This window comes from Ambystoma mexicanum, chromosome 6q (genome assembly GCF_040938575.1).
Source record: "Ambystoma mexicanum isolate Mex_15411 chromosome 6q, UKY_AmexF1_1, whole genome shotgun sequence".
Classification (NCBI taxonomy): domain Eukaryota; kingdom Metazoa; phylum Chordata; class Amphibia; order Caudata; family Ambystomatidae; genus Ambystoma; species Ambystoma mexicanum.
Window position 1 is genome coordinate 1,682,961,897 of NC_090937.1, and position 576,716 is coordinate 1,683,538,612.

The following is a 576,716-nucleotide window of genomic DNA, read 5'->3' on the forward strand; positions in this document are numbered from 1 at the left end:
ACTGATCTTGGGAGCATGCGCAGAAGAGGGGCAATGGAGATACCACGCGTGACGCGGTACCTCTAGAGAGCATGCGCAGAGGAGGGATTCTGGAGACAGCAGGCCCTGACGGGGGACTCTAAAGAGCATGCGCAGAGGAGGAGAGCCGGAGACACGAGGCGTGACGAGGGGACTCTAGAGAGCATGCGCAGCCGAGAAACACCGCATGCGCAGAGGGAAACAGGAAAGCGCGCGATGACGCGGCACCTCTAGAGAGCATGCGCAGAGGAGGGATACCGGAGAAAGCAGGCACGGACGGAGGACTCTAGAGAGCATGCGCAGAAAGGAATTAGCGCATGCGCATAGGTGAGATACAGGAAACGGCGCCGTGATGCGTGAGCCCTCTAGAGTGTATGCACATGTGCAGAGAGGAACCAGAGCATGCGCAGAAGAGGGACATTGGAGATACCACGCGTGACGCGGTACCTCTAGAGAGCATGCGCAGAGAGGAAACAAAGCATGCGCATAGGAGGGATACTGGAAACACGCCCGCTGACGTGAAGACTCTAGAGAGCATGCGCAGACAGGAACGAGCGCATGCGCATACGGGGGATCCTGGACACGAAACACGCAGACGCGGAGACTCTAGAGAGCATGCGCATGAAGCAAGACATGCGCATAGGAGGGATACTGGAAACCGCACGCGCTGGCACGGCCTAGCTCTGGCCTAGCTCTGGCCTTAATCAATGGAGCCCGGCCCGCACATGCGCACTGATAAGACACGGATCACCGGAGCATGTGTAGAAAAGGAAGACCGAATGGCTACGGTTGATACTAGTTCCCATCAGAGAAACGGACCATCAGTTCTTAGGGCCATTTCTCAGATGGAAAATAGCTGCTTCTGTGTGAGTGGCCTAGTTCCCATTAGAGAAATGGCCCCTTTTTGCCCCCTAGTGGCATACTGTTACTTTGTGGAGAGGAGCTGTCCTCTGTTTATTGCAGTTACAAGTGGGCTGCGACCCACGTGATTGAGGAGGCGGGTTTACCGCCAAGTAGGCAGTTCATGTTTAATTAAAGACCTGTCAAGACGGTCTCAGCTCCTGATTTATTATTCTGCCTCACATTGAATTGCATTGCTTTGCCCGCTGCAGCGCTGCGCCCTGCGCATTATCCAGTCTTGCATTCAACAATGGCGACGAGGTTCATGTAAACGGCACCGGAGCCCGGAGGGATGACCAGCTACTCCGACGTTGAACATGACACTACGCTGAATTTGTGTCTCCGGAGCTGTTTCGCAACACACGCGGCGCAAGACACTTCTCCAGTAAGGAAGCCCTTGGCCCATAAGGCGGCACTCGCGTGAGCAGCCTGAGATAGCCAGCACATGTATTACGCGCACCACGTATTACACAAGGGAGCCAAATTATCCATACGCGTGCACTCGATACATGGTGCAGGGACATTTCAAAACTAATCCACGTGCAGCGTTTCAACGCGCGTCGGATGCTGCAATATTGACTCAGCCAGCCACGTGCGTGCATTCAATTAAAAGTACAATGACTCGCCGGACGAACATTTTCACATACTCTGCCCACGCTGTCCACAGAACTGCAGACTGAAAGCCTCCACGTATCTGCTCTTCCAGAGCCAAGAAATACCTGCAAACAAATCAGAGAAGAAATCAACCATGTCTGAAGACACTCCAGACAGCGGAATCCTGAGCCCCTCCTCCAGCTCCACACCTCGCCAAGCCACTCACAAAGAAGATAGTGGTTCAGAATCCCTACACTTGCAAGCTCTGCCACCATTTCACATGGCTGACACCAGCAGTCTCGCCCCCAGATGGGCTAGATGGCTCAAAGAACTGCACATTTACATAGATGCATCAGGTGTAAGGGAGGAGCGCCAACTGAGAGGTATCCTACTCCACTCATTGGGCCCAGTTGTCCATGACATTGTCTTTGAAATGCCTGAGTTCGACACAGACACTTTCCAAGGTATCATTGATGCACTAAACGCCTACTTCGCACCGCTGCGAAATGTTGACTATGAACGACACATCATCCACACATCCACACAGGAAAGTGGCGAAAACATGGACAATTTTGTAATGCGTCTAAGAAAGAGAGCAAAATATTGCGACTTCGACAGATATTCAACGGATGAAGCATTAAAGTCTCAAACCATTGCCGGCTGTGAGTCACATGAATTCAGAAATAAGCTACTTCAGAAAAGCAGAACACCAGAGGAAATATTACAACTCGCACGAGCTGACTCTGCTCTCATGCAACAGACGGAATCATTAGGTAACATCAAAATTTCACAGTCAGCCTCCACGGCCTCAGTGTGCCCCATCAGGAAGTCAAGAGACCCTCACCCGCAGAACACAACAAATGCTACAGGTGCGGCTTTAAATTCCCACATGTCGGTCCATGTCCTGCCATTGGACACAACTGTGATAAGTGCGGAGGTGAAAATCCCTTCCAATCAGTGTGCAGAAACATCAACTTCTTCCAGCCAACAGAAATAAACAGGGACGCACGGAGGCATGATCAAAACTCCGCAAGAGGAAGCTCAAGATCTCGCAGAGGACATTCGCCCACAGTCTCCAGCCATGAACCTCAAAATTCATCACGTGACACCCCGTGAGAGAAAAGAAGGCGGGAAGAAAGAAGAGAATACTCAAGCCGCACCAGCACCAGACATGATTCACAAAGACGACACTCCAGGCAAAAGATCAGATATCTAGAAAATTTGCCTCACAAAAGACGGGAGTCGCAGTCATCCTCGTCCAGCGGAGACAGAAAAAGTGGATACGTACATGCTATCGGGAACAGCATAGCCGCGGAATACAGCCCCACTCTGCTACTACAAGTAAATGGACAAAATAAAGAGTTTCTAATTGACACAGGAGCGACAGTCAATGTCATAAATGATGAGACGTACAAATTACTCAATTACAAGAAGGCGCTGAAAGAAGCAGATACATTGATTTATCCATACGGCTCCAACAAGCCACTCAACTGCCAAGGAATGTTTACCGCCCACTGCCAATACAAAGACAAGAGTCAAAAGATCAACATTTATGTCATAAAAGGAGATGTACCAGGTGGCAGCATCTAAAGTTTCAAATCTGCCATTCAAATGGGACTTATTCAAATAATGTATGAAATAATGTCGCCATACACAACCAGCCTAAAGGACATGATGACAAAAATGTTCCCTTCTCTATTTACAGGTCTGGGAAAATTAAAGGATAAACAAGTAAAGCTGCACATCAATCCTCAGATTCCTCCAACGGCGCAACATTTCAGAGGCATACCTCTCAACATACAAAGACACGTGGAGGACGAAATTCAATCTCTATTACAGCAGGACATCACAGAACCAGCACCGGGACCAACTCCGTGGGTGTCCCCCATCGTGCCCGTGCCAAAGAAGGACAACAAGGACAGCATTCGCATATGCATTGACATGAGGGCCCCAAACATGGCCATAGAGCGAGAACGACACCTTGCCCCAAGAATGACTGACATGATGCACTTATTGCACGGTTCCAAAGTGTTTTCAAAGTTAGATTTAAATAAAGGATACCACCAGCTGGAGTTACACCCTGCCTCAAGATATATCACCACCTTCTCAACACATCTGGACCTGTTCAGATATAAAAGACTCAGTTTTGGGGTATCTTCAGCTGCGGAAATCTTCCAGAACGAAATACACCAGGTGATAAAGCACCTTCCCAATTGTTTAAAATACTCTGACATACTAATCTTTGGCACCATGCAAGACAGCCATGATGACACATTAAGGGAGAGTCTGCATGGCGATGGAGAACTCACACATCTCACACTCAACCCAAACAAATGTGAGATTATCAAGTCCACCCTCAAATTCTTTGGACATATCTTCTCAATATATGGCCTAAAACCAGATCCGGAAAAGGTCCAAGCACTGGTAGAGACCCCTACACCCACATCAGTCTCAGCAGTAAGCTCATTCCTGGGAATGGCGTGCTACTGCACTCGATATATCCAAGACTTTGATTCCGTGAGCACACCCCTACGACTGCTCACCGGGAAAAACCAAGAATTCCAATGGTCTGATACCTGCGAAGAAGCATTTCAAGAAATTAAAAAACAAATCGCAACGGCCTCATGCATGGCATACTACCCCGACCTGGACACGCAGCTCACAGTAGACGCCAGCCCCGTTGGATTAGGCGCAATCCTAGCGCAATCCAAGCGTGGAGCATCACCTGACTCCCCGAGGAGAATTGTAGCCTATGCAAGCCGAAGCCTCTCCACCACAGAATGTGCATATTCTCCACCTGAAAAAGAGAGCCTGGCAGTTGTTTGGGCATGCGAACATTACCACTTGTTTCTATACTGGCGACCATTCACCATAATCACGGATCACCAGGCCCTCACCACCATTTATGGCAAACCAACAGCCAAAATGCCACCACACATTGCCAGATGGGGCTTGAGGCTACAAGAGTACTCATTCAACATAATCCACCACCCGGGCAAGGACAACAATCCCGCAGATTTTCTGTCACGATATCCACTTCCAGCTCAAGAGGAGCGACAATCGCACAAAGCAAACCAATATCTACGTTACCTGATCAGCAGTGCACTACCCAAGTCCATCAACACTGCACAGTTGCTGGAGGCGACACAGAAGGACCAACTACTCCAAACAGTACAATCATGTCTAAGATCAAACCAGTGGCAAACCAGACAAAGATGGGTACCGCTCCTGTCCACAGAGGAGGAACATCAATTTCGCACATTCAAACTCGTCCGCGACACCTTGTCCACATCACCTGAAGGCCTGTTATTGAAGGAAAACAGGATGGTAATTCCGGCAGCGCTACAGAACCAGGTACTGGACATCGCACACGCTGGGCACAGAGGGATAGTGTCAACCAAGAGACAACTGGGAACGAAAGTGTGGTTCCCATCCATAGACGAACGGGTGGAACAACTACTAAAAAACTGCTTACCTTGCCAAGCGGTGGCACCTCGCACGTTTCCCGAACCAATTCAAACATCTGTGATGCCCCTGCAGGTGTGGACGAGGTAGCAGTAGACATGTTTGGGCCTCTAGCAAACGGCAAATACGTGCGAGTGATCATAGATGAAATGTTGCAATTCCCAGAAGTCCACCTGATCCACTCGACCAGTGCTCAAGCCGTCATACCAGCGCTGGACAAAACCTTTGCTGACTACGCATTCCTTGCAGAGTCAAATCAGACAATGGACCTCCTTTTAAGGGAAATGATTTTGCCATGTTTGCAGAACACCTAGGATTCCAGCACCACAAAGTCACACCACTATGGCCACAAGCAAACGGAATGGTGGAACGTTTCATGGGAATCCTCAAACGCAGGCTCCAGATTTGTTCCATCAAAAATGGCTCGTTCATGCAAGCCATTTGCACACTGCTGCGAGAGTACCGGAACACGCCTCACAGCTCAACAGGCGAATGCCCATCAATGCTAATGTTCGGGCGTGTCATCAAAACAAAGCTTCCCCACTACACACGAGCAAAGGCGGAAGACATGCACACCAAGAATGCCAGAAACAAAGATCAGGAAAGCAAAGACAAAATGAAGGAGTATGCCGACACAAGGAGACAGGCCAGGCCGAGTCTACTCCGTGTCAGAGATCAAGTACTAGTGCGACAAAAGCAAGTCACAAAGGACATGCCTGCCTTCAAACCAGATCCCATGACCGTAACTCACATCCAGGGCTCGATGGTAACGGCAGCCAGCCCACAGGGCACGGTCACCAGGACCTCATCATTCTTCAGGACATTTGGCAGCACTGACACCCCCGCCAGCACTTCAGTGACACTGCCCGATGACTCTTCCGACATAGACTCTGAGTATCATGAAGAGGAAAGAGACGCTGATGACAGCGGCAGTGACAGTGACGGCACTCCATTGAACCAGGCTCCACCTGTGCGCAGCCCATCCAAAAGGGTCATTCGCAGACCCACGAGCTGGATTGAAGAATTCAACTGAATGTTGGTAAAGTGTTTTGTTAAGAAGGGGGGAGATGTAATGTCCTACTTCTATTACTGTTACTTTGTTGAGAGGAACAGTCCTCTGTTTATTGCAGTTACGAGTGGGCTGCGACCCACGTGATTGAGGAGGCGGGGTTACCGCCAAGTAGGCAGTTCATGTTTAATTAAAGACCTGTCAAGACGTTCCCGTCTCAGCTCCTGATTTATTATTCTGCCTCACATTGAATTGCATGCTTTGCCCGCTGCAGCGCTGCGCCCTGCGCATTATCCAGTCTTCCATTCAACAAGAGAAATGGCCCTTTTTGCCCCTAGTGGGCAAGTCCTGCATAATAATGGAAACTAACCTACTCACACTGAGAAGGCTAGTTCCCATTAGAGAAATGGCCCTCCGACCTGGAGAGGCAGAAAGGTCCTCTCGTCTAATGGGAACTAGCCCACTCACACTGAAGCAGCTATTTCCCATTAGAGAAACCACCCTCCGACCTGCAGAGGCAGAAAGGTCCTCTCGTCTAATGGGAACGAGCTCACTCACACTGAAGCAGCTAGTTCCCATTAGAGCAATAGTCCTCCGACCTGGAAAGGCAGAAAGGTCCTCTCGTCTAATGGAAACTAGCCCACTCACACTGAAGCAGCTATTTCCCATTAGAGAAACCACCCTCCGACCTGCAGAGGCAGAAAGGTCCTCTCGTCTAATGGGAACTAGCCCACTCACACTGAAGCAGCTATTTCCCATTAGAGCAATAGTCCTCCGACCTGGAAAGGCAGAAAGGTCCTCTCGTCTAATGGAAACTAGCCCACTCACACTGAAGCAGCTATTTCCCATTAGAGAAACCACCCTCCGACCTGCAGAGGCAGAAAGGTCCTCTCGTCTAATGGGAACTAGCCCATTCACCCTGAAGCAGCTATTTCCCAGTAGAGAAACGGCCCTCCGACCTGGAGAGGCAGAACAGTCCTCTCGTCTAATGGGAACTAGCCCATTCACACTGAAGCAGCTATTTCCCATTAGAGAAACAGCCCTCCGACCTGCAGAGGCAGAAAGGTCCTCTCGTCTAATGGGAACGAGCCCACTCACACTGAAGCAGCTATTTCCCATTAGAGAAACGGCCCTCTGACCTGCAGAGGCAGAAAGGTCCTCTCGGCTAATGGGAACTAGCCCACTCACACTGAAGCAGCTATTTCCCATTAGAGCAATAGTCCTCCGACCTGGAAAGGCAGAAAGGTCCTCTCGTCTAATGGAAACTAGCCCACTCACACTGAAGCAGCTATTTCCCATTAGAGAAACCACCCTCCGACCTGCAGAGGCAGAAAGGTCCTCTCGTCTAATGGGAACTAGCCCATTCACCCTGAAGCAGCTATTTCCCAGTAGAGAAACGGCCCTCCGACCTGGAGAGGCAGAACAGTCCTCTCGTCTAATGGGAACTAGCCCATTCACACTGAAGCAGCTATTTCCCATTAGAGAAACGGCCCTCCGACCTGCAGAGGCAGAAAGGTCCTCTCGTCTAATGGGAACGAGCCCACTCACACTGAAGCAGCTATTTCCCATTAGAGAAACGGCCCTCTGACCTGCAGAGGCAGAAAGGTCCTCTCGGCTAATGGGAACTAGCCCACTCACACTGAAGCAGCTATTTCCTATTAGAGAAACGGCCCTCTGACCTGGAGAGGCAGAAAGGTCTTTTCGTCTAATGGGAACTAGCACATTCATAATGAAGCAGCTATTTCCCATTAGAGAAACGGCCCTCTGACCAGCAGAGGCAGAAAGGTCCTCTCGTCTAATGAGAACTAGCTCACTCACACTGAAGCAGCTATTTCCCATTAGAGAAACGGCCCTCCAACCTGGAAAGGCAGAAAGGTCCTCTCGTCTAATGGGAACTAGCCCATTCACACTGAAGCAGTTATTTCCCATTAGAGAAACGGCCCTCTGATCTGCAGAGGCAGAAAGGTCCTCTCGTCTAATGGGAACTAGCCCACTCACACTGAAGCAGCTATTTCCCATTAGAGAAACGGCCCTCTGACCAGCAGAGGCAGAAAGGTCCTCTCGTCTAATGGGAACGAGCTCACTCACACTGAAGCAGCTATTTCCCATTAGAGAAACGGCCCTCTGACCTGGAGAGGCAGAAAGGTCCTTTCGTCTAATGGGAACTAGCCCATTCACACTGAAGCAGCTATTTCCCATAAGAGAAACGGCCCTCTGACCTGCAGAGGCAGAAAGGTCTTTTCGTCTAATGGGAACTAGCACATTCATAATGAAGCAGCTCTTTCCCAATAGAGAAACGGCCCTCTGACCAGCAGAGGCAGAAAGGTCCTCTCGTCTAATGGGAACGAGCCCACTCACACTGAAGCAGCTATTTCCCATTAGAGAAACGGCCCTCTGACCTGCAGAGGCAGAAAGGTCCTCTCGGCTAATGGGAACTAGCCCACTCACACTGAAGCAGCTATTTCCCATTAGAGAAACGGCCCTCTGACCTGGAGAGGCAGAAAGGTCTTTTCGTCTAATGGGAACTAGCACATTCATAATGAAGCAGCTATTTCCCATTAGAGAAACGGCCCTCTGACCAGCAGAGGCAGAAAGGTCCTCTCGTCTAATGAGAACTAGCTCACTCACACTGAAGCAGCTATTTCCCATTACAGAAACGGCCCTCCAACCTGGAAAGGCAGAAAGGTCCTCTCGTCTAATGGGAACTAGCCCATTCACACTGAAGCAGTTATTTCCCATTAGAGAAACGGCCCTCTGATCTGCAGAGGCAGAAAGGTCCTCTCGTCTAATGGGAACTAGCCCACTCACACTGAAGCAGCTATTTCCCATTAGAGAAACGGCCCTCTGACCAGCAGAGGCAGAAAGGTCCTCTCGTCTAATGGGAACGAGCTCACTCACACTGAAGCAGCTATTTCCCATTAGAGAAACCACCCTCCGACCTGCAGAGGCAGAAAGGTCCTCTCGTCTAATGGGAACTAGCCCATTCACCCTGAAGCAGCTATTTCCCAGTAGAGAAACGGCCCTCCGACCTGGAGAGGCAGAACAGTCCTTTCGTCTAATGGGAACTAGCCCACTCACACTGAAGCAGCTATTTCCCATTAGAGAAACAGCCCTCCGACCTGGAAAGGCAGAAAGGTCCTCTCGTCTAATGGGAACTAGCCCATTCACACTGAAGCAGCTATTTCCCATTAGAGAAACGGCCCTCCGACCTGCAGAGGCAGAAAGGTCCTCTCGTCTAATGGGAACGAGCCCACTCACACTGAAGCAGCTATTTCCCATTAGAGAAACGGCCCTCTGACCTGCAGAGGCAGAAAGGTCCTCTCGGCTAATGGGAACTAGCCCACTCACACTGAAGCAGCTATTTCCTATTAGAGAAACGGCCCTCTGACCTGGAGAGGCAGAAAGGTCTTTTCGTCTAATGGGAACTAGCACATTCGTAATGAAGCAGCTATTTCCCATTAGAGAAACGGCCCTCTGACCAGCAGAGGCAGAAAGGTCCTCTCGTCTAATGAGAACTAGCTCACTCACACTGAAGCAGCTATTTCCCATTAGAGAAACGGCCCTCCAACCTGGAAAGGCAGAAAGGTCCTCTCGTCTAATGGGAACTAGCCCATTCACACTGAAGCAGTTATTTCCCATTAGAGAAACGGCCCTCTGATCTGCAGAGGCAGAAAGGTCCTCTCGTCTAATGGGAACTAGCCCACTCACACTGAAGCAGCTATTTCCCATTAGAGAAACGGCCCTCTGACCAGCAGAGGCAGAAAGGTCCTCTCGTCTAATGGGAACGAGCTCACTCACACTGAAGCAGCTATTTCCCATTAGAGAAACGGCCCTCTGACCTGCAGAGGCAGAAAGGTCTTTTCGTCTAATGGGAACTAGCACATTCATAATGAAGCAGTTATTTCCCATTAGAGAAACGGCCCTCTGATCTGCAGAGGCAGAAAGGTCCTCTCGTCTAATGGGAACTAGCCCACTCACACTGAAGCAGCTATTTCCCATTAGAGAAACGGCCCTCTGACCAGCAGAGGCAGAAAGGTCCTCTCGTCTAATGGGAACGAGCTCACTCACACTGAAGCAGCTATTTCCCATTAGAGAAACGGCCCTCTGACCTGGAGAGGCAGAAAAGTCCTTTCGTCTAATGGGACCTAGCCCACTCACACTGAAGCAGCTATTTCCCATTGCCGACGAGCATATACTCTTATGTTTGTGTGTCACTCTACAGTTGGTCATACTTGTTCACTAGACCTTGGGAATCCTATGGGACTCCATGGGAATGGGGATTTACTGTTCCGTCGCTGCTCATGATACCCCGGTGGTACCGGGATGCCACTGGGATATCAAGTGGTGGAAACAGTGTTACGGGGCCGGCGGTAGCCCGCCGCCTACTGACAGGCTCTACCACACAACCCCGTAATGTGGCCCCATGTATGTTTCATACAACATATAATCAGTCTGTATTCTGACACTCATTCTGGCTGTCAGGGCTACGACGGCGGGTACAGCACGTGGCACACAGCAGCATCTCCATCTGTAGTTGTCAGAAGCTGAGAATGTGGGAGAATAAAATCTCAAAAAAGAATTTCGAGAAAAAAGAGCAAATCTGTGACACGGGCAGAGTGTGATTTGGGATGATTCAGGCATGTATGAACAGTGGGTGCTCAGAAAATACAGGGGTAGATGATGCTGTGGCAACTCCCAGGTGTTGGCACGCCTCTTAAAGCAAACCACCACTCTCAGGAAGAACAGAAAGCGTGATAGCTGAGGCGGAAGTGTCGGTAGTGAGAGAAAATGCCACACTATGGAAAACACAGGAGCAGGGCTCAGCGGCTACTTATGGCAGATTTACCCATTGGCAAATTATCAAAAATGGCGGTGGGAAGCACCCGCAGTTCTGGTTGCAGATTATACCTCCTGCAGTTTAGAATCATTCCCACAAGACTCATTAGATCCAACTCTTATTATTTTTTATTGCATTTCCCTTTTCTTCAAGGTCTTGCGAAGAAGCCTGTGTTGGCCGATGCATTTAGGACTGGGGAGGCCATCTTCAGGGCATCTAACTGTGAACAATAATAATAAAAAACAGACTTGTGATGTGTCTCCTCCATAGGAAATAATATTACACTGGTTAAACACCATGCCTGTCTGGAGAAGAAATGGTATACACATGTCTGCAGCAAAACAAAAGGGGATGCCTGGAGGTTTAGAATAAATCTCAAACTCTGGCACAGCTCTGAGCAACCCTCCAAACCATCGCTCTTTAGCCTGCCAAGCCATTACAGAAAGGGGAAAGACCATGGGGGTCATTACGTGTTTGGCGGTACGGTGTGAATGGTGCCAGTAAGGCACCGGCACCGTTCACACCGTACTGCCAAATTACGAGTTTTGCTCGCGGGCGCCTGGCGGTCTGTGCGGCACCTGCGAGCAAAACCTGCAGATGCACCGGCACCGTTATTAACGGTGCCGGTGCAACCATGCTCCCCATCCCCATTCTGCCCTATAGGGCAGAATGGGGATGGGGAGCCTGGTAATACTGCCACCCGCAAAAGGGCAAATAACAGCCCACAAAACTCGTAATGGGCCGGTAATTGCCCATTCGCGGGTGGCGGTGTCGGATACGAGTTTGGCGGTAGCCGTGCCCGTTTTGCAGGCTGGGCTCCCGCCAAACTCGTAATGAGGCCCTGAAGCAGCTATTTCCCAGTAGAGAAACGGCCCTCCGACCTGGAGAGGCAGAACAGTCCTTTCGTCTAATGGGAACTAGCCCACTCACACTGAAGCAGCTATTTCCCATTAGAGAAACAGCCCTCCGACCTGGAAAGGCAGAAAGGTCCTCTCGTCTAATGGGAACTAGCCCATTCACACTGAAGCAGCTATTTCCCATTAGAGAAACGGCCCTCCGACCTGCAGAGGCAGAAAGGTCCTCTCGTCTAATGGGAACGAGCCCACTCACACTGAAGCAGCTATTTCCCATTAGAGAAACGGCCCTCTGACCTGCAGAGGCAGAAAGGTCCTCTCGGCTAATGGGAACTAGCCCACTCACACTGAAGCAGCTATTTCCTATTAGAGAAACGGCCCTCTGACCTGGAGAGGCAGAAAGGTCTTTTCGTCTAATGGGAACTAGCACATTCGTAATGAAGCAGCTATTTCCCATTAGAGAAACGGCCCTCTGACCAGCAGAGGCAGAAAGGTCCTCTCGTCTAATGAGAACTAGCTCACTCACACTGAAGCAGCTATTTCCCATTAGAGAAACGGCCCTCCAACCTGGAAAGGCAGAAAGGTCCTCTCGTCTAATGGGAACTAGCCCATTCACACTGAAGCAGTTATTTCCCATTAGAGAAACGGCCCTCTGATCTGCAGAGGCAGAAAGGTCCTCTCGTCTAATGGGAACTAGCCCACTCACACTGAAGCAGCTATTTCCCATTAGAGAAACGGCCCTCTGACCAGCAGAGGCAGAAAGGTCCTCTCGTCTAATGGGAACGAGCTCACTCACACTGAAGCAGCTATTTCCCATTAGAGAAACGGCCCTCTGACCTGCAGAGGCAGAAAGGTCTTTTCGTCTAATGGGAACTAGCACATTCATAATGAAGCAGCTCTTTCCCATTAGAGAAACGGCCCTCTGACCAGCAGAGGCAGAAAGGTCCTCTCGTCTAATGGGAACGAGCCCACTCACACTGAAGCAGCTATTTCCCATTAGAGAAACGGCCCTCTGACCTGCAGAGGCAGAAAGGTCCTCTCGGCTAATGGGAACTAGCCCACTCACACTGAAGCAGCTATTTCCCATTAGAGAAACGGCCCTCTGACCTGGAGAGGCAGAAAGGTCTTTTCGTCTAATGGGAACTAGCACATTCATAATGAAGCAGCTATTTCCCATTAGAGAAACGGCCCTCTGACCAGCAGACGCAGAAAGGTCCTCTCGTCTAATGAGAACTAGCTCACTCACACTGAAGCAGCTATTTCCCATTAGAGAAACGGCCCTCCAACCTGGAAAGGCAGAAAGGTCCTCTCGTCTAATGGGAACTAGCCCATTCACACTGAAGCAGTTATTTCCCATTAGAGAAACGGCCCTCTGATCTGCAGAGGCAGAAAGGTCCTCTCGTCTAATGGGAACTAGCCCACTCACACTGAAGCAGCTATTTCCCATTAGAGAAACGGCCCTCTGACCAGCAGAGGCAGAAAGGTCCTCTCGTCTAATGGGAACGAGCTCACTCACACTGAAGCAGCTATTTCCCATTAGAGAAACGGCCCTCTGACCTGGAGAGGCAGAAAGGTCCTTTCGTCTAATGGGAACTAGCCCATTCACACTGAAGCAGCTATTTCCCATAAGAGAAACGGCCCTCTGACCTGCAGAGGCAGAAAGGTCTTTTCGTCTAATGGGAACTAGCACATTCATAATGAAGCAGCTCTTTCCCATTAGAGAAACGGCCCTCTGACCAGCAGAGGCAGAAAGGTCCTCTCGTCTAATGAGAACTAGCTCACTCACACTGAAGCAGCTATTTCCCATTAGAGAAACAGCCCTCCAACCTGGAAAGGCAGAAAGGTCCTCTCGTCTAATGGGAACTAGCCCATCCACACTGAAGCAGTTATTTCCCATTAGAGAAACGGCCCTCTGATCTGCAGAGGCAGAAAGGTCCTCTCGTCTAATGGGAACTAGCCCACTCACACTGAAGCAGCTATTTCCCATTAGAGAAACGGCCCTCTGACCAGCAGAGGCAGAAAGGTCCTCTCGTCTAATGGGAACGAGCTCACTCACACTGAAGCAGCTATTTCCCATTAGAGAAACGGCCCTCTGACCTGGAGAGGCAGAAAAGTCCTTTCGTCTAATGGGACCTAGCCCACTCACACTGAAGCAGCTATTTCCCATTGCCGACGAGCATATACTCTTATGTTTGTGTGTCACTCTACAGTTGGTCATACTTGTTCACTAGACCTTGGGAATCCTATGGGACTCCATGGGAATGGGGATTTACTGTTCCGTCGCTGCTCATGATACCCCGGTGGTACCGGGATGCCACTGGGATATCAAGTGGTGGAAACAGTGTTACGGGGCCGGCGGTAGCCCGCCGCCTACTGACAGGCTCTACCACACAACCCCGTAATGTGGCCCCATGTATGTTTCATACAACATATAATCAGTCTGTATTCTGACACTCATTCTGGCTGTCAGGGCTACGACGGCGGGTACAGCACGTGGCACACAGCAGCATCTCCATCTGTAGTTGTCAGAAGCTGAGAATGTGGGAGAATAAAATCTCAAAAAAGAATTTCGAGAAAAAAGAGCAAATCTGTGACACGGGCAGAGTGTGATTTGGGATGATTCAGGCATGTATGAACAGTGGGTGCTCAGAAAATACAGGGGTAGATGATGCTGTGGCAACTCCCAGGTGTTGGCACGCCTCTTAAAGCAAACCACCACTCTCAGGAAGAACAGAAAGCGTGATAGCTGAGGCGGAAGTGTCGGTAGTGAGAGAAAATGCCACACTATGGAAAACACAGGAGCAGGGCTCAGCGGCTACTTATGGCAGATTTACCCATTGGCAAATTATCAAAAATGGCGGTGGGAAGCACCCGCAGTTCTGGTTGCAGATTATACCTCCTGCAGTTTAGAATCATTCCCACAAGACTCATTAGATCCAACTCTTATTATTTTTTATTGCATTTCCCTTTTCTTCAAGGTCTTGCGAAGAAGCCTGTGTTGGCCGATGCATTTAGGACTGGGGAGGCCATCTTCAGGGCATCTAACTGTGAACAATAATAATAAAAAACAGACTTGTGATGTGTCTCCTCCATAGGAAATAATATTACACTGGTTAAACACCATGCCTGTCTGGAGAAGAAATGGTATACACATGTCTGCAGCAAAACAAAAGGGGATGCCTGGAGGTTTAGAATAAATCTCAAACTCTGGCACAGCTCTGAGCAACCCTCCAAACCATCGCTCTTTAGCCTGCCAAGCCATTACAGAAAGGGGAAAGACCATGGGGGTCATTACGTGTTTGGCGGTACGGTGTGAATGGTGCCAGTAAGGCACCGGCACCGTTCACACCGTACTGCCAAATTACGAGTTTTGCTCGCGGGCGCCTGGCGGTCTGTGCGGCACCTGCGAGCAAAACCTGCAGATGCACCGGCACCGTTATTAACGGTGCCGGTGCAACCATGCTCCCCATCCCCATTCTGCCCTATAGGGCAGAATGGGGATGGGGAGCCTGGTAATACTGCCACCCGCAAAAGGGCAAATAACAGCCCACAAAACTCGTAATGGGCCGGTAATTGCCCATTCGCGGGTGGCGGTGTCGGATACGAGTTTGGCGGTAGCCGTGCCCGTTTTGCAGGCTGGGCTCCCGCCAAACTCGTAATGAGGCCCCATGTGCAAATCAGGCTTGGTCTGCGACATTCTGTACAACACGGTCTATGCTGGTAAACTAGAACAAATAATACATAAACACATGCCCTGGTATGCATCAACTGTTCAGAAAACCAATGTAATGTGTACATATTCCAGAATCAAACGGATATGTAAATATGCAACCATACCTGGTTTTGCAGCAGAAAATAGAGACAAGAAAAAAAGAGCAAAGTGTGCTGCTAATTAGCTATATGGCTAAATCATTAGCTCCCACCTCATGTAAATCTCATGTAAATCTATAGAAAATAAAGGGTTAAAAACCACCATGGAAATCAGACTCATGTCTTCCAAAGAAACACCAATTTTAAAAGAAGACAAACCACACAAGGAAACCCGGAACCCCTAAAGAAGTGTGGGAGGCACCCTGTCAAACTGTGAGTGATTGGTGTGTGGGAGACACCCAGTCTAACTGTGAGCAATCAAGCTTCGATACGCACAACCCCAGCACTCGATTCTACTGTCTTCCTTCCCCTGGTTTCTTGGCCCACCTTCATGTCTCCTGACCTTACCCATACAAACCTGGTATTACCTGAAACTCTTGAGAAAAGAAAACGTATGCTAGATTTCATTGAATTTCGGTTGTACGAAAAATACGGCCATGCAAAAATATTGATCAAATTCACCATACGGTACCATTGTAGTGAACAAGGGCAGCAGGGGGTGTGAGGGTGTCCCCAGCTTCATGTACATAAAGCTATAAAAATAAAAAAGAGGACCCTGCGGCTCCGGCTCACAAACATGTAAGTGAAGGGAACCAGCGTCGCAGGGAGATGGGGGAGTCGGCAGCACACAATGAGATGTGTCACCTATAGGTATGTCGAAGGGCAGGTGGGGGATGGGTAGTGGAATGCGTCTGAAATCATGTGTGACTTCACCGCAGCGCGCATTTCGAATTCAGCCTTTTTTAAAATTCAAAATGTTGTGATGCAGTGAAATCACGTAGATCCGACAAATCACACGCTGCCTTCCATTCACTCCCCTTTTATGCTGCTCGCGATCTGGTTAGGTCAGAAACTAGGCTTGCTTCATCTACTAGAAGGACTTTCATTTGTTGCAGAATTCTGCGTACTTCAGACGCAGCGTCTGCTCACAATTTGTAATATTCAAATTTCTTTTGGTGTTCCGTTGAGAGGAATGGTAGTTTCTGTAAAGTTACACCTCCCATGTTGTAAGTAGCTAGACCTGTGGGGCTGTTACAACAGCTGAAAGGTTATTTGTTTTCTCTTCTTAAAATATTTGAATTGTTTGAATTAACCATTTTTTTTGCCAGAACTAGCTTCACCACTTAAATACCAGAGCAGAGGTTTGTCATTTTTTCAAATGCACTTTTTATTTCTACATTTTAATCCATGTTCACTGACTTCAGTGACTTCTAGGTGACTGTTGAGTTGTTCATCATTTAAATATGATGTGAGCAGTGACCAATCTTCAGATTCCTTGCATTGACACACAGGGCATCATTACGAGAGGGGCGGGAAGGGGTTAACGGCGCCGGTAAAGGTGCCAGCGCCGTTAACCCCTTATCGCCCCATTACGAGGTCCCCTCGCGGGACCCACTCTGGACGTCTAGTTTTACCAGACGTTCTTAGCGGGTCCCGCGAGGGGGACAGCATGCTGACAACAGGCCCGTCATTAACGGGCCCATTGTTAGCATGCTCCCCATTCCCATTGAGCCCTATGGGGGCTCAAATGGGAATGGGGATGGTCCGGGTATGGGTTCCCTGAATGGGGAAATACTGGGCCCTCCAAGGTCAGAATGGCCCGGTATTTCCCCATTCAGGGATCCCGGACCCGGACCTGAGTTTGGAGGCAGCCATGCCCTTATTAAGAGCATGACTGCCTCCAAACTCATAATGAGGCCCACAGTGTTTTCTACCCTGGTCGTGGCTATTTTTGCATCTCTTTGAATCACTGGTTCTCCAAGTGGTCCATGGCTTCCTGTTAGAAATGGTTGACTCCCTCCAGGAGTTTCTGTCAAGTTCTCTTTCAAGTTCTTCTTCTTGTTGACGTTCATTATCTAACAATTCTTTGTATTGTTTAAAATCTCATTTGTTATACTGCTTACATTTGCTGTGAATGCAGCTTCAGTTGTATCATTGTCACCTAATAATCCTTCCTTTCTTCTCCAAGGTTTGAATAGTTGTATTAGGGCCATGAAATACATTTCTCTAAGTTCTGTAGATGTAAATCATGTCCTTATATCACACTGGGACGTCATCAATAGGACGCATCCATTATGGCTACCATTGCACTGCAGCACCACCAATTGAGGACACCTTCTATTGGTCTACAGACACTGTAGTATGTGATAGAGTGTGTTACGATAACACAACACGATCATACCTTAGATCTAGCATGTAGGTTTCCTCATCTCTTGTAATTTTAAATTAAACCCAAGCTTTTTATTGAAAGGAAAGTCCAGCGCGCAATCCTTGATGATTGTGGTTATTGATAAATCAGTAGGATCAAAGGTAGTCTTGAATCAGATAATATATATAGGGCCTCATTACGACCTGGGCGGTAAGGGATTACCGGTACCGGTAAGGGCACCGGTTCCGGTAATCCCTTACCGCCCTACTACGAGGTCCCTTAGCGGGTCCCGTCCTTAAGGACGGGCCCCGCAAAGGGACTTTGGAGGCAATTATGGTACCGCAACTACCGCCTTCCCCATTCCCATTGAGCCCTACCACCCCGCCAACCTTGGAATGGGGCGGTAATTCCGCCATTCACCATGGCGGAATCCGGCGTCAACCATGGCGCTAATAGTGCCATTGGTTAACGCCTGGGTCGTAACTTGGCCCATAGAGTCTTTAATTCTAATTTTCTAAAAGGAAACACAAAGAAACAGCCGACACGTGTTTCGACCTCCCGGGTCGTTCTCAAGGCGTCTGTAACTGATCACTGAAGTCAGTATCTGCAGTGTGATTACAAAGAATTATTGGATTGAATATACGTAGTTTGCATTCTTAAAGTTGAAGGTCAAATGGTCAAAATCCAACAGATGCCGAAAATATTATGCCCAAAAATAACTCTGGAATTACGTGCTGAAATTTAAATAAGGTAGTAGAGCTGATCTGATGTGTGTACCGAAGCATTACTTAAATGGCCAGTTATATCCCGAAAATCAATTGGGGATCTATCCCCGACTGCAGTAGGTTAAATAAAACTCAGGTAACCTGTCGCCAGATCAACAAATCTCTTTATCCATATTGGGAGGCCAAAGAAGGCAAGTTCTAGGGTGAAAAGAAAGTGAAGGAACCCATGCTTAGTGGTAGAAGTCACATCCCATATGCTTCAGGTATGTTAGTGGTAGAAGTCACATCACATATGCTTCAGGTATGCTAGTGGTAGAATTCACATCACAAGTGCTTCAGGTATGTTAGTGGTAGAAGTCACATCACATATGCTTCAGGTATGCTAGTGGTAGAAGTCACATCCCATATGCTACAGGTGTGTTAGTGGTAGAAGTCACATCACATATGCTTCAGGTATGCTAGTGGTAGAAGTCACATCACACATTCTTCAGGTATGTTAGTGGTAGAAGTCACATCACATATGCTTCAGGTATGTTAGTGGTAGAAGTCACATCACATATGCTTCAGGTATATTACTGGTAGAAGTCCCATTACATATGCTTCAGGTGTGTTATTTGTAGAAGTCACATCACATCTGCTTCAGGTGTGTTAGCGGTAGAAGTCACATCACATATGCTTCAGGTATGTTAGTGGTAGAAGTCACATCACGTATACTTCAGGTATGTTAGGGGTAGAAGTCACATCACATATGCTACAGAGATGTTAGTGGTAGAAGTCACATCCCATATGCTTCAGGTGTGTTAGTGGTAGAAGTCACATCACATATGCTTCAGGTATGCTAGTGGTAGAAGTCGCATCACACATGCTTCAGGTGTCTTAGTGGTAGAAGTCGCATCACATGTGCTTCAGATATGTTAGTGGTAGAAGTCACATCACATGCTTAAGGTATGTTAATGGTAGAAGTCACATCAGATCTGCTTCAGGTATGTTAGGGGTAGAAGCCACATCACATATGCTTCAGGTATGTTATTGGTACACATCACATCATATATGCTTCAGGTATGTTACTGGTAGAAGTCACATCATATATGCCTCGGGTATGTCAGTGGTAGAAGTCACATCACATATGCTTCAGGTGTGTTAGTGGTAGAAGTCACATCACATGTGCTTCAGGTATGTTAGTGGTAGACGTCACATATGCTTCAGTAATGCTAGGGGTAGAAGCCACATCACATATGCTTCAGGTATGTTACTGGTAGAAGTAACATCACATGCTTCAGATGTGTTACTGGTAGAAGTCACATCCCATATGCTTCAGGTATGTTAGTGGTAAATATCACTTCACTTACGCTTCAGGTATGTTACTAGTAGGAGTCATATCACATATGCTTTGGATATGTTACTGGTAGAAGTCACATCACATATGCTTCAGGTATGCTAGTGGTAGAAGTCGCATCACACATGCTTCAGGTGTCTTAGTGGTAGAAGTCTCATCACATGTGCTTCAGATATGTTAGTGGTAGAAGTCACATCACATGCTTCAGGTATGTTAATGGTAGAAGTCACATCACATATGCTTCAGATATGTTAGTGGTAGAAGTCACATCACATATGCTTCAGGTATGTTACATGTAGAAGTCACATCACATATGCTTCAGGTATGCTAGTGGTAGAAGTCACATCCCATATGCTTCAGGTGTGTTAGTGGTAGAAGTCACATCACATATGCTTCAGGTATGCTAGTGGTAGAAGTCACATCACACATGCTTCAGGTATGTTAGTGGTAGAAGTCACATCACATATCCTTCAGGTATGCTAGTGGTAGAAGTCACATCCCATTAGCTTTAGGAGTGTTAGTGGTAGAAGTCACATCACATATGCTTCAGGTATGCTAGTGGTAGAAGTCGCATCACACATGCTTCAGGTGTCTTAGTGGTAGAAGTCTCATCACATGTGCTTCAGATATGTTAGTGGTAGAAGTCACATCACATGCTTCAGGTATGTTAATGGTAGAAGTCACATCACATATGCTTCAGGTGTGTTAGTGGTAGAAGTCACATCACATATGCTTCAGGTATGCTAGTGGTAGAAGTCACATCACACATGCTTCAGGTATGTTAGTGGTAGAAGTCACACCACATATGCTTCAGGTATGCTAGTGGTAGAAGTCACATCCCATTAGTTTTAGGAGTGTTAGTGGTAGAAGTCACATCACATATGCTTCAGTTATGTTAGGGGTAGAAGCCACATCACATATGCTTCAGGTATATTACTGGTAGAAGTCCCATCACATATGCTTCAGGTGTGTTAGTTGTAGACGTCACATCACATCTGCTTCAGGTGTGTTAGCAGTAGAAGTCACATCACATATGCTTCAGGTATGTTAGTGGTAGAAGTCACATCATGTATACTTCAGGTATGTTAGGGGTAGAAGTCACATCACATATGCTTCTGGGATGTTAGTGGTAGACGTCACATCCCATATGCTTGAGGTGTGTTAGTGGTAGAAGTCACATCACATATGCTTCAGTTATGTTAGGGGTAGAAGCCACATCACATATGCTCAGGCATGTTACTGGTAGAAGTCAAATCACAAATGCTTCAGGTATGCTAGTGGTAGAAGTCGCATCACACATGCTTCAGGTGTCTTAGTGGTAGAAGTCGCATCACATGTGATTCAGATATGTTAGTGGTAGAAGTCACATCACATGCTTCAGGTGTGTTAATGGTAGAAGTCACATCAGATCTGCTTCAGGTATGTTAGTGGTAGAAGTCACATCACATATGCTTCAGGTATCTTAGGGGTAGAAGTCACATCACATCTGCTTCAGTTATGTTAGGGGTAGAAGCCACATCACATATGCTCCAGGTATGTTACTGGTAGAAGTCACATCACATATACTTCAGGTATGCTAGTGGTAGAAGTCGCATCACACATGCTTCAGGTGTCTTAGTGGTAGAAGTCGCATCACATGTGCTTCAGATATGTTAGTGGTAGAAGTCACATCACATGCTTCAGGTATGTTAATGGTAGAAATCACATCCCATATGCTTCAGGTATGTTAGCGGAAGAAGTCAAATAACAAATGCTTCAGGTATGTTAATGGTAGAAGTCACATCACATATGCTTCAGGTATGTTACTGGTAGAAGTCACATCACATATGCTTCAGGTTTGCTAGTGGTAGAAGTCGCATCACACATGCTTCAGGTGTCTTAGTGGTAGAAGTCGCATCACATTTGCTTCAGATATGTTAGTGGTAGACGTCACATCACATGCTTCTGGTATGTTAATGGTAGAAGTCACATCCCATATGCTTCAAGTATGTTAGCGGCAGAAGTCAAATCACATATGCTTCAGGTATGTTATTGGTAGACATCACATCACATATGCTTCAGGTATGTTACTGGTAGAAGTCACATCATATATGCCTCGGGTATGTCAGTGGTAGAAGTCACATCACATATGCTTCAGGTGTGTTAGTGGTAGAAGTCACATCACATGTGCTTCAGGTATGTTAGTGGTAGATGTCACATATGCTTCAGTAATGCTAGGGGTAGAAGCCACATCACATATGCTTCAGGTATGTTACTGGTAGAAGTCACATCACATGCTTCAGGTATGTTACTGGTAGAAGTCACATCCCATATGCTTCAGATATGTTAGTGGTAAATATCACTTCACTTACGCTTCAGGTATGTTACTAGTAGGAGTCATATCACATATGCTTTGGATATGTTAGTGGTAGAAGTCACATCACATATGCTTCAGGTATGTTATTGGTAGAAGTCACATCACATATGCTTTAGGTATGTTAGTGGTAGAAGTCACATCACATATGCTTCAGGTATGTTAGGGTTAGAAGTCACATCACATATGCTTCAGGGATGTAAGTGGTAGAAGTCACATCACATATGCTTCAGGTGTGTTAGTAGTAGAAGTCACATCACATGTGATTCAGGTATGTTAGTGGTAGATGTCACATATGCTTCAGTAATGCTAGGGTTAGAAGCCACATCACATATGGTTCAGGTATGTTATTGGTAGAAGTCACATCACATGCTTCAAGTATATTACTGGTAGAAGTCACATCACATATGCTTCAGGTATGTTAGTTGTAGACATCCCTTCACAGATGCTTTAGGAATATTAATGGTAGAAGTCACATCACATATGCTTCAGGTGTGTTAGTGGTAGAAGTCACATCACATCTGCTTTAGGTATGTTAGTGGTAGAAGTCACATCACATATGCTTCAGGTATGTTAGTAGTAGAAGTTGCATCATGTATGCTTCAGGTATGTTAGATGTAGAAGTCACAATACATATGATTCAGGGATGTTAGGGGTAGAAGTCACATCATATATGCTTCAGGTATGTTACTGGTAGAAGTCACATCATATATGCCTCGGGTATGTCAGTGGTAGAAGTCACATCACATATGCTTCAGGTGTGTTAGTGGTAGAAGTCACATCACATGTGCTTCAGGTATGTTAGTGGTAGACATCACATATGCTTCAGTAATGCTAGGGGTAGAAGCCACATCACATATGCTTCAGGTATGTTACTGGTAGAAGTAACATCACATGCTTCAGATGTGTTACTGGTAGAAGTCACATCCCATATGCTTCAGGTATGTTAGTGGTAAATATCACTTCACTTACGCTTCAGGTATGTTACTAGTAGGAGTCATATCACATATGCTTTGGATATGTTACTGGTAGAAGTCACATCACATATGCTTCAGGTATGCTAGTGGTAGAAGTCGCATCACACATGCTTCAGGTGTCTTAGTGATAGAAGTCTCATCACATGTGCTTCAGATATGTTAGTGGTAGAAGTCACATCACATGCTTCAGGTATGTTAATGGTAGAAGTCACATCACATATGCTTCAGATATGTTAGTGGTAGAAGTCACATCACATATGCTTCAGGTATGTTACATGTAGAAGTCACACCACATATGCTTCAGGTATGCTAGTGGTAGAAGTCACATCCCATATGCTTCAGGTGTGTTAGTGGTAGAAGTCACATCCCATATGCTTCAGGTATGCTAGTGGTAGAAGTCACATCACACATGCTTCAGGTATGTTAGTGGTAGAAGTCACATCACATATGCTTCAGGTATGCTAGTGGTAGAAGTCACATCCCATTAGCTTTAGGAGTGTTAGTGGTAGAAGTCACATCACATATGCTTCAGGTATGCTAGTGGTAGAAGTCGCATCACACATGCTTCAGGTGTCTTAGTGGTAGAAGTCTCATCACATGTGCTTCAGATATGTTAGTGGTAGAAGTCACATCACATGCTTCAGGTATATTAATGGTAGAAGTCACATCACATATGCTTCAGGTATGTTACTGGTAGAAGTCACATCACATATGCTTCAGGTATGTTACTGGTAGAAGTCACATCACATATGCTTCAGGTATGTTACTGGTAGAAGTCACATCACATATGCTTCAGGTATGCTAGTGGTAGAAGTCACATCCCATATGCTTCAGGTGTGTTAGTGGTAGAAGTCACATCACATATGCTTCAGGTATGCTAGTGGTAGAAGTCACATCACACATGCTTCAGGTATGCTAGTGGTAGAAGTCACATCCCATTAGCTTTAGGAGTGTTAGTGGTAGAAGTCACATCACATATGCTTCAGTTATGTTAGGGGTAGAAGCCACATCACATATGCTTCAGGTATGTTAGTGGTAGAAGTCACATCACATATGCTTCAGGTATGTTAGTGGTAGAAGTCACATCACATATGCTTCAGGTATATTACTGGTAGAAGTCCCATCACATATGCTTCAGGTGTGTTAGTTGTAGACGTCACATCACATCTGCTTCAGGTGTGTTAGCAGTAGAAGTCACATCACATATACTTCAGGTATGTTAGGGGTAGAAGTCACATCACATATGCTCAGGCATGTTACTGGTAGAAGTCAAATCACAAATGCTTCAGGTATGCTAGTGGTAGAAGTCGCATCACACATGCTTCAGGTGTCTTAGTGGTAGAAGTCGCATCACATGTGATTCAGATATGTTAGTGGTAGAAGTCACATCACATGCTTCAGGTGTGTTAATGGTAGAAGTCACATCAGATCTGCTTCAGGTATGTTAGTGGTAGAAGTCACATCACATATGCTTCAGGTATCTTAGGGGTAGAAGTCACATCACATCTGCTTCAGTTATGTTAGGGGTAGAAGCCACATCACATATGCTCCAGGTATGTTACTGGTAGAAGTCACATCACATATGCTTCAGGTATGCTAGTGGTAGAAGTTGCATCACACATGCTTCAGGTGTTTTAGTGGTAGAAGTCGCATCACATGTGCTTCAGATATGTTAGTGGTAGAAGTCACATCACATGCTTCAGGTATGTTAATGGTAGAAGTCACATCCCATATGCTTCAGGTATGTTAGCGGCAGAAGTCAAATCACAAATGCTTCAGGTATGTTAATGGTAGAAGTCACATCACATATGCTTCAGGTATGTTACTGGTAGAAGTCACATCACATATGCTTCAGGTTTTCTAGTGGTAGAAGTCGCATCACACATGCTTCAGGTGTCTTAGTGGTAGAAGTCGCATCACATTTGCTTCAGATATGTTAGTAGTAGAAGTCACATCACATGCTTCTGGTATGTTAATGGTAGAAGTCACATCCCATATGCTTCAAGTATGTTAGCGGCAGAAGTCAAATCACATATGCTTCAGGTATGTTATTGGTAGACATCACATCACATATGCTTCAGGTATGTTACTGGTAGAAGTCACATCATATATGCCTCGGGTATGTCAGTGGTAGAAGTCACATCACATATGCTTCAGGTGTGTTAGTGGTAGAAGTCACATCACATGTGCTTCGGGTATGTTAGTGGTAGATGTCACATATGCTTCAGTAATGCTAGGGGTAGAAGCCACATCACATATGCTTCAGGTATGTTACTGGTAGAAGTCACATCACATGCTTCAGGTATGTTACTGGTAGAAGTCACATCCCATATGCTTCAGATATGTTAGTGGTAAATATCACTTCACTTACGCTTCAGGTATGTTACTAGTAGGAGTCATATCACATATGCTTTGGATATGTTAGTGGTAGAAGTCACATCACATATGCTTCAGGTATGTTATTGGTAGAAGTCACATCACATATGCTTCAGGTATGTTAGGGTTAGAAGTCACATCACATATGCTTCAGGGATGTAAGTGGTAGAAGTCACATCACATATGCTTCAGGTGTGTTAGTAGTAGAAGTCACATCACATGTGATTCAGGTATGTTAGTGGTAGATGTCACATATGCTTCAGTAATGCTAGGGTTAGAAGCCACATCACATATGCTTCAGGTATGTTATTGGTAGAAGTCACATCACATGCTTCAAGTATATTACTGGTAGAAGTCACATCACATATGCTTCAGGTATGTTAGTTGTAGACATCACTTCACAGATGCTTTAGGAATATTAATGGTAGAAGTCACATCACATATGCTTCAGGTGTGTTAGTGGTAGAAGTCACATCACATCTGCTTTAGGTATGTTAGTGGTAGAAGTCACATCATATATGCTTCAGGTATGTTAGTAGTAGAAGTTGCATCATATATGCTTCAGGTATGTTAGATGTAGAAGTCACAATACATATGATTCAGGGATGTTAAGGGTAGAAGTCACATCACATATGCTTCAGGTATATTACTTGTAGAAGTCACATCACATTTGCTTCAGGTATGTTAGTGGTAGATGTCACATCACATATGCTTCAGGTATATTGCTGGTAGAAGTCCCATCACATATGCTTCAGGTATGTTAGTGGTAGAAGTCACATCACAAATGCTTCAGGTATGTTAGTGGTAGAAGTCACATCACATCTGCTTCAGGTATGTTAATGGTAGAAGTCACATCACGTATGTTTCAGGTATGTTAGTGGTAGAAGTCACATCACATATGCTTCAGGTATATTACTAGTAGAAGTCACATCACATATGCTTCAGGTATGTTAGTGGTAGACGTCACATCACATATGCTTCAGGTATATTACTGGTAGAAGTCCCATCACATATGCTTCAGGTATGTTAGTGGTAGAAGTCACATCACATATGCTTCAGGTGTGTTAATGGTAGAAGTCACATCACATATGCTTCAGTTATGCTAGGGGTAGAAGTCACATCACATATGCTTCAGGTAGGTTAGGTGTAAAAGTCACATCACATATGCTTCATGTATGTTTGTGTCAGGGTTAGTTTCCGTCCCTGGTCTATTTGGGAAAGATGGAAAAGAATCAGACAGCAAGTGCCAACCACAAAGAAACGGTTTATGGTCATTGCATCGAAAAAGATGCATTGAAAAAGATGCATCGAAAATAAAAGCATCGAAATTCTATGTTTCACATTAAAAGTAAATATCCATCAACACTTTTCCAATGAATGGATATGTACTTTTAAATGTAAAAGATAGCATTTCGATGCGTTTATTTTCTACATTAAAACATTACATGGAGCTGTCCAGTGCTGAAATTTCGGCACTGGCCAGCTCCTTGTAATGTTTTAATGTTTTTTTGTATATTGGGGGGGGTTCCCCCCCTCCAGCCCCCCAACCCCCACGCCCACCCCCCCTTAACCCTAACCCTAATGTAACCCTTAATCTAACCCTAGCCCCAACCCTAACCCTAATCTAACCCTTAAACTAACCCTTAATCTAAACCTAGCCCCAACCCTAATCTAACCCTTAAACTAACCCTTAATCTAACCCTAGCCCCAAGCCCCAACCCTAACAGTAACCCTAACCCTAGCCCCAACTCTAACCCTAACCCTGACCCTTAATATAACCCTTAATCTAACCCTTAATCTAACCCTAGCTCCAACCCTAATCCCTAACCCTAATCCCTAACCCTATCCATCGAAATTAAACATCAACAACTATTCAATGAATATGCTTTTCGATGGAAAGGCAATTCAATTAATAATTTTTCAATGGAAAAGTATTTGATGGAAAGATGTTAGATGGAAAGACCAGATACCCGAAGATACTACACTGTATGACATGCAATCGCCAACCACAAGATGGCCCCCACGTTACTCACGTTTATTAAGTTATGTCCACGTCCAATGGGCGGAGCTTACCCTCATTCACAACAAAAGTTCACTGAATCGGGTAAGCCATGCCTCACAACTTTCTCTGTTGCCAAGGCGCAGTTTTTCTTGCCATTCTGTGCCTTTTTTTCTTCATGCTCTCGTTCTCCCTTGCCCTTTCTTGATACTCAGTTGCCTGTTTTCCTATTTGAAGTACTTTCCACTTGTACCTTTAGTCTCCAGTCTGAATGCTGATTGCTTCCTGTTTGTTCAAAGATGCTTTCTAAAACCCTTCCTCCTTACTCGTTTGACTTTTGGGTGAGGGATCCATTCCGAACATTGGATTGACAGCTTGCCTTAAGTACTACAAGGTATTTCCCTTCCTGCAAAGGTTTTTTTCCTGGACCTGGCCTTTCTGGCAGCCTCAGCGCTCCGTCCATCCGAGGAACTCTGGCTTCCAGAGAGGACCTGCCTTTCCTACACTTCAAAAACTACCCGCAAAACTCAGGTAAGACGTTCAACTAAAAGATTGCGACGCCCACATATCAAAAAGAGCATGGCACAACTACAAGAGTTGGTCGCAGTAATGCAAAACCTCACAGCTGAGGTACACATTTTGAAAAATGAGAATGCTATTCTAAGACAATCACTGCTGAACCGCGATGCCATGCCTGTGGGAGCTCCCAGCTCATCCATTCCGATGGAAAAATACTCTGGTGACCCAAAGGAGTTTTTGGACTCTTGTTCTGTTCAATTCTCTTTCAGAGAGATATCTTTTCAAACAGATCGATCCTGTTAGGGTGAATTCTCAATAAATGGCTGATTTCCCTTACCTAAAGAGTCCCCCAGCAGCTTTGCTGGATTTCTAGGGTTTATTTTTTCCACCTGGTAAGAGTGTGAGCCTTTTTTCCCACTCTTACATGTGTTTCCTGTGTGTGTTTTCACTCTTTGTGTGATCTTGGGCACTGGAGTCTCATCTACTCCATGTGCACCACTTTTTGTGTGTGTTACACAGCACCTACAGTGCAGTGACACAGGTTTGTCTTTGAGACTTCCCACTAACTCCATTTTTCTGGGGCTGACTACTGTCCCCCAGAAACAGGTAAAGTTGCCATTAACTTTATATAGTCACTTAAACCACAGACCCAGTACACCCCCTCTTACATGGAGAATTGGAAAGGGTTAACTCTTATCCCTTTTTGTCTGTACCTCATGGAGCCTTGTTTCGCTCCCTTAACATTAAGACTTGGCTGGTGGCGGTGGTAACTACCCTAACTTTTCTACTGTGATTATATTATATAAACGTGGTGTTGTTCCAGGCTATTATTTAAGCCTTGAACATAAACCCGTTTGACCAAATACATTTTATTTTGGTTCCAGCTGGGTTTATTCGACATTTCTTTTTGTTAAACTCTTTCTCGTGTTTTTCTCTGTGCGCCAAACCTCTGTGCACAGAAGCCCTCCTTAAGGCGCCTGATAGTCTAGGTAGGCAGGATGTGAGGGAGGGATCTTCGGAAGCCTGCCATGGGTTCCCTTGGTAACCCAAGTCGCACTCTTGTCTGATTGGCTAAGGGGACTGGCCTTGCCAGGCCAGCCACCCTTCTGTGTGATTGACAGCCAGGCTGTATGAATGGGGGAAAACTGCATAACAAACAGGTCTCTGGGACTGGAAGAGCAGAGTCGCCACTGGAACGAAATAACCAACGAGGAACTGGAAGAAGAGGACCCCTACCATGACTGAACCGCCCGGTGAAGCCCTGCTGCAGGTCCGAATCTCTGAATCCGACAACAGAGAAGATCCTCCAGGAAACCTCTTCCCTTGAGCTGGTGGGACCAACCAGTTCACCCAAACTACAAGCCAGGACCCCTCCTCTGGTCAAATTCGCTCTACAGAGCTACAGTGGTCCGGATAGCCAGGAAGGTCGGACCCTGCTTGGGTTTTAAGGAGTGCACCTTTTATTCGTTGTTTTGCTCTGCTGCTGGCTTCCTCCCTGGGTGGCGCAGGATCCTCCAGTCTTCCTACTTCGTGTCAGTTCAACAGTCGCTTCAGGAACCGTGAGCCTGCAGGAACCACCAGGAACGTCCGCCACAGCTACAGCCCCCTCTCCGTTTTAAGGTACTGTGCAAATCCGGTTGTCCGTTTCGTTCAGCCGCGGTGAAAGTGTTTGAAATCTTTCTCCAATCCGAGGGCTTGTCCTTCTCTTCTCTTTGAACTAACTTTTCTACCAACCAACCTTGTCTGGAATCTGTGCCACAAACTTTACCGCGAACTACTCTGAACTGTGTGAACTTGAGCAAAAGACTTTTGACCCATTGACTTTGGCCCTAAGCCTTTTCTATCTGATCTCCTCACTGTAGTCTCTCTTGTTCAATTGCCCTGAGTACTTACCTGTTGGTTTTGCCTAATTTCTAATAACTTTGTCTTTCCCTCCCTTTTAAATTGCTGGAGTGCCATTTTGCTCCCACTTCATTTTGTGAGCTTAACTTGTCTGGAATTTAAGGGAGGTGGTGTGGTGTATTTATGATTGTGATTTCTAACCTGCTTAGAATAGTGAAATGTTATATAACTGTTGAGTAAATAAATATATATTATTTTATTTGGAAACCTCGAGTCAGTGTTTGTTTGAATCATAGTAATTGCTGTCCTTTGTGTAACTATTTGTACTGCTCACTTACTCTTGAGATAAGTCTGGCTGCTCCGCTACTGCTACCACTATAACTGTGTAGTACAGCTTTGTACCAGAGGTGAATTTGTACTGTCACGTGTAGTCTTTATTGTGTGTGGTGTTCCCAAAGGTACTGCATATAATTCTGCCTAACAGATCCTAGGTGGGATTCCTAGTCACAGATATGACCGGCAGTGCCCTGACCTGGGCAACTTCACTAGTATCAGCTGATGACCCCATACTAAACGCCTTCCCTGCCTTTTTGACTGCATTCAAAAAGATCTTTGACCGCCCGGATCTCACATAAGAAGATGATCACTGCAGCACCCACGTGAAGGAAGACGGTCGGATCGGGCTGGAACCAACGGCCTTGCATCCCTTCTGGGGCAGGCGGATCCTGTATTGGCGCATGTCACCTCGTGCAAGGAAATGGATGAAGGAGCTGAGAATTCGTAACATTTCCTTAACAAAACAACCGTTAAATGGAGAGGGGATACCGTGTGCAACTTGGACAGGAAAAACCTCTACGTCGATAATTGACTTTATCTTTGCCTCTGACACTCTACAACAATTAGTAATTGAAACCAGCAACTATTCAAATGAAGAAAGCGATCATCATCAAATCTCTATTTCTTGGTATGCCCACAAAACTATTGCTGAGTATATATTCTTACCTGACTTGGAAGTAAGCAACAGTCTGAATAAATTAAGAATACGAGACCAGCAAGCCAGTGAAATTCGTACAACTTTTCAAGCAGCCACATTGAAAGATCAGGAAAAACTGAACTATGGATGGCTATTAGAAAAATAAAAAGACCCACAAACAAAAACAAAGCATGCGGCGAAAAACTCTCATGGACACTATTACAATCAAACTATCAAACAAGAAAAGCGTGAACATCAAAAGAGACTGCGTCACCTGAAATCAAAAAAATGAACCGGGCCTCAAAAAAGAGTTAAAGAAAGAAAAACAAAGATACTCAAACTTTATAAAACAAAACAAGGCTATGATGAAACAACATGATGCAGAAGCAATATTGAACGTTTTAAAAAATAAAAACACAAGATATCTATGGTCCATGAGGAATGATAAATCAACTCAGCAAACATTAATACAAGAAGTTGACTCACAAAACTGGGTAAGACATTACCATGAAGTATATAACAACAAAACAAGCAAGCCGTTAATTGATGGAGGAAACGATGAATCTATTTGGAAATTTGAATGGGAGCTCGACGACATAATAAATAAAATTAAAGCTTTGAATTCTTCACGAGCACCAGGCCTGGATGGGCTCTCAAATGCAGTTCTCAAAGCATCACCAGAAGACTGGGCAAAATTCTTCTCACAATTATTGCAACTCATAGTGAAAAGTAAAGAAATCCCCAAAACCTGGACAACTGCAATAATAATCCCAATCTTTAAATCAGGAGACCGAAAGCTGCCAAACAACTACAGACCGATAGCCCTCCTTGATCCACTAGGAAAGCTATTTGCAAGCTACCTACACAAACAACTAAACATATGGGCAGCAAAAAAAGGAAGACAAGCGAAAAGACAGACTGGCTTTGTGACGAAGATTGGGACAAACGTAAACTTACTGTTACTGAATATGATAAAGGTTGAAGCAAGCATCAGAAATCAGCAAGTTTATGCCTTGTTTATAGACCTGAAAATGGCATTCGATTCAGTAAACAGACAGAAGCTCTGGGAGAAACTAACAGCTTGGGGTTGTCCTGCTTACATCTTAAACCCAATCATTCAACTATATTCAAATACATCTATTCGAGTCCGATTAACAAACACTGGTATGGTCACAGAATCCATTTCTACTAGGAACGGTTTGAAACAAGGCTGTCCCCTAGCTGCATGTCTTTATAACCTTTATACTAATGACTTTGAAGAGCGTATTCAAAACACAAGAGCAAATCCTCCGAAAATCAATAACGAACCTATCCAAGCACTTATTTATGCTGACGATATTATCATCTTGGACAAAACGACAGCTGGCTTGCAAGAATCTCTGAACAAAACACAAGATTATATGAACGTAAACGATCTGCAAATCAATACGTGCAAAACCAAGGCCATGAAACTGATCAGTCTGAAACGGAAAAAACAACATCCCTTTAAAATCATGCTGGATGGAAATGAAATTATAATGACAAAGTCAATGAAATATTTGGGTGCCCTGATAAATCCTTCAAACAATGAAAAAGAATGGTTTGAAAACATCAAAGAAAAGGCTATATCTTTAGCGAGACAAGGAAGATTCTTTCATCTGAAGTATGGCACATTCTCAGCAAAGCCAATAACGCTATTATATAGGCAAAAGGTAGTTCCTATCATAACTTATGCCAGTGAATCTATAATCAATGAGAAGTTTATTAACTGGTCCATTCTGGAAGGGCTATACTGGCGGAAAACGTTGGCACTTCCAAAATCATTTCTTGTGGCAAGGATCAGATTCGAATTGGGGCTGCAATCAAATGATTCCATAGTTACATGGAAACAGATGGACTTATACAGAAAAATCTTATCGGAGGATCCAATTCCATCACTTGAAATATTAAAGAAGAAAGAAAAAGCAGTCCAAACGACTGCTCTCGAAAAATGGACGACATCAATTAAAAGAAAATTGCAAGAAGAAGAAATATCAGAAGAAATGTTGACTAAGAGGCCCCAACAGGCGAAAAGAAAATTGAAAAACAATAGAGAAACAAAAATCTTACAAAAGGTATCTAAATTGTGACACTGAAACAAGGGCTCTGAACGAACTACCGGGATACCTAAACCAATTTCCTGATGAAACAATCCGAGATCAATTTCTAAGATTTCGCTTAAATATACTACCAACCAGAGACTACCTAGCAGCATTTGACAAAACTGGCACTGTCGCAGTAGAGTGTAGATTCTGTAAAGAAGCACAAAGCCCAGAAACATTATTTCATTTAATTATGGTGTGTCCGAGGCTGAAAGAAAAAAGAGATCTATGGAGAAGTTTCTTCCGGATCTCGAGTAAAGTGATGACGACAGAAGAAAGATAGGAGAATCTTCTAAGAGGAAATGACCAGTGGTTAATAATCACAATAATGAAATTTTGGGGCGAAATCATAAAATGAGTCCTAATCTTCAGAAGAAACGAAAATGTTTAAAAAAAAAAATCACATTTCTGTGAAGTCACTCGTGAGCAGGTGAGACACACTCATTCGGAAACACCAATAACTGCTCTGTTTATGATGCTGCAAAATTGGCAAAACTGCTCTCAATGCCAATTGAAACCAAATTCATTCACCAGGACACCTGCAAAGGCTGTTTGCTAGGTATCCAAATGTGAACTAAACCAAAGCAGGTGTCCTAGAGTAACATGCAATCTTGCAATGCAAATGCAATAATAACACATGGATAATTCTTTCTTTGCAAAAACCCAAAGGTAGAAGCAATGATAACCAATGGTAAATACTACACTCTCTTCCAGAAATGCACTAATCAAAAGGCAATCATGCAAAAATGAAATGCAAAGTTGAAATGCCAGAGTGTGCATTCCAGTAAAGCTAATACCCAGCAACTTAATGAATGCTGCTTCTAAAGGAGGCAAGACATACCCTGTCAAAGATGGCGCCTGTCGAGGTGTGACAGGTTCTTCAGACTCCTTCCTCAGCTACTTAGTCCTGCAGTGTGCCAGCTTGCCAGTCTATCTAATGAAGGCTTGCATAGCATTGATATACGTTTTGGATGGACCGCACCCCTCAGGAATCTACTTACATGTCATTTGATGGACATCCCTCTAGTTCCAGTGTCCCTTAATGCAGGACTATGAAGCGGGGACTCTGGTGCCCTGCCTCTAAGGTATGAAGTATATCCACTGTTATGCCCCCAACCACTTCACACATGGTACCATAGCTCTCAACCTTCCATAGCCCTTGGGCGGGTGAAAACACCCTATTTTACATTTGGCGGGTGAAAGCCCATTGATTCCTATGGGCGTGCAGCCATCTTGGCGGGGGAGAGAGCTGCCTAAGTGGCGGGTGAGTTGAGAGGTATGTGGTACTAAAGACTAGGAGGCGAGCATTAAATTCCCACCCGAACATGTATTGCACAGGAAATGTTGATGTTGACATGTGATAAGAATGTTATGAGATCGTCAATACATGGACGCCACCCTGATTTCTATGCTTTCTATTATCCTTAGAGGAAGAGCAGAAGAACAATTGATGTGGGGGACTACCAGACGTAATCACCTGGAGTCAAGAATGTTCGACATTCGGTTGAAGTGGTTCAAGTCTTCGCCAGTTGCAGGACTTAGTGTGGAGTTAAAGAGTGACTTTTTCAGAGCGAGTAAAAGAGAGGAGGAGCTCAGGGACAGGATGTGGTCATAGCTGAGCTTGGAGTGAGATGGACTACAGAGACTATGGGGATTGTAGTTCAGAGGAAGAAAAGTCTGTTGAGAAATGTTTCAGTGTTGTTGTTGGTTTTTATTAGTTTGTTGAACCTGCTGAGGAGTAGTAAAATAAAGAAGTTGAAGCATAATGCTCGCCTCCTAGTCTTTAATAGAATTAATACTCCCTGCGCAATTAGCAGGGGTAATCTTCATTAACCAACATGATCGAGACATAGCGTCTCTCAAGACAGAGCTCGTCAAGATAAGAAATAAATGTGACGACCTGGAATCGCGTTCTAGATGCAAAAACATTTGTATTATAGGAGTGCCCTAATAATCGTGCAAAGGTCAAATGGAGCCCTTTGTTGAGTCCCTTCTTAAATCACTGTTTGACACCTCCCGCTTCTCCACGCAGTTCCTTGTCGAAAGGGCTCACCGAACTCTTGCCCCACTGCCAACTCCTGGAGCACCTCTGCGTACTATTATCGCCAGGCTGATGAATTCCAGGGACTGAGACGCTATCCTGAAACACTCTAGGGAACTGGGAACATTGAGATATAAATCGAACAACATTCACATGTATCCCGATTTTGCAGCTGGGATACAAGCCCAAAGGAAAACGTACAATCCTGTAAAACGTCTTTTTAGGGCATGGCGAGATCCCTACTCCCTAATTATTCTGGCAAAACTAAGGATTCAGCATGGTGGTAGGGCACACTTCTTTGAAACTTGTTCAGAAGTTCTCTTACCTACGGTGAGTCCTCTATCCCTAACCCACATTTGCATCTGAACAGAAAACCGAATGGACCCCAGAGAGGGGCAATGGACAAAGGTAAATGACTGAACTGGAAACGTGATGTTAAAATTGTTTTATTGTAGGTCACAATAACCTGCCACATTAGGAAATTATAAGTTGAGTCGGGGTGACAGGTGGCAGATGAGGAGGACATGACCGCTAACGTAATGCCTTGGGGAGTTTCCAAAGTTAAAATGGGAGAACATCATCGTGTTGGGGTGGATGGTGCGGGTAGGGGGTGCAGGGGTGATTTGTACCAGTTACTGTAGAGGGGAGCTATGGTGGTACTGGAGATCGACTTGTGCCTCGCCCAACAGAAGTGGCAAAAGGTTATAAAATATGCAGCTGGGTGAATGGGAAGACAAAGCACTTACGCTATGGCACAACAACCGTTACTAATCCCACAATTGAGACGAATGGCTGATACAATGAAACTGATATCATGGAAGGTGCGTGGGTGAAACAACCCAATAGAAGCTAGGAAGGTATGGTCTTATTTAGAGCGACACTCACGGGGTGTGGTGATGTTACAAGAATCCCATGCCCTAAAAGCGACACACAAATCATGCCAAAATGGGGGAAACAGAGGTATTACACCTCATATATATCCCAGGCCAGAGGAGTGATCACCCTGATACATACATTCATTAGATTTAAGGACATAGCCACTCATATAGACCCCGAAGGGAGGTACGTGAATGTTACTGGGACAATCAAGGACGAAATGGTTACCCTAGTAAACAGCTATGAGCCGAACATCTATGACGCTGCCTTTTACGCCCATGTTGCCTCTCACATTGGTAGGACTCCTGATGCCCCCGTCCTGTGGGGGGGGAGATTTTAACACGATACTGTATGTATCTATAGATAGGTCTAGTACCAAAAGCCTTATTTATTTATTTATTTTTATTTTTTGTACAGCGCCCAAACACTGGGGTGCCAAGGCGCTTTAACTTGAAACGTTACAGTGATAGAAAAACAAAAGTGCTTATAGTTACACATTAATACAGTACAAGATCATAGTAAGTGGGCAGAAGCATGATGCCAGCCACATATTGCATGGCAGCAACTACACGTATATGCAAGGTCATAGTCAGATGGCATGTTGCATGGCGGCAGCAGGACATATAAATCCAGGGTCTTAGTCAGAGAGCAAAACATGGTGCCAGCCACATGTTTCGTGGCGGCAAACTACGCATGTGAGCTGGTCATAAATAGTTAAAGTACATGGAGACTGCTGTAATTACAACTTATCACTCTTCATACTAACAAAGTGAGAAATCTACATGTACAGTCACTGTGCGGATCCCATGTTGCAGGTGGCAAGTACATACTGATTTATTTATTTATTTATTTATTTATTTTAATTCTTGTAAAGCGCCAACATGCCCGTAGGCCTCAGGGCGCACATAGAAACTTAACAGGACAGACAAACATATGGAGTAAACAGAGCAGAGGAGGAGATAGGTCAAGGAATTATTCCATGTTGAAAAAGTGGGTTTTTACGGCGCGTTTGAATACGGTGTAGTTCTGAATCTGCCGCATCTGGGCTGGAAGTTTGTTCCAGAGTAGGGGTCCCTGTGCGTCTAGAGTAGTACCTCCAAATTTGGCTGTCCTAATTTTGGGCTGTTTGAGAATGATGGCCGAGGATGACCGAAGGTTCCTAACGTTTGACTTAATGCTTATACGGTCTGACAGGTAGGTGGGACTGCTGAGACTGAGGCATTTGTGGGTTATCCGATGTTTAATGGGAAGCCAATGAAGTTTTTTCCTGAAAGTGTAAATGTGTGTGCGATGGGACTGAATGAAGATATTGTGCACAGCATTATTCTGAGCCACTTGTAATGATTGGATGCTGAGAGCTGTAGTGCCCGCCAGGAGGCTGTTACAGTAATCCAATCTAGAATTAATTAGTGTGGTGGAAAGAAGAGCACAGTTCTCTTGTGATATGAATGGGCGATGATATAAAGTTTTAAGCAAGGAGGCGATGATAATAAAGTATTGTGGCAACTACTCACATACATGTGGTCTGGTCCCTGGGGGCCCTCGTACCGACACACCTCACCCCGCTGTGGGGTAAGGGTTCAAGAGGGCAACCATGCAACCTAGGGGAGGGAGGGATGCATGCACACACACTAGCGACCAAGGGGGTTGGGATGCATACACACACACTAGCAACCAAGGGGTGGGATGCATACATACACACACACTAGCGACCAGGGGGGGGATGCAAACACACTAGCGACCAATGGGGGGTGGTAAGCAATCAGAGGCACAGACGTGCAGCGTACCATGGTGGACAGGTTTAGACAGGGCCTTTGGAGTGGGCCTTGTGAGGAGGGCCGGCCAAGCCTGTCCCCCAGCAGCACCATGCCCAGCACTCCGGTGCAGGCACAGGAATCCGCCATCTTGGAATGGCAATTCCACGAACGCAAGGCTGATGATAAGAATGCAACATGGCACTGAAGTGGAAAGATAGTAGAGTTCCAAATGTTGTAACACTTCCCAAAACCAATACATGCCTGAGCAGGCATAGTGAAAACAAATTTCAATACATTCAGAATGGCGTTGCGTGCCTTCCGAACAAGCCCAATGGAGAGGGGCTTACCTTGGAGTCCGTTACATGGGAGCAGGAGAATGAAGAAAGGCATGAGGAAAGAAAGCTGCAGCTGCTCCGGCAGGCGCATTGGTAGAAGGCAGAGTGGCATCATATACTGTTGCAATACACACTGATAGATACTTGGAGAGCAGAATACCCTAACGTGGCTGAATTCACGTACTATTCCACAGTACATGATGCATCATCCCGAATAGATTTTTGGTTGATTTCAGCCACGTGATCAGATAGACTGTGCAGATGTACGATCTTGCTGCACACCCTGTCGGACCACTCACCGGTGGTGATATGCATTGCATTAACGACTGAGATCGGACCATGCCCGTTAGGGAGGATGGCTCCGGCAGCACTCACAGACACTGTATTGGTGGAAACTCTAGGTATAGAAACAGAAAACCGTAATTAGCAGCAAGGCGGGATAGCGCCTTGCATTTTAATGCCTGCTGAAATGGTAATCAGGCGTTAAGGGTTAACGGCGCCGACGGCGCCATTAAACCCTTAACGCCTGGGTTGTAATGAGGCCCATAGTCTCATGCAGTGTTCGGATTTCCTCTATGGCCTCTGTTAGACTGCCATTGGCTCCATCATTAGCAGGCACAAAGGTGCAGCAGCTGTTGCTAATTTTATAGCAAACGCCTCCATCCATCATAGTAATCATGTCCAATACATAACGGCTTTGATGTGCCACTAGTCTGACTGCCCGTAGCTCCTCCCTCACCGCATTTAGTCCTTTTTCTGTGGAATTGGCTGGCTGTAGTAGTTTGTATCGGGTCACCTGCAGCAATTTGGCTTTTGCGGCTGATTGGACCCCTAGAAGCAAGAGAGAAGCACAGAATGTTGATGCTTCTGTAGCACACAGAAAATCCATATTTATCTGAGGTTACCTTGCAGCTATCATTTTTCTTTTTCACCACATCCTCTTCAAACCCCACAAGTCCATCAGCTCAACACTGTACCATTCCCTCCTCCCATTGGCCAACATGTAATACGGATACATTTTGTCTAGTTGTATATAAATGTCTGTGTATGCTTCTACAACAACAAATACAACTTCTCCTTGTAGTTTGGGGTTGCCAACACTGTTTATTTATTTATTTGTATTCATTGCATTTGTTGGTAGCGCCCAGACCCAGAGGTATCACGGCGCTAAGAAGACAGCACATGTTGGGTTGCAAGGTGGTTTGAAGATTACATTACAGCATAGATAAGAGTGAATAAGCAGGTTTGTCTTGTATATGCTGTGGGAGGGCGTTCCAGAGGGTGGGAGTGAAGGTAGTGAAGCAGGCGCTCCCAGCTCTCTTTCTGGCAAATCTAGGTATGTGCAAGGCTATGTGGTGGTGGAGCAGAGATTGCGCGTGTTGTGTTTCTTAATGATACGGTTCATGAGGTAGGGGGGCCAGTGTTGTGTAAGCAGCGGTAGGTGTTAGCGCAGAGTTTAAATTTAATATGAGCTTTGATGGGGAGATAGTGAGTCTCCCATCTGATTTCCGAGATGTGGTCAGTGCGCTTCATGCCCCAGATTGCTATGAGAGCGTTGTTTTGGAGCAATTGGAGTTTTGTGATGTTTTTGGGTTGGGTCCCTGCTAGGATGGCCTTGCAATAGTCCAGTTTTCTACCTATGATGGCTCTGGCTAGGGTGAGACAGTTGTTGGGGTAAGGAATCTTCTGGAGAGGTTTATGAGTTTGATGGAATAAGCAACAGAGGAAGCGATAGCTTTGACATGTTTTTGCATGTTTAGTTCTGCGTACAGGTGAACACCTAGGGCCTCATTACGAGTTTGGAGGTAGCCATGGAGCTATTAGCTCCATGGCTGCCTCCAAACAGGGCTCCTGCAATGGGGACTTACCGGGTCATTCCGACATAGGAGGACCCGGTAATTCCTCCTTGCAGGAACCATTCCCCATTCCCATTTGAGCCCCCATAGGGCTCAATGGGAATGGGGATGGAGGGAACAACGGGGCCATTATAAGTGTCCCATTGTTACCTCCCTCTTCCCCTCGCGGGACCCGGGGAAAGGTTGTTTTCAGCAAGTAGGATATTGTTTACCAATATGAAACAATGGGCCTCATTATAAGTTTGGTGGTAGCTGTGTGCTCTTTTCTATGTCCGCTAAATATTTTCTGTTGCTCTTTTCTCGTCATTCCCTACCCCATCCTCTTCTGGCTTCCCTTCACCCTTCTTCGCACCCTCTACCTGCCCCCTTCTGGCTTCCCTTTCCCCTTCTTTGCACCCTCTCGCTCAGCAGACACGCATCGCAGGTTATTATACCCAGCTGTAGGTTTCAGTGCTGAGTATAAGCCATAGGGAGGGGCGGAGCATTGGGTGACACTACTGCATCACTATCCTGCTCACCCCTCCTTTTCTCTTCGTAAAGCTTCCAGAGTCCTAGGATATTTAGCCATTTCTTAAGTTTAGGTCCCTTGTACGTAGCTAATAAGTATGCAAATATATTCTCTATCATGATATGATAGGTTATTTATAATGTGCTTAATACCTAGAGGTTGAACCTGTATGGCTCTGTGTCATCTTGCTTCCAAGGCGAGAACGTTGCCTCTAAGCTACCCTCCTGTATTATTCTACCAATGAACGTTCCTTCTCCTGGCCATTCTCGGAAACACTGTCCTGCAGTGTCCTGTACCCACTGAAAGTGGTACTTATTTTATCACGATATTGGGGCAATTTATTACACAAATGGTCAATGGGCGTGACCATTCTGGATGCCATTCCCCACCCCCTTCACTTTGCCTCTCCAAATTATTCCAATCCCCTTATCTTCTTGTCACACTCCCCCATATTCCCCCGTCTCATGCTCACAATTCTCACACACACCCTTACACTTCAATACTTACCCCTCCTTCTGGTTACATCCTATTCTCATTCACCGGACCTCTCCACAGGCCTTCTGTGAGGGGTCAGAAATGTGAGGCGGACAACTTTTAGACTATTGTTCCACAAATTCCATTTGTATTCAATTATAAAGTTCATTAGTACTCAGCGAGGGTCAATCAGAATGTAACAAACGATCTGATTGACCTCGCCAGGGCTTTACCGACTGGGAATTCCTTTCCTTTGTTCCCAGCTGGGGGAAGGGGCGCGTAGCAGCCACTCAGCCAATGAGGAGGCTCAAAACTGGGCAATCCCCGCTCCGAGCCTCCACACGGCAGGACGCTGCCATCCTCCCCCCAAAACAATCCCCTCCCTGCCCTCCCAACCCCACACTTCTGTCCCCAGCGCGTCTGCTCCCGATGGCCGCTATGGAAAGGGAAAACGGATTCTGCAGTGTTTCGGAACACAAAAACAAGTACCCCAGTCTTGCGTGCCGGGCTACTAATAGCAATAAGCCCCTCACTGCGGGGGCATTTGTTAAGATGGATTTCTGAACTCTGACAGAAGGCCAGCCTAGTTTCTTGGAACAGGGTAACCTCTGGACAAGCCAGACCAATCAAGGTAGCTATGGTAGGCGGTCAAGACTAAATCTCAGGAGGGGTGAGGGTGACTGAAGGACCTCAATGCGCACACATAGCAAGGACACTAACAAATTACTCCCAGACAGGTGTATATATCAAAAATATAAACACATTTATTACAAGGCCTTTGTAACTCAAAAACACAGTAAAAGAATCACAGCAATCTAACTAAACCAACACAACACAATCAATGCAATATATACAAGACCATTGGTGTCTAAAGGGTTAAAAGCACAAATTAAGTTCATAACCTAGAGGGGAAGGAAAATAGGCAGTGCAGGTAGTCTTTAGTCCCCTTCAACATCAAACATACACCTAACTAAGAGGCAGTCCAAACCCTAAAATGAGGGGAGCCTTATGCTCAAAAGTATATATAGTGCAGGCGCACGCGGTTGTTCCATTGGGCAAAACGGGGTCTCTTCAGGGGTCTCTAGCAACTCAGGAAGGTGGGTGAGGCGATGAATAATAGATTCCCACTATTCGAGGAGGGCCTTCACTTGAAGGCAGAGGTGATTCCAAGGTTCGGGAATAGTTTGCTAGTGCGCACTAGCAGTGGAAAGGAGAGGGACCCCCAGGGGCCACTCATGTGTAATGATGGATGGAGGCGCTAGGGGCCAACTGTTAAGGTTAGGGTTAATCACCGGCCCCAGGCGCACTCTGGACCAAACTTTGCCAGTCGAGTGCACTTCGGTTGCAGGTTCTACTGCGGCAATATGACGGCTCTGCGGCTTTCAGCGGCGAAGATACAGTGAGGATTCCCAAATGGGACAGTGGCGATTTCTCCGCTCGTGGTGGATGGATCAGCCAGTTTCACTGCAGCAGGCTTCAGGGGCAAGAGGGTCACAAATGCAGCACACCTGCAAAGATTGTTGCTGCGGCTGGGCAACACGGTAACCACGTTTACTCTGGTCCTCTCGCACTCGTCTCACTTCAGACCTGCGTATGCCAAGTATTTGAAATTCGGTGTGAGGGTGCTGGGGATACAGAGCTAGCAGTATACCAAGTTTTGAGGACCTCCTCAAAAGGGCAGCGGAGAAAGAGCAAAGGTCCTGCGTAAGCTGATGAGCCCACTGGTTGGCCCAGGGACACTTCCGAGAAGGCTTACTTGCAGGGTTTGTTGATTTTGAGAAGTGGTGTGCGGGTCGTTGTTTTGGGTGCAGTGACAGGCCACACAGTCGCACCCTACTCCCACATTGCTGGAGCTACTCACCATTACGTTGCCCTGCATTTTCGCCGTTTTGATCATCGGCTTCCCCTTCGTGTTTGCCCGTGGGTGCCCACCCTTGTAATCCCGAGGCTGGGAGGTCCTGTCACTGCTCTGTCAATGACTTCTTCCACATGTCTTGGTGGCGGTCGCGGCCAAAAAATCAAAATAAATACTTTTATTTTTTTCGCGCTGAACTGGGCATGTTATTGGAACTGCACAGTTCAGTGCGAACAAAAAAAAAAGTACGTTTTTTCCTTTTTCACAGGGTGGCCGATGGGGGGGGCAGCATTTTATAAAGGTGGCCGTGGCCCCCCTTTGCCAGCGCCCCTGGTTCTACTTTGGCTGTAAATGCTCCTTCTGCGCGTCCCTCTAACCCAGTGGTATTCAAACTGTGGGTCGCGACCCCCTAGGGGTCCGCGGGTGCATCCCAGGGGGGCCCTGAGAGCTCAGCATGAAAAAAGATTTTTTTTTTAGATTGGAAGAAATGGGCAGGGGTGGCCCACATGGGCGGGCTGAAGCATGAAACTGTCTCAGGCAACAATGAAAAAGTGGCCCACAGTTGTAAATGGATATTCATTCCTTTAGTCACAGACTGGGCCTCATTACTACTATGGCGGACCAGTAACAACGGTGCTGGTAAGCTACCGGCACCGTTGCTACCGTTCCGCCATAGTAAGAGTTGTGCTCGTGGGTGCTTGACAGCCCCCGCCAGGTCTGACCTCAGCTCGTCGGATGCACCAGCACCGTTATTAACGGTGCCGGTGCATCCGAGCTCCCCATTCCCATTTGAGCCATATGGGGCTCAAATGGGAATGGGGATCTACCGGCACCTTCGAAAGGGCAATTATCATGTCCGCCTAACTCGGCATGACCTAGTAATTGCCCATTCGCGGGTGCCAGACCCGGATGCAACTCCAGTGGCAGCCGTGCCGGTTTTACCGGCACAGCTACCGCCAGAGTAGTTATGAAGCCCACTGTTTCAATAGTACCCAAAGGGGTGCTTTGTGTTAAAATGTAAGTAAATTGTGATATATTCAGCAACAATGGTCAACATTACTAACTGCATAGTTAAGTAACTCATCAAAATGGTCCACATTGGCCAAAATGGTGGCCCATTTTGATTGGCCCAAACTAGCATTTTACATTTTTGGTACAGGCATTGCCCTATAGGCCTGTCCGAGCCTGGCGGCTCATCCATAATGGCAAGAGGCGCCCACCCAGTGGCCCCTCACCCATTATGGAGGAGCTAAGGAGCCAGCCCAGTGAAACAGTGAGCACTCCCTCAGCTGCTTTATCCAGCTAATGGAGTGCTCCTGGGCTGGCTGTACTGTCAAAGGGAAACACTGTTTCCCTTTGACAGTTCAGTTTAGTTCCCCAGCCGCACATGCTCACTGAGCCATGCAAGTGCTGGGGCGTTTTGCTTCGCCAGCATTGCATAGCTCATTGGAAATGCTGGCTGGGGCACTGCATGTCTGTATGTCCGAGGGGGAGCTCCTGCGCCTCCTCGCACATACGGACAGAGCAGCTGGAGCAGGCCGTTTCAGCACCCACACACAGGCCAATGCAGAAGGTACGTTTATGTTCATTGTTTTTATTTAAACATGTGTATGGATGCGTTATGAGTGAGTGTATGGTGATGGATGCTCATGTGAATGATAGAGTGATTGCTGTATGAATGTGCAGCGCCTTGCATATACACATAATCATGTTCATTGTGTTAGGACCAGTGGGGCCCAGGGGACAGGGATGGTATCTTTTTACCGGACATCTATCATTCAAAACCCTCTGCCTTGTCCACAAGGCTTTCTGGGGCCTGGGTCCAAAATACCTTCAGCTATTCCTCCGCAAATACCTCCCCTCTCGAGCTCTTCACTCCTCTACCTCCAACTCCCTCAGGGTCAGTCGTTTATCAAAGAAACGAGCTGGGGGTAGATCTCCGTCTTCGGCTGGGGCCTCCCTCTGGAACAGCGCCCTGCCACTCTAAAACTTGAGGAGAACCATCTTTCTTCCTGCACTTATCAGACCTACCCTGTCTGCTGCCTTAAACGTAGCACTTACAAATTGCTGGCTGCACTACCACTGTTTGTTGCCTTTATTATTTATTTATTGTTATTTATCTGTTTCTCCTCTGCTTCGCACTTTCCACTTCTCCCCCCTTCCATGCACTTTTCCCCTCACACTTGCGCGTTCTCAATGTCACTGGGCCTAGTAAGATCGCTGTTTTATTCTCCTCTGTTCCCCTCCCTTGCCTTGTCACGCTCTGAAACACTTGTGTACGAGCGCGATAGAAATAAAATATAAATGCCTGCCCCCTGGACTCCCAGCAACAATTGCAAACTGTTTGGCTATTTACCCATTTTTTGTTAAACGTATGCTCTACAATGCAACATTTTAACCCATTATTTAAAAAAAAATTCACAGGGGGAAACCCCCCCCCCCCCCCCGAACCTGCCCCTCCACTTAAAAAAGATTCACCAGCCGCCACTGGCCCTCAGACTGTGTTGGGAACGGGATGGGGGAACCGAGGGACTATGGTGGGAGCACAATGGGCGGGAACCATGGGATAGTGATGGGAGCAGAGTGGGGAGAGCCCTGGGTGTGTGATGGGGTGGGGAGAGACCAGCGACTGGGTAGGAGTGGGATGAGGGAGCCCAGCGACTTTGATGGGAGCAGGTGACGGCGCGCAATATATACTGTCCATTTGGCATTTCTGGGGGGTCCCGACCTGCCCAAATTTTGCTCAGGGGGGCCCTGGCCAAAAAAGTTTGAAGACCCCCGCTCTAACCATATGTCTTTCTACGCATGCGCAACTTCAAGCATCCGCGGTGTGCGCATGCGCTGCAGGTAGTGTCTTAGCTCTGCGCATGCCTGTTTAGTGGCTCTACAGCTGCTGCATTCATACCCTCAACACCCCCGTCCTCAGTCACTCTGCGAGGCTCTGAGCGATGGACTTGTTGCCTTTTGTGTTCAGAGTTTACCCTGGGAGTAGATCCTCATTGCCCAATCTCGCATTGTTCCCAGGTCCCACTTTCCGGTAGCCACCCGGCTTCGCCTTTCTGCGCATGCTCTAATGATCTGTGTCTGATCAATGCGCGTGTGCGGCCCGGGCTCGCATTGTTTCCATGCCTCCTTTCTGCGCATGCTCTCGTAATCAGTGTTTCGTCACTGCGCATGTGCGGCAGGGCTCTATTGAATAAGGCCGCAGCTCGGCCACGCCCAGTTTCTCTGCGGGGCCCCGAGTGAAGGTGGAGGTGGTCCTCGGTCTCCCCTATATTAGAGCTATATTTTGAAATGGAAAACGCGCTCCAGACGATGCAATAATTCTGGCATACTGCACTGCAGGTGAGTGACAGGTGCTGTTCCTCTCTCTGAAGCTTTTAGTGTCTCCTGTGCATGGGGTGGGGGGGTTATGATGGTGGGGGCTGGAGACGGGGTGGGGGTGACTCCTGTGCATTGCGTGGGGGGCGGGTTATGGTGGTGGGGCTGGAGACGGGGTGGGGGTGACTCCTGTGCATGGGGTGGGGGTGGGTTATGATGGTGGGGGCTGGAGACGGGGTGGGGGTGATTCCTGTGCATGGGGTGGGGGGGTTATGGTGGTGGGGGCTGGAGACGGGGTGGGGGTGACTCCTGTGCATGGGGTGGGGGGGTTATGGTGGTGGGGGCTGGAGACGGGGTGGGGGTGACTCCTGTGCATGGGGTAGGAGGGTTATGATGGTGGGGGCTGGAGACGGGGTGGGGGTGACTCCTGTGCATGGGGTGGGGGGCAGGTTATGGTGGTGGGGCTGGAGACGGGGTGGGGGTGACTCCTGTGCATGGGGTGGGGGTGGGTTATGATGGTGGGGGCTGGAGACGGGGTGGGGGTGACTCCTGTGCATGGTGTGGGGGGTGGGTTATGATGGTGGGGGCTGGAGACGGGGTGGGGGTGACTCCTGTGCATGGTGTGGGGGGTGGGTTATGATGGTGGGGGCTGGAGACGGGGTGGGGGTGACTCCTGTACATGGTGTGGGGGGTGGGTTATGATGGTGGGGGCTGGAGACGGGGTGGGGGTGATTCCTGTGCATGGGGTGGGGGGGTTATGATGGTGGGGGCTGGAGACGGGGTGAGGGTGACTCCTGTGCATGGGGTGGGGGGGTTATGATGGTGGGGGCTGGAGACGGGGTGAGGGTGACTCCTGTGCATGGGGTGGGGGGGTTATGGTGGTGGGGGCTGGAGACGGGGTGGGGGTGACTCCTGTGCATGGGGTAGGAGGGTTATGATGGTGGGGGCTGGAGACGGGGTGGGGGTGACTCCTGTGCATGGGGTGGGGGGGTTATGGTGGTGGGGGCTGGAGACGGGATGGGGGTGACTCCTGTGCATGGGTTGGGGGGGTTATGGTGGTGGGGGCTGGAGACGGGGTGGGGGTGACTCCTGTGCATGGGGTGGGGGGGTTATGATGGTGGGGGCTGGAGACGGGGTGGGGGTGACTCCTGTGCATGGGGTGGGGGGGTTATGGTGGTGGGGGCTGGAGACGGGGTGGGGGTGACTCCTGTGCATGGGGTGGGGGGGTTATGGTGGTGGGGGCTGGAGACGGGGTGGGGGTGACTCCTGTGCATGGGGTAGGAGGGTTATGATGGTGGGGGCTGGAGACGGGGTGGGGGTGACTCCTGTGCATGGGGTGGGGGGCAGGTTATGGTGGTGGGGCTGGAGACGGGGTGGGGGTGACTCCTGTGCATGGGGTGGGGGTGGGTTATGATGGTGGGGGCTGGAGACGGGGTGGGGGTGACTCCTGTGCATGGTGTGGGGGGTGGGTTATGATGGTGGGGGCTGGAGACGGGGTGGGGGTGACTCCTGTGCATGGTGTGGGGGGTGGGTTATGATGGTGGGGGCTGGAGACGGGGTGGGGGTGACTCCTGTACATGGTGTGGGGGGTGGGTTATGATGGTGGGGGCTGGAGACGGGGTGGGGGTGATTCCTGTGCATGGGGTGGGGGGGTTATGATGGTGGGGGCTGGAGACGGGGTGAGGGTGACTCCTGTGCATGGGGTGGGGGGGTTATGATGGTGGGGGCTGGAGACGGGGTGGGGGTGACTCCTGTGCATGGGGTGGGGGGGTTATGATGGTGGGGGCTGGAGACGGGGAGGGGGTGACTCCTGTGCATGGGGTGGGGGGGTTATGATGGTGGGGGCTGGAGACGGGGTGGGGGTGACTCCTGTGGATGGGGTGGGGGGGTTATGATGGTGGGGGCTGGAGACGGGGTGGGGGTGATTCCTGTGCATGGGGTGGGGGGGTTATGATGGTGGGGGCTGGAGACGGGGTGGGGGTGACTCCTGTGCATGGGGTTGGGGCGGGTTATGCTGGTGGGGCTGGAGACGGGGTGGGGGTGACTCCTGTGCATGGGGTGGGGGGGTTATGATGGTGGGGGCTGCAGACGGGGTGGGGGTTACTCCTGTGCATGGGGTGAGGGGGCGGGTTATGGTGGTGGGGGCTGGAGACGGGGTGGGGGTGACTCCTGTACATGGGGTGGGGGGGTTATGGTGGTGGGGGCTGGGGTGGGGGTAACTCCTGAGCATGGGGTGGGGGCGGGTTATGGTGGTGGGGCTGGAGACGGGGTGGGGGTGATTCCTGTGCATGGGGTGGAGGGGTTATGATGGTGGGGGCTGGAGACGGGGTGAGGGTGACTCCTGTGCATGGGGTGGGGGGGTTATGATGGTGGGGGCTGGAGACGGGGTGGGGGTGACTCCTGTGCATGGGGTGGGGGGGTTATGATGGTGGGGGCTGGAGACGGGGTGGGGGTGACTCCTGTGCATTGCGTGGGGGGCGGGTTATGGTGGTGGGGCTGGAGACGGGGTGGGGGTGACTCCTGTGCATGGGGTGGGGGTGGGTTATGATGGTGGGGGCTGGAGACGGGGTGGGGGTGATTCCTGTGCATGGGGTGGGGGGGTTATGGTGGTGGGGGCTGGAGACGGGGTGGGGGTGACTCCTGTGCATGGGGTGGGGGGGTTATGGTGGTGGGGGCTGGAGACGGGGTGGGGGTGACTCCTGTGCATGGGGTAGGAGGGTTATGATGGTGGGGGCTGGAGACGGGGTGGGGGTGACTCCTGTGCATGGGGTGGGGGGCAGGTTATGGTGGTGGGGCTGGAGACGGGGTGGGGGTGACTCCTGTGCATGGGGTGGGGGTGGGTTATGATGGTGGGGGCTGGAGACGGGGTGGGGGTGACTCCTGTGCATGGTGTGGGGGGTGGGTTATGATGGTGGGGGCTGGAGACGGGGTGGGGGTGACTCCTGTGCATGGTGTGGGGGGTGGGTTATGATGGTGGGGGCTGGAGACGGGGTGGGGGTGACTCCTGTACATGGTGTGGGGGGTGGGTTATGATGGTGGGGGCTGGAGACGGGGTGGGGGTGATTCCTGTGCATGGGGTGGGGGGGTTATGATGGTGGGGGCTGGAGACGGGGTGAGGGTGACTCCTGTGCATGGGGTGGGGGGGTTATGATGGTGGGGGCTGGAGACGGGGTGAGGGTGACTCCTGTGCATGGGGTGGGGGGGTTATGGTGGTGGGGGCTGGAGACGGGGTGGGGGTGACTCCTGTGCATGGGGTAGGAGGGTTATGATGGTGGGGGCTGGAGACGGGGTGGGGGTGACTCCTGTGCATGGGGTGGGGGGGTTATGGTGGTGGGGGCTGGAGACGGGATGGGGGTGACTCCTGTGCATGGGTTGGGGGGGTTATGGTGGTGGGGGCTGGAGACGGGGTGGGGGTGACTCCTGTGCATGGGGTGGGGGGGTTATGATGGTGGGGGCTGGAGACGGGGTGGGGGTGACTCCTGTGCATGGGGTGGGGGGGTTATGGTGGTGGGGGCTGGAGACGGGGTGGGGGTGACTCCTGTGCATGGGGTGGGGGGGTTATGGTGGTGGGGGCTGGAGACGGGGTGGGGGTGACTCCTGTGCATGGGGTAGGAGGGTTATGATGGTGGGGGCTGGAGACGGGGTGGGGGTGACTCCTGTGCATGGGGTGGGGGGCAGGTTATGGTGGTGGGGCTGGAGACGGGGTGGGGGTGACTCCTGTGCATGGGGTGGGGGTGGGTTATGATGGTGGGGGCTGGAGACGGGGTGGGGGTGACTCCTGTGCATGGTGTGGGGGGTGGGTTATGATGGTGGGGGCTGGAGACGGGGTGGGGGTGACTCCTGTGCATGGTGTGGGGGGTGGGTTATGATGGTGGGGGCTGGAGACGGGGTGGGGGTGACTCCTGTACATGGTGTGGGGGGTGGGTTATGATGGTGGGGGCTGGAGACGGGGTGGGGGTGATTCCTGTGCATGGGGTGGGGGGGTTATGATGGTGGGGGCTGGAGACGGGGTGAGGGTGACTCCTGTGCATGGGGTGGGGGGGTTATGATGGTGGGGGCTGGAGACGGGGTGGGGGTGACTCCTGTGCATGGGGTGGGGGGGTTATGATGGTGGGGGCTGGAGACGGGGAGGGGGTGACTCCTGTGCATGGGGTGGGGGGGTTATGATGGTGGGGGCTGGAGACGGGGTGGGGGTGACTCCTGTGGATGGGGTGGGGGGGTTATGATGGTGGGGGCTGGAGACGGGGTGGGGGTGATTCCTGTGCATGGGGTGGGGGGGTTATGATGGTGGGGGCTGGAGACGGGGTGGGGGTGACTCCTGTGCATGGGGTTGGGGCGGGTTATGCTGGTGGGGCTGGAGACGGGGTGGGGGTGACTCCTGTGCATGGGGTGGGGGGGTTATGATGGTGGGGGCTGCAGACGGGGTGGGGGTTACTCCTGTGCATGGGGTGAGGGGGCGGGTTATGGTGGTGGGGGCTGGAGACGGGGTGGGGGTGACTCCTGTACATGGGGTGGGGGGGTTATGGTGGTGGGGGCTGGGGTGGGGGTAACTCCTGAGCATGGGGTGGGGGCGGGTTATGGTGGTGGGGCTGGAGACGGGGTGGGGGTGATTCCTGTGCATGGGGTGGAGGGGTTATGATGGTGGGGGCTGGAGACGGGGTGAGGGTGACTCCTGTGCATGGGGTGGGGGGGTTATGATGGTGGGGGCTGGAGACGGGGTGGGGGTGACTCCTGTGCATGGGGTGGGGGGGTTATGATGGTGGGGGCTGGAGACGGGGTGGGGGTGACTCCTGTGCATGGGGTGGGGGGGTTATGATGGTGGGGGCTGGAGACGGGGTGGGGGTGACTCCTGTGCATGGGGTGGGGGGGTTATGATGGTGGAGGCTGGAGACGGGGTGGGGGTGACTCCTGTGCATGGGGTGGGGGGGTTATGATGGTGGGGGCTGGAGACGGGGTGGGGGTGACTCCTGTGGATGGGGTGGGGGTGGGATATGGTGGTGGGGGCTGGAGACGGGGTGGGGGTGACTCCTGTGGATGGGGTGGGGGGGTTATGATGGTGGGGGCTGGAGACGGGGTGGGGGTGACTCCTGTGCATGGGGTGGGGGCGGGTTATGATGGTGGGGGCTGGAGACGGGGTGGGGGTGACTCTTGTGCATGGGGTGGGGGGGTTAAGATGGTGGGGGCTGGAGACAGGGTGGGGGTGACTCCTGTGCATGGGGTGGGGGGGTTAAGATGGTGGGGGCTGGAGACGGGGTGGGGGGTGACTCCTGTGCATGGGGTGGGGGGGTTAAGATGGTGGGGGCTGGAGACGGGATGGGGGTGACTCCTGTGCATGGGGTGGGGGGGTTATGGTGGTGGGGGCTGGAGACGGGGTGGGGGTGACTCCTGTGCATGGGGTGGGGGGGTTATGGTGGTGGGGGCTGGAGACGGGGTGGGGGTGACTCCTGTGCATGGGGTAGGAGGGTTATGATGGTGGGGGCTGGAGACGGGGTGGGGGTGACTCCTGTGCATGGGGTAGGAGGGTTATGATGGTGGGGGCTGGAGACGGGGTGGGGGTGACTCCTGTGCATGGGTTTGGGGCGGGTTATGATGGTGGGGGCTGGAGACGGGGTGGGGGTGACTCCTGTGCATGGGGTGGGGGGGGTTATGGTGGTGGGGGCTGGAGACGGGATGGGGGTGACTCCTGTGCATGGGGTGGGGGGGTTATGGTGGTGGGGGCTGGAGACGGGGTGGGGGTGACTCCTGTGCATGGGGTAGGAGGGTTATGATGGTGGGGGCTGGAGACGGGGTGGGGGTGACTCCTGTGCATGGGGTGGGGGGCAGGTTATGGTGGTGGGGCTGGAGACGGGGTGGGGGTGACTCCTGTGCATGGGGTGGGGGTGGGTTATGATGGTGGGGGCTGGAGACGGGGTGGGGGTGACTCCTGTGCATGGTGTGGTGGGTGGGTTATGATGGTGGGGGCTGGAGACGGGGTGGGGGTGACTCCTGTGCATGGTGTGGGGGGTGGGTTATGATGGTGGGGGCTGGAGACGGGGTGGGGGTGACTCCTGTACATGGTGTGGGGGGTGGGTTATGATGGTGGGGGCTGGAGACGGGGTGGGGGTGATTCCTGTGCATGGGGTGGGGGGGTTATGATGGTGGGGGCTGGAGACGGGGTGAGGGTGACTCCTGTGCATGGGGTGGGGGGGTTATGATGGTGGGGGCTGGAGACGGGGTGGGGGTGACTCCTGTGCATGGGGTGGGGGGGTTATGATGGTGGGGGCTGGAGACGGGGAGGGGGTGACTCCTGTGCATGGGGTGGGGGGGTTATGATGGTGGGGGCTGGAGACGGGGTGGGGGTGACTCCTGTGGATGGGGTGGGGGGGTTATGATGGTGGGGGCTGGAGACGGGGTGGGGGTGATTCCTGTGCATGGGGTGGGGGGGTTATGATGGTGGGGGCTGGAGACGGGGTGGGGGTGACTCCTGTGCATGGGGTTGGGGCGGGTTATGCTGGTGGGGCTGGAGACGGGGTGGGGGTGACTCCTGTGCATGGGGTGGGGGGGTTATGATGGTGGGGGCTGCAGACGGGGTGGGGGTTACTCCTGTGCATGGGGTGAGGGGGCGGGTTATGGTGGTGGGGGCTGGAGACGGGGTGGGGGTGACTCCTGTACATGGGGTGGGGGGGTTATGGTGGTGGGGGCTGGGGTGGGGGTAACTCCTGAGCATGGGGTGGGGGCGGGTTATGGTGGTGGGGCTGGAGACGGGGTGGGGGTGATTCCTGTGCATGGGGTGGAGGGGTTATGATGGTGGGGGCTGGAGACGGGGTGAGGGTGACTCCTGTGCATGGGGTGGGGGGGTTATGATGGTGGGGGCTGGAGACGGGGTGGGGGTGACTCCTGTGCATGGGGTGGGGGGGGTTATGATGGTGGGGGCTGGAGACGGGGTGGGGGTGACTCCTGTGCATGGGGTGGGGGGGTTATGATGGTGGAGGCTGGAGACGGGGTGGGGGTGACTCCTGTGCATGGGGTGGGGGGGTTATGATGGTGGGGGCTGGAGACGGGGTGGGGGTGACTCCTGTGCATGGGGTGGGGGGGTTATGATGGTGGGGGCTGGAGACGGGGTGGGGGTGACTCCTGTGCATGGGGTTGGGGTGGGTTATGCTGGTGGGGCTGGAGACGGGGTGGGGGTGACTCCTGTGCATTGGGTGGGGGGTTATGCTGGTGGGGCTGGAGACGGGGTGGGGGTGACTCCTGTGCATGGGGTGGGGGAGGGTTATGCTGGTGGGGCTGGAGACGGGGTGGGGGTGACTTCTGTGCATGGGGAGGGGGTGGGTTATGCTGGTGGGGCTGGAGACGGGGTGGGGGTGACTTCTGTGCATGGGGAGGGGGTGGGTTATGATGGTGGGGGCTGGAGACGGGGTGGGGGTGACTCCTGTGCATGGGGTGGGTTATGCTGGTGGGGCTGGAGACGGGGTGGGGGTGACTCCTGTGCATGGGGTGGGGGCGGGTTATGGTGGTGGGGCTGGAGACGGGGTGGGGGTGACTCGTGTGCATGGGGTGGGGGCGGGTTATGGTGGTGGGGCTGGAGACGGGGTGGGGGTGACTACTGTACATGGGGTGGGGGATTATGGTGGTGGGGGCTGGGGTTGACTCCTGTGCATGGGGTGAGGGTGGGTTATGGTGGTGGCGCTGGAGACGGGGTGGGGGTGACTCCTGTACATGGGGTGGGGGCGGGTTATGGTGGTGGGGCTGGAGACGGGGTGGGGGGGATTCCTGTACATGGGGTGGGGGGGTTATGGTGGTGAGGGCTGGAGACGGGGTGGGGGTGACTCCTGTGCATGGGGTTGGGGCGGGTTATGCTGGTGGGGCTGGAGACGAGGTGGGGGTGAATCCTGTGCATGGGGTGGGGGCGGGTTATGGTGGGGGCTGGAGACGGGGTGGGGGTGACTCCTGTACATGGGGTGGGGGGGTTATGGTGGTGAGAGCTGGAGACGGGGTGGGGTGATTCCTGTGCATGCGGTGGGGGTGGGTTATGGTGGTGGGGGCTGGAGAAATAGTGGGGGTGACTCCTGTGCATGGGGTGGGGGCGTTATGATGGTGGGGGCTGGAGACGGGGTGGGGGTGACTCTTGTGCATTGAATGGGGCGGGTTATGGTGGTGGGGGCTGGAGACGGGGTGGGGGTGACTCCTGTGCATGGGGTGGGGGGGTTATGATGGTGGGGCTGGAGACGAGGTGGGGTGACTCCTGTGCATGGGGTGGGGTCGGGTTATGATGGTGGTGGCTGGGGTGGGGGGTGACTCCTGTGCATGGGGTGGGGTGGGGGCGGGTTATGATGGTGGGGGCTGGAGACGGGGTGGGGGTGACTCTTGTGCATTGAATGGGGCGGGTTATGATGGTGGGGGCTGGAGACTGGGTGAGGGTGACTCCTGTGCATGGGGTGTGGGGGGTTATGATGGTGGCGGCTGGAGACAGGGTGGGGGTGACTCCTGTGCATGGGATGGGGCGGGTTATGATGGTGGGGGCTGGAGACTGGGTGAGGGTGACTCCTGTGCATGGGGTGGGGGGTTATGATGGTGGGGGCTGGAGACGGGGTGGGGGTGACTCCTGTGCATGGGATGGGGCGGGTTATGATGGTGGGGGCTGGAGACTGGGTGAGGGTGACTCCTGTGCATGGGGTGGGGGGGTTATGATGGTGGGGGCTGGAGACTGGGTGAGGGTGTCTCCTGTGCATGGGGTGGGGGGGTTATGATGGTGGGGCTGGAGACTGGGTGAGGGTGACTCCTGTGCATGGGGTGGGGGGGTTATGATGGTGGGGCTGGAGACGAGGTGGGGTGACTCCTGTGCATGGGGTGGGGGCGGGTTATGATGGTGGGGGCTGGAGACGGGGTGGGGTTGACTCCTGTGCATGGGGTGGGGGGGTTATGGTGGTGGGGGCTGGAGACGGCGGAGTGGGGGTGACTCCTGTGCATGGGGTGGGGGCGGGTTATGATGGTGGGGGCTGGAGTGGGGGTGACTCCTGTGCATGGGGTGGGGACGGGTTATGCTGGTGGGGCTGGAGACAGGGTGGGGGTGACTCCTGTGCATGGTGTGGGTTATGATGGTGGGGGCTGGAGACGGGGTGGGGGTGACTCCTGTACATGGTGTGGGGGGTGGGTTATGGTGGTGGGGGCTGGAGACGGGGTGGGGGTGACTCCTGTACATGGGGTGGGGGGGTTATGGTGGTGGGGGCTGGGGTGGGGGTAACTCCTGAGCATGGGGTGGGGGCGGGTTATGGTGGTGGGGCTGGAGACGGGGTGGGGTGATTCCTGTGTATGGGGTGGGGGGGTTATGATGGTGGGGGCTGGAGACGGGGTGAGGGTGACTCCTGTGCATGGGGTGGGGGGGTTATGATGGTGGGGGCTGGAGACGGGGTGGGGGTGACTCCTGTGCATGGGGTGGGGGGGTTATGATGGTGGGGGCTGGAGACGGGGTGGGGGTGACATCTGTGCATGGGGTGGGGGGGTTATGATGGTGGGGGCTGGAGACGGGGTGGGGGTGACTCCTGTGCATGGGGTTGGGGAGGGTTATGCTGGTGGGGCTGGAGACGGGGTGGGGGTGACTCCTGTGCATTGGGTGGGGGGGTTATGCTGGTGGGGCTGGAGACGGGGTGGGGGTGACTCCTGTGCATGGGGTGGGGGTGGGTTATGCTGGTGGGGCTGGAGACGGGGTGGGGGTGACTTCTGTGCATGGGGAGGGGGTGGGTTATGCTGGTGGGGCTGGAGACGGGGTGGGGGTGACTTCTGTACATGGGGTGGGGGGGTTATGGTGGTGAGAGCTGGAGACGGGGTGGGGGTGACTCCTGTGCATGGGGTTGGGGCGGGTTATGCTGGTGGGGCTGGAGACGGGGTGGGGGTGACTCCTGTGCATGGGGTGGGGGCGGGTTATGGTGGGGGCTGGAGACGGGGTGGGGGTGACTCCTGTACATGGGGTGGGGGGGTTATGATGGTGGGGGCTGGAGACGGGGTGGGGGTGACTCCTGTGCATGGGGTGGGGGGGTTATGATGGTGGGGGCTGGAGACGGGGTGGGGGTGACTCCTGTGCATGGGGTTGGGGCGGGTTATGCTGGTGGGGCTGGAGACGGGGTGGGGGTGACTCCTGTGCATTGGGTGGGGGGGTTATGCTGGTGGGGCTGGAGACGGGGTGGGGGTGACTCCTGTGCATGGGGTGGGGGTGGGTTATGCTGGTGGGGCTGGAGACGGGGTGGGGGTGACTTCTGTGCATGGGGAGGGGGTGGGTTATGCTGGTGGGGCTGGAGACGGGGTGGGGGTGACTTCTGTACATGGGGTGGGGGGGTTATGGTGGTGAGAGCTGGAGACGGGGTGGGGGTGACTCCTGTACATGGGGTGGGGGGGTTATGGTGGTGAGAGCTGGAGACGGGGTGGGGGTGACTCCTGTGCATGGGGTTGGGGCGGGTTATGCTGGTGGGGCTGGAGACGGGGTGGGGGTGACTCCTGTACATGGGGTGGGGGGGTTATGGTGGTGAGAGCTGGAGACGGGGTGGGGTGATTCCTGTGCATGCGGTGGGGGTGGGTTATGGTGGTGGGAGCTGGAGAAATAGTGGGGGTGACTCCTGTGCATGGGGTGGGTGCGTTATGATGGTGGGGGCTGGAGACGGGGTGGGGGTGACTCTTGTGCATTGAATGGGGCGGGTTATGGTGGTGGGGGCTGGAGACGGGGTGGGGGTGACTCCTGTGCATGGGGTGGGGGGGTTATGATGGTGGGGCTGGAGACGAGGTGGGGTGACTCCTGTGCATGGGGTGGGGGCGGGTTATGATGGTGGGGGCTGGGGTGGGGGGTGACTCCTGTGCATGGGGTGGGGTGGGGGCGGGTTATGATGGTGGGACCTGGAGACGGGGTGGGGGTGACTCTTGTGCATTGAATGGAGCGGGTTATGATGGTGGGGGCTGGAGACTGGGTGAGGGTGACTCCTGTGCATGGGGTGTGGGGGGTTATGATGGTGGCGGCTGGAGACAGGGTGGGGGTGACTCCTGTGCATGGGATGGGGCGGGTTATGATGGTGGGGGCTGGAGACTGGGTGAGGGTGACTCCTGTGCATGGGGTGGGGGGTTATGATGGTGGGGGCTGGAGACGGGGTGGGGGTGACTCCTGTGCATGGGATGGGGCGGGTTATGATGGTGGGGGCTGGAGACTGGGTGAGGGTGACTCCTGTGCATGGGGTGGGGGGGTTATGATGGTGGGGGCTGGAGACTGGGTGAGGGTGTCTCCTGTGCATGGGGTGGGGGGGTTATGATGGTGGGGCTGGAGACTGGGTGAGGGTGACTCCTGTGCATGGGTTGGGGGGGTTATGATGGTGGGGCTGGAGACGAGGTGGGATGACTCCTGTGCATGGGGTGGGGGCGGGTTATGATGGTGGGGGCTGGAGACGGGGTGGGGGTGACTCCTGTGCATGGGGTGGGGGGGTTATGGTGGTGGGGGCTGGAGACGGCGGAGTGGGAGTGACTCCTGTGCATGGGGTGGGGGCGGGTTATGATGGTGGGGGCTGGAGTGGGGGTGACTCCTGTGCATGGGGTGGGGGCGGGTTATGGTGGTGGGGCTGGAGACGGGGTGGGGGTGATTCCTGTACATGGGGTTTGGGGGGTTATGGTGGTGAGAGCTGGAGACGGGGTGGGGGTGACTCCTGTGCATGGGGTTGGGGCGGGTTATGCTGGTGGGGCTGGAGACGGGATGGGGGTGACTCCTGTGCATGGGGTTGGGGCGGGTTATGCTGGTGGGGCTGGAGACGGGGTGGGGGTGACTCCTGTGCATGGGGTGGGTTATGGTGGTGGGGCTGGGGATGGGGTGGGGGTGACTCCTGCGCGTGGGGTGGGGGCGGGTTATGGTGGTGGGGCTGCAGACTGGGTGGGGGTGACTCCTGTGCATAGGGTGGGCGGGGGTTATGGTGGTGGGGCTGGAGACGGGGTGGGGGTGACTCCTGTACATGGGGTGGGGGGGTTATGGTGGTGAGGGCTGGAGACGGGGTGGGGGTGACTCCTGTGCATGGGGTTGGGGCGGGTTATGCTGGTGGGGCTGGAGATGGGGTGGGGGTGACTCCTGTGCATGAGGTGGGGGCGGGTTATGGTGGTGGGGCTGGAGACGGGGTGGGGGTGACTCCTGTGCATGGGGTGGGGGCGGGTTATGGTGGTGGGGCTGGAGACGGGGTGGGGGTGACTCCTGTGCATGGGGTGGGGGCGGGTTATTATGCTGGGGGCTGGAGACGGGGTGGGGGGACATCGACAGCTCCTCCTTTGGACATTCATGTTGAGTCCTGGTAGCAGTTGGAGGCCAAACACAGACCAGCTGTGGAGCCACTTGTATTAAAGCCAGGTAAGGTTTATTCACATAATACCTTGCTTGGGTTCCAGTTACATTAGGCTAGATCCAGAGACTGCAGATATTGATATTGATTTTGATATTTTATTTCTATCGCGCTCGTACACAAGTGTTTCAGAGTGCGACAAGGCAAGAAAGGGGAACAGGGGAGGACAGAAACAACGATCTTACTAGGCCCAGTGACATTGAGAACGCGCAAGTGCATGGAAGAGGGGGAGGGGAAAGTGCATGGAAGGGGGGAGAAGTGGAAAGTGCGGAATAAAGGAGAAACAGATTAAAAATAAATAAATAATAAAGGCAACAAACCGTGGTAGTGCAGCCAGCAATTGGCAGGTGCTGGGTTTAGGGCAGCAGACAGGGTATGTCAGATAAGTGCAGGAAGAAAAGGAGGGGGGTGACTGTATGGGTACAGATATAGACCTCAGTGCAAGGGGTGGCCCGGAGGCAGTGCAGGAGGGTGGCAGGGTGAGCAGGTACCTGGGCCTGGAGTTCAGAGGGTGGCCAGGTGCACGGTGCCAAGAGAGAACAGATCAGCAGGGGAGAGGGGTGGCGAAGTAGGAGGCTAAGAGGAAGGTCTTGCGGTGTTTCTGGAACCAGAGATGGTTCTCCTCAAGTTTTAGAGTGGCAGGGAGGCCCCAGCCGAAGACTGAGATCTTCCCCCAGCTTGTTTCTTTGAAAAACGACTGACCATGAGGGAGTTAGAGGTAGAGGAGCGAAGAGCTCACCCACAGATGGAGAACACCCAGCCGGCCATCTTCACACACCACAACTCAGGTCCCAAATGACACTCTTGGAACACTCATCAGCAAACAATCACCCAACATTCTCCTGAGCTGCCAATCATACACTCCAGTCACCAACATTCAGCGTGCACAGATGACCAGCAGGACAGGGCAAGACAACATTAACACATCACAACAATTTGCATTACCTCCATGTCCCCCTTCCTTGTCACAGTACTCACCAATGAGGCCCCGCCTCCACTACAGGATCTTTCTCCCCCCAGAGGTATAACCTCCCACTTACCCACAATACACCAGCTCATAATCACCCGTCTCCGACAGGGACTGGTTATTCCCGGAGCCGTGCTCTGGGGAACGCCGTTGCAGAGTCTTCCGTGGTGGCATTCTTCTGCAGGGCTGCGGCATGTATCCAATAAGATGCGGCCTCCCTGCAGGGCTTGGGGCCAGATTGAGCAGTTCTTTCTGGTGAGGACCTCCTGCAGGGCTTGGGGTCCCTCTGCTTCTTAGTTTCTTTGTTGTGCCGGCTCGGCTGCATTTTGCTTCAGCTTTGCCGGTCGCTGTGTTTTGTGTCCCCAGCCCCTTCCCCTCTTCCGGCGGGTGCCTGGTTGAGGGAAGGTATTTTCCTCTCATTGTTCAGGCTACTAGGAGGTTTGATGGCCTGACTGGTGGTGGGGCTGCTCTCCTCTTCTGTGTGGATTGCCGGTCTCTGTGTTTTTGCTTCCTGTGAGGCTCTCTTGCTTGGTAATAGCTTCTGCTGCATTGGGCTGCATTCAGCTTGGGTTTTAGTGTTTTCAATGCTGTGTGGTAGTATGGGCCAGCATTCTGAGAAGAGGAGCCATGTGGACTCTCCTTCTTATTCAAGGAGTCCTGAACGTTGACATGCCAGGAAAAACACAAGAAACCAGTGGCTGTGAAGTTTTCCTTGTTACAGAAGGCCTTTGGTGAGCTGGAGGGTTCTAGGAGCAGGTGCATGCATAGAGCCTGCCCCTCCTCTTCAGCATCTTCTTCCTCGGCCTCCACTGCCTCTGCCCGTTCTTCGATGGTGTCTGACTCTGATGATGAGGTCGAAGGCAAATATCTCCCGGGATGAGGTGAAACTGTGATTTCCGAGGTTTGGTACTCCCATGGGTTTTTCTGTCCTGGTGAAAGGGGAGTGCTCCTCTGCCCTCAAGATAAGACACTATAAACACACTCCGAAACTGGGGAAGAGGAAGTTCTTGAGGCGCTTCCAGAACCGAAGATGGTTCTCCTCAAGTTTCAGTAGAGGCAGGTAGCCGAAGAAAGATCTACCACCAACTCGTTGCTTGGAGAAGCGACTGACCCTGAGGGAGTTGGAGGTGGAGGAGTGAAGAGCTTGAGTAGGAAGGTATTTCTGATGGGAGAGTTGAAGGTATTGCAGCCCCAGGCCCCAGAAGGCCTTGTGGACAATGCAAAAAGTCTTGAACTTAATCCTTGCTGCCACTGGGAGCCAGAGAAGAGATTTCAGGGGTGGAGAGATACATACGATCCCTGGGCTTGAGGCCAAGGACAAGTCTTGCAGGCCTGTTCTGGATGAGTTGCAGAGAGTAGTAACACGCAGCAGATTTGGAAAGAGTCTGTTGCAATAGTCCCGCCTAGAAGGAGCCATAGCTCTAGAGACAGTGAGCTTCTGGGGGAAGGAGAGGAAAGGAAGAATACCTCTGAGAAGTTGGAGTTGGTAGTTTGACTTCTTAGAGACATCAGAGATGAGGGGAGAAATGGAAAGCGTGGAGTTGAAGATGACCACAAGGTTCTTAGCCTCACAGGTAGGAGCAGGGAGCGGGCCAAGGGAGGCCAGACAGAGTGACAGGGAAGGAAGGTGCAGGAGTGCCGATGAGGAGGATCTCTGTCTTAATAGCATTGAGGCAGAGGTTGTTGGCGGCACACCACTCCTGGATTGCAGACAGACAGTCAGAGATGAGAGAGTGCCAAGAGGTGGCAGAGGGGTGCCTGAAAACTTTTTGAGTGTCATCCGCATAGCACTGAAAGTTGAAGCAGAGAGCAGCAATGCGGTGGGCGAGGGGTGCCAGGTATTGGTTGAAAAGCCTGGTAGATAGGTTAGACCCATGGGGGACACCACAAGTGGAGAGTGAGATAGAGGAAAGGAAGGACCCAAGTTGGACCTAGGAGGGTCGGTTGGAGAGGAAGGAGGTCAACCAGGCCAGTGCCTGATCAGTGATACCCAGGTTATCACGGAGGCGGTTGAGCAGGATGGCATGGTTGACCGTGTCAAAGGCAGAAGATAGATCGAGTAGGATGAGCACAGAGGGGAGATTAGAATCAAGGTTGGAGGTCAGGTCTTCATGGATGTCCAGGAGAGCAGTTTCTGTGCTTCTGGCTGCTCTGAGACCAGACTGATGGTCATGGGGACAACCAACAGAATCAGTGTGATGATTAAACTGGGAGATGGCCAGTTTTCCAGGAATTTGTCCAGGAAAGGATTGATAGAAAGCGGGCGATGGTTACCCGGGCAGAATGGGTCGGCTGTGGGTTTCTTGAGAAGGTGGTGCAGAAGAGAGTGCTTCAGAGTGGAGGGGAAGGCTCCAGTGGTGAAGGAGTGGTTGCAGAAGTCGGCCAGAGCAGGGGCAAGGGTGTCAATATGGTCCTTTATGGTTTTGGACGAACAGGGTAGAACCTGTTGTGGCGAGACTTTCATAGATCGGACTTGTCTAGAAATGTTGTCAGGAGAGAACAAAAGAAAGGAAGAGAAAGAGGGAGGAGGGGCAGCTGCAGGTAGGTAGCAGAGAGAGAGAAAAGGGAAGAGGAGGAGAGGAAGAGAGGGTGGACAGGATGCCCTGGGTTATAGAGATGAAACGAGAAGCCAGAGCCGTGCAGAGGGTTTGGGAAGAGACAGGAGAAGTAGAGACTGCAGCAGGATTGGCCAGCTCCTTGCAGATTTTAAAGAGGTTGGCTGAGTTGTTAGATGCCGCAGAGATGCAGGCTTGGATGTGGGCTCTCTTCTTAGTGCGGATAGATAGCTGGTACTGCCTTTGAGCAGGCAGCAGGCAAGTTTGTCAGAGGATGTACAAGATGCCCACCATTTCCTCCCAGCCCCCTGCACTTTCGTTTAAGGGTGACAAAGTCAGAGTCGTACCAAGAGTTGAACTTTGCATTGGGCTTCAAGCGGATCCTCATAACAGGGGCAAGAGTATCAGAGATAGCAGAGTGGAGTCTGGAAAGGGCAGTGTCAGGATGAGACAGCCAGAGGTCGAGAGCAAGTGGCAGCGAAAGCCTCAAATAACACACGCTTCATGGGCCGGATGACGAGAAGGTATGTGGCAGTGCTAGAGCTGGCTTTTTATGGCGTCGGGGGCACCACCATGGCCATGGGTGCTTACATTTCTGCTCGTTGTCTGCTTAATCTGCAGGACTGGAAATCCTACCGCTCCCAGAAAGCTGCTGCTCTTCGGGGGAAGCTTTTCGGGGACTCTCTGGAGGACAAGGTTCATCAGGTGTCCCGGGCTGACAAGCACACTAAGAGGGTTGCAGCGTAAGCCTTCTCCTCTGGTTCGGCGATCTTCGGGAGCTGCGCCTTGGAGCCATGAGTCTGGGGGCAAGCATGGCCCATTTAATTATTCCAAGGGCTTCCGTCCCAGGCCTGGGGGTCCTAAGCCAGCAGAAGGCCATCAGAAGTCCTGACAATCACTGTGCGCCTGTGGGGGCCTGTCTCCTGCATTATTTTCCTGTGTGTGAGCGGTGGTTCTCTGATATGGTGTGATATGATATGGCATATATAATGCGCCTATACACAAGTGTTTCAAGGTGCGACGAGGCAAGGAAGGGGGAACAGAGGGAGGATAGACAACGATCCTACTAGGCCAGGTGTCATTAAGATCGTGCAAGTGCATGGGAAGGGGAAGGAGGAGAAGTGCGAGGGAGAAAGGTGAGAGCACAGTGCAGTATATGGGGTAATAAAACCCCCAAAATTAAACAGTAAGTAAAAGTACGGGCAGCAGGTGGCAAGTGCAAGGATAAGTGCCGACATCAGGTGTCAAACGCTGGTAGTGGGACTGTATGGATACAGACCCAGTCCCCAAGTGCGGGGTTGCCAGAAGGGCAGTGCAGGAGTGCAACTGGCAGGGGAGGGGACCTGGGCCCGAGATCAGAAGGTGACCAGGTAACCATTGCAAATTCAGTGTCAGCCAGGAATTTAGCAAGGAAGAGGGGGAGAAAAAGCAGAAGCAAAGAGAAAGGTTTTGAGGTGCTTCTGGAAGCGAAGATAGTTCTCCTCAAGTTTCAGGGAGGCAGGTAGGCTGTTCCAGAGGGAGGCCCCAGCCGAAGAAAGAGATCTACCACCAACTCATTGCTTGGAGAAGCGACTGACCCTGAGGGAGTTTGAGGTAGATGAGCGAAGAGCTCGAGAAGGAAGGCATTTGGGGAGAGAGAGTTGAAGGTATTGAGACCCCAGGCTCCAGGCCCCAGAAGGCCTTGTGGACGATGCAGAGGGTTTTGAACTTAATCCTCGCAGCCACTGGGAGCCAGTGCAGAGATTTCAGTCCTGGAGAGATACGATCCCTGGGCTTGAGGCCAAGGATAAGTCTTGTGGTCCTGTTCTGGATAAGTTGCAGGGGGCGGAGAGTAGAAGCAGCCAGATTTAGAAAGAGGCTATTGCAATAGTCCAGCCTAGAGAGAACCAGAGCTCTGGAGACCGTGAGCTTCTGGGGGAAGAGAGGAAAGGAAGAATACCTTTCAGGAGGTGCAGCTGGTAGTGTGACTTCTTAGAGATGTTAGATGTGAGGAGAGAAGGAGAGTGTAGAGTCGAAGATGACCCCGAGGTTTTTAGCCTTACAGGTGGGAACAGGAAGAGGGCCAAGGGAGGCCAGCCAGAGAGCTACAGGAAAGGAGGGAGCGGGTGTGCCGATGAGGAGAATCTCAGTCTTGCTGGCATTAAGGCAGAGGTTATTGGGGCACACCACTCCTGGATAGCAGACAGACAGTCAGAGATGAGGGAAGTGGAGGAGGAGGCCGAGGGTAGCCTGAAGATGAGCTGGGTGTCATCCGCATTGCACTGAAAGTTGGGGCAGAGAGCGGCGATGCAGTGGGCCAGGATTGCCAGGTATTGGTTGAACAGCCAGGGAGAGAGGTTAGACCCCTGGGGGACACCACAGGTAGAGAAAAAGATAGCGGAGAGGAAGGACCCAAGTTGGACCTGGGAGGGTCGGTCGGAGAGGATAGAAGTCAGCCACGCCAGAGCCTGACCAGTGATACCCATGTTATCACGGAGATGGTTGAGCAGGATGGCATGGTTGACAGTGTCAAAGGCAGAAGAGAGATCAAGCAGGATGAGGACGCTGGAGAGTAGGTCTTCACGGATGTTCAGGAGAGCAGTTTCCATTCTTCTGGCAGCTCTGAAGCCAGACTGATGGTCATGAAGACAGCTAACAGATTCAGTGTGGAGATTAAGCTGGGAAATGGCCAGTTTCTCCAGGAGCTTGCCCAGGAAGGGATTGATGGAGATTGGGCGGTAGTTGGCCGGGCACGATGGGTCAGCAGTGGGTTTCTTAAGAAGGGGGTGCACAAGGGAGTGCTTCAGGGGGATGGGAAGATTCCAGTGGTGAATGAGTGTAAGACTGCTCCTCTGGTTCGGCGCTCTTCCGGAGCTGCATCTTGGAGCCATGCGTCTGGGGCAGGCATGGCCCATTTCATTGTTCCAGGGGCTTCTGTCCCAGGCCTGGGGGTGCTGAGCCAGCAGAAGGCCATCAGAAGTCCTGACAATCACTGTGCGCCTGTGTGGGTGCGGTGGTTCTCTGACGCTTGGGTCCTAAAGATTTTCCTGGAGGGTTACTGGATGCACTTTCTGTCTTCTCCTCTTTAACAGTTCAGGATCATGACTATGCTGCCCAGGGATGCTGCCAAGAGAGCGGCCATAACCTCAGCCCTTGCTGAGCTTCTGTCCAAGGAGGCCATAGTGACCGTGCCTTGGCTCCAGTGCAGTCTGGTGTCCTACTCTCAGGTGTTCTTGGTCCCGAAACCTCAGGGGAAGTTACGTCTCATCCTGGATTTGAAGCTGCTGAATGCCTTTGTCAGGGGTGTTTGTTTTCGGATGGAGTCTTTGTGCAGAAGATTATTCCTCTTGTCAAGCAGTGGGACTGGATGGTCTCCTTGGATCTGCAGGATGCCTATTATGTGCCCATTCACCCATCCCACCTGCAGTTCCTCAGGTTCTCTGTGGGGCAGGGCGCCATTATCGGTCCTGGGTCCTTCCTTTTGGGTTCACGACTGCACCACAAGTGTTTATGATGGTGGTGGCACCATTGGTGGCTCATTTTCATCTGCATAGGGTCCAGCTGTTCCCATACTTGAACGACTGGCTGATTAAGGCATATCTCTACTGCACTGTCCATTCTCACCTTCTCCTTGTCTGTCAGTCACTCCTGCCGTGGGGTTTCTTGATCAACTAGCGGAAGTCACAGTTGGCCCCTTCCCAGTGTTGATAGGGGCGAGATTCTGCACCAGGAGTGGGAACGTTCTTCACTGGTCCCCCTCCTTGCAGTCTCTCGAGCTACAGATCCTGATTTCGTGTGACCTGCGGGTTTCTCTGGGTTGGTGGTTGAGAAGTTCCTCCCTTTTGATTGGGGTGGGTTTGGATCCCCCTCCTCAGGTGGTTCTGACCACCGACGCCAGTGGCCTGGGGTGGGAGGCCTCCCTGGGGTTTCTTTCTGCTCAAGAGCAGTGGGGCGGGGAGGTTATCCTTCGTTCCTCGAATTGGAGGGAGTTGGAGGCCATTCATCAGGCTCTTATGTGGTTTTGCAGGGCCGGGGTGTGTTGGTTCGGACCGACAATTACTCTGTCAACAATCAATTGGGTTCAGTGCCCTGAAATCTCTGGCAGGTTGCATCAGGGTTTTGGCCGAACAGTTTTTACTTTCCATGGAGGTGGTACACATTCGGGGGTGGAGAATGTCGTTGCCGATCGTCTCAGTCAGGTGTTTCGGTCTGCTCAGAGTTGATGTTGTCCGATCAGGTGTTTGCGGGTGTTTATTGCCCATTCGGAACACTGGTGTTGGATCTGTTTGCTTCCCCCTCGTCGGGCAAGGTTCCCAGGTTTTGCTCTCGGTTCCTGACGTTTGGGGTGTGGTAGGTGGCCACCTTGAATATAGACTGGCCCCGGGGTCTCCAGTATGCTTTTCCCTCCTCTCATTTCCCAGGTGGTTCTTCACTGGTGATCTTGGTGATTTTGGTTGCTCATGGATCTACAATTGCGGGCTCCTGAGGGCAAGGCTTTTGAGTTTGTGTTTCTCTGCTCCTGTCATAGTGATCATTTTCCATTCCAGGTGGCCTAGTACGTTGAAGGCCTATGATGGGCTTTGGGTCCATTTTCTCAGCTGGTGTGGTGTGGCCGGTGTTGCCCCCCAAGGTCGTGGTGTCTCGGGGGTGTTGCAGCATGGCTTCAATAAAGGGTTGGTGGTGAGGGATTTTGTGAAACCTGAAGGTGTCTCCCTAACTAGTCCCCGGGGATATGCTGTCCAGGTGGCCAGGACACAGCCATCACTATAGGATCCAGTTCCTGGGGGTGGACCAGTGAGGGAGGATCACCTAAATGGGGGGTTCTCAGGGAGTCAAAGTGGGACATTGACGGGTGAGATGCGTTATCCCGCTTCCTATAACAACTTTTCCCTATCCTACCCTGTATGATATTCCAAAACATTGCCCCCCCTTTTCCGACCCGAACACTTTCACACTCCACAGACAACAGACTATCACCGAGCCGTTTACCTGACGTGTCCCAACACAAGGGTCAGGCAAAGTCAGACAATTGACCTGAATCACATACACCTGACAGCCCTTTCACTTCCACCACAGGGATAAAAGGTGGAGCACAAGAGCACACTACGAGCAAGGCAGACTGCACAACGAGACGGCAATTCAAGAGGAGGAGAAAGATGGCGTATACCGACAGGGTGACATGGAGAGAAGCGACCTTGCCCTTTCCGACCAAGGCCTGTGAAACCTCTGCAGAAGGAAACATAAGACCGCGAACAATAGCCATTGTGTGTCGCAGCAGATGTCAATGGTACACAAGACCCTCCTCCACTGATAACCAACCTGCGAGAGACGCTTGTCTCTGGGGTACCAACCTTGACGGCCGATATGAAGAAAGCCAAGCGGTTCATCACAGCCGGTGAGTCGAGAGGAGGGTCGATAAGAAACTGAGCTGTGTTGAACAAAAAGTAGCAAACTGCTAATTAAACTTTGAAAGCATAAATAGCGATTGATGACAAAAAGGGTAAAACCAGCTGAAAAGGACCCAACACCACTCTAGTTTGGTTCCCCAGCTTTGTTGAAACTACTGATTCCAGAAGGCCATAAGAATAGTGTCAAAGTGGTCATACATAGGTCTAGCAAAATACGCTGTACAGTCACAAGTCTTTGACCAACAAGTAAAGGAAAGCTAAGGGTAACAAATCCTGCATGGTAAAAGAAAAGATTGGCAAATAGTGAACCCGGAAGAGGGATGCCAACAATGGGGGGGCGAAGACTAAGTCCCGAAATACAGTCTGTTGACAAGAGTGAACCCGGCAGAGGGATGTCCACAGTGAACTGTAGAAAAGACATGTTACGGAAGTCACCAGATAAATTGCATTGAATGCCGTAGTGTACCCGATCGAGGGAGGTGAACAGTCAAGTCAGAGCTGAGCCCGGAAGAGGGCGATCCAAGGGTGAAAAGCCAACACCCCCCGACCTGTGAGTGCACAAATCAAAATACAAGAGGGGTGTGAGCCCAGAAGAGGGGAACCCAGGGTTGAAGAGCTATCACCCAAATGCAGAGAAGTGCTTTTGATGAACTTTTTTGTTTGATTATTTGAACTATCAGATCCTCGGAAGCAGGAGAGACAACGTCCGAAGATCCTGATATTAATAGAAACTTTCTAGGGATCTGCGCCCGGAAGAGGGGGATCCAGAGGTGAAAGACATGCCCTGATGTATCTGTGAAAAGGACCTCTTTTTGTTTATTATTTGAATACATCAGCCTGACGGCATCAAGAGACTTTTGATAGAAAAGAGACTTAACCACCAAGTGCCCTGATTGCTGAAAGTGGAACTGTTAGCTCGTGCTGGGAAAGCTTGAGCGTGTGCTGTGCTCCAAGTCCCACCTTGTCCCGTGCTGAACATGTGTGCAAGGTAGACCCCCAGTACTGCATCCTGACTTATCATTTGTGAGCACTTCCTTCTTTCTTAAGAACATTAGCCCACACTTCTTTTTGTATTTAGCGTATGGATTGGCAATAGGTTTTTCTTAGTATAGGCCCTTTTATTTTTGACACAACGCCACTAGGACTGCCGTTTTATTATTTGATGGTCGAAACTTGCTCCCATCTTAAATTTAGGTTTAGATTAGGTTTTTTTCCAACTTACCTTTTACAGTTTAATAAACTCCCTTGAACTGTGATCACTTGTGTCTGTCTATTCTTGATACTATGCCTTCCTTACAGCACTTTGAGGGCTGCGTTGAAGACCCTGTTGGAGGGTTTTGGTGTTTCTCTGTTGGATTTGGGTCTGGTGGGCCAGTTCATTAGGTGCCTGGTGTCTTCTATGCCTCATGTGTGTTCGGGTTCCCTTCCTTGAGTTCTGCCCCTGGTTTTACGCTTTCTTCAGTCAGCTCCTTTTGAACCGATTGGCCTCATGGATCTTAAACACCTTACGATCAAGACAGCCTTTCTGGTTGCCATTACCTCTGCATGGGGGCTGGAGGAGATTGGGGCTCTCCTGTGCAGTTCTCCCTTTCTTCGTGTCTTGCCTGACTGCTTGATGTTGAGGTGTGATCCCCGGTTCTTGCCTAAAAGTTGCCTGTAAGTTCCATCTGACCCTGGAAGTGGTCCTCCCTGCTTTCTTTCCTGACCCTCTGTCCCTTGAGGAGTTGTTTTGGCACTCCCCTGATGTGCGTTATATGGTCCTGTAGTACCTAGCCAGAACTGAAACTGTTCAGCGTTCCGGCAGTCTTCTGGTGACTTTTGGTGCGGCTGGTGCGGGGAGTAAGGCTTCGGTTGTTTTCATTAGTCGCTGGATCAAGTTGGTGATTTCTATGGCCTATTTGACCTCTGGTCTTTCTGTCCCTTTGGGTGTGCAGGGTTGTTCCACCAGGGGTAAGGCTGCTTCCGGGGCAGATGCTCAGGGTGTTCCGTTGCATGAGATTTGCAGAGCCGCGAGCTGGGCAGACAGCAATCCCTTTATTAGACATTACAGGCTTAATATGGGCAGTTCTAGGGATGGCTCCTTTGGTGTGGGGCTGCTGTCTGTGGCCCAGCTGTGACATTCCGTTGTTCAATTGCTCATTAAACTTGGTATGTTTGCATTGATCCTGGGTGTCCTCTTGCTTCCTGCTTTCCTTTGGGCCCTTACGCTTGGTTTGGCTTGGGCATGCCTCATTGGTGAGTACTGGGATGAGGAAGAGGGATGTGGAGGTAATGCTCAGATTACTCACTGGTAATCTTCATTACTCCTATTGCTACTCTTCCTCGTCACAGTACTACCGACCATCTGCACCCTCACGTGGTGTGGAAGTGCCCACTGTCTGTACAGGCTTGCTACGTACTGGTGTTTTGTGGGTAAGTGGGAGGTTATATCTCCGGGCGAGCGGGGCCTCATTGGTGACTAGGAAGCGTAGGACTAGGAGTAATGAAGATTACCGGTAAGTAATCTTGGCATTATACATTTTCTCTTCTTGTCATGTAAATGCTAGAAGTATTTAATTTAGATCACTCTTGTGGTAGATTATTTAATCATATGATAATGTTTGCTTTCTCCAGACCTGAATACATTATTGGTGTGCCCTCATGTTCAGCAAAGAATACGGAGCAAAGGCTACAAAAGGTAAATAATAGCTGTGATATATGTATGCCTCTCTGCACACGTTGTTCTTTGCTTCTGTCTCCCGACCTGCGTACCAGTGTCCTCCCTGTACTCTCTTCCCCATCTCTACTCTTTTTTTCCCCCCCTTGTGCCCAGGTGTGGACTAGGAACCACAAATGCCCAGGAAAAAGTTGTTAAAAGTTGCCCCATCTTGCACTGAGCAAAGAAGGATAGCAAGCAACCCCAACCCCTCAACAGAGAGCAAGAAGAATAGCAAGCAACCCAACCCCTCAACGGAGAGCAAGAAGGATAGCAAGCAACCCAACCCTTCAACAGAGGGCAAGAAGGATAGCAAGCAACCCCATCCCCTCAACAGAGGGCAAGAAGGATAGCAAGCAACCCCATCCCATCAACAGAGGGCAAGAAGGATAGAAAGCAACCCCATCCCCTCAACAGAGAGCAAGAAGGATAGCAAGCAACCCCAACCCCTGAACAGAGAGCAAGAAGGATAGCAAGCAGCCCCAGCCCCTCAACAGAGAGCAAGAAGGATAGCAAGCAACCCCAACCCCTCAACAGAGCAAGAAAATTTGTAAGCAACCCCATCCCCTCAACAGAAAGCAAGGATAGCAAGCAACCCAAAACCCTCAACAGAGAGCAAGAAGGATAGAAAGCAACCCCAACCCCTCAAAAGGGAGCAAGAAGGATAGCAAGCAGCCCCAGCCCCTCAACGGAGGGCATGGATGAGGGTAAAAGTGTGGATTTTATAGTACGTTTACCTATAAACCGTGATTTAAAAAGTCAAGTTTTAAACTTTTTCAACATGTTGTGGGGGTCCTGTACATACACATTTGCCTTTCCATCCAATCAAAAGAAATGTAGAAATCAAAGAATCTGTTCTCCAACCCCCTTCACAACCCATTGCTTAATAAGCTGACCTGGCAGCAACCAAAACCAGCCCCCTGGGAGTCCCCCGACCCCCCCCCCCCTATTCACTCTGGACACTGAATAATGAACAGATGACTTTACAAGGACAACCGTAGCATTCCGCAATGAAGTATTTGCGTTCCACCGTTGGCAGAGGACTCGGTCTAAAAATGGCAGGTACGAGGCAGATGTACAGGCGGTAGTATAGCTGTAGGGCACAGAGCAGGTACACCTTCCCACGCAGAGGCACAGAACTCATCCTCATGGAATGTTTAAGTGCCCAAGCATGGATACAAGAGACAGAGTGGCAGCAACATGGAAGATGCACATACCGCAGCATAAGTGGAGGCTATGGCAGCAGCATGTATGAAACACATACCATGGCATAAGTAGAGGATATGGCAGCAACATGGAAGATGCACATGCCATACCTCAGACATCCCCCTCTCACCACTCCTCTCTCAGATGGACCACTTTCTACTCTCCTTTTATCTGACACTCTCTATCCCTCAGGCAAGGCTCTCCCTCCCCCTAGCACTACCACCTATCTTCTCAGTCATTCGGCCCATGAAGCGCTTATGTCAGTGGATGCCTTTGCCTCTAGTTTCTCTGCTTCTCCTGCAACTGACTCGCACCCTGACACAGCCCTTTCCAATCTGCATCTTTCTATTTCCAACACCCTGGACATCCTTGCCTCTGTCATGTAAATCCGACTGAAGCCTACCTCCAAGTGCAACTCTTGGTATGATTCCGACCTCGCCGTCCTGAAATGCATGTGCCGGGTGGCTGAGAGGAAGTGGAGTGATTTGGGTGCATCCTCTGAAAAACTGGCCTGCCTCCTGCTCCAAAGCAATACAGACTCTGTCATGTCCAAGAAGAGAGCACGCATTCAAGCCCACGTCTCTGTGGCCTCTACAACACGGCCAAAATCTTTAAAATCTGCAAGGAATTGGCCAATCCTGTTGCAGTCTTTACATCTCCTGTTCCCTCCCAGGCTCTCTGTACGGCTCTGGCTCTCACTTCTCAGCTAACACTCAGGACATCCTGTCCTCTATCTCCTGTTCTTATCCCTCTTCCTCTCTTGGCCCCCTCTTTGGTCATCTCTCCCTCTCCTCCTTTGTCCTCTTTCTCTCAGACCACACCTGACGAGGTTTCTCTTGTGTCTTTCTGGTACCCTGGGCTCGCCTCCATCTTCGTCCTGTGGTGGTTCATCTTCTGCTTCACTGGTCCCCCTCCTTGCAGTCTCTCGAGCTACAGATCCTGATTTCGTGTGACCTGCCTGTTTCTCTGGGTTGGTGGTTGAGAAGTTCCTCCCTTCTGAGGGAGATGGATTTGGATCCCCATCCTCGGGTGGTTCTGACCACCGGTTCGGACCCACAATTTCTCTGTCAACAATCAATGGGGTCCAGGGCCCTGAAATCTCTGGCAGTTTGCATCATGGTTTTGGCCGAGCAGCATTTGCTTTCCATGGAGGGGGTACACATTCGGGGGTGGAGAATGTGGTTGCTGATCGTCTTAGTCAGGTGTTTCGGTCTGCCCAGAGTTGATGTTGTCCGATCAGGTGTTTGTGGGTGTTTATTGCCCGTTCAAAACACTGGTGTTGGATCTGTTTGCTTCCCCCTCGTTGGGCAAGGTTCCCAGGTTTTGCTCTTGGTTCCTGTCATTTGGGGTGTGGTAGGTGGCCACCTTGAATATAGACTGGCCCCGGGGTCTCCAGTATGCTTGTCCCTCCTCTCATTTCCCAGGTGGTTCTGAAAATCTGCCGGAATTCTTCACTGGTTGATCTTGGTGGTTCCCTCTTGGACTTTGTTAGGGAGAATTCTTATTTATGGCTAATTTCCCTCACCTAGTGAGTCCCTCAGCAGCTTTGCTGGATTTCTGGGGTTTATTTTTTCTACCTGGTAAGAGTGTGAGCCTTTTACCCACTCTTACACGTGTATTTCTACTGTCTGTGTGATCTTTGGTGTTGGAGCCACACCACTCCATGAGCCCCACTTTTTGTGTGTGTTACACAGCACCTTCAGTGCAGTGACACAGGGTTGTCTTTGAGACTTCCCGCTGACTCCATTTTTCTGGGGCTGACTACAGTCCCCCAGAAACAGGTAAAGTTGCCATTTACTTTATGTAGTCATTTAAACTGCAGACCCAATACACCCCATCTTACATGGAGTATTGGAAAGGGTTAATTCTTACCCCTTTTTGCCTGTGCCTCACTGAGCTTTATTTTGCTCTCTTAACACTAAGGGCCTCATTACACGGACGGCGGTAACCATGGCGCTATTAGCTTCTTCCCTTGAGCCTGGCGGGATCAACCAGCTCACCTTCCACAGTCAGAAGACCCTTGAAATCGCTGCACACAGCTGTAGTGGTCCAGATAGCCATCTGAAGAGCCTCTCCTGTTTTAAAGGAGCGCACATTTTATTCACTGTTGCTTTGCTGCTGGTCTCATCCCTGGGTAGTGCACAATCTCGAATCGTGAACTGTTCTAACATTGTGATCCTCGACAACAGGGCCCTGTCCCACTTGACACTGGCGCAGGCCTATTTTATTGACTTTTATCTACGTTTTAGAAAGTGTCTTTTGATCCTATCTGCCTTGACAAAAGTATTGCCTATGATTTTTATCCCCAATTTTCTTGTGTTAATTCATGTGCTAAGTGTGTTTTGACTACGGTTACATTTCTTCTCGCGGGTACGCTTTTCTTTCGTAAAACCGGACTGTCATTACTTTCAAAAAGTGATCGCGTAACAACCCCCAGTAACTTTTTTGTTTCACAAGACCGGTCTGTCAAATCCAAAGGTACTTACTTTAAATTGTTCTGCACAAGGGGAATTGGTTGTGTGTAGTGTATTTGAAGTGTGGTTTTAATTTAATAGAAGTGAAGTGTTTTGTGAACAGATGGTCTAAAAATAAATGTACTTTTACTTTTTAACCAGAAACCTGGAGTCGGTGTTTGCTTGAGTACAGTAATTGTAGTCCTTTGTATAATCTCTACTACTACTCATTTGCTCTTGAGATAAGTCTGGCTGCTCAGCCACTGCTGCCACTTTTTCTGTGTAGTACACGCTTGTACCAAAGGTGAAATTGTACTACCACCTGTAGTCTTAATCTTGTGTAGTGGTCCCTAAGGATACTGCACAGGATTCTGCCTAACAGCCTTGCAGGGGGTGGCTTTGGTTGCTCATGGATCTTCAGTTGCGGGAGGTGTGGAGGACTCCCAGTTGACCATGCCCTCTATGGAGGTTTCTGGGGGCGGGGTTGCCTGTGATCCACTGGTCAGCTTGGCTCCTGAGAGGACAAGTCCGATCTATGAAAGTGTCATCCAAACCGGTGCTCCCCTGCTCCTCCAGAACCATCAAGGACCATATTGACACTCTCGCTCCAGCCTTGGGCGATTTCTGTAATCACTCTGTCGCCACTGCAACTTTCCACTCTCCCCTTAAGCACTCCTTGGGTACCCCCCTCCTCGAGAAGCCGTCTACCAATCCTACCCACCCGGGAAAACTATTGTCCAATCTCCATCACCCCTTTCCCGTGCAAACTCTTGGAAAAGCTGCCCATCTCTCAGCTAAACCTCCACACTGAATCTGTTGGTTGTATCCATGACCATCAGTTTCGCTTCAGAGCTTCGATAGGTACGGAACCTGTTCTCCTGAACACCTGTGAAGATCTGCTCTCTAACCTTGATTCCAGCATTCCTTCTGTCCTCATCCTCCTTGATCTTTCCTCTGCTTTCGACAAGGTCAGCCACGCCATCCTGATGAATTGACTCTGTGAGGACCTGGGCATCACGGATCAGGCCCTGGAGTGGCTGATCTTCTTCCTCTTGGATCAGTTTATGGATCCGGTTTTATCAAACGTAAACAGCTTAAGAAAGTCCTTCCTTTTATTCCAGATAGATTCCATGCTCAGATAGTTGCAGCCTGTGCTGATGGGAGCCTGGATTATTACAGTGCCGTCTACTTGGCGCAGACTTCTTTTCTTATTCAGCGGCTGCAAGTGCTATGCAATGCAGCAGTGTGCCTGGTTACACGCATTCCAGCAGGAGTAACCAGGGCTCGGGAATTTCTCCATTGGTTACCCATTGAAGCTTGGGTAACCAATGGTTCATCATGCCCCGTGCACTAAGTGGCAAGGGATGCTTAGCTATTCAGGAGCAACTGAAGAGATATATCCCGGTACGCTCCTTACGATCGTTAATCGCAGCTTTGTTGCAGATACCTAAATATAGGAAAGAACGTCTGGGTGGCCGATCCTTTTCAGTGACAGGGCCTACGCTTTGGAACTCGCTGCCTCTCGAGTTGAGGAAAATTGTGGAATTCCTATTTTTCAAAGAAAGACTCAAGACGTTTCTCTTCAGATAACATTTTTCTCTACTTAGCTCTGTTGCTTTCTGTCTGTTATTCCGGACGCTGGATCTCTAAGCACCATGATGTCTCTGGTGAAAGAGCGCTATACAAATAGCTGATTGATTGCACTGCCCCTCCCAGGTCCAACTTGGTCTCTTTCTCTCAGCCATCTCTTTCCTTACCTGTAAGGCGGAGATCCTTCTCATTGGGACTCCTGCCCCTGCTTTCCCTCTCTCACTCTGGCCGACCTCTTTGGGCCCTCTTCCTTCGCCTTGCTGTGAGAAAACAACTTTGGTGTTATCTTTGACTCCACTCTCTCTTTCTCTCTCGCCAAGAAGTCCCACTACCAGCTGCACCTCCTCAAAGGGACTCTTCCCTTTCTCACTTTCCCCCAAAAGCTCACTGTCTCCAGAACCCTGGTTCTCTCTAGGCTGGGCTACTGCAACAGCTTCTTTCTCAATCTGCCTTCCTCTACTCTCCGCCCTCTGCAGCTAATCCAGAACAGGACTGCAGAATGTATCCTTGATCTCAAGCACAGGGACCGTATCTCTCCAGCCCTGAAATATCTCCACAGGCTCCCGGTGGCTGCAAGGATCAACTTCAAGACCCTTTGTATTGTCCACAAGGCTTTCTGTGGCCAGAACCCACACTACGTCTAATGCTCCCTTCCAAAATACCTTTCTTCTTGAGCCCTTCGCTCAGCTACCCCCAACTCTCTAAGGGTTAGATGCATCACCAGGCAGAGAGTGGGGGTAGATCTCTCTCCTCTGGATTAGCCTCCCTGCCTGAAGGAATTTATGGTGGCAACAGTAAAGACAGGCACATGTGCTCACAGTTCAAGGGTGTTTATTAAACTGTAAATGCAGGGTAGAAAAACGCCTAATCTAAACCTAAATCTAAGATGGGAGCAAGCGTCGACCATCAAAAGAAAAAAAAGGCAGTCCTTGTGGCGGCGTGTCAAAATAAAAGGGCCCCATACTAAGAAAAACCTATTGCCAATTCCTTACAACTCTGTTTACACCATGGTGGATGGCGGATTTACCGCCCCATTCCAAGGTGAGTGGGGCGGTAAATCCCCATTTACCCTTCCCCATTCCCATTTTTGCCCCATAGGGCATAATGGGAGTGGGGAAGGCGCTAATTATGCTTGGCACCTTGGTACTTAACGCCTGCTAAAAGCAGGCGTTAAGGTGGAAATCAGGCGTTAAGGGTTAACGGCGCCGACGGCGCCGTTAAACCCTTAACGCCTGGGTTGGAATGAGGGCCAATGTAGGTTTAAATCTCCTACAACAATCGTATGAGTTATAGTTGGAGCAAAAGTAATCAAATCGAATAGCTTATTTATGTCTTTAAAGAATTGTTCATTGGATATGCCTATTGGGTTCCAGTAAATATCAATTAATGCGATGTTATCACTCTGATTTTTTATTTTAAACATTTGCATGAATAAGTTCGGTCTGCCCTTGGTAGCTCGCTTGCCTGCATGCAATAGTATCTTATGATTATTCCAAGACGCAGTTTCTGTAAGCCGCGTTTCTTGAAGAGTGACTATGTCATAGATTTCTAGTAGATTCTCAGAGTTACCCAACAGGGGCATGAAGCCTCTTGTATTCCAACTAACTAGTCATAGGGCCTCATTACCCGCTATTAGCGCCATGGCTCATGCCGGTAAAATACCGGCACCGCCTTGGCGGAAAGGGGATTTACCGCCCCATTCCAAGGTTGGCGGGGCGGTAATTCCCCCTTCCCCCATTGCCCTTCCCCATTCCCATTTCTGCCCCATAGGGCTCTATGGGAATGGGGAAGGCGCTAATTGCGGCACCGCACATTTGCAGTGCCGTAATTAGCTCCGAGGTCCCTCAGCGGGATGGATTTTAACGCCTGCAAAAAGCAGGCGTTAAATCCCCCAACCCGCTAAGGGACCTCGTAGTAAAGCGTTAGGGATTTACCGGTACCGGTATTTTACCGGTACCGGTTAATCCCTACCGCCATCCGTTTAGCCCATAGGCTGTGTTAATGTGTCTGTCTCTAGTTATGGCTTTACTTGACAGCATAGGCATGTCATTGTTTCTAAGGGCCATTTATATTTGTGTGATGTTTGTTAAGCTTTAGGATTTCTTGAGTGCTGGGGAGCCTTATGTTGATTGGTAAATGGTTCTTCATGCAATTTTCCACGTTATTAGTGACAGTCGATATTTGATCATCCTGTAATATTTCAAACCCCAAAGCAAATAGTTCCGCTTTGGCTAGCCAAATTGTATTAAGAACCAATCTTGTACGAATCCACAATCTCTATGCTGACACATTATTTTCATTCACAAATTCTATTTGGTCTATGTCTTCTGAACTAATGTCTTCCAGGCTGAGTATATCAGCAAATATTGCTCATATACTTGATCTATTCAGATTATAGCTAGCGTGAGGTGCAGCACAACATCTTATAATAAGATGGTAGTGTTGGCTAGATTTGGGATTAATGTGTTGATTTACTTGTGTGTTATTCCTATTCTTAGTTAGGCTCCTTAGAGTCACATGTGGAGTTGTTGCCACTCTCTGCATGGTTATTTGAGAATTCATCAAATGTATTTTGCTTTTTGTCAGCTGAAAGTCGTGTGTACACTTTATTAGATTTGAGTGAAATTCCGAATTACATGATCATGGAATTACTTGTTGCGTGGCCATATACCTCTCAACAGCATTTCTGATTTCTTCTTCTTCTCTGTCTTCAGTGCTGTGTTGAATAGTTTCTGGCACAGGGCCATCTGTCCTAGCTACCAAGCACAACTTATTAGTTGAGGTTGTTTTGTTTACAGATATGATTGGCAGTCTTTGATTTATTTGTTGATCTTTTTGCAAAAGATTTTTATTATGATTGTACTGGGGATCACAATTATCATTTATTTCACTGAGCTTGTGCTCAGAATTCCAAAGTGGTGGTTGTATTTTTTTGTGATGCCATATACATATCTACCGCTTTTCTAATTTCAACAAGTCTGTCTTCAATATATTGATTTTGTAATTCTTGCAAATATGTTTCTGGACTAAGTTCAGACTCATGTTGAGTAGTCACTTTCATTTCACTCGCACCTTTCCGTTTGATATCATCTTTTTGGTGCTCAGTTACTGCGGAGATTAACTCGTCAAGTGGCGCATAAGATAAGGCAGAAATTATGTTGCGACTCTTCAGATTTTTATTTGCTTGAGTAATTTGGGAGAATTGTTTTTAGTACTGCAGCCAACGCTTTGGTGGTGTTTTTCTTGGGTAAAGTAATCAACCTAAAGAATTGTTTTGTTGCGGAATTTCCGGCCATCTGTGGCATTTTTGTGTTATTTTTCTTTTTTCTTGATTGCTTTCCATTTTTTTCGCTTTTGTTCTTATTTCGCCAGTGTAAACATTGTATGCGTTCTTGTATTAGATGCCGTAGTCGGATCAGAAATGAGTTCTGCAGGCGGAGTCATTGGCAGGTTTGTTTTCATAGCAGCATCAGCATCTCGCTCATTTGCATCAATTGGGCGAAGGACTTTTTCAAAAGATGGTAAAGCGCAGACTTCTGGGTTTTGTTTTACTATTGTTTTTATATTCGTTTTTCTTGTCCTAACATTATCACAGTCTTCGTTATTATTCACATTGTCATTTGGATCTACGGGTAGAGAACCAATTGATTCTTTTATCAGAGTCTTATTTGCAGATTGACTTTCTAATCTTCTGTTGATAAGTACTGCTTCTGCATTTAGTTTGAGGTCAAGAGTTTCAAACAGTTTTGCTAAAGACAAGATGGCCATATTCATTGCACTTAAGGTAATCTCCATAAGAGAATAGGACCTTTTGATTTTCAGGGAGTTGGGCCAGCAAAAGATAGAGCTAGAGCGGAGTCTTCTTGAGATAAATTACCAACATAATGGGCGATTGCGACAGATTACTCAGCTTTGCATTCGTTGGAAAACAGGAGCGGTTAGAGTCTACCTCGATCAGAGCACCTTGTTGGGAGTCGGTGGAATTATGGGATGCAGGTGTGAGAGGGTAAATTGAGTTCATAGAAATCTGATCATCATGCTCCTATAGCATGGGAACAGTTTGAGCTACGGGTTTGCAAGTCTGATGAGCGCTCAAAATAACTGGCAGTTGAGCGGCGGTCAGAGGCCTGGTCACCTGATTGGCCATAGCCAAATTTGCTTGAACCTCATCTACGTCAATTACATTGTTGTTTACATTCTCCGAACAGTCACACGGTGTGCCTGCGAAACCTGCAGTGATTATAGAGTCAGTTATGACTTCCATGCATGCATCATTGGGCAGGTCTGCGAAAGCTTCTTGCTGAATACCAGCTGATTTAAAATCAGGCATAGATTAAACTGTATTGCTCTCTAGACAGAACTGCCTGATGGCCGTATTCGATTTAGTTTTTTTGTTGTTGTTGTTTGCTAATAACATTAGTGAAATGGACGGTGAAGCAGACGCTCGTGCAGCCTTAGCTAGATGCTTACACGGCGTACTACCATTTAAAGTTGGCATATCTGATTTTAGCGTATAGATGCCTTTTAGTATCACTGACTCCCAGGCAAATGTTTAGAAGACCAGAGGCACACACTTACAATATTTGATGCCGCCTCTTTGCTGAGAAGTAACGGGAGTTGCCGCTAGCCAGTGCCTCGCGGCACATCGGTACTTCCTGGGTGCATGTGCGCAGTCACGGCAGAAGTAGGCGGCATGGTAAAGGGGGCGGAGCTTGCTTGGTCACACTTCTGCTTCAACAACAAGGATCTAAATAAACAAACATAAAATTATATGTTAAATTGTGTTACCATAAGTTTTCCTCTTTCTTTAGCACTGTAGTCCTTTCACAGTGAGAAATTGCACAGATGAATTGGGTACTGCAACAAAAGATAATCCAGGGCACAAAGACCTCCAGAGGCAAAGTGGTACTTCTGGTACTTCCCGGGTGCACGCACGTGGTGCACGCGGTCACGGAAGAAGTAGGCAGCGTGGTAAAGGGGGCAGGGGCTTGCTTAGTCACACTTCTGCTTCAACACCAAGGAACACAACGAAAGATAGTCCAGGGCAGAAAGTCCTCCAGCAGCAAAGCAGTACTTCCGGTACTTCCCGGGTGGTTAAGTCTCTTTTCAATAAAAAGTTTCTTGCCTTCGAAGGCCTGATGTATTAAAAAAATAACAAACAAACAAACAGTTCTATTCCACGTGTGGCTCTGGGTGATGGCTTCAGCCCTGGGTCCCCCTCTTCCGGATGCAAACCCCTCACAAAAATTGTATTTGACAAATCAACTAAGCACTTCCTTTTTCAATGAACTTTTGGTGATAACTTTCCACCCCCGGATCTCCCTCTTTCGGGTTCGGACCCCTTTCAGACGTCCGCCTCCCTCCTTCGGGTTTGCTATGGCCTGTCTTGCTTTCATGGGATATAATGACTTTTAACCAGATCTTCAGGCTTCGCTTCTGATTGTCGGCTTCTCTCTTACGGGGTCACTCTCATCAACTGTTACAGACAGTTCACTGTGAACACCCCTTGATCGGGTTTACTTTGCTTCACACACTATTCGGGTTGTCGGCTTCCCTCTGCCGGGTTCAATCTCGCCATCTTCTATCAACAGTTCACTATGGGACTTCAGACTTTGCCCCTTCTCGTTAGCATCCCACCGCCATGTTCACTCTTGCCAACTTTTAACAAACTGTTCATGTACTAGTTTTCACCATGCAGGATTAATTTCCCTTTCTTTCACAAATATCTGTTGGTCAAAGACTTTCAATGGTACAGAGGATTTTACAGGACCCCTGTATGACCACTTTGACCTACCTCTCTGCGCCTCTTCCCAAGGCCTTCTGTTTATAGCAGTCTCTTATCATTGTGTAATCGCCCAGAGTTTCCTGCATGAGCACCCACATGGTGCTGGTCACCTCTTCTCCCAGGTTGTTTTCTCAATAGTTATTTTCAAAGTTCAAATTAGCACTCGCTACTTTTCGTTCAACATAAGTATGAACTCTCCCCTCAACGCATCGGCTGAGACGAACCGCTTGGTCTTCTTCTCCTTCGAGTCAATGTTGGTACCACCGAGATAAGCGTCTCTCCCCGGCTTGGTTGTGCTGAGTTAGCCCCCACATCATGCCGTCTGCCTTGCTTGTCCTGTGCTCTTGTGCTCTACCTTTTATCCCAGTGGGGAAGGGCTGTTGGGTGTGTGTAGTTCTGGTCAATTGCCTGACTTTGCCTGACCCTTGTATTGGGACATGTCAGGTAAACGGCTGTGGTGTTAGTCTGCTGTCTTCCGTGTTGTGCGAAAGTGTTCGTATCAGAAGAAGGGGGGGGGAATACTGGAGTATCCAACATGGTAGGATGGAGAAAAGGTGTTGAAAGTGGGCAGATAGCGCATTTCACCTATCCGTGTTCCACTCCTACTCCCCAAGGACCCCCCATCCAGGTGATCCTCTCTCACTGGTCCACCCCCAGGAACTGGATCTAATAGCGATGGCCGTGTCCTGGCCAGCCAAGATGACAGATCCCCGGGGCTAGCGAGTAAGACACCTTCAGGTTTCTCATACCCTCTCAAACTTAAGCCGGACCACTTGAAGTTTCCCGGAAGCAGCTCAAAACTTCCCTCTTCTCCTCTGCTTTCCCTCTCCCCCCCCCCCCCCCCTGCTGACCTACCTGACCTACCTATCTGTTGTACCGACTGGTTGCTGGCTACCCTCAGAGTCTCACTGGTTACCTGGCTCTTTCTTGATCAGTCACCATTGCAGTTCCTCCGGGCCAACCATGCACTTAGGGGCTGTAACTGTAACTCCACAGTCCCTTTTACTCCTTTCACTACCCAGAACTGTGCTGCCCTTGCTGCCCTGTTTTCCACTCCCCTCCCCCTTGCACCCCCCTTTCCTTTTGCACTTCTCGTTCTCGCTCTTGCACAATCTGAATGACACAATGCCTAGTAAGATCGTTGTCTTGTCCTCCCTCTGTCTTCCCTTCCTTGTGTTGTCACGAATAGAAACACTTGTGTACAGCTGCGTTATACATGACTTACATCATATCATAGCATACGTAGAGAATATGGCAGCATCATGGAAGATACACATACCATAGCATACATAGAGGATATGGCAGCATTATGGAAGATACACATACCATAGCATACGTAGAGGATATGGCAGCATCATGGAAGATACACATACCATAGCATATGTAGAGGATACGGCAGCATCATGGAAGATACACATACCACAGCATATGTAGAGGATATGGCAGTATTATGGAAGATACACATACCATAGCATATGCAGAGGATATGGCAGTATAATGGAAGATACACATACCATAGCATACGTAGAGGATATGGCAGCATCATGAAGATAGACATACCATGGCATAAGCAGAGGGTATGGCAGCATCATGGAAGATGCACATACCATAGCATACGTAGAGGATATGGCAGCATCATGGAAGATACACATACCATAGCATACGTAGAGGATATGGCAGTATCATGGAAGATGCACATACCATAGCATACGTAGAGGATATGGCAGCATCATGGAAGATACACATACCACAGCATATGCAGAGGATATGGCAGTATAATGGAAGATACACATACCATAGCATACGTAGAGGATATGGCAGTATCATGGAAGATACACATACCATAGCATACTTAGAGGATATGGCAGCATCATGGAAGATACACATACCATAGCATACGTAGAGGATATGGCAGTATCATGGAAGATACATATACCATAGCATATGCAGAGGATATGGCAGCATCATGGAAGATAGAGAAAAATCAGCAAAGCGAAAAAAGTGGGCACCACACTGTCAAAGTCTTTTAATAAAATTCAAAAATAGTGAAATGTGTTAATTCAAAATTATTTCAAAACTATTCAAAAGTATTCAGGAGCTGACTGTGAAGAGTCTAGAGACACCCTGACTCGAAAAAATCTGTGGAGCAAGAGGCTTGGTAAACATACCAAGCCACACAGTCGCTCTCTGTTTGCACCCAACCTGGGTTGTGTGAGTTCATAATTTGTAGAAGACAAGTGAAAACTTTGTATTCAAGTATACTCTGTGTAAACAAAGAATCAAAAAATCAGAGCCATAATTCTTCATCACGAAAATGGTTATTAATTGAATTCACTAATCATTTCTTAGTGAGGAAGCAGTCAACATATCCACCATATGTGATTCTATTGCCAATGCATTTCGGAGTTTCCTCCTTCATCAGGGCGTATCTTGTTTAACACAATTAAATCAATGGTATAACAATAGTATAAGATAGTCAACAAAATGTAATAAAGATTGTAAAACATACCATATTCAGAATGTAGTCAAAATGTCGTCAGCGCACGAAACCCAAAAGTAAAAACTAAATAAAAAAGCAAGTAAGTTAAATAAACCTGGTTACTGTCTGAAGTAAAGGAAAGAAAATGCTTCTCTAAGCTGATTACCTGTGTGAATGTTGAACTGTGTAAGATGCAGGATCTAGTCCTGATGTATGCTAAACAGCGTGTCCTGATGTTTGCTAAACAGTGTGAATGCCGTATGGGACTTAGTAATGCAGCAGGAAGTGCCACAGTGATTTCAATCTGTGTTACAGAGAAATGACGAGTTAGTGCTCTACATAAAGATTAATATTTGTCTGTTTTTCAGTTTGTATATGGACCCACCTGACGGCGGGGGTAGCTTCTTTCCTTTCCCTTCCGAGCACGATGTGAGCTCTGAATGCACGCATCATTCTTTCTGTAGTTCCGTTGTCATGGCAACGGAACTACTTTGAGTGCTCGTAACTGCGTCATGCACGCCGCGGGCGAACACGAAGCGGGTAACTATTCGAGTTTGTTCATCTTGGTACAACCATCAGTCATACTGACACTAGTAAGTTGCATAAAATGTAAATTAGTGTGTGCACTATGGAAAATAGCGGGATGTCAACGCGTGGCAATTGACAAAATGTACGCTTGTCTTGTTAGTGCTACGTGTTCTGCTGGAAACAGAAAAAATACTTCAATAATATTCGCGATTCCAAAATGAAAAATGAAATAAAAAGGAAAACTGTGTGTTACAGTGGCTACCTGTTCAAACTATTTATAACCTAAAAAAATACAAATGCAAAAAATAAAGTAATGAGAAAGTAACATTACCTGACTGATCTTAATGTACGGTGCCATGGAGATAAAAATAGCTAGCGTAAATGTAATACCAATGAGGTTAGTAAAACTTAAATTGTAATCGGGAGTGACAAAAGGTGTCGCTGAAAGTGACACCTCACGTCCCAGACCTAAAAAAAAAGTCTGGGACAAGCCTCCTGGGTGCACATTCGCATTTTAAATTCCATTATTCAGTGGAAGTACAACATAAATTACCAACCAGGAGTAACACAAGGTGTCGCATAAAGCGAAACCTCACGTCCCAGACCTAGAAGTCCGGTAAGAACCTCCTGGGTGTGCATACGTAATATTAATTAAAGTCAATCAAACCAATGGACTAACCATACTATACCTTCAAACCACAATTGCTCCTATCATTCTGACCTGACTGGTAAGTATGCTAGTATATTAAATATATTATCAACATAATGATGCAACATTAAACATGTATATCATTCAGCTTTTTAGATGAAACAGTGGAAATTAATCTCCTCATTGAGAACATTTGGAGTTAGAGTTCCCAATTTGTCAATCCAAAATGTCTCTCTCCTGTTTAGTCGTCCCAAGTCTTCGTGAGGGTTGTTCTTGGATACAATTTGCAAAATCTGGAACCTGATTTGTGTTAAGCTGTGTCCTTTATTGATCCAATGTCGAGCTACTGAAGAGTTCACATTCCCATTGCGGATGCATGAACAGTGTTCTTTCCGCCGTGTCTGGGCTGATCGTGTAGATTGTCCTACATAATGTTGCCAACAGGGACATTTGATTCCATAGATAATGTTGATACTGTCACATGTACCATATGTTTTGAGAAAGATTTTCTTGCCTGTGCGTGGATGGTGTACCACATTGCCCTTAATTACAAAATGATAATTAATACAGTGTAAACAAGGAAATGTTCCAGTGCGTTGTGTCAATGGTTCTTTTTGTGGTGGTCTAGTTCTTCCAACTCGTCGCGTAAATTTACGGCTTCTCTGAAAAGCAAAAACTGATAACTCTTCGAACAAATGCTGTAACCTGATATCGTTCTTAAAGATACCCCAATATTTCTTAATGGTATTTTTAATTCTATTGCTTTGAATGGAAAACTTCGAAACATATACTGGAAATTATAATTCTCTCTTCTGTTTCTTGGTACATGCCAGTAATGTTTCACCATCCAACTCATCAACCCTCTGAGCGGTTAAGTCCATTTCATCCCTTTTATACCCTCTTGCCAAAGTGTGTCTTTCATCTCTGTTTGTTGCAACAAATAATCATTAGGATCACTCACAATTCTCTTTACACGTAATAGCTGGCTGTATGGTACATTTTTGAGCAAACTGGGTTGGTGGAAACTTAAACGATGTAACAGATTGTTCCGGTCTGTGGGTTTACGAAACAGAGTGGTGTTATAGCCTCCTTCTCTTGTCTCTATTTTTACATACAGAAAACGTATCTAGATGCTGGAAACTTCTTTAGTAAATTGGATCCTACTGACTATGTTGTTAAGGTAGTCAAAAAAGATGTTAAATTCAGCCCCTGTACCTGACCAGATCCCAAAGATATTGTCAATGTGTTGCACCCATAAGTGAATGTTCTTGCTCCATTCTAATTTGCTAAGTACGTGATCCATCTCGTATTTGTGCATGAAGCAGTTAGCGTATTTGGGTGCCATAGTGGCACCCATTGATGTAGCAGAGATTTGCAGAAAAAACTGATCTTTATACTGGAAATATGAGTTCTCTGCTATAAATTGAAGCAGTGTAAGTATGAATTCTTTCCTTGTTCGGATCTCAGGTGCTCCCAGTAGTATCCATTCAAACGATTCCATTACTAAATCGTGAGGTATGGATGTGTACAAAACTTTGACATCTATGGTGAACAGTAAATGATCCTGTTGGAACAGAGTGGACTTTAATTTCTGTAGAAAGTGTGTGGTGTCACAAATGGATATGTCTGTATTTTGGATCAATGGTTGTAGGAAAAAAATCGATATAAATGCCCAATGCTTGATTGATGCTATTCATACCTGCCACAATAGGTATTCCTGGTGGTTGATGTAAGTCCTTATGTATCTTTGGTATGGTGTAAAAATTTGGAATCCTGGGATGTTGGTTATTTAAGAATTTATGAGTGTATGTTCATTGATCCATTCAAGTTCTACTGATTTCTCAAGTAACCTCTCTAAATTCAATTTGATAGACATAGTAGGATCTTGATCCAAAGGAGCATAGATGGTGCGGTCCTGTAGTTGCCTAGCACATTCAGCATCATAATCAACAGTGTTCATGATAACCAATGCACCCCCTTTATCAGCAGGGCGTATTGTGATGTCCTTCGTGCTATACAGATCTTTAATGAGTTTCATCTCGTGTGGTTTGAGATTTTTATGAGGTGGTGATTTATAACTTATTTTCTCTAGATCTTTGTTGACAAGCTTTTGAAATATGTCTATAGATGGTACCATAATTGGAGGTATAAAACAACTCTTGGCACGGAATTCTTTGTAACAGGACCAGTTGTGGTAGATCCTTCTTGTGTATGTGTATCCAGTTCATCAAAGAAAACTTTCAGTATTAATTTCCTGACAAATTTGTATAATTCTATTTTGGTGTCAAATAGGGTAGTTCCGTAAGTTGGGACAAAGCCAAGACCCTTCTGTAGCGTCTCATCTTCTTCTCTGGTCAATGGTCTTTGTGAAATATTGATTACTAAGTTTTCCTTAGTTGCAATCTTATCTGGGGTTTGCCCTTTTGGTTCCCCCCCTTGCGGGTTCTTTTGGGTGTGTGCCTAAAAAAGATGAAGTTGATGGTGTTTGGGCTGTTAAGTTATTAGTCTGATTCTCTGTATTCGTTGGTCTATCTGAAGTGGGTTCAGAATCGCTTGGTACTTCTAAGTCGGAGCTTGATGTATTGTCTGATGTATATTTATGCAGTTTTTTGAGGATAGTTGGTCCGTACCTATCCATCCAGGTGTACACTTCTTCGTTTATATAATCGTAAGTATCACGCTTAAACTTCTTGACTTTTTTCTGCTCCAATTCTGTTTTGTAATCTTCTAATTTGGTATTAATGTCTGCCAAGAGTATATCATATTCCTCTTTCCCCAGTGACTCTACTAGTTCTTTTTCAATTTCCGTAATCTCATTGCTGAGGGTTGTTAACGTTTTGGGTAAATCTTGGATGGTTAAGAGAATCAAGTCCAAAGAGCATTTATTTAAGATTGCTTCCCATTTACGGATGAATTCTTTGCTCTCTTTGCATAGGGTAGGGCGGAGTTGTATACGTAAACCTCTGGGGATCTGTTGATTTTTAAAATATCGTGCCAATGTTATTACATGGAGTTTTCTGTTAATCTCTTTTCTTATTCCAACTGTTTAATCCGTTCAGCTGGGTCTTTGTGTACCTATCAATGTCTCACTGATCAATTCCAGGATAGCTGAAGCTGCCTCTCTGGAGAACCCTAGGGTCTCCGCACATTTTGTTGAGAGTCCTTCAATATCTTCAAATGACGTACTGGTGTAGTATCAACACTATTATATTCAAGTAATGTGTGTGCCTCCACTACCGTGTGTCTCACAAAGAAGGGGGATAAAAAGCAGCAAAGCGAAAAAGTGGCCACCACACTGTCAGTCTTTTCATAAAATTCAAAAATATTTCAAAAGTATTCAGGAGCTGACTGTGAAGTGTCTAGAGACACCCTGACTCGAAAAAAATCTGTGGAGCAAGAGGCTTCATGGAAGATACACATACCATAGCATACGTATAGGATATGGCAGCATCATGGGAGATACACATACCATAGCATATGCAGAGGATATGGCAGCATCATGGGAGATACACATACCATAGCATATGGCAGCATCATGGAAGATACACCTACCATAGCATACGTAGAGGATATGGCAGCATCATGGAAGAGACACATACCATAGCATAAGTAGAGGATATGGCAGCACCATGGGAGATATGCATGCCATAGCATACGTAGAGGATATGGCAGCATCATGGAAGATACACATACCATAGCATAAGTAGAGGATATGGCAGCACCATGGGAGATATGCATGCCATAGCATACGTAGAGGATATGGCAGCATCATGGAAGATACACATAGCATAGCATACATAGAGGATATGGCAGCATCATGGGAGATATGCATGCCAGAGCATACGTAGAGGATATGGCAGCATCATGGAAGATACACGTACCATAGCATAAGTAGAGGATATGGCAGCACCATGGGAGATATGCATGCCATAGCATACGTAGAGGATATGGCAGCATCACGGAAGATACACGTACCATAGCATACGTAGAGGATATGGCAGCATATGCAGAGTATATGGCAGCATCACGGAAGATACACGTACCATAGCATACGTATAGGATATGGCAGCATCATGGAAGATAAACGTACCATAGCATATGCAGAGGATATGGCAGCATCATGGGAGATACACATACCATAGCATATGCAGAGGATATGGCGGCATCATGGGAGATACACATACTATAGCATATTCAGAGGATATGGCAGCATCATGGAAGATACACATACCATAGCATACGTAGAGGATATGGCAGCACCATGGGAGATATACACCAGAGCATATGTAGAGTATATGGCAGCATCATGGAAGATACACATACCATAGCATAAGTAGAGGATATGGCAGCATCATGGAAGATACACATACCATAGCATACGTAGACGATATGGCAGCATCATGGAAGATACGCATACCATAGCATACGTAGAGGATATGGCAGCATCATGGGAGATATGCATGCCAGAGCATAAGTAGAGGATATGGATCAGCAATTACCAGAAAGGTTCACTTTCCTGAAAATTGATTACGCTTAGAAGACGGCCAGGGGTGTCAAGTGGCATTGCCATGCGTGAGCCACAAAATTGTGTGCAAAATATGATCACTATTGTATATTTGTCAACATTAGAGTCATATTAACCATGAGTGATTCTTTTTGAAGAACATATCCAGAGAACTTAATTATTCTTAGTGACTGATTGTTCTGGCTAATCCGAGGTGCTCTCTGCACAAGCAATTCAGTTGGTTGGAGCTGTGCCTAGGGAAAAGGGCACTAACATGATGGGGGGTGGGGGGCAAGGGGTGGACACGCACCTTGCAGAGGACAACGCGCAGCCATGTAAAGAGAGCATGATTGTTTCTATCTGCATCATAAAGGGAGACAAAGTAAGCAGATAAGTAGGAGGATACATGTGGGATTGTAACCAGAGAGAGGTTGGGACGGTGGATTAAAGAGATTGAGGTGGGAATGTTAGCAGGGAATGGGGATGTCGTGGGAGTCGGGCAAAAAAGAACCTAAGACTGAAGGATAAATCAATGGACGATAGAAGGACTGATATACAGAGGGGCCTCCTTACAGAAAACATCAAAATGAAGAGATCATGTCTACATGCTAAGTGGAATGCTGTTCTGGCCGTTCACCAGTGATCAATAGGACATTCTTGCCAGCTCCACCACCGTATAGAAGCAGCAATACATGAATATCCTAGAATAAGGTCCTTTCCCCCACTGTGTAACTTGCTGGTTTTGCTGGACCCGAACTGACAGAATTCCTCAGAAGGGGCGACGAAGGCGGCGTGAGTAATAAAGGCAAAAGTAAAGACAAAGGACATGGTCAGTAGGAGAGCTGAGGGCTTGACTGTAGGGGGCGGCAGACAAAACAACATTTCCTGCATGTTTAAACCAATTTCTGATGTCAATATATTAATCACGGAAATTAAGAACCTTCTCTATGACGTGGATGGGCTGAATCCTGGGCGTGGGAGTGGAGAATGTGCCCCCTGTTATCAAAGTCTACGAATGTATTCGCCACTTTTGGTTCCAGTTGTGTTTCCTCTGTATGTGATGATTTCATTTCATTTTGTGATCCTAGTGCGATTGGTAATGTCCCTAGGACAGGCCTGGGCCCTAGTATCATCAAGGAAGACCATTGGGCGCGATTTGAGGTGGCGAAGAATAGTAACCAAGATAGTGCAAGAAAGATTGTTTATCAGGCAAACAGCAGCCATAGTGCTGCAGGCGAGTGTGTTCCTGATATAGTCGAAATGTATCCTCAGTCGGCTATAGCTTGTTCGCCCCCCCCCTCCATTTTTCACTGGGTCTACAGCCTGGGAGGCTGTTTGAGATGTTAATATTCCAACATGTTCCCTGGCCGAGGAGCAGGAGGGACTCCCTCACCAGGACAGAGTTCACTTGGTCACATGTTTGTTACCTTTACTAAGTCATTATGAGCCCTTGGCTAATTGTACTCTGGCTACCGATTCTCCAGAGAAGGATCATAATTGGCAAATTGTTGCCAGCAAAAGACAAAATAAACTCCTTAAAGGCGCCCCGTTGAAGAGGAGGAGGGGGTCGGTTCCTTATGGTAGGCCTCCCTCAACTTGTGAGGTGGGTTTTCAGACCAGTCCTTTGGAGATGGAATTCCCCCCTGTTGGTAATAGTAATTCTGTGGTCCTAGGAGGCTCCACTTATAGCTGTTGTTGAGCAGTTGTCCCGGCAACCGAGTTCAAACCAATTAAGGACGAGTTGGTGGTGTTGGCAGGGAGACTGGGCGGTCTATTTCCTTTCCCCCTCTTGGGGGTTTTAGTGGTATTGTCCAACATGCTTCTATCCATTCCTCTGCCTCCATGGTCAAACCCCTGGGCTGGCTAACTTTGATAGGGGCTTGAATGATAAACATGAAAGTAGAGTTTAAATACAGCGTTAGCCATGTTGCTCTGGAGCTCAGCCCCAAATGAAGGGCTGAGCCCTTGCAACCGCACACTAACCCCTTATCTGTCAGGCGCAAATCTAACCTCACTGGGATGCCAGCCAGACTCATATTGGTCCACAGAGAAGTGGTGAGGCAGTGAACCGGCCATCTGTAGTGATGATCAATGTTTCAAAGCTCGCCTTGAATGCTTTTGAGGATACAGAAACCCTAAAATTAAATCAATTTTTTGATCCGCAATACAAGGGGTTGCTTGTCAATCATGATATGATGTGGCATTTATAACACACGTGTACACAAGTCTTTCTAGGCGTGACAAGGCAAGGAGGGTTAACCAAAGGGAGGACAAAATAACGATCTTACTAGGCCTTGTGTCATTCAGATCATGCAAGTGGGAGGAAGAGGGAGAAGTGCAGCCAGCGGATGGCTCATAAGTGCAGAGAGAAGGGGCTGTAGTGTTTCAGATACAGACCCTTAATTGCTGGGAGCCCAGAGGCAGTGCAAGGGCAAGTGGACATGCAGGAGCCTGGGCCTGAGTTCAGAGGGTGACCAGGTGACTAGTACGTGTAGCAGTCAGGTGCATCAGCAGGGGAGAGGAAGAGAGAAAGCAGAAGTGAAGAGTTTATGTACACCCTTTTGTATCTTTTGTATCTAACCATGTTGGTTACAATCATAGGGGAGGAACAAATGTGGTTACATCGAGTTTAGACTCAGTGGTGTTACTGAGAGCTATTAGCGTTGGGCTGTTTACTGGTGGTATTACTGCCGGGATACCGTCCAACTCGTGATGAAGCTGATTGTTTTTTGTTATATCTGTTGATTGAAAAGTATACAGTTTAAAACAAAATGCACCTCTATGCTGCCTTCCTAGATTTAAAGACTGCATTCGACTCAGTCCCTATTGAGGTTTTATAGCAAATTATGTTGGCACGCCATGCCCCTGTTGATTTGGTTTCTATTATTTCTGCCTTGTATTCCAGCAACAAGTCCAAAGGTCATTACAGGTTGGGAGGTGAAATGACGCAGAAGTTTGAGGTCTGCATGGGCGTCAGGCAGGGTTGCGTCCTGGCACCCCTCCTCTTTAACATCTATATTCAAGAATCTTTGCATTAGAGGAGGGGTGTCTGGACCCGTCTAGATTGGCTTCTGATAAATACCTGTTCTCCAAAAAGAGATGTACATCCCCAAGTGCTAGTGGCATTGTCATTGAGCGAGTTTCATGTTATCACTATTTGGGTGTGCGCTAGATCAGCACTTACCTTGCAGAAGTACAGTGGTGGCATTTTCTCGTTCTTCTGCGAGCACGGGAGCGGTGCTATATCACCGGCCCTGGACTTGTTGAAGAAGCACAAACTACTTTTGCTTCCTATGAGTGCCCCCTCTGCCATCCTTTATCTGGAACCACATTAGGCCTCACTTAAACCTGCCTTATATTGGCTTCAGGTTTGGAATTCTGAGGATTTGGTTAACGTTTGTGAATGGTTATTACACTTTAGGAGTTTAGCGGGTGGAAGGAGTCTCAAATGGCTGGCACGTGTTAAAGCAATTCTTTTGAATTTGGATCAGCCGGACATTTGGGAAAACCCATGGGTTCTCTCTATTCAGGAAACTAAGCAGCTGAAGGCGTGTATGACACAGAGAGCTCTGGAAAATCTAATTATGGATGTTGTGTGACAAACCAGAGGGTGTCTCAACCACTAGTCCCCCGGGGATCTATCTGTCAGGTGGCCAGGGCACAGCCATCGCCTTTGGATCCAGGCCCTGGCGGTGAACAAGTGCAGGAGGATCACCTGGGTGAGGGGTCTTCGGGGAGTGGGGGTGAGGCAGCCGATGGTGAGACGTAGGTTTCCCCTTTGTTTTATTTCATCTACCCCATCCTATTTTGTAGGATACTCCAAAGTCCCAAACCACTCCCTTTTTACACAAACACTGGGCAGAGGAAGAGAGTGACTGAGAATAACAAGAGTAACTCTCCTACATCGTACTGGACATGTCCCGTTAATCGGGTCAGGCATAGTCAGGCACTTGACTGCAAGTGCATACACCTGATACCAATTAGCTCTCCTCACACGGATAAAAGGCAACACCTAAAGACACACTCTGAGTATGCGGAACACGAGTACGAGCAGGACTTTGGGCACAATTGCACATGTACTGGAGCAGAGTGACGGACCAAGGGACGAGAGCTGCGGGTAGAAAAGCCCAAGGGTTCCCTACTGGAGGTTGTGGCCTCCGACAGGCCACAAAAGACACATGGAGAAGACCAGACCCCACAACTTAAGACTGCATTGTGTTATAAGGATGCCAGCGACCCTCCTGGGTGGACGGCAGAGTTGGGAAGACGAGGCCAAGTCTATGGTACCAATCTTGACTCATGACATAAAATCGCAACACCCAGGAAAAAGACACACACAGGCGGTGAGTTGGCAAGCGACCTGAGAGACTGCTGTGTGTGTTAACGTTAGAAATAAAAAAAGGTGGCCTCATTACAAGTTTGACGGTAACCTTGCAGGTAAAACCGTCAGGCTGCCACCAAACTTGCAATTGTTTTTGGCACCTGCAAATGGGCAATTACCGGGTCATTACGGGCCACCGGACCCGGTAATTTCCTATTCGCGGGCACTAAACAAAATGCTCCCCATTCCCATTGAGCCAAATATGGCTCAATGGGAATGGGGAGGTCGGATGCACTGGCACCATTCAAAATGGTTCTGGTGCATCCGACATGCTGTGCTCGTGGGTGCCGGTAGCCACATGGAAGGCACCCGCGAGCACAACTCGTAGTTTGCCGGTCCGGTAGCAATGGTGCCGGTAGCTTACTGGCACCGTTACTACCGACCTACAAACTTATAATAAGGCCCAGTATATAGCAAGGGAAGACTGCGCGCATGTGGAAAAGACATGAAGAAAGGCAGGCCTGTGAGTGAACTTTGATGCTGTGGAATCAGCTATACTAAGTACCAGAGTGTTCCGGTGAAAGGAAGTAGCCCACTCGAAAATCTCTCTAATATTTACTTTGTATAAAGCAAGAAAACGAATGAACAGCAAAAGTGAAATAAAAAAGATTAATTCCTAGAGAAAGGAAGAGTGAAAGTTAAACCGTGAACTTTGAGTTGAAGTGTAAAGAAAGACATGCACATTCGAAAGTCTTCAACATCAGAAAGTGGTCCGAGCCTCACAGAAGGAGACCCGAAGTATAGTAATCTTAGGGAAGGGAGCCCCCTTTCAAGTTTGTGTTGAACTTTATTGAGAGAGGTCTGTGCCCGACAGAGGGGGACCTACTAGTACTGTGTGGTGAAAGATCTGAGTGCGACAGAGGGGGACCTACGAGTACTGTGTGGTGAAAGATCTGAGCGTGACAGAGGGGGACCTACGAGTACTGTGTGGTGAAAGATCTGAGCGTGACAGAGGGGGACCTACGAGTACTGTGTGGTGAAAGATCTGAGTGCGACAGAGGGGGACCTACGAGTACTGTGTGGTGAAAGATCTGAGTGCTACAGAGGGGGACCTACGAGTACTGTGTGGTGAAAGATCTGAGCGCGACAGAGGGGGACCTACGAGTACTGTGTGGTGAAAGATCTGAGTGCGACAAAGGGGGACCTACGAGTACTGTGTGGTGAAAGATCTGAGCGTGACAGAGGGGGACCTACGAGTACTGTGTGGTGAAAGATCTGAGCGCGACAGAGGGGGACCTACGAGTACTGTGTGGTGAAAGATCTGAGTGCGACAGAGGGGGACCTACGAGTACTGTGTGGTGAAAGATCTGAGTGCGACAGAGGGGGACCTACGAGTACTGTGTGGTGAAAGATCTGAGTGCGACAGAGGGGGACCTACGAGTACTGTGTGGTGAAAGATCTGAGTGCGACAGAGGAGGACCTACGAGTACTGTGTGGTGAAAGATCTGAGTGCGACAGAGGGGGACCTACGAGTACTGTGTGGTGAAAGATCTGAGTGCGACAGAGGGGGACCTACGAGTACTGTGTGGTGAAAGATCTGAGCGTGACAGAGGGGGACCTACGAGTACTGTGTGGTGAAAGATCTGAGTGCGACAGAGGGGGACCTACGAGTACTGTGTGGTGAAAGATCTGAGTGCGACAGAGGGGGACCTACGAGTACTGTGTGGTGAAAGATCTGAGTGCGACAGAGGGGGACCTACGAGTACTGTGTGGTGAAAGATCTGAGTGCGACAGAGGGGGACCTACGAGTACTGTGTGGTGAAAGATCTGAGCGCGACAGAGGGGGACCTACGAGTACTGTGTGGTGAAAGATCTGAGTGCGACAAAGGGGGACCTACGAGTACTGTGTGGTGAAAGATCTGAGTGCGACAGAGGGGGACCTACGAGTACTGTGTGGTGAAAGATCTGAGTGCGACAGAGGGGGACCTACGAGTACTGTGTGGTGAAAGATCTGAGTGCGACAGAGGGGGACCTACGAGTACTGTGTGGTGAAAGATCTGAGTGCGACAGAGGGGGACCTACGAGTACTGTGTGGTGAAAGATCTGAGTGCGACAGAGGGGGACCTACGAGTACTGTGTGGTGAAAGATCTGAGTGCGACAGAGGGGGACCTACGAGTACTGTGTGGTGAAAGATCTGAGCGCGACAGAGGGGGACCTACGAGTACTGTGTGGTGAAAGATCTGAGCGTGACAGAGGGGGACCTACGAGTACTGTGTGGTGAAAGATCTGAGTGCGACAGAGGGGGACCTACGAGTACTGTGTGGTGAAAGATCTGAGTGCGACAGAGGGGGACCTACGAGTACTGTGTGGTGAAAGATCTGAGTGCGACAGAGGGGGACCTACGAGTACTGTGTGGTGAAAGATCTGAGCGTGACAGAGGGGGACCTACGAGTACTGTGTGGTGAAAGATCTGAGTGCGACAGAGGGGGACCTACGAGTACTGTGTGGTGAAAGATCTGAGTGCGACAGAGGGGGACCTACGTGTACTGTGTGGTGAAAGATCTGAGTGCGACAGAGGGGGACCTACGAGTACTGTGTGGTGAAAGATCTGAGTGTGACAGAGGGGGACCTACGAGTACTGTGTGGTGAAAGATCTGAGTGCGACAGAGGGGGACCTACTAGTACTGTGTGGTGAAAGATCTGAGTGCGACAGAGGGGGACCTACGAGTACTGTGTGGTGAAAGATCTGAGTGCGACAGAGAGGGACCTACGAGTACTGTGTGGTGAAAGATCTGAGTGCGACAGAGGGGGACCTACGAGTACTGTGTGGTGAAAGATCTGAGTGCGACAGAGGGGGACCTACGAGTACTGTGTGGTGAAAGATCTGAGTGCGACAGAGGGGGACCTACGAGTACTGTGTGGTGAAAGATCTGAGTGCGACAGAGGGGGACCTACGAGTACTGTGTGGTGAAAGATCTGAGTGCGACAGAGGGGGACCTACGAGTACTGTGTGGTGAAAGATCTGAGTGCGACAGAGGGGGACCTCCGAGTACTGTGTGGTGAAAGATCTGAGCGTGACAGAGGGGGACCTACGAGTACTGTGTGGTGAAAGATCTGAGTGTGACAGGGGGGGACCTACGAGTACTGTGTGGTGAAAGATCTGAGTGTGACAGAGGGGGACCTACGAGTACTGTGTGGTGAAAGATCTGAGTGCGACAGAGGGGGACCTACGAGTACTGTGTGGTGAAAGATCTGAGCGTGACAGAGGGGGACCTACGAGTACTGTGTGGTGAAAGATCTGAGTGCGACAGAGGGGGACCTACGAGTACTGTGTGGTGAAAGATCTGAGTGCGACAGAGGGGGACCTACGAGTACTGTGTGGTGAAAGATCTGAGTGCGACAGAGGGGGACCTACGAGTACTGTGTGGTGAAAGATCTGAGCGTGACAGAGGGGGACCTACGAGTACTGTGTGGTGAAAGATCTGAGTGCGACAGAGGGGGACCTACGAGTACTGTGTGGTGAAAGATCTGAGCGCGACAGAGGGGGACCTACGAGTACTGTTTGGTGAAAGATCTGAGCGCGACAGAGGGGGACCTACGAGTACTGTGTGGTGAAAGATCTGAGTGCGACAGAGGGGGACCTACGAGTACTGTGTGGTGAAAGATCTGAGTGCGACAGAGGGGGACCTACGAGTACTGTGTGGTGAAAGATCTGAGTGCGACAGAGGGGGACCTACGAGTACTGTGTGGTGAAAGATCTGAGTGCGACAGAGGGGGACCTACGAGTACTGTGTGGTGAAAGATCTGAGTGCGACAGAGGGGGACCTACGAGTACTGTGTGGTGAAAGATCTGAGTGCGACAGAGGGGGACCTACGAGTACTGTGTGGTGAAAGATCTGAGTGCGACAGAGGGGGACCTACGAGTACTGTGTGGTGAAAGATCTGATTGCGACAGAGGGGGACCTACGAGTACTGTGTGGTGAAAGATCTGAGTGCGACAGAGGGGGACCTACGAGTACTGTGTGGTGAAAGATCTGAGTGCGACAGAGGGGGACCTACGAGTACTGTGTGGTGAAAGATCTGAGTGCGACAGAGGGGGACCTACGAGTACTGTGTGGTGAAAGATCTGAGCGTGACAGAGGGGGACCTACGAGTACTGTGTGGTGAAAGATCTGAGCGCGACAGAGGGGGACCTACGAGTACTGTGTGGTGAAAGATCTGAGCGTGACAGAGGGGGACCTACGAGTACTGTGTGCTGAAAGATCTGAGCGTGACAGAGGGGGACCTACGAGTACTGTGTGGTGAAAGATCTGAGTGCGACAGAGGGGGATCTTTGTGAACGTTTTGGCTGAAACATTATAATTAAATTTCAGAGAAAGTGACTTTCGTGGAAGGCCAGGCTCATCTCGATCCGCGGTTTTGAACTGTGTATTGTTCTGGAAGCCGCGCCAGAGTGTGTCATCCTGCCTACAGAGACCAATCTTACTCCGTGAGGTTTAACGTGGGGAGGAGAACTGGTTCAACCACATTATCATTTGAACACTGATTTTTCCTTTTACATACATTTCTCCTTTACACACTTTTTTCTGTATCATTCAACACTAATAGGTTAGTAAGCTTCTGTGACTGCAATGTTACTCTGTATGATTCAATAGTTCAGCCCTTCAGCCAACACGTGTTTCGACAATATGTCTTTGTCACAGCTTGTTGATATAATTTTGGGGTCATTTTTAGGGGTTAATAGCGTTCTCACGATTAACGTAGCTCTATATATGGAGCCCTCTGGCTTATTTGTGTAATTCAATTAGCGTATTCATTGGCACAGTGGCTGGTTTTCAAATGTATATTCCCAGTTGGAGGTGAAGCAGCCTTCAATTTCTCGTGGCTAGTTCAATCTTGAGAACCCTATTAACCACTGAAAACAACCCCGAAATGATCTCAACAAGCGTTGACAAAGACATATTGTCGAAACACGTGTTGGCTGAAGGGCTGAACTGTTGAATCATACAGAGTAAAATAGCAGTCAACCAATTATTCAAACCTTTATCTTGCTAAAGAAACGTATGATAATTTAAATCGTGACCGTTTAGGCTAGCGCAACAATCCAGAGCCACCCTGTTTTTCCTTATTATTCTCTTGAGGTTAGGAGTAGAGCCTCTAGGATAGTCTTAAGGTTAGGAGTAGGTCCTCTAGGATAGCCTTGAGGTTAGGAGTAGAGCCTCTAGGCTCTGGCTGTGCAGCAAGCCCCATTCCACGGTAGGACATCAAGCGCACTGAGAGTTGGATCTACTCACTTCACTTTAACTGGTGCATTTTATGTTGACATGCAAAAAACGCTTGGTTTGAGGTGCCTATATTTGCACCAAATCTTTATCGATAAGGGAATCTACCAGGCTGCTCTCGCGTTGAAGTCTTTAAGTCAATGTCTATCTCCACATGTCACTTATGCAACAGCACGCTATATTTAAAGAGCTTGATGGCGGAGGAACAACGCCTTGAATTATGACAAGGCAGGAACTAGGACTGCACGCTATATTTAAAGAGCTTGATGGCGGAGGAACAACGCCTTGAATTATGACAAGGCAGGAACTAGGACTGCACGCTATATTTAAAGAGCTTGATGGCGGAGGAACAACGCCTTGAATTATGACAAGGCAGGAACTAGGACTGCACGCTATATTTAAAGAGCTTGATGGCGGAGGAACAACGCCTTGAATTATGATAAGGCAGGCACTAGGACTGCACGCTATATTTAAAGAGCTTGATGGCGGAGGAACAACGCCTTGAATTATGACAAGGCAGGAACTAGGACTGCACGCTATATTTAAAGAGCTTGATGGCGGAGGAACAACGCCTTGAATTATGATAAGGCAGGAACTAGGACTGCACGCTATATTTAAAGAGCTTGATGGAGGAGGAACAACGCCTTGAATTATGAGAAGGCAGGGACCAGCACTGCATGCTATATTTGGCTTAAGTTGTCTTATTTTTATGTCAATTTGAACTAGTGTATATTTTAAAGTTTTTAGATACTGTGATTTTGATCAATTTTGGTAAATTATTGATTTTAGCAAGGTTTCTTAATTGTATAAGAATTTGATTATTTTAGAATGTGTAACTCTATCGGAATGGAATTGTATTGTCCTATGAACATTTATGGCTTTTTTTAGGCAAAGTAAAGTATTTTGACTAACTGGCTATTGCTAATTTTACTCCCCTGGTGCCTCCCCTGTATTGTCTTGTGGTGCATGGAAACACTACTGTTGTATAGGCGCCTTACAAATACTCCATAAATAAAAAAAAATAATTAAAATACCAGATTTCTCGTAGGCTTGTATATTCTGTCGCACAATGAATAACCTAGGACTGACTGTCTAACAGACAGGGGGACAGAAGGGGGCAGCACATCCTGGGGTGACTATTCACACGTACATAAATCATATTCCAGGATCGATGCATATGGGACACAAACAATGTGTGTGATCAATAAATGGTGGCAATCCCTTCTTGGATATAAACAATGTGGGGCTGCATTCCCATTGGTTACTGGAGATGTCATGAAAGCAATCCTTGCCCACAGTAGAGAGGGTACAGGGGCATGTGCAGCGGGTGCCGGGGCATGTTCAGCGGGTGCCGGGGCATGTGCAGAGGGTACAGGGGCATGTGCAACGGGTGCCGGGGCATGTGCAGAGGGTGCCGGGGCATGTGCAGAGGGTGCCGGGGCATGCCTGAGATGCAACCTAGGGTGCATTGATCAGAATCCACAGAAAAGGGGTCTGGATCGGGTTATGGGAAACTGACAAGTAACAGGCCCATTTATACCCACTCAACAATAAAACAGAGTGTGTCCCCCTCCCTTCTGAACACTAGCCAGTGGGATTTTGAAAAGGGCAACACAAGTGGTATCCCTTTGGCCAATTACTTTCAGTACATGGCTGTAGGGCGCATGTATAAGCAAGGACGGCAAATGGGACTATGCTGGGGAGTCGGGGGTCTCCGGTACACTTTGTCTTATTGACAAAAATTGCATTCAATCTGGCTCTGTGTTTGGGGAAATATACATTTGCCTAAATGTAATGAAGTCATCAGTGATTACTAAATACACAGGTCAAGCATGTGTCCGATTTCTGACAAACTGCTGACCTAGCGCTGAAAACGTTCCTTTATCGTTTGTATTTGGAAATGTGGAGCTTTCAAGCTATTTTAGTAATCTCTGAAGAAATTCATTAGTAGAACGTATATGCACTGCCCTGATACTTAAAATGTTTGTTTTCCCAACCTGTGTTTTATTCCTCATTCTCTTGGATACTAAAAGGGTCTTAATAAAAATGAGTCCCAATATTCCTTCTGCAAATGGCCACCATCACGTTATAATGTATCATTGAGAACCACTAATCTGCCACCCATTAGGATGCTTGTCCCCAATAGATGGCTCATCAATGTCTTGTACGTTACTACGTAAGTTAACAATCGCGTCACTACTACTGAGAACCAGTCTGCCTGTTACGTGTGATGCCTGCGATAGTGAATGCGTTGAAACTAATAATGTGCATCTCCTTTTATTTCAATAGGTGATGGATGCCCCAGAAATGCAACAGCAGCGATTGATACGTTCTCTGGACTAATGTAGAGAAAAGCTTCAGTGTTAAGAATGTTTGCAAGCATCGTTGAAGTGTATACGTTTGGTGTCCAGTTGTCTTTTCTGCGTATTCAGGAACTGATTTTGAGAAGCCTGTTCGATAAGTGATGGCTTCCGTCCTGCAACCCCTTTGTGGTAACATCCAGTAACATATCCCAGGGAAACGGGATATCTGACAATGTTTGATGTGGAGTAAGAGAAGCATTTTTGTTTTTGCTCTTACTCCTGATAGAAGATATGTGAATGTTATTTTATACACATTCTGAATGTAAAGGTAATTTCTTTAAAGCATTTTGTGAAACACTTGTAAATGTGAATGGACAAAGTGTATCCTTGCGCTGAATATTTTAAAGGTTTGGTCATGGGAAAAATCATGTTTGTCACCAGAAATGATCTTCACAGGAGAAAGCTAATTTTGTGCTCTGAATTTGGAAAAAGATTCAGTGGAACGTTTCCTCTTTTTAAGCTCCTGACACAATAACCTGCCGAAAAACCTTACACATGCTCAGAATCTGGGAAAAGTTGCCATTTCAAGAACATACTTATTGCCGACGTGAGAACATAGGTAAAAACCCTTATCATTGCACTGAATTTTAAAATAGTGTCCATTTGCATGATACACTTGTCTGCCCCCAAAATATGCATACAGGTGAGAAACCTCATGTGTGCACTGAATGTGGCAAAGTGTTTGCACAGAAGGGACATTTTATTTGCCACCAGAGAACACATACAGGTGGGAAACCTCATGTGCCCACTGAATGTAGGAAAGTATTTGCTCAGAAGGGATATTTTATTCGCCACCAGAGAACACATACACGTGAGAAACCTCATGAGTGCACTGAATGTGGGAAACGGTTTGCTCAGAAGGGAGATCTTGCTAACCACCAGAGAACACATACAGGTGAGAAACCTCATGTGTGCACTGAATGTGGGAAACGGTTTGCTCAGAAGGGTCATCTTACTGGCCACCTGAGAACACATACAGGTGAGAAACCTCATGAGTGCACTGGATGTGGAAAGAGGTTTGCTCAGAAGGGATCTCTTACTATCCACCAGAGAACACATACAGGTGAGAAACCTCATGTGTGCACTGAATGTGGAAAAGGGTTTGCTCGGAAGTGGCAGCTTACTAGTCACCTGAGAACACATACAGGTGGGGAGCTTCACGAGTGCAGTGAATGTGGGAAAGGGTTTGCTCAGAAGCAAAATCTTATTCGCCACCATAGAACACATACAGGTGAAAAACCTCATGTGTGCACTGAATGTGGGAAACGGTTTGCTCAGAAGGGAGAGCTTGCTAACCACCAGAGAACACATACAGGTGTGAAACCTCATGTGTGCACTGAATGTGGTAAAGGGTTTTCTCAGAAGGGAGATCTTACTCTCCACCAGAGAACACATACAGGTGAGAAACCTCATGTGTGCACTGAATGTGGGAAAGGGTTTGCACTGAAGTGTCATCTTACTGGACACCTGAGAACACATACAGGTGAGAAACCTCATGTGTGCATTGAATGTGGGAAACGTTTTGCTGTGATGTCTCATCTTATTGTCCACCTGAGAACACATACAGGTGTGAGACCTCATGAGTGCACTAGATGTGGGAAAGGGTTTGCTCGGAAGGGAGATCTTGCTAAACACCAGAGAACACATACAGGTGAGAAACCCCATGAGTGCAATGGATGTGGAAAAAGGTTTGCTCAGAAGGGATCTCTTACTATCCACCAGAGAACACATACAGGTGAGAAACCTCATGCGTGCAGTGAATGTGGGAAAGGGTTTGCTGTGAAGGGAAAGCTTACTGGCCACCTGAGAACACATACAGGTGAGAAACCTCATGAGTGCACTGGATGTGGAAAAAGGTTTGCTCAGAAGGGAGCTCTTACTATCCACCAGAGAACACATACAGGTGAGAAACCTCATGCGTGCAGTGAATGTGGGAAAGGGTTTGCTGTGAAGGGAAAGCTTACTATCCACCAGAGAACACATACAGGTGGGAAACCTCATGAGTGCAGTGAATGTGGGAAAGGGTTTTTTGAGAAGGGAAAGCTTACTATCCACCAGAGAACACATGCAGGTGCGAAACCACATGTGTGCACTTAATGTGGCATAGGGTTTGCTCAGACGGGACATCTTATTAGCCACAAGAGAACACATACAGGCGAGAAACCTCATGTATGTGTAGAATGTGGGAAGGGTTTGCTCAGAAGGGATCTCTTACTATGCACTAGATAATGCATACAGGCTTTAATGTGCTTTCTCTAGGTGATTGTGCACCCCCCTCTTTCTGCCGTCTATCCTTCCACCCATGCCGACCCTGCACCTTAAGTTCTCGCCCTCTAGATGAGGTTTACCTGTTTTAGAAGGTAGCTGGGTGGTGCAGCCTTTTTGGTTTTAGCACCATATATCTGGAATGCCCTCTGTCTAAGATAGCACACCACCACAGACCATATGATTATCAGATGCTTGCTGACGACACATCTATTCTGGTTTGTCTTTCCTTAATTCTGATGGATTTTTTATGTTTTCATGCCCACCTGCTCTCTGAACCCATAAACCTTTGGGTGAATGAGTGCCATAGAGAATACATTTAAAGAAAAAAAGAAGACAGCTCTTGATTCCAGCCCTACAGATAAGCTGTGTATTGATAACATTTACTCCCCAAGAATTACTCCCATCATAAAAGTAGCAATACTCCCAACTACAAAATTGAAACCAATGGACACATAGGTGCCGGCCTTCCTGCTCTCACCCCTCAGCTCCATGGATATGCTCAGCCCAGTGATGCCAGCCATGCAGTGCCACTGGGAGGTGTTCTACCGGTATTACTGCCTGATTTGTAGAGGAACTGTAAAATAAAAGTGCATATTTTATTTTACATGAATTGCTAAACGCAAAGAAGCGTGGAAAAACAGTTAACAGTTATAAAATGTTTCTAATTAAGTAAAGAAATGCCTCAACAGGGTATGAGAAATATATTTAATTCCCTTAGGAAGTAATTTTACTTTCACCTTCTAAACCTCTGAATAAAAACCTTTTTAATTGACCTGGAGCCCTCCTTAACACACTGGGAGTAAGGTGCATTCTTGCATGGCTAATTAAACAAAGTTTGGCAAAACACATGTGAAAAGGCAATATTATTCAAGGGGAAAACATGGAGAATGGAATCCATGAACTGGAATCTCCAATATGACTCCAAAGGTCAGTTTCCGAGGAATGCGTCACCTCACCTCCTAAATGACCACCTCGCTGAACGCTGCAGCATATCCACTTTTGCAGTAAATTCTGCAGCACTTCAGTATCGTTTTCTCCTCTGGATCCCCTCTAGGGTATTGCACTATTCCCTATCTCTAGTGGAACACTCCTCTCCTCAGGGTCCCCTCTAGTGTATTGCACTATTGCCTATCCCTAGTGGAACACTTTTATCCTCTGGATACCCTCTAGGGTATTGCACTATTGCCTATCTCTAGTGGAACACTCTTCTCCTCAGGATCCCTTCTAGTGTATTGCACTATTCCCTATCTCTAGTGGAACACTCCTCTCCTCAGGGTCCCCTCTAGTGTATTGCACTATTGCCTATCCCTAGTGGAACACTTTTATCCTCTGGAGCCCCTCTAGTGTATTACACTATTGCCTATCCCTAGTGGAACACTCTTCTCCTAGGGATCCCCTCTAGGGTATTGCACTATTCCCTATCTCTAGTGGAACACTCTTCTCCTCAGGAGCCCCTCTAGAGTATTACACAATTGCCTATCTCTAGTGGAAAACCTGTCTCCTCAGGATCCCCTCTAATGTCTTACATTGTTGCCTCTCTCTTTTGGGGCAGAGTAAGATTAGTAGAGTGTTCCCTGGCCCAGGGTCTGCATATGGAGGTACTTTTGCATAAGGGGGGATGCAGGTCCACTGCTAAAGCACCATCTGATAAGAACTTGGTTTGGTGTGAAGGGCTTGGAGAAGATGTCAAGTGTTTCATTAAAAGATATGGAAATGTTTTTTAATAGAAAATGACATTTTAGGAATAGAATAGAAAGATCAAATTGAATAGAAATATTCACTGAGCTGTGAGGTAATAACATGTGTGCAAATCTGGAAATAAAATGGGCCCTTTCTGTCTGAAATGAAAGTGTTTTGGTATAATGATATCATTGCCGTTATCTCTGAATTCCTAGAAGGAATAGTGGACATAAATGATTCCCAAATTAAGTTGATCCTGGATAAACAGACATGTCGAATTTAAACCTTACCCACCTGAGTTCATAAATTGAATGAAATACTGATTAAAAGAATATTGAGCTCCAGCCAAAATGTCACTGGGCCTCATTACGAGTTTGGCGGTAGCCGTGCCTGTAACACAGGCATGGCTGCCGCCAAACCTGTGCTTTTACCGGCACCCACAAATAGGTAATTACCGGGTAATTGCCCTTTCACGGGTGCCGGTAATATGGAACTCCCCATTCCCATTTGAGCCCTAATAGGACTCAATAGGAATGGGGACCTCGGATACACCAGCAACGTTCTTAACGGTGCTGGTCCATCCGATGAGTTGTGCTCGCGGATGCCGGACTGCCCGCCAGGTCCAACCTGCAGCACTCGTAGTATGGCGGTCCGGATGCAACGGCACCAGTAAAATTACTGGTGCCGTTGTATCCGGACCTCAAGGGTCGTAATGAGGCCCACTGTGTTATATTAAAAATGCATTCTTGGTTGTATCTCAATTCGTATGTTAACTTATTAAGGGCATTACTACCTCCAAACTCGTGATGAGGCCCAAGGTCTTTGTTCTGGCCTCACTCTGGAGGAAGCTGCTTCCTGGAGCACATGTGAATAATTTGTTTTAAGTAGTGGGTTGGGTCTCGATTTCACTTTTATGTTGGAATGAATGTGATTTTCACCTTCTTACCTTCCTTATCTTATGTTTGTATTTCCTTGAGGTTACACCACTCTGACCACAGCTGGACTAATGGTATGTCTACTTTATTTAAATAATTCAGACAGCGTATGCTCCATCACAACCTATGATGAGTCCCTACTTGGGTGATCATGCTGGCTGCCACAGGCTGCCACGGTGGGTACAGCATGCGGCGCGCAGTATTACTCCATGCTTGCTGTACTTTGCATTTGCTGCTATGCACCTGCACTTTAATATGATCTGAATTCAAATAATGGTTTTGTGTGTTAAGCTGCATCAGCACTTCTTTGTTGCTGTATAGAACCGGCACCCTGTAAAGATCTGCATTTCTATATTATTTTTCATCATTTATGCCTTCAGCATGTACTTATTTTTGATGATTGCTTTTCGGCAGGTGTTGTGATGTTCGATGATGTATGATGATGTATGAGCGTTATGCTTATGCTAATCTTGTTATGCACAAGCATCTACTCTTAACCTTAGTTGTAATACTGCAGTTTTGTTCAGAAATTTGTCCCAGTCAGGAGTGGTACACCGGCAGACCTGGCGCCTTGGCTCCACATATCGGATGGCACACAGTCCTTGCGCAGCAAATCGCCCAACTGGTTGCACCACAACTTGTCCGGGAAGAGGGGACGCACAAACAATCCTTCTCATGTCACCCACCCTCTGGAACTTGATCCTGGTTTTGGCTAGGAATGCCCCCACAGTTTGCCAATTTTGCAAATCTCTGAAAACCTGGCTGACCAAGGACTAATCCCAATGGAAGCACATACCGATGCAAAGATCTCAACTAAGAGTACTGCACTACTGTTAAAAGATGCCCGCCCAAACGCTGGCCACACAAACATCGTACCGCACTCTGCTTCTCTCAAGCTCGGTCCACGCTTTAAACAATAAAATAAAAAACCTCCAAGACAGGAGGCAAAAAATATAAATTGTATTACGTGTCAAGGTTTTAAATATTACAATTTAACTTAATATTAAAACAATGCCTTATGTCTAAATCTCTTAGAAACTCATCATTAAGGTATAAAATAGATAAACACAAAACAAGAGCTGACCTCAATTACACCAAACTGTACTTCAAGGCATCATGAGATTTAGGGAATGACTGATTCACGCAATGGTGTCCTTGCTCACGTCTGGTCAAAAATATAAGACTGTTGAGAACTTTACTGTTTTATCTTGTTTTATATAAGAGTGCAGGCAGTGAAAAAAGATATGCATGATCACACCAGGCTGGTGATTGGAACTATTTAGCGCTTTATTAAATGCATTTTTTTTAACTTTTTTATTTTTATTGTATTAGCATTTAGCTTCAAAAGAAGCTTTTTACCATTTACAGTTTGAATTTAAAAAGAAAATTCCATTACAGTAAAAGCACATAATACAACCATTTCATCTAGTGAATACGAAACGGAAGGAGAAAAAAAAAGAGAATAAGGTTAAAGAAAACTAAAAAGCAAGAATAGGCAGCAGCACTTACTGTCACAATATGCAAAAGAGGCTCTTACCAATCTAAATTCACTTGTTTTCTTCAAGCTTTTTGAAAATGATTGATACCATCTTTCGCAAGGCAAACGTTACAGATAAGCTTGAACCCTGTAGCAATTGTAACCAAATGTCTTTCTTCGTTAGGGTTCGATTGGTCACGAAAAATCTGCCTAGTAGATTACGTCAGGTATCCATGACGCCCTGACAGCTCATAACAAGATGGCGGAGCATTTCCATCTTGTGACCACAGAGCCTGCATTTGTAGTCTCTAATGCTCTTCGGTTTCCTGGCTTCGAGAATTTCTTTTGTCGGGAAGATGTTAAAGCACAGTCTTAGAAATTGTTGTCGCAGCACAGCCGAAGGAAACTTGCTCAAATACAATGGAGTTGAGCCATGCTTATTCTGGGCTACACAGTATTTCCCATAAAGTTTGGACGACTGGGCAGAATTAGACGACTCAATCCAGTCGTACTCATACAGACGTTTTTTCACAAGGTCTGGATTTTCAATGAGTAGTATTTCTGTAGTGTCGATTGAGTCCAACAGACTCATGTATTTAATACTCCATTCGACGAGTAATTGCTCTTTTCCTGTTTTAAGCACCTGTCCCAACAACCCAAAGCCGCTATCTGGTGGGGGCAACAGGCATTTGCGGTAGAAGGATAGAGTTTTCCAACTAACATAGGTGATGAGAGAAGTAAGCCCAAACTCTTTCCTTATCACCGCCATCGGCATGCAATTAGGGAGATCGAGTACGGCTCTCCAAAGGAGATCCTATAGAATTTGGCACAGTTTCCAGCTCAGCTGGAGAGAACACTCGGCCCCAAAGGTCACAATAGGGACTACCTTCATGGTGTAAAAGCATAGCAAGGGTGCCAATGTGAATTTGCAGTATCTGCGTTTAATCAGTCTTGCCTGGGCTGTTAACATCTTCAGTTTACGCCTCAGCACTCCTTCTCTTGGGGCTTCACTGTAGCTTGCATTAATTGGTATATCTAAATAGAGCATTTTTGTTGTCTCTCGAATCTGGTCACCATTTATATACCAGCCCTTGAACTTAAATGATTTGCGCCTTAACTTACCAAGAATGAGCACCGCTGATTTGGTAGCATTTACTCTCAGATCATTGAGGACAGGAAAGATGCCAAGGCATCCAATTCATGCTGAAGCCCAATCAGAGTTTCATCCAGGAGAATAGCATCATCGGCATACAACAATCTGTTCATTGGGGTGCCTGCAATACATGGTGGAAGGCACCTAATATCTGTGATGGCTCTGAGATATACAATTTGAAGATGGCTGGGGCTAGGCGGCACCCTTGCTTGAGGCCCACTCCTGTTTTGATGAGATTTGCCTTATCACCCTTTTGGTTGAGTTTGATCTGGATGCTGGTATTGAAGTGAAGAGCCTCCATAGCCTCCCGTAAATCAACAGGACAGCCCCAGTCCCTTAACTTCAGCCAACGCTTCTCTCTTTTAACTGAGTCAAAAGCTTGTGACAAGTCCACTGATGCAAGGTATATGTTTTTACTGTGCTTCTTTAAAGTTCTCAGTTTCAGATAGTTGATTAGAAAAAGGTTCAACGATGTTCCAATTCCTTTTTCAAACCCAGCTTGCCAGCCATCCCGATTTTTGAAATCCCAGCTCCAATCCATAAGCTGATTCAAGACCAGGGCCGCAAAAAGCTTCCCAATAACATCCAAGAGGGCGATAGGTCTGTAGTTTGTTGCCACAAACCTATCTCCCTTCTTGAAGATTGGTACAATTGTAGATTTTGTCCATGTGGCCGGAATGGTACGTTTTGATTTCACCAAGAGAAAAAGGTGATGTAAAAAAGTTGCCCATTCCTCTGGATGCTATTTTAGGATCAAATTCGTAAGGCCATCGGGGCCTGCGGCTCTGGAGCTGCTGGAGGTTTTGATTAAGGAAAGAATATCCTCCTTTTCAGTCCCAAACTTCCAACTCGAGCACGAGTTCTCTATGGGCTTTGTTTCGTGAGAGTTGGGCTTTGAGAAAACCATGGAGAAGTGGCCATCCAGTCAGTCGCTGAAATAGCGTTGGTAATAAGACTTTGCTGAGGGCCATCCAACATGTTAAAGATTTGCCAGATTTCCTTCGAGTTTTTGGATGCGACCAGTTGCTGTATGTGTTCCGCATTAGATTGCATTCGGGATTGTCTGTATTGCTTCAACCAATTGTTATGCACTGTCCTGGCTTTCTTGACAACTGCATATGATACCAGCTGAGGTTTATTTTTTATGCGCTCTTTGTATTCGCTTTAGTTCTCTTTTTCTTGTGTCAACTTCATGGTCGAAGTTATATTTGTGGCAAAATCCCTTGAATCTACCTGCACCAATTTATTCACTGTAGATGGCCATAAACTGTGTATAGTCTATGGGCCTCATTACAACCTTGGCGGAGGACCATGATGCTATTAGCACCATGGTCCATGCCGCTAAGGTTGCAATTCCGCCATGGTGGATGGCGGAATTACCGCCCCATTCCAAGGTGAGTGGGGCGGTAATTCCCCATTCACCAATGGCCCCTTCCCCATTCCCATTTTTACCCCATAGGGCATAATGGGAATGGGGAAAGGCGATAATTACGGCACCGTAAAATACGGTGCCGTAATTATCGCCAAGGTCCCTTTGCGGCATGGCTTTTAATGCCTGCAAAAAGCAGGCGTTAAACAGCCATCCCACAAAGGGAACCTTGTAATCAGGCGTTAAGGGTCGGCGCCGTTTACGGTGCCGTAAACACTTTAACGTCTGAGTCGGAATGAGGCCCTATGTCTTCTGGCCTGCCATTATCCCTTAGATCTCTTGATAGTTTTGTTACATGGTTGCTCGATAGTCTCAGTCTATTCCTTCCTGACTGGACTTCCAGAATATCTTCTTCCGGTGCGAGCTGTATGTTGGCACCCAATTGGAGGCATAATTTCAGCATGTTATGGTCACTTTGTGGTGCATCAATGACTGTCAAGGCCACTACACTAGAATGGAAGTTATCGGAGGCGAAGAAGTAGTCCAAAATATTGGTTTCAGTCCCTCTCCTCCAGGTGGGGTTTGGTGGTATATCTCCTGATGTTGAGCCATTTTGTAATGAGGTGTTTCTTTACTGGAACTCTTTCCTAAACGACAACCCTCGTTTTTCCACTTCTTGTAAGTTGCTAGTGTAATGATTTATCAGGACACAACAATTGTTAAAACAGTGAATGTTTAGGTCCCCACATAGGATCACGTTCAGGTTGGAGTTATCAATCATTGCAGCGTCAACCTCCTCCAGCAGCTGGTCAAGGAAGTTCTTGGCTACTGGGTCATTGCAATCCCAGTACAGATTGCACAGGAGAATTGACCTTGTGACGTCATCCTCTCCAGTTTGATATTCCAGCAAGTGGACTTGAATTAGATGTGAAATATTTTTTGACCATGCTACTCTTAGTTTAGTTTGTTTATTTATAGAGCGCGGCCGAACCCTCGGGTAGCTGGGCACATAATCATGTGGACAACATAGTTACATATCGTTGCGTGAAACAAGAAGGGTACATACAATCAATGTTACAAAGTGGGTACAGTGCGAGAAGCAGATACAATAGCGCAAGAAGGACCAAGTTACATGGTAGTCCGTTTCAAAATATACTGGAGTCATATGATAGAACATGGTGGAGTGAGAAGACAAGGATGGTGCGTACGTAGGTTCCTAAATGTTTGGCAGTCTTAGACCACAACTCTCCTTAATTGCAGTCAGTAGGCCCACCATCGGTCTACCCTAAGGGCCCATAGTAGCCGGATTGAATAGGACGACAAAACCCTTGAGTGTTGGTTGAACACGCAGCCACGTCTCCTGGAGACAAATAACGTTAAAGTCTCTGAGTCGAATACTGCCTTCTCCCAACAAATGTTTGAAACCCTGCGTATTCCAGCAGCCCAAATGAACATAGTGCAGGGGTTTATTATTTCGTGGGCCCTGTCATTATGATCTTCGGGCCAATGTGCTGGCCAGCCAATCCCAGTTGTCCCCATCCTTAATATCCATGGGCCCCTGTGGTGCACCAACTGAATTATTTGACGATTTAGAGTTATTAATCATAATTCAGAACTTTTCATGGGTTTTGCTCAGCCCTTCATCACTTAGAGTTTTGTTTATACTCGGGGGCCAATTACCTTCGCCATTGCTTTTCTTCCCACTCCCTGGTCTTGAGTTGTTGTTGGTTTGGCCATTTTTGGCCGGCAACCGAGCATGCAATTTTTCCTTTTCTCTTCTTTCTCGGTCCGAGGTTGGTATGGCCTTTAGAGAAAATCCCCTATTTTTCATCAGGTCAGTATTTTGCAGTAGTAGTATTTCCACTTCCGTAGATACAAGATGCAGTAGACATTGTCATGATTAGAGTCATCCGGAAACTCTACTAGCAGGAGATCCTTGTTATTAAATCCAGAAAGTGTATTAATACTATGAAAGAGCCTCAGAGTATTCGCTCTATTTAAAACAAGGTTATCTTGAATGCAAAGGATTCGGCTTAATGCCATGCAATTGGTAGCTGATGTAGTCTCCTTCAAGGTGTTATTCTCATGTTTCCTGTTATCCACGGTCTAGTTCCTATTTGACCATTTTGGTTGTTTATCAATTGCCCTGCTATTATGTTCCAACTTCATGAATCTTCTGCCCACCAATGGCGGGCTGTCCTCTCTAAAGGATCTGTTTGTGTGAACTCTGGGTACAACTCTTGTTTTAGAACAAGGGATTGCAGTCAAGGTCGGGGGTGGTTTTTGTTGATCCTCGCAATCAGAATCACTTGATGTTTCACCGTCGATACCCTCAAAATTGATGGCCTCCAATAGGATGCTAGGCGAGGATACCCAGGCGTCGTTGGTTATCAGTGCCTTAAAGCGGTCTTCCAAGGAGGTATCTATTTCGTGGACCTCATCCCAATCAACGGAGTACACAGAGAGATTCGTTAGATCCTCCCAAGTCTACGGAATTTGAAACGTTTTTTGGATTTGTTGTGTTGTTTAGGTCAATTGGGGTCTTTCTAGTTTCCTGTGTGAATTCATCAGAATTCACGCTTGTAAAAGAATCTTCGTTTAGATACATATTTTGGGGTATTTGGGTCCCATCTTGCCCGTTTCCCTGTTTATGAGCGAAGTCATTGAAGTTCTTTATAACTAGAGGTGTACCTCGTTTTTGTCTTTTGCCAATTTTTTGGGCAAAATTCACGTGTTTAATTTGTTTGTTGGGCTGTGGACATTTCTTTCCCGGGCCAGGCTTTCCTATGGGGCCGTTTCCTATGTCACCACCATTTATGAAGATGTCGTAGGTTTTCGAAGACGAAGGGGAAGCTACTGCAAGTGGCCCAATAGTCTCAGTAGTTTCAGCTGGCAAGAGGTCATCCCTAACACCCTCAGTTTCCTTTGGGTTGCTGAGATTCCCCCCATTGTCGCAGATCCCTCAATTTTGTCTCTTGGAGGGGATCTGCTTTGAGGTCCCAGGGACCTGTTTGTCCTCTACTCCAACGAGGTTCCATTCCCCTGCGGGAGGCATGAAGACATCTGAAGGTACTCTCCTGCGTGTTCCTTTGTTGTTTGGTTTTAGGGTCTTCTTATTACCTTCCCGAGAGGATTTATCAGTGCCATCAGGGTTGTCCACTACTAAGGTGGGGCTAGTTGCTGGAATTGGTAAAGTTGTTATAGCACCCAAGTTTGTGTCAGTTCCCCCAAGGCTTGCAGGTGTATTACTTGAGGCTGTGTCAAAAATTGTACCATTTTGGATGGTGCTTGACATAGTCTCCTTTTTTCCTTGTCTTTAATCAAGGGTTCCAGAATAGTCTTCAACAAGTTTGCAATGTATTCATCTTGCTTATGCTTGTTTTCATCCTTCCACAAAAATCATTTTAGTGTGGAGCATAGCAATCAAGGTGGATTGATCTTTTAGTTGATCGGCAATGCTTTCATACAATTTCATAAAGGGGCTCATGGTGACAGAGAATGCTGCAATCATGTTGGCATCTAGGGTTGCACTCATAGATGACTTATCCTCCACCTGAGCAGCGATCATGTCCAATAATAGATCTTCATCTGATATAGACACGTTAGACCTCACGTCAGCCTCCGTCGATGTGGAGAGCCTACAGCGTTTCCTTGGGCAACTTGCCCCAGAGAAAGCTGAGGATCTGAAGGCCTTAGATGTTTTACTGTAGATGTGTTCTTCTTCCTCACACTGGGCTGGATTTCATCATCTTCACAGTTGTTCACTCTCTTGTCTGATCGAAATGGAGAGGTTGGAGTCTTTGGTTTGTCGATGGCAAGGGCTGGTTCCTTCTCACCAAGAGGCTCCAAGCCCAAGTTACCCAGATTTTTCTCTGCACAGTTTGTAGTAACATGTTGAGTCATCGAAGTTTGTTTTATTTTGCCAAGCATAACATCTTATTTTATCTGATGATGTAAGGCACCCCCCCCTTTTACTTGAGCCGAATGACCCAACAGTAGATTGCATAGAAATTGGAGTACTCAAGAAGGTGCCACTTGGCACATAGCGTGAGTTCCCAAAATGGGAGCCAAAACTTAATTTTGTATTTGTATTTGTATTTATTTTATTTGTATAGCGCACCAGGCCCAAAGGCAACCGGGCGCATATCTTCAAACAGTAATAACAGAGGTTACAGTTCAGGTTACAATCGCATAAGTGTCAATCAGTCATTTGCATGAGTGGAGGCAAAAAGTACATGAAGAGTGCAGATAGGTAGGCGAAGCAGGAAACATGCATAAAAAAATAGTGACGATCATAAGGTCTAAGAGAAGGATTGGATCGGTGTGGTAGCAAGCCAAAGCTTAGCTCTGTATTTGAATAGGTTCAGTGAAGGTAGATTTCTGATGGTGAGTGGCAGTGTGTTCCACAGTTTGGCAGCCAGCACTGGGAAGCTGACACCTCCGGCTGTTTGCAGCTTGTATCTGGGGATCATGAGGCCTTGTGTTTGAGCCGATCTAAGTGTCAGTGATGGAGTGTACTGGGTGAAGCGTGAGGCTAGGTAGATGGGGGCCTGATTATTTACACATTTGTAGGTAAGGGCTAGAGATTTCAGTGATACCCTCTGGGTAACTGAGAGCCAGTGCAGGTTCTTCCTAGTTTCAGAGATGTGTGCTGATCTGGGAATGTTGAGGGCCACCCTGATAGCATTGTTTGGGTAATATGAAGTTTGTTGAGGTTGTGTTGGTTGGTGCCTTGGTAGAGTGTGTTTCAATAGTCCAGTTTGGACATAACCAGTGTCCTGGCAAGGATGATACAATTCTGAGTGGAAAGGAATGGCCGGCAGGCTGTGATCAGCTTGCAAGTGTAAGCCGAAGCAGAAACAACTGCGTTAGTTTGCCTCTTTAGGGAAAGTGTAGAATCTAGGTAGATACCCAAGGTTTTAGTATCTTTGGATACTTTGATGGTGTTGCCATCGATGTTGAAAGAGCTGAACGATGGGTTTAGCTTATTAAGTCTCTGTTGTGTACCCAGGATGAGGAGCTCTGTCTTCTCATCGTTAAGACAGAGCTCATGTTGGGCCATCCACACTTGGATGACTTGGTATATGTTATTCAGGGCTTTAGAGTCTGAAATGTAATCACCAGCGATGGGAATGAGTATCTGGGTGTCATCTGCATAGTTCGTGTAGGTGACGCCCAGATAGTCAAACACATCAAACAGAGGTTTGGTGAAAACATTATAGAGTGTGGGGGGAGACACGGGAACCCTGAGGGACTCCGCAAGGGACTGGCGTTGGGTCTGCTGATGAAGTGGGAGACAATACTCTCATGTGTCTGTTGTCTAGGAAGTACCCGATTCAATTAGTGGCGTTGTTGGAGAAATGTGCAGCAGATTTCAGGTGGTGGCAAAGGATTTGGTGATTAACCAAGTCGAAAGCTGCAGATAAGTCCAGCAGGAGTAGTAGGGCCAGTTTGCCATTGTCCTTTAAGTCCTCGATTTGGGTTTTGAGGTCTAAGAGGGCTGTTTCTGTCCCGTGCTTCGGTCTGAAGCCCGATTGTCTTGTACCGAGAAGATTATTGGTTTCCAGATAATTCTGTATCTGTAGGTATGCTGCTCTGTCTAATATTATTAGGAGAAATGGGACCGTAGGGATGGGTCTGTAGTTTGAAGGTATCTCTGGGTCTAGAGTCGTTTTTTTAGTAGAGGGGTGACCCAGGCATCTTTCAGATTGTTGGGGACCATTCCTGATTGAAACGAGGGATTGATAAAGGTGGTTATGAAAGGAGCGAGGTCGTGTGCCGGCTCCTTAATAATAGGTGCAGGACAGGAGTCACCTTGGCAGTTGGAAGGTTTTAAGTTACAGATGATTTTTTCAACCTCCGGGGTGGTGAGTGGCACAAAGCTGAATGGCAAATGGGAGAAAGTGGTGGCCTTATTAGGCGTCGACAATTTGGTTAGGGGGGCGGTGAGAAGGGAGTTTTTTTTGGCGTTGATTTTGGATTGCAAGGTGGTTATTTTGGTGAGAAGGGCATTTTGGATGTTGTTGCACCACGTATCGTCTTTGCTGCAGGTATCAGGGACGGGAGAAGGGGATTCTAATTCTTTAAGAATTTTAAATAGCTCCTTCGTGTTTGATTCGGCTTGAGATATACACTGGTTGTACGTCTCTTTTTTGGCTTGTAGTATTGCTTCCTTGTAATTAAGTGAAGAGATGAGAAGGAGGTCTTTGTTGGCCTCGCAAGGACGACTTTTCCAACGTGCTTCAGCATTACGTTTTTCTTTGCGCAGGACTCTAACTTGCGGGGTGAACCAGGAGTTCAGATGAGCTCGTTGTTTGGCTTTCCGTAGTTTGAGCAGTGCTATAGTGTCAATGGCTTTGAGCAGTGTTTGGTTGAATGTGTCTACTAAAACGGTAGGATCATTATGCTGGAGAGCGCAGTTGTTCAGAATGGGAAGGATGAGAGGGTGTAGTTTGTCCCTAGTAATGTCCTTTTTGTTTCCTTTTAAGCTACTGGGTTTGCAGGCTGGTCGATTTAAGGCGCCTCTATATGGGTTTTTGAAGGGTTTCTGCACCAATGGCTTAGGTACATCGTTGGGTAAGTCTGTTTCACAGGGCAAGGCAGCCTTTTGCAGAACATCTTCCTCTTCTATAGTAACAACTATCACCTTGTTAGGTTGAGAGGGGCCTATGTTGTTTGAATCCTTATGGATCGAAAGGCAACTGTCTGGAGTCTCAGATGACTCTGTAATGGTCACCTCTGGGCCATTGTTAGGCAGAATCACCTGCAGTACCCTTTGGGAACACTACAGGCAATTAGGACTACAAGTGTAAGCACAATTTCACCTTTGGTACAAGCCTTTACAATACAGTAAAGTGGTAGCGATGGCTGAGCAGCCAGACTTATCTCAAGAGTTTAAGTGAGCAGTAGAACAAGTTACACAAAGGACCAATAAATATTACAGTGATTCAAACATACACTTACTCAAGGTTTCTTGGTAAAAGAATATACATTTATTTACACATTGAATTAGGAAACATTACACTAGCACAAGCAGCTCAATATCACACACTAATAAACCACAAAAATCCAACCGGAAAGTAAATGAACACGTTTAGCTCCAAAAAGAAGTGGGAGTAAAATGGCACTTCAGATACTTAGAAAAGGGAGGAAAAGACAAGGGGCCTCATTCCGAGGCTGGCGGTAATGGTTAACGTTCACCGTTAATGGCAACGGTGACCGTTAACACTTACCACCATATTCCGAGTTCCCTTTTGCGGGTTGGCATTTAACGCCTGCTTTTAGCAGGCGTTAAAAATCCAACCCGCAAAGGGTCCTTGGAGTAAATTACGGCACCGTAATTTACGGTGCCGTAATTTACTCCTTCCCCATTCCCATTGAGCCCTATGGGGGCAGGAATGGGGATGGGGAACCGGTATGGTGAATGGGGAATTACCGGTCCCTCCAACCTTGGAATGGACCAGTAATTACTCCATTCACCATGCCGGATTTCCATGGAGTAAATAGCTCCATGGTTGCTTCCCATGGTGCTATTTACTCCATGGATAGCGCCAGCCTCGGAATGAGGCCGAAGGTTATAAGAATAGACAGCCCAAATACATTAACAGGCAGGGCAAAGGGTTTCAGTTAAATACAACCAGCAATTCTTCTCAACAGGCCTGGGCCAAAGTCAATGGTGCAGAGTCTTTTGTATAGGATGGCACAGTTCTGGTATAAAACGGTAAAGTCTTTGCCACAGATTGTCAAAGGATTTGGCTAGGCGAAAAGTTTGACAAATGTTTAGAGAAGGACGAACCTTCAAAGTTGAGAAAAGTTTCACGCACTTTCTCGATGGCCGAAAATATTTCCGGACCGCGTTTGCACAGTGCCTTGTAAATGAAGAAGAGCTGTAGCTGAGGCCTTTGTTCCTGGCAGGTCTTGCAGTTCCTGAACTTCAGTAGTGCGGACAGGAAGGAGGATGTCGAGAGGTTCCTGCACTGCCCAGGGATGAAGCCAAAGCTGTAGCAAGACGTCGCCTTAAGGTGTGAGTGCCTTAAAGACCATGAACTGGTTTCCTTCCCACTCTGCTGAAAATTCGACCAGAAAAATCACGGTAGTTGATCTAAACCACTGCCACCAGCCATTTAAAAGAGGAAAAGGTAACATTCTGCTGTTACATGAGTGTTTTGACTCAGGGGAAGCTAAGCAACCCCTCCAGCACTCTATAGGAAGATAGTGTGTGTTGGGTCAGTAAATTTAAAAAGACTAGTAAAGCCAATTTAATTTTACATGCTCTGGGAGACGGTAGTCAGTCCCAGAGAAGGTATTTAAACCTTGGGGTGTCTGAAAGACACCCCTGTGCTGTTAGGGAGAATTAGTTGGATTTCTAGGATTTATCTTTTTCACCTGGTAAGAGTGTGAGCCTTTTTTCCCACTATTACATGTGTTTTGCTGTGTGTGTTTAACATGTTTGTGTTCATAAACTGTGGAGCTTCACCTACTCCATAGGCATCATCTTTTTACTGTGTGTTACTTACTTCAGTGCAGTGACACAGGGTTGTCTTTTTTCAGACTTCCCAACTCCGACTCCATTTTCTGGGACTGACTACTGTCTCCCAGAAACATGTAAAGTTGCCATTGACTTTATTAGTCTTTTAATCTCACAGACCCAGTACAAACTATCTTACATAGCATTCTGGAAAGGGTTAATAGTTATCCCTTTTTGTCTGTTTTTCATAGAACATTGTTTCGTTCCCTTTTCATGAAGACTTGGCTGGTGGCAGTGGTAACTACCCTATATTTCCTACTGCGGTTATCTTAAATAACCCTGGTAGTGTTTTAGGCTATCTTAGTAGCCTCGAACTTAAACCCGCTGGTCCATATGGATTTTTGTACGGTTCCGGATGGGTTTAGTCGCCATTTCTTTTTGTAAAAGTCTTTCTCGTGTCTTACTCTGCACGCCAAACCAGGTTTGATTCCTTTGTTCGCCGTCCTTTCGTGGGCTTCTACACAGAAGCCCTCCTTAGGCGCCTGAATGTCTGAGGGGGACAGGATGTGAGGGAGGGGTTTGAGACTCCCTGCACAGGGTCTCCTTGGAGACCCATGTCACACTCTGGTATGATTGGCTGTGGTGACTGTCCTGGCGGGACAGCCACCCTGGTGGGTGATTGACAGCTAGGCTGTGTGAATGGGGGAAAACTGCATAAAAAGCAGGTCTCTTGGGCTTGGAAGTCAGAGTCACCACTGGAACCAGAGAACCAAAGAGAAGCTGGAAGAAGAGGACCCTTACCACGACTGAACCTCCCGGTGAAGCTGTGCTGCAGGTCCGAATCTCCAAACTTCGTCGACAGGGAAGATCTGCAAGGAATCTTCTCCCCTTGAGCTGGTGGGACCAACCGGTTTGCCAAACTGCAAGCCAGACCTCCCTCCTCTGGTCGAATTTGCTGTACAGAGCTACAGTGAACCGGATAGCCAGGAGGAACGGACCCTGCTTGGGTTTTAAGGAGCGCACCTTTTATTTGTCGTTTTGCTCTGCTGCTGGTTTCTTCCCTGAGCAGTGCAGGACCCTCCAGTCTTCCTCCTTCATGTCAGTCCGACAGTCGCTTCAGGAACAGTGAGCCTGCAGGATCTGCCAGGAACGCCTGCCTCAGCTACAGCATTCATCTGCTTTTAAGGTACTGTGCTAACCCGGTTGTTCTTTTCGTGCAGCCTCTGTGAAAGTGTGTGAAACCTTTCGCCAAACCGAGGGCTTTCTTTAAAGTAACTTTTCGTCCGACCAATTTCGTTCTGAACTCTTGGAAAAGATTTAACTGCAAACTACCTTGAACTGTGTGATCCTCTGCATAAGACTTTGATCCATTGACAAACAGCAACATAAGGGTAAACCACAGGGAAAACCGAATCAGGCTAATGTACCATCTGGACCCAAACCAGATGGAGGTCAGAGCAAACACCCATTCATCAAGACATTTGGGAAATGTTATGTTTGTGGGTCAACTGGCCAAACCTCAAAACCTCTCCATGTAAAGGGGACATATGCCCACCCAAGCTCATCAAGGACTGCGCTGACCGCCTCGCCCCACTATTCACATCCTTCATCAATGCATCATTCAAAACAGGCATTATCCCTGCCAGTTTCAAAGAGGCCTGGGTCCGCCCACTCCTCAAAAAACCAACCCTCGACCCTCTACAACCTAATAACTACAGAGCAATAACCACTGTGCCATTCCTCCTGAAATTACTGGATAAAGCTGCCCACTGCCAAATCCAACATTTTCTGGAAACCTACTCCATCCTAGGAACCAGACAATCGGGTTTCCAAAAAGGACATGACACTGAAACCGCTTTTGTGGACCTAAAGAACCATATCACCCAAATCATGGACAAAAGGCAAGCCTGCTTTGCTGCTGCTCCTAGATCTCTCAGCCGCTTTCGACCTGGCTGACCACAAGACTCTCACATCACACCTCACACACTCAGCTAACTTCTCCAAAGAAGCAGCTCTCTGGGTCACCTCTTTCCTAGAAGGAAGAGCCATGAAGGTATTCTCAGATGTAGCAAATGCTGAACCTACCACAATCCACTGCGGAGTCCCTCAGGGATCCTGTACAGCGCCACATTATACTACCTGTTCACGAAGCCCCTCTTCGACAAGTTGGACTCTCTTGGTATCGCGTATACGAATTACGCTGACAATACCCAAGTACTTCTACCACTCTCTGGTTCTTACCACAAAGACGCCAAGCCACTCCACATGATATACACCACCATCTAGGCTTTGGATGGCAGTAAATGGCCTCTGCCTAAATGGGGAAAAGACAGAGATCATGATACTAGGCTAAAAGAACACCCTAACCAAACTTGACAAATGATATGCCAACTTCACCATTGAGCAAAACAATGCTCTCTGTGCAGCCCTCAGCATCCCAAGAAGGGAACACATCTCCCAGGCAAGACATTCAGCTCACTGGCTCCCTGTCAAAAAACGCATCACTTTCAAAATCCTCACCCTCGCACACAAATGCCTCACACATTCCGCACCTTCATACCTATCTGAGACCATCTCCAAGCCCTCCTCCACATGCCCCACCAGAACACAATACTCCAACCAACTCGGATGAGCCCACGTATTAACAGAGCCAAAGCCGATGGGTTAGGTTTCCCATATATTGCTGCAAAGCTCTGGAATGCACTACCCACAGACATTAGAGCAGAAAACTCACTCCTGGCATTTCGCAGGAAACTCAAGACCCAACTCCTTGCGCAATAAATTGTAACATATCTGTAAATATGTATACATCATATGTAAAAACAGCAGATCTACTGTAAGTTTATGCCTCATCATGTATATGTAACTAAGCCATGTATGTAACTAAGATATGTATGTAACAATCGCCACGATGCCCAAGGGCTGATGTGCGCTCTACAAATCTGAATAAATAAATAAATAATAAATAAACATGTGAAAGGGGATCCCAGATGTAAGGGTAAACCTTCAGGGGTCCACACTGTCTCCTTAGCCTTCTCCCCAGTGGAAGATGTACCTGTGTCAAGTGGAAGCTTTCACCTACTGGCTGATGAACCCATGAACGTCTCAGCTAGTGTTTCTTTAGTGTCCCTGGGCTTGTGGGAACAACAGAATTTAGATGTCTATAATTCCATCCCAGATAATACTAAAGAGTATTATAAAGATAGTGTTCTTGTGAATGGCCAGGAGACTCCTGCCATCAGAGACACTGGAGCCAGCATAACTGTGGTGGATGAATCATTTTTCTTTCTTTTTTTTTGTGTTTAATTGTATTACAATTTTTAAAAAATCATTCTCTTGCTTTTTTTAAGGTGGAGGATCTTACTAAGGCACCCAAACGCCTCACCAAGTTAGCTGGAGGCCCTGTGCAAATGCTTCCCCAGTTACCAGCTCTCATCCAGTGTAATGATATGACTGTCAAAATACCTGTTAGTGTGCAGAGTGAAGTGCCTGGGAGTGTCCTGTTCGGTAATGACCTGAAATCTCTTGGAGTTGTGTCTATGTGTCTAGTACCCCCCAGGCCTCCCAGTAAAAGGAAACAGGAGCTCACTAGGCCTGCAAGGGAGAGGACCTTGAGAGGCTCTCCAGAGGAGTTGATAGAGGAAAGAGGCAAAGGGGAAACCCAAGACCTCAAGGAAAAAGACAGATGGCAGCCCTGTGCTACCAACAAGGACATCCCCAAGATTGTCCAAAGTCACACCTGTGACTCCTCCACCTGCTGAGGCAGAGTGTGAGGTACAACCTTGTATGGTTGATCCAGTTTCTGAAGAGTCAGTTCTGGAGGAAGACACTGTTTTGGTTGGAGATCTTGACCCTGTTGACCATCCTGAGCTGCAGTCCTTACTGTCAGAAGGTGGACCCAACAGGGCAGACTTCAGCAGAGGACAAAGAGAGTGTCCTACTCTCGAAGGTCTTCGACAACAGACTGCTTCTCAACTTGATGGGCAAGAAGTTGCAAAGCATAGGTTGAGCTGAGAAGATGGCCTCTTCTACAGTGAACCGACTAAGTCTATCCCTGGGGACTGCAAAATAATTGTAGTGCCCCTAGCCAACAGACTCCAGTTCCTACAGTTGGCCCATGAGATACCTTTGGCTAGTCATTTAAGTTTTAAAATGACCACTGAAATGCTCTCCTTATACTTCTACTGGCCTAAGATGGGTTCAGAAGTTGACATATTCTGTAGGAGCTGTCACACTTGCCAAACCTCTGGCAAGAGTGGAGCCAAGAATGTGGAACCCCTGGTGCCTCTCCCAGTGGTGGGAGTTCCTTTTGAGAGGGTGGGCATCGACATTGTTGGTCCCCTTGACCCCTCACATCTTCATGGAACAGGTGTATCCTGTTTGTAGTAGACCATGCTACTAGATACCCAGAAGCAATACCTATGAGGACTGTTACGGCTCAGGCTGTGGCTAAGGCTCTACTTGGTATCTTTACCAGAGTAGGGTTTCCTAAGGAAGTGATATCCGACAGGGGATCCAATTTTATGTCCCACTCCATGCAAGCCATGTGGAAAAACTGTAGTGTCACTTACAAGTTCTCTACCGCCTACCATCCACAGACAAATGGACTGGTAGAAAGGTTTAATCGTACTATGAAGAGCATGATAGGTGCTTTAGAGGAACCCCTTAAAAGAAAGTGGGACTGTCTACTGCCATACCTTCTCTTTGCTTATATGGAAGTCCCTCAGAAGGGAGTTGGTTACAGTCCCTTTGAACTTCTCTATGGCCATCCAGTCAGAGGTCCATTGGCCCTGATTAAGGAGGGGTTGGAGAGTGCTCCTTCCCCCAAGCCAGTCAGAGTGACAGACTATGGGCCTCATTACGACTTTGGCGGTAGCCATGCTGCTATTGGCGGCATGGCTGCTGCCAAAATCGGGTCCGGGTTCCCTGAATGGGGAATTACCGGGCCATTTTGAGTTAGGAGGGCCCGGTAATTCCTCCCTCCAGGAACCTGGGCCCGGACCTTCCCCATTCCATTTGAGCCCCCATAGGGCCCAATGGGAATGGGGGAGGGAGCTAACAACGGGCCGATTACAGCTAGCCCGTTGTTAGCTCCCTGGTCCCCTCGCGGGACCCGGTAAGGACGCCTGGTTTAACCAGGCGTTCCTTACCGGGTCCCACGAGGGAACCTCGTAATGAAGCGAACGGGTTTAACGGGTCCGCCTCCTTGAGCGGAGCCCGTGAACCCGTTCCGCCTCAGTTGTAATGAGGCCCTATGTGATAGGTCTCCGCAGGAGAATGTCACACATGATGGCAGAGGCTAGTGATAACTTGAAAGCAGGTCAGGCTCTGGTCAAACATTGGCATGACCAGAAGGCCAGCATGTTTGAGTTTACTCAAGACCAACTTGTATTAGTTATGGTGCCAACAAGGCAGAGGGCCTTGCAGGACAAATGGATAGGACCCTTCAAGGTTGTGGGCAAACCTGGAGAGGTGAACTATTTGGTGGATTTAGGCATACCTAAGGAGGATCCCAGAGTCTTTCACACCAACTGTTTGAAGGCATATGTCTCGAGACCAGAAGTGGGAGCTTTGCTTCTAGCTTCAGCTCAAGAGGAGGAGGAGAGTGAACCTCTACCTGACCTCCTCAGAGGCCAACCTTTGGATGAACACATAGGAGTCAATCTCACTTCTCAACTGACATCTGAACAACAGGAGGAGTGCAAAGTTATGTTAAATCAGTTTGCCTCCATGTTTTCACTTTCACAAGGTTTGACCCCTTGGGGCCAGCCTGATATTCTCAATGGTGACTGTCTAACTGTGATAAGCAGAGGTTACAGAATGTCAGAACATGTGAGATCCCACATCAAAGTAGAGGTCAACAAGATGCTTGATATAGGGGTTATAGAGCCATCTACAAGTCCATGGTCTAGTCTGGTTGTTCTAGTACCAAAGGGAGCATCCAAGGAGTTGAGATTCTGTGTGGACTATAGAGCTCTAGATGCAGTCTCAAAGACTGATGCCCATCCTTTGCCAAGGACAGATGAACTCGTGGATAGACTTGGTTCAGCCACGTACCTCAGTACATTTGATCTGACGTCAGGCTATTTGCAAATAGCCCTGACAGACCATGCCAAGGAGAAAACTCCATTTTCCACCCCAGCAGGCCTCTACCAGTTTAAGGTTATGCCTTCTGGACTAAAAAATGCACCTGCTACATTTCAAAATATGGTTAATCAGGTTCTGAATGGGATGGAGGACTTCTGCATGGCATACTTGGATGACATTGCAGTGTTCAGCCCTACTTGGAAAGAACTTGTCGACCACTTCGCATATGTTTTGCAGGCTCTTGAGCAGGACCATCTGACCATAAAGGCTAGTAAATGTCAAATTGGTCAGAGTAAAGTGGTCTACCTTGGACATGAGGTAGGAGGAGGTGAAATAAGGCCATTGCCTAGTAAGGTACTAGCTGTACAAAGCTGGTCCACCCCTACTACTCAAACCCAGGTGAGAGCCTTCCTAGGTCTCACTGGGTACTATAGGAACTTCATAGAGAACTATGGGACCATAGCTTCTCCCTTGAATGTGATCTCCTCTCCCCATTTGCTTCATCAGCAGGATGCTGAAGGAACCTGTGACAAGGTGGGCAACCATTGAAAGAGAATGTTTTGATATTGTGTGGTCACTGAAGAAGTTTAGACCATACTTGTATGGATCTACTTTTGTGATTCAGACTGACCACCAACCCTTGAGATGGTTGATGCAAATGAAAGGGGAAAACCCACAACTACTGAGATGGTCAATCAGCCTGCAAGGGTTTGATTTCACCATTGAACACAGGTCAGGGTGCCATCACCAAAATGCTGATGGTCTTTCCAGGATGTTTGACCATCTGGAGTAAGGAGATTCATCCAGGAGTGGATTAAATCCTCCTTTCCCTTAGTCTGGGGGGCGGGGATGTGGGCCAGTGTTCGGGAGAATTCTCAAAATGTGCTAATTTCCCTTACCTTTTGAGACCCCCTGCAACTTTGCTGGATTTCTGGGATTTCATTTTTTTACCTGGGAAGAGTGTGAGACTTTTTTTTCCCACTCTTCCATGTATTTTGTGTGTGTTTTACTTTTGTGTTCTTTGGTTATGGAGTCTTAAAACAACTTCAGTGGCATCATCTTTTTATGTGTGTCACACAGCACCTTCAGTGCAGTGGCACATGTTAGGCAGAATTATATGCAGTACCCTTTGGGAACACCACACACAATTAAAACTACAAGTGACAGTACAAATTCACCTTTGGTACAAGCCCGTACTGCAAAGTAAAGTGGTAGCGATGGCTGAGCAGCCAGACTTATCTCAAGAGTAAGTTATGTGGGATCTTATGTGATCTGACATCCTGTAACCCCTGTTTTAGACAGGTAAACAGTCACCAGTTTGAATATCATGCTGGTCCCAAGGGGTCAAGCCTGGTGTTAGTGAAAACAGGGAGGCAAACTGATTCAACAGAAACTTGCACTCCTCCTGTTTTTCAGGTGTCAAGTTAGAAGAGAGATTAACTCCTTGTATTTTCTCGTCTAAAGGATGGCCTCTGAGTAGATCAGGTAGAGGTTCACTCTCCTACTCCTCTTGGGCTGAAGCTATAAGCAAAGCTCCTACTGCTGGTCCTGAGACATAAGCCTTTAAACGGTTGGTGTGAAAGACTCTGGGAGCCTCCTTAGGATTGCCTAAGTCCACCAGATAGTTCACCTCTCCAAGTTTACCCACAACCTTGCAGGGACCTATCCATTTGTCCTATAAGGCCCTCTGCCTTGTAGGTACCATAACCAAAGCTTGCTGGTCTTGAGTAAACTCAACCATGTTGGCCTTCTGCCAGTGTTTGACCAGAGCCTGACCTGCTTTTAGGTTATCTGATGCTTCTGCCATCGTGTGTGACATTCTCCTTCGGAGACCTATCACATAGTCAGTGACTCTCAATGTCTTGGGGGAAGGAGCACTCTCCAAACCCTCCTTAATTAGGGCCTAAGGGCCTCTAACTGGATGGCCATAAAGAAGTTCAAAGGGACTAAATCCTACTCCCTCCCGAGGGACTTCTCTATATGCAAATAGAAGTCATGGCAGTAGAAGGGCCCACATTCTTCTAAGGGGTTCCTCTAAAGCACCAATCATGCTCTTCGTTGTACGGTTAAACCTCTCTACCAATTCATTTGTCTGTGGATGGTAGGCAGTTGAGAACTTGTAAGTTACTCCAGTTTTTCCACATGGCCTACATGTAGTGGGACATAAAATTGGATCCCCTGTCAGAGATAACTTCCTTAGGAAAACCTACCCTGGTAAAAATACCAAGTAGGGCCTTAGGTATGGCTTCAGGATACCTAGTAACATGGTCTACTACAACCAGGATAAACCTGTTTCCTGAAGATGTGGGAGGGTCTAAGGGATCAACAATGTTGATTCCTACCCTCTCAAAAGGAACTCTCGCCACTGGGAGAGGCACCAAGGGTGCCACATTCTTGGCTCCACTCTTGCCAGAGGTTTGGCAAGTGTGACAGCTCCTACAGAATTGATCTACATCAGACCCCAATTTAGGCTAGTAGAAATATAAATAGAGCCTTTCTTTGGTCTTCTTGAAGCTCAAGTGACCAGCCAAAGGTATCTCATGGGCTAACTGTAGGAACACGTCGTCTGTAGTCCCCTGGGATAGACTCAGTAGATTCACTGTAGAAGAGGCCATCTTCACAGTACAACCTATGCTTCCCTGGCTCTTGCCCGTCCAGCTGGGAAGCTGCCTGTTGGCGAAGAGCTTATAGTTTCCTCTATAATCTCCTCTGGAGAGCCCCTTAAGGTACTCTCTCTGGCCTTCCTAGCCTGCTCCTGTTTTCTTTTGCTGGGAGGCCTGGGGGTGCCTGATACAACTCCAAGAGTTTTTAAGTCATTCCCCAACAGGACTCTCCCAGGTACTTCACTCTGCACACTAACAGGTATCTTGACAGTCATGTCATTGCACTGGATGAGAGCTGGTAACGATGGAAGCATTTGGACAGGGCCTCCAGCAAGCTTAGTGAGGTATATGGGTGCCTTAGCAACATCCTCAATCTTGAAAAAAGATTCATCAGCTACAGTTATGCTGGCTCCAGTGTCCCTAATGGCAGGAGTCTCCTGACCATTCACCTGGACACTTTCCTTAATATACTCTTTAGTATTATCTGGGATAGAGTTGTACACATCTAAATTCTGTTGTTCCCACAGACCCAGGGACACTAAAAAAACACTGGCTGAGACTTTCATGGGTTCCTCAGCCATTAGGTGAAAGTTTCCACTTGCCATTGGTACTTCATCCACAGGGCAGAAGGCTAAGGAGACAGTGTGGACCCCTGAATGTTTACCCTTGCACCTGGGATCCCCTTTCACATGGTCAGTTGACCCACAAGCATAACATTTTCCAAATGTTTTGATGAATGGGGTTTTGTTCTGACCTCCTTCTGGTTTGTCACCAGTAGGTTCACTAGCCTGATTCGGTTTTCCCTGTGGCTTACCCTTGTGATGTTTGTGGCCCTCTTTTGGATTGGAGGTATTGGAATTCTCTTTACTGTCTTTCTTGCGCTGCTTCCCCTCATCCTTCTTCTGAGTTGCCCCAGAGTCCTTGTGAGTAGCCCTGCTGGCAACCCACAAGTCAACAGCCCTTGCTAACCTCTTAGGATCAATTGCCTTAGAGTCAGCCAAGTGCTGTCTCAGCTCAGGAGAGCAGGCATCATAAATAGACTCCAACATAAACAGATCTCTCATACCTTCATAAGTGTTAACTCTGTAACCCTTAACCCAACCATCTAAGTTGTTTATACATTCAGTCACCCAGGTAGCCCAAGGGGTACCATCATGCTTTTTGAGGGTTCTAAACCTCTTACGATACTGAGAAGGGGTACATACTTACAGCATCTTTGGGCATGTGAGGCCGCTTGGGACTGGAAGACCTAGAGGACTCTGAGAGAGAACCAGTTTCAATAGACAACTTTTTCATTTCTAATACATGGTTCAATTCAATTTCTCTGAGCCTACGCCCTTGGTGTTTGCTATCAGTTTGAGCTTGGATCCTTATGAATTCTAACTCCAATCTCATCTTTTCAAGTGAGACAAATTCAGGACTTAATGTTGGACCTGGTGGGGTCCCTGTGGTCAGAGGTAGAGACCTATGAGCAGGTAGAGGTAAAACGGGGCCTACATTCTGAGACTCTTCTACCTCATCTAACTCATCCACAATATTAGAGCTGGGCTCTGACATATTATCATCCTCATCAACATTTTCCACATTTGCTGTTGGGGTGGGGATTCCAGACCCACTCCCCAGACTTTGGTATTCTAACATCTTTTCTATCAGTTCAACCTTTTTACCTTTTACAGCGAGATTCCTAGCTTTACACATATCTCTCAATTGATCAACAGTTAAATTCACTAGGGTCTCCTGTCTGTAGCTTTCCATATCAGTCATGATAAAACAATTGCTTTACTAGTGTTGCTTAGCCTTGTGAAGATTATTTGAACAAAAGTAAAAGTAGCACTCTAAATGTAACAAGTATACTTTATCCCACCGCTGTACACCAGTGTTAGGCAGAATAACCTGCAGTACCCTTTGGCAACACTACAGGCAATTAGGACTACAAGTGTAAGCACAATTTCACCTTTGGTACAAGCCTGTACTACACAGTAAAGTGGTAGCGATGGCTGAGCAGCCAGACTTATCTCAAGAGTTTAAGTGAGCAGTAGAACAAGTTACACAAAGGACCAATAATACAGTGATTCAAATATACACTTACTCAAGGTTTTTTTGGTAAAAGGATATACATTTATTTACACATTGACTTCGAAAACATTACACTAGCACAAGCAGCTCAATATCACACACTAATAAACCACAACATTCCAACCGGAAAGTAAATGAACAAGTTTAGCTCCAAAATGAAGTGGGAGCAAAATGGCACTTCAGATACTTAGAAAAGGGAGGAAAAGACAAGGTTATAAGAATAGACAGCCCAAATACATTAACAGGCAGGGCAAAGGGTTTCAGTTAAATACAACCAGCAATTCTTCTCAACAGGCCTGGGCCAAAGTCAATGGTTCAGAGTCTTTTGTCTAGGATAGCACAGTTCTGGTATATAACGGTAAAGTCTTTGCAACGGATTTTCAAAGGATTTGGCTAGGCGAAAAGTTTGACAAATGTTTAGAGAAGGAGGAACGTTCGAAGTTGAGGAAAGTTTGACGTACTTTCTCGATAGCCGAAAATATTTCCGTAGCCCGTTTGCACAGTACCTTTTATAAACGGAGAAAGCTGTAGCAGAGGCAGTTGTTCCTAGCAGGTCCGAGCAGGTCTCGCAGTTCCTGAGCTACAGTCATGGGGACAAGAAGGTGGACATCGGGAGGGTCCTGCACTGCCCAAGGATGAAGCCAAAGCTGTAGCAAGACGTTGCTTTAAGGTGTGAGTGCCTTAAAGACCACAAACTGGTTTCCTTCCCACTGGCTATCTGGTTTTCAAGCAGCCCTGCTGAAAATTCGACCAGTATCAGATGGTGTCCAGGTGGCTTACGAGTTGGTTGTTCCCACCAAACTCAAGGGAAGAAGTTATCCTTGAAGGACTTGTCTGTCGAATGGAGTTTCACACAATTCGGACCTGCAGCAGGGCATCACGGGTCGTCCAGGAGTTGCAGCAGTCCTCTTCCTTCAGCTCGTCTTCGGATCTTTCGTTCCAGTGGTCGACTCTGCTTTCCAAGTCCCAGAGACCTGCTTTTACACAGTTTTCCCCCATTCATTCAGCCTGGCTGTCACTCACCCAGCAGGGTGGCTGTCCTTGCCGGACAGTCAGCCAGCCAATCACACCAGAGTGCATTCAAGTCTCCTAGGAGACTAAGCACAGGGAGTTTCGGGCACCTCCCTCACATCCTGTCCAGCCCAGACACTCTGGCACCAGAAGAGGGCTTCAGTACAGAAGCCTGCCAAAGGGCACGAACAAAGGGAACAAACCTGGTTTGGCACGCAGATTTCAACACAAGAAGTACTTTTCCTAAAAGAAATGGCGAAAAAAGTTGACCGGAGTCTGTTTTTACAGATAGGTCTGGGGCGCCATATAGAAAAACATGGTTACTCTTGATTTGGGCTACCGTTGTTAGCGGTTGCGAAAATTAATGGTAGTAGATCTAAACCACTGCCACCAGCCATTTAGAGAAGTAAAAGGTAACATTTTACTGTTACATGAGTGTTTTGAATCAGGGGAAGCTAAGCAACCCCTCCAGCACTCTGTTGGAAGATAGTGTGTGCTGGGTCAGTAAATTTAAAAAGACTAGTAAAGCCAATGTAACTTTACATGCTCTGGGAGACGGTAGTCAGTCCCAGAGAAGGTATTTAAACATTGGGGAGTCTGAAAGACACGCCTGTGCCACTGCACTGAAGGTGCTGTGTGACACACAGAAAAAGATGATGCCTCTGGAGTTTTTTTAAGACTCCATAACCAAAGAACACAAAAGTAAAACACACACAGAAAACATGGAAGAGTGGGAAAAAAGGCTCACACACTTCCCAGGTAAAAAATGTAATCCCAGAAATCCAGCAAAGTTGCTGGGGGTCTCAAAAGGTAAGGGAAATTTGCACATTTTGAGAATTCTCCCTAACAGTCATGTTCAGCATTAGCACGTATGCCATTGAGTGTATCTTGATGTAAGTCAGACCCTGTATCATTTAGAAGGCTATTTTACTTCAGGTATTTGGCCAAGATCAGGGTCAAGATCCCTCACTGTGTCCAACAAATTCCAGGCAGATTCTGTTTTTTACCCTATGTCAACTCGTGCCTCTAGCAGATAATTTAAAGTGGGCTCCAGGTCAAGGCTACTGGGGGTGCCCCCGCCCCCAGAGTTTCATCTTGACTTGGGGCCTCAGTAGTCATAATTCCCCGAGTGAGCACAGGCAGAAGCAGCTTCGCTGGAATCGGAGCCACTTATGCTTATGCTTGTCTGCAAACTATGTAGTGACACTTTGGTGCTCCCTTGTTGTATATAAATATTCGCGCTGCGGTCAGGATCAAATGATTGGCTCCCGCAGTCCCCCTAGATTACCAAAGCTGTCCTGAATATGCCTACGCAACTTTATCAAATTTATCCTGGGAGGCTTGGTTAATTATGGCCACCCCACGTAAGGCAAAGTTGTCAGTTTATTGTAATGTAAAGGTTAGAGCTTTAATGCTCTCCGCTCGCCAACAGCCCCCCCCCCCTGCGAACTGCTGGACTGCTGTAGGGTGGGGTGGGCTTTCAGGCCGGCTTCCCTGTGCCATCAACAGCTCGCTCTCTCGTTCTGTCGTTCTCGCGGAATGCATTGAATATAACTGTCTCCTAAGTGATCTGCATTTTGATGGTCCGACATCCTACACAAGTTACGACTCACTTCCGTTGACCAAATCCTAATTTTAGTTGCTTGGTTCTGTGATCTCAGACGAGCACACATATATTAGTGTACACCCACCTATCGATCACAAGATTAAAACCTTTGCGGCACGGTGGTATCGGTCGTTTGCGACAGTTTGTGTGAATAGCTCATGCCTCACCGCCTTCACTGTGCTTTGCTGCCATTGCGCTTTGAAGCACTTGCGTATAAGCTCATAATAAATACACAATCAATCCATTGCACTTCGATTCATCCACATACTCTTCTGCACTAAACCTTCCCCCACACATTCCAGTTCCCCATTGTGATCATTTTCTCTGATTTGTACTTGATGTTCTGCAATTTGTTTCCCTATTTACTTAGAGTATAATATGTGGCAATGTCTCCTGGCTGACCATTGGGGTGTATAAGGGATGGCTACGGGGGAGGCGATGGGGCGAGTGCCACCACCTACTGCATGTGGCAGGGCTTGGGTGGTGTGGGAAGGATTCTCACCCCACACAGCCAGGATTAAGCAGCACGTGCTTGTCATATGTGATATAGGGTCCAGTGGCTCTTTAACAGATGGTGACACAAGCAGTGGTCAATGTGGGATGTCTGCGGGTCCCGTGTGTGGAAGACCAAGCGCATATCAAAGGTGAAGTGCTGCTAGGTCTTGTGGGTGAGCAGGCTGCTGGATAGGCTCTATACTTGTACACCGTGGAGTTTGTGCTTTCCTGCCCAAGTGCGACAAGCACTAAGAATTCAAGAGTTTGGCCAGAACTTCTATAGGGTTGGTCTGCACAGCAAGAGGGACCTGCAGTCAGGAATTAGTAACTACTGAATCAATTGAACCCTTTGAGCCCAAACAATCGTGCAACGAAAAGCATTCATAACACATGTGCATCTTCTAGAACAAGCCCAGCATCCGGAGACACCAGGCTCACGGACAGTTCTCGGAGTCTGGTAGCGGGGATAGTGGAGGAGGCTGGAAAAAGGAAAGGATAGAGGAGCAGAAGAGGCTGATGGACATGGAGAGAGAAAAAGCTGTGGAGGAAGTGGTGAAAATAGGAAGGAAGGAATTAGAGGATGGAAAATCTGCAGAGGAGATGATGTAAAAAGGTGGAGGAGGTGGTGATACGTTCAGGCGAGGGTGTAGGGAAGAGATGAACATGGAGGAGGTGGTAGTGACAGGAGGTGGGATCAAGAAAAGGAGGTGGTAATCTCAAGAGGAGGGGGAGGTAGTAATAAGCACAACATAGTAGGTGGAGATAAATTGAGGCAAGGCGGAGGTGGTGATACGTTCAGGTGAGGGCGGGAGGTGGTAGGGCCAGGAGGCGGGATAAAGAAAAGGATATGCTAATCTGTCAAGATGAGTGGGAGGTAGTGATGAGCCAGGATTGTTATGCTATGGTAAGCTACATTATGCGTCATACATTTAGGCCTCAGATCCTCCATTTTGCCTGAGGCCTCCCTCTGCACTCCGCTCCTCTGACATGACCTGCCCACACCCCCCAAGACCCTGTAACAAGGCAAAGGGACATGTCAGACCTTCTCTGCTCTGTTTCCGCAAATACTGCTTTTCCACATTATAACACAGTGGGCTTTCACTACAAGTTTGCCAGTCCGGAAAAGGGTGCTGGTATGCTCACTGGCACCCTTCTTTCTGGACTGGCAAACTACAATTCTGCCTGCTGCGACCGCTGTGCCCGACAGGTCTGACCCTGCCAGGCACAATGGCCACGGTAGGCAGACTTGTCATGGGAGCGTCAGCACCATTGCTAACAGTGCCAGTGCTCCCATGTCCCAACTCCCTTAGAGTCCCACAGGACTCTATGGGAATGGGGACTGACATATTTGCCGGCGCCTCACCTCCCGGCCAACTGACTCATCATGAGCCAGTAGCACCGGCAGGGTTACCGCCGGACTCAGACTGAGGCCCCATGTACCGAGCCCATATACCCTCAAGCCTTTGTCAGAAGGTCATGTTGGGAAGGGAGCAAGCCCATCCCACCCCACTAGGCTCTTTGACGAGCCCCATTAAAAGAACTATAATAGACCAGGGGGAGGGGGTGTCCTAGAGGTCCCTGCACAATCATAATATTGCATGCATTACGAGTCCGCCGGAAGCCGTGCCGGTAAATCAAACTGGCAGGCTGATGCTGGACCCATAGGGATTTACCAGCTCCGGGCCTGCCGGATTTACCGTGCCATTACAGCCCTGGTGATCTGGTAATTCCAGAGCCGGCATTCTGTAAATCCCCATTCCCGTGGGGAAGTGGAAACCCTGGCACCATGTGGTAATGGTGCCGGTGTTTCTGCGTCCATCTGCGGCCGGTGGCGTTACGCCCGCCAGGCCAGACCTGGCGGGTGTAACACCACACAGCCACAAAACCCATAGTTAGCCAGTCCAGAAAACGGTGCCAGTACGGTTTTACCAGCACCATTAAATCCGGACCAGCTAACTTGTAATGAGGCCCATAGTGCACGTATATAAGTAAATTCCATTTTGTAGATATTAATAGCCATAGCCAAAGCATAGGGCCGGCCATGCAGTATTTAATGCGTTAGGCACAGGCTGTTAGCCTGAAGGGGAAATCTGGATAGGCCCAAGCGCTGATGAGAGAGACCCAGGCCACGGACTTCCACAGAAACCCTTCTTTGCTTGAAGGTTGTTGCCAATATGTTTGTTTTAAAAAGAATGTGCCCCTGCAAAGCCACGAGTCAGAACTGGGCACTTTGGTGAACGTGTTATCACAAACAGGCCCAAGCAGGCCTCCAACCCCCACCCAGCTAACTACAAGTTATAGCGCCTACAACTGCCCTAGTCCCGAGACCCCTGAATTCGAAGGTACCAGTTTACCTCAGACCATCGACCATAAAGATCTGAGAGCATGGTCGTCCCACCGTTATTTTATAATGACATGGTTTGTAGAGCGATGCACATGGAGGGATAAATTATAGTTCAAAAGCGAGGGTGGAAGCCTTGGGAGCTGATGATGTGATCGGGAATGAGTGAAGTATCTGTGGGTCAGTTTAACCCTGAGACTCCTCCTGTGCCAGTCCGCAAGCCTACCAGGTACACTGTATAATGATAGAGTAGCATTGTTCACAAATGTAGCTAATTGCTTCCTCGTCCTTGGTTCCCTGGAGACGATGAGCCCAGCAAATCACACGGGATGGAGGTGGAACAGACTGGGCTGGGACCAATGACCTGGCATCTCCTATGGAGCAGGCCGACTATGTATAGGGTTGCACCAACCAGCCACGCAGGTTTTCACTGTATACAATGACGTCAACTATGGTGATGTGTCGCTTGAGGGGTCTGCTTATAAGATTCTGCTTGGAAACATTTTGCAGAACGTTCCGTTGCAGCTGAGTTCTTTCGTGATGAATCTATTTTTGTAGAAATAAATACTTGCGCCACTTGCAAGAGAATTTCAGGCCTTTTTCCCTAGCGGGTTGTATTTTTTCTGGTGTGAGCATTTAGGGGCATGCCTTCATTTGGTATCCCTGACATGATCCCAGTGCCTGCAGAGGCTTCTTGGACACTTCTCCAGAGGGGCCGCGCCCACCTCCATGACCAGTCCTGAAAAATACATATTCTTGAGTGGTTTTACAGGGGCCGTCTTTGCAGAATCCCTGTCCTCTCTTTGGAGCGTTGTGTGGCTCTGAGGAGAGTGCAGGCTCATATTATTGGTACCCATGACAGAAGAGTTTGGGTGAACTCGCACATGTGAGTATACCGAAGCAAGCGTTAACAAGTAGGGGATGAGTATATGGGCAGGTGTGAGGGTGTTGATGTGCATGGATGTGGAGAAAGGAAGCGGAATGTTGGGGAGCCTTCCCAAGTGGGGCGAGAAGGTGGCACCACTTATGTTGTGTAACGTAGGAGTGTGAGGGTGGGTGTGTGATGGGAGGAGGAGATGAAGGACTGATTTTTGACTGGCAGCCACAGCGTGTGTGGCGCGCTAGCAAAGGCGTGAATGCAGTAAGGCGCACGGACCATTATAATGGGAAGAGAAACACCCATTCAGTATATGTATAAGGCCCTGCCACTATATTGTGACAGAATTTAGAAGTATCACAAGCATTGGGCGGTGGAAACAAGAGGGGTGGATGCCCCGCTAATGGCCAGAGCAGGGCTCCCACCATAAGGGTATTCTGGAACATATTTTTGACAGCCAAATATAAGGGGAAACCGTTGCAAAAGAGGAGGAAAATATTAGAACTCTGGAAAATGTTCCAAGATACAGAAGATTCTGAGGAAGGAGGAGTGCAAAAAAGATAGCAGGGGTGACTGTCCAGGAAAGGAGGGTGAGGCACCAGCGGAACGCAGGGGAATATATTCATTCGCAGCTCGCCCCACAGTAGGCTATACTAACCCGACTTATGTGTCCACGATGGCGACAGCCTCACCACTGAAAGCTGGTATTCCCCACAATTACAGTGAAATAACCAAAAAAGAGACACTATTGGAGACACCCCAGTAGGGAATGAGACCAGGACCAAGTGCAAGTGAGGTAAAAGACAAGACTTTATATAAAGTTAAAATGGAGCACGCAGAGGACTCTGCCACTCCGAGAGCGCTCTGCCAAAACAACAAGAAAATCACATTATATTACAAAAACACATCATCTATGACGTGTGCTATAGGGTAAGTAATTAGTAAGTTCATTGGACAAAGGGCACTGGTCAGTATTTAACATATATGGATGATGCTGCAGGATTGGTCGGCTTCAGATTGCAACTTCGTGGAGCATGTGGGTCAGTTGGGCTCATCTGCGAGGGATGCGGGGTCAGGTGATGTCCACATTGCTGTGATTCATTTGCCCTTTTGGCCAGGCATATATCTTGGCATTATTCATAAGTCTCAATACACAATATATATCATTAGACGTTTGACCTGAACAATAAAAGTAAGAGTACATGGGTCCAGATGCCTTATGTACACAGTACGTAAAGAAACATATTAATCAAGTGTCTGCTTGGATCTAACGCGGGTGTTTTACTCTTTGTTGGTAAAAGAAGAATATATGGCCTCCTGGGATTAGTGCTACGGGGGAGAATCGGGGTGGCGCACGGGCAAGGGGCATGCAACTTTTACATAAAAGCAGTTTGGGGTTAGGGGGCTTGTGGTCTATATTTCTTTAGAAGGGGTCTGCTAGTGCAGCGGCAGATTTGTGAAGATGGATGTTTTTTTCCAGGGCTAGGTTTCGTCCCGGTCACACACAGTGCAATGATGTAAAAGGAAGAAGAGAGATACAGTGTTTAGCTCGTTACACTTTGCGCCCAAGCTTCTGTGAGAACAGGACAGCCGCGGAGATGGCAGAGGGGTGGAGGTGGGGGGTTGGCATACTGGCTGTGCGTGGAGAATGAAGGGGAGAGGTGCAGGCCTGTATTCAGTGTTTACATGCAGGCTACTAGGAACATGGAGTTGGCAGTTAACACAAAATGGAGTCTCGCGGCTGATATGCCATGCACATCTATGGGTTATTCAATGGTAACCGCACACCTTGGCCAGAGGTGCGCGGTCAACCGTGGAATGAGCATATCATGTGCGTTGTTAGGAATGAAGGGTGGCCTGGGAGACCCTTCCTCCCTTACATTACCCCCTTTCGTTACTTAAGTAACGAATACTGCGACTCTCCCAAACGTTTACGTTTGGCTTCCTCAGCTACTGCTTCATCCCAAGCTGGTGTCCCCTTTCTTGGCATCCAGGCCAGACATATCGCCCTAAGGCTCTCTCCTGCCCGTGCATATTCATCTGGGGTACAAGTCATGTAAATACAACCGCCGTCCCCCTCCCGATCTACCCATACTTCATCAAACCACATTAATTCCCTGGGTTCCTTAATTGTAGTGTGCCGGAACGGATCTACAATGTACCCAGTGTTATATATAGCAGTCAGTCTATATTTCGGCTCTGAATCTTCTCTTGTCTGGACCTGTGCTTTGTGTGTTACCCGTACTACTCCTGCTGCATTGAACATTGTCAACATCATCATTACACTGTTAGGAATAGACTTTGCACAGCACCAATTGGCACACACAAAAAATTAACAAGAAAAAGACGATGATGGGTACCAGTAGCTTCACAGCAATTCCAAACCACAACGGGACCCACTCGAACAGGTTATCAAACCATGTGCTGGACAGCACTCCTCCTTCTTCCTTCATTCTTTCTCCGAGATTATGAACTGCTGCTATCACATGTGATAGTGTCCCATTGTCCGCATCGGCAGAGGGTGCGAAAGTGCAACACACGCTCCCGATTTTCCGGCAAACACTGCCGTCCATAGCAGTTAGCAGGTCTAGGATGTAGCGGTTCTGCATGGTCATAAACCACAGGGCTCTCAATTCCACCTTGATAACATTGAATCCTTCTTCTGTGTTGTTGGCCAGCTGGATGAGTTCCCAGCACACTATCTGGAGCCATTTTGCATTTGCTCAAGCTGGATGCTTGGAACGAGGGACGCAAAAATCGTTTCTGCTGAAGTAAACAACTTAAATTTGTCAGGGATTTGCCCAAAAGTTCAGAAGATTCTGCAGAGATATAGTTTGATGATCTCCGTTTTCGGGATACGGTGCTTTGTAGCTGCTCTTTGGATAAAATGTCATATGCAGGGGGTACTTCAGTCGTTGACGTTGACATTCTAGGACGTCTTTGATGGCACCCTCTCCCCTCGATTATGGCTTTCTGGTATCACCATCAGGGCTGAGTGCAGTGTCATATGCAGGGGGTTCTTCAGTCGTTGACGTTGACATTCTGGGACATCTTTGATGGCACCCTCTCCCCTCAATTGTGGCTTTCTGGCATCAGGGCTGAGTGCAGCGTTGCCAGCGTGCAGATGCCTCTCCATGACTGCAGAAGGTGCAAATACACCTGTTTGCCGTATACCCAGTAAGTGTGCATTAAAGCTGCTGTTGCTTTTTTCATGTCTGGGATGATGAGAGTTTTGCTACAGTTCTTGTTTGTTCCTAAGAGCACTTTCCCTTCTCCATTGCAGGTTTTTCAGTTCTGCAGCATTTGCAAAGAAATGGTGTGTGCTTGATAGGTGCTTTTAATAATACACAGTGCATGGTGGATTAGACACTGGGCCTCCGCAATAGGCGCCTCCTGTGGTAACAGCACTTTAGGGGTCCCTGAGGCAAGGGGTATCAAGGAGCACACATAGCAGCTTTCGTTGGTAGCTTGCTTTGCCATTGTGCTCATGTCTGCGTACCATTTGTTAGACTGGTCTGGGTGTCGTGGGTCTTCTACTGTATCTAACCCAAGACCATGATATTCATTGTACCTTTTCCATCCTGCCCCTCTTTTCCACCTCCTGCTTCCCCCTGGACCACTTTGGACTTCGACTAATTGCTGGTATCGGATTGGGCATATTCCAGGTATTACCTTTGTTCCCCTTTCATCACTTTGTTGTCCACCTTTTTTACCATAAACCGGGGCAGGGGTTTGTGTTTCATCATTTACATAATCGCCGCTTGAGATAGCTTGTGTGGTTGTATAGAAATCACCATATGGTCATGTAAATGCATTGGGGTTTGGGTCATTCATCTCATATACGTTAAATTCATGCTCATGATAATCGGCTGTCGAATAGTTCTTCAGCGGGGCTCTAACAGTTTTATTCTTTTATAGGGTAGTGAGGTTTGTAGGAACAATGTGATCCCATATTAGCTTAAAACCGTCCCATACTAAGTGGGATACTTCTTGTATCAGTTTTACTCCCGCTGCCCCCTCTTTCATATCAACATATATGAAAGATATTGCCCAGTATAATGCTAAGCCAAACAATTGCTTGAAAAACAAAATTGCAGAGAAACAAAGACCGCACTCAAAAGAATAAAACCTAGTACTAGTAAGATTTCTCCTATTACTATCTATTGTGGAGTCGGTGGCATTGAGGGCCCTCGTTTCTGCCATCTCTGTACCTATAGAGTGAGATTCAATTGGGTTAAGCACACACTGCACATTTAACTTCACGTTGCATTTATTTTCATAAAAATACTTTTTACGTTATTATCTTCATTTTATGTTTACCATATCATTAGAGGAAAAGAGAGAAAGACACAGGGAGTGAAAGAGAGAGAGAGAGAGAGAGGGAAACAGTTAATTCTTGTAATTGCAGACACATGCATTTTTACATTTTGTGAGTACCATTCAATTGTGTGTATATTTTGTTTCTTTGTTCTATGTACACCTCTTTTCTATAATTTGTAACAGTTCAGTTTTCATTTTAATTCTCTTTTTCATCAGGCTCTGTATAATTTCTCTGCATCATTATTAAGCTATGTTTTCGTTGTTCTTTCCTCAACATCCCCTTCTCCTTCCACTACAACACTATCATGTGCTTTTCGTACGTCTGATAGATGAATCCAGTATTTCAGCCCACTCACTTTCACCGCCGTGGGTGTACAATATATAACCTCATATGGGCCATGAAATCTTGGAGCATTCCATCGCCATACAAAGCTGAGTGCCAATACGGAGGAAGGTTGCAGGGAAGCGACTGTTATGGTTCTGTTTCACCTGTCAAAGCATAATCACAAAGTTTCTTTAGCAAAATGCAATATGTACAGCGACGAGTTGACTATTTGGGCTATGTTTTGTCAAAGGAAGGGCGGTCATTGTCAACAGACCGAGTAGTGTTGATTCAGGCTATGCCCATTCCCAGAACATACAAGGAATTGAGAAAGGTGTTGGGAATTTTGTCATATTGTAGGCACTGGATACCAGAGTTCTCAGTAATAGGTAAATCCTTGTTATAAACATTGAAGGATGAGAAACACCACGTACCCTTCGAGTGGAACAAAGAGATGGAAGAGGGGTACGAGGCGTTGAAGAGCACTTTATGCAACGCTGCAGCTCTGGGTACGCCCATTTGTGACACGGTATTTTATCTATTTGTTGTTGAAATGGATGGCTGTTCGGTATCAGTATTAATGCAATAACAGGGTGGGAAGTAAAGACCATGTGCTTATTTTTCCACAGGTTTAGGCGTAGTAGGAAGGGGACTACCCCCCTTGTATGAGAGCAGCAGCGGCACTGGCATTATACTAGGAAATTAAGTGATTATATGAGTGCCTCATGCTGTGGATGTACTATTGAATAGAATGCAGACACAGCATTTGACAGCTGCCAGACTAACCCAGTATGAAATGTATATATTTAGCAGGAATGTAAAAATTGAAAGATGTAATGTGCTTAACCCAGCATCATTGTTACCCATTCCAACCAAGGGTGACGGCCCAAGACATGACTGTGTGATAAGAACAGAAGCGGAAACGAGGAGAAGAATAGATTTGCAGGATCAGCCCTTAGAGGATGGTGATGGAATCTTGGTCTGTGATGGGTCTTGCTATAAGTTGGAAACAGGAGCAACAGTAGCAGGGTATGCGGTAACAACTGGGAACAACATAGTCGATATGGGAAAGGTACCTGCTCTGATACAAGCTTTGAGGAAGAGTGTAAGCATGTCTGTAACAATCTATACTGATTCAGTTTATGCCCATGGGGTTGCGACCAACTTTGGGAAATTGTGGGCAGAAAGGGGGTTCCTAACATCACAAGGGATGCAGTGTTGATACACAAGCTATTGACTGAGTGATCTACACCAAAGAGACCAGGAGCTTGGATGAACAAGAAAACGGGGAGATGGATGTTACCAAGTGCTTTTCTCCCTGTTGTAGTGAGTGTGTGCCACGGGAAAACGCATGTGAATGGAGCCGCCATGGAGCGAATGTTGAAAGCCGCATGGGATAACAAAAACATTGGCCAGTATTGTAGAAGGTGGGCCTGACAATGTGGAATATGCATCCTGTACAATGTAGGGAAAGGCGTGCCGGCTCTAAAAGGTCATAGCCAGCTGCCTACTCAGCCATTTGATGTTGTGTACATGGACTTCATACAGCTGGAATCGGTAAACAAGTACAAATATTGTTTGAGGATGAAATGTGGGTATTCTGGTTGGGTGGATGCTTTCCCACTAAGAGACAATGGAGTGACATCTACTGCAAAATGCATATTGAAGCACTGGGTTCCTTTGTACACAGTTCCCACCTACCCATGGTCTGACAATGGGCCACAATTTCCAGGGCAAGTGGTTGAGAAGGTGTAAGCAGGTATGAGTGAAAGTGCCAATGGGGTACTGAAGGACAAACTGGCTAAAGCTTGTGCAGAGACAGGCCTGAAAGGGCCGGATGTGTTACCATTAGCGCTGTTGAGCATGAGGGTGACCCCAAAGCGTACGCATGGCCTATCCCCATTTTTGTAATGGGCCGCCCACCCAGTGTTGGTACACCTGTAAGTCCTAAGAAATTGTCTGAACAGACATGGCCAGCACTACAACAATACTGTATTGCTTTGACTAACAGACTCCTTTCTATACATGCGCAGGTGAAGGACGCTGCTCCAGTGTCGCTGATTGGGCCAGGGCACAAACTGAAACCTGGAGAGTGGGCTGTCAGCAAGGCATCTGACTTGACACCATTTTTATTATAGAAATTAATAACAGCCAGCTGTTTGGCTCCCTTAATGTTCGCTTTTAGAAAAGTAGATTTGGGTTAGGAACTTGCACGTGTTTAATACTCCACCCCAGGGTGTCTGCTACATAGGTAGCCGATCCTCCTTAGGAGATTTCCTTGCTGTTGCATCCTATAGCCTGCTTGAATGTACAGAGAACCGGGGGCGGTGAATAGGCTCAATGGACCAGTCTTCCTTTAGCATAACAACCGGATATTTTGAAATCAAGGAACACCAGGCACCCTCACTCTTTGTTCTGTAAGCCAGCGATGTTCCATACGAGAATCTTAATTTAGTTGGAATAAGTTACGGCAGGAATATCCATAGACTGATCCCTCCTGACGTTAATCACACTCGGCCCCTCCTTGCCATGAGCATCCCCAAGTAGATCAGGTCTCGGTACAGGCAGTCTGTCCACACCCTACAAATCACGTAGACATTCAAATCTATCAGACAGTAATAAAGGTGTTCCATAACTGAGCGCTAGTGCTGGTCGGGCGTCAAGCTGTCTAGATTGAACAGGGCTGGGGTCTCTTTTATACACCTTAGGGAGGTCACGTCGGGGGTCCAGCTGGAGGTGCAAATCCTCTGGTCTGTAAAATAAACCCCAGGGGGGCCAAAGCCAATCTCGGATGGTCCCAGGCGGCAGTGCAGGCCCCTCCATATTAGGTCAGAGATCTTGGATTGTCTATGCAAAGTAATCGTAAACCAGTCTCCCAGGATGGATTTCCTACTGTTGCCCACCCATGGCGAACGTGTATCTATCACTAGATCCCCACCTATAAGGGCAGAACCACAGATAGTTTTTGCAAAATTAACTACATTGCTCATCAGTGAGGTGGTCTCATCCATCATGTTTTGCCTCAACCTGGGGACATTAGTTAGGACCATAACCAAGGGAGCCGCTTAGGGTGGTAAATTTAAAATACCTCCATCAACCTCAAACATTTTAAGGGGGTACAGTTTAAAGCGGAACTGCTGTGAGTGAAAACTTCACCCCTCACTTAGCCCTGATGTAGCTCCGCTCCTAGCCTCTTGTAAACCTGTTGTGGGTTTTGCCCCACATTTCGTGTTAGATGGGCTTGTCAAATCGATACGGTCATCAGAGGGGATAGAGGCTTGTATATCTTTATTCCTCAGGATTAATCTTCCTTGCGTGCAACCTTTATATGAGGTTGTGTGGTTGTGTCCCTGATTTAGGACCGTGCCATCATTGTTAACAGGCATAGCAGTGGGTGTAGGGTCGTGTGCATTCAAAATGGCTGCCGGATTGTCCTTAGCGACAAAGTTCTGATAATCGCCCCAGGCAGAGATAGATCAATTAGCGCTATTGTAAAGGGCATTATGGGGAGCAGGTGCAAGTGGATCTAGGTCACCTGGCCTAACCCCGCCCACCTGGTGCCTTCCTGCCTGTCGCGCTTTTTCAACACTTAGCAAGCCCCGCCCAACTGGTGCCTTCCTGCTTGCCGCTCTTTTTCACCACTTAGCAAGCCCCACCCACCTGGTGCCTTCCTGCTTCCCGCTCTTTTTCACCACTTAGAAAGCCACGCCCACCTGGTGCCTTCCTGCTTCCTGCTCTTTTTCACCACTTAGCAAGCCACGCCCACCTGGTGCCTTCTTGCTTGCCGCTCTTTTACTTGATTTAGCAAGCCCCGCCCACCTGGTGCCTTCCTTCACCATCACCGTCTTGTGGCCAATGCTGGATTTGGCTTTTATAGACTTCATTCATTCACGGTGCATCATCCTTTCTCAACTCTCATGCTGGACTTCCTTTGCATATTGTACTCATGGTGACCCTGAATCATGCTGTTCCCATCTTCATCTTGTATCCTGGCTTGCAACATTATGTGTTACTACTGACTTCTGCAATTGTATTCGCTCTCCCCTCTTGCTTCTCCACTCTTTTTGACTGCTTACTCTCTTTTCTCTCCTCCTTTCCCTTCTCCCTTTTCCTATCTCCTCCCCTTACTTTCTTCTATGCACTTACTCTATCAGAATTGTCCCTGGACCTAATATGATAGCAACCTCGTCTGTTTCCTCCACACTCCCATTGCTGTTTTTTTTCCTCCCCACCACCCCTCCAGCACTATCTGAAATGTCGTCAGGCCTAGTATGGTAGTCGCTTGTTCTTTTCCTCCCCTCCCTTTCTGCACCCCTCACCTGCACCTTTTGTTTTTCTCCGGCTCTACCAGAAATGTCGTCAGGCCTAGTACGGTAGTCGCCTGTCTGTTTCCATTTCCTTCCCACTCTCCCCCTCTCTTCCTTATCTATGTCTTAGCTCTTGCACTATCTGAAATGTCGTCAGGCCGAGTACGATAGTTAATTTCACATCCTTACTGTTCATGGCCTGTAAGAATGTGGTTGTATTTTCCCTTGTTCCCTCCCTTGCATTGAAGCGCTTTGAAACACATTGTGTATAGGCGCTATATAAATAAACAATCATATCATATCATATCATATCATTAGGGGTCCAATCCCTGGCCTTGGTTCATTTGCTCGATGTAAAGGGCATTAAGGGTCCAATCCCTGTCCTTGGTTCATTTGCTCGATGTAAAGGGCATTAGACGGCCAATCCCTGTCCTTGGTTGACTTGCTCGATGTTTAGTTTAGTTTAGTTTATTTGTTTATATAGCGAGCCAAACCCTTGGGTATCAGGGCACATTATTCCAGTTACATTTGTTTATATAGTGCACCAAACCCTTGGGTATCAGGGCACATTATTCCAGTTACATTTGTGCAAGATATAGTTACAGGTTACAAGGTACTTATATAGAATCACCGCAGCAATATTTACAGCACTGGCATTTTACATGAGCATGAAGTAATACAGCTGGTGACCAAGGGAGCCAAAATAGGTTAATTGGTTTCAAGTGTGGCAAGCAATTTTTTTTAGCACTTGTCCTGAATTGGGAGAGAACAGGTATAGTTCTTATGGCTGTTGGACTAGAGTTCCAGAGTTTGGATGCTAATATGGGGAAGCTGGTGCCTCCGGATTTCTGGCAGTTATACCTAGGGACTTTTGGCAGTGTAGTTGGGTTGCTCTGGTGGGTCTGGACTACTGGTTTTTGGTGAATCTGTAGACCAAGTAATTGGGTGCTGAGTTCATTAGGCACTTATGAGTAAGGGTGAGTGTTTTCAAGGATATTCTGTTTTTGATGGATAGCCAGCCGGCTTTGCGTCTCATTTCAGAAATATGGTGGGATCGGGGTATGTTGATGGCTGCTCGAATAGCGTTGTTTTGGAGGAGCTGCAGTTTGTTTAGATTTCTTTTGCTAGTTCCGAGGTAGAGTTCGTTGCAATAATCCAATTTTGAAAGGATCAACGCTCTAGCTAAGGTGGAACAGCTTGAGATGGAGATAAAGGGTCTACAGGTGTTTATTAACTTACAAGTGTAGGCTGTGGCGGAGGCTACGGCGTTCACTTGTTTGGTCAACGTTAAGGAGGAGTCAAGATAGATGCCTGGGGTTTTAACAAATTTGGAGACCGGGATGTTAATGCCGTCTATACAGAAGGAGTTAAAGATGGTGTCAAGTTTGTTTAGTTTGGCTTGTGAGCCGGTTAATAAAAATACTGTATTCTCATTAAGGCAGAGGCCGTGTGTGGCTATCCATGCCTGAATGATGAGGTAGATTTTGTTTAGTAATTTAGAGTTAGTGTCATGATTGCCAGAAATGGGGAGGAGGACTTGGGTGTCATCTGCATAGTTAGTGTAGGGGACACCCAAGTGGTCCAGATCGTCGAATAAAGGCTTAGAAAATATGTCATATAGTGTTGGTGTCACGCAGAAGCCTTGTGGCACACTGCATGTCAAGGGAGCAGGGTCTGCAGAGGATAGGGGCAAGAACACTCTAATCGTTCTATTTTCTAAAAAGGATTGAATCCACCGAGTAGCTTCTTCTGAGAAGTGGGCTCAACGGGCAAGGTGGTTGCAAAGGATTTCGTGACTGAGATCAAATGCGGCTGATAGATCTAGGAGGAGGAGGAGCGTTATATTGCTTTTGTCTATTTGCTTATCAATTTGTGCTTTTAAATCTATAAGCGCTGTTTCCGTGTCGTGTCTAGGCCGGGACCCTGATTGCTGCAGGTCCAGGATATTGTTTGTTTCCAAATGGGCCTGTATTTGGAAATAGGCTGCCCTGTCGAGAATTCTCAATAAAAACGGCACTGTGGTGATGGGTCTATAATTTGTGGGGACGCTTGGGTCAAGGTTAGGTTCTTTTAGGAGCGGGAGTACCCACACATCTTTCAGGTTGGTGGGGACTGTTTTAGAATCTAAAGATGAGTTGATGAAAGCTGTGATGGCCGGTGCAAGATCTTTTGCTGCCTCTTTGATGACAGCCGCAGGGCATATATCATCTTGGCAGCGGGAGGGTTTTAGACTAGTGATGGCTAGTGGAGAGAATTTGAAGAGGTTACAAGGGATCTCTACTGGGCGTCGGGTCTTAGGTGGTCTTACATCAGTGCTAATGGGAAGTTTTTTCATTTCGATTTTGGTTTGTAGCTGTGAGATTTGATCATGTAGGGCTGCTTGAATCTTGCACCAAGCCTTATCTTCAGCACAGGACTCAGTGGGTGGGCTGGGCGATTCAAGCTCTCGGAGGATCTTAAAGAGTTCTTTAGAGCCAGATTCAGCATTGAAATTCTATTATTATAGATTGCGCTTTTCATTTGGAGGATGGCTATCTTGTATTCCTTTGCAGCTTTTAGGAAGGCATTTCTAGTGAGGGTAGATGGTTGGTTTTTCCAGGCCGATTCAGCCTTCCTTTTGTTGTCGCATAGAGTTTTAAGGTTAGCAGTGAACCAGTTATTGAGATAAGCTTGAGGCTTGGCTTTGCGTAGTTTCACTGGGGCAATGGTATCAATGGCTTGGAGGAGCGTAAGGGTGTAGAGCTCCACAAAGGGGTCTGTTTTAGTGCTAGAGTAATTAATGAGTGGTTGTAATAAAGGTAGTAGGTTTTCTGTTGTGATGTTTGTTATTTATTATTAAGGCAGGAGGAGCCAAGAAGCTGGTTGAGGCGACGAGCGAGCAAGGTTGTAAGGTGAATGTGATGGCATGGTGGTCAGCCCATGCGCATGGTATGTTAGCAAGTGTTAGGCAGAAACCTGTGCAGTTCCCTCTGGGACCACTGCAAAAGATTTAAGACTACAGGTGTTTAGCAGTAAACCCACTTGGTAGCAGTCTGTACCACACAGATTCACTTGGTAGCTGTGGCTGAGCAGTCAGACTTCCCTCAAGAAGAGTTAGGCAGTATACAGAGCATACAGAATAGGTACAGAGGCACAGTAGTACAAGCAAACACTGACCAGAGCTTGTGTAAAAGTATATCATTATTTATTTAAAAGACACACTTGTAAATTACACTATAACAGAAAAAGGTAAGTAAATTCAAAACACAGTCCTAATTACTATATGTACACCCCTAGTTATTTGTTGGACAAGTCTTAGTTAACACCACTTATTTCCAGACAGAGGTGAGCGCTTAACATTAGATTGCTCTCCAACAAGTTGTTTAAAAAGGGGGGGAAAAAGCAGAACTAAGAAAGCAATACAGCAAAACACTTTTCAGAAAACCACAGTAAGTATTAGAGAAGGCAGTCTATTGAGGAGCAAGGAAGTTCAGTGCCAGGCCCACTTTAGGGAGAGCCAGGACAAATATGCCCAAGATCACACAATGTCACACAGTCTCCAAAGTCTTTACAGGTGAGTAGAAAAGTTCTGTTAAGCTTAGAAAAGTTTAGTTAGGGTGTCCCAGGCTAACCCAGGTTCGAGAGCCGAGGGCTAAATCTACCCCGTACAATCGGTGGCAAGGGAAGCCGGGCGGAACACAGTACCTTCAAAATGGAAAGGATCCTCCAGCGGTGTCAGTTGTTCCTGGTAGTGGGTGCAAGTCACGGCGTCGTCCAGAGGAAGAGAAGATCTCGACATGGAGGAAGGCTGAAGGTCGTTGCACTACCAGGGAAGAAACCAGCCGTGGAGTTTTCCGGTTAAAAGGGTGTTACCCCTCTTTCGCGGTAGAGGTAAAAAGTGGTATTCCGGTTGCCGGGGTGCTTGGCACAGGCAAGGCAGCCACGAGATGCTCCAGGGAGGCGAAAAGAAGGCAAAAACTGGTTGTCCCCACCAGTCAAGGGAAGAAGACTCTCCGGACTGGAGATCTCCTCTGTCGTCAGGAAGTGGTGAGACGGTTCCGCAGGGCTCCACCGGTGGTGTCGTCGTGGCAGGTCGGCTCAGCTTCTCCCTCTTCGGCTTCTTAGGTCCTGTGGCGACTTCTGAAGTTCCAGTCCCCAAAGCCCTGCTTTTATGCAGCAAACCCCCATTCACCAGTCCTAGCTGTCACTCAAACATGCTAAGTGGTGAGCCGGGGGGCTCACCACTGGGCCAATCACACAAGATTGCGACTTGAGTTGCCAAGGCAACTCAGTCCAGGGTGCCTAAATCCCCCTCACACACATCCTGTAGACCCAGACACAGTGGCACCACTTTGGAGGGTGCAGAAGCCCGCCAAAAGTGGAACAAAGGCTCGACTCGGGTTCAAGGTTACTGAAGTGAACCCAGACGCCATTTTGGCGGCGAGTTCTGGCAAAAAATCCCAACCGGTGAATTAATATTAAATAAATAACCCGGCAGTATCTTCAACATTGCACCAAAAAGTGGTGCAGTAAAATCAATGGGAAATCCCACTGGGAAATATTCCGGTGGAATATTTCCGTGGTATCCACTGCCACCAGCCAGAAACTCGGCGACGGGGGACGGGACAGTACCCCCTCGACAAACAGACCCAGTGGCAATCTAATTGCCCCTACCAGTACTTCCACAGTATGATGGTTTGTACTGGTTCTGTTCACAATTTAAGACTAGTAAAGTCAATGGTGACTTTACATGCCCAGGGAGACAGTAGTCAGTCCCAGGGTATGGAGTCTATGTTTGGGGGTCACTATGACACCCCTGTGTTACTGCACTGAGGTTGCTGTGTAACACATATACAAAAACCAATGATAGCCTATGGGGAAAATTACCCCAAAGCCCATAAGCACATTACAAGTCACAGGAATATACTCAAATCATGTCCAAGAGTGAGGGTAAAAGAGTCCCACTCTTGGCAGGAGAAGAAAATAAACCCCAAAAATCCAGCAAAGCCGCTGGGGGACTCACTAGGTTAGGAAATTCAGCCTAAACAGAGAATTCTCCCTAACACTCGCCCCCCCCCAGACTAAGGGACAGGAGGATTTAATCCACTCCTGGATGAACTTCATACCTCTAGTCGATGACATACATCCTAGAGAGTCCATCAGCATTTTGATGGTGACACCCTGACCAGTGCTCAATGGTGAAATCAAACCCTTGGAGGGAGATTGACCATCTCAATAGTTTTGGATTTTCCCCTTTCATTTGCATTAACCATCTCAAGGGTTGGTGGTCAGTCTGAATGACAAAAGTAGAACCATACAAGTATGGCCTAAACTTCTTCAGTGCCCACACAATAGCAAAGCATTCTCTTTCGATTGTTGCCCACCTTGTCTCAGGATCCTTCAGTTTTCTACTGATGAAGCAAATGGGGTTCTCCCTACCCTTCTCATCCAGTTGGCTAAGAACTGCACCTATACCTACATTGGAAGCATCAGTTTGTACAATGAAAGTTTGGTGGTAGTCAGGAGCTCTGAGTACTGGAGCTTGGCAAAGAGCTTTCTTCAGGTTTTCAAAGGCCTGATTGCATTCCTCATTCCATTTGACCTTCTTAGGGAATTTTGGAGAGGAGATTACATTCAGTGGAGAAGCTATGGTCCCATAGTTCTCAATGAAATTCCTGTAATACCCAGTGAGGCCTAGGAAGGCTCTCACCTGGGTTTGAGTAGTAGGTGTTGTCCAATTTTGCACAGCTTCAATCTTGCTGAGCAAAGGCCTTATTTCTCCACCTCCTACCTCATGCCCAAGGTAGACCACTTTACTCTGTCCAATTTGGCATTTACTTGCCTTTATGGTCAGATTGGCCTGCTCAAGAGCCTGCAAAACATGTCCTAAGTGGTTCACATGTTCCTCCCAGGATTGGCTGAAGACTGCAATGTCATCCAAGTATGCCATGCAGAATTCCTCCATCCCAGCTAGAACTTGGTTCACCATCCTTTGGAATGTAGCAGGTGCATTTTTGAGTCCAAAAGGCATAACCTTAAATTGGTATATGCCAACTGGGGTAGAAAATGCAGTTTTCTCCTTGGCATGGTCTGTCAGGGCTATTTGCCAATAGCCTGAGGTAAGGTCCAGGGTGCTGAGGTACTTGGCTGCACCAAGTTTATCCACCAACTCATCTGCCCTTGGCAAAGGGTGGGCATCAGTCTTGGTGACTGCATTAAGAGCTCTATAGTCCACGCAGAATATTAATTCTTTGTATCCTGCCTTTGGTACTAACACAACTGGGCTAGACCATGGACTAGTAGAGGGCTCTATTACTCCGAGATCAAGCATTTTCTTGACCTCACCTTTGATGTGGGTTCTGACATTCTCTGACATTCTGTATCCTCTGCTTTTGACTGGCAGACAGTCACCAGTGAGTATGTCATGCTGTCCCCAAGGGGTCAAGCCTGGAGAAAGTGAGAACAGAGGGGTAAACTGATTCAACATAGGTTTGCACTCCTCCTGTTGCTCAGGTGTCAGATCTGAAGAGAGATTAACTCCTTCAACCTTTTCATCCAAAGGTAAGCCTCTGAGGAGGTCAGGTAGAGCTTCACTCTCCTCCTCCTCTTCTGATGAAGCTAGAAGCAAGGCTCCTACTTCTGGTCTAGAGACATAGGCTTTTAGGCGGTTGGTGTGGAAGACTCTGGGAGCTTCCCTGGGTTTGCCCAGATCCACCAGATAGTTGACCTCTCCAAGTTTTCCCACAACCTTGAAGGGTCCCATCCACTTGCTTTCAAGGCCCTCTGCCTTGTTGGAAGCATTACAAGAACTAGCTGGTCTTGAGTGAACTCAACCATGTTAGCCTTCTGATCATGCCAATGCTTGACCAGAGCTTGTCCAGCTTTCAAGTTGTCACTTGCTTCTGCCATCATGTGTGACATTCTCCTCCGGAGAACTATCACATAGTCAGTCACTCTGACTGGCTTGGGGGAAGGAGCACTCTCCAACCCCTCCTTAATCAGGGCCAAGGGGCCTCTGACTGGATGGCCATAGAGAAGTTCAAAGGAAGAATAACCTGCTCCCTCCTGAGGGACTTCTTTTTAAGGGGTTCTTCTAAAGCACCTATCATGCTCTTCATGTTTCTGTTAAACCTTTCTACCAATCCATTGGTCTGGGGGTGGTATGCGGTTGAGAACTTGTAAGTAACTCTGCAGGTTTTCCACATGGCCTTCATGTAGTGGGACATAACATTTGACCCCCTGTCAGAGATTACTTCCTTAGGAAACCCAACCCTGGTAAAAATATCAAGGAGGGCCTTAGCTACAGCCGGAGCTGTAACAGTCCTCATAGGAATTGCCTCAGGGTACCTAGTAGCATGGTCTACTACAACAAGGATAAACCTGTTGCCTGAGGAGGTTGGAGGATCAAGGGGACCAACTATGTCAATCCCTACCCTCTCAAATGGGACTCCCACAACTGGGAGAGGCACTAAAGGTGCCACATTCTTGGAACCAACCTTACCAGAAGTCTGGCAGGTATGGCAGCTCCTGCAATACTTGTCTACTTCAGCCCCCATCTTTGGCCAATAAAAGTAGAGAGAGAGCCTTTCCTTGGTCTTCTTGAAACTGAAGTGACCAGCCAAAGGAATCTTGTGGGCTAGTTGTCTGTTCTCTTGGGGCACTACCAGGCGTTGGTAGTCTCCAGGTTCAGATGCAGTTGGTTCGCTGTAGAAGAGGCCACCTTCCCAGTGTAACCTATACTTCCCAGGCTCTTGCCCATCAGCCTGAGAAGCTGCCTGTTGGCAAAGGCCCTCCAGAGTTGGACATTCTCTTTGTCCCTTACGAAAAGCTGACCTGCTGGGTCCACCTTCTGCAAGTAAAGACTGCAGCTCAGGAAGGTCAGCCGGGTCCAGGTCTCCAATAAGTTCTGGGCCTCCTAATAGCTCAACCATACAGGGTGGTACCTCCCTCTCAGCCTCAGCTGGAGGTCGAGTTACAGGTGTAACTTTGGGGGAAGTCCTTCTTGGAAGCACTGGAGTGCTTGCTGTAGGCTTTTTCCTAGGAGTCTTGGGTTGCCCCTTTGCTCCTTATCTGGTAGTGACTGCAGTAAGTTGCTCCAGTAGGAGAGGAGTGATTTCTGTCATCATCTCCTGAGATAAACCCCGCAGGGTTTTCTCTCTTGCAGGTTTGGTGAGCTCCTGTAACCTTGGAATTGCTTTGGCTTTAAAAACTATTTGTCCTGGCAGAGTTCTTTAACCCCTTTTCAATCTCCATCTTGTATTCTTTTACAGGAAACGATGTGCATTTTTGACATTCACTTAGGCGACTTTACTTCTTTCACCCACTTTGCCAAACGTGGCCTTCTGGGGCGCCCGTCTGGGGGTGTCATGCATGGCAGGCCAATTATCTCGGGACCTGCAACACTGTCTTCACACAGAACTGGTTATGCCCATAGGACTGCTAAGCCTTTCTATTCTAAATGGAGGTTGTTTGATATCTTGCCTGGAAAATGACGTTTGTATTATTCACGTCATTGAATTCACGTGTTTAGGGATTGTCACGTGTGTTACTGCATTACGTTCATAAGCAGCGTGGAGATGTCGCTCGCTGCTTCTGATTGAACCAACATGGCGTCTTGTAGCTGAAACTTTGATCTGCGTCCTCGCATCTCTTCAGCAACTTCTTTGGCTTTCCTTGTGCGTGTTTCCTACACACGCAAACTCCTGTAGCTGCTTCCAAGAAGTTACAGCAGCTTCCCTTGTTTGTGTGTATCTTTCTACACGCTACCATCAGCAGCCGTCTACTAGAAGACCAACGGACGGCTTTTCCTGCACACGCGGGTTCTGGCAGTCCCGTCTGCGTGTACTCTTGTCGCATGTAAAACCACACGTGGTTTCCTGAACTCTTCAAGCACGGCTTTCCTGGCTGCGTGTACGTTTGTCGCGTGTAAAAACACATGCGGGTTACTGAACTCTGAACGTGCGGCTTTCCTGGCTGCGTGTAAGTTTGTCGCATGTAAAAACACACGTAAGTCCCGACCTCTGAACGTGCGGCTTTCCTGGCTGCGTGTACGTTTGTCACGTGTAAAAACACACGCGAGTTCCTGAACTCTGAACGTGCAGCTTTTCTGGCTGCGTGTAAGTTTGTCGCGTGTAAAAACACAAGCGGGTTCCTGAGCTTCTAACGTGCTGTTCCTGGCTGTGTGTACCAATGCACGTGTAATTCCACACGCAAGTTGTGCTACGCTTATGATTTAAACCCTGGCACCTGTGATGAGATAACAGGTGGATTTCTACTCCTTATTTCTGTTCTACGTGGGAAAGGAAGTACTGCCGACAACTGTTAATTAGAAGGTGATTGTGCACAGTATTTTGGATGCTATCCTGTGGTGCACCAACCCGGTATCTAGCGTGAGCCTCGTGCCGTTCGGGATAAGTTTTCCCTTACTAACCTTCCCTCCTTTTGTCGTTGTTTCCTTATTTGGATTGCTTCAGAGACTTGTTGGCGGTTCCCCAGTCATCAGAATCTACAGGTTAGTGTTGTACTAGTTGCTATTGCTGTGCTATTAGTGAGAGTTAATGTTGGGACACTTCTTCATTATACTTTATTGTATCCTAGGCTGACTTCCAATGATTCTCCCACACCCTTTCCAGTGACCCCTCTCTCTGCCTGTTTTATTAGTCAGAGAGTTGTATCATTTGGAAGGTCTATTTTGACTTCACTACATTCAAGTCGTTTGCCTCATCAAGGATCTGGAAGAGCCCTACCAAGTGTATCCTTTATGGTTATACCTGTATCCTTTTACATAAGTTACTTGGGTGATTTATGACAGAATCAGAAGCCATCGAGGGTATGGATCCTTTAGCGGTCTTGACCCAGTTAATCGCTGATTTGAGAAACGAAATGATTACGGCACAGGATACATTGCGTCATCGCATGGATGTTATGCATGATGCCATGCATGTCTCTCCTCAGGGAGTGCAGGCTCCAGTAGCCACGGCATCTGGATCCGAGACACCGCCACCACAATGGGAAGCCGTTCAAGTGGTTATGCTAACACAGTTTCCTCTGGCTCCCCCGGAAAGGTTCACTGGTTATCCTAAAACCTATAGAACCTTTGTCAATCAGTGCCGACTCCATTTCCTTTGCCGGCCTTATTCGTTTCCCGATTTAACTACAAAGGTAGCATTCATGCTTTCTCATTTGGGGGGTACTGCTGCTGCTTGGTCTAATCCTTTATTGGAGACAAATGGCCCCTTGCTTTACGATTGTGATGACCTGCTGCCAGCCATGAGTAAGGTCTTTGATATGCGTTATGCCACTCAAGCCACAGATTTGGAGTTGCTTAGTCTACAACAGGGTAATCAAACCTTATTGGCATATATAGCCAGATTTAACCAATTATCAGCCGAGACCCAATGGCCTGAAAATAAGAAAACGGCTGTTTTCTACAAGGGTCTTTCGGAAGAATTGAAAGACGCCTTGTCTACCGTTCCGGTGGTCCCTACGGGGTTCACAGAACTGCTCAATCTAATTCTGCAAATCGACGCTCGATGAAATGCTCGCAAAAGTGGAGAAAAAACTTTTCTTGCAAGCATCTGTTCGTACTGATGTGCCAGCAGCTCCCTCCAATGAACCTGAACCAATGCAGATTGGAGCTGTGAGGGGTCGATTATCTAACGCAGTACGAGAGAACCGCAGAAAAAACAATTTATGCATGTATTGCGGTGCATCTGAGCATTTACTGGTTGCATGTCCCAAGAAACCAGTCAAGCATTCGGGAAACGCCAAAACTCGACATTAGCAGGAGTCCCTGTGTCGAGTGCTACATCGGATTCCCAGACAATTCTGGCTTTTGCGCCTATAGCTGTGGAGGGGACGTTACATTTTGCAGACCAGGAAATAATTTCCAGGACTATGGTTGATTCCGGAGCCACGAATAATTACATTGACATCACATATGCTAAGAAATGTTCTATACCCCTGATAACCAAACACAAACCTGAAACAGTGAGCACTGTGGATGGTAGGTATTGACTTCGGGTATGGTAACTCAAGAGACTGTACTTATTCGAATGGTTTTACCAAACGGTCATTCAGAAGAGATGATTTTTGATGTAATACCGGCTCCTCATTACAAACTATTGCTTGGTCTTGCCTGGCTGACTCTTCATAATCCGACTATTGACTGGGTTACGGGACAGATTCAATATCCATCTGTTTATTGTATCGAACATTGTTTTACAAATCAGGTGGTGTCATCTAAATCACATATATTGGCCTCTTTGGAGGAAGGTACACATATACCATGCGAGTATACTGAGCATGCAGATGTTTTTGACAAAGGTCAGGCAGAACAGCTGCCTCCACATAGACAGTATGGTCCTCATTACGAGGTTGGTGGTAGCCATGGCGCTATTAGCGCCATGGCTGCCTCCAAAATCGTTCCGACTCCGGTCTGGTGGATGGAGCAATTACCGGTCCATTCTGAGGTCGGAGGGACCGGTAATTCCCCATTCACCAGAGCCATTCCCCATTCGCATTGGAGTCCCCATAGGGCTCAATGGGAAGGGGGAAGGCAAATTGCGGTACCGTTATTGACCCCGGTATCCCTTTGCGGGTCCCGTCCTTAACACCTGGTAAAACCAGGCGTTCAGGAAGGACCCGCAAAGGGAACTCGTAGTGGGGCGGTAAGGGATTACCGGCACCGGTCCCCTTACCGGTGCCGGTTATCCCCTACCGCCCACCTCGTAATGAGGCCCTATGACTGTCCGATTCATCTGAATCCTGGGGCCAAAATCCTTACTGGTCGAGTTTATTCTTTAACCCCCAAAGAAGATGTAGTCTTGAAAGAGTACATAGATAAAGCTCTCGATATGGGGTTCAAACGGCCATCTCAATCACCTGCTGCATCTCCGTTATTTTTTGTTCCGAATAAAGAAGGAGATCTAAGACCCTGTATAGATTAACGACATCACCATAAAGAACCAGTATCCATTACCACTGATAAATGTCCTGTTAGACCAGCTAGGTACTTCCATGTACTTTTCTAAATTGGATTTACAGGGAGCATACAACCTGGTTCGCATTTGTGAAGGCGATGAGTAGAAAACCGTTTTTAAGACGCGGTACGGCTTTTTTGAATGTCTGGTAATGCCTTTTGGCCTTTGTAATGCTCCCGCCACCTTTCAGTTCTTCATGAATGACATTTTCAGAGACATGGATGGACCAGTTCGTGGTAATCTATCTGGACGATATATTGATATATTCATCGTCATTCCCAGAACATGTGAGGCATGTGTCAGCTGTCCTTCAAAGACTCAGAGAGAACAAACTTTTTGTTAAAGCTGAGAAATGTGTCTTTCATACGCAGGAAGTTGAATTCTTGGGTTACGATATTACCAATAATGGAGTCCAAATGATCCGTTCCAAAGTGAAGGCCATATTGAACTGGCCCATTCCGCACAATGTCAAGTCTCTACAATCTTACTTAGGTTTTGCGAATTTCTTTCGCAGGTTTATTCATTCATTCTCTAAGGCAGTGGCCCCATTGACAGCCTTGGCTAGTTCAAAGGTACCATTCTGTTGGAACCAGAACGCACAAGCATCATTTCAGATGTTAAAAGAAGCTTTTACCATTGCACCTGAACTACAACATCCTGATCCCGATTGTCAGTTTATTGTAGAAGCTGATGCTTCCAGTGTCGCTATAGGAGCTGTACTCTCGCAAGTTTGTGCGGAAACTTAGGAAGTGCATCCAATAGCATTTTTTTCTCGCAAGCTAACTCCATACGAACAGAACTATACCATTACTGAAAGGGAATTGCTTGCAATCAAGGATGCATTCCGCGAATGGCGACATCATCTTCTTGAGGCCAAACATCAGGTGGTGGTGTATTCAGATCATCGTAATCTTAAAGCATTCAAAACTATGAAATGTCTTACAGCCCGACAGGCTAGATGGCTTGTGTTTATTGCTCAATACAATTTCCAAATTACATATCGCCCTGCCAGACAACATGTCAAATCGGATGCTTTATCCTGCATCGGTGAGGATGCGAAAGTAGGACTTCCGGTTCAAAATACGTTGTTGGCAGACCACGTGATATGTAGCTGTTCTGCACAGCCTTCCCTAAAACAAGAATTACAGGACTGGGTTGTACGAAATCCACAATTGGTTCAGGAATACAACCTAGATATACACAACGGCTTGCCTTTCACACAAGGGGTGCTTTATCTACCAACAGATACCACTCGGAACAAGGCCCTCGGTTGGGGGCACAAATCCATTGTGGCAGCCCATCCGGGACAAAAGAAAACTCTAGAGCTGCTAAAGAGATGGTGTTGGTGGCCTTCCATTACAAGAGATGTGATTGATTACGTTTCTACATGTTCAGTGTGCATCCAATGCAAGCACACTCCTGGCAAGCCAGTGGGTTTGCTACAATCTTTACCTGTTCCTCACAAACCATGGCATATGATATCAATGGATTTTGTGGTTGAACTGCCAAGGAATAATGGTTACAATACCATATGGGTTGTGGTGGACTACTTTACTAAATTGGCTCTCTTTGTTCCCTGTATTGGGTTACCAACAGCTTCTGTATTGGCGGATTTATTCATCCGGCATGTGTTTCAATTTTTTAGTTTACCTTCAGTGGTAATTACCGACAGGTGTTCACAATTTGCGTCACGTTTTTAGAGAGCACTGAATTCTGCATTGCTTATTGATGACAGGATGTCCAGTGCTTATCATCCACAAACGGATGGACAGACTGAGAGGGTCAATAGTACCATGGAACAATACCTGCAGTGTTTGTGTCTTCAGTTCCAATCAGACTGGGTAACAGTTCACCCGACCGCAGAATTAGCTTACAACAATTCCTATCATAGTGACATAGGTACTCCTCCTTTCTATGCTCTGAATGGGCAACAACCCAGATCCATTCCTTTAGATTCTGGTTTGTTCATGGATACGCCTGCAGCATGCCGAAATATCAGAGATCTCAAAACTTTACAGACAAAAGTGAAACAACAATTGGAGCAGGCAAAAAGACAAGATAAGATTTATGCTGATGCTCGCAGAGTGCCGGCACCGGTTTACAAACCAGGAATGAAAGTATGGTTGTCTACTAAGAACTTGCGTATACCTGATAAAAAGAAGCTGTTGCCTAAGTACATTGGTCCATATGATGTACTCAACGTGATTAATCTGGCTGCTGTCCGTCTGGCATTGCCACAGCGATGGCGAGTGCATCCAGTATTTCGCGTATCACTCATCAAACCATGCTCCGATACAACTAGATTGCCTATATGGCCTGTTGCTGTTTCAGTGAAAGGTTCAGATGAATTTGAGGTACTACAGGAGATACTGGATATGCGACTTCGTTCTGGTCAACCATATTATCTGGTGGACTGGAAGGCGTATGGTCCCGAAGATAGATCCTGGGAACCTCTTTCCAATATCCATGCACCCGCTTTGTTACGTACATTTCACTTAAAAAGGGGTGTGGCTGCCCCTTTGGGGGGTGGCACTGTCATGCATGGCAGGCCAATTACCTCGGGACCTTGAACACTGTCTTCACACAGAACTGGTTATGCCCATAGAACTGCTAAGCCTTTCTATTCTAAATGGAGATTGTTTGATATCTTGCCCGGAAAACGACGTTTGCATTATTCACGTCTTTGAATTCTTGAATTCACGTGATTAGCGATTATCACGTGTGTTGCTACATTACGTTCATAAGCAGCGTGGAGACGTCGCTCGCTACTTCTGATTGAACCAACATGGCGTCTTGTAGCTGAAACTTTGATCTGCGTCCTCGCATCTCTTCAGCAACTTCTTTGGCTTTCCTCGTGCGTGTTTCCTACACACGCAAACTCCTGTAGCTGCTACCAAGAAGTTAGGACAGCTTCCCTTGTTCGCGTGTATCTTTCTACACGCTACCGTCAGCAGCCGTCTACTAGAAGACCAACGGACGGCTTTTCCTGCACACGCGAGTTCTGGCAGTCCCGTCTGCGTGTACTCTTGTCGCATGTAAAACCCCACGCGGTTCCTGAACTCTTCAAGTGCGGCTTTCCTGGCTGCATGTAATGTTGTCACGTGTAAAAACACACGGGGGTTCCTGAACTCTGAACGTGGGGCTTTCCTGGCTGCGTGTAAGTTTGTCGCGTGTAAAAACACATGTGGGTTCCTGAACTTCTAACGTGCTGTTCCTGGATGTGTGTACCATTGCACTTGTAATTCCACACGCAAGTTGTGCTACGCTTTTGATTTAAACCCTGGCACCTATGATGAGATAACAGGTGGATTTCTACTTCTTATTTCTGTTCTACGTGGGAAAGGAAGTACTGCCGACGACTATTAATTAGAAGGTGATTGTGCACAGTACTTTGGACGCTATCCTGTGGTGCACCAATCCGATATCTAGCATGAGCCTCGTGCCGTTCGGGATAAGTTTTCCCTTACTAACCTTCCCTCCTTGTGTCGTTGTTTCCTTATTTGGATTGCTTCAGAGACTTGTTGGCGGTGCCCCAGTCATCAGAATCTACAGGTTAGTGTTGTACTAGTTGCTATTGCTGTGCTATTAGTGAGTTAATGTTGGGACACTTCCTCATTATACTTTATTGTATCCTAGGCTGACTTCCAATGATTCTCCCTCACCCTTTCCAGTGATCCCTCTCTCTGCCTGTTTTATTAGTCAGATAGTTGTATCATTTGGAAGGTCTACTTTGACTTCACTACGTTCAAACCATTTGCCTCATCAAGGATCTGGAAGAGCCCTACCAAGTGTATCCTTTATGGGTATACCTGTATCCTTTTACATAAGATACTTGGGTGATTTCTGACAGGGGGATTAGCAATATTGATCCACAATAGCTTGAGATTTACTGCTAAGTGCATACATTATTCTGATGATATTTTGCTTATCGAAGTGATCTTTGAAGCCCCCTCACCACTCAGTCTCTTATTTATTTCCTTATATTGGAATCCTATTGCTATACGTCATGATACGCTGCTTGAGAATCTAAATTCAGCATTATCAGATGCACTCATTCGCAATGGGTACTAAGAAATTATCATTGGAGGGGACTTTAACTCCACCATGATTACAGGTGCTAATACAAAATCCAATGTGCCAAAGGGCCCACATGTTGCATTATCTCTTGCTAGAGGTCTTCGCTGGTCTCGATTTCTGGAAGACTGGGACATTTACATCGTACCTCCTGCCAAGCAGCAATCGATTGCGACATGGCAGAGAGGAACTTGTAGTTCTTGTATAGACTACATTGGGATCTCTCGTGTGCTGTCAGGCAGTTGTGGCTTTTTTACTATACCCAACTCTTGGCTGGGTGATCATATGATTTTGAGATGTAACATCTTCCTCCCAATTAAGTGCTTCAACTCACTTCCTGCTCTGTCATTAGTGCAAACTGACAGATATGCACTCTCCATTCGATGGAACCCTGGATTGTGTAGGTTACTTGCAGATCTGGTCAGACGTGACCTTTGGGTTGTGAAGGATGGGCACTCTGGGGGATCCATGCATAAGAACGTTGACGAGTGGAACATGCACATGATACAATCACATTTACGATCGTTTTTACTTCAAGCTCAAACTCCCAAGGTGCTTCCCTATCCTAACAGATATCACAATGCAATTGTGCTGTTAAAACGTTCTAAGAATCGAGATCTTAGACGATTGTAACTTACATCGGCAGCCTCTTTTTCTTATGCCTCTCTCAGAAAAAAATTATATCTAGATATAAAATGGACTTAAAAAAGATTCAATTTGACTGACATTTAAAAGATAACCAAGCAATGATTTCTCACCTATGTAAAGGTAATCCCAAGGACATATGGGCCATCTTGCGGAATCCAGCTGGGAATCACGTATCTTGTATTAAGTCTGCAATAGCGGGTGAAAGCTGGACAACATTCTTTAAATTCAAATACACACTTCCACAGGGCTATGCCATATTCGATGTTCACACTTTCGCCAGTTCTATTCCATCAAAATGCCCCTGGGCAGTCAAGGACGTACAATGGGCGATCAAAAAACTAAGATTCTCAAAAGCAGCAGGCCCTGACGGGCTACCGCCTTGTGTATTGAAGGATGATCCTCATTTCTGGGCTAAAATTTTGAAGTGCCGATTTGAACTCATATTTCAGACCAAGGCTGTTCCACCGTCATGGTTGACATCGATTATTATTCCTCTGCACAAAAAAGGTTCCATCGACGATCCCTCCAATTTCCGCCCTGACGTCTCAGCCAAGGTATTTGCCATATTAATTCACTATGATCTGGACCAGTTTATTTCATCTCACCATATTCTGTCACACTTTCAGGTTGGCTTTAGAAAATCACTTCTAGCTTCCTCTCAGCAGTCTTTAAGCGGCCCGATTTATATGGCATCACTCAATCTGTCATCTGCTTTTGACAGTGTTACCAGAGGTACCTCGTGGAGAAAAATGCTGGAGTATGGCATTCCAATACACATCATTGCACTACTTCATGATCAAACAAATTACAAAGTATGCATTAATCAAACTGGCCTTCTAACAGACGCAATACCCACAGAAATTGGTGTCAAGCAAGGGTGCAATTTAGCATCAGTACTTTTCAATCTGTACCTTGCTGACCTCGATCTATTGTGGAATACAACCGACATCTTTCTGATAAAATTATGAGATTGCTGGCTTTTTTTGCTGACGATGTAATTTTCTTTGACTGTACACCTTTTGGCTTACAGTATAAACTCATCCGTTTCTCCTTATTTTGCAAAGAACATAATTTGTGTACTAACTGTACCAAATCAAATATTCTAGTTTTTTCAACAAGAAAAAACAATGTAAATTTTAATGGAACATTGATCATAATCCAATTCAGTGCACTTTAGAGATGACATACTTGGGTTACAATCTTTCTAACACCAACTCCCTAAAAATGTTACAGAATTCGCTAACTATCAAAATTGCTCAACTGACAGGTCAAATGAAATTCATCTTTCATAGACACTGTAAATTCTCACTTATACCATTAATATATATATTTTTTTTTAATGTTTTGGTTTACGTTCAAACCTCTCATCTTGTTGTCTTCTCATCTGTTTGTTAGTCAGATCAAAGAAGCAATTGGGACTCTGGGTTTGTCTTTCTTTGTGGTTATTAGCCTTTGCTTCTGCTTTTACTTCTTTGTCCATAAGTTTTGTTATCCTGTTTGTCTGTTGTTCATTATGTTATTCCAGAATGATATTAGGGCAAAAACACGTTTTTTTTCTTCATTTCCTGCAATCATTGTCGCCCAGCGGTCTTCAGGTGATAATGTCGTTTGATTTTTCATGAACCATCCGCCGGAGAGAAGCCTTTTTTCATTCCGAGCAGGGCATATCATAATTATGTGATGTAGGCTCCCGTTCGTCGTTCTATCCTTGCAAAATCGACAGTGTTTTTTTGGTTTCCGAGATTTGCTTCCTAGCTGCCATTATTTCTCGTGTCTGTAGGATGTTTAGCCGTAGTCTCATGAACGTGTCTCTTATTTTGGATGAGGGGAAAATGTTCAAATACGATGGTAGTTGGTTAATTGATCTAGTATCGAGTGTACAAAGTATGTCATGTTGGTACTTAGCTTTTGTTTGAGTCGCATTTATCCAGTAGTTCTCTTTGACTTTTATCTTCGCCTTTTGGGGTCTTTCTATCAGCATTTCCTGGGAGATGTCTTGTTCTTCTCTTTTAGCTTCAATCGATCTTTTCCAGATTTCTAAAGCTTCTTCTGTGTTGTCATTTTATTTGGTTCTAAGTATTTCGAGTGGTGAGGCATAAGTTTTACTCATGATTTTCCTATATAGGTCGAATTGTTTTCACAGTACAATGGATTCTAGTGATTGGAGGGCAAGTTCTGCTCGGATACTTGGTGTAGTAAGCGACATAGGTAGATTGAACTCTTTTTTCCAGAATCTTCCCTCCAGTTGCGCCCAGATGGATTTGTTGATGTTTATCATAGTCTCTGCTCCGTATGTTAATACAGCCGTTACTTTTTGTTTGTAAAATGTTATAACTGGAGTCAAGGAGAATTTTCTGTATTTTCGATGTATTGTTTTGGCCTGGCGTGCTAGGGATAGGGCTTTGTCTTAAGATGTTGTGCCCATTGCTCCTCTGCTGGTGATTGAGATATCCATACGCCCAGATATTTTATGTTCTTTACTTGCTCCATTTTTTCCTTTCCTATGTGGAAGGAGATCGGCTGTCCGTTTTTTCTGTTTTGTTTCTTTAGTTGCATGATTTTGGTTTTCTGTGTGTTTATTTCCAGCTGGTTAGTTATCATGTATTTTTCTAGTTTTTGTAGCGCAATCTGCAAACCTCTGGGTGTTTTTGCCAGTATCACTATATCGTCTGCTTACAAGATGCAAGGTATTGCTGTGTTGTTTATTTTCGGCGGATTCTTTTGTGGCGTGTATATGTCCGCTTCGAGGTCTGCCATATACGGGTGGAAAAGGGTGGCTGCCAGATAGATTTTTATGTTATGAAAGTAGAAGCGATAATTCTTTATGGATTGGACCTTTGTTTATTGGACATTGGATCAATCCTCAACAAGTTGCAAGGCAATATCTGGAAAACCGTACTTGGTCTTCCGTAAGCACTGCCCAATGTTATCCTCATTCATGAACTTGGACTTTCTTCGTTGCCCTCCAAGTTCTATTGGAGGAGGCTAACCAATTACGGCAAAATGCTTCATCCCCCGATAAACTCTCTCTATGAGGATCTTGCGGAAATGCTCTCAAAGTCCTCTCCACCTTCTATTGTTCATTTCAACAAGCGAATGAATGATGTCATTGCTTGCCATTATTGCCATCAAGCCAGAAGACCTTTTAACACGGCCAGCGTTAGATAAAAAAAGTACTTTCAACACGACTGGGCAACTACATCTGACCTCATTGCTGGATATCAATTCTTCACAGAATACGCCGAATTCAGGCACAAACAACCCCCACGCCTGTTTTATCTGACATGTTTCCCTTGCAATAAGTCTAGAAATCTCCATATGAGATTTAGACTGAATTTATTCCACACCAATGCTCGTGTCAAAAGCGGGGAAAATAACAAGGGCGCTACACTTGATGGCCTGTCGTTTCTGTCAACATAGTGATGAACCAGAAACACAAAAGCACTTGCTTATATTCTGTAAATATTTTGAAATTCAAAGAATGCAAATGTTGGGAAAATACTGGTCTCACCCATCGTTGTTTTTTCGCAATTTACTTTGGTTATGTTGCATGTGGGGACGCAGTAAAAACATGTGTTGCTTCGTTTATGAGGCATTGTTCAAAGGAAAATAAATGAGTTTGAAGAGTGAATTATATTGGCAATCTCTATTCCATTGCCAGGAAGTGATATTATTATTAATAATTGATGCTGGCACTTACTAAAATCCAGGCAGAAAAGTGATGTTTCATGTTGCATGTCCATTTGCGACTCTCTCACAATAGTTCTGCAAATTTTATGCTAATTTTATATTTACGAATTTGACTTGTCTGACCTGCAACCTGACTCTTTAAGTGAATTCTGCGCTCAAACATTGTCATGATTTATTGCATTAGCATCCTCACTTCCATGTGCTTTTGTTCTAATACTTATGTTATTTTGATGTGATCCTCTTCATTAAACAATTTTTACTGTTTTGGCAAATCTTATTAGCTTTTATAGAACCTTAACCTGCTCTTAGTCACTAGAGGCTTCGTCCTTGTTTGTTTTATATAATGTGGCTTCGTTCTGTATCTTGTTCTTATCACAATTGTCGTTTCTTTTTTTGAATTGTACATGGTTTTCTTTTACATGTTTGTAAAGGTGTATGTGCACTAAATACAGATAAATCATAATTTTTTTTTGTAAAGTCTAGGTCTACACCTCCACTATATCACCTAGCACACGCTCTGTTATGCCTCGTGCTACCTAGGAAAGTATATGAGTAACCAACTGTAGCCTTCACTGTATACCCGCTGCAACTATGTAATAGGACTGTATATCGTCTGTAACCCTGTAACTGAATCTACCTAAGTATACCATATGGGGCCGCTTATTGTAACCCTCAAGCAAGCCTTCTTTAAATCTCCTTATAGCGCCTCGTTGCCTCCGGGCTGTAGTGCGCTCTACAAATACTAAAATAAATAAATAAATAATTAAAGGGTAGAATATTGAAATGTGCATGTTACGATGCAAAACATGTTCTGTGCATCAAGTGCTTTGCAGTGTACGTATATGTGCAGTTATGTAACAGTCATACATTAGCTGGTCGTAATGGAAACACATTGCCCCGTGAGAGAAATACATTAAACACTATTTTAAAAAACTACGAACCACCATGTTGACCATTTGCTATCAAATGGCTGTCCCTGGTGTGTCTGAGTGAGCAGGTGAACACTGCACCTAACTGGAGCAGAATTAGGAAAGATTGACCTTAGGTGCAATTTTCCCTCCATTTATTGACCCCCCCAAATGTTGTGCCTTTGTTTGGTTTACGTAACCTTACTTTTTCTAGTACAGCACAGCCTTCAGCTGCACTCCACTGGGCTTTGGCTCATTTGTTATGGGAAAACTGACACATCCTTCAGGCTGTCAGCATTGGGAAACTATGCTTCCCTTAGTCTTTGACTATGTTGCCATTTGTTGGTAATTTTTACCTATGTGCCAAGTACCTTACATTACCGTGCATGGGGGTCCTTTTGTTTTATGGCTAGGGTAATAAAACAAAAGGACACCTATGCAAAAAAAACAAATTGTACAAGTGTGCCTAGGACAAACTGGTGGCAGCAGTTTACTTTTAAAGTATTTTTTAACTTCAGTTTTATGGACCATATCGCGTTTACCACGTTTGGCCCAAGACTGTGGCCAGTGCTGAAAATGCCCGTTCCACAAAGTCTTTTTCTCTGTCCTTTGGCCATTTTGTCCCTTTGCCTTCCCCAGGTCGAGAGAACCCGGTATTCCTTATTTGGGCATGCAGCCTCTCACGAAATCCACAACTTTGGCGGGCTCCTGCATGTCACGTGTGCTAGTGCCCAAGAAGAGGGTTGGGGCTGTCTGGTCCTAATCCACACTACTGGTGCCAGTATCTCTGGTATGCCTGAATGACTGGAACTACCATGGGCCGTGATTGGCCTACACCTGGCGTGGATGGAAGAGAGCAGATCTTCTATTGGCTATCCCAGATTTGAGTGCAAAACGAATCTTGGATAAGAGAAGGGGCTCTGCATCTATTCCAGGTCGATCGACTGAAGTGCACACCGAACTACAGAAGGGCCAAGTATCCTGAAATGAAAGGGCATACCCATGGAACCGCCAGAGACGTGCTGGAATGATTGGCACCAAGAAGGCCTGAAAGGGCTCTTTTCGAGCCTTTGGAAGAGGGGGAACAACTACTTTCTGCACCTCCTACTTACCCTTGCAAAGAGCTTCTTCTGAAGTGTTCCGGGGCCAACCAGCGTTCTGAACAGCTCGACATTGGGGTATTGTATAGGAGCGTCGCTGTCCCGAATTGAGACTCTAGACTTTGGGAATCGCCTACATCTGGTCCTGGGTCCTCTCCTGTTGTCCTAGCTCCTCTGAGTCCTGATTTATAAGAGTGTTTGTTTATTTATTTATATAGCGCTACAAACCCGATGGTATCTAGGCACATTGCAAATACTTAGAATATATGTTACAAGATTACACAATTACAAGGCAGTTATTTACAACAAGAATGTAACAATCTTATACAGAAGAAGATAATTACAAGGCAGATATTTACAACAAGAATTTTCACAGTATTATGTAGAGGAAGATACATCACTGTTTACTAACTGTGCAGATACTATATTAAAAAGATTCAAGATGATAACGGCAGACTGCTGAGCTTTATGGCTCACCTGTGAAGAGCCAGTTTTTTGTCTTATTTCTGAAGCTGTGGAAGGAAAGGGTGGCTCTTAGGGTGAGGGGAGGGAGCTCCACAGCTGAGCTGCAAGGACAGGAAAGCTGCTGCCTCCTGCTTTAAAAAGCTTGAATCTAGGGACTTTCTACCGGCAAGGATGCTTGGTCCTAGTGGGGCGAGTAGAAGATGTTTTGGTACATGTATCCATGAGGTATTTAGGGGCTGATTAGGCATTTATGGGGGAGAGTTGCCACTTTGAACTGGATCCTATCATTAACTGGGAGCCACTTGCAGTTGCGTCTGGCCTCCGAGATATGTTGTGTCCTTGGAATACTGAATGCTGTTCTTAAAGCATTGTTTTGTAGTATTTGAAGTTTGTTGATATTGTGTTTACTTGAGCCCAGATAGAGTGTGTTGCAATCGTTGCGTTTCGAGAGGATTAACGCTCTGGCTAGGGTAATGCAGCTATCTGTGGATAAGAATGTTTTGCAGGCGTGGATTAATTTGAAAGTGTATGCAGTCGCCAAGGCTATGGCGTCCACTTGTCTATGTAGGTTCAGTGCAGAATCGAGGTAGAAGCCTAAAGTTTTTACCTCCTTTGCAAATTTGATATCGATCCCATCAATGTTAAATGATTGGAACTGATTATTTAGTTTGTAAAGTCTAGGTGGTGCTCCCAGGCGCAAAAGCTCTGTTTTTATATCATTCAGAAAGAGGCCATGAGAGGCCATCCATGTCTGAACGATGAGAAATATTTTGTTCACCAAGGCAACGTCGGAATCATAGTCGCCAGGCATAGATATGAGGATCTGGGTGTCATCTGCATAATTAGTATAGATGACACCCTGGTTGTCTCATTCGTTGTACGTTGAGTCTTTGTAGAAATATTGTACATTGTGGGTGATACGCATGGGCCTTGCGGTACTCCACATGTGATAGGTATTGGTTCTGCTGAGGCTGAGAAAACTCTTATGGACCTGTTATCGAGGAATGATTGAATCCAGGCCGTAGCCTCTGGGGAGAAGTGGGCAGCTGTAGACAAGTGTTTACACTGCAGCTTATGATCCATTTAATCAAAGGTGGCAGAAAGGTCTAACAGTACGAGAGCTAATTTCCCCTTATCCTTGAGCTCGTCTATTTGGTTTTTCAGATCGATCAAGGCTGTTTCCGTGCCAGGTTTAGGTCTGAAACCTGACTGCCAGAGCCCTAGAAGATTGTTAGTCTCTAACTATGACTGAATCTGGAGGTAGGCTGCCTTATCAATGATTTTTAAAAGAAAAGGGACCATAGTAATTGGTCTGCAATTGGTTGGGATATTAGGGTTCAGAATGCGATGCCCAGGCGTCCCTAAGGTTAGTGGGGAGGGTGCAAGTATTGAATGATGTTGAATGACGTATTTATTAGCTTGGTGATGAACGGGGCTAGGTCCCTTTATTGTGGCCAGGCAGATGTCTCCCTGAAATTTAGACGGTTTGAGGGATGCTATAATGTGCTCTATTTCCTGGCAGGTGACATGGGCAAATATGAATCTGTTCAGTGATTTTGTCAGGTCTGGTTGGGATGTCAGTGCAGTATGTATATTAGGTAGGTTAAGTTTTTTTAATTCTATTTTTTCTTGTAGAAGAGCCATTTTGTTGACAGAGCATTTTCAATATTGAGGCACCAGGATTTGTCCTTGATACACTTGTCAGATGGTGGAATGGGGGATTCCAGTTCTTTTAGGATGGCAAAGAGTTCTATGGTACTCAAGCTAGCTTTGATAATCCTATCATTATATGTCTCGCATTTATTTTGAATAATCTCAGATTTGTAGTTTGCTATTTTGACTAGTGTGCTACGCCTCAAGCATTTGCGGTCCCTGTGTCGCCCTGCAGTGGGGACTGTCGCTGTAAGTGCCTGCAGACATCCACCCCCCCCCCCCGTGCCCTGAGGCGTGCTGCACTGGAATTGTCTTCCTTCCTTTCTTCTTTCGAGAGCAGAGCAAAGGCTTCTGTCCCCTCACGGACGATCATCCCGTCCTGCAGCCGCTGAGAGCCCGAGTGATGTGAACCCACTGATACATGATACCATGGGGCCCTTAGCTCACAGATGATACATGAAACAATGGGGCACCAGCCACTGATACAGAAAACCATGGCTCCCTTAGCTCACGGATGATACATGGAACAATGGGGCATAAACCCACTGATACAGGAAACCACATTTTCGAATAATCCACACCTGCAAGGAGAAAGAGACTTGTTAAAGCGCATGGCACCACCAGGCAAGAACGAACAATACCAAAACAAGCTGCGCTTCGTGCCACATGCTGCTAGAACTCTAGACAGAACACAAAGCAGTGCTATACGAAGACTTACCTCAGCACCCTCAGCATCTCGTGAGTCGCAGCTGGCCTGGACCACTGCTGCCAGTGAAGCAACTGGAGTCGGATGCTTACCTGGCACCTTCAGCCTTCTTCTTCTTTTAACACGGTGAGTACAACGGCCTGTGTGCCAGCCAGCATACCTAAGGGATACAGACATGGGAGGTCGGGGGAGAGTCAGGAGACACATACTGAATACCTGTACTTGCTTGTCCTTAGGTCCGTCCAGGCCCCCTCGCACATCTTACCAGATGCTCAGAATCCTACCAGGCCCCTCCCAACTGCACTGGTCACTGGGCTACAGCTATTAAGTGGGGGAAGGAGTGGTTTGGGTGCCCATCATAACCAGGCCAGCCAGTGGGGGCAACGCTTCAGAACAGTCCGGACCAGGTACTCCTGCAGGGCACCAGAGGTAAGCGTTACAGATGATGAAACAATGGGGCCTTACCCCACTGATACTGGAAACCATGGTGCCCTTAGCTCACGGATGATACATGAAACAATGGGGCCTTACCCCACTGATACTGGAAACCATGGTGCCCTTAGCTCACGGATGATACATGAAACAATGGGTCCTTACCCCACGGATACTGGAAACCATGGTGCCCTTAGCTCACGGATGATACATGAAACAATGGGTCCTTACCCCACTGATACAGGAAGCCATGGTGCCCTTAGCTCACGGATGATACATGAAACAATGGGGCCTTATCCCACTGATACTGGAAACCATGGTGCCCTTAGCTCACGGATGATACATGAAACAATGGGGCCTTACCCCACTGATACAGGAAACCATGGTGCCCTTAGGTCACGGATGATACATGAAACAATGGGGCCTTACCCCACTGATACAGGAAACCATGGTGCCCTTAGCTCACGGATGATACATGAAACAATGTGGCCTTACCCCACTGATACAGGAAACCATGGTGCCCTTAGGTCACGGATGATACATGAAACAATGGGGCCTTACCCCACTGATACAGGAAACCATGGTGCCCTTAGCTCACGGATGATACATGAAACAATGTGGCCTTACCCCACTGATACTGGAAACCATGGTGCCCTTAGCTCACGGATGATACATGAAACAATGGGGCCTTACCCCACTGATACTGGAAACCATGGTGCCCTTAGCTCACGGATGATACATGCAACAATGGGGCCTTACCCCACTGATACAGGAAACCATGGTGCCCTTAGCTCACGGATGATACATGAAACAATGGGGCCTTACCCAACTGATACAGGAAACCATGGTGCCCTTAGCTCACGGATGATACATGAAACAATGGGGCACCAACCCACTGCTACTGGAAACCATGGTGCCCTTAGGTCACGGATGATACATGAAACAATGGGGCCTTACCCCACTGATACAGGAAACCATGGTGCCCTTGGGTCACGGATGATACATGAAACAATGGGGCCTTACCCCACTGATACTGGAAACCATGGTGCCCTTAGCTCACGGATGATAAATGAAACAATGGGGCCTTACCCCACTGATACTGGAAACCATGGTGCCCTTAGCTCACGGATGATACATGAAACAATGGGGCCTTACCCCACTGATACAGGAAACCATGGTGCCCTTAGGTCACGGATGATACATGAAACAATGGGGCCTTACCCCACTGATACAGGAAAGCATGGTGCCCTTAGCTCACGGATGATACATGAAACAATGGGGCCTTACCCCACTGATACTGGAAACCATGGTGCCCTTAGCTCACGGATGATACGTGAAACAATGGGGCCTTACCCCACTGATACAGGAAACCATGGTGCCCTTAGGTCACGGATGATACGTGAAACAATGTGGCCTTACCCCACTGATACAGGAAACCATGGTGCCCTTAGCTCACGGATGATACATGAAACAATGGGGCCTTACCCCACTGATACTGGAAACCATGGTGCGCTTAGCTCACGGATGATACATGAAACAATGGGGCACCAACCCATTGCTACTGGAAACCTTGGTGCCCTTAGGTCACGGATGATACATGAAACAATGGGGCCTTACCCCACTGATACTGGAAACCATGGTGCCCTTAGCTCAGGGATAAAACTTGAAACAATGAGGCATGAACCCACTGACACATTAATGCATGTTGCCCTTACCCCACTGATGATACAGGAAACGTTGGGGCAGTTACAAACTAACACACAATTTAAAAACAAACAATGTATGCTTCATCAAACACTGGGACAAAAACCAACTGACATCCTTAATTAGACATGTTAGGTCTCCATGCAACCAAAATGCATTCAAAAGCAAATTCGCCATTAAAGTAGGCTACTGTAACAATTTCAGTGCCCTAGAAAGAACTATCCAAGCATGTCAGAGAAGTGTCCAAGAACCATGAAGAAAGGAAAGAAACCGTAGGCATGAATTACCACAACGGCGAGTAGTGCATTTGCACAGGGAGGCCGGGAGCAGGAGAACTCCACTGCACTGTTTCCCTAGGCCTGCTCTACGCATGTGCAGAACAGGAAACCTACTGCTACTAAACCTAAAGCTACCTTGTCAGCTTGAACTAGTGCTTAGCATTCAGAAAGGGGCTTGGGGCCCAGCAATAAGCTGACCTTAGCGCTGCAAACTAGCGAACCTGAACGGACCACAGTACAGAGACCAAAGCCACAAACTCCTGAGGATATTTGGGAGAGAACATTCCCAGGGGTAGGGTAGGTTCCTAAGACAATCTTGATAGAAATGTGTGTGGTGTGCTTGGAGAAGGAGCAGGCACAAGTTTGGCACATTTTGGAGGAGTAAGGATGAGAGTCAGAGAGAGAGAGTGGACCACCACCGTAGAAACTATAATGAGGTAGAGTGACATTATTATAGGGAGTTGGGTGTAGAGAGGTGACTGGGTGTGGGGAGGCGACTGGGTGTGGGGAGGCGACTGGGTGTACAGCACTCCATTGCTTTCTAGCTAGTCTTTCAATCGCATTTGATTCAAGAAATTAAAATATTCTTTTGAAAAACCTACAAACTGCATACTCACTTTAGCAGCCCTACATGGGACTTTTTGGCATTATTTGACACGACAGAACAAACTCACTCCGTTTCCAATTGAAGGGATCTTCAATTTAGACAAATTGGGAGCCCTGAGACAGGCATTAATGCAACTAAAAAGGAAGACGACTCGAAAACAGTGGGGAGCGTTTGGGAGATAGAGACAACAGCACTACAGAGTCTGCAAGATAAAAGGATGAAGGGAAGTTATTGAAATTCTGCAAGGGCAGATAAAGAGTTAAGATCAAGTGGGAAGCAGACTACAACATGCACTTGTGATCCCAGACGGTAGAGGAGGAGGAGCAGGACAGAGAACTGGCCAAGGACATCATTGAGTTCTTTACTACCATGTGAGTAGCAGTACGAGCAGGACACAGACACCCTCAACAGGGGCACAGGCACCTCAGCCAGACACACCCTCTGTATCAAATTACCTGTGTATATTACAGCCCATACACCTGACTCGTGCCTGCTATTATTAGACCGGGTCCTGTGCCTATCCCTGCTATTATTAGACCGGGTCCCGTGCCCTACAGCTGGGGTAGATGTACCTGCTCTGTGTCCTACATCTATACTACAGCCCGTACACCTGCCTCATGCCTGCTATTATTAGAACGGGGTCTATGCCTATCCTGGGGTAGATGTACCTTCTCTGTGTCCTACATCTATACTACAGCCCGTACACCTGCCTCATGCCTGCTATTATTAGAACGGGGTCTATGCCTATCCTGGGGTAGATGTACCTGCTCTGTGTCCTACATCTATACTACAGCCCGTACACCTGCTTCATGCCTGCTATTATTAGAACGGGGCCTGTGCCTATCCTGGGGTAGATGTACCTGCTCTGTGTCCTACATCTATACTACAGCCTGTACACCAGCCTCGTACCTGCCATAAAGTCCCACCCACTAAGGATCCACGCACAAAGGATCATTGTCTCGAGCCTGTCTAGAGGCTACAGAGGCCAGGGCCAGGAACCCTGCCCATCAGCCTCCAGCCTCCCACCTGCAACCACCCCGCACCCTGGTAAGCTGTCTCAACATTCGCTCCAATTATAAATTGACTCACTTACATGTCACGCTACCTGCCTCAGCCTGACGCTTGCCCCTTAAGAGGTGCAACACAGCGTACTCTCGCATCGCTATGAAGAGCCACCTCCACCTGACACTATCACTATGATGCGGCTCACCCAGACTTACACGAGAAAATGTATATGCTAATCACTCTTACTAAATCGGCTGCTCCGTGTCCTGCTTTATTTGTAAAACGCAATGTACTACCCAATGTGTCAGTCTAGCCCTTCAGAAACTGCCTAGAGTAAACTGCCCTATGCACTATAGCCCATTGCTGATTGTAGCCAATTGTCTAACACTGAAATAGCCTGTTTTCCCAACTGCCTAGTGTATACTGCCTAAATTAGCCTATACTTATCTGTATAGTGTAAACTTGACTCCTGTAAACTCCTTTTTAAATGGCCCATGTTAGAACAGCCTAGTGTTTTCAGCGTATAAAAACAGCATAGATAGTCCCATATCAGTACTATACACTATACCGCCACAAATGTATCCTCCATATCCTACATATTAGCATCACCTCACCAGCGCACCTCACCCCACTTCACCCACCGTGCCATCTCCCTCATCACACTCACCCTCTGGTCCATCTGCACCATGTCACTCATGCACACGGATCTCGCACCATCATTAAACCACAGCTATGCCACCTCATGCCCCCCTCAGAAATCCCATCCCAGCCCCCACACCATCAAGCTCTATGACCACAACCTCCTCAACCATAGGCTCTGCAGACTCAGGCCCCACACCAAACTACTTGGCACTTTCCACTGCACTCCACCCACCACCGACCTCAGAAATACTAGACTTAGCTCACGCACCCCAATTACACGCACAAAACCCTCACAATCCAAACTGCCCAACACCCAACCCCATCCCCTTTGCACCCTGACCAACCCCCCATCCCCTTACATCCACACACCCACGCAATAACCACACCCCCTAGCCCGGACCCCAGTACCCATGCCAAACACCCACCCACTCCACCCCACCCTGAATTGAAATGTGCGCTTATCAACGCCCGATCCCTCCCAGAAAATGCACTTGAGATAAATGACCTCATCACTACCCTCAAACTCGATCTACTAGCCATCTCTGAAACATGGCTTCATGAAGCATCAGGTCCCTCCCTCTCCCTTGCCATCCCTCAAGGGTACTCTATCCTGAGACAAGATCGCAAATCATCCAAGGGTGGAGGAGTTAAGATACCCTATCCATTAGACTTTGCAGCCAACACTGGGAAAACAACGCTGACCTCCTCACTGCTAAACTCTCTATCTCTCCCAACTGCACCATAAACATCGTCATCACTTACAGACCACCTGGCCCACCTCAAGACTACCAAAAGCACCTCCTCCAAATTGTAGGTAATAACTTCAAAAGCTACACCAAGACGATCCTACTCGGTGACCTTAACTTAGACCTACATGACCCCAAGGACAAATCAGCCGCCTCCCTAGCCAAAGAACTCGCCCACATTGGGTTTGAACATAAAGTCACTACAGCCACTCACTGCAAAGGCCGATCCATCTACTGGATCGCAGACCACAACTGCGCCTCGTCCATCACCAACATCTCAGCTCTCCCATGGACAGACCACTACCTCATCCAATTTGATATTCCCACTACCCCTAAATACAAGACACTCGCGTATACCCCACCCGCCAAAGTCAGAAGTTCCAAAAAACCAACCGAGCCCCGAACCTAAACCTCCATTCAACAACGACCCCATCTCTCTGGTCAACAATATGCATGCATGCTCACCCAAGCTATCGAAACCCTAGCCCCTCTTGAAGACAAAAAAGAGAAAAACATCAATGCACTCTAACTCATGGTTCACGGAAGAACTTTCTGCCATACTCGCCAACAAGCGTCAGGCACTAGCCAAGTGGCAATCATCACCCAGCCAATCCTCCCTAACTGAATTCAAAAAGATTGCATCCACGTATAAAAAAGCCATATTCTTAGCCAAATCCGAATCTTTCAACCAAAGAATCTCCAAAGCCAACTCCAAATCCAGGGAAATGTTTACCATTTTCAAAGATCTTACCACCCCTGCTACTACCCCGGATGAAATTACCAAAGACGAAGCCTGGTGCTCCAGCATTCAGGACGCCCTCCTCAATAAAGTCAAAATGCTCCAAGAAGAAATAACAGCTCAGCGTAAAGCCCTTCCTAAACAAGACAGTCCATCTCCACCCACCTTACCTAATCATCTCTCTCAAATACCCCTCTTCATCTTCAGAGACGTCACAGAGGCAGAAATGACTAACCTACTTAAAAACATCAAACCATCCACTTGTAAAGGAGACATTTGTCCCCCCACTATTATCAAAGAATGCGCAGACTCTCTCACCCCCATCATCACAGCATTTATAAATGCTTCCTTCTCCTCTGGAATAGTTCCACAAAGCCTAAAAGAGGCATGGGTTTGCCCACTCATAAAAAAAGCACCCTAGACCCTGCCTCCCCCAACAACTATCGCCCTAGCACTACCGTTCCATTCCTCCTTAAAATCCTGAACAACCAACCAACACCAACTATGCCGACGACACCCAAGTCCTCCTCCCCTCACTGGAGACTATGACCACGATTTAGAAGCTCTCCTTCAAATATTTGCTACCATCCAAACAAGGATGGCAATCAACAGTCTCTGCCTAAACGGGGATACAACTGAGATCATTATTCTAGGCCCCAAGGAAATCCTCTCCAAACTCAACTCCAAATACACCCACTTCACCATCGACCACACCACTATACCAGTCATCACGTCCGTAAAGACCCTTGGTGTCTACCTAGACTCCACACTCTCAATGACAAGACAGGTCAGTGACATCTCCTCCGCCTCTGCCCTCACAACTAAACTCATAACTGCCATCAAACCCTTCCTAACCACTCAAAACTGCCTATCCATAGCCAGAGCTACAATAGGAGCTAGACTCGATTACTGCAATGCCCTTCTGGCAGGCACTTCCTAAAAAAACATCAACAGACTACACATAACACAAAACAACGCACTCCGCGCAGCACTGCACATTCCTAGAAATGACCACATCACACAGGCCAGACACGAAGCCCAATGGCTCCCAGTCAAGGAAAGAATCAATTTAAAAATCCTCACATATAAGTGCATCAACCTCTCCGCGCCATCCTACTTATCAGAAACTATATCCAAAAACACCTCTGCCCGCCCCACAAGACGTCACCTATTATTAGACCGGGCCCTGTGCCTGCTATTATTAGACCGTGTCTTGTGCCTGTGCCTGCTATTATTAGACCAGGTCCTGTGCCTGTGCCTGCTATTATTAGACCGTGTCTTGTGCCTGTGCCTGCTATTATTAGACCGGGTCCTGTGCCTGCGCCTGCTATTATTAGACCGGGCCCAGTGCCTATGCTGGAGAAGTGGTACCTTCTTTGTGTCCTACATCTACACTGAATCCCGTACATCCGCCTTGCACCTATTAGACCGGATGCAAGGGGCGGGGGATTATAGACTCTTGAAGAGCGCATATCAAGCTATGGGTTGCGACAGGGGCATAGAAGATGAGGGTTGAGGGGAACAGAGATTCTTATCTCAACATTTCTTTTGATTTGGTGGAAGGACAAATGTGTCTGCACGGGGGCCAAAAAATAAATTGAAAATGTTTAAAACATGACTTTAATAACTCTTTATGGATACATTTGTTTTAAAATGCACACTTTTACCCTCATCAAAAGCCTCTGTTGAGGTGCTGGGATTGCTTGAGCCGCCTCAGACACAAAGCACACCATGTGCAGAGAGGCAGACATATAGCATAGCAGTTATTTACCTTCTGTAGTCTGTTGAACACGACGACAGGCCAATAAAGTATTAAGGTCTGTAGAACCACTCAAAACGCCACAGCCAAATTACTCCTGAAACTACCCCGCAGGGAACACACTGCACCAGCGCTGAAAACACTACACTGGCTACCAATAAAACAACTAATAAAATTCAAAACAATGTGCATTACGCACAGAGCAGTACATAACAAAGGCGCTGAGTTCATAAGAGACGAACTGCGCCTACATCATCCAACAAGAACACTCAGATCAAGCATGGACATCCGCCTGGAACCGAAACCCTACAACAAAAGAAAACTTGGAGGATCCTCCTTCTTTTCACCAAGCCCTGAAAACCTGGAATGACCTTCCAAAATACATACGTAACACAAGAAACCACCTATTATTCAGGAAATTACTCAAAACCTGGCTCTTCACGTCATAACTAGAAAGACCGGCCACAGGGGCACACACACAACTAAAACATCAATGAACATAGAGAGACCCTGATACATACCGATGAATCAATGGGAAAAACCCAAGGTAAATATCCCACGACATTCTAAACGACCGAACAGGAGACAGCCGCAATACGACCAAAGACTGTAAACATAGCAAGACAAAGACAGAAACACTAGGACGAATCATCAAGAGGACCACGACCTTAAATTATAACCATCCCCAACAGCGCCAAGGACCTAACATAGAGAGGGAAAGGGAGCGCTGCACCACAAGCCCTAATCCAGTTGTTGAGAAACAGATTGTTTATCACTACACACTGTCCACCAATACACAGCAGAAAGCACAAAGCCCCACCACACAAAAAACAACTAACCAATAGCCCCAGGATGTTCACCCCACGGAAAACAAAGAACCAACGGAAAGACAGTCAGGATAGAAGGAAACAAACAACTGAATACACAAGCTCACCAAGACGGATGCACTAGGACGCCACATCAACACCACTCCGACCCTGAACCGTCCAAAGCCTCAACCGACCAGTGTCACACTACATAACCTGAGAATAGGTATTACCTACACAGTCCCACACCCGAAGGTTCTGACGCACCTACCAATCGAAACAATACTCACTATGACATAGCTCGATCAGCGCAGCACCAACAAAGCGACTCGGCCCAATAGGAACCAGCAACAACCCAACCTACAGATATACAACTCTAACGGAACCATAAGTACCTGAATCAGGATACAGACGCCACTAACCCAACCCTCAATCCTCTGCATACTTAACCCACACAAAGCCACACAACCATCTCTCTCCCAGCAATCTGCACGCACTTTACCACACTGCATCAACAACACATAATCATCACCCACAGCACTCGAGGCCTCGCCCGATCCGATACTAGCACCAAAGCCCAGCACTCGGTGTATACCGAGTTGAAGCTGCCAACAGTACACCACTTCTCCCACTCTCCTTCTCCCCTCCTTTCGACTAACCCACCCGCCCTTCCTGCTTACAGATCCGCCAGAGCGCCTGTGGACCAATTTCATTGGTAACGGTGCGCTATACCTTTAACATAACATAACATAGAAAACAAACATAATCAAATGATTAATTAATCTACAATAAGAATGGTCTAATAAATTAAAACTTTCCATGCATTTATGACATCAAGACAAATAATATAATCAAACATGTTCAAACTAGGGAGGTGCAGCTATCACTCCCCTCCATCCCCCGACCCCACCTTCCAGCCCACCCTACACTGGAGAAAGGCTTCACGGAAGGTTCTGGAAGGAAAAGCATAGACAAGGCAACATTTCCCACCACAAGACTGGGGAATTGCCGCCTATCACTCACCCGCAGGGAATTATGCCACTATTACGTTTCCATTTCAAAATATAGGATACGATATGTACGTGAGCAAGAGAGGGCAGGAGTTCCCAGAAAGGTAAAAAGGAACACTCAGACCCTCGCAGAGCGACAGAGTGGCGCCTCAGAGCATGCGCAGAAAGGGGATATGGAAAAACCATGCGCAATGAGGCTCTATCACATCCACCATCATTCAGACCCTGCCAGGGGGACTGAAGATCTTAATCAAAGGAGCCAGGCTGCACATGCTCAGTGAAAAGACACTGACCCCCCAGAGCATGCGCAGAAAGAAGACATAGGAAGGAGCATGCGCAATGAGGATTTACCCCCACGGTGGACGTAAAAAAAGACAAAGAGGAACACATCCATCACTCAGACCCTCCCAGAGTGCCTGAGAATGCTCTGATTACTTACCGGTAATCTTCATTACTCCTAGTCCTACTCTTCCTCATCACATTACTTACCTCATGAGGCCCCTGCCTCTGACACAGGACCTTCTTTTATTTCTTTTTATCCCTATAACTTCTCCCCCATAGCCATGTCACTCAGTTTCATATTACCAAGCCAGAGCATGGGACCTTCCCCGCAGGGAGGGTGAGGATGGTCGTCAGTACTGTGACAAGGAAGAGTAGGACCATGAGTAATAAAGATTACCGGTAAGTAATCAGAGCATTACCTCCACGTCCACTCTTCCTCGTCCCAGTACTTACCTCATGAGGTACCCCAAACCAGCAATAGGGAAAAAGGTCCCAATGAGACACAGAGCCAAAATCAGTGCAGAAAAACACACACCTTTAAGAACTCCAATTTCACATCCCCACAGACAAAACTCCAACCCCGAAGGAACCAACCCCTGAGTGGGAGACATTCAACCTATAGTGGTTGATGAAAATGTTCTGGTCAGTCCAGGTGGCAGCCCTACAAATCTCCTGCAGTGAAACCCCCTGTGTATCGGCCCAGGAGGCCGCCAAACCCCTGGTGGACCGCCCCTGAATGTGCGCAGGAACAGGCAGGCCAGAAGCCACATAGGCCATGAAGACCACAACACGGATCCACCGGCTAATGGACACTACAGATGCTTTACGCCCAGCCCCAGCCGGGCCAAAAGTAATCAGAAGACCATCGCAGAGGGGGGAAAGGGGCAGTCTTAGCCAAATACTCCAACACCGCCCACCGCACATCAATATTATGTATAAGCAGCCTCTTCAACTCCTGCCTGGATAGGGAAAAATGCTTAGCCTTCTTCTTTCTCTATTTGCAGACAACATGAAAAGAGGAAGATGACGAGGAAGAAGATAGGACCAGATGCCTGCTCTTCGTAGAATGGTTACCCATCGTGTATTCACAGAAACAGGTGACCAACGGATGCCCAGGCCTCTCAAATAATGATGCAAAACTAAACGCCAACCAGCCGTTAGAGATGCCTACCCCCTAAATAATGGCGAGTCAACCAATAGGAACACATCACTCCCAATGGCAACCCCACTCACAGCACCAGATGCGGAGCCCACCCGCCTCCGGAGCAACGTGGAGAGAGATACCAACACGAGCTGTAAAGCCACTCGTAGCATTTAGAAGTAAAATACCACCAACAGAGAGAGGAGCCGGCCAACTCCCGCTTTAGCTGCCAGAACCCCCTCCCTAAAACTCCTTACCTGGACCCGGGCCCGCTTCTCTGGGATCCGGGCCGGAAAACCCTGCGCTGGCCATAGCCCCGCTGAAGCCAGGTGAGGCATCCAACTCCACCAGGTCCCAAGCCCCGCAGGGAACCCGGGAGTATTGATGCACCTGAGGAAGCCGAAGGCCCCACCACACAGCCCCACCAGTGGGCCAGCAATCGTCGCTCCCAGCACCTTGCGCCGCGAAAAAAAGCCCAACTTGCCAGAGGCAGGAAAAATTAAACTGAGTGACATGGCTATGGGGGAGGAGTTATAGGGATAAAAAGAAATAAATGAAGGTCCTGTGTCGTAGGCAGGGGCCTCGTGAGGTAAGTACTGGGACGAGGAAGAGTGGACGTGGAAGTAATGCTGAACCCTAAATCTTAATCAGTGTAGCAGGGCTGAAGAGTTGATACACACGCTCAGTCCGGAGACATGGACCATTAGAGCATGCGCAGAAAGGCGACACTATAAGGACCATGCAGAGTGAGGATTTACTCCCAAGGTAGATGTAAAACACAAAGAGGAACACTTCCATCACTCAGAGCCACGCAGAGTGCCTGAGGAGGGCTGAGCTTTAGTCTTAATTGGAGCCGGGCTGCACATGCGTGGTACCGGGATACGATGACAAGAGCATGTGCACAAAGGAGATACTGGAAGGAGCATGCCCAATGAAAACTGCAAAGGAAGGGCATGGTCAGAGAAGAGACAGTAATTCGAACAATAATTATAATTTCTAATTGTTCATGCGTAATGCGCTTAAAACCAACGGGTGGTTTCTAAGCGCTGGATCGGGATTCGATGCTGTATTGCACTGCATTGTCTTGTTTCCAAGACAAACCCGTTGCCCCTGAGCTATCTTTTCTCAAATAATACTTTATTTGAATGACTAAAAAGAAAAACAAGCATTGGCAATGGCAGATTTGGCATTAGTAAAGGGATTTGTCAGTAATTACCATAACATGCCCAGGCACACACACCTTTTGCGAGTTTTCGGCATAGCCGGCATAGCATATCCATTTCAATAACAGTGTACACATAGCTTTCAAATAAACCTCCTTTGCAAGGTGTTACCCTCGTATTGTCTCTATTATGGCATACTTGCCAACCTTACCGATTCAGGCGGTAGGCTACTGCCTTTTAAGCAGTCCTACCGCCTACCGGCTTAGGTGTCAAAACCTACTTATCTATGGCTCCTGGCCTTGCTGCCTGAGGCCCCACCAGCCCAGCATGAGCAACAGCAGCATCCTCCATGTGTATAGGAAGGTGCTTTTGTTAATGGCCTATTCATTTGAATGATGTTGACATGCTGCCTGGCCATGACCTACAGTGAAACAGATCCTGCCAGCATGAAAGGAAAATTGTTTTTTGAAAAGTATTTTAACATTATATGCAGAGTACCATCAAGCAAAATCAGCACAACTTGAGGCGTAAAGCAAAGCTATCCCCTCGCTGCGGCATTGTTTAACTTCTTCTTGGCTCACCTCCAGCACATTGAACTCACAATTAGATCCTTTCCACCGTCAATAGGGGGCGTCCGCCTCACCCGTCTCCTGTATGCTGACGGTCCAGCGACAGTTGGAAAGTCTTCAAAAATACATCAACAAGAACGAGTGGGCGATAAACACAGAGAAAAATAAATCATGTGTTTTGAAAAAACACAATGAGAAATTGAAATGGTTCCTAGGTCGTTCATCCATCGAACATGTAAAACGTTTCAAATATCTAGGAGTTTGGCTAAACAACAGTACAGTGGAAACTCCGATGTTGGACTACCTCCGTGAGAGAACTAAGACCCTGGCCAGCCAGGCAGTGGCAGTGAACAAGAAATATGTCCGCCTTTCTATACTGCCGGTGTTGTACTGACCTACGGTGCAGAGGCCATGCTAAATATTCCAGAGAAAGTATGGCCTTGGCTCAAGGGTCTGTTTGGAAGAGAGTTTAGGGTCTCTAAACCTCAACACCAATTCAGATTATACATAGAGAGTTGGGTCTTTTCTCTCTACAAGCAGTGGTGGAATGGAACAGTCTGGCACAGTTCAGAAAAAACATCTTACCCGCCCGGGCGGAATCTTTGAGATCATCACAAAGAATTAACAGGAGGGTCCAACGTAACACTGGAAAAGTGGGCGACCAACAACAGAACCAACTGCGATTAATTGATTGTACTGAAGACGATTTGAAACTAAATCCCACAAGAGTAAAAAAGAAATTAGGAGAAAACGATTGGATACTCGCTCTCGCCACTGCCTTTGGTTATCAGTCAACAGCACACTTACCATTGGAAACAAGAAAATGAAATCTGCTCCCAGGATATCTGGCGAAATTTCCTAACCAATTCTATCGAGATCAATTTTTACGAACACGTTTGAACCTTTTGCCCACAAATGAGATAATTGCAATAAGATCTAAGACTGAACAAAAATGATGTCGATTCTGTAAACGGGAAGACACTGTCGAAAATGTGAAGCACCTTTTGCTCCACTGTCCAGGTTTAACCAGGAAGCGAACTAAATCATTCGAACAGTATCTGTTGAAACTTCAATCGTTTGACGCAGAGGACTGGTGGGCTGCTCTAATGTGTTGGGAAAAGCATCATTACAAGGCTGGGCTGCCGCGGGTATTCATTTTTTTCTGGCGCCCAGAAAAGGGCAATTACCAGGTCATTACGGCCTGGCCGGACCCGGTTATTGCCCTTTTCTGGGCGCCGGAAAAAAAATGCTCCCCATTCCCATTCGGCCCCATAGGGCTGAATGGGAATGGGGAGGTCGGATGCCCCGGCACCGTTAATAACTGTGCCGGTGCATCTGACATGCTGTGCTCGGGGTGCCGCTCTGCCCGCCAGGTCAGACCTGGCAGGCTGACAGGCGCCCGCGAGCACAGCTCGTAGTATGGCAGTCCGGGAACTATGGTACCACCATACTTATAATGAGGCCCAGTATGTCTTATTCTTACCCAGTTTAATGGTAATTGGTTCATTGACCTCGAAAGGATGAAATACTGAGCAATGCGGTGTGCAAATATATAGTGCAGGGGACGGGGGTTCCCTATTCAAGGGATCTAGTTGTTGTGGTATTTATATCCTGCAAGCTGAATACTGATGTATGGGGTGAGCACTTAACTCACAGGGTTATCTGACTATTTAGTTATGCGTCATCTTGGAGCTCCCTGACTGTATAAAGCACTTGGTCTGCTGCCTTCTTTTCTATATGGTACAAAACTCCTTAGTTACTTATAATACCATCATTATACAATTGGTATACATTATGCCATATACGAAGACACACGCTCAGCCCTGTGCACCGTCAGGTCCAGGCAAGTGCCAGAGCGTCAGCATGACGCCACGCGCATCCCGTGCCTCTCAGTGCTGCCTGTCTGAGCTCATTGTGGATACTGTTTGTTCAGAGCTTCTTGCCAGTGCTCTGTCTCACTGCAGAAATCCTTCTCAACTTCCCAGTGTCTGTCACTGTGCTGTTTGCACACGGCTGCAAACGTCTCCAATCTCTGAGGCAGGTGCATTTGTTATTTTTTTTTACTTTTGACAATTGATGTGTCAAGGGCAGCCTGGACAAGCCGCAAAACTCCATTCAGTGCCTGGCTGTAATCACGTAGTGTGCTGCCACAGGGTTCCTTGGGCACAGGGCCTGCTCATTACATTAAACTTTCCTTCACATTTTGAGCACAGATCGAGGGAATCGTGCACCATACATTTGCGGTCCCCGGTGAGGGAAAGCACTATGCAAGCACAGTCCTGCTTGCACTCTTGGTTCTTCACTGTGCACTCCTATACCGTGCCTCATGTCTCCCAAAGGCACTGATTGTGGGAAGCTGCATGTTGACATAAGCGCAGTCACTAGAAATCAATATTATGGCTTCAGGGCCTTTCCACCCTTTCATGTGAAAGGGGCCATGAGCTTCATGGTGACCGACTAGCAACTGCCCCATGTTGCCAGTCAGCAGTCTTATAACACAGCAATATATCTTTCTCTATTTTACTTTGCAGCGCTTGCCTTACAAGCTGCATTTGTGGGAGCCCTTGAGGCCATCACTTTCCTTGGAGTATACAGAAGTGTTAATACCTTGCTAACATTTCACACCAGTTCCTCCACAGCAGGCACTTGCTGACATAGAAGGATTTATAGCTTTTCAGGGGGTATTTTGTGTTTCATCTCCCTGCCGGCTGGCTATCTCCTGATAATCAGCTGCTATTAACCCCCAGCTGTATTTCTTTGTCTCCTTAATGTATGCACCTCACAGGTGCCTCTGACTGTTTTCCAGAGTAAACAAGTCGGGTATCCAACCATTATGTTGAAGTAGGTGCCACCCATCTTCAGCTGTGCAGTATAGTATAGATCAGTATAGATCCCATGTCGGACGTGTCTGGATCGAGCTCCCTTAAAGCCTTCCAAACATGTCCTCGATATTTGTTAAAAGCCGCTCCATCATGTATATTAGAGCTTAATTACCCTGCAGTATCCGGCCTGCACCCATATTTTGTCCCTTCTCTCCCTGACCAATCCCACCAACAAACCTTTTATATTTCCTATGGCCAATGGGATTCCGCGGTCTCTTTCTCAAAAACACAAATCCACTTGCGTGCCCCTGCCATCAATGAAGGAAGACTGGGAACTAGAGTATCCCTGTCCATTGTCTGCCAAGGTATGTAATGAACCTCACCCGTTGCTTTCTGTAAAAGTGGCATTTGTGTCCGTGCCATACTTTTTTTTTGCCACGTTGTGTTTTTTTTGCTACCACTATTCTGATTTTCCTGCTGTGAAGCCTGTTTCCCCAGTCATCCAATGACTCTTCCCTTACCTCCTCTTCTCTATCATTTCTTCTTCTTTCCTGTCTTATCTGTCAAAGGGTTCATGCCGGTTTCGACCTCCCCCTGTTCACAGTCAGCACTGTCTTCCCAGTCTGATATGGTTTGCCCTTTGTCTGCTGTGTCAGTTTCACTATGGTACGAGTCCTGACCCCACTTGCCTATCTTAAATTTGATGCGTCCTACTGTCCCACCCCTGTTCAGTTGTTTCCTTCTCGTGTTCCTTTCCTTTCTCCTCTATTTCCTGTTTCATAGCTTTTTCTGCCTCCTTGAACATACTGTCAAGTTGTTGCTGTGTACTCTTTTTTATGTCCTTGCTGATGACACTTGTACTGCCCCTGTCTTGCTTCTTATGTGTTCTTTCCTTGTCTTGACACTCTCGTTTAGGATTTGTATACCCTGCAGCTGGTTATAATAATGGGTATATAGTATAGGGTGGTGGCACACTTCCCTGCTCCTCCTCCTCTTTCCCCTTCTCTGTTTCTTTCTCTTTCTCCTTGTACAATTTCCATAGCCCCAGGATGTCATGTTTCTTTTTAAGTTTAGCTCCTTTATATGTAGCTGCACATACTTTCTATAATATCTTTATTGAACGTTCCCTCTCCGGGCCACTCCTTATAACAGTTGCCCACTGTGTCGTGCACCCACTCAAAATAGTACTTTGATATTTTATCGCAGTATTCAGGCAATTTCCTAGATATATGGTTAAAAGGGGCATCCATTCAATAGGACGTCATTGCCTCCACCTTACCTTTTTCTTATTAGAATATTCTTCTTTCTTTCCTCCTTCCTTCCCGCCCCAAAATGAAAAACAAACCTCTCTCTCTTTTTCATTGTATTTTTAAATTACATTTGTTGGGATGTGGTGAGGGAAGAGAAAGAGGGATCTTGAAGAATATAGGACTGAAAGTCAGTCATGTCCCAGTAATTGGAGTCAGCAAACCAAGTGAACAAATCACACCTGAAACCCCTAGATAGGACTCAGGTGTATAAAAGGAGGGACAAAAGAGAGCAGGAGGAGAGAGCAGCAGAAAGGCCAGCCCAACCTGCGAAAAGTCAAGGGAGATCGGAGCACAAAGACACTGAAGATCTGCGAAGTAAAACAGAGTGCGAATGCGTGGCGAGGGAGCCATGTTTCCAGGGATCTGGTGAAGGCTGGAGAAGGGAGCCGTGGAAAGTGTTGGCCCCATCGTTGTGGAAAACCAGTGCATGTTCCCCTGACTGGAAGCTACAGCTCAGGGGTAACCGAGGGGCAGGTGGTGAGGCCCTGACCTCCGTATGGTCCAAGAAGCTGAAGAGAATGCCTACGCGACCAGTGAGTTTCAGATAATACAAGAAACTTAGTGCGCGTATGAAAGTTACTAAGCTACAATGTGTTGGAGTGGTCACATGCACGCTGCACGTTCTTGAAAGTCTCTGATTCAAAGCGGAATAAACAAACAACCGAATGCAATGTCAGATGTGAGCTATCCAGTAACAATGTATCAGAGTGGTCACGTATAAAAGGTCTGATGTGTTCAAAAGTCTCTGAACAATTAAGGACTTTTAGAAAGCAACGCAAGCTGTGAGTTAGCAAAATGCCAAACTGAGAATATAAAAGCAAATTAAGTTTGCTAAAGCCTAACAAGCCTAAGTTAAGTTGAAGGAAGTACAACGGCAACTGCTTGCACGACCTGTAGTGGGTGGACCGTACAGTCTGTGAACTGTGCCCAGACCAGGGAGCCCCAACAAATCCAGAGGCACTGTGAAAGCCGTCCAAAGCCAGAGAACACTGTGAGATTGCTCTGAGAATCAATACTTCAAGCTGAGATCCCCAGAATATTATGAACCATTTTTGTGAATTAGTACTTCAAGCTTGTGGAAGGGAACCCCGACCTGGCATTGGGATAGTGTGAACCCAGTTAAACATTTTTCATGGAACCCAAGTGTGCTTTGAACTTGGGGAAGAGAAATCCAAAACCGGGGGAACATTTCAACCCTGCAAGCATTGGAACTGTATCCTGAACTTTGGGACGAGAGCAGGAAGCGACGCCAGATTTTATTTTTGAATATGGTTGATTTAGATCAACCCTACACTACATTTAGCATTAGCTCTCAGGACAAGCATTGGTTTTTGGCACAGACAGACCTTTTGATTTTCCTCAGGTTTCTGAGGTAGGGAACATCCCACCTTAGTTATTGGGCAAGTTAGGCGTTACACCATCCTGATATTTAATACAGATTCTAGTGTTGAATTTGAAATCTGTTGTCTGTGTCATCTCTTGAAACCATGCCTGTCTCACAACCCCCTTCTCTGGTTTGATACAAGTAGTTAAGTTTGTGTCGATATATTAATTGGCAGCATGCTGCATCCTGTCTGCCAATTAGATGCAGGGAACAGTGGGTACATCTAAAAGGATCCTGAGGAGAAGAGGGTTCCACTAGAGAGAGGCAATAGTGTAATACACTAGAGGGTATCCTGAGAAGAGTGTTCCACTAGAGATAGGCAATAGTGTAATACACTAGAGGGGATCCTGAGGAGAAGAGTGTTCCTCTAGAGATAGGCAATAGTGTAAGACACTAGAGGGGGTCCTGAGGAGAAGAGTGTTCCACTAGAGATAGGCAATAGTGTAATACACTAGAAGGATTCCTGAGAAGAGTGTTCCACTGGAGATAGGCAATAGTGTAAGACACTAGAGGGGGTCCTGAGGAGAAGAGTGTTCCACTTGAGATAGGCAGTAGTGTAATTCACGGGGGTTTGAGGAGAGAAGTGTTCGAATCGAGATAGGCAATAGTGTAATACACTAGAGGGGGACCTGAGAAGAGTGCTCCACTAGAGATAGGCAATAGTGTAATACACTAGAGGGGGTCCTGAGGAGAAGAGTGTTCCACTAGAGATAGGCAATAGTGTAATGCACTAGAAGGGTCCTGAGGAGAAGAGTGTTCCACTAGAGATAGGCAATAGTGTAATACACTAGAGGGGTCTTGAGGAGAGCAGTGTTCCACTTGAGATAGTGAATAGTGTAAACACTAGAGGGTGTCCTGAGGAGAGGAGTGTTCCACTAGAGATAGGCAATAGTGTAATAGACTAGAGGGGCTCCTGAGAGAAGAGTGTTCCACTAGAGATAGGCAATAGTGTAATAGACTAGAGGGGCTCCTGAGAGAAGAGTGTTCCACTACAGATAGGCAAAAATGTAATGCACTAGAAGGGATCCTCAGGAGAAGACGGCTCCACTACAGATAGGAAAAAGTGTACTACACCAGAGGGGATCCTTGGGAGAAAAGTGTTCCACTAGAGATAGGCAATAGTGTAATAAACTATAGGGATCCTGAGGCGAAGAGTGCTCCACTAGAGATAGGCAATAGTGTTATACACTAGAGGGGATCCTGAGGAGAAGAGTGTTCCACTAGAGCTAGGCAATAGTGTAATACACTAGAGGGGATTCTGAGAAGAAGAGTGTGCCACTAGAGACAGGCAATTGTGTAATACACTAGAGGGGGTCCTGAGGAGAAGAGTGTTCCACTAGAGATAGGCAGTAGTGTAATACACTAGAAGGGATCCTGAGAAGAAGAGTGTGCCACTAGAGACAGGCAATTGTGTAATACACTAGAGGGGGTCCTGAGGAGAAGAGTGTTCCACTAGAGATAGGCAATTGTGTAATACACTAGAGGGGGTCCTGAGGAGAAGAGTGTTCCACTAGAGATAGGCAATAGTGTAATACACTAGAGGGGATCCTGGGGAGAAGAGTGTTCCACTAGATTTAGGCAGTAGTGTAATGCACTAGGGGGGATCCTGAGAACAGTGTTCCACTAGAGATAGGCAGTAGTGTAATTCACGAGGGTTCGACGAGAAGAGGGTTCCAATTGTGATAGGCAATAGATTAATACACTAGAAGGGATACTGAGGAAAAGTGTTGCACTAGTGTTCTACACCAGAGGGGATCCTTGGGAGAAAAGTGTTCCACTAGAGATAGGCAATAGTGTAATACACTAGAGGGGATACTGAGGTGAAAAGTGTTCCACTAAAGATAGGCAATAGTGTAATACACTAGAGGAGATCCTGAGGAGAAGAGTGTTCCGTTAGATATAGTCAATAGTGTAAAACACCAGAGAGGATCCTGAAAGGGAAACAAGAGACTGTGGTGTTGGGTTTTCGAGGAGAGTTAATACGTTTCTTGGAAACTGCCTTCTGAAATAATAATGGCACATTTGACAAGTGCATCTGCAAAGTGTATTTGTTGTCTGGCTGTCCCCGCTACGCTGCTGGATTATACTAGCCGACATCGGATTGGAGCAGTATGATTGACTGCCACATTGGAATTTTGATGATACGTGACGGGTGATAACTATCGGAGCACTTTCTCACTTTTATGTGTCTTTGTTTGTTTGCCCATTCACAGTGCATGCCCCGCCTTCACTCCCAGCATTCCTTGTAAAGAACTGGGCTTGCGCATTTGCGCGCACGCATTTGACAAGTGCATTTGCAAAGTGTATTTGCTGTCTGGCTGTCTAGTGGGAGGCGGAGCCAGAGAGCTTACTTGGTAAGACCCTGGCACTCTTTTTTATTATTATCAAGCGTTGTTTATTCATCATGTCTACACATATTCTTTATAGTCATGTATGCTATTGCAATATGTAAATGAGGAGGTGACAAACACAGACCCTTCACAACTGAAGAAAACTATTAATCTCTGCTCACAGAACACGTGTCCTAAAAAAAAGCAGCGTTCTCTGTCACTCTCGCCAGACATACAATCTTTTTGTGTGAATAACACAAAGCAAACTGTGAATGAATGAAATCGAATAGCACCGAAGGCTATCGTAGTCACAGTAGAAGCTCCGCTTTCATCCTCTACCACGGAAGAGGTGATCTCAGACCTGGCCTTGAAAACGCCACACAGTCGTGCAAAATGCCCAGGCTTCCTGTGAAATAACGGCTTCTGCTCTGGAGTCCGCTTGCCCAAGTGGAGAAATTCAACCCATGCAAGTGGTGTCATTAAACACTGACACGCATGTACAAACAGGGTTATCACAAAGTGAATTATCACAGAAAGCTCCTTTAGCTTGTTCGGTGCCAGCGCAGCACAAGCTTCGTGAAGCCTATGACGCCTTGACAATAGTAGGTGAAATAGATCATGATGCGCTGGACTTTATGAACACACTTAATAACACCTTTCCCGATTCTCAGGAAATCATGTATATTTGTTCAAATACCGGGGACCTAATCCGGTTAAATGAGGAAAATGATGAGTATAGCAGAACAAACACCGTAATGAACAAGCCTATACAGGTTGTTGAGGAGATCAGAGTGAGTATACTCGAATTGTCACAAAGTCACCAATTTGCTATCCCTTATAGCGCCGACCCCTCAACACTCAAGATTTAATGAATTGGCAGATACTTTATTCGAGATCAGCACTCAAATCGATTTTCCTTTCCCGAAGCCCCCGCCCTGAACAATACATTAAGTGCCATGAACACGGCTCTCCTAACCATAGCCAGATTGTACGAAGTCTTGAAACAAAAAATGAATAAACAAACAGATCTACTGAGACTAAGTATTGAAACAGAATAAAATGACTCACTCCCATTGTAAATTAAAAAAATTATCGTTATCTGTAGTAAGAACACAGGTGAAAAAGGTGGTGACCTCAAACCCTCAGGAAAATAATGAAAAGTCTGAAACTCATTTACATGTTAAAAAAGGATCCGAGAAGTCGCCCGCTTCTAAAGTCAATCCACCTACAAGCACTTGCCATGTCTCCCTACAATGTCTGGGAGCCAGAGAAAACCTACTAGATATTGGCAAGTCTACTGAGATCAGCAAGGACCCTGCAAAAAATACAAATAGTAATATTTCTAAGGGCGAAGGTGCCAAATCTATTGATTTAGCCCTCACTCAATCATGTAATTCATTTAACATGTGTACCAACTCAACATCGACACAACTCAAAATTAAGAGGACTTCCGCAAAGGAACCGAAGAGGAAAACAACGCAGCTCAAAAAGTTACAGATAAGAAAGTCAAGATCTAAAACAAGGCGTTTCATTAAAATGTTATCCACCCTGAATAAGTTAAAGGCCATGGAGCAGGTGATGAACTGTAAAACTCTGAACAAAATAAGTACTGTTTGCCTAAAACCAGTGAATTATAACCTATTGAATGAGTTGGTGGACTTAGTAACACTCGCAGAACCCACTAAACCTAGTCAAATGCATGCCAATATAGTGTCATCACCACAACTGGTGTCCGTCGATGTAACTAAATCAGCGTGTCCAACCATGCAAGAATTGCGAGAAGAGATAAAAAGCTCAATTGCACACTTCATCTCACAATCCCAGAGGGCAGCTGAAATCATGGGCAATAAGCAGACAATTTCTGCATCAATCCCAAACTTAGCCTCACTTCTAAAGGGGCCATCTTTCGCCCAGAAAGGGAGACATACAAGCCAGACGTTAGTAGTCATAGCCAAGAACACAAAACCTAGGAATGACAACTTTCAGACCTCTGCCTCTAACCAGATGGTGGAAACTCCTACAATAACTTCAGCTGATAATTGGCAACAATGCAAAAATCATCATCGATTATTGATAAAATGCAGGGAACATCCCTTTATAAAGTACGATCTAAATCGAGCAAGCATTTTGAATATTTGCTCGGAAGCCTCCGCTTTAGAAGATCTGACGTCTTCAGATATTGATCTAGTGGAATTCACGGAACAGCAAGGTCTGGCTGAAGCAAGACTCTTCATTTGATCAGAAGTGATATTAAACACCTCATGGCAAGCAAGAGCAACATTATACAACCTAGGCTTTACTCTGAATCAAGATATCATACAAATAAGGAAACTGAATCTGCGCAAACAGCCTCTAAACAGAGAATTTATGATAACTCAGTGAAGAATCACCAGGACGTGCCTTATAATCAAATGTCTAATGAAAAATGGCAAAATCAGGCAGATGAGAGAAGACCATAACAATCCATGACTAGCGAAAACGTGAGTTTAATGTGATGGAACACGAACACGAACACGAACACGAACAGTCCCGGGCACTTTGTCAATACAAAATGTGAAGAACTGAACAACTATGACATCATCGTGTTCCAAGAAACATGGCTGACAGTTGATCCCGTATGGGACCTATTCAACATATTGGGCCTCATTACGACCCTGGCGTTAAGGGGTTAACGGCGCCGTAAAAGGTTGCAGTGCCGTTAACCCCTTAACGTCTTTACTACAAGGTCCCTTTGCGGCTCCCGACCTTAACGGCTGGTCTCTACCAGCCGTTAAAGTAGGGACCCGCAAAGGGACCTTGAAGGTAATTACGGTACCGCAATTTGCGGTACCATAATTACCACCTTCCCCATTCCCATTGAGCCCTATGGGGCAAAAATGGGAATGGGGAAGGGCCAATGGTAAATGGGGAATTACCGCCCCGCCAACCTTGGAATAGGGCGGTAATTCCCCATTTCACCATGGCGGATACGGTAAATTACCGGCGTTAACCATGGCGCTAATAGCGCCATTGGTTAACGCCGGGGTTGTAATGAGGCCCATTGACAGTACCGGCCCTAACTAATACTAGTGGTAGCCCGATGGCAGTGTTGTTAATAGCCATCAGAAAATCCAAGAACTTTAAAATCAAGTCTTGCAAATCGCCTATTCCCTACATTCAGGTAGTCAAACTACAGAAGGACTTCCACACAATTGTTATCATTAATATTTATTGGGGAAGACAACATCTATCATCAGAAATGTTTTTTGAACATTTAAGTTCCATTCTCAATGATTTATTACTACACACAACCATCAACCATGTTAGGGAGAGTTCTCTGTTTAGGCTGAATTTCCTAACCTAGTGAGTCCCCCAGCAGCTTTGCTGGATTTCTGGAGTTTGTTTTTTTCCATCCTGCCAAGAGTGAGACTCTTTTCCTCCCACTCTTGGACGTGAATGTTGTTAATTCCTTTGAATGTCAATGTGTTCTATGGGCTTTTGGGGTCTTTTACTCCATAGGGTCTCATATGTTTTACTATGTGTGTTACACCGCACCCTCCGTGCCGTAAAACTGGGGTGTCCTAGAGGATCCCCACCTGTGGCAGTTGCTCCATGTGCGCTCAGACCTCCAGAACCACACAGATAGAGATTGGTTGGAAAACACCATGGACACAGAACACATTCACCAATTGTAACACCAAGGGCGTCATCTATATGATCACTTGCCCGTGCAACCTGAGGTATATTGAAATGACCAGTTCGAACCCGCATGACTGAACACAAATCATGCATAAGAACGAACAAACACACTGCACCCTTGGTGACCCATTTTACATCTAAAGGACATACTGCGGATCAGTTCAAATGGACTATCATTGAAAAAGTCACACCGCCTCGCAGAGGCGGCAACTACCACAATATGCTGTTCAAAAGAGAACAGATGTGGATTTATAGACTCAATACCTACTCTGAAGGGTTGAATGAACAAATCCAGTGGCACAAACTAGCTGTGTTGTCCTGAATCACCACTCCTATTTACAGCAGTAGTGCCCCCCTGTCTCCACTTTCACTCATCCCAGTACCTTGATCCCTCTGGACACACCATCTTTCCCATGAGGGTTTTCCCCCTCATGCTGTCCAGGGTTTCATGAGTGCCCTTGACTCTCCCGGTTGTTCATAGTCACGTGTGTCCCTGGCCACCCTTTTCCCCTTTCCCTACACCCCCCCTTTTTCAAGTCCCTCCGGTGCCATTTGTTGCCCACCCCTCTCCTTCCTTTCCCCCTTCCCCCCTCCTCCCCTTCCTTCCCCCCTCCCCTCCCCCTCCCCTTCCTCTCTCCCTCCCTCCCTCCCTCCCTCCTTTCACTCCTTTCCTTTTGATCCAGTCTCTTCCACAAGAGATCGGGCTCCAGTGCCCGATCACTTGCAACTGGAGCGCGCTCTGCCACTCTTTCGAGAGGCGCTTGGGCTTCTTTCGCTGGCTCCCAACGCTCGAGGCGTTTCCTTGGAGCCAGCCGCGTCACGCCGACACCGCCAACGCTGATGCGAGCGCGTTGTTCGCTTCTCTTTAGAGGCGATGGGCCTTTCTCCGCCAGAAACCGCCAGTCTCGTGCTGTACTAGCTCGATACAGCACACGGACTTCACGGAGCCCAGCTGCTGCCCCTCAACAGGTACGGCTCACTTCCAGACTCCTTGGCTCAATTCCCAAACCAACACAGCTATGTGTTTTTGAGCCACATTTATCCACACTTTGTGGTCTGTTTGTTTCCTTCAGGTATACTTTACCTGAGTGTGCAGGTGCTTGCTTCTCCTTCACCAGCCCGATGTTGTAAGCAACCCATTGTCATCCCTCTCCTCCCAGCAAGGACGTTGGCCCAGAGGTATGGCTGAGAGGTATGTTCAACCCCCTCCACTCCACTTGCACCCATTTGGGATGTCACCCCAAATTGTGCACCACACAGGGGCTCACTGCCATCTTGCCCTGTAGTGCACTTCCCACACCAGTGTGCTCGTTGCCTCCCACCTCTCAGGCGGTAGCTCACCAGTCACCTGTAGAGACTCCGTCTATCACGGCCACCCCCACCCCGCCCCCCCGCTTCCGTTTTCCCGCACCCCTGGTGTTGAGACCCTTCGCAGGTGTCCAGGTACCCCCACCTCTCCTGCAAACCTTGACCGTTGCAGTTTTTGCTCCCACATGCTCTACTCAACGCATGATAAGCACCACCCATATGTTTGCACACCATTTGTGTTCCCACTTTCCCCCCACATGCCCCTCTCTTTTTCATTGTTTGATTGTCCCTCCTTCTCTCCCCCTCCCTTCTGTCTCCCCACAGGAGACACCAGCATCTCTCTTTTTGTTCAGCATCTCTCTGAACATTTGGCAAACTTGCTTGCATTTCAAGTCACGGTCCTGAAGAAGATGGCTCGAATCTCCTACGCCATCGAAACCGGTCGACCCCTTTCGGTCATGAGGGCTCTCATGACCTACCTTTGATCTCTCCTACACCAACTAAAGAGACTGTATTTTCTAAAAATGATTTACTGTAGCACCCTCATCTTCACAGAGTGAGCTACACATTTTTATAAGAGCCAGCTTTTAGCCCTACAGCCCTTTGGCTGTGTTCGTTTTACTGCACCCTCCAGTGGTCTCTCCAGCAGTACTGTTTTACACTCCAACCACAGTGACCTACGGGGATTATTAAAGTTGTACATTTTGGATGGAATATAAGCAGTTGACCTGATTCGCAGGTTGTACCCATGTATTAGACTTAGCAGCCTCAAGATCTAATCTACAGTTTTGTTGTACGCTGCCCAACTTGCTGGAGTCTACCACTTTTTAGACGTCTCTGTTGGACTACTCGTGTCTGTCTCCAGACACTGCCACCAGTATAGAAGGTTGAGGGACAGCACTCTCCTCTATATCTTTTTAGTAGGCGATGCATCATGCGCAACCCAGGGATAGGCACCCCCGCCAGGGTCAGGGTGTTCTTCCTTAGGGTAAGGTACGCCGAGCCAGGTGGCCATCCTTTTTTCATGTATTTGAGTGTGAGCACTTTAATTTACTCATTTGTTTTGCATACCTTAGATGCACCTTGAATACCTTCCTTCCTATAAAACCGTTGTTTTTGTGGTACAGACTGCTACCAAGTAGGTTTACTGCCAAACACCTGTAGTCCTAAATCTTTTGCAGTGGTCCCAGAGGGAACTGCACAGGTTTCTGACTAACAAACCACACCCTAATTATGGGATATTTTAATCTTCATTTATTATCTCCCGATAAAACTCAAATCACAGTTGATGAATTACGGTGGAAGCATTTGATGATTGAAAAGAACTATGCCATGTTGAATGGCACAATTCTGGGGGACACACCCCCGCACACCACTTGGCATTGAGGCCTTCAACATGCTATCTTGGATTATACTTTCACTGACACACAGTTTTTAAACATAGTTAACTCCTTGGTCATTAAGGCCACTGACCTAAGCGATCATAACCAGCTGTGCCTTACATGGACTTTGCCTTCTTACCAACCCGCCAATTCGATAAATATTCATGTGGCCCACATCTCTGTAAATAATGCAGGTAATCGCATAAAATGGACGAGGCCTAAACTAGCACAATTTGAACAAATCCTTGTAAATGCCTTCCAGGGACCAAATTTGTACGAGGCAGGATGTTATGTGAGGTCAATGTAAAAGTTCACTCAGGGCAGGACTCCTGATCAACAGTATAGACATAAACATCTCCCTGCTTTTGACCCAGAAATAAAAGAAAAGAAAGCCCAATTAAGGCAAAATATACTAAATTCGAAAAGTGACCTGCTATCAGTTAGAACCTGTCAAATAAGACATCTTAAATCATTTACAAAAACTGCCATCGGGGGAGAAGGCCAATTCGGTATCAAAAAGATGGTGAACATATGATGGTCCAAATTATTACCAAATCCTCAGGTGGTATATGGGCCCTGTTGAATGAAGCGCTACATAAAACTCAGGCCTCTGTCCAACTTAACCCTATAACAGAAGCAGCATGGAGAGCTTACTATAGTACTGTTTATCAGACACCCTTCCCTCATATGGAAGTTGTACTCAACGGCATCAACCTTGACCACAAATTTCCATTTGATAGAGACGACATACTGCAGTGCATATCAAAGCTCAGTCGCTCGCGAGCTGCGGGACCCAATGGTCTTCATGCTTGGGCCTCAATTCTGTACCAAATCTATAGGCATATAATGAGAACTGGTACAATTCCAACTTCTTGGAAGAAGTCTATAATTTTACCCATATTCAAGAAAGGAGATAGATCCGATCCAAAATTGTATCATCCTATTGCCCTCCTGGATTGCCCAGGCAAGATTTTTGCCTGCTTGGTGCTAATAGAATTTAACAAATGGCTAAATAATATGAAATTGAGAGATCTCTTCCAGACAGGATTCATCCCAGGTCTGGGAACAGCCATCAATTTGATCACTCTAAATTCAATTATACATCATGAAAAACAACGAAAGCAGCCAATCTATGTTGCCTTCATAGACTTTCGAACTACATTTGATTCAGTTCCCAGAGAGTTACTTTTCAAGAAACTGATAGACCAAGGATGTCCTCGGTTTACCTTAAAATGGCACAACTATTCGGATCCGACTAAACGTGATGGCCTACTATCAAACGAAATTGAGACGGAGTGAGGGTTAAAACACAGCTCTATTCAACTTCTGTATTGCTTATATAAGTAATTGTTTTGAAGGTTTGACAACTGATGCACCAAGACTGAAGGGGTCGCTTATAAACTGGCTATTGTATGCAGATGATATGATTTTACTATCTAAAACACCAAAGGGATGGGAATGAGGTTGATGTTAAGAGCCCTGGATACATATGCCCAGAAACATTGTATTACAATTAACACAACCAAAACCCAAATTATCCAATTCAGCAATCTCAAACAGAGAACCAGACATTACTTGCAGCAATTGCAAAACGTTAATTTGCAAGTGGTCGCAAGTTATATACATCTAGGTGTGATTGTAAATAATCGTCCAATGGACAATCCCTACGAAGAAAATATAAAAATTAAATAGCTCAATGCACTTTCCCAAAGCAGAGTCATTAGAGCCAAATATTGCAAATTTACGATAGAACCAATTATAGTATATTAGTACCCGGCGAGTATGGGCCCCGGGGAATTACCTGAGTCGGTAATGCCCCCGCTGCTCGGGGCATATTGCTTAATTATAAACAAAAAATGACACCTCTCCTACTTTATGGCACAGAAACAAACAAGTGGAAGCCATATTCATATTGGTCAAAAATGGAAGGCTCTTACTGGAAGAAAGCCTTACATCTACCAATATCGGAATCCCTACCGATGATTAGATATGAATTGGGTCTGATCTCCTTGTATGCACAATATAAATGGAAATGATGCTCTTTATACCGAAAATGCATCATGGGTGAGGACAAGAATTGACTCTTAGCATTAATAGCAAATTACCTGAAAACATCTAATGATGATTTTGCCAAGTCATGGCGTACTAGAGCGCAAACAGTTTGCACGATGCAGATATCTCTGTTACTTTGCTAATTGAGAATCCAGACAAAGCAAAAGAAAAATGATGGGAATACGACTGGATTAAAACCAGTAAACAATGTATGCGATATCAAAAATGTTATCAAAATCCATTTGCCCAGAAAATGTACAGAACACCCGCACAATACTTGACAAAGTTGCCAAACCCACAGCATTGTGCCGACTTTATGCGCTTTAGGTTTAATCTGTGGCCGAACAATGAAAACCTATGTAAACAAAAAATGATATCTCAGGTAGATATAATGTGTCATTTTTGTCATCAAGAAATTGAAACTCTATGATAGACTGCCATGAATTGTCATCACAGAGAAATATTTCTTTTAAATGTCATTTTGAGGAGCATGCAAACCTAACCCATCCACAGTTGTGGGAAGCTCTGTTTCATACAGATAGAAGACGTGTAGCAGCAGCTATTACAACGAATGTGAGGATGACATTGTATATAAGTACTTTTACACATTTGAAGGATAAATTGAATGTATTCACACTCAATGGAAAATGCATGTGTAAGAACATTTGATTTATTATACTTTTTTGCTTTTATTTTTATGATAATGTTAATATTATTGATTGTATCCTTTTTAACCAACTGAATGATGTTTTTGTATTCTTTTACACTGAAAGGTTGAGATTTATCTCAGCCAAAACAACGATAAATACATTTTTTTTAAAAAGTAATATTGGAGACTCCAGTTCATGGATTCCATACTCCATGTTTTCCCCTAGAATAATATTGCCTTTTCACATGGGTTTTGCCGAGATTAGTCTAATTAGCCATGTGAGAATGCAACTTTCCCACAGTGTATTAAGGAGGGCTACAGGTCATTTAAATTTGGATTGTTTTTATTCAGAGGTCTTGAAGTTGAAAGTAAAATTACTGTTTTTCATGCTTCTTTCTTTCCAGCAATTCATGTAAAATAAAATATGCATTTTTATTTTACAGTTCTTCTACAGATCATCCAGTAATAGCTGTAGAACACCTCCCAGTGCCACTGCATGGCTGGCATCACTGATCTGAGCATATCCATGGAGCTGAGGTGTGAGAGCAGGAGGGCCGGCACCTATGTGTCCATTACTTCCAGTGGCACTGCATGGCTGGCATCACTGGGCTGAGCATATCCATGGAGCTGAGGGGTGAGAGCAGGAGGGCCGGCACCTATGTCCATTGCTTCCAGTGGCACTGCCGGGCTGGTATCACTGGCTTAACATATCCATGGAGCTGAGGGGTGAGAGCAGGAGGGGCGGCACCTATGTGTCCATTGCTTCCAGTGGCACTACATGGCTGGCATCACTGGGCTGAACATATCCATGGAGCTGAGGGGAGAGAGCAGGCAGGCCTGCACCTAGGTGTCCATTGCTTCCAGTGGCACTGCATGGCTGGCATCACTGATCTGAGCACATCCATGGAGCTGAGGGGTGAGAGCAGGAAGGCCACACCTAGGTGTCCATTGCTTCCAGTGGCACTGCATGGCCTGCATCACTGGGCTGAACATATTCATGGAGCTGCGTGGGTGAAAGCAGGAAGCTGGCACCTAGGTGTCCATTGCTTCCAGTGGCACTACATGGCTGGCATCACTGGGCTGCGCATATCCATGGAGCTGAGGGGTGAGAGCAGGAGGGCCGACACCTATGTGCCCATTGCTTCCAGTGGCACTGCATGGCTGGCATCACTGGGCTGAGCATATCCATGGAGCTGAGGGGTTAGAGCAGGCAGGCCGGCACCTATGTGCCCATTGCTCCCAGTGGCACTGCATGGCTGGCATCACTGGGCTGAGCATATCCATGGATCTGAGGGGAGAGAGCAGGCAGGCTGGCACCTAGGTGTCCATTGCTTCCAGTGGCACTGCATGGCTGGCATCCCTGGGCTGAACATATCCATGGAGCTGAGGGGTTAGAGCTGGCAGGCCGGCACCTATGTGCCCATTGCTTCCAGTGGCACTGCATGGCTGGCATCACTCGGCTGAGCATATCCATGGAGCTGAAGGGAGAGAGCAGGAAGGTCGGCACCTATGTGTCCATTGCTTCCAGTGGCACTGCATGGCTAGTATCACTGGGCTGAGCATATCCATGGAGCTGAGGGGTGAGAGCAGGAAGGCCAGCACTTATGTGCCCATTGCTTCCAGTTTTGTAGTTGTGAGTTACTTTTATGATGGGAGTATTTCCCAATTCTTGGGGAGTAAAGGTTATCAATACACAGCTTATCTGTAGGGCTGGAATAAAGAGCTACCTTCTTTTTTTCTTTAAATGTATTCTCTATGGCACTCGTTCACCCAAAGGTTTATGGGTTCAAACAGCAGGAGGGCATTAAAACACAAAAATACAGCAAAATTAAGGAAATACAAACCAGAATAGATTCAAGTTCTCTTTGCCTGCGGAAGGGCTACAGGTATCAGCCTGTACCTACCATCTGGGACACGGCTGCCCGGATCTTTGACGCTCCCTCGCATCTGACCCCAGGCACCCTAGCACCATCCCGCTAGACCTAGGTAAGAAAGTTTTGCACACTCTTTCATATCAAAGTACTGTGTTTGCCTGTGCTAACCCTAACTTCCTTTTAACAGCCTCTGCGGTCCTCGGCGTCATTAGATCCGGCAAATCATCAAACGCCCTGTGGCATCAAAGCTCGCACAGGGAGTTCCTTTACTCTCTCCCTGTAGGTGATTTGTGGACAGAGGCCCATTTACTCTTCACTACGCGGCAAGTCACGACAGGAATAATCTTCTGGAAAGACTCAATCCGAAATAAAACACAGCTGCCAAAGGCATTCAGCAGCTTCTAATCCAGGATAAGATGAAATTTCCCCTGAGGTTTCGGTACCAAGAACACCCAAGAGTAGAACCCCAGTCCCCACTGAAGCCGGTGCATGGTCGCTATGCCCCCCCCCCCTTGGACAGAAACTCAGCAATGGCTGAGGTTATGGCCGCTCTTTTGGCAGAGTCCCTGGGTAGCGTAGTCATGATCCAGGACTGTTGAAGAGAAGGAGACAGAAAGTCCACCCGTTAACCCTCCCGGGCAATCTTCAGGACCCAAGCATCGGAGAACCACCGCTCCCACAAAGGGAAAATAATGCCGGAGATGGCCCCCTATAGGCCCACAGTGATTGTCAGGACTTCTGATGGCCTTCCGCTGGCTTAGGACCCCGAGGCCTGGGACGCAAGCCCCAGGAACGATAAAATGGGCCATGCCTGCCCCCACACACACGGCTCCAAGGCGCAGCTCCCGAAGATCGCCGAACCGGAGGAGCAGGCTTATGCCGCAACCTGTCAGCGTGCTTATCGGCCCGGGACACCTGATGAACCTTGTACTCCAGAGAGTCCCCGAAAAGCTTACCGCCCATAAATGGAAGCTGAAGAGTGGCAGCTTTCTGGGAGTTGTTGGACTTCCAGTCCCACAGATGAAGCTGAATGACGAGCAGAAATACAAGTACCCATGGCAATGGTGGTGCCCCTGACGCCATCATAAAAAAGATCAGAAAGGAGTTGGACCAGGCGCTGCATTTCATAAAACAAAGGAGCACAGTCCGACACTTCTTCCATTGCCTTACGGAGAAGCCGGAAATCCCCCAGTTCTGTCTCAGGTGTATAAGAACCATAGCCATTGGCCTGCAGTGCAAGATGAGAACCCACATGAGCCTTCTTCAAATCGGAATTAGATCCCAAAAGGCAGCATCCTCAGCAGCCATGGAGAAACGGTCCACCAAACTAGCCAGGATATCATCCCCTGTGTCCGGGAGAAAATCCTCAGCACCTTTTAGAGGATAGAATCGTGACATGAAGAGTGTCGTGGAACCGTGCTCCGGCTCCTTCCACTCACAGAGCATCCTCGTCTTAATATCAGAGATCAGGGGGAGAACCAGCTTTGGGGTGCATTTATAGTGTCTTACCTTGGGGTCAGAGGGGCACTCCCCTTCCACCAGGACAGAGAACTCCATGGAATTCCTAACCAGAGAAATCACAGTCTCAACCTCATCCCGGGAGATAATTGCCCTCGGCCTCATCATCAGAGTCAGACACCATCGAAGAATGGGCAGAGGCAGTGGAGTCCGAGGAGGAGGACGAGGAAGAAGCCGAAGAGGAGGGACAGGCCCTATGGCTGTGCCTGCCCCTAGAACACTCATGCTCATCAATGGCCTGCTTCATAAGGACACTGATCTCCTTCAACAACAAGGAAAACTTCAAAGCTACGGCTTTCTTGTGTTTTTTCCTGGCATGCAACATTCAGGACTCCTAGAATCAGGGGAGTACGTATGGCTCCTCTTCTCAGACTGCTTGCCCATACTCTCTTACAGCATCGGAAACGCTGAAACCCAAGCAGAATGCAGCCCAATGTAGCGGAAGCCATTACCAAGCAACAGAGCCTCACAGGAAGAAATAACACAGACGTGGAAATCCACATAGAAGAGGAAAAAAGCCCTGCCCCAGTCAGGCCATCAAATTCCCAGTAGCCTGAACAAGGAGAGGAAAAATCCCTGCCCTCAATCAGGCAACCCTGAAAGAGGGGAGGGGGCTGGAGGACACAAAACATGGGGAGCGGCAAAGCCAGAGAAAAAAGCGGCTGAGCGGCACAACAAAGAAACCAAGAGGCAGAAGGACCCCAAGCCCCGCAGGAGGTCCTCACCAGAAAGAACTGCTCAACTGGGCCCCACCCCCGCAGGGAGGCCGCATCTTACTGGGTTCACGCCGCCGCCCTGCAGGAGAAAGCCACCATGGAAGACTCTCCCTACGACGTCTCCCTGAGATCCAGAAAATGAACAGGTGTATTGTGGGTAAGTGGGAGGTTATACCTCTGGGGAGGAAAAAGTTACTGTAGTGGAGGCGGGCCTCATTGGTGAGTACTGTGATGAGGAAGAGAGACGTGGAGGTAATGTAAACTATTGTGAAGCCTTAATATTGTCTTGCCCTGTCCTGCTGGTAATATGTGCACACTGAATGTTGGTGACTGGAGTGTATGATTGGCAGCTCAGGAGAATGTTGGGTGATTGTTTCCTGGCGAGTGTTCCAAGAGTGTCATTTGGGGTCTGAGCTGTGGTGTGTGAGGATGGTGGTGGGTGTTCTTGTCATAGATAAAGTATCACTCGACTCAAAATGAGTTATTAACTTTCCAGTATTTATTTAAGTAGAGCACCCAGGTGGGTGCACCCTCTTATAGCCTCAGCTCACAACTCCACATAGTTCTGGAACACCCATGATTCCAGAACTATGCCAACCCACAACCTTGCTATTACATCACTACTAAGAACTTACAACTTTGCCAGGACCCTAGTCCTTTCTAAGATAGATTATTGCAACACTCTCTATCTCGGCACCAACCAATGTAACATCAATAAATTACAGATCATTCAAAATAATGCCATCAGAGTGGCATTAAACATCCCCAGGAATTCCCACATCTCAGACTCTAGACGGAGTCTCCACTGGCTTTCAGTCTCCCAAAGAGTCTCACTCAAAGCGCTAGCACTAACCCACAAAAGCATCACGAACCAAGCATCTAGCTATCTGACCAGTAGAGTCTCTCTACACACCTCCACAAGACCACTCAGAAGTGCTCAAGTCAACTGTCTCTCTATTCCCCGATTCAACCTCCAGAAATTAGATGGAAGCAGCTCCCCAGTCCTGGCTGCAAAACTATGGAACACACTACCTAACCCACTCAGAGCGGAACCATCCTTCTTGGCCTTCAAGAGCAAAGCTAAAGCTTGATTATCCTCCCAAGATCAGCCTTGATTCCCTGCACCAACTGCTTACTCAGAATCGCTACACCTGATAGATGTTCTTCCTCACTGTCGATATTATGTATAGTATCTGTTTGTTAGCTTTAAGTACCTATGTATTGTATTACGTGTATCTGTTGTATGTAATTTGTACTATACCGGGCACCTTACCGATGTTCCCCTACCATGTCTGTAAACCATGTTATGCGCCCGTATGCCCTTGGGCCTGGTGCACTTTATAAATAAAATAAATAAAAATACAACATAACCTCTCCCCCCTAGAGAACATCCCACAGGAACAGAAAAGAGGTGTTAAACAAGAGGAAAGGTTGGAGAAATGTGGGGAGGGGAAGAAGACAAAACAGCTTGGTGAAAATGAAAATCTAAGGATTTTAAAAACTCGAATTTCCAAAAATCTTGGAACCACAATCTGCACCGCAGGAGCAGCAGGTGTGAAGTTGAAGCAGCATCATAACAGAAGCAGGATGTAAACACTAATAGTAAATAAAGTCTTTCTTGAAGTTCTATGTCAATATTCTTGATGCAAATGCAATCAGTACTATTCGGCCCTCCTGCATTGTTCCAAAACACCTCCAATACCAATGTTACTGGCATCTACAGAAACTTTGTTTCCAGCATTGCAACAAACATCCTCAACATCGGTGCTTTATTTATACAAGCCTTGATTTGTTCAAACTCATGTCTGCAGTCATCTGACCATGTAAACCTCACAGATTTTCTCAACAACTCTCTCATATGTTCTGTTTTATTCATGTAGTGAGATATACATTTTGAATAATAATCAGTTAACCCTAGAAAACTTTGTAACTGGTCATTACTTGTTGGTTCAGGAATGTTCAAGAGGGTGCCTACTAGATCTTTTTTTGGTCTAATCCCTTCAGAGTTAATACGGTGTCCTAAATTTGTTACTTCATCCATTCTAATCTTGCATTTTTTTATCCTCAGGGTGAGTCCTCTTTCTTAAATTACTTGCAGTACTACCAATTATTTTGCATTGTGCTCTTCCTCTGTCAACGCTGAAATCAAAATGTCATCTTGAAAATAGTAGACAGCCTTGAGACCACCAAACAATTGATGCATTAGCCTTTGAAATACAGCTGCCGCTGATGCTAAACCAAACGGCATCCTTTTGTATCTGAAAGCTCCAAGAGGTGTGACAAAAGAAGTGAGGTGTCTTGATTCCTCATCTAACATAACCTGATGATAAGCTCAAGATAAATCAAGAGTTGTAAAAAATGTCGCCGGTTTCATTGTTGCCAACATCTCTCCGATGTTAGGTAGAGGGTGTCTGTCCAACCAAATGTTTGCATTCAACTCCTTTAGATCCACACACATTCTAATGGACCAATCTGTTGCGCACAATCACAATCGGGGAAAGCCACTATGAACTTTCAATTGGTTCGATGACATTTTGTTCACAAAGCCTTGTACGTTCTTTCTGTAATGCTTCTCTTGTCCATATAGGAATATTTCTTACTCTGTTCGAAACTGGCCTGGCCCCCTTTTTCAATATGATTCTGTGTTTGAGAACTTTTAATACACCAATAGTCTTGTTGAACACTCTGGGAAAACTCTTGGCAGGCTTCTCACCCGTATCACACCTGTCTTCAGATATGCTCAGAATGGGAATATTTTCTCCAGGATGTATTCAGATTTGTAATGCAGCTTGCTCCCACCACACTACGATGGATGAGCCGTTTCCGGCAACATATAGCTTGCAGTATGTTTTCCTTCCTTCAAAACATAGATTTACCCAGGTATAGCCAACAATGTAATAGGAGTCTTGCCATATCCCGTGGCCCTCACTCTTGTGATTTGCAAATCTTGCCTCCTGCCTTTCAAATCCTTGACATAAGTCTCTGAAGCCACCATGGTGTATGGGTATCCTGTATCCGCCATGACTTGCAACTGCACTCCATTTATTTCCATTTAGCTAATATCTGGACTTCCTCCTCTATCTCATCTGTGATAAAAAAAAATAAACTACTCAGGGCCCCAATTTCTTCCAATGCCTTGGTATTTGTGCTATTTGCACTTGTAAGACAATTTCCTTCATTCTGCATTCTGTTGGCAGGATGTGACCCAAACCTTCCTCTGTCTCTGACATTTTGGCTCTGTGAGTGGAAAGAGCCGGAGCACGTTTCCATGACACTCTTCATGGCACGTTTCTATCCTCTAAAAGGTGCTGTGGATGTTTTCACGGACACAGTGGATGATAACCTGTCCAGTTTGTTGGGCCGTTCCTCCATGGCTGCTGAGGATGCTGCCCTTCGGGACCCGGTGGACCCTAAATCTAATGCTGCTTTGAAGGGTTCTCATCTTGCACTGCAGGCCAATGTCTATGGTTCTTATACACCTGAGACGGTTTGGGGGATTTCCAGCTTGTCCATAAGGCAATGGAAGAAGGGTCGGACGGTGCTCCTTTGCTTTATGAAATGCAGCGCCTGGTCCAACTCCTTTCTGATCTTTTTTATGATGGCGTCAGGGGCACCACCATGGCCAGGGGTGGTTGCATTTCTGCTCGTCGTCAGCTTCATCTGTGGGACTGGAAGTCCAACAACTCCCAGAAAGCTGCCACTCTTCAGCTTCCATTTATGGGCGGTAAGCTTTTCGGGGACTCTCTGGAGTACAAGGTTCATCAGGTGTCCCGGGCCGATAAGCACGCTGACAGGTTGCGGCATAAGCCTGCTCCTCCGGTTCGGCAATCTTCGGGAGCTGCGCCTTGGAGCCGTGTGTGTGGGGGCAGGCATGGCCCATTTTATCGTTCCTGGGGCTTGCGTCCCAGGCCTCGGGGTCCTAAGCCAGCGGAAGGCCATCAGAAGTCCTGACAATCACTGTGGGCCTGTAGGGGGCCATCTCTGGCATTATTTTCCCTTTGTGGGAGCGGTGGTTCTCCGATGCTTGGGTCCTGAAGATTGCCCGGGAGGGTTAACGTGTGGACTTTCTGTCTCCTTCTCTTCAACAGTCCTGGATCATGACTACGCTACCCAGGGACTCTGCCAAGAGAGCGGCCATAACCTCAGCCATTGCTGAGCTTCTTTCCAAGGGGGCCATAGTGACCATGACCCGGCTTCAGTGGGGACTGGGGTTCTACTCTCGGGTGTTCTTGGTACCGAAACCTCAGGGGAAATTTCATCTTATCCTGGATTAGAAGCTGCTGAATGCCTTTGGCAGCAGTGTTTTATTTCGGATTGAGTCTTTGCAGAAGATTATTCCTGTCGTGACTTGCCGCGTAGTGAAGAGTAAATAGGCCTCTGTCCACAAATCACCCACAGGGAGAGAGTAAGGGAACTCCCTGTGCAAGCTTTGAGGCCACAGGGGGTTTGATGATTCGTCGGATCTAATGACGCCGAGGACCCCAGAGGCTGTTAAAAGGAAGTTAGGGTTAGCACAGGCAAACACAGTACTTTGATATGAAAGAGTGTCCAAAACTTTCTTACCTAAGTCTAGCGGGATGGTGCTAGGGTGCCTGGGGTCAGATGCGAGGGAGCGTCAAAGATCCGGGCAGCCGTGTCCCAGATGGTAGGTACCGGCTGATACCTGTAGCCCTTCCGCAGGCAAAGGGAACTTGAATCTATTCTGGTTTGTATTTCCTTAATTTTGCTGGATGTTTATGTTTTCATGTCCACCTGCTGTTTGAACCCATAAACCTTTGGGTGAACGAGTGCCATAGAGAATACATTTAAAGAAAAAAAGAAGGTAGCTCTTTATTCCAGCCCTACAGATAAGCTGTGTATTGATAAGCTTTACTCCCCAAGAATTGGGAAATACTCCCATCATAAAAGTAACTCACAACTACAAAACTGGAAGCAATGGGCACATAGGTGCCGGCCTTCCTGCTCTCACCCCTCAGATCCATGGATATGCTCAGCCCAGTGATACCAGCCATGCAGTGCCACTGGAAGCAATGGGCACATAAGTGCCGACCTTCCTGCTCTCTCCCCTAAGCTCCATGGATATGCTCAGCCCAGTGATACTAGCCATGCAGTGCCACTGGAAGCAATGGACACATAGGTGCCGACCTTCCTGCTCTCTCCCTTCATCTCCATGGATATGGTCAGCCGAGTGATGCCAGCCATGCAGTGCCACTGGAAGCAATGGGCACATAGGTGCCGGCCTGCCAGCTCTAACCCCTCAGCTCCATGGATATGTTCAGCCCAGGGATGCCAGCCATGCAGTGCCACTGGAAGCAATGGACACCTAGGTGCCGGCCTGCCTGCTCTCTTCCCTCAGCTCCATGGATATGCTCAGCCCAGTGATGCCAGCCATGCAGTGCCACTGGGAGCAATGGACACATAGGTGCCGGCCTGCCTGCTCTAACCCCTCAGCTCCATGGATATGCTCAGCCCAGGGATGCCAGCCATGCAGTGCCACTGGAAGCAATGGACACCTAGATGCCGGCCTGCCTGCTCTCTCCCCTCAGTTCCATGGATATGCTCAGCGCAGTGATACCAGCCATGCAGTGCCACTGGAAGCAATGGACACCTAGGTGCCGGCCTTCCTGCTCTCACCCCTCAGCTCCATGGTTATCTTCAGCCCAGTGATGCCAGCTATGCAGTGCCACTGGAAGCAATGGGCACATAAGTGCCGACCTTCCTGCTCTCTCCCCTAAGCTCCATGGATATGCACAGCCCAGTGATGCCAGCCATGTAGTGCCACTGGAAGCAATGGACACCTAGGTGCCAGCCTTCCTGCTTTCACCCACGCAGCTCCATGAATATGTTCAGCCCAGTGATGCCAGCCATGCAGTGCCACTGGAAGCAATGGGCAGATAGGTGCCAGCCTTCCTGCTCTCACCCCTCAGCTCCATGGATATGCTCAGCCCAGTGATGCCAGCCATGCAGTGCCACTGGAAGCAATGGACACCTAGGTGTGGCCTTCCTGCTCTCACCCTTCAGCTCCATGGATATGTTCAGCCCAGTGATGCAAGCCATGCAGTGCCACTGGAAGTAATGGACATATAGGTGCCAGCCTTCCTGCTCTCACCCCTCGGCTCCATGGATATGCTCAGCCCAGTGATACCAGCCATGCAGTGCCACTGGAAGTAATGGGCACATAGTTGCCGGCCTTCCTGCTCTCACTCCTCAGCTCCATGGATATATTAAGCCAGTGATACCAGCCCGGCAGTGCCACTGGAAGCAATGGACACCTAGGTGCCGGCCTTCCTGCTCTCACCCCTCAGCTCCATGGATATGCTCAGCCCAGTGATGCCAGCCATGCAGTGCCACTGGAAGCAATGGACACATAGGTGCCGGCCCTCCTGCTCTCACACCTCAGCTCCATGGATATGCTCAGATCAGTGATGCCAGCCATGCAGTGGCACTGGGAGGTGTTCTACAGCTATTACTGGATGATCTGTAGAAGAACTGTAAAATAAAAATGCATATTTTATTTTACATGAATTGCTGGAAAGAAAGAAGCATGAAAAACAGTAATTTTACTTTCAACTTCAAGACCTCTGAATAAAAACAATCCAAATTTAAATGACCTGTAGCCCTCCTTAATACACTGTGGGAAAGTTGCATTCTCACATGGCTAATTAGACTAATCTCGGCAAAACCCATGTGAAAAGGCAATATTATTCTAGGGGAAAACATGGAGTATGGAATCCATGAACTGGAGTCTCCAATATTACTTTTTAAAAAAAATGTATTTATCGTTGTTTTGGCTGAGATAAATCTCAACCTTTCAGTGTAAAAGAATACAAAAACATCATTCAGTTGGTTAAAAAGGATACAATCAATAATATTAACATTATCATAAAAATAAAAGCAAAAAAGTATAATAAATCAAATGTTCTTACACATGCATTTTCCATTGAGTGTGATTACATTCAATTTATCCTTCAAATGTGTAAAAGTACTTATATACAATGTCATCCTCACATTCGTTGTAATAGCTGCTGCTACACGTCTTCTATCTGTATGAAACAGAGCTTCCCACAACTGTGGATGGGTTAGGTTTGCATGCTCCTCAAAATGACATTTAAAAGAAATATTTCTCTGTGATGACAATTCATGGCAGTCTATCATAGAGTTTCAATTTCTTGATGACAAAAATGACACATTATATCTACCTGAGATATCATTTTTTGTTTACATAGGTTTTCATTGTTCGGCCACAGATTAAACCTAAAGCGCATAAAGTCGGCACAATGCTGTGGGTTCGGCAACTTTGTCAAGTATTGTGCGGCTGTTCTGTACATTTTCTGGGCAAATGGATTTTGATAACATTTTTGATATCGCATACGTTGTTTACTGGTTTTAATCCAGTCGTATTCCCATCATTTTTCTTTTGCTTTGTCTGGATTCTCAATTAGCAAAGTAACAGAGATATCTGCATCGTGCAAACTGTTTGCGCTCTAGTACGCCATGACTTGGCAAAATCATCATTAGATGTTTTCAGGTAATTTGCTATTAATGCTAAGAGTCAATTATTGTCCTCACCCATGATGCATTTTCGGTATAAAGAGCATCATTTCCATTTATATTGTGCATACAAGGAGATCAGACCCAATTCATATCTAATCATCGGTAGGGATTCCGATATTGGTAGATGTAAGGCTTTCTTCCAGTAAGAGCCTTCCATTTTTGACCAATATGAATATGGCTTCCACTTGTTTGTTTCTGTGCCATAAAGTAGGAGAGGTGTCATTTTTTGTTTATAATTAAGCAATATGCCCCGAGCAGCGGGGGCATTACCGACTCAGGTAATTCCCCGGGGCCCATACTCGCCGGGTACTAATATACTATAATTGGTTCTATCGTAAATTTGCAATATTTGGCTCTAATGACTCTGCTTTGGGAAAGTGCATTGAGCTATTTAGTTTTTATATATATTTTCTTCGTAGGGATTGTCCATTGGACGATTATTTACAATCACACCTAGATGTACATAACTTGCGACCACTTGCAAATTAAAGTTTTGCAATTGCTGCAAGTAATGTCTGGTTCTCTGTTTGAGATTGCTGAATTGGATAATTTGGGTTTTGGTTGTGTTAATTGTAATACAATGTTTCTGGGCATATGTATCCAGGGCTCTTAACATCAACCTCATTCCCATCCCTTTGGTGTTTTAGATAGTAAAATCATATCATCTGCATACAATAGCCAGTTTATAAGCGACCCCTTCAGTCTTGGTGCATCAGTTGTCAAACCTTCAAAACAATTACTTATATAAGCAATACAGAAGTTGAATAGAGCTGTGTTTTAACCCTCACTCCGTCTCAATTTCGTTTGATAGTAGGCCATCACGTTTAGTCGGATCCGAATAGTTGTGCCATTTTAAGGTAAACCGAGGACATCCTTGGTCTATCAGTTTCTTGAAAAGTAACTCTCTGGGAACTGAATCAAATGTAGTTCGAAAGTCTATGAAGGCAACATAGATTGGCTGCTTTCGTTGTTTTTCATGATGTATAATTGAATTTAGAGTGATCAAATTGATGGCTGTACCCAGACCTGGGATGAATCCTGTCTGGAAGAGATCTCTCAATTTCATATTATTTAGCCATTTGTTAAATTCTATTAGCACCAAGCAGGCAAACATCTTGCCTGGGCAATCCAGGAGGGCAATAGGATGATACGATTTTGGATCGGATCTATCTCCTTTCTTGAATATGGGTAAAATTATAGAATTCTTCCAAGAAGTTGGAATTGTACCAGTTCTCATTATATGCCTATAGATTTGGTACAGAATTGAGGCCCAAGCATGAAGACCATTGGGTCCCGCAGCTCGCGAGCGACTGAGCTTTGATATGCACTGCAGTATGTCGTCTCTATCAAATGGAAATTTGTGTTCAAGGTTTAAGCCGTTGAATACAGCTTCCATATGAGGGAAGGGTGTCTGATAAACAGTACTATAGTAAGTGTCTCCATGCTGCTTCTGTTATAGGGTTAAGTTGGACAGAGGCCTGAGTTTTATGTAGCGCTTCATTCAACAGGGCCCATATACCACCTGAGGATTTGGTAATAATTTGGACCATCATATGTTCACCATCTTTTTGATACCGAATTGGCCTTCTCCCCCGTTGCCAGTTTTTGTAAATGATTTAAGATGTCTTATTTGACGGGTTCTAACTGATAGCAGGTCACTTTTCGAATTTAGTATATTTTGCCTTAATTGGGCTTTCTTTTCTTTTATTTCTGGGTCAAAAGCATGGAGATGTTTATGTCTATACTGTTGATCAGGAGTCCTGCCCTGAGTGAACTTTTGCATTGACCTCACATAACATCCTGCCTTGTACAAATTTGGTCCCTGGAAGGCATTTACAAGGATTTGTTCAAATTGTGCTAGTTTAGGCTTCGTCCATTTTATGCGATTACCTGCATTATTTACAGAGATGTGGGCCACATGAATATTTATCGAATTGGCGGGTTGGTAAGAAGGCAAAGTCCATGTAAGGCATAGCTGGTTATGATCGCTTAGGTCAGTGGCCTTAATGACCAAGGAGTTAACTATGTTTAAAAACTGTGTGTCAGTGAAAGTATAATCCAAGATAGCATGTTGAAGGCCTCAATGCCAAGTGGTGTGCGGGGGTGTGTCCCCCAGAATTGTGCCATTCAACATGGCATAGTTCTTTTCAGTCATCAAATGCTTCCACCGTAATTCATCAACTGTGATTTGAGTTTTATCGGGAGATAATAAATGAAGATTCAAATATCCCATAATTAGGGTGTGGTTTGTTAGGCAGAAACCTGTGCAGTTCCCTCTGGGACCACTGCAAAAGATTTAGGACTACAGGTGTTTGGCAGTAAACCTACTTGGTAGCAGTCTGTACCACAAAAACAACGGTTTTATAGGAAGGAAGGTATTCAAGGTGCATCTGAGGTATGCAAAACAAATGAGTAAATTAAAGTGCTCACACTCAAATACATGAAAAAAGGATGGCCACCTGGCTCGGCGTACCTTACCCTAAGGAAGAACACCCTGACCCTGGCGGGGGTGCCTATCCCTGGGTTGCGCGTGATGTATCGCCTACTAAAAAGATATAGAGGAGAGTGCTGTCCCTCAACCTTCTATACTGGTGGCAGTGTCTGGAGACAGACACGAGTAGTCCAACAGAGACGTCTAAAAAGTGGTAGACTCCAGCAGGTTGGGCAGCGTGCAACAAAACTGTAGATTAGATCTTGAGGCTGCTAAGTCTAATACATGGGTACAACCTGCGAATCAGGTCAACTGCTTATATTCCATCCAAAATGTACAACTTTAATAATCCCCGTAGGTCACTGTGGTTGGAGTGTAAAACAGTACTGCTGGAGAGACCACTGGAGGGTGCAGTAAAATGAACACAGCCAAAGGGCTGTAGGGCTAAAAGCTGGCTCTTATAAAAATGTGTAGCTCACTCTGTGAAGATGAGGGTGCTACAGTAAATCATTTTTAGAAAATACAGTCTCTTTAGTTGGTGTAGGAGAGATCAAAGGTAGGTCATGAGAGCCCTCATGACCGAAAGGGGTCGACCGGTTTCGATGGCGTAGGAGATTCGAGCCATCTTCTTCAGGACCGTGACTTGAAATGCAAGCAAGTTTGCCAAATGTTCAGAGAGATGCTGAACAAAAAGAGAGATGCTGGTGTCTCCTGTGGGGAGACAGAAGGGAGGGGGAGAGAAGGAGGGACAATCAAACAATGAAAAAGAGAGGGGCATGGGGGGGAAGTGGGAACACAAATGGTGTGCAAACATACGGGTGGTGCTTATCATGCGTTGAGTAGAGCATGTGGGAGCAAAAACTGCAACGGTCAAAGTTTGCAGGAGAGGTGGGGGTGCCTGGACACCTGTGAAGGGTCTCAACGCCAGGGGTGCGGGAAAACGGAAGCGGGGGGGGCGGGGTGGGGGTGGCCGTGATAGATGGAGTCTCTACAGGTGACTGGTGAGCTACCGCCTGAGAGGTGGGAGGCAACGAGCACACTGGTGTGGGAAGTGCACTACAGGGCAAGATGGCAGTGAGCCCCTGTGTGGTGCACAATTGGGGGTGACATCCCAAATGGGTGCAAGTGGAGTGGAGGGGGTTGAACATACCTCTCAGCCATACCTCTGGGCCAACGTCCTTGCTGGGAGGAGAGGGATGACAATGGGTTGCTTACAACATCGGGCTGGTGAAGGAGAAGCAAGCACCTGCACACTCAGGTAAAGTATACCTGAAGGAAACAAACAGACCACAAAGTGTGGATAAATGTGGCTCAAAAACACATAGCTGTGTTGGTTTGGGAATTGAGCCAAGGAGTCTGGAAGTGAGCCGTACCTGTTGAGGGGCAGCAGCTGGGCTCCGTGAAGTCCGTGTGCTGTATCGAGCTAGTACAGCACGAGACTGGCGGTTTCTGGCGGAGAAAGGCCCATCGCCTCTAAAGAGAAGCGAACAACGCGCTCGCGCTGGCATCGGGGTCGGCGGTGTCGGCGTGACGCTGCTGGCTCCAAGGAAACGCCTCGAGCGTTGGGAGCCAGCGAAAGAAGCCCAAGCGCCTCTCGAAAGAGTGGCAGAGCGCGCTCCAGTTGCAAGTGATCGGGCACTGGAGCCCGATCTCTTGTGGAAGAGACTCGATCAAAAGGAAAGGAGTGAAAGGAGGGAGGGAGGGAGGGGGGAAGGGGAGGGGGAGGGGAGGGGGGGAAGGAAGGGGAGGAGGGGGGAAGGGGGAAAGGAAGGAGAGGGGTGGGCAACAAATGGCACCGGAGGGACTTGAAAAAGGGGGGGTGTAGGGAAAGGGGAAAAGGGGGGCCAGGGACACATGTGACTATGAACAACTGGGAGAGTCAAGGGCACTCATGAAACCCTGGACAGCATGAGGGGGAAAACCCTCATGGGAAAGATGGTGTGTCCAGAGGGATCAAGGTACTGGGATGAGTGAAAGTGGAGACAGGGGGGCACTACTGCTGTAAATAGGAGTGGTGATTCAGGACAACACAGCTAGTTTGTGCCACTGGATTTGTTCATTCAACCCTTCAGAGTAGGTATTGAGTCTATAAATCCACATCTGTTCTCTTTTGAACAGCATATTGTGGTAGTTGCCGCCTCTGCGAGGCGGTGTGACTTTTTCAATGATAGTCCACTTGAACTGATCCGCAGTATGTCCTTTAGATGTAAAATGGGTCACCAAGGGTGCAGTGAGTTTGTTCGTTCTTATGCATGATTTGTGTTCAGTCATGCGGGTTCGAACTGGCCTAATGGTCATTTCAATATACCTCAGGTTGCACGGGCAAGTGATCATATAGATGACGCCCTTGGTGTTACAATTGGTGAATGTGTTCTGTGTCCATGGTGTTTTCCAACCAATCTCTATCTGTGTGGTTCTGGAGGTCTGAGCGCACATGGAGCAATTGCCACAGGTGGGGATCCTCTAGGACACCCCAGTTTTACGGCACGGAGGGTGCGGTGTAACACACTTAGTAAAACATATGAGACCCTATGGAGTAAAAGACCCCATAGCCCATAGAACACATTGGCCCTCATTAGGACCCTGGCGGAGTGGGTTTCCGCCAGCGGTAATCGCGGCGGACCCGTCCGCCGTACTACGAGTTCCCTTAGCGCCATGGAGGTTTTCTCCGCCTGGTTTTACCGGGCGGAGAAAACCATGGCGCTAAGGGATCACGTTGTTAATTACGCCGCCGTACTTTACGGCGGCGTAATTAACTCCTTCCCCACTCCCATTATACCCTATGGGGCAAGAATGGGAATGGGGAAGGGTAAAATGGGGATTGGGGATTTACCGCTCCGCCAAGGTCGGCATGGGGTGGTAAATCCGCCAACCCCCATGGCGCTATCGGCGGCTTTCCGCCATGCTCCGCGGTGCATTTAGCACCGCGGATTCCGCCAGGGTCGTAATGAGGGCCATTGACATTCAAAGGAATTAACAACATTCACGTCCAAGAGTGGGAGGAAAAGAGTCTCACTCTTGGCAGGATGGAAAAAAACAAACTCCAGAAATCCAGCAAAGCTGCTGGGGGACTCACTAGGTTAGGAAATTCAGCCTAAACAGAGAATTCTCCCTAACATGGTTGATGGTTGTGTGTAGTAATAAATCATTGAGAATGGAACTTAAATGTTCAAAAAACATTTCTGATGATAGATGTTGTCTTCCCCAATAAATATTAATGATAACAATTGTGTGGAAGTCCTTCTGTAGTTTGACTACCTGAATGTAGGGAATAGGCGATTTGCAAGACTTGATTTTAAAGTTCTTGGATTTTCTGATGGCTATTAACAACACTGCCATCGGGCGACCACTAGTATTAGTTAGGGCCGGTACTGTCAATGGGCCTCATTACAACCCCGGCGTTAACCAATGGCGCTATTAGCGCCATGGTTAACGCCGGTAATTTACCGTATCCGCCATGGTGAAATGGGGAATCACCGCCCTATTCCAAGGTTGGCGGGGCGGTAATTCCCCATTTACCATTGGCCCTTCCCCATTCCCATTTTTGCCCCATAGGGCTCAATGGGAATGGGGAAGGTGGTAATTACGGTACCGCAAATTGCGGTACCGTAATTACCTTCAAGGTCCCTTTGCGGGTCCCTACTTTAACGGCTGGTAGAGACCAGCCGTTAAGGTCGGGAGCCGCAAAGGGACCTTGTAGTAAAGACGTTAAGGGGTTAACAGCACTGCAACCTTTTACGGCGCCGTTAACCCCTTAACGCCAGGGTCGTAATGAGGCCCAATATGTTGAATAGGTCCCATACGGGATCAACTGTCAGCCATGTTTCTTGGAACACGATGATGTCATAGTTGTTCAGTTCTTCACATTTTGTATTGACAAAGTGCCCGGGACTGTTCGTGTTCGTGTTCGTGTTCGTGTTCCATCACATTAAACTCACGTTTTCGCTAGTCATGGATTGTTATGGTCTTCTCTCATCTGCCTGATTTTGCCATTTTTCATTAGACATTTGATTATAAGGCACGTCCTGGTGATTCTTCACTGAGTTATCATAAATTCTCTGTTTAGAGGCTGTTTGCGCAGATTCAGTTTCCTTATTTGTATGATATCTTGATTCAGAGTAAATCCTAGGTTGTATAATGTTGCTCTTGCTTGCCATAAGGTGTTTAATATCACTTCTGATCAAATGAAGAGTCTTGCTTCAGCCAGACCTTGCTGTTCCGTGAATTCCACTAGATCAATATCTGAAGACATCAGATCTTCTAAAGCGGATGCTTCTGAGCAAATATTCAAAATGCTTGCTCGATTAACATCGTACTTTATAAAGGGATGTTCCCTGCATTTTATCAATAATCGATGATGATTTTTGCATTGTTGCCAATTATCAGCTGAAGTTATGATAGGAGTTTCCACCATCTGGTTAGAGGCAGAGGTCTGAAAGTTGTCATTCCTAGCTTTTGTGTTCTTGGCTATGACAACTAACGTCTGGCTTGTATGTCTCCCTTTCTGGGCGAAAGATGGCCCCTTTAGAAGTGAGGCTAAGTTTGGGATTGATGCAGAAATTGTCTGCTTATTGCCCATGATTTCAGCTGCCCTCTGGGATTGTGAGATGAAGTGTGCAATTGAGCTTTTTATCTCTTCTCGCAATTCTTGCATGGTTGGACACGCTGATTTAGTTACATCGACGGACACCAGTTGTGGTGATGACACTATATTGGCATGCATTTGACTAGGTTTAGTGGGTTCTGCGAGTGTTACTAAGTCCACCAACTCATTCAATAGGTTATAATTCACTGGTTTTAGGCCAACAGTACCTATTTTGTTCAGAGTTTTACAGTTCATCACCTGCTCCATGGCCTTTAACTTATTCAGGGTGGATACCATTTTAATGAAACGCCTTGTTTTAGATCTTGACTTTCTTATCTGTAACTTTTTGAGCTGCGTTGTTTTCCTCTTCGGTTCTTTTGTCCTCTTAATTTTGAGTTGTGTCGATGTTGAGTTGGTAAACATGTTAAATGAATTACATGATTGAGTGAGGGCTAAATCAATAGATTTGGCACCTTCGCCCTTAGAAATATTACTATTTGTATTTTTTGCAGGGTCCTTGCTGATCTCAGTAGACTTGCCAATATCTAGTAGGTTTTCTCTGGCTCCCAGACATTGTAGGGAGACATGGCAAGTGCTTGTAGGTGGATTGACTTTAGAAGCGGGCGACTTCTCGGATCCTTTTTTAACATGTAAATGAGTTTCAGACTTTTCATTATTTTCCTGAGGGTTTGAGGTCACCACCTTTTTCACCTGTGTTCTTACTACAGATAACGATAATTTTTTTAATTTACAATGGGAGTGAGTCATTTTATTCTGTTTCAATACTTAGTCTCAGTAGATCTGTTTGTTTATTCATTTTTTGTTTCAAGACTTCGTACAATCTGGCTATGGTTAGGAGAGCCGTGTTCATGGCACTTAACGTATTGTTCAGGGCGGGGGCTTCGGGAAAGGAAAATCGATTTGAGTGCTGATCTCGAATAAAGTATCTGCCAATTCATTAAATCTTGAGAGTTGAGGGGTCGGCGCTATAAGGGATAGCAAATTGCTCGGGGAGGCGTCAGCTGACTTATCGAACATTATTGGTGACTTTGTGACAATTCCAGTATACTCGCTCTGAACTCCTCAAAAACCTGTATAGGCTTGTTCATTACGGTGTTTGTTCTGCTATACTCATCATTTTCCTCATTTAACCGGATTAGGTCCCCAGTATTTGAACAAATATACATGATTTCCTGAGAATCGGGAAAGGTGTTATTAAGTGTGTTCATAAAGTCCAGCGCATCATGATCTATTTCACCTACTATTGTCAAGGCGTCATAGGCTTCACGAAGCTTGTGCTGCGCTGGCACCGAACAAGCTAAAGGAGCTTTCTGTGATAATTCACTTTGTGATAACCCTGTTTGTACATGCGTGTCAGTGTTTAATGACACCACTTGCATGGGTTGAATTTCTCCACTTGGGCAAGCGGACTCCAGAGCAGAAGCCGTTATTTCACAGGAAGCCTGGGCATTTTGCACGACTGTGTGGCGTTTTCAAGGCCAGGTCTGAGATCACCTCTTCCGTGGTAGAGGATGAAAGCGGAGCTTCTACTGTGACTACGATAGCCTTCGGTGCTATTCGATTTCATTCATTCACAGTTTGCTTTGTGTTATTCACACAAAAAGATTGTATGTCTGGCGAGAGTGACAGAGAACGCTGCTTTTTTTTAGGACACGTGTTCTGTGAGCAGAGATTAATAGTTTTCTTCAGTTGTGAAGGGTCTGTGTTTGTCACCTCCTCATTTACATATTGCAATAGCATACATGACTATAAAGAATATGTGTAGACATGATGAATAAACAACGCTTGATAATAATAAAAAAGAGTGCCAGGGTCTTACCAAGTAAGCTCTCTGGCTCCGCCTCCCACTAGACAGCCAGACAGCAAATACACTTTGCAAATGCACTTGTCAAATGCGTGCGCGCAAATGCGCAAGCCCAGTTCTTTACAAGGAATGCTGGGAGTGAAGGCGGGGCATGCACTGTGAATGGGCAAACAAACAAAGACACATAAAAGTGAGAAAGTGCTCCGATAGTTATCACCCGTCACGTATCATCAAAATTCCAATGTGGCAGTCAATCATACTGCTCCAATCCGATGTCGGCTAGTATAATCCAGCAGCGTAGCGGGGACAGCCAGACAACAAATACACTTTGCAGATGCACTTGTCAAATGCGCCATTATTATTTCAGAAGGCAGTTTCCAAGAAACGTATTAACTCTCCTCGAAAACCCAACACCACAGTCTCTTGTTTCCCTTTCAGGATCCTCTCTGGTGTTTTACACTATTGACTATATCTAACGGAACACTCTTCTCCTCAGGATCTCTTCTAGTGTATTACACTATTGCCTATCTTTAGTGGAACACTTTTCACCTCAGTATCCCCTCTAGTGTATTACACTATTGCCTGTCTCTAGTTGGAACACTCCTCTCCTCGGGATCTCCTCTAGTGTATTACACTATTGCCTATCTCTAGTGGAACACTTTTCTCCCAAGGATCCCCTCTGGTGTAGAACACTAGTGCAACACTTTTCCTCAGTATCCCGTCTAGTGTATTAATCTATTGCCTATCACAATTGGAACCCTCTTCTCGTCGAACCCTCGTGAATTACACTACTGCCTATCTCAAGTGACACACTCTTCTCCTCAGGATCCCCTCTAGTGTATTACACTATTGCCTATCTCTAGTGGAACACTCTTCTCCTCAGGACCCCCTCTAGTGTATTACACAATTGCCTATCTCTAGTGGAACACTCTTCTCCTCAGGACCCCCTCTAGTGTATTACACAATTGCCTGTCTCTAGTGGCACACTCTTCTTCTCAGGATCCCTTCTAGTGTATTACACTACTGCCTATCTCTAGTGGAACACTCTTCTCCTCAGGACCCCCTCTAGTGTATTACACAATTGCCTGTCTCTAGTGGCACACTCTTCTTCTCAGGATCCCCTCTAGTGTATTACACTATTGCCTAGCTATAGTGGAACACTCTTCTCCTCAGGATCCCCTCTAGTCTATTACACTATTGCCTATCTCTAGTAGAACACTCTTCGCCTCAGGATCACCTCTAGTCTATTACACTATTGCCTATCTCTAGTGGAGCACTCTTCTTCTCAGGATCCCCTCTAGTGTATTACACTATTGCCTAGCTCTAGTGGAACACTCTTCTCCTCAGGATCCCCTCTAGTCTATTACACTATTGCCTATCTCTAGTAGAACACTCTTCGCCTCAGGAGCCCCTCTAGTCTATTACACTATTGCCTATCTCTAGTGGAACACTCCTCTCCTCAGGACACCCTCTAGTGTTTACACTATTCACTATCTCAAGTGGAACACTGCTCTCCTCAAGACCCCTCTAGTGTATTACACTATTGCCTATCTCTAGTGGAACACTCTTCTCCTCAGGACCCTTCTAGTGCATTACACGATTGCCTATCTCTACCCCTCTAGTGTATTACACTATTGCCTATCTCTAGTGGAACACTGTTCCCCTCAGGATCCCCTCTAGTGTATTACACTATTGCCTATCTCTAGTGGAACACTCTTCCCCTCAGGATCCACTCTAGTGTATTACACTATTGCCTATCTCTAGTGGAACACTCTTCTCCTCAGGATCCACTCTGGTGTATTACACTATTCCCTGTCTCTAGTGGAACCCTCTTCTCCTCAGGATCCCCTCTAGTGCATTACACTAATGCCTATCTCTAGTGGAACACTCGTCTCCTTAGGACCCCCTTCTAGTGTATTACACTATTGCCTATCTCTAGTGGCACACTCGTCTCCTTAGGATCCCCTCTAGTGTATTACACTATTGCCTATCTCTAGTGGCACACTCGTCTCCTTAGGATCCCCTCTAGTGTATTACATTATTGCCTATCTCTAGAGGAACACTCTTCTCCTCAGGATCCTTTTAGATGTACCCACTGTTCCCTGCATCTAATTGGCAGACAGGATGCAGCATGCTGCCAATTAATATATCGACCCAAACTTAACCTATCAAACTTGGCACAGATCTACTCTTATCAAACCAGAGAAGGGGGTTGTGAGACAGGCATGGTTTCAAGAGATGACACAGACAACAGATTTCAAATTCAACACTAGAATATGTATTAAATATCAGGATGGTGTAACGCCTAACTTGCCCAATGACTAAGGTGGGATTTTCCCTACCTAAGAAACCTGAGGAAAATCAAAAGGTCTGTCTGTGCCAAAAAGCAATGCTTGTCCTGAGAGCTAATGCTAAATGTAGTGTAGGGTTGATCTAAATCAACCATATTCAAAAATAAAATCTGGCGTGGCTTCCTGCTCTCGTCCCAAAGTTCAGGATACAGTTCCTATGCTTGCAGGGTTGAAATGTTCCCCCGGTTTTGGATTTCTCTTCCCCAAGTTCAAAGCACACTTGGGTTCCATGTAAAATGTTTAACTGGGTTCACACTATCCCAATAGCAGGTCGCGGTTCCCTTCCACAAGCTTGAAGTACTAATTCACAAAAATGGTTCATAATATTCTGGGGATCTCAGCTTGAAGTATTGATTCTCAGAGCAATCTCACAGTGTTCTCTGGCTTTGGACGGCTTTCACAGTGCCTCTGGATTTGTTGGGGCTCCCTGGTCTGGACACAGTTCACAGACTGTACGGTCCACCCACTACAGGTCGTGCAAGCAGTTGCCGTTGTACTTCCTTCAACTTAACTTAGGCTTGTTAGGCTTTAGCAAACTTAATTTGCTTTTAGATTCTCAGTTTGGCATTTTGCTAACTCACAGCTTGCGTTGCTTTCTAAAAGTCCTTAATTGTTCAGAGGCTTTTGAACACGTCAGACCTTTTATACGTGACCACTCTGATACATTTTTACTGGATAGCTCACATCTGACATTGCATTCGGTTGTTTGTTTATTCCGCTTTGAATCAGAGACTTACAAGAACGTGCAGCGTGCATGTGACCACTCCAACACAATGTAGCTTAGTAACTTTCATACGCGCACTAAGTTTCTTGTATTATCTGAAACTCACTGGTCGCGTAGGCATTCTCTTCAGCTTCTTGGACCATACAGAGGTCAGGGCCTCACCACCTGCCCCTCGGTTACCACTGAGCTGTAGCTTCCAGTCAGGGGAACAAGCACTGGTTTTCCACACCGATGGGGCCAACACTTTCCACGGCTCCCTTCTCCAGCCTTCAACAGATCCCTGGAAACATGGCTCCCTCGCCAGGCATTCGCACTCTGCTTTACTTTGCAGATCTTCAGTGTCTTTGTGCTCCGATCTCCCTTGGCTTTTCGCAGGTTGGGCTGGCCTTTCTGCTGCTCTCTCCTCCTGCTCTCTTTTGTCCCTCCTTTTATACACCTGAGCCCTCTCTAGGGGTTTCAGGTGTGATTTGTTCACTTGGTTTGCTGACTCCAATTACTGGGACATGACTGACTTTCAGTCCTATATTCTTCAAGATCCCTCTTTCTCTTCCCTCACCACATCCCAACAAATGAAATTTAAAAATACAATGAAAAAGAGAGAGAGGTTTGTTTTTCATTTTGGGGCGGGAAGGAAGGAGGAAAGAAAGAAGAATATTCTAATAAGAAAAAGGTAAGGTGGAGGCAATGACGTCCTATTGAATGGATGCCCCTTTTAACCATATATCTAGGAAATTGCCTGAATACTGCGATAAAATATCAAAGTACTATTTTGAGTGGGTGCACGACACAGTGGGCAACTGTTATAAGGAGTGGCCCGGAGAGGGAACGTTCAATAAAGATATTATAGAAAGTACTAGCAGCTACATATAAAGGAGCTAAACTTAAAAAGAAACATGACATCCTGGGGCTATGTAAATTGTACGAGGAGAAAGAGAAAGAAACAGAGAAGGGGAAAGAGGAGGAGGAGCAGGGAAGTGCGCCACCGCCCTATACGATATACCCATTATTATAACCAGCTGCAGGGTATACAATACCTAAATGAGAGTGTCAAGACAAGGAAAGAACACATAAGAAGCAAGACAGGGGCAGTACAAGTGTCATCAGCAAGGACATAAAAAAGAGTACACAGCAACAACTTGACAGTATGTTCAAGGAGGCAGAAAAAGCTATGAAACAGGAAATAGAGGAGAAAGGAAAGGAACACGAGAAGGAAACAAATGAACAGGGGTGGGACAGTAGGACGCATCAAATTTAAGATAGGCAAGTGGGGACAGGACTCGTACCATAGTGAAACTGACACAGCAGACGAAGGGCAAACCATATCAGACTGGGAAGACAGTGCTGACAGTGAACAGGGGGAGGTCGAAACCGGCATGCACCCTTTGACAGATAAGACAGGAAAGAAGAAGAAATGATAGAGAAGAGGAGGTAAGAGTAGAGTCATTGGATGACTGGGGAAACAGGCTTCAGAGCAGGAAAATCAGAATAGTGGTAGCAAAAAAAACACAACGTGGCAAAAAAAAAGTATGGCACGGACACAAATGCCACTTTTACAGAAAGCAACGGGTGAGGTTCATTAAATACCTTGGCAGACAATGGACAGGGATACTCTAGTTCCCAGTCTTCCTTCATTGATGGCAGGGGCACGCAAGTGGATTTGTGTTTTTGAGAAAGAGACCGCGGAATCCCATTGGCTATAGGAAATATAAAAGGTTTGTTTCGTGGGATTGGTCAAGGAGAGAAGGGACAAAATATGGGTGCAGGCCGGATACTGCAGGGTAATTAAGCTCTAATATACATGATGGAGCGGCTTTTAACAAATATCGAGGACATGTTTGGAAGGCTTTAAGGGAGCTCGATCCAGACACGTCCGACATGGGATCTATACTGATCTATACTATAATACACATCTGAAGATGGGTGGCACCCACTTCAACATAATGGTTGGATACCCTACTTGTTTACTCTGGAAAACAGTCAGAGGCACCTGTGAGGTGCATACATTAAGGAGACAAAGAAATACAGCTGGGGGTTAATAGCAGCTGATTATCAGGAGATAGCCAGCCGGCAGGGAGATGAAACACAAAATACCCCCTGAAAAGCTATAAATCCTTCTATGTCAGCAAGTGCCTGCTGTGGAGGAACTGGTGTGAAATGTTAGCAAGGTATTAACACTTCTGTATACTCCAAGGAAAGTGATGGCCACAAGGGCTCCCACAAATGCAGCTTGTAAGGCAAGCGCTGCAAAGTAAAATAGAGAAAGATATATTGCTGTGTTATAAGACTGCTGACTGGCAACATGGGGCAGTTGCTAGTCGGTCACCATGAAGCTCATGGCCCCTTTCACATGAAAGGGTGGAAAGGCCCTGAAGCCATAATATTGATTTCTAGTGAGTGCGCTTATGTCAACATGCAGCTTCCCACAATCAGTGCCTTTGGGAGACATGAGGCACGGTATAGGAGTGCACAGTGAAGAACCAAGAGTGCAAGCAGGACTGTGCTTGCATAGTGCTTTCCCTCACCGGGGACCGCAAATGTATGGTGCACGATTCCCTCGATCTGTGCTCAAAATGTGAAGGAAAGTTTAATGTAATGAGCAGGCCCTGTGCCCAAGGAACCCTGTGGCAGCACACTACGTGATTACAGCCAGGCACTGAATGGAGTTTTGCGGCTTGTCCAGGCTGCCCTTGACACATCAATTGTCAAAAGTAAAAAAAATAACAAATGCACCTGCCTCAGAGATTGGAGACGTTTGCAGCCGTGTGCAAACAGCACAGTGACAGACACTGGGAAGTTGAGAAGGATTTCTGCAGTGAGACAGAGCACTGGCAAGAAGCTCTGAACAAACAGTATCCACAATGAGCTCAGACAGGCAGCACTGAGAGGCACGGGATGCGCGTGGCGTCATGCTGACGCTCTGGCACTTGCCTGGACCTGACGGTGCACAGGGCTGAGCGTGTGTCTTCGTATATGGCATAATGGACTCCAATTGTATAATAATGGTACTATAAGTAACTAAGGAGTTATGTACCATATAGAAAAGGCAGCAGACCAAGTGCTTTATACAGTCACGGAGCTCCAAGATGACGCATAACTAAATAGTCAGATAACCCTGTGAGTTAAGTGCTCACCCCATACATCAGTATTCAGCTTGCAGGATATGAATACCACAACAACTAGATCCCTTGAATAGGGAACCCCCGTCCCCTGCACTATATATTTGCACACCGCATTGCTCAGTATTTCATCCTTTCGAGGTCAATGAACCAATTACCATTAAACTGGGTAAGAATAAGACATACTGGGCCTCATTATAAGTATGGTGGTACCATAGTTCCCGGACTGCCATACTACGAGCTGTGCTCGCGGGCGCCTGTCAGCCTGCCAGGTCTGACCTGGCGGGCAGAGCGGCACCCTCAGCACAGCATGTCGGATGCACCGGCACCGTTATTAACGGTGCCGGTGCATCCGACCTCCCCATTCCCATTCAGCCCTATGGGGCCGAATGGGAATGGGGAGCATTTTTTTTCCGGCGCCCAGAAAAGGGCAATAACCGGGTCCGGCCAGGCCGTAATGACCTGGTAATTGCCCTTTTCTGGGCATACCCGCGGCCGTCCAGCCTTGTAATGATGCTTTTCCCAACACATTACAGCAGCCCACCAGTCCTCTGCGTCAAACGATTGAAGTTTCAACAGATACTGTTCGAATGATTTAGTTCCTGGTTAAACCTGGACAGTGGAGCAAAAGGTGCTTCACATTTTCGACAGTGTCTTCCCGTTTACAGAATCAACATCATTTTTGTTCACTCTTAGACCTTATTGCAATTATCTCATTTGTGGGCAAAAGGTTCAAACGTGTTCGTAAAAATTGATCTCGATAGAATTGGTTAGGAAATTTCGCCAGATATCCTGGGAGCAGATTTCATTTTCTTGTTTCCAATGGTAAGTGTGCTGTTGACTGATAACCGAAGGCAGTGGCGAGAGCGAGTATCCAATCGTTTTCTCCTAATTTCTTTTTTACTCTTGTGGGATTTAGTTTCAAATCGTCTTCAGTACAATCAATTAATCGCAGTTGGTTCTGTTGTTGGTGGCCCACTTTACCAGTGTTACGTTGGACCCTCCTGTTAATTCTTTGTGATGATCTCAAAGATTCCGCCCGGGCGGGTAAGATGTTTTTTCTGAACTGTGCCAGACTGTTCCATTCCACCACTGCTTGTAGAGAGAAAAGACCCAACTCTCTATGTATAATCTGAATTGGTGTTGAGTTTTAGAGACCCTAAACTCTCTTCCAAAAAAGACCCTTGAGCCAAGGCCATACCTTCTCTGGAATATTTAGCATGGCCTCTGCACCGTAGGTCAGTACAACACCGGCAGTATAGAAAGGCGGACATATTTCTTGTTCACTGCCACTGCCTGGCTGGCCAGGGTCTTAGTTCTCTCACGGAGGTAGTCCAACATCGGAGTTTCCACTGTACTGTTGTTTAGCCAAACTCCTAGATATTTGAAACGTTTTACATGTTCGATCGATGAACGACCTAGGAACCATTTCAATTTCTCATTGTGTTTTTTCAAAACACATGATTTATTTTTCTCTGTGTTTATCGCCCAATCGTTCTTGTTGATGTATTTTTGAAGACTGTCCAACTGTCACTGGAGGCCCAATGGAGTTTGGTCTATTAAGACCAGACCGTCAGCATACAGGAGACGGGTGAGGCGGACGCCCCCTATTGATGGTGGAAAGGATCTAATTGTTAGTTCAATGTGCTGGAGGTGAGCCAAGAAGAAGTTAAACAATGCCGCAGCGAGGGGATAGCTTTGCTTTACGCCTCAAGTTGTGCTGATTTTGCTTGATGGTACTCTGCATATAATGTTAAAATACTTTTCAAAAAACAATTTCCCTTTCATGCTGGCAGGATCTGTTTCACTGTAGGTCATGGCCAGGCAGCATGTCAACATCATTCAAATGAATAGGCCATTAACAAAAGCACCTTCCTATACACATGGAGGATGCTGCTGTTGCTCACGCTGGGCTGGTGGGGCCTCAGGCAGCAAGGCCAGGAGCCATAGATAAGTAGGTTTTGACACCTAAACCGGTAGGCGGTAGGACTGCTTAAAAGGCAGTAGCCTACCGCCTGAATCGGTAAGGTTGGCAAGTATGCTATAATAGAGACAATACGAGGGTAACACCTTGCAAAGGAGGTTTATTTTAAGGCTATGTGTACACTGTTATGGAAATGGATATGCTATGCCGGCTATGCCGATAACTCGCAAAATGTGAGTGTGCCTGGGCATGTTATGGTAATTACTGATAAATCCCTTTACTAATACCAAATCTGCCATTGCCAATGCTTGTTTTTCTTTTTAGTCATTCAAATAAAGTATTATTTGAGAAAAGATAGCTCAGGGGCAACGGGTTTGTCTTGGAAACAAGACAATGCAGTGCAACACAGCATCGAATCCCGATCCCGCGCTTAGAAACCACCCGTTGGTTTTAAGCACATTACGCATGAACAATTATAAATTATAATTATTGTTCAAATTACTGTCTCTTCTCTGACCATGCCCTTCCTTTGCACTTTTCATTGGGCATGCTCCTTCCAGTATCTCCTTTGTGCGCATGCTCTTGTCATCGGTATCCCGGCATCACGCATGTGCAGCCCGGCTCCAATTAAGACTAAAGCTCAGCCCTCCTCAGGCACTCTGCGTGGCTCTGAGTGATGGAAGTGTTCCTCTTTGTGTTTTACATTTACCTTGGGAGTAAATCCTCACTCTGCATGGTCCTTATAGTGTCGCCTTTCTGCGCATGCTCTAATGGTCCATGTCTCCGGACTGAGCGTGTGTATCAACTCTTCAGCCCTGCTACACTGATTAAGATTTAGGGTTCAGCCATTACTTCCACGTCCACTCTTCCTCGTCCCAGTACTTACCTCACGAGGCCCCTGCCTACGACACAGGACCTTCTTTTATTTCTTTTTATCCCTATAACTCCTCCCCCATAGCCATGTCACTCAGTTTAATTTTTCCTGCCTCTGGCAAGTTGGGCTTTTTTGCGGGGTGCTGGGGAGCGACGATTGCTGGCCCCCTGGTGGGGCTGTGTGGTGGGGCCTTCGGCTTCCTCAGGTGCATCAATACTCCCGGGTTCCCTGCGGGGCTTGGGACCTGGTGGAGTTGGATGCCTCACCTGGCTTCAGCGGGGCTATGGCCAGCGCAGGGTTTTCCGGCCCGGATCCCAGAGAAGCGGGCCCGGGTCCAGGTAAGGAGTTTTAGGGAGGGGGTTCTGGCAGCTAAAGCGGGAGTTGGCCGGCTCCTCTCTCTGTTGGTGGTATTTTACTTCTAAATGCTACGAGTGGCTTTACAGCTCGTGTTGGTATCTCTCTCCACGTTGCTCCGGAGGCGGGTGGGCTCCGCATCTGGTGCTGTGAGTGGGGTTGCCATTGGGAGTGATGTGTTCCTATTGGTTGACTCGCCATTATTTAGGGGGTAGGCATCTCTAACGGCTGGTTGGCGTTTAGTTTTGCATCATTATTTGAGAGGCCTGGGCATCCGTTGGTCACCTGTTTCTGTGAATACACGATGGGTAACCATTCTACGAAGAGCAGCCATCTGGTCCTATCTTCTTCCTCGTCATCTTCCTCTTCTCCTGTGGTCTGCAGATAGAGAAAGAGGAAGGCTAAGCATTTTTCCCTATCCATGCAGGAGTCTAAGAGGCTGCTTATACATAACATTGATGTTCGGTGGGCGGTGTTGGAGTATTTGGCTAAGACTGCCCCTTTCCCCCCTCTCCGATGGTCTTCTGATTACTTTTGGCCCGGCTGGGGCTGGGCGTAAAGCATCTGTAGTGTCCATTAGCCGGTGGATCCGTGTTGTGGTCTTCATGGCCTATGTGGCTTCTGGCCTGACTGTTCCTGCGCACATTCAGGGGCGGTCCACCAGGGGTTTGGCGGCTTCCTAGGCCGATACACAGGGGGTTTCACTGCAGGAGATTTGTTGGGCTGCCACCTGGGCTGACCAGAACATTTTCATCAACCACTATAGGTTGAATGTCTCCCACTCAGGGGTTGGTTCCTTCGCGGTTGGAGTTTTGTCTGTGGGGATGTGAAATTGGAGTTCTTAAAGGTGTGTGTTTTTCTGCACTGTTTTTGGCTCTGTGTCTCATTGGGACCTTTTTCCCTATTGCTGCTTTGGTATACCTCATGAGGTAAGTACTGGGACGAGGAAGAGTGGACGTGGAGGTAATGCTCTGATTACTTACCGGTAATCCTTATTACTCATAGTCCTACTCTTCCTCGTCACAGTACTGACGACCATCCTCACCCTCCCTGCAGGGAAGGTCCCATGCTCTGGCTTGGTAATATGAAACTGAGTGACATGGCTATGGGGGAGGAGTTATAGGGATAAAAAGAAATAAAAGAAGGTCCTGTGTCGGAGGCAGGGGTCTCATGAGGTAAGTAATGTGATGAGGAAGAGTAGGACTAGGAGTAATGAAGATTACCGGTAAGTAATCAGAGCATTCTCAGGCACTCTGGGAGGGTCTGAGTGATGGATGTGTTCCTCTTTGTCTTTTTTACGTCCACCTTGGGGGTAAATCCTCATTGCGCTTGCTCCTTCCTATGTCTTCTTTCTGCGCATGCTCTGGGGGGGTCAGTGTCTTTTCAATGAGCATGTGCAGCCTGGCTCCTTTGATTAAGATCTTCAGTCCCCCTGGCAGGGTCTGAATGATGGTGGATGTGATAGAGTCTCATTGCGCATGGTTTTTCCATATCCCCTCTCTGCGCATGCTCTGAGGCGCCACTCTGTCGCTCTGCGAGGGTCTGAGTGTTCCTTTTTACCTTTCTGGGAACTCCTGCACTCTCTTGCTCACGTACATATCGTATCCTATATTTTGAAATGGAAACGTAATAGTGGCATAATTCCCTGCGGGTGAGTGACAGGCGGCAATTCCCCAGTCTTGTGGTGGGAAATGTTGCCTTGTCTATGCTTTTCCTTCCAGAACCTTCCATGAAGCCTTTCTCCAGTGTAGGGTGGGCTGGAAGGTGGGGTCGGGGGATGGAGGGGAGTGATAGCTGCACCTCCCTAGTTTGAACATGTTTGATTATATTATTTGTCTTGATGTCATAAATGCATGGAAAGTTTTAATTTATTAGACCATTCTTATTGTAGATTAATTAATCATTTGATTATGTTTGTTTTCTATGTTATGTTATGTTAAAGGTATAGCGCACCGTTACCAATGAAATTGGTCCACAGGCGCTCTGGCGGATCTGTAAGCAGGAAGGGCGGGTGGGTTAGTCGAAAGGAGGGGAGAAGGAGAGTGGGAGAAGTGGTGTACTGTTGGCAGCTTCAGCTCGGTATACACCGAGTGCTGGGCTTTGGTGCTAGTATCGGATCGGGCGAGGCCTCGAGTGCTGTGGGTGATGATTATGTGTTGTTGATGCAGTGTGGTAAAGTGCGTGCAGATTGCTGGGAGAGAGATGGTTGTGTGGCTTTGTGTGGGTTAAGTATGCAGAGGATTGAGGGTTGGGTTAGTGGGGTCTGTATCCTGATTCAGGTACTTATGGTTCCGTTAGAGTTGTATATCTGTAGGTTGGGTTGTTGCTGGTTCCTATTGGGCCGAGTCGCTTTGTTGGTGCTGCGCTGATCGAGCTATGTCATAGTGAGTATTGTTTCGATTGGTAGGTGCGTCAGAACCTTCGGGTGTGGGACTGTGTAGGTAATACCTATTCTCAGGTTATGTAGTGTGACACTGGTCGGTTGAGGCTTTGGACGGTTCAGGGTCGGAGTGGTGTTGATGTGGCGTCCTAGTGCATCCGTCTTGGTGAGCTTGTGTATTCAGTTGTTTGTTTCCTTCTATCCTGACTGTCTTTCCGTTGGTTCTTTGTTTTCCGTGGGGTGAACATCCTGGGGCTATTGGTTAGTTGTTGTTTTTTGTGTGGTGGGGCTTTGTGCTTTCTGCTGTGTATTGGTTGACAGTGTGTAGTGATAAACAATCTGTTTCTCAACAACTGGATTGGGGCTTGTGGTGCAGCGCTCCCTTTCCCTCTCTATGTTAGGTCCTTGGCGCTGTTGGGGATGGTTATAATTTAAGGTTGTGGTCCTCTTGATGATTCGTCCTAGTGTTTCTGTCTTTGTCTTGCTATGTTTACAGTCTTTGGTCGTATTGCGGCTGTCTCCTGTTCAGTCGTTAAGAATGTCGTGGGATATTTCCCTTGGGTTTTTCCCATTGATTCATCGGTATGTATCAGGGTCTCTCTATGTTCATTGATGTTTTAGTTGTGTGTGTGCCCCTGTGGCCGGTCTTTGTAGTTATGACGTGAAGAGCCAGGTTTTGAGTAATTTCCTGAATAAATAGGTGGTTTCTTGTGTTACGTATGTATTTTGGAAGGTCATTCCAGGTTTTCGGGGCTTGGTGAAAGAAGGAGGATCCTCCAAGTTTTCTTTTGTTGTAGGGTTTCGGTTCCAGGCGGATGTCCATGCTTGATCTGAGTGTTCTTGTTGGATGATGTAGGCGCAGTTCGTCTCTTATGAACTCAGCGCCTTTGTTATGTACTGCTCTGTGCGTAATGCACATTGTTTTGAATTTTATTAGTTGTTTTATTGGTAGCCAGTGTAGTGTTTTCAGCGCTGGTGCAGTGTGTTCCCTGCGGGGTAGTTTCAGGAGTAATTTGGCTGTGGCGTTTTGAGTGGTTCTACAGACCTTAATACTTTATTGGTCTGTCGTCGTGTTCAACAGACTACAGAAGGTAAATAACTGCTGTGCTATATGTCTGCCTCTCTGCACATGGTGTGCTTTGTGTCTGAGGCGGCTCAAGCAATCCCAGCACCTCAACAGAGGCTTTTGATGAGGGTAAAAGTGTGCATTTTAAAACAAATGTATCCATAAAGAGTTATTAAACAGTCATGTTTTAAACATTTTCAATTTATTTTTGGGCCCCCGTGCAGACACATTTGTCCTTCCACCAAATCAAAAGAAATGTTGAGATAAGAATCTCTGTTCCCCTCAACCCTCATCTTCTATGCCCCTGTTGCAACCCATAGCTTGATATGCGCTCTTCAAGAGTCTCTAATCCCCCGCCTCTTGCATCCTTGTCACAACCCATAGCTTGATCTATCAAATCAAAACCATCTCCCTGGAAGTCCCCTGACCACCCGCACCCCCGCCCCCTCCCTGCATTCATTCTGGACGCATAATAACGAACATGAGGCTTTTCAAGGGCAACATTACCATTTCACAATGAGCGTATTTGTGATGTAGCATAGGCACAGGACCCGGTCTAATAGGTGCAAGGCAGATGTACGGGATTCAGTGTAGATGTAGGACACAAAGAAGGTACCACTTCTCCAGCATAGGCACTGGGCCCGGTCTAATAATAGCAGGCGCAGGCACAGGACCCGGTCTAATAATAGCAGGCACAGGCACAAGACACGGTCTAATAATAGCAGGCACAGGCACAGGACCCGGTCTAATAATAGCAGGCACAGGCACAGGACCTGGTCTAATAATAGCAGGCACAGGCACAAGACACGGTCTAATAATAGCAGGCACAGGACCCGGTCTAATAATAGGTGACGTCTTGTGGGGCGGGCAGAGGTGTTTTTGGATATAGTTTCTGATAAGTAGGATGGCGCGGAGAGGTTGATGCACTTATATGTGAGGATTTTTAAATTGATTCTTTCCTTGACTGGGAGCCATTGTGCTTCGTGTCTGGCCTGTGTGATGTGGTCATTTCTAGGAATGTGCAGTGCTGCGCGGAGTGCCTTGTTTTGTGTTATGTGTAGTCTGTTGATGTTTTTTGAGGAAGTGCCTGCCAGAAGGGCATTGCAGTAATCAAGTCTAGCTCCTATTGTAGCTCTGGCTATGGATAGGCAGTTTTGAGTGGTTAGGAAGGGTTTGATGGCAGTTATGAGTTTAGTTGTGAGGGCAGAGGCGGAGGAGATGTCACTGACCTGTCTTGTCATTGAGAGTGTGGAGTCTAGGTAGACACCAAGGGTCTTTACGGACGTGATGACTGGTATAGTGGTGTGGTCGATGGTGAAGTGGGTGTATTTGGAGTTGAGTTTGGAGAGGATTTCCTTGGGGCCTAGAATAATGATCTCAGTTGTATCCCCGTTTAGGCAGAGACTGTTGATTGCCATCCTTGTTTGGATGGTAGCAAATATTTGAAGGAGAGCTTCTAAATCGTGGTCATAGTCTCCAGTGAGGGGAGGAGGACTTGGGTGTCGTCGGCATAGTTGGTGTTGGTTGGTTGTTCAGGATTTTAAGGAGGAATGGAACGGTAGTGCTAGGGCGATAGTTGTTGGGGCAGGCAGGGTCTAGGGTGCTTTTTTATGAGTGGGCAAACCCATGCCTCTTTTAGGCTTTGTGGAACTATTCCAGAGGAGAAGGAAGCATTTATAAATGCTGTGATGATGGGGGTGAGAGAGTCTGCGCATTCTTTGATAATAGTGGGGGGACAAATGTCTCCTTTACAAGTGGATGGTTTGATGTTTTTAAGTAGGTTAGTCATTTCTGCCTCTGTGACGTCTCTGAAGATGAAGAGGGGTATTTGAGAGAGATGATTAGGTAAGGTGGGTGGAGATGGACTGTCTTGTTTAGGAAGGGCTTTACACTGAGCTGTTATTTCTTCTTGGATCATTTTGACTTTATTGAGGAGGGTGTCCTGAATGCTGGAGCACCTGGCTTCGTCTTCGGTAATTTCATCTGGGGTAGTAGCAGGGGTGGTAAGATCTTTGGAAATGGTAAACATTTCCCTGGATTTGGAGTTGGCTTTGGAGATTCTTTGGTTGAAAGATTCGGATTTGGCTAAGAATATGGCTTTTTTATACGTGGATGCAATCTTTTTGAATTCAGTTAGGGAGGATTGGCTGGGTGATGATTGCCACTTGGCTAGTGCCTGACGCTTGTTGGTGAACCATGAGTTAGAGTGCATTGATGTTTTTCTCTTTTTTGTCTTCAAGAGGGGCTAGGGTTTCGATAGCTTGGGTGAGCATGCATGCATATTGTTGACCAGAGAGATGGGGTCGTTGTTGAATGGAGGTTTAGGTTCGGGGCTAGGTTGGTTTTGGTTAGTTTTTTAGAACTTCTGACTTTGGCGGGTGGGGCATACGCGAGTGTCTTGTATTTAGGGGTAGTGGGAATATCAAATTGGATGAGGTAGTGGTCTGTCCATGGGAGAGCTGAGATGTTGGTGATGGACGAGGCGCAGTTGTGGTCTGCGATCCAGTAGATGGATCGGCCTTTGCAGTGAGTGGCTGTAGTGACTTTATGTTCAAACCCAATGTGGGCGAGTTCTTTGGCTAGGGAGGCGGCTGATTTGTCCTTGGGGTCATGTAGGTCTAAGTTAAGGTCACCGAGTAGGATCGTCTTGGTGTAGCTTTTGAAGTTATTACCTACAATTTGGAGGAGGTGCTTTTGGTAGTCTTGAGGTGGGCCAGGTGGTCTGTAAGTGATGACGATGTTTATGGTGCAGTTTGGAGAGATAGAGAGTTTAGCAGTGAGGAGGTCAGCGTTGTTTTCCCAGTGTTGGCTGCAAAGTCTAATGGATAGGGTATCTTAACTCCTCCACCCTTGGATGATTTGCGATCTTGTCTCAGGATAGAGTACCCTTGAGGGATGGCAAGGGAGAGGGAGGGACCTGATGCTTCATGAATCCATGTTTCAGAGATGGCTAGTAGATCGAGTTTGAGTGTAGTGATGAGGTCATTTATCTCAAGTGCATTTGCTGGGAGGGATCGGGCGTTGATAAGCGCACATTTCAATTCAGGGTGGGGTGGAGTGGGTGGGTGTTTGGCATGGGTACTGGGGTCCGGGCTAGGGGGTGTGGTTATTGCGTGGGTGTGTGGATGTAAGGGGATTGGGGGGTTGGTCAGGGTGCAAAGGGGATGGGGTTGGGTGTTGGGCAGTATGGGTTGTGAGGGTTTTGTTCGTGTAATTGGGGTGCGTGAGCTAAGTCTAGTATTTCTGAGGTCGGTGGTGGGTGGAGTGCAGTGGAAAGTGCCAAGTAGTTTGGTGTGGGACCTGAGTCTGCAGAGCCTATGGTTGAGGAGGTTGTGGTCATAGAGCTTGATGGTGTGGGGGCTGGGATGGGATTTCTGAGGGGGGCATGAGGTGGCATAGCTGTGGTTTAATGATGGTGCGAGATCCGTGTGCATGAGTGACATGGTGCAGATGGACCAGAGGGTGAGTGTGATGAGGGAGATGGCACGGTGGGTGAAGTGGGGTGAGGTGCGCTGGTGAGGTGATGCTAATATGTAGGATATGGAGGATACATTTGTGGCGGTATAGTGTATAGTACTGATATGGGACTATCTGTGCTGTTTTTATACGCTGAAAACACTAGGCTGTTCTAGCATGGGCCATTTAAAAAGGAGTTTACAGGAGTCAAGTTTACACTATACAGATGAGTATAGGCTAATTTAGGCAGTATACACTAGGCAGTTGGGAAAACAGGCTATTTCAGTGTTAGACAATTGGCTACAATCAGCAATGGGCTATAGTGCATAGGGCAGTTTACTCTAGGCAGTTTCTGAAGGGCTAGACTGACACATTGGGTAGTACATTGCGTTTTACAAATAACAAAGCAGGACACGGAGCAGCCGATTTAGTAAGAGTGATTAGCATATACATTTTCTCGTGTAAGTCTGGGTGAGCCGCATCATAGTGATAGTGTCAGGTGGAGGTGGCTCTGCATAGCGATGCGAGAGTACGCTGTGTTGCACCTCTTAAGGGGCTAGCGTCAGTCTGAGGCAGGTAGCGTGACATGTAAGTGAGTCAATTTATAATTGGAGCGAATGTTGAGACAGCTTACCAGGGTGCGGGGTGGTTGCAGGTGGGAGGCTGGAGGCTGACGAGCAGGGTTCCTGGCCCTGGCCTCTGTAGCCTCTAGACAGGCTCGAGACAGGCAATGATCCTTTGTGCGAGGATCCTTAGTGGGAGGGCCTTTATGGCAGGTACGAGGCTGGTGTACAGGCTGTAGTTTAGATGTAGGACACAGAGCAGGTACATCTACCCCAGGATAGGCATAGACCCCGTTCTAATAATAGCAGGCATGAGGCAGGTGTACGGGCTGTAGTATAGATGTAGGACACAGAGCAGGTACATCTACCCCAGGATAGGCATAGACCCCGTTCTAATAATAGCAGGCATGAGGCAGGTGTACGGGCTGTAGTATAGATGTAGGACACAGAGAAGGTACATCTACCCCAGGATAGGCATAGACCCCGTTCTAATAATAGCAGGCACGAGGCAGGTGTACGGGCTGTAGTATAGATGTAGGACACAGAGCAGGTACATCTACCCCAGCTGTAGGGCACGGGACCCGGTCTAATAATAGCAGGCATAGGCACAGGACCCGGTCTAATAATAGCAGGCACGAGTCAGGTGTATGGGCTGTAATATACACAGGTAATTTGATACAGAGGGTGTGTCTGGCTGAGGTGCCTGTGCCCCTGTTGAGGGTGTCTGTGTCCTGCTCGTACTGCTACTCACATGGTAGTAAAGAACTCAATGATGTCCTTGGCCAGTTCTCTGTCCTGCTCCTCCTCCTCTACCGTCTGGGATCACAAGTGCATGTTGTAGTCTGCTTCCCACTTGATCTTAACTCTTTATCTGCCCTTGCAGACTTTCAATAACTTCCCTTCATCCTTTTATCTTGCAGACTCTGTAGTGCTGTTGTCTCCTCTATCTCCCAAACGCTCCCCACTGTTTTCGAGTCGTCTTCCTTTTTAGTTGCATTAATGCCTGTCTCAGGGCTCCCAATTTGTCTAAATTGAAGATCCCTTCAATTGGAAACGGAGTGAGTTTGTTCTGTCGTGTCAAATAATGCCAAAAAGTCACATGTAGCGCTGTTAAAGTGAGTATGCAGTTTGTACGTTTTTCAAAAGAATATTTTAATTTCTTGAATCAAATGCGATTGAAAGACTAGCTAGAAAGCAATGGAGTGCTGTACACCCAGTCGCCTCCCCACACCCAGTCGCCTCCCCACACCCAGTCACCTCTCTACACCCAACTCCCTATAATAATGTCACTCTACCTCATTTTAGTTTCTACGGTGGTGGTCCACTCTCTCTCTCTGACTCTCATCCTTACTCCTCCAAAATGTTCCAAACTTGTGCCTGCTCCTTCTCCAAGCACACCACACACATTTCTATCAAGATTGTCTTAGGAACCTACCCTACCCCTGGGAATATTCTCTCCCAAATATCCTCAGGAGTTTGTGGCTTTGGTCTCTGTACTGTGGTCCGTTCAGGTTCGCTAGTTTGCAGCGCTAAGGTCAGCTTATTGCTGGGCCCCAAGCCCCTTTCTGAATGCTAAGCACTAGTTCAAGCTGACAAGGTAGCTTTAGGTTTAGTAGCAGTAGGTTTCCTGTTCTGCACATGCGTAGAGCAGGCCTAGGGAAACAGTGCAGTGGAGTTCTCCTGCTCCCGGCCTCCCTGTGCAAATGCACTACTCGCCGGTGTGGTAATTCATGCCTACGGTTTCTTTCCTTTCTTCATGGTTCTTGGACACTTCTCTGACATGCCTGGATAGTTCTTTCTAGGGCACTGACATAGTTACAGCAGTCTACTTTAATGGGGAATTTGCTTTTGAATGCATTTTGGTTGCATGGAGACCCAACATGTCTAATTAAGGATGTCAGTTGGTTTTTGTCCCAGTGTTTGATGAAGCATACATTGTTTGTTTTTAAATTGTGTGTTAGTTTGTAACTGCCCCAACGTTTCCTGTATCATCAGTGGGGTAAGGGCAACATGCATTAATGTGTCAGTGGGTTCATGCCTCATTGTTTCAAGTTTCATCCCTGAGCTAAGGGCACCATGGTTTCCAGTATCAGTGGTGTAAGGCCCCATTGTTTCATGTATCATCCGTGACCTAAGGGCACCATGGTTTCCTGTATCAGTGGGGTAAGGCCCCATTGTTTCATGTATCATCCGTGACCTAAGGGCACCAAGGTTTCCAGTAGCAATGGGTTGGTGCCCCATTGTTTCATGTATCATCCGTGAGCTAAGCGCACCATGGTTTCCAGTATCAGTGGGGTAAGGCCCCATTGTTTCATGTATCGTCCGTGAGCTGAGGGCACCATGGTTTCCAGTATCAGTGGGGTAAGGCCCCATTGTTTCATGTATCATCCGTGAGCTAAGGGCACCATGGTTTCCAGTATCAGTGGGGTAAGGCCCCATTGTTTCATGTATCATCCGTGACCTAAGGGAGCCATGGTTTCCTGTATCAGTGGGGTAAGGCCCCATTGTTTCATGTATCATCCGTGAGCTAAGGGCACCATGGTTTCCAGTATCAGTGGGGTAAGGCCCCATTGTTTCATGTATCATCCGTGACCTAAGGGCACCATGGTTTCCTGTATCAGTGGGGTAAGGACCCATTGTTTCATCTATCATCCGTGAGCTAAGGGCACCATGGTTTCCTCTATCAGTGGGGTAAGGACCCATTGTTCCATGTATCATCCGTGAGCTAAGGGCACCATGGTTTCCAGTATCAGTGGGGTAAGGCCCCATTGTTCCATGTATCATCCGTGAGCTAAGGGCACCATGGTTTCCAGTATCAGTGGGGTAAGGCCCCATTGTTTCATGTATCATCCGTGAGCTAAGGGCACCATGGTTTCCAGTATCAGTGGGGTAAGGCCCCATTGTTTCATGTATCATCCGTGAGCTAAGGGCACCATGGTCTCCAGTATCAGTGGGGTAAGGCCCCATTGTTTCATGTATCATCCGTGAGCTAAGGGCACCATGGTTTCCTGTATCATCTGTAACGCTTACCTCTGGTGCCCTGCAGGAGTACCTGGTCCGGACTGTTCTGAAGCGTTGCCCCCACTGGCTGGCCTGGTTATGATGGGCACCCAAACCACTCCTTCACCCACTTAATAGCTGTAGCCCAGTGACCAGTGCAGTTGGGAGGGGCCTGGTAGGATTCTGAGCATCTGGTAAGATGTGCGAGGGGGCCTGGACGGACCTAAGGACAAGCAAGTACAGGTATTCAGTATGTGTCTCCTGACTCTCCCCCGACCTCCCATGTCTGTATCCCTTAGGTATGCTGGCTGGCGCACAGGCCGTTGTACTCACTGTGTTAAAAGAAGAAGAAGGCTGAAGGTGCCAGGTAAGCATCCGACTCCAGTTGCTTCACTGGCAGTAGTGGTCCGGGCCAGCTGCGACTCACGAGATGCGGAGGGTGCTGAGGTAAGTCTTTGTATAGCACTGCTTTGTGTTCTGTCTAGAGTTCTAGCAGCATGTGGCATGAAGCACGGCTTGTTTTGGTATTGTTCGTTCTTGCCTGGTGGTGCCATGCGCTTTAACAAGTCTCTTTCTCCTTGCAGGTGTGGATTATTCGAAAATGCGGTTTCCTATATCAGTGGGTTTATGCCCCATTGTTCCATGTATCATCCGTGAGCTAAGGGAGCCATGGTTTCATGTATCAGTGGGTTGGGGCCCCATTGTTTCATGTATCATCCCTGAGCTGAGGGCACCATGGTTTTCTGTATCAGTGGCTGGTGCCCCATTGTTTCATGTATCATGTGTGAGCTAAGGGCCCCATGGTATCATGTATCAGTGGGTTCACATCACTCGGGCTCTCAGCGGCTGCAGGACGGGATGATCGTCCGTGAGGGGACAGAAGCCTTTGCTCTGCTCTCGAAAGAAGAAAGGAAGGAAGACAATTCCAGTGCAGCACGCCTCAGGGCACGGGGGGGGGGGGTGGATGTCTGCAGGCACTTACAGCGACAGTCCCCACTGCAGGGCGACACAGGGACCGCAGATGCTTGCGGCGTAGCACACTAGTCAAAATAGCAAACTACAAATATGAGATTATTCAAAATAAATGCGAGACATATAATGATAGGATTATCAAAGCTAGCTTGAGTACCATAGAACTCTTTGCCATCCTAAAAGAACTGGAATCCCCCATTCCACCATCTGACATGTGTATCAAGGACAAATCCTGGTGCATCAATATTGAAAATGCTCTGTCAACAAAATGGCTCTTCTACAAGAAAAAATAGAATTAAAAAAACTTAACCTACCTAATATACATACTGCACTGACATTCCAACCAGACCTGACAAAATCACCAAACAGATTCATATTTGCCCATGTCACCTGCCAGGAAATAGAGCACATTATAGCATCCCTCAAACCGTCTAAATTTCAGGGAGACATCTGCCTGGCCACAATAAAGGGACCTAGCCCCGTTCATCACCAAGCTAATAAATACGTCATTCAACATCATTCAATACTTGAACCCTCCCCACTAACCTTAGGGACGCCTGGGCATCCCACTCTGAACCCTAATATCCCAACCAATTGCAGACCAATTACTATGGTCCCTTTTCTGTTAAAAATCATTGATAAGGCAGCCTACCTCCAGATTCAGTCATAGTTAGAGACTAACAATCTTCTAGGGCTCTGGCAGTCAGGTTTCAGACCTAAACATGGCACGGAAACAGCCTTGATCGATCTGAAAAACCAAATAGATGAGCTCAAGGATAAGGGGAAATTAGCTCTTGTACTGTTAGACCTTTCTGCCACCTTTGATTTAATGGATCATATGGTGCAGTGTAAACACTTGTCTACAGCTGCCCACTTCTCCCCAGAGGCTATGGCCTGGATTCAATCATTCCTCGATAACAGGTCCATAAGAGTTTTCTCAGCAACAGCAGAACTAATACCTATCACATGTGGAGTACCGCAAGGCCCATGCGTATCACCCACAATGTACAATATTTCTACAAAGACTCTGTTCAACGAATGAGACAACCAGGGTGTCATCTACACTAATTATGCAGATGACACCCAGATCCTCATATCTATGCCTGGCGACTATGATTCCGACGTTGCCTTGGTGAACAAAATATTTCTCATCGTTCAGACATGGATGGCCTCTCATGGCCTCTTTCTGAATGATATAAAAACAGAGCTTTTGCGCCTGGGAGCACCACCTAGACTTTACAAACTAAATAATCAGTTCCAATCATTTAACATTGATGGGATCGATATCAAATTTGCAAAGGAGGTAAAAACTTTAGGCTTCTACCTCGATTCTGCACTGAACCTACATAGACAAGTGGACGCCATAGCCTTGGCGACTGCATACACTTGCAAATTAATCCACGCCTGCAAAACATTCTTATCCACAGATAGCTGCATTACCCTAGCCAGAGCGTTAATCCTCTCGAAACTCAACGATTGCAACACACTCTATCTGGGCTCAAGTAAACACAATATCAACAAACTTCAAATACTACAAAACAATGCTTTAAGAACAGCATTAAGTATTCCAAGGACACAACATATCTCGGAGGCCAGACGCAACTGCAAGTGGCTCCCAGTTAATGATAGGATCCAGTTCAAAGTGGCAACTCTCCCCCATAAATGCCTAACCAACCCAGCCCCTAAATACCTCATGGATACATGTACCAAAACATCTTCTACTCGCCCCACTAGGACCAAGCATCCTTTCCGGTAGAAAGTCCCTAGATTCAAGCTTTTTAAAGCAGGAGGCAGCAGCTTTCCTGTCCTTGCAGCTCAGCTGTGGAGCTCCCTCCCCTCACCCTAAGAGCCACCCTTTCCTTCCACAGCTTCAGAAGTAAGACTAAAAACTGGCTCCTCACAGGTGAGCCATAAAGCTCAGCAGTCTGCCGTTATCATCTTGAATCTTTTTAATATAGTATCTGCACAGTTAGTAAACAGTGATGTATCTTCCTCTACATAATACTGTGAAAATTCTTGTTGTAAATATCTGCCTTGTAATTATCTTCTTCTGTATAAGATTGTTACATTCTTGTTGTAAATAACTGCCTTGTAATTATCTTCTTCTGTATAAGATTGTTACATTCTTGTTGTAAATAACTGCCTTGTAATTGTGTAATCTTGTAACATATATTCTAAGTATTTGCAATGTGCCTAGATACCATCGGGTTTGTAGCGTTATATAAATAAATAAACAAACACTCTTATAAATCAGGACTCAGAGGAGCTAGGACAACAGGAGCGGACCCAGGACCAGATGTAGGCGATTCCCAAAGTCTCGAGTCTCAATTCGGGACGGCGACGCTCCTATACAATACCCCAATGTCGAGCTGTTCAGTTCGCTGGTTGGCCCCGGAACACTTCAGAAGAAGCTCTTTGCAAGGGTAAGTAGGAGGTGCAGAAAGTAGTTGTTCCCTCTCTTCCAAAGGCTCGAAAAGAGCCCTTTCAGGCCTTCTTGGTGCCAATCATTCCAGCACGTCTCTGGCGGTTCCATGGGTAGGCCCTTTCATTTCAGGATACTTGGCCCTTCTGTAGTTCGGTGTGCACTTCAGTCGATCGACCTGGAATAGATGCAGAGCCCCTTCTCTTATCCAAGATTCGTTTTGCACTCAAATCTGGGATAGCCAATAGAAGATCTGCTCTCTTCCATCCACGCCAGGTGTAGGCCAATCACGGCCCATGGTAGTTCCAGTCATTCAGGCATACCAGAGATACTGGCACCAGTAGTGTGGATTAGGACCAGACAGCCCCAACCCTCTTCCTGGGCACTAGCACACGTGACATGCAGGAGCCCGCCAAAGTTGTGGATTTCGTGAGAGGCTGCATGCCCAAATAAGGAATACCGGGGTCTCTCAACCTGGGCAAGGCAAAGGGACAAAATGGCCAAAGGACAGAGAAAAAGACTTTGTGGAACGGGCATTTTCAGCACTGGCCACAGTCTTGGGCCAAACGTGGTAAACGCGATATGGTCCATAAAACTGAAGTAAAAAATACTTTAAAAGTAAACTGCTGCCACCAGTTTGTCCTAGGCACACTTGTACAAATTTTTTTTTTTTGCATAGGTGTCCTTTTGTTTTATTACCCTAGCCATAAAACAAAAGGACCCCCATGCACGGTAATGTAAGGTACTTGGCACATAGGTAAAAATTACCAACAAATGGCAACATAGTCAAAGACTAAGGGAAGCATAGTTTCCCAGTGCTGACAGCCTGAAGGATGTGTCAGTTTTCCCATAACAAATGAGCCAAAGCCCAGAGGAGTGCAGCTGAAGGCTGTGCTGTACTAGAAAAAGTAAGGTTACGTAAACCAAACAAAGGCACAACATTTGGGGGGGGGTCAATAAATGGAGGGAAAATTGCACCTAAGGTCAATCTTTCCTAATTCTGCTCCAGTTAGGTGCAGTGTTCACCTGCTCACTCAGACACACCACGGACAGCCATTTGATAGCAAATGGTCAACATGGTGGTTCGTAGTTTTTTAAAATAGTGTTTAATGTATTTCTCTCACGGGGCAATGTGTTTCCATTACGACCAGCTAATGTATGACTGTTACATAACTGCACATATACGTACACTGCAAAGCACTTGATGCACAGAACATGTTTTGCATCGTAACATGCACATTTCAATATTCTACCCTTTAATTATTTATTTATTTATTTTAGTATTTGTAGAGCGCACTACAGCCCGGAGGCAACAGGCGCTATAAGGAGATTTAAAGAAGGCTTGCTTGAGGGTTACAATAAGTGGCCCCATATGGTATACTTAGGTAGATTCAGTTACAGGGTTACAGACGATATACAGTCCTATTACATAGTTGCAGCGGGTATACAGTGAAGGTTACAGTTGGTTACTCGTATACTTTCCTAGGTAGCACGAGGCATAACAGAGCGTGTGCTAGGTGATATAGTGGAGGTGTAGACCTAGACTTTACAAAAAAAATTATGATTTATCTGTATTTAGTGCACATACACCTTTACAAACATGTAAAAGAAAACCATGTACAATTCAAAAAAAGAAACGACAATTGTGATAAGAACAAGATACAGAACGAAGCCACATTATATAAAACAAACAAGGACGAAGCCTCTGGTGACTAAGAGCAGGTTAAGGTTCTATAAAAGCTAATAAGATTTGCCAAAACAGTAAAAATTGTTCAATGACGAGGATCACATCAAAATAACATAAGTATTAGAACAAAAGAACATGGAAGTGAGGATGCTAATACAATAAATCATGGCAATGTTTGAGCGCAGAATTCACTTAAAGAGTCAGGTTGCAGGTCAGACAAGTCAAATTCGTAAATATAAAATTAGCATAAAATTTGCAGAACTATTGTGAGAGAGTCGCAAATGGACATGCAATTTTTGCCTGGATTTTAGTAAGTGCCTGCATCAATTATTAATAATAATATCAATTCCTGGCAATGGAATAGAGATTGCCAATATAATTCACTCTTCAAACTCATTTATTTTCCTTTGAACAATGCCTAATAAACGAAGCAACACATTTTTTTACTGCGTCCCCACATGCAACATAACCAAAGTAAATTGCGAAAAAACAACGATGGGTGAGACCAGTATTTTCCCAACATTTGCATTCTTTGAATTTCAAAATATTTACAGAATATAAGCAAGTGCTTTTGTGTTTCTGGTTCATCACTATGTTGACAGAAACGACAGGCCATCAAGTGTAGCGCCCTTGTTATTTTCCCCGCTTTTGACACGAGCATTGGTGTGGAATAAATTCAGTCTAAATCTCATATGGAGATTTCTAGACTTATTGCAAGGGAAACATGTCAGATAAAACAGGCGTGGGGGTTGTTTGTGCCTGAATTTGGCGTATTCTGTGAAGAATTGATATCCAGCAATGAGGTCAGATGTAGTTGCCCAGTCGTGTTGAAAGTACTTTTTTTATCTAACGCTGGCCGTGTTAAATGGTCTTCTGGCTTGATGGCAATAATGGCAAGCAATGACATCATTCATTCGCTTGTTGAAATGAACAATAGAAGGTGGAGAGGACTTTGAGAGCATTGCCGCAAGATCCTCATAGAGAGAGTTTATCGGGGGATGAAGCATGTTGCCATAATTGGTTAGCCTCCTCCAATAGAACTTGGAGGGCAACGAAGAAAGTCCAAGTTCATGAATGAGGATAACATTGGGCAGTGCTTTCGGAAGACCAAGTACGGTTTTCCAGATATTGCCTTGCAACTTGTTGAGGATTGATCCAATATCCAATAAACAAAGGTCCAATCCATAAAGAATTATCGCTTCTACTTTCATAACATAAAAATCTATCTGGCAGCCACCCTTTTCCACCCGTATATGGCAGACCTCGAAGCGGACATATACACGCCACAAAAGAATCCGCCGAAAATAAACAACACAGCAATACCTTGCATCTTGTAAGCAGACGATATAGTGATACTGGCAAAAACACCCAGAGGTTTGCAGATTGCGCTACAAAAACTAGAAAAATACATGATAACTAACCAGCTGGAAATAAACACACAGAAAACCAAAATCATGCAACTAAAGAAACAAAACAGAAAAAACGGACCGCCGATCGCCTTCCACATAGGAAAGGAAAAAATGGAGCAAGTAAAGAACATAAAATATCTGGGTGTATGGATATCTCAATCACCAGCAGAGGAGCAATGGGCACAACATCTTAAGACAAAGCCCTATCCCTAGCACGCCAGGCCAAAACAATACATCGAAAATACGGAAAATTCTCCTTTATTTTATTTATTTATTTATATTTACATTTATAAAGCGCTCACACAGCACGCAGGCATCGAGGAGCTGTTACATGATTTGTTTGTTTTTCTTAGTTGCGTAATTGTGTTTTTTTTTATTTTCTTTTTGTCTTAGTTACGCCACATGGCGTATAACGCGCTTGAACACCCAGAGGTTTCTAAGCGCGGACCCGGGGATCGAACCTGTTGTTGCTTCGTGTCGTCTTGCTTCCAAGACGCGCACGCTGCCGCTGAGCTATCCTCCCGGCCTTATATGTGATAACAGTATGTCGATTAAGCAGAAAATACAGGGTAAATCTAAACGATGTCTATTTCGAAATAATAGGGAATCCATTTGCACAAAACCAAATTGTTGTACAAAGATGCCTAATATGCGCATCTAGGGTGTCAATGTAGAAGGCACGATATGTTTACACATATGCCTAAATTACAAATGCAAGGTCACTATCCCAGCAGGGCCGGTGTGTGACTTCCGCGATGCCTAGATAGGGGGTCACACAGTGGCAGATCAAGTAGCAATCACGTATGCAGCAATATACGTACATGCAGTGCTGGTCATTGGGCCGGCTCTCGGCGGATCCGAGATCCGGCACCAGATGTGTAGCCGGATCGCGGGATCCGGCCAGAGTCAGCTCCTTGACTCCAGTTATAACATTTTACAAACAAAAAGTAACGGCTGTATTAACATACGGAGCAGAGACTATGATAAACATCAACAAATCCATCTGGGCGCAACTGGAGGGAAGATTCTGGAAAAAAGAGTTCAATCTACCTATGTCGCTTACTACACCAAGTATCCGAGCAGAACTTGCCCTCCAATCACTAGAATCCATTGTACTGTGAAAACAATTCGACCTATATAGGAAAATCATGAGTAAAACTTATGCCTCACCACTCGAAATACTTAGAACCAAAAAAAATGACAACACAGAAGAAGCTTTAGAAATCTGGAAAAGATCGATTGAAGCTAAAAGAGAAGAACAAGACATCTCCCAGGAAATGCTGATAGAAAGACCCCAAAAGGCGAAGATAAAAGTCAAAGAGAACTACTGGATAAATACGACTCAAACAAAAGCTAAGTACCGACATGACATACTTTGTACACTCGATACTAGATCAATTAACCAACTACCATCGTATTTGAACATTTTCCCCTCATCCAAAATAAGAGACACGCTCATGAGACTACGGCTAAACATCCTACCGACACGAGAAATAATGGCAAGCAAATCCCGGAAACCAAAAAACACTGTCGATTTTGCAAGGATAGAACGACGAACGGGAGCCTACATCACATAATTATGATATGCCCTGCTCGGAATGAAAAAAGGCTTCTCTCCAGCGGATGGTTCATGAACAATCAAACGACATTATCACCTGAAGACCGCTGGGCGACAATGATTGCAGGAAATGAAGAAAAAAAAACGTGTTTTTGCCCTAATATCATTCTGGAATAACATAATGAACAACAGACAAACAGGATAACAAAACTTATGGACAAAGAAGTACAAGCAGAAGCAAAGGCTAATAACCACAAAGAAAGACAAACCCAGAGTCCCAATTGCTTCTTTGATCTGACTAACAAACAGATGAGAAGACAACAAGATAAGAGGTTTGAACGTAAACCAAAACATTAAAAAAATATATATATATTAATGGTATAAGTGAGAATTTACAGTGTCTATGAAAGATGAATTTCATTTGACCTGTCAGTTGAGCAATTTTGATAGTTAGCGAATTCTGTAACATTTTTAGGGAGTTGGTGTTAGAAAGATTGTAACCCAAGTATGTCATCTCTAAAGTGCACTGAATTGGATTATGATCAATGTTCCATTAAAATTTACATTGTTTTTTCTTGTTGGAAAAACTAGAATATTTGATTTGGTACAGTTAGTACACAAATTATGTTCTTTGCAAAATAAGGAGAAACGGATGAGTTTATACTGTAAGCCAAAAGGTGTACGGTCAAAGAAAATTACATCGTCAGCAAAAAAAGCCAGCAATCTCATAATTTTATCGGAAAGATGTCGGTTGTATTCCACATTAGATCGAGGTCAGCAAGGTACAGATTGAAAAGTACTGATGCTAAATTGCACCCTTGCTTGACACCAATTTCTGTGGGTATTGCGTCTGTTAGAAGGCCAGTTTGATTAATGCATACTTTGTAATTTGTTTGATCATGAAGTAGTGCAATAATGTGTATTGGAATGCCATACTCCAGCATTTTTCTCCACAAGGTACCTCTGGTAACACTGTCAAAAGCAGATGACAGATCGAGTGATGCCATATAAATCGGGCCGCTTAAAAACTGCTGAGAGGAAGCTAGAAGTGATTTTCTAAAGCCAACCTGAAAGTGTGACAGAATATGGTGAGATGAAATAAAGTGGTCCAGATCATAGTGAATTAATATGGCAAATACCTTGGCTGAGACGTCAGGGCGGAAATTGGAGGGATCGTCGATGGAACCTTTTTTGTGCAGAGGAATAATAATCGATGTCAACCATGACGGTGGAACAGCCTTGGTCTGAAATACGAGCTCAAATCGGCACTATAAAATTTTAGCCCAGAAATGAGGATCATCCTTCAATACACAAGGCGGTAGCCCGTCAGGGCCTGCTGCTTTTGAGAATCTTAGTTTTTTGATCGCCCATTGTACGTCCTCGACTGCCCAGGGGCATTTTGATGGAATAGAACTGGCGAAAGTGTGAACATCGAATATGGCATAGCCTTGTGGAAGTGTGTATTTGAACTTAAAGAATGTTGTCCAGCTTTCACCCGCTATTGCAGACTTAATACAAGATACGTGATTCCCAGCTGGATTCCGCAAGATGGCCCATATATCCTTGGGATTACCTTTACATAGGTGAGAAATCATTGCTTGGTTATCTTTTAAATGTCAGTCAAATTTAATCTTTTTTAAGTCCATTTTATATCTAGATATAATTTTTTTCTGAGAGAGGCATAAGAAAAAGAGCCTGCCGATGTAAGTTGCAATCGTCTAAGATCTCTATTCTTAGAACGTTTTAACAGCACAATTGCATTGTGATATCTGGTAGGATAGGGAAGCACCTTGGGAGTTTGAGCTTGAAGTACAAACGATCGTATATGTGATTGTATCATGTGCATGTTCCACTCGTCCACGTTCTTATGCATGGATCCCCCAGAGTGCCCATCCTTCGCAACCCAAAGGTCACGTCTGACCAGATCTGCAAGTAACCTACACAATCCAGGGTTCCATCGAATGGAGAGTGCATATCTGTCAGTTTGCACTAATGACAGAGCAGGAAGTGAGTTGAAGCACTTAATTGGGAGGAAGATGTTACATCCCAAAATCATATGATTACCCAGCCGAGAGTTGGGTATAGTAAGAAAGCCACAACTGCCTGACAGCACACGAGAGATCCCAATGTAGTCTATACAAGAACTACAAGTTCCTCTCTGCCATGTCGCAATCGATTGCTGCTTGGCAGGAGGTACGATGTTAATGTCCCAGTCTTCCAGAAATCGAGACCAGCGAAGACCTCTAGCAAGAGATAATGCAACATGTGGGCCCTTTGGCACATTGGATTTTGTATTAGCACCTGTAATCAGGGTGGAGTTAAAGTCCCCTCCAATGATAATTTCTTAGTACCCATTGCGAATAAGTGCATCTGATAATGCTGAATTTAGATTCTCAAGCAGCGTATCATGACGTATAGCAATAGGATTCCAATATAAGGAAATAAATAAGAGACTGAGTGGTGAGGGGGCTTCAAAGATCACTTCGATAAGCAAAATATCATCAGAATAATGTATGCACTTAGCAGTAAATCTCAAGCTATTGTGGATCAATATTGCTAATCCCCCTGTCATAAATCACACAAGTATCTTATGTAAAAGGATGCAGGTATAACCATAAAGGATACACTTGGTAGGGCTCTTCCAGATCCTTGATGAGGCAAACGGTTTGAACGTAGTGAAGTCAAAGTAGACCTTCCAAATGATACAACTCTCTGACTAATAAAACAGGCAGAGAGAGGGATCACTGGAAAGGGTGTGGGAGAATCATTGGAAGTCAGCCTAGGATACAATAAAGTATAATGAGGAAGTGTCCCAACATTAACTCACTAATAGCACAGCAATAGCAACTAGTACAACACTAACCTGTAGATTCTGATGACTGGGGCACCGCCAACAAGTCTCTGAAGCAATCCAAATAAGGAAACAACGACACAAGGAGGGAAGGTTAGTAAGGGAAAACTTATCCCGAACGGCACGAGGCTCATGCTAGATATCGGATTGGTGCACCACAGGATAGCGTCCAAAGTACTGTGCACAATCACCTTCTAATTAATAGTCGTCGGCAGTACTTCCTTTCCCACGTAGAACAGAAATAAGAAGTAGAAATCCACCTGTTATCTCATCATAGGTGCCAGGGTTTAAATCAAAAGCGTAGCACAACTTGCGTGTGGAATTACAAGTGCAATGGTACACACATCCAGGAACAGCACGTTAGAAGTTCAGGAACCCACATGTGTTTTTACACGCGACAAACTTACACGCAGCCAGGAAAGCCCCACGTTCAGAGTTCAGGAACCCCCGTGTGTTTTTACACGTGACAACATTACATGCAGCCAGGAAAGCCGCACTTGAAGAGTTCAGGAACCGCGTGGGGTTTTACATGCGACAAGAGTACACGCAGACGGGACTGCCAGAACTCGCGTGTGCAGGAAAAGCCGTCCGTTGGTCTTCTAGTAGACGGCTGCTGACGGTAGCGTGTAGAAAGATACACGCGAACAAGGGAAGCTGTCCTAACTTCTTGGTAGCAGCTACAGGAGTTTGCGTGTGTAGGAAACACGCACGAGGAAAGCCAAAGAAGTTGCTGAAGAGATGCGAGGACGCAGATCAAAGTTTCAGCTACAAGACGCCATGTTGGTTCAATCAGAAGTAGCGAGCGACGTCTCCACGCTGCTTATGAACGTAATGTAGCAACACACGTGATAATCGCTAATCACGTGAATTCAAAGACGTGAATAATGCAAACGTCGTTTTCCAGGCAAGATATCAAACAATCTGCATTTAGAATAAAAAGGCTAAGCAGTTCTATGGGCATAACCAGTTCTGTGTGAAGACAGTGTTCCATGTCCCGAGATAATTGGCCTGCCATGCATGACACCCCCAGACTGGCGCCCCAGAAGGCCACGTTTGGCAAAGTGGGTGAAAGAAGTGAAGCCGCCTAAGTGAATGTCAAAAATGCACATCGTTTCCTGTAAATGAATACAAGATGGAGATTGAAAAGGGGTTAAAGAACTCTGCCAGGAGAAAGAGTTTTTAAAGCCACAGCAATTCCAAGGTTACAGGAGCTCACCAAACCTGCAAGAGAGAAAACCCTGCGGGGTTTATCTCAGGAGATGATGACAGAAATCACTCCTCTCCCACTGGAGCAACTTACTGCAGTCACTACCAGATCAGGAGCAAAGGGGCAACCCAAGACTCCTAGGAAAAAGCCTACAGCAAGCACTCCAGTGCTTCCAAGAAGGACTTCCCCCAGGTTGTCCAAAGTTACACCTGTAACTCCACCTGCAGCTGAGGCTGAGAGGGAGGTACCACCCTGTATGGTTGAACTAGACTCTGAAGAAGAGCTAGTAGGAGGCTCAGAACTTATTGGTGACCTGGACCCGGCTGACCATCCTGAGCTGCAGTCTTTACTGGCAGAAGGTGGACCCAGCAGGTCAGCTTTTCGTAAGGGACAAAGAGAATGTCCAACTCTGGAGGGCCTTTGCCAACAGGCAGCTTCTCAGGCTGATGGGCAAGAGCCTGGGAAGTATAGGTTACACTGGGAAGATGGCCTCTTCTACAGCGAACCAACTGCATCTGAACCTGGAGGCTACCAACGCCTGGTAGTGCCCCAAGAGAACAGACAACTAGCCCACGAGATTCCTTTGGCTGGTCACTTCAGTTTCAAGAAGACCAAGGAAAGGCTCTCTCTCTACTTTTATTGGCCAAAATGGGGGCTGAAGTAGACAAGTATTGCAGGAGCTGCCATACCTGCCAGACTTCTGGTAGGGTTGGTTCCAAGAATGTGGCACCTTGAGTGCCTCTCCCAGTTGTGGGAGTCCCATTTGAGAGGGTAGGGATTGACATAGTTGGTCCCCTTGATCCTCCAACCTCCTCAGGCAACAGGTTTATCCTTGTTGTAGTAGACCATGCTAGTAGGTACCCTGAGGCAATTCCTGAGGACTGTTACAGCTCCGGCTGTAGCTAAGGCCCTCCTTGGTATTTTTACCAGGGTTGGGTTTCCTAAGGAAGCAATCTCTGACAGGGGGTCAAATTTTATGTCCCACTACATGAAGGCCATGTGGAAAACCTGCAGAGTTACTTACAAGTTCTCTACCACATACCACCCCCAGACCAATGGATTGGTAGAAAGGTTTAACAGAACCATGAAGAGCAGGATAGGTGCTTTAGAAGAACCCCTTAAAAAGAAGTGGGATCTTCTACTGCCATGCCTTCTCTTTGCTTATAGAGAAGTCCCTCAGGAGGGAGTAGGTTATTCTCCCTTTGAACTTCTCTATGGCCATCCAGTCAGAGGCCCCTTGGTCCTGATTAAGGAGGGGTTGGAGAGTGCTCCTTCCCCCAAGCCAGTCAGAGTGACTGACTATGTGATAGGTCTCCGGAGGAGAATGTCACACATGATTGCAGAAGCAAGTGACAACTTGAAAGCTGGACAAGCTCTGGTCAAGCATTGGCATGATCAGAAGGCTAACATGGTTGAGTTCACTCAAGACCAGCTAGTTCTTGTAATGCTTCCAACAAGGCAGAGGGCCTTGAAAGCAAGTGGATGGGACCCTTCAAGGTTGTGGGAAAACTTGGAGAGGCCAACTATCTGGTGGATCTGGGCAAACCCAGGGAAGCTCCCAGAATTTTCCACACCAACTGCCTCAAAGCCTATGTCTCTAGACCAGAAGCAGGAGCCTTGCTTCTAGCTTCATCAGAAGAGGAGGAGGAGAGTGAAGCTCTAACTGACCTCCTGAGAGGCTTACCTTTGGATGAAAAGGTTGAAGGAGTTAATCTCTCTTCAGATCTGACACCTGAGCAACAGGAGGAGTGCAAATCTATGTTGAATCAGTTTGCCCCTCTGTTCTCACTTTCTCCAGGCTTGACCCCTTGGGGACAGCATGACATACTCACTGGTGACTGTCTGCCAGTCAAAAGCAGAGGATACAGAATGTCAGAGAATGTCAGAACCCACATCAAAGGTGAGGTCAAGAAAATGCTTGATCTCGGAGTAATAGAGCCCTCTACTAGTCCATGGTCTAGCCCAGTTGTGTTAGTACCAAAGGCAGGATCCAAAGAATTGAGATTCTGCGTGGACTATAGAGCTCTTAATGCAGTCACCAAGACTGATGCCCACCCTTTGCCAAGGACAGATGAGTTGGTGGATAAACTTGGTGCAGCCAAGTACCTCAGCACCCTGGACCTTACCTCAGGCTATTGGCAAATAGCCCTGACAGACCATGCCAAGGAGAAAACTGCATTTTCTACCCCAGTTGGCATATACCAATTTAAGGTTATGCCTTTTGGACTCAAAAATGCACCTGCTACATTGGGGGGAACAGGGAAAAAATGGGGCATGAGTGGGGGTGTGGGGGAACAGGGCACACACGAGGCATGTGCGGGGGCTGGGGGAAGGTAGTGGGTGCAAGTCACGGCGTCATCCAGAGGAAGAGAAGATCTCGACATGGAGGAAGGCTGAAGGTCGTTGCACTACCAGGGAAGAAACCAGCCGTGGAGTTTTCCGGTTAAAAGGATGTTACCCCTCTTTCACGGTAGAGGTAAAAAGTGGTATTCCGGTTGCCGGGGTGCTTGGCACAGGCAAGGCGGCCACAAGATGCTCCAGGGAGGCGAAAAGAAGGCAAAAACTAGTTGTCCCCACCAGTCAAGGGAAGAAGACTCTCCGGACTGGAGATCTCCTCTGTCGTTGGGAAGTGGTGAGACAGTTCCGCTGGGCTCCACCGGTGGTGTCGTCGTGGCAGGTCGGCTCAGCTTCTCCCTCTTCGGCTTCTTAGGTCCTGTGGCGACTTCTGAAGTTCCAGTCCCCAAAGCCCTGCTTTTATGCAGCAAACCCCCATTCACCAGTCCTAGCTGTCACTCAAACATGCTAAGTGGTGAGCCGGGGGGCTCACCACTGGGCCAATCACACAAGAGTGCGACTTGAGTTGCCAAGGCAACTCAGTCCAGGGTGCCTAAATCCCCCTCACACACATCCTGTAGACCCAGACACAGTGGCACCACTTTGGAGGGTGCAGAAGCCCGCCAAAAGTGGAACAAAGGCTCGACTCGGGTTCAAGGTTACTGAAGTGAACCCAGATGCCATTTTGCCGGCGAGTTCTGGCAAAAAATCCCAACCGGTGAATTAATATTAAATAAATAAACCAGCGGTATCTTTAACATTGCACCAAAAAGTGGTGCAGTAAAATCAATGGGTAAATGGGGATTGGGGACTTACCGCCCCGCTAAGGTCGGAATGGGGCGGTAAGTCCGCCAACCACCATGGCGTAAACGTAGTTTACGCCATGGTGGTAAAGTCACGGCCCAGGCGGTAACTTACCGCCTGGGTCGTAATGAGGCCCTATGCGACAACAAAAGGAAGGGTGAATCGGCCTGGAAAAACCAACCAACAACCCTCACTAGAGATGCCTTCCTAAAAGCTGCAAAGGAATACAAGATAGCCATCCTCCAAATGAAAAGCGCAATCTATAATAATAGAATTTCAATGCTGAATCTGGCTCTAAAGAACTCTTTAGGATCCTCCGAGAGCTTGAATCGCCCATCCCACCCACTGAGTCCTGTGCTGAAGATAAGGCTTGGTGCACGATTCAAGCAGCCCTATATGATCAAATTTCACAGCTACAAACCAAAATCGAAATGAAAAAACTTCACATTAGCACTGATGTAAGACCCCCTAAGACCCGACGCCCAGTAGAGATCCCTTGTAACCTCTTCAAATTCTCTCCACTATCCATCACTAGTCTAAAACCCTCCCGCTGCCAAGATGATATATGCCCTGCGGCTGTCATCAAAGAGGCAGCAATAGATCTTGCACCGGCCATCACAGCTTTCATCAACTCATCTTTAGATTCTAAAACAGTCCCGACCAACCTGAAAGATGTGTGGGTACTCCCGCTCCTAAAAGAACCTAACCTTGACCCAAGCGTCCCCACAAATTATAGGCCCATCACCACAGTGCCGTTTTTATTGAGAATTCTCGACAGGGCAGCCTATTTCCAAATACAGGCCCATTTGGAAACAAACAATATCCTGGACCTGCAGCAATCAGGGTCCCGGCCTAGACACGACACGGAAACAGTGCTTATAGATTTAAAAGCACAAATTGTTAAGCAAATAGACAAAAGCAATATAACGCTCCTCCTCCTCCTAGATCTATCAGCCGCATTTGATCTCAGTCACGAAATCCTTTGCAACCACCTTGCCTGTTGAGCCCACTTCTCAGAAGAAGCTACTCGGTGGATTCAATCCTTTTTAGAAAATAGAACGATTAGAGTGTTCTTGCCCCTATCCTCTGCAGACCCTGCTCCCTTGACATGCAGTGTGCCACAAGGCTTCTGCGTGACACCAACACTATATGACATATTTTCTAAGCCTTTATTCGACGATCTGGACCACTTGGGTGTCCCCTACACTAACTATGCAGATGACACCCAAGTCCTCCTCCCCATTTCTGGCAATCATGACACTAACTCTAATTTACTAAACAAAATCTACCTCATCATTCAGGCATGGATAGCCACACACGGCCTCTGCCTTAATGAGAATACAGTATTTTTATTAACCGGCTCACAAGCCAAACTAAACAAACTTGACACCATCTTTAACTCCTTCTGTATAGACGGCATTAACATCCCGGTCTCCAAATTTGTTAAAACCCCAGGCATCTATCTTGACTCCTCCTTAACGTTGACCAAACAAGTGAACGCCGTAGCCTCCGCCACAGCCTACACTTGTAAGTTAATAAACACCTGTAGACCCTTTATCTCCATCTCAAGCTGTTCCACCTTAGCTAGAGCGTTGATCCTTTCCAAATTGGATTATTGCAACGCACTCTACCTCGGAACTAGCAAAAGAAATCTAAACAAACTGCAGCTCCTCCAAAACAACGCTATTCGAGCAGCCATCAACATACCCCGATCCCACCATATTTCTGAAATGAGACGCAAAGCCGGCTGGCTATCCATCAAAAACAGAATATCCTTGAAAACATTCACCCTTACTCATAAGTGCCTAATGAATTCAGCACCCAATTTCTTGGTCTACAGATTCACCAAAAACCAGTAGTCCAGACCCACCAGAGCAACCCAACTACACTTCCAAAAATCCCTAGGTATAACTGCCAGAAATCCGGAGGCACCAGCTTCCCCATATTAGCATCCAAACTCTGGAACTCTATTCCAACAGCCATAAGAACTATACCTGTTCTCTCCCAATTCAGGACAAGTGCTAAAAAATTGCTTGCCACACTTGAAACCAATTAACCTATTTTGGCTCCCTTGGTCACCAGCTTGTACATAATTATTACTTCATGCTCATGTAAAATGCCAGTGCTGTAAATATTGCTGCGGTGATTCTATATAAGTACCTTGTAACCTGTAACTATATCTTGCACAAATGTAACTGGAATAATGTGCCCTGATACCCAAGGGTTTGGTGCACTATATAAACAAATGTAACTGGAATAATGTGCCCTGATACCCAAGGGTTTGGCTCGCTATATAAACAAATAAACTAAACTAAACTAAACTAAACATCGAGCAAATGAACCAAGGACAGGGATTGGATCTCTAATGCCCTGTGCATCGAGCAAATGAACCAAGGACAGGGATTGGACCCTTAATGCCCTTTACATCGCGCAAATGAACCAAGGACAAGGATTGGACCCTTAATGCCCTTTACATCGAGCAAATGAACCAAGGCCAGGGATTGGACCCCTAATGCCATTTACATAGAGCAAGTCAACCAAGGACAGGGATTGCCCTCTAATGCCCTTTACATCGAGCAAATGAACCAAGGACAGGGATTGGACCCTTAATGCACTTTACATCGAGCAAATGAACCAAGGACAGGGATTGGACCCTTAATGCCCTTTACATCGAGCGAATGAACCAAGGACAGGGATTGGACCCTTAATGCCATTTACATCGAACAAATGAACCAAGGACAGGGATTGGACGCCCTTTACATAGAGCAAATGAACCAAGGACAGGGATTGGACCCCTAATACACTTTACATCGAGAAAATTAACCAAGGCCAGGGATTGGACCCCTAATGATATGATATGATATGATACGATTGTTTATTTATATAGCACCTATACACAATGTGTTTCAAAGCGCTTCAAGGCAAGGGAGGGAACAAGGAAAAATACAACCACATTCTTACAGGCCATGAACAGTAAGGATGTGAAATTAACTATCGTACTCGGCCTGACGACATTTCAGATAGTGGAAGAGCTAAGACATAGATAAGGAAGAGAGGGGGAGAGTGGGAAGGAAATGGAAACAGACAGGCGACTACCGTACTAGGCCTGACGACATTTCTGGTAGAGCCGGAGAAAAACAAAAGGTGAGGAAGAGGGGTGCAGAAAGGGAGGGGAGGAACAAAACAAGCGACTACCATACTAGGCCTGACGACATTTCAGATAGTGCTGGAGGGGTGGTGGGGAGGAAAAAAAACAGTAATGGGAGGGTGGAGGAAACAGACGAGGTTGCTATCATATTAGGTCACGGGACAATTCTGATAGAGTAAGTGCATAGAAGAAAGTAAGGGGAGGAGATAGGAAAAGGGAGAAGGGAAAGGAGGAGAGAACAGAGAGCAAGCTGTCAAAAAGAGTGGAGAAGCAAGAGGGAGAGCGAATACATGTTGCAAGCCAGGATACAAGATGAAGATGGGAACAGCATGATTCAGAGCCACCATGAGTACAAGATGCAAAGGAAGTCCAGCATGAGAGTTGAGAAAGAGTGACGCACCGTGAATGAATGAAGTCCATAAAAGTCAAATACAGCATTGGCCACAAGACGGTGATGGTGAAGGAAGGCACCAGGTGGGCGGGGCTTGCTAAGTCGGGAAAGAGAGCGGCAAGCAAGAAGGCACCAGGTGGGCGGGGCTTGCTAAGTGGTGAAAAAGCGCAGCAGGCAGGAAGGCACCAGGTGGGTGGGGTTAGGCCAGGTGACCTAGATCCACTTGCACCTGCTCCCCATAATGCCCTTTACAATAGCGCTAATTGATCTATCTCTGCCTGGGGCGATTATCAGAACTTTGTCGCAAAGGACAATCCGGCAGCCATTTTGAATGCACACGACCCTACACCCACTGCTATGCCTGTTAACAATGATGGCACGGTCCTAAATCAGGGAAGAACACAACCTCATATAAAGGTTGCACGCAAGGAAGATTAATCCTGAGGAATAAAGATATACAAGCCTCTATCCCCTCTGATGACCGTATCGATTTGACAAGCCCATCTAACACGAAATGTGGGGCAAAACCCACAACAGGTTTACAAGAGGCTAGGAGCGGAGCTACATCAGGGCTAAGTGAGGGGTGAAGTTTTCACTCACAGCAGTTCCGCTTTAAGCTTTACCCCCTTAAAATGTTTGAGGTTGATGGAGGTATTTTAAATTTACCACCCCAAGCGGCTCCCTTGGTTATGGTCCTAACTAATGTCCCCAGGTTGAGGCAAAACATGATGGATGAGACCACCTCACTGATGAGCAATGTAGTTAATTTTGCAAAAACTATCTGTGTTTCTGCCCTTATAGGTGGGGATCTAGTGATAGATACACGTTCGCCATGGGTGGGCAACAGTAGGAAATCCATCCTGGGAGACTGGTTTACGATTACTTTGCATAGACAATCCAAGACCTCTGACCTAATATGGAGGGGCCTGCACTGCCGCCTGGGACCATCCGAGATTGGCTTTGGCCCCCCTGGGGTTTATTTTACAGACCAGAGGATTTGCACCTGCAGCTGGACCCCCGACGTGACCTCTCTAAGGTGTATAAAAGAGACCCCAGCCCTGTTCACTCTAGACAGCTTGACGCCCGACCAGCACTAGCGCTCAGTTATGGAACACCTTTATTACTGTCTGATAGATTTGAATGTCTACGTGATTTGTAGGGTGTGGACTGACTGCCTGTACCGAGACCTGATCTACTTGGGGATGCTCATGGCAAGGAGGGGGCCGAGTGTGATTAACGTCAGGAGGGATCAGTCTATGGATATTCCTGCCGTAACTTATTCCAACTAAATTAAGATTCTCATATGGAACATCGCTGGCTTACAGAACAAAGAGTGAGGGTGCCTGGTGTACCTTGATTTCAAAATATCCGGTTGTTATGCTAAAGGAACCCTGGTCCATTGAGCCTATTCACCGCCCCCGGTTCTCTGTACATTCAAGCAAGCTATAGGATCCAACAGCAAGGAAATCTCCTAAGGAGGATCGGCTGCCTATGTAGCAAACACCATGGGATGGAGTATTGACCAAGTGCAAGTTCCTAACCCAAATCTACTTTTCTAAAAGCGAACATTAAGGGAGCCAAACAACTGGGTGTTATTAATTTCTATAATAAAAATGGTGTCAAGTCAGATGCCTTGCTGACAGCCCACTCTCCAGGTTTCAGTTTGTGCCCTGGCCCAATAAGCGACACTGGAGCAGCGTCCTTCACCTGCGCATGTATAGAAAGGAGTCTGTTAGTCAAAGCAATACAGTATTGTTGTAGTGCTGGCCATGTTTGTTCAGACAATTTCTTAGGATTTACAGGTGTACCGACAACGGGTTGGGCGGCCCATTACAAAAATGAGGATAGGCCATGCGTACGCTTTGGGGTCACCCTCATGCTCAACAGCGCTAATGGTAACACATCCGGCCCTTTCAGGCCTGTCTCTGCACAAGCTTTAGCCAGTTTGTCCTTCAGTACCCCATTGGCACTTTCACTCAGACCTGCTTACACCTTCTCAACCACTTGCCCCGGAAATTGTGGCCCATTGTCAGACCATGGGTAGGTGGGAACTGTGTACAAAGGAACCCAGTGCTTCAATATGCATTTTGCAGTAGATGTCACTCCATTGTCTCTTAGTGGGAAAGCATCCACCCAACCAGAATACCCACATTTCATCCTCAAACAATATTTGTACTTGTTTACCGATTCCAGCTGTATGAAGTCCATGTACACAACATCAAATGCCTGAGTGGGCAGCTGGCTATGACCTTTTAGAGCCGGCACGCCTTTCCCTGAATTGTACAGGATGCATATTCCACATTGTCAGGCCCACCTTCTACAATACTGGCCAATGTTTTTGTTATCCCATGCGGCTTTCAACATTCGCTCCGTGGCGGCTCCATTCACATGCGTTTTCCCGTGGCACACACTCACTACAACAGGGAGAAAAGCACTTGGTAACATCCATCTCCCCGTTTTCTTGTTCATCCAAGCTCCTGGTCTCTTTGGTGTAGATCACTCAGTCAATAGCTTTTGTATCAACACTGCATCCCTGGTGATGTTAGGAACCCCCTTTGTGCCCATAAATTCCCAAAGTTGGTCGCAACCCCATGGTCATAAACTGAATCAGTATAGATTGTTACACATATGGCTTCACTCTTCCTCAATGCTTGTATCAGAGCAGGTACCTTTCCCATATCGACTATGTTGTTCCCAGTTGTTACCGCATACCCTGCTACTGTTGCTCCTGTTTCCAACTTATAGCAAGACCCATCACAGAACAAGATTCCATCACCATCCTCTAAGGGCTGATCCTGCAAATCTATTCTTCTCCTCGTTTCCGCTTCTGTTCTCATCACACAGTCATGTCTTGGGCCGTCACCCTTGGTTGGAATGGGTAACAATGACGCTGGGTTAAGCACATTACATCTTTCAAGTTTTACATTCCTACTAAATATCTACATGTCATACTGGGTTAGTCTGGCAGCTGTCAAATGCTGTGTCTGCATTCTATTCAATAGTACATCCACAGCATGATGCACTCATACAATCACTTAATTTCCTAGTATAATGCCAGTGCCGCTGCTGCTACTGCTCTCATACAAGGGGGGTTGTCCACTTCCTACTATGCCTAATCCTGTGGAAAAATAAGCACATGGTCTTTACTTCCCACCCTGTTATTGCATTAATACTGATACCGAACAGCCATCCATTTCAACAACAAATAGATAAAATACCGTGTCACAAATGGGCGTACCCAGAGCTGCAGCGTTGCATAAAGTGCTCTTCAACGCCTCGTACCCCTCTTCCATCTCTTCCATCTCTTCCATCTCTTTGTTCCACTCGAAGGGTACGTGGTGTTTCTCATCCTTCAATGTTTATAACAAGGGCTTAGCTATTACTGAGAACTCTGGTATCCAGTGCCTACAATATGACAAAATTCCCAACACCTTTCTCAATTCCTTGTATGTTCTGGGAATGGGCATAGCCTGAATCAACACTACTCGGTCTTTTGACAATGACCGCCCTTCCTTTGACAAAACACAGCCCAAATAGTCAACTCGTCGCTGTACATATTGCATTTTGCTAAAGAAACTTTGTGATTATGCTTTGACAGGTGAAACAGAACCATAACAGTCGCTTCCCTGCAACCTTCCTCCGTATTGGCACTCAGCTTTGTATGGCGATGGAATGCTCCAAGATTTCATGGCCCATATGAGGTTATATATTGTACGGCCACGGCGGTGAAAGTGAGTGGGCTGAAATACTGGATTCATCTATCAGACGTACGAAAAGCACATGATAGTGTTGTAGTGAAAGGAGAAGGGGATGTTGAGGAAAGAACAACGAAAACATAGCTTAATAATGATGCAGAGAAATTATACAGAGCCTGATGAAAAAGAGAATTAAAATGAAAACTGAACTGTTACAAATTATAGAAAAGAGGTGTACATAGAACAAAGAAACAAAATATACACACAATTGAATGGTACTCACAAAATGTAAAAATGCATGTGTCTGCAATTACAAGAATTAACTGTTTCCCTCTCTCTCTCTCTCTCTTTCACTCCCTGTGTCTTTCTCTCTTTTCCTCTAATGATATGGTAAACATAAAATGAAGATAATAACGTAAAAAGTATTTTTATGAAAATAAATGCAACGTGAAGTCAAACGTGCAGTGTGTGCTTAACCCAATTGTATCTCACTCTATAGGTACAGAGATGGCAGAAACGAGGGCCTCAATGCCACCGACTCCACAATAGATAGTAATAGGAGAAATCTTACTAGTACTAGGTTTTATTCTTTTGAGTGCGGTCTTTGTTTCTCTGCAATTTTGTTTTTCAAGCAATTGTTTGGCTTAGCATTATACTGGGCAATATCTTTCATATATGTTGATATGAAAGAGGGGGCAGCGGGAGTAAAACTGATACAAGAAGTATCCCACTTAGTATGGGACGTTTTTAAGCTAATATGGGATCACAATGTTCCTACAAACCTCACTACCCTATAAAAGAATAAAACTGTTAGAGCCCCGCTGAAGAACTATTCGACAGCTGATTATCATGAGCATGAATTTAACGTATATGAGATGAATGACCCAAACGCCAATGCATTTACATGACCATATGGTGATTTCTATACAACCACACAAGCTATCTCAAGCGGCGATTATGTAAATGATGAAACACAAACCCCTGCCCCGGTTTATGGTAAAAAAGGTGGACAACAAAGTGATGAAAGGGGAACAAAGGTAATACCTGGAATATTCCAAATCCGATACCAGCAATTAGTCGAAGTCCAAAGGGGTCCAGGGGGAAGCAGGAGGTGGAAAAGAGGGGCAGGATGGAAAAGGTACAATGAATATCATGGTCTTGGGTTAGATACAGTAGAAGACCCACGACACCCAGACCAGTCTAACAAATGGTACGCAGACATGAGCACAATGGCAAAGCAAGCTACCAACGAAAGCTGCTATGTGTGCTCCTTGATACCACATGCCTCAGGGACCCCTAAAGTGCTGTTACCACAGGAGGCGCCTATTGCGGAGGCCCAGTGTCTAATCCACCATGCACTGTGTAGAATTAAAAGCACCTATCAAGCACACACCATTTCTTTGCAAATGCTGCAGAACTGAAAAACCTGCTATGGAGAAGGGAAAGTGCCCTTAGGAACAAACAAGGACTGTAGTAAAACTCTCATCATCCCAGACATGAAAAAAGCAACAGCAGCTTTAATGCACACTTACTGGGTATGCAGCAAACAGGTGTATTTGCACCTTCTGCAGTCATGGAGAGGCACCTGCGCCCTGGCAACGCTGCACTCAGCCCTGATGGTGATACCAGAAAGCCACAATTGAGGGGAGAGGGTGCCATCAAAGACGTCCTAGAATGTCAACGTCAATGACTGAAGAACCCCCTGCATATGACATTTTATCCAAAGAGCAACTAAAAAGCACCGTATCCCGAAAACGGAGATCATCAAACTATATCTCTGCAGAATCTTCTGAACTTTTGGGCAACTCCCTGACAAATTTAAGTTGTTTACTTCAGCAGAAACGATTTTTGCGTCCCTCGTTCCAAGCATCCAGCTTGAGCAAATGCAAAATGGCTCCAGATAGTGCGCTGGGAACTCATCCAGCTGGCCAACAACACAGAAGAAGGATTCAATGTTATCAAGGTGGAATTGAGAGCCCTGTGGTTTATGACCATGCAGAACCGCTACATCCTAGACCTGCTAACTGCTATGGACGGCACTGTTTGCCGGAAAATCGGGAGCGTGTGTTGCACTTTCGCACCCTCTGCCGATGCGGACAATGGGACACTATCACATGTGACAGCAGCAGTTCATAATCTCGGAGAAAGAATGAAGGAAGAAGGAGGAGTGCAGTCCATCACATGGTTTGATAACCTGTTCGAGTGGGTCCCGTTGTGGTTTGGAATTGCTGTGAAGCTAGTGGTACCCATCATCGTCTTTTTCTTGTTAATTTTTTGTGTGTGCCAATTGGTGCTGCGCAAAGTCTATTCCTAACAGTGTAATGATGATGTTGACCATGTTCAATGCAGCAGGAGTAGTACAGGTAACACACAAAGCCCAGGTCCAGACAAGAGAAGATTCAGAGCCGAAATATAGACTGACTGCTATATATAACACTGGGTACATTGTAGATCCGTTCCGGCACACCACAATTAAGGAACCCAGGGAATTAATGTGGTTTGATAAAGTATGGGTAGATCGGGAGGGGGACGGCGGTTGTATTTACATGACTTGTACCCCAGATGAATATGCCCGGGCAGGGGAGAGCCTTAGGGCGATATGTCTGGCCTGGATGCCAAGAAAGGGGACACCAGCTTGGGATGAAGCAGTAGCTGAGGAAGCCAAACGTAAACGTTTGGGAGAGTCGCAGTATTCATTACTTAAGTAACGAAAGGGGGTAATGTAAGGGAGGAAGGGTCTCCCAGGCCACCCTTCATTCCTAACAACGCACATGATATGCTCATTCCACGGTTGACCGCGCACCTCTGGCCAAGGTGTGCGGTTACCATTGAATAACCCATAGATGTGCATGGCATATCAGCCGCGAGACTCCATTTTGTGTTAACTACCAACTCCATGTTCCTAGTAGCCCACATGTAAACACTGAATACAGGCCTGCACCTCTCCCCTTCATTCTCCACGCACAGCCAGTATGCCAACCCCCCACCTCCACCCCTCTGCCATCTCCGCGGCTGTCCTGTTCTCACAGACGCTTGGGCGCAAAGTGTAACGAGCTAAACACTGTATCTCTCTTCTTCCTTTTACATCATTGCACTGTGTGTGACCGGGACGAAACCTAGCCCTGGAAAAAAACGTCCATCTTCACAAATCTGCCGCTGCACTAGCAGACCCCTTCTAAAGAAATATAGACCACAAGCCCCCTAACCCCAAACCGCTTTTATGTAAAAGTTGCATGCCCCTTGCCCGTGCGCCACCCCGATTCTCCCCCGTAGCACTAATCCCATGAGGCCATATATTCTTCTTTTACCAACAAAGAGCAAAACACCCACAGGAGATCCAAGAAGACACTTGATTAATATGTTTATTTACGTACTGTGTACATAAGGCATCTGGACCCATGTACTCTTACTTTTATTGTTCAGGTCAAACGTCTAATGATATATATTGTGTATTGAGACTTATGAATAATGCCAAGATATATGCATGGCCAAAAGGGCAAATGAATCACAGCAATGTGGACATCACCTGACCCCGCATCCCTCGCAGATGAGCCCAACTGACCCACATGCTCCACGAAGTTACAATCTGAAGCCGACCAATCCTGCAGCATCATCCATATATTTTACATACTGACCAGTGCCCTTTGTCCAATGAACTTACTAATTACTTACCCTATAGCACACGTCATAGATGATGTGTTTTTGTAATATAATGTGATTTTCTTGTTGTTTGGGCAGAGCGCTCTCGGAGTGGCAGAGTCCTCTGTGTGCTCCATTTTAACTTTATATAAAGTCTTGTCTTTTACCTCACTTGCACTTGGTCCTGGTCTCATTCCCTACTGGGGTGTCTCCAATAGTGTCTCTTTTTTGGTTATTTCACGGTAATTGTGGGGAATACCAGCTTTCAGTGGTGAGGCTGTCGCCATGGTGGACCCATAAGTCGGGTTAGTATAGCCTACTGTGGGGCGAGCTGCGAATGAATATATTCCTCTGCGTTCCGCTGGTGCCTCACCCTCCTTTCCTGGACAGTCGCCCCTGCTATCTTTTTGCACTCCTCCTTCCTCAGAATCTTCTGTATCTTGGAACATTTTCCAGAGTCCTAATATTTTCCTCCTCTTTTGCAACGGTTTCCCCTTATATTTGGCTGTCAAAAATATGTTCCAGAATACCCTTATGGTGGGAGCCCTGCTCTGGCCATTAGCGGGGCATCTACCCCTCTTGTTTCCACCGCCCAATGCTTGTGATACTTCTAAATTCTGTCACGATATAGTGGCAGGGCCTTATACATATACTGAATGGGTGTTTCTCTCCCCATTATAATGGTCCTTGCGCCTTACTACCCTCACGCCTTTGCTAGCGCGCCACGCACGCTGTGGCTGCCAGTCAAAAATCAGTCCTTCATCTCCTCCTCCCATCACACTCCCACCCTCACACTCCTACGTTACACAATATAAGTGGTGCCACCTTCTCGCCCCACTTGGGAAGGCTCCCCAACATTCCGTTTCCTTTCTCCACACCCACGCACATCAACACCCTCACACCTGCCCATATACTCATCCCCTACTTGTTAACGCTTGCTAAGGTATACTCACATGTGCGAGTTCACCCAAACTCTTCTGTCATTGGTCCCAATAACATGAGCCTGCACTCTCCTCAGAGCCACACACCGCTCCAAAGAGAGGACAGGGATTCTGCAAAGACGGCCCCTGTAAAACCACTCAAGAATATGTATTTTTCAGGACTGGTCATGGAGGTGGGCGCGGCCCCTCTGGAGAAGTGTCCAAGAAGCCTCTGCAGGCACTGGGATCATGTCAGGGATACCAAATGAAGGCATGCCCCTAAATGCTCACACCAGAAAAAATACAACCCGCTAGGGAAAAAGGCCTGAAATTCTCTTGCAAGTGGCGCAAGTATTTATTTCTACAAAAATAGATTCATCACGAAAGAACTCAGCTGCAACGGAACGTTCTGCAAAATGTTTCCAAGCAGAATCTTATAAGCAGACCCCTCAAGCGACACATCACCATAGTTGACGTCATTGTATACAGTGAAAACCTGCGTGGCTGGTTGGTGCAACCCTATACATAGTCGGCCTGCTCCATAGGGGATGCCAGGTCATTGGTCCCAGCCCAGTCTGTTCCACCTCCATCCCGTGTGATTTGCTGGGCTCATCGTCTCCAGGGAACCAAGGACGAGGAAGCAATTAGCTACATTTGTGAACAATGCTACTCTATCATTATACAGGGCACCTGCAGGCTCAAGGACTTGCACAGGAGGAGTCTCAGGGTTAAACCGACCCACACATACTTCACTCATTCCCGATCACAGCTCCCAAGGCTTCCACCCTCGCTTTTGAACTATAATTTATCCCTCCATGTGCATCGCTCTACAAACCATGTCATTATAAAATAACGGTGGGACGACCATGCTCTCAGATCTTTATGGTTGATGGTCTGAGGTAAACTGGTACCTTCGAATTCAGGGGTCTCGGGACTAGGGCAGTTGTAGGCGCTATAACTTGTAGTTAGCTGGGTGGGGGTTGGAGGCCTGCTTGGGCCTGTTTGTGATAACACGTTCACCAAAGTGCCCAGTTCTGACTCGTGGCTTTGCAGGGGCACATTCTTTTTAAAACAAACATATTGGCAACAACCTTCAAGCAAAGAAGGGTTTCTGTGGAAGTCCGTGGCCTGGGTCTCTCTCATCAGCGCTTGGGCCTATCCAGATTTCCCCTTCAGGCTAACAGCCTGTGCCTAACGCATTAAATACTGCATGGCCGGCCCTATGCTTTGGCTATGGCTACTAATATCTACAAAATGGAATTCGCTTATATACGTGCACTATGGGCCTCATTACAAGTTAGCTGGTCCGGATTTAATGGTGCTGGTAAAACCGTACTGGCACAGTTTTCTGGACTGGCTAACTATGGGTTTTGTGGCTGTTTGGTGTTACACCCGCCAGGTCTGACCTGGCGGGCGTAACGCCACCGGCCGCAGACGGACGCGGAAACACCGGCACCATTACCACATGGTGCCAGTGTTTCCACTTCCCCACGGGAATGGGGATTTACAGAATGCCGGCTCTGGAATTACCAGATCACCAGGGCTGTAATGGCACGGTAAATCCGGCAGGCCCGGAGCTGGTAAATCCCTATGGGTCCAGCGTCAGCCTGCCAGTTTGATTTACCGGCACGGCTACCGGCGGACCCGTAATGCATGCAATATTATGATTGTGTGGGGACCTCTAGGACACCCCTCCCCCTGGTCTATTATAGTTCTTTCAATGGGGCTCGTCAAAGAGCCTAGTGGGGTGGGATGGGCTTGCTCCCTTCCCAACATGACCTTCTGACAAAGGCTTGCGGGTATATGGGCTCGGTACATGGGGCCTCAGTCTGAGTCCGGCGGTAACCCTGCCGGTGCTACTGGCTCATTATGAGTCCGTTGGCCGGGAGGTGAGGCGCCGGCAAATATGTCAGTCCTCATTCCCATAGAGTCCTGTGGGACTCTAAGGGAGTTGGGACATGAGAGCACTGGCACCGTTAGCAATGGTGCTGACACTCCCATGATAAGTCTGCCTACCGTGGCCGCTGTGCCTGGCAGGGTCAGACCTGTCGGGCACAGCGGTCGCAGCAGGCAGAATTGTAGTTTGCCAGTCCAGAAACAAGGGTGCCGGTGAGCATACCAGCACCCTTTTCCGGACCGGCAAACTTGTAGTGAAAGCCCACTGTGTTATAATGTGGAGAAGCAGTATTTGCGGAAACAGAGCAGACAAGGTCTGACATGTCCCTTTGCCTTGTTACAGGGTATTAGGGGGTGTGGGCAGGTCATGTCAGAGGAGCGGAGTGCAGAGGGAGGCCTCAGGCAAAATGGAGGATCTGAGGACTAAATGTATGGAGCATAATGTAGCTTACCATAGCATAACAATCCTGGCTCATCACTACCTCCCACTCATCTTGACAGATTAGCATATCCTTTTCTTTATCCCGCCTCCTGGCCCTACCACCTCCCGCCCTCACCTGAACGTATCACCACCTCCGCCTTGCCTGAATTTATCTCCACCTCCTATGTTGTGCTTATTACTACCTCCCCCTCCTCTTGAGATTACCACCTCCTTTTCTTGATCCCACCTCCTGTCACTACCACCTCCTCCATGTTCCTCTCTTCCCTGCACCCTCGCCTGAACGTATCACCACCTCCTCCACCTTTTTACATCATCTCCTCTGCAGATTTTCCATCCTCGAACTCCTTCCTTCCTATTTTCACCACTTCCTCCACAGCTTTTTCTCTCTCCATGTCCTTCAGCCTCTTCTGCTCCTCTATCCTTTCCTTTTTCCAGCCTCCTCCACTATCCCCGCTACCAGACTCCGAGAACTGTCCGTGAGCTTTTTATCCCCGGATGCTGGGCTTGTTCTAGAAGATGCACATGTGTTATGAATGCTTTTCGTTGCACGATTGTTTGGGCTCAAAGGGTTCAATTGATTCAGTAGTTACTAATTCCTGACTGCAGGTCCCTCTTGCTGTGCGGATCCAGCCTATAGAAGTTCTGGCCAAACTCTTGAATTCTTAGTGATTGTCGCACATGGGCAGGAAAGCACAAGCTCCACGGTGTGCGAGTATAGAGCCTATCCAGCAGCCAGCTCTCCCGGAAGTTTCACCCACAAGACCTAGCAGCACTTCACCTTTGATTTGGTGGGCACTCATAGTATTTGAATCGTCTTCCACACACGGGACCCGCAGACATCCCACATTGACCACTGCTTGTGTCACCATCTGTTAAAGAGCCACTGGATCCTATGTCACATATGACAAGCACATGCTCATTTATCTGGCTGTTGTGGGGTGTGAATCCTTCCCACACCACCCAAGCCCTGCCACATGCAGCAGGTGGTGGCACTCGCCCCATCGCCTCCCCCGTAGCCATCCCTTATACACCCCAATGGTCAGCCAGGAGACATTGCCACATATTATACTCTAAGTAAATAGGGAAACAAATTGCAGAACATCAAGTACAAATCAGAGAAAATGATCACAATGGGGAACTGGAATGTGTGGGGGAGGGTTTAGTGCAGAAGAGTATGTGGATGAATCGAAGTGCAATGGATTGATTGTGTATTTATTATGCACTTATACACAAGTGTTTCAAAGCGCAATGGGCAGGAAAGCACAGTGAAGGCGGTGAGGCATGAGCTATTCACACAAACTGTCGCAAACGACCGATACCACCGTGCCGCAAAGGTTTTATCCTGTGATCGATAGGTGGGTGCACACTAATCAATGTGTGCTCGTCTGAGATCACAGAACCAAGCAACTAAAATTAGGATTTGCTCAACGGAAGTGAGTCGTAACTTGTGTAGGATGTCGGACCATCGAAATGCAGATCACTTAGGAGACAGTTATATTAAATGCATTCCGCGAGAACGACAGAACGAGAGAGCGAGCTGTTGATGGCACAGGGAAGCCGGCCTGAAAGCCCACCCCACCCTACAGCAGTCCAGCAGTTCGCAGGGGGGGCTGTTGGGCTGCCAGGCACCAGGTGCGGAGTGCGGATCTCGGCCCCTGGAGATAAACTCAAGGGTAAGGCTGCGCCCAGCTCGCAGGCGAGCGGAGAGCATTAAGGCTCTAACCTTTACATTACAATAAACTGACAACTTTGCCTTATGTGGGGTGGCCATAATTAACCAAGCCTCCCAGGATAAATTTGATAAAGTTGCTTAGACATATTCAGGACAGCTTTGGTAATCTAAGCTCCGCGCCCGGTCGGGGGACTGCGGGAGCCAATCATTTGATCCTGACCGCAGCGCGAATATTTATATACAACAAGGGAGCACCAAAGTGTCACTACATAGTTTGCAGACAAGCATAAGCACAAGTGGCTCCGATTCCAGCGAAGCCGCTTCTGCCTGTGCTCACTCGGGGAATTATGACTACTGAGGCCCCAAGTCAAGATGAAACTCTGGGGGCGGGGGCACCCCCAGTAGCCTTGACCTGGAGCCCACTTTAAATTATCTGCTAGAGGCACGAGTTGACATAGGGTAAAAAACAGAATCTGCCTGGAATTTGTTGGACACAGTGAGGGATCTTGACCCTGATCTTGGCCAAATACCTGAAGTAAAATAGCCTTCTAAATGAAACAGGGTCTGACTTACATCAAGATACACTCAATGGCATGCGTGCTAATGCTGAACATGACTGTTAGGGAGAATTCTCAAAATGTGCAAATTTCCCTTACCTTTTGAGACCCCCAGCAACTTTGCTGGATTTCTGGGATTACATTTTTTACCTGGGAAGTGTGTGAGCCTTTTTTCCCACTCTTCCATGTTTTCTGTGTGTGTTTTACTTTTGTGTTCTTTGGTTATGGAGTCTTAAAAAAACTCCAGTGGCATCATCTTTTTCTGTGTGTCACACAGCACCATCAGTGCAGTGGCACAGGGATGTCTTTCAGACTCCCCAAAGGTTTAAATACCTTCTCTGGGACTGACTACCGTCTCCCAGAGCCTGTAAAGTTACATTGGCTTTACTAGTCTTTTTAAATTTACTGACCCAGCACACACTATCTTCCAATAGAGTGCTGGAGGGGTTGCTTAGCTACCCCTGATTCAAAACACTCATGTAACAGTAAAATGTTACCTTTTACTTCTCTAAATGGCTGGTGGCAGTGGTTTAGATCTACTACCGTTAATTTTCGCAACCGCTAACAACGGTAGCCCAAAATCAAGAGTAACCATGTTTTTCAATATGGCGCCCCAGACCTATCTGTAAAAACAGACTCTGGTCAACTTTTTTCGCCATTTCTTTTAGGAAAAGTACTTTTTGTGTTGAAATCTGCGTGCCAAACCACGTTTGTTCCCTTTGTTCGTGCCCTTTGGCAGGCTTCTGTACTGAAGCCCTCTTCTGATGCCAGAGTGTCTGGGGTGGACAGGATGTGAGAGAGGTGCCCGAAACTCCCTGTGCTTAGTCTCCTAAGAGACTTGAATGCACTCTGGTGTGATTGGCTGGCTGACTGTCCGGCAAGGACAGCCACCCTGCTTGGTGAGTGACAGCCAGGCTGAATAAATGGGGGAAAACTGTTTCAAAGCAGGTCTCTGGGACTTGGAAAGCAGAGTCGACCACTGGAACGAAAGATCCGAAGACGAGCTGAAGGAAGAGGACTGCTGCAACTCCTGGACGACCGGTGATGCCCTGCTGCAGGTCCGAATTGCCTGAAACTCCATTCGACAGACAAGTCCTTCAAGGATAACTTCTTCCCTTGAGTTTGGTGGGAACAACCAACTCGTAAGCCACCTGGACACCATCTGATACTGGTCGAATTTTCAGCAGGGCTGCTTGAAAACCAGATAGCCAGTGGGAAGGAAACCAGTTTGTGGTCTTTAAGGCACTCACACCTTAAAGCAACGTCTTGCTACAGCTTTGGCTTCATCCTTGGGCAGTGCAGGAACCTCCCGATGTCCTCCTTCTTGTCCCCATGACTGTAGCTCAGGAACTGCGAGACCTGCTCGGACCTGCTAGGAACAACTGCCTCTGCTACAGCTTTCTCCGTTTATAAAAGGTACTGTGCAAACGGGCTACTGAAATATTTTCGGCCATCGAGAAAGTACGTCAAACTTTCCTCAACTTCGAACGTTCCTCCTTCTCTAAACATTCGTCAAACTTTTCGCCTAGCCAAATCCTTTGAAAATCCGTGGCAAAGACTTTACCGTTATATACCAGAACTGTGCTATCCTAGACAAAAGACTCTGAACCGTTGACTTTGGCCCAGGCCTGTTGAGAAGAATTGCTGGTTGTATTTAACTGAAACCCTTTGCCCAGCCTGTTAATGTATTTGGGCTGTCTATTCTTATAACCTTGTATTTTCCTCCCTTTTCTAAGTATCTGAAGTGCCATTTTGCTCCCACTTCATTTTGGAGCTAAACTTGTTCATTTACTTTCCGGTTGGAATTTTGTGGTTTATTAGTGTGTGATATTGAGCTGCTTGTGCTAGTGTAATGTTTTCGAAGTCAATGTGTACATAAATGTATATCCTTTTACCAAAAAAACCTTGAGTAAGTGTATATTTGAATCACTGTATTATTGGTCCTTTGTGTAACTTGTTCTACTGCTCACTTAAACTCTTGAGATAAGTCTGGCTGCTCAGCCATCGCTACCACTTTACTGTGTAGTACAGGCTTGTACCAAAGGTGAAATTGTGCTTCCACTTGTAGTCCTAATTGCCTGTAGTGTTCCCAAAGGGTACTGCAGGTTATTCTGCCTAACACTGGTGTACAGCGGTGGGATAAATTATACTTGTTACATTTAAAGTGCTACTTTTAGTTTTGTTCAAATAATCTTCACAAGGCTACGCAACACTAGTAAAGCAATTGTTTTATCATGACTGATATGGAAAGCTACAGACAGGAGACCCTAGTGACTTTAACTGTTGATCAATTGAGAGATATGTGTAAAGCTAGGAATCTCGCTGTAAAAAGCAAAAAGGTTGAACTGATAGAAAAGATGTTAGAATACCAAAGTCTGAGGAGTGGGTCTGAAACCCCCACCCCAACAGCAAATGTGGAAAATGTTGATGAGGATGATAATATGTCAGAGCTCAGCTCTAATATTATGGATGAGTTAGATGAGGTAGAAGAGTCTCAGAATGTAGGCCCCGTTTTACCTCTACCTGCTCATAGGTCTCTACCTCTGACCACAGGGACCCCACCAGGTCCAACATTAAGTCCTGAATTTGTCTCACTTGAAAAGATGAGATTGGAGTTAGAATTCATAAGGATCCAAGCTCAAACTGATAGCAAACACCAAGGGCGTAGGCTCAGAGAAATTGAATTGAACCATGTATTAGAAATGAAAAAGTTGTCTATTGAAACTGGTTCTCTCTCAGAGTCCTCTAGGTCTTCCAGTCCCAAGCGGCCTCGCATGCCCAAAGATGCTGTAAGTATGTACCCCTTCTCAGTATCGTAAGAGGTTTAGAACCCTCAAAAAGCATGATGGTACCCCTTGGGCTACCTGGGTGACTGAATGTATGAACAACTTAGATGGTTGGGTTAAGGGTTACAGAGTTAACACTTATGAAGGTATGAGAGATCTGTTTATGTTGGAGTCTATTTATGATGCCTGCTCTCCTGAGCTGAGACAGCACTTGGCTGACTCTAAGGCAATTGATCCTAAGAGGTTAGCAAGGGCTGTTGCCTTGTGGGTTGCCAACAGGGCTACTCACAAGGACTCTGGGGCAACTCAGAAGAAGGATGAGGGGAAGCAGCGCAAGAAAGACAGTAAAGAGAATTCCAATACCTCCAATCCAAAAGAGGGCCACAAAAATCACAAGGGTAAGCCACAGGGAAAACCGAATCAGGCTAGTGAACCTACTGGTGACAAACCAGAAGGAGGTCAGAACAAAACCCCATTCATCAAAACATTTGGAAAATGTTATGCTTGTGGGTCAACTGACCATGTGAAAGGGGATCCCAGGTGCAAGGGTAAACATTCAGGGGTCCACACTGTCTCCTTAGCCTTCTGCCCTGTGGATGAAGTACCAATGGCAAGTGGAAACTTTCACCTAATGGCTGAGGAACCCATGAAAGTCTCAGCCAGTGTTTTTTTAGTGTCCCTGGGTCTGTGGGAACAACAGAATTTAGATGTGTACAACTCTATCCCAGATAATACTAAAGAGTATAATAAGGAAAGTGTCCAGGTGAATGGTCAGGAGACTCCTGCCATTAGGGACACTGGAGCCAGCATAACTGTAGCTGATGAATCTTTTTTCAAGATTGAGGATGTTGCTAAGGCACCCATATACCTCACTAAGCTTGCTGGAGGCCCTGTCCAAATGCTTCCATCGTTACCAGCTCTCATCCAGTGCAATGAACCTGTTAGTGTGCAGAGTGAAGTACCTGGGAGAGTCCTGTTGGGGAATGACTTAAAAACTCTTGGAGTTGTATCAGGCACCCCCAGGCCTCCCAGCAAAAGGAAACAGGAGCAGACTAGGAAGGCCAGAGAGAGTACCTTAAGGGGCTCTCCAGAGGAGATTATAGAGGAAACTATAACTCCCAGTCCAAAGGACTTACTGACTGCAATTTCAAAAAAGAAAGAGGAAAAGGGGCAAACTAAACCTCTAAAAAGGAACTAGCCAGCACTCCTGTGCTACCAACAAGGACATCCCAGAGAGGACTGTCCAAGATCACACCTGTGATCCCTCCACCAGCTGAGGCTGAGTGTGAGGAGCAACCTTGTGTGGTTGAATCATCTGCTGAAGAATCAGAGCTGGAAGAGGACCTTGCTCCTGTTGGAGATCTGGATCCTGCAGACCATTCTGAGCTGCCGTCTTTACTGGCTGAAGGTGGACCCTGTAGGGCAGACTTCAGCAGAGTGTCCTACTCGTGAAGCTCTTCGCCAACAGGCAGCTTCCCAGCTGGACGGGCAAGAGCCAGGGAAGCATAGGTTGTACTGTGAAGATGGCCTCTTCTACAGTGAATCTACTGAGTCTATCCCAGGGGACTACAGATGACTTGTTCCTACAGTTAGCCCATGAGATACCTTTGGCTGGTCACTTGAGCTTCAAGAAGACCAAAGAAAGGCTATATTTATATTTCTACTAGCCTAAATTGGGGTCTGATGTAGATCAATTCTGTAGGAGCTGTCACACTTGCCAAACCTCTGGCAAGAGTGGAGCCAAGAATGTGGCACCCTTGGTGCCTCTCCCAGTGGCGAGAGTTCCTTTTGAGAGGGTAGGAATCGACATTGTTGATCCCTTACACCCTCCCACATCTTCAGGAAACAGGTTTATCCTGGTTGTAGTAGACCATGCTACTAGGTATCCTGAAGCCATACCTAAGGCCCTACTTGGTATTTTTACCAGGGTAGGTTTTCCTAAGGAAGTTATCTCTGACAGGGGATCCAATTTTATGTCCCACTACATGCAGGCCATGTGGAAAAACTGGAGTAACTTACAAGTTCTCAACTGCCTACCATCCACAGACAAATGAATTGGTAGAGAGGTTTAACCATACAATGAAGAGCATGATCGGTGCTTTAGAGGAACCCCTTAGAAGAATGTGGGCCCTTCTACTGCCATGCCTTCTCTTTGCTTATAGAAACGTCCCTCGGGAGGGAGTAGGATTTAGTCCCTTTGAACTTCTTTATGGACATCCAGTTAGAGGCCCTTAGGCCCTAATTAAGGAGGGGTTGGAGAGTGCTCCTTCCCCCAAGACATTGAGAGTCACTGACTATGTGATAGGTCTCCAGAGGAGAATGTCACACATGATGGCAGAGGCAAGTGATAACTTGAAGGCTGGTCAAGCTCTGGTCAAACATTGGCATGACCAGAGGGCTAACATGGTTGAGTTTATTCAAGACCAGCATGTTCTTGTTATGGTCCCCAACAGGCATAGGGCCTTACAGGACAAATGGATAGGACCCTTCAAGGTTGTGGGTAAACCTGGAGAGGTGAACTATCTGGTGGACTTAGGCAATCCTAAGGAGGCTCCCAGAGTCTTTCACACCAACCGTTTGAAGGCTTATGTCTCTAGACCTGACATAGGAGCTTTGCTTCTAGCTTCAGCTCAGGAGGAGGAGGAGAGTGAACCTCTGCCTGACATCCTCAAAGGCTTACCTTTAGATGAGCAAGTGGAAGGAGTTAATCTCTCTTCCAGTCTCACATCCTACCAGCAGGATGAGTGCAAATTACTGTTAAATCAGTTTTCCTACCTGTTCTTACCTTCACCAGGCTTGACCCCTTGGGGCCAGCATGATATACTCACTGGTGACTGTTTGCCTGTCAAAAGCAGGGGGCACAGAATGTCAGATGATGTAAGAACCCATATAAGGAATGAGGTCAACAAGATGATTGATCTCAGGGTTATAGAGCCCTCTACTAGCCCATGGTCTAGCCAAGTTGTGCTTGTACCAAAGGCAGGATCCAAGGAGTTGAGATTCTGCGTGGACTATAGAGCTCTAAATGCAGTCAGCAAGACTGATGCCCATCCTTTACCAAGGACAGATGAGCTGGTGGACAAACTTGGTGCAGCCAAGTACCTCAGCACATTTGACCTAACATCAGGCTATTGGCAAATAGCCCTGACAGACCATGCCAAGGAGAAAACTGCATTCTCCCCCCCAGCTGGCCTCTACCAATTCAAGGTAGTGCCTTTTGGACTAAAGAATGCACCTGCTACATTTCAGAGGATGGTCAATCAAGTTCTGAATGGGATGGAGGACTTCTGCATGGCATACTTGGATGACATTGCAGTGTTCAGTCCTACATGGAAATAACATATTGAACACCTAGAATATGTATTGCAGGCTCTGGAACAGGCCCATCTGACCATAAAGGCAAGCAAATGTCAAATTGGTCAGAGTACAGCGGTCTACCTTGGACATGAGGTAGAAGGAGGTAAAATAAGGCAATTGCCTAGCAAAGGTAAAGCTGTACAAAACTGGGCCACCCCTACTACTCAAACCCAAGTGAGAGCCTTCTTAGGTCTCACTGGGTATTACAGGAACCTCATAGAGAACTATGGGACCATAGCTTCTCCCTTGAATGTCATCTCCTCTCCCAAATTCCCTAAAAAGGTCAGGTGGAATGAGGAGTGCAATCAAGCCTTTGAAGGTCTGAAGAAAGCCCTTTTTCAAGCTCCAGTCCTAAGAGCTCCCCACTACCACCAACCCTTCATTGTACAAACTGATGCTTCTAATGTAGGTATAGGTGCAGTCCTTAGTCAACTGGATGAGAAAGGTAGGGAACACCCCATTTGTTTCATCAGCAGGAAGTGAAAGGATCCCGAGACAAGGTGGGCAACCATAGAACATGAATGTTTTGCTATTGTGTGGTCACTGAAGAGGTTTAGACCATACTTGTATGGATCTACCTTCATTATTCAGACTGACCACCAACCCGAGATGGCTGATGCAAATGAAAGGGGAAAACCCAAAGTTACTCAGATGGTCAATCTGTCTGCAAGGATTTCATTTTTCCATTAAGCACAGAGCAGGAAGTCACCACCAAAATGTTGATGGTCTCTCTAGGATGTTTATAACCGACTAAAGGTATGAGAACCATCCAAGAGTGGATTAAATCCTCCTGTCCCTTAGTCTGGGCGGGGGGGGTGAGTGTTAGGGAGAATTCTCATTCAATGGCTAATTTCCCTTACCTAGTGAGTCTCTAAGCAGCTTTGCTGGATTTCTGGAGTTATGTTTTTTCACTTGGTAAGAGAGTGAGCTTTACCCCCACTCTTACCTATGTTTTCCATGTGTATTTCATCTGTTTTTGTGATTGTGGGCTCTGGAGTACACCACTTCAGTAGCCCCCTTCTTTTGTGTGTTACACAGCACCTTCAGTGCTGTGTGTCATGCCTGCCAATGGCTTGTCCTCGACGTCTTGTCATTCAGCCCAGCGAACGGCTAGACCGTTCTACACTCGCTGGCGGCTGTTTAATAAACTACCCGGCAAAAGAATACGTTGACATTATTCGCAAACATTTGGTTATGAATTGTACTTTGTTTACTTACCTTCCTTCTATTCCACCTTCATGTGCGTAGTGCCTCTTTAAGGACTTTCCGGCATACGCGATATCCAGTTGACAATGCGTTGGTCATGTGTTACGCGCTAATCAGCTGACACGTACTTAAAGCCGGAAGTTCCGGTATTCGGCGCTTCTGATCGTCGTTAGTTCTACGTTCTACCTTCCGGAGCCGTTGCTCTTGCTTCTTTCCTTGCTCCTCCACGGAATACGCTTGGCTACTCGATCTCCTATTGAGTCGACGTCCTGGCTGCATTACACTGTGACAGCCACCTGAATATTCCGAAATCTGCAACCTCCCGAAGCGGCACCTGCAGTCTTTGCCGCGGGGCCATTATCCGGTATTGGCTGCCCCCGCTGTCCTGGCCGCATTACCCTGCGACTGCCACCTGAATATTCCGAACATTCTGCAGCCTCCTATTGTTGTACCTGCAGCTCTTTCCGAGGGGCTGTGCTCTGGATTCACCATTCCTCTCCATTGTCTCCAACCAGCTATATTCAAGGAGCGAACATTCTTACTACTTCAAAGGTGAGGGAGGTTTCCTCTACTCTCTTCTGTTGTACAACCTCTGAGGGAAATTCCTGCAAAGGACTTACCAGCTTGTATTTCGGTTCTTCTCACGAACTTCCATTTTTACTCCAATCCTGTCTCTGTTCTTCACCTCCATACGTCAAGTGCACTAAGACTTTTTGGACGCTATCCTGCGTGCACCATCCCGAATCTAGTGTGGCCCTCGTTTCGTGCGGGTTAGTTTTTCCCTACTAACCTTCCTTCCCTGTCGTTGGTTAGGAGTCTTCTATTGTGGGGATTACTAAAGACACAACAGTAGCAGGTTGATCGTTCCTACATACTTCTCGCCTTTAATAGAAAACAGGTCAGTGGCTTTTCGAACCGAAACATACTGTCTTATATTGTCTCAATCAGCTCCTAATATCTTCTTTATCCTTCTCCTAAACGGCTGGTGGTTCCTATATACTTACTCGCCCTTTCCACCGATTCCTCCCTTGGGCTGTTTCCTTAACAGTCAAAGAGTGCCGTCAGTTGGAAGGTCGCTATTCAACAGATACTAGGTACATCGAGTCATCTCTGGAAGACTCTACGTGTATCCTTTTGGTAAAATCTACCCTACATGTATCCTTTTATGCTGGTATACTGTACAATTGTTGGTTTATTGAAGTTACCAAATCCATTTCTCATGGATTTATAACAGGATTTTTAACATTGTGACACAGGACTGTCTTTTAGACTTCCCACCAACTCCATTTCTGGGGCTGACTACTGTCCCCCAGAAAAGGGTAAAGTTGCCATTAACTTTACATACTCATTTAACCACCCATCCAGTACACCCCATCTTCCATGGAGTACTGGAAAGGGTTACTTCTTAGCCCTTTTTATCTGTACCACCTAGAGCCTTGTTTTGTATATTCTTTTACCAAGAAACCTTGAGTAAGTGTATGTTTGAATCACTGTATTATTTATTGGTCCTTTGTGTAACTTGTTCTACTGCTCACCTAAACTCTTGAGATAAGTCTGGCTGCTCAGCCATCGCTACCACTCTACTGTGTAGTAAAGGCTTGTACCAAAGGTGAAATTGTGCTTCCACTTGTAGTCCTAATTGCCTGTAGTGTTCCCAAAGGGTACTGCAGGTGATTCTGCCTAACAATGGCCCAGAGGTGACCATTACAGAGTCATCTGAGACTCCAGACAGCTGCCTTTCGATCCATAAGGATTCAAACAACATAGGCCCCTCTCAACCTAACAAGGTGATAGTTGTTAGTATAGAAGAGGAAGATGTTCTGCAAAAGGCTGCCTTGCCCTGTGAAGCAGACTTACCCAACGATGTATCTAAGCCCTTGGTGCAGAAACCCTTCAAAAACCCATATAGAGGCGCCTTAAATTGACCAGCCTGCAAACCCAGTGGCTTAAAAGGAAACAAAAAGGACATTACTAGGGACAAACTACACCCTCTCATACTTCCGATTCTGAACAACTGCACTCTCCAGCATAATGATCGTACCGTTTTAGTAGACACATTCAACCAAACACTGCTCAAAGCCATTGACACTATAGCACTGCTCAAACTACGGAAAGCCAGACAACAAGCTCATCTGAACTCCTGGTTCAGCCCGCAAGTTAGAGTCCTGCGCAAAGAAAAACGTAATGCTGAAGCACGTTGGAAAAGTCGTCCTTGCGAGGCCAACAAAGACCTCCTTCTCATCTCTTCACTTAATTACAAGGAAGCAATACTACAAGCCAAAAAAGAGACCTACAACCAGTGTATATCTCATGCCGAATCAAACACGAAGGAGCTATTTAAAATTCTTAAAGAATTAGAATCCCCTTCTCCCGTCCCTGATACCTGCAGCAAAGACGATACGTGGTGCAACAACATCCAAAATGCCCTTCTCACCAAAATAACCACCTTGCAATCCAAAATCAACGCCAAAAAAAACTCCCTTCTCACCGCCCCCCTAACCAAATTGTCGACGCCTAATAAGGCCACCACCTTCTCCCATTTGCCATTCAGCTTTGTGCCACTCACCACCCCGGAGGTTGAAAAAATCATCTGTAACTTAAAACCTTCCAACTGCCAAGGTGACTCCTGTCCTGCACCTATTATTAAGGAGCCGGCACACGACCGTGCTCCTTTCATAACCACCTTTATCAATTCCCCGTTTCAATCAGGAATGGTCCCTAACAATCTGAAAGATGCCTGGGTCATCCCTCTACTAAAAAACCGACTCTAGACCCAGAGATACCTTCAAACTACAGACCCATCACTTCGGTCCCATTTCTCCTAATAATATTAGACAGAGCAGCATACCTACAGATACAGAATTATCTGGAAACCAATAATCTTCTCGGTACAAGACAATCGGGCTTCAGACCTAAGCACGGGACAGAAACAGCCCTCTTAGACCTCAAAACCCAAATCGAGGACTTAAAGGACAATGGCAAACTGGCCCTACTACTCCTGCTGGACTTATCTGCAGCTTTCGACTTGGTTAATCACCAAATCCTTTGCCACCACCTGAAATCTGCTGCCCATTTATCCAACAACGCCACTAATTGGATCGGGTACTTCCTAGACAACAGACACATGAGAGTATTGTCTCCCACTTCATCAGCAGACCCAACGCCAGTCCCTTGCAGAGTTCCTCAGGGTTCCCGTGTCTCCCCCACACTCTATAATGTTTTCACCAAACCTCTGTTTGATGTGTTTGACTATCTGGGCGTCACCTACACGAACTATGCAGATGACACCCAGATACTCATTCCCATCACTGGTGATTACATTGCAGACTCTAAAGCCCTGAATAACATATACCAAGTCATCCAAGTGTGGATGGCCCAACATGAGCTCTGTCTTAACGATGACAAGACAGAGCTCCTCATCCTGGGTACACAACAGAGACTTAATAAGCTAAACCCATCGTTCAGCTCTTTCAACATCGATGGCAACACCATCAAAGTATCCAAAGATACTAAAACCTTGGGTATCTACCTAGATTGTACACTTTCCCTAAAGAGGCAAACTAACGCAGTTGTTTCTGCTTCGGCTTACACTTGCAAGCTGATCACAGCCTGCCGGCCATTCCTTTCCACTCAGAATTGTATCATCCTTGCCAGGACACTGGTTATGTCCAAACTGGACTATTGAAACGCACTCTACCAAGGCACCAACCAACACAACCTCAACAAACTTCATATTACCCAAACAATGCTATCAGGGTGGCCCTCAACATTCCCAGATCAGCACACATCTCTGAAACTAGGAAGAACCTACACTGGCTCTCAGTTACCCAGAGGGTATCACTGAAATCTCTAGCCCTTACCTACAAATGTGTAAATAATCAGGCCCCCATCTACCTAGCCTCGCGCTTCACCCAGTACACTCCATCACGGACACTTCAATCGGCTCAAACACAAGGCCTCATGATCCCCAGATACAAGCTGCAAACAGCCGGAGGTGTCAGCTTCCCAGTGCTGGCTGCCAAACTGTGGAACACCGTGCCACTCACCATCAGAAATCGACCTTCACTGAACCTATTCAAATACAGAGCTAAGCTTTGGCTTGCTACCACACCGATCCAATCCTTCTCTTAGACCTTATGATCGTCACTATTTTTTTATGCATGTTTCCTGCTTCGCCTACCTATCTGCACTCTTCATGTACTTTTTGCCTCCACTCATGCAAATGACTGATTGTAACCTTATGCGATTGTAACCTGAACTGTAACCTCTGTTATTACTGTTTGAAGATATGCGCCCGGTTGCCTTTGGGCCTGGTGCGCCATACAAATAAAATAAATACAAATACAAAATTAAGTTTTGGCTCCCATTTTAGGAACTCACGCTATGTGCCAAGTGGCCCCTTCTTGAGTACTCCAATTTCTATGCAATCTACTGTTGGGTCATTCGGCTCAAGTAAAAGGGGGGGGTGCCTTACATCATCAGATAAAATAAGATGTTATGCTTGGCAAAACAAAACAAACTTCGATGACTCAACATGTTACTACAAACTGTGCAGAGAAAAATCTGGGTAACTTGGGCTTGGAGCCTCTTGGTGAGAAGGAACCAGCCCTTGCCATCGACAAACCAAAGACTCCAACCTCTCCATTTCGATCAGACAAGAGAGTGAACAACTGTGAAGATGATGAAATCCAGCCCAGTGTGAGGAAGAAGAACACATCTACAGTAAAACATCTAAGGCCTTCAGATCCTCAGCTTTCTCTGGGGCAAGTTGCCCAAGGAAACGCTGTAGGCTCTCCACATCGACGGAGGCTGACGTGAGGTCTAACGTGTCTATATCAGATGAAGATCTATTATTGGACATGATCGCTGCTCAGGTGGAGGATAAGTCATCTATGAGTGCAACCCTAGATGCCAACATGATTGCAGCATTCTCTGTCACCATGAGCCCCTTTATGAAATTGTATGAAAGCATTGCCGATCAACTAAAAGATCAATCCACCTTGATTGCTATGCTCCACACTAAAATGATTTTTGTGGAAGGATTCATCTCTGCCCTAATTGAAAACAAGCATAAGCAAGATGAATACATTGCAAACTTGTTGAAGACTATTCTGGAACCTTTGATTAAAGACAAGGAAAAAAGGAGACTATGTCAAGCACCATCCAAAATGGTACAATTTTTGACACAGCCTCAAGTAATACACCTGCAAGCCTTGGGGGAACTGACACAAACTTGGGTGCTATAACAACTTTACCAATTCCAGCAACTAGCCCCACCTTAGTAGTGGACAACCCTGATGGCACTGATAAATCCTCTCGGGAAGGTAATAAGAAGACCCTAAAACCAAACAACAACGGAACACGCAGGAGAGTACATTCAGATGTCTTCATGCCTCCCGCAGGGGAATGGAACCTCGTTGGAGTAGAGGACAAACAGGTCCCTGGGACCTCAAAGCAGATCCCCTCCAAGAGACAAAATTGAGGGATCTGCGACAATGGGGGGAATCTCAGCAACCCAAAGGAAACTGAGGGTGTTAGGGATGACCTCTTGCCAGCTGAAACTACTGAGACTATTGGGCCACTTGCAGTAGCTTCCCCTTCGTCTTCGAAAACCTACGACATCTTCATAAATGGTGGTGACATAGGAAACGGCCCCATAGGAAAGCCTGGCCCGGGAAAGAAATGTCCACAGCCCAACAAACAAATTAAACACGTGAATTTTGCCCAAAAAATTGGCAAAAGACAAAAACGAGGTACACCTCTAGTTATAAAGAACGTCAATGACTTCGCTCATAAACAGGGAAACGGGCAAGATGGGACCCAAATACCCCAAAATATGTATCTAAACGAAGATTCTTTTACAAGCGTGAATTCTGATGAATTCGACAGGAAACTAGAAAGACCCCAATTGACCTAAACAACACAACAAATCCAAAAAACGTTTCAAATTCCGTAGACTTGGGAGGATCTCATGAATCTCTCTGTGTACTCCGTTGATTGGGATGAGGTCCACGAAATAGATACCTCCTTGGAAGACCGCTTTAAGGCACTGATAACCAACGACGCCTGGGTATCCTCGCCTAGCATCCTATTGGAGGCCATCAATTTTGAGGGTATCGACGGTGAAACATCAAGTGATTCTGATTGCGAGGATCAACAAAAACCACCCCCGACCTTGACTGCAATCCCTTGTTCTAAAACAAGAGTTGTACCCAGAGTTCACACAAACAGATCCTTTAGAGAGCACAGCCCGCCATTGGTGGGGAGAAGATTCATGAAGTTCGAACATAATAGCAGGGCAATTGATAAACAACCAAAATGGTCAAATAGGAACTACACGGTGGATAACAGGAAATATGAGAACAACACCTTGAAGGAGACTACATCAGCTACCAATTGCATGGCCTTAAGCCGAATCCTTTGCATTCAAGATAACCTTGTTTTAAATAGAGCTAATATTCTGAGGCTCTTTCATAGTATTAATACACTTTCTGGGTTTAAAAACAAGGATCTCCTGCTAGTAGAGTTTCCGGATGACTCTAATTATGACAATGTCCTACTGCATCTTGCATCTACGGAAGTGGAAATACTACTACTGCAAAATACTGACCTGATGAAAAATAGGGGATTTTCTCTAAAGGCCATACCAACCTCGGACCGAGAAAGAAGAGAAAAGGAAAAATTGCATGCTCGGTTGCCGGCCAAAAATGGCCAAACCAACAACAACAACTCAAGACCAGGGAGTGGGAAGAAAAGCAATGGCGAAGGTAATTGGCCCCCGAGTATAAACAAAACTCTAAGTGATGAAGGGCTGAGCAAAACCCATGAAAAGTTCTGAATTATGATTAATAACTCTAAATCGTCAAATAATTCAGTTGGTGCACCACAGGGGCCCATGGATATTAAGGATGGGGACAACTGGGATTGGCTGGCCAGCACATTGGCCCGAAGATCATAATGACAGGGCCCACGAAATAATAAACCCCTGCACTATGTTCATTTGGGCTGCTGGAATATGCAGGGTTTCAAACATTTGTTGGGAGAAGGCAGTATTCGACTCAGAGACTTTAACGTTATTTGTCTCCAGGAGACGTGGCTGCGTGTTCAACCAACACTCAAGGGTTTTGTCGTCCTATTCAATCCGGCTACTATGGGCCCTAAGGGTAGACCGATGGTGGGCCTACTGACTGCAATTAAGGAGAGTTGTGGTCTAAGACTGCCAAACACTTAGGAACCTACGTACGCATCATCCTTGTCTTCTCACTCCACCATGTTCTATCATATGACTCCAGTATATTTTGAAACGGACTACCATGTAACTTGGTCCTTCTTGCGCTATTGTATCTGCTTCTCGCACTGTACCCACTTTGTAACATTGATTGTATGTACCCTTCTTGTTTCACGCAACGATATGTAACTATGTTGTCCACATGATTATGTGCCAGCTACCCGAGGGTTCGGCCGCGCTCTATAAATAAACAAACTAAACTAAGAGTAGCATGGTCAAAAAATATTTCACATCTAATTCAAGTCCACTTGCTGGAATATCAAACTGGGGAGGATGACGTCACAAGGTCAATTCTCCTGTGCAATCTGTACTGGAATTGCAATGACCCAGTAGCCAAGAACTTCCTTGACCAGCTGCTGGAGGAGGTTGACGCTGCAATGATTGATAACTCCAACCTGAACGTGATCCTATGTGGGGACCTAAACATTCACTGTTTTAACAATTGTTGTGTCCTGATAAATCATTACACTAGCAACTTACAAGAAGTGGAAAAACGAGGGTTGTCGTTTAGGAAAGAGTTCCAGTAAAGAAACATCTCATTACAAAATGGCTCAACATCAGGGGATATACCGCCAAACCCCACCTGGAGGAGAGGGACTGAAACCAATATTTTGGACTACTTCTTCGCCTCTGATAGCTTCCATTCTAGTGTAGTGGCCTCGACAGTCATTGATGCACCACAAAGTGACCATAACATGCTGAAATTATGCCTCCAATTGGGTGCTAACATACAGCTCGCACCGGAAGAAGATATTCTGGAAGTCCAGTCAGGAAGGAATAGACTGAGACTATCGAGCAACCATGTAACAAAACTATCAAGAGATCTAAGGGATAATGGCAGGCCAGAAGACATAGGGGCTCATTCCGACTCAGACGTTAAAGTGTTTACGGCACCGTAAACGGCGCCGACCCTTAACGCCTGATTACAAGGTTCCCTTTGTGGGATGGCTGTTTAACGCCTGCTTTTTGCAGGCGTTAAAAGCCATGCCACAAAGGGACCTTGGCGATAATTACGGCACTGTTATTTACGGTGCCGTAATTATCGCCTTTCCAAATTCCCATTATGCCCTATGGGGTAAAAATGGGAATGGGGAAGGGGCCATTGGTGAATGGGGAATTACCGCCCCACTCACCTTGGAATGGGGCGGTAATTCCGCCATCCACCATGGCGGAATTGCACCTTAGCGGCATGGACCATGGTGCTAATAGCACCATGGTCCTCCGCCAGGGCCGTAATGAGGCCCATAGACTATACACAGCTTATTGCCATCTACAGTGAATAAATTGGTGCAGGTAGATTCAAGGGATTTTGCCACAAATATAACTTCGACCATGAAGTTGACACAAGAAAAAGAGAACTAAAGCGAATACAAAGAGCGCATAAAAAATAAACCTCAGCTGGTATCATATGCAGTTGTCAAGAAAGCCAGGACAGTGCATAACAATTGGTTGAAGCAATACAGACAATCCCGAATGCAATCTAATGCGGAACACATGCAGCAACTGGTCGCCTCCAAAAACTCGAAGGAAATCTGGCAAATCTTTAACATGTTGGATGGCCCTCAGCAAAGTCTTATTACCAACCCTATTTCAGCGACTGACTGGATGGCCACTTCTCCATGGTTTTCTCAAAGCCCAACTCTCACGAAACGAAGCCCATAGAGAACTCGTGCTCGAGTTGGGAGTTTGGGACTGAAAAGGAGGATATTCTTTCCTTAATCAAAACCTCCAGCAGCTCCAGAGCCGCAGGCCCCGATGGCCTTACGAATTTGATCTTAAAATAGCATCCAGAGGAATGGGCAACTTTTTTACATCACCTTTTTCTCTTGGTGAAATCAAAACGTACCATTCTGGCCACATGGACAAAATCTATAATTGTACCAATCTTCAAGAAGGGAGATAGGTTTGTGGCAACAAACTACAGACCTATCGCCCTCTTGGATGTTATTGGGAAGCTTTTTGCGGCCCTGGTCTTGAATCAGTTTATGGATTGGAGCTGGGATTCCAAACATCGGGATGGCTGGCAAGCCGGGTTTGAAAAAGGAATTGGAACATCGTTGAACCTTTTTCTAATAAACTATCTGAAACTGAGAACTTTAAAGAAGCACAGTAAAAACATATACCTTGCATCAGTGGACTTGTCACAAGCTTTTGACTCAGTTAAAAGAGAGAAGCGTTGGCTGAAGTTAAGAGACTGGGGCTGTCCTGCTGATTTACGGGAGGCTATGGAGGCTCTTCACTTCAATACCAGCATCCAGATCAAACTCAACCAAAAGGGTGATAAGGCAAATCTCATCAAAACAGGAGTGGGCCTCAAGCAAGGGTGCCGCCTAGCCCCAGCCATCTTCAAATTGTATATCTCAGAGCCATCACAGATATTAGGTGCCTTCCACCATGTATTGCAGGCACCCCAATGAACAGATTGTTGTATGCCGATGATGTTATTCTCCTGGATGAAACCCTGATTGGGCTTCAGCATCAATTGGATGCCTTGGCATCTTTCCTGTCCTCAATGATCTGAGAGTAAATGCTACCAAATCAGCGGTGCTCATTCTTGGTAAGTTAAGGCGCAAATCATTTAAGTTCAAGGGCTGGTATATAAATGGTGACCAGATTCGAGAGACAACAGAAATGCTCTATTTAGATATACCAATTAATGCAAGCTACAGTGAAGCCCCAAGAGAAGGAGTGCTGAGGCGTAAACTGAAGATGTTAACAGCCCAGGCAAGACTGATTAAACGCAGATACTGCAAATTCACATTGGCACCCTTGCTACACTTTTACACCATGAAGGTAGTCCCTATTGTGACCTATGGGGCCGAGTGTTCTCTCCAGCTGAGCTGGAAACTGTGCCAAATTCTAGAGGGTCTCCTTTGGAGAGCCGTACTCGATCTCCCTAATTGCATGCCGATGGCGGTAATAAGGAAAGAGTTTGGGCTTACTTCTCTCATCACCTATGTTAGTTGGAAAACTCTATCCTTCTACCGCAAATGCCTGTTGCTCCCACCAGATAGCGGGTTTGGGTTGTTGGGACGGGTGCTTAAAACAGGAAAAGAGCAATTACTCATCGAATGGAGTACTAAATACTTGAGACTGTTGGACTCAATCGACACTACAGAAATACTACTCATTGAAAATCCAGACCTTGTGAAAAAAACGTCTGTATGAGTACGACTGGATTGAGTCGTCTAATTCTGCCCAGTCGTCCAAACTTTATGGGAAATACTGTGTAGCCCAGAATAAGCGTGGCTCAACTCCATTGTATTTGAGCAAGTTTCCTTCGGCTGTGCTGCGACAACAATTTCTAAGACTGTGCTTTAACATCTTCCCGACAAAAGAAATTCTCGAAGCCAGGAAACCGAAGAGCATTAGAGACTACAAATGCAGGCTCTGTGGTCACAAGATGGAAATTCTCTGCCATCTTGTTATGAGCTGTCAGGGCGTCATGGATACCTGACGTAATCTACTAGGCAGATTTTTCGTGACCAATCGAACCCTAACGAAGAAAGACATTTGGTTACAATTGCTACAGGGTTCAAGCTTATCTGTAACGTTTGCCTTGCGAAAGATGGTATCAATCATTTTCAAAAAGCTTGAAGAAAACAAGTGAATTTAGATTGGTAAGAGCCTCTTTTGCATATTGTGACAGTAAGTGCTGCTGCCTATTCTTGCTTTTTAGTTTTCTTTAACCTTATTCTCTTTTTTTTTCTCCTTCCGTTTCGTATTCACTAGATGAAATGGTTGTATTATGTGCTTTTACTGTAATGGAATTTTCTTTTTAAATTCAAACTGTAAATGGTAAAAAGCTTCTTTTGAAGCTAAATGCTAATACAATAAAAATAAAAAAGTAAAAAAAAATGCATTTAATAAAGCGCTAAATAGTTCCAATCACCAGCCTGGTGTGATCATGCATATCTTTTCTCACTGCCTGCACTCTTATACAAAACAAGATAAAACAGTAAAGTTCTCAACAGTCTTATCTTTTTGACCAGAAGTGACCAGAGACACCATTGTGTGAATCAGTCATTCCCTAAATCTCATGATGCCTTGAAGTACAGTTTGGTGTAATTGAGGTCAGCTCTTGTTTTGTGTTTATCTATTTTATACCTTAATGATGAGTTTCTAAGAGATTTAGACATAAGGCATTGTTTTAATATTAAGTTAAATTGTAATATTTAAAACCTTGACACGTAATACAATTCATATTTTTTCCTACTTGCCTTGAAGCTTTTTTATTTTATTGTTTAAAGCATGGACCGAGCTTGAGAGAAGCAGAGTTGGGTACAGAGTTCTTGTAGCCAGCATTTGGGCGGGCATCTTTTAACAACGGCGCAGTACTGTTAGTTGAGGTCTTTGCATCGGTATGTGCTTTTAATGGGATTAGTCCTTGGTCAGCAAGGTTTTCTCAGATTTGCGGAATTGGCAAACTGTGGGGGCATTCTTAGCCAATACAGGGATCAAGTTCCAGAGGGTGGGTGACATGAGAAGGATTGTTTGTGTGTCCCCTCTTCCCGGACAAGTTGTGGTGCAACCAGTTGGGCGATTTGCTGCGCAAGGACTGTGTGCCATCCGATATGTGGAGCCAAGGCGCCAGGTCCGCCGGAGTACCACTCCTGACTGGGACAAATTTCTGAACAAAACTGCAGTATTACTACTAAGGTTAAGAGTAGATGCTTGTGCATTCGCATAAGCATAACGCTCATACATCATCATACATCACAGCGCCTCCTAAAAGCAATCATCAAAAATAAGTACATGCTGAAGGCATAAATGCTGAAAAATAATTATAGAAATCCAGATCTTTACAGCGTGCAGGTTCTATACAGCAACGATAAAGTGCTGATGCAGCTTAAACACACAAAACCATTATTTGAATTCATATCATATTAAAGTGCAGGTGCATAGCAGCAAATGCAAAGTACAGCAAGCATGGAGTAATGCTGCGCGCCGCATGCTGTACCCACCATGGCAGCCTGTGGCAGCCAGCATGATCACCCAAGTAGGGACTCATCATAGGTTGTGATGGAGCATACGCTGTCTGAATTATTTAGATAAGGTAGACATACCATTAGTCCAGCTGTGGTCAGAGTGGTGTAACCTCAAGGAAATACAAACATAAGATAAGGAAGGTAAGAAGGTGAAAATCACATTCATTCCAACATAAAAGTGAAATCGAGACCCAACCCACTACTTAAAACAAATGAATCACATGTGCTCCAGGAAGCAGCTTACTCCAGAGTGCGGCCAGAAAAAAGACCTTGGGCCTCATTACGAGTTTGGAGGTAGTAATGCCCTTAATAAGTTAACATACGAATTGAGATACAACCAAGAATGCATTTTTAATATAACACAGCGGGCCTCATTACGACCCTTGAGGTCCGGATACAACAGCACCAGTAATTTTACTGGTGCCGTTGCATCCGGACCGCCATACTACGAGTGCTGCAGGTTGGACCTGGCGGGCAGTCCGGCATCCGCGAGCACAACTCATCGGATGTACCAGCACCGTTATGAACATTGCTGGTGTATCCGAGGTCCCCATTCCTATTGAGTCCTATTAGGGCTCAAATGGGAATGGGGAGTTCCATATTGCCGGCACCCGTGAAAGGGCAATTACCCGGTAATTCCCTATTTGTGGGTGCCGGTAAAAGCACAGGTTTGGCGGCAGCCATGCCTGTGTTATAGGCACGGCTACCGCCAAACTCGTAATGAGGCCCAGTGACATTTTGGCTGGAGCTCAATATTCTTTTAATCAGTATTTCATTCAATTTATGAACTCAGGTGGGTAAGGTTTAAATTCGACATGTCTGTTTATCCAGGATCAACTTAATTTGGGAATCATTTATGTCCACTATTCCTTCTAGGAATTCAGAGATAACGGCAATGATATCATTATACCAAAACACTTTCATGTCAGACAGAAAGGGCCCATTTTATTTCCAGAAGTGCACACATGTTATTACCTCACAACTCAGTGAATATTTCTATTCAATTTGATCTTTCCATTCTATTCCTAAAATGTCATTTTCTATTAAAAACATTTCCATATCTTTTAATGGAACACTTGACATCTTCTCCAAGCCCTTCACACCAAACCAAGTTCTTATAAGATGGTGCTTTAGCAGTGGACCTGCATCCCCCCGTATGCAAAAGTACCTCCATATGCAGACCCTGGGCCAGGGAACACTCTACTAATCTTACTCTGCCCCAAAAGAGAGAGGCAACAATGTAAGACATTAGAGGGGATCCTGAGGAGACAGGTTTTCCACTAGAGATAGGCAATTGTGTAATACACTAGAGGGGCTCCTGAGGAGAAGAGTGTTACACTAGAGATAGGCAACAGTGAAATACTCTAGAGGGGATCCTGAGGAGAAGAGTGTTCCACTAGAGATAGGCAATAGTGTAATACACTAGAGGGGCTCCTGAGGAGAAGAGTGTTGCACTAGAGATAGGGAATAGTGCAATACCCTAGAGGGGGTCCCAAGGAGAAGAGTGTTCCACTAGGGATAGGCAATAGTGCAATACCCTAGAGGGGATCCTGAGGAGAAGAGTGTTCCACTAGAGATAGGCAATAGTGTAATACACTAGAGGGGATCCTGAGGAGAAGAGTGTTCCACTAGAGATAGGCAATAGTGTAATACACTAGAGGGGATCCAGAGGATAAAAGTGTTCCACTAGAGATAGGCAATAGTGCAATACACTAGAGGGGACCCTGAGGAGAAGAGTGTTCCTCTAGAGATAGGGAATAGTGCAATACCCTAGAGGGGATCCAGAGGAGAAAACGATACTGAAGTGCTGCAGAATTTACTGCAAAAGTGGATATGCTGCAGCGTTCAGCGAGCTGGTCATTTAGGAGGTGAGGTGACGCATTCCTCGGAAACTGACTTTTGGAGTCATATTGGAGATTCCAGTTCATGGATTCCATTCTCCATGTTTTCCCCTTGAATAATATTGCCTTTTCACATGTGTTTTGCCAAACTTAGTTTAATTAGCCATGCGAGAATGCACCTTACTCCCAGTGTGTTAAGGAGGGCTCCAGGTCAATTAAAAAGGTTTTTATTCTGAGGTTTAGAAGGTGAAAGTAAAATTACTTCCTAAGGGAATTAAATATATTTCTCATACCCTGTTGAGGCATTTCTTTACTTAAGTAGAAACATTTTATAACTGTTAACTGTTTTTCCACGCTTCTTTGCGTTTAGCAATTCATGTAAAATAAAATATGCACTTTTATTTTACAGTTCCTCTACAAATCAGGCAGTAATAGCGGTAGAACAAGACTGGTATCACTGGGCTGAGCATATCCATGGAGCTGAGGGGTGAGAGCAGGAAGGCCGGCACCTATGTGTCCATTGGTTTCAATTTTGTAGTTGGGAGTATTGCTACTTTTATGATGGGAGTATTTGCCAATTCTTGGGGAGTAAATGTTATCAATACACAGCTTATCTGTAGGGCTGGAATAAAGAGCTGTCTTCTTTTTTTCTTTAAATGTATTCTCTATGGCACTCATTCACCCAAAGGTTTATGGGTTCAGACAGCAGGTGGGCATGAAAACATAAAAATCCAGCAAAATTAAGGAAAGACAAACCAGAATAGATGTGTCGTCAGCAAGCATCTGATAATCACATGGTCTGTGGTGGTGTGCTATCTTAGACAGAGGGCATTCCAGATATATGGTGCTAAAACCAAAAAGGCTGCACCACCCAGCTACCTTCTAAAACAGGTAAACCTCATCTAGAGGGCGAGAACTAAAGTTGCAGGGTCGGCATGGGTGGAAGGATAGACGGCAGAAAGAGGGGGGGTGCACAATCACCTAGAGAAAGCACATTAAAGCCTGTATGCATTCTCTAGTGCATAGTAAGAGATCCCTTCTGAGCAAACCCTTCCCACATTCAACACATACATGAGGTTTCTCGCCTGTATGTGTTCTCTTGTGGCTAATAAGATGTCCCGTCTGAGAAAACCCTATGCCACATTAAGTGCACGGATAAGGTTTCTCACCTTTATGTGTTCTCTAGTGGCGAATAAGATGTCCCATCCAAGCAAACCCTTTCCCACATTCAGTGCACACATGTGGTTTCGCACCTGCATGTGTTCTCTGGTGGATAGTAAGCTTTCCCTTCTCAAAAAACCTTTTCCCACATTCACTGCACTCATGAGGTTTCCCACCTGTATGTGTTCTCTGGTGGATAGTAAGCTTTCCCTTCACAGCAAACCCTTTCCCACATTCACTGCACGCATGAGGTTTCTCACCTGTATGTGTTCTCTGGTGGACAGTAAGAGATCCCTTCTGAGCAAACCTTTTTCCACATCCAGTGCACTCATGAGGTTTCTCACCTGTATGTGTTCTCAGGTGGCCAGTAAGCTTTCCCTTCACAGCAAACCCTTTCCCACATTCACTGCACGCATGAGGTTTCTCACCTGTATGTGTTCTCTGGTGGATAGTAAGAGATCCCTTCTGAGCAAACCTTTTTCCACATCCATTGCACTCATGGGGTTTCTCACCTGTATGTGTTCTCTGGTGTTTAGCAAGATCTCCCTTCCAAGCAAACCCTTTCCCACATCTAGTGCACTCATGAGGTCTCACACCTGTATGTGTTCTCAGGTGGACAATAAGATGAGACATCAAAGCAAAACGTTTCCCACATTCAATGCACACATGAGGTTTCTCACCTGTATGTGTTCTCAGGTGGCCAGTAAGATGACCCTTCAGTGCAAACCCTTTCCCACATTCAGTGCACACATGAGGTTTTTCACCTGTATGCGTTCTTTGGTGTTTAGCAAGATCTCCCTTCCGAGAAAACCCTTTACCACACCCAGTGCACACATGAGGTTTCACACCTGTATGTGTTCTCTGGTGGTTACCAAGCTGTCCATTCTGAGCAAACCGTTTCCCACATTCAGTGCACACATGAGGTTTTTCACCTGTATGTGTTCTATGGTGGCGAATAAGATTTTGCTTCTGAGCAAACCCTTTCCCACATTCACTGCACTCGTGAAGCTCCTCACCTGTATGTGTTCTCAGGTGACTAGTAAGCTGCCACTTCCGAGCAAACCCTTTTCCACATTCAGTGCACACATGAGGTTTCTCACCTGTATGTGTTCTCTGGTGGATAGTAAGAGATCCCTTCAGAGCAAACCTTTTTCCACATCCAGTGCACTCATGAGGTTTCTCGCCTGTATGTGTTCTCAGGTGGCCAGTAAGAGGACCTTTCACTGCAAACCCTTTCCCACATTCAGTGCACACATGAGGTTTTTCACCTGTATGTGTTCTTTGGTGGATAGTAAGATCTCCCTTCTTAGCAAACCGTTTCCCACATTCTGTGCACACATGAGGTTTCTCACCTGTATGTGTTCTCTGGTGGTTAACAAGATCTCCCTTCTGAGCAAACTGTTTCCCACATTCAGTGCACTCATGAGGTTTCTCACCTGTATGTGTTCTCTGGTGGCGAATACAATATCCCTTCTGAGCAAACCCTTTCCCACATTCAGTGCACACATGAGGTTTCTCACCTGTATGCATATTTTGGGGGCAGACAAGTGTATCATGGAAATGGACACTATATTAAAATTCAGTGCAATGATACAGGTTTTTACCTATGTTCTCACGTCGGCAATAAGTATGTTCTTGAAATGGCAACTTTTCCCAGATTCTGAGCATGTGTAAGGTTTTTCGGCAGGTTATTGTGTCAGGAGCTTAAAAAGAGGAAACGTTCCCCTGAATCTTTTTCCAAATTAAGAGCACAAATGAGCTTTCTCGTGTGAAGATCATTTCTGGTGACAAACACGATTTTTCCTCCGATCAAAGCTTTTAAAATATTCAGCGCAAGGATACGCTTTGTTCATTCACATTTACAAGTGTTTCACAAATTACTTTAAGGAAACTACCTTTACATTCAGAATGTGTATGAAATAACATTCACATATCTTCTATCAGGAGTAAGAGCAAAAACAAAAATGCTTCTCTTACTCCACATCAAACATTGTCAGATATCCCGTTTCCCTGGGATATGTTACTGGATGTTACCACAAAGGGGTTGCAGGACGGAAGCCACCACGTATCGAACAGGCTTCTCAAAATCAGTTCCTGAATACGCTGAAAAGACAACTGGACACCAAACGTATACACTTCAACGATGCTTGCAAATATTCTTAACACTGAAGCTTTTCTCTACATTAGTCCAGACAACGTATCAATCGCTGCTGGTGCATTTCTGGGGCATCCATCACCTATTGAAATAAAAGGAGATGCACATTATTAGTTTCAACGCATTCACTATCGCAGGCATCACACGTAACAGGCAGACTGGTTCTCAGTAGTAGTGACGCGATTGTTAACTTACGTAGTAACGTACAAGACTTTGATAAGCCATCTATTGGGGACAAGCATCCTGATGGGTGGCAGATTAGTGGTTCTCAATGATACATTATAACGTGATGGCGGCCATTTGCAGAAGGAATAGTGGGACTCATTTTTATTAAGACCCTTTTAGTATCCAAGAGTATGAGGAATAAAACACAGGTTGGGCAAACAAACATTTTAAGTATCAGGGCAGTGCATATACGTTCTACTAATTAATTTCTTCGGAGATTACTAAAATAGCTTGAAAGCTCCACATTTCCAAATACAAACGATAAAGGAACGTTTTCAGCGCTAGGTCAGCAGTTTGTCAGAAATTGGACACATGTTCGACCTGTGTATTTAGTAATCACTGATGACTTCATTACATTTAGGCAAATGTATATTTCCCCAAACACAGAGCCAGATTGAATGCAATTTTTGTCAATAAGACAAAGTGTACGGGAGACCCCCAACTCCCCAACATCGTCCCATTTGCCGTCCTTGCTTATACATGTGCCCTACAGCCATGTACTGAAGGTAATTGGCCAAAGGGATACCACTTGTGTTGTGTGGCTAGTGTTCAGAAGGGAGGGGGACACACTCTGTTTTATTGTTGAGTGGGTGTAAATGGGTCTGTTACTTGCCAGTTTCCCATAACCCGATCCACACCCCTTTTCTGTGGATTCTGATCAATGCACCCTAGGTTGCATCTCAGGCATGCCCCGGCACCCTCTGCACATGCCCCTGTACCCTCTCTACTGTGAGCAAGTATTACTTTCATGACATCTCCAGTAGTCAATGGGAATGCAGCCCCAGCATTAATATTCAAGAAGGGATTGCCACCATTTACTGATCACACACATTGTTTGTGTCCCATATGCATCGATCCTGGAATATGATTTATGTACGTGTGAATAGTCACCCCAGGATGTGCTGCCCCCTTCTGTCCCCCTGTCTGTTAGACAGTCAGTCCTAGGTTATTCATTGTGCGACAGAATATACAAGCCTACGAGAAATCTGGTATTTTAATTATTGTTTTTATTTATGGAGTATTTGTAAGGCGCCTATACAACAGTAGTGTTTCCATGCACCACAAGACAATACAGGGGAGGCACCAGGGGAGTAAAATTAGCAATAGCCAGTTAGTCAAAATACTTTACTTTGCCTAAAAAAAAGCCATAAATGTTCATAGGACAATACAATTCCATTCCGATAGAGTTACACATTCTAAAATAATCAAATTCTTATACAATTAAGAAACCTTGCTAAAATCAATAATTTACCAAAATTGATCAAAATCACAGTATCTAAAAACTTTAAAATATACACTAGTCAAATTGACATAAAAATAAGACAACTTAAGCCAAATATAGCATGCAGTGCTGGTTCCTGCCTTCTCATAATTCAAGGCGTTGTTGCTCCGCCATCAAGCTCTTTAAATATAGCGTGCTGTTGCATAAGTGACATGTGGAGATAGACATTGACTTAAAGACTTCAACGCAAGAGCAGCCTGGTAGATTCCCTTATCGATAAAGATTTGGTGCAAATATAGGCACCTCAAACCAGTTAAAGTGAAGTGAGTAGATCCAACTCTCAGTGCGCTTGATGTCCTAACGTGGAATGGGGCTTGCTGCACAGCCAGAGCCTAGAGGCTCTACTCCTAACCTCAAGGCTATCCTAGAGGACCTACTCCTAACCTCAAGACTATCCTAGAGGATCTACTCCTAACCTCAATAGAATAATAAGGAAAAACAGGGTGGCTCTAGATTGTTGCGCTAGCCTAAACGGTCACGATTTAAATTATCATACGTTTCTTTAGCAAGATAAAGGTTTGAATAATTGGTTGACTGCTATTTTACTCTGTATGATTCAACAGTTCAGCCCTTCAGCCAACAAGTGTTTCGACAATATGTCTTTGTCAACGCTTGTTGAGATCATTTCGGGGTTGTTTTCAGTGGTTAATAGGGTTCTCAAGATTGAACTAGCCACGAGAAATTGAAGGCTGCTTCACCTCCAACTGGGAATATACATTTGAAAACCAGCCACTGTGCCAATGAATACTCTAATTGAATTACACAAATAAGCCAGAGGGCTCCATATATACAGCTACGTTAATCGTGAGAACGCTATTAACCCCTAAAAATGACCCCAAAATTATATCAACAAGCTGTGACAAAGACATATTGTCGAAACACGTGTTGGCTGAAGGGCTGAACTATTGAATCATACAGAGTAACATTGCAGTCACAGAAGCTTACTAACCTATTAGTGTTGAATGATACAGAAAAAAGTGTGTAAAGGAGAAATGTATGTAAAAGGAAAAATCAGTGTTCAAATGATAATGTGGTTGAACCAGTTCTCCTCCCCACGTTAAACCTCACGGAGTAAGATTGGTCTCTGTAGGCAGGATGACACACTCTGGCGCGGCTTCCAAAACAATACACAGTTCAAAACCGTGGATCGAGGCACGCCTGGCCTTCCACGAAAGTCACTTTCTCTGAAATTTAATAATAATGTTTCAGCCAAAACGTTCACAAAGATCCCCCTCTGTCGCACTCAGATCTTTCACCACACAGTACTCGTAGGTCCCCCTCTGTCACGCTCAGATCTTTCACCACACAGTACTCGTAGGTACCCCTCTGTCGCACTCAGATCTTTCACCACACAGTACTCGTAGGTCCCCCTCTGTCGCACTCAGATCTTTCACCACACAGTACTCGTAGGTCCCCCTCTGTCGCACTCAGATCTTTCACCACACAGTACTCGTAGGTCCCCCTCTGTCGCACTCAGATCTTTCACCACACAGTACTCGTAGGTCCCCCTCTGTCGCGCTCAGATCTTTCACCACACAGTACTCGTAGGTCCCCCTCTGTCGCGCTCAGATCTTTCACCACACAGTACTCGTAGGTCCCCCTCTGTCGCGCTCAGATCTTTCACCACACAGTACTCGTAGGTCCCCCTCTGTCGCGCTCAGATCTTTCACCACACAGTACTAGTAGGTCCCCCTCTGTCGCGCTCAGATCTTTCACCACACAGTACTCGTAGGTCCCCCTCTGTCGCGCTCAGATCTTTCACCACACAGTACTCGTAGGTCCCCCTCTGTAGCACTCAGATCTTTCACCACACAGTACTCGTAGGTCCCCCTCTGTCGCACTCAGATCTTTCACCACACAGTACTCGTAGGTCCCCCTCTGTCGCACTCAGATCTTTCACCACACAGTACTCGTAGGTCCCCCTCTGTCGCACTCAGATCTTTCACCACACAGTACTCGTAGGTCCCCCTCTGTCGCGCTCAGATCTTTCACCACACAGTACTCGTAGGTCCCCCTGTCGCGCTCAGATCTTTCACCACACAGTACTCGTAGGTCCCCCTCTGTCGCGCTCAGATCTTTCACCACACAGTACTCATAGGTCCCCCTCTGTCGCGCTCAGATCTTTCACCACACAGTACTCGTAGGTCCCCCTCTGTCGCACTCAGATCTTTCACCACACAGTACTCGTAGGTCCCCCTCTGTCGCACTCAGATCTTTCACCACACAGTACTCGTAGGTCCCCCTCTGTCGCACTCAGATCTTTCACCACACAGTACTCGTAGGCCCCCTCTGTCACACTCAGATCTTTCACCACACAGTACTCGTAGGTCCCCCTCTGTCGCGCTCAGATCTTTCACCACACAGTACTCGTAGGTCCCCCTCTGTAGCACTCAGATCTTTCACCACACAGTACTCGTAGGTCCCCCTCTGTCGCACTCAGATCTTTCACCACACAGTACTCGTAGGTCCCCCTCTGTCGCACTCAGATCTTTCACCACACAGTACTCGTAGGTCCCCCTCTGTCGCACTCAGATCTTTCACCAAACAGTACTCGTAGGTCCCCCTCTGTCGCACTCAGATCTTTCACCACACAGTACTAGTAGGTCCCCCTCTGTCGCACTCAGATCTTTCACCACACAGTACTCGTAGGTCCCCCTCTGTCGCACTCAGATCTTTCACCACACAGTACTCGTAGGTCCCCCTCTGTCGCACTCAGATCTTTCACCACACAGTACTCGTAGGTCCCCCTCTGTCGCACTCAGATCTTTCACGACACAGTACTCGTAGGTCCCCCTCTGTCGCACTCAGATCTTTCACCACACAGTACTCGTAGGTCCCCCTCTGTCGCGCTCAGATCTTTCACCACACAGTACTCGTAGGTCCCCCTCTGTCGCGCTCAGATCTTTCACCACACAGTACTCGTAGGTCCCCCTCTGTCGCGCTCAGATCTTTCACCACACAGTTCTCGTAGGTCCCCCTCTGTCGCACTCAGATCTTTCACCACACAGTACTCGTAGGTCCCCCTCTGTCACGCTCAGATCTTTCACCACACAGTACTCGTAGGTCCCCCTGTCGCACTCAGATCTTTCACCACACAGTTCTCGTAGGTCCCCCTCTGTCGCACTCAGATCTTTCACGACACAGTACTCGTAGGTCCCCCTCTGTCACGCTCAGATCTTTCACCACACAGTACTCGTAGGTCCCCCTCTGTCGCGCTCAGATCTTTCACCACACAGTACTCGTAGGTCCCCCTCTGTCACGCTCAGATCTTTCACCACACAGTACTCGTAGGTCCCCCTGTCGCGCTCAGATCTTTCACCACACAGTACTCGTAGGTCCCCCTCTGTCGCGCTCAGATCTTTCACCACACAGTACTCGTAGGTCCCCCTCTGTCGCGCTCAGATCTTTCACCACACAGTACTCGTAGGTCCCCCTCTGTCGCACTCAGATCTTTCACCACACAGTACTCGTAGGTCCCCCTCTGTCGCACTCAGATCTTTCACCACACAGTACTCGTAGGTCCCCCTCTGTCGCACTCAGATCTTTCACCACACAGTACTCGTAGGTCCCCCTCTGTCGCACTCAGATCTTTCACCACACAGTACTCGTAGGTCCCCCTCTGTCGCACTCAGATCTTTCACCACACAGTACTAGTAGGTCCCCCTCTGTCGCACTCAGATCTTTCACCACACAGTACTCGTAGGTCCCCCTCTGTCGCACTCAGATCTTTCACCACACAGTACTCGTAGGTCCCCCTCTGTCGCACTCAGATCTTTCACCACACAGTACTCGTAGGTCCCCCTCTGTCGCACTCAGATCTTTCACCACACAGTACTCGTAGGTCCCCCTCTGTCGCACTCAGATCTTTCACCACACAGTACTCGTAGGTCCCCCTCTGTCGCACTCAGATCTTTCACCACACAGTACTCGTAGGTCCCCCTCTGTCGCACTCAGATCTTTCACCACACAGTACTCGTAGGTCCCCCTCTGTCGCACTCAGATCTTTCACCACACAGTACTCGTAGGTCCCCCTCTGTCGCACTCAGATCTTTCACCACACAGTACTCGTAGGTCCCCCTCTGTCGCACTCAGATCTTTCACCACACAGTACTCGTAGGTCCCCCTCTGTCGCACTCAGATCTTTCACCACACAGTATTCGTAGGTCCCCCTCTGTCGCACTCAGATCTTTCACCACACAGTACTCGTAGGTCCCCCTCTGTCGCACTCAGATCTTTCACCACACAGTACTCGTAGGTCCCCCTCTGTCGCACTCAGATCTTTCACCACACAGTACTCGTAGGTCCCCCTCTGTCGCACTCAGATCTTTCACCACACAGTACTCGTAGGTCCCCCTCTGTCGCACTCAGATCTTTCACCACACAGTACTCGTAGGTCCCCCTCTGTCGCACTCAGATCTTTCACCACACAGTACTCGTAGGTCCCCCTCTGTCGCACTCAGATCTTTCACCACACAGTACTCGTAGGTCCCCCTCTGTCGCACTCAGATCTTTCACCACACAGTACTCGTAGGTCCCCCTCTGTCGCGCTCAGATCTTTCACCACACAGTACTCGTAGGTCCCCCTCTGTCACGCTCAGATCTTTCACCACACAGTACTCGTAGGTCCCCCTCTGTCGCGCTCAGATCTTTCACCACACAGTTCTCGTAGGTCCCCCTCTGTCGCGCTCAGATCTTTCACCACACAGTACTCGTAGGTCCCCCTCTGTCGCACTCAGATCTTTCACCACACAGTACTCGTAGGTCCCCCTCTGTCGCACTCAGATCTTTCACCACACAGTACTCGTAGGTCCCCCTCTGTCGCACTCAGATCTTTCACCACACAGTACTCGTAGGTCCCCCTCTGTCGCACTCAGATCTTTCACCACACAGTACTCGTAGGTCCCCCTCTGTCGCACTCAGATCTTTCACCACACAGTACTCGTAGGTCCCCCTCTGTCGCACTCAGATCTTTCACCACACAGTACTCGTAGGTCCCCCTCTGTCGCACTCAGATCTTTCACCACACAGTACTCGTAGGTCCCCCTCTGTCGCACTCAGATCTTTCACCACACAGTACTCGTAGGTCCCCCTCTGTCACGCTCAGATCTTTCACCACACAGTACTCGTAGGTCCCCCTCTGTCGCGCTCAGATCTTTCACCACACAGTTCTCGTAGGTCCCCCTCTGTCGCACTCAGATCTTTCACCACACAGTACTCGTAGGTCCCCCTCTGTCGCACTCAGATCTTTCACCACACAGTACTCGTAGGTCCCCCTCTGTCGGGCACAGACCTCTCTCAATAAAGTTCAACACAAACTTGAAAGGGGGCTCCCTTCCCTAAGCTTACTATACTTCGGGTCTCCTTCTGTGAGGCTCGGACCACTTTCTGATGTTGAAGACTTTCGAATGTGCATGTCTTTCTTTACACATCAACTCAAAGTTCACGGTTTAACTTTCACTCTTCCTTTCTCTAGGAATTAATCTTTTTTATTTCACTTTTGCTGTTCATTCGTTTTCTTGCTTTATACAAAGTAAATATTAGAGAGATTTTCGAGTGGGCTGCTTCCTTTCACCGGAACACTCTGGTACTTAGTATAGCTGATTCCACAGCATCAAAGTTCACTCACAGGCCTGCCTTTCTTCGTGTCTTTTCCACATGCGCGCAGTCTTCACTTGCTATATACTGGGCCTCATTATAAGTTTGCAGGTCGGTAGTAACGGTGCCAGTAAGCTACCGGCACCATTGCTACCGGACCGGCAAACTACGAGTTGTGCTCGCGGGTGCCTTCCCGCCCGCCAGGTATGACCTGGCGGGTGTATCGGCACCCACGAGCACAGCATGTCGGATGCACCAGGACCATTTTGAATGGTGCCGGTGCATCCGACCTCCCATTCCCATTGAGCCATATTTGGCTCAATGGGAATGGGGAGCATTTTGTTTAGCGCCCGCGAATAGGGAATTACCGGGTCCGGTGGGCCGTAATGACCCGGTAATTGCCCATTTGCAGGTGCCAAAAACAATTGCAAGTTTGGTGGCAGCCTGACGGTTTTACCTGCAAGGTTACCGTCAAACTTGTAATGAGACCCACTGTTTTTATTTCTAACGTTAAGACACACAGCAGTCTCTCAGGTCGCTTGCCAACTCACCGCCTGTGTGTGTCTTTTTCCTGGGTGTTGCGATTTTATGTCATGAGTCAAGGTTGGTACCACAGACTTGGCCTCGTCTTCCCAACTCTGCCGCCCACCCAGGAGGGTCGCTGGCATCCTTATAACACAATGCAGTCTTAAGTTGTGGGGTCTGGTCTTCTCCATGTGTCTTTTGTGGCCTGTCGGAGGCCACAACCTCCAGTAGGGAACCCTTGTGGTTTGCTACCCGCAGCTCTCGTCCCTTGGCCCGTCACTCTGCTCCAGTACATGTGCCATAGTCCCAGAAGTTCTGCTTGCACTCGTGTTCCGCCTTGCTCAGAGTGTGTCTTTAGGTGTTGCCTTTTATCCGTGTGAGGAGAGCGAGTGGGTATCAGGTGTATGCACTTGCCGTCAAGTGCCTGACTATGCCTGACCTGTTTAGCGGGATATGTCCGGTACGATGTATGAGAGTTAGTCTTGTTATTCGCAGTCACTCTCTTCCTCTGCCCAATGTTTGTGTAAAAAGGGGGTGGGTTGGGACTTTGGAGTATCCAACAAAATAGGATGGGGTAGATGAACAAAACATGGGGGAAAACCGCGTTTCACCATCGGATGCCTCACCCCCACTCTCTGAAGACCCCTCACCCAGGTGATCCTCCTGCACTTGTTCACCGCCAGGGCCTGGATCCAAAGGCGATGGCTGTGCCCTGGCCACCTGACAGATAGATCCCCGGGTGACTAGTGGGTGAGACACCCTCTGGTTTGTCACACAACATCCATAATTCGATTTTCCAGAGCTCTCTGTGTCATACACGCCTTCAGCTGCTTAGTTTCCTGAATAGAGAGAACCCATGGGTTTTCCCAAATGTCCGGCTGATCCAAATTCAAAAGAATTGCTTTAACATGTGCCAGCCATTTGAGACTCCTTCCACCCGCTAAACTCCTAAAGTGTAATAACCATTCACAAACGTTAACCAAATCCTCAGAATTCCAAACCTGAAGCCAATATAAGGCAGGTTTAAGTGAGGCCTAATGTGGTTCCAGATAAAGGATGGCAGAGGGGGCACTCATAGGAAGCAAAAGTAGTTTGTGCTTCTTCAACAAGTCCAGGGCCAGTGATATAGCACCGCTCCCGTGCTCACAGAAGAACGAGAAAATGCCACCACTGTACTTCTGCAAGGTAAGTGCTGATCTAGCGCACACCCAAATAGTGAGAACATGAAACTCGCTCAATGACAATGCCACTAGCACTTGGGGATGTACATCTCTTTTTGGAGAACAGGTATTTATCAGAAGCAAATTTAGACGGGTCCAGACACCCCTCCCCTAATGCAATGATTTCTTGAATATAGATGTTAAAGAGGATGTGTGCCAGGACGCAACCCTGCCTGACGCCCGTGCAGACCTCAAACTTCTGCGTCATTTCACCTCCCAACCTGTAATGACCTTTGGACTTGTTGCTGGAATACAAGGCAGAAATAACAGAAACCAAATCAACAGGGGCATGGCGTGCCAACATAATTTGCTATAAAACCTCAATAGGGACTGAGTCGAATGCAGTCTTTAAATCTAGGAAGGCAGCATAGAGGTGCATTTTGTTTAAAACTGTATACTTTTCAATCAACAGATATAACAATCAGCCTCATCACGAGTTGGACGGTATCCCGGCAGTAATACCGCCAGTAAACAGCCCAACGCTAATAGCTCTCAGTAACACCACTGAGTCTAAACTCGATGTAACCACATTTGTTCCTCCCCTATGATTGTAACCAACATGGTTAGATACAAAAGATACAAAAGGGTGTACATAAGCTCTTCACTTCTGCTTTCTCTCTTCCTCTCCCCTGCTGATGCACCTGACTGCTACACGTACTAGTCACCTGGTCACCCTCTGAACTCAGGCCCAGGCTCCTGCATGTCCACTTGCCCTTGCACTGCCTCTGGGCTCCCAGCACTTAAGGGTCTGTATCTGAAACACTACAGCCCCTTCTCTCTGCACTTATGAGCCATCCGCTGGCTGCACCTCTCCCTCTTCCTCCCACTTGCATGATCTGAATGACACAAGGCCTAGTAAGATCGTTATTTTGTCCTCCCTTTGTTTAACCCTCCTTGCCTTGTCACGCCTAGAAAGACTTGTGTACACGCGTGTTATAAATGCCACATCATATCATATCATGATTGACAAGCAACCCCTTGTATTGCGGATCAAAAAATTGATTTAATTTTAGGGTTTCTGTATCCCAAGGCGAGCTTTGGAACATTGATCCTCACTACAGATGGCCGGTTCACTGCCTCACCACTTCTCTGTGGACCAATATGAGTCTGGCCAACATTTCAGTGGGGTTAGATTTGCACCTGACAGATAAGGGGTCAGTGTACGGTTGCAAGGGCTCAGCCCTTCATTTGGGGCTGAGCTCCAGAGCAACAGGGCTAACGCTGTATTTAAACTCTACTTTCATGTTCATCATTCAAGCCCCTATCAAAGTTAGCCAGCCCAGGGGTTTGACCATGGAGGCAGAGGAATGGATAGAAGCATGTTGGACACTACCACTAAAACCCCCAAGAGGGGGAAAGGTAATAGACCGCCCAGTCTCCCTGCCAACACCACCAACTCGTCCTTAATTGGCTTGAACTCGTTTGCCGGGACAACTGCTCAACAACAGCTATAAGTGGAGCCTCCTAAGACCACAGAATTACTATTACCAACAGGGGGGAATTCCATCTCCAAAGGACTGGTGAACACCCACCTCACAAGACCCGAGAATTACTATTACCAACAGCATGGAATTCCATCTCCAAAGGACTGGTCTGAAAACCCACCTCACAAGTTGAGGGAGGCCTACCATAAGGAACCAACCCCCTCTTCCTCTTCAACGGGGCGCCTTTAAGAAGTTTATTTTGTCTTTTGCAGGCAACAATTTGCCAATTATGATCCTTCTCTGGAGAATCGGTAGCCAGAGTACAATTAGCCAAGGGCTCATAATGGCTTAGTAAAGGTAACAAGCATGTGACCAAGTGCACTCTGTCCTGGTGAGTGAGTCCCTCCTGCTCCTCGGCCAGGGAACATGTTGGAATATTAACATCACAAACAGCCTCCCAGGCTGCAGACTCAGTGAAAAATGGAGGGGGGGGTGAGGGAAGGGACAAGCTATAGCCGACTGAGGATACATTTCGACTATATCAGGAACACACTCGCCTGCAGCCCTATGGTTGATGTTTGCCTGATAAACAATCTTTCTTGCACTATCTTGGTTACTATTCTTCGCCACCTTAAATCGCGCCCAATGGTCTTCCTTGATGATACTAGGGCCCAGGCCTGTCCTAGGGACATTACCAATCGCACTAGGATCACAAAATGAAATGAAATCATCACATACAGAGCAAACACAACTGGAACCAACAGTGGCGAATACATTCTTAGACTTTGATAACAGGGGGCACATTCTCCACTCCCACGCCCAGGATTCAGCCCATCCACATCATAGAGAAGGTTCTTAATTTCCGTGATTAATATATTGACATCAGAAATTGGTTTAAACATGCAGGAAATGTTGTTTTGTCTGCCGCCCCCTACAGTCAAGCCCTCGGCTCTCCTACTGACCATGTCCTTTGTCTTTACTTTTGCCTTTATTACTCACGCCGCCTTCGTCGCCCCTTCTGAGGAATTCTGTCAGTTCGGGTCCAGCAAAACCAGCAAGTTACACAGTGGGGGAAAGGACCCTAATCTAGGATATTCATGTATTGCTGTTTCTATACGGTGGTGGAGCTGGCAAGAATGTCCTATTGATCACTGGTGAACGGCCAGAACAGCATTCCACTTAGCATGTAGACATGATCTCTTCATTTTGATGTTTTCTGTAAGGAGGCCCCTCTGTATATCAGTCCTTCTATCGTCCATTGATTTATCCTTCAGTCTTAGGTCTCTTTTTTGCCCGACTCCCACGACATCCCCATTCCCTGCTAACATTACCACCTCAATCTCTTTAATCCACCCTTCCAGCCTCTCTCTGATTACAATCCCACATGTATCCTCCTACTCATCTCCCTACTTTGTCTCTCTTTATGATGCAGATTCAAACAATCCTGCTCTCCTTACATGGCTGCCCGTTGTCCTCTGTAAGGTGCATGTCCACCCCTTGCCCCCCATCCTGTTAGTGCCCTTTTCCGTAGGCGCAGCTCCAACCAACTGGATTGCTTGTGCAGAGAGCACGTCGGATTAGCCAGAACAATCAGTCACTAAGAATAATTTAGTTCTCTGGATATGTTCTTCAAAAAGTATCACTCATGGTTAATATGACTCTAATGTTGACAAATATACAATAGTGATCATATTTTGCACACAATGTTGTGGCTCACGCATGGCAACGCCACTTGACACCCCTGGCCGTCTTCTAAGCGTAATCAATTTTCAGGAAAGTGAACCTTTCTGGTAATTGCTAATCCATATCCTCTACTTATGCTCTGGCATGCATATCTCCCATGATGCTGCCATATCCTCTATGTATGCTATGGTATGTGTATCTTCCATGATGCTGCCATATCCTCTACTTATGCTCTGGGATGCATTTCTCCCATGGTGCTGCCATATCCTCTACGTATGCTATGGTATGGTATGTGTATCTTCCATGATGCTGCCATATACTCTGCATATGCTATGGTATGTGTATCTTCCATGTTGCTGCCATATCCTATACGTATGCTATGGTATGTGTATCTTCCGTGATGCTGCCATATCCTCTGCATATGCTATGGTATGTGTATCTCCCATGATGCTGCCATATCCTCTGCATATGCTATGGTATGGTATGGTATGTGTATCGTCCATGATGCTGCCATATCCTATACGTATGCTATGGTATGTGTATCCTCTGCATATGCTATGGTATGTGTATCTCCCATGATGCTGCCATATCCTCTGCATATGCTATGGTATGGTATGTGTATCGTCCATGATGCTGCCATATCCTATACGTATGCTATGGTATGTGTATCTTCCGTGATGCTGCCATATACTCTGCATATGCTGCCATATCCTCTACGTATGCTATGGTATGTGTATCTTCCATGATGCTGCCATATCCTCTACGTATGCTATGGTATGTGTATCTCCCATGATGCTGCCATATCCTATGCATATGCTATGGTATGTGTATCTTCCATGAAGCCTCTTGCTCCACAGATTTTTTCGAGTCAGGGTGTCTCTAGACTCTTCACAGTCAGCTCCTGAATACTTTTGAATAATTTTGAAATAATTTTGAATTTTATGAAAAGACTTTGACAGCGTGGTGGCCACTTTTTCGCTTTGCTGCTTTTTCTCCCCCTTCTTTGTGAGACACACGGTAGTGGAGGCACACACATTACTTGAATATAATAGTGTTGATACTACACCAGTACGTCATTTGAAGATATTGAAGGACTCTCAACAAAATGTGCTGAGACACTAGGGTTCTCCAGAGAGGCAGCTTCAGCTATCCTGGAATTGATCAGTGAGACATTGGCCCTCATTACAACTCAGGCGTTAAGGGTTAACACCACCGTTAACCCTTAACGCCTGATTCCCACCTTAACGCCTGCTTTTTGCAGGCGTTAAGTTCCATGGTGCTAAGGCACCTTGGTGCTAAGGCACCTTGGTGCTAATTATGGCACCGTAATTTACGGTGCCGTAATTAGCGCCTTCCCCACTCCCATTATGCCCTATGGGGCAAAAATGGGAATGGGGAAGGGAAAATGGGAAATGGGGATTTACCGCCCCACTCACCTTGTAATGGGGCGGTAAATCCGCCATCCACCATGGTGTAAACGTAGTTTACACCATGGTGGTAAAGTTGGTGCACTTAGCACCTCAGTTGTAATGAGGGCCATTGATAGGTACACAAAGGAGGTCATTACAACCTTGGTGCTAAGTGCACCAACTTTACCACCATGGTGTAAACTAGGTTTACACCATGGTGGATGGCGGATTTACCGCCCCATTCCAAGGTGAGTGGGGTGGTAAATCCCCATTTCCCATTTTCCCTTCCCCATTCCCATTTTTGCCCCATAGGGCATAATGGGAGTGGGGAAGGCGCTATTTACGCCGCCGTAAATTACGGCAGCGTAATTAGCACCATGGCGGGTTAGCGCCATGGACTTTAACGCCTGCCAAAAGCAGGCGTTAAAGTGGGAATCCGGCGTTAAGGGTTAACGCCGTCGTTAACCCTTAACACCGGGGTTGTAAAGACCTCCAAAGACCCAGCTGAACGGATTAAACAGTTGGAATAAGAAAAGAGATTATCAGAAAACTCCATTTAATAACATTGGCACGATATTTTACAAATCAACAGATCCCCAGAGGTTTACGTATACAACTCCGCCCTACCCTATGCAAAGAGAGCAAATAATTCATCCGTAAATGGGAAGCAATCTTAAATAAATGCTCTTTGGACTTGATTCTCTTAACCATCCAAGATTTACCCAAAACGTTAACAACCCTCAGCAATGAGATTATAGAAATTGAAAAAGAACTAGTAGAGTCACTGGGGAAAGAGGAATATGATATAATCTTGGCAGACATTAATACCAAATTAGAAGATTACAAAACAGAATTGGAGCAGAAAAAATTCAAGAAGTTTAAGCGTGATACTTACGATTATATAAACGAAGAAGTGTACACCTGGATGGATAGGTACGGACCAACTATCCTCAAAAAACTGCATAAATATACATCAGACAATACATCAAGCTCCGACTTAGAAGTACCAAGCGATTCTGAACCTACTTCAGATAGACCAACAAATACAGAGAATCAGACTAATAACTTAACAGCCCAAACACCATCAACTTCAGCTTTTTTAGGCACACACCCAAAAGAACCAGCAAGGGGGGGAAACCAAAAGGGCAAACCCCAGATAAGATTGCAACTAAGGAAAACTTAGTAATCAATATTTCACAATGACCACTGATCAGAGAAGAAGAAGAGACACTACAGAAGGGTCTTGGCTTTGTCCCAACTTACGGAACTACCCTATTTGACACCAAAATAGAATTATACAAATTTGTCAGGAAATTAATACTGAAAGTTTTCTTTGATGAACTGGATACACATACACAAGAAGGATCTACCACAACTGGTCCTGTTACAAAGAATTCCGTGCCAAGAGTTGTTTTATACCTCCAATTACGGTACCATCTATAGACATATTTCAAAAGCTTGTCAACAAAGATCTAGAGAAAATAAGTTATAAATCACCACCTCATAAAAATCTCAATCCACACGGGATGAAACTCATTAAAGATCTGTATAGCACGAAGGACATCACAATACGCCCTGCTGATAAAGGGGGTGCATTGGTTATCATGAACACTGTGGATTATGATGCTGAATGTGCTAGGCAACTACAGGACCGCACCATCTATGCTCCTTTGGATCAAGATCCTACTATGTCTATCAAATTGAATTTAGAGAGGCTACTTGAAAAATCAGTAGAACTTGAATGGATCAATGAACATACACTCATAAATTCTTAAATAACCAACATCCCAGGATTCCAAATTTTTACACGATACCAAAGATACATAAGGACTTACATCAACCACCAGGAATACCTATTGTGGCAGGTATGAATAGCATCAATCAAGCATTGGGCATTTATATTGATTTTTTTCCTACAATCATTGATCCAAAATACAGACACATCCATTCGTGACACCACACACTTTCTACAGAAATTAAAGTCCACTCTGTTCCAACAGGATCATTTACTGTTCACCATAGATGTCAAAGTTTTGTACACATCCATACCTCACGATTTAGTAATGGAATCGTTTGAATGGATACTACTGGGAGCACCTGAGATCCGAGCAAGGAAAGAATTCATACTTACACTTCTTCAATTTATAGCAGAGAACTCATATTTCCAGTATAAAGATCAGTTTTTTCTGCATATCTCTGGTACATCAATGGGTGCCACTATTGCACCCAAATACGCTAACTGCTTCATGCACAAATACGAGATGGATCACGTACTTAGCAAATTAGAATGGAGCAAGAACATTCACTTATGGGTGCAACACATTGACGATATCTTTGGGATCTTGTCAGGTACAGAGGCTGAATTTAACATCTTTTTTGACTACCTTAACAACATAGTCAGTAGGATCCAATTTACTAAAGAAGTTTCCAGCATCTAGATACGTTTTCTGTATGTAAAAATAGAGACAAGAGAAGGAGGCTATAACACCACTCTGTTTCGTAAACCCACAGACCGGAACTATCTGTTACATCGTTTAAGTTTCCACCAACCCAGTTTGCTCAAAAATGTACCATACAGCCAGCTATTACGTGTAAAGAGAACTGTGAGTGATCCTAATGATTATTTGTTGCAACAAACAGAGATGAAAGACACATTTTGGCAAGAGGGTACAAAAGGGATGAAATGGACTTAACCGCACAGAGGGTTGATGAGTTGGATCGTGAAACATTACTGGCATGTACCAAGAAACAGAAGAGAGAATTATAATTTCCAGGATATGTTTCGAAGTTTTCCATTCAAAGCAATAGAATTAAAAATACCATTAAGAAACATTGGGGTATCTTTAAGAACGATATCAGGTTACAGCATTTGTTCGAAGAGTTATCAGTTTTTGCTTTTCAGAGAAGCCGTAAATTTACGAGACGAGTTGGTAAGAACTAGACCACCACAAAAAGAACCATTGACACAGCGCACTGGAACATTTCCTTGTTTACACTGTATTAATTATCATTTTGTAATTAAGGGAAATGTGGTACACCATCCACGCACAGGCAAGAAATTCTTTCTCAAAACATATGGTACATGTGACAGTATCAACATTATCTATGGAATCAAATGTCCCTGTTGGCACCATTATGTAGGACAATCTACACGATCAGCCCAGACACGGCGGAAAGAACACTGTTCATGCATCCGCAATGGGAATGTGAACTCTTCAGTAGCTCGACATTGGATCAATAAAGGACACAGCTTAACACAAATCAGGTTCCAGATTTTGTAAATTGTATCCAAAAACAACCCTCACGAAGACTTGGGACGACTAAACAGGAGAGAGACATTTTGGATTGACAAATTGGGAACTCTAACTCCAAATGTTCTCAATGAGGAGATTAATTTCCACTGTTTCATCTAAAAAGCTGAATGATATACATGTTTAATGTTGCATCATTATGTTGATAATATATGTAATATACTAGCATACTTACCAGTCAGGTCAGAATGATATGAGCAATTGTGGTTTGAAGGTATATTATGGTTATTCCATTTTTTTGATTGACTTTAATTAATATTACGTATGCACACCCAGGAGGTTCTTCCGGGACTCCTAGGTCTGGGACGTGAGGTTTTGCTTTATGCGACACCTTGTGTTACTCCTGGTTGGTAATTTATGTTGTACTTCCACTGAATAATGGAATTTAAAATGCGAATGTGCACCCAGGAGGCTTGTCCCAGACTTTTTTTTTAGGTCTGGGACGTGAGGTGTCACTTTCAGCGACACCTTTTGTCACTCCTGATTACAATTTAAGTTTTACTAACCTCATTGGTATTACATTTACGCTAGATATTTTTATCTCCATGGCACCGTACATTAAGATCAGCCAGGTAATGTTACTTTCTCATTACTTTATTTTTTGCATTTGTATTTTTTTAGGTTATAAATAGTTTGAACAGGTAGCCACTGTAACACACAGTTTTCCTTTTTATTTCATTTCTATTTCATTTTTCATTTTGGAATCGCGAATATTATTGAAGTATTTTTTCTGTTTCCAGCAGAACACGTAGCACTAACAAGACAAGCTTACATTTTGTCAATTGCCACGCGTTGACATCCCGCTATTTTCCATAGTGCACACACTAATTTACATTTTATGCAACTTACTAGTGTCAGTATGACTGATGGTTGTACCAAGATGAACAAACTCGAATAGTTACCCGCTTCGTGTTCGCCCGCGGTGTGCATGACGCAGTTACGAGCACTCAAAGTAGTTCAGTTGCCATGACAACGGAACTACAGAAAGAATGATACGTGCATTCAGAGCTCACATCACGCTCGGAAGGGAAAGGAAAGGAGAAGCTATCCCCGCCGTCAGGTGGGTCCATATACAAACTGAAAAACAGACAAATATTAAACTTTATGTAGAGCACTAACTCGTCATTTCTCTGTAACACAGATTGAAATCACTGTGGCACTTCCTGCTGCATTACTAAGTCCCATACGGCAATCACACTGTTTAGCAAACATCAGGACACGCTGTTTAGCATACATCAGGACTAGATCCTGCATCTTACACAGTTCAACATTCACTCAGGTAATCAGCTTAGAGAAGCATTTTCTTTCCTTTACTTCAGACAGTAACCAGGTTTATTTAACTTACTTGCTTTTTTATTTAGTTTTTACTTTTGGGTTTCGTGCGCTGACGACATTTTGACTACATTCTGAATATGGTATGTTTTGCAATCTTTATTACATTTTGTTGACTATCTTATACTATTGTTATACCATTGATTTAATTGTGTTAAACAAGATACGCCCTGATGAAGGAGGAAACTCCGAAATGCATTGGCAATAGAATCACATATGGTGGATATGTTGACTGCTTCCTCACTAAGAAATGATTAGTGAATTCAATTAATAACCATTTTCGTGATGAAGAATTATGGCTCTGATTTTTTGATTCTTTGTTTACACAGAGTATACTTGAATACAAAGTTTTCACTTGTCTTCTACAAATTATGAACTCACACAACCCAGGTTGGGTGCAAACAGAGAGCGACTGTGTGGCTTGGTATGTTTACCAAGCCTCTTGCTCCACAGATTTTTTCGAGTCAGGGTGTCTCTAGACTCTTCACAGTCAGCTCCTGAATACTTTTGAAATAATTTTGAATTAACACATTTCACTATTTTTGAATTTTATTAAAAGACTTTGACAGTGTGGTGCCCACTTTTTTCGCTTTGCTGATTTTTCTCTATCTTCCATGATGCTGCCATATCCTCTGCATATGCTATGGTATATGTATCTTCCATGATACTGCCATATCCTCTACGTATGCTATGGTATGTGTATCTTCCATGACGCTGCCATATCCTCTACGTATGCTATGGTATGTGTATCTTCCATGATACTGCCATATCCTCTACGTATGCTATGGTATGTGTATCTTCCATATCCTCTGCATATGCTATGGTATATGTATCTTCCATGATACTGCCATATCCTCTACGTATGCTATGGTATGTGTATCTTCCATGATAATGCCATACCCTCTACGTATGCTATGGTATGTGTATCTTCCATTATACTGCCATATCCTCTGCATATGCTATGGTATATGTATCTTCCATGATACTGCCATATCCTCTACGTATGCTATGGTATGGTATGTGTATCTTCCATGATGCTGCCATATCCTCTACGTATGCTATGGTATGTGCATCTTCCATTATACTGCCATATCCTCTGCATATGCTATGGTATGTGTATCTTCCATGATGCTGCCATATCCTCTGCATATGCTATGGTGTGTGTATCTTCCATTATACTGCCATATCCTCTACGTATGCTATGTGTATCTTCCATGATGCTGCCATATCCTCTATGTATGCTATGGTATGTGTATCTTCCATGATGCTGCCATATCCTCTACGTATGCTATGGTATGTATATCTTCCATGATGCTGCCATATCCTCTGCATATGCTATGGTATGTGTATCTTCCATGATGCTGCCATATCCTCTATGTATGCTATGGTATGTGTATCTTCCATGATGCTGCCATATCCTCTACGTATGCTATGGTATGTGTATCTTCCATGATGCTGCCATATTCTCTACGTATGCTATGATATGATGTAAGTCATGTATAACGCAACTGTACACAAGTGTGTCTATTCGTGACAACACAAGGAAGGGAAGACAGAGGGAGGACAAGACAACGATCTTACTAGGCATTGTGTCATTCAGATTGTGCGAGAACGAGAAGTGCAAAAGGAAAGGGGGATGCAAGGGGGAGGGGAGTGGAAAACAGGGCAGCAAGGGCAGCACAGTTCTGGGTAGTGAAAGGAGTAAAAGGGACTGTGGAGTTACAGTTACAGCCCCTAAGTGCATGGTTGGCCTGGAGGAACTGCAATGGTGACTGATCAAGAAAGAGCCAGGTAACCAGTGAATATCGGGAAACTTCAAGTGGTCCGGCTTAAGTTTGAGAGGGTGTAAGAAACCTCAAGGTGTCTTACTCGCTAGCCCCCGGGGATCTGTCATCTTGGCTGGCCAGGACACGGCCATCGCTATTAGATCCAGTTCCTGGGGGTGGACCAGTGAGAGAGGATCACCTGGATGGGGGGTTCTTGGGGAGTAGGAGTGGAACACGGATGGGTGAAATGCGCTATCTGCCCACTTTCAACACCTTTTCTCCATCCTACCATGTTGGATACTCCAGAATACCCCCCCCCCCCTTCTTCCGATACGAACACTTTCGCACAACACGGAAGACAGCAGACTAACACCACAGCCGTTTACCTGACATGTCCCAATACAAGGGCCAGGCAAAGTCAGGCAATTGACCAGAACTACACACACCCGACAGCCCTTCCCCACTGGGATAAAAGGTAGAGCACGAGAGCACAGGACAAGCAAGGCAGACGGCATGATGTGGGGGCTAACTCAGCACAACCAAGCCGGGGAGAGACGCTTATCTCGGTGGTACCAACATTGACTCGAAGGAGAAGAAGGCCAAGTGGTTCGTCTCAGCCGATGCGTTGAGGGGAGAGTTCATACTTATGTTGAACGAAAAGTAGCGAGTGCTAATTTGAACTTTGAAAATAACTATTGAGAAAAGAATGGGAGAAGAGGTGACCAGCACCACGTGGGTGCTCATGCAGGAAACTCTGGGCGATTACACAATGATAAGAGATTGCTATAAACAGAAGGCCTTGGGAAGAGGCGAAGAGAGGTAGGTCAAAGTGGTCATACAGGGGTCCTGTAAAATCCTCTGTACCATTGAAAGTCTTTGACCAACAGATATTTGTGAAAGAAAGGGAAATTAATCCTGCATGGTGAAAACTAGTACATGAACAGTTTGTTAAAAGTTGGCAAGAGTGAACATGGCGGAGGGATGCTAACGAGAAGGGGCAAAGTCTGAAGTCCCATAGTGAATTGTTGATAGAAGATGGCGAGATTGAACCCGGCAGAGGGAAGCCGACAACCCGAATAGTGTGTGAAGCAAAGTAAACCCGATCAAGGGGTGTTCACAGTGAACTGTCTGTAACAGTTGATGAGAGTGACCCCGTAAGAGGGAAGCCGACAATCAGAAACAAAGCCTGAAGATCTGGTTAAAAGTCATTATATCCCATGAAAGCAAGACAGGCCATAGCAAACCCGAAGGAGGGAGGCTGACGTCTGAAAGGGGTCCGAACCCGAAAGATGGAGATCCGGGGGTGGAAAGTTATCACTCAAAGTTCATTGAAAAAGGAAGTGCTTAGTTGATTTGTCAAATACAATTTTTGTGAGGGGTTTGCATCCGGAAGAGGGGGCCTCAGGGTTGAAGCCGTCACCCAGAGCCACACGTGGAACAGAACTTTTTGTTTGTTTGTTATTTTTTTAATACATTAGGCCTTCGAAGGCAAGAGACTTTATTGAAAAGAGACTTAACCACCCGGGAAGTACCGGAAGTACTGCTTTGCTGCTGTAGGACTTTCTGCCCTGGACTATCTTTCGTTGTGTTCCTTGGTGTTGAAGCAGAAGTGTGACTAAGCAAGCCCCTGCCCCCTTTACCACGCTGCCTACTTCTGCCGTGACAGCGTGCACCACGTGCGTGCACCCGGGAAGTACCAGAAGTACCACTTTGCCTCTGGAGGTCTTTGTGCCCTGGATTATCTTTTGTTGCAGTACCCAATTCATCTGTGCAATTTCTCACTGTGAAAGGACTACAGTGCTAAAGAAAGAGTAAAACTTATGGTAACACAATTTAACATTTAATTTTATGTTTGTTTATTTAGATCCTTGTTGTTGAAGCAGAAGTGTGACCAAGCAAGCTCCGCCCCCTTTACCACGCCGCCTACTTCTGCCGTGACTGCACACATGCACCCAGGAAGTACCGATGTGCCGCGAGGCACTGGCTAGCGGCAACTCCCGTTACTTCTCAGCAAAGAGGCGGCAGCAAATATTGTAAGTGTGTGCCTCTGGTCTTCTAAACATTTGCCTGGGAGTCAGTGATACTAAAAGGCATCTATACGCTAAAATCAGATATGCCAACTTTAAATGGTAGTACGCCGTGTAAGCATCTAGCTAAGGCTGCACGAGCGTCTGCTTCACCGTCCATTTCACTAATGTTATTAGCAAACAACAAAAACAAAAAAACTAAATCGAATACGGCCATCAGGCAGTTCTGTCTAGAGAGCAATACAGTTTCATCTATGCCTGATTTTAAATCAGCTGGTATTCAGCAAGAAGCTTTCGCAGACCTGCCCAATGATGCATGCATGGAAGTCATAACTGACTCTATAATCACTGCAGGTTTCGCAGGCACACCGTGTGACTGTTCGGAGAATGTAAACAACAATGTAATTGACGTAGATGAGGTTCAAGCAAATTTGGCTATGGCCAATCAGGTGACCAGGCCTCTGACCGCCGCTCAACTGCCAGTTATTTTGAGCGCTCATCAGACTTGCAAACCCGTAGCTCAAACTGTTCCCATGCTATAGGAGCATGATGATCAGATTTCTATGAACTCAATTTACCCTCTCACACCTGCATCCCATAATTCCACCGACTCCCAACAAGGTGCTCTGATCGAGGTAGACTCTAACCGCTCCTGTTTCCCAACGAATGCAAAGCTGAGTAATCTGTCGCAATCGCCCATTATGTTGGTAATTTATCTCAAGAAGACTCCGCTCTAGCTCTATCTTTTGCTGGCCCAACTCCCTGAAAATCAAAAGGTCCTATTCTCTTATGGAGATTACCTTAAGTGCAATGAATATGGCCATCTTGTCTTTAGCAAAACTGTTTGAAACTCGTGACCTCAAACTAAATGCAGAAGCAGTACTTATCAACAGAATATTAGAAAGTCAATCTGCAAATAAGACTCTGATAAAAGAATCAATTGGTTCTCTACCTGTGGATCCAAATGACAATGTGAATAATAACGAAGACTGTGTTCATGTTAGGACAAGAAAAACGAATATAAAAACAATAGTAAAACAAAACCCAGACGTCTGCGCTTTACCATCTTTTGAAAAAGTCCTTCGCCCAATTGATGCAAATGAGCGAGATGCTGATGCTGCTATGAAAACAAACCTGCCAATGACTCCGCCTGCAGAACTCATTTCTGATCCGACTACGGCATCTAATACAAGAACGCATACAATGTTTACACTGGCGAAATAAGAACAAAAGCAAAAAAAATGGAAAGCAATTGAAACAAGAAAAAAGAAAAATAACACAAAAATGCCAGATATGGCTGGAAGTTCTGCAACAAAACAATTCTTTAAGTTGATTACTTTACCCAAGAAAAACACCACCAAAGCGTTGGCTGCAGTACTAAAAACAATTCTCCCAAATTACTCAAGCAAATAAAGATCTCAAGAGTCGCAACATAATTTCTGCCTTATTTTATGCGCCACTTGACGAGTTAATCTCCGCAGTAACTGAGCACCAAAAAGATGATATCAAACGGAAAGGGGCGAGTGAAATGAAAGTGACTACTCAACACGAGTCTGAATTTAGTCCAGAAACATATTTACAAGAATTACAAAATCAATATATTGAAGACAGACGTGTTGAAATTAGAAAAGCGGTAGATGTGTATATGGCATCACAAAAAAATACAACCACCACTTTGGAATTCTGAGCACAAGCTCAGTGAAATAAATGATAATTGTGATCCCCAGTACAATCATAATAAAAATCTTTTGCAAAAAGATCAACAAATAAATCAAAGACTGCCAATCATATCTGTAAAAAAAACAAACTCAACTAATAAGTTGTGCTTGGTAGCTAGGACAGATGGCCCTGTGCCAGAAACTATTCAAGACAGCACTGAAGATAGAGAAGAAGAAATCAGAAATGCTGTTGAGAGGTAAATGGCCACACAACAAGTAATTCCATGATCATGTAATTCGGAATTTCACTCAAATCTAATAAAGTGTACACACGACTTTCAGCTGACAAAAAGCCAAATACATTTGATGAATTCTCAAATAACCATGCAGAGAGTGGCAACAACTCCACATGTGACTCTAAGGAGCCTGACTAATAATAGGAATAACACACAAGTAAATCAACACATTAAACCCACATCTAGCCAACACTACCTACCATCTTATTATAAGATGTCGTGCTGCACCTCACGCTAGCTATAATCTGAATAGATCAAGTATATGAGCAATATTTGCTGATATACTCAGCCTGGAAGACATTAGTTCAGCATACATAGGGGGTCATTACGAGTTTGGAGGTAGCCCTGGCGCTATTAGCGCCATGGCTGCCTCCAAACCCGAGTCCGGGTAGGCGGAATGGGGACTTACCGGGACATTCTGACCTATGCGGACCCGGTAAGTCCCCATGCCAAATACCATAGCCCCCATAGGGCTCAATAGGAATGGGGAATGTGCTAATTACGGGCCCTCAAATTGCGGGCCCGTTATTAGCTCCAAGGTCCCTTAACGGGTCCCGCTAAGAACGACTGGTCAGACCAGCCGTTCCTGCTGGGACCCGCTAAGGGACCTCGGAATAGGGCGGTAAGGGTTTACTGGAACTGGCATCCTTACTGGTGCCGGTAAACCCTTACCGCTCAACTCGTAATGACCCCCATAAACCAAATAGAATTTGTGAATGAAAATAATGTGTCAGTATAGAGATCGTGGATTTGTGCAAGATTAGTTCTGAATACAATTTGGCTAGCCAAAGCGGAACTATTTGCTTTGGGGTTTGAAATATTACACGATGATCAAATATCGACTGTCACTAATAACGTGGAAAATTGCATGAAGAACCATTTACCAATCAACATAGGGCTCCCCAGCACTCAAGAAATCCTAAAGCTTAACAAACATCACACAAATATAAATGGCCCTAAGAAACAATGACATGCCTATGCTGTCAAGTAAAGCCATAACTAGAGACAGACACATTACACGGATGGCGGTAGGGATTTACCGGTACCGGTAAAATACCGGTACCAGTAAATCCCTACCGCCTTACTACGAGGTCCCTTTGCGGGTTGGGGGATTTAACGCCTGTTTTTTGCAGGCGTTAAAATCCAACCCGCTAAGGGACCTCGGAGCTAATTACTGCACCGCAAAATTGCGGTGCCGTAATTAGCGCCTTCCCCATTCCCATAGAGCCCTATGGGGCAGAAATGGGAATGGGGAAGGGCAATGGGGGAAGGGGGAATTACCGCTCCGCCAACCTTGGAATGGGGCGGTAAATCCCCTTTCCGCCAAGGCGGTGCTGGTATTTTACCGGCATGAGCCATGGCGCTAATAGCGGGTAATGAGGCCCTATGACTAGTTAGTTGGAATACAAGAGGCTTCATGCCCCTGTTGGGTAACTCTGTGAATCTACTAGAAATCTATGACATAGTCACTCTTCAAGAAACGTGGCTTACAGAAACTGCGTCTTAGAATAATCATAAGATACTATTGCATGCAGGCAAGCGAGCTACCAAGGGCAGACCAAACTTATTCATGCAAATGGTTAAAATAAAAATTCAGAGTGATAACATTGCATACATTTATATTTACTGGAACCCAATAGGCATATCCAATGAACAATTCTTTAAAGACATAAATATGCTATTCGATTTGATTACTTTTGCTCCAACTATAACTCATACGATTTTTGTAGGAGATTTAAACCTACATTGGCCCTCATTCCAACCCAGGCGTTAAGGGTTTAACGGCGCCGTCGGCGCCGTTAACCCTTAACGCCTGATATCCACCTTAACGCCTGCTTTTAGCAGGCGTTAAGTACCAAGGTGCCAAGCGTCCTTGACACTAATTACGGCACCGTAATTTACGGTGCCGTAATTAGCGCCTTCCCCACTCCCATTATGCCCTATGGGGCAAAAATGGGAATGGGGAAGGGTAAATGGGGATTGGGGATTTACCGCCCCACTCACCTTGGAATGAAGCAGTAAATCCGCCATCCACCATGGTGTAAACAGAGTTTACACCATGGTGGTAAAGTAGGGAACTTACCACCTGGGTTGGAATCAGGGCCATTGTCTAGCTAAGAAATCAGAACAGCACGACACTAGGCTTTCACTATGGAAAAGCTTTACACAGACAAGAAACATGATCATGGCAAACGGTGCCATACCTGGTGATATCCCTCCGCGATACAAATGGAGGAGAGGCTCTCTCAAAGCAATTATTGACTACATATATGTAGAGCCTAAGCTTGTCACACGGGCAGAACACTTTCAAATAAAACATCAAAGATAAAGTGATCATGAAATGTTGACTCTAAAATCTACCATGCAATCACCACTGAATAAATGTTCCCCTAATAAATGACAAGGCACCGTAACATACAATAATTGCCAAAATAGATTTCGATGGTACGAAGCCTCTCTGGGAAGCTGATAGCTGTATTAAACAAGTCTACAAACCGCTGCACGTATTAGGGTTTTCAATACAGCGATTGCTACAACTCTATAAAAATACATTAGCAAAGGACAAAAAAGGCGATTTAAAAATACTCCCATCTATGATCCTCTATTAAAAGAAAGAAACACCTTTTATCGCTGTGACAAAAAAATATCTTAGCAGCTGCCCGCAAACCAAAGATTGATTGCTCTCAAATCAATTAAAACCAAATACAGAAATTGAACACGAGCACGCAAAGCCACTTTATATCAAAATGATGGTGAGACAATGTTAAGATCCATTAACAACAAGAGGTCTGCACAAACCTGGGCCTTAATAAACCAGGCAAACTCTGATTCACAACTAGCAGTTCAAATAAATGAGGCTTCTGAGCAACAATGGGTGTCTCACTTTTCAAACCTATATGCACCTCCAATTCCAATCTCAGATGAAGTTATTACCCACGTTTCTAAGCATTTTCATTTACAATTTTCTAAAGATGATATATTACATTTCATAAACAAAGCCAGTCGATCAGCCCCCCCAGGGCCCGATGGACTCACTAATGCAATTCTCAAACATCCAGAAGCATGGATTCTAATATTATATAATTTGTTTTTATACATAAACCGCACAAATCAAATTCCAAAATCTAGGCAGCATTCAGTAATTATCCAGGTGTTCAAGAAGGACGATCGTCAAGAACCATCAAATTACAGACCGATTGCCCTTCTTGACGCCCCAGGAAAGTTCTTTGCCCAAATTATTCTTAGAGACTTGAATGAGGGCACTCTTCTATCACATAATCCTGACCCATTTCAGACGGGATTTGTGGCAGGCTTAGACAGTGCCATTATTTCAATAACTTTAAATGCCATGAAGGCACATTGCACCACTCAAAGACAACCACTGTTCCTTGCCTTTGCTGATTTTCGGACTGCGTTTGATTCTATAGATAGACAACTATTGATGAAAAAGCTGAGTAAAAATCATTGTCCTGTTTCCCTCATGAGTCTAATTGATTTATTACATTCATCCACCTCCATGCAAGTACGGATGCCTTTAGATGGCCTTTTGACTGCATCCTTTCTGACCTATAGAGGCATCAAGCAGGGGTGCATCTTGGCCTCTACTCTTTTTAATTTCTTCATCCGGGACATGAAGGAGGAGTTTGTTTCCATTACATCCGACGTCCCCAAGCTGGGAACCCAACCAATCCCATGGCTATTATATGCCGACGACCTTGTGCTACTTTCCAAAACGCCTAGAGGTCTACAGAGCTTATTAGATGGGTTGGGCCAATAAAAATCATATGAAAATTAATCTAGAAAAAACTCAAATAATGCAATGTTTAAAAGGGATCATCTCAAAAGCTGAAAATATTCATATGGAAGCTACAAGACACAAAATTACAGATATTGCATCAGTACAAGTATTTAGGAATTAATATAAATGATAATGTATACCTAACTAACATTTACTCTAAGCTTATCACAGTCACTTCGCAAGCTAAAGCCATATTATACAAATATGGCAAATTCACATGCAGCCCAGTGCTATTATATTACAACCAAAAAGTGCTGCCCATTGTAACATATGGTGCAGAAACAAAACAGACTCAAGAACAGTCATTTTGGGATAGAATAGAGGGCAAATTCTGGCGGAAATTTCCTTAACTTGCCTCAATGTTTACTGGTGTCCATGATAAGTTTTGAATTGGGAGAGTTATCACTGCAAATAATATACGCATGGAAATTATGCTCCCTGCTAAGAAATTGTCTGCTGGCAAGTAATTTAAATAATTTGCTAAGTATACTAGCGGCCTATCTCACACCCAAGCATGTTTTTCCTCTGAAATGGAGAAATTTCATTCTGAATATTCTACCTGATGCTGATGTTTCGATTCAACTCCTGTTGTAAAATCCTGTACGTGCACAACTTAAACTGTACCAAGCTGATTCGATATATACTCAAAAGAAATGTAATTCTTACCCAGATTTTAACTCCAACCCTTTCATACACAAAAAACTCTGTATTATGGCTATATCTAAGGTTTGGGCTTAACCTATGGCATACAAAGGACTTATTGGCTCAGCGTGGCATTATCAACAAACATGAGAATATCTGCAGGTTTTGTCAAAAAGAAGAACAAAGAGAAATATTACAACCTTTAATGGTTGAGTGTTCGAATTTATCACATAGACTTCATTTCCATTTTAATCGTCTATTTAACGATTTTAAAATTATGACTACTGATGATTTATGGAAGTATATATTCTGCACAAAAATAACAGCAGTCAGAATTGCAACCATCACATTTTTAGAATCCCTTGATCTAATGGATGAAAAAGAAAAAGTGGTGCGAGATGGACAATAACTAAAGTAATTGTTCTTGAGTTCAAAACGAACACACTATAAACACACTATACAGTTTGAAATAAGAACAATGATTATGAATTTGTATAACATACTGCTTAGATCTTAAGTGCTTCTATCTCTGATAAGCCGATTTTGCACAAATGTGATATGTTTGATGATCAAAAACACTGTAAAGATACAAGAAATGTTAATTAATGTATAACACATTGGGCCTCATTACACGGAAGGCGGTAAGAGTTTACCGGTACTGGTAAACCCTTACCGCCTTAGTACGAGGTCCCTTTGTGGGTCCTCTCTTAACGCCTGGTTTTTACCTTAACGCCTGGTTTTTACAGGCGTTAAGTACGGGACCCGTAAACGGACCTTGGTGCTAATTACGGTACCGCAATTTGTGGTACCGTAATTAGCACCTTCACCATTAACATGGGAGCCCTTTGGGGCTAACTGGCAATGGTGAAGGGGCAATGGTGGATGGCGGAATTAGCGCCCCCACACACCTTGGAATATGGCGCTAATTCCGCCATCCACCAAGGCGGATCCGGAAAGGTACCGGCGGCAACCATGGTGCTAATAGCGCCATGGTTTACCGCCTACCGTGTAATGAGGCCCATTATTTTAATTTTTATTGAAATATATTTTATATGTTTTATATGCTTTTAGAGCGTAATGTCTTAGTTTTATTATGCCTGCTTCAAATGTTTTAAACGATCTATCGTAAATGTTAATGTTCTGTAATATGGTTTATGTTTTATATGATACTGTAAAAATGAATTTCAAAATATCAAAATTTGTATATAATTAAATTGAAAGGTTGAACAAAAAAAAAACAAAAACAAAAAAGACAACCATCGAAAAAACGGTTGGCTCGTGCTGAGAAAGCTCGAGCGCGTGCTGTGCTCCAAGGTCACACCTTATACAGGGCTGAAACTGTGGGGAAGGGAGACCCCTGGCAATCACATCCTGACTTATTATTTGTGAACACTTCTTTCTTTATTGAACCCTTAAACCCACACTCTTTGTGTAATTAGTTGTAAGGAATTGGCAATAGGTTTGTCTTTGTATAGGCCCTTTTATTTTGACACAACGTCACAAGGACAGCCTTATTTTTCTTTTGATGGTCGACGCTTGCTCCCATCTTAGATTTAGGTTTAGATTAGGCGTTTTTCTACCCTGCATTTACAGTTTAATAAACACCCTTGAACTGTGAGCACATGTGTTGCCACCATGAGTTCCTTCAGGCAGGGAGGCTAATCCAGAGGAGAGAGATCTACCCCCACTCTCTGCCTGGAGATGCATCTAACCCTTAGAGAGTTGGGGGTAGCTGAGCGAAGGGCTCAAGAAGAAAGGTATTTTGGAAGGGAGCATTAGACGTAGTGTGGGTTCTGGCCACAGAAAGCCTTGTGGACAATACAAAGGGTCTTGAAGTTGATCCTTGCAGCCACCGGGAGCCTGTGGAGATATTTCAGGGCTGGAGAGATACGGTCCCTGTGCTTGAGATCAAGGATACATTCTGCAGTCCTGTTCTGGATTAGTTGCAGAGGGCGCAGAGTAGAGGAAGGCAGATTGAGAAAAAAGCTGTTGCAGTAGCCCAGCCTAGAGAGAACCAGGGTTCTGGAGACAGTGAGCTTTTGGGGGAAAGTGAGAAAGGAAAGAGTCCCTTTGAGGAGGTGCAGCTGGTAGTGGGACTTCTTGGCGAGAGAGAAAGAGAGAGTGGAGTCAAATATAACACCAAAGTTGTTTTCTCGCAGCAAGGCGAAGGAAGAGGGCCCAAAGAGGTCGGCCAGAGTGAGAGAGGGAAAGCAGGGGCAGGAGTCCCAATGAGAAGGATCTCCGCCTTACAGGTAAGGAAAGAGATGGCTGAGAGAAAGAGACCAAGTTGGACCTGGGAGGGGCGGTGCAATCAATCAGCTATTTGTATAGCGCTCTTTCACCAGAGACATCATGGTGCTTAGAGATCCAGCGTCCGGAATAACAGACAGAAAGCAACAGAGCTAAGTAGAGAAAAATGTTATCTGAAGAGAAACGTCTTGAGTCTTTCTTTGAAAAATAGGAATTCCACAATTTTCCTCAACTTGAGAGGCAGCGAGTTCCAAAGCGTAGGCCCTGTCACTGAAAAGGATCGGCCACCCAGACGTTCTTTCCTTATATTTAGGTATCTGCAACAAAGCTGCGATTAACGATCGTAAGGAGCGTACCAGGATATATCTCTTCAGTTGCTCCTGAATAGCTAAGCATCCCTTGCCACTTAGAGCACGGGGCATGATGCACCATTGGTTACCCAAGCTTCAATGGGTAACCAATGGAGAAATTCCCGAGCCCTGGTTACTCCTGCTGGAATGCGTGTAACCAGGCACACTGCTGCATTGCGTAGCACTTGCAGCCGCTGAATAAGAAAAGAAGTCTGCGCCAAGTAGACGGCACTGTAATAATCCAGGCTCCCATCAGCACAGGCTGCAACTATCTGAGCATGGAATCTATCTGGAATAAAAGGAAGGACTTTCTTAAGCTGTTTACGTTTGATAAAACCGGATCCATAAACTTATCCAAGAGGAAGAAGGTCAGCCACCCCAGGGCCTGATCCTTGATGCCCAGGTTCTCACAGAGTCGATTCATCAGGATGGCGTGGCTGACCTTGTCGAAAGCAGAGGAAAGATCAAGGAGGATGAGGACAGAAGGAATGCTGGAATCAAGGTTAGAGAGCAGATCTTCACAGGTGTTCAGGAGAGCAGGTTCGAAGCTCTGAAGCGAAACTGATGGTCATGGATACAACCAACAGATTCAGTGTGGAGGTTTAGCTGAGAGATGGGTAGCTTTTCCAAGAGTTTGCACGGGAAAGGGGTGATGGAGATTGGACAATAGTTTTCCCGGGTGGGTAGGATTGGTAGACGGCTTCTCGAGGAGGGGGTACCCAAGGAGTGCTTAAGGGGAGAGTGGAAAGTTGCAGTGGCGACACAGTGATTACAGAAATCGCCCAAGGCTGGAGCGAGGGTGTCAATATGGTCCTTGATGGTTCTGGAGGAGCAGGGGAGCACCGGTTTGGATGACACTTTCATAGATCGGACTTGTCCTCTCAGGAGCCAAGCTGACCAGTGGATCCCAGGCAACCCCGCCCCCAGAAACCTCGATAGAGGGCATGGTCAACTGGGAGTCCTCCACACCTCCCGCAACTGAAGATCCATGAGCAACCAAAGCCACTCCCTGCAAGGCTGTTAGGCAGAATCCTGTGCAGTATCCTTAGGGTCCACTACACAAGATTAAGACTACAGGTGGTAGTACAATTTCACCTTTGGTACAAGCGTGTACTACACAGAAAAAGTGGTAGCAGTGGCTGAGCAGCCAGACTTATCTCAAGAGCAAATGAGTAGTAGTAGAGATTATACAAAGGACTACAATTACTGTGACTCAAGCAAACACTGACTCCAGGTTTCTGGTTAAAAAGTAAAAGTACATTTATTTTTAGACCATCTGTTCACAAAACACTTCACTTCTATTAAATTAAAACCACACTTCAAATACACTACACACAACCAATTCCCCTTGTGCAGAACAATTCAAGGTAAGTACCTTTGGATTTGACAGACTGGTGTTGTGAAACAAAAAAGTTACTGGGGGTTGTTACGCGATCACTTTATGAAAGTAATGACAGTCCGGTCTTACGAAAGAAAAGCGTACCCGCGAGAAGAAATGTAACCGTAGTCAAAACACACTTAGCACATGAATTAACACAAGAAAATTGGGGATAAAAATCATAGGCAATACTTTTGTCAAGGCAGAGAGGATCAAAAGACACTTTCTAAAACGTAGATAAAAGTCAATAAAATAGGCCTGCGCCAGTGTCAAGTGGGACAGGGCCCTGTTGTCGAGGATCACAATGTTAGAACAGTTCACGATTCGAGATTGCCAGGAGTAGTTAGATATTGTCAAAATGGAAGCAAAAGTTATAAGAGGGAAGGAAGACAAGGGCAAGCTTTGGGTGAGGAGAAAGGGTTCACCCCAATTCCTCAAAGTTGGACACAGTATCTTATTTGTATGAAGAAAAGCTGGTGCTATGGCAGTTGGTCCTGGTAGTTCCTGCAGACTCACGGTTCCTGGAGCTTCAGTCGTGGGCACAAGAAGGAGGATGTCTGGAGCGATCTGCACTACCCAGGGATGAGGCCAGCAGCAGCAAAGCAACAGTGAATAAAATGTGCGCTCCTTTAAAACAGGAGAGGATCTTCAGATGGCTATCCGGACCACTAGCTGTGTGCAGCGATTTCGAGGGTCTTCTGACTGTGGAAGGTGAGCCGGTTGATCCCGCCAGGCTCAAGGGAAGAAGCTAATAGCGCCATGGTTACCGCCGTCCGTGTAATGAGGCCCTTGGTGTTAAGAGAGCAAAATAAAACTCAGTGAGGCACAGGCAAAAAGGGGTAAGAATTAACCCTTTCCAATACTCCATGTAAGATGGGGTGTATTGGGTCTGCAGTTTAAATGACTACATAAAGTAAATGGCAACTTTACCTGTTTCTGGGGGACAGTAGTCAGCCCCAGAAAAATGGAGTCAGTGGGAAGTCTCAAAGACAACCCTGTGTCACTGCACTGAAGGTGCTGTGTAACACACACAAAAAGTGGGGCTCATGGAGTGGTGTAGCTCCAACACCAAAGATCACACAGACAGTAGAAATACACGTGTAAGAGTGGGAAAAAGGCTCACACTCTTACCAGGTGGAAAAAATAAACCCCAGAAATCCAGCAAAGCTGCTGAGGGACTCACTAGGTGAGGGAAATTAGCCATAAATAAGAATTCTCCCTAACAAAGTCCAAGAGGGAACCACCAAGATCACCAGTGAAGAATTCCGGCAGATTTTCAGAACCACCTGGGAAATGAGAGGAGGGAAAAGTATACTGGAGACCCCGGGGCCAGTCTATATTCAAGGTGGCCACCTACCACACCCCAAATGACAGGAACCAAGAGCAAAACCTGGGAACCTTGCCCGACGAGGGGGAAGCAAACAGATCCAACACCAGTGTTCCGAATGGGCAATAAACACCCACAAACACCTGATCGGACAACATCAACTCTGGACAGACCGAAACACCTGACTGAGACGATCAGCAACCACATTCTCCACCCCCGAATGTGTACCACCTCCATGGAAAGCAAATGCTGTTCGGCCAAAACCATGATGCAACCTGCCAGAGATTTCAGGGCCCTGGACCCCATTGATTGTTGACAGAGAAATTGTGGGTCCGAACCGGTGGTAAGAACCACCCGAGGAGGGGGATCCAAATCCATCTCCCTCAGAAGGGAGGAACTTCTCAACCACCAACCCAGAGAAACAGGCAGGTCACACAAAATCAGGGGGCCAAGAGAGGAAGAGGGAGAAGAACGGGAGATAGAGGACAGGATGTCCTGATTGTTAGCTGAGAAGTGAGAGCCAGAGCCGTACAGAGAGCCCGGGAGGGAACAGGAGATGTAAAGACTGCAACAGGATTGGCCAATTCCTTGCAGATTTTAAAGACTTTGGCCGTGTCGTAGAGGCCACAGAGACGTGGGCTTGAATGCGTGCTCTCTTCTTGGACATGACAGAGTCTGTATTGCTTTGGAGCAGGAGGCAGGCCAGTTTTTCAGAGGATGCACCCGAATCACTCCACTTCCTCTCAGCCACCCGGCACATGCGTTTCAGGACGGCGAGGTCGGAATCATACCAAGAGTTGCACTTGGAGGTAGGCTTCAGTCGGATTCGCATGACAGAGGCAAGGATGTCCAGGGTGTTGGAAATAGAAAGATGCAGATTGGAAAGGGCTGTGTCAGGGTGCGAGTCAATTGCAGGAGAAGCAGAGAAACTAGAGGCAAAGGCATCCACTGACATGCGCTTCATGGGCCGAATGACTGAGAAGATAGGTGGCAGTGGCTAGGGGGAGGGAGAGTCTTGCCCGAGGGATAGAGAGTGTCAGATAAAAGGAGAGTAGAAAGTGGTCCATCTGAGAGAGGAGTGGTGAGAGGGGGATGTCTGAGTTATGGCATGTGCATCTTCCATGTTGCTGCCATATCCTCTACTTATGCCATGGTATGTGTTTCATACATGCTGCTGCCATAGCCTCCACTTATGCTACAGTATGTGTATCTTCCATGTTGCTGCCACTCTGTCTCTTGTATCCATGCTTGGGCACTTAAACATTCCATGAGGATGAGTTCTGTGCCTCTGCGTGGGAAGGTGTACCTGCTCTGTGCCCTACAGCTATACTACCGCCTGTACATCTGCCTCGTACCTGCCATTATTAGACCGGGTCCTCTGCCAACGGTGGAACACAAATACTTCATTGTGGAATGCTACGGTTGTCCTTGAAAAGTCATCTGTTCATTATTCAGTGTCCAGAGTGAATAGAGGGAGGGGGGGGGGGTCCGGGGACTCCCAGGGGGCTGGTTTTGGTTGCTGCCAGGTCAGCCTATTAAGCAAGGGGTTGTGAAGGTGTGAAGGGGGTTGGAGAACAGAGATTCTTTGATTTCTACATTTCTTTTGATTGGATGGAAAGGCAAATGTGTATGTACAGGACCCCCACAACATGTTGAAAAAGTTTAAAACTTGACTTTTTAAAATCACGGTTTATAGGTAAACGTACTATAAAATCCACACTTTTACCCTCATCCATGCCCTCCGTTGAGGGGCTGGGGCTGCTTGCTATCCTTCTTGCTCCCTTTTGAGGGGTTGGGGTTGCTTTCTATCCTTCTTGCTCTCTGTTGAGGGTTTCGGGTTGCTTGCTATCCTTGCTTTCTGTTGAGGGGATGGGGTTGCTTACTAATTTTCTTGCTCTGTTGAGGGGTTGGGGTTGCTTGCTATCCTTCTTGCTCTCCGTTGACGGGATGGGGTTGCTTGCTAGCCTTCTTGCTCTCTGTTGATGGGATGGGGTTGCTTGCTAGCCATCTTGCTCTCTGTTGAAGGGTTGGGTTGCTTGATATCCTTCTTGCTCTCTGTTGATGGGATGGGGTTGCTTGCTATCCTTCTTGCCCTCTGTTGAGGGGATGGGGTTGCTTGCTATCCTTCTTGCTCTCTGTTGATGGGATGGGGTTGCTTGCTAGCCATCTTGCTCTCTGTTGAAGGGTTGGGTGGCTTGCTATCCTTCTTGTTCTCTGTTGAGGGGATGGGGTTGCTTGCTATCCTTCTTGCTCTCTGTTGAGGGGATGGGGTTGCTTGCTATCCTTCGTGCTCTCTATTGATGGGATGGGGTTGCTTGCTATCCTTCTTGCCCTCTGTTGAGGGGATGGGGTTGCTTGCTATCCTTCTTGCTCTGTTGATGGGATGGGGTTGCTTACTAATTTTCTTGCTCTCTGTTGAGGGGTTGGGGTTGCTTGCTATCCTTCTTGCTCTCTGTTGAGGGGTTGGGGTTGCTTTCTATCCTTCTTGCTCTCTGTTGAGGGTTTCGGGTTGCTTGCTATCCTTGCTTTCTGTTGAGGGGATGGGGTTGTTTGCTATCCTTCTTGCCCTCTGTTGAGGGGATGGGGTTGCTTGCTATCCTTCTTGCCCTCTGTTGAGGGGATGGGGTTGCTTGCTATCCTTCTTGCCCTCTGTTGATGGGATGGGGTTGCTTACTAATTTTATTGCTCTCTGTTGAGGGGTTGGGGTTGCTTTCTATCCTTCTTGCTCTCTGTTGAGGGTTTCGGGTTGCTTGCTATCCTTGCTTTCTGTTGAGGGGTTGGGGTTGCTTGCTATCCTTCTTGCTCTCTGTTGAGGGGATGGGGTTGCTTGCTATCCTCCTTGCTCTCTGTTGAGGGGTTGGGGTTGCTTGCTATCCTTCTTGCTCTCTGTTGAAGGGTGAGGGTTGCTTACTATCCTTCTTTGCTCAGTGCAAGATGGGGCAACTTTTAACAACTTTTTCCTGGGCATTTGTGGTTCCTAGTCCACACCTGGGCACAAGGGGGGGAAAAAAGAGTAGAGATGGGGAAGAGAGTACAGGGAGGACACTGGTACACAGGTCGGGAGACAGAAGCAAAAAACAACATGTGCAGAGAGGCATACATATATCACAGCAATTATTTACCTTTTGTAGCCTTTGCTCCGTATTCTTTGCTGAACATGAGGGCACACCAATAATGTATTCAGGTCTGGAGAAAGCAAACATTATCATATCATTAAATAATCTACCACAAGAGTGATCTAAATTAAATACTTCTAGCATTTACATGACAAGAAGAGAAAATGTATAATGCCAAGATTACTTACCGGTAATCTTCATTACTCCTAGCCCTACGCTTCCTAGTCACCAATGAGGCCCCGCTCGCCTGGAGATATAACCTCCCACTTACCCACAAAACACCAGTACGTAGCAAGCCTGTACAGACAGTGGGCACTTCCACACCACGTGAGGGTGCAGAATGGTCGGTAGTACTGTGAGGAGGAAGAGTAGGAATAGGAGTAAAGAAGATTACCAGTGAGTAATCTGAGCATTACCTCCACATCCCTCTTCCTCATCCCAGTACTCACCAATGAGGCATGCCCAAGCCAAACCAAGCGTAAGGGCCCAAATGAGCAATTGAACAACAGAATGTCACAGCTGGGCCACGGACAGCAGCCCCACACCAAAGGAACCATCCCGAGAACTGACCACATTAAGCCTGTAATGTGTAATAAAGGGATTGCTGTCTGCCCAGCTCGCGGCTCTGCAAATCTCATGCAACGGAACACCCTGAGCATCTGCCCCGGAAGCAGCCTTACCCCTGGTGGAACAACCCTGCACACCCAAAGGGACAGAAAGACCAGAGACCAAATATGCCACAGAGATCACCAACTTGATCCAGCGACTAATGGAAACAACCGAAGCCTTACTCCCCGCACCAGCCGCACCAAAAGTCACCAGAAGACTGTCGGAACGCTGAACAGTTTCAGTTCTGGCCAGGTACTCCAGGACCATATAACGCACATCACGGGAGTGCCAAAACAACTCCTCAAGGGACAGAGGGTCAGGAAAGAATGTTGGGAGGGCCACTTCCTGGGTCAGATGGAACTTACAGACAACTTTTAGGCAAGAACCGGGGATCACACCTCAACATCAAGAAGTCAGGCAAGACACGAAGAAAGGGAGAACTGCACAGGAGAGCCCCAATCTCCTCCAGCCCCCGCGCAGAGGTAATGGCAACCAGAAAGGCTGTCTTGATCGTAAGGTGTTTAAGATCCATGAGGCCAATCGGTTCAAAAGGAGCTGACTGAAGAAAGCGTAAAACCAGGGGCAGAACTCAAGTAAGAGAACCCGAACACACATGAGGCATAGAAGACACCAGGCACCTAATGAACTGGCCCACCAGACCCAAATCCAACAGAGAAACACCAAAACCCTCCAACTGGGTCTTCAACGCAGCCCCCAAAGTGCTGTAAGGAAGGCATAGTATCAAGAATAGACAGACACAAGTGATCACAGTTCAAGGGAGTTTATTAAACTGTAAAAGGTAAGTTGGAAAAAAACCTAATCTAAACCTAAATTTAAGATAGGAGCAAGTTTCGACCATCAAATAATAAAACGGCAGTCCTAGTGGCGTTGTGTCAAAAATAAAAGGGCCTATACTAAGAAAAACCTATTGCCAATCCATACGCTAAATACAAAAAGAAGCGTGGGCTAATGTTCTTAAGAAAGAAGGAAGTGCTCACAAATGATAAGTCAGGATGCAGTACTGGGGGTCTACCTTCCACACGTGTTCAGCACGGGACAAGGTGGGACTTGGAGCACAGCACACGCTCAAGCTTTCCCAGCACGAGCTAACAGTTCCACTTTCAGCAATCAGGGCACTTGGTGGTTAAGTCTCTTTTCTATCAAAAGTCTCTTGATGCCATCAGACTGATGTATTCAAATAATAAACAAAAAGAGGTCCTTTTCACAGATACATCAGGGCATGTCTTTCACCTCTGGATCCCCCTCTTCCGGGCGCAGATCCCTAGAAAGTTTCTATTAATATCAGGATCTTCGGAAGTTGTCTCTCCTGCTTCTGAGGATCTGATAGTTCAAATAATCAAACAAAAAGTTCATCAAAAGCACTTCTCTGCATTTGGGTGATAGCTCTTCAACCCTGGGTTCCCCTCTTCTGGGCTCAGACCCCTCTTGTATTTTGATTTGTTGCACTCACAGGTCGGTGGGTGTTGGCTTTTCACCCTTGGATCGCCCTCTTCCGGGCTCAGCTCTGACTTGACTGTTCACCTCCCTCGATCGGGTACACTACGGCTTTCAATGCAATTTATCTGGTGACTTCCGTAACATGTCTTTTCTACAGTTCACTGTGGCATCCCTCTGCCGGGTTCACTCTTGTCAACAGACTGTATTTCGGGACTTAGTCTTCGCCCCCCCATTGTTGCCATCCTTCTTCCGGGTTCACTATTTGCCAATCTTTTCTTTTACCATGCAGGATTTGTTACCCTTAGCTTTCCTTTACTTGTTGGTCAAAGACTTGTGACTGTACAGCGTATTTTGCTAGACCTATGTATGACCACTTTGACACTATTCTTATGGCCTTCTGGAATCAGTAGTTTCAACAAAGCTGGGGAACCAAACTAGAGTCTCTTGCCAAACACCCATGTGGTGTTGGGTCCTTTTCAGCTGGTTTACCCTTTTTGTCATCAATCGCTCTTTATGCTTTCAAAGTTTAATTAGCAGTTTGCTACTTTTTGTTCAACACAGTTCAGTTTCTTATCGACCCTCCTCTCGACTCACCGGCTGTGATGAACCGCTTGGCTTTCTTCATATCGGCCGTCAAGGTTGGTACCCCAGAGACAAGCGTCTCTCGCAGGTTGGTTATCAGTGGAGGAGGGTCTTGTGTACCATTGACATTTGCTGCGACACACAATGGCTATTGTTCGCGGTCTTATGTTTCCTTCTGCAGAGGTTTCACAGGTCTTGGTCGGAAAGGGCAAGGTCGCTTCTCTCCATGTCACCCTGTCGGGATACGCCATCTTTCTCCTCCTCTTGAATTGCCATCTCGTTGTGCAGTCTGCCTTGCTCGTAGTGTGCTCTCGTGCTCCACCTTTTATCCCTGTGGTGGAAGTGAAAGGGCTGTCAGGTGTATGTGATTCAGGTCAATTGTCTGACTTTGCCTGACCCTTGTGTTGGGACACGTCAGGTAAACGGCTCGGTGATAGTCTGTTGTCTGTGGAGTGTGAAAGTGTTCGGGTCGGAAAAGGGGGGGCAATGTTTTGGAATATCATACAGGGTAGGATAGGGAAAAGGTGTTATAGGAAGGGGGATAACGCATCTCACCCGTCGATGTCCCACTTCGACTCCCTGAGAACCCCCCATTTAGGTGATCCTCCCTCACTGGTCCACCCCCAGGAACTGGATCCTATAGTGATGGCTGTGTCCTGGCCACCTGGACAGCATATCCCCGGGGACTAGTTAGGGAGACACCTTCAGGTTTCACAAAATCCCTCACCACCAACCCTTTATTGAAGCCATGCTGCAACACCCCCGAGACACCACGACCTTGGGGGGCAACACCGGCCACACCACACCAGCTGAGAAAATGGACCCAATGCCCATCATAGGCCTTCAACGTACTAGGCCACCTGGAATGGAAAATGGTCACTATGACCGGAGCAGAGAAACACAAACTCAAAAGCCTTGCCCTCAGGAGCCAAGCTGACCAGCAGATCACAGGCAACCCCGCCTCCAGAAACCCCCGTAGAGGCATGGTCAACTGGGAGTCCTCCACACCTCCCGCAACTGTAGATCCATGAGCAACCAAAATCACCAAGATCACCAGTGAAGAACCACCTGGGAAATGAGAGGAGGGAAAAGCATATTGGAGACCTCAGGGCCAGTCTATATTCAAGGTGGCCACCTACCACACCCCAAACGTCAGGAACCGAGAGCAAAACCTGGGAACCTTGCCCAAGAGGGGGAAGCAAACAGATCCAACACTGGTGTTTCGAACGGGCAATAAACACCCGCAAACACCTGATCGGACAACATCAACTCTGAGCAGACCGAAACACCTGACTGAGACGATGAGAAGGTGAGAATGGGCAGTGCAGTGGAGATATGCCTTAATCAGCCAGTCGTTCAAGTATGGGAACAGCTGGACCCTATGCAGATGAAAATGAGCCACGAATGGAGCCACCACCATCATAAACACTTTGGTGCAGTCGTGAACCCAAAAGGAAGGACCCAGGACCGATAATGGTGCCCTGCCCCACAGAGAACCTGAGGAACTGCAGGTGGGATGGGTGAATGGGCACATGATAACAGGCATCCTGCAGATCCAAGGCAACCATCCAGTCCCACTGCTTGACAAGAGGAATAATCTTCTGCACAAAGACTCCATCCGAAAACAAACACCCCTGATAAAGGCATTCAGCAGCTTCAAATCCAGGATGAGACAAAACTTCCCCTGAGGTTTCGGGACCAAGAACACCTGACACTAGGACCCCAGACCGCACTGGAGCCAGGGCATGGTCACTATGGCCTCCTTGGACAGAAGCTCAGCAAGGGCTGAGGTTATGGCCGCTCTCTTGGCAGGGTCCCTAGGAAGCATAGTCATGATCCTGGACTGTTAAAGAGGAGAAGACAGAAAGTGCATCCAGTAACCCTCCAGGACAATCTTCAGGACCCAAGGTTGCTAGACAGTCAGATCTATGAAAGTCTCATCGAAACAGGTTCACCCCTGTTCCTCCAAAACTATCAAGGACCGCATAGACTCCCTGGCTCCTGCCCTGGCTGATTTCTGCAACCACTCCTTCACCACTGGAGTCTTCCCATCCCCCTGAAGCACTCCCTTGTGCACCCCCTTCTTAAGAAACCCACTGCCGACCCATCGTGCCCGGCCAACTACCGCCCAATCTCTATCAATCCCTTCCTGGGCAAGCTCCTGGAGAAACTGGCCATCTCCCAGCTTAATCTCCACACTGAATCTGTTGGCTGTCTTCATGACCATCAGTCTGGCTTCAGAGCTGCCAGAAGAATGGAAACTGCTCTCCTGAACATCTGTGAAGACCTACTCTCCAGCGTCCTCATCCTGCTTGATCTCTCTTCTGCCTTTGACACTGTCAACCATGCCATCCAGCTCAACCATCTCCGTGATAACATGGGTATCATTGGTCAGGCTCTGGCGTGGCTGACTTCTATCCTCTCCGACCGACCCTCCCAGGTCCAACTTGGGGCCTTCCTCCCCGCTATCTTTTTCTCTACCTGTGGTGTCCCCCAGGGGTCTAACCTCTCTCCCTGGCTGTTCAACCAATACCTGGCAATCCTGGCCCACTGCATCGCCGCTCTCTGCCCCAACTTTCAGTGCAATGCGGATGACACCCAGCTCATCTTCAGGCTACCCTCGGCCTTCTCCTCCACTTCCCTCATCTCTGACTGTCTGTCTGCTATCCAGGAGTGGTGTGCCACCAATGACCTCTGCCTTAATGCCAGTAAGACTGAGATTCTCCTCATCGGCACACCCGCTCCCTCCTTTCCTGTAGCTCTCTGGCTGGCCTCCCTTGGCCCTCTTCCTGTTCCCACGTGTAAGGCTAAAAACCTCGGGGTCATCTTCGACTCTACACTCTCCTTCTCTCCTCACATCTAACATCTCTAAGAAGTCACACTACCAGCTGCACCTCCTGAAAGGTATTCTTCCTTTCCTCTCTTCCTCCAGAAGCTCACGGTCTCCAGAGCTCTGGTTCTCTCTAGGCTGGACTATTGCAATAGCCACTTTCTAAATCTGGCTGCTTCTACTCTCCGCCCCCTGCAACTTATCCAGAACAGGACCACAAGACTTATCCTTGGCCTCAAGCCCAGGGATCGTATCTCTCCAGGACTGAAATCTCTGCACTGGCTCCCAGTGGCTGCGAGGATTAAGTTCAAAACCCTCTGCATCGTCCACAAGGCTTTCTGGGGCCTGGAGCCTGGGGCCTCAATACCTTCAACTCTCTCTCCCCAAATGCCTTCCTTCTCGAGCCCTTTGCTCATCTACCTCAAACTCCCTCAGGGTCAGTCGCTTCTCCAAGCAATGAGTTGGTGGTAGATCTCTTTCTTCGGCTGGGGCCTCCCTCTGGAACAGCCTCCCTGCTTCCCTGAAAGTTGAGGAGAATCATCTTCGGTTCCAGAAGCACCTCAAAACCTTTCTCTTTGCTTCTGCTTTTTCTCCCCCTCTTCCTTGCTAATTTCCTGGCTGACACTGAATTTGCAATGGTTACCTGGTCACCTTCTGATCTCGGGCCCAGGTCCCCTCCCCTGCCAGTTGCACTCCTGCATTGCCCTTCTGGCAACCCCGCACTTGGGGACTGTTTCTGTATCCATACAGTCCCACTACCAGCGTTTGACACCTGATGTCGGCACTTATCCTTGCACTTGCCACCTGCTGCCCGTACTTTTACTTACTGTTTAATTTTGGGGGGTTTATTACCCCATGTACTGCACTGTGCTCTCACCTTTCTCCCTCGCACTTCTCCTCCTTCCCCTTCCCATGCACTTGCACGATCTTAATGACACCTGGCCTAGTAGGATCGTTGTCTATCCTCCCTCTGTTCCCCCTTCCTTGCCTCGTCGCACCTTGAAACACTTGTGTATAGGCGCGTTATATATGCCATATCATATCACACCATATCAGAGAACCACCGCTCACACACAGGAAAATAATGCAGGAGACAGGTCCCCACAGGCGCACAGTGATTGTCAGGACTTCTGATGGCTTTCCGCTGGCTTAGGACCCTCAGGCCTGGGACGGAAGCCCTTGGAATAATTAAATGGGCCATGCTTGCCCCCAGACGCATGGCTCCAAGGCGCAGCTCCCGAAGATCGCCGAACCAGAGGAGAAGGCTTACGCTGCAACCCTCTTAGTTTGCTTGTCAGCCCGGGACACCTGATGAACCTTGTCCTCCAGAGAGTCCCCGAAAAGCTTCCCCCGAAGAGCAGCAGCTTTCTGGGAGGGGTAGGATTTCCAGTCCTGCAGATTGAGCAGACAACGAGCAGAAATGTAAGCACCCATGGCCATGGTGGTGCCCCCGATGCCATAAAAAGCCAGCTCTAGCACTGCCACATACCTTCTCGGTCATCCGGCCCATGAAGCGTGTGTTATTTGAGGCTTTCGCTGCCACTTGCTCTCGACCTCTGGCTGTCTCATCCTAACACCGCCCTTTCCAGACTCCACTCTGCTATCTCTGATACTCTTGCCCCTGTTATGAGTATCCGCTTGAAGCCCAATGCAAAGTTCAACTCTTGGTAGGACTCTGACTTTGTCACCCTTAAACGAAAGTGCAGGGGGCTGAGAGGAAATGGTGGGCATCTTGTACATCCTCTGACAAACTTGCCTGCTGCCTGCTCAAAGGCAGCACCAGCTATCTATCCGCACTAAGAAGAGAGCCCACATCCAAGCCTGCATCTCTGCGGCATCTAACAACTCAGCCAACCTCTTTAAAATCTGCAAGGAGCTGGCCAATCCCGCTGCAGTCTCTACTTCTCCTGTCTCCACCCAAACCCTCTGCATGGCTCTGGCTTCTCGTTTCATCTCTATAACCCAGGACATCCTGTCCACCCTCTCTTCCTCTCCTCCTCTTCCCTCTTCTCTCTCTCTGCTACCTACCTGCAGCCGCCCCTCCTCCCTCTTTCTCTTCCTTTCTTTTGTTCTCTCCTGACAACATTTCTAGACAAGTCCGATCTATAAAAAGTCTCGCCACAACAGGTTCTACCCTGTTTGTCCAAAACCATAAAGGACCATATTGACACCCTTGACCCTACTCTGGCCGACTTCTGCAACCACTCCTTCGCCACTGGAGCCTTCCCCTCCACTCTGAAGCACTCTCTTCTGCACCACCTTCTCAAGAAACCCACAGCCGACCCATTCTGCCCGGGTAACCATCGCCCGCTTTCTATCACTCCTTTCCTGGACAAATTCCTGGAAAAGCTGGCCATCTCCCAGTTTAATCATCACACTGATTCTGTTGGTTGTCCCCATGACCATCAGTCTGGTCTCAGAGCAGCCAGAAGCACAGAAACTGCTCTCCTGGACATCCATGAAGACCTGACCTCCAACCTTGATTCTAATCTCCCCTCTGTGCTCATCCTACTCGATCTATCTTCTGCCTTTGACACGGTCAACCATGCCATCCTGCTCAACCTCCTCCGTGATAACCTGGGTATCACTGATCAGGCACTAGCCTGGTTGACCTCCTTCCTCTCCAACCGACCCTCCTAGGTCCAACTTGGGTCCTTCCTTTCCTCTATTTCACTCTCCACTTGTGGTGTCCCCCATGGGTCTAACCTATCTACCAGGCTTTTCAACCAATACCTGGCACCCCTCGCCCACCGCATTGCTGCTCTCTGCTCCAACTTTCAGTGCTATGCGGATGACACTCAAAAAGTTTGCAGGCACCCCTCTGCCACCTCTTGGCACTCTCTCATCTCTGACTGTCCGTCTGCAATCCAGGAGTGGTGTGCCGCCAACAACCTCTGCCTCAATGCTATTAAGACAGAGATCCTCCTCATCGGCACTCCTGCACCTTCCTTCCCTGTCACTCTCTGTCTGGCCTCCCTTGGCCCGCTCCCTGCTCCTACCTGTGAGGCTAAGAACCTTGTGGTCATCTTCAACTCCACGCTTTCCATTTCTCCCCTCATCTCTGATGTCTCTAAGAAGTCAAACTACCAACTCCACCTTCTCAGAGGTATTCTTCCTTTCCTCTCCTTCCCCCAGAAGCTCACTGTCTCTAGAGCTATGGCTCCTTCTAGGCGGGACTATTGCAACAGACTCTTTCCAAATCTGCTGCGTGCTACTACTCTCTGCAACTCATCCAGAACAGGACTGCAAGACTTGTCCTTGGCCTCAAGCCCAGGGATCATATGCAACTCTCCACCCCTGAAATCTCTTCTCTGGCTCCCAGTGGCAGCAAGGATTAAGTTCAAGACTTTTTGCATTGTCCACAAGGCCTTCTGGGGCCTGGGGCTGCAATACCTTCAACTCTCCCATCAGAAATACCTTCCTACTCAAGCTCTTCACTCCTCCACCTCCAACTCCCTCAGGGTCAGTCGCTTCTCCAAGGTGGTAGATCTTTTTTCGGCTACCTGCCTCTACTGAAACTTGAGGAGAACCATCTTCGGTTCTGGAAGCGCCTCAAGACCTTCCTCTTCCCCAGTTTCGGAGTGTGTTTATAGTGTCTTATCTTGAGGGCAGAGGAGCACTCCCCTTTCACCAGGACAGAAAACCCATGGGAGTACCAAACCTCGGAAATCACAGTTTCACCTCATCCCGGGAGATATTTGCCTTCGACCTCATCATCAGAGTCAGACACCATCGAAGAACGGGCAGAGGCAGTGGAGGCCGAGGAAGAAGATGCTGAAGAGGAGGGGCAGGCTCTATGCATGCGCCTGCTCCTAGAACCCTCAAGCTCACCAAAGGCCTTCTGTAACAAGGAAAACTTCACAGCCACTGGTTTCTTGTGTTTTTCCTGGCATGTCAACGTTCAGGACTCCTTGAATAAGAAGGAGAGTCCACATGGCTCCTCTTCTCAGAATGCTGGCCCATACTACCACACAGCATTGAAAACACTAAAACCCAAGCTGAATGCAGCCCAATGCAGCAGAAGCTATTACCAAGCAAGAGAGCCTCACAGGAAGCAAAAACACAGAGACCGGCAATCCACACAGAAGAGGAGAGCAGCCCCACCACCAGTCAGGCCATCAAACCTCCTAGTAGCCTGAACAATGAGAGGAAAATACCTTCCCTCAACCAGGCACCCGCCGGAAGAGGGGAAGGGGCTGGGGACACAAAACACAGCGACCGGCAAAGCTGAAGCAAAATGCAGCCGAGCCGGCACAACAAAGAAACTAAGAAGCAGAGGGACCCCAAGCCCTGCAGGAGGTCCTCACCAGAAAGAACTGCTCAATCTGGCCCCAAGCCCTGCAGGGAGGCCGCATCTTATTGGATACATGCCGCAGCCCTGCAGAAGAATGCCACCACGGAAGACTCTGCAACGGCGTTCCCCAGAGCACGGCTCCGGGAATAACCAGTCCCTGTCGGAGACGGGTGATTATGAGCTGGTGTATTGTGGGTAAGTGGGAGGTTATACCTCTGGGGGGAGAAAGATCCTGTAGTGGAGGCGGGGCCTCATTGGTGAGTACTGTGACAAGGAAGGGGGACATGGAGGTAATGCAAATTGTTGTGATGTGTTAATGTTGTCTTGCCCTGTCCTGCTGGTCATCTGTGCACGCTGAATGTTGGTGACTGGAGTGTATGATTGGCAGCTCAGGAGAATGTTGGGTGATTGTTTGCTGATGAGTGTTCCAAGAGTGTCATTTGGGACCTGAGTTGTGGTGTGTGAAGATGGCCGGCTGGGTGTTCTCCATCTGTGGGTGAGCTCTTCGCTCCTCTACCTCTAACTCCCTCATGGTCAGTCGTTTTTCAAAGAAACAAGCTGGGGGAAGATCTCAGTCTTCGGCTGGGGCCTCCCTGCCACTCTAAAACTTGAGGAGAACCATCTCTGGTTCCAGAAACACCGCAAGACCTTCCTCTTAGCCTCCTACTTCGCCACCCCTCTCCCCTGCTGATCTGTTCTCTCTTGGCACCGTGCACCTGGCCACCCTCTGAACTCCAGGCCCAGGTACCTGCTCACCCTGCCACCCTCCTGCACTGCCTCCGGGCCACCCCTTGCACTGAGGTCTATATCTGTACCCATACAGTCACCCCCCTCCTTTTCTTCCTGCACTTATCTGACATACCCTGTCTGCTGCCCTAAACCCAGCACCTGCCAATTGCTGGCTGCACTACCACGGTTTGTTGCCTTTATTATTTATTTATTTTTAATCTGTTTCTCCTTTATTCCGCACTTTCCACTTCTCCCCCCTTCCATGCACTTTCCCCTCCCCCTCTTCCATGCACTTGCGCGTTCTCAATGTCACTGGGCCTAGTAAGATCGTTGTTTCCGTCCTCCCCTGTTCCCCTTTCTTGCCTTGTCGCACTCTGAAACACTTGTGTACGAGCGCGATAGAAATAAAATATCAAAATCAATATCAATATCTGCAGTCTCTGGATCTAGCCTAATGTAACTGGAACCCAAGCAAGGTATTATGTGAATAAACCTTACCTGGCTTTAATACAAGTGGCTCCACAGCTGGTCTGTGTTTGGTCTCGAATTGCCTACCAGGACTCAACATGAATGTCCAAAGGAGGAGCTGTCGATGTCCCCCCCACCCCGTCTTCAGCCCCCAGCATCATAACCCGCCCCCACCCCATGCACAGGAGTCACCCCCACCCCGTCTCCATCCCCCACCACCATAACCCCCCCATGCACAGGAGTCACCCCCACCCGTCTCCAGCCCCACCAGCATAACCCGCCCCAACCCCATGCACAGGAGTCACCCCCACCCCGTCTCCAGCCCCCACCATCATAACCCCCCCCACCCCATGCACAGGAGTCACCCCCACCCCGTCTCCAGCCCCCACCATCATAACCCCCCTACCCCATGCACAGGAGTCACCCCCACCCCGTCTCCAGCCCCCACCATCATAACCCCCCCACCCCATGCACAGGAGTCACCCCCTCCCCGTCTCCAGCCCCCACCATCATAACCCCCCCACCCCATGCACAGGAGTCACCCCCACCCTGTCTCCAGCCCCCACCATCATAACCCCCCCACCCCATGCACAGGAGTCACCCTCACCCCGTCTCCAGCCCCCACCATCATAACCCCCCCACCCCATGCACAGGAATCACCCCCACCCCGTCTCCAGCCCCCACCATCATAACCCACCCCCCACACCATGTACAGGAGTCACCCCCACCCCGTCTCCAGCCCCCACCATCATAACCCACCCCCCACACCATGCACAGGAGTCACCCCCACCCCGTCTCCAGCCCCCACCATCATAACCCACCCCCCACACCATGCACAGGAGTCACCCCCACCCGTCTCCAGCCCCCACCATCATAACCCACCCCCACCCCATGCACAGGAGTCACCCCCACCCCGTCTCCAGCCCCACCACCATAACCCGCCCCCCACCCCATGCACAGGAGTCACCCCCACCCCGTCTCCAGCCCCCACCATCATAACCCTCCTACCCCATGCACAGGAGTCACCCCCACCCCGTCTCCAGCCCCCACCACCATAACCCCCCCACCCCATGCACAGGAGTCACCCCCATCCCGTCTCCAGCCCCCACCACCATAACCCCCCCACCCCATGCACAGGAGTCACCCCCACCCCGTCTCCAGCCCCCACCATCATAACCCGCCCCAACCCCATGCACAGGAGTCACCCCCACCCCGTCTCCAGCCCCCACCATCATAACCCTCCTACCCCATGCACAGGAGTCACCCCCACCCCGTCTCCAGCCCCCACCACCATAACCCCCCCACCCCATGCACAGGAGTCACCCCCATCCCGTCTCCAGCCCCCACCACCATAACCCCCCCACCCCATGCACAGGAGTCACCCCCATCCCGTCTCCAGCCCCCACCATCTTAACCCCCCCACCCCATGCACAGGAGTCACCCCCCACCCCGTCTCCAGCCCCCACCATCTTAACCCCCCCACCCCATGCACAGGAGTCACCCCCACCCCGTCTCCAGCCCCCACCATCATAACCCCCCCACCCCATGCACAGATGTCACCCCCACCCCGTCTCCAGCCCCCACCATCATAACCCCCCCACCCCATGCACAGGAGTCACCCCCACCCCGTCTCCAGCCCCCACCATCATAACCCTCCTACCCCATGCACAGGAGTCACCCCCACCCCGTCTCCAGCCCCCACCACCATAACCCCCCCACCCCATGCACAGGAGTCACCCCCATCCCGTCTCCAGCCCCCACCACCATAACCCCCCCACCCCATGCACAGGAGTCACCCCCACCCCGTCTCCCGCCCCCACTATCATAACCCGCCCCCCCCATGCTCAGGAGTCACCCCACCTCGTCTCCAGCCCCCACCATCATAACCCCCCCACCCCATGCACAGGAGTCACCCCCACCCCGTCTCCAGCCCCCACCATCATAACCCCCCCACCCCATGCACAGGAGTCACCCCCACCCCGTCTCCCGCCCCCACTATCATAACCCGCCCCAACCCCATGCTCAGGAGTCACCCCACCTCGTCTCCAGCCCCCACCATCATAAGCCGCCCCCACCCCATGCACAGGAGACACTAAAAGCTTCAGAGAGGATCAGCACCTGTCACTCACCTGCAGTGCATTATGCCAGGATTACTGCATCGTCTGGAGCGCGTTTTCCATTTCAAAATATAGCTCTAATATAGGGGAGACCGAGGACCACCTCCGCCTTCACTCGGGGCCCCGCAGAGAAACTGGGCGTGGCCGAGCTCTGGCCTTATTCAATAGAGCCCTGCCGCACATGCGCAGTGACGAAACACTGATTACGAGAGCATGCGCAGAAAGGAGGCATGGAAACAATGCGAGCCCGGGCCGCACACGCGCATTGATCAGACACCGATCACTAGAGCATGCGCAGAAAGGCGAGCCCGGATGGCTACCGGAAAGTGGGACCTGGGAACAATGCGAGATTGGGCAATGAGGATCTACTCCCAGGGTAAACTCTGAACACAAAAGGCAACAAGTCCATCGCTCAGAGCCTCGCAGAGTGACTGAGGACGGGGGTGTTGAGGGTATGAATGCAGCAGCTGTAGAGCCACTAAACAGGCATGCGCAGAGCTAAGACACTACCCGCAGCGCATGCGCACACCGCGGATGCTTGAAGTTGCGCATGCGTAGAAAGACATATGGTTAGAGCAGGGGTCTTCAAACTTTTTTGGCCAGGGCCCCCCTGAGCAAAATTTGGGCAGGTCGGGACCCCCCAGAAATGCCAAATGGACAGTATATATTGCGCGCCGTCACCTGCCCCCATCAAAGTCGCTGGGCTCCCTCATCCCACTCCTACCCAGTCGCTGGTCTCTCCCCACCCCATCACACACCCAGGGCTCTCCCCACTCTGCTCCCATCACTATCCCATGGTTCCCGCCCATTGTGCTCCCACCATAGTCCCTCGGTTCCCCCATCCCGTTCCCAACACAGTCTGAGGGCCAGTGGCAGCTGGTGAATCTTTTTTAAGTGGAGGGGCAGGTTCGGGGGGGGGGTTTCCCCCTGTGAATTTTTTTTTAAATAATGGGTTAAAATGTTGCATTGTAGAGCATACGTTTAACAAAAAATGGGTAAATAGCCAAACAGTTTGCAATTGTTGCTGGGAGTCCAGGGGGCAGGCATTTATATTTTATTTCTATCGCGCTCGTACACAAGTGTTTCAGAGCGTGACAAGGCAAGGGAGGGGAACAGAGGAGAATAAAACAGCGATCTTACTAGGCCCAGTGACATTGAGAACGCGCAAGTGTGAGGGGAAAAGTGCATGGAAGGGGGGAGAAGTGGAAAGTGCGAAGCAGAGGAGAAACAGATAAATAACAATAAATAAATAATAAAGGCAACAAACAGTGGTAGTGCAGCCAGCAATTTGCAAGTGCTACGTTTAAGGCAGCAGACAGGTAGGTCTGATAAGTGCAGGAAGAAAGATGGTTCTCCTCAAGTTTTAGAGTGGCAGGGCGCTGTTCCAGAGGGAGGCCCCAGCCGAAGACGGAGATCTACCCCCAGCTCGTTTCTTTGATAAACGACTGACCCTGAGGGAGTTGGAGGTAGAGGAGTGAAGAGCTCGAGAGGGGAGGTATTTGCGGAGGAATAGCTGAAGGTATTTTGGACCCAGGCCCCAGAAAGCCTTGTGGACAATGCAGAGGGTTTTGAATGATAGATGTCCGGTAAAAAGATACCATCCCTGTCCCCTGGGCCCCACTGGTCCTAACACAATGAACATGATTATGTGTATATGCAAGGCGCTGCACATTCATACAGCAATCACTCTATCATTCACATGAGCATCCATCACCATACACTCACTCATAACGCATCCATACACATGTTTAAATAAAAACAATGAACATAAACGTACCTTCTGCATTGGCTTGTGTGTGGGTGCTGAAACGGCCTGCTCCAGCTGCTCTGTCCGTATGTGCGAGGAGGCGCAGGAGCTCCCCCTCGGACATACAGACATGCAGTGCCCCAGCCAGCATTTTCAATGAGCTATGCAATGCTGGCGAAGCAAAACGCCCCAGCACTTGCATGGCTCAGTGAGCATGTGCGGCTGGGGAACTAAACTGAACTGTCAAAGGGAAACAGTGTTTCCCTTTGACAGTACAGCCAGCCCAGGAGCACTCCATTAGCTGGATAAAGCAGCTGAGGGAGTGCTCACTGTTTCACTGGGCTGGCTCCTTAGCTCCTCCATAATGGGTGAGGGGCCACTGGGTGGGCGCCTCTTGCCATTATGGATGAGCCGCCAGGCTCGGACAGGCCTATAGGGCAATGCCTGTACCAAAAATGTAAAATGCTAGTTTGGGCCAATCAAAATGGGCCACCATTTTGGCCAATGTGGACCATTTTGATGAGTTACTTAACTATGCAGTTAGTAATGTTGACCATTGTTGCTGAATATATCACAATTTACTTACATTTTAACACAAAGCACCCCTTTGGGTACTATTGAAACAGTGGGCTTCATAACTACTCTGGCGGTAGCTGTGCCGGTAAAACCGGCACGGCTGCCACTGGAGTTGCATCCGGGTCTGGCACCCGCGAATGGGCAATTACTAGGTCATGCCGAGTTAGGCGGACATGATAATTGCCCTTTCGAAGGTGCCGGTAGATCCCCATTCCCATTTGAGCCCCATATGGCTCAAATGGGAATGGGGAGCTCGGATGCACCGGCACCGTTAATAACGGTGCTGGTGCATCCGACGAGCTGAGGTCACACCTGGCGGGGGCTGTCAAGCACCCACGAGCACAACTCTTACTATGGCGGAACGGTAGCAACGGTGCCGGTAGCTTACCAGCACCGTTGTTACTGGTCCGCCATAGTAGTAATGAGGCCCAGTCTGTGACTAAAGGAATGAATATCCATTTACAACTGTGGGCCACTTTTTCATTGTTGCCTGAGACAGTTTCATGCTTCAGCCCGCCCATGTGGGCCACCCCTGCCCATTTCTTCCAATCTAAAAAAAAAATCTTTTTTCATGCTGAGCTCTCAGGGCCCCCCTGGGATGCACCCGCGGACCCCTAGGGGGTCGCGACCCACAGTTTGAATACCACTGGGTTAGAGGGACGCGCAGAAGGAGCATTTACAGCCAAAGTAGAACCAGGGGCGCTGGCAAAGGGGGGCCACGGCCACCTTTATAAAATGCTGCCCCCCCCATCGGCCACCCTGTGAAAAAGGAAAAAACGTACTTTTTTTTTTGTTCGCACTGAACTGTGCAGTTCCAATAACATGCCCAGTTCAGCGCGCAAAAAAATAAAAGTATTTATTTTGATTTTTTGGCCGCGACCGCCACCAAGACATGTGGAAGAAGTCATTGACAGAGCAGTGACAGGACCTCCCAGCCTCGGGATTACAAGGGTGGGCACCCACGGGCAAACACGAAAGGGGAAGCCGATGATCAAAACGGCGAAAATGCAGGGCAACGTAATGGTGAGTAGCTCCAGCAATGTGGGAGTAGGGTGCGACTGTGTGGCCTGTCACTGCACCCAAAACAACGACCCGCACACCACTTCTCAAAATCAACAAACCCTGCAAGTAAGCCTTCTCGGAAGTGTCCCTGGGCCAACCAGTGGGCTCACCAGCTTACGCAGGACCTTTGCTCTTTCTCCGCTGCCCTTTTGAGGAGGTCCTCAAAACTTGGTATACTGCTAGCTCTGTATCCCCAGCACCCTCACACCGAATTTCAAATACTTGGCATACGCAGGTCTGAAGTGAGACGAGTGCGAGAGGACCAGAGTAAACGTGGTTACCGTGTTGCCCAGCCGCAGCAACAATCTTTGCAGGTGTGCTGCATTTGTGACCCTCTTGCCCCTGAAGCCTGCTGCAGTGAAACTGGCTGATCCATCCACCACGAGCGGAGAAATCGCCACTGTCCCATTTGGGAATCCTCACTGTATCTTCGCCGCTGAAAGCCGCAGAGCCGTCATATTGCCGCAGTAGAACCTGCAACCGAAGTGCACTCGACTGGCAAAGTTTGGTCCAGAGTGCGCCTGGGGCCGGTGATTAACCCTAACCTTAACAGTTGGCCCCTAGCGCCTCCATCCATCATTACACATGAGTGGCCCCTGGGGGTCCCTCTCCTTTCCACTGCTAGTGCGCACTAGCAAACTATTCCCGAACCTTGGAATCACCTCTGCCTTCAAGTGAAGGCCCTCCTCGAATAGTGGGAATCTATTATTCATCGCCTCACCCACCTTCCTGAGTTGCTAGAGACCCCTGAAGAGACCCCGTTTTGCCCATTGGAACAACCGCGTGCGCCTGCACTACATGTACTTTTGAGCATAAGGCTCCCCTCATCTTAGGGTTTGGACTGCCTCTTAGTTAGGTGTATGTTTGATGTTGAAGGGGACTAAAGACTACCTGCACTGCCTATTTTCCTTCCCCTCTAGGTTATGAACTTAATTTGTGCTTTTAACCCTTTAGACACCAATGGTCTTGTATATATTGCATTGATTGTGTTGTGTTGGTTTAGTTAGATTGCTGTGATTCTTTTACTGTGTTTTTGAGTTACAAAGGCCTTGTAATAAATGTGTTTATATTTTTGATATATACACCTGTCTGGGAGTAATTTGTTAGTGTCCTTGCTATGTGTGCTCATTGAGGTCTTTCAGTCACCCTCACCCCTCCTGAGATTTAGTCTTGACCGCCTACCATAGCTACCTTGATTGGTCTGGCTTGTCCAGAGGTTACCCTGTTCCAAGAAACTAGGCTGGCCTTCTGTCAGAGTTCAGAAATCCATCTTAACAAATGCCCCCGCAGTGAGGGGCTTATTGCTATTAGTAGCCCGGCACGCAAGACTGGGGTACTTGTTTTTGTGTTCCGAAACACTGCAGAATCCGTTTTCCCTTTCCATAGCGGCCATCGGGAGCAGACGCGCTGGGGACAGAAGTGTGGGGTTGGGAGGGCAGGGAGGGGATTGTTTTGGGGGGAGGATGGCAGCGTCCTGCCGTGTGGAGGCTCGGAGCGGGGATTGCCCAGTTTTGAGCCTCCTCATTGGCTGAGTGGCTGCTACGCGCCCCTTCCCCCAGCTGGGAACAAAGGAAAGGAATTCCCAGTCGGTAAAGCCCTGGCGAGGGCAATCAGATTGTGTGTTACATTCTGATTGACCCTCGCTGAGTACTAATGAACTTTATAATTGAATACAAATGGAATTTGTGGAACAATAATCTAAAAGTTGTCCGCCTCACATTTCTGACCCCTCACAGAAGGCCTGTGGAGAGGTCCGGTGAATGAGAATAGGATGTAACCAGAAGGAGGGGTAAGTATTGAAGTGTAAGGGTGTGTGTGAGGATTGTGAGCATGAGACGGGGGAACATGGGGGAGTGTGACAAGAAGATAAGGGGATTGGAATAATTTGGAGAGGCAAAGTGAAGGGGTGGGGAACGGCATCCAGAATGGTCACGCCCATTGACCATTTGTGAAATAAATTGCCCCAATATCGTGATAAAATAAGTAACACTTTCAGTGGGTACAGGACACTGCAGGACAGTGTTTCCGAGAATGGCCAGGAGAAGGAACGTTCATTGGTAGAATAATACAGGAGGGTAGCTTAGAGGCAACGTTCTCGCCTTGGAAGCAAGATGACACAGAGCCATACAGGTTCAACCTCTAGGTATTAAGCACATTATAAATAACCTATCATATCATGATAGAGAATATATTTGCATACTTATTAGCTACGTACAAGGGACCTAAACTTAAGAAATGGCTAAATATCCTAGGACTCTGGAAGCTTTACGAAGAGAAAAGGAGGGGTGAGCAGGATAGTGATGCAGTAGTGTCACCCAATGCTCCGTCCCTCCCTATGGCTTGTACTCAGCACTGAAACCTACAGCAGGGTATAATAACCTGCGATGCATGTCTGCTGAGCGAGATGGTGCAAAGAAGGGGAAAGGGAAGCCAGAAGGGGGCAGGTAGAGGGTGCGAAGAAGGGTGAAGGGAAGCCAGAAGAGGACGGGGTAGGGAATGACGAGAAAAGAGCTACAGAAAATATTTAGCGGACATAGAAAAGAGCACACAGCGCCAGCTAGAGACGATGTTCCAGGACGTAGAAAGGGTGATTGAAAAAGAGGTCCAGAAACAGGAGAAGGAGCAGGGGGCTGCTGTGGGTACAGAGGGGTGGATATCAGAGAAGATAGACGGACGTGGAGTGGGGAATAGGGGGCATGATGAAGGCTGGGACCCGGACAGAGAGAAGAAGACAGGGCAGAGGAAAGGAAGAAAAGATGGTGACAGTGGGGAGTTTAGAGACTGGTCCCAGATGCTCTTCAGTGGAAGGATGAGGGTGGCAGTGGCAAAAGCCCCAGGGCCCTAGACCCAATTGCCACTGTTGCAGAATGGGAGAGACGACGTGTACCATTTCCCCTGGCACACTATGGACAAGACAATCTAATATACAGCTTTCCCTCCCTTATGGCAGGAGCGAGCAAATGGATATATGCCCTCACAGAGGAGACAGCCGGGGTGTCCCTAGCAGTTGGGGATATCAAGCGACTATTTACAGCAATATTGGGGGAACAAGGAGATAGGATATGAGATAACTGGTGTTGGGAAGCAGGGACGATCGTCCCAGGCTCTCAAGCGGTTCCAGATGAGGCGAAGGCTGAGGAGTGTGTTGTAGGTGATGGGGGTGCCAATAGAAGTTGTAGTACGGGCAGGCTATTATATGTTTAGGTATAAAAGCGCATTGAGAATGAAACGCTATATTAGAAAATAGCAGCCATTTTGAAATTGAGGCCTAGCACTATGCTGCAGCCAGGTCAAGAGGCCTGGGCCCAGAACATAGAGATAGGTGGGTGCATGCAGGGTCGGGTTTCAGCATGGGCAGCAGTGAGAAACACCAGACTCACAGAGATTCATAAACCTCTCATTGTTCAATAGTATTAGCACTTGTATCCCAGAAGGAATGCACCCTGGAAGGCCATGAGGGGGCCGAGAGCTCCCTGTGAACAGTTATCCCAAGAGAAGGAGGGCACAAGCCTCTGACCTGTACCAGTTCAGACTCTTAAGTTATAGCGCCCAAATGCCCCTGTCCCAAGACCCCAGCATTCCAAGATGCCAGCCATCCCAGACCACTGACTATAAATCTGTTAGGTTACCCATTTATCTGGAAGATCATAGCAGAACGGCAGACTCAACAACCTGGATCCCTGTGATTTGTGCTGCGAGCTGCCAAAGGGCAATTGTAACAACTCGAAAAGCAGGGCGAGGAGATTATGGAAGGTGCCATGGTGTCTGATATCGAGCTGGGGTTTTCAAGTTATCTTGATCTCGATACAAGGGCAAAGGCTTCCAGGCCACACATCTTGAAGAGCCGTGCCCACCTACAGTGACCAGTCCCAAGGAGCTGTCTTCACTGAATTCTTGTCTACTCCTTGGAGCGGGGTGCTGGTCCGAGGAAGGTGCAGGCTATTATTGGGACCCTGTGACGGTGGATCTCGGGTGAACATGCAGATGGAAGTACACCTCTTGCGGGCGACAACAACAGGGTTTGATGCTAAGTAAGGAGCAGGGGGAAAGGGACAGCAGGAGGTTGGTTGTGTGTGTGGAGAAAAGGAAGTGAGTGTTTGGTATATTGGTGTGAATTTGAGTTGTACAGTGTGTGAAGGCCACATGGCGGTTTTTATTATTATTGTTATAAGTAATTGAGAACAGAATCAGAGAAGTGTGATCCTTTCCGAGCTAGGGAAGAAGGGGCACCATATATTTTGTGAATTGTGAAAAGAGAATATTGAAGTAGGGGTTCCATATGATTAGAGAGCTCGGATTCCTGTGCCCAATATATCCCGGGTGGGGGAATGAGTTATTAGTTTAATTTATTGTTTTGGTTTGTTGTTTTAGTGTATTATAGTTTTATTGTGTAAGCAAGTGGGGGCTAAGGCTGGGCCTGTATACGAAGTAGCATAGGTGTTGAATGTGAGGAGTGAGAGAGTGTGCGCATGGAGGGAATGTGGGTAGGGGGCGACTGGGGTACGGCAGCGAAGAACTGGTAGGAGCATTTCTGACTAGGGGTGTACTGAAATTCGGCTTCGAGTAAGTATTCGGCCGAATTCCGGCGGAAAATTAGGTATTCAGCTTTGGCCTAGTTATTGTCTTTAAATGCCTCTGGGATGAGGCGCCACCCTACCTGACTATAAGAATAAACAGGACCCCTTTTAGAAGTGCCCTACGCTCTAACAACACCATCCGACTCAGCCAACCACAAATCAATCTCAAGAAAATTGGTGCAGCAAGCTTCAATTTTTGAGCCCCAGCTCTATGGAGCGCACTTCCCCGGGTTCGTATGGAAAGTGCCTCGACTATCTTCCTCAAAAAACACTGAAAGACCTTCCTCTTTGACAAAGAACTTGGCAAAGGTGCTTTAGTTCCTTTGTCCCGTGTATCTGTTTTTCTGTTGTTCTCTTGATGTTCTGTCTCTGTGGGCGCCCTGAGGCCTTTGGGTTAGTGGCGCTATATAAAATTAATATGGATAGATCGATAGATAGACCTAAAGGAATCCATACTCGAAGCCGAAGTTACACCCCTACTCACAAGCCTCTCCTTCTCTCTCTGGGTCGGGTCTCCTCAAGCAGAGAATGGGGCTTACACCACATGCCGACGGGCTCCCGAACCTCTCCTTCTCTGTGGTATCACCCCTGATGGATGGTGTAGGAGGTGGGGTCTCCGTGCCATGGCCATCACAACCCTGACAGAGCCTCTGAAAGGTATTAGGCATAGGTGAGTCTGTGTCAGGTAAGTGGCCCTGCTGACCCTACACAGGCTTGTGACTGACTCTGCGTGCCAGGCTTCCAGTCTCTATTTCTCTGCCCCCGACCAGTCCAGGCCTCCTGCACTACACGTGCAAGTGTTGACAGCAGGCATGGGGTGGGGTGTGCGAGGAGGACTAGGAGTTGCATGTGACAGGCGATACAGAGCGGGTGAGGACGTCATGAGTGCACTGATGTGCGTGAATAAGGTGGAGGTTGGGTGTTGTGGTGTTAAGTGCGAAGGGTGGCCGGGGCGAGGAGATTTCAGACGAGCAGTGACCTACCCCACCCCTGTGTGTTCTCCAGCATTGGCACCTCTGCCAGCATACAATGTACACCCCTAGGTGTGCTGAGACATTCAGGAGTGCTGTGCCCACCCCCCCTCTGAGTGACTCATTTGTCAGGCTGTGTGAAGCATTTTTAGAGGTAAATACTCGGTCGGGGCTCGTTAATAATGCATGGTTCGTCCTGGGTATCTTGGCGGCAATTACTCTACTCAGGGGGGTGTTGTTCACCACCCACTCTATCCTCACCTCACCCCCCTCCTAAAAACTTCTCATTGGTCTCCTGGCTCCCCTTTAATTTCAAAATAATGTGGAGGCCTTCACTGCGCCCCACACCTCACACCGAAATTAATCTCACCAAATAACTGCACCGAGCCCCCACGGGGAGGGAAAAAAAGATAACAAATATGATAGTGTGGGGCTCACCTCTGGGTCTGGGTCTTTCCTGCTGCAGGTTTCCAAATGTCTTGCCCTTGGAGAATGGGCGTCAAATGTGCGGTGTTGGCCAGGGACAAACAATCGCCATATTGTCCACAGACATGGGTTCAGTCCGGGCAACCACAGAGAAACGGGTCCAACTGTACAGCTTCCCGTCGGCAGTATCAAAGGAACTTTACACAAAGGTGCCAAGTCCTACCCGGTGCTATCTTATCTGATGAGGTAACCAGTGGCCCGAGGTCACACAGAAGCACACTCTCTCTCTGGGTAACCGGATAACCGAAGGCAACGTGGCTATGGGGATTTCCCAGAGCACAGCAGTTCTAAGCATGCTCTAACTTTCCAGACTTTCGGTACACCCCTATTTCTGACCAACGGTTTTTGTTTTACTGCTAGTATTTTTTTAATATAAAAGCTGTCTATATGGGGTGTGACACCGCTGGAGTACATGTGCAGTGCATTGTCATTGTATAAAGAAAAGATTGTGAAATTTCACAGGCAGTGGGTGGTAGAGACACAAGGGGGAATGTTCCACTCATGGCCAGAGCAGGGTACAAATAACAGCGGGATATTGGAAAACATGTGCATGTGTTTAGCTGCTAAATATAAAGGTTAAAAGAAATTCAAAGGAGGAAAGAGATCTTAGAGTTTTGGAAAATGGTAGAGGACATGGAGCATACCAATGGATGCAAGCCCTAGTGCGACAGCAACCCAGCCCTGAGTGTAGATAAACCAACAGTACCTGGCAGGGAACAAACATCCCCTATCCCAACTAGGGCTTTACCCGCTCACCACTTATCCTGCCACAGGATATACTAACCCAACATATGTGCCTTCACCTACCACAGAACCACCCCCATACCAAATGAACAACAGCACTGCAGCACCCTCAGATAGAAATCCCAAGATGGAACTAGAAGAAGCTTTATAGGCAGCACAAGCAGAGTTGGCACAGTTCAGGGACTTTCGGCAAATGAGAGAATCAGCAAAGAACTCTGCTGCTAAGAACGTTCTGCCGAAAAGTAGTACAAGCAGAATCTTATAAGGAAACACATCATCATACATGACGCAATGCATATAGTAAAATCAGCGCGGCTGGTTGGTAGGCGCCTATACATGATCCGCCTGCTCCATAAGAGATGCCAGGCCATTGGTTCCAGCCACTTCTGTCCGTCTTCCGATACGTACGTGCTGCAGTGGGTGTGCAGTCAAAATGTTGAACCAAAAAAGTCGAAAGTCATAATATCGAAAAAAAGAAAGTCGAAAAAAAAAAGTCGAATTCCTTTTTGTAAAATTATATATTTATTTTGGGGTCCGGGAAAAAAAAATGGGTAAAAAAAAAAGGGGGGGTTGGGGGTTAACCCCCCATTTCGAATAAAATTCATAATAAAAAAAAATGTGACTTTTTTGATGTTTTTTTTCGACATTTTGACTTTCGACCTTTTTGTTTTTTCGATTTTATCACTATGAACCGCTGCAGTGATCATCTTCTTCTCACATCAAAGGTCAAAGAACAAATTAATTATAGGCCTACCATACGACTACATTATCACTCATACTGGTAGGTCTCACTCATACTGGTAGGTTTTAAGACGGGCACAAAGGAGGTTCTGGGGCACTCTAAACTTCACACACACACATTTCACTCACTCCCTTCTGCGCCATCTGGCTCCAAGCTCTCCACCCTCATTTTGAACTCTAATGTATCCCTCCCAATACCTCGCAATACAAATCACACAATTGTCGCTTCATCAATGTGCCCTGTCTGTCCTCTTTCAAAATTTCAAGACTTGTTACTTTGGGATTAGTGGTTAAAGGGCACCTGATGCCATGGAATTTAAGGGTCTTAAGTTTTAGTCAGTTATATGGGCTGTAATTCATGGTCACCTGGGGATGGGCCGAGTCATGCTTTGGCCAGTGTCAGATAACATGCACAACCAGGCGCCGGTCTGTGGTCGCAGCCTTGTAGGATACATTCCTCTCAAACATCTTTTCAACACTGTAAGAAGAAGGAATAGGTGTTCTGGCATTTGGGGATGTGTGCTGTCCTCATGGGAGCTCGGACATGGCTTTAGATTTCCCCTGTCTCGCAATTTGGGCCTAGTGCATGTAATGCCGCATTCACCACGCAGGCCTTCCCTTCTACCTTTGGTTACTAATATCTATGCAAAATACCAATGCTTTGCGGGCCCTATGCTATACTTTGTGTACAGACTACATTTGGTTATATTGGAGTGGGGTCCTTCTGTATTGGGAGGTGGTCCTCTCACCATCTCTTTCCCTGTGGCCAATCATAGTGCTTTGAATGCATCTCTCCTCACTCTAAAGCACCTAGTGGGGGTGGGTCGGGCTGCCCCATTCCCAACATTCCACCATTTTGTTGCATCTACAGTAACAAACTCTGCTATACCTCTGCACTCCTGTTCCCTCCTCTCTGCTTCCACATATGGCTGAGTTCCCTTTATTGGCACCCAGGCACTGACCGCAAACTCTCACCTTGCGCGCATACTCTTCAGGTGGGAAAGTCATATAGATGCACCCCCTCCCCCACCAGGTCCACCCAAACGTCTGTGTAATTTTCTAGATCAGGGGGTGGAGAAATGATAGTGTGGTATAGATGGTCAACTTCATCTCCATGCGGTAAGGGGAGCATCTCATGCTTAGGGCCACACTGTGGGAGATCAGTGTATACTTCAATATCTTTTGTCTCGCGAGGTGCCTTTGGAACCCCAATTGATACCATCATTCTTGCCCTATTAGGTGCCATATTGGCATTACAACGAAAGGGCCAGCTGACAGGTCCAGAAAATAACAAGGATGAACACGATGATGGGCATTAACATCTGATTGCTTCGAGCCACGACTGGTCCCAAATAAATGCCAAAGTAAACCAATCACCGTCCTGTACTCCTCCCTCCTTCATGTAAAGACCTAAGCCAGGGACAGCTGCGATGCTGTAGGATAATGATACATTCTCCGCGTTCTCTGGAGCACGAAATTGCAGCAGGAATCCACAAACCTTTTGCAACCTCCTCCCTCCATTGCTGTTAATAGGTCCAACACATATCGTTGTGCATTGCAACTCAACCTTGATCACGTTGAACCCGTTCGCTATATCATTCGCCAGCTGGACCAGCTCCCAACTCACAATCTGCAACCTTTTGGCATTTGCTGCAGCCTGCACTCCCGGCAAATGTAAAAATGCAAAGAAGGATTCTGCTGAGCTGAAGAGCCTGTATTCTTCTGGTACTTCAGCAAGCAATGCGGAGGAGTTTTTGGATATGTAATTCGATCTTTTCATCCCCTGTGGTTGTTGGAACGGTCCTTTTCCTGGCAGGATGTGGAGCTCTTGTGTGGGTAATAGGCCCTTATCTTCATTTTTGACTGTGGGGAAACTAATATTCCCCTCGGCAGGCAGTGCTCCCCCCTTCAGGGGTTCTTCTGGGATAACTAATAGCACTGAGTGCAATGTGGCCAGCGTACAACAGTCCCTCCATGATGGTGGGAGGTGCAAGTAAGCTTGTTGGTCACAGAGCAGTAGTAAATCATCATCGCTGCTGTTCCTTCTTCATGTCTGTGATCAGGAGAGTCTTATTGCAATGTTCGTTCGAGCCAACAAAGACTGCGGGCTTCATTACGAGTTTGGAGGTAGCCGCCAAACCGGGCTCATTTACCGGGTTCCTGCAATGAGGAATAGCTGGGTTATTCAGACATAGGAGGACCCGGAAAATCCTCCTTGCAGGAACCCATCCCCATTTGAGCCCCCATAGGGCTCAATGGGAATGGGGAGGGAGGTAATAACGGGCATATTACATCTGGCCCGTTATTACCTCCCTCTTCCCCTCGCGGGACCCGGAAAGGACGCCTGGTTTTACCAGGCGTCTGATCCGGGTCATGCAAAGGGAAGCTCGTAATCGGTGCTTCCGTAATGAAGGGGGCCGGTCCCGTACCGGCCCCCTTCATTACGGGAGCGCCACCCTTATAATGAGGCCCTGTGTCTTTGATGCAGAAACTGAGTCTATATTCTTACTTGTGTACTTGCACCGACTTTTCCATTGTTGCAATCCACGTCAGCTTTGTGATATGCTCTGTCCAGATTTGGGCACAGAAATTGGCCACCTGTTCTATCCTTTCCTTGCTATATGTTACCTGTCCTTCTTCCAAGCAAGGTATTGTGGTGTCCAGCCAGTTATTATTGACATTTTTACGCCCTTTCACCATCAGATATGGCAGCTCCACACACTTGCAGGGTAATTCATAGAATCCAGCGCACAAGTAGCGCACGCGGCTGGCGCACAGCGTGCGCCTGCGATAGTCTGCGCCAGGCACGTGCGCTAAAACAGATTTCCGCGCACAGCGTATTCATGGATTTCAAGCTCCCAAAACAGCCGTGGCGCAGAGAATCGCAGCGAGCCTGCAGCAGCGCCAGTAACGCCCCCAAGAACGCCCTCGCGCACGGAAAAGCCATCAAAAGCGCTAAATCATCGCTAAGGGCTGCGCTAACCCCGGACCACTTCACAGGGCAGGCAAACAAGGAAAGCAAAGCGGGCAATCTCCAAATCAGGAGTACGCGGGAAGTACTACACGCGACTAGGCAGGGAACGTGAATCACAGGGGTACGCGGGAATCATCACACGCGAACAGCCAGGGTGCGTGTATTACAGGGGTAGCGGGAAGTTCAACACGCGATTGGCCAGGGAACGTGAATTACAGGGGGACGCGTGAAGTAGAACACGCGATAGGCCAGGGAACGTGTATTACAGGGGTACGCGGGAATCATCACACGCGAACAGCCAGGGTGCGTGTATTACAGGGGTAGCGGGAAGTTCAACACGCGATTGGCCAGGGAACGTGAATTACAGGGGGACGCGTGAAGTAGAACACGCGATAGGCCAGGGAACGTGCATCACAGGGGTACGCGGGAATTATCACACACGAACAGCCAGGGTGCGTGTATTACAGGGGTAGCGGGAAGTTCAACACGCGATGGGCCAGGGAACGTGTATTACAGGGGGACGCGTGAAGTAGAACACGCGATAGGCCAGGGAACGTGTATTACAGGGGTACGCGGGAATCATCACACGCGAACAGGCAGGTTGCGTGTATTACAGGGGTAGCGGGAAGTTCAACAGGCGATTGGCCAGGGTACGTGTATCACAGGGGTGCGTGGGAATTATCACATGCGAATAGGCTGGGTGGGCCCCCACAGGTGTACCCTGTACACCCTCCCCGGCCCCTGCAGGCAGCCCACAAAACAGTGGACTACCCTGCACACCTGATCATGTCCCCCTGCACCCCCATCCACCAGGGGCACCCTCCACCAGGCCCCCACCCATGTCTCCCACCACCCCCACCCCCCAGCAGTGCAGGGGCACCTGCCATCAGGCCCCCATCCATGTCTCCCACCACCCCCAACCCCCATCCACCAGGGGCACCCTCCACCAGGCCCCCACCCATGTCTCCCACCACCCCCACCCACCAGCACTGTGGGGCACGTGGCCAGCAGGCAGTCAGGCAGCAGCCGATGGCAGGTGGGAGCGTGCTCAGGCTTCTTGGGGACTTAAATTTGGCCTCCTGGCCAGGAGCGTGGTCTTTCGTGTTAGAACGCGTGGACAGCCTGATAGGGAGTGATTTTGCACCTGAAAACCCCACACTCATCGCGCGAAAACCCGTCACCAGCATATGTGCGTCAATAGTTACCTGCACGTGCAATGTCAAAGCGTGTGATTGGTGAAAAGTGAGCGACACGCAGGAGTGTCGAAGCGCGTGATTGGTGAAAAAGGATCCACATGCAGGAGTGACAAAGCGTGTGATTGGTGAAAAGTGAGCGACACGCAGGAGTGTCGAAGCGCGTGATTGGTTAAAAAGGATCCACATGCAGGAGTGACAAAGCGTGTGATTGGTGAAAAGTGAGCTACACGCAGGAGTGTCGAAGCGCGTGATTGGTGAAAAAGGATCCACATGCAGGAGTGACAAAGCAGGTGATTGGTGAAAAGAGAGCTACACGCAGGAGTGCCAAAGCGTGTGATTGGTGAAAATGGGCCAAGCACGTACACGCCGTAAGTGACGATGTACGTGTGGGCCTGTATAAAAGGTAGTGTTGAACACAATTTCCTTGTACGTGCTTTTCGTGGAGAGCGAGTGGGTGAATTCGGTACTTCTTGTCGTTTCACACGCGATTAACTTCACGGCGTTTCCAGTTCGTACTCCCTGTTACCTCTGACAGCTCTTTTCTCTTTTTCCTCTTGTACTGGTTTTCCTGGGCCTGTTCCCTCAAACAGTGTCCCCTTCTACAGTTGTCCTGTCTCCTCAGACAGCGTACACCTCTTCTTTTGGCGGGGGTGTTGCCAACCAAAAGTGCTATTTTTTCACGCTCTTTTACCTGGCAGACGGTGAGTCACGCACGTATCTAACATCTGTGCTTGCCCCGTGTGTAGCCTACCCCTTCAGAGGTCAATCTAGGCCGCGTGTGACACGCATACGTTCATTGTGTTACTGGATGCCACAGCGTAGTGCAGGGTTTTCCATCAGCACACGTGGTCTAGGAGGGGTATTGTGCACGTTCCTTAACTTTTTTGGGGTGCCTGTGCGTTGCGTGACCCGTCATCTTTCCCCAGGGGTGTCATATAGCCTTGCCACTGCACTAGGGTACGAATACCATCTGGTACCCAACCCCTTTGACACCCAATTGCCCAGGACAATTGTGCACACCCACTCCCATACGCACAATACCATCAGTGCCATGGTTGGGAGACGTGCAAGCCGTAAGGGTGGCAAAGGTGGCCGAGCCACACGTGGTGGCCGTGGAGGATCCAACAGGGGACGTGGTTGTGACTTGCAGGGCGCCCCTGTTCCCCCCAGTCTGGAGGAACAGTCAGGGACACCCATGCCCCCCCCCCCCCCAGTTGAGAGTCATGTGGCTGATACCAACCCTGATCAGCCCATGTCGGACCAGGCCATTGTGGCACCAGACCTGTCCGAGGGTGATTCCATCGCTGACATCCAGGTCAGCAGGTCCACTGCACGTGCACCGGTGCACATTGGTGTCATCAGGGCACGCGCATCTATGCCAGATAGGTCATCTGCTGGCCCCCGTAGCCAGGGTGTGGCTCAATCCACCCCACCTCTCATACACCCTGCCAAGACTGTGTCGGTCCTAGTTCATGCACCTCAGATCAGGCCTGACCCCATCCCACTACCCCCAATGCCTGCACCTACTCCCATGCTGAGTGGGCAATCACACACACCCAGTACAGAGTCCACCACGGCTCCTGCCCCTAGTGTCCACAGCGGCGTAGGACACTCTGGATCCCCACCCCCTTCCAAGCGCAAGAGGAAGAGTGCACGTCCGGCACAGGCTGATGCCCCAGACACGGCTGCACAGTCCGGCCCATCAAGGAAGCCAAGCTTCACAGACGCCGAACTTAATGCACTTGTTCAGTATGTGTCAGATCATGATAGGGAAATGGTCATCGTTGCAGGGTCCAAGACCACACATGCCAGACGCCAGGCACACTGGCAGACCATTGCTGACAGAATAAGTGCCCTTGGAGTAGTGAGGCGCACAGCTAGTGATTGCCAGAAGCGCTGGAATGACCTTAAGCGCAGGGCAAAGGATAAGCTGGCCTCAAGTCATGCCGCAACCTTGGTGACTGGAGGTGGGTCCCCAGCACAGGAAATAGAACTCACACCACACGAGTCCGTAGCTGGATCCTACGTCACCGAGGGACAACTCCAAGGTGTGGGAGACCTCCCTGATTACGAGGCATCATCCGGTGAGTGCACATGCATGTGTGTATTATCCATGTGCATGGTGTGTGTGTGAAGCATTCATGTTGGGTGCCTGTCAAGGGGGTGTGTGGCAGAGTTGATAGTGGCACCCATGTGCCTCATCCAGTATGTTCAGTGCAACACCATCTGGCCACAGCACTATCCCTACTGGCAACAGTGCACATATGGGCCAACACCATGGAAGTTGCCCTTGATTAGTAATTTTGTCACTACATTGTTGCTCATACTCCCCTGTCTATTCATCTGATGTCTTACATACCATTCCTCTCCTTTCCCCCAGCCATTCAAGTTTCATCTTCACATGCCTGACATGCAATGATACCACATGCTAATGCGTCCTCTGTATATAAATGCCTACCAACATGCAGTCATACTGTGGATGTAGCCTTGACATCCACCTCCTTCCTGGGTCCTTTGGTACCGTCTGGTTTCGAGCCCCATTCCCTCACACTCCATGCTGCTCTTCATGGTCTATCTTCCATGACTTCTACAGTTCAGACCATCGTGCCCTACGCACGACACCTGCGTGCCAAAAGTCAAATGAGGGCAGCCTGCCCTCCAATGCGACCCACCCTATTGCTGACCAGTGCATCTGAGCCTACTCTAAGCTAACTCTCACTGACATCTGCTCATACATGCCTTTGCCTGTCCCATAGACCCTTCACATGGTCCCTCTCCTCTCTCCTTGCTCCTCTTCCACCATCATAGGTGGGACCCGTTGGGGTGTACTCCTGGCCTCCTTCCAATCCTCAGATACCACTATTGATGTGCATGGTAATGGGAGCGTCTCAGTCCAAGGCCCTTAGGCCATCCTCAATCTCCTTGAGAAATGCTACCCACATCTCATCAACTTACCTCTCCTGCTGTCCCCCCTCCTCTCTCCTCATCAATCCTGCACTGCCTCCCTGCACCCTCCCATGAACCTTCTCCGCCTCCCACTCCAACTCCTACACATGCGGCACCTCTGATCTCTAGCACTCCCCGTAAGTCCTACAAGGCTGTCAACCTCCTCCACAATTACACTCCTTTCACTGCGGCTGCATCAGGCATTCCTCCGATAACTGTCACTTACATGAGGTTATGCACCTTGACATCCTTGGTCTCATGGAAACATGTCTGACGGCCAGCTCTGTCTGCATCCTTGACCCTCTCCTTGGCCCGCCACTACTGTGCAGGGGGGGTGTGCCCTTGGCTTCCCTGAGGGTATTCCTGCCACTGTCACACCTACTTAGACCTACTCCACTCTGGAATGGCTTGTGTGAGGTTTCTGTCCACCACACCTTGACATTCTCAAACAGTGCGTACTGTGTCTGGGAAAACTGGTCAAATGTACTACTTCCTTTCTGAGTGTCCTCACCTCTCCTCCTCACTCATGTCCCCAGACACAGAATTCCTCATCCTTGGTGCGGTACGCATCCACCTGCATGCCTGTTGACGCCCCCACGTGACCTTTCTGTGACCTCAGCAACTCCCTCTCACCCTCTAGACTCCCGTCTGTCCCTACTCATTCTGCAGGGCACACTCTTGATGCTCTGATCTCATCTGACTTTCCCCTCTCCGTCCATCTCTGCACTCCTCTCTCCTGGAGTGATCACATTCTCCTCTCCTCCCAGCTCACCCTCAACACCCCACAGGCAAAGCCACCCTCACCACTGTCACACACCTTCTTGGTATTCCGACCCATGAAGTGTGTGTCAGTCGAGGCTCATGCTGCCAAAATCTCCCCCCCATCCAGCTCCCCCTTAGGCTCACTCCCATCCTGACAGGGCCCACTCCATGCTCCACTCCATGTCAGGTACACTGGATGTCTTTGCCACGGTCATGACCACCTGTCTGAAGCCCCATGCCAATGCAGAGTCCTGGCATGACTCGGATCTTGGGAACCCAAACCACAGGTGCCGGGTGGCAGAGAGGGAATGTCCTGCATCATGGCCATCCTCTGGCAAACTGGCCTGTCACATGCTCCAAAGGCAATAGCGCCTCACCCTTCTCACCAAGATGAGATCCCCAATCCAAGGGCACATATCTGCGGCATGTGACAACTCTGCAGGACACATAGAAATCTGAAAGGACCTTGCCGAGCCAGAAGCAGTGTGTACCTCCCCTGTCCCCTCCGAGCCCACAGCACAGCATGATTGTCTCTGTACCCCTATAGGCCACCCCCCCAGCACTTGTCTGCGCCTAACACCATCTGCCCTTGACGTCAAGTCCTACTTACCTTGTACAGCACTTCCAGCCGCCACTCCCCCTTGCACTTCATTGTGCCACCCACCCCTGCACTTGCGTGACATGAATGACACCAGCACCAGTAGTATTGTTGACTGGCATCCCCTTCTGCCCCACCACCCCTCAGTGCTCCGCTGCACCTACAAACATTACTTGACCGGTGCTTCACGAATGCAAAATTATTCCGTTACAGGTGTTGGGGAGGTGGAATCACAATGTTTACTGCATTATGTTGATGTAGACAAGGCACTGTGCATCGTTGCCAATTTGGACTAGCAGATCCATGTACAACATGTATACTAATTGATGTGACGATGCAATGTCAGGACCAGAGTGGTTGAAATCCAAAAAAGTAGCCCTCCTCTCCCTCTTCACTTGGTGGCTATGTCACATGCCATGTGTGTGATGGCATGTGCCTTTGACATGGCAATCACCGCCCAATGTGTGATGGCAGTGCTAGGCATCAAGGTGAGCAGGCGTTGCTCTCCAATCAGTACATAGTATGCCCTGAGCCTCCCCTACAGACCCAGTGATGGTGAATGCATAGGAGGACTCCCAGTCATGTAGGACATGTGTCGTAGGACTACTGCCTATGTTGTTCATCAGCCCTTGTTGCATGCCATGGTGCTAATGCCTGTTTCCATTTTTCTCTTTCATGTCTTTGCAGGGGACGAAGCACTTGTTGATGCTGGGGATGTGGTGGTGGAGCCGTCCCAGGAGGGCAACCCGGGCCGACCTACCACAAGTGAGGGACGTGGTGTGTTTGTGGGTGAAAACCCACAAGTGCTGCAGGCCGTGCTGTCGAGGGGTGTCTCTGGGGGTTCCTCCCCCGAGCAGTATTCAGGTGTAGACTCGGAGGATGACACCTATGTGCAGTCGCAGGTGAGTGTTCTTGGGAGAGAATCTCCTCTGTCCGACCCACCTGCAGCCAGGCCATTGGCCTCAATGGGGATGTCAGTGTCGGCAGATCAGCCTCCGGTGGTTACGGATGCAGGGCCACACCACCCAATCTCTGATCCTGTTCCTGGGGCTGCAGATCAGAGAGGGAATGCAGTCCTGCAGCCTGAGGCCTTGCCGGCACAGCAAGGCGCAGTCCGCCTTGCCCCAGGCAGGTGTGGTGCCCGTCAACGTGGTGGCCGTATGCCACCTGGCAATACCGTATGGGAGCAATCCATCTACGGTATGGCCACCCAACAGGCAGCATCATCCGAGATGATTGCACAGGCCATGGATAGGGTGGCCACTTCCATTGTCCCCCCAGAAAGGCTGATGGAGCGACTGGAGCAGGCTACAGAGTCCATCTGCCAGGCACACAGGGAGGATATGTTGGCGTCCAACATGGACAGGCGGGCGGCACTGGCGACTCTGCGGGAATCACTTTCCATGGAGTCCCAGCGCCACAGGGAAGCCCTGAGGGAAGAACTCCGTCACCTCAGGTCGACCCTGTTAGAGCTTGAGGCTTCATCCCATAGAAGGACAGAGGAGCAGCTGGAGCGTCTGACACGGACGCTCTCGGCCGAGATGCAGGCAACTCGTGCGGAGGTCAGGTCATCCCGGAAGTTACTGCATGGGGACCTCCGCATGATTATAACCCAGAACCAGAACTACCAGACCCGCCTGCTTGCAGCCATGGAGGAGCAAACTCGTGCTTTGCGTGGGCTGCCTCCCATTGTCACACCATCTTCTGAGGCAGCTCCCCCACCTCCAGAGTCAGCTGCAGGGTCTGGGCAGAGCCATAGCGACTCATCTCCCACAACAGAGTAGCCGTGTGGGCCACGAGCCTATGGGGTGTTTTCCTTTCCCATGATCCACACAGGTGGATTGTGGCGTGCATCCTGTCCTCGGACCTCATAGGTGGCCCCCCCCCCCCCGCCGGCCCTTTCATGGCCATTTTTTCTCTTTTTCATTTTTATTTTGCAAGAGTGTTGCCTTGTGTGGGTACCTGGGCATACACTGTATTGTGGCTGGGCACATGCAGGCTTGTCCTGAGTTTGGTTTCGATGCTTGGGTAGCAGACATCCACACCCCTCCTGCTTCCGTTTCCATGGGCTTGCAAAGGGTGTGCCCAAGTGACAGCAAATTACACGGTGACATTGGACTCCCATGAGCTGTTGGCCAGTCCATAGTCAATACTGTGTAGACATTCATAGTGTTCATTGTTGTTGCACCTAACTATGCATGATGGTATGATATGTGCCTCTACTTACATATGTTGCTCATGTTTTGCAGGTATTTCACACAGATCTTCACAAGGGCATACTCTCTGGAGTCACACTACATGTCGGTAGATGTGCACTGACACTTTTGCATGGCGCCATCACTGTACATCTGGACGGTGAGGACATACCAGCTGAATCAGGTAATGAGACTACCATTGATTACATGCAATGTGTCTTGTTTGGGTGGGCTTCAGGGTGGGTTGGTGTGTAATTTGATAGAAATTACTCTTACACAGGTGTGTAGTAGTGGCTCCAGGGCAGTTAGCTGCTCAAGTGCGGCTATGTTCCATTTGGGGCACTGCTATTTGTGACACTGGTGTCATGTTGTGATGGCCAGTTTGTTTGCTGTCACATACCATGACATGGTGTCCTCAGTGGCGGGACTGTGAAGGGAGTGGGTGACATGGCAATGTTGTCATGTAGTGAATCGCCTGTGGCAATGCATTTTAGATTGATGGAGTTGTGTCTTTGCGTTGTGATGCATAGCTGGTGTATGTGTAGCTAGGGGTGCACACATATTGACACTTCCATGTTAACAATCTCAGGCTGATGTGTATCTGACAGTTCATTGTCAAGTAATTTTCAGACATTGTCAGGTAGAGTCATCATTGATTGTCAGATGGTATGTGCCAGAGCAGTGTGCACTAGCCAGCACTGTGATTCCTAGGTGAAGAAGTTGGCCACCAGTTGCGTACGGGCTGCCTCCCCCCGTGCCCTTTCCCCTCCCATGCGCAGCGGGCGTGCATGTGGTTGTGGATGTGGGGGCACCACCATGTCCACGGGCAGGCCCCGGCGTGTTGCAACGTTGTGCAGGACACATGCTGCCACTATGATCCTGCACACTATTCGGGGAGCATATAACAGCTGCCCGCCAGAACGGTCAAGGGAGCGAAAGCGTGACTTGAGCACTCCGAATGTGCGCTCCACTATGCCCCGTGTAGCAATGTGGGCTGTGTTGTACCTTACCTGGGGTGGCGTGGTGGGGTTCCGGATTGGGGTCATCATGTGGGGGCTGATAGGGTAGGCACTGTCCCCTGCGGAGGTGGTGATGGGTATCATTAGTGGTGTTGTGTCATGACCCAGTATCTGACATGCATGCATGTGGAGTGGCATTCATGCTCACCAAGCAGCCATGTATCTCCATGCTGGCCAGCCTCTAGGTCCCGGCATAGGGTAGACATTCTGTAGATGAAGCTGTCGTGGGTGGACCCTGGATAGTTGGCATATACTGATGTGATGATTCCCTTGGCATTGCATACAACTTGGACGTTGATGGAATGCCAGTGCTTGCGGTTTCTATAGATGTGCTCTGTTGCCCTGGGTGGACGTAGAGCCACATGTGTGCAGTCAATTGCACCAAGCACTTTGGGGAATTGAGCCACACCATAGAATTCCTGGATGCACGTCCGCCTTTCTGCATGAGTCCTGGGGAGATATATGTGCCTGCGGACTGAAGGCCGTGCAGTGATGATGTTCAAGACCTGGTGTAGGCAGCGTGACTGCGTGGCCTGTGACACACCACCCACTATGGCACTTGTCCGCTGAAAGGATCCAGTGGCCAAGAAGTGCAGTACATTCAGGACCTTCTGCAGGGGGCTGAGTGCTTGGGAGCACAGGGTGGGTGATGTGAGGTCATCCTCCCACTCACTGACCAGGTCCAGTATGATGTGTGCTGGAAACCTGTACCTCCCATACACCTGGTCATCAGGCATCCCGAATAGGCTGGTTCTGGGTGTGAATATTCTGGCCCTGACTCTCCTCCTCATCCTCCTTTGGTAGCCCACTGCCACTGCTGCTAGGAACGGTATGTTCATCCTGGCATCTGGCTTGTTTATTGAAAAGTGCGCAAATTAATGCCTTGCGCGTGTAGTAGGCAGCGTGTGAGCCTCGCACCCCTGGAATCGAGTTCCCACTCCAATCGCGTGTGGAAATTCCCACGCTGCAGGCATACAGGTGCGCTGACGTACTTGCCTGTGTAAGTGGCCGCGCGCCCCTGAAATACACGTACATAGGCCAATGGCGTGTAAGCGCACTTTTGGGCAATTACACGCGATGAAATACACGTACATAGGCCAATGGCGTGTACGCGCACTTTTGGCCAATTACACGCGATGAAATACACGTACATAGGCCAATGGCGTGTACGCGCACTTTTGGCCAATTACACGCGATGACACTCTGACGTGCAGGATTTCCACGTGTGCTCCGTCTTCACGTGCTGAGTGGGGAACGCCCGTGCGGATCACGTCAGACGCGCTTACGCGATGAGGGACTCTGGTCCAATAGAATCGCGTATGCGTGCTGACGCACTTACGCGCTAAGGGCCTTTCCTCGGATTTCACGCTGACGTGCAGGAATTTCACGTGCCAAATCACTCCGTATCAAGCTGGCCACCCGAAAACACACGGAACACCACGCTCCTGCCCCGAAGGCCGAGTTACTGCCCCCCAAGTGCCCTGAGCAGCCTCCCACGTGCTATCTGCTGCTGCCTGCCTGCCTGCCTGCCTGCCTGCTGCCACCGTGCCCTGCCATTTGGTGCCTGCACATCAGCCATCTGCAGGGGTCCAGTTGCTGTGTCCACCCCTGCTGGAACTGAAGACTCCCAACTGGGATTACATCGCTCCACAGCCCAGCCCCAGGACCCAGTTGCCCACCCACACCTGCCTCTGGGGTTGCCATGTCGGGCACTTCTACATCTGGCACCAGTGGCAACCCCAGGCCAGAGGGGCAGAGGGGCACCAGCTTCACTGCCACCGAAGTTGGTGTCCTGGTGGAGCATGTCCTGGGGCAGTATGATGCCCTCTTTGGATCGTCCCGCGCCAGCAAGGAAGGACGGGAGAGGATCTGGGCCGACTGTGTGGTTGCCATCAACGCGGAGGGGGTGGCAACCCGCAACGTCTTGAAGATCAAGAAGCGCTGGGAGGACTTGAGGTCCAGGACCCTTGTGAAGGCCCGGCGCCTCGTGGAGGGGGGCCGGGGCCACATGAGTTCCATCCAGAAGAGGGTCCTGGAACGCGTACGCCCAGCGCTCCACGCCCAGATCCTTGAGAGGGAGACCCGTCTGGAGTTGAGCGGTAAGTGTCCAAGCATCACTGTGTGAGACAGGGCATGTTGCGGTGTGCTGGTTCTATGATACTTGCCTGTATGTGTGCCATGTGCCATGTATGCATGTATGTGTGCTGGGACATCATGGTAATGCATGTGCGACCAGTGATGTGTGACCCACATGGTTGTTGCATGTGTAGAAATGCGGCATGGGGAGCACTATGCAGATTTGGGACATGAGAGCATGCCAGTCTCTGTACCTGGACATGGATGGGGGTGAGGATGGGTGCTGATGCCAGGTACATATATGGTAGCCATGTCTGTGTGCCTGACCTGCATGTCTGTGACTTGTGCATGCCATGGATGCATGACTCATGTGTGTGACAATGCACAGATTCAGTGACGCACCCACCTTACCCTTGTTTTGCCTGTGTTTGGTGTGATTGTGGCCAGATGGATGTGACTGAGGTGTAGTGTGTGCATGTGATATGCATGAGCCATGATGCATGTGAGTTACATTTCATTGAATGTTTCAAGAGTCAATTGGACATGCATGGAAATGTGCATGGCATGCACCATGCCTGTTACTGTGTGTGTTTTGCCTGGACTGACCCATGTGTTGTGGAGGGACATGATGGAAGTGTACTTTGACAGGGGTGCTCATCTGCTATTGCTTCCTGTCTAGGGGACCATTGTACAGTAGCCTGATGCTTGTGTTCTTTGTCTCCCTCTACGCAGCGGCTAGTGAAGAAGAGGGCGGAGACGGCGCTGTGGAGCAAGGCGGCGGGGATGCCCCCACGGCTGCAGCGGAAGGGGTGGGTGAGCCCCCACAGGGGCCTGCTACGGCGGGAGACGGTGAGGAGCCATCCAGGTTGGTGGTTTGCACAGAGGAGGAGGAGGCCGACACTGGTGCACACATGGGCCCTGGTGGGAGCATCCCTGCTGGTGCAAGTGGTGCAGTCCAGGGCCAGGGGCAGGAGGCAGCACAGGTCACCGTGGAGGGGCCTGTGCATGTCGCTGTCCCTGACCCTGTGAGTGCACCACCATGCACCAGCAGGGATGCCCCGTCCCAGGCCCGTCCGCAGGTAGAGGGGATGTCCATGTCAACTGACTCCCCTCCACCTGCGGCCGTGGGAACCCCTGGCCGCGTGGAGCAGGTCCTGATTGGGGTCGCGATGCGCACGGCTGTGATTCGTGATGCTGTGCGTGCTTCCCGGGAGGAGCACGCACGTCATCACGAAGTGCACCGTGCCGACGTGGCCCAATTGGGATCGGCCATGTTCGGGGGGTTCCTGCATGTGTTGGCCAATCTGACGGCCCTCTCCTCCTCTGTGCAGGCTATCCACCAGTCGTTCTCCTTGCCGTCTTCCGGCCCAGATGCCACCATGGCCCCCTGTGGACCTGCCCCGACCAATGCAGCCAGCTCGGTGGGGATCCCATCCCTGCCGCAGTTGGGAGTCGGAGGTCCAGCAGGGGTGGACGACACAGCAAGTGGACCCCAGCAGATGGAAGATGTGCCGGCATCATCGGGCAGGGCACGTGCACGACGGCGTCGGTGGTTACCATCAGCCTGGATGCCGTCGTGCTGGCAGAGGCAGTGGCGTCGCAGGCAGCAGCGGGCTCGACGTGGGAGGCATCATGGCTCAGGGCCATCAAGATCGGAGGGGCAGACATCGGCCGGAGGGCAGGGCAACCCTGGCATGGCGGTGTGTTCCGTGTGGGAGGAGTTTGGCCAGCGGATAGGTGCGGAGCGGCAGCGGGCGGAAGAGGAGCGGCTCGCCATGGCCAGGGCGGAGATCTCCATGCATCAGGCATTGAGGCGGGCTGAGTGCCTCGAGGAGGCTCGCAGGGAATTTGGAGAGCACATGGGGTTGTCCCTGCGAGACCTCGGGGCCAGGACTGAGTCCCGCCTCCAGGACATTGACATGGAGTTCGAGGATGCCCTGGCCAGCATCACCAAGTGAGCCGCAGGACTAGCCCGCTGCCTTTGTATATAGTTTTTTAGTTAGTTAGTGCTAGGTTTCCTTTATTTAATTTTATTTTTTTGGACCGCTTGGACAATGGCCACTTCTTTGTACATATTTTTTTAAATAGTTAGTATTAGGTTTAATTTGTGGTGTTGGGCTCATGGACCCTTGAACAATCCTGTAAATATAGTTATTTTTTGTGAGATCAATTTTTTTACTTTCATATTGGTCACACCATGTCGTAATGGTTTATCTTTCATTTCATTCTACATGTGTTTACTTTGGACAAAATCTATTCATTTTTCTATCCTTTGTTTTTTGGTTTCTCATTTTTGTTCCCGGACATGGACCTTTTATTTGCTTTACCAGATAGTTGTCAGAGTTTACTTTATTTTTATTTTTTAATACATTTTAATATTATCTTACACTTGTGTCATTTTTTCTTTGGTTTCTTACATGCCATGATATGGGTTTTGACATTGACTTGCACCCATTGTGTATGTGTGTGTGGCGGACGTGTTCTTTTGCTTACTTGCCTTTGGGGTTGTGTCATGTGATTGCATTCACTATGTGGGTGCATGCAATCCTTGCCTGGGTGTTTGTGCTGGGTATGCTGGTCATTACTGCCATTATTGTGTATCGTCAGGACCAGGGGCCAGGGGGACATGGGTGGGGGCCTGGTGGAGGGTGCCCCAGGTGGATGGGGGGTGGTGGGAGACATGGGTTGGCCATGGGTGGGGGCCTGCTGGCAGGTTGCCCACAGTGCTGGGGGTGGGGGTGGTGGGAGACATGGGTTGGCCATGGGTGGGGGCCTGCTGGCAGGTTGCCCACAGTGCTGGGGGTGGGGGTGGTGGGAGACATGAGCAGGTGTGCAGGGTAGTTCCCTGTGGTGTGTGCTGCCTGCAGGGGCCGTGGAGGGTGTACAGGTAATGCCTGGGAGCACACAGCCAAATCGCGTGTGCAACTTCCCGCTCACCCCTCAAATCCACGTTCCCTGCCATATCGCGTGTGGAACTTCCCGCGCGCCCCAGAAATCCACGTACCCGGCCATATCGCGTGTGCAACTTCCCGCGCACTCCTGCAATCCACGTACCCGGCCATTTCGCGTGTGCAACTTCCCGCGCACCCCTCGAATCCACGTTCCCTGCCATATCGCGTGTGCAACTTCCCGCGGACTCCTGCAATCCACGTACCCGGCCATATCGCGTGTGCAACTTCCCGCGCGCCCCTGAAAACCACGTACCCGGCCATTTCGCGTGTGCAACTTCCAGCGCACTCCTGCAATCCACGTACCCGGCCATTTTGCGTGTGCAACTTCCAGCGCACTCCTGCAATCCACGTACCCGGCCATATCGCGTGTGCAACTTCCCGCGCACTCCTGCAATCCACGTACCCGGCCATTTCGCGTGTGCAACTTCCAGCGCACTCCTGCAATCTACGTACCCGGCCATTTCGCGTGTGCAACTTCCCGCGCACTCCTGCAATCCACGTACCCGGCCATATCGCGTGTGCAACTTCCCGCGGACTCCTGCAATCCACGTACCCGGCCATATCGCGTGTGCAACTTCCCGCGCGCCCCTGAAAACCACGTACCCGGCCATTTCGCGTGTGCAACTTCCCGCGCACCCCTCGAATCCACGTTCCCTGCCATATCGCGTGTGCAACTTCCCGCGGACTCCTGCAATCCACGTACCCGGCCATATCGCGTGTGCAACTTCCCGCGCGCCCCTGAAAACCACGTACCCGGCCATTTCGCGTGTGCAACTTCCAGCGCACTCCTGCAATCCACGTACCCGGCCATTTTGCGTGTGCAACTTCCAGCGCACTCCTGCAATCCACGTACCCGGCCATATCGCGTGTGCAACTTCCCGCGCACTCCTGCAATCCACGTACCCGGCCATTTCGCGTGTGCAACTTGCAGCGCACTCCTGCAATCTACGTACCCGGCCATTTCGCGTGTGCAACTTCCCGCGCACTCCTGCAATCCACGTACCCGGCCATATCGCGTGTGCAACTTCCCGCGCGCCCCTGAAAACCACGTACCCGGCCATTTCGCGTGTGCAACTTCCAGCGCACTCCTGCAATCCACGTACCCGGCCATTTCGCGTGTGCAACTTCCAGCGCACTCCTGCAATCCACGTACCCGGCCATATCGCGTGTGCAACTTCCCGCGCACTCCTGCAATCCACGTACCCGGCCATTTCGCGTGTGCAACTTCCAGCGCACTCCTGCAATCCACGTACCCGGCCATTTCGCGTGTGCAACTTCCAGCACACTCCTGCAATCCACGTACCCGGCCATTTCGCGTGTGCAACTTCCCGCGCACTCCTGCAATCCACGTACCCGGCAATTTCGCGTGTGCAACTTCCCGCGCACTGCTGCAATCCACGTACCCGGCCATTTCGCGTGTGCAACTTCCAGCGCACTCCTGCAATCCACGTACCCGGCCATTTCGCGTGTGCAACTTCCCGCGCACTGCTGCAATCCACGTACCCGGCCATATCGCGTGTGGAACTTCCCGCGCGCCCCTGAAAACCACGTACCCGGCCATTTCGCGTGTGCAACTTCCCGCGCACTCCTGCAATCCACGTACCCGGCCATTTCGCGTGTGCAACTTCCAGCGCACTCCTGCAATCCACGTACCCGGCGATTTCGCGTGTGCAACTTCCCGCGCACCCCTCGAATCCACGTTCCCTGCCATATCGCGTGTGGGACTTCCCGCGCGCCCCTGAAATCCACGTACCCGGCCATTTCGCGTGTGCAACTTCCCGCGCACCCCTCGAATCCACGTTCCCTGCCATATCGCGTGTGGGACTTCCCGCGCGCCCCTGAAATCCACGTACCCGGCGATTTCGCGTGTGCAACTTCCCGCGCACCCCTCGAATCCACGTTCCCTGCCATATCGCGTGTGGGACTTCCCGCGCGCCCCTGAAATCCACGTACCCGGCCATTTCGCGTGTGCAACTTCCCGCGCACCCCTCGAATCCACGTTCCCTGCCATATCGCGTGTGGAACTTCCCGTGCACCCCTGCAATCCACGTACCCGCCCATATCGCGTGTGGAACTTACCGCGCACCCCGGTATGCACGCACACGTTTATTTTTTCTCTCTGCGCGTGTCTGTGTTTGTGGGTACCCCTTTGTACGTCATTTGTCCAGGAGGGCAACAGTATTGTACATTGGTCATGTCTGTATATAGGTGCTATTTGTTGGCGCGCCTTTTAGCGCACATTTCTTGCAGGCGCAGACACGCTACCGCCTGCTTTCTTGTGGCGGTCCTGTTTGTGCCTGTTTGTGCCTGTGCGCTGCTTTGAGCGTGCGCTTTTTTGCCCTATTCTATTCCATGAATACGTGTTGTATGCGAGCGTGTGGGCGTTCCGCGCACTTGCCTCCTGAACTTTCCCGGTGCCGCCCACATTCTTCCCCATTCCGAGTGTTGTGCCCCATTTTATTCCCCATTCCGAGTGTCCCGCCCTGTGTTCCGCCTACTTTAGAGCTGTGCGCTGCGCTCGGAGTGATGGCACAGTGGCCGTGGCGCACGACGTTGGTTGACCTGTGCGCCGGCCTGCGCCGCGCGTTTTTTCCGCGCACGTCCTCTGCTTTTCTTGCGCAGGGCCTTCCATGAATCGACGTGCGCTGGTTTCCCTGCGCTTTGCGCTGATTTTCGGCGCAGCGCACGCATTGGCCCCTCTGCGCCGGGATTTTCGGCGCACATTTATTCCATGAATCGGCTTGTTGATGTCTTTTGAATCGCTGCTGCTCTGTTCAAAATTTAGACCCACCATTTGCAGTTGCACACTATGTGCCTGAAACGTTTCCATTATTCTGCATAGCGTAAGATGAACTAGGCATTGTGCCTCTATAATTGGGACTGCTTGTGGTACTAGCACCATGGGAGCCCCTGACACATACAGAATGAGTGAACACACATAACAGCTTCCCACACCACTCATGTCAGAATACCATGGGTTGGTAAACTCGGATGGCGGATATCCTCAATCACATCCAAACCCAGCCCTTGATAGGTGTCATAGTTGTTTTGTTCCTGCCTTTTCATTATTCTATACATGCTTCCAGGGATGGCGGCTTTAATAGTGCTATCGGAAATAACATTATATTGGGCCTCATTATGAATGTGGCGGAAAGTCAACAACGGCGCTGGTAGTGCTTCCGGCTCTGTTGTTACCTCTCCGCCACATTACGAGTTCTGCTTGCCGGTGCCGGACTGGATGCGTGATCTGATCAGGCGTGTAGACCGGCACCCGCGAGCTGAACTCGTTATTGCACCGGCACCGTTATTAATGCCGCCGGTGCACCCATGCTCCCGACCCCCATTCTGCCCTATAGGGCAGAATGGGGATCGGGAGGCCGGCCATACCGGCACCCGCAAATGGGCAATTACCGGCCCATTCATCTCGTAATGGGCCGGTAATGGCCCATTCGCGGGCGCCGGGGAAGGTAGCGAGTTTGGCAGTAGCCATGCCCTTAATAAGGGCACGGCTACCACCAAACTTATAATGAGGCCCATTGTTTCATATTGGTGAACAATCTCCTACTTGCTGAAAACAACCTTTCCCCGGGTCCCGCGAGCACCCCCTCGCACATACATACATGCATTGCCCCAACCAGCATTTCCAATGAGCTATGCAAGGCGAAGCAAAACACCCCCAGCGTTGCATGGCTCAGTGATCATGTGCGGCTGGGGAAATGAACTGCCAAAGGCAAACAGAGTTTCCCTTTGACAGTTCAGCCAGCCCGGGAGCACTCCCTCAGCTGGAAAAAGCAGCTGATGGAGTGCTCAGTATTTCACTGGGCTGGCTCCTTGGCTCCTCCATAATCGGTGAGGTGGCCAGTGGATGGATACCCCCTCACCCATTATGGATGAGTCAGCAGGCTTGGACTGGCCTGTAGTGCAATAGGGCGATGACCGTACCAAAAATGCAAAATGCTAGCTTAGGCCAGTAAAAATGGGCCACTTTTTTGGCCAATGTGGGCCAGTTTGAGGAGTTACTTCACTATGCAGCTAGTAGTTTTGACCATTGTTGCTGAAAAATATTCTTTAAATATCACCATTTGTTTACATTTGAACAAAAAACAACCCCTTGGGTACTATTCAAACAGTCTGTGACTAAACACTGAATATCCATTTGCAACTGCTGGCCACCAATCAGTGTTGTAGGAGGTGTTACTAAAATGTTTCAACTGTGTGCATGCACATTATTTAGTTTTAGTATATAACTTCAGTGGGCGACGTTGAAAGCTCATTTCATGGAGTTCCATTCCTCAAGGCTGTATGAACCATGCTCTCCCAGGTGCGTCTGGGCCCAAATAACCTGCGTTACCTCTTTCCTGGTGTACGCTCCTTTTTGGATTACTTTGGTGTTCCAGCCGTTTCTTGCCTTGGAGTACCCCTGACACATCAGGATCAAAGGAACATGAAATAGACAGAGGAGAAATGTGATGGGAAAAGGACTACGAGGACGTTGGACAAATGTCCCAGATGGACATTTCATGGAAAGGCAGTAAAGAGGCTACGGGATAGAGGGCTGTTTCCTGCCTCTGTAGTTTCCCTTGATCCCGTGTTTCCCTCCGCTATGGTTCTCTTTCCCAGATTATGCTCTGAGCAGCTCCGCGGCTCCTCCTGTGCAGGCCTACTCTGCTGCACTGCCACTTTGGTCCAGTGAGCGTGCTGATCCAACATGCAATATCTTGGTGGTTGGAAGGGCGTCAATGCACAGAGAAAAGAATATTCAGGTACCCATGCCCTGGCATGGTCTTCCAAGGGGATACTGGACAATACCAACAGTTAAAAAATCGATATTAGTACTTAGCGTTCTATGAAAGGACTGGAGCACTCTGTGGGTCTATGCAGTAGCTGTGCGCAACAACAGAGTGTGAGCCTCATCACGAGTTGGGCGGTAACGCCAGCGCTAATAGCCCTACCGCTAAATCCCCCAGCGCTATTAGCACCGGATCACGGGTTTGGCAGAACGGTTATTGCCCATTCCCCATTGGGCCCATTCGGGAATTCCTCATTCCCCATTGCGCCCAATGGGGAAAATTCGTGCTATTACCGCCAGCGGATTTCCCGCCGGCGGTAAACGCGCCGAAAATCGGCAAATTTGCAGCGGATTTCCCCCCAGCTTAGAGCTGGGGGGAAATTCGCCAAGGTCATGATCTGGCGGACCCTTAAATGCGGCGGTATAGCGCTACCGCCAAAATTTAAGGGTTACTGCCAGACTTGTGATGAGGCCCATATGTGTTGTGAAAAGCCAGTATAGGAGAACCCTCTGTCTTCTTAAAGAAGCCATGTTAGGCTCCTACCTGTGACATATGTTTTCCGCCATATCAAGGTCAGCAACATAAAAGACCCCATATCCCCCTTTTTTTCTTTTTTACTTTATTTAACTTGCTTGCAGTGGGTTACAGGGAGACCAACATCTAGTTCACATAATTACATTTACAGATGTTTTGGCGTGTTTCTTACATACCCAACAATATCATACAGTAGTATATAGCTTCCTTCCGCAGGGGTGACAGTCCATAGTTGCTATATAGGAAACAAATTGTCATGGTTTCGGCACAAACTTATAACTTGTTCGTGTATTCTTGAAATGGCCCCATATGTCTTTAGGTTTACATGTTGTTGGCATTGTGACCAGATATCCCTCCTCTCTCTCATTTACATACGTCAGTTCTCTAAACCATTCCTGTATCGTTGGTGCGGTACTTGATTTCCATTTTATTAGAATACATTCCTTAGCAATTATACACCCCAAGTTAAAGAATCGCAGAGTCTTCACCTTAACCTTACCAATGTCCCCACATAGGTATCTGAGGGGGAAGGTATTTCAATTATGTCATGCAACACATCTGCCACCTTTTGCCAGAATTCCATGACTTTGGGACAACTCCAGAACATATGGAGGGTATCGGCTACTTCACTCCTGCATTTTGGGCATTTATTAGTAGTGTTAGGTGAGAATCGTACAATTTTCACCGGTATGTAATGTAATCTGTTGAATACTTTAAATTGTATAAGTCGGAGGCGTGCATTGGGCGAGACCTCTTTCGTAAGGAGGCAGAAATTCTGCCATTTAGTTTCCTCAATAGTGGGCCCTGTGTCTCATTTTCTTTCTAATTGTAATACATTGCTCCCTCGTTTTTTACCGTCCCATATATTCTAGACAGTAACCCCTTCCGATTATCCCCCTGTACCACCATCTCTATGCACTCACATGTCACAGGTTCCTGCGGGAACGTCGGCCATTTTTTCTTTTTCTCTGCACGCATACGATAATATTGTAGGCTGCGCACCGGGTTATCTCCCAGTTTAGCTTTGAATTCATCTATTGTAATGAATCTACCCTCGGGATATAGGTCGCCCAGTTTAATTTGCTTCCCTGGGTCCCACGCCATCTGTATGTCAGTGTCGAATGTGGGAGGGAGCACCAGGCAGTTACACAATGGAATACTGTTACACTATGGGCTGATTGTTCCCAATCTACCTTTTATTCGAGCCCATGTGTTCACAGTTGTGCGCACCGGATCGAAAGTGCACAAGTCCTCATGCCTGTCACTAAGTATGACCGATTTGTGGTCGGCCGGAGATGCAACATATCTCTCCAATGCCTTGTGTGGAGTCCCCACTTCTGGACCATACCAATACCCGGCGTATTGTGTCTGAGCTGTCAAGTAATATAGTTCAAAATCAGGGGCTGCTAAGCCCCCCGTCAATACGGTTCGGTGAGGAATTCCCACTTCATACGGGCAGTCCCACCACCCCCTTACAAATTGGACAGCCAATGTTCTAACCCTGGTAAAGAACTTTTGCCTGGGCCATATTGGGATTGTAGTGAAGAAGTAAAGTAGCTTGGGTACCACCACCATTTTCAATAGTGGCGTATATCGAAATTAGGTATTTAGTCCATATGTTTAATTTACTTTCAAGTGTATGTAGATATTCTTTGTGGTTCCTTTCGAAAAGTAGACTCTGCGTCTGGGATACCGACACCTGGAGGTACTTCACAGTGGTCTGAGCCCAAACAGTGTCCATATAGGTTCTCGGGTGCTCTAGTATTCTCCGTTAGTGGAAATAACTGACTTAGCAGTGTTTATTTTGTATCCCGAATGGACTGTGAATTCACTCATTTCGTCCATTACCAGTTTAATGTTGTCACTTGGGTTTCGTAGAGTGTGTCATCTGCATAAAGTGAAATTACTTGCGGGGGGCCTCGTATATGTATCCTCCCTCTCTGGCCGTGGAGGACCCTCATCCGGCACACAAATGGCTCTATTGTAAGGGCAAACAGGAGAGGGGAGAAGGGGCATCTCTGTCGTGTCCCCCTGGCCAGAGCAAACTGGGTGAAGTAATTCTGGTTGGTATGTACCATGGCTGTTGGTTTACTATATAGTACTTTCACATAGTTTATAAACGGATCCCCCAGGCCAAATCGGCCTAGCTCCCCAAATAGAAAATTCCATGAAACAGAATCAAATGCTTTTTCCGTGTCTAGTATTACAGCCGCGGTGGAGGTGCTCAGGTCTAGGTGTGATATTATCCCAAATAGTCATCTTAAATTAAGGGCAGTTGATCTACCTGGAATGAAGCCTGACTGGTCCGGGTGTACTAAATCGGACATGTGTGGTAGTTGTCTGTCAGCCAGGATCTTTTCAAAAACCTTTGCATCAGCATTTATTGATGACAAAGGGCAGTAAGAAGACATCTTCGAAGGGGGTCTGCCTGGTTTCAAAAGGACTGTTATCACTGCTTCGGACAAGGATGATGGAAGTGAGCCATTGATACATGCCTCCTCCCATACCTTCAGTAGTCAGGGGGTGAGGATATCTTGGTATGTCTTATAAAGTTCTATCCCCAGCCCATCTGGGCCTGGAGCCTTCCCAGAGTTGAGTGAAGCAATAGCTTCCGTCACCTCCTCGAGAGTGGTTGGGCATGCCAGTTTCTCCCTGGAGCTAGAGTCCAGGCAGGGTAGGGCGGTCTCATTTAAGTACTTATCCACCCCCTCCGCGGTGCAGAGATCTAAGGTTGTGTACAGTGGGCCTCATTACAAGTTTGGCGGTAGCCTTGCCGGTAAAATCGGCAGGCTGCCTCCAAACTTACGAATTTTTCCGGTCCCTGGCAATGGGGAAATACAGGGCCATTACAACGCTGGCGGACCCTGTATTTCCCCATTGCCAAGGGTCTGAAACTTTTACTCCCCATTCCCATTTGAGCCCCATAGCGCTCAATGGGAATGGGGAGGCCGGATGCACCGGCACCATTCAGAATGGTGCCGGTCCATCCTACATGCTCTGCTCGCAGTTGCCGTTCCACCTGCCAGGTCTGACCTGGAAGGTGAAAAGGCACCCGCGATTAGAACTCGTAATTTGCTGGTCCGGTAACTATGGTACCGGCAAGCTTACCGGTACCGTAGTTACCGGACCAGCAAACTCGTAATGAGGCCCAGTGTCTGGTAATAGTTCTTAAACATCGAATTTATCTCGTCAGCTTTAGTTATTTGGCATCCATCTGGGCCTGTTATGCCAGGTATATGCTGCATCTCCCTTCCCCTCTGACTATTCCAGCAAGAAGGCAACCAGGTCTGTCTCCCTCCCCATACTTATGGGCCTGAGTTAACTTCACTCTAAAGCGGACCTCACGAACAGCCAATTCACCAACTTTATTAGGTTACCCTCGATGACCACCAGAAGTGCTCTATCTCCAGTGGTACCGTATTCATTTTCACATTTCCTTAGGGACATCTCCATTACCCCCAGTTCCCTTCTTGTGTTCTTTAGTATGCCAGTAGTGGAGGCTATCATCGTGCCTCAGAGCCATGCTTTAAATGTTTCCCATACAATGGCATTTTTCATAACCGACCCTTCATTGAGCCTGACAAAGTTTTCTGTTTCTATACCTAGAGTTTCCACCAATACAGTGTCTGTGAGTGCTTCCGGAGCCATCCTCCCTAACGGGCATGGTCCGATCTCAGTCGTTTATGCAATGCATATCACCACCGGTGAGTGGTCCGACAGGGTGTGCAGCAAGATCGTACATCTGCACAGTCTATCTGATCACGTGGCTGAAATCAACCAAAAATCTATTCGGGATGATGCATCATGTACTGTGGAATAGTACGTGAATTCAGCCACGTTAGGGTATTCTGCTCTCCAAGTACCTATCAGTGTGTATTGCAACAGTATATGATGCCACTCTGCCTTCTACCAATGCGCCTGCCGGAGCAGCTGCAGCTTTCTTTCCTCATGCCTTTCTTCATTCTCCTGCTCCCATGTAACGGACTCCAAGGTAAGCCCCTCTCCATTGGGCTTGTTCGGAAGGCACGCAACGGCATTCTGAATGTATTGAAATTTGTTTGCACTTTGCCTGCTCAGGCATGTATTGGTTTTGGGAAGTGTTACAACATTTGGAACTCTACTATCTTTCCCCTTCAGTGCCATGTTGCATTCTTATCATCAGCCTTACGTTCGTGGAATTGCCATTCCAAGATGGCGGATTCCTGTGCCTGCACCGGAGTGCTGGGCATGGTGCTGCTGGGGGACACAGATTGGCTGGAGCCTATCTCATCTGGCCCAATGGGAAGTCCGGCAGGCTTGGCCGGCCCTCCTCACAAGGCCCACTCCAAAGGCCCTGTCTACACCTGTCCACCATGGTACGCTGCACGCCTGTGCCTCTGATTGCTTACCACCCCCCATTGGTCGCTAGTGTGTTTGCATCCCCCCCCTGGTTACTAGTGTGTGTGTGTATGTATGCATCCCACCCCCCACCCCTTGGTTGCTAGTGTGTGTGTATGCATCCCAACCCCCTTGGTCGCTAGTGTGTGTGCATGCATCCCACCCCCCCTTGTTAGCTAGTGTGTGTGCATGCATCCCTCCCTCCCCTAGGTTGCATGGTTGCCCTCTTGAACCCTTACCCCACAGCGGGGTGAGGTGTGTCGGTACGAGGGCCCCCAGGGACCAGACCACATGTATGTGAGTAGTTGCCACCATACTTTATTATCATCGCCTCCTTGCTTAAAACTTTATATCATCGCCCATTCATATCACAAGAGAACTGTGCTATTCTTTCCACCACACTAATTAATTCTAGATTGGATTACTGTAACAGCCTCCTAGCGGGCACTACAGCTCTCAGCATCCAATCATTACAAGTGGCTCAGAATAATGCTGTGCACAATATCTTCATTCAGTCCCATCGCACACACATTTCCACTTTCAGGAAAAAACTTCATTGGCTTCCCATTAAACATCGGATAACCCACAAGATACTAACCACGACCCACAAATGCCTCAGTCTCAGCAGTCCCACCTACCTGTCAGACCGTATAAGCATTAAGTCAAACGTTAGGAACCTTCGGTCATCCTCGGCCATCATTCTCAAACAGCCCAAAATTAGGACAGCCAAATTTGGAGGTACTACTCTTGACGCACAGGGTCAGTTTGTTTCTCCTTGTGAGAGAGGGTATGCCCAGACGTGGGTCCCTTGCTCGCTGCGCCACAGGGAACCAGGCTGCACCTCACTGAGGAGGTCCAACAAGGCCGAAACATGTCTGGGGTTGCTTGGTTTTCTGTGCAGAGGGGACCTGGCCTAGCAGTTCGGGCTGGGCTGCTACCTTCGGTGGCGGCAGCTGCTGACTGATTTGCACATGGCTGGTCCCCTTTTGCAATGGCGCAGACGGGCTAAAAAACGGTGGTGTGGAAGGTTGGCCCAGAGCAATTGCCAGTGGTTTAGATTCATTCGAAACCTTCCACCCATCACTTTTGTGGTCAGTTTGTTTCTCCTTGTGAGAGAGGGTATGCCCAGACGTGGGTCCCTTGCTCGCTGCGCCACAGGGAACCAGGCTGCACCTCACTGAGGAGGTCCAACAAGGCCGAAACATGTCTGGGGTTGCTTGGTTTTCTGTGCATAGGGGACCTGGCCTAGCAGTTCGGGCTGGGCTGCTACCTTCGGTGGCGGCAGCTGCTGACTGATTTGCACATGGCTGGTCCCCTTTTGCAATGGCGCAGATGGGCTAAAAAACAGTGGTGGGGAAGGTTGGCCCAGAGCAATTGCCAGTGGTTTAGATTCATTCGAAACCTTCCACCCATCACTTTTGTGGTCAGTTTGTTTCTCCTTGTGAGAGAGGGTATGCCCAGACGTGGGTCCCTTGCTCGCTGCGCCACAGGGAACCAGGCTGCACCTCACTGAGGAGGTCCAACAAGGCCGAAACATGTCTGGGGTTGCTTGGTTTTCTGTGCAGAGGGGACCTGGCCTATCAGTTCGGGCTGGGCTGCTACCTTCGGTGGCGGCAGCTGCTGACTGATTTGCACATGGCTGGTCCCCTTTTGCAATGGCGCAGATGGGCTAAAAAACAGTGGTGGGGAAGGTTGGCCCAGAGCAATTGCCAGTGGTTTAGATTCATTCGAAACCTTCCACCCATCACTTTTGTGGTCAGTTTGTTTCTCCTTGTGAGAGAGGGTATGCCCAGACGTGGGTCCCTTGCTCGCTGCGCCACAGGGAACCAGGCTGCACCTCACTGAGGAGGTCCAACAAGGCCGAAACATGTCTGGGGTTGCTTGGTTTTCTGTGCAGAGGGGACCTGGCCTATCAGTTCGGGCTGGGCTGCTACCTTCGGTGGCGGCAGCTGCTGACTGATTTGCACATGGCTGGTCCCCTTTTGCAATGGCGCAGACGGGCTAAAAAACGGTGGTGTGGAAGGTTGGCCCAGAGCAATTGCCAGTGGTTTAGATTCATTCGAAACCTTCCACCCATTACTTTTGTGGTCAGTTTGTTTCTCCTTGTGAGAGAGGGTATGTCCAGACGTGGGTCCCTTGCTCGCTGCGCCACAGGGAACCAGGCTGCACCTCACTGAGGAGGTCCAACAAGGCCGAAACATGTCTGGGGTTGCTTGGTTTTGCAGAGGGGACCTGGCCTAGCAGTTCGGGCTGGGCTGCTACCTTCGGTGGCGGCAGCTGCTGACTGATTTGCACATGGCTGGTCCCCTTTTGCAATGGCGCAGACGGGCTAAAAAACGGTGGTGTGGAAGGTTGGCCCAGAGCAATTGCCAGTGGTTTAGATTCATTCGAAACCTTCCACCCATCACTTTTGTGGTCAGTTTGTTTCTCCTTGTGAGAGAGGGTATGCCCAGACGTGGGTCCCTTGCTCGCTGCGCCACAGGGAACCAGGCTGCACCTCACTGAGGAGGTCCAACAAGGCCGAAACATGTCTGGGGTTGCTTGGTTTTCTGTGCATAGGGGACCTGGCCTAGCAGTTCGGGCTGGGCTGCTACCTTCGGTGGCGGCAGCTGCTGACTGATTTGCACATGGCTGGTCCCCTTTTGCAATGGCGCAGATGGGCTAAAAAACAGTGGTGGGGAAGGTTGGCCCAGAGCAATTGCCAGTGGTTTAGATTCATTCGAAACCTTCCACCCATCACTTTTGTGGTCAGTTTGTTTCTCCTTGTGAGAGAGGGTATGCCCAGACGTGGGTCCCTTGCTCGCTGCGCCACAGGGAACCAGGCTGCACCTCACTGAGGAGGTCCAACAAGGCCGAAACATGTCTGGGGTTGCTTGGTTTTCTGTGCAGAGGGGACCTGGCCTATCAGTTCGGGCTGGGCTGCTACCTTCGGTGGCGGCAGCTGCTGACTGATTTGCACATGGCTGGTCCCCTTTTGCAATGGCGCAGACGGGCTAAAAAACGGTGGTGTGGAAGGTTGGCCCAGAGCAATTGCCAGTGGTTTAGATTCATTCGAAACCTTCCACCCATTACTTTTGTGGTCAGTTTGTTTCTCCTTGTGAGAGAGGGTATGTCCAGACGTGGGTCCCTTGCTCGCTGCGCCACAGGGAACCAGGCTGCACCTCACTGAGGAGGTCCAACAAGGCCGAAACATGTCTGGGGTTGCTTGGTTTTGCAGAGGGGACCTGGCCTAGCAGTTCGGGCTGGGCTGCTACCTTCGGTGGCGGCAGCTGCTGACTGATTTGCACATGGCTGGTCCCCTTTTGCAATGGCGCAGACGGGCTAAAAAACGGTGGTGTGGAAGGTTGGCCCAGAGCAATTGCCAGTGGTTTAGATTCATTCGAAACCTTCCACCCATCACTTTTGTGGTCAGCACAGGGACCCCTACTCTGGAACAAACTTCCAGCCCAGATGCGGCAGATTCAGAACTACACCGTATTCAAACGTGCCGTAAAAACCCACTTTTTCAACATGGAATAATTCCTTGACCTATCTCCTCCTCTGCTCTGTTTACTCCATATGTTTGTCTGTCCTGTTAAGTTTTCTATGTGCGCCCTGAGGCCTACGGGCATGTTGGCGCTTTACAAGAATTAAAATAAATAAATAAATAAATAAATAAATCAGTATGTACTTGCCACCTGCAACATGGGATCCGCACAGTGACTGTACATGTAGATTTCTCACTTTGTTAGTATGAAGAGTGATAAGTTGTAATTACAGCAGTCTCCATGTACTTTACCTATTTATGACCAGCTCACATGCCTAGTTTGCCGCCATGAAACATGTGGCTGGCACCATGTTTTGCTCTCTGACTAAGACCCTGGATTTATATGTCCTGCTGCCGCCATGCAACATGCCATCTGACTATGACCTTGCATATACGTGTAGTTGCTGCCATGCAATATGTGGCTGGCACCATGCTTCTGCCCACTTACTATGATCTTGTACTGTATTAATGTGTAACTATAAGCACTTTTATTTTTCTATCACTGTAATGTGTCAAGTTAAAGCGCCTTGGCACCCCAGTATTTGGGCGCTGTACAAAAAATAAAAATAAATAAATAAATAAGGCTTTTGGTACTAGACCTATCTATAGATACATACAGTATCGTGTTAAAATCCCCCCCCCCCCACAGGACGGGGGCATCAGGAGTCCTACCAATGTGAGAGGCAACATGGGCGTAAAAGGCAGCGTCATAGATGTTCGGCTCATAGGTGTTTAATAGGGTAACCATTTCGTCCTTGATTGTCCCAGTAACATTCACGTACCTCCCTTCGGGGTCTATATGAGTGGCTATGTCCTTAAATCTAATGAATGTATGTATCAGGGTGATCACTCCTCTGGCCTGGGATATATATGAGGTGTAATACCTCTGTTTCCCCCATTTTGGCGTGATTTGTGTGTCGCTTTTAGGGCATGGGTTTCTTGTAACATCACCACACCCTGTGAGTGTCGCTCTAAATAAGACCATACCTTCCTAGCTTCTATTGGGTTGTTTCACCCACGCACCTTCCATGATATCAGTTTCATTGTATCAGCCATTCGTCTCAATTGTGGGATTAGTAACGGTTGTTGTGCCATAGCGTAAGTGCTTTGTCTTCCCATTCACCCATCTGCATATTTTATAACCTTTTACCACTTCTGTTGGGCGAGGCACAAGTCGATCTCCAGTACCACCATAGCTCCCCTCTACAGTAACTGGTACAAATCACCCCTGCACCCCCTACCCACACCATCCACCCCAACACGATGATGTTCTCCCATTTTAACTTTGGAAACTCCCCAAGGCATTACGTTAGCGGTCATGTCCTCCTCATCTGCCACCTGTCACCCCGACTCAACTTATAATTTCCTAATGTGGCAGGTTATTGTGACCAACAATAAAACAATTTTAACATCACGTTTCCAGTTCAGTCATTTACATTACCTTTGTCCATTCCCCCTCTCTGGGGTCCATTTGGTTTTCTGTTCAGATGCAAATGTGGGTTAGGGATAGAGGACTCACCGTAGGTAAGAGAACTTCTGCACGAGTTTCAAAGAAGTGTGCCCTACCACCATGCTGAATCCTTAGTTTTGCCAGAATAATTAGGGAGTAGGGATCTCGGCATGCCCTAAAAAGACGTTTTACAGGATTGTACGTTTTCCTTTGGGCTTTTATCCCAGCTGCAAAATCGGGATAAATGTGAATGTTGTTCGATTTATATCTCAATGTTCCCAGTTCCCTAGGGTGTTTCAGGATAGCGTCTCAGTCGCTGGAATTCAGCAGCCTGGCGATAATAGTACGCAGAGGTGCTCCAGGAGTTGGCAGTGGGGCAAGAGTTCGGTGAGCCCTTTCGACAAGGAACTGCGTGGAGAAGCGGGAGCTGTCAAACAGTGATTTAAGAAGGGACTCTACAAAGGGCTCCATTTGACCTTTGCACGATTATTAGGGCACTCCTATAATACAAATGTTTTTGCATCTAGAACGCAATTCCAGGTCGTCACATTTATTTCTTATCTTGACGAGCTCTGTCTTGAGAGACGCTATGTCTCGATCATGTTGGTTAATGAAGATTACCCCTGCTAATTGCGCAGGGAGTATTAATTCTATTAAAGACTAGGAGGCGAGCATTATGCTTCAACTTCTTTATTTTACTACTCCTCAGCAGGTTCAACAAACTAATAAAAACCAACAACAACACTGAAACATTTCTCAACAGACTTTTCTTCCTCTGAACTACAATCCCCATAGTCTCTGTAGTCCATCTCACTCCAAGCTCAGCTATGACCACATCCTGTCCCTGAGCTCCTCCTCTCTTTTACTCGCTCTGAAAAAGTCACTCTTTAACTCCACACTAAGTCCTGCAACTGGCAAAGACTTGAACCACTTTAACTGAATGTCGAACATTCTTGACTCCAGGCGATTACGTCTGCTAGTCCCCCACATCAATTGTTCTTCTGGTCTTCCCCTAAGGATAATAGAAAGCATAGAAATCAGGGTGGCGTCCATGTATTGACGATCTCATAACATTCTTATCACATGTCAACATCAACATTTCCTGTGCAATACATGTTCGGGTGGGAATTTAATGCTCGCCTCCTAGTCTTTAATAGAATTAATACTCCCTGCGCAATTAGCAGGGGTAATCTTCATTCTATGACAGGACTGGAGGCGAGCATTATGCTTGTTCAAAGCTTCCCATCACTGTGACTGCTAAACTCTCGGTCGGCTTGAAATAAAACTCTTTGAATGTTCGATCATTCGACTAGTCTGCTGTTAGCATAATATCTCTAATATCCTGCATGATTTCTTTCACCCATCTGGCAATAGTGGCTGTGGATACGCCCTGGAAAGGCTTTCTACGCACTATCAGCAGTTGCATGGTATGTGCGGCTCTGTGCTCTGCTGTTCTGCTTTCATATTCTCTGACGCAGCTTGCAACGCACCAATTAGGTCTACGCGGAAAATATGGGTAGTGTACTGTAGAAGTACCAGTCTAAGTTCTCTTAACTATCGTAAATGTTACTCCTTCTGGCCCGAATGACCTCCAATCTATCTCTAACGCTCTCACGTCTGACACGCGTTTACAAGATACTAGACACAACAGCATTGCCAATTTCCCTGACAACTGTTTTAGATATAAATATCTGTTTCCGGGCCAGCTCTCCAATAGCTTAAGGACGACGAGCACGTCCCAGACTGTCTTATATCGAGGCTCTGGAGGTACTTTAAATTTGGCCCCTCGAATGAGTCTGACTACCGCTGGGTGCTTACCAGCTGGTAAACCCTCAATAGGTAGGTGGCCCGCGGAAATTGCAGATCTGTACACTCCTATGGTACGAAACGCTCTTCCGCCTTGTAATAACTGTGCAAAAAAATTTAAAATCATCACTACAGGTGCAGAAATGGGATGAACACCTCTCCCCTTGCACCAGCTAGTCCACTTGGCCCAAGCCGCGTCGTAGCTCCTTCTCGTGGACGGAGCCCAGGATTCTGCGATGAGCTGAGCAGCTTGTGCCGAAATGCCTGGCAGAGCCCAGAGTCTCCTGATATCCTGCACGCGATGAGCGGGAGTGTCCCTCTCACTCTCAGAGGATGAAACGACCCAACTGGGTCCGTGAGCAGGTGTTCTCCTGCTGGAAGTATTCCCGGAAGGTCCACTACCAGTTCCATGAGAGTTGGGAACCACACTTGCGATTTCCAGAGCGGCGTCACTAACTGCAGCTCTGCTTTCTCCCTCCGACACTTTGCTAGAACTCTGCTCAGCATCATGAATGGGGGAAAAGCGTAATGGGGGCCTCCATTCCATTCTTGCAGAAACGCATCTGTCCCTCGAGCACCCGGGTCTAGTCTCCAGCTGAAGTACGCTGCTGTCTGGGCGTTCAACCAGGATGTAAAGAGGTCTATGTGTAGTGGACCCCATCTCTCGTTCATCCTCTGAAACACTGTTGGATCCAGCCTCCAATCGCTGGAGTCCGTGAGGTAGCGCGAGTTCCAATCCGCTATCACATTCATCGTTCCGGGAAGGTACTCTGCAGTGACTGAGGTCTCTGATTGCAGGCAAAAATGCCAGAAATCTTTCGCCAGCTCGGCTAGCATTCTGGATCTATTGCCGCCTAGATGGTTTATATATCGCACTGCTGATATGTTGTCCATCTTTAGTAAGACGCACAATCTCATTCTCCCCTTCGTGAAGGCTCTGATCGCAAAGGACTCTGCAAGTAGCTCTAGGCAGTTTATGTGGAGGCGGAGTTCCTCTTCGCTCCATTTCCCTTTGTTAGGCAGAAACCTGTGCAGTTCCCTCTGGGACCACTGCAAAAGATTTAAGACTACAAGTGTTGGCAGTAAACCCACTTGGTAGCAGTCTGCACCACACAGATTCACTGTGGTAGCTGTGGCTGAGCAGTCAGACTTCCCTCAAGAAGAGTTAGGCAGTATACAGAGGATACACAATAGGTACAGAGACACAGTAGTACAAGCAAACACTGACCAGAGCTAGGTGTAAAAGTATATACTTATTTATTTAAAAGGCACACTCATAAATTACACTAGCACAGAAAAAGGTAAGTAAGTCAAAACACAGTCACTATTACTTATATGTACATCCCTAGTTATTTGTTGGACAAGTCTAAGTTAACACCACTTATTTCCAAACAGAGGTGAGCGCTTAACGTTAGATGGCACTCCAACAAGTTAGTTAAAAAGGGAGGGAAAAAGGCAGAATTAATGAAAGCAGCAAGGTAAAACACTTTTCACATAAGGTTAGAAAGGCAGTCTATTGTGGAGCAAGGAAAATTGGTTCGGGGCTCACTTTAGGGAGAGCCAGGCGAAAATATGCCCAAGATCACACAATGTCACAAGTCTTTGCAGGTGAGTAGAAAAGGTTTTACTAAGTTTTAGAAAAGTTTAGTTAGGGTGTCCCAGGCTTACCCAGGTTCGAGAGCCGAGGGCTAAATCTACCCCGTACAATCGGTGGCAAGGGAAGCCGGGAGGAACACAGTACCTTTAAAAGTGGAAAGGATCCTCCAGCGGTGGCAGTTGTTCCTGGTAGTGGGTGCAAGTCGCGGCGTCGTCCAGGGGAAGAGGTGATCTCGACGTGGAGGAAAGCTGAAGGTCGTTGCACTACCAGGGATGAGACAAGCCGTGGAGTTTTCCGGTTACAAAGGATTTTACCCCTCTTTCGCGGTTGAGGTAAAAAGTGGTATCCCGGTTGCCGGGGTGCTTGGCACAGGCAAGGCGGCCACGAGATGCTTCGGGACGGCGATAAGAAGGCAGAAACTGGTTGTCCCCACCAGTTAAGGGAAGAAGACTCTCCGGCGGGAGATCTCCTCTGTCGTTGGGAAAAGTGGTGAGACGGTTCCGCAGGGCTACACCGGTGGTGTCGTCTTGGCAGGTCGGCTCGGCTTCTCCCTTTTCGGCTTCTTAGGTCCTGTGGTGACTTCTGAAGTTCCAGTCCCCAAAGCCCTGCTTTTATGCAGCAAACCCCCATTCACCCAGCCTAGCTGTCACTCAAACATGCTAAGTGGTGAGCCGGCCGGCTCACCACTTGGGCCAATCAGGACGGAGTGCGACTTGAGTTACCAAGGTAACTCAGTCCAGGGTGCCTAAATCCCCCTCCACCCCTACTAAGTACCCCAGACAGAGTGCCACCACTTTGGAGGGCCTCTGTGGAGAAGCCCGCCAAAAGTGGAACAAAGGGCTCCACTTTGGGTCAGAGTTACAGAGGTGAACACCAACGCCATTTTAGAATCAAGTTTTGGCAAAAAATACCAACCGGAGTTATAATAATAAAGAAATAACCCGGCGGTATGTTCAAGGCTACCGTAAATAAATTAATAAAGGTATTAGCCTAAAACAATGGGAAATCCCATAGGAAAATATTTGCGGTTGAATATAAAAAGTAGTTTCCACTGCCACCAGCCAAAACTCGATGAGGGGGGACGGAGACGTGCCCCCTCGACTAACAGACCCCGGGGCAATTGAATTGCCCCAGCCAGTGCATCCACAATATGATGGTTTGTACTGGTTCTGTTCAGGATTGGAGACTAGTAAAGTCAATGGTGACTTTACAGGGCCTGGGAGACAGTAGTCAGTCCCAGGGTATGGAGTCTATGTTGGGGGGTCCCTAGGACACCCCTGGGTTACGGCACTGAGGGTGCTGTGTAACCCATATCACAAAAACACATGAGGCCCTATGGAGTAAAAGACCCCACAGCCCATTCAACACAAGGAAAACCAAAGAAACACACTCCAAACATGTCCAAGAGTGAGGGTAAAAGAGTCTCACTCTTGGCAGGAGAAAAAAATAAACCCAAAAAATCCAGCAAAGCTGCTGGGGGACTCAATAGGTTAGGAAATTCAGCCTAAGCAGAGAATTCTCCCTAACATTCGCCCCCCCCAGACTAAGGGACAGGAGGATTTAATCCACTCCTGGATGAACCTCATACCTCTAGTCGATGACATACATCCTAGAGAGTCCATCAGCATTTTGATGGTGACACCCTGACCTGTGCTCAATGGTGAAATCAAACCCTTGGAGGCAGATTGACCATCTCAATAGTTTTGGATTTTCCCCTTTCATTAGCATTAAGCATCTCAAGGGTTGGTGGTCAGTCTGAATGACAAAAGTAGAACCATACAAGTATGGCCTAAACTTCTTCAGTGCCCACACAATAGCAAAGCATTCTCTTTCGATTGTTGCCCACCTTGTTTCAGGATCCTTCAGTTTTCTACTGATGAAGCAAATGGGGTGTTCCCTACCCTTCTCATCCAGTTGGCTAAGAACTGCACCTATACCTACATTGGAAGCATCAGTTTGTACAATGAAAGTTTGGTGGTAGTCAGGAGCTCTGAGTACTGGAGCTTGGCAAAGAGCTTTCTTCAGGTTTTCAAAGGCCTGATTGCATTCCTCATTCCATTTGACCTTCTTAGGGAATTTTGGAGAGGAGATTACATTCAGAGGAGAAGCTATGGTCCCATAGTTCTCAATGAAATTCCTGTAGTACCCAGTGAGGCCTAAGAAGGCTCTCACGTGGGTCTGAGTAGTAGGTGTTGTCCAATTTTGCACAGCTTCAATCTTGCTGAGCAAAGGCCTTATTTCTCCACCTCCTACCTCATGTCCAAGGTAGACCACTTTACTCTGTCCAATTTGGCATTTGCTTGCCTTTATGGTCAGATTGGCCTGCTCAAGAGCCTGCAAAACATGTCCTAAGTGGGTCACATGTTCCTCCCAGGAGTGGCTGAAGACTGCAATGTCATCCAAGTATGCCATGCAGAAGTCCTCCATCCCAGCTAGAACTTGGTTCACCATCCTTTGGAATGTTTCAGGTGCATTTTTCAGTCCAAAAGGCATAACCTTGAATTGGTGTAGGCCAACTGGGGTAGAAAATGCAGTTTTCTCCTTGGCATGGTCTGTCAGGGCTATTTGCCAATAGCCTGACGTAAGGTCCAGTGTGCTGAGGTACTTGGCTGCACCAAGTTTATCCACCAACTCATCTGTCCTTGGCAAAGGATGGGCATCAGTCTTGGTGACTGCATTAAGAGCTCTATAGTCCACACAGAATCTCAACTCTTTGGATCCTGCCTTTGGTACTAACACCACTGGGCTAGACCATGGACTAGTAGAGGGCTCTATTACCCCGAGATCAAGCATCTTCTTGACCTCACCTTTGATGTGGGTTCTGACATGTTCTGACATTCTATATCCTCTGCTTTTGACTGGCAGACAGTCACCAGTGAGTATATCATGCTGTCCCCAAGGGGTCAAGCCTGGTGAAAGTGAGAACATGGGGGGCAAACTGATTTAACATAGCTTTGCACTCCTCCTGTTGCTCAGGGGTCAGATCTGAAGAGAGATTAACTCCTTCAGCCTTTTCGTCCAAAGGTAAGTCTCTCAGGAGGTCAGGTAGAGCTTCACTCTCCTCCTCCTCGTCTGATGAAGCTAGAAGCAATGCTCCTACTTCTGGTCTAGAGACATAGGCTTTGAGGCGGTTGGTGTGGAAGACTCTGGGAGCTTCCCTGGGTTTGCCCAGATCCACCAGATAGTTGACCTCTCCAAGTTTTCCCACAACCTTGAAGGGTCCCATCCATTTGTCTTGCACGGCCCTCTGCCTTGTTGGAAGCATAACTAGAACTAGCTGGTCTTGAGTAAACTCAACCATGTTAGCCTTCTGATCATGCCAATGTTTGATCAGAGCTTGGCCAGCTTTCAAGTTGTCACTTGCTTCTGCCATCATGTGTGACATTCTCCTTCGGAGACCTATCACATAGTCAGTCACTCTGACTGGCTTGGGGGAAGGAGCACTCTCCAACCCCTCCTTAATCAGGGCCAAGGGGCCTCTGACTGGATGGCCATAGAGAAGTTCAAAGGGAGAATAACCTACTCCCTCCTGAGGGACTTCTCTATAAGCAAAGAGAAGGCATGGCAGTAGAAGGTTCCACTTCTTCTTAAGGGGTTCTTCTAAAGCACCTATCATGCTCTTCATGGTTCTGTTAAACCTTTCTACCAACCCGTTTGTCTGAGGGTGGTATGCGGTTGAGAACTTGTAGGTGACTCCGCAGGTTTTCCACATGGCTTTCATGTAGTTGGACGTACAATTTGACCCCCTGTCAGAGATCACCTCCTTAGGAAACCCAACCCTGGTAAAGATACCAAGGAGGGCCTTAGCCACAGCCTGAGCTGTAACAGTCCTCATAGGAATTGCCTCAGGGTACCTAGTAGCATGGTCTACTACAACAAGGATAAACCTGTTGCCTGAGGAGGTTGGAGGATCAAGGGGACCAACAATGTCAATCCCTACCCTCTCAAATGGGACTCCCACAACTGGGAGAGGCACTAAAGGTGCCACATTCTTGGAACTAACCTTACCAGAAGTCTGGCAGGTATGGCAGCTCCTGCAATATCTATCTACTTCAGCCCCCATCTTTGGCCAATAAAAGTAGAGGGAGAGCCTTTCCTTGGTCTTCTTGAAGCTCAAGTGACCAGCCAAAGGAATCTCGTGGGCTAGTTGCAAGAACTGTTGTCTGTTCTCTTGGGGCACTACCAGGCGTTGGTAGGCTCCAGGTTCAGATTCAGTTGGTTCACTGTAGAAGAGGCCATCTTCCCAGTGTAACCTATACTTTCCAGGCTCTTGCCCATCAGCCTGAGAAGCTGCCTGTTGGCGGAGGCCCTCCAGAGTTGGACATTCTCTTTGTCCCTTACGAAAAGCTGTCCTGCTGGGTCCACCTTCTGCCAGTAAAGACTGCAGCTCAGGATGGTCAGCCGGGTCCAGGTCTCCAATAAGTTCTGGGCCGCCTACTAGCTCTTCTTCAGAGTCTAGTTCAACCAGACAGGGTTGTACCTCCCTCTCAGCCTCAGCTGGAGGTGGAGTTACAGGTGTAACTTTGGACAACCTCGGGGAAGTCCTTGTTGGGAGCACTGGAGTGCTTTCTGTAGGCTTTTTCCTAGGAGTCTTGGGTTGCCCCTTTGCTCCGGATCTGGTAGTTACGGCAGTAAGTTGCTCCAGTGGGAGAGGAGTGATTTCTGTCATCATCTCCTGAGATATACCTTGCAGGGTTTTCTCTCTTGCAGGTTTTGTGAGCTCCTGTAACCTTTTACTAGGAGGTCTGGGGGTATGTGACACAACTCCAAGAGCTTTCAGGTCATTTCCCAACAGAACCCTTCCTGGCACTTCACATTGTATACTGACAGGTATCTTCACAGCCATATCATTACACTGGATGAGAACTGGTAACTGGGGACACATCTGCACAGGCCCTCCAGCTAACTTGGTGAGGCATTTGGGTGCCTTAGCAACATCCTCTGCCTTGAAAAATGATTCATCCACCACAGTTATGCTGGCCCCAGTGTCCCTGATGGCAGGAGTCTCCTGACCATTCACGTGGACACTGTCCTTATAATACTCTTTAGTATTATCTGGGATAGAATTATACACATCTAAATTCTGTTGTTCCCACAACCCCAGAGAGACTAAAGAAACACTGGCTGAGACTCCAGTGGGTTCATCAGCCAGTAGTAGAAAGTTTCCACTTGCCATAGTGACTTCCTCCTCTGGAGCGAAGGCTAAGGAGACAAGCTGGACCCCTGAAGGTTTACCCTTACATCTGGGATCTCCTTTCACATGGTCAGTAGCCTTACAAACATAACAGGCTCCAAAGGTCCTTTGGAATGGAGGCTTGTTCTGACCTCCTTCTGGTTTAGCACCAGAAGGTATACTACTCTGCTGTGGTTTCCCAGGTGGCTTACCCTTATGGTTTGGTTTGGGGCCCTCTTTGGAATTAGAATTATTAGAATTCTCTTGGGAGTCTTTCTTAGGCTGTCTTCCCTCATCCTTCTTCTGAGTTACCCCAGAATCCTTGTGAGTAGCCCTGTTGGCAACCCACAAGTCAGCAGCCTTAGCTAGCTTCCTAGGATCTAATTCCCGTGAATCAGCCAAGTGCTGTCTGAGCTCAGGAGAGCAGGCATCATAAATTGACTCCATCATTACAAGATTTCTCATTCCTTCATAAGTGTTCACTTTGTAACCCTTAATCCATCCCTCTAAATTTTTCAACCCTTCACACACCCTGTTAGCCCAAGGTGTAAAATCATGCTTTTTGAGGCTTCTAAAGCTCTTAAGATACTGGGAAGGGGTCTTCCCAAACCTAGCTATCAAAGCTAGTTTCACACATTCATACTCTTTCCTATCCTCCTCCCCCAATTCCATTACCGCATCAGTTGCAACAGAGGGAAGCCTAGAGAACAACCAGGTGAGTAACTCATTACCTGTGATGTTCTGGAGCCCATGATTATACTCAAACATAGACAACCAATCCAACACATCCAACTTAGGCTCATACAAACCAATCAATTCCTTAGGCATCCGGGGTCTTTTAGGACTGGAACTTCTAGAGGAGCCAGAGAGAGAAGCATTCTCAACAGACAATTTCTTCATTTCTAGCTCATGCTTGAGCTCCATTTCCCTTAGCCTTAGTTCTTGTTGCTTGTTTTCTGTTTGAGCACTAATTCTTCTATGCTCTAATTCTAGTTTCATTTTCTCTAGTTCAAAGTATTGAGGGTTAAATGTGGGACCTGGCAAAGGTCCAGTAGGTACAGCTGGTAGAGCAGACAGAGGCCTAGAGGGAACATCTACAACAGTTTCATCCTCCTCTTCTGGTTCTGACCCAAGATCATCAATACTTTGTTCAATATCAATATCATTGCTGTTCTCTACATTTGCTGGAGTGATAGGTTCCTCTGAACCATCATCCAGACTTTGGTTTTCTAACAACCTTTCTATTAGCTCCATTTTCTTTCCTTTAGTCATGAGATTCTTATGCTTACAGAGAAGTCTTAGACAATCAGCAGTTTTTGTAGCAAGGGCCACTTGACTATAACTTTCCATAGTAGACAGGTTAAAAAATGACTTTTTCTTTCTTGTGCTTAGATCTCAAAAGTACACTAAAGTGTATACTCAATACAAATCCCACCGCTGTACACCAGTGTTAGGCAGAAACCTGTGCAGTTCCCTCTGGGACCACTGCAAAAGATTTAAGACTACAGGTGTTGGCAGTAAACCCACTTGGTAGCAGTCTGCACCACACAGATTCACTGTGGTAGCTGTGGCTGAGCAGTCAGACTTCCCTCAAGAAGAGTTAGGCAGTATACAGAGGATACACAATAGGTACAGAGACACAGTAGTACAAGCAAACACTGACCAGAGCTAGGTGTAAAAGTATATACTTATTTATTTAAAAGGCACACTCATAAATTACACTAGCACAGAAAAAGGTAAGTAAGTCAAAACACAGTCACTATTACTTATATGTACATCCCTAGTTATTTGTTGGACAAGTCTAAGTTAACACCACTTATTTCCAAACAGAGGTGAGCGCTTAACGTTAGATGGCACTCCAACAAGTTAGTTAAAAAGGGAGGGAAAAAGGCAGAATTAATGAAAGCAGCAAGGTAAAACACTTTTCACATAAGGTTAGAAAGGCAGTCTATTGTGGAGCAAGGAAAATTGGTTCGGGGCTCACTTTAGGGAGAGCCAGGTGAAAATATGCCCAAGATCACACAATGTCACAAGTCTTTGCAGGTGAGTAGAAAAGGTTTTACTAAGTTTTAGAAAAGTTTAGTTAGGGTGTCCCAGGTTTACCCAGGTTCGAGAGCCGAGGGCTAAATCTACCCCGTACAATCGGTGGCAAGGGAAGCCGGGCGGAACACAGTAGCTTTAAAAGTGGAAAGGATCCTCCAGCGGTGGCAGTTGTTCCTGGTAGTGGGTGCAAGTCGCGGCGTCGTCCAGGGGAAGAGGTGATCTCGACGTGGAGGAAAGCTGAAGGTCGTTGCACTACCAGGGAAGAGACCAGCCGTGGAGTTTTCCGGTTACAAAGGATTTTACCCCTCTTTCGCGGTTGAGGTAAAAAGTGGTATCCCGGTTGCCGGGGTGCTTGGCACAGGCAAGGCGGCCACGAGATGCTTCGGGACGGCGAAAAGAAGGCAGAAACTGGTTGTCCCCACCAGTTAAGGGAAGAAGACTCTCCGGCGGGAGATCTCCTCTGTCGTTGGGAAAAGTGGTGAGACGGTTCCGCAGGGCTACACCGGTGGTGTCGTCTTGGCAGGTCGGCTTGGCTTCTCCCTCTTCGGCTTCTTAGGTCCTGTGGTGACTTCTGAAGTTCCAGTCCCCAAAGCCCTGCTTTTATGCAGCAAACCCCCATTCACCCAGCCTAGCTGTCACTCAAACATGCTAAGTGGTGAGCCGGCCGGCTCACCACTTGGGCCAATCAGGACGGAGTGCGACTTGAGTTACCAAGGTAACTCAGTCCAGGGTGCCTAAATCCCCCTCCACCCCTACTAAGTACCCCAGACAGAGTGCCACCACTTTGGAGGGCCTCTGTGGAGAAGGCCGCCAAAAGTGGAACAAAGGGCTCCACTTTGGGTCAGAGTTACAGAGGTGAACACCAACGCCATTTTAGAATCAAGTTTTGGCAAAAAATACCAACCGGAGTTATAATAATAAAGAAATAACCCGGCGGTATGTTCAAGGCTACCGTAAATAAATTAATAAAGGTATTAGCCTAAAACAATGGGAAATCCCATAAGAAAATATTTGCGGTTGAATATAAAAAGTAGTTTCCACTGCCACCAGCCAAAACAGAAATGTGAAATGTGAATTATACGCTGAGAATGGATTGATCAGGATTGTGTGTTTCACTAAAGGCATGAGCTGAGAGATAGTATTTATTTTTAATAAAATGTAATAAATTACATATCAATAGTCATTGCATTATTTTGGCTCTTGAAGGCAAGTCCCTGAACGCTCACACCAGAGAGAATACCACCCGCTCGGGAAGAAAGGCCCAAGTCGATCTTGTAAGGATAACAACTTTTAATCTCACACGCAGATGAGAGCAACAGCAAAGAACTCTGCTGCCAAGAACATTCTGCCGAAAAGTAATACAAGCAGAATCGTATAAAGAAACATCGTCATACATGACCAAATACATAGGGGCAAATCCCACGCGGCTGGTTGGCATGCGCCTATACAGGATCCGCCTGCCCCAGAAGGGATGCAAGGCCGTTGGTTCCAGCCCGATCCGTCCGTCTTCCTTCACGTGGGTGCTGCAGTGATCATCTTCTTATGTGAGATCCGGGCGGTCAAAGATCTTTTTGAATGCAGTCAAAAAGGCAGGGAAGGCGTTTAGTATGGGGTCATCAGCTGATACTAGTGAAGTTGCCCAGGTCAGGGCACTGCCGGTCATATCTGTGACTAGGAACCCCACCTAGGATCTGTTAGGCAGAATTATATGCAGTACCTTTGGGAACACCACATACAATTAAGACTACACGTGACAGTACAAATTCACCTCTGGTACAAAGCTGTACTACACAGTTATAGTGGTAGCAGTAGCGGAGCAGCCAGACTTATCTCAAGAGTAAGTGAGCAGTACAAATAGTTACACAAAGGACAGCAATTACTATGATTCAGGCAAACACTGACTCAAGGTTTCCAAATAAAATAATATATATTTATTTACTCAACAGTTATATAACATTTCACTATTCTAAATTCCAGACACGTTAAGCTCACAAAATGAAGTGGGAGCAAAATGGCACTCCAGCAATTTAAAAGGGAGGGAAAGACAAAGTTATTAGAAACTTGGCAAAACCAACAGGTAAGTACTCAGGGCAATTGAACATGAGAGACTACAGTGAGGAGATCAGATAGAAAAGGCTTAGGGCCAAAGTCAATGGGTCAAAAGTCTTTTGCTCAAGTTCACACAGTTCAGAGTAGTTTGCGGTAAAGTTTGTGGCACAGATTCCAGACAAGGTTGGTTGGTAGAAAAGTTAGTTCAAAGAGAAGAGAAGGACAAGCCCTCGGATTGGAGAAAGATTTCAAACACTTTCACCGCGGCTGAACAAAACGGACAACCGGATTTGCACAGTACCTTAAAACGGAGAGGGGGCTGTAGCTGTGGCGGACGTTCCTGGTGGTTCCTGCAGGCTCACGGTTCCTGAAGCGACTGTTGAACTGACACGAAGTAGGAAGACTGGAGGATCCTGCGCCACCCAGGGAAGAAGCCAGCAGCAGAGCAAAACAACGAATAAAAGGTGCACTCCTTAAAACCCAAGCAGGGTCCGACCTTCCTGGCTATCCGGACCACTGTAGCTCTGTAGAGCGAATTTGACCAGAGGAGGGGTCCTGGCTTGTAGTTTGGGTGAACTGGTTGGTCCCACCAGCTCAAGGGAAGAGGTTTCCTGGAGGATCTTCTCTGTTGTCGGATTCAGAGATTCGGACCTGCAGCAGGGCTTCACCGGGCGGTTCAGTCATGGTAGGGGTTCTCTTCTTCCAGTTCCTCGTTGGTTCTTTCGTTCCAGTGGCGACTCTGCTCTTCCAGTCCCAGAGACCTGTTTGTTATGCAGTTTTCCCCCATTCATACAGCCTGGCTGTCAATCACACAGCAGGGTGGCTGGCCTGGCAAGGCCAGTCCCCTTAGCCAATCAGACAAGAGTGCGACTTGGGTTACCAAGGGAACCCATGGCAGGCGTCCGAAGATCCCTCCCTCACATCCTGCCCACCTAGACTATCAGGCGCCTTAAGGAGGGCTTCTGTGCACAGAGGTTTGGCGCAAGGAGAAAACACGAGAAAGACTTTAACAAAAAGAAATGTCGAATAAACCCAGCTGGAACCAAAATAAAATGTATTTGGTCAAACGGGTTTATGTTCGAGGCTTAAATAATAGCCTGGAACAACACCACGTTTATATAATATAATCACAGTAGAAAAGTTAGGGTAGTTACCACTGCCACCAGCCAAGTATTAATGTTAAGGGAGTGAAACAAGGCTCCATGAGGTACAGACAAAAAGGGATAAGAGTTAACCCTTTCCAATTCTCCATGTAAGAGGGGGTGTACTGGGTCTGTGGTTTAAGTGACTATATAAAGTTAATGGCAACTTTACCTGTTTCTGGGGGACAGTAGTCAGCCCCAGAAAAATTGAGTTAGTGGGAAGTCTCAAAGACAACCCTGTGTCACTGCACTGTAGGTGCTGTGTAACACACACAAAAAGTGGTGCACATGGAGTAGATGAGGCTCCAGTGCCCAAGATCACACAAAGAGTGAAAACACACACAAGAAACACATGTAAGAGTGGGAAAAAAGGCTCACACTCTTACCAGGTGGAAAAAATAAACCCTAGAAATCCAGCAAAGCTGCTGGGGGACTCTTTAGGTAATGGAAATCAGCCATTTATTGAGAATTCACCCTAACAGGATCGATCTGTTTGAAAAGATACCTCTCTGAAAGAGAATTGAACAGAACAAGAGTCCAAAAACTCCTTTGGGTCACCAGGGTATTTTTCCATCGGAATGGATGAGCTGGGAGCTCCCACAGGCATGGCATCGCGGTTCAGCAGTGATTGTCTTAGCATTCTCATTTTTCAAAATGTGTACCTCAGCTGTGAGGTTTTGCATTACTGCGACCAACTCTTGTAGTTGTGCCATGCTCTTTTTGATATGTGGGCGTCGCAATCTTTTAGTTGAACGTCTTACCTGAGTTTTGCGGGTAGTTTTTGAAGTGTAGGAAAGGCAGGTCCTCTCTGGAAGCCAGAGTTCCTCGGATGGACGGAGCGCTGAGGCTGCCAGAAAGGCCAGGTCCAGGAAAAAAACCTTTGCAGGAAGGGAAATACCTTGTAGTACTTAAGGCAAGCTGTCAATCCAATGTTCGGAATGGATCCCTCACCCAAAAGTCAAACGAGTAAGGAGGAAGGGTTTTAGAAAGCATCTTTGAACAAACAGGAAGCAATCAGCATTCAGACTGGAGACTAAAGGTACAAGTAGAAAGTACTTCAAATAGGAAATCAGGCAAATGAGTATCAAGAAAGGGCAAGGGAGAACGAGAGCATGAAGAAAAAAAGGCACAGAATGGCAAGAAAAACTGCGCCTTGGCAACAGAGAAAGTTGTAAGGCATGGCTTACCCGATTCAGTGAACTTTTGTTGTGAATGAGGGTAAGCTCCGCCCATTGGATGTGGACATAACGTAATAAACATGAGTAACGTGGGAGCCATCTTGTGGTTGGCGATTGAATGTCATACAGTGTAGTATCTTTGGGTATCTGGTCTTTCCATCTAACATCTTTCCATCGAATACTTTTCCATTGAAAAATTATTAATTGAATTGCCTTTCCATCGAAAAGCATATTCATTGAATAGTTTTTGATGTTTAATTTCGATGGATATAGGGTTAGGGGTTAGGGTTGGATCTAGGGTTAGATTAAGGGTTAGATTAAGGGTTAGATTAAGGGTTATATTGAGGGTCAGGGTTAGCGTTAGGGTTGGGGCTAGGGTTAGGGTTACTGTTATGGTTGGGGCTTGGGGCTAGGGTTAGATTAAAGGTTAGTTTAAGGGTTAGATTAGGGTTGGGGCTAGGTTTAGATTAAGGGTTAGTTTAAGGGTTAGATTAGGGTTAGGGTTGGGGCTAGGGTTAGATTAAGGGTTAGATTAGGGTTAGGGTTAAGGGGGGGTGGGCGTGGGGGTTGGGGGGCTGGAGGGGGGGAACCCCCCCAATATACAAAAAAACATTTAAACGTTACAAGGAGTTGGCCAGTGCCGAAATTTCAGCACTGCACAGCTCCATGTAATGTTTTAATGTAGAAAATAAACGCATCGAAATGCTATCTTTTACATTTAAAAGTACATATTCATTCATTGGAAAAGTGTTGATGGATATTTACTTTTAATGTGAAACATAGAATTTCGATGCTTTTATTTTCGATGCATCTTTTTCGATGCATCTTTTTCGATGCAATGACCATAAACCGTTTCTTTGTGGTTGGCACTTGCTGTCTGATTCTTTTCCATCTTTCCCAAATAGACAAGGGTCGGAAACTAACCCTGACACAAACATACATGAAGCATATGTGATGTGACTTTTACACCTAACCTACCTGAAGCATATGTGATGTGACTTCTACCCCTAGCATAACTGAAGCATATGTGATGTGACTTCTACCACTAACACACCTGAAGCATATGTGATGTGACTTCTACCACTAACATACCTGAAGCATATGTGATGGGACTTCTACCAGTAATATACCTGAAGCATATGTGATGTGATGTTTACCACTAACATACCTGAAGCATATGTGATGTGACTTCTACTAGTAATATACCTGAAGCATATGTGATGTGACTTCTACCGCTAACATACCTGAACCATACGTGATGTGACTTCTACCATTAACATACCTGAAGCAGATGTGATGTGACTTCTACCACTAACATACCTGAAGCATTTGTGATGTGACTTCTACCACTAACATACCTGAAGCATATGTGATGGGACTTCTACCAGCAATATACCTGAAGCATATGTGATGTGACATCTACCACTAACATACCTGAAGCATATGTGATGTGACTTCTACAAGTAATATACCTGAAGCATATGTGATGTGACTTGTATCCCTAACATCCCTGAAGCATATGTAATGTGACTTCTACATCTAACATACCTGAAGCATACATGATGTAACTTCTACTACTAACATACCTGAAGCATATGTGATGTGACTTCTACCACTAACATACCTAAAGCAGATGTGATGTGACTTCTACCACTAACACACCTGAAGCATATGTGATGTGACTTCTACCATTAATATTCCTAAAGCATCTGTGAAGTGATGTCTACAACTAACATACCTGAAGCATATGTGATGTGACTTCTACCAGTATTATACCTGAAGCATGTGTTGTGACTTCTACCAATAACATACCTGAAGCATATGTGATGTGGCTTCTAACCCTAGCATTACTGAAGCATATGTGACATCTACCACTAACATACCTGATTCACATGTGATGTGACTTCTACTACTAACACACCTGAAGCATATGTGATGTGACTTCTACCACTTACATCCCTGAAGCATATGTGACATCTACCACTAACATACCCGAATCACATGTGATGTGACTTCTACTACTAACACACCTGAAGCATATGTGATGTGACTTCTACCACTTACATCCCTGAAGCATATGTGATGTGACTTCTACCAATAACATACCTGAAGCATAGGTGATGTGACTTCTACCACTAACATAACCAAAGCATAAGTGATATGACTCCTACTAGTAACATACCTGAAGCGTAAGTGAAGTGATATTTACCACTAACATACCTGAAGCATATGGGATGTGACTTCTACCAGTAACATACCTGAAGCATGTGATGTGACTTCTACCAGTAACATACCTGAAGCATATGTGATGTGGCTTCTACCCCTAGTATTACTGAAGCATATGTGATGTCTACCACTAACATACCTGAAGCACACGTGATGTGACTTCTACCACTAACACACCTGAAGCATATGTGATGTGACTTCTACCACTGACATACCCGAGGCATATATGATGTGACTTCTACCAGTAACATACCTGAAGCATATGTGATGTGATGTCTACCAATAACATACCTGAAGCATATGTGATTTGACTTCTGCCGCTAACATACCTGAAGCATATGGGATGTGACTTCTACCATTAACATACCAGAAGCATGTGATGTGACTTCTACCACTAACATATCTGAAGCAAATGTGATGCAACTTCTACCACTAAGACACCTGAAGCATGTGTGATGCGACTTCTACCACAAGCAAACCTGAAGCATATGTGATTTGACTTCTACCAGTAACATACCTGAAGCATATGTGATGTGACTTCTACCATTAACATACCTGAAGCATGTGATGTGACTTCTACCACTAACATATCTGAAGCAGATCTGATGTGACTTCTACCATTAACATACCTGAAGCATGTGATGTGACTTCTACCACTAACATATCTGAAGCACATGTGATGAGACTTCTACCACTAAGACACCTGAAGCTTGTGTGATGCGACTTCTACCACTAGCATACCTGAAGCATATCTGATGTGACTTCTACCAGTAACATACCTGAAGCATATGTGATGTGACTTCTACCATTAACATACTTGAAGCATTTGTGATTTGACTTCAACCATTAACATACCTGAAGCATATGGGATGTGACTTCTACCATTAACATACCTGAAGCATGTGATGTGACTTCTACCACTAACATATCTGAAGCACATGTGATGCGACTTCTACCACTAAGACACCTGAAGCATGTGTGATGCGACTTCTACCACTAGCATACCTGAAGCATATGTGATGTGACTTCTACCAGTAACATACCTGAAGCATACGTGATGTGACTTCTACCACTAACATACCTGAAGCAGATCTGATGTGACTTCTACCATTAACATACCTGAAGCATATGATGTGACTTCTACCACTAACATATCTGAATCACATGTGATGCGACTTCTACCACTAAGACACCTGAAGCATGTGTGATGCGACTTCTACCACTAGCATACCTGAAGCATTTGTGATTTGACTTCTACCAGTAACATACCTGAAGCATATGTGATGTTACTTCTACCACTAACACACTTGAAGCATATGGGATGTGACTTCTACCACTAACATCCCAGAAGCATATGTGATGTGACTTCTACCCCTAACATACCTGAAGTATACATGATGTGACTTCTACCACTAACATACCTGAAGCATATGTGATGTGACTTCTACCGCTAACACACCTGAAGCAGATGTGATGTGACTTCTACAACTAACACACCTGAAGCATATGTGATGGGACTTCTACCAGTAATATACCTGAAGCATATGTGATGTGACTTCTACCACTAACATACCTGAAGCATATGTGATGTGACTTCTACCACTAACATACCATAAGCATATGTGATGTGGCTTCTACCCCTAACATAACTGAAGCATATGTGATGTGACTTCTACCACTTACACTCCTGAAGCTAATGGGATGTGACTTCTACCACTAGCATACCTGAAGCATATGTGATGTGACTTCTACCACTAACATACCTGAATCATGTGTGATGTGACTTCTACCACTAGCATACCTGAAGCATATGTGATGTGCCTTCTACCACTAACACACCTGAAGCATATGGGATGTGACTTCTACCACTAGCATACCTGAAGCATATGTGATGTGACTTCTACCACTAACATACCTGAAGCATATCGGATGTGACTTCTACCACTAGCAAACCTGAAGCATATGTGATGTGACTTCTACCAGTAACATACCTGAAGCATATGTGATGTGACTTCTACCATTAACATACCTGAAGCATGTGATGTGACTTCTACCACTAACATATCTGAAGCACATGTGATGAGACTTCTACCACTAAGACACCTGAAGCATGTGTGATGCAACTTCTACCACTAGCATACCTGAAGCATATGGGATGTGACTTCTACCAGTAACATATCTGAAGCATGTGATGTTACTTCTACCAGTAACATACCTGAAGCATATGTGATGTGGCTTCTACCCCTAGCATTACTAAAGCATATGTGACGTCTACCACTTACATACCTGAAGCACATGTGATGTGAATTCTACCACTAACACACCTGAAGCATATGTGATGTGACTTCTACCACTGACATACCCGAGGCATATATGATGTGACTTCTACCAGTAACATACCGTAAGCATATGTGATGTGATGTGTACCAATAACATACCTGAAGCATATTTGATTTGACTTCTACCGCTAACATGCCTGAAGCATATGGGATGTGACTTCTACCATTAACATACCAGAAGCATGTGATGTGACTTCTACCACTAACATATCTGAAGCAAATGTGATACGACTTCTACCACTAAGACACCTGAAGCATGTGTGATGCGACTTCTACCACTAGCAAACCTGAAGCATATGTGATGTGACTTCTACCAGTAACATACCTGAAGCATATGTGATGTGACTTCTACCATTAACATACCTGCAGCATGTGATGTGACTTCTACCACTAACATATCTGAAGAATATCTGATGTGACTTCTACCATTAACATACCTGAAGCATGTGATGTGACTTCTACCACTAACATATCTGAAGAACATGTGATGAGACTTCTACCATTAACATACCTGAAGCATGTGATGTGACTTCTACCACTAACAGATCTGAAGCACATGTGATGTGGCTTCTACCCCTAACATAACTGAAGCATATGTGATGTGACTTCTACCCCTAACATAACTGAAGCATATGTGATGTGGCTTCTACCCCTAACATAACTGAAGCATGTGATGTGACTTCTACCACTAGCATACCTGAAGCATATGTGATGTGACTTCTACCATTAACATACCTGAAGCATTTGTGATTTGACTTCTGCCGCTAACATACCTGAAGCATATGTGATGGGACTTCTACCAGTAATATACCTAAAGCATATGTGATGTGATGTCTACCACTAACATACCTGAAGCATATGTGATGTGACTTCTACTAGTAATATACCTGAAGCATATGTGATGTGACTTCTACCGCTAACATACCTGAAACATACATGATGTGACTTCTACCATTAACATACCTGAAGCAGATGTGATGTGACTTCTACCGCTAACATACCTGAAGCATTTGTGATGTGACTTCTACCACTAACATACCTGAAGCATATGTGATGGGACTTCTACCAGCAATATACCTGAAGCATATGTGATGTGACATCTACCACTAACATACCTGAAGCATATGTGATGTGACTTCTACAAGTAATATACCTGAAGCATATGTGATGTGACTTCTACCCCTAACATCCCTGAAGCATATGTAATGTGACTTCTACATCTAACATACCTGAAGCATACATGATGTAACTTCTACTACTAACATACCTGAAGCATATGTGATGTGACTTCTACCACTAACATACCTAAAGCAGATGTGATGTGACTTCTACCACTAACACACCTGAAGCATATGTGATGTGACTTCTACCAGTATTATACCTGAAGCATGTGTTGTGACTTCTACCAATAACATACATGAAGCATATGTGATGTGGCTTCTAACCCTAGCATTACTGAAGCATATGTGACATCTACCACTAACATACCTGAATCACATGTGATGTGACTTCTAATACTAACACACCTGAAGCATATGTGATGTGACTTCTACCACTTACATCCCTGAAGCATATGTGACATCTACCACTAACATACCTGAATCACATGTGATGTGACTTCTACTACTAACACACCTGAAGCATATGTGATGTGACTTCTACCACTTACATCCCTGAAGCATATGTGATGTGACTTCTACCAATAACATACCTGAAGCATAGGTGATGTGACTTCTACCACTAACATAACCAAAGCATATGTGATATGACTCCTACTAGTAACATACCTGAAGCGTAAGTGAAGTGATATTTACCACTAACATACCTGAAGCATATGGGATGTGACTTCTACCAGTAACATACCTGAAGCATGTGATGTGACTTCTACCAGTAACATACCTGAAGCATATGTGATGTGGCTTCTACCCCTAGTATTACTGAAGCATATGTGATGTCTACCACTAACATACCTGAAGCACACGTGATGTGACTTCTACCACTAACACACCTGAAGCATATGTGATGTGACTTCTACCACTGACATACCCGAGGCATATATGATGTGACTTCTACCAGTAACATACCTGAAGCATATGTGATGTGATGTCTACCAATAACATACCTGAAGCATATGTGATTTGACTTCTGCCGCTAACATACCTGAAGCATATGGGATGTGACTTCTACCATTAACATACCAGAAGCATGTGATGTGACTTCTACCACTAACATATCTGAAGCAAATGTGATGCAACTTCTACCACTAAGACACCTGAAGCATGTGTGATGCGTCTTCTACCACAAGCAAACCTGAAGCATATGTGATTTGACTTCTACCAGTAACATACCTGAAGCATATGTGATGTGACTTCTACCATTAACATACCTGAAGCATGTGATGTGACTTCTACCACTAACATACCTGAAGCATGTGATGTGACTTCTACCACTAACATATCTGAAACACATGTGATGAGACTTCTACCACTAAGACACCTGAAGCTTGTGTGATGCGACTTCTACCACTAGCATACCTGAAGCATATGTGATGTGACTTCTACCAGTAACATACCTGAAGCATATGTGATGTGACTTCTACCATTAACATACCTGAAGCATTTGTGATTTGACTTCTGCCGCTAACATACCTGAAGCATATGGGATGTGACTTCTACCATTAACATACCTGAAGCATGTGATGTGACTTCTACCACTAGCATATCTGAAGCACATGTGATGCGACTTCTACCACTAAGACACCTGAAGCATGTGTGATGCGACTTCTACCACTAGCATACCTGAAGCATATGTGATGTGACTTCTACCAGTAACATACCTGAAGCATACGTGATGTGACTTCTACCACTAACATACCTGAAGCAGATCTGATGTGACTTCTACCATTAACATACCTGAAGCATGTGATGTGACTTCTACCACTAACATATCTGAATCACATGTGATGCGACTTCTACCACTAAGACACCTGAAGCATGTGTGATACGACTTCTACCACTAGCATACCTGAAGCATTTGTGATTTGACTTCTACCAGTAACATACCTGAAGCATATGTGATGTTACTTCTACCACTAACACACTTGAAGCATATGGGATGTGACTTCTACCACTAACATCCCAGAAGCATATGTGATGTGACTTCTACCCCTAACATACCTGAAGTATACATGATGTGACTTCTACCACTAACATACCTGAAGCATATGTGATGTGACTTCTACCGCTAACACACCTGAAGCAGATGTGATGTGACTTCTACAACTAACACACCTGAAGCATATGTGATGGGACTTCTACCAGTAATATACCTGAAGCATATGTGATGGGACTTCTACCACTAACATACCTGAAGCATATGTGATGTGACTTCTACCACTAACATACCATAAGCATATGTGATGTGGCTTCTACCCCTAACATAACTGAAGCATATGTGATGTGACTTCTACCACTAACACTCCTGAAGCTAATGGGATGTGACTTCTACCACTAGCATACCTGAAGCATATGTGATGTGACTTCTACCACTAACATACCTGAATCATGTGTGATGTGACTTCTACCACTAGCATACCTGAAGCATATGTGATGTGACTTCTACCACTAACACACCTGAAGCATATGGGATGTGACTTCTACCACTAGCATACCTGAAGCATATGTGATGTGACTTCTACCACTAACATACCTGAAGCATATGGGATGTGACTTCTACCACTAGCAAACCTGAAGCATATGTGATGTGACTTCTACCAGTAACATACCTGAAGCATATGTGATGTGACTTCTACCATTAACATACCTGAAGCATGTGATGTGACTTCTGCCACTAACATATCTGAAGCAGATCTGATGTGACTTCTACCATTAACATACCTGAAGCATGTGATGTGACTTCTACCACTAACATATCTGAAGCACATGTGATGAGACTTCTACCACTAAGACACCTGAAGCATGTGTGATGCAACTTCTACCACTAGCATACCTGAAGCATATGGGATGTGACTTCTACCAGTAACATATCTGAAGCATGTGATGTTACTTCTACCAGTAACATACCTGAAGCATATGTGAATTGGCTTCTACCCCTAGCATTACTAAAGCATATGTGACGTCTACCACTTACATACCTGAAGCACATGTGATGTGAATTCTACCACTAACACACCTGAAGCATAAGTGATGTGACTTCTACCACTGACATACCCGAGGCATATATGATGTGACTTCTACCAGTAACATACCTTAAGCATATGTGATGTGATGTGTACCAATAACATACCTGAAGCATATTTGATTTGACTTCTACCGCTAACATACCTGAAGCATATGGGATGTGACTTCTACCATTAACATACCAGAAGCATGTGATGTGACTTCTACCACTAACATATCTGAAGCAAATGTGATACGACTTCTACCACTAAGACACCTGAAGCATGTGTGATGCGACTTCTACCACTAGCAAACCTGAAGCATATGTGATGTGACTTCTACCAGTAACACACCTGAAGCATATGTGATGTGACTTCTACCATTAACATACCTGAAGCATGTGATGTGACTTCTACCACTAACATATCTGAAGCATATCTGATGTGACTTCTACCATTAACATACCTGAAGCATGTGATGTGACTTCTACCACTAACATATCTGAAGAACATGTGATGAGACTTCTACCATTAACATACCTGAAGCATGTGATGTGACTTCTACCACTAACAGATCTGAAGCACATGTGATGTGGCTTCTACCCCTAACATAACTGAAGCATATGTGATGTGACTTCTACCACTAACACTCCTGAAGCTAATGGGATGTGACTTCTACCACTAGCATACCTGAAGCATATGTGATGTGACTTCTACCAGTAACATACCTTAAGCATATGTGATGTGATGTGTACCAATAACATACCTGAAGCATATTTGATTTGACTTCTACCGCTAACATACCTGAAGCATATGGGATGTGACTTCTACCATTAACATACCAGAAGCATGTGATGTGACTTCTACCACTAACATATCTGAAGCAAATGTGATACGACTTCTACCACTAAGACACCTGAAGCATGTGTGATGCGACTTCTACCACTAGCAAACCTGAAGCATATGTGATGTGACTTCTACCAGTAACACACCTGAAGCATATGTGATGTGACTTCTACCATTAACATACCTGAAGCATGTGATGTGACTTCTACCACTAACATATCTGAAGCATATCTGATGTGACTTCTACCATTTACATACCTGAAGCATGTGATGTGACTTCTACCACTAACATATCTGAAGAACATGTGATGAGACTTCTACCATTAACATACCTGAAGCATGTGATGTGACTTCTACCACTAACAGATCTGAAGCACATGTGATGTGGCTTCTACCCCTAACATAACTGAAGCATATGTGATGTGACTTCTACCCCTAACATAACTGAAGCATATGTGATGTGGCTTCTACCCCTAACATAACTGAAGCATATGTGATGTGACTTCTACCATTAACATACCTGAAGCATTTGTGATTTGACTTCTGCCGCTAACATACCTGAAGCATATTGGATGTGACTTCTACCATTAACATACCTGAAGCATGTGATGTGACTTCTACCACTAACAGATCTGAAGCACATGTGATGTGGCTTCTACCCCTAACATAACTGAAGCATATGTGATGTGACTTCTACCACTAAGACACCTGAAGCATGTGTGATGCGACTTCTACCACTAGCATACCTGAAGCATATGTGATGTGGCTTCTACCCCTAACATAACTGAAGCATATGTGATGTGACTTCTACCACTAACACACCTGAAGCATATGGGATGTGACTTCTACCCCTAACATCCCTGAAGCATATGTGATGTGACTTCTACCCCTAACATACCTGAAGTATACATGATGTGACTTCTACCACTAACATACCTGAAGCATATGTGATGTGACTTCTACCGCTAAGACACCTGAAGCAGATGTGATGTGACTTCTACAACTAACACACCTGAAGCATATGTGATGGGACTTCTACCAGTAACATACCTGAAGCATATGTGATGTGACTTCTACCATTAACATACCTGAAGCATTTGTGATTTGACTTCTGCCGCTAACATACCTAAAGCATGTGATGTGACTTCTACCACTAACATACCTGAATCATGTGTGATGTGACTTCTACCACTAGCATACCTGAAGCATATGTGATGTGACTTCTACCACTAACACACCTGAAGCATATGGGATGTGACTTCTACCACTAGCATACCTGAAGCATATGTGATGTGACTTCTACCACTAACATACCTGAAGCATATGGGATGTGACTTCTACCACTAGCAAACCTGAAGCATATGTGATGTGACTTCTACCAGTAACATACCTGAAGCATATGTGATGTGAGTTCTACCATTAACATACCTGAAGCATGTGATGTGACTTCTACCACTAACATATCTGAAGCAGATCTGATGTGACTTCTACCATTAACATACCTGAAGCATGTGATGTGACTTCTACCACTAACATATCTGAAGCACATGTGATGAGACTTCTACCACTAAGACACCTGAAGCATGTGTGATGCAACTTCTACCACTAGCATACCTGAAGCATATGGGATGTGACTTCTACCAGTAACATATCTGAAGCATGTGATGTTACTTCTACCAGTAACATACCTGAAGCATATGTGATGTGGCTTCTACCCCTAGCATTACTAAAGCATATGTGACGTCTACCACTAACATACCTGAAGCACATATGATGTGAATTCTACCACTAACACACCTGAAGCATATGTGATGTGACTTCTACCACTGACATTCCCGAGGCATATATGATGCGACTTCTACCACTAAGACACCTGAAGCATGTGTGATGCGACTTCTACCACTAGCATACCTGAAGCATATGTGATGTGGCTTCTACCCCTAACATAACTGAAGCATATGTGATGTGACTTCTACCCCTAAGATACCTGAAGCATACATGATGTGACTTCTACCACTAACATACCTCAAGCAGATCTGATGTGACTTCTACCATTAACATACCTTAAGCATGTCATGTGACTTCTACCACTAACATATCTGAAGCACATGTGATGCAGCTTCTACCACTAAGACACCTGAAGAATGTGTGATGCGACTTCTACCACTAGCATACCTGAAGCATATGTGATGTGACTTCTACCAGTAACATACCTGAAGCATATGTGATGTTGCTTCTACCCCTAACATAACTGAAGCATATGTGATGTGACTTCTACCACTAACACACCTGAAGCATATGGGATGTGACTTCTACCACTAACATCCCTGAAGCATACGTGATGTGACTTCTACCCCTAACATACCTGAAGTATACGTGATGTGACTTCTACCACTAACATACCTGAAGCATATGTGATGTGACTTCTACCACTAACATACCTGAAGCATATGTGATGTGACTTCTACCGCTAACACACCTGAAGCAGATGTGATGTGACTTCTACAAATAACAAACCTGAAGCATATGTGATGGGACTTCTACCAGTAATATACCTGAAGCATATGTGATGTGACTTCTACCACTAACATACCTGAAGCATATGTGATGTGACTTCTACCACTAACATACCTGAAGCATATGTGATGTGGCTTCTACCCCTAACATAACTGAAGCATATGTGATGTGACTTCTACCACTAACACTCCTGAAGCTAATGGGATGTGACTTCTACCACTAGCATACCTGAAGCATATGTGATGTGACTTCTACCACTAACATACCTGAAGCATGTGTGATGTGACTTCTACCACTAGCATACCTGAAGCTAATGGGATGTGGCTTCTACCCCTAACATAACTGAAGCATATGTGATGTGACTTCTACCACTAACACTCCTGAAGCTAATGGGATGTGACTTCTACCACTAGCATACCTGAAGCATATGTGATGTGACATCTACCACTAACATACCTGAAGCATGTGTGATGTGACTTCTACCACTAACACTCCTGAAGCTAATGGGATGTGGCTTCTACCCCTTCTGCCGGTCAAGTGGCACAGCGAGTAGAGCGCTCGCTTTGACATCAGTGCAGAGCCTGCGAACGCAGGTTCGAATCCCGGCAGCGCCAAACTCAGCGTTTCATCCTTCCGAGGTCGATAAATGAGCACCACACACCGTGGGTAATAATAAGCAGCGCTCAGATACCTGAGGGTTCGTAGCGCTATATAAATGCCAAATTATTATTTATTATTATTATAACTGAAGCATATGTGATGTGACTTCTACCACTAACACTCCTGAAGCTAATGGGATGTGACTTCTACCACTAGCATACCTGAAGCATATGTGATGTGACTTCTACCACTAACATACCATATGGGATGCTCTTTTTTCTTGTCTCTATTTTCTGCTGCAAAACCAGGTATGGTTGCATATTTACATATCCATTTGATTCTGGAATATGTACACATTACATTGGTTTTCTAAACAGTTGATGCATACCAGGGCATGTGCTTATGTATTATTTGTTCTAGTTTACCAGCATAGACCGTGTTGTACAGAATGTCGCAGACCAAGCCTGATTTGCACATGGGGCCTCATTACGAGTTTGGCAGGAGCCCAGCCTGCAAAACGGGCACGGCTACCGCCAAACTCGTATCCGGCACCGCCACCCGCGAATGGGCAATTACCGGCCCATTACGAGTTTTGCGGGCTGTTAATTGCCCATTCGCGGGTGGCAGTATTACCAGGCTCCCCATCCCCATTCTGCCCTATAGGGCAGAATGGGGATGGGGAGCATGGTTGCACCGGCACCGTTAATAACGGTGCCGGTGCATCCGCAGGTTTTGCTCGCAGGTGCCGCACAGACCGCCAGGCGCCCGCGAGCAAAACTCGTAATTTGGTAGTCGGTGTGAACGGTGCCGGTGCCTTACTGGCACCATTCACACCGTACCGCCAAACACGTAATGACCCCCATGGTCTTTCCCCTTTCTGTAATGGCTTGGCAGGCTAAAGAGCGATGGTTTGGAGGGTTGCTCAGAGCTGTGCCAGAATTTGAGATTTATTCTAAACCTCCAGGCATCCCCTTTTGTTTTGCTGCAGACGTGTGTATACCATTTCTTCTCCAGACAGGCATGGTGTTTAACCAGTGTCATATTATTTCCTATGGAGGAGACACATCACAAGTCTGTTTTTTATTATTATTGTTCACAGTTAGATGCACTGAAGATGGCCTCCCCAGTCCTAAATGCATCGGCCAACACAGGCTTCCTCGCAAGACCTTGAAGAAAAGGAAAATGCAGTAAAAAATAATAAGAGTTGGATCTAATGAGTCTTGTGGGAATGATTCTAAACTGCCGGAGGTATAATCTGCAGCCAGACCTGCGGGTGCTCCCCACCGCCATTTTTGATAATTTGCCAATGGGTAAATCTGCCATAAGTAGCCGCTGAGCCCTGCTCTGGTGTTTTCCATAGTGTGGCATTTTCTCTCACTACCGACACTTCCGCCTCTGCTATCACGCTTTCTGTCCTTCCTGAGAGTGGTGGTTTGCTTTAAGAGGCGTGCCAACACCTGGGAGTTGCCACAGCATCATCTTCCCCTGTATTTTCTGAGCACCCACTGTTCATACATGCCTGAATCATCCCAAATCACACTCTGCCCGTGTCACAGATTTGCTCTTTTTTCTCCCAATTCTTTTTTGAGGTTTTATTCTCCCACATTCTCAGCTTCTGACAACTACAGACGGAGATACTGCTGTGTGCCACGTGCTGTACCCGCCGTCGTAGCCCTGACAGCCAGAATGAGTGTCCGAATACAGACTGATTATATGTTGTATGAAACATACATGGGGCCACATTACAGTGTTGTGTGGTAGAACCTGTCAGTAGGCGGCGGGCTACCGCCGGCACCGTAACACTGTTTCCACCACTTGATATCCCAGTGGCATCCCGGTACCACCGGGGTATCATGAGCAGCGACGGAACAGTAAATCCCCATTCCCATGGAGTCCCATAGGACTCCCAAGGTCTAGTGAACAAGTATGACCAACTGTAGAGTGACACACAAACATAAGAGTATATGCTCGTCGGCAATGGGAAATAGCTGCTTCAGTGTGAGTGGGCTAGGTCCCATTAGACGAAAGGACTTTTCTGCCTCTCCAGGTCAGAGGGCCGTTTCTCTAATGGGAAATAGCTGCTTCAGTGTGAATGGGCTAGTTCCCATTAGACGAAAGGACCTTTCTGCCTCTCCAGGTCAGAGGGCCGTTTCTCTAATGGGAAATAGCTGCTTCAGTGTGAGTGAGCTCGTTCCCATTAGACGAGAGGACCTTTCTGCCTCTGCTGGTCAGAGGGCCATTTCTCTAATGGGAAATAGCTGCTTCAGTGTGAGTGGGCTAGTTCCCATTAGACGAGAGGACCTTTCTGCCTCTGCAGATCAGAGGGCCCTTTCTCTAATGGGAAATAACTGCTTCAGTGTGAATGGGCTAGTTCCCGTTAGACGAGAGGACCTTTCTGCCTTTCCAGGTTGGAGGGCCGTTTCTCTAATGGGAAATAGCTGCTTCAGTGTGAGTGAGCTAGTTCTCATTAGACGAAAGGACCTTTCTGCCTCTCCAGGTCAGAGGGCCGTTTCTCTAATGGGAAATAGCTGCTTCAGTGTGAGTGAGCTCGTTCCCATTAGACGAGAGGACCTTTCTGCCTCTGCTGGTCAGAGGGCCATTTCTCTAATGGGAAATAGCTGCTTCAGTGTGAGTGGGCTAGTTCCCATTAGACGAGAGGACCTTTCTGCCTCTGCAGATCAGAGGGCCCTTTCTCTAATGGGAAATAACTGCTTCAGTGTGAATGGGCTAGTTCCCGTTAGACGAGAGGACCTTTCTGCCTTTCCAGGTTGGAGGGCCGTTTCTCTAATGGGAAATAGCTGCTTCAGTGTGAGTGAGCTAGTTCTCATTAGACGAGAGGACCCTTCTGCCTCTGCTGGTCAGAGGACCGTTTCTCTAATGGGAAATAGCTGCTTCATTATGAATGTGCTAGTTCCCATTAGACGAAAAGACCTTTCTGCCTCTCCAGGTCAGAGGGCCGTTTCTCTAATGGGAAATAGCTGCTTCAGTGTGAGTGGGCTAGTTCCCATTAGCCGAGAGGACCTTTCTGCCTCTGCAGGTCAGAGGGCCGTTTCTCAAATGGGAAATAGCTGCTTCAGTGTGAGTGGGCTCGTTCCCATTAGACGAGAGGACCTTTCTGCCTCTGCAGGTCGGAGGGCCATTTCTCTAATGGGAAATAGCTGCTTCAGTGTGAAAGGGCTAGTTCCCATTAGACTAGAGGACCTTTCTGCCTTTCCAGGTCGGAGGGCTGTTTCTCTAATGGGAAATAGCTGCTTCAGTGTGAGTGGGCTAGTTCCCATTAGACGAAAGGACTGTTCTGCCTCTCCAGGTCGGAGGGCCGTTTCTCTACTGGGAAATAGCTGCTTCAGGGTGAATGGGCTAGTTCCCATTAGACGAGAGGACCTTTCTGCCTCTGCAGGTCGGAGGGTGGTTTCTCTAATGGGAAATAGCTGCTTCAGTGTGATTGGGCTAGATCCCATTAGACGAGAGGACCTTTCTGCCTTTCCAGGTCGGAGGACCATTGCTCTAATGGGAAATAGCTGCTTCAGTGTGAGTGGGCTAGTTCCCATTAGACGAGAGGACCTTTCTGCCTCTCCAGGTCGGAGGGCCATTTCTCTAATGGGAACTAGCCTTCTCAGTGTGAGTAGGTTAGTTCCCATTATTATGCAGGACTTGCCCACTAGGGGCAAAAAGGGCCATTTCTCTTGTTGAATGGAAGACTGGATAATGCGCAGGGCGCAGCGCTGCAGCGGGCAAAGCAATGCAATTCAATGTGAGGCAGAATAATAAATCAGGAGCTGAGACGGGAACGTCTTGACAGGTCTTTAATTAAACATGAACTGCCTACTTGGCGGTAAACCCGCCTCCTCAATCACGTGGGTCGCAGCCCACTCGTAACTGCAATAAACAGAGGACTGTTCCTCTCAACAAAGTAAGAGTAATAGAAGTAGGACATTACATCTCCCCCCTTCTTAACAAAACACTTTACCAACATTCAGTTGAATTCTTCAATCCAGCTCGTGGGTCTGCGAATGACCCTTTTGGATGGGCTGCGCACAGGTGGAGCCTGGTTCAATGGAGTGCCGTCACTGTCACTGCCGCTGTCATCAGCGTCTCTTTCCTCTTCATGATACTCAGAGTCTACGTCGGAAGAGTCATCGGGCAGTGTCACTGAGGTGCTGGCGGGGGTGTCAGTGCTGCCAAATGTCCTGAAGAATGATGAGTTCCTGGTGACCGTGCCCTGTGGGCTGGCTGCCGTTACCATCGAGCCCTGGATGTGAGTTACGGTCATGGGATCTGGTTTGAAGGCAGGCATGTCCTTTGTGACTTGCTTTTGTCGCACTAGTACTTGATCTCCGACACGGAGTAGACTCGGCCTGGCCTGTCTCCTTGTGTCGGCATACTCCTTCATTTTGTCTTTGCTTTCCTGATCTTTGTTTCTGGCATTCTTGGTGTGCATGTCTTCCGCCTTTGCTCGTGTGTAGTGGGGAAGCTTTGTTTTGATGACACGCCCGAACATTAGCATTGATGGGCATTCGCCTGTTGAGCTGTGAGGCGTGTTCCGGTACTCTCGCAGCAGTGTGCAAATGGCTTGCATGAACGAGCCATTTTTGATGGAACAAATCTGGAGCCTGCGTTTGAGGATTCCCATGAAACGTTCCACCATTCCGTTTGCTTGTGGCCATAGTGGTGTGACTTTGTGGTGCTGGAATCCTAGGTGTTCTGCAAACATGGCAAAATCATTTCCCTTAAAAGGAGGTCCATTGTCTGATTTGACTCTGCAAGGAATGCGTAGTCAGCAAAGGTTTTGTCCAGCGCTGGTATGACGGCTTGAGCACTGGTCGAGTGGATCAGGTGGACTTCTGGGAATTGCAACATTTCATCTATGATCACTCGCACGTATTTGCCGTTTGCTAGAGGCCCAAACATGTCTACTGCTACCTCGTCCACACCTGGAGGGGCATCACAGATGTTTGAATTGGTTCGGGAAACGTGCGAGGTGCCACCGCTTGGCAAGGTAAGCAGTTTTTTAGTAGTTGTTCCACCCGTTCGTCTATGGATGGGAACCACACTTTCGTTCTCAGTTGTCTCTTGGTTGACACTATCCCTCTGTGTCCAGCGTGTGCGATGTCCAGTACCTGGTTCTGTAGCGCTGCCGGAATTACCATCCTGTTTTCCTTCAATAACAGGCCTTCAGGTGATGTGGACAAGGTGTCGCGGACGAGTTTGAATGTGCGAAATTGATGTTCCTCCTCTGTGGACAGGAGCGGTACCCATCTTTGTCTGGTTTGCCACTGGTTTGATCTTAGACATGATTGTACTGTTTGGAGTAGTTGGTCCTTCTGTGTCGCCTCCAGCAACTGTGCAGTGTTGATGGACTTGGGTAGTGCACTGCTGATCAGGTAACGTAGATATTGGTTTGCTTTGTGCGATTGTCGCTCCTCTTGAGCTGGAAGTGGATATCGTGACAGAAAATCTGCGGGATTGTTGTCCTTGCCCAGGTGGTGGATTATGTTGAATGAGTACTCTTGTAGCCTCAAGCCCCATCTGGCAATGTGTGGTGGCATTTTGGCTGTTGGTTTGCCATAAATGGTGGTGAGGGCCTGGTGATCTGTGATTATGGTGAATGGTCGCCCGTATAGAAACAAGTGGTAATGTTCGCATGCCCAAACAACTGCCAGGCTCTCTTTTTCAGGTGGAGAATATGCACATTCTGTGGTGGAGAGGCTTCGGCTTGCATAGGCTACAATTCTCCTCGGGGAGTCAGGTGATGCTCCGCGCTTGGATTGCGCTAGGATTGCTCCTAATCCAACGGGGCTGGCGTCTACTGTGAGCTGCGTGTCCAGGTCGGGGTAGTATGCCATGCATGAGGCCGTTGCGATTCGTTTTTTAATTTCTTGAAATGCTTCTTCGCAGGTATCAGACCATTGGAATTCTTGTTTTTTCCCGGTGAGCAGTCGTAGGGGTGTGCTCACGGAAGCAAAGTCTTGGATATATCGAGTGCAGTAGCTCGCCATTCCCAGGAATGAGCGTACTGCTGAGACTGATGTGGGTGTAGGGGTCTCTACCAGTGCTTGGACCTTTTCCGGATCTGGTTTTAGGCCATATATTGAGAAGATATGTCCAAAGAATTTGAGGGTGGACTTGCTAATCTCACATTTGTTTGGGTTGAGTGTGAGATGTGTGAGTTCTCCAGCGCCATGCAGACTCTCCTCAGTGTGTCATCATGGCTGTCTTGCATGGTGCCAAAGATTAGTATGTCAGAGTAGTTTAAACAATTGGGAATGTGCTTTATCACCTGGTGTATTTCGTTCTGGAAGATTTCCGCAGCTGAAGATACCCCAAAACTGAGTCTTTTATATCTGAACAGGTCCAGATGTGTTGAGAAGGTGGTGATATATCTTGAGGAGGGGTGTAACTCCAGCTGGTGGTATCCTTTATTTAAATCTAACTTTGAAAACACTTTGGAACCGTGCAATAAGTGGATCATGTCAGTCATTCTTGGGGCAAGGTGTCGTTCTCGCTCTATGGCCATGTTTGGGGCCCTCATGTCAATGCATATGCGAATGCTGTCCTTGTTGTCCTTCTTTGGCACGGGCACGATGGGGGACACCCACGGAGTTGGTCCCGATGTTGGTTCTGTGATGTCCTGCTGTAATAGTGATTGAATTTCGTCCTCCACGTGTCTTTGTATGTTGAGAGGTATGCCTCTGTAATGTTGCGCCGTTGGAGGAATCTGAGGATTGATGTGCAGCTTTACTTGTTTATCCTTTAATTTTCCCAGACCTGTAAATAGAGATGGGAACATTTTTGTCATCATGTCCTTTAGGCTGGTTGTGTATGCCGACATTATTTCATACATTATTTGAATAAGTCCCATTTGAATGGCAGATTTGAAACTTAAGATGCTGCCACTTGGTACATCTCCTTTTATGACATAAATGTTGATCTTTTGACTCTTGTCTTTGTATTGGCAGTGGGCGGTAAACATTCCTTGGCAGTTGAGTGGCTTGTTGGAGCCGTATGGATAAATCAATGTATCTGCTTCTTTCAGCGCCTTCTTGTAATTGAGTAATTTGTACGTCTCATCATTTATGACATTGACCGTCGCTCCTGTGTCAATTAGAAACTCTTTATTTTGTCCATTTACTTGTAGTAGCAGAGTGGGGCTGTATTCCGCGGCTATGCTGTTCCCGATAGCATGTACGTATCCACTTTTTCTGTCTCCGCTGGACGAGGATGACTGCGACTCCCGTCTTTTGTGAGGCAAATTTTCTAGATATCTGATCTTTTGCCTGGAGTGTCGTCTTTGTGAATCATGTCTGGTGCTGGTGCGGCTTGAGTATTCTCTTCTTTCTTCCCGCCTTCTTTTCTCTCACGGGGTGTCACGTGATGAATTTTGAGGTTCATGGCTGGAGACTGTGGGCGAATGTCCTCTGCGAGATCTCGAGCTTCCTCTTGCAGAGTTTTGATCATGCCTCCGTGTGTCCCTGTTTGTTTCTGTTGGCTGGAAGAAGTTGATGTTTCTGCACACTGATTGGAAGGGATTTTCACCTCTGCACTTATCACAGTTGTGTCCAATGGCAGGACATGGACCGACATGTGGGAATTTAAAGCCGCACCTGTAGCATTTGTTGTGTTCTGCGGGGTGAGGGTCTCTTGACTTCCTGATGGGGCACACTGAGGCCGTGGAGGCTGACTGTGTAATTTTGATGTTACCTAATGATTCCGTCTGTTGCATGAGAGCAGAGTCAGCTCGTGCGAGTTGTAATATTTCCTCTGGTGTTCTGCTTTTCTGAAGTAGCTTCTTTCTGAATTCATGTGATGCACAGCCGGCAATGGTTTGGGACTTTAAGGCTTCATCCGTTGAATATCTGTCGAAGTCGCAATATTTTGCTCTCTTTCTTAGACGCATTACAAAATTGTCCATGTTTTTGCCACTTTCCTGTGTGGATGTGTGGATGATGTGTCGTTCATAGTCAACATTTCGCAGCGGTGCGAAGTAGGCGTTTAGTGCATCAATGATACCTTGGAAAGTGTCTGTGTCGAACTCAGGCATTTCAAAGACAATGTCATGGACAACTGGGCCCAATGAGTGGAGTAGGATACCTCTCAGTTGGCGCTCCTCCCTTACACCTGATGCATCTATGTAAATGTGCAGTTCTTTGAGCCATCTAGCCCATCTGGGGGCGAGACTGCTGGTGTCAGCCATGTGAAATGGTGGCAGAGCTTGCAAGTGTAGGGATTCTGAACCACTATCTTCTTTGTGAGTGGCTTGGCGAGGTGTGGAGCTGGAGGAGGGGCTCAGGATTCCACTGTCTGGAGTGTCTTCAGACATGGTTGATTTCTTCTCTGATTTGTTTGCAGGTATTTCTTGGCTCTGGAAGAGCAGATACGTGGAGGCTTTCAGTCTGCAGTTCTGTGGACAGCGTGGGCAGAGTATGTGAAAATGTTCGTCCGGCGAGTCATTGTACTTTTAATTGAATGCACGCACGTGGCTGGCTGAGTCAATATTGCAGTATCCGACGCGCGTTGAAACGCTGCACGTGGATTAGTTTTGAAATGTCCCTGCACCATGTATCGAGTGCATGCGTATGGATAATTTGGCTCCCTTGTGTAATACGTGGTGCGCGTAATACATGTGCTGGCTATCTCAGGCTGCTCACGCGAGTGCCGCCTTATGGGCCAAGGGCTTCCTTACTGGAGAAGTGTCTTGCGCCGCGTGTGTTGCGAAACAGCTCCGGAGACACAAATTCAGCGTAGTGTCATGTTCAACGTCGGAGTAGCTGGTCATCCCTCCGGGCTCCGGTGCCGTTTACATGAACCTCGTCGCCATTGTTGAATGCAAGACTGGATAATGCGCAGGGCGCAGCACTGCAGCGGGCAAAGCAATGCAATTCAATGTGAGGCAGAATAATAAATCAGGAGCTAAGACCGTCTTGACAGGTCTTTAATTAAGCATGAACTGCCTACTTGGCGGTAACCCCGCCTCCTCAATCACGTGGGTCGCAGCCCACTTGTAACTGCAATAAACAGAGGACAGCTCCTCTCCACAAAGTAACAGTATGCCACTAGGGGGCAAAAAGGGGCCATTTCTCTAATGGGAACTAGCCTTCTCTGTGTGAGTGTAGTGTCCCTGCGTGGACCTCCTCACGCTCTCATGCGTCCCTCGGCCCCAAAGAAACAGGCTGACACAGGAGCTGGGGTGCAACACGTCCTACACTTTATTTCTCCAAACATAACTGCCACGCTGGGCGGTAACCCCTCCCTTTCCTGTTGCGTGGGGCGCAGCCCACTCAAACAACTAACAAACAAAGAGAGAGGACTGTTCCTCTCTTTAACTCTATGGTGGCGACACCACAGTGAGTGGGCTAGTTCCCATTATTATGCAGGACTTGGCCACTAGGGGGCAAAAAGGGGCCATTTCTCTAATGGGAACTAGGCCACTCACACAGAAGCAGCTATTTTCCATCTGAGAAATGGCCCTAAGAACTGATGGTCCGTTTCTCGGATGGGAACTAGTATCAACCGTAGCCATTCGGTCTTCCTTTTCTACACATGCTCCGGTGATCTGTGTCTTATCACTGCGCATGTGCGGGCCGGGCTCCATTGATTAAGGCCAGAGCTAGGCCAGAGCTAGGCCGTGCCAGCGCGTGCGGTTTCCAGTATCCCTCCTATGCGCATGTCTTGCTTCATGCGCATGCTCTCTAGAGTCTCCGCGTCTGCGTGTTTCGTGTCCAGGATCCCCCGTATGCGCATGCGCTCGTTCCTGTCTGCGCATGCTCTCTAGAGTCTTCACGTCAGCGGGCGTGTTTCCAGTATCCCTCCTATGCGCATGCTTTGTTTCCTCTCTGCGCATGCTCTCTAGAGGTACCGCGTCACGCGTGGTATCTCCAATGTCCCTCTTCTGCGCATGCTCTGGTTCCTCTCTGCACATGTGCATACACTCTAGAGGGCTCACGCATCACGGCGCCGTTTCCTGTATCTCACCTATGCGCATGCGCTAATTCCTTTCTGCGCATGCTCTCTAGAGTCCTCCGTCCGTGCCGGCTTTCTCCGGTATCCCTCCTCTGCGCATGCTCTCTAGAGGTAACGCGTCACGCGTGGTATCTCCACTGTCCCTCTTCTACGCATGCTCCCTAGAGGTGCCGCGTCATCGCGCGCTTTCCTGTTTCCCTCTGCGCATGCGGTGTTTCTCGGCTGCGCATGCTCTCTAGAGTCCCCTCGTCACGCCTCGTGTCTCCGGCTCTCCTCTTCTGCGCAGGCTCTCTAGAGTCCCCCGTCAGTGCCTGCTGTTTCCAGTATCCCTCCTACGCGCATGCTCTCTAGAGGTACCGCGTCACGCGTGGTATCTCCATTGCCCCTCTTCTGCGCATGCTCTGTTTCCTCTCTGCGCATGCTCTCTAGAGGTACCGCGTCACGCGTGGTATCTCCATTGCCCCTCTTCTGCGCATGCTCCCAGGATCAGTGCCTCACAGGGCCCGTGTTTGTACCGGCTCTGCAGCCCGGCTCCAGTGTTACTTTTGTGTTTTGAGTCCATTCTGTTTCAGTTTGTACGCGTGCGCCTTCCCAGGAGCTCCTTTCTGCGCATGCTCCCATGAGCCGCCTCTCGTCACTGCGCATGTGCGGCCCGGGCTCTATTGGGGTCTCCCCTCGGCCTCTCCCTCATTTACACCTCGAAATGCAAGACGCCCCCCAGACGATGCAGTGCTCATGGCATAATGCACTGCGGGTGAGTGACAGGTGCTGGGCCACTCGCTTAAGCTTTTAGTGGCCCCTGTGCATGGGGTGGGGGGTGGGTTATGATGGTGGGGGCTGGAGACGGGGTGGGGGTGACTCCTGTGCATGGGGTGGGGGGTTATAGTGGTGGGGGCTGGAGACGGGGTGGGGTGACTCCTGTGCATGGGGTGGGGGGGTTATGGTGGTGGGGGCTGGAGACGGGGTGGGGTGACTCCTGTGCATGGGGTGGGGGGGTTATGATGGTGGGGGCTGGAGACGGGGAGGGGGTGACTCCTGTGCATGGGGTGGGGGGGTTATGGTGGTGGGGGCTGGAGACGGAGTGGGGGTGACTCCTGTGCATGGGGTGGGGGCTGGAGACGGGGTGGGGTGACTCCTGTGCATGGGGTGGGGGTGGGTTATGGTGGTGGGGGCTGGAGACATAGTGGGGGTGACTCCTGTGCATGGGGTGGGGGGTGGGTTATGGTGGTGGGGGCTGGAGACGGGGTGGGGTGACTCCTGTGAATGGGGTGGGGGGTTATGATGGTGGGGCTGGAGACGGGATGGGGTGACTCCTGTGCATGGGGTGGGGGCGAGTTATGATGGTGGGAGCTGGAGACTGGGTGGGGGTGACTCCTGTGCATGGGATGGGGGCGGGTTATGATGGTTGGGGCTGGAGACTGGGTGAGGGTGACTCCTGTGAATGGGGTGGGGGGTTTATGGTGGTGGGGGCTGGAGACGGGGTGGGGGTGACTCCTGTGCGTGGGGCGAGTTATGATGGTGGGGGTGACTCCTGTGCATGGGGTGGGGTGGGGGCGGGTTATGATGGTGGGGGCTGGAGACGGGGTGGGGGTGACTCCTGTGCATGGGGTGGGGGCGGGTTATGATGGTGGGGGCTGGAGACGGGGTGGGGGTGACTCCTGTGCATGGGGTGGGGGCGGGTTATGATGGTGGGGGCTGGAGACGGGGTGGGGGTGACTCCTGTGCATGGGGTGGGGGCGGGTTATGATGGTGGAGGCTGGAGACTGGGCGGGGGGGACTCCTGTGCATGGGGTGGGGGCGGGTTATGGTGGTGGGCGATGGGGACGGGGTGGGGGTGACTCCTGTGCATGGGGGAGGGTTATGGCGGTGGGTGCTGGGGACGGGGTGGGGGTGACTCCTGTGCATGGGGGCGGGTTATGGTGGTGGGGGCTGGGGACGGGGTGGGGTGACTCCTGTGCATGGGGTGGGGGCGGGTTATGGTCGTGGGGGCTGGAGACGGGGTGAGGGTGACTCCTGTGCATGGGGTGGGGGGGTTATGATGTTGGGGCTGGAGACGAGGTGGGGTGACTCCTGTGCATGGGGTGGGGGCGGGTTATGATGGTGGGGGCTGGAGATGGGGTGGGGGTGACTCCTGTGCATGGGGTGGGGGGGTTATGATGGTGGGGGCTGGACCTGCAGAGTGGGGGACTCCTGTGCATGGGGGGTGGGGGGACTCCTGTGCATGGGGTGGGGGGTTATAGTGGTAGGGGCTGGAGACGAGTGGGGGTGACTCCTGTGCATGGGGCGGGGGGTTATGGTGGTGGGGGCTGGAGACGGGGTGGTGGTGACTCCTGTACATGGGGTGTGGGGGTTATGATGGTGGGGGCTGGAGACGGGGTGGGGGTGACTCCTGTGCATGGGGTGGGGTGGGGGGTTAAGATGGTGGGGGCTGGAGCCGGGCTGGGGGTGACTCCTATGCATGGGGTGGGGGCGGGTTATGATGGTGGGGGCTGGAGACGGGGTGGGGGTGACTCCTGTGCATGGGGTGGGGGGGTTATGATGGTGGGGGCTGGAGACGTGGTGGGGGTGACTCCTGTGCATGGGGTGGGGGGTTAAGATGGTGGGGGCTGGAGACGGGGTGGGGGTGACTCCTGTGCATGGGGTGGGGGCGGGTTATGATGGTGGGGGCTGGAGACGGGGTGGGGGTGACTCCTGTGCATGGGGTGGGAGGGTTATGATGGTGGGGGCTGGATATGGGGTGGGGTGATTCCTGTGCATGGGGTGGGGGTGGGTTATGGTGGTGGTGGCTGGAAGCATAGTGGGGGTGACTCCTGTGCATGGGGTGGGGGCGTTATGATGGTGGGGGCTGGAGACGTGGTGGGAGTGACTCTTGTGCATTGAATGGGGCGGGTTATGGTGGTGGGGGCTGGAGACGCGGTGGGGGTGACTCCTGTGCATGGGGTGGGGGTGAGTTATGATGGTGGGGGCTGGAGACGGGGTGGGGGTGACTCCTGTGCATGGGATGGGGGCGGGTTATGATGGTGGGGGCTGGAGATTGGGTGAGGGTGACTCCTGTGCATGGGGTGGGGGGGTTATGATGGTGGGGCTGGAGACGAGGTGGAGTGACTCCTGAGCATGGGGTTCGGGCAGGTTATGATGGTGGGGGCTGGAGACGGGGTGGGGGTGACTCCTGTGCATGGGTGGGGGGGTTATGATGGTGGGGGCTGGAGCTGGAGAGTGGGGGACTCCTGTGCATGGGGGTGGGGTGACTCCTGTGCATGGGATCGGGGGTTATAGTGGTGGGGCCTGGAGACAGAGTGGGGGTGACTCCTGTGCATGGGGTGGGGGCGGGTTATGATGGTGGGGGCTGGAGACGGGGTGGGGGTAACTCCTGTGCATGGGGTGGGGGGGTTATGGTGGTGGGGGCTGGAGACGGGGTGGGGGTGACTCCTGTGCATGCGGTGGGGGTGGGTTATGATGGTGGGGGCTGGAGTGGGGGTGACTCCTGTGCATGGGGGGGTTATGAAGGTGGGGACTGGAGATGGGGTGGGGTGATTCCTGTGCATGGGGTGGGGGTGGGTTATGGTGGTGGGGGCGGGAGACTAGTGGGGGTGACTCCTGTGCATGGGGTGGGGGCGTTATGATGGTGGGGGCTGGAGACGGGGTGGGGGTGACTCCTGTGCATGGTTTGGGGGCGAGTTATGATGGTGGGGGCTGGAGACGGGGTGGGGGTGACTCCTGTGCATGGGATGGGGGCGGGTTATGATGGTGGGGGCTGGAGACTGGGTGAGGGTGTCTCCTGTGCATGGGGTAGGAGGGTTATGATGGTGGGAGCTGGAGACGGGGTGGGGTGATTCCTGTGCATGGGGTGGGGGTGGGTTATGGTGGTGGGGGCTGGAGGCGTAGTGGGGGTGACTCCTGTGCATGGGGTGGGGGCGTTATGCCGGGTGCCCTGATTGCTGAAAGTGGAACTGTTAGCTCATGCTGGGAAAGCTTGAGCGTGTGCTATGCTCCAAAGTCCCACCTTGTCCCATGCTGAAAACGTGTGGAAGGTAGACCTCCAGTACTGCATCCTGACTTATCATTTGTGAAGACGTCCTTCTTTCTTAAGAACATTAGCCCACGCTTCTTTTTGTATTTAGCCCTTTTATTTTTGACACATGGCCACTAGGACTGCTGTATTATTATTTCATGGTCGAAACTTGCTCCAATCATGAATTTAGGTTTAGATTAGGTTTTTTCCAACTTACCTTTACCGTTTAATGCACTCCCTTGAACTGTGATCACTTGTGTCAGTCTATTCTTGATACTATGCCTTCGTTACAGCACTTTGTGGGCTCAGCGGGCTGCGTTGAAGACCCTGTTGGAGGGTTTTGGTGTTCCTCTGTTGGATTTGGGTCTGGTGGGCCAGTTCATTAGCAGCCTGGTGTCTTCTAGGCCTCATGTGTGTTTGGGTTCCCTTCCTTGAGTTCTGCCCTGGTTTTACGCGTTCTTCAGTCAGCTCCTTTTGAACCGATAGGCCTCATGGATCTTAAACACCTTATGATCTAGAGGAGATTGGGGCTCTCCTGTGCAGTTCTCCCTTTCTTCGTGTCTTGCCTGACTGCTTGGTTTTGAGGTGTGATCCCCGGTTCTTGCCTAAAGTTACCTCTAAGTTTCATCTGACCCAGGAAGTGGTCATCCCAACATTTTTGACCCTCTGTCCCTTGAGGAGTTGTTTTGGCACTCCCTTGATGTGCGTCATATGATCCTGGAGTACCTGGCCGGATCTGAAACTGTTCAGCATTCCGACAGTCTTCTGGTGACTTTTGGTGCGGCTGGTGCGGGGAGTAAGGCTTTGGTTGTTTCCATTAGTCGCTGGATCAAGTTGGTGATCTCTGTGGCATATTTGTTCTCTGGTCTTTCTGTCCCTTTGGGTGTGCAGGGTCGTTCCACCAGGGGTAAGGCTGCTTCCGGGGCAGATGCTCAGGGTGTTCCGTTGCATGAGATTTGCAGAGCCGCGAGCTGGGCAGACAGCAATCCCTTTATTAGACATTACAGGCTTAATGTGGGCAGTTCTCTGGATGGTTCATTTGGTGTGGGGCTGCTGTCTGTGGCCCAGCTGTGATATTCTGTTGTTCAATTGCTCATTAAACTTGGTATGTTTGCATTGATCCTGGGTGTCCTCTTGCTTCCTGCTTTCCTTTGGGCCCTTACACTTGGTTTGGCTTGGGCATGCCTCATTGGTGAGTACTGGGATGAGGAAGAGGGATGTGGAGGTAATGCTCAGATTACTTACTGGTAATCTTCATTACTCCTAGTCCTACTCTTCCTCGTCATAGTACTATCGACTATCTGCACCCTCACGTGGTGTGGAAGTGCCCAGTGTCTGTACAGACTTGCTAAGTACTGGTGTATTGTGGGTAAGTGGGAGCGGGGCCTCATTGGTGAGTACTGTGACTAGGAAGCGTAGGACTAGGAGTAATGAAGATTACTGGTAAGTTATCTTGGCAGCATTATACATTTTCTCTTCTTGTCATGTAAATGCTAGAAGTATTTAATTTAGATCACTCCTGTTGTAGATTATTTAATCATATGATAATGTTTGCTTTCTCCAGACCTGAATACATTATTGGTGTGCCCTCCTGTTCAGCAAAGAATATGGAGCAGAGACTACAAAAGGTAAATAACTGCTGTGATATATGTATGCCTCTCTGCACACGTTGTTCTTTGCTTCTGTCTCCCGACCTGCGTACCAGTGTCCTCCTTGTACTGTCTTCCCTTTCTCTACTCATTTTCCTCCCCATGTGCCCAGGCGTGGACTAGGAACCACAAATGCCCAGGAAAAAGTTGTTAAAGTGGCCCCATCTTGCACTGAGCAAAGAAGGATAGCAAGCAACCCCAATCAACCCCTCAACAGAGAGCAAGAAAGATAGCAAGCAACCCCATCACCTCAAAAGAGAGTAAGAATGATAGCAAGCAACCCCAACCCCTCAACAGAGAGCAAGAAGGATAGCAAGCAACCCCAACCAACCCCTCAACAGAGAGCAAAAATGATAGCAAGCAATCCCATCCCCTCAACAGAGAGCAAGAAGGATAGCAAGCAACCCCAACCCCTCAACAGAGACCAAGAAGGATAGCAAGCAACCCCAACCCCTCAACAGAGAGCAATAAAATTAGTTAGCAACCCCATCCCCTCAACAGAAAGCAAGGATAGCAACACGAACCCCTCAACAGAGATCAAGGATAGCAAGCAACCCCAATTTATCAACAGAGAGCAAGAAGGATAGCAAACAACCCCAATCCCTCAACAGAGAGCAAAAAGGATAAAAAGCAACCCCAACCCCTCAACAGAGATCAAGAAGGATAGAACCCCATCCCCTCAACAGAGAGCAAGAAGGATAGAAAGCAACCCCACAACAGAGAGCAAGAAGGATAGCAAGCAACCCCACCCCTCAACAGAGAGCAAGAAGGATAACAATCAGCCCTATCCCCTCAACAGAGAGCATGAAGGATAGCAAGCAACCCCATCCCCTCAACAGAAAGGAAGAAGGATAGCAAGCAACCCCATCCCCTCAACAGAGAGCATGAAGGATAGCAAGCAACCCCATCCCCTCAACAGAGAGCAAGAAAATTAGTTAGAAACCCATCCCCTCAACAGAAAGCAAGGATAGCAACCCGAACCCCTCAACAGAGAGAAAGGAGGATAGCAAGCAACCCCAACCCCTCAACAGAGAGCAGGGATAGCAAGCAACCCCAACTCATCAACAGAGAGCAAGAAGGATAGCACGCAACCCCAACCCCTCAACAGAGAGCAAGGATAGCAAGCAACCCCAACCCCTCAACAGAGGGCAAGAAGAATAGAAAACAACCCCAACCCCTCAACAGAGAACAAGAAAGATAGCAAGCAACACCACCCCCTCAACAGAGAGCAAGACAGATAGCAAGCAACCACATCCCCTCAACAGAGAGCAAGGATAGCAAGCAACCCCAACCCCTCAACAGAGAGCAAGAAGAATAGAAAACAACCCCAACCCCTCAACAGAGAACAAGAAAGATAGCAAGCAACACCACCCCCTCAACAGAGAGCAAGACAGATAGCAAGCAACCCCATCCCCTCAACAGAGAGCATGAAGGATAGCAAGCAACCCCATCCCCTCAACAGAGAGCAAGAAAATTAGTTAGAAACCCATCCCCTCAACAGAAAGCAAGGATAGCAACCCGAACCCATCAACAGAGAGAAAGGAGGATAGCAAGCAACCCCAACCCCTCAACAGAGAGCAGGGATAGCAAGCAACCCCAACTCATCAACAGAGAGCAAGAAGGATAGCAAGCAACCCCAACACCTCAACAGAGAGCAAGGATAGCAAGCAACCCCAACCCCTCAACAGAGAGCAAGAAGAATAGAAAACAACCCCAACCCCTCAACAGAGAACAAGAAAGATAGCAAGCAACACCACCCCCTCAACAGAGAGCAAGACAGATAGCAAGCAACCACATCCCCTCAACAGAGAGCAAGAAGGATAGCAAGCAGCCCCAACCCCTCAACAGAGGGCATGGATGAGGGTAACAGTGTGGATTTTATAGTACGTTTACCTATAAACCGTGATTGAAAAAATCAAGTTTTTAACTTTTTCAACATGTTTTAGGGGTCCTGTACATACACATTTGCCTTTCCATCCAAGAATCTTTGTTCCCCAACCCCCTTCACACCTTTTACAATCCATTGTTTAATAAACTGACTTGGCAGCAATCAAAACCAGCCCCCTGGCAGTCCCCTGAACCCCCCCACCCACGCTGGACACAGAATAATGAACAGATTACTTTTCAAGGGCAACCGTAGCATTCCACAAAGGGGGTATGTGCCTTTTAGCATAGGCACAGGACCCGGTCTAATAATGGCAGGTACGAGGCAGATGTACAGGCTGTAGTATAGTTGTAGGACACGGAGCACGTACATCTTCCCCCGCAGAGGCACAGAACTCAGATTAACATCCTCATGGAATGTTTGAGTGCCCAAACATGGATACAAGAGACAGAGTGGCATTAACATGGAAGATACACATACAATAGCATAAGTAGAAGATATGGCAGCAACATGGAAGATACACGCACCATAGCATAAGTAGAGGATATGGCAGCAACATGGAAAGTGCACATACTGTAGCATAAGTAGTGGTTATGGCAGCAGCATGTAAGATACACATACCATAGCATAAGTAGAGGATATGGCAGTAACATGGAAAATGCACATAAAGTAGCATAAGTAAAGGATATGGCAGCAACATGGAAAGTGCACATACCATAGCATAAGTAGTGGGTAGGGCAGCAACACAGAAGATGCACATTCAATAGCATAAGTAGAGGGTATGCCAGCAACATGGAAGATACACACACCACAGCATAAGTAGAGGATATGGCAGCGACATGGAAGATACAAATACAATAGCATAACAAGAGGATATGGCAGCAGCATTTAAGGTACACACACCATGGCATAAGAAGAGGATATGGCAGCAGTATGTAAGATACACATACCATAGCATAAGTAGAGGATATGGCAACCACATGGAAGATACACATGCCATACCTCAGACATCTCCCTCTCTAACCCTCTCACCACTCCTCTCTCTTGAACGGACCACTTTCTACTCTCCTTTTACCTGAAACTCTCTATCCCTCTGGCAAGGCTCTCCCTCCCCCTAGCACTGCCACCTACCTTCTCAGTCATTCGGCCCATTAAGTGTGTGTCAGTGAATGCCTTTGCCTCTAGTTTCTCTGCTCCTCCTACTCCTGCAACTGACTTGCACCCTGACACAGCCCTTTCCAATCTGCATTTTTCTATTTCCAACACCCTGGACATCCTTGCCCCTGTCATGAGAATCTGACTGAAGCCTACCTCCAAGTGAAACTCTTAGTATGATTCCGACCTCAGCATCCTGAAATGCAAGTGCACGGTGGCTTAGAGGAAGTGGAGTGATTCTGGTGCATCCTCTGTCAAACTGGCCTGCCTCCTGCTCCAAAGCAATACAGACTCTGTCATGTCCAAGAAGAGAGCACGCATTCAAGCCCACGTCTCTGTGGCCTCTAACAACACAGCCAAATGCTTTAAAATCTGCAAGGAACTGGCCAATCCTGTTGCAGTCTTTACATCTCCTGTTCCCTCCCAGGCTCTCTGTACGGCTCTGGCTCTCACTTCTCAGCTAACACTCAGGACATCCTGTCCTCTATCTCCTCTTCTTCTCCCTCTTCCTTTCTCGGCCCCCCTTTGGTCATCTCTCCCTCTCCTCCTCCTTTGTCCTCTTTCTCTCTGACCACACCTGACAAGGTTTCTGTTGTGTTTTCCTGTTTCTGTGGGCTCGCCTCCATCTTCGTCCTCTAGTGGTTCATCTTCTGCTTCACTGGTCCCCCTCCTTGCAGTCTCTCGAGCTACAGATCCTGATTTCGTGTGACCTGCGTGTTTCTCTGGGTTGGTGGCTGATAAGTTCCTCCCTTCTGAGGTGGGTGGGTTTGGACCCCCCTCCTTGGGTGGTTCTGTCCACCGACACCAGTGGCTTGGGGTGGGGGGCCTCCCTGGGGTTTCTTTCTGCTCAAGAAAAGTGGGGCGGGGAGGTTCTCCTTCGTTCCTCGAATTGGAGGGAATTGGAGGCCATTCATCAGGCTCTTATGTGGTTTTGCAGGGCCAGGCTGTGTTGGTTCGGACCGACAATTCCTCTGTCAACAATCAAGGGGGTTCAGGGTCCAGGGCCCTGAAATCTCTGGCAGGTTGCATCATGGTTTTGGCCGAACAGCATTTGCTTTCCATGGAGGTGGTACACATTCGGGGGTGGAGAATGTGGTTGCCGATAGTCTCAGTCAGGTGTTTCGGTCTGCCCAGAGTTGATGTTGTCCGATCTGGTGTTTGCAGGTGTGTATTGCTCGTTCGGAACACTGGTGTTGGCTCTGTTTGCTTCCCCCTCGTCAGGCAAGGTTCCCAGGTTTTGCTCTCGGTTCCTGTCATTTGGGGTGTGGTAGGTGGCCACCTTGAATATAGACTGGCCCCGGGGTCTCCAGTATGCTTTTCCCTCCTCTCATTTCCAGGTGGTTCTGAAAATCCACTGGACCTCTTCACTGGAGATCTTGGTGGTTCCCTCTTGGCCTTGCAGGGGGTGGTTTTGGTTGCTCATGGATCTACAGTTGCGGGATATGTGGAGGACTCCCAGTTGACCATGCCCTCTAGGGTGGTTTCTGGGGGCGGGGTTGCCTGTGATCCGCTGGTCAGCTTGGCTCCTGAGAGGTCAAATCCGATCTATGAAAGTGTCATCCAAACAGGTGCTCCCCTGCTCCTCCTGAACCATCAAGGACCATATTGACACCCTCGCTCCAGCCTTGGGCGTTTTCTGTAATAACTCTGTCGCCTTTTGAACTTTCCACTCTTCCCTTAAGCACACCCTTGTGTACCCCCTCCTCAAGAAGCCGTCTGCCAATCCCACCCACTCAGGAAAACTATTGCTGAATCTCCATTACCCCTTTCCCAGGCAAACTCTTGGAAAAGCTGGCCATCTCCCAGCTTACTCTCCACACTGAATCTGTTGGTTGTATCCATGACCATCAGTTTGGCGTCAGAGCTTCCAGAGGCACGGAACCTGCTCTCCTGAACACCTGTGAAGATCTGCTCTCTAACCTTGATTCCAGAATTTCTTCTGTCCTCATCCTCCTTGATCTTTCCCCTGCTTTCGACACAGTCAACCACCCCATCCTGATGAATCGACTCTGTGAGAACCTGGGCATCACAGATCAGGCCCTAGAGTGGCTGACCTTCTTCCTCTTGGATCATTTTATGGAGCCGGTTTAATGAAACGTAAACATCTTAAGAAAGTCCTTCCTTTAATTCCAGATAGATTCCATGCTCAGATAGTTGCAGCCTGTGTTGATGGGAGCCGGGATTATTGCAGTGCCGTCTACTTGGCACAGACTTCTTTTCTTATTCAGCGCCTGACAGTGCTACACAATGCAGCACTGCGCCTGGTTACACGCATTCCAGCAGGAGTAACCAGGGCTCGGGAATTTCTCCATTGGTTACCCATTGAAGCCTGGGTAACCAATGGTGCATCATGAGAGAGATATCCCGGTACGCTCCTTAAGATCGTTAAACGCTGCTTTGTTGCAGATACCTAAATATAGGAAAGAACGTCTGCGTGGCCGATCCTGTTCAGTGGCAGGGCCTACGCTTTGGAACTCGCTGCCTCTCGAGTTGAGGAAAATTGTGGATTTCCTATTTTTCAAACAAAGACTCAAGACGTTTCTCTTCAGATAACATTTTTCTCTGCTTAGCTCTGTTGCTTTCTGTCTGTTATTCCGGACGCTGGATCTCTAAGCACCATGATGTCTCTGGTGAAAGAGCGCTATACAAATAGCTGATTGATTGCACCACCCCTCCCAGGTCCAAATTGGTCTCTTTCTCTCAGCCACCTCTCTCTTTACCTGTGGTGTTCCCCATGGCTCTATCCTCTCACCCTGGTTTTTCAACCTCTACTTGGCTCCTTTGGCCCACCTGATCTCTACCTTTTCAGTGTTATGCGGATTACACTCAGCTTTCCTTCAGGCTCCCCTCAGCCTCCTCTCCACCCTTGGTCATTCCGGACTGTCTATCCCTGATTCAGGATTGGTGCACCTCCAACGCTCTCTGCCATAATGCCAGTAAGGCAGAGATCCTTCTCATTGGCACTCCTGCCCCTGCTTTCCCTCTCTCACTCTGGCCGCCCTCCCTGGGCTCTCTTCCTTCGCCTTCCTGTGAGGAAAACAACCTTGGTGTTCTCTTTGACTCCACTCTCTCTTTCTCTCTTGACATCTCAGAAGTCGCCAAGAAGTCCCACTACCAGCTGCACCTACTCAAAGGGACTCTTCCCTTTCTCACTTTCCCCCAAAAGCTCACTGTCTCCAGAACCCTGGTTCTCTCTAGGCTGGACTACTGCAACAGCTTCTTTCCCAATCTGCCTTCATCTACTCTCCGCCCTCTGCAACTAATCCAGAACAGGACTGCAGAATGTATCCTTGGCCTCGAGCCCAGGCACCGTATCTCTCCAGCCCTGAAATCTCTCCACTGGCTTCCGGTGGCTGCAAGGATCAAATTCAAGACCCTTTGCATTGCCCACAATGCTTTCTGGGGCCAGAACCCACACTACATCCGACGCTCCCTTCCAAAATACCTTCCTTCTTGAGCCCTTCGCTCAGGTAACTCCAACTCTCTAAGGGTTAGAGGCTTCTCCAGGCAGAAAGTGGGGGGTTGATCTCGCTCCTCTGCAGGTGCCTTCCTTTGGATTAGCCTCCCTGCCTGAAGGAACTCATGGTGGCAACAGTAAAGACAGACACAAGTGATCATTGTTCAAGGGTGTTTCTTAAACTGTAAATGCAGGGTGGAAAAACGCCTAATTTAAACCTAAATCTAAGATTGGAGCAAGCGTCGACCATCAAAAGAAAAATAAGGCTGTCCTTGTGGCATTGTGTCAAAATAAAAGGACCTATACTGAGAAAAATCTATTACCAATTCCTTGCAACTAATTACACAAAGAGTGTGGGTTAAGGGTTCAATAAAGAAAGAAGTGTTCACAAATAAGTCAGGATGTGATTTCCAGGGGTCTCCCTTCCCCACAGTTTCAGCCTGGGATAAGGTGGGACCTTGGAGCACAGCACACGCTCAAGCTTTCTCAGCCGACAGTTCCATTCCAGCTGTCAGGTTCTTCGATGGTTAAGTCTTTTTTTTTTTAGATTTTGGTTCAACCTTTCAATTTAATTATAGACAAATTTTGATATTTGTAAATTCATTTTTACTGTTTCATATAAAACATAAACCATATTACAGAACATTAACATTTACGATAGATCGTTTAAAACATTTGCAGCAGGAATAATAAAACTAAGACAATACGCTCTAAAAGCATATAAAACATATAAAATACAGTACAATAAAAATTAAAATAATGTGTTATACATTAATGAACATTTCTCGTATCTTTACAGTGTTTTTGATCATCAAACATATCACATTTGTGCAAAATCGGCTTATCAGAGATAGACGCACTTAAGATCTAAGCAGTATGTTATACAAATTTATAATCATTGTTCTTATTTCAAACTGTATAGTGTGTTTATAGTGTGTTCGTTTTCATCTCAAGAACAATTACTTTAGTTATTGTCCATCTCGCACCACTTTTTCTTTTTCATTCATTAGATCAAGGGATTCCAAAAATGTGATGGTTGCAATTCTGACTGCTGTTATTTTTGTGCAGAATATATACTTCCATAAATCATCAGTAGTCATAATTTTAAAATAGTTAAATAGACGATTAAAATGGAAATAACATCTATGTGAAAAATTCGAACACTCAACCATTAAAGGTTGTAATATTTCTCTTTGTTCTTCTTTTTGACAAAACCTGCAGATATTCTCATGTTTGTTGATAATGCCACGCTGAGCCAATAAGTCCTTTGTATGCCATAGGTTAAGCCCAAACCTTAGATATACATTTCTAAATTGAGCTGAAGGACATTTAATCATAGAATACAGAGTTTCTTTGTGGCCGAAAGGGTTGGAGTTAAAATCTGGGTAAGAATTACATTTCTTTTGAGTATTTAGTTTAGTTTAGTTTATTATTTATAACGCGCACCAGACCCAGGAGCATCAGGACGCAGCAGAAAGAATATGTTCAACTTAGGTACATGGCCAAACAGGCCGACATATATAATAACACATCAGTATATACAGAGTAAATGACATAATCACAAGAGAATACACTGACATTACATGGGTACATGAGGTACAGGACAAAGTAGACAGTGGCATATCGATATATACAATGTAGGTTACATGGCATAGGTGGCATAGAATAAGGTAGACGTAGTACCTTAGGAGAGTTGTCCAAGTGGACTGGTGCAAAGTAGGTGAATCCATAGGCAAGGGATAGGATATATCCAATCAGCTTGGTACAGCTTAAGTTGTGCACGTACAGGATTTTGCAACAGGAGTTGAATCGAACCATCAGCATCAGATAGAATATTCAGAATGAAATTCCTCCATTTCAGAGGAAAAACATGCATGGATGTGAGATAGGCCGCTAGTATACTTAGCAAATTATTTAAATTACTTGCCAGCAGACATTTTCTTAGCAGGGAGCATAATTTCCATGCGTATATTACATGCAGTGATAACGCTCCCAATTCAAAACGTATCATGGACACCATTAAACATTGAGGCAAGTTGAGGACATTTCTGCCAGAATTTGCCCTCTATTCTATCCCAAAATGACTGTTCTTGAGTCTGTTTTGTTTCTGCACCATATGTTAGAATGGGCAGCACTTTTTGGTTGTAATATAATAGCACTGGGCTGCATGTGAATTTGCCATATTTGTATAATATGGCTTTAGCTTGCGAAGTGACTGTGATAAGCTTAGAGTAAATGCTAGTTAGGTATACATTATCATTTATTTGATCTTTTATATTAATTCCTAAATACTTGTACTGATGCATTATCTGTAATTTTGTGTCTTGTAGCTTCCATATGAATATTTTCAGCTTTTGAGATGATCCCTTTTAAACATTGCATTATTTGAGTTTTTTCTAGATTAATTTTCATATGATTTTTATTGGCCCAACCCATCTAATAAGCTCTTTAGACCTCTAGGCGTTTTGGAAAGTAGCACAAGGTCGTCGGCATATAATAGCCATGGGATTGGTTGGGTTCCCAGCTTGGGGACGTCGGATGTAATGGAAACAAATTCCTCCTTCATGTCCCGGATGAAGAAATTAAAAAGAGTAGAGGCCAAGATGCACCCCTGCTTGATGCCTCTATAGGTCGGAAAGGATGCAGTCAAAAGTCCATCTAAATGCATCCGTACTTGCATGGCAGTGGATGAATGTAATAAATCAATTAGAGTCATGAGGGAAACAGGACAATGGGGGTCATTACAAGGTTGGCGGTAAGAGGTTAACAGCGCCGGTAAAGGTGCCGGTGCAGTTGACCCCTTACCGGCGCATTACGACGTCCTTTAGCGGGTCCCTCTAAGGGCGGCTGGTTTTACCAGGCGCCCTTAGTGGGAGCCGCTAAAGGACCAGGATGCTAACAACAGGTCCGTTATTAACGGGCCCGTTGTTAGCATGGTCCCCATTCCCATTGAGGCCTATGGGGGCTCGAATGGGGATGGGTTCCCTGAATGGGGAAATACCGGGTCCTCCAAGGTTGGGATGGCCCGGTAAGTCCCCATTCAGGGAACCCGGACCCGGTATGCGGTAAGGGGGTAGCCATGGCGCTAATAGCACCATGGCTACCTCCAACCTTGTAATGACCCCCAATGATTTTTACTCAGCTTTTTCATCAATAGTTGTCTATCTATAGAATCGAACTCAGTCCGAAAATCGGCAAAGGCAAGGAACAGTTGTTGTCTTTGAGTGGTGCAATGTGCCTTCAGGGCATTTAAAGTATTTGAATTAATGGCACTGCCTAAGCCTGCCACAAATCCTGTCTGAAATGGGTCAGGATTATGTGATAAAAGAGTGCCCTCATTCAAGTCTCTAAGAATAATTTGGGCAAAGATCTTTCCTGGGGCGTCAAGGAGGGCAATCGGTCTGTAATTTGATGGTTCTTGACGATCGTCCTTCTTGAACACCGGGATAATTACTGAATGCTGCCAAGATTTTGGAATTTGATTTGTGCTGTTTATGTATAAAAACAAATTATATAAGATTAGAGTCCATGCTTCTAGATGTTGTTTGAGAATTGCGTAAGTGAGTCCATCGGGCCCTGGGGCCCGTGATCGACTGGCTTTGTTTATGAAATGTAATATATCATCTTTAGAAAATTGTAAATGAAAATGCTTAGATACGGGGGTAATAACTTCATCTGGGATTGGAATTGGAGGTGCATATAGGTTTGAAAAGTGAGACACCCATTGCTGCTCAGAAGCCTCATTTATTTGAACTGCTAGTTGTGAATCAGAGTTTGCCTGGTTTATTAAGGCCTAGGTTTGGGCAGAGCTCTTGTTGTTAATGGATCTTAACATTGTCTCACCATCATTTTGATATAAAGTGGCTTTGCGTTCTCGTGTCCAATTTCTGTATTTGGTTTTAATTGATTTGAGAGCAATCAATCTTTGGTTTGCAGGCAGCTGCTAAGCAATTTTTTTGTCACTGCGATACAAGGTGTTTCTTTTAATAGAGGATCATAGATGGGAGTATTTTTAAATCGCTTTTTAGTCCTTTGCTAGAGGTATTTTTATAGAGTTGTAGCAAACACTGTATTGAAAACCCTAATACGTGCAGCGGTTTGTAGAATTGTTTAATACAGCTATCAGCTTCCCAAAGAGGCTTCGTACCATCGAAATATATTTTGGCAATTATTGAGTGTTACGGTGCCTTGTCATTTATTAGGGGAACATTTATTCAGTGGTGATTGCACGGTAGATTTTAGAGTCAACATTTCATGATCACTTTATCTTTGATGTTTTATTTGAAAGTGTTCTGCCCGTGTGACAAGCTTATGCTCTACATATATGTAGTCAATAATTGCTTTGAGAGAGCCTCTCCTCCATTTGTATCGCGGAGGGATATCACCAGGTATGGCACTGTTTGCCATGATCATGTTTCTTGTCTGTGTAAAGCTGTTCCATAGTGAAAGCCTAGTGCCGTGCTGTTCTGATTTCTTAGCTAGACAATGTAGGTTTAAATCTCCAACAAAAATCATATGAGATATAGTTGGAGCAAGAGTAATCGAATAGCATATTTATGTCTTTAAAGAATTGTTCATTGGATTATTTGTTAAGGTTTAGGATTTCTTGAGTGCTGGGAAGCCCTTAGTTGATTGGTAAATGGTTCTTCATGTAATGTTCCACGTTATTAGTGACAGTCGATATTTGATCATCCTGTAATATTTCAAACCCCAAAGCAAATAGTTCCGCTTTGGCTAGACAAATTGTATTAAGAACTAATCTTGCACGAATCCACAATCTCTATACTGACACATTATTTTCATTCACACATTCTATTTGGTCTATATCCGCTGAACTAATGTCTTCCAGGCTGTGTATATCAGCAAATATTACTAATATACTTGATCTATTCAGATTATAGCTAGCGTGAGGTGCAGCACGACATCTTATAATAAGATGGTAGGTAGTGTTGGCTAGATGTGGGTTTAATGTGTTGATTTACTTGTGTGTTATTCCTATTATTAGTCAGGCTCCTTAGAGTCACATGTGGAGTTGTTGCCACTCTCTGCATGGTTATTTGAGAATTCATCAAATGTATTTGGCTTTTTGTCAGCTGAAAGTCGTGTGTACACTTTATTAGATTTGAGTGAAATTCCGAATTACATGATCATGGAATTACTTGTTGCGTGGCCATTTACCTCTCAACAGCATTTCTGATTTCTTCTTCTCTATCTTCAGTGCTGTCTTGAATAGTTTCTGGCACAGGGCCATCTGTCTTAGCTACCAAGCACAATTTATTAGTTGAGGTTGTTTTGTTTACAGATATGATTGGCAGTCTTTGATTTATTTGTTGATCTTTTTGCAAAAGATTTTTATTATGATTGTAATGGGGTTCACAATTATTTATTTCACTGAGCTTGTGTTCAGAATTAAAAGTGGCGGTTGTATTGTTTGTGATGCCATACACATATCTACTGCTTTTCTAATTTCAACACATCTGTCTTCAATATATTGATTTTGTAATTCTTGTAAATATGTTTCTGGACTAAATTCAGACTCGTGTTGAGTAGTCACTTTCATTTCACTCGCCCCTTTCCGTTTGATATCATCTTTTTCGTGCTCAGTTACTGCCAAGATTAACTCGTCAAGTGGAGCATAAGATAAGGCAGAATATGTTGCGACTCTTGAGATCTTTATTTGCTTGAGTAATTTGGGAGAATTGTTTTTAGTACTGCAGCCAACACTTTGGTGGTGTTTTTCTTGGGTAAAGTAATCAACTTAAAGAATTGTTTTGTTGCAGAACTTCCAGCCATATCTGGCATTTTTGTATTATTTTTCTTTTTTCTTGTTTCAATTGCTTTCCATTTTTTTCGCTTTTGTTCTTATTTCGCCAGTGTAAACATTGTATGCGTTCTTGTATTAGATGCCGTAGTCGGATCGGAAATGAGTTCTGCAGGCGGAGTCATTGGCAGGTTTGTTTTCATAGCAGCATCAGCATCTCGCTCATTTGCATCAATTGGGCGAATGACTTTTTCAAAAGATGGTAAAGCGCAGACTTCTGGGTTTTGTTTTACTATTGTTTTTATATTCGTTTTTCTTGTCCTAACATAAACACAGTCTTCGTTATTATTCACATTGTCATTTGGATCTACGGGTAGAGAACCAATTGATTATTTTATCAGAGTCTTATTTGCAGGTTGACTTTCTAATATTCTGTTGATAAGTACTGCTTGTCCATTTAGTTTGAGGTCAAGAGTTTCAAACAGTTTCGATAAAAACAAGATGGCCATATTCATTGCACACATTAATTGCTTACCTCAACAAAAGATAATCCAGGGCACAAAGTCCTCCAGCATCAAAGTGGTACTTCTGGTACTTCCCGGTGTGCGTGCGCATGGTGCACGCAGTCACAGCAGAAGTAGACAGCATGGTAAAGGGGGCAGGGGCTTGCTTGGTCACACTTCTGCTTCAACAACAAGGATCACAACAAAAGATAGTCGAGGGCACAAAGTCCTCCAGTGGCAAATAAGTACTTCCGGTACTTCCCGGGTGGTTAAGTCTCTTTTCAATAAAAAGTGTCTTGCCTTCGAAGGCCTGATGTATTCACCAAATAACAAACAAACAAAAAGTTCTGTTCCACGTGTGGCTCTGGGTGACGGCTTCAGCCCTGGGTCCCCCTCTTCCGGATGCAAACTCCAAACAAAAATTGCATTTGACAAATCAACTAAGCAGTTCCTTTTTCAATGAACTTTGGGTGATAACTTTCCACCCCCGGATCTCCCTCTTTCGGGTTCGGACCCCTTTCAGACGTCAGCCTCCCTCCTTCGGGTTCGCTATGGTCTGTCTTGCTTTCACGGGTCATAATGTCTTTTAAACAGTTCTTCAGGTTTCGTTTCTGATTGTCGGCTTCCCTCTATGGGTTCACTCTCACCAACTGTTACAGACAGTTCACTGTGGACACCCCTTGATGGGGTTTACTTTGCTCCACAAACTATTCGGGTTGTCGCCTTCCCTCTGCCGGGTTCACTCTCGCCAGCTTCTGTCACCAGTTCACTATGGGAATTCAGACTTCGCAACTTCTTGTTAGCATCCCTCCGCCATGTTCACTCTTGCCAACTTTTAACAAACTGTTCATGTACTAGTTTTCACCATGCAGGATTCATTTCCCTTTCTTTCACAAATATTTGTTGGTCAAAGGCTTTCGACGGTACAGAGGATTTTACAAGACCCCTGTATGACCACTTTGACCTACCTCTCTTCGCCTCTTCCTGCTACTTTTCGTTCAACACAGTTATGAACTCTCCCCTCGACTCACCGGCTGTGACGAACCGCGTGGCTTTCTTCTCCTTCGAGTCAATGTTGGTACCACCGAGACAAGCGTCTCTCCCCGGCTTGGTTATCAGCAGAGGAGGATCTCGTGGACCATAGACATCTGCTGCAACACGCGCTGGCCTTTTTTTGCGGTCTTATATTTCCGATTGCGGAGGTTTCATGGGCTTGGATCGGAAAGGGCAAGGTCATGTCTTCCTTATAACCCTCCTGGTATTCGTCGTTTATAGCCTCCTCTTGAACGGCCCCCACGTTGTGCCGTCTGCCTTGCTTGTCCTGTGCTCTCGTGCTCCAACTTTTATCCCAGTATGGAAGGGAAAGGGCTGTCAGGTCTGTGTGGTTCTGGTCAATTGCCTGACTTTGCCTGACCCTAGTATTGGGACATGTTAGGTAAACGGCTCTGGTGTTAGTCCGTTGACTTCCGTGTTGTGTGAAACTGCTCATATCAGAAAAGGGGGGGGGCAGTATTCTGGAGTATCCAACATGGTAGTATGGAGGAAAGGTGTTGGAAGAGGGCGGATAACGCATCTCACCCATCCGTATCCCACTCCTACTCCCCAAGGACCCCCCATCCAGGTGATCCTCCCTCACTGGTCCACCCCCAGGAAATGCATCCAATAACGATTGCCGTGTCATGGCCGCCTGGATGACAGATCCCCGGGGACTAGCCAGGGAGACACCTTCAGGTTTCTCATACCCTCTCAAGCTTAAGCCAGACCACTTGAAGTTTCCCGGAAGCAGCTCAAAACTTCCCTCTTCTCCTCTGCTTTCTCTCTTTCCCCCCCCTGCTGACCTACCTGACTGCTGTACCGACTGGTTGCTTGGCTACCCTCAGAGTCTCACTGGTTACCTGGCTCTTTCTTGATCAGTCACCATTGCAGTTCCTCCGGGCCAACCACACACTTAGGGGCTGCAACTGTAACCCTACAGTCTTATGGACAAGGGGAAAATCGGGATGCGTGCACTGTGTGATTTATTGACAGTTTTTGGAGTCTTTTTCTCCAATTACGCAGATGACACGCAGTTTATAGTAGAGTTAGAGGAATCACATCGGGAAGACAGTGATAAGATTGGCCTAATATAGTAAAATTGATGAATGGATGCAATCCAACTGGATGTGCCTCAATGATTCAAAGACGGAACTGATGTTATTCGGCTCCAGCCGTCTACTGGACAAACTGGACGGGGAATACAAAACATTTCAGATTAAGGAGGCCATTATAACAGTTTCTAGCCAAGTGAAGACGCTGGGCATGATGATGAACTTCTCGGTTAGCTCAGAGTCTCAGAATAACTTCTTACGTAAGAACACAGCCTATTACCTGTGACTTATGAGGGCCATTCGACCCTTTTTATGCGACAACAACATGGCTACCATTGCTAGGGCAGTAGTGCTATATAGGCTAGATTGTGGCAATGCCCTTTTGATAGGGGGAAGTGCCAAAGATCTACACACGTGCCAAGTCATACAAAATGACGCTGTCAGAATTGTAAAACACCTGGCCAGAAGAGACCACGTTCATACAGCTAGAGAATCCCTCCACTGGCTCAGAGTTAAAGATAGGATCGAATTTAAATCTCTTACCTTGGTGCATAAATGCCTCTTCGGCAAAGCTCAAGATTATCTGAAGAAAAATATTGTACTCTACTCACCAAAGAGACAGCTGCGCTCAGTAGGAAAAAACCTACTAGTTGAGCAGAAACACAGGCTCAAATCAGCTATGGGCAGATCATTCTTAGTGAAGGCGGCTCAGATGTGGAACGCCCTCCCGGTGGCACTGAGAACCCAAGAAAACCATCTCCAATTTTGAAAACTACTGAAAACTCATCTTTTCAAGTAGTTTCCTCTGATCCTGATCCGATAGCCACATGGCCATTGGATCAGGATGTCTAAGTAGATTTGTACGTGTTTATGTGTCACAGCGCCCTGATGCCTGCGGGCTTTCGGCGCTATAGAAGCATACACATAAATACAGTCCCTTTTTCTCCTTGTACTACCCAGAGCCGCGCTGCCCTTGCTGCCCTGTTTTCCACTCGCCTCTCCCTTGCACCCCCCTTTCCTTTTGCACTTCTCGTTCTTGCTCTTGCACAATCTGAATGACACAATGCCTAGTAATATCGTTGTCTTGTCCTCCCTCTGTCTTCCCTTCCTTATGTTGTCGCGACTAGAAACACTTGTGTACATCTGCGTTATAAATAACTTACATCATATCATAGCATATGTAGAGGATATGGATTAGCAATTACCAGAAAGGTTCTCTTTCCTCAAAATTAATTACGCTAAAATGACGGCCAGGGGTGTCAAGTGGCGTTGCCATGCGTGAGCCACAACATTGTGTGTGCAAAATATGATCACTATTGTATATTTGTCAACATTAGAGTCATATTAACCATGAGTTGATTCTTTTTGAAGAACATATCCAGAGAACTAAATTATTCTTAGTGACTGATTGTTGTGGCTAATCCGAGGTGCTCACTGCACAAGCAATCCAGTTGGTTGGAGCTGTGCCTACGGAAAAGGGCACTAACAGGATGGGGGGCAAGGGGTGGACATGCACCTTGCAGAGGGCAAAGGGCAGCCATGTAAAGAGAGCAGGATTGTTTGAATCTGCATCATAAAGGGAGACAAAGTAAGGAGATAAGTAGGAGGATACATGTGGGATTGTAATCAGAGAGAGGCTGGGAGGGTGGATTAAAGAGATTGAGGTGGGAATGTTAGCAGGGAATGGGCATGTCGTGGGAGTCGGGCGAAAAAGAGATCTAAGACCGAAGGATAAATCAATGGACGATAGAAGGACTGATATACACAGGGGCCTCCATACAGAAAATATCAAAATGAACAGATCAGGTCTACATGCTAAGTGGAATGCTGGTCTGGCCGTTCACCAGTGATCAATAGGACATTCTTGCCAGCTCCACCACCTTATAGAAACAGCAATACATGAATATCCTAGATTAGGGTCCTTTCCCCCACTGTGTAACTTGCTGGTTTTGCTGGACCCGAACCGACAGAATTCCTCAGAAGGGGCGACGAAGGCGGCGTGAGTAATAAAGGCAAAAGTAAAGACAAAGGACATGGTCAAAAGGAGAGCCGAGGGTTTGACTGTAGGGTGCGGCAGACACAAAAAATGTCCTGCATGTTTAAACAAATTTCTAATGTCAATATATTAATCACAGAAATTAAGAACCTACTCTAGGACGTGGATGGGCTGAATCTTGGGCGTGGAGAATGTTCCCCCTGTTATCAAAGTCTAAGAATGTACTCGCCACTGTTGGTACCAGTTGTATTTCCTCTGTATGTGATGATTTGATTTCATTTTGTGATCCTAGTGCGATTGGTAATGTCCCTAGGACAGGCATGGGGCCTAGTATCATCAAGGAAGACCATTTGGCGTGATTTGAGGTGGCGAAGAATAGCAACCAAGATAGTGGTAGAAACATTGTTTATCAGGCAAACAGCAAGCCAAGTGTGTTCCTGATATAGTCGAAATGTATCCTCAGTCGGCTATAGCTTGTTCCCCCCCCCCCTCCATTTTTCACTGAGTCTACAGCCTGGGAGGCTGTATGTGATGTTAATATTCCAACATGTTCCCTGGCCGAGGAACAGGAAGGAGTCACTCACCAGGACAGAGTGCACTTGGTCACATGTTTGTTACCTTTACTAAGCCATTATGAGCCCTTGGCTAATTGTACTCTGGCTACCGATTCTCCAGAGGAGGATCATAATTGGCAAATTGTTGCCTGCAAAAGACAAAATAAACTCCTTAAAGGCGCCCCGTTGAAGAGGAAGAGGGGATCGGTTGCTTATGGTAGACCTCCCTCAACTTGTGAGGTGGGTGTTCAGACCAGTCCTTTGGAGATGGAATTCCTCCCTGTTGGTAATAGTAATTCCGTGGTCTTGTGAGGTGGGTTCTCACTAGTCCTTTGGAGATGGAATTCCCACCTGTTGGTAATAGTAATTCCGTGGTCTTGTGAGGTGGGTGTTCACCAATCCTTTGGAGATGGAATTTCCACCTACCTGTTGATAATAGTAATTCCGTGGTCTTGTGAGGTAGGTGTTCACCAGTCCTTTGGAGATGGAATTTCCACCTACCTGTTGGTAATAGTAATTCCGTGGTCTTGTGAGGTGGGTGTTCACCAGTCCTTTGGAGATGGAATTCCCCCCTGTTGGTAAAGTAATTCCGTGGTCTTGTGAGGTGGGTGTTCACCAGTCCTTTGGAGATGGAATTCCCTCCTGTTGGTAATAGTAATTCCGTGGTCTTGTGAGGTGGGTGTTCAGCAGTCCTTTGGAGATGGAATTCCCACCTGTTGGTAATAGTAATTCCATGGTCTTGTGAGGTGGGTGTTCACCAGTCCTTTGAATATCGAATTCCCCCCTGTTGGTAATAGTAATTCCATGGTCTTGTGAGGTGGGTGTTCACCAGTCCTTTGGAGATGGAATTCCCACCTCTTGGTAATAGTAATTCCGTGGTTTTAGGAGGCTCCACTTATAGCTGTTGTTGAGCAGTTTTCCTGTTTGGCAACCGAATTCAAGGCAATTAAGCACGACTTGGTGGTGTTGGCAGGAAGACTGGGCGGTCTATTAACCTGTCCCCCTCTTGGGGGTTCTAGCGGTAGTGTCCAACATGCTTCTATACATTCCTCTGCCTCCATGGTCAAACCCCTGGGCTGGCTAACTTTGATAGGGGCTTCAAAAATAAATATGAAAGTAGAGTTTTAAATACAGCGTTACCCCTGTTGCAGTGGAGCTCAGCACAAAATGAAGGGCTGAACCCTTGAAACTGCACACTGACCCCTTATCTGTCAGGCACAAATCTAACCCCACTGAGATGTCAGCCAGACTCATATTGTTCCAAGGAGAAGTGGTGAGGGGGTGAACTGGCCATCTGTAGTGATGATCAATGTTCCAAAGTTCGCCTTGAATGCTTTTGAAGATACAGAAACCCTAAAAATAAATCACTTTTTTGGATCCGCAATACAAGGGGTTGCTTGTCAATCATGATATGATGTGATGTGTCATTTATAACATGCCTGTACACAAGTGTTTCTAGGCACGACAAGACAAGGAGGGGGAAACTAAGGGAGGATAAAAGAACGATCTTACTAGGCCTTGTGTCATTCAGATCATGCAAGTGCTGGGAAGAGGGATGGGGAGAAGTGCTGGGGGGATAGGGAGGGGAAGTGCGTTAACCACCTGTGCAGCCAGTGGGCTCATAAGTGCAGAGAGAAGGGGCTGTAGGGTTGCAGATACAGACCCTTAAGTGCTGGGAGCCTGGAGGCAGTGCAAAGGCAACTGGACATGCAGGAGCCTGGGCCTGAGTTCAGAGGGTGCCACTCTTGATTACATCTTTGTCTCCGAATCTGTTTATCTCAGCATAGTCTCATTCAACGTTATTAAAACGAAGTACAGCGACCATAATCTATTGAATTTGACCTGCAGAAGCAAAGGGACCATCTTGAAAATATACGAAGGTCAAATCGAGACCAACTCGCAACAAACCCGTCTCCGAATAAAAGCCCCTGATATCTGTAATCTAACAGAACAATTCGTCAGCTTAACGTCAGATCCCGCTCTGCAAAACGGAGTGGCTCGATCGAGCTACATTCCTCTTCTGCTGGCTTTCAAAAAACCTGGGAAGAACTCCAATAAACACAGCATTCAACATACTCATGAATATAATCTGACCTTGGTTGCCAAACGGAAACTCTTAAGAAAACTGAAAAGAGAGGCAGTATCATCAAATCTATCATCACTCTGGGAAACCCTTAAAGTAGAAACAAGAAACTACAAACAATGGTTGAGAAACTCAAGATGTCTCCTATACCAATCGGACGCTGAAGAAATGTTGAAGGTTCTTTCAAGCAAAAAATCCTGCGACTTCTGGTCGCTCATCAATAAATCAAACAAATTCCCAAATTCGCACATGACTAACCCAGTTCCGGAAGAAAAATGTGCCGCCCATTTTCTGAACCTGTTCGATTTACCAGAAGGAAACGACGAAGAAACCAAGCGCACAGTGGACTGGGTGGATCAGACTGATATTGGTGACATTAAATCCATAATTTTGAAATTGAAGTCGTCAAGAGCTCCCGGGCCCGACGGGCTTGCGAACTGTGACATCAGGACGAGTGGTCGATTCTCATCAGCTCAATTTTCAAGGTCTGCAAAGAAAGAAGAACAATTCCGGACTCATGGACGAAAGCTTTGATCGTCCCGATCTTCAAAAAAGGAGCCAGAGAGGATCCTTTGAATTATCGGCCAATAGCCCTTCTTGATGTCATCGGGAAGGTGTTCGCCTCAATCCTTCTTTCACATTTCCGGAAATGGGTCTTTACCTCCACATGCTCCGATCCCCTACAAACAGGTTTCCAGAAAAACGCGAGCACCAGTGTCAACATAATGTGCCTGAATCTACTGAAGGAAAGAGTCCTGGCAGGTGCACATCGGATCTTCCTAGCATTCGTCGACTTGTCCCAAGCTTTCGACAGAGTGGATAGGTTGAAACTGTGGTCGAAACATAGGACTTGGCATTGCCCAGAAAGCATTTTGAAACCCATAATCAGTCTCCAGACCAACACCAGCATAAAGGTCCGTTTAAACAATCAAGGTCTAATTTTCGAACGCTGTACCGACCTCCTGTGGAGTGAAGCAGGGCTGCCCTTTGGCTCCTGCCCTGTTCATATCCTTCCTCGGAGATTTCAAAGACAGCCAGGATCAGATAAGGTCCTTTCCACCAAAAATAGGCTCTACAAGGGTTTCCAAGACTTCTGTACGCGGACGACCTGATTCTACTTGACCTTACTCAGGTCGGTCTGCAACGCCAACTCAACAACCTTTCAACTTACATCACTGACAATAACCTTGAGATTAATAAATCCAAAACAAAAATAATGATCCTGCAAAAACCAGGTAACAAAAAGAAAGACCGTTTGCAATGGCATCTCAATGAGACTAAAATTGAAGTGATGGACTCAGTTAAATATCTAGGAGTGCAACTTGACAGCACCAGGAAATGCCGGACCATGCAAGCGACCCTTTGGGCCAAGCAAAGAATCTAGCCACACAACTAAGAGCCGTTGATCGAAAATATGGCACCCTACAGCTTTATAGGAAAGTCATTCATCCGGAGAGTCTGAAAATCTACAACATGATAGGCAAAGAGATTGAAACAAGGCAATAACAGCTCTATGAACCAGTGGGCCCTGGAACAAAAACAGAAACTACAGACAATCGCTTGTACGGAAGACAAACTAAAGAACAACCCAACTAGGATTAAAACAAAACTGGAATGTTGGGACTGGATCACCACTACTGAAAAAGCTACCTTTAACAAACTTCTAGTGCATTTGCCCATGAACACAAACAAGCTGAAAGAACCAATGGCATACTGTAAAAGATACCCCAGTAAATCTCTGATGAGAACCTTTTTGAAAGCACGTCTGAACGTTTTACCGACGAATGAAATTCTTGCGATCAGAGCGGGATCAAAGGAACAAACCTGCAGACTCTGCCAAAAGCCCGAATCAGTAAGACACCTGCTGATGCGCTGCCCCGCCCTGCACCAAGCCATTGTTGCATACTTTAGTCCTCTGACAGCCTCCTCACTGGTGGGCAACGAAGACATCTGGTGGAATCGTGTTATTACAGGCGAAAAAACCTGATGGCACACGGCAGCAGCTAAACTACTGGAACTGGCAATGGAAAAAACATAAGCAACCACGGACGTCGGTCTCTCGCCTACATAACCTCAAGACTGTGGTCTATTCTACCATAAAATCAACTGCAATGTCATCGAGTCTTACCTCGAGTGGAATTTTCTCTTGTAAAAATCTGTTCCTTTTGATTATATACAAGTAAATAAACAAACAAATAAATAAATAAAAACCCAATGTCACACTTTACTGAATAATTATTCTAGGTAGGCAACAACCTAATGTAGACTTATTAAGGACAGGTTAGCAGCAAGTCAGGGGAAGCAAGACCCAGTTGGGGGACACTCATACAGTTATCCTAACAGGACTAACCTGGTGATACCAACAGTTGGAGGACACTCATACAATTACCCTACAGGAATAACCTGGTGAAACCAACACATTACTTTTGTAAAGAGGCGCAACCTAATCACAGGAGAGTAAAATACCTTCACATCTACTTTCTTTTAGACTGGTAAAACAGTGGATAAGGAAGAAAAGATGTTAACCATATTTTTAAGAATAGTGCATCACACATTCAAGATCAGAAAGAACTTTTGTAACTGTTCACTCTGAGAATTACAGTTACCCACCAACTCTTTACAAGTAAGTAAAACACTTGATTTCTTTTCTAGGCAGAAGTCCCAATCCCTTCAAAGTCTTTCCCTTAGAGCATGAGTATTCTCAGTGGCAGAAGGGGGGTCACTAGAACTAGTGACCAACAGGCAGTGTTAGAATAAGTTCTTTAGTAGCAAAAGTCAGAGTTCCTTAGGAAAACTGGGCAAACAGGTGAGTACTTTACTTCTAGGGTTAGAAGAGGCTCCAGGGGCTTCACAGAAGACACCCCAGCAGGATTCTAGCAATGGGACTGGGTGCACTGGATGAGGGACCTCCCAATCACAGAAAACACCCCAAAGCTACACAGAAATCCCAACAGGCTTAAGGTAAGTATATACTCAAGCCAACACAGTACCTCAGCAAGGAAGAAGAGATTACAGCAGGAGAACTTCCGGGACTGCAGCCAAATACCCGGTCAGTGGATTCCTTGTCCTGGAGACTGAACACACGACCTCAGAAGGGACTTTGCAGCAGGGAGCGATGAAGATGGCTCTAGGCAAGATTTCTCTCGCGGCTGAATGCGATTCTGCGGGTTTGGCACCTTTTCAAGGAGCACAGAAGAAGACAGAAAATCGCAGTTGAATTCTCGTCGTTACAAAGGTCCAGCACTCTTGTGAGGGGACTTTTCGGACTCGATTCGTGTCTCTGGAGATACACCAGGATGCCCACGAAGTTTTAGCGAGATTCGGAATTCGGAAGACCGTGCACCGCACAGTGGCTGGAGGTCCCAGGGTATTGGGGTATTGCAAGAACGCAAGGTCGCAGCAACCCGTGGGATGGCTCAAAATACAGGACGTCTTGAGTCTAGTGGGTCTCACCAGGCTCTGCGTTCGGGTTGTCGTTTTCGGAGACCCCAGGTCGATCGGAAGGAAGGGCTGCAGCAGGCTCCGGTTACACAGCAGGTTCTCTGGTCGCTGGAAATCATTCCCGCCACTTTTCCTTCGTCATCCTCTTCGGTTTTCTGTTCCAGTGGTCGACATGACTTCAGCTTCCAGGTTTCCAGTATTTATCAGGAACTACAACACAACCTCTGCATTCTCTCCCCGCATTTTACAAGAAAGGGGCGTCTGGCTGTCCAATCAGGACATCCAGCCCCCCACTGGGATTTGGCCCAGTTGAAGGAAGGCATGAGACAAAGGAGGGGGGAGTTTTGGACTCCTCCCCCACTTCCTGTTCTTACAGACTGACTGGAGCCTGGGCGGGTTGTCCAGGGGACTCCCGCCAAAGACAAAACTCAAACAAAGGAATTTCTCACTCTGGATGTCAGGGGAAGAAACAAGAAACAAGAAACACTAAAATGGTAGAAAAAGAAGACAGGGGCCAATTTCTGTAAAATGAGCACCCTTAGGTGCCTTTACTGCAGCTGTGATTACAGCCCGCGGTAAAGGTGCACCAAATTAGTAAAAGGTATCGCTGCCACCAGCCATTAAAGGTAAGCTTGTTACTGTAACAGAACTGTTACAGTTTTAATGTGAAAGGGGATACATTGCATCTCCCCAGCACTCCACATAAGGTGGGGTGTGCTGGTTTCACCAAATAAAATGTAAAAGGGATCCAAAGATCCTTTCTACCCATGGGAACTGTAGTCCACTCAAGGTTAGCACAAGAAAGTGAAAGGGGGAGCCCCTAGGGCAACCCAGCAACAACAGGCACTTATTGTCAATAAGCTGTTAGACATGATGGAGAGTCTTAAAAGTGACACCCATAAAAAGGTTCCCTCTCACTGAGGTATTAATGAAAAATATCCCACTAGAAAAGCAAAAAGTTCTGGGGTTGAACCAGGAAAGGAAGATTTACCAGCTCTGTGGAAATCTTAACTAACAGGGACCAGTGCGCGGAGCAGTCAGGTGCATCAGCAGGGGAGAGGAAGAGAGAAATCTGAAGTGAAGAGATTTCAGAGCTTATGTACGCCCATTTGTATCTTTTGTATCTAACCATGTTGGTTAATGATAATGATGTGTTATTTATATAGCGCCTTAATCCAAAGGAACAAATGTGGTTACATCAAGTGTAGACTCAGTGGTGTGACTGAGCTGTTAGCTATTAGCGTTGGGCGGTATCCCGGCGGTATTACTGGATACCATCCAACTCATGATGAGGCAGATTGTGTTTTGTTATATCTGTTGATTGAAAAGTATACCGTTTTAAACAAAATGCACCTCTATGCTGCCTTCCTAGATTTAAAGACTGCATCCGACTCGGTCCCTATGGAGGTTTTATGGCAAATTATGTTAGCACGCCATGCCCCTGTGGATTTGGTTTCTGTTAATTTTGCCTTGTATTCCAGCAACAAGTCCAAAGGTTTTTACAGGTTGGGAGGTGAAATGACACAGAAGTTTGACGTCTGCATGGTCATCTTTAACATCTATATTCAAGAAATCATTGCATTAGAGGAGGGGTGTCTGGACACGTCTAGATTGGTTTCTGATAAATACCTGTTCTCCAAAAAGAGGTGTATTTTTTTAATTTTTTTAATTAATGCTTTTAGTTTATATTCGATCAAGAACACACTTTTGCATATAAGAAAATTAAAATACAAAATTAAAATAACATTTCCTAACACAATCAATTAAAAATCACTTTTCCTACTATGTTTAAATGAAAAAGGAAACAGTTTGTCAATGTCAAACGTTAAACACCATGACCTAATCCACTGTCTACTTATAACATCTAGATGGACCATATAGATGCCTCTTTTGTTGATGTGAAGTGAGAGTACGTGTCTTTTGCCATATGTGTTGGGCAGCAGATGCGATGGGCAGCAGCATTATATACTGTAGATGCTGCCCATATCATGTTCCTGATAGGCCGTCCACAGCCTTTGGTATGAAGGGGGTTTCAAAGCTGTACAGGAAGTCAGTAGATGTCGTGATGTTTCCACCTCTATGTGACAATGTCTACACATTTTCAGGGTAATTCATAGAATTTCGCAGAAAAGTGTCGCAAGCGGCTGGCGCAGAGTGTCCGCGTGCGATTGTCTGCGCCAGGCACGTGCGCTAAAACCGATTTCCGCGCACAGCGTATTCATGGATTTTAGGCTCCCAAACCAGCCGTGGCGCAGAGTATCGCAGCGACCCTGCAGCAGCGCCAGTAACGCCCCCAAGAACGCCCTCGCGCAAGGAAAAGCCATCAAAATCGCTAAATCATCGCAAAGGGATGCGCTAACCCTGGACCAGTTTACAGGGCTGCCAAACAAGGAACGCAAAGCGGGTAACGTGCATATCAGGGGTACGCGTGAAGTTATACACGCGATTAGCCAGGGTACGTGTATTTCAGGGGTGCGCGGGAAGTTCCACACGCGAATAATAGCCTGGGCGCATGTATTTCAGGGGTGCGCGGGAAGTTTTACACGCGATTTCAGCAGGGTACGTGTATTTCAGGGGTGCGCGGGAAGTTCCACACGCGAATAGCCTGGGCGAGTGTATTTCAGGGGTGCGCGGGAATTTTTACACGCGATTTCAGCAGGGTACGTGTATTTCAGGGGTGCGCGGGAAGTTCCACACGCGATTAGGCTGGGTGGGTCCTCACAGGTGTTCCCTGTACACCCTCGACGGCCCCTGCAGGCAGCCCACAAAACGGGACTACCCTGCACACCTGCTCGTGTCCCCCTGCACCCCCACCCCCCAGCAGTGCAGGGGCACCCTCCACCAGGCCCCCACTCATGTCTCCCACCACCCCTACCCCCCAGCATCCAGGGGCACTCTCCACCAGGCCCCCACTCATGTCTCCCACCACCCCCACCCCCCAGCAGTGCAGGGGCACCCTCCACCAGGCCCCCACCCATGTCTCCCACCACCCCCACCCCCCAGCCACCAGGGGCAGCCTCCACCAGGCCCCCACTCATGTCTCCCACCACCCCCACCCCCCACCATCCAGGGGCACCCTCCACCAGGCCCCCACTCATGTCTCCCACCACCCCCACCCCCACCCCCCACCATCCAGGGGCACCCTCCACCAGGCCCCCACTCATGTCTCCCAGCGTGCTACGTGTATTTCAGGGGTGCGCGGGAAGTTCCACACGCGAATAGCCTGGGCGCGTGTATTTCAGGGGTGCGCGGGAAGTTCCACACGCGAATAGCCGGGGCGCGTGTATTTCAGGGGTGCGCGGGAAGTTTTACACGCGATTTCAGCAGGGTACGTGTATTTCAGGGGTGCGCGGGAAGTTCCACACGCGAATAGCCTGGGCGCGTGTATTTCAGGGGTGCGCGGGAAGTTTTACACGCGATTTCAGCAGGGTACGTGTATTTCAGGGGTGCGCGGGAAGTTCCACACGCGAATAGCCTGGGCGCGTGTATTTCAGGGGTGCGCGGGAAGTTCCACACGCGAATAGCCTGGGCGCGTGTATTTCAGGGGAGCGCGGGAAGTTCCACACGCGAATAGCCTGGGCGCGTGTATTTCAGGGGTGCGCGGGAAGTTCCACACGCGAATAGCCTGGGCGCGTGTATTTCAGGGGTGCGCGGGAAGTTTTACACGCGATTTCAGCAGGGTACGTGTATTTCAGGGGTGCGCGGGAAGTTCCACACGCGAATAGCCTGGGCGCGTGTATTTCAGGGGTGCGCGGGAAGTTCCACACGCGAATAGCCTGGGCGCGTGTATTTCAGGGGTGCGCGGGAAGTTACACACGCGATTAGGCTGGGTGGGTCCTCACAGGTGTTCCCTGTACACCCTCGACGGCCCCTGCAGGCAGCCCACAAAACAGGGGACTACCCTGCACACCTGCTCATGTCCCCCTGCACCCCCACCCCCCAGCAGTGCATGGGCACCCTCCACCAGGCCCCCACTCATGTCTCCCACCACCCCCACCCCCCAGCCACCAGGGGCACCCTCCACCAGGCCCCCACTCATGTCTCCCACCACCCCCACCCCCCCAGTCACCAGGGGCACCCTCCACCAGGCCCCCACTCATGTCTCCCACCACCCCCACCCCCCACCATCCAGGGGCACCCTCCACCAGGCCCCCACTCATGTCTCCCACCACCCCCACCCCCCAGCCATTGTTATTCATGATGTTGAAAACATTTGATTAGTGACTTAAGCAACTTTATTTTTTTTGCGTGTCAAGCTAGTAGACATCATAGATATATAAAACGCCCTAGTGACTAGGCAGACACACGGCTCTGCAGGTTGTTAAGTGCTCAGGTTGCAAACACATTTCTTTTGTCAGTGGCAGGGCCTTTCATGTGCATGATAGTTAAAGTGAGCAACCCAAAGCGCCCATTTAATTATGTGTTTATATTAACACATCATTAAATGGGCGTTTTATATAACAATGAGCCGGAGGTTTGTTGCAAAGAATCTCCATGTCTGAGTTTATTATACAACATCTTTTATTCGATGTCTTAAATCACTGAAAGTACTGTGGGGTTAACTAGATCTTTCAGGTTGACATTATCTTGCATTCTGGGACTTATAGTATACCATTCAGGACGAACATTAAAGCCACAATGATATGCTTTTGGCTTAACACGTAGCTGTAAAGATTTACATGTCATGTGGCGTTATTATGCAATTTGTGTTTTTTGTAAGTAAACTCTATAAGACATCATTACTGTTGGCCTTGAAATCCAAACTATTTGTACCAAGTGAAGCTTGGAAGCGATTTGGTCAAATTTGCAGAGTGGATTAAAATCCCTGCTTCACAGTTCAGGCAAGGTTTGTGATCCTGGTCCCGTCATGCACTCCCCCCTTGCCTACCCGCCCCATCTGTCTGGCCACCCCACTCCCTCCTTTTTTGATGCAGCCAGAGTACCAGTAGTTTCCTTTTTCCCACTTCCGCCACTCTTTAATCCCCCTGATGTGATTAGCGATTATGGGCTAAATTGGCTGTGATGCGTCTCATGCCAGAGATGCAGATTCTTGACCTGCTTGGAAGAAACCTATCGGGCAATCAAGACTGCTCACCTATGATGGAAGTAGAAGATGTGGGAAGGTACAGGCGAGTTATTAATACTCGAGGAGTTCATGTGCATTTATACTAAAGAAGCAGCAAGGAGTAAGCCACGAGACATATACACTTTGGGCCTAATTCACAGAAACCGTTTATAATGGCAGCAGCCCATTGGAAAACGCTCAATGAATGAGGCCCTTTGTCATGTGCATTATATAAATGGTCACTACTATTAATGGTATAGTTCAAACAGTGGAAAAGGGGTCAGTCAGGCTTTTTTGCGTAGTAACTAGTTGGCAATAAATCACTTGTTATAGACATTTCTGTTTTTGCTAAAAAGGCACATTGGCAAAATTAGTTGCCCAGGATCACACCCTTTAGTGTTGAAGCAGGGATGTAGGACCAGTCTGCAACTTATTCACTTGTCTGCATTTCTCCCCAACTGTAATTGCCAGAATCATGTTTTTGGTTTTGTACACAATGTGGGGATCCACATTAATTTCCTGCAGCAGACAGCAGGGGAGGTATCTTAGCAGGTTGTGACTGTTGCTGAGATTATGTGTGCAAGTTCCTGTAAGTAAATCATATGCTAACACTTGCTTACTCACACTCCCTCTGCAAGCTTCTATGTTCCATGTTTGATGTTTTCTGGATTCTTGTTGTTATGCTGTAAAGCGCTTTGGAGTAAAGCGCTACATAAACAATACAATACAAATACAAGCAATACATTAGTCTCTATCTATAGTAGTTCGTAACAGAGTTTCTAGGGTCCAGAATTTTGAAAATGAAGCTGTGTATGTAGCATGTACTTACAAGTTATTATGGCAGAATATTTTCCACAAGTGTAATAAAATGGTTAAAGGCAAGCCAGACAACTTTGATCTAAAACTCTTTTGGTCTACAGGTCTGATTTTACATATGCATTGGGTGTATGTTGAATACGTTTTACTCTCTTGCAGAGGAGAAAACTTTTACTCTCTTGAAATTGCATTTACTCTCTAATTTGAAAAATCATGCGTAAAATACTCCCACCTCAAAATCTTATCTGGAGCACTGCATCTAAGTGTGGCACATGCTAACATTCAAATTTCTATCTAGATGTGAGGCAGCACAAAGCTAGGAATTCTGACTAAGTGTGAGTGTAATGCGAAATCAAGTATTTTGACTAACTGGCTATTGCTTATTTTACTCCCCTGTTCCCTCCCCTGCATTGTCTCTTGGCGCCTGGAGGCGCTACAGTAGGCGCCTTACAAATACTCCATAAATAAAAACAAATATTAAAATACCAGAATTCTCGTAAGCTTGTATATTCTGTCACACAATGAATAACCTAGGACTGAGAGTCTAACAGACAGGGGGACAGAAGGGGCCTGCACATCCTGGGGTGACTATGCATACTATTCACACGTACATAAATCATATTCCAGGTTCGATGCATATGGGACACAAACAATGTGTGTGATCAATACATGGTGGCAATCCCTTCTTGGATATTAGCAATGCTGGGGCTGCATTCCCATTGGCTACTGGAGATGTCATGAAAGTAATCCTTGTTCACAGTAGAGAAGGTACAGGGGCTTGCTGAGATGCAACCTAGGGTGCAATTATCAGAATCCACAGAAAAGGGGTGTGGCTCGGGTTATGGGAAACTGGCAAGTAACAGACCCATTTACACCCACTCAACAATAAAACAGAGTGTGCACCCTCCTGAACATTACGCAGTGGGATTTTGAAAAGAGCAACACAAGTGGTATCCCTTTTGGCCAATTACCTTCAGTGCAAGGCAGTAGGGTGCATGTATAAGCAATAAGGATGGCAAATGGGACGATGTTGGGGGGTCTCCCGTACACCTTGTCTTATTGACAAAAATGGCATTCCATCTGTCTCTGTGTTTGGGGCAATATACTTTTGCCTAAATGTAATGAAGTCATCCGTGATTACTAAATACACAGGTCAAACATGTGTCCGATTTCTGACAAACTGTTGAACCAGCGCCGAAAACCTTCCTTTATCGTTTGTATATGGAAATGTGGAACTTTCAAGCTGGTTTAGTCATTTGGGAAGAAATGAATTAATAGAACGTATATGCAAAGCCCCGATGCTTAAAATTTGTATTTGTATTTTATTTATTTGTATAGCGCACCAGGCCCGAGGGCAACCGGGCGCATATCTTACATCACATAGGTACATGAATGGCAGGATACATTTACAGTAAGTCAAAAAAACATTCACAAAGGGAGTATAATACAGTTATAGTCAATCAAACAACATTCACAAGGGCAATATAATACAAATCAGTGCAGATTAGCAGGGGAGTGGGGGTGGAGAGGATCAGATGGCCTGGGAGGGACGAGGGTCAGATATGGCATATAGCCAGATCTTGGCTTTGTGTTTGAAGAGGGTGGGAGAAGGCAGGGTTCTAATGGTGAGTGGCAGAGAGTTCCATAGTTTGGCGGCAAGGACTGGGAAGCTAACACCACCGGCTGTTTGAAGCTTGTATCTAGGGATCGTAAGACAATGTGCTTGGGAAGATCTGAGTGTCCGCGCCGGTGTGTAGTGAGAGAATCGAGAGGCTAGGTAGATGGGGAACAGGTTGTTTATGCATTTGTGAGTAAGGGCCAAGTATTTGAGTGATATCCTTTGGGCAACTGAGAGCCAGTGTAGGCTCTTCCTGGTTTCGGAGATATGTGCAGATCTGGGAATGTTGAGGGCCGCTCTAATCGCATTGTTTTCGGAGATCTGAAGTTTGTTAAGGTTGCGTTGGTTGGTGCCTTGATAGAGTGCATTGCAATAATCCAGTTTGGACATAACCAATGTCCTAGCAAGGATGATGCAGTTCTGAGTGGAGAGGAAGGGGCGGCATGCTGTAATCAGCTTGCATGTGTAGGCTGAGGCAGCGACGACTGCGTTGGTTTGCCTATTTAGGGAGAGTGTAGAATCAGGAAGCAAAAAATGTTTGCCCAGCCTGTGTTTTATTCCTCATACTCTTGGATACTAAAAGGGTCTTAATAATAATGAAGCCCACTATTCCTGCTGCATATGGCCTCTATCATGTTATAATGTATCATTGAGAACCACTAATCTGCCACCTATGAGGGTGCCAGTCCCCAATTGATAGATGGCTCATCAAAGTCTTGTATGTTACTACGTGAGTTAACAATCACGTCACTACTACTGAGAACCAGTCGCCTGTTACATGTGAGGCCTAAGATTTTGAACGCGTTGAAACTCACAATGTGCATCTCCTTTTGTTTTAACAGGTGATTGACGCCCCAGAAATACAACAACAGTGATTGTTAGATTTGCTGGACTAATGTTGAGAAAAGCTTCAGTGTTAAGAATATTTGCGCACATCTTTGAAGTGTTCACATTCGGGCTCCGGTTGTCTCTTCAGAGTATTCAGGACTGAGACTGAGAAGCCTTTTGGCTACCAGATGGCTTCCGTTCATGCAACCCCTTTGTGGTAACATTCAGTAACCAAGCTTGGTCTTTCTGTCAATCCTGGGGGAGTGAGATATCTGGCATGGAAATGGCAATGTTTCATGTGGAGTAAGAGAAGCATTTTTGTTTTTGCTCTTACTCCTGATAGAAGATATGTGAATGTTATTTTATACACATTCTGAATGTAAAGGTAGTTTCTTTAAAGCATTTTGTGAAACACTTGTAAATGTGAATGGACAGAGCACATCCTTGCGCTGAATATTTTAAAAGCTTCGATCAGAGGAAACATCGTGTTTGTCACCAGAAATGATCTTTGCACGGGAAAGCTCATTTGTGCACAGAATCTGGGGCAAGTGGCCATTTCAACAACATACTTATTGCTGAGAACATAGGTAAAAACCCTTATCAGTGCAGTGATTTTTAGAATAGTGTCCATTTACATGATCCACTTGTCTGCCCCCAAAATATGCATACAGGTGAGAAACCTCATGTGTGCACAGAATGTGGGAAAGGGTTTGCTAAGAAGGGACATCTTATGAGCCACCAGAGAACACATACAGGTGAGAAACCTCATGAGTGCACTGAATGTGGCAAAGTGTTTGCTCAGAAGGGACATTTTATTCGCCACCAGAGAACACATACAGGTGAGAAACCTCATGTGTGCACTGAATGTGGGAAAGGATTTGCTTGGAAGGGGCCGCTTACTGGCCACCTGAGAACACACACTGGTGAGAAACCTCATGTGTGCACTGAATGTGGGAAATGTTTTGCCCAGAAGGGAGATCTTACTAACCACCAGAGAACACATACAGGTGAGAAACCTCATGGATGCACTGGATGTGGGAAACGGTTTGCTCAAAAGGGAGATCTTACTATCCATCAAAGAACGCATACAGGTGAGAAACCTCATGTGTGCACTGAATGTGGGAAAGGGTTTGCTCAGAAGGGAGATCTTACTATCCACCAAAGAACACATACAGGTGAGAAACCTCATGTCTGCACTGAATGTGGGAAACGTTTTGCTGTGAAGGGTCATCTTACTGGCCACCTGAGAACACATACAGGTGAGAATCCTCATGTGTGCACTGAATGTGGGAAAGGGTTTGCTCAGAAGGGAGATCTTGCTAACCACCAGAGAACACATACAGGTGAGAAACCCCATGAGTGCAGTGGATGTGGAAAAGGGTTTGCTCAGAAGGGAGATCTTACTATCCACCAAAGAACACACACAGGTGAGAAACCTCATGTGTGCACTGAATGTGGGAAAGGGTTTGCAGTGAAGGGTCATCTTACTGGCCACCTGAGAACACATACAGGTGAGAAACCTCATGAGTGCACTGGATGTGGAAAAAGATTTGCTCAGAAGGGAGATCTTACTATCCACCAGAGAACACATACAGGTGAGAAACCTCATGTGTGCACTGAATGTGGAAAAGGGTTTGCTCGGAAGTGGCAGCTTACTAGTCACCTGAGAACACATACAGGTGAGGAGCTTCACGAGTGCAGTGAATGTGGGAAAGGGTTTGCTCAGAAGGAAAATCTTATTCGTCACCATAGAACACATACAGGTGAGAAACCTCATGCGTGCACTGAATGTGGGAAAGGGTTTGCTCATAAGGGAGATCTTGCTAACCACCAGAGAACACATACAGGTGAGAAACCTCATGAGTGCAGTGAATGTGGGAAAGGGTTTGCTGAGAAGGGAAAGCTTGCTATTCACCAGAGAACACATACAGGGGTGAAACCTCATGTGTGCACTGAATGTGGGAAAGGGTTTGCTCAGAAGGGATCTCTTACTAGCCACCTCAGAACACATACAGGTGAAAAACCTCATGAGTGCAGTGAATGTGGGAAAGGGTTCGCTGAAAAGGGAAAGCTTACTATCCACCAGAGAACACATACAGGTGAGAAACTACATGTGTGCACTGAATGTGTGAAAGGGTTTGCTCGGAAATGGCAGCTAACTCACCACCTGAGAACACATACAGGCGAGAAACCTCATGTGTGCACTGAATGTGGGAAAGGGTTTGCTTGGATGGGACATCTTATTCGCCACCAGAGAACACATAAAGGCGAGAAACCGTATCAGTGCACTTAATGTGGGAAAGGGTTTGCTCAGAAGGGACATCTTATTAGGCACCAGAGAACACATACAGGTGAGAAACCTTTTGAGTGTAGTGAATGTGGGAAAGGGTTTGCTGAGAAGGGGAAGCTTACTATCCACCACAGAACACATACAGGTGAGAAACTTCATGTGTGCACTGAATGTGTGAAAGTGTTTGCTCGGAAGTGGCAGTTTACGGAAGTGGCAGTTTACTCACCACCTGAGAACACATACAGGTGAGATACCTCATGTATGTGTTGAATGTGGGAAAGGGTTTGCTCAGAAGGGAGATCTCACAATGCACGAGAGCGCACACAGGCTTGAGGTGTTTTGTCTAGGTGATTGTGCAAACACACACCTCTTTCCTACAGTCCATGTTCTACCCTTGAGCTCCCTGTTCCTTGACTTCTAGCCCAGATGAGGATTTCCTGTTTGAGAAGGTAGCCGGGTGGTGCAGCCTTTTTGGTTTCAGCTCCCTATATCTAGAATGCCCTCTGTCTAAGATTGCACACCACCACAGACCTTGTGACCTTCAAATGCTTGCTGAAGACACATCTACTCTGGTTTGTCTTTCCTTAATACTGATGGTTTTTTATGTTTTCATGCCCACCTGCTGTCTGAACCCATAAACCTTTGGGTGAAAAAGTGCCAAAGAGAGCAGCTCTTATTCCCAGCCCGCCATATTAGTGGTGTATTGATCACATGTACTGCCCAAAAATTGGCAAATACTCCCATCAAAAAAGTATCAATACTCCCAACTAGAAAATTGGAAGCAATGGACACATAGGTGCCGTCCTTCCTGCTCTCCCCCCTCAGCTCCATGGATGTGCTCAGCCCAGTGATGCCAGCCATGCAGTGCCACTGGAAGCAATGGACACATAGGTGCCGGCCTTCCTGCTCTCCCCCCTCAGCTCCTTGGATGTGCTCAGCCCAGTGATGCCAGCCATGCAGTGGCACTGGTAGGTGTTGTATCTGTAGAGGATCTGTAAAATAAAAATGCATATTTTATTTTACATGAATTGCTAGACACAAAGAAGCGTGAAAACAGTTATAATATGTTTGTACTTAATTAAAAAACGCCCCTACTGGGTAAGAGAAATATATTTAATATCCCCAGAAAGTAACATTACTTTCAACTTCAAAACCTCAGAATAAAAACCTTCCAAATTTAAATTACCTGGAGGCCTCCTTAATACAGTGGGATAAGGTTGCATTCTCACATGGCTAATTACACTAAGCTTGGCAAAACACATGTCAAAAGGGGAAAACATGGAGTATGGAATCCATGAACTGGAATCTCCAATATTACTTCAGCAGTCAGTTTACAAGGAACGCATTAACTCACCTCGAATGCCCACCTCGCTGAACATTGCAGAGTTTCACTTTTACAGCAAATTCTACAATACCACAGTCTCATGTTTCCCTTTCAGGATCCCCTTAAGTGTATTACTCTATTTCCTATCTCTAGTGGAACACTCTTCTCCTCAGGATCCCCTCTAGTGTTTTACACTATTGCCCATCTCTAGTGGAACACTCCTCTCCTCAGGATCCCCTCCAGTGTATTACACTATTGCCTATCTCTAGTGGAACACTTCTCCCCAGCATCCTCTCTAGTGTATTACACTACTGCATATCTCTAGTGGAACACTCTTCTCCCCAGCATCCTCTCTAGTGTATTACACTATTGCCTATCTCTAGTGGAACACTTCTCCCCAGCATCCTCTCTAGTGTATTACACTACTGCATATCTCTAGTGGAACACTCTTCTCCTCGGGATCCCCTCTAGTGTATTACACTATTGCCTATCTCTAATGGAACACTCCTCTCCTCAGGAGCCTCTCTAGTGTATTACACTACTGCCTATCTCTAGTGGAACACTTCTCCCCAGCATCCTCACTAGTGTATTACACTATTGCCTATCTCTAGTGGAACACTTCTCCTCAGGATTGCCTCTAGTGTATTACACTATTGTCTATCACTAGTGGAACACTCTTCCCTCAGGATCCCCTCTAGTGTATTACACTATTCATTATCTCTAGAGGAACACTCTTCCCTCAGGATCCCCTCTAGTGTATTACACTATTGCCTATCCCTAGTGGAACACTGTTCTCCTCAGGATCCCCTCTAGTGTATTACACTATTGCCTATCCCTAGTGGAACACTCTTCTCCTTGGGACCCCCTCTAGTGTATTACACTATTGCCTATCTAAAGTGGAACACTCTTTGTCTCAGGGTCCCCTCTAGTGTATTCCACTATTGCCTATCCCTAGTGGAACACTCTTCTCCTTGGGATCTCCTCTAGTGTATTACACAATTGCATATCTCTAGTGGAACACTCTTCTCCTCAGGATCCCCTCTAGTATATCACACTATTGTCTTTCTCTAGTGGAACACTTTTCTCCTCAGGATCCCTTCTAGTGTATTACACTATTGCCTATCTCTAGTGGAACACTGTCCTCCTCAGGATCCCCTCTAGTGTATTACACTATTGCCTATCCCTAGTGGAACACTCTTCTCCTTGGGACCCCCTCTAGTGTATTACACTATTGCCTATCTCTAGTGGAACACTCTTTGTCTCAGGGTCCCCTCTATTGTATTGCACTATTTCCTATCTCTAGTGGAACACTCTTCTCCTCGGGATCCCCTCTAGTGTATTACACTATTGCCCATGTCTAGTGGAACACTCTTCTACTCAGGACCCCCCTCTAGTGTCTTACATCATTGCTTATCTCTAGTGGAACACTCTTCTCCCAGTATCCCCTCTAGTGTATTACACTATTGACTGTCTCTAGTGGAACACTCGTCTCCTCAGGGCACCCTTTAGTGTATTTCACTGTTGCCTCTCTCTTTGGGGCAGAGTAAGATTAGTAGGGTGTTCCCTGGCCCAGGGTCTGCATATGGAGGTACTTTTGCATAAGGGAGGATGCAGGTCCACTGCTAAAGCACCATCTTATAAGAATTTGTTTTGGTGTGAAAGGCTTGGAGACGATGGCAAGTCTTCCATTAAATGATAAGGAAATGTTTTTAATAGAAAGGGACATTTTATTAATAGATTAATAAGGTCAAATGGAATAGAAATTTTCACTGAGCTGTGAGGTAATAACACGTGTGAAAATCTAGAAATAAAATGGGGCCTTTCTGTCTGACATGAAAGTGTTGTGGTGTTATGATATCATTGCCGTTATCTCTGAATTCCAAGAAGGAATAGTGGATATAAATGATTCCCAAATTAAATTGATCCTGGATAAACCTACACGTTGAATTTAAACCCTACCCACGTGAGTTCATAAATTGAATGAAATACTGATTAAAAGAATATTGAGCTCCAGCCAGTATGTCAGTGTCACTGTGTTATATTAAACATATATTCTTAGTTGTATCTCAATTTGTATGTTAAATCTATTTCTTTTTTCTGGCCTTACTCTGGAGTAAACTGCTTCCTGGAGCAGAGGCGATTCATTTGTTTTAAGTAGTGGGATGACGTCTCAATTTCACTTTTATGTTGGAATAAATTTGATTTTCACCTTTTTAAACTTCCTTCTCTTACGTTTTAATTCCTTGACATTTCCTTGAGGTTGCACCACTCTGACCACATCAGGACTAATGGTATATCTATTTTTTAAATTAATTCAGACAGAGTATGCTCCATCACAACCTATGATGAGTCCATATTTGGGCGATCATGCTGGCTGCCACAGGCTGCCACGGTGGGTACAGCATGCGGCGCGCAGTATTACTCCATGCTTGAGGTACTTTGCATTTGCTGCTATGCACCTTCACTTTAACATGATCTGAATTCAAATAATAGTTTTGAGTGTTTAAGCTGCATCAGCACTTTATCGTTGCTGTATAGAACCGGTACGCTGTAAAGATCTGGATTTCTATCATTTGTTTTCAGCATTTATGCCTTCAGCATGTACTCATTTTTGATGATTGCTTTTAGGAGGTGCTGTGATGTATGATGATGTATGAGCGCTATGCTTATGCTAATCTGGTTTTGCACACACATCTACTCTTAACCTTGTAATACTGCAGTTTTGTTCAGAAATGTGTCCCAGTCAGGAGTAGCACACTTGTGGACATGGCGTCTTGGCTCCACATATCGGATGACACAGTCCTTGCGCAGCAAATCGACCAACTGGTTGCATCACAACTTGTCTGGAAAGAGGGGACCTGAAAACAATCCTTCTCATGTCCCCCACCCTCTGGAACTTGAACCTGGTATTGGCTAGGAATGCCACTGCAGTTTGCCAATTGAGCAAATCTCTGAAAACCTGGCTGTCCAAGGACTAATCCCAATGGAAACACATACAGATGCAAAGAACTCAACTAACAGTACTACACTATTGTTAAAAGATGCCCGCCCAAATGCGGGCTACAAGAACTCTGTACCCCACTCTGCTTCTCTCAAGCTAGGTCCACTCTTTAAACAATAAAATAAAAAAGCTCCAAGGCAGGTAGCAAAAAATATAAATTGTATTACATGTGAAGGTTTTAAATATTATAATTGAACTTAATATTAAAACAATGCCTTATGTCTAAATCTCTTATAACCTCATCAGTAAGGTATAAAATAGATAAACACAAAAAAGAGCTGACCTCAATTACACCAAACTGTATTTCAAGTCATCATGAGATTTAGGGAATGACTGATTGACACAATGGTGTCCTTGCTCACTTCTGGTCAAACTGATAAGTCTGTTGAGAACTTGACTGTTTTATCTTGTTTTACATTAAAGTGCAGGCAGTGAAAAAAGATAAGCCTGATCACACCAGGCTGGTGATTGGAACTATTTCGCGCTTTATTAAATGCATTTAATATAACTGTCTCCTAAGTGATCTGCATTTTGATGGTCCGACATCCTACACAAGTTACGACTCACTTCCGTTGACCAAATCCTAATTTTAGTTGCTTGGTTCTGAGATCTCAGAAGAGCACACATATATTAGTGTGCACCCACCTATCGATCACAAGATTAAAACCTTTGCGGCACGGTGGTATTGGTCGTTTGCGACAGTTTGTGTGAATAGCTCATGCCTCACCGCCTTCACTGTGCTTTCCTGCCCATTGCGCTTTGAAACACTTGTGTATAAGTGCATAATAAATACACAATCAATCCATTGCACTTAGATTCATCCACATACTCTTCTGCACTAAACCTTCCCCCACACATTCCAGTTCCCCATTGTGATCATTTTCTCTGATTTGTACTTGATGTTCTGCAATTTGTTTCCCTATTTACTTAGAGTATAATATGTGGCAATGTCTCCTGGCTGACCATTGGGGTGTATAAGGGATGGCTACGGGGGAGGCGATGGGGCGAGTGCCACCACCTACTGCATGTGGCAGGGCTTGGGTGGTGTGGGAAGGATTCTCACCCCACACAGCCAGGATAAAGCAGCACGTGCTTGTCATATGTGACATAGGATCCAGTGGCTCTTTAACAGATGGTGACACAAGCAGTGGTCAATGTGGGATGGCTGCAGGTCCCGTGTGTGGAAGACCAAGCGCATATCAAAGTTGAAGTGCTGCTAGGTCTTGTGGGTGAAACCTCCGGGAGAGCTGGCTTCTGGATAGGCTCTATACTTGCACACCGTGGAGCTTGTGTTTTCCTGCCCATGTGCGACAAGCACTAAGAATTCAGAGTTTGGCCAGAACTTCTATAGGGTTGGTCTGCACAGCAAGAGGGACCTGCAGTCAGGAATTAGTAACTACTGAATCAATTGAACCCTTTGAGCCCAAACAATCGTGCAACAAAAAGCATTCATAACACATGTGCATCCTTTGAGGACAAGCCCAGCATCCGGGGATAAAAAGCTCACGGACAGTTCTCGGAGTCTGGTAGCAGGGAGAGTGGAGGAGGATGAAAATAGGAACGGATAGAGGAGCAGAAGAGGCTGATGAAGGCTTAGTTCAGATGAAGAGAAGGTGGTGATAAGTTCAGGTGAGGGTGGGAGGAGGTAGTGCCAGGAGGCGGGATAAAGAAAGGAGGTGGTAATCTGTCATGAGGAGGGGAGGTAGTAGTAAGCACATCATAGGAGGTGGTGATAAGGAGGTGGTGATAAGGTCAGGCGAGGAGGTGGTGATAAGTTCAGGTGAGGGTGGGAGGTGGTAGGGCCAGGAGGCGGGAAAAAGAAAGGATATGGTAATCTGTCAAGATGAGCGGGAGGTAGTGATGAGCCAGGATTGGTATGCTATGGTAAGCTACATTATGCTCCATACATTTAGGCCTCAGATCCTCCATTTTGCCTTTTCCTGAGGCCTCCCTCTGCACTCAGCTCCTCTGACATGACCTGCCCCACCCCCTCTAGACCCCTGAACAAGGCAAAGGGACATGTCAGACCTTCTCTTCTCTGGTTCCGCAAATGCTGCTTCTCCACATCATAACACAGTGGGCTTTCACTACAAGTTTGCCGGTCCGGAAACAAGGGTGCCGGTAAACTCACCGGCACCCTTATTTCTGGACTGGAAAACTACAGTTTTGCCTGCTGGGACCGCTGTGCCCGAAGGGTCTGACCCTGCCGGGCACAGCAGCCACGGTAGGCAGACTTGTCACGGGAGCATCTGCATTGCTAACGGTGCCAGTGCTCCCATGTCCCCACTCCCAAAGAGTCCCACATGGGAATGGGGATTAACATATTTGCCTGGGCCTGGCTTTCCAGCCACCGGACTCATAATGAGCCGGTGGAACCGAGAGGTCAGGCGCCAGGAAATCATTATTCTGAGTCCAGCGGCAACCCGCTGGTAGCACCGGCAGGGTTACCGCCAGACTCAGACTGAGGCACATGTACCGAACCCATATACCTGCAAGCCTTTGTCACAAGGTCATGTTGAGAAGGGAGCAAGCCCATTTCACCCCACTAGGCTCTTTGACAAGCTCCATTGAAAGACCTATAATAGGCCAGGGGGTGGGGGGTGTCCTAGAGGTCCCCGCACAATGATAATATTGCATGCGATTCAGACGTAGTGCACGTATATAAGCAATGCCATTTTTGTAGATATTTTTAGCCATAGCCAAAGCACAGGGCCTTAAGGGCCATGCAGTATTTAGGTACAGGCCACTAGCCTGACGGGGAAATCTGGATAGGCCCAAGAGCTGATGAGAGAGACCCATGCTACCGACTTCTACAGAAACCCTTCTTTGCTTTAAGGTTGTTGCCAATATGTTTGTTTTAAAGAAATGTGCCCTTAAAAGCCGCAAAACAGAACTGGGCACTTTGGTGTACGTGTTATCACAAACAGGCTGAAGCACGCATCCAACCCCCACCCAGCTAACTACAAGTTATAGCCCCTACAACTCCCAAGATACCAGAGGACCCCAGATCACCGACCATAAACCAATCAACCATAAAGATCTGAGAGCATGGTCGTCCCACCGTTATTTTATAATGACATGGTTTGTAGAGCGATGCACATGGAGGGATAAATTATAGTTCAAAAGCGAGGGTGGAAGCCTTGGGAGCTGATGATGTGATTGGGAATGAGTGAAGTATGTGTGGGTTGGTTTAACCCTGAGACTCCTCCTGTGCAAGTCCTTCAGCCTGCAGGTGCACTGTATAATGATAGAGTAGCATTGTTCACAAATGTAGCTAATTGCTTCCTCGTCCTTGGTTCCCTGGAGACGATGAGCCCAGCAGATCACACGGGATGGAGGTGGAACCGACTGGGCTGGGACCAATGACCTGGCATCCCCTATGGAGCAGGCCGACTATGTATAGGGTTGCACCAACCAGCCACGCAAGTTTTCACTGTATACGATGACGTCACTTATAATGTGTCTCCTTATAAGATTCTGCTTGGAAATATTTTGCCCGAATATTCCGTTGCAGTCGAGTTCTTTACTGATGCATCTATTTTTGGAGAAATAAATATTTGCTTCACTTGCAAGAGAATGTCAGGCGTTTTCCCTAGTGGGTTGTATTTTTTCTAGTGTGAGCATTTAGGATCATGCCTTCATTTAGTATCCCTGACGTGATTCCAGTGCCCCCGTGCCTGCAGAGGCTTCTAGGCCACTTCTCCAGAGGGGCCGCGCCCACCTCCATGACCAGTCCCGAAAAATGCGTATTCTCAAGTGGTTTTACAGGAGACGTCTTTGCAGAATCCCTGTCTGCTCTTTGGAGCGGTGTGTGGCTCTGAGGAGAGTGCAGGCTCATATTATTGCGACGGTAGGGGACGGGTATATGGGAAAATGTGAAGGTTGTGAGAATACTGAAATTGAGGATGTTGGTGTGGCGTGGATGTGGTTTAATTTTTTTTTAAATTATTTTTTTAAGCTGAATATTGAGGAGAAAGGAAACAGAATGTTAGGGAGCCTTCCCGAGTGATCCGAGAAGGTGGCACCACTTATATTGTGTAACGGAGGAAAAAGGAAACAAGTAGACGCCCTGCATAATTAGTGGGCTCAGGAATATTAGCTGTTCTTATTTTAGCTTGTTTGTTCGTGTTTTTATTGAGTAGTGTAGAGGCCTGAGGAGAGGCGGTGTTTAAGTAGTAGTGTGTTTTGAGTATGTGGAGAGTGAGGGTGGGTGTTTGAGAAGGAAAAGGGGGGATATTTTTCATTTTTTGATGGGAGGAGGGGATGAAGGACTGATTTTTTTGACTGGCACCAGCAGCGTGCACGGCACGCTAGCAAAGGCGTAAGTGCAGTAAGGTGCAAGGAACATTATAATGGGAGGAGAAAAACCCATTGAGTATATGTACAAGGCCCTGCCACTATATCATGACAGAATCGAGACGTATCACAAGCAATGGGCATTGGAAACAAGAGGGGCGGATGCCCGCTCCTGGCCAGAGCATGGCTCCCATAATAAGGGTATTCTGGAACATATTTTTGACAGCCAAATATAGGGGGAAACAGTTGCAAAAGAGGAGGAAAATATTAGAACTTTGGAAAATGTTCCAAGATACAGAAGAGTCTGAGGAAGGAGAAGCGCAAAATGATAGCAGGGGCGACTGTCCAAGAAAGGAGGGTGGGGCACCAGAGGAATGCAGGGGAATATATCTATTGACAGATCGCCCCACAGTAGGTTATAGTAACCCGACTTATGTGTCCACCATGGCGACAGCCTCACCACCTCCATATGTATCCCCTCCGGATGTCCCTGAGCATGCTGATATCAATAAAAGAGACCTAGAAGTGGCATTGGTATGATCACAAACAGAACTGACAAGGTTGCGGGCACCACAGAGTGAAGTAAAGACTCACAAACCAGCAGAGCAACGACTAGATGGGTAGAAAACAGGAGATTTTTTTGTTTTTTGTTCTGAATAGATAGCACAGCCATAAAGAACGTGCATATAGAGAAGGAAGGAGAAGGGGGTGAGTGGGCGTCAGCTTAGGTTACGAGTATTTAAGATCTCGCAGGGACGGAGAGGAAGACGGGTGGAGTACAATTGATGAGTTTGAGGATGATGAGGAAGAGGAGGCAGAGCAAGCGCCTGAACATACACCCCGGGTGGAGAATTTGTGGGATGGTAGATTAAGGAGCAGGATTGGCTGGATGGCAGCAGCAAAGAAAAAAAGGAAGTGGAAAAAGGATTGACAGGGATAGGGCAAAGATGCAGAGGCCACTTATACATAAAGGACCCGGCAGGCTGCAGTATGTGCCATTGGTGCAGATGTATAACAATAATTTGATGAAGGCACTCATGCCCCTCACGGCGGGAGCAGGTAAGTGGATTTATGCATTCGAAAATGAGAGAGCCGGGGTACCCCTGGTGGGGGGTGACATGAATATCTTATTGGTAGCGACTATTGGTGACCAGGCTGGGAATGTGTGGGTAAAAACAGGATATCCAGCAGTGAATTTGGGGAACGATGCACACAATGGAACATTGTTTAACAAGATTCAAGCACAGATATGGGACGCGCTGCATTGAGTGTTTGCTGACACACCTGACCTACAATCGATAAAGCAATGTACTATGGGCGATGACGAAGATGTGGCGCTGCCAAAAGAGGTGCATAAAGCACCAGTCAAAATCATGGGCATTGATGCGAATGGGCGGGCCGAAATACAGAGCATAATAATACATCATTGTAAGAGGATAAAAGAGCGTGACAAGGAAACTGCCTAGAGGTGGCAAGCAGAGGAAGCAAAGCTAGTACAAAATAAGTTAGATAAAATTGCCATAGAGGCATCAGTGTCCACGCCAGTGCAAATGGAAATGGTCGGAAATGCCCAACAGTGCACAAACACTAGAATAGCTGCTGTTTGGTCAGGAGGAGGGCAAGGACAGTGGGGGGGGGGGTCCACAGTACTCTGGAGGACAGCAGAGAGGAAGAGGCGGGTTCTAACGAGCAATGGGAGGGTTCCTTTGGAGGAATAGGGCCCACAGGGGGAGGATTGCAGCCTTCTCATGTTGGAGCTGTGGGAAGGGGTACATTTTTCAAGAGAATGTAGGAGCAGGTCAGGCATGGGGTATAACTATGTCCCATCACCCCACAGACCCCCACAAGGGCTGATGCTCAGAATGACTTCTACACCCTATGAGATACATCAGGACTATACCCAGTTACCCCCGCAGATACCTGGTCCACCAGGGCAATAGCACCAGCCAGTACAACAGCACACACCCCAGCACACCTTCCAACAATTCAACAGAACACCAAATGGTACAGTTGCCCCCCTTTCGAGGTGCAGCTGTGAAAGAGGAAACCCCTTTTTGTTTCCCAGGACAAACACATATCCTGACTAGGAGAGCCCACAGAGAACTCTTGTGTGTCTGGTCCTGTCAATGACCCCCCTAACCTTGAAGAGGAACCCTTGGTGTGGGCATAGATAGGAAACAAGCAATTAATTTTGATGGTCAATTCAGGTGCAATGAAATCATGCATAAGTGAGAGGGACTTCCCACGATCGGGCAAAACTCTTGACATGCAGGGCTTCTCTGGGGCTATTTCTATGTTTCCATACACTGAAGAGCTGGACGTAAAGGTGTGAGGGAGGGTGGTGCATGCTCCCTTATTATATTCTGAATGTTCCCCTGTCAACCTGTTGGGCAAGGACCTGCTCAGCAAGTTGAACATGACAATATCATTCAGGGATCACGGCATTGTTTGCGCCAAGCCAGGGATGTGCGCAGTATGAGCAATGGTAGTAATACATTCAATGACAGGGGAGGTTGTCATCCATGGGACACGAGTGGACCCCGACATTTGATTTGATTTGAGCATTTATACCGTGCTCCAAACAGATTTAGCTGTATACAGGTGCAGATGGAAACCAAAGCATTGAAATTAGGTACAGGACAATTCATATACATATGCCATCCTTAAACTGGGTGAATTGTATTCAAACAGGTAGGTTTTAAGAGCCTTCCAAAACTGGGACAATGACTGGCAGGATCTAATCTCCACAGGAAGGTTATTCCATAGTTTAGGTCCTTAGACTCCAAATCTCCTGTCACCTCCAGAGACAAACCCTGTGCGTGGGACACTCAATAGCAGTGTGTCCCCTGAGCGTAGTGCTCTTGCAGAGTGGTATCGGCAGACTTTGGCACTAAGTTACTCTGTGGTCAGCCTGTTAACACATTTAAAAAGTAAGCAGGCCACTTTTAAATTTAATTTGATCCTCGACCGCCAGCCAGTGCAGAGTTCTACGGACCCAGGAGACCTGTTCCTTTTTACCCAACTGGACCACCAGCCTCAACGCGGGATTCTGGGCCTTCTGTAGTCTGTATATTTGCTTGGCTGGTATACCCACCATCAAACTGTTACAGTAATCCAGGTGGATATTTGTAATAGCCCCCACAACAGACGCGTGATCTTGTGCCAGTAGGAATGGTAACAGATCCCTGAGCATCCACAACAAGTAGGACTCTGCCGTGACCTTGGCCTCCACCCGGGCTTCACTTCTGATATTCTCCTGCCAAACACAGCCCAAGTTCTTGATTTTGAGGCGAATTGTAACTTCTCACCAAGGATGTGAGGGCTAAAAGAGTCCTTGGCATTCAAAACTCGCTGCTTGGGGCCAAGCAGAATTATCTCGGTTTTTGCTGCATTAAGCTGCAGCTGGTTGTTGGCCATCCATCTATCGATATCAACCAGACACTGGTTAATTTTAATGAAATCGTCCTCCACATTCTTAGTCCCGATATAGGTTTGAGTGTCGTCAGCGAATGAGTGAAAACTTAGACTGTGACACCTCACTATATTTAAGAATGGGCGTATGTAGAGATTGAAAATCAATGAGGACAGCGACGATCCCTGGGGACCCCACACCTTAAGACAATAGATTTGGAGGTATAACCCCCAATTGATACCCGCTGCTAAGAAAGATCTAAACCACTCCATAGCCTGTTCGGAGACCTTACCCACTCTCCTAAAACGATCCAGCATGACTCTGTGATCAACTGCGTCGAAGGCCGCAGAGAGGTCTAGCATCAACAAAAGTGTTGATCCGCCACCATCCGCGACCTCCAACAGATCATCATGCACTGCCAGCAGAGCAGTTTGGGTCCTGTGCTTTGGTAAAAATCCCGATTGGAATTCTTCCAGCAATCCCTCTTTTTCCACAAAGGTTTGGAATTGGGAGGTGACCACTTTCTTCAACACTTTAGCTGGCCATGCCCGGCCAGCAATTGGCTGGTTGTTTTTTTAAATGGCTGGGTCTGAGTTGTTTTTTTAAAAAAGTGGTTTCACTTAAAGGCATTGGCCTGTGCCTGGGAGGAAACGATTAACGCAGCAATGCAATTTGATTTACAGAATTTGGAAACCACTGACTAAACTTGACTGGTTCCCAGCCTGCTCGATCTCAGCATGAAGGAAATCCCTTTTAGCCTCGAAAGTGGCTGCCTTGTAGGACTTAAGTGACATCTTCGCCTTACTGCCATCGACTATCAACTTACTTTTCCTCCATAACTTATTGGTTTGTCACACCTGCTTATGCAGTGAAACCAATGAAAGCCTAAACCAGGGCTTCAAGACCCTGGTGCTCTTCAGTCTCAGGGGAGCATAGTTGGAGCAGATCTCTTACAATATTAAAGTGTCCGCATTGAAGTATTCCTCGTTAGGTAATGTATTGTCAATACTTGCCAATCTCGTCTGTACTTTTTCACCTGGGATCTTAGCTAGATCACTTGCTTTACGAGTCAGGGTGGGAGGTCTAGCAGACTCCTCTCCCGTCTGCTTTCCTTCTATAACTAAGCCAATCATTTGAGCATGGTGATCAGACCAGAGAATAGAGACGGTCTCATAAAATATTGTACACTTCCCATGGCCGAGACCAAATCCAGGCAATGGCCTTTGACATGCAATGGCAATGGCACAGATGACAGTATTGATAACCCGTGGTTCCCCAATAAGTCAAATAGTTCTTTTGGAATCGGGATGCATACGGCTATCCAGTCAGATGTTCCAGTCTCCTACACATAGGAGTTCATGATATCTGCTCCCGACCAGGGTCAGATGAATATCTAATTCCTCCAAAAATGTCACCACTGGTCCAAGGGGTCTATAGCCCCATATGACTTTCACTGGCCACATGGGGGACAGCACAATGGTCACCTGGCCCATCTGGGACTCATCAGGCAATTCTAGGGCCTCAAGATGGGATACATGTAATGAGGATCTATAAATTACTGCTATCCCTCTTGCTCTCTTTCCCACTCGATTAATAACCTGTATGCAGGAATTCCCGGGGACTAAGTAGTGGAACAATGTCTCTGATCCATCAGTAAACCAGGTTTCAGTTAATAATAACAGGTCCTGGTCGTTATCGTTGATAAATTCACACACTTCCACCACATGGGCCACCGCTGATCGAGCATTGAGTAATGCTGCTATAATCTTAGGAGGTCCTGCCTTCTTGCCCCCCTCCAGCACCCTTTCCTCCGGTGTTAACCTCCAAATTCCCAAGGGACGGGTCCTGTCCAACATTCTATGGGTAATACTGGCCATACCATTATCTAATTCTTTCAAGGACTGGGCTGGATAGCATTACCCTCCAAATCTTGTTTTCCGATGTAGAGACATTACTCACCTACCTGTGGCAGTCAATTCACTCTTGCAGCAGGCAGAGTAACCTGCCGACTGCTGCCCATGGCCGTAAACAGGCCTAAACAGACTTCGTGTCAGTTCAGCCCTGTGGCGCCCCACGTGACACACTAACCAGTGTGCGGTGCGTTGGTGCTGGGAGATGAAGTCCCACCAGAAAGCAAAATCTGTGAGTGAATTCCGATCCCTCCTCAACCCCTGCAGTTTGACACGGGTAACCACAACATTCTGATTGCACATCTCTGTGACACCCTGGGAATCACAGGTCAGGCTCTGGCGTGGTTAATCTCCTTTCTCTCTGACCGCCCATCCCAGGTGGAACTCGGAGCCTTTCTCCCGACTATTGCTCACTCAAACTATGGCGTTTCCCAGTGCAGGGATCTAACCTCTCCCCCTGGTTCTTCAACGTCTATATGGTTGCCTTGACCAGTGTGATTGTCACTTTCACCTCTAACTTCCAGTGTTACCCAGATGACACGCAACTATCTTTCAGGCTACCCTCAGCCGCATCCTCGCTCATATCTGACTGTCTGCCCGGTATTCAATTAAGGATGTGCAGCAAACGACCTCTGCCCCTGCTCCCGCACTGCCACTTTCCCTCTGCCCGGCCCCCCTTGGCCCTGCGCCCACACACACCTGCGAAGCAAGAAATCTTGGTGTCATCTTTGACTCCACTCTCTCCTTCTCCTCTCACATTTCAGACATCTCTAAAAACTCTAACTATCAGCTTCACCTCCTCAGAGGAACTCTACCTTTTCTCACTTTCCCCCAGAGGCTCACTGTCTCCGGAGCCCTGGTACTCTGCAGATGTGTATTAAAATGTGTATTTACTGCCATCTGTCATTATCTCTCTGTCAAACCCACAGTCTGTTAATACATTGATGTTAAAACTCTATAATGATTAAATCCTATCTGTAATTGATTTATGTGCTTGATATTTTGTGTTGTGAAATTAAGGGCCGTTTTGAGAAAGGCCTTTGTGAGGCCGAAATACATGTCAACCTATACGGGGCATTTGATACTGTCAATGTCTGACTGAATACAAATGTTCATCTAAATGTAAGCTTTATAAGTGCAAGGACGGGAAGAAGAAAAACCCTGGAGCAACTTCCCCACCAACACCTACCCATCCATGTCATTTCATTGCAGTTTTTTACTGCGATTTTTTTCTCTCGATAAAACCCATCGAAAAACCCCCCTAACCCCCCATTTTCTAAAAATCCGATGGGTTTTTAAAAAGAAATCCCTGCGAAAAAACATTCCCGCAATGAAATGACGTCATACCTTCAGAGTACCCCAAGATTAATTTTATGGAGGCCCATTGATAGCCAAGGGTGGAAACCGCCAGGCCCTTGTCAAACCCCTCCTAGAGGAACTGGAGGATAGCGGGGAGGCCAGAAAGCAGGGGATGGATCCCAGACCGCCCACAACAGTCCCGGAAATGGTCCCTGCCTGCCATATGCCTTCAGGGTAGAGGGTCTAAGAGCATTCATAATAGACTCTACCACAGGACCCGGAAACCCCTGGGACATCAACCATAGCCAACTCTTGGTCCGAGACCTGAGAACCACAGTCCAAACCATGCAGCCCTGGACAGGAGGAGACAGGAAAAACACTTGATAACCCCTCTGAACTGTGTCCAGAACCCAGGAATCCGAACACCACTGGTCCCATACTGGAAAAAACAGCCAGAGCCGCCCGCCTACCGGCATGTCCAAACCATCAGGACTTCTGTACCGGACCAGGACGTGAGGAGCGTGGAGGACGCCGCCCTCCCTTGATCTCCGAAAAGAACAAGATGAGGATTCAGGAAAAACCTTGCCAGTCAAGGCACCAGCAGCAGAGGAAGATTTCCGGGCCGTTGCCACAATTTGTCAGCATGTTTGTCAGCCCTCAACACTATATGCACTTTCTCCTCAAGTGAATCCCCGAAAAAGTTTAGACCCTTCAAAACGGAAGATGCAGGGTAGCCGCCTTCTGCGAACCTTCTGTCTTCCAATCCCGCAGATGCACATGCCACCGAGTAGACATACCAGCCCCCAGGGCCATGGCAGAACCACGCGTCCCATCAAAAGCCAAGTCAGACAACAGTTCACCCTGTCTCTGCATCTCAGATAGCAAAGGGGCACAATCAGAACCCCCAACGACAGCCTTTTTCAATTTCCTGAACCCAGCGAGAACAGTTTCAGCTGGGTATAAACCATAGACATTCGCACTATGGGCCAGATGTGCCCCCGCAAACCTTCTTAAGGCTGGAATTAACCCTGCGGTCCACTGCGTCCCGGACAGCCGCCTCCTCGGCCGACATAGAGGAGCGACCCACCAGGCTGGCGAGGATATTGTCAACATCAACCGGATCAGACAGTGAAGTTTCACACCCTTTCAATTGGTAAAGTTTGGTCATAAAGCGGGGCATCGCAATCTTCTCTGGGGTTCGCCATTCCCGAATGATTTTATCCCGGATATCAGATACCAATGGCAACCCCCTCCGAGGTGTATGCTTATACTGGCGAATTGATGAGTCAGCACCCTCCACTATCAGGGGCTCAGAGAACCCCATGCAGTCGGAAACTTGAGCAAGCACCTCCTCTACTCCTTCCCTGTCCAGAAATTTTCCTTCTGCATCAGCCGCTGAGGAACAGGAATAGGCCGAGGCCACAGAGCCAGAAGAAGAGGATGATGAGGAAGACAGACGCCAGTGCTGTGACCTCCTCCATGATGTTTAAGCAACTTCTTCAACTCATTTCTGGTCAGGGAAAAAAGATTTGCCTTCTTTTTTCTTCTCCTGCACAACTCAGGTGAAGAGGAAGATGAAGAAGGGGATAGAACAAGATGCCTGCGTTTTGAAGAATGTTTACCCATTGTCAGTATTCTGGAAAAACAGAGACCGAAGGAAGCCCGTTTCACCACTGCAGTCCTCTGTACAGTGGGAACATAGACAGCCAACAGAATGCTGCTAGCCGCCATTTACAAGAGAGGCCAGAAGCTACAACCAATAGGAAACCCCGAACAATCAGTCTCCTAGGTAACCTCCACTGGAGCAACGTTGGGCTGAAACTACAAAAAAATGTGGAAGCTGCCAGCAAACGCTCGGCCCCACCATCAGACAAACAGGAAAATCACATTTACCATGCTGTGCCCGTTGGGACCATGCTCTATCCCGTTGAGCATTGGGATCACCCATGCTCCCAGCTCCTTACCTCACCCCTGGCCTGCTGGACCCAGGCCGAGATGCCCCATGCCGGCCCGCAGCCCCATAACAAGACCGGACAAGGCAATCCTGCTCAACCGGGCCGCGAGCCCCGCATGGAGCACGGGAGCACTGCCGCACCTGCTGGAGCTGAAGGCCCTGCTACACAGCCCCACCAGGGGGCCAGCAATCGTTGCTCCCCGGAGCCCTGCACCGGGAAAAAAGTCCAACCTGCCAAAGGCAGGAGAATTAATACTGGATGACGTGGTTGGAGGTGAGGAGTTATAGGGGATAGTAAAAATAAAAGAAGGTCCTGTGTCAGTGGCAGGGGCCTCATGAGGTAAGTACTGGGACGAGGAAGAGTGGACGTGGAGGTAATGCTCTGATTTTTTACCGGTATTCTTCATTACTCCTAGTCCTACTCTTCCTTGGCACAGTACTTGCTTCATGAGGCCCCCGCCTCTGACACAAGATCTTCTTTTATTTCTTTTAATCCCTATAATTCCTCCCCCATAACCACATCACTTAGTTTTCATATTACCAAGCCAGAGCATGGGACCTTCCCCGCAGGGAGGGTGAGGAGGGTCGTCAGTACTCTGATGAGGAAGAGTAGGACTAGGAGTAATGAAGATTACCGGTAAGTAATCAGAGCATTCTTCATCATCCCAGTACTTACTTCATGACGCATATCATAGCCGTGTTAGGCTAGATTGTATGCAGTACCCGTAGGGTGCACTACAACAACCCTGACCTCCTGGCAGTAGTAACCCAATCTTTGGTATAAGTCTGTACTACACAGGTTGGTAGTGTGGACGAGTAGCTAGGCTCATCTCAAGAGGGGTCAATGTGAGCTGTAGGGGAGTTACACAGAGGTTCACAGTGACAAGTTTTCAAGTAGACACTTACACACAGGGTTTATTGATAAAACAATTGTTAATTTATTTACCAGTCAGTTAATGTAAGCCTTCTTCAGAAGGGAGTATGGTGAAACACCACACAAATATACTTCAAAACTGTACACTATCTTAAATTCAGAATAAGTAAGTACCCATTTGGGATGGCATACAGCAGAGACCTACACCCATGGATGACTTCAATTGCTAGGGTGCCGTTGATATTAATGTAATACTGTTGGCATTCAGAATTAGTTAAGAGCAAGTAAAAATATAAAAGATTATTAGAGCAAACAAGACACCACAAATATTTCTTAAGCAGGCAAATACTTTCACGTCCCCCAATAAGAGTCATTCAGTTAAAACAGTCTAAACCAAAGTCAATAGGCAAGAGTGTATATGGGCTGAAGCACTTCTTTGAAGGTTAGGAGGAAAGTCTTTGCACAATGTTTCAGAGGTCTTTGAAGAAAAAGATGAACCAATGTAGGGCCACAAGCTGTTAGACCTGTGAGTAGAAGAAGATGCAAGCATCTCTACAGCAAGAGGTAAGTCCTCAGACTTTGTACAGTAACTTTAAAATGATGAAAAGATTCAGAGATGACTCCTGTTCCTGTGCAGCTCTGCAGATCTCACTGTTCCTGGGTCTCAGTCGTGGGGACAAGAGGGAGGACGTCGGGGGACTCCTGCACTGCACTGGGACGGTCAAAACTTGCAACCAGCAAACTTCACTTTCAGTGGCTGTTCAGTGTTTCAGCTCCTCGTGTCTACCGCAAATAGCAACACTGCAGTTCCTGGCTGTTGAGGTGGACTTTCCTTGCTTCTGGGGTCCCGCACTCTATTGAGGGGGCTCAGGCTCGGTCCGTCCTACTTCCTGGTAGTCCGGAGGATCTTCCTGGAGCTCTTGGCAAACTTAAAAGCAATGCACACAAACTGGTGTTCCTCTCCCTGGCTCTACGGTTTCCAGCAGCACTCAGTTAAAATTCAACCAGCTCCGAGATGGATGTGCAGGTGGCTTACTTTGGAGTTGATTGGTCCCACCAACTCAATGGGAGAAGTCGTCCTTGCAGGGGCTTCTCTGTCGATGCGAACTTGGCATTTCGGCACTGGAGCAGGGCTTCACCGGGCAAACCAATGGTCCAGGAGTTGCAGCAGGCGTCCTCTTCAAGTTCTTCTTCGGTTCCTTCGTCCAGTGGTCCACTCTGCCGTCCAAGCCAAAAGACTCGCCTTTTATACAGTTCTCTCCCATTCATTCCAGCCTAGCTGCCAGTCACCCAGCAGGGTGGCTGTCCTATGCCGGACAGTCAGCCAGCCAATCATCACAGAGTGCATTTGGATCTCATAGGAGACTAAGCACAGGGAGTTTTGGGCACCTCCCTCACTTCCTGCCTACCACTGACACCCTGGATCCAGAGGTGGACTTCACATAATGCCTCCTCCACCCCAGTCACTAATCTCACTAATGGATCAGCCACCGACCGATTCCTCCTGAACCCACTCTGAAAGTCACTCAAACATCCATTTGACTCCAAATAAAATCCCAATCGCTCAACCACCACCCGTTCCATGACCTTACACAGCACAACAGTCAACGCAATCGGTCTATATGACTTACACTCTGTAGGAACCTTGCCACCCTTCAAAATCGCCACTACAATCGCTCTTTTCCACATCTTCGGTAAAACTCCATTCTTCCAGATCTCATTGAACAGCGCTAATACCTCTAACTTACATTCCTCAGGCAACTTCTCCAAAAATACATACATAACTCCATCCACCCCAGGGCTAGACCACTTCCCCTCCCGAATCGCTCCATTCAACTCCACCATCGAAAATGAAACCTCAAATTGCTCCTCCCAAGGCCCAACATTCGCCACCACCTCTCGCGTTTCCTCCTCTAACACACCCATTCGTATCCTCACCTCTTCTGGGAAGTTGCTCGAACTGTGAACCCCCGCAAAATACTCCCCCAACAAATTCGCCTTATCCCCATCCTCACTAATCACCTCTTCTCCTTTCAACAACACAGACATACCACCCTGCGACCTCATTAATCCGGACATCCGCTTGAACTGTTTCCAAACCTCACTCACACCAGAATCACTCCCCAGGGACCCACAATAGCCCCTCCAATATCCTCTCTTTCTTTCCCTAATCACCCTCTGCACCACCGCCTTAGCCTTCTTATACGCCACCAAATCCACCAACATTCCCGTTCTCACCGCTCTTGCTCTACCCTTCTTTCGTGCCGCCACTGCTCTTGAACATTCCACCGACCACCAAGGAACCTCGATCTTCCCACCCTTCCCCTTCTCAATCTCCGGAATTGCTGCCACAGACGCTGCTCTCATTCCCTGAACCAGATGCTCATTCCATTCATCCAACCCCCCCTCTCTTCCCCTTGGAACAATCAAATCCCGACACACTCCGTTATACACCTCCCAATCAGCCTTCCTAAAATTCAACCGACTCCCAGTCATACGTGACCTGATCCCTACCTGTAACGCTCACCTGGTTCCCCCGGAGGCGCCGGTCTTGATCTGGCGTGGATACTGTCTTCAGTGTTAGGCGCAGGGTTCGTTTTGCTCCCGGACTGGGCCCCCTTCCCACCGACAGTTTAAGCTGAAGAGTGAGATGTCTGCAAGGGTAAACCAAGGTATTAGTGTTTGGAAGATTCGGAAAGTTCCTAGCCCCTCTCGCCCTTTCTTTCCCCGTGGAACTAGGTTGATATTGCGCTTACCTTATATAGGTAAATGCCGGGCTCTCCATCCTGCGTCTTGTGCAGGGGCGCTGGATCCAGTTGCTTCACTGGATGCGAGCTCTGCCTCTTGATAGCAGAGGATTTGCTGAGAGCGAAGACGCCGTTAATGCACGAGCGTGCCTTGTAAGTTTTAAAGTTCCTTTTGCATTGTTCTCTTCTCCTTCAAAAGTCTTAAGTCTGTAAAGTCTATGTCTTTCCTTTTTCAGATGCTGTGACGATGAAGATTATCCTTCTAATGGCACGTAAGTAGAAAGACTGCACTAGCGCTGGAGAATGCTCCGTAATGTCTCTTTTGTCTTTGCAGGTGCTGATGTGCAGCGCGAACAGATTGAAAGCGACGGGTAAGCAGTCTTGTAACTAAGCGTTACTAACCGATGTATCTTGCCTTGCAGGTGCCGGAATGCAGCGCGAGCTGAGTTGGAACAGGCGTAACACAGGTAAGCAGAACTTGTAGTTGAATATTACTGACCGATGTTCTTTCTCTTTGCAGATGTCGGATGCCGGAAGAGAAAGGCAGAAAAAGGCGCCTTGGATGCTGCCGTTGGATTAGGTAAGTAGATTTGCTGCCTTTACTTTAGCCTAACCTGTGCCTTTGTTTTGCAGGAGCTGCAGAAGACTGAAGAAGACTGAAGATTGGATTCCAGCAGGTTATTTCGTGTTCACAGGATCTGGAGCTGGAAGTTTCCTGGAGCTGACACGGTGAGCGTCCTGCTGCAGATGCAGAATAACGCGAAGCACGTGAAACCAATCGGGTGTGGTTTAAATAGCCTTCTGTAGTGCTTAGGCGTCTCCTTCCACGGCCCCACCCAGGTAAGAAAAGAGTTCCAGATTTCTAGAAGAGTTCCTGTGTTCTGCTTCCAGGGAGTGGCTCTTGCTCCACCCAGACAGAAAAAGTAGTTAGAGGCAGAGAAGGATCAGGAGACCAGTTAGCTGGTAAGTAAGCAGCATGGTCTGCTACAGGTAGGTCCACTAAGCACTCTTATCTAATATGAGCCCGGCGCTTCCTGTGCCGGGACCAGTCACCATCATGAGCCTGGCGCCACTGGCGCCAGGACAAGGTCCAGAGGGTCCCTATAGGGACTGGCTGGTTCCTGGGATCAGAGTCATTGGCCTGCTTCCAAGGTCGTGGGGCAAGTCCTGACCCCTTGGAAGCAGGGATCATGACAGCACCCCCCCTCCAGGCCCCTCCCAAGGTTGACTTCTCCGGAGGTCTTGGTCTGTTAGGAAATGTCCGATGAAATTTCTTGATTAGTCGGGGTGCGTGTACATGTTCTGCAGGTTCCCAAGATCTTTCTTGGGGGCCGTAGCCTTTCCAGTCAATCAGGTAGTGTAGTTTTGATTTGGAGATCTTGGAATCCAGGATATTTTTGATTTCAAACTCAAGTTCTCCGTCAACTAGGATAGGTTCAGGAGATTTAGTCAATCGGGTTTCCGGTTGAACTGGTTTTAGTAGTGAAACATGGAAGACTGGGTGCATTTTCATGCGAGGGGGTAAATCCAACTTGACCGCTACTGGATTTATTATGGCAGTAACAGAGTAGGGTCCCAGGTATCTTGGGTTAAAGGTGCGTGGTCCCTTTAGGGGTAAATATTTGGTAGATAACCAGACTTGATCTCCAATTTGGTATTGAGGGGCTTCCTTTCGATGTTGATCTGCCCCTTTCTTGTATTGTTCCTTGGCCCTTTGAAGGTGGCTAGTAGCTTCCTTGAAGGCTTGGGTGATGGTTGAATGTAGGTGGTCAACTGCTGGTGTTCCAAGATCCTGAGGTGGATCCAGGTTAGAGGTTCGAGGATGATTACCATACAAAAGAAAAAACGGGGTCTTTCCGGTTCCAGAGTGGACTGAGTTATTGTAAGCGTACTCGGCTATCCAAAGGATGTCCTTCCAAGTTCCTCCTGTCTGTTGCAGCATGCAGCGTAGGTACTGTTCCAAAGTCTGATTGGTCCTTTCGGTCTGACCATCGGTTTGTGGGTGGTGACTGGTGGAAAGCCTCACATCAATTTGAGCTAACCGACAGCAACTCCGCCAGAAGTGGGAGATGAATTGACTTCCTCTGTCTGAGATTAAAACTGAAGGAAAGCCGTGCAACCGAACAATGTTTTCAAGAAATTCTCGAGCCAGGATTGCTGCTGACGGTAACCCCTTTAGTGGGATGAAATGTGCCATTTTTGAAAATAAGTCTATGATTACCAGGATTGTATTGTATCCGGAACAGGGAGGTAAATCGGTGATAAAGTCCATGGAAAGGGTATGCCAGGGATGAGGTGGGATTTCAAGTGGTTGTAAGAGGCCTGCTGGTTTTTCCTTAGGACTCTTGTTCTGGGCGCACACTCCACAGGACATGACAAAGTTTCTGATGTCTTTTCTCCAAGATGGCCACCAAAAGTGACGCTTGACCTTTTCCGAGGTCTTGGCCATACCCGGGTGTCCTTCCATTAAGGAGTCGTGATAACAAGAGATGACTTGATTTTGTAAGCTGGTACAGGGTAGATAAAGTCGTTCCTTGAAGTATAATAAGTCGTTCTTTACTGTGAAGTCTTCCCCCCGAAGCTGCCATTTTTGTATGTCCGTTGGAGTTACAAGTTGTTTAACCTGGTTTTCAATTTCTTCAATGGATTGCATGCTGATCAAACCCAGGATTCTTTGTTCAGGAATAATAGGTACGAGCTCAGGGTTAACCATGTGTTCCTCTACTCCGATTCGAGAGAGGGCATCCGCTTTACCATTCTTATTGCCTGGTCGGTAGGTGATTATAAAATCAAATTCGGCAAAAAATAATGCCCTGCGAAGTTGTCTGGAGGATTGAGCTTTGGCTGATTTAAGATACTGTAGATTACGATGGTCAGTAATGACAGTGACTGTGTGTCGGGCTCCTAAGAGATAATGCCGCCAGGCCTTAAAGGCGGACTTAATAGCCAACAGTTCCTTGTCGGTAATGGTGTAATTGATTTCTGGGGCTGATAATTTACGAGACCAAAACGCCACGGGGTGCAACTGGTTGGTTTCTGGATCTCTTTGTGAAAGCACTGCTCCCATAGCAAGGCTGGAGGCATCGGTCTCGACGATGTAAGGTAGTTCCGGGCGGGGATGTTTTAAAATCGGGGCTGAGGTAAATTTAGTCTTTAGCTCCTGAAAGGCTTGTTCTGCCTCGGTAGACCATTCAAAACGTTTGTTTTTTCTGAGGAGAGCTGTAATGGGTTGGACTACCCGAGAAAAGTCTGGAATAAACCTGCGATAGAAGTTGGCGAAGCCCAACATACTTTGAACCCCTTTTACAGATGATGGTGAGGGCCACTTGATTATTGCATCTACTTTCCTCGAGTCCATGTGAACTCCGTTAGGTGACAAAATAAATCCCAGAAATTCGACCTCCGTAACATGAAAGACGCACTTCTCTAATTTTGCAAAAAGTTTGTGTTTGCGGAGCCTCTCCAGTACTGCGGTTACATGTTTTGAGTGTTCTGCCTCAGAGGACGAATAAACCAGAATGTCGTCAATGTATACAACTACACACACATCAATGAGTTCACGGAGCACGTCATTCATAAAGAACTGGAATGCGGCCGGTGCGTTACACAACCCGAAGGGCATCACTTGATACTCGAACAGTCCATACTTGGTACGAAAGGCCGTCTTCCATTCATCGCCCTCCTTTATTCGCACCAAATGGTAGGCTCCTCTGAGGTCTAACTTAGTATATATGCAGGCGTCTTTGACTTGGTCAAGTAGTTCTGGGATCAATGGCAATGGATACCTGTTCTTAATTGTAATCTGGTTCAGGGCACGGTAGTCTATACACGTTCTTAAGTCTCCCTCCTTTTTTGGCACGAAGAACAGAGCTGAGGAGGCCGGGGACTTCGAAGGACGGATGAATCCGTTAGCCAGGTACTGGTCCAAATATTGCCTTAGGTGGAGATTTTCAGGTTCAGTAAGGGCATAAATCCGACTGCACGGAGGAGTGGATCCGGGAATCAGGTCTATCTGACAGTCGTATGATCTGTGAGGAGGCAAAGAATTAGCTTGGTCTTTCCGAAAGACATCTTGGAATTCCTGGTATTCAGGAGGCAGTTGCGGACTCTCAGAAACAGTTGCAGCTAGTTTGGTGGAGAGCTGAGGGTAGCAGGTAGAAGCGCATTCTGGAAACCGTATTGTCTTTGCTCGCCAATCAATTTGAGGATTGTGTTTCTCCAACCAAGGAACTCCCAAGATGACTTGAAACTGAGGGGCCTTGATCACATCAAACACGATCTTCTCTTGATGCCCATCTTGGCTTACTAACGTTACTTCCATGGTGGTGTGAGTTACGGGTCCGGAAGCTATTTCCGTCCCATCCACGGTGGTAATGACGTCTTTCACCGTCTTTGGACAAAGAGACAGATTCATCCTGGCGGCCAGCTCACAGTCCAAGTAATTCCCGATTGCGCCACTGTCAATGTATGCTTTAATGGCATGCATACGATTAGGTTGCTCAGGACTCACGAGGACCATGGGCATGATGAAATGCGAGGTCAAAGAACTGGTTTCAACGCTCGGCAAGCGGACCTCTACACTTGCCGGGCGAGGTCGTTTCCCGGCTCAGAATTCTCGGTACCTTTATCAGACGCCCCTACTATCTTCTTCTTGGGCTTCACTGGACAATCTCGAAGAAAGTGCCCTGAGTTTCCGCAATAGAGGCATAATTGCAGTTGTCTCCTCCTTTCCCTCTCCTTTTGGGTTAAAGGTCCTTTTACACCCCCTATTTGCATGGGTTCCACGGAATCAGTTCCTTTCGTAGAACTTTGTGGCCTTGAAAAAAGTCGGGTTTCAAATCTGGATCGATCGGCTTTCCGATTCTGAAGTCGATGATCCAATTGCACTACCAGATCGATATATTCGGAACAGTCTTGTGGAGGATTTACCACTTGAGCCAGAACGTCTTTTAATTCCCCACGCAGACCTCTGTAAAACAGTGTGATCCTCTTATCCTCCGGCCATCTGGTTTCCACCACTAGTCTGTTAAATGATGCAATATAAGTCAGAAGATCTTGATTGCCCTGTCGTAGCGAAAGAAGTTCATTGTCCAAGGCCTGTCCCTGATAGTGCCTTGCGAACAGTTTCTCCATACTGGCTTGGAAGTCCTGGAAGTTATGGAGAATGGGGTCATCTTGAGACACTAAAGGAACAGACCAATCTGCAGCACTGCCACTGAGATAAGAGAGCACGAAGGCCACTTTAGCCTGGTCCGTTGGAAAAGCGGCGGGTCTGCACAAAAAGTGCAAGCGACATTGATTGAAGAACACAGCAAACCTTTTTGAATCACCTGAAAAGCGTTCGGGCGGAGCCAAAGGTATATTTCCTGGTAGATTGATTTGTACTGGATTCGAGGAAGCTGGAGGAGCGTGGCCCCCACTTGGGGTTGGTAGAGGAATTTGTCCTGCTTGGGCTTGCAGCAATTGTCTAGCCAAATCGTCTGTTCGCTCTTTGGAGACCACTAACTCCCTCCTTAGGGCATTTGTTTCCTGACGTGCAGCGTGTACTTCCGCCCTCAACTCCCCGAGTAATTGGGCCAACTGGTCTGTGTCTGAGGTTTCCATTGCGCCTGGGCGGGAATTTTGTGGTAAGGCTTCGCGTTCTGTAACGCTCACCTGGTTCCCCCGGAGGCGCCGGTCTTGATCTGGCGTGGATACTGTCTTCAGTGTTAGGCGCAGGGTTCGTTTTGCTCCCGGACTGGGCCCCCTTCCCACCGACAGTTTAAGCTGAAGAGTGAGATGTCTGCAAGGGTAAACCAAGGTATTAGTGTTTGGAAGATTCGGAAAGTTCCTAGCCCCTCTCGCCCTTTCTTTCCCCGTGGAACTGGGTTGATATTGCGCTTAACTTATATAGGTAAATGCCGGGCTCTCCATCCTGCGTCTTGTGCAGGGGCGCTGGATCCAGTTGCTTCACTGGATGCGAGCTCTGCCTCTTGATAGCAGAGGATTTGCTGAGAGCGAAGACGCCGTTAATGCACGAGCGTGCCTTGTAAGTATTAAAGTTCCTTTTGCATTGTTCTCTTCTCCTTCAAAAGTCTTAAGTCTGTAAAGTCTATGTCTTTCCTTTTTCAGATGCTGTGACGATGAAGATTATCCTTCTAATGGCACGTAAGTAGAAAGACTGCACTAGCGCTGGAGAATGCTCCGTAATGTCTCTTTTGTCTTTGCAGGTGCTGATGTGCAGCGCGAACAGATTGAAAGCGACGGGTAAGCAGTCTTGTAACTAAGCGTTACTAACCGATGTATCTTGCCTTGCAGGTGCCGGAATGCAGCGCGAGCTGAGTTGGAACAGGCATAACACAGGTAAGCAGAACTTGTAGTTGAATATTACTGACCGATGTTCTTTCTCTTTGCAGATGTCGGATGCCGGAAGAGAAAGGCAGAAAAAGGCGCCTTGGATGCTGCCGTTGGATTAGGTAAGTAGATTTGCTGCCTTTACTTTAGCCTAACCTGTGCCTTTGTTTTGCAGGAGCTGCAGAAGACTGAAGAAGACTGAAGATTGGATTCCAGCAGGTTATTTCGTGTTCACAGGATCTGGAGCTGGAAGTTTCCTGGAGCTGACACGGTGAGCGTCCTGCTGCAGATGCAGAATAACGCGAAGCACGTGAAACCAATCGGGTGTGGTTTAAATAGCCTTCTGTAGTGCTTAGGCGTCTCCTTCCACGGCCCCACCCAGGTAAGAAAAGAGTTCCAGATTTCTAGAAGAGTTCCTGTGTTCTGCTTCCAGGGAGTGGCTCTTGCTCCACCCAGACAGAAAAAATAGTTCCAGGCAGAGAAGGATCAGGAGACCAGTTAGCTGGTAAGTAAGCAGCATGGTCTGCTACAGGTAGGTCCACCAAGCACTCTTATCTAATATGAGCCCGGCGCTTCCTGTGCCGGGACCAGTCACCATCATGAGCCTGGCGCCACTGGCGCCAGGACAAGGTCCAGAGGGTCCCTATAGGGACTGGCTGGTTCCTGGGATCAGAGTCATGGGCCTGCTTCCAAGGTCGTGGGGCAAGTCCTGACCCCTTGGAAGCAGGGATCATGACACTACCTCACCCCTCACAGTTATTAAAATAGCAGAATGATCACTCCCCATGTCTCCATCCTCACGCACCTCCCAATCACATTCACCTGCAATTGCAGCAGACACCCAGGTCAAATCCAAGCACGACAGCTTCCCAGTCCTCACATCCATCCGCGTACCCGAGCCATCATTCAGCAATACCAGACTCAATTCATCCGCCATGTCTTCCAATAATTCTCCATTCATATCTGTCCTATCACTACCCCACAACGTGTTGGCACTGTTAAAATCACCACACAAAACACACGGTCCCACATGTCCTCTTATCACTCCAGTCAACACTCCCACTTCCACCACCTCACTCGGATTATAATAATTCAGCACCAATACTTCCGATCCTCCTACCCGAATCCCTGCCCCAATCGCCTCTACTGCTCCATCCACCACAATCTCCCTTGCAATCAACCCCTTTCGAACTGCTAAAGCCACACCCCCCCTCTCCCCTCCATCCTATCCTTACGAAACAACTCAAAACCTGGTATCTCAAATCACCCCTCAACCACACCTCCTGAATACAAACTACGTCAACATTCAATTCCTCACACAACACCGCTTTCAACTCCTGTCCATTCCTCAACAAACTCCTCGCGTTCCACTGCAAAATCCTCATGCCGGCACCCCACTCAGCTTCCGCACTTTAGCAACCCTCTTAAACACATCTTCTTCTGATACATCTACAACATTCAAAAACCTCCTCCCAGCTTCCACCACTCCTTTCGTAAGATCTGATGAACTGATAGACGTATTCCCCTGAACCAGATCCAGCACATTCACTATAAAGCACAAAAACTCAGTTTTCGGGACAACCAACTTTTCTACACCTTTCACTTCACCCAGCACTTTCTTTCTTCCCACAACCTCATCCACCACCAACTTTTTCTCACTCACCTCACTCACAGCCCGTACTGGTTTTACCTTTGCAATAGCCTGTGCATAAGACAGACCTTCCTCTGCCCTCACCTGTACCACTTCTCTCGCCACCCTGTAACTCTCACACCCCCTAAACGCGGAAGAATGCCCCCCCCCCACAATTCACACATTTCTCCGGAGTCCCCACCTTGCATTTCTTTAAGTCATGATCTCCACCACACCTCCCACAGTGTCTCTCATTCCTGCATGCTCTCGCCACATGTCCAAATCGTTGACACTTATAACACCTTAATGGTATTGCCACATATGCTTTCACACGATACCTCTGATAAGCCATCTCCACCACCTCCGGACACTCCGTTCTCTCAAATCTCACTGCTACAGTTGTAGACACCGCAGCCCCATGTGCATCCCTCCTCCCCAACCTCCACGCCTCCACCACCCCCGCTCCCGCCAGTTGCTCCTCCACCTCAGACATACTCATAACCACTGGCACGCCATACAGCACCCCCTTACAAGATACTCCACTTTGGTCAAACACTCTTACCGCATGTCTACCCAGACAATGCACCTCCAGAATCTTTGCTTTGCTATCAGCATCCGACCCCTCCACCAACAACCGACCCCCAGCCACCACTTGTACCCGGGAAACATCTCCTACAGCTGCCTTCAGCCATCTAGCAATCTCCATCGGATTCACCCCCAGAAACGTCTTGTCACGATTTTCAGGTTTCAACACTACCTTCCACACATTATCAGACTGCATCTTCTCAGACATACCGTTCACTGAGGCTTCCAGCCCCTCCAAAGTGCACTTTTCTGGAATCCCCGACCCTGAGATGTCCCGGACCAGCCCCCCTTCGTCATCCCTCTGAGGGGATCTGCTGCGATGCCGTCTCTCATTTCCCCCCCTTTCCTCCCTCCACAGGTGTAAATTTCACAGATGATGTCTTCCCCCTCTTTGCCTCCTCCTCCTCCACCCCCCTTTCTTTCCAACCTTCCCTTTCCACTTACCCATTCTTACCACCTCCTCTGAGCACTCACACTCCTTGCATCCATCTCCAGAGACCGCTCCTCCTCCTGGAACCCAGCACCCTCCTCCCAGTCACTGCTTCGCCCTTCCTGGGTCCGCCTTCTCTGAGAGTCTCCTCTCCCCTGCCGCGACGCGATGTAACACAGTTGCAGCAAGTCTCTCTCGGGCGTGGCTAGTTCCCGTTCGAGAAAACGGCACCGCGCCCATTGAATCCAGCGGGGGCCAACTCCGAGGATCTGCAGCCTCCTCGCGCAGTACTCCCGGTCCTCAATTCCCAAACGTTTCAATTCCGATGCGACAAGAAACCTTGGTCTGCGCATGCCCTAAGGATAAGTGAATCAGCATTGCGCATGTGCAGTCAGGCTACATTGATTAAGACAGCGCTCAGTCACCTTCTGTCACCGCAGCAGGGTCTGAGTGATGGTGAAACCTTGGTCTGCGCATGCTCCAAGGATAAGTGACTCAGCAATGCGCATGTGCAGTCAGGCGCCATTGATTAAGACAGGGCTCAGTCACCTTCAGTCACCGCAGCAGGGTCTAAGTGATGGAGTATGCGCTAGAGCCACAGTGCGCATGCGCTCTCGCGTTTCACTTTCTGCGCATGCTCTGAGGAGCCACTCTGTCGCTCTGCGAGGGTCTGAGTGTTCCTTTTTACCTTTCTGGGAACTCCTGCACTCTCTTGCTCATTTACATATCATATCCTATATTTGGAGATGGAAAACGCCTCACAAACGACGGAACTGTAAAAGTGGCATAATTCACTGTTGCCTTGTCTCTGCTTTTCCCTCCAGAACCTTCCATGAAGCCTTTCTCCTGTGAAGGGTGGGTGAGAGGTGGGGGCGGGGGGATAGAGGGGTGTGAGAGCTGCACCTCCCTCTTTGCCTGGATGCGTAAATGCCTGGAAGGTTTTAATTCATTAGACCATTCTTATTGTAGATGAATTAATCATTTGATTATGTTTATTTTCTACAGACCTTAATACTTTATTGGTCTGTCGTCGTGTTCAACAGACTACAGAAGGTAAATAACTGCTGTGCTATATGTCTGCCTCTCTGCACATGGTGTGCTTTGCGTCTGAGGCGGCTCAAGCAATCCCAGCACCTCAACAGAGGCTTTGGATGAGGGTAAAAGTGTGCATTTTAAAACAAATGTATCCATAAAGAGTTATTAAACAGTCATGTTTTAAACATTTTCAATTTATTTTTGGGGCCCCGTGCAGACACATTTGTCCTTACACCAAATCAAATGTCAAGACAAGAATCTCTGTTACCCTCAACCCTCATCTTCTGTACCCCTATCACAACCCATAGCTTGATATGTGAAATCAAAACCATCTCCCTGGAAGTCCCCCGACCATATGCACCTCCTGCATCCATGCTGGACACCGAACATGTGGCTTTTCAAGGGCAACATTACCATTTCACAATGACCATATTGTAAACTAACATAGGCACAGGACCTGGTCTAATAAGTGCAAGGCAGATGTACGGGCTTCAGTATAGAAGGAGGAAACAGAGCAGGTACCTCTTCTCCAGCATAGGCACTGGGCTCGGTCTAATAATAGCGGGTATGATGCAGGTGAACAGGCTGTAGTATGGATGCAGGACACAGAGCAGGTGCTTGTACCCCAGCATAGGCACAGGGCCCGGTCTAATAATAGCAGTGACGAGGCTGGTTTACGGGCTGTAGTATAGATGTAGGACACATGGCAGGTACACCTACCCCAGCATAAGCACAGGACCCGGTCTAATAATAGCAGGCACGAGGCAGGTGTATGGGCTGTAGTATGGATGCAGGACACAGAGCAGGTGCTTCTACCCCAGCATAGGCACAGGGCCGGGTCTAATAATAGCAGGGACGAGGCTGGTGTACGGGCTGTAGTATAGATGTAGGACACATGGCAGGTACACCTACCCCAGCATAAGCACAGGACCCGGTCTAATAATAGCAGGCACGAGGCAGGTGTATGGGCTGTAGTATGGATGCAGGACACAGAGCAGGTGCTTCTACCCCAGCATAGGCACAGGACCGGGTCTAATAAATGCAGGCACGAGGCAGGTGTATGGGCTGTAGTATGGATGCAGGACACAGAGCAGGTGCTTCTACCCCAGCATAGGCACAGGGCCCGGTCTAATAATAGCAGGCATAGGCACAGGACCGGGTCTAATAATAGCAGGCACGAGGCAGGTGTATGGGCTGTAGTATGCACAGGTAATTTGATACAGAGGGTGGATCTGGCTGAGGTGTCTGTGTCCTGCTCTTACTGCTACTCACATGGTAGTAAAGAAGTCAATGATGTCCTTGACCAGTTCACTGTCCTGCTCCTCCTCCTCTACCCTCTGGGCAAACATAATAAACAATAGCTAGAACTACTACAATAAAACAATCAATGCAATATACCCAACCCAAAACCCTCATCCCATCTCTGCGTATCCCTTAAACGAATATGTCTTTCTCCTGTCCAACCCCTAAATCAAGAACGGAAGATTATTGGTTCGCCTGTGCAGCCTCACAGGTACACAAACAGACCTGGCTTCCTCCTCATGATAGCGCCATTGAGTTTTTTAACAAGCACTCGATATCGTATTCTCTCTATGCCCGATGGACCTTCGGGTGGAGGCCGTACCACGTTGCGCGACAGGTCAGTGTCACAAGCACCATCTATGCACGTAATGGGAAAGAAGCCATATTAGCTCTCGGTGAATTAATAGGTAAACATTTCTAAACATATTTTCTTGCAAGAAATCGAACAACATCCAAACCTAGCCCTGCAGACCCAACTAACCCACTCTGCCATGCAGTCCAGTTCCTCTTACATCCCTCAAAACGCCCTACCCAATATCTTCAAAGCAGCATACGTAGGCCTTCCGGCACACACCTCCCAGCTACCATATAACAAAACAACCCATTGTATTGTTACAAGAGTCTGTCTTCTATCTCTGTGGTTCCTGGTCATCATATGGCAAATCAATTTCTGGGGAACAATGACAGGTTTTGCAACGTCCGGTTTTGTACTCAGCGAAGGAAGTAGGCCCTCCACTCCCTATGTGGGACTAATTGTCCCTGCTAGTTGGAACCACTTTAGTCCTCACAATGGTGGGTCAGTGGTATTTACCTAGTAAGCACAAGCACACAAAAAATTCAGAAGCTCATCACTTTCTTTGGGGGGCCCACGCCAAGTTCATAAAGCCACTCACAAGCTTTTCCTTTCACCAGTAGAACAGGGCAAACCCTCAACAAAGGTGCTGTGATTTAAAGAAAAATAACAAACGCTAGGGCAGGTGGTACATCAGCATGGTGAAGGCACCAGAGAAGGGAGAACGTTTATGAATAATCCATATTCTCTTCACCACTCTTCCCACACCCAGTCTCCTCTCCACACCCAGTCTCCTCCCCACACCCAGTCTCCTCCCCACACCCAGTCTCCTCCCCACACCCAGTCGCCTCCCCACGCCCAGTCGCCTCTCCACACCCAGTCGCCTCCCCACACCCAGTCGCCTCCCCGCACCCAGTCGCCTCCCCACACCCAGTCGCCTCCCCGCACCCAGTCGCCTCCCCGCACCCAGTCGCCTCCCCGCACCCAGTCGCCTCCCCGCACCCAGTCGCCTCCCCGCACCCAGTCTCCTCCCCACACCCAGTCTCCTCCCCACACCCAGTCTCCTCCCCACACCCAGTCGCCTGTCCACACCCAGTCGCCTCCCCGCACCCAGTCGCCTCCCCGCACCCAGTCGCCTCCCCACACCCAGTCTCCTCCCCACACCCAGTCTTCCCCACACCCAGTCTCCTCCCCACACCCAGTCTCCTCCCCACACCCACACCCAGTCTCCTCCCCACACCCAGTCTCCTCCCCACACCCAGTCTCCTCCCCACACCCAGTCGCCTCCCCACACCCAGTCGCCTGTCCACACCCAGTCGCCTCCCCACACCCAGTCGCCTCCCCACACCCAGTCGCCTACCCACACCTAGTCGCCTCCCCACACCCAGTCTCCTCCCCACACCCAGTCTCCTCCCCACACCCAGTCACCTCCCCACACCCAGTCGCCTGTCCACACCCAGTCTCCTCCCCACACCCAGTCACCTCCCCACACCCAGTCGCCTCCCCACACCCAGTCGCCTCCCCACACCCAGTCTCCTCCCCACACCCAGTCTCCTCCCCAAACCCACACTCCCCACACCCAGTCTCCTCCCCACACCCAGTCGCCTCCCCACACCCAGTCGCCTCCCCGCACCCAGTCGCCTGTCCACACCCAGTCTCCTCCCAACACCCAGTCTCCTCCCCACACCCAGTCTCCTCCCCACACCCAGTCTCCTCCCCACACCCAGTCGCCTCCCCACACCCAGTCTCATCCCCACACCCAGTCTCCTCCCCACACCCAGTCTCCTCCCCGCACCCAGTCGCCTCCCCGCACCCAGTCGCCTCCCCGCACCCAGTCGCCTCCCCGCACCCAGTCGCCTCCCCGCACCCAGTCGCCATCCCACACCCAGTCGCCTCCCCACACACAGTCGCCTCCCCGCACCCAGTCGCCTCCCCACACCCAGTCGCCTCCCCACACCCAGTCGCCTCCCTATAATGATGTCACTCTACCTCATTATAGTTTCTACGGTGGTGGTTCACACGTTCGCTCACATCCTTCACTTTCCTGCATCCTGACTCTCTCTGGCTCTCATCCTTACTCCTCCAGAATGTTCCAAACTTGTGCCTGCTCCTTCTCCAAGCACACCACACACGTTTCTATCAAGATTGTCTTAGGAACCTACCCTACCCCTGGGAATGCTCTCTCCCAAATGTCCTCAGGAGTATGTGGCTTTGGTCTCTGTACTGTGGTCCATTCAGTTTGCAGCGCTAAGGTCAGCTTATTGCTGGGCCCCAAGCCCCTTTCTGAATGCTAAGCACTAGTTCAAGCTGACAAGGTTGCTGTCTGCATCTTGGTTTCCTGTTCTGCACATGCGTAGAGCAGGCCTAGGGAAGCTGTGCAGTGGACTTCTCCTGCTCCCGCCCTCCCTTGTGCAAATGGACTACGTGTCGGTGTGGTAATTCATGCCTACGGTTTCTTTCCTTTCTACATGATTCTTGGACACATCTCTGACATGCACCATGGCTTCCTGTATCAGTGGGTTGATGCCCCATTGTTCCATGTATCATCCGTGACCTAAGGGCACCATGGTTTCATGTATCAGTGGGTTGATGCCCCATTGTTTCACGTGTCATCCATGACCTAAGGGAGCCATGGCTTCCTGTATCAGAGGGTCGATGCCCCATTGTTTCACGTGTCATCCATGACCTAAGAGAGCCATGGCTTCCTGTATCAGAGGGTCGATGCCCCATTATTTCATGTATCATCCGTGAGCTAAGGGCACCATGGCTTCCTGTGTCAGTGGGTTGATGCCCCATGGTCTCATGTATTATCCGTGAGCTAAGGGAACCATGGATTCCTGTATCAGTGGTCCCTGGGTGGTGCCCACCCCCCAAAACAATACAAACCTCTTCTCCACTTAACTTGGCACTGCTTCAGCCTGCCACTGTAGACATGGAAAAAGGACTTAGTCCCTTTTTCCCTATGGCGGTCGGCATCTTTATTTTATAATTTTTTTCTCCACAGGCTGCGCAAGGCACGCCAATCTCCAGAGGGAAAAAACCTGTGGTGCAAATGGCTTTCACCTCCACTCGGGGTGCAGATATGGCCGGTAACGGCCCACCAGACCAAGCCTAGGCATGCCCGACTGAAGTATCGGATGCCGCAGGTCCAGGGCTTTCTTAGCTGAGCGCTTCAGCTGATTTGAAACTTGCAGTCTATCACTCCTGCCAGGGTCGCGCCTTCCTGTTTTATGACGTTCTCATGGGGCTTCCCTGGTATATCATACAAATCCTTCTTTCCTTTCACATTCCCATTCAATATGTTTCTAATCTTTATCTAAATTTCTGTTGGGCTTTCTCTCATGGACATTAATGGTACATTTGGTTGACAATAACAAACGTTAGTTTGTTCTTTATGTCCTTCTTCATAGGATCTTGTTGAAGAGCGCGTGGTTGTTCCTCACTGGAACGGAAGTCCTTCTCCCCAAAAGGGGAGTCTCTCCCGTTGAGGTCCTGCTTGCCACTAGTCGTAGGGAGGGTTTTGTGTAGCAGGCTTACCTCCCTAGCCTCACAAGGAAAGGCTCTCTCTTGGGGAGAAGTGACAAAATCCTGGGATTCATCACAACTGTCTGAATGGATCCCTTCTCCTGGGTACAAGTCTCTCAAATCAAAGGTTCATAACAAAAAGGGTCTTTCAAAGTTCACACAAAACAAATGCCCCTTTCCACTACCAAAGGTGTCAAAAGTGGTAGGATAATGGCTCTCTTCTCCTACTTGATGGATAACTGGTCCCAAACTTTTAGTCCTGGTTATTTCAACTTGCTCTTTTTACTCGGCTCCCTCCTGGGGTTGTTCTTTCTTTCTACTATGTCAAGGTACTTTATCTTGGTCCCACTGGAACGAGGTAGAGCCTCTCCGAGCCCATTCGGATTCTTCAACTTCACAACTTTGGGGAACTGTCTGGCAATTGTCTCACAAAGTGATTCTCTATTCTCTCATCTTCTGCCTTTACTTTCTTATGGTTTTCCTGGCTACATCCAGGACTTTCAACGTTTCCCGTTACCTGTTTGTGCGGGAATGTTTCATTGGTTCTGCCTGGGCTGTGCTTTTGTATTCATCTTCTTCTTTCTGCTACTCTTGAGTTGGGTCAGCGTGTCGTTGTTGCCCTGTAGTGTGGGCGGCACAGGCGTTAGTCTTCAACTCGAACGTCCACCCTCTCCAGGTTACACCACTACAATCGCCTACGTGGGACCACAGTAGGCTAGTGTTGATAGTCTTGGCGCAGTTCTTGTACTGTGCGGTGCATCCATTACATGTCATTCAACCGTCGATGTGTCTCAGCAGTGCCAGCTTCCAGACAACTGGCAAGATGCGCTTTTCAGTCTCCATTTTATACAGCTTGTACCTCCCCAGCGTAACGTTAGTTTGATGGACCGAAGCTGTGGAAACTCTCTTCATGCTTTGCTATAAGGTTCTTTATCTCTTCGACGTCGCAGTCTTTTTCCCATTCAATAAAAGAGTACTCTGCCTTTCTTTTCTGCTCTGTAGTACAGTTCAAGAAAAGGCAAGCATTAGCTAACCAGTTTAGTTCAGTCTTCTTCTTAACAACATCAGAAATAATAGACTTGGAAGAATTGCCAGAAGCAAAGCCACAGACTGTTGGGACCTGTCAGGACCTGGAGGCCTGCCACAACTCTCTATTCCATGCTCCCTCACTGCCACGCTGCCCACCAGAAAAATCCTACCATGTGGCGGCCCCTCCGTGGTCTTTGTCATGGGTATGAGTCATGCTGATTCATACCCGCCTCTGTCCACTGCATCTCAGCTTCACCCCCTGCATCCATGCGCCTTGTTTCACCCCTCTGCCACTCACAATAGCGTGTCTGCACGCTACCACCCACTACCTCTAACCCTCCCTCTCAGCTGCACACACTGCATCAATCAGTCCTGTCCATTGCCCAACCTGCCCTCACAGCGTTGCATTCTTAAGCATTGCAAACACCCAGCGGTAGACATCAAGTCACCAACATGGCCAGCAAACACAATCTTGCCCATACCCAACATATGCCCTGCCCCTACTGCCTGCATTCCTTCACCCCGGCACCCACCCCAAATCATCAACAGCTGATCACACAATGAAGCCATCTATAAATGCCTTCAGCCCTTGTATATCGTTTGTCGCTCCAAATGCACTTGATGCTACCTCTATTTTGTTACATGACTCGCTTGATGTTACTGCTTCGCGCACCTCTGCCGTTCCAATTGTTAGATCGTTTCATGCACCACTTCACTACAAAGTGATGCGTGCCTCGCTGTACACCACTGCCATGCGTGCCTGTAAGAAAACTGATGTTGCCTCACTTACTAATCCCCGGGGATCTGTCATCCAGGTGGCCAGGATACGGCCATCGCTATTAGATCCAGTTCCTGGGGGTGGACTAGTGCAAGAGGGTCACCTGGATGGGGGATCTCGGGTAGTGGAAGTGGACACCGACGGGCAAGACACAGTATCCCCCTTCTTATAACACCTTTTCCCCATCCTACCCTGTAGGATACTTAAACACTACCGCAACCCCTTTTCCGACACAAACACTTTCACACATCACGAAAGACGACGGACAAACACCAGAGCCATTTATAGGACATGTCCCACCACAAGGGTCAGGCATTTGACCAGAATTGACCACAACCTACGGCCCTTTTCCTTACCCACAGGGATAAAAGGTGGAGCACGAGAGCATAATACGAGCAAGGCAGACCGCACGACGAGAGAGCTAACTCAGCCTGGCAGTTCAAGAGGAGGAGAAAGACGACGCTAATCGAGAGGGTCACAAGGAGAGAAGCAACCTTGCCCTTTCCGATCAAGGCCTATGAAACCTCAGCAGAAGGAATCGTAAGGCCGTAAACAATAACTAGTGTATGTTGCAGCAGAAGTCAACGGTATACGTGACCCTCCTCCGCTGATAACCAAGGCATGGAGAGACGCTTGCCACTGTGTTGCTGACCTTGACTCCAGAGACAAGCAATGCCAAGCGGTTCATCACAGCCGGTAAGTCGAGGAGAGAGCCGATTTAGAAACCGAACTGTGTTGAACAATAGTAGCAAGTGGCTTATCAGGGAGAATTCTCAGAAATATGATAATTCCGCTCTACCTTAGAGACCTCCAGCAACTTTGCTGGATTTTAGGACTTTAATTTTTAACTGGAGAGAGTGAGACCCTTTTTTTCCCACTCTCATGTATTTTAATGTGATTTTGAACACTGTTTCTTTTGGTTGTGTAGTCTGACAAACTCCATAGGCATCATCTTTTACATTGTGTCACACAGCAGCTCCAGTGCAGTGACACAGTGAAGTCTTTTAGATTTCCCAAAGGTTTAAATACCTTCTCTTGGATAAACTACTGTTTCCAAGAGCAGTGAAGTGAAATTGACTTTACTTACACTTGTAACTTTCTAGACCCAGCACACCCTATCTTACAATAGGGTTCTGGAGGGGTTAATTAGTGTCCCCTTTGTCTAGTCTCTCATGTCACAATTTTATGTTACCCTTTCCTCGATGACTGGTTGGTGGCAGTGGTTTACTTTTAACTACCATGGTGTGCATTTACCGCGGGCTGCGTTCACAGCTGCAGTAAAACACCCCAGGGTGCCTTTTTTGTCAAAAAGGGCCCAGTCTTTTTTCGTCATTTCTTTGTGGAAAGGTCCTTCTTGAGATTTACTCTACGCGCCAAATCAGGTTTTGGCCCCTTTGTTTGTTTTGTCTTTGGCGGGATTCACGAGTGAAACCCGCCTCTGGCTCCAGGGTGTCTGGCAGAGGCAGGAAGCGAGGCAGGTGCCCGAAACTCCCTGTGCTTAGTCTCCTATGAGACAGAAATGCACTCTTAGGTGATTGACCGGCTGGCTTTCCGATAAGGACAGCCACCCCCCTGGGTGACTGACAGCTAGGCTGGAATGAATGGGAGAAACCTGCATAAAACGTGAGGCTTTTTAGCTTGGAAGGCAGAGTCGACCACTGGACGAAGGAATTTGAAGAAGAACTTGATGGGACACCTGCTGCAACTCCTGGACTATTGGTTTGCCCGGTGAAGCCTTGCTGCTGTACCGAAATACCAATGCCGTTTCGACTAGAGAAGCCCTGCAAGGAAAACTTCTCCCCTTGAGTTGGTGAGACCAATCAACTCCAAAGTAAGCCACCTGGACATCCTCTCAGAGCTCGTTGAATTTCCACTGCAGTTGCTGCTGGAACCAAATAGCCAGGGAGAGGAACACCAGATCGTGTGCGTTGCTTTTAAGCTGGCCAAGAGTTCCAGGAAGATTCTCCGGACTCCCAGGAAGCAGGACTGACCGAGCCTGAGCCACCTCAACAGAGTGCTGGACCCCAGATGTAAGGAAAGCCCAGCACGACAGCCAGGAACCGCAGTGTTGCTATTTGCGGTAGACACGAGGAGCTGAAACACCAAAGTGCCACTTCTTTGAAGATTGCCGGTTGCGGTCGGTGACCTTCACATTGCAGTGCAGGAGTCCCCAGAAGACCTCCCTCTTGTCCCCACGCTGAGGCCTAGGAACACCAGGATCTGCAGAGCTGCACAGGAACAGAAGTCATCTGCTGCACTTTTCTTGAACCTAAAGGTACTGTACAGACTAAGAGAACGTACCTCTTGTCGTGTAACCTCACTTGTCCTCATTGGAGACTTGTCTTGGTTGCATCTGTAGAGTTGCTAACAGCTTCTTTACCTCACAAGCCTAACCAGCTTGTGGCCCGACTTTGATATATTCTATTCTACAAAGACTTCTAAAAATATTGTGCAATACTTTTACTTACCTGCAAGAAGTGCTTCAGTTCACTTTGACTTTTGCTAATTTAACATTGGTCTGCCTGTCTCCCTGAATTACTCTTCTCTCCTCTGCTTATCTGTTTTGCCTTCCTTTCTAAAGGGGTTAACTGACTTTGCATTGGGGTGTTATTTTGAAAGTACTTACCTGCTTAAGAATAATAATGTGAATACTTGTCTTATTCTGAAACCTCTTTTCTTTGGCACTCCTCTCAAGAATATTCTAAATGCAACAGTGATATATTAATGTCCCCAGCACCCTAACTGTTTAAGTCACCTGAGGGTGTAGGTAGTGTCTGTGGGCCCTCCCAAAAGGCTTCTTACTGATTTAGAAAACTAAGAATGTGAATTTTGAAGTGTATTTGTGTGTTGCTTTCTATTGCCCCTTCTGAAGAAGGCTTACTCTAACTGACTGTTAAATAAAGTAATTGTTTAATCAAGAAACCATGGGGGTCATTCCGAGTATGGCGGTAACTATGCCGCTATTTGCGGCATGGCTACCCCCATACCGGGTACCGGGTCCGGGTTCCTTGAATGAGGAATAACCGGGCCATTCCGACCTTGGAGGGCCCGGTAATTCCTCATTCAAGAAACCCGGACCCGGTACATCCCCATTCCTATTTGAGCCCCCATAGGGCTCAATGGGAATGGGGAGGGTGCTAACAACGGGCCCGTTAATAACGGGCCTGCTGTTATCACCCTGGTCTGCTCGCGGGACCCGCTAAGGACGCTTGGTTTTACCAGGCAGCCTTAGCGGGGCCCGCAAGCAGAACTCGTAATCAGGTGGTAAGGGGTTGACGGCTCCGGCACCTTTACTGGCGCCGTTAACCCCTTACCGCCTGTCTCAGAATGACACCCCTTGTCTGTAAGAGTTTATTTGAACACTTGTCACTGTGAACCTCTCTGTAACTCCCCTACAGCTCACATTAAACCCTCTTGAGATAAGCCTGGCTGCTCAACACGCTGCCAACCTGTGTAGTACAGACTTATACCAAAGGTTGGGTTCCTGTTGCCAGGAGGTCAGGGTTGTTGCAGTGCACCAAAAGCTACTGCATACAATCTTGCCTAACACAGCTAATTGAAGAAAGTACAAATAACTGTTAATACGAGAGGGGAAAACCAGCTACAGAGGAGTCGGGCTCCAAGTGGGTGCTCACTCGGGAAACGCTGGGCAACTACCTGTTAGGAGAGGACTCAGCTCTCTTCTCTCCCACTCCAAGTTCAGCTTGTAGAGCTTAGACTACTCTTTAGATGACATCACATAATACCAGGTTTGGTGGTTCTTAGAACAACCTCACCTAGTTACAGTATCCTAGTAAACTTGTGATTGTTTATAGTTAAGCATGTGAGGAGCGTTAGAGAGGCTCCAGTGAAGGTGAGCTGCCAGGATCCACCTGAGGCTGGGGGTTGTCTTAGGATAATACTGAATAAACCTTCCATGTCAACGCTCTCAAAAGGTGTGGTCTCCTTCTATACTGTTTCTGCCTCAATCATAACACTACCGTTACCAGAAGGCCTTGGGAACAGGACGAGGAAGGGGTCAAAGTGGTCATACAGGGGTCTAGTAAAATCCTCTGTACAGTCGAAAGTCTTTGACCGGCAGATGATTGTGAAGCTAGTGGAAGTGAATCGTGCATTGTACGAACTGTTCAAGGAATTGTGTACATTGGCCAAGTTGGCAATAATGAACCCAGCAGAGGGATGTCCACAGTGAACTGTTTAAAAGACATTAAGATTCGTGAATGTCACAGATGAGATTGTGCTGAAAGCCGTAGTGAACCTGACGGAGGGAGACTAACAGTCAAAAAGGGCCTGAGCCCGGAAGAGGTGGATGCAAGGGTGAAAAGCCATCACCCACCAATCCGTGAATGCAATAGAGAAAAGTGCAACAGAGAAAGTCTTTTGAATACATGCCAGAGTGAACCCGACGGAGGGAGGCTGATATTCGAGAGGACTCTGATCCCGGAAGAGGGGGGCCCAGGGGTGAAGAGCTATCACCCAGGTACAATCTGAGACAAACAGAGAAGAACTTTAGAACTTTGGTTAACCTTTTTGTTTACTATTTTGAGCCCATCAGACCATCGGAAGCAAGAAGCTTATATACCGAAGGACCTGACATTGCTAAGAACTTATTGTGGATTTGAGCCCGGAAGAGGGGAATCCAGATGAAAAAGCATCACCCAACGTGCAAGCAGAAAGGGACTTGTGTTTATTGTTTTTTTGCAACACATCAAGTCTTTGGAGGCAAGAGACGTTTTGTAGAAAGAGACTTAACCACCGAAGGCTCTGATAGCTGAGAGCATGTGCTGTGTTCCGGAGTCCCGCCTTGTCCCATACTCAAAACGTGTGCAAGGGAGACCCCGACTACCACATTCTGACTTTTTATTTGAGAACACTTCCTTTTTCCTGTGAACTTTATCCCACACTCTTTTGTTGGTATTTAGCGTAAGGATTGGCAATAGGTTTTTTAGTATAGGCCTTTTTGTTTTGACAAGACGCCACTAGGACGGCCTTATTATTATTTGATGGTCGTAGCTTGCTCCCATCTTAGATTTAAGTTTAAATTAAGTGTTTTTCCAACCCGCATCTGCAGTTTAATAAACACCCTTGAACTGTGATCACTTGTGTCTGTCGTTACTGTTGCAACCATGAGTTCCTTACAGTGCCCAACCTCTCAACGCTGCCATGTGTGCCGCCCCATATGTTTGCCTGAAATGTGCCCAACCTGACTACAGCGTATTATGTGTTTTGCATGATGGCACTGCCTTGTATGCACCGTCTGATTACGATGTTCTGTGTGCCTCATCCCAGGACTATGCTATGGGTGTTTCACCCAATAACAATATGCACCCCAGCAACCTGATAGCCTCACTTATGGCCCACCTGCTTTGCTCACCTCCTCTGGGAACTCTATCCCTGTACCCCCTACAGCCCCGGACACCTTAATTGGTGTATGTTAGGCAGAATCCTGTGCAGTTCCCTTAGGGACCACTGCAAAAAGATTACGACTACAGGTGTTGGCAGTAAACCCAATTGGTAGCAGTTTGCACCACCCAGATTTACCTGGTAGCTGTGGCTGAGCAGTCAGACTTCTCTCAAGAAGAGTTAGGCAGTATACAGAGCACACACAATAGGACTAATAATACAGTAGCGCAAGCAAACACTGACCAGAGCTTGGGTATGAAAGTATATAATTATTTATTTAAAGGCACACTTGTAAAAATACACTGGCACTAATATGGCAAGTAAGTTCAAAACACAGTCATTGAAAGTATATACACCTCCCTTCTTAATTATTCGACAAGTCTAGGTAAAGCACTACTTTTCAGCAAACAGAGGCGAGCGCGTACCATAGATGGCACTCCAATAATTTGTTTTAAAAGGGAGAGAAAAGGCAGAGTAGGGAAGCAACACACGATCAACACTTTTAAATAAACCGCAGCAAGTCAGTAAAAGGCAGGGTGAACTGTAGAGCCAATGTTCATAGGCCGGGCCCACTCTTGGAGAGAGCAAGGCGGAATGTGCCCAAGATCAAACAGTAAAGATGCACTTAAAAAGTCTTTGCAGCAAAAGTCAAAAAGGGTTGAATCAGGTCGGAAAGCAAAGATTAGCAGGTCTGAGGCCAACCTAGTATAGAGGACAATGATTTAGGGGACACCTTGAGCTCTCTGTAGAAAGGGAGGCCAGGCAGGACACAGTACCTTAAGTGAGAAGGAAGCTCCAGCGGCGGCAGTTGTTCCTGTCAGTGGTTGCAGCTCGATGTTCCAGTCAGAGGAAGAGAGGATCTCGTTGTAGCTGGAGATCGGAGTTGTTGCACTGCCCAGGGATGAAACCAGCCAGTTCCCGATTAAAAGGTACGGTCCTTTTATTCGCGGTCAAAAGTGGTGAGCTTGGCTATCCGGCCGCCGGGGTGCTTGGCACGGGCGATTCGACCAAGTAACGCTTCTGGGAGCGAAAGAAGGTGAACTGGTTGTTCCTACCAGCTCAAAGGGGGAGAGACTCTTCAGCTGAAGATCTTCCCTGTCGTCAGAAAGTGGTGAGTTTGTTGCAGCAGGGCTTCACCGGTGGTGTCGTCGGGTTGCAGGTGGCTCAGCTTCTTCCTCGTCAGGTTCTTAGGTCCCGTGGCGACTTCTGAAGTTCCAGTCCCCAAAGCCCTGCTTTTATGCAGAAAACCCCCATTCATACAGCCTGGCTGTCACTCAAACATGCTAAGTGGTGAACCGGCCAGCTCACCACTGGGCCAATCAAACTAGAGTGCGAGTTGAGTTGCCAAGGCAACTCAGTCCAGGGTGCCTATTCCCCCGCCCACACATTCTAGAGATCCCAGACAGAGTGGCACCATTTGGAGGGCTTCTGTGGAGAAGCCCGCCAAAATAGTGGAAGAAAGTGCTCGACTCGGGTTAGAGTTACAGAGACGAACACAAACGCCATTTTAAAACCGAGTTCTGGCAAAAAGACCCGACCAGTGAATTAATATTAAATAAATAAACCGGCGGTATCTTTAACATTGCACCAAAAAGTGGTGCGTTTAAAATCAATGGGAAAATCCCATAGTAAATATCCCAAAGGAATATTTTGCGTGATAACCACTGCCACCAGCCAGAAACTCGACAAGGGGGGACTGCACAGTGCCCCCTCGGAAAACAGATCCAGGGGCAATCGAATTGCCCCTACCAGTACTTCCACAATATGATGGTTTGTACTGTTTCTGTTCACAATTTAGGACTAGTAAAGCCAATGGTGACTTTACATGCCCTGGGAGATAGTAGTCAGTCCCAGGGTATGGAGTCTATGTTTGGGGGTCACTATGCCACCCCTGTGTCACTGCACTGAGGGTGCTGTCTAACACACATACAAAAGATATATATGAAACCCTATGGAGTAAAAGACCCCATAGCCCATAAACACTTACACAGTCAAAGAAACATTCTCAAATCATGCCCAAGAGTGAACGAAAAAGACTCTCACTCTTAGCAGGAGAAAAAAATAAACCCCAAAAATCCAGCAAAGCTGCTGGGGGACTCGCTAGGTTTGGGAAATTAGCCATAACAGAGAATTCTCCCTAACAGTGTAGGAGATAAGCCCACAAACCCACATATCAGGCCCACTTCCTCCCTGCCTCCTGCTAAACCCTTAATTCAGTCTAACATCCAGCACTTCCTCCCCCACTCTTATGCAATCACGCTCTACCGAAGCTACTTCCTATCTAAGCTTGCAAACAACCCGAGCCCACTAAGCGGCACTTGCGCCCTTTCACCTAGCTGCCTTAAGCCCAGTAGTGCCCTGCCACCTGTGCTACCCAGGCCCATGAGTGCCCTGCCACACATGCAACCCAAGCCCATGAGTGCCCTGCCTCCTGCGCTGCCCAAGCCCATGAGTGCCCTGCCACACTTGGATCCCAAGCCCATGAGTGCCCTGCCACCTGTGCTACCCAGGCCCATGAGTGCCCTGCCACACATGCATCCCAAGCCCATGAGTGCCCTGCTTCCTGCGCTGCCCAAGCCCATGAGTGCCCTGCCACACTTGGATCCCAAGCCCATGAGTGCCCTGCCCCCTGCGCTGCCCAAGCCCATGAGTGTCCTGCCAAACTTGCATCCTAAGGTCATGAGTGCCCTGCCACATTTGGATCCCAAACCCACGAGTGCCCTGCCTCCTCTGCTGCCCAAAACCCATGAGTGCCTTCCTCATGTGCTGCCCATGCCCATGAGTGCCGTCTCCTGCGCTGCCCAAGCCCATGAGTGCCCTGCCACACTTGCATCCTAAGGTCATGAGTGCCCTGCCACACTTGGATCCCAAGTCCATGAGTGCCCTACCACACATGCATCCCAGACCCATGAGTTCCCTACCACCTGCTCTGTCCCTAAAACGACTTACACCCCCCAGACCTAAGTCAGCAGCAGAGGTGTGGAATTAGCCAGATGGAGCAACCTGTTAGTCTCTACTTGTGGCCCATCTGCATCCCTCATCTCCTCTGGGAACTCTATCTCTCTACCCCCTACAGCCCTGAACACCTTTACTGGTGCAGGAGATATGCCCACAGGCCCACATATCAGGCCTTCCTCCCTGCCTCCTGCTAAACCCTTAATTCAGTCTAACATCCAGCGCTTCCTCCCCCACTCTTATGCAATTTCTCCCTACTGAAGCTACTTTCTGTCAAAGCTTGCAAGCAACCTAAGCCCACTAAGCGGCACTGGCGCCCTTTCACCTACCTGCCTTAAGCCCACTAGTGCCCTGCCACCTGTGCTACCCAGGCCCATGATTGCCCTGCCTCCTGCGGTACCCAAGCCCATGAGTGCCCTGCCTCCTGCACTACCTAAGCCCACAAGTGCCCTGCCCCCTGCGCTACCCAAGCCCATGACTGCCCTGCCTCCTGCGCTACCCAAGCCAATGAGTGCCCTGCCACCTGTGCTACCCAAGCCCATGAGTGCCCTGCCTCCTGCGCTACCCAAGCCCATGAGTGCCCTGCCCAAACCCACAAGTGTCCTGCCACACATGCATCCCAAGCTCATGAGTACCCTGCCTCTTGTGCTACCCAAGCTCATGAGTACCCTGCCTCTTGTGCTACCCAAGCTCATGATTGCCCTGCCTCCTGCGCGACCCAAGCCCATGAGTTCCCTGCCACCTGTGCTACCCAAGCCCATGAGTGCCCTGCCTCCTGCGCTACCCAAGCCCATGAGTGCCCTGCCCAAACCCACAAGTGTCCTGCCACACATGCATCCCAAGCTCATGAGTACCCTGCCTCTTGTGCTACCCAAGCCCATGAGTCCCCTGCCACCTGTGCTACCCAAGCCCACGAGTGTCCTGCCTCCTTCGCTACCCAAGCCCATGAGTGCCCTGCCTCCTGTGCTACCCAAGCTCATGAGTGCCCTGCCTTCTGTGCTACCCAAGCCCACGAGTGCCCTGCCACCTGTGCTACCCAAGCCCATGAGCGGGACCTCCTCCATGCACCGCCACAGCAAATACAACCACCCCAATGATCTCAGAAAGGTTGTTCCTTTCTTAGCGAGTAGTGGGTTGTCTACCTCCACCTCATCCAATACTGTAACCACACAGCCTCCTTCTTTGGGACACAAAATCCCACCAGCTACCTTGCAAGCGATAAAGGTGGCTGTTGATCCATATCTTTTGAAGACAACAGTCCTCTGTATATACTGCAACACATCACTCTACAGGGGAGTGCAATTTCTAAGTGCTTTTGAAGCTTTAATCAAGGAACATGAGAAACACTGCCCCCTACCTTAGATGTAACACACATGCAACATCTTCCCCTGTCCACCTTCCTCTCCACATTTGTGCTTGGTGCCTCTTCCCTCATTTCCCTCCCCATCTTTGTTTCTAACCTCTCCTGAAAAAAATAAAAAATAAAAGGTTCCTTTAGGAACCACCTTTCACAGTTAAAAATGAGAACTAAAGAAATAATCTTAGACTCGATCTACTTTACATTTCTCAGTAAAGTGCATAGCCTCAATACGTTTTTCCAACTTTTCCATTAGCATTTTTGGTTATGCTAATGGAAATAATGTAGCGTTCATCCCCCGTTCCAGGGGACAATGGCCCCGTAGTTCAGGTTATCAGCCCAAGCGAAGTGAGGTCAGTAATGAGGGCTCTGGACTGTTCTCCCCTGTTCTAGCCCCTGCAATGGGGAATGAAGGCCATTAGCACCTCGGGTTGCCAACGCGGTAACCCGGGGTGCTAATAAAAAGGATTTTCCTTCTTACAGCGGTATGCCATGCGCGTCCTGCTGTAAGAAGGAAAATCCTTTTCCTAAATGAGAAAATCCTCTTCCCTTTCCATGGCAGCCTGCGGGAGGCGAACAGAAGGAGCAAATGCGGCGGCGCCAAAATAAGTTAAGTAAGGAATGTGGGGGGTCATATAAAACATGGGATGGAGGGTGGGGAGGAAGATGGCGGCGGCGAGAGCCGGCCATCAGTCAGCTTGGAATGCAGGCTTGTACCGGCGGTTCTAATAGAGAAAAATACAAAAGAACAAACACAATTTTCTGTCCCAAATACTTTTCTCTAGCTTACAATAAGGACCATAATCGATGAAACTTTATAACAATCTGCAGTGTCCATTGTCCCCTTTCCAGGCCATGGATCATTAAAAGACCCGGATGGCACTTGCACACCATCGCACAGGGCAGCCCTTCTACCCTTTTTTAATTTTATATTTATAACACTCCCTCAATGCCTGCTTTCAAACAGTCACACATCCATCCACTAATCACTTCCCAAAACTGTACCTATAACCCTATGGCCATATTAAGCTTCCACCTACCGACTGCCACTAAACAATCGTTCACCAATCTTTTGCATCGGCACGTCCCTTACACAAACATTGTGCACAATGCTCCTTTAAATGCACATTTGCATTGTGCAGTGAGAGAAGTGCATACATGCAAGGGGCAGTACAGATGGGCAAGTGCTCATGAGAACCCAGGAGGGAAATGCCAAGGTATGCCAACTTGGGACGCCACTGGCTAACTACGGGAACAGAGGAATCCCACGGGTGGGCTGCATCTTAACCAGAACATCCCTTTAACAAAGTTATTTCTGTCAATTTAATAGGTTTTTTATATGTGGAAATGTTTTGTAGTGTTACATCACTATTTGCGTACATTTTGACACTTTTTTAAAATAAAATACGGACACATTTGCAAAACCATGCTTTCAGGTACTTGCCAATGCTCCTTACATAAGTTTTCTGCAAAGCCGCCCATGCATTATTTTTAAAAAGTGTCAAACTGTAGGTACATAAAATAGTCATGTAACTTAGCCCCCACTTGACAAAATCCATTCAGACTTTACACAAACATTCAAGGTTGGGTCTATAATCTTTCTGAAAACATTTGTCCACTTTCGTGAAATGGCAACAAAGTTATAAGCCATATAAAAATGTTGCGACCCCCTGTAATGTTGCCCCTCTTGAAGAAATCCCTCCAATCTTTGCATTTATATCTAGATCTAAAATCTTTTTGCAAACATTTGTGCAGATTCATCAAATGGCACCCCATTTATAAGCCATTCCAATATTTTGGGAACCCCCTCTAATTTTGTTCCCTCTTGACAAAACACACCACACTTTGGAAAACCATTCCCAATCAGGTCTAGAATAAAATTCCCAAATGTCAAGCAGATTCATTGAGTGGCATCAAAGTTATAAGTCATCCAAAAACTGCCTCATTACGAGGTAGGCGGCCACGGAATGAACCGTGCCGGTAAGGGACCGGCACCGTTCATTCCGAGCCGCCACATTACAAGGTCTGCAGTGGGTCCCGCTCTGCACGCCTGTCAGACCAGACGTGCAGAGCGGGACCCATGCCACTAAAACGTTTATTATGCCACCAAACATCGAGGCTCACTCTCAAGATGGGATACAGCAAAGCAAACATACATATTGTAATGTATGAGGACTGAGACCGCCACTTGTAATCCTTTGTTACATCTTCCGGAGCAAGCAGCGGTGGTAGTAACAGTAAATCCATTTGGTGGTGTAAAGACTGGAGGGGGCTATCTGTACTTCTGCCCACTATACGGTAGTGTAAAGGAACAGGCTCTCAATTTGGTAGATTGTGGTGAGTAGCCAGGCTTAAGTTTTCAGGAGGTGATGCAGGCTGGTTCTTAAGTACAGTGTTTCCCCAAAGCCCCCACAAAGGAATATCCACACACTATTTTAGGTGATAACACAGCTTCTTTAAATATTTAAGGTTGCTACCAAAATATATACACATATGAATAATAACACTTTGTACTTGGAATACGTATTCAAAGAATGGCAAATATGTACACACTATGTGGTACCACACAATACTTAAATCCAGTAATTGATGCACTAACTGCAGACACTTTTAAATAGGCAGGTGGATTCTTAAGTGAGGTGTGACAGCACAGATTAGGGAAGAAAGGCAGGTTAATTATGAACAATGGCAGAATGCTTTTCTTACCTTAAACAAGTAGTTCTGAAGGAGGGTACCCCCACCTGGGCAACCTGTAATGGAAAAGGTAGGGAGTAACTTATGTTGTTTCTTTCAGCCCAGTCCAATATTCAATAACGTTGTGCTTTCTTTAAAAAGGTTCTACAACCCCAAAGTACCCGAGAGGGCGCAGGAGAACTGGATCCAAGATGACTCTGGGATCCCTGGACTGAGGCTAGAAGAGGCTCTTCCTCGTCACAGTAGCTTTGTGCCTTGGCAGGCGAAGTGGCAGAGTTTCTTGGTTTTGCTCGATGATTCCCTCCGCGGTTGGACCCCCTTGGAAGTAGGAGACGGTTGAGAAGAAAAAGGGAACCAAAGTCTTTTGGAATGGCAGCAGTTTGACTCTTTGTAGTGCTCTCCTTTGGTCGAGGATGTCTCTGACAGTAGACGTCCTGTGAAGAAGAAACTTACTGTGGTCTCCTTAAAGGCTTGGTGGATGAAGATACGACCCCTGGGAACCCTCAATGACTTCTTGTGGGGACGGGTGCATATGCACTTTTGGTGTCGGTTTTCAGAATATCGCGGTTTTCTGACTTTTGGTTCTTCGTTGCTGCAGCCGCAGCACGGACCTCTGGATGGCTTCTAGCGACCTGGACTCGAACACTGGAGTGGACCTCGGTCCCTCATGAAGTATTGACCCTCTGGAAATATTTGTTAGCTGCTGATGGCGGGAAACCCGCCAGCAGACCTTCCACTGCACCCAACGACTCTGGGCTCTCTCCAGCAGAAAAAGTTGTCAATGGTGACGGCAAAGATGTTCTTTCAAATGTTCTTAGGCAGTTAAGAAATTTCACAGCTCTGAGTGTCCATCAGCACTATGCCAGGGTACCCCCTCTTCTGGCCGGTAGGCAACGGCTTCCAGCAGTTACGAAAAGCACCTGCGGTCCCTGGGCGACACCAATGGACTTCTCTGGCTAGTGATCTCTGGCACTCCTGTTATTGATTTCGAAGAATGCTTCTTCGGATGGCAGGCACACAGGACTGGCTCCCTGAATACTTTAATGAAGAGCAGCAGGTTTGCACGATGGTCCCTCGTAGCTCGGGGAGTGGTCTCTTTTGCAGGTTTTCTCTGGGTCAGTCCTTGGGAGAAATGCAGCAGCAGACTTCTCTTCCAGGTGGGCTTCAAGGAGCAGCTTTTTTCTTGCTAAGCTTTGACGCTCAGCTACTGAACAAATTGGTAAGTGAGAGGTCCCCAGAAACACAGATCTGTCCCTCATTGACTCTGGCTGATCCAGGCACAGAGTAGGGCATTCATGCCATTCACTCCACCCAGACACCCACAACAAAGGAATGTGGATTGGGGCAAGTACCCAGCTTTTATATATACATACATACATACATACATACATACATACATACATACATACATACATACATACATACATACATGCTCGCTCGCTCGCTCGCTCGCTCACTCACTCACTCACTCACTCACTCGCTCGCTCACTCACTTTCTCGGCCACTGTACATCCTCAGACTGCCATCGTGCTCATTTGTTTTGACAAATTAAATTAGAAACATTTTTTTTCAAAAGTCTACCAAGCCATCTAAAATGACCCCTGCCCCATAGAGCCTCCAATAGGTTGCTTCCATCTATTGTGCAAACTGCATTGTGGCGGTCTAATCCCCTACCCTATATGCATATTATTCACTAGGTCCTTACAACCCCACATCAATTCCAACTAAAGAGCTACCTTCAAAAACAGCCACTTCCTACTACTGCACACGCTCTCAAATCCAAACCCAACATAACAAAAACTGCTGGCTCTAAACCCATTCAAACTCTCTGGGATCCAGCACCATTTCAGTCAGCTCAGCAAAGCAAGGCCGGCAGGGGTAAAAAGACAAGAATTGGCAATGCCAACATTTTGTGTCAGCATAGGAAAGAAACTTGCTAGGCACTGCCGCAGTGGTATTAACTACCCATTGTTGGTAGCAGGTGAAAAATGGTGAGAGTTCCTAGGCATCTAAAAGCAGTGCCTGGCAAAACTTTAAAACGTATGCACAGCTTAGAAACCTCTGTTATAAATAACAAATCATAACCCAAAAAGGTTGAATTTGCCAATGCTGGTTTTGGCTTTCCTAGTGCTTGTTTTTAACAGGACTTCAGTGAAGGACATGCAGAGTGTTTATAAATCGAGTGGCTGTATGCAGCCACTTAGACAAAGCCGGGCTCGTCTCCTGGGGCAGGCTGAGGGGGGGTGACCACCCGGGGAGCTTAAGGCACTCAGAGAGGGGGCGTAGGAAGGGTGCAACCAAGACAGCTTCCTGGGTTTGCTGCTGATAAAAGGTTTGTGACACCTTCCTTCTTTTCAAATAAAGGAATGCATTTAGCAAAAAGCAGCCTCTGGGATGCTCTTGAGACACATCCTCCACCCCCAGTGTCCATTTTATGCTCTTCGTGTTGAAAGGGCCTTTAAAGTGGTGGCAATTTAACAAGTCATTGCTTTTACACCACAGGGGTAAAAAGGGAACATTGGGCATTTGAATTCTGAAGGCAAGCACAAAGCATCAGTTATCTGGCCAAATCTACCCATTCTTCCAAGAGATTTAACATGCCACACAAAAAAGTGTAAAACTATGTTCTTTATTTCAGAGATTGTTCCTCAGACACAGCAAACCTTTTTGTGTGCATAACTAGTTACTTACAGACGGTGCCTGCCTGATAAGCTTAACTGTCAATTTTCTTGAAAAGTGATCTAGTGGCTGCTTTGGGATATGGACTAAAGGCACATCCCCCTCCCCCCCAACAAATAGCATCAACACCCCAGAGATGTACTACACATTCAGCACCAAGCTCTGCTGAACAAACAGCACCCAGGCCCCATCAACATGCCCACACAGCACCCAGCCCCCCCAGTACATACAAAAACCACCCAGCTCCTCCCCCCCACACAGCCCCCCACACACCACACAAACACAGGGCCCTCACACACACTTAGGGCCCCACCCCACACACAGCCCCCAAACAAACAGCCCCCCAACCCCCAAGCACATGCACACAGCCCCCACCACATACAAACACACATCCCCCCCAGCCACAGCCCCTGACATACATACCCAGGCGACACCACCCACACATTCTTGCACAAAAGACATGTCAAAGCAATGGGCCGATAGGACCCACACAAACCAGCCGGCTTCCCCAATTTCAGAGTCAGCAGGATGACAGCCCTCTTCCACCCACTAGGCAGTGTACCGTGATCCCACCCAACATTTAAACAGCCGCAACACCTCCAGCAAGCAAACATCTGGCAAATGCTGCAAATAAATACAACATACCCCATCCTCACCCGGACTTGAATCCCCTCGGCCCCTTAGCACAGCCCGCAACTCACTGGATGTCCATTTGTCCACAAAATTTAGCGCACCCTGATTAACAGCCATGAACTCTGCCACTTTCCATCTGGACACCAGAGAATTATTTTCTGTGCTATGCACACCCGCAAAATACTTTTCAAGTGCCTCTGCTTTACCACCGTCATCCACCATATCACACCTCGCATCTGTAATCACTGAAAACAGAGTTCCACCTCTCGCCTGCCCAGTAATACGCCGGAACTTTGCCCACACCTTTGACAAACATGTATCACTAGAGAGAGTACTACAAAATGTCCTCCAATACACCTGGTTATGACATCAAATCACCCTCTGCACCAGTGCCCTAGCTTTTTTTATACGCAACAATGTCCGGCAACGCTTTAGTACGCATGGCCTTCCGCTGCTTCCTTTTTCTATCCCGAACACCCGCTGTACATTCTGACGACCACCACGGGACATCAGGTTTCCAGAAGAGCTTACCTCGAGCAGGGGTCAATTCTGCTACAACACTCGTAAAGATATCTTCCAGAGCCAAACCCATTGCATCCACAGTGGATGGCACCCCCACTCCCTGAGCATCACCCAACCCAATCACACCCATCAACCTGCTACACCCCTCTCCAAACTTCATCCAATCCAAATTACAGATGTGATACCCCCTCGGGGCAGGACTTGCCGACTTCACCAGCCTTACACCTACCTCTACGGATATAGACCCATGATCATTCCACATCTCCCATCCGTCCTCAGTTTCCAAACACACTTAGAAACCATAGACGCTGATACACAGGTCAAATCCAAACAAGACCCCATCCCGATATGAACATCAGTCCTAGTAAGCCCAGGCGATTTACATAACACAAGCCCACACTCATCGGCCAGCACCGCCAGATTAGCCCCATTAACATCCGTCACAGCACTATTCCACAACGTATTGTGGCAGTTAAAATCCCCACAAAAAATATATCTGTCATGCTTCCCCAAGGCCTGCCGCAAAGACCCCACATCAAGAGGTCTACACGGATTGTAGAAATTCAAAACTACCAACACATCAGAACCCGTAAATAACCTCACACCAATCAACTCCAAATCACCCCCCAAACTCAAGGACAGAACATTGAATACCAATCTTCACCAAAATGCAACCCCTCCCCCATGACCCGCCACTCTCTTTCCTAAACACATACCCCTCGGAAAACGAAAATTAATGCCCTCTCTCAACCACGTCTCCTGAACACACACGACGTCAACATCACCCACTTTCACCAACACTTTCTTCAACTCCTGCCCATTCGCCAACAAACTCCTTGCACACCATTGCCACAACCTCAGACACCTGAACCCTCACGGGGAACATCACCACAACTCAACATCTTATGTACATCCTTATCTGTGAGATTTCCAATCCTAAAGTACATCTCTGCTGCCTTCACCGCCGCCTGTAACCTGTCCGATTTTGACTGACAACCTGCTGTCATATTAATAGTTGCGATAATAAAACGCAACAAATCCGCCATTCTGATAGTAACACCCCCTCCAATCACCTCCTCAACCCCCAAAGACTGAACCTCCACCTGCTTCACCAGTGCAGCAGAACTACCTACCACAACCACCTGCTCCTCCCGCACCTTCTGAACTGCTGCTGCATAATGTTATGACTCACCTTAGTGCTCACCACCTTACAGGCCTCCACCTGTGCAACACACCCCCTAAAAGAAGCAACATGATCCCCACCACAATTGCAACACTTCGGTGTACAAACCAGAACACACTCCTTAATATCATGGGGACCACCACACTTACCACACCTCCTCTCCCTCCTACAAGACCGTGACACGTGACCATACTCCTGACACATATAGCACCTAAGGAGGGCTGGGACATAAGGCTTCACCCGAAAATGCTGAAACCCCAAAAACACGTGCTCCGGCACCTCCCTCCCCCTAAACCGTATAGCCACAGTCGTGGAAATTACACCGCCATAAGGATCTTTCCTACCCAGCCTCCACACCTCCAAAACCTCCACCTCCTTCAAGGAACTCACAATATCCCTGTCACGCACACAAAGACGTACCCCATAAATCACTCCCTTACACACTGCACCACCCTGTTCTGACATGGAAACAGGATGCCTCCCAAGACATCCCAAATCCAACGCCTTGTTCCTATTAGCGCCATGGCTCATGCCGGTAAAATACCGGCACCGCCTTGGCGGAAGGGGGATTTACCGCCCCATTCCAAGGTTGGAGGGGCGGTAAGTCCCCTTTCCGCCATTGCCCTTCCCCATTCCCATTTTTGCCCCATAGGGCTCTATGGGACTGGGGAAGGCGCTAATTATGGCACCGTAAATTACGGTTGCCGTAATTAGCTCCGAGGTTCCTTTGCGGGTTGGATTTTAACGCCTGCAAGAAGCAGGCGTTAAATCCTCCAACCCGCAAAGGGACCTCGTAGTACGGCGGTAAGGGTTAACGGTCACCGTTGCCATTAACGGTGACCGTTAACCCTTACCGCCGTCCGTGCAATGAGGCCCCATGTCTTGACATTAGTTTAATTATGTTTGGAAGGGTGAACTTCATTACCTGTATAGCGCTCTAGTGATTAGAGACCTGCGCATTCTACCCAAACTATGCCGGATGGTTAAGGAAAGGGCACTAATCCATATGTGACGGATACTGGCAATCAGACCAAAGTCGATACTAAGAAAGACAAGGAGGCAATGAGGTATTGCTGGCTGCACGCCCGCTGTGAACACCACGTGTGTTGTGTGAAGCTGTTTAAGAAAGCCTGCATTACCTGAGTCAGTGCAAGGTCATGCAGGCGTTCACAAGGGATCAGTCGGATAAATCAGCGCTCCAAGGCATATCCAAGGCGACCATTATGTGACAATGTTTTCAAAGGATCCGAGTCCGTCGAAATGCCCCAGATCGGCACTGCACATGGAAACAAGTAGAAGATGCAGCCGTCAGCATGGCAAAGGTGACACTAAGGACAAGAGCCCGTCGATGGCTGTAAAACTCCCTAAGAGTCAGGGTCAGGGTCAGGGGTCAGGCGACGCAGCACAGTTACCACCTGATCAGCTCGGCGGGATGTTACTTGCCACCATGCTGAAAGCAAGGAAATACTCCTTGTGACCTTGCACAGCAACCCACATAACAACGAACACAACCTGCGTCTCGGATGGATCCTACTTAAAACAATCCTGAAAGCAAGACATTGCTTATTGATTCCTTGCACGTCTAGAATGAAGGGCATAATTGTGTAGTAAATATAAATGAATCGTGGTGCCTACAGCTGTAGAGATACAAACAGTTGTTTTGGGCACAGGCACTGGCAAGAATGATATTCCCAACAGACAAAACCCTTATTGCGTAAACATCGAAATCTAGCCAAAGATATTGCATAGTGATCAAAGAAGGCCAAATAGCTCCATATTGAGAAATAACCAATACAGTGTTGGAGGAAAATCCAATACTTGCAGCATTGAACCGCAGGGGGTTCCATAACCATCACCCATTTGTTTATTGGCCAAATTAAGGTACCATGTGGCAGTATACAATGTTAATGGCATTCTGAGGAGATGCGTTTTTGAAATAAAAGAATTTAATAATACTTTAGCATTTATATAGCGCTACAAACCCTCCGGTATCTGAGCACTGCTTAATATTACCCACGGTGTGTGGTGCTCATTTATCGACCTCAGAAGGGTAAAAGGCTGAGTTTGGCTCTACCGGGTTTCGAACCTGCGTCAAGGCAAGCGCTCTACTCGCTGTGCTATCGGACCGGCTATAACAACTCACGCTCAGGATAGGAATCTTAAAGATTTAATGGCCTCAGACAAGTGAAATTCGTACGGCAGTCATATTGTAAGTAACAAAAGCATGTCTATTAGTTGTAATCTGGTAAAATCAACCCATTATCCTATAATGTCATGGTGCTACAACAGTAATCAGCCCTGCAAAACTTCCACAGAGACACCCCTGGGTGACTGCCCAGAAAGCAGGCATCCCCCCAGTGGGGCGACTCTGAAATGCACAGGGATGGGCAACCCAGCAGACACATAAGCCACGCCTGACCCAACGGCTGATGGACACTGTTGCCTAGGGATCTAGGCCCAATTAAGGACGCACACACAGAGAGATAGGAGGAATGTCTTTATTCTTAAACAACCAAGCAAGCTCTGGCGCTTACCGCGCACGTGCCCCATAACTCCCTTGCCCAGTTAGACTCCGCCTTTCCAACGGAGGGGGCTCGTGAGCGTTAACCCGTTGAGCCCCGGGTAACACTACCCCCGAACAATATGTCCAAACATCAACTTGACACTCTGTGTCCAAACAATAACTCAACACTCTTCAACAAGTCTCATCAGCTTCCTTATGAGTCGTCTCGGCTTCTCACCTTGAGTCCCAGGATCTGGCTCCTCTTCAGTCGCTCCCCTCTGGCTCATGTCCCGGGGTCTCCTTCCGGGGGAAACCATTCATCGTCCCTCTACAACCTTGGTTCTGGTGAGAATGCCCGCTGAGGTCCTTCTGTGTTTTCTCTTCTTGCGTACTGCCTGAACTGCTGACAGTTTCTGGTGACGGCCCTGTTCTCGTCCTCAGCCGTTACCATCGTCCCTTTCACTGCAACTATCCTCATGGGGCTTGGAGCAAACCGCGGGTCTGTCTTTCTAGCCGTCGGTTGTTGTACCAGGACTTCATCTCCTACCTGGAACTCCGGCGGCACCGCTCCTCTTCGTGCATCGGTGCGGAGCCTCGCATTTTCTTTTGCCACCGCGTCTCTCTGGAGCAGATCATGGTCAACCGGCTCTGCCTGCGCCGCACTTCTCGGGATGCGGGTTCGCACCTCATATCGGAACATGAGCTCGGCGGGCGTCTTATTCGTGACCTCATGAGGAGTGTTCCTATAGTCTCTTAACAGACGGCATAGCGCTTGGTGTGTATCAACTGCGTCAAGCCGTGCCCTCTGTATAGTCTTTTTGATCGACGCCATGAAGCGCTCGGCCATTCCATTTGCCTGGGGGTGGCGAGGTGTGATCTTCATGTGCCTGAACCCCAGGTGCTCTGCCAGTGTCCCAAACTCATGTCCACAGAATGGTGGTCCGTTGTCGGACTTGACCCATTTGGGGATCCCCCACTCACTAAAAACCTCTTCTATCGTCGCCGCCACTTGAGTGAACGCCGTGGAATTGACCACCTTGGCTATCGGGAACCTTGAGTGCTCATCTATGAAGAGTAAGATGTAGTCACCCGCTTCGGTCGGCCCGTAGAAATCCATGGCTACTCGTTCCCATGGGTGATCAGGTATTTGAGTATGCTGGAGTGGGGGCGGTCGTTCAGCAGGGGCTGTGCACTGACAGGCGTGGCAGTTCCTTACCCACTCATCAACGGCTGCATCCAGGAGAGGGAACCACACGTGGCACCTGAGCTGCTTTTTTGTGTTCTCGGCTCCTCTGTGGCCTTTGTGCGCTATGCTGACCACCTCACTCCTGAGTGTGGCGGGGATGACGATCCTGCACCCTCTGAGCAGAATATTGTTGTCCTTCACCGCAAGTTCACCATGTACTCGGGCTAGCCGCTCAATTTCTTGTTTGTTCACCCCAGTGTGCGCTAGGATGGCTCTGTGGTGGTCTTTCCATTTGCTGGCCATCGTGAGGCTGATCGCCAGATCTGTCGTTGGATCGGCTGCTGATGCGGCGGCTACTCTTTCAAGGGACAGCGCCGGAGGCAGCGAGTGGGCCGCCACATATTGCACATAGGCGACGTCACCCCTCCGCGCGAGCGGGGCCCCTACGGGGTGTCGTGAGAGGTAGTCCGCGGGGTTAAGGTCGCCCCCCGGGCGATGTACGATGTCATAATCGTATTCCTGGAGGCGGATGCCCCACCTCTCAATCCTCGGCGGCATCTTGGTGTGCGGGTTCCCAAACAGTGATAGAAGTGCCTGGTGGTCGGTGATCAGCGTGAACCTTTTGCCGATGATGAAGTTGTGGAAATGTTCACACGCCCAGACTGCTGCCAAGCTCTCCTTCTCGGACTGGGAGTAGGCCAGCTCAGGTGTCGACAGCGCTCGGCTCGCGTATGCAACCACGTGTCTGGGATTAACATCCGCGCCACTGGTTTGGGCCAGGATGGCACCGAGGCCTACGGGGCTGGCATCCACTACCACCTCGGTGTGCCACTGTGGGTTGAAGTATGCGAGACGGTGAGCTTCCGCGAGGGCTTGCTTGATGTCCGCGAAGGCCTGTTGGCAGGCCGGTGTCCATTCGAACGTCGACTCCTTCTGCAACAGTTTCCTCAGCGGGTCTGTGATGGAGGCGTAGTGGGGGATGTACCTCGCACAGTATCCCGCCATGCCGAGGAACGAGCGGACGTCCGCCACCTGCCGGGGCTCGCCTAGGTTGGTGATCGTGTCGACCTTCTCGGGGTCGGGCAGCATGCCATCCTTGGAGAAAATATGTCCAAAGAACTTGAGTTTCGTTTTACTGAACCGGCACTTCAAGATGTTAAGCGTGAGGCCGGCTCTCTGAAGGGCTTCGCACGTGTCGTGTAGTGCCCTGTCATGGGCTTCCTTGGACGATCCAAAAACGAGTATGTCATCACTGTAATTTAAAGCCCCTTTTACAGGCCTGATGATCTGGCGTATTGTCTCCTGGAAAATCTCAGCTGCCGATGAGATTCCAAAGTTCAGTCTCCGGTATCTGAAAAGCCCATCGTGAGTCGCAAACGTGGTGATGGGCCGGGAGTCAGGATGGAGCTCCAACTGATGGTACCCCTGATTTAGGTCCAGTTTGGAGAACATCTGGGCACTGTTCAGCAGCACGATCATGTCTTCAATACATGGTCCCGGGTGTCTCTCCCGGTGTATTGCCGTGTTGGCCACCCTCATGTCCACACACAACCGGATCTTACCCCCTTCTTTGGGGACCACCACAAGGGGGGACACCCACGGCGTCGGCCCCGTCGCCGGTTCGATGATGCCGTCGCGGAGCAGTTGCTGGAGTGCCTCCGATACTGTCTCCTGAAGGTGTAAACCAACCCTTCTGGGGTGCTGCGGCACTGGCCGTACATTGGGGTCGATGTGGAGCTTGATGGGGGGTCCCCGGAGCTTTCCTAGCCCCTCGCAAAGTTTGGGGAAGGCACTCGCGATATCGTCTTGAGAGACGGGCGATTGAGTCTGATGAGAGGCTACCGACCCTACTACGTTCCCCGGGCTGGGGTTGGCTGCTGCGGCGGTGATTACGTCTCCCACATTCACGTGGATCTCGATCAGCCCCAGGTGCGATGCCGTGTGATAGCTGAGGAGGCATCGACTCCTGGCGAGGGACCGTATCACGTGAATGGTCGCCTCCACTTGCCGCCCATTCAGGAGAAGGCATTGGGTGAATTGGCCCACGGTCCGTAACGGGGTGGCGGCTCCCCACTGGAAAATTCTGGAACGGGACGGATTGAGCTGTGGTGGGCATGGTATGCGGCCATAGTCTTGTTCGCCCATGATGTTCACTGTGGCCCCGGAATCAATCATAAATTGAAATTGGCAGTTCCCCATCTTGAGCGGGATTTGCGGGGCCTCCCTGGCCTCTTTGTTGTCGAGTATCAGGTTCACAAACTCGTCGTGGTCGTATTGGTCCTGCGGTGCGTAGTAGGCCATCGCCTGGTCCTCCTGGTAGAGGGTCTCGGGCCTATATTCCGCAGGAGGATTGTCATATTCGTCCGTGAGGTGTCTAGGCTGTTCGGCCTGATCGTACGGTGGGGCATATCCTGCCGCTTGGTATTCGTCCATCGCTCTGACGTAGCGCCTCTGCCCGAGGCCCTGTTGGTATGGTCTTGGCTGACTGTACTGCAGGGGCTGCGGCCGGAAGAGCATTCTGGGGGCCGCCTGGGGGCGCATCGGGGGAAACGGTACGCCCTCCCTGCAAACGGAGTGAAAATGTCCTTCTCTCCCGCAGTTGGTACATCGCTGAGACAGGGCTGGGCAAAACCCCGAGTGGGGGAAGGACATCCCGCAGCGGTAGCACTGTCTTTGTGGACGCGGGGCGGACGTCGAAGAGGTTGCCGGCGACCTGTAAGGCTGAGGGCCCCTGTCTCCTTGACGGGGCGGTTGTATGGCGGCTACAAGTTCCCCCATGTCTGATTTGGAGTTGTTGGAGTGCCCCATGGCTGAGGCCTGCGCATCCACTCTCTCATGGATGCGAGCAAGTTCGCTCACCTCAGGCATGGTGAGCGGTTTTTTGAGTAGCTGTTTCTTGAGAGTGGGGGAGAGGCAACCTTTGATCACCCTCAGCCGAATGGCTTCCTCTAGCGAGAACGCATCAAATTGGCAGTTTGCCCCTTTCACTCGTAGGCGTGTGATGAATTCGTCGACAGTCTCTTGTGGGAGTTGGGTGCACTGGTTGAACAAATATCTTTCGTAGTCCCGATTGACCTCGATGATCAGCAGTTTGTCCAAAGCACCAATCAACTTGGGAAACGTGTCTTGGTCTGTGTCCGGAATAGCCTTCACAACCGTTTTAATTTCCCCCCCTACCAGGTTGAGGAAAATGTCTCTCATGTTGGGGGAGTCTCCGTCGCCGGATCCTCTCACGAAATGACGAAAATCATCCATCCAGTCGGTCCACCTGGGGCCTTTGGTGGCTTGAGGAGTCATGGTGAACGGCGGGGGCAGGCGTAGTTGTATCGACTTCGCCACCCGCGGTAGTTGAGGAGAACCCTGGCTGGACCCAGCGTTGGAGGGCGGGGTGCTCATGGCGCCTGGGAGACTAGGCCCGCACGTGTATATGCAGCGCGTGGGGCGAGGTAGTCGGGCCTAGAACGAGCCCACGTGCACCCAGCGTCCGGCAAAGGGGGTCCACCGCTTCTGTCGATTCAGGCCCCTTTCCGGCCGGGCGTCGCCGGGCAGGGTATAGGATGGAGGCGCGGGCGGGATCGCTTCTGCGGAGCTTCGGAGGAGGAGGTCCGGCAAGGCGGATCCAGTGGACTGCCGTGTTGCGCGGAGGAGGAGCAGGAGGAGAAGGATCGCTGGGTTGCCCACCACGTGGGAGTGGAGAACAGCGGACTGCTGCAGGAGGAGGACTCCAGTGTGCGGGAGAAATCCTCGTCGCCAAATGTTGCCTAGGGATCTAGGCCCAATGAAGGACGCACACACGGAGAGATAGGAGGAACGTCTTTATTCTTAAACAACCAAGCAAGCTCTGGCGCTTACCGCGCATGTGCCCCATAACTCCCTTGCCCAGTTAGACTCCGCCTTTCCAACGGAGGGGGCTCGTGAGGGTTAACCCGTTGAGCCCCGGGTAACAGACACCACTACGTATCTTCCAGCTGACCCAATTTAACAAGAAGACAGTTGGACCAACAGAACTGGTCAGCTCTGTAGCGATACTCCAGGACCGGCCCCCACAGACAGCAAAGGAGCGCCAAGCCACCTCCTCAGGGACTTGAGGAGTACAAAAAACACTAGTAGAACCAGGTCCATAGACGTGGGGACACAGTGCAAGACAAAGGCACCCGGAAGGACCCATAGAAAAGGACGGTGGCACAACAAAGCCCCCACCTTCCCCAATTCACAAGCCAAAGTGATAGCGAGTAGGAATGCAGTCCTGAGCGCAAGGTGCCACATGTGCATACATGCAAACATTCTTGGGCACCTGGGAGGGAGATCTTGCCACAGAAATCGGAAGTGAGGAATTTTGCCATAGGACTGTATTGGAGATTTAAATATTTTAGGTGGGAGAAAGTAAAAAATGGCAATATTTTTTACTGTAAAATCGGAAGTCTCCTGCCAAAATCTGGAGGGTTGGCATGTATGCATGTGGACATCCGCAAGAGAAGCAAAGGGAGGATCCTGGTGAAACAACAAAAAGGGGGCCAGGCACCATGGAGGAAGACCCATAGAGGAACAGGGGCGAGAAGAAGCCAGCTTTGGGAGGAACCGCCCTTCCAGGGTAGCCCCTTCCATCTTGCCCTCCAAAGCTCTCTTAAGGCAGTAAGAGAAGCCTACAGGAAGCGAAGAGGGACACTGCAAGCCCCTGCGGAATCTCCCTCTGAACCCCTGGAGAAACTGCAGCACAGAAGGAAGCCCACACGCAAGAGGGGATGCGCTGGATCACCTACACCAAGCCAGAAAAAGCTCCCGGAGCCACTCATAGGGCCATAATTGAGACAGCCGCTTGGCACAGAGTACAGAGTCAATCACTGGACCCGAAAACCCCAGAACAGTGAACTGAGACCTCGCAATTTCCAGGCTTCCTATCGAATCATCTGGACAACTCACGGAAAGGAAAGGGCAAGGCCACTGCTGAATGAATCATGAGTCCTGACTCTAGAGCTAAAAGGTGTACAAGAGACCCTGCATTCAGTCCAGGCACAGGGCATCCAGCCCCCAGGCCTCTACCACCGGGAACCTGGAACAGACACCTGAACCTGAGACAAAATTCCAAAAAACCCAGTCTGAAAGGACAAGGTCCTGCGAGGAGAGACACCACCTGCTGAGGTGCCCTGCACTGACATTTTCCACCACCCTGATATGTGTGGCTTCCAGAGAGATAAGACGCCCCTCTCCCCAGGCTGCTAATCGAGAGGCCAAGGCAATGAGGAACTGAGACCCCTGAAACTCCCCGACAGGTCACAGAAGCCCAGGCAGGTGAGTCGTTCATCCCGACCACCACAGACAGGCCCACCAGGGACCCGCAAAGCGAACAGTGCCTGAGGAATGGCAGATAACTCCTTCCAGAAGATAGAACAGCGATGTCCCTCCGGGGCCCACAACTCCTGAGCCAACCAGAACCCCAGAGTAGCCCCAAAGTTGCGACAGGACTTTCCCCACATAGATACGCTGAGACCAACCAGTCGACCAGATAAGGAAAACGGTGAAGCCCTTGCAGGTGAAGATGCACCACTAGGGGACCCGGAACTGAAACACTGGTCCCCCACAGTAAATCGGAAGTCTCTGGAAAGGGAGAAGTGCCACACAGCAACAGGTGTCCTAGAGAACAAGGGGCGCTGACCAAAACCCCCCGCCGAACTAGAGTAGAAAGCATATACTCACTGGGTGCTTCTCAGTTAATTCTTTCGATGATTACTTGAATTTGTCTGCTGTGTGGGCATGAGCTGAAATGCTAAATGGGTTTTGATGTTTGTTACATGCCTTTTTGTTTTCTCTGCTGCCTAGTCAGGTCATGTACTTTAGACACATTCCTACAGAAAAATAATTGTCAGGTTGAACTGTTAGGTTATCATTTTATTAAATAAACTAGCCATTCCCGGGGAAACATATTCCATTTTAGTTGATTTCAAAGGTTTATATCGGTCGGTGATTCATAGGGTCACTTCTGTCCCCCTTCTTAAATATCGGAATTAACACTGATCGCTTCCAGGAAGGGGGCGTAGGTCCCCGTCACTTGTTAATGGTCATTGAAAAGGCTAAACGTATAGGTAACTGTCTTCTTTTGAATTTGAAATGCATATTTGTATCAGATGGAATGAGAGGTATACATGGTATAAGAACACTATCTAAGTTCCACTGATAACATGGGTCTCTGTGAATGATGCGTCTTTTTAGATGTGTAATTGTCAACCTTGTTCCATTGCAGAGTTCCGATGATGACATAATATTGCTTAGTAGCATAATTACATCACCTACTTTCAGTTTTAGCTCCTGAGGAGGCATTTGTTCTGCAGCGTTTCGCTCTTTAGCATCTTCAACGTTAAGCTGGTAATTAACTGTTCCTTGATACTGGAACTGGCGTGCCCTGTGTGGAGAGAAGTGGGGTTTTAAAGAAGTAACTTGAAATTATTCTGAATGCTTGCAATAGTGGAAGGTGAAAGTGACCACGTAGAACCGTACTCATTATGTTTGTTAAAATGATAGCTGTTGTTTAAGTGGAAGGGCACATAGAGGTGCACCTTGCCATTTGGACAGCAGAGGGCAACCTAACACTGATGAATTGCGTCAGCTAAGTATGGAAACATACCTAAGCATTTGATATATATATATATATATATATATATATATACATATATATATATATATATATATATATATAAAGATATATAGATAGACACTTTTTAAACATATTTTTCCTTCATTTTCTTTCAAAATGAATATATTATTCGAAAAACAAACTGCACCGTCTTGGGCAAACAGGTAGCAGAGTGTAATGTTTATATTTTATTAAAAACTAGCTAATCCATTTAAAGCCTAGGTGAGTTTCAGTTGAATTTGACTTGAGGTATGTAATCTCTTCATTTTGCGGATCAGTGTGGGTTGGCATGGGTTTCAGAGGTGGTGGAAGGCATGTGTTTTGGGGGGCGCACCAAGTCTGTGCCCTGGGCCCCAGAAAGTGAGAAAATGGCTCTGGGGGGGCCAAAGATAAGAGCCTGGTGGGAGGGGGAAAATATAAGGTGCTGGCTAGGGGGCACAGATAAGGGGCTGGCTGCGGGGTGCAGAAAAAAGGAACTGGCTGGAAGGGTGCAAAGAAAGGGGGTTAACTGGGAGCCACAAAGAAAGGGGGTTTAGCTGAGTGGCACAAAGAAAATGGACTGGTGGGGTGGGCGCAGAGAAAAGCTACTGGTGGGGGTGCAGAGAAAAGGAACTGGTGTAGAGCACATAGAAAATGGGTAGGGAGGATTTTAGTTGGTATTTGTTGTGAATGATGGCGCGAAGGTGGCAGCTGGCGGCCATTGGTTCAAGGTGAGGGACATTTGTTATTAGTGGTGCTGATAAGGGTGCTAGAGGCTTAAATAATGGGCAGGGAAATAGTGATGATGGCACACTGGGTGAGGTGCGGACAGATTTGTTGATTATGGTGTGGATAAGGGGAGACAGAAATGGAGATGGGGCACAGGAATGGGAAAGAAAAACTGGACTGTCGCACTGGTGTGGGATTAAGAGTGGAAACAGTGTAACCCTTGCCTAGTGCCTTGACGCTCCTGTATGTGAAGTCAGGTCAGGGAAGCACTCTTAAAAACACTTTTTTTAATGGGTCACTGGTGCTGCGGGCTCATGGTGGCCCCTGCTTCCCCCTGCTTTCTAGAGACACTGACCCAAAAAGAAGGATCAGGGCAGAGACCCATTTTTTACCTTGACCGGTCCGGGCCGCACCGGGCTTGCCCAGCTCTAGATGCAAGTCAGCCACCAGCCTATATATCCCCCTTTCTTTGGCGGTGGCGAGGTGAGAGTGGGTGTAGAGACTGGCTCTGTGATTCTGTTGCAGCTGCTACCGATACCAGTAGCTGCTGCCGATAACAGTCCCTGCACCCATCAACACTTTCTATATTAATGGAAAAGCATCTGTTTTAAATCGGCTGTAGCTGATCTGGGCAGAAACACCTTGGCTTTTATACATAATATTATACTTTGTCTTAGAAAAAGACAACAGGTAAATATTTTACTATGATGTTTTATAATATGCCTAAAGTTGTTGTCCCTTACTGCACCTTCAACAGGACTCTGTGACCGTGTCCCTGCAGAAGCCCTCTATTTACATCCATATATGACAGTGGTTTGGAACCTTTGGGTCTTTAGATGTTTTGGACTTCAACTCCGATGACCATTAACAAGCAAAGTAAATGGTGAGGGATGATTAGTCATAATCCAAACATCTGTAGAATGGCCGCTTGCAGCCCTGGTGTATCAGATCAATTGTGGAAAAGCAGAAGGTTGTCACATTATCCTTATGGTAATGAAAAGTGCTTATTTGTAGAGAACTTCACCCTCTCAGTAGAAGGTGCGAGTGAGAGCACACGGTAGCAGCTCAATATGTACATTGGGCCTCATTACGACCCAGGCGGTAAGTTACCGCCTGGGCCGTGACTTTACCACCATGGCGTAAACTACGTTTACGCCATGGTGGTTGGCGGACTTACCGCCCCATTCCGAGTTTGGCGGGGCGGTAAGTCCCCAATCCCCATTTACCCTTCCCCATTCCCATTTTTGCCCCATAGGGCATAATGGGAGTGGGGAAGGCGTTAATTACGCCACCGTAAATTACGGTGGCGTAATTAACTCCATGGTCCCTTAGCGCCATGGATTTTAACACCTGCTAAAAGCAGGTGTTAAATCCGCCATGGCGCTAAGGGACCTCGTACTCAGGCGGTAAGGGTCGGCGCTGTTTACGGCGCCGTAAACCCCTTACCGCCTGAGTTGTAATGAGGCCCATTGGGCCTCATTACGACCCAGGCGGTAAGTTACCGCCTGGGCCGTGACTTTACCACCATGGCGTAAACTACGTTTACGCCATGGTGGTTGGCGGACTTACCGCCCCATTCCGACCTTGGCGGGGCGGTAAGTCCCCAATCCCCATTTACCCTTCCCCATTCCCATTTTTGCCCCATAGGGCATAATGGGAGTGGGGAAGGCGTTAATTACGCCACCGTAAATTACGGTGGCGTAATTAACTCCATGGTCCCTTAGCGCCATGGATTTTAACACCTGCTAAAAGCAGGTGTTAAATCCGCCATGGCGCTAAGGGACCTCGTACTCAGGCGGTAAGGGTCGGCGCTGTTTACGGCGCCGTAAACCCCTTACCGCCTGAGTTGTAATGAGGCCCATTGGGCCTCATTACGACCCAGGCGGTAAGTTACCGCCTGGGCCGTGACTTTACCACCATGGCGTAAACTACGTTTACGCCATGGTGGTTGGCGGACTTACCGCCCCATTCCGACCTTGGCGGGGCGGTAAGTCCCCAATCCCCATTTACCCTTCCCCATTCCCATTTTTGCCCCATAGGGCATAATGGGAGTGGGGAAGGCGTTAATTACGCCACCGTAAATTACGGTGGCGTAATTAACTCCATGGTCCCTTAGCGCCATGGATTTTAACACCTGCTAAAAGCAGGTGTTAAATCCTCCATGGCGCTAAGGGACCTCGTACTCAGGCGGTAAGGGTCGGCGCTGTTAACGCTGCCGTAAACCCCTTACCGCCTGGGTCGTAATGAGGCCCATTGTGTCTTGCATGAAGGAATAACTCTGTGAGTCTGCACCAATCCGTTATCACACACTTTGTGTTTTATTCAATCCAAAATTGCGTTAAACAAAATAAGAATGCCATTCTGGTCATCCAAAGTTGAATTATACAAAAATAAGGATACCCTTTGTGTTGACACGTGTTTCAGCTAAATAAAGCCTTTTTCAAAACTGGGCCTGAAAGGTATGTTAATTAAGTAGTGTTGTTGTGCCTTGTTATAATTGGGTTCAATCCCAGGGTCCTATTCTGATTGCTCTCAAATTGGAACGAGGGTGATTTGAGAGGCATCAGAATAGGACCCTGGGAAGTATTCAGTTTTATTGAGGACTAGGACAGTTATTAGGTGTTTGGCAGTGAAGAAGATGGTGTATTTTGCAGATATTTAAGAGGTTTAGTCTGGCAGGCCTAGCAGGTTTCAAGATAAGAGCGAAACGTTGTAAGGTGGGACAAATACGACATCATGATTGCAAGCAGAAGCAGAGTAAGGACAGTAGTCAGGGGAGAAAAATAAGGGAGGGGGAGAGTGGGGTTTGTGTGTTTGGTAGGGAAGTAGGGAAGTGGAGAACTTTGGTTTTCGTGGAGTTGAGCATGAGTGTGTGAGATGCCATCCAATATTGTATGGCGGTGAGACAGTGAGAGATGTCTATCAGTTTATCGGATTGGGAGGGAAAATCAAAGAATATCTGGGTGTCATCAGCAAAAGCTGATATGAGAAGCCATAGGAGGAGATGAGGGCACAGAGAGCAGAGGTATAGAGGGTGAAGAGAAGAGGACCTAGGACTGACCCTTGGAAAACACCAACAGTGAAAGGGGTGGGTGTGGAGGAAACGTTGTTCCAGGACACTTGGAAGTGCCTAGGGGCAAGGTAGGGGATATCCAATCAAGGGCTTTATCTTTGATGCCAAGGATAGACAGTGAGGCTATGAGGTCAGAATGGTCGACAGTATCAAAGGCGGCTGAGAGGTCAAGAAGAATGATAGAAGACAGATTGGCAGGGCAAGGGGAGGAAAATAAGTTGTTTACATTGAGAAGGGCTGTTTCGCTAGAGTGGATGGGTTTGAAGTCATATTGCACTGGGTCCCGAATTTTGTGCGTATACAGAAATTTGGAGAATCGGTTAAATATAATTATTTTCAGGATTTTGGAGTAATAAGGTAGAAGGGAGGCAGGACAAAAATTAACAGGGTTGTTAGGTTCAAGGCAGGGTTTCTTTAGAATGGGGATGACAGTGGCCGATTTGTAAGATGAAGGGAAAGTGGCAGTGTCAATGGAGACATTGAAGAGGGATGTAAAAGAGACCAGAAAACAGTGGGTGCTATAAGTTTCACTAGTTGGGGGGAGAGAGGGTCAGTGGGGGAACAAAAAGGGTTTGCTGCATGGAGAAGGGCATACATTTCTTCAGTGTCAGTGGGGTCGAAGGTGGACATGGTGGTGAGAGTGGAGGATAGGGGTGGTGAAGTGGAGTGGGCAGGAGGGGGATAGGAGGAAGTCTATGAGGGTATCTCGAATGGTAGCTATTTTAGAAGCAAGTGTCATGCCGCCGGCGTCTAGTCGCCAGTGGGGGCTATGGAACGCCTGGCGTTGGCGGCGCCATTAGGTCATCCATTGCTTTTCCCTGTCCATTTCCAGGTTTACCGCTCTAGTCTTTCTCTGTTTTTTCCGGCTTCACTATTTAAGCACCGCCCACTTCCGTGTTCGGTGCGTTGCAACTTTGTTTCTTCCCGAGTTGCTGGCTCCGTGTGTTTTTTCCTTCGTGCTATTTTTTGCTACCCTTTGGTCTCCAGTCGGCGTCCCTTCGCCGTTCGCTTTCTCCTTTTCTTTCCCTTCTGTGGCGCTCCGCCGCTATTCTGGTTTTCTCTTTGCTTCTTGCCCTCTCTTACTCCTTCATCTTTCACTCCTGGATTCTTCCAAGGACCTGCCTCGCCTTCCGTCTCCTGCTCAAGATCCTTGCTCCAGTCATCCTGCTTCTTACATCGGATCTGCTGAATTACTTCACTTCACTCTCCAAAAACTACAGGATCGTGACTTTGTTTCTCCGAGGGTTTTTTTGAGCATCCGCTTTTTTCCCTCATTACCCGGTCCCTGCGGGAAGGAAGCCTCTTGCTTCCCTGCTTGGCAGGGAATCAGGGTGGCTTCTCACCGCGGACGGCCATACCTCTTCTCTAAGAAAAAGAAGATTGGGAAAAAGGTATACCGCCACGACACTTCTCCAGAAGACTCAGGTGAGGAGGAAGCCAAGGAGGTAGTTAATATCATTGATAGGCCTTCCAAGGTTCCGGAGGTTGACAGCAAGGTAGACAGCAAGATCATTAAAAGAGAGAGTGGAAGAGATGGAGAAGGATTTAAGGGGAGAGAGAATAGAGTTTAGAGACTTTTGGAGGCGTTTGGGTTGGGAGGATTGAGAGGAAATAAGAGAGCGGAAGAATTCACGTTTGGCAGTGTCAAGAGCCAAGGAGTAGTTTGAAAGAGCGGAGCGGTAGATTTGGAGATCAGGGGTGAGTCTTGATATTTGCCAGGTCAATGTTTTCTTCACATGGCTGGTTTCAGGGTGCGGATGAGAGATCTGATCCATGTTCATGGCAGGGAGGGTTTAGGGCTGAAGAGGAAATATGGGAAGGTCCCTTCCCTCAACCCACCTACAAACTGTGGAAGACGATGTCACGACCAAAGAACCTACGATCACATGAGTTTGCACCTTTGCCCACTGCCCCGGATGCCAACGCACACCATGACCATGCTCCACCTGCGAAACCAGGCCGCATCCCGCCTAAGACATGCAGTGGGAATCAAGACGGAGCTGGGTCCGATCACATGGACCAGCTCGATTAACGCTTCGCAATCTAAGCTGCCATCGTTCGAGACATAGCCACAATGGACAGAAACACATGTGCTGCTGCGCACCCAGATCATTCACACACCAATCCACATGAAGAACACGATCAGTGCTATGACTTAGCAGACCCTGTACACTCACAGACGTGCATCGTTATTATTTTTCACACAGGCCAGCAACTGCATCGCAAAAACGCAAGATGCTAGAAGAATTCGTGTACATGCTTGCAAAGGCTTCATGCTACTAACCCTGGAGGCAAGACCCTATAGATGGACCAATGTACAAGGAACCAATCTGCCCCCACAAACCCTTACCCTATGGCCTGTATGCCACCACATACAACCAAGCCAAAGTAGGCCTCAGACCAGAGCCGACAGGCCGGGAGCAGCTCATGCAGAGTTACAAGGTGTTGAGCATGCAGAACAGCCCCTGGCTGGAGCCAATGCAGCCAAGGTTGCCATGTTGCAATCCGCAATCCGTGCTCTCCAAGCCAAGGTGACATCTGCCACTGCTACGACCATCTGAAGCAAAATACAAATCAAATCCCCGTAATTCTGCCTCAGCCACAGTCTCTCAACACGTGACCAATCTGACCTGATGCAATTCCAATTCCTGAAGACTGAAGAAGCACTAGTGTCCCACGTCTGGGACCCCTCTTGCAACAAAGTCGTAACAACTCAGACACAGGCCGCGATGGGAAAGGAGCGCTCTAATGGCAGTAGCAGAACCTGTCCATTGTCTTTCACTGACACATAGTCACACATTGTTGCCAGCACCAGGTACATCACGGGCGTGGAACAACGATGGTCCCAAGCTTGGGGGCTCGCTGATGGACCAATCAGGACACGGGGCTAACCACTGACGACATTACCACATAACCAATCACTAACCCTTTCCATGTAGCTTTTTCGAAGTAACAATTTCTAGGGACGAACCAAGCGTACCACCTGACCTCTAATCCACCAATAATCCCTTTCACTATGTGGTCCTATACTGAACCTACCACTCGGGGGAACCAACCCGGAGTGGCGGTAGGTTCGGGGATGAGCTTTTGCAGGTGACGCAAATTGTTATGTCACTCAGGTACAAAACGGCCTGCGAGCCCGATTACAATGAGAGGTTGCCTGGAACCTACGCTCCATGTATTTGTCCTAGCCTATTTCTTCTAATAAACAGCAGTAACTAATTGCTCTTGTGTGGCCCCTCTACTTCTTTGCGACGCGGAAGGAGTTAGGGCCTTCCGAGAGCTGGAGGTCCGTGGACCCCGGGTACGGCTCTGCCGACCACCAGAAATTACTCTAACAGGGCTGAAAGTGGATAGAGGGAAATTAGCACAGAGGGGAGCATGAAGAGCAGTGTTGAAGTTGGAGAAGGCTTTATCAGGGGTTGGGAAGGTGTGTTCAGCAAATGAGGAAAGCAAGTGTTGTAGGTCAGAGAGGTAGATGGGGAGTTCAGAGGTGGAAAACCTGCACTTAGTAACAGTCAAAGATGGTGGCAGGAGGGAGGATGAGGATGGTGTCAGGATAGAGGCAAAGAGTGGTCAGATTGAGATGGGGCAGTAGTGATTTAGGTGGCTGAGAGTAGAGATGAGATAAGAATAAGATTGAGTGAGTTCCCGTTAGCATGGGTGGGCAGGGAGTGGATGGAAGAGAAAGAGTGATGATGGAGAATGGAGGTAAAGTTGGTGGATGTGGCTGTGGAGTGAGAGGAAAGGTTAAAGTCATGTAAGACAATGAGATGCTGATCTAGAGAAAGTGAGTCGATTAGTTGTGAAAGGTGGTCAAAGAATTGGCCTACCAGACCAGTAGGCCGGTAAAGAGAGATGGTGTGAATATTGTAAAGTGCAGTGATGGTAGCGGTAGTGTGTTCCAATGAGGGAGAATTGGTAGGGGATTAGGTGAAGTCGTGATAGGGGGTTTGGAAGATAAAAACAGAGCCACCCCACCATCCCCACCTGTGTTACAGGGAGAGTGGCAGAAGGTATAGGGGCAGTGGTCGAAGTGAGCGGGAGCGGTGCTCCTCTACTTTTTCAAATTAAGTTTTACTGTTCCTATACTTTGGTTTTAAAAAGGAACCATTCCGGAACGGTTTCGTTTTAAAATAAAAGTGTAGGAAGAAGTTGAAACTTGCACTTTCAGTGCAGTGCACTGAACATTCCCTTAAACAGAAGGCAAATGGTTTTGGGGGTTTGTATTGTGCAGTGGTGGGTGTGTGGTGATGGGGTTTGTGGGGAGTGGATGCGGCCCAGTAAGGAACATATTTCCACTACTTCTTTTTGCACACTTCAACCACTGTATAGAGGGGCCGTGGAGGGCAGCAAGTGTAGCAGAATCAGAGGGAGATATACAGGTTTCAGTGAGAGAAATAATTTTGAGAGATGAGAACGGGAGTCCTTATCCCCAAGAGGGTAGTCTCTCCCTGTGAGGCCCCACCGACCGTCACCCTTAGTGGAATATTATGTAGCGCGCTCACCTCCCTAGCCTCACAGAGAAGGGCTACCTTCTGTGGAGAAGTGACAAGATGCTGTGAATTTTCACATCTGGTAACACCTGAGAATGCAGCAGCCCCATAAACACATAACCTTTGTATTCAATACTTTTTTTTCCCCATATCAATAGCATTCCTTCTGAGTTTTTTAAGGCTTATGAGTACTATGAAGTACACCAATGAGAGGTCTGCCACCAGCTTCTTCGTCACATTGTTAGCATCTGAATGATGTCACTCTTTGAGAGTTGATTTAAATTAAAACAAAAAAATTGACATTGCTTTCGAATAAAAACAACAGTTTTCCAATGTTGTTGATTTGTAAACCATTGAATAACCTCAGCTTTGCACCTGTTTACAAAGCTCCTTTAAACATTTCACAAACTTAGTGTTTTCTTAAGTTTACAAGATATTTTAATGAGTGTGGACCTTGTTTTCCAATTTCTTACAAGCATGTAAACTGCATGCAGTACCTTGCATTTACAATGTTTGCTCTTTAGTAAACCTAACCAAATGTATGGTTTGAAAGGTATACACATGTTCTTAAACCATTAAAACAAAAGGTATGCAACATTGTTGTAAACTGTTGTAAATCTTTTGTTAATAGTTTGCAAAACATTTGTAAACCGTTCAAACCATAGGTTGGGTATGGTTTACAAAAAAGCACACTATTGTAAACACAAGATTTTGCACATAGTTTACATTGTTGTAAAATGGTTGCAAAAATAGTGTACACTCATTCAAATGTTGTGTAAACTGCAAGAAGACATTATGTTTGCAAAATGTTTACAATAGCTGTGTAAACTATTGCAAAGTTGAGGTTACGCAATGGTTTACCAATCTGAGAACATTGGTAAACCATCGTTTTCATGCAGTGTATGGTGGGTGTGCTACCTCCAGAGCATCAAATAGGGCCCTATGGAAGGTGTTCTGCCTCCAGAGAATCATATAGGGCCCTATGGAAGGTGTTCTGCCACCAGAGCATCATATAGGGCCCCATGGAAGTCATTTTGCTACCAGAGCATCATATAGGGCCCTATTGTAGGGGTGCTGCCTCCAGAGCTTCATGTAGGGACTCTGGTACAGGTGGTGCATCCAGAGCCTCATAAAGGGCCATATGGTAGGGATGCTGCCTGCAGAGCATCATAAAGGGCCCTATGGAATGTGTGCTGCTTCCAGAGCATAATATAGGTCCCTATAGTAGGTGTGCTGCTTCCAGAGCATCATACTGTTCCCTTTGGTAGGTGTGCTGCCTTCAGAGGATCATATAGGGCCCTATGGTACAGGTGCTGCATTCAGAGCCTCATAAAGGGCCCTATGGTACAGGTGCTGCCTGAGCATCATAAAGGGCCCTATGGAAGGTGTGCTGTTTCCAGACCATAATATAGGTCCCTATAATAGGTGTGCTGCTTCCAGAGCATCATACTGTTCCCTATGGTAGGTGTTCTGCCTCCAGAGCATCAAATAGGGCCCTATGGAAGTCATTTTGCCACCAGAGCATCATATAGGGCCCTATTGTAGGGGTGCTGCCTCCAGAGCATCATGTAGGGCCCTATGGTACAGGTGCTGCATCCAGAGCCTCATAAAGGGCCATATGGTAGGGATGCTGCCTGCAGAGCATCATAAAGGGCCCTATGGAAGGTGTGCTGCTTCCAGAGCATAATACAGTTCCCTATTGTAGGTGTGCTGCTTCCAGAGCATCATAATGTTCCTTATGGTAGGTGTGCTGCCTCCAAAGTATCATATAGGGCCCTATGTAAGGTGTTCTGCCTCCAGAGCATCATATAGGTCCCTATGGAAGTTGTTCTGCCTCCAGAGCATCATATAGCGCCCTATGGAAGGTGGTCTGCCTCCAGAGCATAATATAGGGCCCTATGGAAGGTGTTCTGCCTCCAGAGACTCATATAGGGCCATATGGATGGTATTCTGCTTCCAGAGCACCAAATAGGGCCCAATGGTAGGGGTTCTGCCTCCAGAGCATCTTATAGCACCCTATGGTATATATGCTGATTCTAGAGCATTATATTGGGCCCTATTGTAGGGGTGCTGCCTCCAGAGCATCATATAAGGCCTTATGATAGGTATGCTGTCTCCAGAGCATCATACTCTCTCTTCCTAAATATCTTCCTCCTCGAGCTCTTCGCTCATCCGCCTCCAACTCCCTCAGGGTCAGTCGCTTCTCCAAGCAACAAGTTGGTGGTAGATCTCTTTCGTCGGCTGGTGCCTCCCTCTGGAACAGCCTCTCTGCCTCCCTTAAACTTGAGGAGAACCATCTCCGTTTCCGGAAGCACCTCAAGACCTTCCTCTTTGCTTCTGCTTTCCTCCTCTCCTCTGCTGACCTCCTGGCTGTAACCGGAACTGCACTGGCTACCTGAACACCCTCTGATCTTGGGCCCAGGTCCCTCCCCCGACAGCGCCACACACCCGTACTGCCCGCCTGGCAACCCCCGAACTTGCGGACTGTTTCTGTATCCCTACAGTCCCATTACCAGCTCTTGACACCTGATATTGCACTTACTCATGCACTTACAACATGATGGCTGTTACTTACTTTTGTTTATCTATTCCTTTGTACTACTGCACTGCCCCTACCCCCTCCCATGCACTTGTGCGATCTGAATGACACCTGGCCTAGAAGTATCGTTGTCCGTCCTCCCTTGTTCCCCTCCCTTGCCTTGTCGCGCCTTGAAACACTTGTGTATAGGCACGTTATAAATGCCATATCATATCATATAGGGTCCTATGGTAGGGGCGCTGCCTCCAGAGCATCATATAGGTCACACTAGTAGGTGTGCTGCCTTCAGAGGATCATATAGGGCCGTATGAAAGGTGTTCTGCAACCAGAGCATCATAAAGGGCCCCATGGATGTCATTTTGCCACCAGAGCATCATAAATGGCCATATGGTAGGGATGCTGCCTGCAGAGCATCATAAAGGGCCCTATGGAAGGTGTGCTGCTTCCAGAGCATAATATAGGTCCCTATAGTAGGTGTGCTGCTTCCAGGGCATCATACTGTTCCCTATGGTAGGTGTGCTGCCTTCAGAGGATCATATAGGGCCCTATGGTGGGTGTGCTGCCTCCAGAGCATCATATAGGGCCCTATGGAAGGTGTTCTGCCTACAGAGCATCATATAGGGCCCTATGGAAGGTGTTCTGCCACCAGAATATCATATAGGGCCCCATGGAAGTCATTTTGCCATCAGAGCATCATATAGGACCCTATTGTAAGGGTGCTTCCTCCAGAGCATCATGTAGGACCCTATGGTACAGGTGCTGCATCCAGAGCCTCATAAAGGGCCATATAGTAGGGATGCTGCCTGCAGCGCATCATAAAGGTCCCTATGGAAGGTGTGCTGCCTTCAGAGGATCACATAGGGCATTATGGTGGGTGTGCTGCCTCCAGAGCATCATATAGGGCCCTATGGAAGCTGTCTTGCCTCCAGAGCATCATATAGGGCCCTATGAAAGGTGTTCTGCCTCCAGAGAATTCTATAGGGCCCTATGGGAGGTGTTCTGCCTCCAGAGCATCGTATAGGGCCCTATGGAAGTTGTTCTGCTACCAGAGCATGATACAGGGCCCCGTAGAAGTCATTTTGCCACCAGAGCATCATATAAGGCCCTATTGTAGGAGTGCTGCCTCCAGAGCATCATGTACGGCCCTATGGTACAGGTGCTGCATCCAGAGCCTCATAAAGGGCCATATGGTAGGGATGATGATGCCTGCAGGGCATCATAAAGGGCCCTATGGAAGGTGTGCTTCTTCCAGAGCATAATATAGGTCCCTATAGTAGGTGTGCTGCTTCCAGAGCATCATACTGTTCCCTATGGTAGGCGTGCTGACTTCAGAGGATCATATAGGGCCCTATGGTGGGTGTGCTGCCTCCAGAGCATCATATAGGGCCCTATGGAAGGTGTTCTGCCTCCAGAGAATCATATAGGGCCCTATGGAAGGTGTTCTGCCACCAGAGAATCATATAGGGCCCCATGGAAGTCATTTTGCCACCAGAGCATCATATAGGGCCCTATTGTAGGGGTGCTGCCTCCAGAGCTTCATGTAGGGCCCTCTGGTACAGGTGCTGCATCCAGAGCCTCATAAAGGGCCATATGATAGGGATGCTGCCTGCAGAGCATCATAAAGGGCCCTATGGAATGTGTGCTGCTTCCAGAGCATAATATAGGTCCCTATAGTAGGTGTGCTGCTTCCAGAGCATCATACTGTTCCCTTTGGTAGGTGTGCTGCCTTCAGAGGATCATATAGGGCCCTATGGTACAGGCGCTGCATTCAGAGCCTCATAAAGGGCCCTATGGTACAGGTGTTGCCTGAAGAGCATCATAAAGGGCCCTATGGAAGGTGTTCTGCCTCCAGAGCATCATATAGGGCCCTATGAAGTCATGTTGCCATCAGAGCATCATATAGGGCCCTATTGTAGGGGTGCTGCCTCCAGAGCATCATGTAGGGCCCTATGGTACAGGTGCTGCATCCAGAGCCTCCTAAAGGGCCATATGGTAGGGATGATGCTGCTTGCAGAGCATCATAAAGGGCCCTATGGAAGGTATGCTGCTTCCAGAGCATAATATAGGTCCCTATAGTAGGTGTGCTGCTTCCAGAGCATCATACTGTTCCCTATGGTAGGTGTGATGCCTTCAGAGGATCATATAGGGCCCTATGGTGGGTGTGCTGCCTCCAGAGCATCATATAGGGCCCTATGGAAGTTGTTCTGCCACCGGAGCATGATATAGGGCCCTATGAAGTCATTTTGCCACCAGAGCATCATATAGGGCCCTATTGTAGGGGTGCTGCCTCCAGAGCATCATGTAGGGCCCTATGGTACAGGTGCTGCATCCAGAGCCTCATAAAGGGCCATATGGTAGGGATGCTGCCTGCAGAGCATCATAAAGGGCCCTATGGAAGGCGTGCTGCTTCCAGAGCATAATACAGTTCCCTATTGTAGGTGTGCTGCTTCCAGAGCATCATAATGTTCCCTATGGTAGGTGTGCTGCCTCCAAAGTATCATATAGGGCCCTATGTAAGGTGTTCTGCCTCCAGAGCATCATATAGGTCCCTATGGAAGTTGTTCTGCCTCCAGAGCATCATATAGTGCCCTATGGAAGGTGGTCTGCCTCCAGAGCATAATATAGGGCCCTATGGAAGGTGTTCTGCCTCCAGAGACTCATATAGGGCCATATGGATGGTATTCTGCTTCCAGAGCACCAAATAGGGCCCAATGGTAGGGGTTCTGCCTCCAGAGCATCTTATAGCACCCTATGGTATATATGCTGATTCTAGAGCATTATATTGGGCCCTATTGTAGGGGTGCTGCCTCCAGAGCATCATATAAGGCGCTATGATAGGTATGCTGTCTCCAGAGCATCATACTCTCTCTTCCTAAATATCTTCCTCCTCGAGCTCTTCGCTCATCCGCCTCCAACTCCCTCAGGGTCAGTCGCTTCTCCAAGCAACGAGTTGGTGGTAGATCTCTTTCGTCGGCTGGTGCCTCCCTCTGGAACAGCCTCTCTGCCTCCCTTAAACTTGAGGAGAACCATCTCCGTTTCCGGAAGCACCTCAAGACCTTCCTCTTTGCTTCTGCTTTCCTCCTCTCCTCTGCTGACCTCCTGGCTGTAACCGGAACTGCACTGGCTACCTGAACACCCTCTGATCTTGGGCCCAGGTCCCTCCCCCGACAGCGCCACACACCCGTACTGCCCGCCTGGCAACCCCCGAACTTGCGGACTGTTTCTGTATCCCTACAGTCCCATTACCAGCTCTTGACACCTGATATTGCACTTACTCATGCACTTACAACATGATGGCTGTTACTTACTTTTGTTTATCTATTCCTTTGTACTACTGCACTGCCCCTACCCCCTCCCATGCACTTGTGCGATCTGAATGACACCTGGCCTAGAAGTATCGTTGTCCGTCCTCCCTTGTTCCCCTCCCTTGCCTTGTCGCGCCTTGAAACACTTGTGTATAGGCACGTTATAAATGCCATATCATATCATATAGGGTCCTATGGTAGGGGCGCTGCCTCCAGAGCATCATATAGGTCACACTAGTAGGTATGCTGCCTTCAGAGGATCATATAGGGCCGTATGAAAGGTGTTCTGCAACCAGAGCATCATAAAGGGCCCCATGGATGTCATTTTGCCACCAGAGCATCATAAATGGCCATATGGTAGGGATGCTGCCTGCAGAGCATCATAAAGGGCCCTATGGAAGGTGTGCTGCTTCCAGAGCATAATATAGGTCCCTATAGTAGGTGTGCTGCTTCCAGGGCATCATACTGTTCCCTATGGTAGGTGTGCTGCCTTCAGAGGATCATATAGGGCCCTATGGTGGGTGTGCTGCCTCCAGAGCATCATATAGGGCCCTATGGAAGGTGTTCTGCCTACAGAGCATCATATAGGGCCCTATGGAAGGTGTTCTGCCACCAGAATATCATATAGGGCCCCATGGAAGTCATTTTGCCATCAGAGCATCATATAGGACCCTATTGTAGGGGTGCTTCCTCCAGAGCATCATGTAGGACCCTATGGTACAGGTGCTGCATCCAGAGCCTCATAAAGGGCCATATAGTAGGGATGCTGCCTGCAGCGCATCATAAAGGTCCCTATGGAAGGTGTGCTGCCTTCAGAGGATCACATAGGGCATTATGGTGGGTGTGCTGCCTCCAGAGCATCATATAGGGCCCTATGGAAGCTGTCTTGCCTCCAGAGCATCATATAGGGCCCTATGAAAGGTGTTCTGCCTCCAGAGAATTCTATAGGGCCCTATGGGAGGTGTTCTGCCTCCAGAGCATCGTATAGGGCCCTATGGAAGTTGTTCTGCTACCAGAGCATGATACAGGGCCCCGTAGAAGTCATTTTGCCACCAGAGCATCATATAAGGCCCTATTGTAGGAGTGCTGCCTCCAGAGCATCATGTACGGCCCTATGGTACAGGTGCTGCATCCAGAGCCTCATAAAGGGCCATATGGTAGGGATGATGATGCCTGCAGGGCATCATAAAGGGCCCTATGGAAGGTGTGCTTCTTCCAGAGCATAATATAGGTCCCTATAGTAGGTGTGCTGCTTCCAGAGCATCATACTGTTCCCTATGGTAGGCGTGCTGACTTCAGAGGATCATATAGGGCCCTATGGTGGGTGTGCTGCCTCCAGAGCATCATATAGGGCCCTATGGAAGGTGTTCTGCCTCCAGAGAATCATATAGGGCCCTATGGAAGGTGTTCTGCCACCAGAGAATCATATAGGGCCCCATGGAAGTCATTTTGCCACCAGAGCATCATATAGGGCCCTATTGTAGGGGTGCTGCCTCCAGAGCTTCATGTAGGGCCCTCTGGTACAGGTGCTGCATCCAGAGCCTCATAAAGGGCCATATGATAGGGATGCTGCCTGCAGAGCATCATAAAGGGCCCTATGGAATGTGTGCTGCTTCCAGAGCATAATATAGGTCCCTATAGTAGGTGTGCTGCTTCCAGAGCATCATACTGTTCCCTTTGGTAGGTGTGCTGCCTTCAGAGGATCATATAGGGCCCTATGGTACAGGCGCTGCATTCAGAGCATCATATAGGGCCCTATGAAGTCATGTTGCCATCAGAGCATCATATAGGGCCCTATTGTAGGGGTGCTGCCTCCAGAGCATCATGTAGGGCCCTATGGTACAGGTGCTGCATCCAGAGCCTCCTAAAGGGCCATATGGTAGGGATGATGCTGCTTGCAGAGCATCATAAAGGGCCCTATGGAAGGTATGCTGCTTCCAGAGCATAATATAGGTCCCTATAGTAGGTGTGCTGCTTCCAGAGCATCATACTGTTCCCTATGGTAGGTGTGATGCCTTCAGAGGATCATATAGGGCCCTATGGTGGGTGTGCTGCCTCCAGAGCATCATATAGGGCCCTATGGAAGTTGTTCTGCCACCGGAGCATGATATAGGGCCCGATGGAAGTCATTTTGCCACCAGAGCATCATATAGGGCCCTATTGTAGGAGTGCTGCCTCCAGAGCTTCATGTAGGGTCCTATGGTACAGGTGCTGCATCCAGAACCTCATAAAGGGCCATATGGTAGGGATGCTGCCTGCAGAGCACCATAAAGGGCCCTATGGAAGGTGTGCTGCATTCAGAGGATCATATAGGACCCTATGGTTGGTGTGCTGCCTCCAGAGCATCATATAGGGCCCTATGGAAGGTGTTCTGCCTCCAGAGAATCGTATTGGGCCCTATGGAAGATGTTCTGCCTCCAGAGCATCATAGAGGGCCCTATGGAAGTTGTTCTGCCACCAGAGCATCATATTGGGACCCATGGAAGTCATTCTGCCACTGGAGCATCATATAGGTCCCTATAGTAGGTGTGCTGCTTCCAGAGCATCATACTGTTCCCTATGGTAGGTGTGATGCCTTCAGAGGATCATATAGGGCCCTATTGTAGGGGTGCTGCATCCAGAGCCTCATAAAGGGCCATATGGGAGGGATGCTGCCTGCAGAGCATCATAAAGGGCCCTATGGAAGGTGTGCTGCTTCCAGAGCATAATATAAGGCCCTATAGTAGGTGTGCTGCTTCCAGAGCATCATACTGTTCCCTATGGTAGGTGTGCTGCCTTCAGTGGATCATATAGGGCCCTATAGTGGGTGTGCTGCCTCTGGAGCATCATATAGGGCCCTGTGGAAGGTGTTCTGCCTCCAGAGCATCATATAGGGCCCTGTGGAAGGTGTTCTGCCTCCAGAGCATCATATAGGGCCCTATGGAAAGTGTTCTGCCACCAGAGCATCCTATAGGGCCCCATGGAAGTCATTTTGCCACTGGAGCATCATATAGGGCCCTATTGTAGGGGTGCTGCCTCCAGAGCATCATGTAGGGCCCTATGGTACAGGTGCTGTATCCAGAGCCTCATAAAGGCCATATGGTAGGGATGCTGCCTGCAGAGCATCATAAAGGGCCCTATGGAATGTGTGCTGCTTCCAGAGCATAATATAGGTCCCTATAGTAGGTGTGCTGCTTCCAGAGCATCATACTGTTCCCTATGGTAGATGTGCTGCCTCCAGAGGATCATATAGGGCCCTATGGTACAGGTGCTGTATCCAGAGCCTCATAAAGGCCATATGGTAGGGATGCTGCCTGCAGAGCATCATAAAGGGCCCTATGGAATGTGTGCTGCTTCCAGAGCATAATATAGATCCCTATAGTAGGTGTGCTGCTTCCAAAGCATCATACCGTTCCTTATGGTAGGTGTGCTGCCTTCAGAGGATCATATAAGACCCTATGGTGGGTGTGCTGCCTCCAGAGCCTCATATAGGGCACTATGGAGGGTGTTCTGCCTCCAGAGCATCATATAGGGCACTATGGAAGGTGTTCCGCCTCCAGAGCATCATATAGGGCCCTGTGGAAGGTGTTCTGCCTCCAGAGCATCATATAGGGCCCTATGGAAAGTGTTCTGCCACCAGAGCATCCTATAGGGCCCCATGGAAGTCATTTTGCCACTGGAGCATCATATAGGGACCTATTGTAGGGGTGCTGCCTCCAGAGCATCATGTAGGGCCCTATGGTACAGGTGCTGCATCCAGAGCCTCATAAAGGGCCATATGGTAGGGATGCTGCCTGCAGAGCATCATAAAGGGCCCTATGGAATGTGTGCTGCTTCCAGAGCATCATACTGTTCTCTATGGTAGGTGTGCTGCCTTCAGAGGATCATATAGGGCCCTATGGTACAGGTACTGCATCCAGAGCCTCATAAAGGCCCTATGGTACAGGTGCTGCCTGCAGAGCATCATAAAGGGCCCTATGGAAGGTGTGATGTTTCCAGAGCATAATATAGGTCCCTATAATAGGTGTGCCGCTTCCAGAGCATCATACTGTTCCCTATGGTAGGTGTACTGCCTTCAGAGGATCATATAAGGCCCTATGGAGGGTGTGCTGCCTCCAGAGCATCATATAGGGCCCTATGGAAGTCATTTTGCCACCAGAGCATCATATAGGGCCCTATTATAGGGGTGCTGCCTCCAGAGCATCATGTAGGGCCCTATGGTACAGGTGCTGCATCCAGAGCCTCATAAAGGCCCTATGGTACAGGTGCTGCCTGCAGAGCATCATAAAGGGCCCTATGGAAGGTGTGCTGCTTCCAGAGCATAATATAGATCCCTATAGTAGGTGTGCTGCTTCCAAAGCATCATACTGTTCCTTATGGTAGGTGTGCTGCCTTCAGAGGATCATATAGGGCCCTATGGTGGGTGTGCTGCCTCCAGAGCATCATATAGGGCACTATGGAGGGTGTTCTGACCCCAGAGCATCATATAGGGACCCATGGAATATGTTCTGCCTCCAGAGCATCATATAGGGCCCTATGGAAGCTGTTCTGACACCAGAGCATCATATAGGGCCCCATGGAAGTCATTTTGCCACCAGAGCATCATATAGGGCCCTATTGTAAGGGTGCTGCCTCCAGAGCATCATGTAGGGCCCTATGGTACAGGTGCTGCATCCAGAGCCTCATAAAGGGCCATATGGTAGGGAGTCTGCCTGCAGAGCATCATAAAGGGCCCTATGAAAGGTGTGCTGCTTCCAGAGCATAATATAGGTCCCTATAGTAGGTGTGCTGCTTCCAGAGCATCATACTGTTCCCTATGGTTGGTGTGCTGCCTTCAGAGGATCATATCGGGCCCTATGGCGGGTGTGCTTCCTCCAGAGCATCATATAGGGCCCTATGGAAGGTGTTCTGCCTCCAGAGCATCATATAGGGCCCCATGGAAGGTGTTCTGCCTCCAGAGCATCATATAGGGCCCCATGGAAGGTGTTCTGCCTCTAGAGCATCACATAGGGCCCTATGGAAGGTGTTCTGCCACCATAGCATCATATAGGGCCCCATGGAAGTCATTTTGCCACCAGAGCATCATATAGGGTCCTATTGTAGTGGTGCTGCCTCCAGAGCATCATGTAGGGCCCTATGGTACAGGTGCTGAATCCAGAGCCTCATAAAGGGCCATATGGTAGGGATGCTGCCTGCAGAGCATCATAAAGGGCCCTATGGAAGGTGTGCTGCTTCCAGAGCATAATATAGATCCCTATAGTAGGTGTGCTGCTTCCAAAGCATCATACTGTTCCTTATGGTAGGTGTGCTGCCTTCAGAGGATCATATAGGGCCCTATGGTGGGTGTGCTGCCTCCAGAGCATCATATAGGGCACTATGGAGGGTGTTCTGCCTCCAGAGCATCATATAGGGACCTATGGAATATGTTCTGCCTCCAGAGCATCATATAGGGACCTATGGAAGCTGTTCTGACACCAGAGCATCATATAGGGCCCCATGGAAGTCATTTTGCCACCAGAGCATCATATAGGGCCCTATTGTAAGGGTGCTGCCTCCAGAGCATCATGTAGGGCCCTATGGTACAGGTGCTGCATCCAGAGCCTCATAAAGGGCCATATGGTAGGGATTCTGCCTGCAGAGCATCATAAAGGGCCATATGAAAGGTGTGCTGCTTCCAGAGCATAATATAGGTCCCTATAGTAGGTGTGCTGCTTCCAGAGCATCATACTGTTCCCTATGGTAGGTGTGCTGCCTTCAGAGGATCATATCAGGCCCTATGGTGGGTGTGCTTCCTCCAGAGCATCATATAGGGCACTATGGAGGGTGTTCTGCCTCCAGAGCATCATATAGGGACCTATGGAATATGTTCTGCCTCCAGAGCATCATATAGGGCCCTATGGAAGCTGTTCTGACACCAGAGCATCATATAGGGCCCCATGGAAGTCATTTTGCCACCAGAGCATCATATAGGGCCCTATTGTAAGGGTGCTGCCTCCAGAGCATCATGTAGGGCCCTATGGTACAGGTGCTGCATCCAGAGCCTCATAAAGGGCCATATGGTAGGGAGTCTGCCTGCAGAGCATCATAAAGGGCCCTATGAAAGGTGTGCTGCTTCCAGAGCATAATATAGGTCCCTATAGTAGGTGTGCTGCTTCCAGAGCATCATACTGTTCCCTATGGTAGGTGTGCTGCCTTCAGAGGATCATATCGGGCCCTATGGTGGGTGTGCTTCCTCCAGATCATCATATAGGGCCCTATGGAAAGTGTTCTGCCTCCAGAGCATCATATAGGGCCCCATGGAAGGTGTTCTGCCTCCAGAGCATCATATAGGGCCCCATGGAAGGTGTTCTGCCTCCAGAGCATCACATAGGGCCCTATGGAAGGTGTTCTGCCACCATAGCATCATATAGGGCCCCATGGAAGTCATTTTGCCACCAGAGCATCATATAGGGTCCTATTGTAGTGGTGCTGCCTCCAGAGCATCATGTAGGGCCCTATGGTACAGGTGCTGCATCCAGAGCCTCATAAAGGGCCATATGGTAGGGATGCTGCCTGCAGAGCATCATAAAGGGCCCTATGGAAGGTGTGCTGCTTCCAGAGCATAATATAGATCCCTATAGTAGGTGTGCTGCTTCCAAAGCATCATACTGTTCCTTATGGTAGGTGTGCTGCCTTCAGAGGATCATATAGGGCCCTATGGTGGGTGTGCTGCCTCCAGAGCATCATATAGGGCACTATGGAGGGTGTTCTGCCTCCAGAGCATCATATAGGGACCTATGGAATATGTTCTGCCTCCAGAGCATCATATAGGGCCCTATGGAAGCTGTTCTGACACCAGAGCATCATATAGGGCCCCATGGAAGTCATTTTGCCACCAGAGCATCATATAGGGCCCTATTGTAAGGGTGCTGCCTCCAGAGCATCATGTAGGGCCCTATGGTACAGGTGCTGCATCCAGAGCCTCATAAAGGGCCATATGGTAGGGATTCTGCCTGCAGAGCATCATAAAGGGCCATATGAAAGGTGTGCTGCTTCCAGAGCATAATATAGGTCCCTATAGTAGGTGTGCTGCTTCCAGAGCATCATACTGTTCCCTATGGTAGGTGTGCTGCCTTCAGAGGATCATATCAGGCCCTATGGTGGGTGTGCTTCCTCCAGAGCATCATATAGGGCACTATGGAGGGTGTTCTGCCTCCAGAGCATCATATAGGGACCTATGGAATATGTTCTGCCTCCAGAGCATCATATAGGGCCCTATGGAAGCTGTTCTGACACCAGAGCATCATATAGGGCCCCATGGAAGTCATTTTGCCACCAGAGCATCATATAGGGCCCTATTGTAAGGGTGCTGCCTCCAGAGCATCATGTAGGGCCCTATGGTACAGGTGCTGCATCCAGAGCCTCATAAAGGGCCATATGGTAGGGAGTCTGCCTGCAGAGCATCATAAAGGGCCCTATGAAAGGTGTGCTGCTTCCAGAGCATAATATAGGTCCCTATAGTAGGTGTGCTGCTTCCAGAGCATCATACTGTTCCCTATGGTAGGTGTGCTGCCTTCAGAGGATCATATCGGGCCCTATGGTGGGTGTGCTTCCTCCAGATCATCATATAGGGCCCTATGGAAGGTGTTCTGCCTCCAGAGCATCATATAGGGCCCCATGGAAGGTGTTCTGCCTCCAGAGCATCATATAGGGCCCCATGGAAGGTGTTCTGCCTCCAGAGCATCACATAGGGCCCTATGGAAGGTGTTCTGCCACCATAGCATCATATAGGGCCCCATGGAAGTCATTTTGCCACCAGAGCATCATATAGGGTCCTATTGTAGTGGTGCTGCCTCCAGAGCATCATGTAGGGCCCTATGGTACAGGTGCTGCATCCAGAGCCTCATAAAGGGCCATATGGTAGGGATGCTGCCTGCAGAGCATCATAAAGGGCCCTATGGAAGGTGTGCTGCTTCCAGAGCATAATATAGATCCCTATAGTAGGTGTGCTGCTTCCAAAGCATCATACTGTTCCTTATGGTAGGTGTGCTGCCTTCAGAGGATCATATAGGGCCCTATGGTGGGTGTGCTGCCTCCAGAGCATCATATAGGGCACTATGGAGGGTGTTCTGCCTCCAGAGCATCATATAGGGACCTATGGAATATGTTCTGCCTCCAGAGCATCATATAGGGCCCTATGGAAGCTGTTCTGACACCAGAGCATCATATAGGGCCCCATGGAAGTCATTTTGCCACCAGAGCATCATATAGGGCCCTATTGTAAGGGTGCTGCCTCCAGAGCATCATGTAGGGCCCTATGGTACAGGTGCTGCATCCAGAGCCTCATAAAGGGCCATATGGTAGGGATTCTGCCTGCAGAGCATCATAAAGGGCCCTATGAAAGGTGTGCTGCTTCCAGAGCATAATATAGGTCCCTATAGTAGGTGTGCTGCTTCCAGAGCATCATACTGTTCCCTATGGTAGGTGTGCTGCCTTCAGAGGATCATATCAGGCCCTATGGTGGGTGTGCTTCCTCCAGAGCATCATATAGGGCCCTATGGAAGGTGTTCTGCCTCCAGAGCATCATATAGGGCCCCATGGAAGGTGTTCTGCCTCCAGAGCATCATATAGGGCCCCATGGAACGTGTTCTGCCTCCAGAGCATCACATAGGGCCCTATGGAAGGTGTTCTGCCACCATAGCATCATATAGGGCCCCATGGAAGTCATTTTGCCACCAGAGCATCATATAGGGTCCTATTGTAGTGGTGCTTCCTCCAGAGCATCATATAGGGCCCTATGGAAGGTGTGATGTTTCCAGAGCATAATATTGGTCCCTATAATAGGTGCGCCGCTTCCAGAGCATCATACCGTTCCCTATGGTAGGTGTGCTGCCTTCAGAGGATCATATAGGGCCCTATGGAAGGTTGTCTGCCTCCAGAGCATCATATAGGGCCCTATGGAAGTCATTTTGCCACCAGAGCATCATATAGGGCCCTATTGTAGGGGTGCTGCCTCCAGAGCATCATGTAGGGCCCTATGGTACAGGTGCTGCATCCTGAGCCTCATAAAGGGCCATATGGTAGGGATGCTACCTGCAGAGCATCATAAAGGGCCATATGGAAGGTGTGCTGCTTCCAGAGCATAATACAGGTCCCTATTGTAGGTGTGCTGCTTCCAGAGCATCATAATGTTCCCTATGGTAGGTGTGCTGCCTCCAGAGCATCATATAGGGCCCTATGGAAGGTGTTCTGCCTCCAGAGCATCATATAGGGCCCTATGGAAGGTGGTCTGCCTCCAGAGCATAATATAGGGCCCTATGGAAGGTGTTCTGCCTCCGGAGCCTCATATAGGGCCATATGGATGATATTCTGCTTCCAGAGCACCAAATAGGGCCCAATGGTAGGGGTTCTGCCTCCAGAGCATCTTATAGCACCCTATGGTATATATGCTGCTTCTAGAGCATTATATTGGGCCCTATTGTAGGGGTGCTGCTTCCAGAGCATCATATAAGGCGCTATGATAGGTATGCTGTCTCCAGAGCATCATACTCTCTCTTCCTAAATATCTTCCTTCTCGAGCTCTTCGCTCATCCGCCTCCAACTCCCTCAGGGTCAGTCGCTTCTCCAAGCAACGAGTTGGTGGTAGATCTCTTTCGTCGGCTGGTGCCTCCCCCTGGAACAGCCTCTCTGCCTCCCTTAAACTTGAGGAGAACCATCTCCGGTTCCAGAAGCACCTCAAGACCTTCCTCTTTGCTTCTGCTTTCCTCCTCTCCTCTGCTGACCTCCTGGCTGTAACAGGAACTGCACTGGCTACCTGAAAACCCTCTGATCTTGGGCCCAGGTCCCTCCCCCGACAGCGCCACACACCCGTACTGCCCGCCTGGCAACCCCCGAACTTGCGGACTGTTTCTGTATCCCTACAGTCCCCTTACCAGCTCTTGACACCTGATATTGCACTTACCCATGCACTTACAACATGATGGCCGTTACTTACTTTTGTTTATCTATTCCTATGTACTGCACTGCCCCTGCCCCCTCCCATGCACTTGTGCGATCTGAATGACACCTGGCCTAGTAGGGTCGTTGTCCGTCCTCCCTTGTTCCCCTCCCTTGCCCTGTCGCGCCTTGAAACACTTGTGTATAGGCACGTTATAAATGCCATATCATATAATATAGGGTCCTATGGTAGGGGCGCTGCCTCCAGAGCATCATATAGATCCCACTAGTAGGTGTGCTGCCTTCAGAGGATCATATAGGGCACTGTGAAAGGTGTTCTGCCACCAGAGCATCATATAGGGCCACATGGAAGTCATTTTGCCACCAGAGCATCATAAAGGGCCCTATGAAAGGTGTGCTGCTTCCAGAGCTTAATATGAGTCCCTATAATAGGTGTGCCGCTTCCAGAGCATCATACTGTTCCCTATGGTAGGTGTGCTGCCTTCAGAGGATCATATAGGGCCCTATGGTGGGTGTGCTGCCTCCAGAGCATCATATAGGGCCCTATGGAAGGTGTTCTGCCTCCAGAGCATCATATAGGGCCCTATGGAAGGTGTTCTGCCACCAGAGCATCATTTAGGGCCCCATGGAAGTCATTTTGCCACCAGAGCATCATGTAGGGCCCTATGGTACAGGTGCAGCATCCAGAGCCCCATAAAGGACCATATGGTAATGATGCTGCCTGCAAAGCATCATAAAGGGCCCTATGGAAGGTGTGCTGCTTCCAGAGCATACTATAGGTCCCTATAGTAGGTGTGCTGCTTCCAGAGCATAATACTGTTCCCTATGGTAGGTGTGCTGCCTTCAGAGGATCATATAGGGCCCTATGGTGGGTGTGCTGCCTCCAGAGCATCATATAGGGACCTATGAAAGGTGTTCTGCCTCCAGAGCATCATATAGGGCCCTATTGTAGGGGTGCTGCCTCCAAAGGTTCTTGTACGGCCCTATGGTACAGGTGCTGCATCCAGAGCCTCCTAAAGGGCCATATGGTAGGGATGCTGCCTGCAGAGCATCATAAAGGGCCCTATGGAAGGGTTGCTGCCTTCAGAGGATCATATAGGACCCTATGGTTGGTGTGCTGCCTCCAGAGCATCATATAGGGCCCTATGGAAGGTGTTCTGCCTCCAGAGCATCATATAAGGCCCCATGGAAGTCATTCTGCCACCAGAGTATCATATAGGGCCCCATGGAAGTCATTTTGCCACCAGAGCATCATAGAGGGCCCTATTGTAGGGGTGCTGCCTCCAGAGCATCATGTAGGGCCCTATGGTACAGGTGCTGCATTCAGAGCCTCATAAAGGGCCATATGGTAGGGATTCTGCCTGCAGAGCATCATAAAGGGCCCTATGAAAGGTGTGCTGCTTCCAGAGCATCATACTGTTCCCTATGGTAGGTGTGCTGCCTTCAGAGGATCATATAGGGCCCTATGGTGGGTATGCTGCCTCCAGAGCATCATATAGGGACCTATGAAAGGTATCCTGCCACCAGAGCATCATATAAGGCCCCATGGAAGTCATTTTACCACCAGAGCATCATATAGGGCCCTATTGTAGGGGTGCTGCCTCCAGAGCTTCATGTAGGGCCCTATGGTACAGGTGCTGCATCCAGAGCCTCCTAAAGGGCCATATGGTAGGGATGCTGCCTGCAGAGCATCATAAAGGGCCCTATGGAAGGTTTGCTGCTTTCAGAGGATCATATAGGACCCTATGGTGGGTGTGCTGCCTCCAGAGCATCGTATAGGGCCCTATGGAAGCTGTTTTGCCTCCAGAGCATCATATAGGGCCCTATGAAAGGTGTTCTGCCTCCAGAGCATCATTTAGGGTCCTATGGAAGGTGTTCTGCCTCCAGAGCATCATATAGGGCCCAATGGAAGTTGTTCTGCCACCAGACCATCATATAGGGCCCTATTGTAGGAGTGCTTCCTCCAGAGCATCATGTAGGGCCCTTTGGGACAGGTGCTGCATCCAGACCTTCATAAAGGGCCATATGGTAGGGATGATGCTGCCTGCAGAGCATCATAAAGGGCCCTATGGAAGGTGTGCTGCTTCCAGAGCATAATATAGGTCCCTATAGTAGGTGTGCTGCTTCCAGAGCATCATACTGTTTCCTATGGTAGGTGTGCTGCCTCCAGAAGATCATATAGGGCCCTATGGTGGGCGTGCTGCCTCCAGAGCATCCTATAGGGCCCTATGGAAGGTGTTCTGCCTCCAGAGCATCATATAGGGCCCTATGGAAGGTGTTCTGCCTCCAGAGCATCATATAGGGACCTATGAAAGGTGTTCTGCCACCAGAGCATCATACTGTTCCCTATGGTAGTTGTGCTGCCTTCAGAGGATCATATAGGGCCCTATGGTGGGTATGCTGCCTCCAGAGCATCATATAGGGACCTATGAAAGGTGTCCTGCCACCAGAGCATCATATAGGGCCCCATGGAAGTCATTTTACCACCAGAGCATCATATAGGGCCCTCTTGTAGGGGTGCTGCCTCCAGAGCTTCATGTAGGGCCCTATGGTACAGGTGCTGCATCCAGAGCCTCCTAAAGGGCCATATGGTAATGATGCTGCCTGCAGAGCATCATAAAGGGCCCTATGGAAGATGTGCTGCCTTCAGAGGATCATATAGGACCCTATGGTTGGTGTGCTGCCTCCATAGCATCATATAGGGCCCTATGGAAGGTGTTCTGCCTCCAGAGCATCGTATTGGGCCCTATGGAAGGTGTTCTGCCTCCAGAGCATCATATAAGGCCCCATGGAAGTCATTTTGCCACCAGAGCATCATATAGGGCCCTATTGTAGGGGTGCTGCCTCAAGAGCTTCATGTAGGGCCCTATAGTACAGGTGCTGCATCCAGAGCCTCCTAAAGGGCCATATGGTAGGGATGCTGCCTGCAGAGCATCATAAAGGGCCCTATGGAAGGTTTGCTGCGTTCAGAGGATCATATAGGACCCTATGGTTGGTGTGCTGCCTCTAGAGCATCATATAGGGCCCTATGGAAGGTGTTCTGCCTCCAGAGCATCGTATTGGGCCCTATGGAAGGTGTTCTGCCTCCAGAGCATCATATAAGGCCCCATGGAAGTCATTTTGCCACCAGAGCATCATATATGGCCACATGGAAGTCATTTTGCCACCAGAGCATCATATAGGGTCCTATTGTAGGGGTTCTGCCTCCAGAGCATCATGTAGGGCCCTATGGTACAGGTGCTGCATCCAGAGCCTCATAAAGGGCCAAATGGTAGGGATTCTGCCTGCAGAGCATCATAAAGGGCCCTATGAAAGGTGTGCTGCTTCCAGAGCATACTATAGGTCCCTATAGTAGGTGTGCTGCTTCCAGAGCATCATACTGTTCCCTATGGTAGGTGTGCTGCCATCAGAGGATCATATAGGGCCCTATGGTGGGTATGCTGCCTCCAGAGCATCATATAGGGACCTATGAAAGGTGTCCTGCCACCAGAGCATCATATAGGGCCCCATGGAAGTCATTTTATCACCAGAGCATCATATAGGGCCCTATTGTAGGGGTGCTGCCTCCAGGGCTTCATGTAGGGCCCTATGGTACAGGTGCTGCATCCAGAGCCTCCTAAAGGGCCATATGGTAGGGATGCTGCCTGCAGAGCATCATAAAGGGCCCTATGGAAGGTTTGCTGCGTTCAGAGGATCATATAGGACCCTATGGTTGGTGTGCTGCCTCCAGAGCATCATATAGGGCCCTATGGAAGGTGTTCTGCCTCCAGAGCATCGTATTGGGCCCTATGGAAGGTGTTCTGCCTCCAGAGCATCATATAAGGCCCCATGGAAGTCATTTTGCCACCAGAGCATCATATATGGCCACATGGAAGTCATTTTGCCACCAGAGCATCATATAGGGCCCTATTGTAGGGGTGCTGCCTCCAGAGCATCATGTAGGGCCCTATGGTACAGGTGCTGCATCCAGAGCCTCATAAAGGGCCAAATGGTAGGGATTCTGCCTGCAGAGCATCATAAAGGGCCATATGAAAGGTGTGCTGCTTCCAGAGCATAATATAAGTCCCTATAGTAGGTGTGCTGCTTCCAGAGCATCATACTGTTCCCTAGGGTAGGTGTGCTGCCTCCAGAGCATCATATAGGGCCCCATGGAAGGTGTTCTGCCTCCAGAGCATCATATAGGGCCCTATGGAAGGTGTTCTGCCACCAGAGCATCATATAAGGCCCCATGGAAGTCATTTTGCCACCAGAGCATCATATAGGGCCCTATTGTAGGGGTGCTTCCTCCAGACCATCCTGTAGGTCCCTATGGTACAGGTGCTGCATCCAGAGCCTCATAAAGGGCCATACGGTAGGGATTCTGCCTGCAGAGCATCATAAAGGCCCCTATGGAAGGTTTGCTGCCTTCAGAGGATCATATAGGGCCCTATGATGGGTGTGCTGCCTCCAGAGCATCATATAGGGCCCTATGGAAGCTGTTTTGCCTCCAGAGCATCATATAGGGCCCTATGAAAGGTGTTCTGCCTCCAGAGCATCATATAGGGTCCTATGGAAGGTGTTCTGCCTCCAGAGCATCATATAGGGCCCTATGGAAGTTGTTCTGCCACCAGAGCATCATATAGGGCCCTATTGTAGGAGTGCTGCCTCCAGAGCATCATGTAGGGCCCTATGGTACAGGTGCTGCATCCAGAGCTTCATAAAGGGCCCTATGGTAGGGATGATGCTGCCTGCAGAGCATCATAAAGGGCCCTATGGAAGGTGTGCTGCTTCCAGAGCATAATATAGGTCCCTATAGTAGGTGTGCTGCTTCCAGAGCATCATACTGTTTCCTATGTTAGGTGTGCTGCCTTCAGAAGATCATATAGGGCCCTATGGTGGGTGTGCTGCCTCCAGAGCATCCTATAGGGCCCTATGGAAGGTGTTCTGCCTCCATAGCATCATATAGGGCCCTATGGAAGGTGTTCTGCCACCAGAGCATAATATAGGTCCCTATAGTAGGTGTGCTGCTTCCAGAGCATCATACCGTTCCCTATGGTAGGTGTGCTGCCTTCAGAGGATCATATAGGGCCCTATGGTGGGTGTGCTGCCACCAGAGCATCATATAGGGCCCTATGGAAGGTGTTCTGCCTCCAGAGCATCATATAGGGCCCCATGGAAGGTGTTCTGCCTCCAGAGCATCACATAGGGCCCTATGGAAGGTGTTCTGCCACCATAGCATCATATAGGGCCCCATGGAAGTCATTTTGCCACCAAAGCATCATATAGGGTCCTATTGTAGTGGTGCTTCCTCCAGAGGATCATGTAGGGCACTATGGTACAGGTGCTGCATCCAGAGCCTCATAAAGGGCCATATGGCAGGGATGCTGCCTGCAGAGCATCATAAAGGCCCCTATGGAAGCTGTTCTGCCTCCAGAGCATCATATAGGGCCCTATGAAAGGTGTTCTGTCTCCAGAGCATCATATAGGGTCCTATGGAAGGTGTTCTGCCTCCAGAGCATCATATAGGGCCCTATGGAAGCTGTTCTGCCTCCAGAGCATCATATAGGGCCCTATGAAAGGTGTTCTGCCTCCAGAGCATCATATAGGGTCCTATGGAAGGTGTTCTGCCTCCAGAGCATCATGTAGGGCCCTATGGAAGTTGTTCTGCCACCAGAGCATCATATAAGGCCCCATGGAAGTCATTTTGCCACCAGAGCATCATATAGGGCCCCATGGAAGTCATTTTGCCACCAGAGCATCATATAGGGCCCTATTGTAAGGGTGCTGCCTCCAGAGCATCATGTAGGGCCCTATGGTACAGGTGCTGCATCCAGAGCCTCATAAAGGGCCATATGGTAGGGATTCTGCCTGCAGAACATCATAACGGGCCCTATGAAAGGTGTGCTGCTTCCAGGGCATAATATAGGTCGCTATAGTAGGTGTGCTGCTTCCAGAGCATCATACTGTTCCCTATGGTATGTGTGCTGCCTTCAGAGGATCATATAGGGCCCTATGGTGGGTGTGCTGCCTCCAGAGCATCATATAGGGCCCCATGGAAGGTGTTCTGCCTCCAGAGCATCATATAGGGCCCTATGGAAGGCGTTCTGCCACCAGAGCATCATATAGGGCCACATTGAAGTCATTTTGCCACCAGAGCATCATATAGGGGCCCTATTGTAGGGGTGCTTCCTCCAGAGCATCATGTAGGGCCCTTTGGTACAGGTGCTGCATCCAGAGCCTCATAAAGGGCCATATGGTAGGGATGCTACCTGCAGAGCATAATAAAGGCCCCTATGGAAGGTGTGCTGCCTTCAGAGGATCATATAGGGCCCTACGGTGGGTGTGCTGCCTCCAGAGCATCATATAGGGCCCTATGGAAGCTGTTTTGCCTCCAGAGCATCATATAGGGCCCTATGAAAGGTGTTCTGCCTCCAAAGCATCATATAGGATCCTATGGAGGTTGTTCTGCCACCAGAGCATCATATAAGGCCACATGGAAGTCAGTTTGCCACCAGAGCATCATATAGGGCCCTATTGTAGGAGTGCCGCCTCCAGAGCATCATGTAGGGCCCTATAGTACAGGTGCTGCATCCAGAGCCTCATAAAGGGCCATATGGTAGGGTTGATGCTGCCTGCAGAGCATCATAAAGGGCCCTATGGAAGGTGTGCTGCTTCCAGAGCATAATATAGGTCCCTATAGTAGGTGTGCTGCTTCCAGAGCATCATACTGTTCCCTATGGTAGGTGTGTTGCCTTCAGAGGATCATATAGGGCCATATGGTGGGTGTGCTGCCTCCAGAGCATCATATAGGGACCTATGAAAGGTGTTCTACCACCAGAGCATCATATAGGGCCCTATTGTAGGGGTGCTTCCTCCAGACCATCCTGTAGGTCCCTATGGTACAGGTGCTGCATCCAGAGCCTCATAAAGGGTCATATGGTAGGGGTGCTGCCTGCAGAGCATCATAAAGGCCCCTATGGAAGGTTTGCTGCCTTCAGAGGATCATATAGGGCCCTATGATGGGTGTGCTGCCTCCAGAGCATCATAAAGGGCCCTGTGGAAGCTGTTTTGCCTCCAGAGCATCATATAGGGCCCTATGAAAGGTGTTCTGCCTTCAAAGCATCATATAGGGTCCTATGGAGGTTGTTCTGCCACCAGAGCATCATATAGGGCCCTATTGTAGGAGTGCCGCCTCCAGAGCATCATGTAGGGCCCTATGGTACAGGTGCTGCATCCAGAGCCTCATAAAGGGCCATATGGTAGGGTTGATGCTGCCTGCAGAGCATCATAAAGGGCCCTATGGAAGGTGTGCTGCTTCCAGAGCATAATATAGGTCCCTATAGTAGGTGTGCTGCTTCCAGAGCATCATACTGTTCCCTATGGTAGGTGTGTTGCCTTCAGAGGATCATATAGGGCCATATGGTGGGTGTGCTGCCTCCAGAGCATCATATAGGGACCTATGAAAGGTGTTATACCACCAGAGCATCATATAGGGCCCTATTGTAGGGGTGCTTCCTCCAGACCATCCTGTAGGTCCCTATGGTACAGGTGCTGCATCCAGAGCCTCATAAAGGGCCATATGGTAGGGATGCTGCCTGCAGAGCATCATAAAGGCCCCTATGGAAGGTTTGCTGCCTTCCGAGGATCATATAGGGCCCTATGATGGGTGTGCTGCCTCCAGAGCATCATATAGGGCCCTATGGAAGCTGTTTTGCCTCCAGAGCATCATATAGGGCCCCATGGAAGGTGTTCTGCCTCCAGAGCATCATATAGGGCCCTATGGAAGGCGTTCTGCCACCAGAGCATCATATAGGGCCACATTGAAGTCATTTTGCCACCAGAGCATCATATAGGGCCCTATTGTAGGGGTGCTTCCTCCAGAGCATCATGTAGGGCCCTTTGGTATAGGTGCTGCATCCAGAGCCTCATAAAGGGCCATATGGTAGGGATGCTACCTGCAGAGCATCATAAAGGCCCCTATGGAAGGTGTGCTGCCTTCAGAGGATCATATAGGGCCCTATGGTGGGTGTGCTGCCTCCAGAGCATCATATAGGGCCCTATGGAAGCTGGTTTGCCTCCAGAGCATCATATAGGGCCCTATGAAAGGTGTTCTGCCTCCAAAGCATCATATAGGGTCCTATGGAGGTTGTTCTGCCACCAGAGCATCATATAAGGCCACATGGAAGTCAGTTTGCCACCAGAGCATCATATAGGGCCCTATTGTAGGAGTGCCGCCTCCAGAGCATCATGTAGGGCCCTATGGTACAGGTGCTGCATCCAGAGCCTCATAAAGGGCCATATGGTAGGGTTGATGCTGCCTGCAGAGCATCATAAAGGGCCCTATGGAAGGTGTGCTGCTTCCAGAGCATAATATAGGTCCCTATAGTAGGTGTGCTGCTTCCAGAGCATCATACTGTTCCCTATGGTAGGTGTGTTGCCTTCAGAGGATCATATAGGGCCATATGGTGGGTGTGCTGCCTCCAGAGCATCATATAGGGACCTATGAAAGGTGTTCTACCACCAGAGCATCATATAGGGCCCTATTGTAGGGGTGCTTCCTCCAGACCATCCTTTAGGTCCCTATGGTACAGGTGCTGCATCCAGAGCCTCATAAAGGGCCATATGGTAGGGATGCTGCCTGCAGAGCATCATAAAGGCCCCTATGGAAGGTTTGCTGCCTTCAGAGGATCATATAGGGCCCTATGATGGGTGTGCTGCCTCCAGAGCATCATATAGGGCCCTATGGAAGCTGTTTTGCCTCCAGAGCATCATATAGGGCCCTATGAAAGGTGTTCTGCCTCCAAAGCATCATATAGGGTCCTATGGAGGTTGTTCTGCCACCAGAGCATCATATAAGGCCACATGGAAGTCAGTTTGCCACCAGAGCATCATATAGGGCCCTATTGTAGGAGTGCCGCCTCCAGAGCATCATGTAGGGCCCTATGGTACAGGTGCTGCATCCAGAGCCTCATAAAGGGCCATATGGTAGGGTTGATGCTGCCTGCAGAGCATCATAAAGAGCCCTATGGAAGGTGTGCTGCTTCCAGAGCATAATATAGGTCCCTATAGTAGGTGTGCTGCTTCCAGAGCATCATACGGTTCCCTATGGTAGGTGTGTTGCCTTCAGAGGATCATATAGGGCCATATGGTGGGTGTGCTGCCTCCAGAGCATCATATAGGGACCTATGAAAGGTGTTCTACCACCAGAGCATCATATAGGGCCCTATTGTAGGGGTGCTTCCTCCAGACCATCCTGTAGGTCCCTATGGTACAGGTGCTGCATCCAGAGCCTCATAAAGGGCCATATGGTAGGGATGCTGCCTGCAGAGCATCATAAAGGCCCCTATGGAAGGTTTGCTGCCTTCAGAGGATCATATAGGGCCCTATGATGGGTGTGCTGCCTCCAGAGCATCATATAGGGCCCTATGGAAGCTGTTTTGCCTCCAGAGCATCATATAGGGCCCTATGGAAGCTGTTTTGCCTCCAGAGCATCATATAGGGCCCTATGAAAGGTGTTCTGCCTCCAGAGCATCATATACGGTCCTATGGAAGGTGTTCTGCCTCCAGAGCATCATATAGGGCCCTATGGAAGTTGTTCTGCCACCAGAGCATCATATAGGGCCCTATTGTAGGAGTGCTGCCTCCAGAGCATCATGTAGGGCCCTATGGTACAGGTGCTGCATCCAGAGCTTCATAAAGGGCCATATGGTAGGGATGATGCTGCCTGCAGAGCATCATAAAGGGCCCTATGGAAGGTGTGCTGCTTCCAGAGCATAATATAGGTCCCTATAGTAGGTGTGCTGCTTCCAGAGCATCATACTGTTTCCTATGGTAGGTGTGCTGCCTTCAGAAGATCATATAGGGCCCTATGGTGGGTGTGCTGCCTCCAGAGCATCCTATAGGGCCCTATGGAAGGTGTTCTGCCTCCAGAGCATCATATAGGGCCCTATGGAAGCTGTTCTGCCACCAGAGCATAATATAGGTCCCTATGAAAGGTGTTCTGCCTCCAAAGCATCATATAGGGTCCTATGGAGGTTGTTCTGCCACCAGAGCATCATATAAGGCCACATGGAAGTCAGTTTGCCACCAGAGCATCATATAGGGCCCTATTGTAGGAGTGCCGCCTCCAGAGCATCATGTAGGGCCCTATGGTACAGGTGCTGCATCCAGAGCCTCATAAAGGGCCATATGGTAGGGTTGATGCTGCCTGCAGAGCATCATAAAGAGCCCTATGGAAGGTGTGCTGCTTCCAGAGCATAATATAGGTCCCTATAGTAGGTGTGCTGCTTCCAGAGCATCATACGGTTCCCTATGGTAGGTGTGTTGCCTTCAGAGGATCATATAGGGCCATATGGTGGGTGTGCTGCCTCCAGAGCATCATATAGGGACCTATGAAAGGTGTTCTACCACCAGAGCATCATATAGGGCCCTATTGTAGGGGTGCTTCCTCCAGACCATCCTGTAGGTCCCTATGGTACAGGTGCTGCATCCAGAGCCTCATAAAGGGCCATATGGTAGGGATGCTGCCTGCAGAGCATCATAAAGGCCCCTATGGAAGGTTTGCTGCCTTCAGAGGATCATATAGGGCCCTATGATGGGTGTGCTGCCTCCAGAGCATCATATAGGGCCCTATGGAAGCTGTTTTGCCTCCAGAGCATCATATAGGGCCCTATGGAAGCTGTTTTGCCTCCAGAGCATCATATAGGGCCCTATGAAAGGTGTTCTGCCTCCAGAGCATCATATACGGTCCTATGGAAGGTGTTCTGCCTCCAGAGCATCATATAGGGCCCTATGGAAGTTGTTCTGCCACCAGAGCATCATATAGGGCCCTATTGTAGGAGTGCTGCCTCCAGAGCATCATGTAGGGCCCTATGGTACAGGTGCTGCATCCAGAGCTTCATAAAGGGCCATATGGTAGGGATGATGCTGCCTGCAGAGCATCATAAAGGGCCCTATGGAAGGTGTGCTGCTTCCAGAGCATAATATAGGTCCCTATAGTAGGTGTGCTGCTTCCAGAGCATCATACTGTTTCCTATGGTAGGTGTGCTGCCTTCAGAAGATCATATAGGGCCCTATGGTGGGTGTGCTGCCTCCAGAGCATCCTATAGGGCCCTATGGAAGGTGTTCTGCCTCCAGAGCATCATATAGGGCCCTATGGAAGGTGTTCTGCCACCAGAGCATAATATAGGTCCCTATAGTAGGTGTGCTGCTTCCAGAGCATCATACTGTTCCCTATGGTAGGTGTGCTGCCTTCAGAGGATCATATAGGGCCCTATGGTGGGTGTGCTGCCACCAGAGCATCATATAGGGCCCTATGTAAGGTGTTCTGCCTCCAGAGCATCATATAGGGCCCCATGGAAGGTGTTCTGCCTCCAGAGCATCACATAGGGCCCTATGGAAGGTGTTCTGCCACCATAGCATCATATAGGGCCCCATGGAAGTCATTTTGCCACCAGAGCATCATATAGGGTCCTATTGTAGTGGTGCCTCCTCCAGAGCATCATGTAGGGCCCTATGGTACAGGTGCTGTATCCAGAGCCTCATAAAGGGCCATATGGCAGGGATGCTGCCTGCAGAGCATCATAAAGGCCCCTATGGAAGGTGTGCTGCCTTCAGAGGATCATATAGGGCCCTATGGTTTGTGTGCTGCCTCCAGAGCATCATATAGGGCCCTATGGAAGGTGTTCTGCCTCCAGAGCATCATATAGGGTCCTATGGAAGGTGTTCTGCCTCCAGAGCATCATATAGGGCCCTATGGAAGTTGTTCTGCCACCAGAGCATCATATAAGGCCCCATGGAAGTCATTTTGCCACCAGAGCATCATATAGGGCCCCATGGAAGTCATTTTGCCACCAGAGCATCATATAGGGCCCTATTGTAGGGGTGCTGCCTCCAGAGCATCATGTAGGGCCCTATGGTACAGGTGCTGCATCCAGAGCCTCATAAAGGGCCATATGGTAGGGATTCTGCCTGCAGAGCATCATAACGGGCCCTATGAAAGGTGTGCTGCTTCCAGAGCATAATATAGGTCCCTATAGTAGGTGTGCTGCTTCCAGAGCATCATACTGTTCCCTATGGTATGTGTGCTGCCTTCAGAGGATCATATAGGGCCCTATGGTGGGTGTGCTGCCTCCAGAGCATCATATAGGGCCCTATGGAAGGTGTTCTGCCTCCAGAGCATCATATAGGGCCCCATGGAAGGTGTTCTGCCTCCAGAGCATCATATAGGGCCCTATGGAAGGCGTTCTGCCACCAGAGCATCATATAGGGCCACATTGAAGTCATTTTGCCACCAGAGCATCATATAGGGCCCTATTGTAGGGGTGCTTCCTCCAGAGCATCATGTAGGGCCCTTTGGTACAGGTGCTGCATCCAGAGCCTCATAAAGGGCCATATGGTAGGGATGCTGCCTGCAGAGCATCATAAAGGCCCCTATGGAAGGTGTGCTGCCTTCAGAGGATCATATAGGGCCCTATGGTGGGTGTGCTGCCTCCAGAGCATCATATAGGACCCTATGGAAGCTGTTTTGCCTCCAGAGCATCATATAGGGCCCTATGAAAGGTGTTCTGCCTCCAAAGCATCATATAGGGTCCTATGGAAGGCGTTCTGCCTCCAGAGCATCATATAGGGCCCTATGGAGGTTGTTCTGCCACCAGAGCATCATATACGGACCTATGGTACAGGTGCTGCATCCAGAGCCTCATAAAGGGCCATATGGTAGGGTTGATGCTGCCTGCAGAGCATCATAAAGGGCCCTATGGAAGGTGTGCTGCTTCCAGAGCATAATATAGGTCCCTATAGTAGGTGTGCTGCTTCCAGAGCATCATACTGTTCCCTATGGTAGGTGTGCTGCCTTCAGAGGATCATATAGGGCCATATGGTGGGTGTGCTGCCTCCAGAGCATCAATTAGGGACCTATGGAAGGTGTTCTACCACCAGAGCATCATATAGGGCCCTATTGTAGGGGTGCTGCCTCCAGAGCTTCATAAAGGGCCCTATGGTACAGGTGCTGCATCCAGAGCCTTCTAAAGGGCCATATGGTAGGGATGCTGCCTGCAGAGAATCATAAAGGGCCCTATAGAAGGTTTGCTGCCTTCAGAGGATCATATAAGACCCTATGGTTGGTGTGCTGCCTCCAGAGCATCATATACGGCCCTATGGAAGGTGTTCTGCCTCCAGAGCATCATATTGGGCCCTATGGAAGGTGTTCTGCATCCAGAGCATCATATAAGGCCCCATGGAAGTCATTTTGCCACCAGAGCATCATATAGGGCCCTACTGTAGGGGTGCTGCCTCCAGAGCTTCATGTAGGGCCCTATGGTACAAGTGCTGCATCCAGAGCCTCATAAAGGGCCACATGGTAGGGATGCTGCCTGCAGAGCATCATAAAGGGCCCTATGGAAGGTGTCCTGCCACCAGAACATCATATAGGGCCCCATGGAAGTCATTTTGCCTCCAGAGCATCATATACGGCCCTATGGAAGGTGTTCTGCCTCCAGAGCATCATATAGGGCCCTATGGAAGGTGTTCTGCATCCAGAGCATCATATAAGGCCCCATGGAAGTCATTTTGCCACCAGAGCATCATATAGGGCCCTATTGTAGGGGTGCTGCCTCCAGAGCTTCATGTAGGGCCCTATGGTACAGGTGTTGCATCCAGAGCCTCCTAAAGGGCCATATGGTAGGGATGCTGCCTGCAGAGCATCATAAAGGGCCCTATGGAAGGTTTGCTGCCTTCAGAGGATCATATAGTACCCTATGGAAGGTGTCCTGCCTCCAGAGCATCGTATTGGGCCCTATTGAAGGTGTTCTGCCTCCAGAGCATCATATAAGGCCCCATGGAAGTCATTTTGCCACCAGAGCATCATATGTGCTGCCTGATTATAGTTACTGCCTGCATTCTTACGAAAATCGCCATTAAACTACACGAGGTACTTTACTGCTCCAAAATGGCTGTCTGCTTCCTGATGTTTGCCTCCAATGCCCACTGAGGCCCAGCAAGCCATCCTGATTGGCTGCCTTTACCCACTTATCCTCCCATTGGGCGCCGGCAGGCGAAGCCGGCCCATTTTTCCCAAGGCCCATTGCAACAAGGCCGTCTCCTGTTCTATGCCTGTTTGTGCCTGTATCTGCCATCTGCCAGACCCCCTGTCTGTCACTCACCAGGTAACTTCTACGTTCATATTGCATTATCATCTTGATGCAATGCCTAGTCACACACCTGCGACTGCCTACCACCACACTCGCCTGCGGCACTCAAGGAAATGACATCTAATATGCATAAAACACTCATTGTTGGACTATCCCAAAACTGTTTTTGCTAATCGCCCTCAATTGCCTGCTTACCCAACTATATCTTGATCGCTCAAAACTGCCATGATTAGCAGCCACATTAGCAACTGCACTCATAGTAGCCTGCTGCCGCTTGCCTTTTAAAGTTATGTGCCCTTGGTCGCCTACAGACCACTTTTAAAGTTGTGTTGTGCCTTATGGTCGCCTACAGACCACTTTTAAAGTTGTGTTGTGCCTTATGGTCGCCTACAGACCACTTTTAAAGTTGTGTTGTTCCCTATGGTCGCCTACAGACCACTTTTAAAGTTGTGTTGTGCCTTATGGTCGCCTACAGACCACTTTTAAAGTTGTGTTGTGCCTTATGGTCGCCTACAGACCACTTTTAAAGTTGTGTTGTGCCCTATAGTCGCCTATAGACCACCTTTAAAGTTGTGTTGTGCCTTATGGTCGCCTACAGACCACTTTTAAAGTTGTGTTGTGCCTTATGGTAGCATTCAGACCACTTTTAAGTGTGTTGTGCCTTATGGTCGCATTCAGACCATTTTTTGAAGCTGTGTTGTGCCCTATGGTCGCCTACAGACCACTTTTAAAGTTGTGTTGTGCCTTATGGTCGCCTACAGACCACTTTTAAAGTTGTGTTGTGCCCTATGGTCGCCTACAGACCACTTTTAAAGTTGTGTTGTGCCTTATGGTCGCCTACAGACCACTTTTAAAGTTGTGTTGTGCCCTATAGTCGCCTATAGACCACCTTTAAAGTTGTGTTGTGCCCTATGGTCGCCTACAGACCACTTTTAAAGTTGTGTTGTGCCCTATGGTCGCCTATAGACCACCTTTAAAGTTGTGTTGTGCCTATGGTCGCATTCAGACCACTTTTTGAAGCTGTGTTGTGCCCTATGGTCGCCTACAGACCACTTTTAAAGTTGTATTGTGCCCTATGGTCGCCTACAGACCACTTTTAAAGTTGTATTGTGCCCTATGGTCGCCTACAGACCACTTTTAAAGTTGTGTTGTGCCCTATGGTCGCCTACAGACCACTTTCGAAGTTGTGTTGTGCCCATGGTCGCCTACAGACCATTTTTGTAGCTGTACTGAGTCCCCCACTCACACCTCTACCAAGTACACAATCATGCCCTTAGCGTCCTGCAAGCTCACAGCTACCGCCACCACGCTGCTCACTCTCCTCTCCACACTCACCACTCTTAAACTATATCCTCCCATTCATCCCCTCATCCACACACCACCCAGCTCACTCTTCTGCCTCAAGCATTTCGCTATTAAGGATATCACACCTACCATGACAGATCGTGCACCCTGTGTAGTAACTCTGCACAGACTAGAAAGACTTAGAGCGCGCACACAGACCCCAGAACTTAGCACACTAGCCCTTCCCACGGAATTCAGAAACTATAGACTGAGCTCTCGCACCACCTCCACACCCTGCCCCCGCACAGTATACCCACACACCCACAGTCCACCATCCATTAGCCTAGCCACACCCTGCAATACTACCTCACAGAACATACCAGACACGACTATCACTCACACATCCACAAGCAAACATCACACACCTCACATCAAATGTGCCCTCCTCAATGTCCGATCACTCCCAGCTCATGCCTCTGATATCCATGACATTATAACCAGTAATAACATTGACCTGTTAGCAATTACCGAAACATGGTTACACGAAGCATCAGGCCCTGCCGTTACACTTGCGCTACCACCGGGCTTCTCCATACTCAGACAAGATAGGCCAGATCGAATAGGAGGCGGAGTAGCCCTCATCTACAAAGAGAACCTACAGCTCCGACCTATCAGTCACCCCCCGACTAACAACTCTGACCTCTTATCGACCAAACTCACATTGTCTCCCAACAGCACCATCAACATTCACCTACTATACCGCCCCCCAGGCAATTCCACAGACTCCCAGGACAACATCCTGCACATCCTTAGCAACAATATCAAAAGCTCCACCAAAACCATCCTACTAGGTGACCTCAACCTCGGATTTAATGATCCCAAGGACAAATCCGCAGCCACTCTCACCAAGGAACTCAATGACCTGGGCTTCATCCAAAAAGTAGAAAGTCCTACTCACATCAAAGGCCGCATACTTGACTGGATCGCAGACCACAACTGCCTCTCCACTATCACCTCCAACTCCTCACTGCCCTGGACTGACCACAACTGCATAGAGTTCTCTATTCCTATCACCAAGAACCTTAAGACCCTGACCCCTGCCAGCGCTGCACAAGTCAGAAGCAATAAAAAACTCACAGAGGAGAACCTACGCCCATACCTCAATACCCCAGTGTTAGCCCCCCCATTCGCGAGCGATCCCAATATCCTAGCCGACATATACAAAGATGTCCTCACCAAAGCCATCGATGAAATAGCGCCACTTGAATGGAAAAAAGATAAGAAATCCTTACACTCCAACTCCTGGTTTACTGAAGAACTGCACTCAATGCGATCCCACAAAAGAGCAGCTCTAAAAAACTGGCAATCTGACCCCTGCACCTTTACCAAAAACATATTCAATTTAATCTCCCACCAATACAAGAGAGCTATCTCCAATGCCAAAGCCAACGCCTTCAACACTCGTATCGCCAATGCCAAGTCACACTCCAAAGAGATTTTCGCAATCTTTAATGAGCTCATCTCCCCCCCTAATACTCCAGATGAAATAATCAAAGATGAAGCGTGGTGTACCAGCATTCAAGCTGCCATGCTTCACAAAATTGACCTTCTCCAAAGGAAAATCAAAGACCACTGCAAAGCACTTCCACACCAGACAGGAACCAAACCGACCAACACCCCACCCACCTCCTTCAAGCCCACCATACCTGACTTCTCCTTCAGAGATGTCACTGAAACAGAAGTTATTAATCTTCTAATAAACCTCAAACCCTCCCCATGCAAAGGCGACATCTGCCCACCTAAACTAGTCAAAGACTGCGCAGACTGCTTTGCGCCGCTCCTCACGGCATTTATCAATGCGTCCTTCAAAACAGGCATCATCCCAGCCAACCTCAAAGAGGCTTGGGTCCGGCCTCTCCTAAAAAAACCGACTCTTGACCCCTCACAACCCAACAACTATAGACCCATAACCACCGTGCCATTCTTGCTGAAATTACTGGACAAAGCCGCACACTGCCAAATCCAACACTTTCTGGAAACCCACTCCATCCTCGGGACGAGACAATCGGGTTTCCGGAAAGGACATGGCACAGAAACAGCCCTGGTAGACCTGAAGAGTCAGATCACCCAAATCATGGACAAAGGCAAACCGGCTCTTCTGCTTCTTCTAGATCTCTCAGCCGCGTTTGACCTGGTTGATCACAAGATTCTCACCTCCCATCTCACACACTCAGCCAACTTCTCCAAAAAAGCAGCCGCCTGGATCACTTCCTTCCTCGAAGGTAGAGCCATGAAAGTTTTCTCGGACATCGCTAACGCCACACCCACAACAATCCACTGCGGGGTCCCTCAAGGTTCCTGCACTGCACCCACACTCTATAACTTGTTCACCAAGCCCCTCTTTGACAAACTTGACTCACACGGCATCACCTACACGAACTACGCGGACGACACACAAGTACTTCTTCCCCTCTCAGGCTCATACAACGAAGACGCAAAGGCACTCCACACCATCTATTCCATCATCAAGGCTTGGATGGCAATTAATGGCCTCTGCCTCAATGGGGATAAGACTGAAATCTTGATACTAGGCCAACAGAACACCCTGGACAAATTGGACAAACTGTACACCAACTTCTCAATTGACAACTCCATCATTCCCGTGTCCACAGCCGTCAAGACACTGGGAGGATACCTTGACTCCTCACTATCCATGACCAGACAAATCAGCGCTATCACTTCCGCATCCGCACACACTACCAAACTTATAAACGCCATTAAGCCTTACCTCTCTAAACCTAACTGCCTCTTCATAGCGAGGGCAACCATAGGAGCCAAATTGGACTACTGCAATGCTCTCCTAGCAGGCACATCAGCCAAAAACATAAATAGACTACAAATCACACAGAACAACGCTCTCCGGGCCGCTCTCAGTATCCCAAGAAGAGAGCATATCACCCAGGCCAGGCTCTCAGCCAAATGGCTCCCAGTCAAAGAACGGATCACCCTCAAAATCCTCACCCTCACTCACAAATGCCTCTCCTTCTCCGCCCCGTCCTATCTTTCAGACACCATCCTCAAACCTTCCTCCACACGTCCCACCAGGACGCAATACGCCAACCTACTCTGCACCCCACGCATCAAAAAAACCAAAGCCGGAGGTCTAGGTTTTCCCTACATTGCAGCACAGACATGGAACGCTCTCCCTTCAGACATCCGAACGGAAAACTCACTTCCCATCTTTCGCAGGAAATTGAAAACCTTGTTCCTTGCTAAATAACTAGCAAATTTCAGGAAGCCATGTAAATATACTGCCTTGCTATTGTATATATTTCCTATGTAATTTATGTATTGATTGTAACTACGGTCTCCTTTGCAACTAAGATTTCTGTAACAAGCGCCACAATGCTTCTGGGCTGATGTGCGCTCAACAAATTTGAATAAATAAATAATAAATAAATATAGGGCCCTATTGTAGGGGTGCTGCCTCCAGAGCATCATGTAGGGCTCTATGGTACAGGTGCTGCATCCAGAGCCTCATAAAGGGCCATATGGTAGGGATTCTGCCTGCAGAGCATCATAAAGGGCCCTATGAAAGGTGTGCTGCTTCCAGAGCACATTATAAGTCCCTATAGTAGGTGTGCTGCTTCCAGAGCATCATACTGTTCCCTATGGTAGGTGTGCTGCCTTCAGAGGATCATATAGGGCCCTATGGTGGGTGTGCTGCCTCCAGAGCATCATATAGTGCCCTATGGAAGCTGTTTTGCCTCCAGAGCATCATATAGGGCCCTATGGAAGGTGTTCTGCCTCCAGAGCATCATGTAGGGCCCTATGGAGGTTGTTCTGCCACCAGAGCATCATATAAGGCCACATGGAAGTCAGTTTGCCACTAGAGCATCATATAGGGCCCTATTGTAGGAGTGCCGCCTCCAGAGCAACATGTAGGGCCCTATGGTACAGGTGCTGCATCCAGAGCCTCATAAAGGGCCATATGGTAGGGTTGATGCTGCCTGCAGAGCATCATAAAGGGCCCTATGGAAGGTTTGCTGCTTTCAGAGGATCATATAGGACCCTATGGTGGGTGTGCTGCCTCCAGAGTATCATATAGGGCCCTATGGAAGGTGTGCTGCTTCCAGAGCATAATATAGGTCCCTATAGTAGGTGTGCTGCTTCCAGAGCATCATACTGTTCCCTATGGTAGGTGTGCTGCCTTCAGAGGATCATATAGGGCCATATGGTGGGTGTGCTGCCTCGAGAGCATCATATAGGGACCTATGAAAGGTGTTCTACCACCAGAGCATCATATAGGGCCCTATTGTAGGGGTGCTGCCTCCAGAGCTTCATGTAGGGCCCTATGGTACAGGTGCTACATCCAGAGCCTTCTAAAGGGCCATATGGTAGGGATGCTGCCTGCAGAGCATCATAAAGGGCCCTATGGAAGGTTTGCTGCCTTCAGAGGATCATATAGGACCCTATGGTTGGTGTGCTGCCTCCAGAGCATCATATAGGGCCCTATGGAAGGTGTTCTGCCTCCAGAGCATCATATTGGGCCCTATGGAAGGTGTTCTGCATCCAGAGCATCATATAAGGCCCCATGGAAGTCATTTTGCCACCAGAGCATCATATAGGGCCCCATGGAAGTCATTTTGCCACCAGAGCATCATATAGGGCCCCATGGAAGTCATTTTGCCACCAGAGCATCATATAGGGCCCTATTGTAGGGGTGCTACCTCCAGAGCATCATGTAGGGCCCTATGGTACAGGTGGTGCATCCAGAGCCTCATAAAGGGTCATATGGTAGGGATTCTGCCTGCAGAGCATCATAAAGGGCCCTATGAAAGGTGTGCTGCTTCCAGAGCATAATATAGGTCCCTATAGTAGGTGTGCTGCTTCCAGAGCATCATACTGTTCCCTATGGTAGGTGTGCTGCCTTCAGAGGATCATATAGGGCCCTATGGTGGGTATGCTGCCTCCAGAGCATCATATAGGGACCTATGAAAGGTGTCCTGCCACCAGAGCATCATATAGGGCCCCATGGAAGTCATTTTGCCACCAGAGCATCATATAGGGCCCTATTGTAGGGGTGCTGCCTCCAGAGCTTCATGTAGGGCCCTATGGTACAGGTGTTGCATCCAGAGCCTCCTAAAGGGCCAAATGGTAGGGATGCTGCCTGCAGAGCATCATAAAGGGCCCTATGGAAGGTTTGCTGCCTTCAGAGGATCATATAGGACCCTATGGTTGGTGTGCTGCCTCCATAGCATCATATAGGGCCCTATGGAAGGTGTTCTGCCTCCAGAGCATCATATAAGGCCCCATGGAAGTCATTCTGCCACCAGAGCATCATATAGGGCCCCATGGAAGTCATTTTGCCACCAGAGCATCATATAGGGCCCTATTGTAGGGGTGCTGCCTCCAGAGCTTCATGTAGGGCCCTATGGTACAGGTGCTGCATCCAGAGCCTCCTAAAGGGCCATATGGTAGGGATGCAGCCTGCAGAGCATCATTAAGGGCCCTATGGAAGGTTTGCTGCCTTCAGAGGATCATATAGGACCCTATGGTGGGTGTGCTACCTCCAGAGCATCATATAGGGCCCTATGGAAGGTGTCCTGCCTCCAGAGCATCATATTGGGCCCTATGGAAGGTGTTCTGCCTCCAGAGCATCATATAAGGCCCCATGGAAGTCATTCTGCCACCAGAGCATCATATAAGGCCCCATGGAAGTCATTCTGCCACCAGAGCATCATATAGGGCCCCATGGAAGTCATTTTGCCACCAGAGCATCATATAGGGCCCTATTGTAGGGGTGCTGCCTCCAGAGCATCATGTAGGGCCCTATGGTACAGGTGCTGCATCCAGAGCCTCATAAAGGGCCATATGGTAGGGATTCTGCCTGCAGAGCATCATAAAGGGCCCTATGAAAGGTGTGCTGCTTCCAGAGCATAATATAAGTCCCTATAGTAGGTGTGCTGCTTCCAGAGCATCATACTGTTCCCTATGGTAGGTGTGCTGCCTTCAGAGGATCATATAGGGCCCTATGGTGGGTGTGCTGCCTCCAGAGCATCATATAGGGCCCTATGGAAGGTGTTCTGCCACCAGAGCATCATATAGGGCCCCATGGAAGTCATTTTGCCACCAGAGCATCATATAGGGCCTATTGTAGGGGTGCTTCCTCCAGACCATCCTGTAGGGCCCTATGGTACAGGTGCTGCATCTAGAGCCTCATAAAGGGCCATATGGTAGGGATGCTGCCTGCAGAGCATCATAAAGGCCCCTATGAAAGGTGTGCTGCCTTCAGAGGATCATATAGGGCCCTATGGTGGGCGGGCTGCCTCCAGAGCATCATGTAGGGCCCTATGGAAGCTGGTTTGCCTCCAGAGCATCATATAGGGCCCTATGAAAGGTGTTCTGCCTCCAGAGCATCATATAGGGTCCTATGGAAGGTGTTCTGCCTCCAGAGCATCATATAGGGCCCTATGGAAGTTGTTCTGCCACCAGAGCATCATATAAGGCCCCATGGAAGTCATTTTGCCACCAGAGCATCATATAGGACCCTATTGTAGGAGTGCTGCCTCCAGAGCATCATGTAGGGCCCTATGGTACAGGTGTTGCATCCAGAGCTTCATAAAGGGCCATATGGTAGGGACGATGCTGCCTGCAGAGCATCATAAAGGGCCCTATGGAAGGTGTGCTGCTTCCAGAGCATAATATAGGTCCCTATAGTAGGTGTGCTGCTTCCAGAGCATCATACTGTTTCCTATGGTAGGTGTGCTGCCTTCAGAAGATCAT

At 47.7% G+C, this 576,716-nt stretch overlaps 1 protein-coding gene and 1 pseudogene across 1 annotated transcript; one reads left to right on the forward strand and one right to left on the reverse strand.

Moving 5' to 3' along the window:
* The first annotated feature begins 101,525 nt into the window (after positions 1–101,525).
* On the forward strand, positions 101,526–465,371 carry LOC138517056 (zinc finger protein 585A-like; annotated as a pseudogene).
* On the reverse strand, positions 291,894–345,987 carry LOC138517054 (zinc finger protein 84-like). The gene is made up of 3 exons (XM_069632566.1): positions 345,847–345,987; positions 332,754–332,817; positions 291,894–296,214 (listed from the first exon to the last, which is right to left on the reverse strand). The coding sequence occupies exon 3, from the start codon at positions 295,505–295,507 to the stop codon at positions 293,999–294,001; it is 1,509 nt and encodes a 502-aa protein (XP_069488667.1). The 5' UTR covers positions 295,508–296,214; positions 332,754–332,817; positions 345,847–345,987; the 3' UTR covers positions 291,894–293,998.
* Positions 465,372–576,716: the final 111,345 nt, after the last annotated feature.

Coding starts and splice junctions, on each gene's coding strand:
- LOC138517054 (XM_069632566.1), bottom strand. CDS start 295,507: ATGCATACAGGTGAGAAACCTCATGTGTGCACTGAATGTGGGAAAGGG.